Here is a 566,761-nt window from a genome sequence, read left to right as displayed (position 1 = left end):
AGTCAACTTCAAAGCAATCCCAAAAACAAAGCCTCTAACCCTTCAATACTCCAATTCCCATAACCCCTTGCTCTATAACCCCTAATTATCATATACCCCTAATTATCATTTACAGAAGAATGTCAGTCTTTGATTCCCAACACATCTGTAATCAAACCCCAGTGATACACAGAGCTTCCAAAATGCAATTTTTAATGAAATAGTATTTGCCAAGCCTATGTAAAATTGTCATAACATCACATATCTTGTAACAGTCTCAAAACCTTTTTTTTTTACTTGATCCTCGGCCGTGTCACGTGATCACTTCCTGTATCTCCTCGCTCCCCCTCTCTCCTGTCTCTCATGACAAGGGACAAAGACACAGAAACAGCTTTTAGTAGTTAATGCCATCACTGAGTTATTTCAACCATATTCAATATTCCTTCGTTCACCCATTATTCACTCTAAGACTAAAATCAGAACTAAATAGATCGCTCAAAAACATTTTTATTTAATTTTACTCGTCTTTTAATTATTTAATTCAATTCATTATACTTCGCCAACATATATTTAATTTATAAATTCAATAGGTTACAAAACAAGTTTCATCTTTAACCAATCGCAGTTTAAACTAGAATAATCGTGCTAAAATCTATCTTCTCTTTGTCCGTGTGTTTCTCTGTCTGCCCCTGCAGCTCCCAAATGGGACCTATGACCTCAACCAACCATTTTGTTTTGTAGGCTGAGCACAACCGCATGTCGTAGTTTTAGTGCCGTAAACCAAAACGTGTCCTAATCTCGTGTCATAAACTCCCCCTTTCTGTAGTGTAGTGTCGCAAAATCACGCATGCGCACAGCCATTCAAAAATCCCTTTTCACCGTGGAAGGAAGATTTTCTACTCCCTCCCCCTTATAGTCAAACAACATTTAACAGCGCTCACAAAACATATAACCTGACTTAAACACAGAGACAAATTTAAGAGACTTTAATCCATCGCAATGGAGTCTCTAAGGATACATTAGCATGTAGCACACAACACAATTAGCATTAACATTAGCCTTAGCCTCTAGCTAACTGCGGCCTACTACACAACCAAACATATCCTGCACTGCCCTATTTCCTTTTAAACATATTTATCCTACCGTTTTTGCTACCGGGACTAATGAGCATTACACCGAGAAATTAGACCCAATCAAACATCCCGTCGGACGAAAGTCAAATCATAATCACAATCAGATAAACCTCATGAATCCGAGCTCTCTTTAAAAAAAGAAACCCACCGTCCACCCATTCTATCGTGTAAACGGATTTGTCGGCCCAACATCTAAAATGGCCCCCCCTGGAGGTCTTAAGTGGTACAGTGCTCTAAAGAATGCGCATATCTGCCTTAATCGTACACTTCAATACTTAAATCCTACCGTTTAATGCTCTAAAAACTCCCAATTATCTGCCGTTTCCAATGGAATAAATTTTAGCAGACTCTAGTCGACCGCAATAACGCCACCCGAGGCAAGGTCGGAATGGTACATCTCTCCAGTGTACACAAGTCGTATCCATTCTAACAAACTCCGAAGCGGTAAGAAACACTCACCCTTTTTTTGGCCATGCTTCAAAGCGAGTTAGCCTGGCGGTTGACTGAAACAAGGAAGAGACGCAAACCCAGCCCCACGTTGGGCGCCATTATGTCGTATCTGATGAATGGTGGCCATTATTGCTGTCAACAAAGAGTCCGTTATGCTGCATCGTGTTAGAGGCTTTTATTAAAATCACGAGGTTACAGCATAAGTTAACAGACCCGCGGAGTCCGGAGAACAGCATCTTAGATTGCCATGGCCGTTCTGCCTTCTCATCGTTTAACCCCTATTTATAAACAATGCAAAAAGATGGGTGGCTCCCTCTTCTGGCCAATCACCAGTCTCCCCTGGGGCGTCACCCTCCAAACGCTACATTTGAACTAAGATCATAAAACAACATTCTTTGTTCCTCCAAAACATTTAACAAAGGCATAATCTTCAGATACGATACTTGCCTATGGAGCAGTGAGGGAAACGGCACCTCCGTACCTTCAGGCTCTGATCAGTCCCTACACCCAGGCGAGGGCATTGCGTTCATCCACCTCTGGCCTGCTGGCTCCCCTTCCTCTGCGGAAGCATAGTTCCCGCTCAGCCCAGTCAAAGCTGTTCGCTGCTCTGGCACCCCAATGGTGGAACAAGCTCCCTCACGACGCCAGGACAGCGGAGTCACTCACCACCTTCCGGAGACATTTGAAACCCCACCTCTTTAAGGAACACCTGGGATAGGATAAAGTAATCCTTCTACCCCCCCCAAAAAAAAATATATATAATTGTAAAGTGGTTATCCCACTGGCTATAGGGTGAATGCACCAATTTGTAGTCGCTCTGGATAAGAGCGTCTACTAAATGACGTAAATGTGCCCTTGAGCAAGGCACTTAACCCTAATTGCTCCTGTAAGTCGCTCTGGATAAGAGCGTCTGCTAAATGACTAAAATGTAAATGTAAATGAGTACTATTCTCCGCTCATACAGGAGAAATAAAGGCCTAGTGCGCTAATTTGGTAGGGGTGGGGGATTTGCAACTCCATATTAGGAAGGTGTTCTTAATGTTTGGTATACTCAATGTATTTCTATGATATGTAGCTATACCCAGGGGCGTTATTTGAGTCTTGCATTGGAATTATATTGAATTCTGCTTATATCACGCCATACCATAATAAACATACACGTTTTTTTAAATGCTTTTGACCAAGAAGTGGGAGGTTCAATGGCACAAAATCTATCTGCGCGCTATCAGCACCATGGACAGCGCCCTACACACTAAAGCAAGATTTTGATCATTATGAGACAGCTAGATTGTTTCAATTTTACCTTTTCAAAAGAGTTGCAGCTTCCTTGATGCTCCCAAAATCTTCTTGTAAGATCCCCCTCAAATGCCAGTTGGATTAGTTGAGCTATCCTCGGGTGTAGCATGCTTCTTCTGTGTTGACTGAACACATTTGTCAAAGGGGAAAATGAGTTCTCGCATGTAGCTGTGGACGCCCCAAAAGTCTGTTCATGTTTCAGTGCAGTAAGCACGTTATTCGCGAGTATTCCAGCCACTCTCTTCCTATGAACCAGTTGCTATTAAATGAACGTTTTTGGACAGAAAACCTGTGGCTAGAGTAGGATTCTAGGCTAAACAGGGCTGGCTCTTCTGTTCCAAGATAATCAGGAACATCGCTGTCCTTCTCCTTTGTTTGGGTACTTTAGCGAAGCCAATTTCTGATATCCATCGTGGCAGATTAGCTGGTTCGAGCTAGCTAAATAGGCTAAGGCTAATAACACTAACTGATGGAGAGGAGTCTTCAATGGCCTATGCTACCAAAGGAGCGATGGGCCTAAGTAAGTAAATAAGTAAATCATGAATGTGTGTTAATTTATCATAATGGCTTATTCCCTTTCATTAATGTTATTTCTACAGTATTTTACCATTTTGTTATATCTTTTATATGTCATTTATTCCGTAAAAACACTGCACCTACACCATATATACAAAAGTATGTGGACACCCCTTCAAATTAGTGGATTCAGCTATTTCATCCACACCCTTTGCTGAAAAGTGTATCAAATCGAGCACACAGCCATGCAATCTCCATTGGCAATGCAACGGCCTTACTGAAGAGCTCAGTGACTTTCAACGTGGCACCTTCATAGGATGCCACCTTGCCAAAAAGTCAGTTCATCAAATTTCTGCCCTGCTAGAGCTGCCTCGGTCAACTGTAAGTGCTGTTATTGCTCAGTTGGTAGAGCATGGCGTTTGGATAGTTTGGAATCGAACCCACAAAAAAAAAAAAGTATGCACTCACTAACTGTAAGTCACTCTGGATAAGAGTGTCTGCTAAATGATTAAAGTGGAAACGTCTAGGCGCTACAACGGCTCAGCTACGAAGTGGTAGGCCACAGAACGGGCGGCAGGTAGCTTAGTGGTTAAGAGCATAGTGCCAGTAACCGAAAGGTCGCTGGTTCTAATCCCCGAGCCGACTAGGTGAAAAATCTGTCGATGTGCCCTTGAGCAAGGCACTTAACCCTAATTGCTCTGGATAAGAGCGTCTGCTAAATGACTAAAATGTAGAACGGGAACTGCTGAAGTGCGTAGCGCGTAAAAATCGTATGTCCTCGGTTGCAACACTCACTACCTAGTTCCAAACTGCCTCTGGAAGCAACGTCAGCACATTAACTTTTTGTCGGGAGCTTCATGAAATGGGTTTCCATGGCCAAGCAGCCTAAGATCACCATGCACAATGCCAAGCATCGGCTGGAGTGGTGTAAAGCTCGCTGCCATTGGACTCTGGAGCAGTGGAAACTCCTCGTTCTCTGGAGTGATGAATCAAGCTTCACCAGCTGGCAGTCCGATGGACTAATCTGGGTTTGGCAGATGCCCGGAGAACGCTACCTGCCCCAATGCATAGTGCCAACTGTAAAGTTTGGTGGAGGAGGAATAATGGTTGGGGCTGTTTTTCATGGTTCGAGCTAGCCCCCTTAGTTCCAGTGAAGGGAAATCTTAATGCTACAGCATTCAATTACATTCTAGATGATTCTGTGCTTTCAACTTTGTGGCAACAGTTTGGGGAAGGCCCTTTCCTGTTTCAGCATGACAATGCCGCTGTGCACAAAGCGAGGTCCATACAGAAATGATTTGTTGAGATCGGTGTGGAAGAACTTGACTGGCCTGCATAGAGCCCTGACCTCAACCCACATACTTTTGGTCATGTAGTGTATCTGGTGTACCTATCTGTGTTTGTTACAATAAAACATTTGTCTATATAAATGCTTTGTAAATTTGGCCTCAGTTTTAGGGGCAGTCCTCAAAGTTTTCGTTGTAATTATTAGTGTTCCCATTGTCGTTACATCTAGAATAATGTGAGCTTTGGATGGAACTGGTTGACCATACATTTGAAGTAGCTGTTACAGTCCTTGGGATTTTTTGGTTTGAATTTTGAGTCATCCTTTCTATTTGATGCAATTTAACTAATTTATATATTTTTTTTTACATTGTTTGCAAACTGATATGTGACACTTATTAATGCCAAAATAACATGCAAAACAGGCAACAACAAAACTGGTTATACGCTAACCCATCCACCCCGACCAACCACCCTTCTTTTGTAACCCTAACCTTCTGTCTTATGTAACCATACCAAACTTAACATATCATACTATGTTATGTCTAGTCTATGAGACCAGGCTGGTCCGACTGCTGAAGAACTCCGCCTAGAGGAACACTGCACAGATCTGCCATTTCATAATCTGTACACTTTGACACGTACATATTTATAGCCCTAATGTTTAGTTAATGAGTGGTCTAATATCTAGCTAATATTTATCTTATTCGGCTACACAACTCTAGCCTCTCTTCCAGCTATTCCCTTGCGCAATAGGCTAAATGCAAGTCTCTCTGCTATTCCTCTTCTTGTGAAATCCCAGGAAAAGCTACAAAAGCTATAGATTTATTTTTTTGCATTTTTTATACTAGGCCTAACAGGCTTTTCGTAAAGTGAAGCAGGCTTGCGCTTGCTAATTGCTGAATGTAAAATAGGCCTAGGCCAAATTAACTGCAGGTGAAAGTTGCGGAGAGAGATTGCATCACTGGGCAGTGATGATAACATTGTTGCACTGATGTAGCCTATTAAATGGTTGCACGGGACAGACAGTGATGAGCACAGTGAAAAAGAAGATCCAAACGAATTGACATTCATTAGAAAAATGGAAATCACTTGCAAACCACTTGAGCAACAAAGAGGCAAGCAATTACATTATTTAAAAGATGCGTTTGTTTTTCAATTTCTATATTTAATTTAAATACTAGTTTCTATATATTTCTTTTCAGTAGGCTACATCTAGCCTACATTGAAGTATTACTTGCAGTTGTCACTGACAATGAACACCCCTGGAAGCGCTGAATGGTCTGTTACAGCATCTTAGATCATGGCGCTTGCAACGCCAGGGTTGTGGGTTCGATTCCCACGAGGGACCAGTATGAAAATGTATGCACTCACTAACTGTAAGTCGCTCTGGATAAGAGCGTCTGCTAAATGACTAAAATGTTAAATGTTACCACCTTATTAATAGGCCTCCAGCGTGCAGTAGGATGCTTTGATCAGTTGATTGACAGGTGTAGGCTACTGTAAAAAGATAAACATTCCTCTAGTGTGGATACTCACCAACTTTTTATAGTTATGTATAATTTATTGTTATAGTTATTGTTCTCGGTGTGGACGGCCCAGCTTAAATTGGTAAGTGCCGCCCTCTAGTGGATAACATGAATATGGTATGAATACAGCAACCACAGGTTGATTTGATAGAAATCATGACTGCAACATTGACAGCCTACTAAAAAGGATTTTATATTCCCTGCCGTTTTAATTATAATTTTGGAGGGGGAGGGTTACCTGTTTTATTTCAAACGCTCGGGGAAGGCCAGGTAAAAATATATTTCCCCCGGGGGAGGGCCATCCATTTTCAATTCTGAGGTCATATTACCTCCAGGTATCCCTCAATATAAATAGCGTTCACTCCCTTTCGTCCATAAATACATTAATCTCCAAAGGTGAAGTCAAAGCAATGGCATTGACATTTGCCAAGAGTGTCATTGAAAAAACAGGGAGACCCATTACACTGACAGTCCTCTTCATTACACTGATGAGTTGTAGCTATTGTTGAGAATGTTGTAAGGATAAAATTTGAGGTTGAGCTGTGGGCTGATGTTGACTGACTGTCTCCCTGTGGCTGCACAATTGTGGTCATTGTAACGCTTTGAGTTGACAGTCTACTTTCTGTGGTCGACCCTGGAATCATTGTCATACAGTGAGGGAAAAAAGTATTTGATCCCCTGCTGATTTTGTACGTTTGCCCACTGACAAATAAATGATCAGTCTATATTTTTAATGGTAGGTTTATTTGAACAGTGAGAGACAGAATAACAACAAAAAAATCCAGAAAAACGCATGTCAAAAAATGTTATAAATTGATTTGCATTTTAATTAGGGAAATAAGTATTTGATCCCTCTGCAAAACATGACTTAGTACTTGGTGGCAAAACCCTTGTTGGCAATCACAGAGGTCAGACGTTTCTTGTAATTGGCCACCAGGTTTGCACACCTCTCAGGAGGGATTTTGTCCCACTCCTCTTTGCAGATCTTCTCCAAGTCATTAAGGTTTTGAGGCTGACGTTTGGCAACTCGAACCTTCAGCTCCCTCCACAGATTTTCTATGGAATTAAGGTCTGGAGACTGGCTAGGCCACTCCAGGACCTTAATGGGCTTCTTCTTGAGCCACTCCTTTGTTGCCTTGGCCGTGTGTTTTGGGTCATTGTCATGCTGGAATACCCATCCACGACCCATTTTCAATGCCCTGGCTGAGGGAAGGAGGTTCTCACCCAAGATTTGACGGTACATGGCCCCGTCCATCGTCCCTTTGATGCGGTGAAGTTGTCCTGTCCCCTTAACAGAAAAACACCCCCAAAGCATAATGTTTCCACCTCCATGTTTGACGGTGGGGATGGTGTTCTTGGGGTCATAGGCAGCATTCCTCCTCCTCCAAACACGGCGAGTTGAGTTGATGCCAAAGAGCTCCATTTTGGTCTCATCTGACCACAACACTTTCACCCAGTTCTCCTCTGAATCATTCAGATGTTCATTGGCAAACTTCAGACGGGCATGTATATGTGCTTTCTTGAGCAGGGGGACCTTGCGGGCGCTGCAGGATTTCAGTCCTTCACGGCCTAGTGTGTGACCAATTGTTTTCTTGGTGACTATGGTCCCAGCTGCCTTGAGATCATTGACAAGATCCTCCCATGTAGTTCTGGGCTGATTCCTCACCGTTCTCATGATCATTGCAACTCCACGAGGTGAGATCTTGCATGGAGCCCCAGGCCGAGGGAGATTGACAGTTCTTTTGTGTTTCTTCCATTTGCGAATAATCGCAAATTATTGAACTGTTGTCACCTTCTCACCAAGCTGCTTGGCGATGGTCTTGTAGCCCATTCCAGCCTTGTGTAGGTCTACAATCTTGTCCCTGACATCCTTGGAGAGCTCTTTGGTCTTGGCCATGGTGGAGCGTTTGGAATCTGATTGATTGATTACTTCTGTGGACAGGTGTCTTTTATACAGGTAACAAGCTGAGATTAGGAGCACTCCCTTTAAGAGTGTGCTCCTAATCTCAGCTTGTTACCTGTATAAAAGACACCTGGGAGCCAGAAATCTTTCTGATTGAGAGGGGGTCAAATACTTATTTCCCTCATTAAAATGCAAATCAATTTATAACATTTTTTTACATGCGTTTTTCTAGATTTTGTTGTTGTTATTGTCTCTCACTGTTCAAATAAACCTACCATTAAAATTATAGACTGATCATTTCTTTGTCAGTGGGCAAACATACAAAATCAGCAGGGGATCAAATACTTTTTTCCCTCACTGTAGGTGTGGTGAATTCTGTTGTTTGAGACTCCATTGAGGTAGGGATTGATGTGTTTTGGGGTTGAGTTACAGTTACATCTTGTCTTGTAATAACAGGTGAGGACGTTATGTCTGTGGTGGAGGACGTCAGTAGTCTTTGTAGAGTTTATAGTTGTGAATGGTTTGGAAAGACTCTCTTGTGCAGTTGAGACAACAGTTGTACTTTCTGTTGAAGGTTGGCTTGTGGAACCATGCTCTTAAGTAGTCGTCCCAGTTGAAGACATTTCCAAAGTTGATTGTGACATACCTGATGTTGTCAATATATTGGTGGTTGGACTGGTATGTTCAGTTGTTTGAGACTCCATTGAGGTAGGGATTGATGTACTTTGGGGTTGAGTTACAGTTATGTCTTGTCTTGTAATAACAGGTAAGGATGTTTTGTCTGTAGTGGAGGGGGACATCACTGATTCAGTCGTCTCTCAGGAGTTTGTAGTTGTGAATGGTGTGGAAAGATTATATTCTGTTGTTGAGACCACAGCTGTACTTTCCATTGACGGTTGGCTTGTGATACCATGTTCTTCAGTAGTCATCTGAATTGAATACATTTCCAAAGTGGATTGTGACATACCTGATTTTGAGAATATATTGGTGGTTAGACTGATGTGTTTAGTTGTATAAAACTCAGTTGAGTTAAGGATTGAAGTGCTTTGCGTTGGAATTTCAGTTATGATTTCCTGACCTCTGGTGGGGCCAAGTTCGTGGGTTGTTGAAGTTGAAGATGTTTCTTGGGTGTTCAATGAAACCTCTGATTGGTTCACTTTCGCTTGTAGGTGGCATTGTTGTGGACAAGAAGTGTGTGACTCCAGCAGATTTGGACTGTGTGATTTGGACTGTGTGATTTGGACTGTGTGATTTGGACTGTGTGATTTGGACTGTGTGATTTGGACTGTGTGATTTGGACTGTGTGATTTGGACTGTCCTTTCTGTTGTTTCTCCACTTACATCACTTAGGTCTTTTGAAGTGTGTTGAGGAATAGTGGTCTGCAACACTATGTGGAGGTGATAACGTTTGTGTTGGAAGTTGACATTGAGTTTTCTACATCAGAAGAGCAGTCATCAACAACACTTACAGTGTTCTTCATCTGTCCAGCTGTGGTTTATGGATTTGTTTCTGTGGAACTCTGCATTTTATTTGTAACTCCAGGTGAGGATGTTATGTCTGTAGTGGAGGGGGCTGTAACTGATTCAGTTGTCTTTGTAGAGTTTGTAGTTGTGAATGATGTGGAAAGATGATCTCCTGTGGTTGAGAACGCAGTTATACTTTCCTCTATTGGTTGGCTTGTTCTTTTGAACCCATCTTCAGTAGTTGTCTGCATGGAAGAATGGTCCACCGTGGATATTTCAGACTCCATTGTGATAGGAATTGATGTGCTTTGGGTTTGAGTTGGAGTTACATCTTTTCATGTAGTAACAGGTGAGGATGTGATGTCTATATAGAGGGGGACGTTTCCAATTCACTTGTCACTTCCGGTTCACTGGGGTTTTCCACGGATGTTACACTTTAGGTTGATTTGAGGTTTTGGGCAGATGGTCATCCACTACGTAGTGCTGTCAAGGGCTTCTTTCAATTGTTTTGAAAGGTTTATAGAACCTGATAATTCATTATCAGTAATTGTAAAATTGTTTGTAGACTGTTTTATTTTTGCCAGAATGTCCCATGATTCTTCCCAGTGGAATCTGAGTGAGCTTGTCACTTTGAATATTGATCTGGTTAAACATTGAAAGAAAACGTGCTTTCACTATTTCTCTATTGAATTTGTACATTTCCTACATGCCACTCTGCCTTATTTCAACATTCCTGAATATTCAAAAGGAATATTTTAACCTTGTGAATTCTAAATGAAAAATACAAATCTAATGCATAAAATATGAATATGTAATAAAGCAAACAGCTAATATTTCTAAGCACTTTGTGTATGGCTCAGTTGGTAGAGCATGGCGCTTGCACCGCAAGAGTTGTGGGTTCGATTCCTCGTGGCCACCCATTCGGGAAGTGTATGCAAGCATGACTGTAAGTCGCTTTGGATAAACGCGTCTGCTAAATGGCATATATTATAGCAATGTGTACCTACCAATGTAGCTAAATTCTCTGAGCAGCATACAGTATTTAGGGCAAAGTAACTCATGATAATGAATTATGAGCCTTTTGATAAAAATGTTGCATGTCTCTTTTCAGCATTACAGGTGGTAAGGAATTGTATGTGTAGTTGTCACTGCTCAGTAAGCATCATATTAACAATCTGTGTCATATTGATTTTGAGATAAAGTAATAATGTCACGGTCGTTGAGAGACGGGTCAGACCAAGGTGCAGCGTGGTATGCGAACATGTTTATTAAACTCAATAAACATAAACAAAACAAGAAACAACATAACGTGAAGTCCTCAGGCTATACAAATACAAGCCTACACACGGAACAAGATCCCACAACTAAGGTAGGCAACCAGGCTACTTAAGTATGATCCCCAATCAGAGACAACGAGCGACAGCTGTCTCTGATTGGGAATCACACCCGGCCAAACATAGAAACACCACATCTAGATCCTAAACATAGGAATCCTAACATAGATCCTCACGCCCTGACCAAACCAACCAGAGACAACAGGCCTCTCAAGGCCAGGGCGTGACAGTACCCCCCCCCCCAAAGGTGCGTACTCTGGCCGCACCAACCTGACTCAATAGGGGAGGGTCCGGGTGGGCTTTCAGCCTCGGAGGCGGATCCTGCTCCGGGCGTGATGACCTCTTCCTCTCTGCCTCCCCGTTGCGCCCCTGGTCTGGTCTGGACCTTGGTGCGATGCTTCCCCTCTCCTTCCTCCCACGATGCACCAAGCCCTGTCTGGACCCTGGTGTGGGAGGCCCCGACCCTGGAGAGGGGCTGACTTCTGGGTCTGAAGTGGAGTCGCTGACCGGAGCTGAACTGGACCCCGGTGGAGCTGACTGCTCTGGCTCCGGAGTGGAAACGCTGACCGGAGCTGGACCTGGCATCGGTGGAGCGGACTGCTCTGACTCCGGAGTGGAACCACTGACTGGAGCTGGACTGGGCACCAGTGGAGCGGACTGCCCTGGCTCCGGAGTAGAACCGCTGACCGGAGCTGGACTTGGCACCGGTGGAGCGGACTGCTTTGGCACCGGAGTGGAACCGCTGACCGTTGCTGGACCAGGCACCGGTGGAACAGGCTGGGCCGGACTGGGGACACGCACCACTGGTCTGGTGCGAGGAGCAGGAACGGGCCGGGCCGGACTGGAGACACGCACCACAGGTCTGGTGCGAGGAGCTGGAACGGGCCGGACCGGACTGGGGACACGCACCACAGGTCTGGTGCGAGGAGCAGGAACGGGCCGGGCCGGACTGGGAACACACACCACTAACCTGGTGCGGGGAGCAGGTACGGGGCGTACCGGGCTGGCGACACGCACCACTGGTTTGGTGCGAGGAGCAGGTACGGGCCGTACCGGACTGGATACACGCACCACTGGCTTGGTGCGAGGAGCAGGCACGAGGCGTACCGGACTGGGAACCGGCGCTGTAGGTCTACGGCTGTACCAGTCCTTTACTCTCCGCGCCCAATCCTCCTCCAGTGAGGACTCCTCCGGGAGCCCCCACGAGTTAGCGAACAGAAACTCTTCGTCGTCGTCATCCTCCGACTCCTCAGTATAAAACTGTTCCCATTCCTGTTCCGATGGTCGTAGGGACTCAAACTGGAACCCCACCGGGTGCAGTGGTCGGGGCTCTTTTCTCTCGATCCCCGACCACCCCTTTAGCCCCCCCCCAAAAAAATTTGGGGGGCTGCTTCTCGGGCTTTCTCCGTGACCGATTCCTTTTGGGTCGCCGTTTCTCCTCTCCTGCCTGGGCTTCCTCCTTCGCCCAGGGTCCTCTACCGGCCAATATATCCTCCCAATTCCAAAATGACTTCCCCACCTGTGTCAAGGTTGTCTGCTGCTCCTGGGCACGCTGCTTGGTCCGTTTTTGGTGGGATCTTCTGTCACGGTCGTTGAGAGACGGGTCAGACCAAGGTGCAGCGTGGTATGCAAACATGTTTATTAAACTCAATAGACATAAACAAAACAAGAAACAACGTAACGTGAAGTCCTCAGGCTATACAAATACAAGCCTACACACGGAACAAGATCCCACAACTAAGGTAGGCAACCAGGCTACTTAAGTATGATCCCCAATCAGAGACAACGAGCGACAGCTGTCTCTGATTGGGAATCACACCCGGCCAAACATAGAAACACCACATCTAGATCCTAAACATAGGAATCCTAACATAGATCCTCACGCCCTGACCAAACCAACCAGAGACAACAGGCCTCTCAAGGCCAGGGCGTGACAAATAACATAACTATTAAATGAATGCATGATGATGTGAAATAATCTAATAAATTAAGATAGTCGCAAACTCTATATATAAACTCCCAGTAATTTATTGGGTAAACCACCAACGTTTCGGCATCACTGTGCCTTCTTTAGGGTAATGTCATGAATGCTTGAACCAGGTTATGTAGACAAACAGTGTGTCATAATTATTAGCATGATGAAAATTAATTGAGTGAAACTGATAAAAGACAATAGTTTACAGCATTGAATATATTAGGCTATTGTTATCATATGGCAACATAATTAGATATTGTACATAATAGGCTTTTTATAGCTTAAAGTTTAATCGCCATTAGTCAGCACCTCTACACAAAATGTCTCTGGGTGTGCGCCAGCTCATGCTTTTTATTAGTGAAAGAATCTAATAAAACAGTCTTTAATCTGACAAAGGATAAACATGCCACCTCTGGCAGTTACTGGCAGTAGCTACAGAGAATCTGCAGTCATGGGTCAGTAATATTCTTTCCATATTTTCATGCATGTTGATGCTAATATTTAATGTTTTCAATGTTTAAGTTACTATACTTTTCATCTCCAAGTTAGCATTGTCAATGTCAATCTTTTGTTTAATAAGTTATTGCTTCAGTTAAGGAATTTACCTATTGTGACAAATATAGTTATCATAATGGTAAGGATTATGGATGCCAGTCTTTTCCCCTCTGTGTCTCAGGATGCCCCACATATTTCCTATATTGTAATAGTCTCTCAGTCCAGAGATATTTAGAAAATGTCATCCACAGTCCAGTTAATTGTTTGAAGCCTGAGTAGTTCTGAAGTAAAACCTTTAAAAAGTTTGTATTATTTGAGTATAAATAATACACCAAATTATTATGCCAACTGGATTACCATATAATTACCAACAAAAGTCCCAATTGTGTGCCTTTGGAGCAAGGAATAGATAAAGCCTAATTTAGGCCTACATAACCAAAACAATCACTTTGATAGTAGCGCGATAATGTTGATGGGAAATCTGAATTTATTTGTCTTGTTCCACCTGAAACAACTTAAAAGTGTTCAAGCAATCTGAAGTAAATGTCACAAGTAAAGTGCACCTGTATTGCAGTGCCAGGTGGTTAGGGAACTATATTGTCACGTATCAGTATTTAAATAAGTTTGTTAGATCAAAATAAATATAATCTGGCTATATGACTATGTAACCACAAAAGTGAGACTATTGAAGCTGTTGGGTCTATTGAATTACCTTGCATGTAATACAGCATGTGGGTATGCTATTAATTCTATGTAGGCCTAAACATAATTATTATATTCTGAAACTACTGGTGGATAAATTATTCAATTAATTATTATTTCTTCCCCATCCTCTCCATATGTTAAAATGTCACCCTGCTTATGGTACTCAGTTATGCCAACTGCATTTTCACAATGGTGAAGTGGACTGCAGTTCAAATGTTGGTAATGTAATATTTACCCTAAATCCATCAATCAGAGATGTCTCAAGTTTTGAGGGAGCGTGCAATTGGCATGCTGACTGCAGGAATGTCCACCAGAGCTGTTGCCAGATAATTTAATGTTCATTCATAAGCCGCCTCCAATGTCATTTTAGAGAATTTGGCAGCACTTCCAACCTGCCTCACAACCGCAGACCACGTGTAACCACACCAACCCAGGACCTCCACATCCGGCTTCTTCACCTGCGGGATCGTCTGAGACCAGCCACCCAGACAGCTGACGAAACTGTGGATTTGCACAACCAAAGAACTTCTGCACAAACTGTCAGAAACCATCTCAGGGAAGCTAATCTGCGTGCTCTGCGTCCTCACCAGGGTCATAACCGACTTCAGTGGGCAGATGCTCACCTTCGATGACCACTGGCATGCTGGAGAAGGGTGCTCTTCACGGATTCATCCCAGTTTCAACTGTACCGGGCAGATGGCAGACAGTGTGTATGGCTTTGTGTGGGAGAGCGGTTTGCTGCAGTCAACGTTGTGAACAGAGTGCACCATGGTGGCGGTGGGGTTATGGTATGGGCAACGAACACAATTGCATTTTATCTATGTCAATTTGAATGCACAGAGATACGATGACGAGATCCAGAGACCTGAGGCCCATTGTTGTGCCATTCATCTGCCGCCATCACGTTTTAGCATGATAATGCACAGCCCCATGTCACAAGGATCTGTACACAATTCCTGGAAGCTGAAAATGTCCCAGTTCTTCCATGGCCTGCATACTCACCAGACAAGTCACCCATTGAGCATGTTTGGGATGTTCTGGATTGACGTGTACGACAGTGTGTTCCAGTTCCCGCCAATATCCAGCAACTTCGCACAGCCATTGATGGAGTGGGACAACATTCCACAAGCCACAATCAACAGCCCGATCAACTCAATGCAAAGGAGATGTGTCGCACTGCATGAGGCAAATGGTGGTCACACCAGATACTGACTGGATTTCTGATCCACCACCCCTACTTTTTAAAAATGTTTTAAGGTATCTGTGACCAACAGATGAATATCTCTATTCCCAGTCATGTGAAATCCATAGATAAGGGCCTAATGCATTTATTTCAATTGACTGATTTCCTTTTAAATGAACTGTAACTCTGTAAAATCTTTGAAATTGTTGCATGTTGGGTTTATATTTTTGTTCAGTGTAATTTGTTTTTTTTTAAATCTAAAAACATATTTTGACTTTGTCATTATGGGGTATTGTGTGTAGATAGGTGAGAAGAAAATCAATTTTGAATTCAGACTAACACAAAATGTTGAATAAGTCAAGGGGTATGAATACTTTCTGAAGGCACTGTATGTCATTACTCTCCTATGTTTGACGGACTGAAATATTGCGTCCAACATCCAACAGGGTCACACTTTAAATAAAGTACAACTTATATAGCATGCATAAAGGTTTCATATGCACTACAAATGCATCACAAATAATCTACAAGCGTATGTCATGCACTATAAATGGTGTATAAACATACACAATGAGTTGTGACATTTGGCAATTCACCCTACAGTGTGAATGGTTATGACACCCTTTATACATAATTTATAGAGTATGACATACGCTTAGATGATGTGTGAAGCATTTATGTAGTGCTAATGAAGTCTTTATGTATGCCATATGAAGCCTACATAAGTTGTTCTTCGTTTAAAATGGGACCTCACAAAGTTAAATGATTGTCCCACAGGGGCCTCTACGCAAAATGCTTCCACATTAGTTTTATATTGGCAGCATGTCAGTAGTGGAATTTCTGTAACCACAGCTCACAGGGTTAAGCCCAATTGTAAACCAACTTAAACAAATTGTTCATTGCATTTATCAGCATTTGATAAGCGACTGAGCTAATTCAAGATACTTCCTGAAAATCGTATTAAAAGCCTTAATTGAGCTATTTGGCATTTAGCCAATGTTAATCTTAAAAACGTATGATTTGGAAACATTGATAGTATCCCAAACACAATGCTAATTTATAACTTTAATTGACCACAAAAAAACAGTTAATCAAACAAATGTCTTTGCTATTGAGATGTGAATACGCAGCCCTTATCATAATGGTGAAATAAAAAAACACAAATAGCAGGAAAAGCACTGTTTATGAATATTCATAGTTCACATAGAACAAAGGCTTTCACTGGAAACAGTCAACCTTTTGGGAGGGGAATGGCATTTATGGCTGTCCTTCGTGTACAGTTTCCACATCCTGCTATGCTCGACAGTCCCACATGTTCCAGCACTGCAGCGCTCATAGTTCCTGCTGCTTAACTCCATCCTCTGGAGCTGCTTCCTCTGCTAGTTCTGCCAGGGCCCTGCGACGCTCTGTCTCTGTCACCGTCATGGGATGCAGGGGGAAGAACCCAGCCAGTCCTACAGGATCAGAGATGGGAGGGATGACAGTAACTTAGACCACATAGATTCCCAGGTAGCATTGAGACTTTAGTGGAAGTATTGATTACATTTAAAAGTATACTACACTGAACAAAAATATAAAAACACAACATGTAAAGTGTTGGTCCCATGTTTCACGAGCTGAAATAAAAGTTTTGCTTAACAGCATCATCATCATCATCATTACACTGGTGCACCTTGTGCTGGGGACAATAAAAGGCCACTCTATAATGTGCAGTTTTGTCACACAATACAATGCCACAGATGTCTCAAGTTGAGGGAGCGTGCAATTGGCATGCTGACTGCAGGAGTGTCCACCAGAGCTGTTGCCAGAGAATTGAATGTTAATTTCCCTACTATAAGCCGCCTCCAACTTCGTTTTAGAGAATTTGGCAGTACATCCAACCGGCCTCACAACCGCAGACCACTTGTATAGCGTCGTGTGGGTGAGTGGTTTACTGATGTCAACGTTGTGAACAGTGCCCCATGGTGGCGGTGGGGTTATGATATGGGCAGGCACAAGCTACGGACAACAAAGACAATTGCATTTAACGATGGCAATTTGAATGCACAGAGATACCTTGACGAGATCCTGAGGCCCATTGTCATGCCATTCATTCGCCACCATTACCTCATATTTCCCAGTCATGTGAAATCCATAGATTTGGGCCTAATGAATGTATTTAAATTGACTGATTTCCTTACATGAACTGTAACTCAGTAAAATCTTAGAAATTGTTGCACGTGTACGCTGAGCATGTGCTGACCAACTGGCAAGTGTCTTCACTGACATTTTCAACATGTCCCCGACTGAGTCTGTAATACCAACATGTTTCAAGCAGACCACCATAGTCCCTGTGTCCAAGGACACTAAGATAACCTGCCTAAATGACTACCGACCCATGGCACTCATATCTGTAGCCATGAAGTGCTTTGAAAGGCTGGTCATGGCTCACATCAACACCATTATCCCAGAAACCCTAGACCCACTCCAATTTGCATACCGCCCCAACAGATCCACAGATAATGCAATCTCTATTGCACTCCACACTGCCCTTTCCCACCTGGACAAGAGGAACACCTACGCGAGAATGCTATTCATTTGACTACAACTCAGCGTTCAACACCATAGTGCCCTCAAAGCTCATCACTAAGCTAAGGATCCTGGGACTAAACACCTCCCTCTGCAACTGGATCCTGGACTTCCTGACGGGCCACCCCCAGGTGGTAAGGGTAGGTAACAACACATCCACCACGCTCATCCTCAACACGGGGGCCCCTCAGTGGTGCATGCTCAGTCCACTCCTGTACTCCCTGTTCACCCATGACTGCATGGCCAGGCACGACTCCAACACCATCATTATGTTTGCCGACGACACAACAGTGGTAGGCCTGATCACCGACAACGATGAGACAGCCTATAGGGAGGTCAGAGACCTGGCCGTGTGGTGCCAGGATAACAACCTCTCCCAAGACAAAGGAGATGATTGTGGACTACAGGAAAAAAAAGAGGACTGAGCACGCCCCCATTCTCATCGACGGGGTTGTAGTGGAACAGGTTGAGAGCTTCAAGTTCCTTGGTGTCCACATCACCAACAAACTATCATGGTCCAAACACACCAAGACAGTCGTGAAGAGGGCACGACAAAGCCTATTCCCCCTCAGGAGACTGAAAAGATTTGGCATGGGTCCTCAGATCCTCATAAAGTTCTACAGCTGCACCATCAAGGCTTAAGCCCAATTGTAAACCAAATTAAACAAATCGTCCCTTTCTTTTATCAGCATTTGATAAGCGACTGAGCTAATACAAGAGACTTCCTGAAAATCGTATTAAAAGCCTTTATTGAGCTATTTGGCATTTAGCCAATGTTAATCTTAAAAACGTATGATTTGGAAACATTGAAAGTATCCCAAACACAATGCTAATTTATAACTTTAATTGACCACAAAAAAACAGTTAATCAAACAAATGTCTTTGCTATTGAGATATGAATACGCAGCCCTTATCATAATGGTGAAATAAAAAAAAGTAGGAAAAGCACTGCTTATGAATATTCATAGTTCACATAGAACAAAGGCTTTCACTGGAAACAGTCAACCTTTTGGGAGGGCATTTATGGCTGTCCTTCGTGTAGTTTCCACATCGAGAGCATCCTGACTGGTTGCATCACCGCCTGGTATGGCAACTGCTCGGCCTCCAACCGCAAGGCACTACAGAGGGTAGTGCGTACGGCCCAGTACATCACTGGGGCCAAGCTTCCTGCCATCCAGGACCTCTATACCAGGCGGTGTCAGAAGAAGGCCTTAAAAATTGTCAAAGACTCCAGCCACCCTAGTCATAGACTGTTCTCTCTGCTACCGCACGGCAAGCGGTACTGGAGCGCCAAGTCTAGGTCCAAAAGACTTCTCAACAGCTTCTACCCCCAAGCCATAAGACTCCTGAACAGCTAATCATGGCTACCCGGACTATTTGCACTGCCCCCCCACCCCACCCCATCCCCATCCCCCTCTTTTACACTGCTGCTACTCCGTTTATTATTTATGCAGTCACTTTAACTCTACCCACATGTACATATTACCTCAATTACCTCGACTAGCCGGTGCCCCCGCACATTGACTCTGTACCGGTACCCCCCTGTATTTAGCCTCCCTACTGTTATTTTATTTTACTGCTGCTCTTTAGTTATTTGCTTTTATTTTTTTTACTTAACACTTTTTTCTTTAAAAAGCTGCATTGATGGTTAAGGGCTTGTAAGTAAGCATTCCACTGTAATGTCTACACCTGTTGTATTCGGTGCATGTTGCAAATAAAAATTGATTTGATGTTGCGTTTATATTTTTGTTCAGTATAGTTAGTTTATGAACCTGTGAGTCAGTGTCTTTTCCATGATGTAGGTCTTACACTGGTCATTTCAATAAACCTGTAAAGTGTGTGTTGTCATGGTGAGGGAACACACCTAGAAGTTTGGCCACAGGCTTCGTTGGATGTGCACCACAGCCCATCCAGTACTTGATCCTGTCGGAGTTGATGCTGACCAGTTTCTCATTGTAGATGTTTGGCAGGGGGTCATAAGAGCCTAGCTGTTCTATGTATTTACTGTCTCGTGCTCGCTTGTTGTAAGCTGCCACAATGCGGTAGAAAGGTCTGTTAGACTGTTTGTGGCCAGCCATTGCCAATCTGATGACAATGTGTCCTCCATGGTACGTCTTCAGTAGGAAGGATGCTGTAAGGATAATACAACAAAATCAGCATTGTATTGTTTCGTTAAAGGTGAAATGCATATGCAATTAAATTGGCTGATGTTTTCATTCAAAGAGTAAGCAATTAGTTGGGACCAGAGTTCGGGTGGTGTGTTTTGTCAGGTAAATAGCTAGGTCAAAGGTTATCAGGTGATCCGCCAGGTAAATTAGGGATTCACACTGTTTTTACTGCAAAACACACCACAACCGCTCCAATAACACTATGCTATCTATCTGCAAAATACTTGAATCTGGATCGCCACCCGCCACAACGGTAATTTAACATGGTGGAGCTCTATTTTAACATAATCTGCAATAGTCTTTAAAAAAAATTATGCACTCACTAACTGTAAGTCGCTCTGGATAAGAGCGTCTGCTAAATTACTAAAATGTCAAATGGAAATGGAAACACCACGCATCCAACAGTATTTCATGTCTGGACAATAACAAATTAGCAAGTGGCCATTCCATACTACAAATAACACTCAATTTCTAGCTATTGTGTAGCTATCTGTTGTGAATTTCATGAAATAAGCATTACTTATCAGAAACATAATTGATATAACTATTAACTAGCTATAGCTAGCTAGACACCACAATCATGGAGTAACGTTACTGTACTTAGCTAACGTTACAGACATTTCGGCCTTGCTAATAAGCGTACCCCAACGTGCTAGTTGGCCCATGTTGACAGCGTTAGTTAAATATCAACCTTATCATACTTACATAGATGGACCATGTTTAGGCAAAAGAGGTCAAACAAATACGTTAAAGATCGAAAACGTTTTCAACATTACAGAAAAGAGCACTTCTAATGTGACATTCGTAAGGGTGCAGCCATTTTTAAACAGGAAGTGATATTCTCCTTCGTGTAGTTTCTTTGTCACAAGACGCTGTGTATTGCTGCCTTTCGCAGGTCGGAGTGCGGATAGCACATTTTGGTCACCAGAACATTTTGGTCACCAGAAAAAAGGGAAAGGGGGAATAGGAAAAACTTAAATTGCACCACCATCTAACCCTACCCTTATAGATAGGTTGGTTGTTTAGCAACCAAACCTACGCAAGCAAAGCAGACAGGTTGGCTTAGATTGTTGACAACATGTAAGCTATTGTTCGTCTCCAATGTTTATTGAAAACATAAAAAACATTTGCACAATGAGTACTTGTTGTCTCTCAAATACATAATTACAGTTGTTGGTTAGCAAGCTAGCGAATTTGAGCCATATTAGTTAGCACTGACATGAAATCAGTCAAAACAAGACATGGTATCAAGAACTAGATGAAATGAGCCACTTACGATTCCTCACATGGCAGTTTCTTGTAATTGTTGCTAGCAAACTGGCCATCCAGAATCACAACAACAGACTCACTTCTGTCACATGGAAGCGCACACATCGTTTTCGTGATGTTGTCAGCTAACCCATCTAGCAATACATATGCGGCGTTCAAGTGCAAGTTGGAACTAGGAAACCTTAAAGTTTATGAATTGCTCATAATACCAACCAATCCTAGCGGTCAAACAGGGAAATAGTTCCAATCATTTTTCCACCATTAATTTTTTCCATAGGGGATTTTAGAAACACTTAAAATAAGGGCTGTGTTTCGTGTAGGCTTACGCTGGCGTGATGTTTTGATAACTATTAAATATTTAACGGACAAGGTGACTCTTATCAATATTGTAGCAACCCGCACAGACAGCTGTGTGTTATGCTGTTCTTTGGTTGTGTTGTACTTACCAGTACCCAGTGTTCGTGGGGTCCACATGCCAGTCAACCTGGGCATCAAGGCAAAGATACGAATCTCTGGATTAACTATCTAATGTTAGCTAAATGTAGTTATCATGGTTATGAAAACGTCACGCCAGGTTAAGCCTACACAAAACACAGCCCTTATTTTAAGTGTTTCTAAAATCCACTACGGGAAAAACGAATGGAACCATTTTTCTTTTTGACCGCTAGGTTTTATGGGTATTATAACACCTCCACTGTGGGGCTCTATACACGTGCTGTGTTCAACCAGTTAGCAAGTCGTACATTTCCGAGTTTCCTAGTTCCGACTAGCGCATGAACGCGGCAACCATCCCCCAAAACCCACCACCCCATTTGAAGTGTTCCTTAAAGCGTTTCCTTTAATTTTCATAACTGTCCACCAGATGGCGCCAGTGGACTGTATTGCACTGTCAGAGCTCCTAAGTGGAATGATCATCTCCAACAAAAGAGGACACTTTTCCATGTAAGTTGTTGTACACTTTAGCAACACTTGTGATTGTTTGAATAGACAGCCATACAGTCACACACATCTAATAATGAATGAAAAATAATCATCATGGCCCACGATGTGTATCAAAATCAATACATAATATTGATTGAAATGTTTATATTGACTATCTAATTGAGATGACATGTTCAGGTATTTTTAAGACATTAATTTGGTATTTGGTACTCATTAGCTGCTGCAAAAGCATCATCTACTCTTCATGGGGAACACATGAAACATGACACAATAAATAGTACAGAACATTATTAGTCAAGGACTGAAATACATCCATGTAAAACGTCACACATAGCATACATATCAGTATATACACACAATATCAAGGTCTAATACATAGTACAGTGCAAATTACAATACAATATATATAAAATGGCTGTGCACAGTCCCCTTTGTGCAGCAAGGTGTTCTTTTATCTGTTTTTTAAACTGGTTTTATTGCTAGCTTGAGTTACCTGGGGTGGCAGAGTTCCATGTAGTCATGGCTCTATTTAATACTGTGCGTTTCCGAGCCTCTGTTCTGGACCTGGGGACTGTGAAGAGAACTTGTATTTCTTGTGTGATACCGATGAGTGTCTGTGAACTGTGTGCCAACTGCATGAACAGACAGTTCAGTACCTTCAACATATCAATACCTCGCACAAAGACCAATAGTGATGCAGTCATTCTCTCCTCAACTTTAAGCTTGCAGATCAATCTGATCAGTCAGGCTAAGTTTCAATTGTCTGTTTTCTATAGTGGATGATAAGTAGGGCTACTATGACTGAAAATACATACATTCATTGAATTGTAGTAGGCTGTCAGGTCTGACTAAATGAAAGATAGTAGTCTGTATAATGTATATGCTACAGTATTTATGTTTTTATATTTATGTTTACCTGTGTAAAGGAAAGACATGTGGAAATACAGTATTTGTAATGGATTACAGTTATAACATATATATAAAATATATTAAAAAAGGTTCTTAATGCCTCTGATATGGTTTTCAGTTAAAAGTCAGACCAATGTGGTCCTCTCCTTACTCTAGATATCTTTAGATGATGACATAAGTTTTGCTCTCACTCCAGCCACTGCAACTGCAGAGTAGAAACATTGATTTCCTGAGAGTGACCCATGAATAGAGGGGTCAGTGCTTTGCATGATGTACACCGGGTGCACTGATATTTGTTCCCTTTGGGAGCTCCACTCCCTCGCTGTTGGAACATGGTGATTTCACACTCCTGTTGTGGAGAGATGCTGTTCCTGTGTGTGTGACAAACACATGGTTTTCTCTGAGGAGGGGTCAGACTCTGATAGCCCTTTGTCTATGAATGAACACATAGTTATATTTGATAACAGATAGCGCATATGTTCTCACAGCACATAAGTCCATAACACAGAACAGTGACTCCTGTACTGTTACATGTTCCCTTATTACTGTGAGCCCTATCTGCAGGAACTTGACAGCAAACTGTTTTGCATATGTCAACAAGTTTATCATTTTCTCATCCTTAATACACAATTTATACAAAAAAGACAGAGAGATCTACATGCATTATCATTTTTTTTTATCTACATGTATCATCATTACACAGTACAAAATTACAAAACCACCCATTGTCGTCCATTGAATTAGCTTTTGTAATGTATATCTTTGTGGAATAGATTATTCTGTATTTAGTTGTAATGTAATTCATGTCTCCATTTTATTGTACATTTCCATCATATTAATATAATTAATTAATATAATAACCTAGTGACTGGATAGGACATGTTATAGTTTGGTTATTTATTGTATGATACACGACCACACATGCATAATGATTTGAATATTATTCAATAACTGTCTACTCCTAAAGCACATATCCCAAAATGATGCAGGTTAGATCATTTGGTTAACCAGTTAATTTGCAATCCAACAGGCCCAGTCATGTGGAGTTGTAGACTGCCCAGGGCAAAAACGTCATTATTACGCTGACCACTTTTCTGTGCAAAATCGGAAAATGAATAGACACTTTACACAGCTAGACAGCAAGCAAAATGCATCTTACATGGTGATTCTGTAGTGCATGATTAACTGAACACTGACATTGAGTCCAGTGGTAGCTGATACTCTCGTGAGGACCCCATGCTCTTTGGGACACCAAGAGGAGTTGTTCCTGCTGTAATCGTCTGTGACAGTTCAGTTAGAGATGCTCAGATGACCAGATAATGTACCAGGGAAGAGGCAGAAGGGACCACTTTAAGACATGGCCTTAAATAAAATGAATTCATATATTGTGATTGAAGTTGGCCACCTTCAGAAATTATGATTATGTTTAAAAAGCTAATAATGGCTGCAAATAACACATAAATGCACATAACTGATATACTCCATAAGCCTTAAAGGTCCCCTCCGGTGGATTGGACCAGATACTGGGCTTGATGAAAAGACATGAGTCAATGGGCTCTCAGAAAGATTTAACAGCCCATGCCCACTCAGAAAACAGAGAGGTGGGTGAGATGAACTGACTCTGTGTAGGACCAGTAAGCCAGTTTCACACATTCAATGGGAAAACATTTTAACCAGCATTTCTGTGCCAAATGTTCATTTTATCAAGCAGATTATTGAGGAGAGGGGAGGCCAAGGAGGCCAGATGAAGCTTCACAGACTCTCCCATGACACCCATCCCTAACATAATAACCAAAGCATGCCTCTTACCCATTCTCAATTAGATTATCTGTTCTGCTAACATTTGTGTTTCACATCTTGACAGAAACCTCCATATTGTCTTCAATGTGATTTGCAAGACATTTTAGAGTTTGCGATATGATCAGGTTTCCTCCATGTGTGCCCTACTGGAACTTGAACTGAAACAGTAAAGCAAATCCTGTTTTAGGGAAAAGGACATAAATAGATACTTATTCTTTTGGAACATAGTCAAATGTGTGAGGTTCCATATTTTCCTAACTTTACTTGAGAAGTATTCAGATCCCAATCCACATGTTGTCTCTATAGATGGACCAGACCTGCAGTTTAAATTAGTCATTAAAAATAATCCCATGTCATCACCGAAAAGCTTCCCAGCCTTGTAGAACGTGTACAGTTTTGAACACGTTTAATCATTAACTACCCACATAAAGAAATGTCTGACCATCTCCTCAGTCCACTGTGAGGTCTTGAGTCTGACTTAGTCTCTGCCTGCTGTTTTAACAGACAGAGGGACATTTTGTCTCTCACATGTTGGGGATCAAATTCTGTCTTTTCCCACAGAATGATCTCTCAGATGGATTCAGTGAGACTAATTATGGCAGCATGCAAAATGGAGGCTGTTACTTTCATCTTCATTAAACAACGGACTTGCTTTCTTCCTTTGGCTTTTTCAAGAGAGGCTTCCTTAACTGATTAAGAGCAAAACACGACTAGTCTATCACATGCTGCTAGGAGTTGAAGAGTTTTGTTGTTGCTAAATGGATGCATTCGTCTCTAAAACAAACAGCATCAATATCTTTGTTAGACAATTCCTAAATGGCCATGGTCAAATGGCCTTCTGTTGTCTTCTGGTGTACGTGCACACAACCTTGAGACAAATATTTTTGAAACATACTTTATTACAATGGCTTGAAAAGGACTGACAACGTTTTAAAGCATTGGCCGAACAGAAACAGGATTTATCCTGGAGGTGAATGGGAGCTCCATTGGTTTGTGAAGGCTATGAAGAACATGCAAGTGTTTTTGAATGGTCCCTTTAGTTTTACTCCGAGATGTATTGTTCCTTCAGTCTGAGATGTTCCTGTAGTCTGGAGTGATGCAGACAGTAACTGGTTAGTAGCTGGTCAGGATAGTCACAGCTTGTTAAAGGGAAGATGTTTGGGGACACACAGTCCACTCACTGTGACTTCTCCTTAGGGGTCAGGGGTCATGACCTGCTCACCATCCCAGGAGCTACTGATGTCTGCTGCACGGGCTGATGCTTGCGGAGCCAGGCTGGTTGGTTGGGTGAGAGGACAAGAGGATTTGGCATGCACTTCAGACCGTGATGCCACAGCATGGGGTTCTATCACATGTTGTACACACACGTCACACTTCGCACACACACTACACACACACACACACACACACACACACACACACACACACACACAAGCACACGCACTCATGTGAATATGGGGCACAACTCCTCAAGTCTATTTGTTAAACCGTACAATTTACAGTGTGGTACATAGAGTACATCATTTTGGTTTATAGTTTGTTGCTTGTTTATGACTTTTGTTTCTTACTGGAGCTCTGATGCTTCTCAGGTATTGACAGTGTGGACAAGTAGTCTACTTCACCACTACAGGAGGTTACACACTGTTGCGAGGGGAAAGAGGAGTTTGATTTGATTTTCAGATTATACATATGAATTAGCTAGTACAAAAAACATTCAGGATCTCTTGTATTAATATTCAAAGGGATTTTGTAGAATTTATCAGACATCAACCAAGACACATTCATCAAATACGTTTTAGGATTTCCACTTATATTAGTCACAGAAATATTGTTTGAAATATTCATGCTCACATGCTCTCGAAATGAAATATCATGCTCACTCTGATCTTCACTTTGCGTTTTAAAAGTAATATAACTTTTATAAACTAACTCTTACTTAGCAATTATAAATAATTGATGGCCTCTTCATAGAAAATGAGATGGGGAAAATGGAATAAAACGTATATACAATATAGTCACACGGTCTAGGTCAAGAGTCCAGGATGTGTTTGCAATCATAAAAAGACAGCGTTTACTCACATACAAACTTGCGTTACTAGGTAATATCTGCTCAATGTTTGATTCCCCAATAAATTATCTTTAATTAGGCTTTCAGTGATACAACAAACAAAACGTTTTGACCGACATGGTCCTCCTCTGGTCAGGTTTGTGTCATCTGAGGGCCCTGACAGACAAATCAACAGGGTTGTTATCTGAGTGACTCTGCATGCGTTCCTCCTACTCAACAAACAGCAGGAACAGTCATGACTTGTTTTACACCATCTACTATTATCTTGTGTGATGCAAATCATCAAAGACTTGGATGTATGCAATTGAACACAGAGGCTATAGTATAATACCTTGCTATACAGATCATGATTTTATTTATCCTTTATTTAAGTAGGCAAGTCAGTTAAGAACACATTCTTATTTACAATGACGGCCTACCCCGGCCAAACCCGGATAACGCTGGGCCAATTGTGCGCCGCCCTATGGGACTCCCAATCACGGCCTGATTGTGATACAGACTGGAATCGAACCAGGGTCTATAGTGACGCCTCTAGCACTGAGATGCAGTGCCTTAGACCGCTGCGCCACTGATACCCCCCACAACACTTACATACACAAATAAAACACACAGAGACTCAAATTGGAGGGGGTATTTGAAATGGAGTTATATTTTAAGTGCAGTGACATTTGACTGTAGAGGGAAACTAGGGTAGTGTTGGGCTGTTAATTGAAGAGACAGGTGAGCTCTGCCACAAGGCGAAAAGGGCCTTCGGTTATGCCAGAATCCATTTTTTGTCCCTCTGTGGGTTGTTTAGTGAGAATAAAGGACAGCTATTCCTCTCTCTCTCTCAGTGGCAGGGCTTTAACATCCCACACCTTGCACACAAACACATGAGCACCCAACACTTTCATGTACCCAAAGTTTAAATGTCCAAAACCAAACTAGTTGGACAGGCTCTTCCTCTCCCAAGCCTCTATACTGTCAGTGACATGTCTACTGTATACCAATCTAGTGAGATAGTGGTTTTAGGATACAACAGGATTCATGCAATAATGAGCAGTGACAGGATGTCACCCACACTGCCATGGATCACCCTTTACCCCCCTCACCCCCCACCCACCCATCCAGCTGGGGACACCTGCTGCCAGCCTGATGTCACCTCCACTCCCCCGCTCTTCTCTCCTCTCCTCTCATCTCCTCTCCTCTCCTATCCTCTCCGCTCAGGGGTTACTTAGTGATGCTGCTGATCTGGCTGTGCGGGAGTTCACCTGCCCTCCTCTCTTCTCCTCTCCACTCCACTCTGTCATGGTCATCTCTATCTTGTGGGCCCAACATCAGCCTCTCAGAGCCCTAGCTGTGTCTGTCTGTCCAGTGTCTCCCTGAAGCCCATGTCTGTTTGTACTAATGAGATGAGTATCTCTGAGCAGCGCCCTCTAATTAAGTAAAGAAAGCAGCTCTCCTTCCCTCTTACAAGACCGTTTTATATACTATCTCACTCCGCATCCTGATAAAAATAATTCCCATAAGGAAGCAATAACACATTTGGATAATTCCAAGCAGATGTGAACATGCCCCAGCAAGTTAACAAGATTCTGCTGGATGTGCAGAGCAGAGCAGGAAGTGTTACGGTGTCTGAGCTGCAGCACCACAGTACACTCTAAGTGGGAGGACCTGGCAGATAACTAGCATGGTCCTGCCAGTAGTCTGCTCTGCAGCAGTCACACCTGTCTGAACACAGCCCAGGCCACAGAGGAGCGATAGAGACCGTACTGCCACTCTATCATCTCTATATGGACATGAAATACTTTATAAGAAATATTGTTGTGTTTTTCTTCAAGATTATAATTTATCCAAATATGGCTCAAATTGAAATACACAATGCACACCAAGTGGAGCTCACAAGCTGTGTGTGAAAGAAGAGACTACAGAGAGAGAGAGAAATAGTGCTCTGTATTATGAAGGAGTCTTGTCTTATAGTAGACTGTAAAATAACAAGAATCTCTATGATTTGTGTTTTTCAAGTGTTGGACATTGATAAAGGACCCAAGATTTGCTATTTTTCTTAGTGGAAAATATTTGCATTGGTAGTCTGTGTGCAATTTAGTTGTATGTTGTAAATAGCTTTTTCTCCTTTCCAGTGGGTACTACTGTACAGTGTGCAATTTGTTTCAACTCTGTAATGTACACATTTACACATCAACAAAAGGATAAGCATTCCATTTTTTTTGCTGAAGATACTCTTTATTATCAAAGAGAGAACAGCACTGGGGAAGTAGTATTATGTTAGGGAACTTTAAATTATGTTAGGAAAATGTAGTATTATGTTAGGGAACTTTAAATTATGTTAGGAAAATGATGGTAACACCACATACAAGATGCCATTAAAACTATATTCATGCAATACCTGACTTTGTTCAGAACTATAATGGTTAAATAAGCAATGCCTCTCATCAAAGCTTGGCTTTCTTTGTGTACGTCCAACATGAATAGCTAAAATTTGTACAAGGCACTATGAGTTGATGCAGGATGGAGATAGGATGCCTTGCAGAGAAACAGCAGTATTCACCTACAAGCTAAAAAGAAACTTGGGTAATTGCCATGTCACAAATAATGAGAGGCTTTGTAGCAAAGTGTTTGAAGAACAACCCCCAGATCAAGATAAGATTGTAGACAATATGATAAAAGGGGAAGTGTTCTCTGTCTTGTGAAGAGAAACACAAGTGACAGTCCCTTATTGGAATCAGATGCAGAGAGGTGTGTGTGTGTGTGTGTGTGGGGGGGGTGGTGGTACTTCCATCAGCCATTCGTTTACCTCGTGAATATAGAGGACATAGGGAGGAGGTGTAAAGTAAATACATCGTCGCCCACTAGTGGACATTAGCGTACCTCATTGCACCATCATGAGAAACGCGCCTAAAAGTATTAAGGTGATCATGCAGCCAAAATGACAACACAATGATTCTGTGAATGATATAGCCCACCATGCTTAATGCTAACTCACCTAAAAAATAAGTATCGTCTTTTGGTGTCATGGTTTGACAAGAGTTCAGAATCTCAGTTAGTGAACAGGAGCGGAGGATGCGTTTTTTTCTTGCAATGTGTTTGTCCTTGTGACAAAATGTACGAAATAAACCTATAAAATATAGTCTTATAATAACTTAATTTAATGATAAAAGGTAACGGGGGTGCTTAATTTTTCATTTGACCACAAAAGTGAATTGTGGCTGTGGATTGCAAACACATGCATTGAGTGAATAATGCATGGCTATTTCCGTTATTTTTTACATAGCCCTTATTGGAGACCTAAATGCAAGGGGACCAGACTAAACACAATGTTATAAAGATATTGGCTGATAGGTTGATATTGACATTGTTAGGCCTAATACTCTATTATGTGTAACTTTGTTTTTAATAATATTAACCATTATTATCATCATTATCATGGTTATCAGCATTTTTGTTTGCATTTTATTTTGGCCTACATAAAGATAGACATAGAGGGGCTCTCAATATCAACCCAAATAACCCACACTAAAGAAAACCAAAGTGAAGATAGAACAAAATGTGGATGTTTACTGTTTATTGGCATATTATATTGATTTTATAATATTTACATTTAAAAAATCAAAATCCTTTTACATGAATTTCAAAAAAGCAAAGACACAAACTTGAAATGACAGTTGAAGTTTTAAAAAAATCATACTGAACCTGCCTTACATTATTTAGACATTTGAAATACACACTTGAGGGGAAGTTGATTTACATACGTATTTCTATCGAGAGAGAGAGAGAGAGAGAGAGAGAGAGAGAGAGAGAGAGAGAGAGAGACTTATTGGTTACATACCTCCTCCCTAAAGCCAGTAGAAAGACAGCCTATGTTTCCATCTAAAGAATGTTTTTCTGGAAAACGCTTTTGTTTGGTTTTCACGTGATTGATGCTTGACTTAATCCAATGCTCAGTGAGTCTTCCAAGGAGGGTGAGGCGGGCTCTTTGTGCCTGATATCCCATGTGAAGCAAACCAAAGTGGCAGAGTTAGGGTCATAGCTATTCGGCAGGGTACCAGGTCCTCCCCATCCGCGCATCTGCATGTGAAATCGCCATTTCACCCCTCCACACTCCCTAATTGTTGCAAAAATTATTTGTGAAATTGCCTTCCACCAGTAGTGTTTTCCACAGCAATTGTCACACAATTTTCTATGCACGGCAGGCCCACAGAGTTGACATACGCGACTTTCAACTTAGTCTTCTTTCTTAGGCTACTTAAGAATGTAGGCTAATAGTTTTAACCTATTACTTTTATTAGAATGGGCTTTAAGCTATTGCTATTTGAAAGGTCCCTCTTGTAAATGTTCATTACGCCTACCTGTTAGGCTATTGGCCTACTACCATCATGGATCGGTGTAATTTCTGTAATTACTCATAAGCTTGCACGTTTTACTGAAAACGATTTGACGATCTCGACACGCAATTTTAGGCCTAATTGATGTTAAAATATTAATATCCAAAATAGAATGTCTTCACCTATATTGTACTATTGAATTCCACGGATGAAACAGCAATAGCAATAGGAACCTTGTCTGCATGAAATATGCTACCGCAAACTCGTACAGGCCTATCCTACAGGTGTTTTCTGCAGAAGAGAACGCGGGTGATAAGGCTAACTAGTCGATTATATTGTTATCAAATCAATAACGCTGCTGAGACGGTTAAGGAAACCCCCTCTCATTCCCTTGAAATTTGCTGAATTAGCTTACTCTGCTGAATCCAGTCTGTGAACAAACTGTAAAAATGTAAATTCCTGTGAGCTATACTTTCAATAAAAATCACCTCTAATACATCTAAGTTAACTTTTTAAAATATTTTATTTATATTTATTTATATTATATTTACATTTGTATTGTTTGAGTGAGTTGAACATTTTCCCGTCAGATAGGCCTATTAGGCCTAAATGTTTAAATTCTGTTTTGATCAGAATCTGCAATTGAAAAGTCGTAGAAACAGATGTAAACCAGATAGGTCTGTACTAATCCTGATTATTGGTCATTGCATGCTTTGCAACTCACAGTTAGGCCATTTAGGATTCGCTTGTTGGGCCTCTTTCTACAATTTATGAGGGCAAAGTTATGCCGGATTTCTTTAAGCTTGCTGAGGCACCTCAATGGTCAGTCAGTCAGTCCCTCAAGGTAAAGGTCGAATCCATCCCAATGGGAATGCGGGTACCGATTCGCGAGGGAATATAGTGGATCTTGGAGTTGTGCCTAATATTCCGTTAACTTCTTTAACCTTTCTTGCCCTTTTCATTTAGTATTTTTCCTATAGTGTTAAACCTCAAATCACTATCTGATATCATAAAAAGTTAAAGCCAACTTGACCATAACAAATAATTATCACCAAGTTTCAAACAGGAATTTAGGCTTCTAACGTCTGCCTTAAACACACGCACACTCGCATTCACGCACGCACACACACACACACACACACACACACACACACACACACACACACACACATACGTACATACATACATAACACACACACATACGTACATACATACATACATACAATGTGGATTTATGAATATTGTACATATATACAAATATAGATATACATTCATACATCTTGTTTAGAATGATTGATTCACTTGTGTGGACAAAGCAAAGAAGGAGTCGTGTTTTAATCAGGTATAAGGATTACCATCACATCTGTTTGGTTTTGTTTCTTAGTTTTGTAAAGTGATGCAATGAATTCAAAACGGGATGAGTGCGTTGCTTCCCATGCCGTTGTCTGATTGGTCGACAGGTCCGCAGCTATACCCACTCTCCCCATCATGAATAAAAGAAAGGCAATCGAGCCTATCCGCGCGCTCTACTGTCTCCTCCTACAACGCGCGCCAAAGTTGGCCACTTATACTACTTTCAACCAGCAAGCAGACGTTATTAAAACTAGCTGACCAAGTATATCAAGGTAAAGAATTAAATAAACTTTGCCCATTTACACATTTGAGTTCAAGGTGCATCCCCTCCCTTAACACAGCACAAAACCCTTTACCAAAGGGGTCTTCTTTTACCCCGCCAACTCACCAACCAGGTGACGAACATCACCACTTTTTCTGTTGGAAGGGTTTTTAGTATTTAGGAGTTTCTCTGACTGGGACAACGATTTTATTGTCTGCTTTTATATCCTTTTGAGAGGAGACATTTCGTCACATCCTGTCGGTTTAAACCTACATTTTCTTGTCTGGACTTTGCGCGAGTAAGAATTTGGTACCAGTGCCCACTCCGTGTTTCTTCAGTAGCTAGAATGGCTACTTTACCAGGAACAGTGCCTCGAATGATGCGCCCTGCGCCAGGCCAGAACTACCCCCGCACGGGATTCCCTCTGGAAGGTACGGCATCTTTTTAACTTGGAAAATCTTTCTCGAGAGTTGCAACAAAAACTAACTCATCAGTTTAGAGGGAGGTTACAGCTCATCTTTGTGAAAGATTGGGAAATATTATGCAATTGTGTTTTTGATTTGTTGTAGCTCATCTTTGTTAAATATTAGACAATTGTGTTTTCTATTTGTCTATTGATTTAGGTCTAGGCCACTATACAGGGAAAGCCTAACATTGCTTGACAGGCCTAGATGTTGATTGTAGAACTATAGGCCTACTTTAAATTGGTTATTTATAATGTTTGTTATGTTTGCCTATGTCATTGACAATATGGGTGATCAAAATGTACTTAATAGAATGTTGAATGCGTAATAGGCCTATCCTCCTGATTGATTGGTGAGCTTTTTATGCAATTAAAAACGTACTAAACCAATGGCGACATGGTTGCTAAGATAACTTAATCAGTCAAATTATAAACCCTGCGAGGAAATAAACAAATATCTTAGCAAATGCGCGGAAAAATACAAATTTCTATTTGCATGTAGGCCTATTTATGGGAATCGTTCCCAATCACAGCCAGTTCGTGCGCCCGAGCTTTTAACGAAAATGCACAAAACCATGTAGCTTGCAAGTGACTAAAGCTCCAGGATTTGTTGAAGTATCCTGCTGCTGCAAATGGAAACCAAATACACAGCAAAGAGATAGCTCAAAGGATCACATCAATATTTGTACAGCATGACTAGAAATAATCAAGGTGGAAAGTGCCACACTCTTTAGTGCCTCTTGAATACGAAATTGGATCTTCAAGTGCTCTGTGGCACTAATGATACATCCTGCCAGCCAGGCTGACTGGGAATGAGTGTGGCAGGGTTCTCTACTAAGAATGGATGGGCTGTGGGATATGTTTGGAATGTGCCTATATTATAGTTTAGTATAATAAACCTTTGCTGCTATCAGCTCTCACAGTCTAATGTCAGAATTAGACGTTCATCCATTCGACACATCCATATAATTATTATTACTGTATTATTATCACGGTTGTGATGACGATAATGCTAATTAATATTATTATTATAGGCGTATGTGAATATATGATAATGGAATTTGGGCCTACAATTGATAGTGAAGAACTACAGGCCTAGGCCTACTCATTCTGTATTGAATTATTATCTATGTGAAATAACTCTCACGATATCAATTAATTTAAAGTTGGCCTATATAGTACCAAACGAATTTCACATCAACATATTTAATTGTTTATCCTTAACCTAATGTCACATTGCCCTCTTTGTCACTGCATTGTTGTCTAACTTGATCTCTTGCGCATTAAACTTTAACAATTACAATATCATCAGGACAATATACAGGACCTGAATATGTTTATTGTGGAACAGTATCAACCCCCCTGGGCCAAGGTCGGGTGAACCAGCTCGGTGGAGTGTTCATCAACGGGAGGCCGCTGCCAAATCATATCCGACACAAGATAGTAGAGATGGCCCACCACGGCATCCGACCCTGCGTAATCTCGCGACAGCTACGAGTTTCCCATGGTTGTGTCTCCAAAATCCTCTGTCGGTACCAGGAGACCGGTTCGATTCGTCCCGGGGCAATAGGAGGCAGCAAGCCTAGGGTGAGTGGAGGACTATAGTTTCTACATTATTTCACAAACTTCAGCTAGCCTACCCATTGACCTGCCGTGTCAGATTATAAATTCTTCTTCTTCTTCTTCTTCTTCTTCTTCTTCTTCTTCTTCTTCTTAGTTATCATGTCACGTGCATTTTACGCACCTTCATGCATGCATGATGCAACAATTTCCACATACATACATTACGAGTTATAGCCTATAAATGATGACTGTTGCATGGAGTGAAATACATGCAGTTTTGTGTGTGTTTGATTTGTGAGGTAGCATATGAAGACATGAACCATACATCTGAAAAACAAAAAAGTCACTAGGGCTTCAATCAGGAAGTGGAGTAGCCTAGGCTATAGGGTCATGGCTAGAAGGTATCCAGCTTTTGTCGAATTAACGTCAGATTTGACTTTTCGTAGCAGGTTAGGAAAACTTACGCAGCAGGTTAGGATAATTAACTTACCAGGTTAGGATAATTGGGTTAAGGTTAGGAATGGTTAGCTAAAATGCACACAAAAATCTACTTTTGACGTTAATTTGACAAAAGATGGATGGATCCCTTAGCCGTGACTAGGCTATAGGCCTTGACATGTTGAAGGAAGGCATGCGCCTACATTTCAAACTCCCCCTCAGGGAAACGCGTAGGCTATGTTAGGCTATGTGTATTTGTATATACATTACAATATCATGTTCTTCGTGTGAATTAAAAGTTGTTTCGACTTTCCTCTCTCTGTGTCTGGTCGTTGCACATTGTAAAACCCACAGCAGGTATCAACTCCGGACGTGGAGAAGCGGATTGAGGAATACAAGCGAGAAAACCCCGGGATGTTCAGTTGGGAGATCCGGGACAAGCTGCTGAAGGACGGGGTGTGTGACAGAAGCACTGTTCCTTCAGGTGAGGCTTCTGGTAAGCAACTTTTCGTTCTTATGGTGATTACTGTAAGGGGATGAGATATGACCCCCTCCGTAGTCTGGTATGCACACGTTTGGTGTGCAGTTTTCACGTATTTTACTTATAATTTTGTAACTTCATTATTTTTTACCTTGTCTTTACATGAGCTGATGAGCATATAAATATGAGGAAATATACCATTCATTTGCTACACAAAGTACCGTAGGCCTTTTTTTTTGTAATCCAAGGCCTATTTCGTTTTCTCTCAGTGAGCTCCATCAGCCGAGTTCTTAGGGCCCGATTCGGCAAGAAAGATGACGACGACGATTGTGATAAGAAGGATGAAGACGGGGAAAAGAAAACAAAGCATAGCATCGATGGCATTCTCGGTGATAAAGGTAGGCCAACAAAGAAAAACATTGTGACTAAATCGTGTCATTCTTATTTATTTTACTAAACAATAAAACGTTAGGCGTACTTTTATCCTATACACACACTTCCACGATAATGCTCTATTAGGCCCATGCTTATTCCAATAGCAACATAATCAACATCATCATCATCATCAACAACTATTATTATTATTATTATTATTATTATTATCGTTATCGCTATTGTTATTGTTATTACATTTTAGTAGGCCTACACCCTATTCATATTAGGTCTATATAATTAATAATCATTATAATCATTATTATTTGGAGGTGAAGCTACAGTTGTTTTTTAAATAATTGTATCATTTTCAATTAGGTCAACAATTTATTTAAATTAATTTTTCTATAGGCTATATCTCTTGGGAAATTCTTACACTTTTATGGTAAATCGGAAGATCCTCTCACAGATTGGTGCATTCATTCCTGCTTTGAAGTCCCAGCCAGTCATTACTCAATTACTCAATTATTTATGTGAGCCCTGACGGAAGGTAGCCTATTTAGCTCCAGAAAATGTATTTGTGTAACAAATTCCTCTAGCACTCTTTTAACGCTCTTACTAACCGACAGCTGACAGTTGCCCCGTTTGACAATCAATGTCAGTTTAGAGGCACTACATCACTTGTCAGTTGAACTGAGACGATGAGGGCATCTTCTCTGCAGCCATATCCCTGTAATACTCATGGCAATTATGTTAATGCTTGCACACATTAACTAGTTGGTAACAAACGTTTTTGAAACAAATTATTAACATTTCAAAATAACAACGCTTATTGTGAATATTTACATTTTTAATATTATAGGTAATCGGAATACACTACATTATTTATTTAGCTAGTATTTTAAGATAACTCAGATTCATTGTTAATTCATATTTTTGTATAGCCTAAGCCTATATGAAACATGTCATTCAGTTGGTTGGTTCGTGCTATTGTGCCACTTGTCAGTGCGCTCTCTGTCATTGGATATAGAGGGAGAGAGAAAATCACAGTGCTTATACAAACCTGTCCTGAAAGAGACAAAGGTCGCCCTTTAAGAAGATCAAACATAATTGAATAGGGTTTAGATAAGAGTTCACAAAAAGCTTTTCCCAATAAAAAACACTGCCAAACTTCTTCGAACTTGAAAATGAACTTCAGTCGCAAAACCTCTCTCCAATTACGCTTTTCTAAAGTGAAGATTCCAAGGTAGGTCTACAAAGGCAAATCCTAGAAAGCAGGACAGCGAAAAGGGGAATGGTCCGGTCCATTCTCATTCGAAACCCCGCAAATAGAGAAAGAAAATAGTTTGGACAAAGGGCAAGGGTACATATAAAGGGAAATTAATTATTCAGTATACCCCGCTGGTAGATAGTTTTGTAATATTACGGAATAGTCTGTTGGAGGAGAATAGCCAACGCATTTCATGGTGCAAAACGGTGCTTTCTTTTTTTTAATGGTTTGTGTCCATTTATCCATTTAGAGGTCGGATCATTGTGTTTCTTAGCTGCATGGTGTAATTTTGGCGTTTCAGTTTGTAAACAGATAGCCTTTGGCTATAGTCACTTCAGTCAAAATGACCCATTGGTAGAGCCAGTAACATTTCGGTTTCTGATTTCAAAGGGATTTTATCATGTTCCATTCCAAGGTGAACTTGTTGCCGAATGTTTAACTGCAATTTTATCTAATTGCTTTGCTATTTTTTCTGATGATGATGGTCGTTCTTATTCGATGCTCAACACACGAATAGAAAACAGACGTCCGTTTGTTTACATCGAAATATTTGGTCGGCCCATGCCCTGCATTCTGAGATATGAATTTGCTTGCAACAGTGTCACAGCAGAATGTTGGAAACCTCACTAATGAAAGCGACAGATCTTTCCTCGTGAACTCAGAACACACCACATTTGCTTTTTAATTCTTAATAAGATTTGTATTTGTCCGGATGGCATTTAATAACGTTAAGACTTATTAGAGCAAGTAATGGAAACGTGTCTTTTGAATAGGCGGCTGTGTTCGAGTGGGGTGTAATAGCTTGCAGGCATGGTAAGAAATGTATTTATCCCCAATCAGCCCCTCACTCTCTGAGTTGGAAGCACAAACGTTATGTTGAAGGGTTTTAAAGCAGATTAAATTGAGTATTTTATTTATTTTCACTTTCATCTCTGAGCGGGGCTCACAGTGGCTCGCCCTGGTGACACATTTACGAGATTTCTGGTTTACTTCAGAGCTCTCTAGATTTATTTAATGTATTTATTTGTGTATTTATTCATAGGCTATATTTGAGTGTTGCATCACAGATTTATCTTCTGTGTAATCCGAAATGATAAAACAGGTAGGCTATTTTCAATGTATAATTTCAAGCAAGTTGCAATAGGCTAAGGCTAAATAGGGGTAGTTTAATGGAGATAGATCACCATGGTTTGTGGAGATGATATATAAGATTATATACAAGAGTATATAGAAAGCTATACTTACACTGTTTTGGGTGGTATCCCTAAACACGTGTTTATAAATGGAACGCAGCCTTAACCTATCTTATTTTGATAAGAATATCCATCCATATATCCTTTCCACAATTAAAGAGCATCCACCTGCCATCCTCAATAACGTGATAGTGATAGTGATGTGCTGCGATGACCCTGACAAGTTGAATTAGGCGACCAACGGGGTAAAGGGGTTAGACAAAACGCCACACGTGCATGTTCTCAATCCTGGAGAAGGTATATTGTTTGTGCATGACTGGTCAGAACGCCAGGGAAAGAATGAATCCGTCCATTTAAAAGGCACCATCTATAATAACTAAACCAACAAACTGTCCTCTGTAGCCTGCATGAATTGGCGAGGTGGAGGCAAGGGACACTTCAGCAAATCGTCGGATTACCTGCAGTTCTCAATATAATCAAACAGAGGTCAGACGGGCTTTCTGGGCGTTGGGAAGGGATCATGAGAGAGAGCATTGGAGAGCCACTGTGGTTTCAGGCAATCCGAGGCTCCAGGCTCGCTTTCTCTGTGTGCATATTCAATTAAATGACCATGGGTGTCGATTAAGAACAGGGATGTTTTATACAAAGGGTCAGAAAATAATCACGTCATCTATCAGATAACTGAAAAGTTGCAGACTTTGAAACGACGAACAAGCAAAACAAGTTAAAATGTATAAAGACCAAAATAAAGAAACCTTTGAAATGAGTGTGTTCGATGCATGCATGCATATGGACAAACACACGCGCGCACGCACACACACACACACACACATCTCCGGAAATATAATGTAGCTATATTTCGGGGGCTAAAGCCGTGCTGAATGAGAAGGACAGGGGAATGAAGCGAGAGACCACTTCAAACAAATCCATCTGGAAAAGTGTGTGTGAGAGAGATTTAATAAAAGTATGGGGAAGTTATTTAGCTATTAATAAAAAAAATCCTCAGGCGTTGAGAGTAACTCCATCTGCACTTTCTTGCAGATATTTTACTGGGTTGAAATTGAGGGAGACCCAAATGTTGGGCAGAGATAACACACCCATCATAGCCCAGACCCTGCTCTGTGCTTCACTGCATTAAACTCGGATTAACCTCCCCGGAGCCCGCTTTCGCCACATTTCACTGGAATTTACATTGGTAGATTTCTTACACACAGAGGGCAAAAGCTGAAAACCCTGGCAACAGTTAATTATATAATCGATTAAGATATTATTGACAATAATAATATAAAATAATACGAATAGCCTAATAATATCCTATTATTATTATTATTATTATTATTATTATTATTATTATATATTCATAATAATATGTTCTGCTTCAAAACAATATATTAATTGCAATTAAGAAATCACATTGAGCTATTTAAAACCGTTTGTAAACATTTTAAATCAATTATAGCCTACAAAGACAATAGGCTACCAAATTCTGTCAAATAATGTAAATTAGAGACTACTGTAAGCATGCATGGCTATTTTATGGAAACGGACAGTCAAAATCACGATAAAGACCATGTTGTAATCCTGGAACCAATCAAATTACCCAAGCCGGTCATAATTAGAATTCAAATAGGTTTGTTAGAAAAGCTTTGTCTTGATTTTGACAGGACACTGAATTTTTAGGCTCAAAACGCATAAATCAGTCACTGACATAGGCTAAAGACTAAACGCTCTCCAGTTTTGCTAATTTATGCTAAATCGTTTGCACCGAAGCCGAATCCTTCGACGCTGAACAATATTTAGCAGGGGTCATGGTTTACAAGCTTTTATACAATTAACAGTATCGTTACCCGCCACTGTGATAAAGGAACAATATTTTCACACCTCGTGTTGGTATCTGAACACACAGTGATGTAGAGCCTATGTCACGCGGCTGATTTCTAAATAACACGTCAACAGATGGTAATGACAAGTTAAACGGATACAGACAACATTTGAACGATTAGGTCTCGATTCGTTCTGTCCTCGGAAGGAGCGTTAACGCGCAATTATACCCACTGTTTTGGGCGACCTGTGAATTTGAGGGGGACCGCGAATTTGACATGTGCAGGATTTTCGTTCTCCGCATTCTTGTTAAAAATAGAAAAAATTATAGAGAGCAAGCCAAGGAAATATAGAAAGTAGATGAGGACAACTCGATCCTTATGCTAATCAGAAACATTATTGTGGCGGCGCAAACACAATGGTGGTTTATCATACTGCAAACTGACAGACAGTGTTTTCAAGCCTGCGTGTCTTTTGGCTGGTCTGGTCTTTTAATTAAAGCAATGTTTGCCACGTGGGACAAGTCCTATCACGTGCACACTACTTAGAAGAATGGTTTTTCGATCTCTTGTGGGATTCTCCAAAATTGACAATCTTCCCTCTCCAGCTATTTAGGGGACATTGAGAAGTGTAGAAGAAGACATGGGGATTTCTACCTCATTTATAAAGAGAGTTCATAATCCTTTCCTGCTTAATAACTTAAAAGGATTCAATTTCCCCGCTCATTTACTGTACATTGTTATTGGTTGCGATATAGCATTCCAAGGTTAACATTTCATGCTTGAAAAATATAAAAATATTGGCCTATACTGTGAGTCATACGTTTTTCAAAACTAAATTAAGATACATCATCACTTTAGGACCTTTTAATTCGTGCATGTGTTCCTCTTCCTCCTTGTTTATGATGTTGTTGTTGTTGATGTTGATGATGATGATGATCTTTTTAATCTAGACTAGACTACTCATTTCACATTTCCTTAATGTAGTTGATACTTTTGCAAGCGTTTTGTTAGCACCACGGTATTTAGTGTGCATGGGGGTTGCAGAACAGATTTTCGGACAAAAGCCATATGGCACAAATTATGAAGTATTGCCCTCAAGGCCCGGCTTATAGCAGCAGTGTGCAGGATGTTCCTATCATTTCTGCCTGTGTCTTACTTAGCCAATTTTCATTAGAACTTTTGCTGACCCTATCACACGTTTTTAAAAATGAGAATATCATAGTATAGTGTTTCAATAATGATATAGTTATATGGTCTGTCTTGACACTTTGGTTATGTGTGCTTCTTACTTGCGCTCACACACACACACACACACACACACACACACACACACACACACACACACACACACACACACACACACACACACACACACACACACACACACACACACACACACACACACACACACACACACACACACACACACACACACACACACACAAACACACACACACACACACAGGGATATATCATGCTTGAAAAACAGGTATTCAGAGATATATGTTGTTCCATGCATAATGGTGAGGGTGCTCCAGACATCTATTGAGTCAAGTTCTATTTTGGGAGAATGCTTTGTCAGTACCCTTGTTCCAATGTAATTATGTCATAATTAAAATATAAATGGTTGTTTTTATCAAAATGTAATTTTGGTGCATATTGCCTTGCCTGTATTGCTTCAGTTACTTGCAACAGGTGGGCTGCATGCAATTATGTATATAAAGCACCATTGGCTGCATGCAGGTACACAGCCTGGGCTGAAAGTCCTGGACAAAAGGAACACCTTTGTGAGAATGCCGTTCATTCACTACAGCTCAGCGTTCAACACCATAGTGCCCTCAAAGCTCATCACTAAACTAAGGACCCTGGGATTAAACACCTCCCTCTGCAACTGTTTCCTGGACTTCCTGACGGGCCGCCCCCAGGTGATGAGGGTAGGCAACAACACATCCGCCATGCTGACCCTCAACACGGGGGGCCCTCAGGGCTGCGTGCTTAGTCCCCTCCTGTACTCCCTGTTCACCGACTGCGTGGCCGCACACGACTCCAACACCATCATTAAGTTTGCCGACGACGGTGGTAGATCTGAACACCGATGACGATGAGACAGCCTACAGGGAGGAGGTCAGAGACCTGGCAGTGTGGTGCCAGGACAACAACCTCTCCCTCAACGTCAGCAAGACAAAAAGCTGATCATGGACTACAGGAAACAGAGGGCCAAGCAGGCCCACATTCACATTGACAGGGCTGTAGTGAAGCGGGTCGAGAGCTTCAAGTTCCTCGTTGTCCACATCATTAAGGAACTATCATGGTCCAAACACACCAACACAGTCGTGAAGAGAGCACGACAACGACTCTTCCCCCTCAGGAGGCTGAAAAGATTTGGCATGGGCCCTCAGATCCTCAAAAAGTTCTACAGCTGCACCATTGAGAGCATCTTGACTGGCTGCATCAGAGGGTAGTGTGTACGGCCCAGTACATCACTGGGACCGAGCTCCCCTCCATCCAGGACCTCTATACCAGGCAGTGTCAGAGGAAGGCCCTAAACATTGTCAAAGACTCCAGCCACCCAAGTCATTGACTGTTCTCTCTGCTACCACATGGCAAGTGGTATCAGAGTTTGAAGTCTGGGACTAAAAGGCTCCTGAAGAGCTTCTACCCCAAAGCCATAAGACTGCTGAACAGTTAATCAAGTGGCTACCCTGACTATTTGCATTGACCTCCTTTTTTTTGCACTGACTCTCTTGCACTGGCTCTATTCTGATTTGATTTGATTTGATGCACACTCACTGGACTCTACCTACACACTCACACATACTACACTGACACTCCAACACACACACACACACACACACACACACACACACACACACACACACACACACACACACACACACACACACACACACACACACACACACACACACACACACACACACACACACACACACACACACACACACACACACACACACACACACACACACACACACACACACTTCATATGCTCACACACACATAATACACCCCGCACACATGCGTATTGACGCCACACACACACTCACACATAGACACACATTTACATACGCTGCTGCTACTCTGTTTATTATCTATCCTGATTGCCTAGTCACTTTTACTTCCACCTACATGTACATATTACCTCAATCACTTAAATTACCTCGTACCCCTGCACATTGACTTGGTACCGGTACTCCTTGTATATAGCCTCTTTATTGTTATTTTATTGTATTACTATTTCCTTTCCCCCCTATTTGCTAATTTATTTATTTTTCGTACTATTTAACTCTGCATTGTTATGAAAGGGCTTGTAAGTAAGCATTCCACGGTAAAGTCTACACATGTTGTATTTGGCGCATGTGACAAATACAATTTAATTTGATTTAAAAGTTTGTCCATGCGCTGAAGTACTCCCCTGTATGATCTCCTTATAGGAGAATAAGGAAACATTAATAATGTTATAAGACGAGTAACTATGATAATTAATAATAATAATAATAATAATAATAATAATAATAATAATGAGTAATTATACTGAACAAAAATATAATTGAAATATGTAAATTGTTGGTCCCATGTTTCATGAGCTGAAATAAACGATCCCAGACATTTTCCATACGCGCAAAAAGCTTATGTCTCTAACATTTTGTGCACAAATTACATCCCTGTTAGTGAGCATTTCTCTTTTGCCAAGATAATCCATCCACCTGAAAGGTGTGGCATATCAAGAAGCTGATTAAACAGCATGATCATTACACAGGTGCGCCTTGTGCTGGGGAAAATAAAAGGCCACTCTATAATGTGCAGTTTTGTCACACAATACAATGCCACAGATGTCTCAAGTTGAGGGAGCGTGCAATTGGCATGCTGACTGCAAGGATGTCCACCAGAGCTGTTGCCAGAGAATTGAATATTAATTTCTCTACCATAAGCCGCCTCCAACGTTGTTTTAGAGAATTTGGCAGTACGTCCAACCGGCCTCATAAACGCAGACCACGTGTAACCACGCCAGCCCAGGACCTCCACATCCGGCAACTTCACCTGCGGGATGGTCTGTGACCAACCACCCTGAGGAGTATTTATTTATACCTGTAATAAAGCCCTTTTGTGGGGAAAAACTCGTTCTGATTGGCTGGGCCTGGCTCCCCAGTGGGTGGGCCTGGTTTCCAAGTGGGTGGGCCTATGCCATCCCAGGCCCACCCATGGCTGCGCCCCTGCCCAGTCATGTGAATTCCATAGATTAGGGCATAATGAATTCATTTCAATTGACTGATTTCCTTATATGAATTGTAACTCAGTAAAATCGTTGAAATTGTTGCATCTTGCGTTTATATTTTTGTTCAGTATATAATGCCAAACTTTCCCAAACTAGTCGCTAGTTTAGCACTATTGCATGACATATTTCAGTTTGTTCCCGTTTAACTTGAGCATGGCTGGTATAGACACCTCTGTGCAGGTATTTGACTGGTGCAGGGGCCCCTAAAAACAGTGGCGTGTGTTCATGGATGCCAAGGGGAGCCAGGCTTCCCCCAAAATTGACCCCCCCACCTTTCGTTTCTGGGTTTCATAATTTTCCTTCAATTCGCAAGAGGCTGAGATTATCTCACCGGAGAAAGCATCCAAGCGAGCGAAACAGCGCCCCTCTGTCTCTGTATGTGTAGGCCATCTATCTGATGCTGTCTGGTCCAAAAGAGTATGACATTGTTGTCGACCGTAGCATTGAATGCAAGGGAAGCCAGCGAGCATTTGGCCTCCCTTGATAAAAAAGTATAAAATAATAGCCAATCAGCGTTGAGCTAAACTGAGTGAGCTCAACTGTGAATGGTCCTGGCGGACCAAAAAAAAGTGTCAAGGGAAGCCAGTTGGGATTTGGCGTCACTCCTATAAAATCGCATTGAGAGCATAAGTCATTGACAGAAACAACTTGAATTCTTGCATCTCGTTGTGTAGTTGTCCTCTGGTGACTAGCTAGCTAGCTAAAATTGGCCTTTTCCTATATTAGCCATGGATGGAGATAGGGATTTGGATTTGTGGTTTTACTTAATTCTCTGTACTGGCCAATGATTATAACAGCGATTCTGATCCAACCATTAATTCATACATTGTGCGGTGCCCCTGGCCTGAGAGGATGGAAGTTAAATATGTAGCTAGTAGAAGGCTAATGTTAACTAGCTAACGTTGCCCATGAAAGGAAGCTAGGTTAGCGAGCAATCATTTTAGCCAGGTAGCCTAGGACAAAAAAAATAAAAGCATGGACTGCATGACAGAGTGATAGACCGTTTTGTCAACATGAAAGAGAAGAGGAGGACATTGGCGTTTCTCTACAAGTAGGGAGAGTCAACATGGTGTTTCTACTTGCACGAGCGCACACGCACGCACGTACGCCCACACGCACACACACAGAAATCAGAACCATGGACAGCCACATCATATTTAGTTTACGTTGATTGGACTAAATCGTTTTTGGTATCTTGTAGTTGTCACTGTATTAGACTAAGCATAGGTGATTTGATGATGTTGAAATGTTGAAGTTGAAATGGTGCTGGAATAGTGGAGGAAGCTCCTGTTTTCTTTGCGACTTGCGGTAACTCTCTGTGGTTCTAAATCAATAGTTGTTTAGTGGTCGGAAAATGTCTGAAACATTAACTTGCTTCACAATGCTGTAGGTCATGTAACTGTTTGTTACATGCAATATGCTTTGTGGACTTCACCGGACAGAGGTTGCTCTCCGGTTTTGTGATGAAACAAATGTGTGGTTGAATTTATTCTGCCACTCTGTCTTCTTATTGTCTCGGCCTTAGGCCTATATATCACAGTCGCAAGGCATATGAACTAACAGGTTATAACGCAAACAACGCAATTATCACAACACATAGGTTGTAATATGGCTTTCTTTTCTGGCTTCCCCAGTGATTTTACCCACGCATCGCTACTGCCTATCCAACTCATTGCAGGTCCCCCTGTAATTGATCTTGGTATCCCACAGAGAGGGCCCCAGGTAGGCCTACTCAAGGTAGGCTATATTAATTATTTCAGCCAACTTTTCCAAAACTTGTCTCCAACAATGCTGCATGACGCCGCCTCTGCAAGAACGCACCGTTTTCAGTCGAAAATATCAACTAAACAAATAATGATGACAAAATGATGATGGTAATGACACAATGTAGGATACTGTTATTACTATTCTCCTATTATTCAACAAAAACGAAATAACGAGATTCTCATCAACATAGTCCAGCGATTCTTACATTGCAATGCACCTGGGGCGTTTATATTGTAGGCCTATTCATTGAACAGGTCGACACAAATATGAAGGTGTAGGCCTACCATATTTTTTCACCAAAAATAATTAAAAACCAAATATAATATTATTTGGTCTTAGATTTGGTTATTATTTTCTTGCTGCTAATGTTGAGCGCATGGCATTGCATAAGCTCACAGTAGGCCTGTATTGCTTTTGAAATTATATGATTCTTCTTCTTCTTCTTCTTCTTCTTCTTCTTCTTCTTCTTCTTCTTCTTCTTCTTCTTCTTCTTCTTCTTCTTCTTCTTCTTCTTCTTCTTCTTCTTATTATTATTATTATTATTAAAGGTATCCATTATTAATTAGCAATAAGATTATTGGACGTTGACTTCTGTGACATTCTACTAAACACTCCTTTATGTGGACACTGAGACTATGGAGGACAACAGGGGTAAGCTAGGGATCAAGAGTCTGATTCGGAAATGATAACTTGACCAGCTTTTCCTTTTCTGAAACTAACTCGTTTACCTTGTCAGATCTAATTAGGGCGTTTAAACGCTCAAGTGCATCGGTGGGAAACGTGCATCGGTGGGAAACAGTAGGCGGTTGGTCAGGGCCAGCCAATGTGGCTTTCAAGCCTTTTTGGGGAGACCTAGAAGGGGATGAGCATGAGGGCACTTTGAGTTGGACTGCTCCATGGATGATCTTTTTTTTGTCAAAAGTCTTCTGCTACTGCGTCAATTATGGCCATCAAGCGGGCTAAACAGGGCAGTTCGCGCATGGACTGTGGCGGTGCATTCTAATTAGGTATGAAATTAATTAGAATAGACATCTATTAAAGTTTAAGTTTGCAAAAAAAGATATCACACAGTTTAAAAGGTATAACAGTGGATTAATGGCTTATAGCCAATATTACATGTTATTGCTTCCCTGTGATTTGTGCTGCCTATCTAATGGATGTCCTAGACTTCTTAAAACCCCACAAATATTTATTAACTTCTTAATAGGCTTTTTCGATAGTGTGTTTTTCGATAGTGTGTTTACAAAATTGTTATTTCAAAAATCAAGTGTAGGCTATAATTTGCTGACTGATCAGGCATCCCCATGAGACTAATATATTATCTGAGTTTGTCTGTGTTTGTCTTTTGAATATAGTTTTGTGTGTTTTCCATTGCAAAATAGATTTTGGAGCTTGAATCATCCTCTCTCTGGTTTAGAAGAAGTGGAAATTCAATTGTCTCCATTCCCTTTTTGAAAACAGTTTTCTTCTTCTTCTTTCTTGTATTGGGACTAAACCCCTTGTGATATCTGACAGCATAGTTTTTCCATTGTCAGACGAATGGCCACTAGAAGAAAGAGAGAAAGGAGAGGGAGGAGAAAATAACCTTCTGTTATTTTCTGTATTGAGACTCGCTGTATAGGCTATTCAGGCGAGTTGATGAACTCCTCCAAAAAGTTTATTAAGGGGCTGAAAACAATAAGAACTGAAGCCTTTAGGCGCCCAGGCAGACAGTTTATAAACTAGCTGCTATTGTGTCTCAAAGGCAGATGCATGAACACTTTTGAATGGGGCCTTCAAACTGACACGATCCGGCTGGACAGCAGCAGTTTAAAAGGAAAGGGTTCTTCTGCTGCAGCTCAGATCTGGCCTTTCCTGCATGAATGTACATTGCAGAAGAGAGGGAGGAAGAGAAGGATCTGGGCAGGCACTGACTGTCATAGCCAGGGTGATTTTCTCCCTGCACACTTAGATATACTACACATAATAGCCAGACAGTTGAACATTCTTCAAATTCATTCAACTTAATGACACATTGACAAATGTCCTCTTCCATGAGAAAAACAACAGTGCATTTTCCAATTCCTCAGTCAGTTCTGTAAGGAAATTGCAACATAGACTACAGGTAGTGGTAAGACAATCTAATAGTACAGCTAAATGTTCTTTTTTACACCCATTATTTTTTTCTTATTTCCACTGTAGAAAAAGAGATCAGTTAGCAGTTTTATCTCAGATAGATGAAGTGGGAAACGATGTGCTGTGGTTAGCTGTGTTTTACTGTAATGCAATTATTTTAAAACTATTTTTTTCTGTTTTTGCTCTGGTGGAAAGCATTCTATCTATTCTATCTGGAACACTGTTAATGTTCTTAACAAGGAGATAACAGACTACTGAGGGGCTTTTTCTTTTGCTTTGAAAAACACGATGCATTGATTTACTGCAAGATATTGAGTAGCACAAAAATGTTGTTGTACACTACCGGTCAAAAGTTTTAGAACACCTACTCATTCAAGGGTTTTTCTTTATTTTTACTATTTTCTACATTGTAGAATAATATTGAAGACATCCAAACTATGAAATAACACATATGGAATCATGTAGTAACCAAAAAAGTGTTAAACAAATCAAAATATATTTTATGTTTGAGATTCTTCAAATAGCCACACATTGCCTTGATGACAGCTTTACACACTTGTTTGGTTACTACATGATTCCATATGTGTTATTTCATAGTTTTTATGTCTTCACTATTATTCTACAATGTAGAAAATAGTAAAAATAAAGAAAAACCCTTGAATGAGTAGGTGTTCTAAAACTTTTGACCGGTAGTGTATATCAAGACACATTATTCCCCTTCCTTTTATTTGAGAAAGGTGTGTCACTTTCTATCCCTCTCTCTCTCTTATTACCTCAGTTTTTTTTTACATATCTTTATTTATCAAGTTCCAAAAGTTATACAATATATACATTATAGAACATAATGTGAACGATCCTTGACATCATGCTTTCTTATGACCTCTCTTTCACTGTCTTTCTCTGTCCAGCCCTTCTCTTTAGCCCAGTCAGTCTCTGGATCTCTGCCTCCCATAATCAGAGGGAATCCTGTGATTTTTGACCTCAGCGACCCATACTTAATCTGGCTAAAGAGGGGGCGCATCCAGCTCGTAGAGCGCAGGGCCCCAAACAGCCCCAGCCTGATCTGGCAGGTGTCAACATTAGCAACACAATCGCACCTCAGTCCAATGCCCCGTACCCTAGTCCCAGCACCACATTGAACCCAAACTATGTGAGGCCCAGTGAAAATAAACACATAAAGGGAGTGGGCACGGGAGGATAGGAGAGGGGGAGGACAAGGGAGAGATGACACTCTCAGACAGCTATTAGCAGGGATGAGGCTTTTCTAAACAAACAAAAAATGAGACGATCAATACTGTGTTGGTTTACCAAGTGGAGTCATGATGGGCTCTGGAGTATTTCTCTCTTCTTCTGTTGTTTTTCTCAACTTCTCAAACGTCTGTGGTTTAGTTCGTATTGGCAATCCAATTTAGTCTGGAGTCCTTGGAGACCTATTTCTTTTTGTGGCTAGTGCTTTGTTAATGGTTGGTTTGCTCCAGCCCGTGGCTAGTTCATTCATAGATTTAGAGCTGTAATGAATCCTGGTTGGAGGGTATTAACGTTGATAGTGGACAATCACTGGGCTGTCCAGAGCAGCATTCAGTGATGACAGGACCACTGGCCCTCGGGACCACAGACCTTCTCTCTCATTAGACAGAGACAGAGGTGTCGCTTTAAACACACCAGAGGGATTGGAAAGGGAATGAGTTGACATTTGGACTGTTGCTGCTCTAGAGTGGGTATCTGTCTTGACAAGAAAAGCAATGTTTTTTAAAGTCCATTTATTTCTCACTCACTGCTGATTCTAGGCCAAGCCACCAGAAGAGACAAGGGTTCTCTCCAGTGGTGGAGATTAGTTGGAAAGGTTTCAGTAGTAGGAAACCTGTAGTATTTGTTTTTGGAAGAGACAACAATCTCATTTAATTGTTTGGTTTGATATATCCCCTTGACGACCATAAACACAACCTTGGCTAAGCCCTTACCATTTGCAGCAATAAACAAGCACACATTAACCCACCCAATGACCATGGGGTTTGTTGTAATGAAATACCCATCATAGTGTTGGCTAGTAATAAACTGGTCCTAGGCGTTCATGGTATTGAGAGATCACAAACCAGTGGGGAGAAGCCCCTGGTGAGGTATATTACTCCTGGTGGTACTGCCCTATCCAGCAGAGAGGTCAGGGTCGGGGGGAGGAATAAGGGACATTTCCTTAAAGGGACAGACAAGTTTCATTATTTGATCAATATTTAACCAGGTCTTTTTATGAAATTATTTCAAATAATGTTTTGGATTTTTTTTTTAAATCTACTGTACTTGAATTATTCTTGCTCTTAAACCACATAATAGTTGCTCAATGTTGATGGATAGTGACATGAATGTTACATGAATGGCACGTGAATCTGTAAACTGTCATTATAATTTTCGGTCTCTGCTTTTATAGCATGTCTATGCAGGCCTTACAGATCATGAGCCAAGCCAGCATGCAACGGCGTCTTTGATTTCTGCCTTATTAAAGCTTCCATCAGATAAAAGACTGTTCTATTTAGTATTTATGATCCCATTAGACAGAACACCTGTCTCTGTAACATTCCTATTGGTTCCTGCTCTATTAGCAGGGCTGTGTTACAAGTGTTTTATATGAGAGCATGCATTACAGGACTGTGCCCGTAAAACCAGCAGCTCTCAACTTTCCCACTCAAAGCCCCCCGTAGATCTACTTTGCTTCAAATATGAGCTAGATTTGTTGAATACCTAGAAATCTCTTCATATAATACAACCTCTCAGTATTTACGGTGTCCATCAAGTTTTGCTGTTGTTTGCTTGTGATTCACAGTCATGTAATTTGACTCAGGATTCATTGCTAGTCCATACATCTTTTGTCTCACTCAGTTGAACATATTGGAATCGGTTGTTATTCTTCACTTCCAATTTTCCAGTCTTGTTTTGTTTGGATTTGGTTTCTACTGTGTGGTCTATTCCTAGACTATATTTAGATGGTTGGTGCTGCTGAGGAATATCTGCAGTGATGACCAGCACATGAATCCCATGCCTTTGATCATAACAAAATATGATGGCGGACAGTGTAATAACTGGAACCATTGGCACAAATAGATCTTTCCTGGGTGATTAAGCCTTTGTTATTTTGACAAACAGTAGAATTGAGAGTGGCTAGAGTAATGATGAATGCAAATGACATATGAGTGAATACAGTACAGCAGGCTATCTGGCTTCCTTTGTTGTGTCCTCAGTACATTTTATAATGGATGAGTTGTTCAGTTCCTCAGAATTTATTTTAAAACGTTTTCTCTGATTTGCCTTGGCTGTCAGAGTCGTCAGTGTTTGACAGCTGGCACAGATCAGGACAGTGCGTTGCATTACGCCAATGTGTGGCATTAGAAAACACAACAAGCATTTCTGGCTAATTTTATTACAAAACAGGAATAGCCCCCATAATGTGCAACAGTAATTACGTTTAGAGCAGTGTGCCCAGCTCTCTTAGTGATGAATGAGAGACATTGACCATGGTCTGCTAGTTTAAAAATCACCATTAGCCTATGCTACTTAGGGCCAGAACGTTTCCCATGTTATGCTCTTAATCTGCCTTGCAACTGCAATCTTCATTTGTTTTAATTGTGCATGAGGACGTTTTTTAACATGCACAAAGACAATAAACATGTTCCCGTAAGTGTTGCAAATCAGAATTGTGTTTCTTTCCACCCAGTTAAAATGTTATGGAGAGAGTTGAAATGGTGGGGTGGAGCTGCCATTCTAGCCTGCAAAATAACTTCAAATGGAGCCTGGTCCTCCATTTTCAACTAATGGGCTTATTTCTACATCCTCTGTCATTCTCTCCTTGGGGAATATGTATTCTCATTTCAAAACGCTTTGCTTCTCCGTTACATTGTAAAGCCACACTATGGAGCACAGATTTCAAATGTTAATATCAAGCACTGTGACGATTTACTGATGTCCCCCTCCAACCCTCTAAACAGGAAATATTATTTCTGGATCCTCAGGAACTATTTGGAAATACGCAAGTGTTTGTTCAGTTAGAATTTACTGAATCTCATTCAAGTTTAAGAAGCAAAATGAAAGAGTGAATTATAGGTTTCACTTCTTTAATTCTTGCTTCTATTATCTTGAGATAGTCTGTCTTTTACCTGTCGGCACAATCGATTGTTTGTTTGTTTGTTTATTTATTTATTTGTTTACAGTGTTTGTACACGTAGGTTATGACCTCACTAATTCAGGGTCAGACTCATGCCCAGCATCATGATCCATTAGGTTTCCTATTTAGGTCTTAGGGTTGCTGTGTCCCATGTGTGTAGTAATAGAGGCATCATTAGTATAGGGGTTAACCCCCTGGGACCATTAGGTAGTTATTGTCAGATTTATGGGATGTTGTGTAGTGGTATGTCCCTCAAACAAGACTGCCAACATGTTTTAAAATGGTGGACATTGTTGGCAATTCTACACAATTGCTGTGTTTATGGATTATGGATATTATGTTTTGGATTTTGTACTTTTATATTCCCTTGACTGTGATAAAAAAGACTTCACTTCACAAATTCCATCACTACTCTTCCAGCTGTCCCTTGTACCATAAAAACTTGCACAATGAAAAATGTTTACGGTCTGATATTGTCCAGAAAATTAGGAAACATTCCTGGGCATGAGAAATTGTCTGCTGTGCATTCATATTCTGTGTAAAGTAATCTCTCCTTGGCTTTGTTGAGAAAATGAGTTGTTCCTCCTAGAGACCTCCACTCATAGCCCAGAGTTACTGTTTGATTTCCTGGGTAGGTTCAGGAGCCTTTGTTGGAGGACGGGGGCTCTAGTTCCAGTGCCAGTTAGCAGGGACCATTTCATTACTTTTACTGTGACCTCAATTAGCATGGATCCCAGGGAATGACTTCCCTTTGGACACCAGAATACCTGGTGTGAAGCTGGGCTCAGAGAGCGACACCGCTTTAAGGGGAGAGTGCATTTTACTCCTGGCATCATAGTCACATACAGTTTTTAGTTGTTACTTAGTTCTATTATTTCTATCAGACTTGTTTGTGAAAACTTCCCAAAATATCCATCTGAATTGTAATATGAGTTTTTGCTTTACCTGTTTTGACAGTGAAGAAATACTCCAACTACATTAACTTTTGTTTGTTAAGTTTGCCTTTGTGCAAATAACAACAATGTAACAAAAGTGAAATCTTAAGTTTTGATAAAAGTATGAATATACTAGTTTACCCACTTTCGAGAAACAGTATTTTCTCCCACACAATAAGAAGGCATTTCTGAAAAGGGTTACGATCATATTGTTAGTAATATCCCACGTCCAACCGGTAGAATGTATGTATAAAAAAGAGGAATCCCACCCTTCAAGCCCTTCACGGTTTCACACTCAGGCAGAGAGAGCAGAGCAGAGGCCTGGGGAGTCAATATGTCAGCGTTTATGGATGCCCCGCAGAGCTGCACAGGGCTGTCAGGCCTCTATTCATGCTCTAATGGCCCCCTGAGGAGTCTGTCTCTCTGGGCTGAAAGGGCCGGGAGGCCCAGTGGACGCCCTGTTGTTGAAGGTGAGCGTGTGCTCTCATGGACGCGCCACGCCTTCATCCATATGACAAGAGCCATAAAAGAGCATCGCTTTTCGCCGCTTCTCCCTCTCTTCTCTCCTTTCTCCCCCCTTCGTCATTTTTTGCCCAACCTCAAAAAAAGAAAATGGGGCTAATTGTTTGTTGTGAGAGCCAAAGATTATAGAGCCTCCCGTCTTTCTTCCTCCTCTTGCCTTTTCCTCCTGTGTTGCAGGCGCTCTCTCCTTTCTAAAGAATGGGATTCTATCCCAGAGAAGAGAAAAGAAAAGTATCAGTTCTTTGGAATGTAGATTGGAGGGAAAATAGACACATTTTTGACAGTGGCAATGAGACACAAGAAAACTGTCGAAGGTTGGATTTTTGGTTGGATGTGAGGCTCAGGTTTAGTCCTAAATGAATGAGGAGGGGGTCATTGTGAGAAGCTGGTATGAGATGGTATGAGATGTACATTGGTGTGAAGGATATTTTTCCACTTACTGTTGAGTCTCTCGGGAGACACCTGCCCTTGGTCCTAAGCCACCTGTTAAGCAGTGGACAGAACTGATTGTACGGTTTGAGAGAGGAGGGGAAGATCAATGCGATGTCATTTAGGTATATTTATACAGTCAGTGCTTGGTTGAGAGTCCATTGTTGTCGACTCTCAACCACACTCATAATCTAAATTGTGCAATACTGTAACTCTACTTTTTTCATTTAGAGTAGTTACTTTTGTTTATTGCAAGCAGATAACAGTAGCCATACTAGTGGTTGCTGATCATCAACTCCAGATTCAATTTGTGATAAATGCCAAGCCAGGCTCTGAAAAGGCCACTGGTACCTGGGGAGACGATGATAATTCAAGTTGATTTCAGCATATTAACATTAGGTAGGTACATCCTTGCCATATTATCATATTCTCCTTGCCATATTCTCATGTTGGAGATGTTTTCTGGTTGGTGACCGAGGTAACTAACAGAGGAGATTCTTTATGAACTATTCTGCTAAATTAACCATTGAGGTTTTTATTTCAGTCTCTGGCTCATTGTCTAGCTGAGTGGGTAGTTCCTCTTGTCGCTTGTTTTCATTGGAGTATTATAAGGTTTGTTTTCATGGAGTACTATAAGGTTTGTTTTCACAAAGTACTATAAGGTTTGTTTTTATGGAGTACTATAAGGTTTGTTTTCATGGAGTACTATAAGGTTTGTTTTCATGGAGTACTATAAGGTTTGTTTTCATGGAGTACTATAAGGTTTGTTTTCATGGACTGCTATAAGGTTTGTTTTCATTAAGTACTATAAAGTTTGTTTTCATTAAGTACTATAAGGTTTGTTTTCATGGAGTACTATACTGTTTCTATGTTAAATCCATCCTTCAGTAGCACAACTGAATCGTCTCCCATGGCTCTCCTAATTTGGCAAACACTTAGGGACGCACAGGGAAGTGCATTCAGGAGAAATACCGCCCCATTCTCTGAAAAATGCAAATGGAGTAGTTGTCAGCTATTTGATGTTGCTGTATGATCCCCGCCCCCGAAAACATCCCTCCTCTCCAGTATGTGGGGTTGAATCCCATGCAGTCTTGGTGACAGGAAGAGATGTTTATATTCAGGCCTGGAGCAGGAGAGACAGCACAGAGACAGATGGATGTCAGAGATAGCAGATCCCATCTCAGGCGTTTGCTGCTTATCACAGGGCCTGTTTGCATAATTAGGCCTTTTGATATTCCTCCCCTCTGACTGACAAAAAGTATAATTGCGACATCAACTACGACAAAAGGCATGCACAAAATAAACAAGTAAACATAAATAGAGAGAAAAGATGGGATGTTATTTTCTTCCTGTGGGAATGAATGAAAAAAAGACTACCAATAAACAAAATGTGCTGTCAGTCACAGTCAACTGGTGTGACTGGGTTCTCTGAGGCTGGTCCTGTGAATGCCTGCAGAACACTGAGCGTGTGGCCTGATTGTAATTATGCTGGAACTAATATGCTTTTCAAAATGAGCCATTATGAGCTAATGCTTCACTGCCAAAGCCCTGTCTGTTTTTTCCCTCTGTCTTAGGTATTTTGGAAAGGTATAGCTGATATTGAGGCCATTGGTTTTGGTATCAGAAACAGCCTGCATGGGACAAGGATAGGGATACACACCATAGTGTTGAGCTAATACTGACTCAGAGGCAATCTGAGAGACGAAGAATGACGCTTCCCCCCCCATGTGTCATCATGGTGGCTTCTTAATCGCTTGTTATCGTTAAATACCTCACAGGTTTAATATGCAGTCCAAGTATCAATTTCTGACCTATATTTTCGATATTTTACCTAAATATTCACTGACACAATGTTGATGTGATTATATTGGTTAATATTTGACCATATTAGACATCTTGGCATTGAGGATGTTTGTGTTGTCATGTTGAAGCATTTCTAGTAGCCTCCTGTGTTGTAGTGTTGTGGGGATCAGTTGTAGCTGAGGGTGTTGGAGTGTAGCCTAGATTCCGTTTTTTTGTGATCGTTTTCTAGACTGTCATTGTATGTTTTCTCTGTCCCCTTCAGTGCTAATAGACATTGCTATTGTAGGGCTTGTCGTTTATAATAGCATAATATTCTTGTGGAGCACTGGAGCCAGCAGTCTTTATTGACTGTACAGGCTTGGACAGCAGTCCATCCAAGCCATATTACCTCAGCCGCTCTCCCAGGAGGAATAGAGAGAGTAGGAGCTCCTCAGAGGGAGGATGGGAGGAAGAGAAGAAGAGAGTCCATAGGGTTAGCGGGCTGGCCCGGAGTTGGTTTGGAGGGGATGGGGTGATGAGGATTCCATCTGCCTGCAGTCTGAGCTCTGAGCAGACCGTGGGGTCAGCAGTGAGGAGCATCAGAAGAGAGGGAGGACCGTCTTTAAACCTCACACTAAACTCACCGCTAAACTATAAACCAACTGCTCAGGTTGTCAGAGACAAGACCACTGTTGTTGGTTGTGTTCTGACCTGAGTTGTTATTCTGTCTGACTATCGATATTGATAGAAATAGTAGCTTTGGGAAAAAGCTGTGATTTTGAGAGAGGGAACAGAAAGCTTAAACAATATCTTTGGGAAACATATGGCTCCATTCATAAGTAATGAGATTCAATTAAAGTCTGTTAGTAAAACAATTTGCTCTTCCGGTATAACATGTTTACTTGTTTCCCCTTTTTACTTGAAACGTAAACAAAACTTTTCTGATTTAGAAGACCTCGTCAATACCTGGTTAATTTCTATTTAAACAAAGCTGTATTTTTAAATCAATATTGAGAAGGCCCTCTGAGGGCCCTGAAGGAGGATACACGGCTGTCTAATCATACCCACTGGATGGTATACATAATTAGGCTCTAATTGCTATGATAACTGATGAGGCGAGGCACGAGTGCTTTATCAATATCCCCAGAACCTTCCAATGGAATTACAGCCGAGGCATTATACCCAGGTCTAATCAGGATGTACCTTATTGTTTCAAAGCGGCGAGAAGTGTTAGAGAATTGACCTCAACGCCCACAGGGATTGAGTTTATTCCAAGGTAGTAGGCTAATCATCCACCGTTTTGTCCTGTATCAACATTGACAGATTTTTAAACCAAGAAGGAAACATGTGTTATTTGAATTCAAAAGCTTTGTTGTCTGGGAAACAGATAGTAAGTGTTTATTCTTCCATAATTTAGGCCGAGAGGCACTGCATCTATAAATATCAAACAACCATTAAATACAAATATTTGGTGCAGAGCCCGTGATCTAGTGATAACGCTCCTGGCCAGTCACAAGACCGGGGTTCAATCCCTGTGTCTACCCTGCCTACTGTTCTCCCACTTGCTTGTCTCCCCTTTTGTTTCCAGCTGTCTGAATAAAGTATACAATGTTAAACATATTTAAATGAAACGATGTGGATACTGTGTAATCCACCCAGTGTCGTTATATTTCGACTTGTTTGTGTATGTAGATAGTCTTGTGTTGTCTGCTGAAGGGTTTTACCTGAGAGTAGGTTGGCCAGTAAAATACATTAACCAGACAGCCATGCAACTCTGTGTTGCACCAACAATTAGAGGAACCATAAAGTATGTTTAACTGAAATTCTGTTTCTGTCACAACCCATTTTGTTACATGTGGGTCCCCAGTGTTGTTGATTAATCTTGGCATCGCGTTCAGAAAAATGTGGTCTGGATAGAGATGAGGTTTGCTTCTCACATCCCTGTTTCCCAAACCCACTACTAATAGGGCTGTTGACCTTCACCGAGAGCACGCTGCCTGCTGCCTGTAGTTCGTGTGCCATGACACATGTCACTATAACCAGGGCTCAATCACAGGTGGCAGTACATATTCATTAGTCTTGTTTGCCATGCAGTTTGTTTGTAAATGCTTTGCAAAATGCTTACATTGGAATATAGAGGGAGGATTCTGTTTTGAAATGTTAAGTAGTGGCTAGTCTATATCCACTCATGCAACTTTTAATCCGATCACATAGATAAATAAAGGAAGAGAAATTTGAGCAGAAGAAAATAACTCAAATAGAATTCTGTGGTGTTTGTCTGGTTTTAAACCATTGAGCAGCCCTCCACTCTGCCCGCATGGTCCCCCCCCGTAGGACACAGAGGTGACTTTGAAAAGTGATCTATAGACCGCTGTGCCGGTCTCAAGTGTTGTCATGGCGAGTTAGTGGCAAATCCCTGTGTGCATCCTCATGAAAACCAACAAAGAGATATGCCATATATGTACATATTCAACATTGTATGTTCAAGGCTGTTCTCTGCAATATTGGGAGCCAGTGTTGGAGAATCAATCTTTATTTAAAAGGGTTAGACTAAAGAATTGATTTAATGAATGCGGCCTCATGTCCTGCGGCCGCATGTAATCCGCAGAGAATCGTTGAGCGTGAGCTCAGGGGGACAAAAATGACGTTCTCAGAAGACTCATCGAGTGGCCTGTAATGATAGTCACCATATAATCCCATAATTCCTTGTTTAATTAAACTCCAGAGCCGGCCTTGAGACCCAGCCAGATTTAGTTGCTCTTTTATTCTCTCAGTTGTTATTTGAAGGCTATTTGGCTTCAGTTTGTCCATGTGGTATGTTGAAACATTCGAGAGGGCTTTGTTGAACTGAGCTTAGTTGTGCCCATAGCCAATGCAATGGATTCACCTGGGCTAACTTTCAGGAGACCATTATGGTTGTCATTATAGTTGGGGAGAAAGGGTTTCTGTAAGGGACAATGAGCTCTCCACAAACTCTTTCGTTCTATAGGCTATCTAGCATTTTTTGTTCTTTACCCTTCTCTCCTTCTGGACTGTACATGTCTGATGCAATCCAACTAGGCCTAGAGCAACACTGGCTTGTCAATGTCTCAATGAGCACATTTGTGAAAATATGCATTTTATAACAAGAAATGAAAAGGGCCGTGTAGTTTGAATAGACATGCAGAGGAGGTGAAAATGATGCAATTTCCTAAATTCAGTTATAATGGTAATGCAATGTGGTAATACATATTCGCTGTCAGAAACATTCCTCTTGGCCTGGATTGGATGGCTTTGCGCAGTATCTATATTCCTCAAGCGAAAATGCAGCAGCTTAGTTGAATGCCTAAAAGTACTGTAAGATATATTGTAATTCATTTATTGACAGCAGCATCATAGAAACACAGAATATGGGATTGAATGGTTCTGGTGTGATATTGTTATAGTGTTCTGTATATTCTGTCTGTGCTGTTTTTTGAGCAGCAGTGTGCCCTGGGCCATTGTGAGAGAAGAGAATAGTGTGGTGAGGAACAGCAAGGTGGCCTGCGTAGATTAACCCTTCCACCCAGCACCCCCTCCCCTCCTGCCCCCAACCGCCTGCGGCCCTCTGCCTCCAGCTTCTGGCGCCTCTCTCCCCCGCCCGTCCGCTCTCTCTCTCTCTCTCTCTCTCTCTCTCTCTCTCTCTCTCTCTCTCTCTCTCTCTCTCTCTCTCTCTCTCTCTCTCTCTCTCCCTCTCTCTCTCTCTCTCTCTCTCTCAGGCAGGATTGGGTATCAGGCCTCTTAAATACTGTATATATATCCACAGATTAAGATCATATTTGCTCTGTTGTGCTCGGAGAGAGGGAAAGCAGTCATTTGAAGGGCTTTGCAGCCTCTCCCCCTCAAGCGACATAGCCTCTGAAGTGGGTTGTTCCCCTAAACTAGAAAAAGTGGCTCGTATGGACCATTTCAGGGTTTCACCCATCCTTTTTATTAGGGCCGGGATGATACCAGTATTGCGATACTCGTTAGTATCGTGACAAGGAAACAAAACACGAAGCGGATTTTACTTCTTTAGGAAAACAGCCCTAATGTTGGAAACAAACATCATTACGTTGTCATCCAGAGTCACCTTTATTTTGCCATGGAAAAGATATTGCGATACTGGCATCGTCACAGCCCTACTTTTTATTGCCTTTTTCAATGACATAGGTTAATCAACAAAAACTGTGACTGATTGCTGTCAGAACAGAGGCTTGTGGGTAAACACAGACAACTGAAGAGATAAATAACCAACCAATAAAATTGACTTCCTTTCCATTGTTGCTAAATTCCCTTGTATTATTTTAGTGTTTTTCTTAGTATTAACTGAGATGGCCTCTCCCTCCTCCCCTTTGGCCCAGGTAATCGTACAGACGAGGGTTCAGATGTGGAGTCGGAGCCGGACCTTCCCCTGAAGAGGAAGCAGCGTCGCAGCCGCACCACCTTCACAGCCGAGCAGCTGGAGGAGCTGGAGAAGGCCTTTGAGAGGACACACTACCCAGACATCTACACCAGGGAAGAGCTGGCCCAGAGGACCAAGCTCACTGAGGCCCGCGTACAGGTTAGTTAGACACACAAACAATCAATGCAACACACACTCTGTCATGGCGGGTTAGCATTATCCATGTGTTTATGACACTAATCTAAAGCACTGTTTTCCTGTACATGGCAAACATTTGTTTTAATATCCTGCTATAGTCTTCCGAAATAATAAAAATCTACCCATTTACACAACCTACTCCACATTTTCAAAGTGAAAGAAAACTATACAACATTTGGCAAATAGTTTTTTTTATTTTTATTTTTTTAAAGAAGAAGACATCTTAATTGTGTATGTCTTCACACTCTAGAGAAAATCTAACGCTTAGATCGTTTTTGGGGGGAGGGACAATTACACAACTTTTAATGCCAAAGATACACCAGAATGGCTTTCCAAGAGGTGTTGAGTGTTCCTGAATGGTCCAGTCTCAGTCCTCCTGACCTAAATCTGTTTTCAAATCAGAGACAAAGTTTGAATATAGCTTCCACTCAATGATTCCCAACCAAATGTACTGAGCTTCAGCAATTTTGACAAAAACAATGGATATACTGTATGTTGCCCTAAGAGTTGTGCAAAATGTGTATAATCTTATTCAAAATGATAAACAGCTGTAATGGCTGCCAACGGTTCTTCCTTCCAGTAATAACTCTGGGGTGTGAAGACATACGCAATCAAGACATCTTTATTTTATTCACTTGGACCATTTTCTTTATCCTCTCTTTCACTTCGAAACTGTGGAGTAGGTTGTGTAGATCGGAAGCAAAAAAAATCCATATAATCCCTTTTTAGATGTAATTTTAAGGCTGCAAAAGAAGATTGTGCAAGGGGTATGTAGACTTACTAGCGACTATATTAATTCATCACAGTCCAGGTATTTTTTACCCATATTTTACCTCCTCACCTCACCTGGGAGTTCACTGCTCTCTGTGAGTCCTCATCTGTTCTAAGAAGGCCTTGACAGGGGATGCTCCATTTTTTTACACACAAGACTCCACTCCAGGACCTGCCTGACAGCTTGTGTACCATGTGGTTTTATGTAACGCTGAAGGAAATGCAGTAGAGTTATAGCAGCAGCTGTTCAGAAGGGAGAGAGAGAGAGAGAGAGAGAGAGAGAGGAAAAGAGAAAGAGAGAGCGAGAAGAAATGCATTCCTGATGGATTTCTCATTTCGGCCTTTGGCCAGCATCTCTCTCCCATCACTTTCAAGCCTGCCGCCACTTGTAAAACCATGTGCATATCATGGAGGGTCCCTCATCCTCTCCAGGGACCCCATGCCCCGACAACAACATGAATCAATCAGATGCTAGTAAAAAAGGGCAACCCTCTCTTCTTACCACAACCCCTTGCTCACTCCCCCTGAACCTCCCAAACTCTGAACCACCCCGCGTGCTAACTGTTCCTTACACTCCAAACATGCGGTTAGGGGTAACTGATTCCACACATGTCTTTGTCTGTCTAGCAAACCCTCCAAACAGAAATATGTCTAAATGGTTGCTGCAGTACTCAGTGGAGGATGCTGAGAGATTTATCTCATGCATATTTTCTTGTGCTACATTACGTTTTAGAATGTTTCAAATATGCTTATGAGGCAAACTTGAACATGAGATTGGGAAGGTCTTTCAGTTACTATTTGATTAATCTCTTTTTCTGAAGATTCTCCTCCATTACAGTGTAATGGATGTCTCATGAAATACATCTGGAAAATACATGCATGTCTAATAGATTCTGAGTTATGACAGAAGGGTTACAATGGTTTGTATTTACAATGTCATTTGGTCTAATTTATTTAAATGTAGCATCAACATTTTAGAATATAGACCTTGTAGAGTGGAGTTGAATTCTTTGTGAAGCTCATTGTGATTGGTCTCAAAGATGAAACAATCCAGCAAACCTGTGTAAGATTGGTTGAGCAGAGTGCCATGTGGGCTAGAGCAGGGGTTCCCAAACGTTTTTGTGTAGGGGACCACTTTTGTGTAGGGGACCGTACCCCTCCCACTCCACGAGGTACTGAAGGCCCCCCACCCGATGCCTTGAATCCAGGATGGAGTACGCCGGGGCCCCCTCGATGTCCAGAGGAGGCAGAGGAACCTCCCGCACCTCAGACTCCTGGAGCGGACCAGCCACCACCGGCCTGAGGAGAGAGACATAGAACGAGGAGTTAATACGGTAATCTGGAGGGAGTAGTAACCTATAGGTAACCTCGTTTATTCTCCTCAGGACTTTGAACAGCCCCACAAATCGCGTGCTTGGCTTCCGACAGGGCAGATGGAGGGGCAGATGGAGGGTCGAGAGCCAGACCCGATCACCCGATACAAAGACTGGGGCCTCACTGCGGTTGCGGTCAGCGTTGGCCTTCTGGCGATGCACGGTGCACTGGAGGTGGACGTGAGCAGCATTCCATGTCTCCTGCGTGCGCCAAAACCAGTCATCCACCGCAGGAGCTTCGGTCTGGCTATGATGCCACCGTGCCAGAACTGGCTGATAACCTAAAACACATTGAAATGGCGATAGGTTAGTAGAGGAGTGGCGGAGAGAGTTCTGGGCATATTCGGCCCATGGCAAGAACACCGACTACTCCCCCGGCCAGTCCTGGCAGTAGGACCGCAGGAACCTACCCACATCCTGATTCACCCGTTCCACCTACCCATTAGACTCAGGGTAAAACCCAGAGGTCAGGCTGACCGAGACCCCCAGACGTTCCATGAACGCCTTCCAGACCCTGGATGTAAACTGGGGACCCCGGTCAGACACTATGTTCTCTGGCACCCCGTAGTGCCGGAAGACGTGAGTAAACAGGGCCTCCGCAGTCTGCAGGGCCGTGGGGAGACCGGGCAGAGGAAGGAGGCGGCAGGCTTTAGAAAAGCGGTCCACAACAACCAGGATGGTGGTGTTACCCTGAGAGAGGGGAAGATCAGTGAGAAAGTCAATATACAAATGGGACCATGGCCGTTGTGGAACTGGTAAGGGCTGTAACTTACCCGCTGGGAGGTGCCTAGGTGCCTTACTCTGGGCACACACCGAGCAGGAGGAGACATACACCCTCACGTCCTTAGCCAAGGTAGGCCACCAGTACCTTCCGGTCAGTCAGCGCACTGTACGGCCGATACCTGGGTGACCAGAGGAGGGGCACATGTGCCCAGTAGATCAGATGGTCACGGACAAGAGACGGCACGTACCGCATCCCAGTTGGGCACTGAGGTGGAGATGGCTCTGTGCGTAACGCCCGCTCTATGTCCGCGTCCACCGCCCATACTACCGGCGCCACAATGCAGGAGGCCGGGAGTATGGGGGTGTTGTCTATGGGCCTCTCCTCTACCTTCACGTTCTTTGTACCCGGTATGTAGGACAGTGTAAAATCAAACCGGGTGAAGACCAGGGCCAACCTGGCATGGCACAGGTTCAGCCTCCAAGTTGCGCGGATGTACTCCAGGTTACGGTGGTCAGTCCAGACGAGGAAAGGGTGTTTCGCCCCCTCGAGCCAGTGGTCAGGGCTCTGACGACAGCCAACAGCTCCCGATCACCAACGTCGTAGTTCTGCTCTGCCGGGCTGAGTTTCTTGGAGAAGAAGGCACAGGGGCGGAGCTTGGGTGGCGTGCCCAAGCGTTCAGATAGGACAGCGCCTATCCCTACCTCGGATGCATCCACCTCCACTGCGAACGGTAATGATGGATCGGGATGGACCAGTACCGGAGCTGAGGTGAACAGAGCCCTCAGGTTACTGAAAGCCCTGTCAGCCTCAGCAGACCAGCAGAGCCGGAACGGCCCACCCTTCAACAGAGAGGTGATGGAAGCTGCGACCTTGCCAAAGCCCCGGATAAACCTCCGATAGTAGTTGGCAAAGCCAATAAAGCGCTGCACCTCCTTTACCGTGGTTGGAGTCGGCCAATTAGGCATGGCTGAAATGCGATCTCCCTCCATCTCCACACCTGAGGTGGTGATGCGGTATCCGAGGAAGGAGACGGACTGCTGGAAAAACAGACACTTTTCTACCTTGGCATAAAGGTCATGTTCCAACAGTTGGCCCTGCACTTTGCAAACCAGGGACACATGCTCTGCGCGCATAGCGGAATACACCAGAATGTCATCGATGTAGACCACTACACCATGACCAAGCATGTCCCGAAACACCTTGTTTGCAAAGGACTGGAAGACTGATGGAGCATTCATCAAACCGTACAGCATCACCAGGTATTCATAATGCCCCGTGGTTGTGCTGAATGCTGTCTTCCACCCGTCCCCATCTCGGATACGCATTAGGTTGTATGCACTCCGGAGATCTAATTTTGTGAAGAAGCGCGCCCCATGCATTGACTCGATTACAGATGGAATGAGGGGTAGAGGATCACTATAACGAATTGTCCCCTTGTTAAGTGCTCGGTAATCAATGCAAGGGCGCAGACCTCCGTCTTTCTCCTTCACAAAAAATAAACATGAGGAGGCGGGCGAAGTGGAGGGACGTATGAACCCCTGGCGCAGGGACTCGGAAACGTATGTCCCCCTTCGCCTCCGTTTCAGCCTGCGACAGGGGATATACATGACTCCTGGGAGGCACAGCGTCTACCCAGAGGTTTATCGCGCAATCCCCCGCCCAATGAGGTGGTAATTTGGTCGCCTGCATTTTGGAAAACGCATGCGCAAATCGAGGTATTCGGGGGGAATGCGCACGGTGGAGGTAGTGTCTGGACTTTCCACCGTGGTTGCACCAACGGAAACAGCTAGACACCTACCCTGACACTCTCGCGAACACCCCGTGAGAACCCTCTGAGGCCATGAAAAGGTTGGGTTATGTAGTGCTAACCAGGGAAGACCCAACACAACAGGGAAATCAGGAGATTCAATAATTAAAAAAGGTGAATTGCTCTCTATGGGTCTTGTGCGTAACCATCGTGACTGGTGCTGTAACTTCCCTAATGAACCCTGACCCTAATGGTCGACTGTCAAGTGCTTTGATGGGCAGTGGAATGGATAGGGGATCCAACGTAATACCTAGACTATGAGCTAACGACCTTTCCATAAAGTTCCCAGCTGCGCCTGAATCGACCAGCGCCTTACACTGGGAAACTACTGTGTAATCAGGGAAGGTGACGTGTATGGTGCAGTGCGCAGCAGAGGGCTCTGAACGAGTGTGAGTTTGCGCTTCCTGGGGTGACGCGAGAGTGCCCTACCTGCCGCCTCCAGACCCGGAAGAACCCTGACGACAGCGTGTAGCAGAATGTCCTCTCCTGCCACAAGAGTGACGCTGGAGCTGTCGTCCTCCGTACTCCAGGATCGCTGCACCACCCAGCTCCATCGGAACTGAATCCGGGTTGAGGGGGGGGTGAAACGGGCAGGCCCCTTCCAGGACGTCCTCTTGCAGCTAGCAGGTTAACCAACCGGATGGCCATGTCCACCAGCTGGTCGAAAGTCAACATGGTATCCCGGCAGGCTAGCTCCCTTCGGACGTCCTCTCGCAGGCTGCACCGGAAGCTGTCAATGAGGGCCCGCTCATTCCACCCGGACCCAGCCGCTAGAGTACAAAACTCCATGGCAAAGTCCTGCGCGGTCCTCATCCCCTGCCTCAGTTGGACCAGCCGCTCGCCCGCCACTCTTCCTTCGGGCGGGTGATCGAAGACTGCCTGGAAGAGGCGAGCGAACTCCCCGTAGTTGTCCAACGCGGCTCCTCCTTCACTCCAGACCGCATTGGCCCACTCCAGGGCTTTCCCCGAGAGGCAGGAGACAAGGGCGGACACCTTCTCCCACTCCGATGGAGCCGGGCTGATGGTTGAGAAGTAGAGGTCCAGCTGCAGGAGGAATCCCTGGCAGCAGGTAGCTGTCCCGTCATAATCCCTCGGTTGGGATAGATGAATCCCTCTGGGTGCTGGGGTGTGGGTGTCTGGATCCGGTCGCTCAGCTGGTCCCGAAGGGTTGGGTACTCTCCTCTCCAGGCGCAGGAGGGTAAATCGCAGAATAAAAGGTTTATTACGAAAACACAGCGGTACGCAGCAATGCGTCAAACACTCCAGTGCGGAAATCATGTGCACTGGAAAACAACAAGGCACACGGGTGAAATATCCCGGTGATACAAAATACAAAGAGCTCCACCGAGCTAATCTAACCTCCACAATAAATAATCACACACAAAGACAAGGGGGCAGAGGGAACACTTATACAGGTACTGATAAAGGGATATGAACCAGGTGTGTGTAATAAACAAGACAAAACAAATGGAATGATGAGATGAGGAGCGGCAGTGGCTAGAAGGTGGTGACGACGAACGCCGAAGCCTGCCCGAACAAGGAGAGGTGGCAGCTTCGGAGGAAGTCGGACACCCCCTCTTTCCATCAGAGAGAAAATGCTGTAGTTTTAAAGCTAATTTCCTGCAATTCTACACATTTTGCCTTGGAGCAGAGAGAACATTTAGCAGTTTTAAAGCTAATTTAGAGCAATTCTACACATTTTACCATGGGGCAGAGAGAAAATATTGCTTTTAAAGCTTAAATTACAGTGCATTATGTAGACTTATTTTCACTGATCCGAAATTAATTTAATCTGTTGTTTATAGCAATATTCATAAAGAGAAAAATAATACACATAAAAATAATAAGAATTGAGATCTACCCCACTGGGAACCCCAGGGCTACAGAGCACAGTGTCCTCTGTCTTGTCCATGTTCCAGGCACTTCACAACCATATTTGTAGGTCAATTACATTTACATTTTAGAGAGAATCCCTTCAGGCATTTGCCTCTTTCGAGTATTTATGGAAACTGATGGTAATTTGAATCCTAAAAGTGAAAAAAACCGAACAGGGTTGAAAACTAAAAGAACACTTTTTCTCTCCTGCGAGATAATAGAGCTAAATGATGTCATGTGAAAATCTGAGGTATTTAAATCATGGACATAATTTGTTAATGCAGTTTTCCTCATAATCTAATTTCGAAACGCTTTGAAAGTCTCCAAAGATCAACTCAAACTTAATTTTCTGAGAAGGTCACCCCAAGAAACTGACTCTGGTTAACCAAAGTAAATAATGGCCATTGGTCTTCAATGTTGCTCAGCGGTTTGGCAAGTGAGTTGGGAGGAGGATTTAGGATGGACTATGGAGACAATTGTAGAATTGTTTCTTTTTCAGGAGAGTCATGTGTGGTTTTGTCATTGGCTCTGCTAGAGCACTGCCCCATTGCATCTGAACACCAGGGACTTACCCTGCTCCTCATCAGCCTGCTGAAGTACTCAGACACATCCTCAATAACCAACCACACTGACCACTTGAGACATGATGATATAAGAAAAACTTGGTGAAGCCTCTTCTCTAGAACTGCTCCAAATTGAATCAATACATTTAAAAAGACATAAGGCTGGATTTTGGTGTGTGAACTTGACAGTTTTAGTGTCAGTGCGTTTTGAAGATGTCAGCCAGCTGGGTTTTCACATAGGTACCCAAATGGTCCATCTCTGTGCTGGGCAGGACAGAAGAACCTTTGGCCTGAGAGTTGACCTGCTCCAGCACAGCTGCAATGACGCATCTTCCAGATGTCAACGAGTGGGGAGGCTGAGAGGGCAGTGGGGTGAGGGAGAAACCCAGCAGAGGGGCGGTGTTGTAGGGTCATAAAGATCCATCTCTTCTTCAGTAGGATTTGAGGTGGTGGTTACGGTTTACCCTGTTAGTTGTTACTGATCTCTAGGTGATCATCTGTAAAGCAGGGTGTATTGTATACACTGCAGTCAGGGACACATATAGTAAAAGTACTATTATCTGTGAGGGTATATGTGCCCACTCCAAGTGGAGAGCTCTTGTGTGGAAGGGTGCTCAGGAGGACTCCTGGTTTAACGAGAAGTGACAAGTGTTTGGTTTACCAGTGAATCCACAGCCCAAACTCACTGCCCCATAAACTCAGCCAACCCAAACCCCCTCCCCTCCCTGCCCCTGCCTGCCATCTTGTGTCACACTACCTCATCCATCTTCATCAGGCCCACCACCCCCTAAAACACAGGTCCCAGCAGCTCCCAGCAGCCCTCCCCCGGCCCCACCACTGTTTTATCACCCCAACTGACAAATTGCAGGATCTGATCCATATCTCACAGCCTTTAGTTCCAGGCTACCCGTCCCTATAAATCTAGCTACCTGTCTACTGCTCTGAGCACCCCACTCTCTGTGCTGCCATTCTGCTTCTGAAATAAAACACTCATTCCTAACTGGATCAGGCAGTGGAGTCCTTCCACAGACTATTAAGAAGAGAAAAGAGCATCACTTGTGTCTATCCTTCAGAAGTTTGGGCCAGGTGTAGGGGGGTTGCTGTTGAGCGAGGGAGGGCAGAGAACAGAGGAAGGGAGGGAGGCCAGAGGCTGGGCCTTAGCGCTGTAAATCAGTGCTCCTCTCCTCCTCACACATGAAGTCAATTACATTCTCTTCTATTTAGGCTGAAGTTTCTACGAGGCCGATTCTACCTCTGCTGAGGAGGCTCATCTGAGCGGCGGCAGCGCTGGCTGGCTCGCTCAGCGAATCTGTCACATAGATCCCCTTTCATTACCAATAAACATTCTGCATGTAGCTATTATAGTTAGAGGAATCTAATAAGTTATAAGCATAGCCTTTTATGAAGCGTAGAAATCAATTTGGGAAGACGTTTTTCTCTCTATCTGGAGAGTGCGCTAGGCTTCTGATACATGCCGCGACACAAAGAGTAGAGGATCCTGCTCTGTTTGTCTCTGTGCTGCCCTGTCTCTGATCTCTGAGGCCTCTATGGAGAGGCTGAGGAGAGATCCCAGTACTACCTCATAGTGTCACAGGATATATTATAGACTACCTATTGAATGTCTTATTTTCATGTTGAACAACCAAATACTGCAGAGTTCCATCTTGATCCATCTTGTCTATCCCCCAAAACTGAAAGGGACATATTGTCACACATTCCTCAAAGACAGATATATTCCTTTTATGTAGTTTAGGATAAACACAATGACGTCATAGAGATGTATCATGAAATAGAGATTTACCAGGTTGTTTCCATGCGAGGTGACTACCAATGGCAGGAGAGAATGGCATAGTAGTTTTCAGTAGTAACAATAGCAGAGCCCACCCAACACAACAGGCATCATCCATGTTCCCACCAGTCTGGTTTTATGTCGGTTCCATAAAGGAATAGATAGGGTTTATGTAGATTGTGGAAGAGAAATTGTTGCAATGCATCCGTGTGAATGTTCTAACAGTTTCTTATTATTAGAATTTAAATGACTTTCCTTCAGTCCCTCTGTATTCCTGATACTTATCGAGCTAATCCCACTCTCCTCTCAAATTCACACTCCCAGCTACTCTAATTAGCATAGTGTCAGTCTGGCAGGCAGAGGCAGGCAGGCAGGCAGAGAGAGAAACAGCAAGAGCCAGTGAGGGTGGGTAGTACATGGTATAAAACCGATGAGGCGATGTTGTTTCGCCTCTTTGCACTACTGTGTTCATTGTATTTGTGGAGTGCACCATTGAGAATACATGAGAATAAGGGTTCATCCTTGTTTTTGTAGCATATAGTTCACTTTGTGAAATGTGTACGTGTGGCACCATTGGCTTAAGAAACGTAGAATTGTTACAATAACTTTAAATAAAGACAATTAGATCCTATTTGAGACAAAGGGTTTGAATGCAATGTAATGTCATGCATTGCAGTGTTGTGTTTGTGTTATCTTAGATCAGTGATAAGCAAATGGGATCCTCAGCCCTGTAGAGTCCATTGTGTTGTGTTAGTGAGTGAGGTCTAGAGAAATGGTGGAATACAGACCCAGGCCACTCTCTCAGATAAGAGATTACATCCCACTGGGCACAGATTCAATGTCTAATTTTCTTTTATATTTGGATGAGTTGTCAACTAACATGAATTCAACGTGAAATCAACAAAAAATTGTACCATGTCATTGGATTTAGGTTGGGTGAAAAAAATAGTAAATGCCCTTTTTTTAAATCCAATTAGTTTTCCACATTGATTCAACGTCATCACATTGATTATTTTTGTTGAAATGAATTGGAAACAACGTTGGTTCAACCAGTTTTTGCCAAGTGGGATTAAAGGATATACTGTATATGTGCCACTGCCAAATCAAAGCTACATAAAAGCAACTGTTGTTAACACATATCTCTCCAGACCTTCACTTCACTAGACTCGGGGACATGTTTTCAGGACCTTCAACTTGCCTGACGTTCGTTCCAGCCTTCATTTCCCCCAACCCCCCCTACAGTCCCATGCCACCCCCTCCATGTCTGTGCTCAGCTCAGCTCAGCAGCTCAAAGCGGGTCTCTTTTTGTCTCTCAGGCTCCACTAAGCTCTAGTCCTAAGAGATGTGGTGGTGCCCCAGGTTTTCTACCGTCCCCCACCCCCCACCCTCCAACTTCCTCCAGTATCTTGCAGGGATAATCACATAGTCCATGTTAGTCCAAGTGTAGAGGAAGCCAATCAGCAAACCTCTTACACTGACAAAACAAAACAGGACTAAAGATTGATGCTGTAGTAGCAGACTTTGAGGTAGACATGGAGGAGGGATGAAGCTCTCTCTCTCTCTCTCTGTAGTGCAGAGGAATTAAACCGGATTGGGGAGAGCAGGGGAGAATCTGTGGTCCAAGGTGACTTTGTGATCGGGTTCCAGAGTACAGCTTCAAATCCTCCTCCTGTTTGTGTTGTGTGTGTGTGTGTTTGTCTGTGTGTGTGCACGCATGCATATGTGCGTACATACAGTATGTGCGTGCCTGTTTATCTCAGTGTCTGCTGTTGTAGAGCCCATGGCTGCTGGAGAAAACATTACATCTCCTCTGAAGCAGCAGTGACGCATGGCCCCCTCTCGCCCAACAATACGGTATTGACCTGGTCACATTGGGCCCAATGTTTGTCAGCTTTAACTCGATAGCGGTGCAGCCTTTGGCATTTTAGTTGACTTGAGTAGCTCGGCGTTGCAGCGGGCTCGTTCAAAGCCTTGGAGTAAATTCACTTAGACAGATGCGCTTCACAGACTCCCCTCTCATTAAAGTGGATGGGTGGCAATGGTGACCACAGGGCATGGGAGGCAGATGTTGAGACATCACCATGCACCACTCTGAACATCCTATTATGTCATTATAGACTGAAATGAGGAGGGGAGGTACATTCTATCAGAAAATGTTGTAAATTGTCTATCGGAGTATTTCATAACAGTGTTAAGAAAGACCAGAAATGTAGAGTTTCATAATGTGTTTATGTGAGAGAGCAAGAGGGAAAGAGAGTGAGTGTTAGGAAGAGAAAACTGAAGTGAAGTGAAGGAAGAAGAGAAAGTGGCCAAGGCATTTCTGTGTGTTTTGTGTTTGCCATAATGGAACACCTCCTGCCTGTGGCTTGGATGACAAAAATAAGGAAGTGTAATAGAACATAAAAGAGGGGCGGGGTGAGGGGTGAGGTTCAGAGGTCGGAGGTGAGGGTGGCACTGCAGGGCCGGTTGATTGGGCGTGTGTGGAAGGAAGAGGTGTGTCCCCATGGCAGGCAGCTGTTTGTCCCAGCAAGATATCAGCAGCTCTAGCTCAGACCCAGCACCACGCTCCACTACATCCCAATAGGAGCCAAATCAGTGGGGGCACCAGGGAGCCCTGAGCCCTCGCAGTGCTTTATTTGGTCTGGAAAAGTTTGTTTGTTAAATGGAAAGTGTGAGGAAATGATCTGCTTCCAGAAGAGGCTTCCTGTTGGTGGGGTTAGGGTTAGGGTTAGAGGTTGAGTGACTTATTTATCTCGCGAGTGCTTGGACAGTGGGGTATTATTATCTCAGTCCCTTTTTATCACATGAGATGCTCTTGATGAAATTGGAACTAGAGACAGACAATCTAAACAGAGATTTGTCTTTATGTGATTGAGATCTCTGTGTATGTGAGTTTATGTGTAGCATTTGTTTGTGTTCAGGAGAAGGAGAGGCCTCAATAGCAGTGAGTCTGTCCCTGTGTTAGTCCCTTGAAAGTTAGGCTCTTTTAGAGCTGTTAAAAGGGACGCCCCTTCTTTGTGCCCAGTGTTCTGCCTGACGTATGGAAGCCCTTTTGTCCCCTCCTTTCATCTGGCTTCACAATAGGCCAGGCCGTTTGAAACACAACAGTAGATGAACTGCGCTGACAGTGTATTAAACTCTGATGAATTGCCAGTGCGAGGCATAGATCAATGTCCTTAAACCTTTAGCCTACACTGGGCCCAGGCCTTGTCTTGGTTAAATGGAACAGGTTGCTGGCTGTATGGCTGCTCTTTTCAAAAGACCTGATTATATTCATGTTTTGTTGAAGCAGAAGCCTTTTTAAAATGTGTAAATCACTGCAGTTAAAAAGGAGCCTCTTTAGTCACTCCCATTCAGGGAGTTGACATTGTGCATTCGTGGTTGAATGTTGATAATGGTGTTGGACATTTTGTGTGCATTTTGGTACAATTCTACATTTTATTTATCTTAAGAAGACCAAGATGTAAATGTGCCGTTAGACTGTGCAAAATAATATGTATTCATGGTTTTGTCGATTACAGATAAACTGCTAAATCCCATCCACTTTGTATAATATCATTGAAATAGTTCACTATGCATGTATTTGCAATTGCATATATCTGATTATATGTGAGACATATAGAGAGAGACAGAAAGAGTAACAGAGAGAGAGAGAGAGAGAGAGAGAGAGAGAGAGAGAGAGAGAGAGAGAGATAGAGAGAGAGAGAGAGATAGAGAGAGAGAGAGAGAGAGAGAGTAGACATACTATTGACAAGAGAGTATGAACCGCTGTGGTGGCATTCTTTATGGCCTCCAAGAGTCTAATAGGTTCACAAACATACTTGAGATGTCTGATATGCAGCTTGTGGCCCCTACCTCTGACCCCTTAATGACTTCTTAGGGCAGCCTGTTGACACAGATCCCAGCTTCAGCCACTTAAGAAGAACAACAGGGCCAGACCACTGGACCTCCATGCAGGCTCTGCCTCCTACAGGGACTGTCTAGCGTCTCCACCACCACCATCTCTCACAGCAACAGACAGATGAATCACAGGTGGTAGGACCACACACTCAATTCATTTGGAGCATTCTGGAATCATATATCCATTTGATAATATATCCATTGTGTTAATATATTCACATATTCCTTTGGACAGAACATGAAGAGAAAATTATGGCTATTCTAGTATGCACAACCTTGTGATTGCTGAGAGTTAGAGAGTGCTTCGCTCTTGCAGATGGGTTATCATAGAGTAGCTAAACTGAGTGAAAGGTAGAAATTCTCTCTCTCTCTCTCGCTCTCTCTCTCTCTCTCTCTCTCTCTCTCTCTGTCTGTCTGTATGTCTGTCTCTCTGTCTCTCTCTGTCTCTTTCTCTGTTTGTTCTGTAGTTTGTCCTCTCCATCCTTCTCATCAGTTATTTTCCCTCCAGGTGTGGTTCAGCAACAGAAGGGCCAGATGGCGCAAGCAGGCAGGAGCCAATCAGCTGGCCGCCTTCAACCACCTGTTACCTGGAGGCTTCCCGCCCACGGGGATGCCCAGCCTACCTACCTACCAGCTACCTGAGTCCTCATACCCCGGCACTACACTGTCACAGGGTAAGACACACACACATGCCCGCACATACACACACACCGACACACACACATGCGCACGCACTCACACACAAGCCTCCACATCTGCTTATCCCAGAGGCTCTGTTTTGGGCAAAAATGTTTGTGTAAATGGACGTGTTTTAATCTAATCTAGGTAGCACTTGGGTTACAAATATCTATGGTATGTCTGCTACACATTTAGAGCATGTTAACATAATATTATATCATATAACAGTTATGTGCTAAATATAGGATCCATACAGCAACTAGCCTTTGTTACACGATGACAGGGAAACAGCCTTTAACGGAGTTTGCTACCAATTACAAGAGCAGGATATTTCTAAGCTACAAACAGTATGAAAAGGGGTCACATGATGTCTGAGCCGGCATGAGCCACTGCTAAAACATAATTTTATTGTGCTATTTTCAAAATAAACTATCTCCTTACGTTTAGTGTTTAATCTGTCTGGGGGTTTGAGACCATTAAGGTGTAATAAGTTGTTTACAAGGCTGAGGTTTGAGAACAGTATATTTAGTCGTTGCTCTCTTGGCTCACTCCCTTATCCAGGCTCTGTGTTGTTGTTTTTGTTGTTGTTATTGGTTCAGATGTCAGCAGTACGTTGCATCGGCCCCAACCCCTGCCTCCGTCCTCCATGCACCAGGGCGGACTCTCTGACGGCAGCTCCCCCTACGGCCTCTCGTCCAATCGCCACAGCTTCTCCAGCTACTCAGACACCTTCATGAGCCAATCAGCTGCCAGCAACCACATGAATCCGGTCAGCAATGGCCTCTCCCCACAGGTCAGTTCAAGGCCAAGGGCACGTCTCCCCTATTTCCTCCCTGTCTTGCCTCTTTTGATATGGATGTGTACCGTAAGCTACATAAAGTAACATTTTTACAAAAAATGCTTCTGATATAGACATCTGACCATTTTAATGATTCAATGACCCAAGGTTTAAATTATGTATATAATTGCAATTTGCTGAACCACCATTCAATTAGAAAAATCAACTCAGTACTAGGCTACTGTATGTCGATCCATCGTCTTTTATTTGAGCTTCTAAAGCTCTGGGTTTTCATTGGCTCATTTAAATTGATACAATAATAAAACAATTGGATTAACATCAACAAATTAAAATTAATCTTGATAGAGGCACATCTGCTCCAAAACAGCAGTTTCCACTTTCCTGGGACATCAAAATCCTACTCCGAACATGAGAAACACATGTGAATGAAATAATTAGCTAAAGCTTAGAAATGTAGGCACTTAATCTTCTACAAGTAATTGTTCGAAGTTGGTAGACCTTAGTATTATATGGTATTCCATTAATCTTGTACGATAATTGTCTTCATCTCTGAGTCTGGGCTGTGTGCAGTGTCTATCTGTAGGGGAAATGGCTGGCTACAGTAGGCTTGTAGAGTAGGGGCTGTGTAGGGCTACCCTGCTGCCCTCCATGGCCTCCTAACCCCCCAGTCATGCTGCTTCCCCTTCCCTCCTCTCCTCTCAGCCCTCCACACAGTGAAAGTACTTTGGAGCATTAGAGTAATTAGATGCGTCGCTGTCCAAATTGGGGTTTGAATTAATAGGCATTGGATTCCCCTCTAACCGAGCAATTCTCTTCTGTCGTAGAAAATGCAATTGCTTTGCCCCTGTGTGCATGTGTGTGTGTTAGCATGTGTGTGTGTGTGTGTGTGTGTGTGTGTGTGTGTGTGTGTGTGGTGTGTTTCTCAAAAGCTGGAGATTCCACGTTATCTTCTTTGGGCACCTCCATTAATGAGCATTTAAAATGTGACTATGTAAGGGGTTGAGCCTTAAGTAAGTTGCACAGAATGGAAAATGATTTGTATTGATGCAAATCATGTGTAAGGAGTTAATTATACACAATTACCCATCAATACTGGCCAGTCTTGCCCACCCTCACCAACAATATTTGGTTAACAAGCAGAAAATAAGATTGAAATGGTGTGTAAAGAGTTGAAAATGAATTTCATTGCTGCATTTGTCCGCAATTTCCCCCTCTTTCACACGTGTTTTATTGAGTTTTTGTATTTCTTCAAATATTTCTCAAAGCAGATTGGAAACATTCTTGGTATTACCCCTCTTTCTTAATGGAAGAAAGAATTAAGGATTTTGGTGACAAAAAATGAGATTTTCTCTCCCGCTGGAGCGTCAGAGGATAACATGGAGGCTCACAGCATGCTTGATTGTTAGTTGTGGCACAGGGGCTTTAAGTGCTAATGCTCTCACTGCAAACCTGCAGAAAACACCAGGAACATGGACCGCTTTTTTCATTAATGGCTCTACAGTACTGAATAAGGGCTGACGATACAGCAGCTCCCTTTCTCTCCCTCTCTTCCCAAGCATTCCACTACGTGTTTGGATAATACACACTTCCTGTTTAGCACTGGGGATTAGGACCTTGAATAACTGTCAAAAATCAATAATTATATTAAGTCGATCTAAAAAAAGATTCATATAATTTTTACATTGTTAATTTTCTAAGCAGAATGTGGTTTATTGTAATATATGTGTTATTTTATTTGGGTTGTTAATAAGACTGGTATTTGACAGGTATGCTTTAAAACCAACATGGAGGTATAATAGTCTCCCGAGTGGCGCAGTGCTAGCTGTGCCACTAGAGATCCTGGTTCGAATCCAGGCTCTGTCGTAGCCGGCCGCGACCGGGAGACCCATGGGGCGGCGCACAATTGGCCCAGCGTCGTCCGTGGTAGGGGAGGGAATGGTCGGCAGGGATGTAGCTCAGTTGGTAGAGCATGGCATTTGCAACGCCAGGGTTGTGGGTTCAATTCCCACGGGGGGCCAGTATGATTTTTTTTTTAAATAATGTATGCACTCACTAACTGTAAGTCGCTCTGGATAAGAGCGTCTGCTAAATGACTAAAATGTAATGTAAATAATATTTAACCCCTCACAGTATGCCATGTGACATTCCTTTCACTCTCTCACTATGTGGAGATGGATGTTCTCTGACAGAGGAATCAGTGTTCATACTGCCTCAATGTTCTGCTGCTCACACACACACACACACACACACACACACACAACTCAGCCTGTCTAACTCTATCCGTCTGTAGTTAAACAGATGTCGTTTCAGTTCTCTCAAATGCATCTCATCTTGAATGTTGTTGTTGACATAGATTTAGTTTCACGTAGATTGGGACTGTGATTTTTTTTATTAGATAGTTTATATACTGTGTTTTCACTCTCCTGTCTTCCTCCTTCTATGTAATGAAAAAACAAACCAATACAAATAGACTCTCCATCATGATGGAAATGATAATTTTATATTGTGGGTTTTCAGACATCATCTGTCCGGAGGAGATATGCCTGTGTGTTGGTATGGGTGAGCTATTTTCTCTAGTGTCTGGTATTGATGGGCTACCCTTTACTGGTAAAGATTGACAAAAATTCTGTGATTCACAGTAAATGGGCTGCGGTGGCCAACTGCCATGTTTGTAATGGAATCCTGCTGCGTTTAGCATTGCCGACAGGTGCTTGCACCCATCCCAATCCCATAACCTTTCCCGACAGCGCACGTTTTCCCATTACGGCCGCTGGAAAAGCCATCCACACCGGCACAGGGGTTGTTGTCATGTGGGATATAAGTTTGGCTGGTTTGAGAGAGAGGCACTAGCTATGTCAGGGGCAGGGTGATGGGTTAAGCTGTGCTTGGCTGGGCCAGAGGTATGAGAGCAGAGTTGTTGTGTTGCTCCTGTTTCATTTGGTGTCACAGCAGGTGTTGGATAGAGGCCAGGAGTATGAGGTGGAGAAATATCAGCAGCGACTGAAAACATTATTATTGCTTTTTTGATGGAGTGACTTTTGCGTCAGTCACCTGGAACTCTCTGGGTTTGAAGAGCTGAGAGGATTTCGTTCACAACAAATATTTCCCAAACTTTTCATTTGTGAAACATGATATTTTGGAAGTCTTCATGACCCTAAATACTCACAATGACATACTATAAGTTGTTACAAGCTATATAAACAAGTATGCCATGCTGTGGCGAAAGCTTCAGTTGCGATTCCTTTTACAGTACCTTAATAACCAGAAAGTAATTGGTTAAATAATGAAGACGTGACTGAAGAACTCATTGACAACAACTTAGCTCTTCCTGGTCCTTAAAAGCATACTGTGTACTAATAGTACTACAGACTATTTAGAACATACTGTTTAGTAAAAACGTATGCAGTAAGCAACAAATAGCAACATACTACTCATCCATACTGAGAAGGTGTCATCTAATGTGCAATCAAGCTTGTTCCCCGCCAATCATTCATTTTTGTAGATCGCGTCCCCTATTCTGATTATCAGCTGTTGTCAAACTCACGTGGGTGTGAAAAGACGATTCTCTTCCTCATCAGTGTGCAGCAAAATTAGACTAAATGAAAATCCAAAATGAGTATGACATCCTGGCATTTAAAGCATACTCAAGTTTCAAGATTTCACATACTATAAAACGTTCTATTTTCGCATACCTAAAAGCCTACTATTTAAAACGCAAGTATGGGTATTCGGACACGGCCAATAACATATAGCAAAATAAATACAATTTCACATTTGTTCTAATGAAATGTAGCCTTGAAATTGTTCTAATTGTTCCAAGTTCCGACAGTCTATCTGTTATCCATTTTAAGCACAGGTAGTTACATTTTATTTACAAAGCCTACTGTACCTGGTTATGGCATGGTGAACCAGCACTGTAAAAGGAAGTGTAACCAAAGCTTAGGTGGTCTAAATCCTCCCCAGAAACAATATCAGGTCATAGGAAACTCCACGGACACCATTAAGTCTCTCCATATAAGCCTTTGAAGCGCTAGCTGTTCTTGGGAGTTGTGTTCTTTGGCAGCCGTTTGGGCTGAATTCCGCTTTATTGCATGACAGGGACACCTGCTGGGAGAGGGGAGAAAACAACTGCTCCTCATGAGGCTTCGACAGTACCAAGAGTTAAGAATTTGAATTCTAACCTTACAAGGGAAGAAGCCCTCTGTAATGAAGTGCAAACATTGCAAAGTGTTTAGACAAATCCTGGGATATTGAATTTGAGGATAACATACAGCGGGACACGATGCATCGTCTCTCTCAGAGTGAAATAACAGACAGCGGGACACGATGCATCGTCTCTCTCAGAGTGAAATAACATACAGCGGGACACAATGCATCGTCTCTCTCAGAGTGAAATAACATACAGCGGGACACAATGCATCGTCTCTCTCAGAGTGAAATAACATACAGGAAAATACTGTCAGTTGATCAACCACACTCAGGGTGTAGTGGGCTGTTGGTAATACCATAGCTGAAAAACACGTCTATACCTGCCAGTTATTACTGTGAAATAAAATAGTATTTGACATATTTGACCCTTTGGATCAAACCTGGAATAGATCAAACAGGTCCACACACAAGAGGACCGGTTTAGGTCAAATTGAAGCACATAGTAAAGCTAAAAATCCTTATGGATTCAGCATAGATTATTTTCAGTTTCTTTATTTATTTATCCAAAATGGTAAAAAGGATAACTATAAGATATTCCACAAGCTTAAAGGGTTATGTGTGTTAGGATTCTAAGCAATAACTTGAGAAATATCACCTTTGTTGGTTAAATCATGGTAGTTAGTTATCGCTCCGTTTTACCCTGTTCTAGAAGGGACGTGTGTTTTGGAATTAGAGGGACCATGTGTGTGAGGAGGGCCTGTGGTGCTGTGGGAGTGGGCTGGGCCTAATCACACACACACACACACACACACACACACACACACACACACACACACACACACACACGCACAGGGGATCAGAGGCAGGCAGAGCGGCTCTCACCCCTGCCTCCCTTTGATCCGTGTCCCCAGGCCTGCCTGGCCGCCTGCTCTGCACCGCACCACGCACGCTGACACCACGCACGCTGACACCACGCACGCTGAAACCACGCACGCTGACACCACGCTACGCTCGCCTCACTAGCGACTCCCCCAACTGTCTAACAGAGATAAGCCAGGGGAGACTCCAAACTGCCGCTGCCACTCTTCTCTTCCATTAGCGAGCACTGTCGCTTCTTTAAAAATGGGATGAATTCTGTTTAAGACGCCAACACTAGTCGTTGCCAAAAAGAGGGAGAGAGACAGATAGAGGGAAAATGGAGGGAACAATTTTGAAGCTCTGACTCCATTCCGCCCCCCTCTCTGACTTCTAACAAGACATCCTGCACCTGAATACCAATGAGAGAGGGAGATTCATGTAGTCCCCCACATTATTAAAAGTTGGGCATTAAGCCTCTCACCAGGCACCATGTCAGCTGGCAAGCTCCACTGACAACTAATCAAAGAGGATGAGCACATAGCCTGCATTCATAGCTCAGCCTCTCGCAGAGCAAGAGGGGAATACATAGACGTTAATTAGAACTCCCATTAAAACAAATACTGTTTCAATTTGGCAAGTATAAAAAAAGATATAAGAGGCTTAAAAAAAAAAAAACGAGACCTGCTCTTGGCAGCTGCCAAGAAAATCAAGAGAGTGTAAATCATATCCACTGGCTATATGTTTTAGCATAGATTATTAGGGCTTGCTGCTTGTTTAGCACGTCTGAACTCGGAGGAAAGGATTGCTGGTATCACAAACATACACGTACAAACATTGGCGATATGGGGCTTTGTCTGTATGTAGCTATGTATAAGATTGAATGGTGTTTTAGGTGCTTTTAGTGTGGGTATTTTATATGATGCAAAGATCAAATGTTTTTCCCAAACAGGCTTGTACTCTCTAAACCAGTTAATGGGCTCTCTATCTGTGGTTGGTTCCATGCCTGTGTTCTCTATAGCTCCTCTAACCCCCTAGAGCAGCTAAGTGAAACCAATATGCTCTTTGCCTCTCGTTTCAAAGAAATATCTTTGGATATGGTTTCATTTATTTATTATCTATTTTTCACCTACTAACCTTTCCTCTTCTTTTTTTATTGACAACTCTTGCCAATAGTACATCTACTCTCTCTCTCTCTCTCTCTCTCTCTCTCTCTCTCTCTCTCTCTCTCTCTCTCTCTCTCTCTCTCTCTCTCTCTCTCTCTCTCTCTCTCTCTCTTTCTCTTTCCGTCGCTCTCTTCTCCCCACACCCAGATGAAAGGCTATGGCGGACAATAAAAATGCTATTTAAATGCAAGGGTGTTTGTGTGCGGGTGAGAGATATTTCCTGCAGAAAGTGAGCTGTTGCATCCTGATAAATAGTCATTATAAGGGAATGGGATTTACATTTATCTTGCAGAGGCAGCCAATATACGTACATTTCAGTAAATTCTAGAAGTTGAGGATTTAAGTAGGAAATGACTGAGACTGATTCACATGTGTGTCCCACACAGACAAAATGCCTATAAGATGGAGAATGGTATTGCCTTTATTAAAGTATAGGCACATACATCGATCCTATCTTGAATACCAATTACACACCGGCGTACACTGTGGAACATGCTGAATAAGTTTTATTCCATAGATTTGTGGCATTATTTTTCATTGCAAATAATGTATTGGTTTTCTTCTACTCTATTTCATATTATTATAACCAAGTATTATCATTATTATTATTAATATTAATATTTACAGTCTCTTACCTTCCCCTTGTTGGAGTGGGAAGTGTTAATGCTGAGGAGGCAGGTGAAGTGAAGTCTGGTGTATGAGGTATGCACACTGTTGTGACCTCTGTGGGAGGGGTCAGGGGATGGCAGCGTCGCAGCAGGGCCGGGCTGCAGTCAACCTGCCCTGCTAGCCTTCTGGAGGTTGGGGATGTTGTCTGGCTGTATGTGTTTCCTGTTAGTTCCAGATGCCTCTCTGACAGGTGCATGGACGTGATTAATACTCTGTCTCTGGCCATATCTCTCTCTCTCTCTCTTTCTCTCTCTCTCGCTCTCTCTCTCTCTCTCTCTCTCTCTCTCTCTCTCTCTCTCTCTCTCTCTCTCTCTACTCACTCACTCTCTCTCTCTCCCTCTGTCTTTCTCTCTCTCTTTCTGAGTCCCTCATTGGCACCCTGTCACTAAATAAAAATAGAATGTGTTACTTAAGATACTGTATTTTGTAAACTTTACACATAAACATTGTTTATTTCTCTCGCTCTCTCTCTCTCTCTCTCTCTCTTATTCCTTCTCGTGTGCAAATGAGAATATGCGAGGTGGTTTGGTCCCCAGCTGGTTGTCTTGTGTGGCAGCCCGTTCCTCTCAAACTCCAGCTGAGAGCTATTTCACTATTTATTTACATGTAATTATGACTATGAGGTGCAGATATTAACACTGTCAAGAACAATTTGACCTGACATTTTTCAGTAGGCCTGGCTCCTGCTGGTTTTAGCAAACAACCCCCCCCCCTCCCCGATCCGCCTCGCTTTCTTCTCCGAGCTGCTCCCTCATACACACAGCCCTGCCTCACTGAAACCACTCTGGTGGAATCAGAAAATCTGCCGTTTAATTTGGCAGAGGCGGTGGTGCGAGGTGAGTTGCAGTGTGTGTGTGTGTGTGTGTGTGTGTGTGTGTTTGTGTGTGTGTATGTGTTTGTATTGGAGTGGGTTGCTCTTGTTCCTGGTGGCTGAATCCATCCCATAGTAAGTCAAGCATATCACTAGCAGAGAATAGAGGATTGCTCCCCACACGTTCTCCAATTGCAGCCCAATAGACGTAACCTCTGGTTAGTGAGGGGCCCTGCGTGCACAGTGGGCCGTTTAGGAGGAAGGGAGTCCTTTCTCTGGCTAGTAGCAGGCAGCTGTGCTCCATTGAACACAAGGATAGAGAAGACGCGTGGGGGCAGGGAATGGGTCAGAGAAGAAAATGCATTTAATCAAATCTATTACAAAGCTATTATTCTCCAATTACATTTTATGAAACATTGCTTGCTACATCCATTTTTGGACTTATAAATTAATGATATATACCCATTGATTCTTGAAGAATATAATTTATAAATGCCTTATGAGCTTAGAACCCAAAATATAAGCTTGTTTTACCTCAATGTTTGTAAACAACGTAAATGTAAACAACACTGTATAGCCTCAAAACATGGTTAAAATTATACATTTGATATCATGAATGGTCAGTCCTTGCACCCCAGTCTCTCCCTTAGCTTTTTTGCAAAACAGGTGGGGAGCATACTTTGTAATGGTTTCAATTAAGGATTCTAGCTTTAAGATCTTGTGGAATTTCGTTTGATATTCTGCTTGTTTAGGTCTCCAGTTTATCTGTTTGATAAAATGGTGCAGCTCAGTGTTTGTGGAGAGAAGTGCTAGAGAGCTTAGTGGAGAGACATAGGGACACTGTGGTAGTATGGCTAATGTTGTGAGAAGTGACAGCTTGTTCCAATGCCCGCTAATCATCCTCATCTGTGCCCGGCATGTCAATGCCCAGATTCTGTCAGTGCCAATCAGACACTTAATTGAACACAATTAACACCCCCCCCTTCCCTGCCATACACCCCAAGCTCTTCAAATACCTATTTCTCTCTCTCTCTCCCTCCACTCTCTCTACTCCCCATCCTGTCTCTCTCTTCATCCTGTCTCTGTCTCTCCTTGTCCCATAGCATTGGCGGCGGAAGACACTTTTCACTTTTGATTAACGTGCCGCGGCCAATTAACGCACTGACACGCAGGCCAGGGCCCGTCATCTGCTGCCTGCCACCAACGCAGCTGTCTGCGTCCTGGCCCCACACCGCTCCCACCACCTCCACCATGACCAAAACGCACTAATTCAATTTATGCAATCGCTGTTATTTTTAAATAGTCATTTTGTCTGCTCAGATGAGGGGCCTTACTGCCCGCTGGGCTGCACCTCTCATGTGAGAAGGAGGGATGAGGGGGAGAGAGGGAGGGGTGGACTTGGGGTTGCACTGGTCCATTGACTCTAGAAAAAGTCCTTGATCTTTAAATATTTTATTCTCTTTCCTAGTTGTTTTCAAAATGAAGGAATTTATGCTGTTGTTTATTTGATTTGTAAGTTTGATTTCATTTTGTTCATTGCAAAATCATTTTACCCTGCATTCTTGAATTGATCAGTAAAATAAAGTTTAAAATAGATTTGGAGTAATATGGGCATCAAAGTTTATTTTAATCAGTTCTCAGAAATAATTGTAAAATATTCCATATTTGATATGGGATATTCCTCATCATTTTAGTCATTGCCCAAGTTTGAATTATTTTCTATTTACATATATTTGGTTCCTCAATCAACCAACACTAACCAGACAGTATACTCAATTTACTTGACTTATAGGTCAGTGAATTCAACCATACATTTATTCTCTGTAATCACACCCTCAGGACTGGCCTTGAAAAATCGACCCAAATTTGGTGTCATCATCATCCCTGATCTGAAGTGATTCCCAGCTGAGGCGTGTATCAGCCAGGCAGATCTGCCAAGGTGTGAGATGTTATTCTGCGCCCCTCAGATAACTTCCAGATATTTAGTGTTTATTTTCTCCTCTCTGCCCCGGTGACCTCTGCCGAACTTAAAGGTACGTCTTGGGGGCATTCGATTTTGGCAGAACGGGGAGCGATCGGTGACAGGGGAGCTAATCCAGTCTTGCGCAGATTAAGAGCAGTGTTTGTGGAGTGGGGTGTGTTGGCGCGGGCGCCGGGAATGGAACACAGGGCTGTCCTATCAGCTCTCCAGGCAGGCTGGCCCTCAGGCCAACTTTAGTCCTAGAGGAGTCTTTGTACTTCCCAAATCCTCTCTCTTACACTCTCTCTTTCTGTCACTTCTCTCTCCTCTTTCCCCTCGCTTTACATCTCTTTCTCTCTTTTGCTTATACTGTATCACTATTTCTTTCAGATGCAAAAACTTTGTCTGTGAAATATTTTAGTGAAAATTTAAAAATGTACAAGTATAGTGAACATTTTCATCTGTCTGTTGCTATTGCAGGTCACTGGATAAACAGTGAGCACAGGTGCATTCTGACCTGATCAAATACAATTACATTTTCATTGTCACATGCTTCGTAAACAACAGGTGTAGACTGACAGTGAAATGCTTACTTATGGGCCCTTCCCAACAATGCAGTATGCAATAACAAATACATATGATTTATTTTTATTTTTATTTTTAATACACAAGGAATAAATACACAATGAGCAATGATAGCTTGGCTATATACATGGGGTACCAGTACAGAGTCAATGTGCAGTGGTATGAGGTAATTGAGGTAGATATGTACATATACAGTGCATTTGGAAAGTATTCAGACCCGTTGACTTTTTCCACATTTTGTTACGTTACAGCCTTATTCTTAAATGGATTAAATAGATTTTTCCCTCATCAATCTACACACAATACCCCAAAATGACAAATCAAAAACAGGTTTTTAGGAATTTTAGCAAATGTATTAAAAATAAAAAACTGAAATATCACATTTACGTAAGTATTCAGACCCTTTACTCAGTACTTTCTTGAAGCAACTTTGGCAGCGATTACAGCCTCGTGTCTTCTTGGGTATGACGCTACATGCTTGGCACACCTGTATTTGGGGAGTTTCTCCCATTCTTCTCTGCAGATCCTCTCAAGCTCTGTCAGATTGGATGGGAAGCGAAGCTGCACAGCTATTTTCAGGTCTCTCCAGAGATGTTAGATCGGGTTCAAGTCCGGGCTCTGGCTGGGCCACTCAAGGACATTCAGAGGTTTGTCCCGAAAGACACTACTGCGTTTTCTTGGCTGTGTGCTTAGGGTCGTTGTCCTTTTGGAAGGTGAACCTTTGCCCCAGTCTGAGGTCCTGAGTGCTCTGGAGCTGGTTTTCATCAAGGATCTCTCTGTACTTTGCTCCGTTCATCTTTCCCTCGATCCTGACTAGTCTCCCAGTCCCTGCTGCTGAAAAACATCCCCACAGCATGATGCTGCCAGCACCATGCTTCACCGTAGGGATGGTACCAGGTTTCCTCCAGATGTGACGCTTGGCATTCAGGCCAAAGAGTTCAATCTTGGTTTCATCAGACCAGATAATCTTGTTTATCATGTCTGAGAGTCCTTTAGGTGCCCTTTGACAAACTCCAAGCGGGCTGTCATGTGCCTTTTACTGAGGAGTGGCTTCCATCTGGCCACTCTACCATAAAGGCCTGATTGGTGGAGTGCTGCAGAGATGTTTGTCCTTCTGGAAGGTTCTCCCATCTCCACAGAGGAACTCTGGAGCTCTGTCAGAGTGACCATCAGGTTCTTGGTCACCTCCCTGACCAAGGCCCTTTCCCCCCGATTGCTCAGTTTGGCCGGGCGGCCAGCTCTAGGAAGAGTCTTGGTGGTTCCAAACTTCTTCCATTTAAGAATGATGGAGGCCACTGTGTTCTTGGGGACCTTCAATGCTGCAGACATTTTTTGGTACCCTTCCCCAGATCTGTGCCTCGACACAATCCTGTCTCGGAGCTCTAAGGACAATACCTTCGACCTCATGGCTTGGTTTTTGTTCTGACATGCACTGTCAACTGTGGGACCTTATATAGACAGGTGTGTGCCTTACCAAATCATGTCCAATCAATTGAATTTACCACAGTTGGACTCCAATCAAGTTGTAAAAACATCTCAAGGATGATCAATGGAAACAGGATGCACCTGAGCTCAATTTTGTGTCTCATAGCAAAGGGTCTGAATACTTATGTAAATAAGGTATTTCTGTTTGTTTATTTTTATACATTTGCAAAAATAGCTAAAAACCTGTTTTCACTTTGTCATTATGGAGCATTGTGTGTAAATTGATGAGATTTTTGTTTTTTTAATCAATTTTAGAATAAGGCTGTAACGTAACAAATGTGGAACAAGTCAAGTGGTCTGAATACTTTCCGAATGCACTGTAGGTAGGGGTAAAGTGACTAGGCAACAGGATAGATAATAAACAGTGTGGAAGTGTGGAAGTGTGTGTGTGGCGAATGTGTGCTTCTGTGTACATGTTATGTGTGAGTGTGTGGGTAGAGTCCAGTGTGTGTACATAGAGTCAAAAAGAGTTAGGTCAAAAAAGGTCAATGCAGATAGTTTGGGTAGTTTTGGTTAATTATTTAGTAGTCTTATGGCTTGGGGGTAGAAGCTGTTCTGGAGCCTTTTGGTCCCAGACTTAGCGCTCCTGTACCGTTTGCCGTGCGGTAGCAGAGAGAACAGTCTATGACTTGGCTGGCTGGAATCGTATAACATTTTTAGGGCCTTCCTCTGACATCGCCTGGTATAGACGTCCTGGATGGCAGGGAGTTCGACCCCAGTGATGTGCTGGGCCGTACGCGCTACCCTCTGTAGCGCCTTGCGGTCGGATGCTGAGCAGTTGCCATACCAAGCGGTGATGCAGCCAATAAAGATGCTCTCAATGGTGCAGCTGTAGAACTTTTTAAGGATCTGAGGGCCCATGCCAAATATTTTCAGCCTCCTTAGGGGGAAGCGGAATTGTCGTACCCTCTTCACGACTGTGTTGGTGCGTTTGGACCATGAGGTCCTTAGCGAAGTGGACACCAAGGAACTTGAAGCTCTCTGTGGTCAATCAAGGTTTAAGATGGGCATAGCACATTACATGACTGTAAAGATATAATTGAAATATTGTTTAGGGATATTACATTTGGTACTTCATAAATAGTGATAATGAAGGGTAGTAAATAACATTGTGACGGAAGGCATCTCTTTGAAACTGTGGCTTGAATATGTCACTGTGGGGAATTTAGTGAGTATTGAATGTAAGAAAATGATGCAATTTTTTCCTCTTTTGTTGTAGCCTAAGGAAATATTGACTTCCGCTTTCTCAGTCAGTCAACTTCCTCACAGCAAGTCAAATTATTTTATTCTGGAAGCAAATCCAACAAAGAGCAAAGGCTCGTCAAACATTTAAGCAGACACAAAAATATAATTAGACTGTTAAGGAAATTAGCAGGGTATGAAAGAACATCTTTTTGTGTTGCAAATGCTCTATTTATTTATCTGAAAGGATGCACATTGTATCAACTTACAGTTCTCCTTTCACTCCGCCGCGGGGCTAGAGGGCTCAGAAGTTGAGAGAATTAATTCGTTTTTTATTATTATTTATAAAGTAATCTATCTGTAGAGAGCGAGGCAGGGGACGGCCTGGAGCAGTGTCCTTTAAACTGCTCCTGGCTCACATTATCTCCTCCAACAGCCATAGCACAAAGTATAACAACAAACAAACACTGAGGAAGCCGTACAGAGAGAGAGAGGGGGGGGAGGGAGGCAGGGGTGTAGTGGAGGACTGTTCTGAAAGGGAGTGAGGGTGTTAGTTAAGTGTGTATTGAGTGGTGTTGTTCTGGAGCAGAGCAGGGCTAAAGGCCTGTTGAGGGTGTGTTTTTCACCCTGCAGCTGATAACCCACATCATCCATATCTCCACCCACATCAGATAATAAGGGGATGTGGTGACATGGCATTGATTTTTATTTAGCTGTGTGAAAACATTACAGATAGCTAATATGAACCCGGCTCAATCGAGGAGTTTACCTTTCCCCCCTCCAGCAAAAGTTTACCAAAATCATGTGAGTGATTTTAGGAAGGGCATCTCAAGGATACAACCTTCCAGACGATACTCTATTTTATACAACGACAAACTTCTTTGCAATCTTGAGGAAAAAAATACATTATAAAATTGTTCATGAAAAGTGGCCTTCTCTTTTGTGGAACTAGTTAAACCTATGAATAGTAATAAGGCTGATTCGAGCACAGCCCCTGATTGTTGGCTGTTTTATTATTTTTATGTGTTTAAATAAGGAAGCGATATAATCAAGCTTCAATTAACTGATGACTATATCTGGCCCACCCCCTCCAGCTGTCTCACTGGACCCCCGACTAGCACTTCCCCACACCCACGTCACATGACCAGCACAGCACAACACAGCAGGGGACAGGAGGTTTCATACTGAGTCTGTTCTGCAGCTCCGGTCCATATGGGAGCATCCCATGTGTCCTGCATGCAGAGAGCCATGAATGTCCCTCTTATGGATACATGTCACATGTTCTGTATGAATAAGTGGTGGGGCTGGAGGATGCTGGGGGTTTCCATGCTGATAGAATTAACATGAGGAAATCACTAACCAGCCTTTATGTCTCTGATGTGCCTCAAGTGCTTCATATTTCCTCAGAAACTATTTTTTTTTTCAGAATATGATTAATTTGTGGAATAAGATCAATTTTCTCTATGCTGTGTGTGTGTGTGGCTATGCATCGCTGAGCAGTATGACTGCATATGTATGCAGTGAAGACGTTCTACAGTATAAAGCTTTATTAGATGTCCACTCTGGAGATTGACTGGAGCCCTGTCCTTCTGTAGGATATTTTGCACCACAGCATCAGCTCTGTGAACTGTGTTTAAACCTTTTTGTGTGTGTGTGTGTGTGTGTGTGTAACCACCTCCATGATGGGCTAATTGGTTTAGCAGCCAAAGCGCCAAAGGCCAGCCCAGCGTAGCGAGACACAACGTGAACCTGATGTTGGGGAGGATGCTTCCATGCAATAGAAGGGAAGCATGTGTGGGACCAATTCCCCCATTCTCCCCCATTAACAGTCTCCCCCTCTCTGCTTTCCTAAAAGGGAAATATAAGTCTAATTCTACATTTTCAGTTTAGGGCAGAAGCTCAGTAGAAACCTCCAACTGCACTGCGTTGTGGTGATGCCTGTGCCTCTAGTCTAATGGAGATAATCATATCCATAGCACTAGTGGATTATTATTTGTTAACTCATCATTAAATACAGATGTAGGATCTTCATTTGAACCAGTTTGCTACAGTAGGAAAATGATCCTACAACAACAGGAAATGTAAATTATTATGTGGATTATAATTAATGGACATTCTTTTGTAGGATTTGACACATTTCTCATTAGGGCAAATCAAGTCTGAAATTTCAAAGTGGAAATTACAAACTTTCAAAGTTTTTTAAACCTCAAATACACTACAAGTTTGCATTTCCTGCTATGCAAAAAAAACAAAAGAGTAATCAAATTAAGATCCTACATCTGTAGATTAATATGAAATTATATTACAGAGTATAAAATAAATGCACTCATGCTGTATAAATAACACTCCTAATACTTACCCTAGCCGTAACCCTAACTCATACTAGCAGTAGGTCTTCGGTGAGGCTTGTGGAGCCTATTTCTGTGGGGATCTGATCTAAGGGGATTGTGTACTGCTTCCAACGCCATTACTATTCATGAGATAGCTAGGCAAGGGGCTGGGGATTAGGGACTCCCTCAGTGCTTGTTGTGGTGTAGGCCTCAGGCCTCCTCTGGCCCCCAGGCTCTGGGACATACAGGGGCTGTCTGGCACTGCTGGTGGTTCTATTATCACTCTGAGACCCTTCTGTCCCCACGCTGTCCCCACGCTGTCCTCACGCTGTACCCATGCTGTCCCCACTCTGCCCCCACACTGTCCTCATGCTGTCCCCACGCTGTCCCCATGCTGCCCCCACGCTGTCCCCGCGCTGTCCCCACGCTGTCCTCGCGCTGTCCCCACACTGTCCCCACTCTGCCCCCACGCTGTCCCCACGCTGTCCCCACGCTGTCCTCGCGCTGTCCCCACACTGTCCCCACTCTGTCCCCACGCTGTCCCCACGCTGTCCCCATGCTGTCCCCGCACTGTCCCCGCGCTGTCCTCGCGCTGTCCCCACGCTGCCCCCCCTTTCCTTTTTTTGTGTCTTCAATACTTTTTTCTTGGTCCATGTTTCAAAGTTAAATGGGTGTTTTTTAAGCTGCTTCTGTACAACTCAATAATGTGATAACTCCCAGTGTTTGCTGCAACTGGCTGGTGCAGTCACTCAATCCCATCCATGTGTTGTTTAGGACCTGGGCCTCTCTAACTCCCCCTCTGTCTCCCTTCTGCCCTCCCCAGGTGATGAGCATCCTGAGTAACCCCAGCGCCGTGCCCTCCCAGTCCCAGCATGACTTCTCCATCTCCCCCCTCCACGGCAGCCTGGAGTCCTCCAATTCCATCTCAGCCAGCTGCAGCCAGCGCTCTGACTCCATCAAGGGGGTGGACAGCCTGGCCTCCTCCCAGTCCTACTGCCCCCCTACCTACAGCGCCACCAGCTACAGTATGGACCCCGTCACCGCCGGATACCAGTACAGCCAGTATGGACAGAGTAAGTACTGCATCTGCATTTATGTGTAAACGTGAGAAAGTGAGTGTGTGTGAATGTATATGGGGGGGTTGTCCTTTGCCTTTCCCATCTGACCTCCTCACCAATACAAGTCTCCTGCATGTCTTCCACCTCATATGATATGGTAGTTAGAGGAAATGGTGCCCACCACCACCACCTCCCGGGCCGAGCTGCCCCATGACCTTTGACTCCTGGTCTGTCTGATAAAGGCCTCTGATTCCCCTCCGGTGCTGCCTGGCTTAGTCACACCCCACTCTGCTCTGCTTGGCTGGGAACAAGGAGAGGGCCACTTCAAAGGCACTAAGTCACCCTGAGGGGCACACTGTCCTCTTAGCCACCCCTGTCTCTCTCTCTCTCTCTCTCTCTCTCTCCCTCTCTCTCTCTCTCTCTCTCTCTCACACACACACACACACACACACACACACACACACACACACACACACACAACACACACACACACACACACCTCGGGACAGGAAACAGGCTGATCTATTAGATTAACATAATTATTGACTGATGCTGTCACAACCCTTCATAAGGGGTAAACTGAAGCACACTTCCCCAGCCAGCCTCCCTTTGGTCCTGTTTGTATACCAGTGTGTGTTTGTTTAGGTGTGTGTGTGTGTGTGTGTGTGTGTGTCTGTGTGTGTGTGTGTGTGTGTGTGTGTGTGTGTGTGTGTGTGTGTGACTGTAGTGTTATTATCAGCCAGCTTGCAGAGCAGAGCAGAGAGACTGATGGCGGTGTGGATGTGATCTGATCTGTGGTTAATTAAGACAGTGATTGAGCACAGTGGCTGGCTAATGAATGGAGGAGAGAAGAGAGTGCTGCTGTCTACTGATGAAAATGATCCGGGATAGGGAGTGTGGAGGGCATGAAATCAGAGATGCCAAGTGTAATGAAGACTGGCACACACAATACACTCTGGGACCATGCTGACTGACAGCATGGAGACACTATGAGGTGGCACATGCCCCGTGCCAAGTCTGTGCCAACCTCAGACAGGGCAAGGGAGCGAGATTGTTTTGTTTTCGAATTATTTCTCATTTTACTCCACTTGGTTCTGCCACAACTCATTTTGAACAGAGTCAGAAAGAGAGATGAAATGCCAGTGAACAACAAGGACAGAAAGGGGTTTGTTTTAGGAGTTGTCCACCAGTCAGTGTGTATGTGTGTGTGTATGTGTGCGTGCGTGTGCCACATGCTTGGGTGTATATTTATTTGTGCGTGTCGTGCATGCATGCATATTTATGTGTGTTTATCCCTCACATGTTCACGTGTGTCTGTGTGTCTGTTCTCTCCAGCTGCAGTGGACTACCTGGCTAAGAATGTGAGTCTGTCCACCCAGAGGAGGATGAAGCTGGGAGACCACTCTGCTGTCCTGGGACTGCTGCAGGTGGAGACGGGACAGGCCTACTGAAACACCCCAGCCTCCACCTGGCTCCACCCAGTCTAAACTCAACACCCCCCTAACATACACCACCCTGCAGCCTAACCACTGCACCACTCTCTCCCTCTCCCCACCCTGCAGGCAGTCAGGATGTGTCCGTGTATGTCAGTGTCTTTTTGACTCCTGATTATGAGAGGACTTGTCATTAGAACTGCCTTTCCATGGATAGCCAACAGGCAGCCCGATCCTATACCCCCAGGATCCTATACCCCCAGACCCCTAAACCGTGGCTCTGCCACTCCCGTGTGCCCTCCTCACCCCTGATTGGCTTTGCCCAGACAACCCAGTGATGATGGCCCCAGCCAGCATGGAGAACACGCCCCCTGGGTGCAGGCTGCAGTCCAGCACAACACTCAGAGCCACTTCCAAATGTACATTGACCTTGTTGTTTATAGTAGTTCACTAAGCCAATGTCATTCAAATTATTATCACTCTTGTTTTTTAAAAATCAATATTGTTAATATTATTATTGCTGTTACGATTCTGATTAATGTGATTCTGTTGCTTTTTGTTATTCCCTTCATAGTTATTTTCTCTGTGGGTGTGAAATGCTAGCAGATGACTGAGGTGATGTGGTGTGGTGCAGGGTGTGTGTGTGTGTGTGTCGGTCCAGTCAGAGAGAGAAGCTGATTGTTTTCCAGGCTGCTGTTCCTCCACCTGTTCCCTGAGCTCTAATGTTCCTGAGCGATTTGACCTTCCCGCTTTCATATTCAACTTGACATTCCTAAAGAACTTGGCCACTCAGTGGGAAGTCTGGCTGTGCGGATTCTACTGGGAATTAGCAGAGGTTTGGCGGCCAATGGCTTCCCCCCTCCCAACATCCATCCTTAGCTGTACTCCATGGGGAGGAGGGTATTGTTTGTAAAAACAGGATTGGCGAAATTAATGTATTTGGTTTAGAAATATGGAACTTGCCAAGGAGGACTAAACCCCCTACCCAAACCCCATCTGCCACAGAGCTCTATATGACTTTAAGAGAGTAAAGGAGATTAAACAACACCAACATAGTGTCAAAGCTCGTTTTAAATGACCCTACTCATTACCAGCCAGGTTTTGTATTTTCTTTGATTAATTAAGACATAAAAGCACATGTAGCTGTTTACCATGTTGGTTTGGAGCAAATGTGCATTCCTCTGAAACATTCCTCCAGCATGGCTGACTAATGCCAGTCACATTCCTTCTCTGCCCGTGATGAGATTAAGAGTACACAAGCTGTGCCATTCACATGCACTTTGTCAAATCAAATAATCCTTTCAATTGTGAAAGGGCACAGGTAACAGCCCTGGCTGGCCCCCTCTCTGGCTCCGATCGGATCCGCCCCCTTCTAATCCCCTGGACATTCAACTCCTGCTTTGACCGACGCACTCACAGAAATGTACAAAAACAAACCATTTTTTAAGAATAGCTAATATTAAACATTTGTGTAGCACTCATAGTTGACTTTTGACACAATCTATTTTGGGCTGAATTCTAACATGAACTTTCACACCAATCTCACATTGATATCCGTGTATGATTTTAGCAAAATGTTTGTAAAAGTTGGAGTGAGTTACATATGCATATTCCAAATCAGGATTTAGCCCTTTGTCGCCTTTAACTGGAAATTGTACAGTAGCAGATTGTGAATTGTTTGTTTATAAAGAGTATGTTTTATACTAAAACAACAACAATGTTCAGTGGTAGTTAAGCAAGGGATCTGCGGAAGTCAAGGTATTTTTTAGTTTTCTTTACTGGTTTCCTTCTGTTGTTTTTGGTTGTGTTATATTGTATGGATTTCTTTCAACCAAAATGCAGTGTTCTGCGCCAAGCTAAGTAGGGGATTCTGTATAGTAAATTAGGAGACAATTCCATTAATCTTCCTCAATTTAATAATTGTATAAACGAGGTTGATACTCAACTCAGTGGATTGAGGTTAGTCGAGCGAGAGAGAGAGAGAGAGAGAGAGAGAGAGAGAGAGAGAGAGAGAGAGAGAGAGAGAGAGAGAGAGAGAGAGAGAGAGAGAGAGAGAGAGAGAGAGAGAGAGAGAGAGAGAGAGAGAGAGAGAGAGAGAGAGAGAGAGAGAGAGAGAGAGAGACTCGGACAAATACGTTTTGATGGTGACCAGATGGAACCTATTATTCCACACCTACAAGTGCAGCCCGGAGCATTGGAAGGTGTATTCCAGCACTTGATCTTATGGACTCATGATCCGAGTGCAAACCTTACTGTGGACCATTACACATCTATCTGACCTCTGACCTCTCTCAGTGTGAAACATTGTCCAGTGGTTCAGCAGCACAGCTTTGATGCCATGAAGCATGGGGACCTCTCCTTTCAGGGAAAGAGGTCAGAATAGAACGGTGGACCGACCAGTGTGTTCTCTGGCTATGTGTTTACAGCCAGGCTCCAGACCACACATCTCCAGTGGAGAACACCTCATTGAAAGTAATGATGACTGAAGCACTGAACCCAGGCTGGTCTAAAAGCTCTGTTTAATAATGCCCAATTATTGTGTATATAAAAATTTAAAAATACGTTTTTTTTTGTTGAAATGCTTCTAGTGTATCAAATCCATTTCTAACACCTGACTCCTAACCTGTTTACTTGCTTTATGGCATCTGTGTTTTGCTTTATCCCCTTCCTGTTCCGCATGTGTGTATATTACCATGGTATAATTTATTCTGCTGTATGAAGTATTAGAGTAGTGGGAACTTGTATTGGTATTTACTACCTTCAGCCTGTTGGTGTGTTTACTGTAACACGGGCGTAACTGTTATCAATTAAAGAGCTAAAAAATATTAAGCGCTTTGTCCTTTTTTGAGGTTTCATATCAGTTTGAATACAATATGAAGGTGGCAAATAAAGATTTCAAATTGGTCCTTTTTTATGTAAGAAAAAGTATGCCCACTGAAGTTCAGTATTCAGCCTGGTGGGGATTCATCTGAACTTTTCACCTCTCTCCCCTACAATGCACACTTTCTCTGTGTGTAGGACACATGTGTGCATGCATGGACACATGTGTGTATTACATTCTATGGGCCTTTGGACCACCTCTGCTTCCATCCCAGTGAGCGGTGGGTGAGAGAGAGAGCTGAGCAGTCCCAGATCCTAGTAGAGAGAGGTGCTAGCTGGGGGAGCTGGTCAGGGCTGCTGCAGAGCACAGCTGTAGGAAGTCATTCATTCTGTACACTGTCCAGCTATGATCTCCTCTCCATCCCTGTTGCCTGTCTGACTGTCTGGGACTGTCTGGGGCCCATGTGCTATGCTCTGGAATGGTGTCTGTTAATGATTGCACGCAGTCACAGCAAATCATGGCTGTATGCTAGGAGCACTGAGGAATCCAGCCAGTGTGGCATTGGGACTGTCAGCTGTGCTGTATATTACAGTCTAGTGAAGCTCCTCTTACCATTACCACTGTTAAATGGCATGTAGATAGCGCTTTAGGTATGTCTACATTTTAGGAACACTTCCATATTTCAGCAGACCATTATCTTAATGTATCATGCAGTTTTCTTGATAGAGACAGATGGGAAATAAATGAGAGGATAAATGAGAGTTATATATTGTAAGTAGTGAAATGGGGAACTCAAGGATTTAACCCTTATCTCTGAGGGGCAATACGTCGTCTGGATTTGGCAGTGCTACCACTAGACCAAACTGAACTATCCATTATACCTTTTTCAAAATGCAATATTGAGGACAAATCACCAGCAGGGTAGGCCTACTTTAGATCAATTCTCATACATGAATTAACACATATTGTTAGTTTTTTTTAAATACAGCATACAATTTCCTACTTCTTTAAAATACATTATGCTGTATTTTATGAAAACAAGATGAATGGCGTTCTATGCGAATTTATTCTCATCAGGAATATTGTACATTTAATTAATTAATTTGCAATTGAAACACATTAACACACATTAATTTATAAGAAATGTAATTCAAAATGTTTTATTCAGTGTTTATTCAAACCTAAAAGTGAAGAACAAAGAATTCATTGAAAATTAGATGCTCAAAACCTTTAGCTAGAATCGAACAACAAAGAAACAAAGAAGTTGTTTTGACAAATATTCTTAAGAAAGCTAACAGTATATCAGCTTAAAGATTGCTGCACAGTTAAAAGGTACTCTATATGTGAATAACAGTATATAACTTGAGTAAAAAATTTAAATTTGAAAATCTATTTCATAGGAGAAATAAAAAGAGTTGTGTGACTGAAGTGAGAGAATTGAAGGTATTGGTAATTTGGGGAATTTATGTTAAGATTTTAATTTAATGTATTTAATTTGTTGAACTATCAATTCAGTAAATTGTTAGACAAGAGGACAGGAAATTGTACTATAGTAACATTTTTAAGAACTGATACCAGACCTAGTTGTCATATATGCCACTGGACCTCGGTGGATAGGTCCTGACTTTGCTCCAATATGTATTGTTTTCAGGATCTTTCCTCAGTGTGTGTCATGGTCAACCCTATCCTTCAAAAATGTGTGTTGTGGTTGTCCAGATCAAACCTATGCATGTGTTCTGATTGTCCCCTCTGGTCTGACATGTGGTCCTGAAGTCCCAGCCTGGGACTGTTGTTTTCCTCTGGGCTACTGTCACTCAGATAGGGACGAGGGCCGAGGTGGCAGCCCCAGCCAGCTGTGGGTGGGAGAAGCTTTGTGACACTTCACTCTTCTCCTCCTTTGATCCCCTAATTGATTGACTACAGGAGCAGTGGATGAACAGAACCCACAAGAGCCGATTCCCCTCGCCTCTCTGGAATGGTTTAGATAAAGTGCAGAGGGCTTGACTATATAGCTCTCCAATACAGACGTATGGCCATTGAAGGTGGCTGTGCGGTGTGCCACGGTGGCTTAGCTCTGGGCTGTGTCAGTCAGTCAGTCAGTCAGTCCCTTGGCCCATGGTTTGGGGCTTGTGTCCTGCCCGGTGCAGCGCTACGTTGCTGCTGGAGGTAATGGGTTTGTTTAGATCACAGGGATGGAAATGAAACTCCTGAGCCTCAGAGTGGAGAGAGGGGACGAAGGGCCCTATCACTCAGGAGGCAGTCAGGGACGGATGGAGAAGTCACTGCTACAGTACAGCCCAGCCAGCCACACACTTCCAGAGTGAGTCATAGAGGCAGTCATTTAGATCTCATTTAGGACCTTGGCCATGCTGTAATGTAAAACCTGCAATTGAAGAAGGAGCGGTTGAGAGGCGTGGAGAATGAGGAGGAAAGGTAGGAAGGAAACAACCAGTGAGAGGTCTCCTTCATGAGGAAACCTTCTACCTGTAATAGGTCCCAGAAAGTATATGGAACAAAAATACAAATAATCATCAAAACATCATCTAAATATGGTCATAAGACGTTGGGGGTGCGTTTAAAGAAATAAAAATTCCATAATGATAGATGATTAATCTGGAATATGATAACAGTATTCTAATAGTATTCTCAGCGAGGGTTCAAAGCCTTGTGTAGGTACATGCTGAGGAATGATTAAGACAGGCTTTAGGAAGACTGGGTTTTATTCTTTGAGCTTATGTGTCATAGGGACTAAAAAAGCTCCCAGCTGTCACCATGAAAGCACTTACAGTATAATAATCCCCCAAATCCTGTAATTATTCCAGGATAGGCTGTGTACCTGAGCCGCAGCTTTCTGCTCGTCACCTCTAGGATCCCACAGACACACACAAACACCTCACATCTCACACACACACACACACACACACACACACGTGCACACACACACGCACACACACACACAACCTCCCATGAAGGAGTTTGAAAAGGAGATGAGGGAGAAAAAGGCCAAGTGAAGTTGTAAATCTAAGAGATGGGAGTGAGATAAAAATCACTGTGAAGCCCAGCTTCATTTACATTTAAAATCTGTGCAGTGCTCTCAGACTAATTAATATTAATAACTAAAATGGAAATGAGTGCAGACAGTGGCAGCCCCTAAGTAAAGAACAAACTAGGTGGATTCAGTCAGGAGATACATACATAAGTCCTTTCTCGGGAGAAGTGGGCTCCTAACAGGCGTGACGCCCGGGCATAGACCACCATACACAGAGACCATTTTTCTAGATAATAGCCTATCATGCAGGATACAATTTAAATTAAAAAATGCAATTTTCACCTTGAAATGGACAAATGATTACAATTTCTATACAAATTAAAGCATCCAGGCTGTGCCTCAGTACTGTGCCAGGGCCATGAAACTTGACATAATTTCCATGAAATACATTTTCAAATATTTGTATTTTGTCCATCGCTTTAAAACATGCCCCTCTGCCTTCTGTGGGTTTGTGATCTCACCTTCTGGGGAAAATACATAAAAAAGGGAGAAAATCATCAGAGATGAAAAGCTCTTCAATGCCAGAGATAAAACATTTTTTAAACAAAAAAAACACACTCACATGGGTACACACAGTAAATCAGCGGTGGGGCTCTGCACAGCGGCCCCCGGAGCTATGTCTAAAAGCCAAATTACGGCTCCTTATCGGGGAATCATATCTACTAGCTATCTGCTCCTGTCTGAGATAGGCTCCTCTCTCTCTCTCTCTCCCCCAGCTCTGCTCTGTTCTGCGCTCATCGACACAAATGCTATTTATTTGTGATTACGAACACCCTTTGAATAAAATATGTTTGTGTTTGAGATCCAAAGTTCCGGTAGATTCTGAACTCAACAGATTCTTGAAAGAGGAGTGTGAGCACCTTCTTTGGGCAGTGGTGCTGGAGGTGGTCTGGTGAGGGAAAGAAAGAGAAAGAGAAAGAGAGAGAGAGAGAGAGAGAGAGAGAGAGAGAGAGAGAGAGAGAGAGAGAGAGAGAGAGAGAGAGAGAGAGAGAGAGAGAGAGAGAGAGAGAGAGAGAGAGAGAGAGAGAGAGAGAGAGAGAGGGGGAGAGAGAGAGAGAGAGGGATGAAAGTGTAGCCCATGGGAAATATGAGACCTCAGACTGTTATGTTTGTATCATATACAGGTTTCTTGGAGGATTCATACAGAGATTGAGCATTCAATTGAGAATAGATGAAGAACTTTAAACAACTTTTATTTGGAAAAAGTAGCTCATCCAACTACACGTTTTCAGTAGCAGTGTTATTATTAAAATAATATTGAGAGTTAGGGTTTAATTTATGCAGACCGTTGTCAGTCATTTTCCCATTATTTGGTTCTGAATAGAATTTACATAAAGTCTGATTTTTTTTTTATTCACATAGTGGTACATCTTTTAGATGATGAAAACAAGTGATGGCACCATGCTAGTCAATCAAGCCTGGACATTGGTCCCTATTTGTAGGAAACAGTAAAGGAAACCAGCCCTAGTGATGTTCACTTGAAAATAGATTGAATCCTTCCCCTCCCTGGCCCTGTGGCCGGTCTGGTGCAGTCCAGTGGGGGCTTATAAAGCCCTCCATACCCCTTCTCCCCTCCATACCCCTTCTCCCCTCCATACCCCTTCTCCCCTCCATACCCCTTCTCCCCTCTATCCCCCTCCTCCCCTCCATACCCCTTCTCCCCTCCATACCCCTTCTCCCCTCCATACCCCTTCTCCCCTTCTCTCCTCTATCCCCCCTCCCCCCCTCCTCCCCTCCATACCCCTTCTCCCCTCTATCCCCCCTCCATACCCCTTCTGCCCTCCATACCCCTTCTCCCCTCTATCCCCCTCCTCCCCTCCATACCTCTTCTGCCCTCCATACCCCTTCTCCCCTCTATCCCCCTCCTCCCCTCCATACCCCTTCTCCCCTCCATACTTCTCCTCCCTCTATCCCCCTCCTCCCCTCCATACCCCTCCTCCCCTCCATACCCCTTCTCCCCTCCATACCCCTTCTCCCCTCCATACCCCTTCTCCCCTCCATACCCCTTCTCCCCTCCATACCCCTTCTCCCCTCCACACCCCCTTCTCCCCTCCATACCCCTCCTCCCCTCCATACCCCCTTCTCCCCTTCTCCCCTTCTCCCCTCCATACCCCTTCTCCCCTCTATCCCCCCTCCTCCCCTCCATACCCCTTCTCCCCTCCACACCCTCTTCTCCCCTCCATACCCCTCCTCCCCTCCATACCCCTTCTCCCCTTCTCCCCTCTATACCCCTTCTCCCCTTCTCCCCTCCATACCCCTTCTCCCCTCTATCCCCTCCTCCCCTCCATACCCCTTCTCCCCTCCATACCCCTTCTCCCCTCCACACCCCCTCTCCCCCCATACCCCTTCTCCCCTCCATACCCCTTCTCCCCTCCATACCCCTTCTCCCCTCCACACCCCCTCTCCCTCCACACCCCCTTCTCCCCTCCATACCCCTTCTCCCCTCCATACCCCTTCTCCCCTCCATACCCCTTCTCCCCTCCATACCCCTCCTCCCCTCCATACCCCTTCTCCCCTCCATACCCCTTCTCCCCTCCATACCCCTCCTCCCCTCCATACCCCTTCTCCCCTCCATACCCCTTCTCCCCTCCATACCCCTTCTCCCCTCCATACCCCTTCTCCCCTCCACACCCCCTTCTCCCCTCCATACCCCCTTCCCTTCCTCTTGTTTTTCCCTCCATCTGTTAGACTCCCTCAGCCAGAGGTGCACATCAGATTTCAATAGTTGACCTCTTAATGCTGGATCAGCGCCACACCGGCAGCGATTTCACACTCAAGATGAAAGGTAAATTAACAGGGAGGACACTGGGGGTGACATGGGGCCCTGACCACGCCAGTGGACGCCACTCTGACCGCTTCACTGCGGTAGCCACCAGGGCTCAGCTACACCGGGCCGTATAGGGTGTATGGCGAGAGAGAGAGGTACAGCAGTATAGTCCTGGGAAACTGACACCCAACAGCTCACTGACCCCGCAAAAAAACACTACAGAAACAAGAAACTGACCTACAATCACAGCTACTGACAATCTGACCGCAAAGGTGGCAAGCTACAGCAGAGGGAACACACAACCTAATGAAGAGTCAGGCTGACACATTGCTTTTACAGTAAAGACCCACTGTATCAGGGAAATTACACGGGATGTGTTGGCGTAGCCTCTCAATGTCACGGCTCCTGTGTGTCAAAGAAAGAGCATTTCTCTATTCATTAATAGTTGGGGAAATAAACAATAATAGGAAAACAAAAATATGAAATCAAGATGTAAGAATCTGTGTGTTATAATTAGTTGAACCTTTGCATGTTATAATTTATTTTCAGTGTGAATGTGGTTTATGTGTTAGTTGTCTGAAGGAAAATCAGTTGAATTGACAGTTTGGTGACACAGCCTCTGGGTTTGAGCTCTTCTGAGTAATGTATTACTGAAGTGGCTGTCAGGTTCATAAAGGTTGGGCCAAAGTGCGAAAATGTGTGTGTAAATAGAGTGTCAGATCAGCACCCCATGGAACAGAGGTGAGGAGTGTGCGTGTGTGTGTGTGTGCGTGTGTGTGTGTGTGTGTGTGTGTGTGTGTGTGTGTGTGCGTGTGTGTGTGTGTGTGTGTGTGTGTGTGTGTGATAATGACAGTTCAACCCACCTCACCAGTCCCCAGAGCCCTGCGTCTGTTCCCTCCTCTCCTCTGTGTTCCAGGCCCTGGCTCTCTCTCTGCCTTTCCTGTCTGCTCCTCACTGCTCCCGACTGGGCACAGCTGGAGAGCAGCTCCTTATCCATTCATGAGAAGAGCACCGGATAAATAAAAGGTTCATTACCACGCTAAAGTGTTACTAATGACATGTACCTGCCACCGAGCACCTCAGAAAATCTAATGTGACACACTAGAATGGAAAATCTATTCCGCTGCACTAGGGTCTCCAGTGATGCCGCCGCATACTCAATGGAAATTTCCCTCCGCCTGCCCCCCATTTGTGTCTCTCTAAAACCAATATTTACAATCCCATAGCCATTATGTCCTACCAGGCCCTGTGCACCCGCTGTCACGACCTCCATATTAGCTGGAAATTGGGCTTTGCGAACTTAGCAGGGGAGGAGAGCCTCTTCTCTCAGATGAGAGGGGGCAGCACCAGGGAACCCAGCATGGTGCTGGGGCCATATCATATGGCATTCAACCTCACCTCCCTAAGAAGAGAAATGAATACCCCCTCTCCCCCTAACCCACCTCATCACGCAGCATTCCATCATTTGGTAATCCAATGTCACAATGCACAGTGATGTATAGCCTACAAATGGTACTCAACTGCTTTCATCATTTTGTATCCATCAAAATACTTTATTACTAAAGATTCAGTAGGCACTTTTTTTTATTTATTCAAGATGTGTATTGTGAAATTTTAATCACAATATATATTTTCTTTACAGGTTATAAAAATGTGTCAATAAGCTGGTGCACTTGATACCCTTAGAGTTCTATGTCATTAACTTATGTAAATAGGCCTCCTAGCCCAGTGTTTAGCAGCAGCCAGGATGTGTGCTATTGTAATTATCTCATTATGACAGTTAAATGCCTACTCCAATGTTGTTACACAAGCAGTGCTGCATGGAGAAAGCTGTGTGGCTGCCATGGTAACAGGGCTTAAGAGTCTTTTATCATGCACTTGAGAGAAATGGTGCATAAGGCCATGGTAAAATTACCTTCTGACAGACACTTGCCAGCTCCACAGATTTTTAACACAATATTAATACATTTTAAAGAAAATAGAAAATACTTTTGTATGCAGATATTATAGAATCTGATAAGAAATATTAAAATGGATGTGTTGCACCAGATCAAGTTATCTATCCAAAGTTGCATTATATGATGGTTTTCTTATACAAACTGTGAAATATTGATTGTATTGTCAAAATGCTAAGAAAGTGGACATGACCTGTGGAAATAATCAACTAAAAATAAATTTACTAAGGAACAATATATTCAAAAGCAATTGCACATTAGCCTAAACATGAAAATGTTTTCACAACATTCACCAATACATCATTATGTGTTCTATTTATATTTTCATGATATGAACCAACAATTAATTCATAATTAAGCCCACTGTTACGTCATTTCAAATGGTCAACCATTTACAGCTGCTGCTCCTGTCAACAATGAAATAATAAGTGCTGTGCCGTGAGCAGCCTGGAACGTAGAGTACAGTATCGTGCTCCTCGCCTGTCAGTCTGCGTTGGGTTCCCCTGCTAGCACTGTTGTTGTCCTCCCCGGCCCTCCCGGCCTAGAAGACCTGTTGGTGGAATCTTAAGGGCCCTCTAATTGAATCAGTGGTCCCATCAGCATGTCAGCAGAGACTCAAATGACTGTTTCCTCAACATGTCTGCCATTTTGACTGATTAATTCATATCACGCCAAACTAAATGTTCTGTCTTGTTTGTCATATTTCAACCCAGCTCTGCACTCTCCTCTTCCCTATCAATGTAATGTTTTCTGGCTCTGAGACTGTCTACATGAAGCATTTCTGGAACCCTTATTTGTTTTTAGGATGAATCATGACGACTTCTACCTGACAGTTGCTAATTGGAGAATGTTATAAGACCACTAAAGCAAACGTAATTTCTCAGAGTAGATTAGCTGTTAATTGCAACTATTTGAAATACTGCTAGGGAGAGATTATGATGAGGTTGTCAACCTGAACACGTGATTTTCACATAACCCACTTAGAATATTATCAGCATATCTTGTCTTGTCTTGCCCAACATGCACACATGCATCGAATACTGTAGGTCAGTCCTGGCCATCAGATTAATGTAAGCACCTTGTTTAAAAGATACAGGTATGATGATATATAAAGTATAAAAGTACAATAAAGGTACAAAATACACTGGAACCAAAACAGAAAGTCATATTATTTATTGTAGGTGTGTTACCATTACAGGCATGTTGCTACATTGTAGTAATTGTCCGAAGCGAAAGAGATAACTGTGGTATAATAGAAGGATTGCCAATTGGTCATACAATTATCAACACCCTCTGGCTCAAAAGCCATTTTGTTACTGTAACCTGGAGACTTACTGTAAGAGAACTCTCAAGGCTAAATAGTATTTATGCATAGCTCCTGCCAAAATGTAGGAGGACGTTTTCACCGCTCTCAGATTTGGTAGCACTTGGGAGTGATTTCCTCCTGGTTTTGGATTCCCACCCTCCATCGCTACACTAAGAGCCGACAACTTCAAAAGCCTATTTTCAGCAGCCTGGCACCGCAGGTCCCTAATTATGCCCATAATGGAAGGTAAATATGCTCTGTGCTGTGGCCGCCAGCATCTGCCAGGGAGGATATCCACCCCTCCACCCCTCTGCTGTGCTGAGGACTATGTGTATATTTAGCGGTGTGTGTGTGTGCGAGTGTGTGTGAGAGAGAGCGATTGAGAGAGAGCGATTGAGAGAGAGCGATTGAGAGAGAGAGAGCGAGAGAGAGAGAGGGAGAGCAGAGCCCATGGATTGGCCAACTCTTCTCTCCTTGGCTAACAGGCACAATAAGAAGATCAGGAGGAGAATGAGAAATGCTCAGTGTTGGTTAAACACTCTGTGTGTTGTAAGATCACAGAACTTAAATGACAGCCAAGGAAAGCATTTTCCCAAGCGCTTCCTTAGGGTCCTATAAACCGCATTAGACACTCTGGCCACGCAGTTCATTTAGGCTTATATTTGGGGACCTCCACTGAACACGGCAACAAGATCTCACAGTCAAACTGCACAATTAGACATTTATCCAAGTTTCTCCAAAAATAAAATTTCTAAGTTGCCCCAAACGTCAAATTTCGAAGTGTTTTTGACTATGACATTAGCTAATATGTTAGCTAATATGGTGACAACGATGTAGGCTGTGTGCAGCTGTTAGTGGTTATGATAGGAAGGTTTGGCTTGGAAAGGATTTTCGCCTAGTCACAGACAGCTGATGTGTTGTGCACTGAAGTCCACAAGCAAAGGGAAAAGGTGAGAGGAGGAGAGCGCGTAGATGCGAGAAAAGTGAACTATGAAAGTGAACTGTGTTTGCATGTGATCAGGGGTGTATTCATTCCCCCGATTCTGTTGAAAAACATTTCTTAAACAGAAGCAAAAAGAACGATATGGGGATAAACATACCTGAAACTGTTGGACTAATGATTACACCCTAGATCAGCTAGATGCAGGCAAGAGTGTGCAAGGCGGTATTAAATGTGTCACTGTCTGTCACCTTGATTACAAAAAAAATATCTCGACCTGTACAACTACGTTATAAACTTTCATTCATAGGCTAGGTTGTAGCAACCTCAAGATGGGTGTGGGGAAAATTTGAGTATCATGTGTAGTAGCCTAAACCTATTGATGTTACATTGTGCTGGGTGAACAGAATATGAATGACAGTCATCCAATGTGCTGTAATAGAAATAAGGACATGCTCATTAAAAAATTAATCATCCTCCCTCATCTTAAATGGCACCGACCACCACTGGTATGCGTGTGTGTGTTATGTGTGTGTGTGTGCATATGTAGTGTATGTGAATGTGTGTGGGTTTTGTGTGTCAGTGTAGTGTGTGTGAGTGAGTGTGTATATAGTGCTATTTAGAAATCTTATGGCTTGGGGGTGGAAGCTGTCTCAGAGCCTGTTGGTCTGAGAGCTGATGCACCGGTACAGTTTGCCGGACAGTAGCAGAGTGAACAGTCTATGGCTTGGGTGGCTGAAGTCTTTGGTAATTTTTTGGGCCTTCTTCCGACACCACCTGATATAGAGGTCTTGGATGGCAGGTCTTGGATGCCATCCACACTACCTTCTGTATCACTTTGCGGTCAAGGGTGGTGCATTTGCCATACCAAGCGGTGAGGCAGCCAGTCAAGATGCTCTCGATGGTGCAGCTGTAGAACCTTTTGAGGATCCGAGGCCCTTGCCAAATCTTTTCAGATTCCTGAAGGGGAAGAGGCGCTGTTGTGCCCTCTTCACGACTGTGTAGGTGTGTGTGGACCATGTTAAGTCCTTAGTGATGTGGACGCCAAGGGACTTCAAGCTCTCGACCCGCTCCACTACTGCCCCGTCGATATGGATGGGGGCGTACTCTCCCCTCTTTCTCCTGTATTCCATGATTTGCTCCTTCGTCCTACTGACATTGAGGGACAGGTTGTTGTCCTGGCACCACACTGCCAACTCTCTGACCTCATCCCTGTAGGCTTTCTCATTGCTGTCTGTGATCAGGCCTACCACCGTTGTGTCATCAGCAAACTTGATGATGGTGTTGGAGTCGTGCGTGGCCACACAGTCGTGGGTGAACAGGGAGTACAGGAGGGGTCTAAGCACGCGCCCCTGAGGGGCCACCATGTTGAGGGTCAGCATGGCGGAGGTGTTGTTGCATACCCTCATCACCTGGGGCCGGCCCATCAGGAAATCCAGGATCCAGTTGCAGAGGGAGGTGTTCAGTCCCAGGGTCCCGAGCTTGGTGATGAGATTGGAGGAGACAATGGTGTTGAACACTGAGCTGTATTCTATGAACAGCATTCTCACATAGTTATTTCCCCTCTTGTTAAGTTGGGAGAGGGCAGTGTGAAGTGCAATTGAGATTGCGTCATCTGTGGATCTATTGGGGTGGTATGCGAATTGGAGTGGGTCCAGGGTGTCTAGGATGGTGCAGTTGATGTGTGTCATGACCAGCCTTTCAAAGCACTTCATAATTACAGATGTGAGTGCTACAGAGTGATAGTCATTTAGGCAGGTTACCTTGGAATTATTGGGAACAGGCACAATGGTGGTCAGCTTGAAACATGTTGGGATTACTGACTGGGACAAGGAAGATTAAAATGTAATTGAAGACACTTGCCAGCCGGTCTTAACCTGTTTAAGTTTTACACACATCGGCCATGGAAAGAGAGATCACACAGTCACCCGGAACAACAGGTGCTTTCATGTAGGACTCTGTGTTGTTTTCCTCGAAGCGAACATTAAAGGCATTTAGCTCGTTTGGGAGTTCTGCTGTCACTGGGCATCTCATGGCTGGGTTTCCCTTTATAATCCGATATCGCTAGCAAGCCCTCCCACATCCGACAAGCGTCGGAGCCGGTATAATAGGATTCCACCTTCCTCCTATATTGTCCTTTTCATTGTTTGATGTCTCGTCGGAGGTCATAGAAGGCTTTCTTGTAGCTCTAGCCTTTAGCCCTGCACGGAGAATATTGCCTGTAATCCATGGTTTTTGGTTTGGATATGTTCGTATAGTCACTGTGGGGACTATGTCATCTATGTACTTATTGATGAAGCCTGTGACTGATGTGGTAAAATCCTCAATGCTATCGGATGAATCCCGGAACATCTCCCGGTGTGTACTATCAAAACAGTCTTGTAGCCACGCGTCTGTTTCATAGGAGCATGTATTGAGCTCGTAAGCAGGAAGATACGCTGCCTCTGGGTGTGTGGTTTCTAGTTTATGGCCCCATACAGTTTGTTGAGTGCCAAAGTGGTGTTGGCTTGTGGAGATACAGTGGGGGAAAAAAGTATTTAGTCAGCCACCAATTGTGCAAGTTCTCCCACTTAAAAAGATGAGAGAGGCCTGTAATTTTTATCATAGGTACACGTCAACTATGACAGACAAATTGAGGAAAAAAAATCCAGAAAATCACATTGTAGGATTTTTAATGAATTTATTTGCAAATTATGGTGGAAAATAAGTATTTGGTCACCTACAAACAAGCAAGATTTCTGGCTCTCACAAACCTGTAACTTCTTCTTTAAGAGGCTCCTCTGTCCTCCACTCGTTACCTGTATTAATGGCACCTGTTTGAACTTGTTATCAGTATAAAAGACACCTGTCCACAACCTCAAACAGTCACACTCCAAACTCCACTATGGCCAAGACCAAAGAGCTGTCAAAGGACACCAGAAACAAAATTGTAGACCTGCACCAGGCTGGGAAGACTGAATCTGCAATAGGTAAGCAGCTTGGTTTGAAGAAATCAACTGTGGGAGCAATTATTAGGAAATGGAAGACATACAAGACCACTGATAATCTCCCTCGATCTGGGGCTCCACGCAAGATCTCACCCAGTGGGGTCAAAATGATCACAAAAACGGTGAGCAGAAATCCCAGAACCACACGGGGGGACCTAGTGAATGACCTGCAGAGAGCTGGGACCAAAGTAACAAAGCCTACCATCAGTAACACACTACGCCGCCAGGGACTCAAATCCTGCAGTGCCAGACGTGTCCCCCTGCTTAAGCCAGTACATGTCCAGGCCCGTCTGAAGTTTGCTAGAGTGCATTTGGATGATCCAGAAGAGGATTGGGAGAATGTCATATGGTCAGATGAAACCAAAATATAACTTTTTGGTAAAAACTAAACTCGTCGTGTTTGGAGGACAAAGAATGCTGAGTTGCATCCAAAGAACACCATACCTATTGTGAAGCATGGGGGTAGAAACATCATGCTTTGGGGCTGTTTTTCTGCAAAGGGACCAGGACGACTGATCCGTGTAAAGGAAAGAATGAATGGGGCCATGTATCGTGAGATTTTGAGTGAAAACCTCCTTCCATCAGCAAGGGCATTGAAGATGAAACGTGGTTGGTTCTTTCAGCATGACAATGATCCTTAACACACCGCCCGGGCAATGAAGGAGTGGCTTCGTAAGAAGCATTTCAAGGTCCTGGAGTGGCCTAGCCAGTCTCCAGATCTCAACCCCATAGAAAATCTTTGGAGGGAGTTGAAAGTCCGTGTTGCCCAGCGACAGCCCCAAAACATCACTGCTCTAGAGGAGATCTGCATGGAGGAATGGGCCAAAATACCAGCAACAGTGTGTGAAAACCTTGTGAAGACTTACAGAAAATGTTTGACCTGTGTCATTGCCAACAAAGGGTATATAACAAAGTATTGAGAAACTTTTGTTATTGACCAAATACTTATTTTCCACCATAATTAGCAAATAAATTCATTAAAAATCCTACAATGTGATTTTCTGGAGAAAAAAAATCTCATTTTGTCTGTCATAGTTGAGGTGTACCTATGATGAAAATTACAGGCCTCTCTCATCTTTTTAAGTGGGAGAACTTGCACAATTGGTGGCTGACTAAATACCTTTTTTCCCCACTGTATGTAGACAGCCTTTAGACAGCCTGCTCAGTGTCATTCCGTTTCTCCAAAAGTCAAAATTTGAAGTTGCTCCAAACATCAAATTTAGAAGGTTAAGGGTTAAAGTTTTGGATAGTGTTAAAACATTAAGTTTTGGCACTCATTCTGAATGGTTAACCCTTTAGACCCCAATATAATTCTAGAATGCTGCTGTAGATTACTGAGAATTTTCAAGATAAAGCACATATTCTCAAACACTTCAAACAAACAGACGTAGCTCAAAAACGAAGAACAAATGACAATTACAAGTTAACTTAGTTTTAAAGAGCACAACTGCTTCCTTAATATGACACCACATTCATGTCAATAGGAATAACACTCATTTTGTCTTCCATTGTGTAAAAAAACTCACTATCAAAAAACGATTAACACTCAACAACAACAACAAAAATACAATATTTAAATTTGACTAAATTTGACTAAATTACTTACTCAAAATGTACCAAGTATAATACATTACACTTTTAAATATTTGAAAAAATTATCAAAAATGTGACCAGAGAACAATATTCTGAAAGTATTTCAAAAACCACACAAAGTACGCTATTTGATTGAGAACGATTCTTACTTCTGTAACAATGACGTAAACACTGACAGAGTGAATGAGTTCATCAGGAAGTGTATAGGGGATGTTGTTCCCACCGTGATGATTAAAACCTATCCAAAACTGAAAGCACGAACCACAGCAAAGTGACTGGGAATATGGTTGAGTACAAACAGTCCAGTTATGACCTCCGTAAGGCATTCAAACAGGCAAAACGTCAGTACAGAGACAAAGTGGAGTCACAAATGAACGGCACAGACACGAGACGTATGTGGCAGGGACTCCAGACAATCATGGATTATAAAGGGAAAACCAGCCACGTCGTGGACACCGGCGTCTTGCTACCGGACAAGCTAAACTCCTTCTTCGCCCGCTTCAACGAAAACACAGTGTTCTCCGTGGCAGACGTAAGTAAGACATTTAAGCGTAATAACTCTTGCAAGGCTGCCGGCCCAGACGGCATCCCTAGCCGCGTCCTCAGAGCATGCGCAGACCAGCTAGCTGGAGTGTTTACGGACATATTCAATCTCTCCCTATTCCAGTCGGCTGTCCCCACTTGCTTCAAGATGTCCGCCATTGGTCCTGTACCCAAGACCGACACCCTAGAACCATTGCAATTTGCATACCGCCCCAATAGATCCACAGATTACGCAATCACCATTGCACTGCACACGGTCCTATCCCATCTGGACAAGAGGAATACAGTGCATTCAGAAAGTATTCAGACCCCTTTACTTTTTACAGCCTTATTCTAAAATTGATTAACTAAAACATTTTCCTCATCAATCTACACACAATACCCCATAATGACAAAGCAAAAACAGGTTTTTAGAAATGTTTGCAAATGTATTCAAAAGAAGAAGAAGAAGAACCTTATTTACATAAGTATTCAGAACCTTTGCTATTAGACTCAAGATTGAACTCAGGTGCATCCTGTTTCCTTTGAGCATCCTTGAGATGTTTCTACAACTTGATTGGAGTCCACCTGTGGTCCACCTGTGGTAAATTCAATTGATTGGACACCTCTCTATTTAATGGTCCCACAGTTGACAGTGCATGTCAGAGCAAAAACCAAGCCATGAGGTCGAAGGAATTGTCCTTAGAGCTCTGAGACAGGATTGTGTTGAGGCACAGATCTAGGGAAGGGTACCAAAACATTTCTGCAGCATTGAAGGTCCCCAAGAACAGTGGCCTCCATCATTCTTAAATGGAAGAAGTTTGGAACCACCAATACTTTACCTAGAGCTGGGCCTTGGTCAGGGCGGTGACCAAGAACCCGATGGTTACTCTGACAGAGCTCCAGAGTCCCTCTGTGGAGATGGGGGAACCTTCCAGAAGGACAACCATCTCTGCAGCACTCCACCAATCAGGCCTTTATGGTAGAGTGGCCAGACGGAAGCCACTCCTCAGTAAACGGCATATGACAGCCCGCTTGGAGTTTGCCAAAAGGCACCTAAAGGACTCAGACCATGAGAAACAGGCTTCTCTGGTCTGATGAAACCAAGATTGAACTCTTTGGCCTGAATGTCAAGCATCACGTCTGGAGGAAACCTGGCACCATCACTACGGTGAAGCATGGTGGTGGCAGCATCATGCTGTGGGGATGTTTTTCAGCGGCAGGGACTGGGAGACTAGTCAGGATCGAGGGAAAGATGAACGGAGCAGATAGTACAGAGAGATCCTTGATGAAAACTGCTCCAGAGCGCTCAGGACCTCAGACTGGGGTGAAGGTTCACCTTCCAACAGGACAACGACCCTAAGCACACAGCCAAGGAAACGCAGCAGTGGCTTCGAGTCTCTGAATGTCCTTGAGTGGCCCAGCCAGAGCCCGGACTTGAACCCAATCAAACATCTCTGGAGAGACTTGAAAATACATTTTGCAGGTTTTCCTACTTACAAAGCATGTAGAGGTCTGTAATTTTTATCATAGGTACATTTCAACTGTGAGAGATGGAATCTAAAACAAAAATCCAGAAAATCACATTGTATGATTTTTAAGTAATTCATTTGCATTTTATTGCATGACATAAGTATTTGATCACCTACCAACCAGTAAGAATTCCGGCTCTCACAGACCTGTTAGTTTTTCTTTAAGAAGCCCTACTGTTCTCCACTCATTACCTGTATTAGCTGCACCTGTTTGAACTCGTTACCTGTATAAAAGACACCTGTCCACACACTCAATCAAACAGACTCCAACCTCTCCACAATGGCCAAGACCAGAGAGCTGTGTAAGGACATCAGTGATAAAATTGTAGACCTGCACAAGGCTGGGATGGGCTACAGGACAATAGGCAAGCAGCTTGGTGAGAAGGCAACAACTGTTGGCGCAATTATTAGAAAATGGAAGAAGTTCAAGATGACGGTCAATCACCCTCGGTCTGGGGCTCCATGCAAGATCTCACCTCGTGGGGCATCAATGATCATGAGGAAGGTGAGGGATCAGCCCAGAAATACACGGCAGGACCTGGTCAAAGACCTGAAGAGAGCTGGGACCACAGTCTCAAAGAAAAAGAAAACCATTAGTAACACACTACGCCGTCATGGATTAAAATCCTGCAGCGCACGCAAGGTCCCGCTGCTCAAGCCAGCGCATGTCCAGGCCCGTCTGAAGTTTGCCAATGACCATCTGGATGATCCAGAGGAGGAATGGGAGAAGGTCATGTGGTCTGATGAGACAAAAATATAGCTTTTTGGTCTAAACTCCACTCGCCGTGTTTGGAGGAAGAAGAAGGATGAGTACAACCCCAAGAACACCATCCCAACCGTGAAGCATGGAGGTGGAAACATAATTCTTTGGGGATGCTTTTCTGCAAAGTGCACAGGACGACTGCACCATATTGAGGGGAGGATGGATGGGGCCATGTATCGCGAGATCTTGGCCAACAACCTCCTTCCCTCAGTGAGAGCATTGAAGATGGGTCGTGACTGGGTCTTCCAGCATGACAACGACCCGAAACACACAGCCAGGGCAACTAAGGAGTGGCTCCGTAAGAAGCATCTCAAGGTCCTGGAGTGGCCTAGCCAGTCTCCAGACCTGAACCCAATAGAAAATCTTTGGAGGGAGCTGAAAGTCCGTATTGCCCAGCTACAGCCCCGAAACCTGAAGGATCTGGAGAAGGTCTGTATGGAGGAGTGGGCCAAAATCCCTGCTGCAGTGTGTGCAAACCTGGTCAAGACCTACAGGAAACTTATGATCTCTGTAATTGCAAACAAAGGTTTCTGTACCAAATATTAAGTTCTGCTTTTCTGATGTATCAAATACTTATGTCATGCAATAAAATGCAAATTATTATGATTTTCTAGATTCCGTCTCTCACAGTTGAGGTGTACCTATGATAAAAATTACAGACGTCTACATGCTTTGTAAGTAGGAAAACCTGCAAAATCGGCAGTGTATCAAATACTTGTTCTCCCCACTGTAGCTGTGCAGCGACACTGTCACGTTCGTCGGATACAGAGTCCCCAGAGCCAGGGCGTGACAGTACCCCCCCAAAGGCGCGGACTCCGACCGCGCCAACCAAACACCACAGGGGAGGGACCGGGTGGGCACTCCGCCTTGGCGGCGGATCCGGCTCTGGGCATGATCCCCACTCCCTCTCTAACCCCCCAAAGTACCCCTGGTCCGGTCTGGCCCTGCTGACCGGAGCTGGACTGCACACTGGTGGAGCGGATTGCTCTAGCTCCGGCGTGACGCAGCTGACCCATGCCGAACCAGGCACCGGTGGAACAGGCACGGGCTGTGCCGAACTGACGACGCACACCACTGGCTTGGTGTGGGGAGCAGGAACGGGCCGAGCCGGGCTGACGAAACGCACCCCTGACTTGGTCCGGGGAGCAGGAGCGGGCCGGACCGGGCTGACGAAGTGCACCACTGACTTGGTGCGGGGAGCAGGAGCGGGTCGGACCGGGCTGACGAAGCGCACCACTGACTTGGTGCGGGGAGCAGGAGCGGGCCGAACCGGGCTGACGATGCGCACCATAGGCTTGGTGCGTGGAGCAGGAACAGGCCGGGCCGGGCTGACGACGCGCCCCACAGGCTCGATGCGAGGAACAGGAACAGGCCGGACCGTACTGGGGACACACACCACTGGCCCTACGCAGGGATCAGGAACGGGCCGGACCGGACTGGTAACACACCCCAGTACCTCTCGCCGTGCCTCTACACTTTCCCTCTCCTCTGTGACCAGTGGCCCCCTTAACCTGGCGGCCTCCTCTGCAAACCCGCTGGACCGCTCTATCGCGGCCTCCTGCTGCCCCGTCGTCCACGGCGTGAGCCCCCCCCTAAAAATTCTGGGGGTCTCTCCTCCCCGTGGGCCAGGCCTAGTCGAGGTTGATGTCCTTTAGCGATACCTCTGGCGCTGGCTCCTGGACACGCTGCTTGGTCCAGTGTTGGTGGGATCTTCTGTCACGTTCGTCGGATACAGAGGACCAAGGCGCAGCGTGGAAGGTGAACATATTTATTAAATAATGATTACACGAACAAAAACAACAAACGATAACGTGACGTCCAAAGGTGCAAAACACAAACCTATACAGGAACAAGATCCCACAAACACTGTGGGAAAACTGGCTGCTTAAGTATGGTTCCCAATCAGAGACAACAAGCAACAGCTGATTCCCGTTGCCTCTGATTGAGAACCACACTGGCCAACATAGAAATACTAAACTAGAACGAAAACAAACGAAAACTCACACCCTGGCTCAACATACTAGAGTCCCCAGAGCCAGGGCGTGACAGACACTCCCCATCCAATTTGACAGAGCTTGAGAGGATCTGCAGAGAAGAATGGGAGAAACTCCCCAAATACAGGTGTGCCAAGCTTGTAGTGTCATACCCAAGAAGACTCAAGGCTGTAATCGCTGCAAAAGCTGCTTCAACAAAGTACTGAATAAAGGGTCTGAAAACGTATGTAAATGTGATAAATCAGTTGTTTATTTTTAATACATTTACAAAAATGTCTTAAAACCAGTTTTTGCTTTGTCATTATGGGGTATTGTGTGTAGATTGATGTAGGGGAAAAAACAATTTAATCAGTTTTAGAATAAGGCTGCAACGTAACAAAATGTAGAAAAAGTCGAGTCCACACTTCCTGGTGCCACACTCTTGGCTCCCTTCTTCCTGCCACTGTAGCCATATCACAAAGTGAATGCACAAGCTGCATTTTGAATGCTTTCAGGGACCAGCGCCTGCAGTTTCTGGGAAAGGGCCTTTGCACAGTCCCCCACACGGGTCTACTGATGCCACCCTCAGGGTACCATACATAGGTAGCAATATGCCACACAACCGCTTTGAGCAGCTATGTAGGTACAGTGAGGGAAAAAAGTATTTGATCCCGTGCTGATTTTGTACGTTTGCCCACTGACAAAGAAATGATCAGTCTATAATTTTAATGGTAGGTTTATTTGAACAGTGAGAGACAAAATAACAACAAAAAAATCCAGACAAACGCATGTCAAAAATGTTATAAATTGATTTGCATTTTAATGAGGGAAATAAGTATTTGACCCCCTCTCAATCAGAAAGATTTCTGGCTCCCAGGTGTCTTTTATACAGGTACCGAGCTGAGATTAGGAGCACACTCTTAAAGGGAGTGCTCCTAATCTCAGTTTGTTACCTGTATAAAAGACACCTGTCCACAGACGCAATCAATCAATCAGATTCCAAACTCTCCACCATGGCCAAGACCAAAGAGCTCTCCAAGGATGTCAGGGACAAGATTGTAGACCTACACAAGGCTGGAATGGGCTACAAGACCATCGCCAAGCAGCTTGGTGAGAAGGTGACAACAGTTGGTGCGATTATTCGCAAATGGAAGAAACACAAAAGACCTGTCAATCTCCCATCGGCCTGGGGCTCCATGCAATATCTCACCTTGTGGAGTTGCAATGATCATGAGAACGGTGAGGAATCAGCCCAGAACTACACGGGAGGATCTTGTCAATGATCTCAAGGCAGCTGGGACCATAGTCACCAAGAAAACAATTGGTAACACACTACGCCGTGAAGGACTGAAATCCTGCAGCGCCCGCAAGGTCCCCCTGCTCAAGAAAGCACATATGCAGGCCCGTCTGAAGTTTGCCAATGAACATCAGAGGAGAACTGGGTGAAAGTGTTGTGGTCAGATGATACCAAAATGGAGCTCTTTGGCATCAACTCAACTCACCTTGTTTGGAGGAGGAGGAATGCTGCCTATGACCCCAAGAACACAATCCCCACCGTCAAACATGGAGGTGGAAACATTATGCTTTGGGGGTGTTTTTCTGCTACGGGGACAGGACAACTTCACCGCATCAAAGGGACGATGGACAGGGCCATGTACCATCAAATCTTGGGTGAGAACCTCCTTCCCTCAGCCAGGGCATTGAAAATGGGTCGTGGATGGGTATTCCAGCATGACAATAACCCAAAACACATGGCCAAGGCAACAAAGGAGTGGCTCAAGAAGAAGCACATTAAGGTCCTGGAGTGGCCTAGCCAGTCTCCAGACCTTAATCCCATAGAAAATCTGTGGAGGGAGCTGAATGTTCGAGTTGCCAAACGTCAGCCTCGAAACCTTAATGACTTGGAGAAGATCTGCAAAGAGGAGTGGGACAAAATCCCTCCTGAGATGTGTGCAAACCTGGTGGCCAACTACAAGAAACGTCTGATCTCTGTGATTGCCAACAAGGGTTTTGCCACCAAGTACTAAGTCATGTTTTGCAGAGGGGTCAAATACTTATTTCCCTTATTAAAATGCAAATCAATTTATAACATTTTTGACATGCGTTTTTCTGGATTTTTTTGTTGTTATTCTGTCTCACACTGTTCAAATAAACCTACCATTAAAATTATAGACTGATTATGTTTTTGTCAGTGGGCAAACGTACAAAATCAGCAGGGGATCAAATACTTTTTTCCCTCACTGTACATGCACTTTTCGGATCCAAATTCAACAAATGAGACAGACAAATTTCACAAAGTAAGCTATGTGGTACAATGGTGAATAGTGAGACTAGGGGCAGACACACTCCATGGAAACATACGCTCCCCTCTCCAGTGTGCTCTCCCTCTTCCTCCTCCTCTCCCTCCTCTTCCTCCTCCTCTCCCTCTTCCTCCTCACCCTCCTCCTCTTCCTCTCCCTCCTCTCTCCTCTCTCTCTCCTCACTCTCCTCTTCCTCGCTCCCTCCACTCTGCTTCATCCTCACTCCTCTTCCTCCTCGCGAGAGAGAGGAACAGAGGAACAAATAGGATACAACTGTGGTCAGGATCATAATCTCTCTCTCTGTCTCTCTTTCACTCACACACACATTCTCTCTCTCCCTTCCTCTTTCTTTTTCTCAACCATGCACATACTCTCTAATAATCACCTCTTAGGGGTTTCCATAAAAAATTGTGTGTTACAGTTACAACACACCTCCCATTACACACACACACACACACACACAGTATAATCATGTGGTACCCCAGGAAGAGTAGCTACTGCATGTGCAATAACTAATGAGATTCCTAATAAACTAAACTAAATCATGATGCTATGCAGCACTTGCATTCAATCAATCAATCATCAATCAAAATGATTTTATAAAGCCCTTAGTGGCCAGATTGTTGATCAGTTCATTGGGTACATACATGTTTGCCAGACTGATGGATAATCAGACAGGATAGAGCACGCAAAATAAGTAAATATGTTCAGGGACGACCAGCAGGGCCAGATTATTATTTCAGACGACACAACAGTGGTAGGCCTGATTACCAACAACGACGAGACAGCCTACAGGGAGGAGGTGACGATCCTGGCGTAGTGGTGCCAGGAAAATAACCTCTCCCTCAACGTCAACAAAACGAAGGAGCTGATCGTGGACTTCAGGAGACACACTTCAAGACCCATGGTCAGATGACTTAGTTAGCTGGTTGTCTTTATAGGGTGGGAGTGAGACGACCAAGTCACAGCGTCGCGAGAAAAGCACAATGTTGCCGCTTCCACTCAACTCTGATTTTCTTGCCTGACAGACAACTACAGAGTTAGATAATGTTAGCTAATAAGTTACGGAGCAGGGACAGTTTCCAAATGAATAGCACCGGTAGAAACAGGACAAAACAAGCAACTTGTTAGCTGGCTATGTAAACAAATATCACTGCAACTCAATATCATTTGAGTGCCACTGCACAGGCTTCTACCAGAACACGACAGCTAAGCAAGCTGTCAAATAATTGGAAAACGAGGCAATGTATAGCCTATGAATATATGTAACTAGCAAACATAACCTAAGTACAACAGATAAACACAAATTACTCTAATCTCTATTTCGTGGCTAGCTAGCTGGTTGTCTGTATAGCTAACGTTAGGTAGTGAAAGTGACAGCTTGACAGCACACGTTTACAGTCACACAACTTTTCATTTTTAAAAGATATATATATTTATCCCTTTTTCCAAATTGTCCCATCACTGCAACTCCCGTACGGACTCAGGAGACCCGTGCATCCTCCGAAACACAACCAAGCCAAGCTGCTTCTTGACACAATGCCCGCTTAAACTGGAAGCCAGCCGCACCACTGTGTCGGAGGAAATGCCATTACTAGTGCACGATGGGACAAGAACACCCCTGCTGGTCAAACCCTCCCCTAACCTGGACGACGCTGGGCCAATTGTGCTCCACCCCATGGGTCTCCCGGTCGCGACAGAGCCTGGACTCGAACCAGGATCTCCAGTGGAACAATGTCGTCTCCAGTGGCCTTAGACCACTGCACCACTCAGGAGTCACACAACTTTTCTAGCTAGCCTGACAGACATACCTGACAGTTAGCTAGCTAGCTATAGCAAGCAGCTTGGGTCGTTTCCATATGAATTATTTCAGTAGAAACAAGACAAAACAACCAACCAGTTTGCTGACTATACAGGGCCTACAGCTAAACACTGCTCCACTGCTGATGTGCTCGCTTGTATCAACCCGATGATCATGACAGGACTGGCTAATGTGAGAGCTATTCCCCAAGTCTCACACCATCAAACATCGACATTACCAAACATATACAGTGTATCTGCTGTTTACTTATTTCACGCACCTCTACATCATTATCTCTTTCAAGGACGCGTCTGAATCCATATAACCAACCAACATTGATACAGCCTCTTGCACAGTGAAAAGTTGTGAACGCTTCGGTGCTGTCATTTTGAGTAATGAAGTGAAAAAAATGTCATATGACAGCACACCCTGTTTCCTGTTTCTGTTTGATGACAACAGCCACGCGAATAAGACAAGTTGTTAGCAAGTTGATTTAGCAATATTGACAAATATATTATTGTTAGAAAAACAGGGCAGTTCGCGGCCGCTATAGTAATTTAAAGAACGGCCGTTGACGGCCGCTATGGATTCTAAAGGGATATATGTTAAGTGTTAATGTTTGGGATAGGCTTAAAAAAAACTATGAGTGTCCACCACTGGGATTGAACACACAACCTTCTGTTCCAGCATCATGGGATTAGTTTCAGTGTCATAGGATTATGCCCATCATGGGATTACGCCCATCCGCCACCCATGTCCCCAACACCCTAACAAAACCCAAGCCTACTCACTGTTGCCCCTAGTGGCCGGTTTTAAAGGCATTTCCCTTAGTCCTCAGGACACGGATAGACGTCCAATTTCGAAGTTACTCTTCAGCGATCTGCCTGGAACACACTGCAGTGCATCTGTGAATGAGGGATGAGAAAATGTTCTGTATGACTGGTCTGATTGCTACCAGAGAGGAGTATAGACATGGAGACTTAGATTAAACACACTCTTGAACATGTTACTATTACACGTGTAGCTCAGTTGGTAGAGCATGGTGCTTGCAACGCCAGGGTTGTGGGTTCGATTCCATTGGGGGGCCAGTATGAAAATGTATGCACTCACTAACTGTAAGTTGCTCTGGATAAGAGCGTCTGCTAAATGACGTAAATGTAAATATACGGGTCTGGGGATATAGGCCTACAGTGTACATATACATTTTTTTCATTGTCAGGCACAATCCTAATTTACATCATTATTCAATTCTGGATATAAAGAGGCTCCTTCAAAAACGATTTTCTTCTGAGATAAATCAATTGCGCATAAGAAGCTTTGGCTCAGCATGTGGTTGTGTAGCAGTAGTCCTTTACCCTTTTCCCCAAAGGTCAGCCTTATACCTCACACTGACTGGCTTCCTCTGGACATTTAGTTGAGAAAGGAGCCCATGACAAATCCCTTACTCTCAGCAGATAAAGGAGGAGGGCTTAAACCTGTTACAGTCAGCTTCTCACCTGGATCATAAGAGCTCCCACTCAGGCCATGCAAACCAATCCCCTCTCTTTCTCTCCCCAGCCATCTAGGATCATCCTGTATAGTCCCTCACAAAGGCCTCGTATAAAGTCCCCTCCGTGTTCGCTTATTGAGTTACCTGTAGCTAAGCTCTGAGCGAGCACACACAATGGCAGGCGGTAATGACGGTGCAGGTCCTAACCCCTTGTCCCCGGCCTTTCCCCCAGCCTCATTTCCTCACACCGGCTGCCATTTCACAGCTGTTAGCCAGCGACTCTCTTTGTCGTGATTAGGGACAAATAGATGCCTCCTGGTAATCACCTTTCATTAGGCCTGTCAAAGCGCCAACGCCATTCGCTCACTGCCACTGGACATGGGGCAATCACCTCCCAGCCCCGAGACACTACAACAGGCGGACTGCATGAGGAAGTGCTGTCCACTGCTCTCCACTGCTGTGTCTGTGTCCTTGGTGTGACTAAAGAGTGGGTAACCAGGGTATTAGCATGCTCCTCGTTGGCACAAGTGCTAGTAACATGGGCAATAGCAGCAGTACTCCGTGTGGCGCTGCTAGATGGTGGTCATCGTGAGAATGGTATAAAGACTGGTCTTTCTGCTGGGGTGTGATTGGGCCCCGCATGTTCCAAATGGACTGTGAAATGTAAGGGGGGTCAAATCATTGATTTTCCTCTGAATGCAGAATCCAGGGTAGGGCTGTGTCATGTACAAGAGCAGTTCAAACCTGGCTGGGCTGACTGGCAGGCATATCTGAGGATTGTTCCCAGGGGCTCAGACAGAGATAACACACACCTGAGACCCTGGAGCAGACGACCAGGCCAGACACTCCACTACGGACAAGGCCGTAGAGATACACACACACACACACACACACACACACACACACACACACACACACACACACACACACACACACACACACACACACACACAGTCTTGTACAGCTAACCGTGTGCGGACACATAATTCAGTCCCATTCAAAATCCTATTTTCCCTAACCCCTAACCCTAATCCTAACCCGTACTCTTATCCTAACCCTAAACCTAACACTAATCCTAACCCGTACTCTTACCCTTACCCTAACCCTAACCCTAACCCGAAACTTAACCCTAACCCTAACCTTAACCCAAAAGCCTAACCTTAACCCTAACCCTAAACTTAACCTTAGCTCCTAACCCTAATCCTAAAACTAACCCTAGCTCCTAACCCTAACCCTTAACATAATTCTAACCCTAACACTAATTCTAACCTTAACCCTAAACCCCCTAGAAATAGCATTTGACCTCGTGGGAACTAACAAAATGTCCCCAGTTGGTCAAACTTTTGTTCGTTTACTATTCTTGTGGGGATTTCTGGTCCCCACAAGAATAGTTAAACACGTCCACACACACACACACACACACACACACACACACACACACACACACACACACACACACACACACACACACACACACACACACACACACACACACACACACACACACACACACACACACACACACACACACACACACACAGACACACACACATACACACACACACACACACACACACACTATCTCTCTCTCTCTCTCCCCCTACCCTCACATGCAGTAAGAATATGTTCGTTCCACGCAGGCCATGGAAGTGATGAAAAACAGATCAGGATTCTTTTGAATAATTCAGACTTTTGAATAATTCAGACATAAATATTTGACCTGTTCAGTTTGTTTAAACTACATTGCCCAAAATGAACCAACTCATCTCTCTTCCAGTAAATTAGTGTGACAGACAGAGGAAGTCATTTCAGGATTCAGATTAGCAACCAAGGTCCTGTTGCATAGTGCATGACCACCCCCACCTGCTGGAGAGACAGAGAGGGTTGGAATGGGGATGGGGTGGGATGATGGGATGGGGATCAAATGTGGAAGGCTGTAAAACAGGATATAGTCTCGCCCTCTACATATTTAGTGATTCTTCTCCACTGGAGCCCAAGGCAACTCAGACAATAGCTGTATGTTAGCCAGCCTAATCTAATTTAACTGACCAATGTAACAACAAAAAAGCATTTAATTTACTGTGCCAACATCGGGCTCAAAATACAAACAAAAGCTAATTGGAAAAATCCCATTGCTAACCCATCTACATGGAGAAAATCTGTTTCACCTCCGATTTGATGAATTTCATGTCAAGCAAAAAACGAAATGGTGATTGTCCAATTGCATCTCTATAATTGGAATTTATGGGACTGCTTTTTTACTGCTTGTTGTAAAGGCATGCTTTGCCAGCACAAATCGCGGTTGGTGGTCCACCTTAATCCAAGTGAAAATTGTACATTGCAACAGTACATTTATATTGTACACAGTGCCCTGTACTTTTGTTAGGCATGTTAGAAATTGCGTCAACCAATTTTCAAGATCTAGTTTACTATCAAGACAATGGACACATATTCAATTTATTCAAACCCACATTGTGTTACAGAGGGTCCTGTGTTTGCATGAAGGCAATTACAGTGGGATTTGATGTTGTGATGTGCCCAGAATACCTCGGCTTTAGATCAGGAGCTGGGTGCCCCAGTAATACCACATATGGGAAACCCAGCTGTGATCAGAATTGGAAGAGCGAGAGGGGAAATCGATTTCACTTGCAGGATTATTGGCGGAACTGAGATGCTGTTTGTATGAAACATAAAGTCTCATTTCAGAGGTAGATCGAGAGGTCTGGAGTGTTTGTTTTATTCAATGAAACATTAATGAAATTGAGAAGCCTGTATAGAATATTTTGTTGTATGTGCCCCGCTTGAATGCTTCAACATTGAACATTATTTTATCAATATATTGGAATAAACCATCATTGTCACTTAACTGAAAGCTTATGTCACACATTTGGATTGAATCATGGGTAAATATTATTGTGTTGTTGTTTATTTTATTAATATTTTACCATGGCTGTTAAAAGTTACACTACATTACCAAAAGTATGTGGACACCTGCTTGTCGAACATCTCATTCCAAAATCATGGGCATTAATATGGCGTTGGTCCCCCCTTGCTGCTATAACAGCCTCCACTCTTCTGGGAAGGCTTTCCACTAGATGTTGGAACATTGCTGCGGGGGCTTGCTTCCATTCAGCGACAAGAGCATTAGTGAGGTCGGGCAATGATGTTGGGTGATTAGGCCTGGCTCGCAGTCAGCGTTCCAATTCATCCCAAAGGTGTCCAATGGGGTTGAGGTCAGGGCTCTGTGCAGGCCAGTCAAATTCATCCACACCGATCTCGACAAACCATTTCTGTATAGACCACGCTTTGTGCACAGGGGCATTGTCATGCTGAAACAGGAAAGGGCCTTCCCCAAATTGTTGCCACAATGTTGGAAGCACAGAATCGTCTAGAATGTCATTGTATGCTGTAGCGTTAAGATTTCCCTTCACTGGAACTAAGGGGCCTAGCCCAATCCATGAAAAACAGCCCCAGACCTCCCCCACCAAACTTTATAGTTGGCACTATGCATGGATGTGTAGTGTCAGCAATTGTTTCTGGCATGTCATGCCTAAGTTTGCTAATCTTGGCAATGAAAAAATCATTAAAGTAGTTGGCAAAATCAGTTGGTTTTGTGATGAATGAGCCATCTGATTCAATGAATGATGGAGCTGAGTTTGCCTTTTTTCCCAAAATGTCATTTAAGGTGCTCCAAAGCTTTTTACTATCATTCTTTATGTCATTTATCTTTGTTTCATAGTGTAGTTTCTTCTTCTTTTTATTCAGGTTAGTCACAGGATTTCTCAATTTGCAGTACGTTTGCTAATGGGTTGTGCAGCCAGACTTATTTGCCATTCCTTTTCCTCATCCCTCTCAACCATACCATTTTTCAATTCCTCATCAATCCACGGGGATTTAACCATTTTTACAGTCATTTTCTTAATGGGTGCATGCTTATTAGTAACTGGAATAAGCTACTTCATAAATGTGTCAAGTGCAGTGTCTGTTTGCTCCTCATTACACACCACGGACCAATTCTTTACATCAACAACATAGGAATCACTACAAAACTTATTGTATGACCTCTTATACACAATATTAGGCCCAGCCTTTGGAACTTTGGTTTTCCTAGATATGGCTACTACATTGTGATCACTATATCCAATGGATTTGGATACTGCTTTCAAACAAATCTCTGCAGCATTACTAAGGATATGATCAATACATGTTGATGATTTCATTCCTGTACTGTTTGTAACTACCCTGGTAGGTTGACTGATAACCTGAACCAGGTTGCAGGCACTGGTTACAGTTTGAAGCTTTCTTGAGTGTTGCTTTAGCAGTATGCTTAGGGTTATTGTCCTGCTGGAAGGTGAACCTCTGTCCCAGTCTGAAATCTCTGGAAGACTGAAACAGGTTTCCCTCAAGAATTTCCCTGTATTTAGCGCCATCCATCATTCCTTCAATTCTGACCAGTTACCCAGTCCCTGCCGATGAAAAACATCCCCACAGCATGATGCTGCCACCACCATGCTTCACTGTGGGGATGGTGTTCTCGGGTTGATGAGAGGTGTTGGGTTTGCCCCAGACATAACGTTTTCTTTGATGGCCAAAAAGCTCAATTTTAGTCTCATCTGACCAGAGTACCTTCTTCCATATGTTTGGGGAGTCTCCCACATGCCTTTTGGTGAACACCAAACGTGTTTGCTTATTTTTTTCTTTAAGCAATGGCTTTTTTCTGGCCACTCTTCCGTAAAGCCCAGCTCTGTGGAGTGTACGGCTTAAAGTGGTCCTATGGACAGATACTCCAATCTCCGCTGTGGAGCTTTGCAGCTCCTGCAGGGTTATCTTTGGTCTCTTTGTTGCCTCTCTGATTAATGCCCTCCTTGCCTGGTCCATGAGTTTTGGTGGGCGGCCCTCTCTTGGCAGGTTTGTTCTGGTGCCATATTCTTTAAATTTTTTAATAATGGATTTAATGGCGCTCCGTGGGATGTTCAAAGTTTCAGATATTTTTTTATAACCCAACCCTGATCTGTACTTCTCCACAACTTTGTCCCTGACCTGTTTGGAGACCTCCTTGGTCTTCTTGGTGCCGCTTGCTTGGTGGTGTTGCAGACTCTGGGGCCTTTCAGAACAGGTGTATATATACTGAGATCATGTGACACTTAGATTGCACACAGGTGGACTTTATTTAACTAATTATGTGACTTCTGAAGGTAATTGGTTGCACCAGATCATATTTAGGGAATTCATAGCAAAGGGGGTGAATACATATGCACGCACCCCTTTTCCGGTATTTATTTTTTAGAATTTCACAATTTGGTCTATTTTGTGTATGTCTATTACATGAAATCCAAATAAAAATCCATTTAAATTACAGGTTGTAATGCAACAAAATAGGAAAAAAACGCCACGGGGGATGAATAGCTTTGCAAAGCACTGTACATGAAGTACTACAGTATCAGTGCTTGCATGGCAAGATGAGAAAGAGAGAGAAGACTTTCCCAGGGTTCTGACAGCACAACAGCTGGGTCTCTCAACTCCACTCCCTCCTTTCTTCCCTCCATCCATCCGCTCTCTCTCTCTCTCTCTCTCTCTCTCTCTCTCTCTCTATTTGTGCCCAGTGCCAGCTCTTTGTATTTCCCACATGCGTGAGACAGAAGTGGGAGTGATGCCATGCCAGGTGGGTATAGCTTTGCAGTGGTGACAACAGGGGTTTTACACAGCACATGCCCCTACAGACATTGGGGACATTATGAAACAATAAACTTAACAGTCATTCTTCTAGACAGCACTTTCTCAGAGGTGTCCACATACTGTACAGGTACAGCACTGTCAGTCTAAAGGTAGCCTCATGACAGAGAAACCGAATAGCTGGCCAGTACGCATGTAAGATTTGGTTCTGGGTGCTGAGATTAGTGTGAAGGTACTGAAGGTAATACGTTGAGACCTCCAGAGAGTGCTCTCTGTACAAATGCCTGTTAAGTTTCTCCTTTCATAGTGTTCCCATCTGTGAAGTTCTAGTGTTGAGGTGGTGGACACTGGAGAGGATCAGAAAGGTGTGAAGTTAAAATTGGTAGCCAGGGTTTTTGTACCCATTTGGGGGTTGTGGGTCTTTCTTCCTCATTTCATTTCCTTTGTTGAGAGCAGATGTTGTGAGTGTTCCAGTGTCAGTTGTGGGCAGTGTAAAAGCAAGCCTACACATGTTACTGTCAACATACCATTACAGCTGGAGAAAGAAGTTATCTCATCAAGGGACAGCTGGCTCCAATATATATCAATCAATCAATCAATTTTATTTTATATAGCCCTTCTTACATCAGCTAATATCTCGAAGTGCTGTACAGAAACCCAGCCTAAAACCCCAAACAGCTAGTAATGCAGGTGTAGAAGCACGGTGGCTAGGAAAAACTCCCTAGAAAGGCGAAAGCCTAGGAAGAAACCTAGAGAGGAACCAGGCTATGAGGGGTGGCCAGTCCTCTTCTGGCTGTGCCGGGTGGAGATTATAACAGAACCATGCCAAGATGTTCAAAAATGTTCATAAGTGACAAGCATGGTCAAATAATAATCAGGAATAAATCTCAGTTGGCTTTTCATAGCCGATCATTAAGAGTTGAAAACAGCAGGTCTGGGACAGGTAGGGGTTCCATAACCGCAGGCAGAACAGTTGAAACTGGAATAGCAGCAAGGCCAGGCGGACTGGGGACAGCAAGGAGTCACCACGGCCGGTAGTCCCGACGTATGGTCCTAGGGCTCAGGTCTCTCAGTTGGCTTTTCATAGCCGATCATTAAAGAGTTGAAAACAGCAGGTCTGGGACAGGTAGGGGTTTCGTAGCCGCAGGCAGAACAGTTGAAACTGGAATAGCAGCAAGGCCAGGCGGACTGGGGACAGCAAGGTGTCATCATGCCCGGTAGTCCTGACGTATGGTCCTAGGGCTCAGGTTCTCAGAGAGAAAGAGAGAACGAGAGAATTAGAGAGAGCATACTTAAATTCACACAGGACACTGGATAAGACAGGAGAAGTACTCCAGGTATAACCAACTAACCCCAGCCCCCCGACACATAAACTACTGCAGCATAAATACTGGAGGCTGAGACAGGAGCGGTCCGGAGACACTGTGGCCCCATCCGAAGAAACCCCGGACAGGGCCAAACAGGAAGGATATAACCCCACCCACTCCGCCAAAGCACAGCCCCCGCACCACTAGAGGGATATCCCCAACCACCAACTTACAATCCTGAGACAAGGCCGAGTATAGCCCACAGAGGTCTCCACCACAGCACAAACCAAGGGGGGGCGCCAACCCAGACAGGAAGATCACGTCAGTAACTCAACCCACTCAAGTGACGCACCCCTCCCAGGGACGGCATGAAAGAGCACCAGCAAGCCAGTGACTCAGCCCCTGCAACAGGGTTAGAGGCAGAGAACCCCAGTGGAGAGGGGAACCGGCCCGGCAGAGACAGCAAGGGCTGTTCGTTGCTCCAGCCTTTCCGTTCACCTTCACACTCCTGGGCCAGACTACACTCAATCATATGACCTACTGAAGAGATAAGTCTTCAGTAAAGACTTAAAGGTTGAGACCGAGTCTGCGTCTCTCACATGGGTAGGCAGACTGTTCCATAAAAATGGAGATCTATAGGAGAAAGCCCTGCCTCCCGCTGTTTGCTTAGAAATTCTTTGAGAACGTGTGTGAGCTGCCCGGGGTGTAACCATTAGTCCTATTTTGTTGTTGCAGATTGTCCTTATTATCCTAAACCTTGGGGGGGACACACACACGTGAACGCACACACACATTCACGCAAGGACGTACATACGCACATGCATGCACACCACAAAGGCACACATGCACACACAGTTTTTTCAAGGGATTGGTCCCACTGCCTCTCCTCTTTGTGCACCAAGTTTGTTTTCAGGGGTTCAGCCAACTAAAAATAGGCTTGGTGCAGATGATAAAGGAAATTGAAGAATTCCAGCATGCAGGCTCAGTATATTGAGAGGGCGAAAGCTGAGTCAAGTGAAAAAGAGAGTATGCAGGCCTTTGCTGTGAGTGAGCGGCCAGTGTTTTGATATGGGCCCGCTATGGGCCAGGTGGAGAAAGAGAAAGAGAGCGAGAAAGAGAGAGATGTAAAGAGGGCCCCTGTCTGGGAGAAATAGCTGAAGCTTCGTTATGGGGCCTAAGTCTCCATCCATTCTAATAAAAAACACTTAAGCCAAACAGCCCCCCTCACGCTTTCTCTGTGTCTGGTCCTGGGAGCTACCTGGAAGTCCTCCACAAAACCTATTTAATAACGCTCTCCTGTAAGCACTGTGCCGTCACATGGCTGGAGAGAGGGCCTGGGGTTGCACTGGTGCACTCTGGGAAGAAGGAGGACCATACTGGGTTTAAGGCAGTGTTGTAGTGAGTGTGGAGGAAAGCTAAATGCATCCGTCTTAACAGTCACCGTGTTTATTAATGAGTCAGATTTCATGTTCGATACAGTATATTGATCCCCCCCACCTCTATAGATTTTTAAGTGCTGTACAAATGCAGTACAACAAAAAACTATTCAAGAAATACTGTTACTACTGTAAGTAGTCCTTAATTATTTTCCGCTTACACCTTGATATGAACGGGAGTGCCACTTACACAGTAATAAAAGACTTGTGAGGTTGTCGCTGTTTAACTGGAATGAAAAGTAGCATTCCTTATTTGTTTTGCCTGATGTTTGACTGTGGATAATGCAAACAATCAACAGGAAGAGGAGTTAAGTGTATTATACATTACGGAGAGCCACCTCACTCCTAGCTCTAATCCTGCTTCTGCTACTGCTGCTACTGCTGCTACTTCTTCTACTTCTGCTACTGCTACTTTGCTACTTCTGCTACTGCTTCTACTTCTGCTACTGCTGCTGCTTCTACTGCTGCTATGGCTGCTACTGCTGCTGCTTCTCCTGCTGCTACTGCTACTTCTTCTACTGCTGCTACTGCTGCTACTGCTGCTACTGCTACTGCTTCTACTGCTACTGCTTCTACTGCTACTTCTGCTGCTGCTTCTACTGCTACTACTGCTGCTACTGCTACTTCTGCTACTTCTGCTACTTCTGCTACTGCTGCTACTGCTGCTACTGCTACTTCTGCTACTTCTTCTACTGCTGCTACTGCTACTTCTTCTACTGCTGCTACTGCTGCTACTGCTACTTCTGCTACTTCTGCTACTTCTACTGCTTCTACTGCTGCTACTGCTGCTACTGCTACTGCTGCTACTGCTGCTACTGCTACTTCTGCTACTGCTGCTACTGCTTCTACTGCTGCTGCTGCTACTGCTACTTCTGCTACTGCTGCTACTGCTGCTACTGCTGCTACTGCTACTTCTGCTACTTCTTCTACTGCTGCTACTGCTACTTCTTCTACTGCTGCTACTGCTGCTACTGCTACTTCTGCTACTTCTGCTACTTCTACTGCTTCTACTGCTGCTACTGCTACTGCTGCTACTGCTGCTACTGCTACTTCTGCTACTGCTGCTACTGCTTCTACTGCTGCTGCTGCTACTGCTGCTACTGCTGCTACTGCTACTGCTGCTACTGCTGCTACTGCTACTTCTGCTACTGCTGCTACTGCTTCTACTGCTACTGCTTCTACTGCTGCTGCTGCTACTGCTACTGCTACTACTGCTACTGCTGCTACTTCTGCTACTGCTGCTACTGCTACTGCTGCTACTGCTACTTCTGCTACTGCTGCTTCTTCTGCTACTGCTACTTCTTCTACTTCTACTTCTGCTACTTATTCTACTGCTGCTACTGCTACTTCTGCTACTGCTTCTTCTGCTACTGCTGCTACTGCTGCTACTGCTACTTATCCTACTGCTACTGCTGCTACTTCTGCTACTTCTACTTCTTCTACTGCTACTGCTACTACTGCTACTGCTACTACTGCTACTACTTATACTGCTGCTAATTCTGCTACTGCTGCTTCTGCTACTACTACTTCTTCTACTTCTACTGCTACTACTGCTACTGCTACTACTGCTACTGCTGCTACTGCTGCTACTTCTCCTACTGCTACTGCTGCTACTTCTGCTACTTCTGCTACTGCTGCTTCTTCTGCTACTTCTGCTACTTCTGCTACTTCTGCTGCTACTGCTACTTCTGCTACTTCTTCTACTTCTACTGCTTCTACTGCTGCTACTGCTGCTACTGCTACTTATCCTGCTGCTGCTACTTCTGCTACTGCTACTGCTGCTGCTACTGCTACTTCTACTACGTATTCTACTGCTACTGCTACTGCTTCTGCTACTGCTACTTCTACTACTTATTCTACTGCTGCTACTGCTACTTCTTCTACTGCTGCTTCTGCTACTGCTGCTACTGCTACTTCTACTGCTGCTACTTCTGCTACTGCTTCTACTGCTTCTACTGCTACTTTTTCTACTGCTGCTACTTCTGCTACTGCTTCTACTGCTTCTACTGCTACTTCTTCTACTGCTGCTTCTGCTACTGCTGCTACTGCTACTTCTTCTACTGCTTATACTGCTACTTCTTCTACTGCTGCTTCTGCTACTGCTGCTACTGCTACTTCTGCTACTTCTTCTACTGCTACTTCTGCTACTTCTGCTACTGCTGCTACTTCTTCTTCTTCTACTGCTTATACTGCTACTGCTGCTACTGCTGCTACTTCTTCTACTTCTACTGCTTCTACTGCTGCTACTTCTACTACTGCTACTTCTGCTACTGCTGCTACTGCTACCTCTACTACTTATTCTACTGCTGCTACTGCTACTTCTTCTACTGCTGCTACTGCTGCTACTGCTGCTGCTTCTACTGCTGCTACTGCTACTTATTCTACTGCTACTGCTGCTACTTCTACTACTGCTACTGCTTCTACTGCTTCTACTGCTGCTGCTGCTGCTGCTGCTGCTACTGCTACTTCTGCTACTGCTACTGCTACTGCTGCTACTTCTACTACTGCTACTGCTGCTACTTCTGCTACTGCTTCTACTGCTACTTCTTCTACTGCTGCTACTGCTACTTCTGCTACTGCTGCTACTGCTGCTACTGCTGCTACTGCTACTTCTGCTACTTCTTCTACTGCTACTTCTTCTACTGCTGCTTCTGCTACTGCTGCTACTGCTACTTCTGCTACTTCTTCTACTGCTACTTCTTCTACTGCTGCTACTGCTACTTCTGCTACTTCTGCTACTGCTACTTCTGCTACTGCTGCTACTGCTGCTACTTCTTCTACTTCTCCTACTGCTTCTACTGCTTCTACTGCTGCTACTTCTGCTACTTCTCCTACTTCTGCTACTGCTGCTACTGCTGCTACTTCTCCTACTGCTGCTACTGCTGCAACTGCTACTGCTGCTGCCACTTTGGGTTATGTTCAGAGTGAAGTCCTTTAACCAGGGACCATGGAGCACTACAGACTGCAGACCTGTATATGAAGTAAACAGCAGCATAAAATGGGAGCCTCAGCCAAACCAGACGGCTGTACTGTACACACGTTGACACACACACAGGTTTAATGAAGGGTTAATGAAGTTTTTCCACTTTAGGATGTTGAATGTCCTCTCACTGGGATGTCTTCTCACTAAAATATATGATATGGAAAGGTGGAGATAAGGTTTGAAGTCTTAGCGTACATTGTAGTAGTGTCTAAGATCCTGTTTACATGTATAATTTTATGCCAACTATACACATTTTTTTTTTTCAATTATTTGTTCAATGGTATTGTTTTGTAAAATACAGACAGGCTTGAATAATACAAGAACATTCTAAATATTGTAGGAGAATGGAGTATTCTATGCTTGAACGCTTTGTTGAGGTTCTCTTCTCCATGTCCTCAAACCTTAAGGTGAAGATCCATGAATTTTATTTTAATCTCAAAGCGTCTCAGAGCCCAGCAAACAAACTGTTGTATGGATGCACCATTGATTTCACATTCACACTTCCAGATTTAAAGGGACTATGGAATTGGCCATGAATCCCAAATCTGTGTGCAACCAACCCACAGTCTGTCAAGTCGACATCCACTCTCTTCTGTAAACTGGCAAGATTATTCACTCAACAGGATCTCCTTCCTTTCATCCTGCGAACTACAGGCCAATCCGGCCGCTGACAGCCCAGTGATAGCATACTGATGGAAATGAAGTGGAGTGGTGGAGTGGAATGGTTCTGTTTGTCAAACACAGCAGGGCCGGCTGGCTGGCTGAATGGCTGTGGAGTCCTCGCAGCACTGTAGAACACATACTACGACTAATCACTCAAGACAATGTACACCACACAGCTAAACGTGGCACACACAGTAACACAGCTCATTACTTAAACATCCATATAGGCCTACTGTTACCATAAAAGTAACACTCACACTCTTATACTCTACACCTACAGTAACAGTTTTAAGACAAATCATTGTATAGTCATGCATGGAGGACTCTACATTTTGACCTGAAAAGTGAAATGGCATAGCTGGCAAACGCAAAAGGGCCAGTTGACCTTTGATTGACCAATTAGAAGACATTTTGTGGTTTTCTTATCTGTGTAGTTATCACTTTTATCAGGAAATGCTTTATTGAGCAATATGAAGGACATCTTCCTCCATACATTTTATAGTCATTATTATTTCAGTGGAGTCATTGTTCTCTGTCCATCAGATTCCACCATTGGTGGAGTAAATCACTTTTGACCATCTCTGAAAAATTGACCGTCTCTAAATAATGATTTAGGTCTATTTGCAAGTTTTTCTCTCCTCCCTCTTATCCGTAAGCCGAGTGTTTGCCTCCTTTCTTAGGGGTTGAATGAAAGGCCCCAGCTCTTTTCTTGTGAATCAAGGCGGAGGAGAGGCCTTGTCCTGGACTGATTCATGTCCACACACTAGCGGAAAGTTATGCATGGATAATTGATTGTGGGAGCAGCATGGCCACCGTTGGATCTTGATGGTGCTGCCGAAATGTCACCTTACTGATGTTACAGCGGTGCAGATATTAAAGGCACTGCTCTCAAAGGCTTCCGTCCCAGCCTCGTCCTCTCCCACTGTGTCTGGGAAGACAGTGCTCTTCTGTTTGTCAGGGTTTCATTTCAGACAGGCACATCTCACATGGCCTTATCTGCACAGGACAGAGCACCCGCTTCGAGAAGAAACATTAGACATTTCCAATCATAGGAATATCACCTTTCTCTTTTAAGTGGAAATCAAAAGTATGGAAACAGTAAGAAAAAACAGACGTAATTGAGATACCACTGTATCTGTCCATAGGTAGTTTATATCCAAATGCCGGAAAAATTACATTCCAAGCTGAAAGTGTACATTCCAACAATAAGAAAAACAGCATTAATTTCAGGAAAATATTTTCATGCTATTATAAAAAAGTGTGGGATTAAGTGCGAGGAATCCAGTTAACTTTAGCTGGAGTTAGTGGATAGAATACCAAAAGCATGGCAGGGACAGGTACACTATGTTAATCTATAAGGCTTGGTAAAAATAGAATAAACCTGCATGCCTCTTCACTTGCATAAAGCCCCTGACATGCTGGTTGATCTCATCCATTTCCAAAGAAAGTTTAAAAAAAAAGTATTTTACCCCAAAATGTCAGCCCCTATCAATAATAGCTGGGATACCTGACCCAGCTATATTATTTGTAGAACCAGTTTACATACAGACATGCTACTCAATTAGGTAATATGTATCACACTTTAGCGTGATCTACATTTTTATACAGTAAATCTATACTATATGCTCAACTGTGGATAGGAAATAGGAAGAGGAAGTGAATTGAGGCCTTTTTCCCTGCCTCTGAAATAGACTTCAATCAACATTTAGAAGCATAGGCTTTATCATATAATCAAATGTGATTGAACATGTATTAACAGAATTTGGCCTTTCCGCCACACACACTGGGCCTTAATGGAGTGTGAATCCTCACTAGCGTGACTGAGGTAAAAAGCAAACAGCTTGAGGAGGAGAAAGGACCTGAAACAGACAGGCGGGGGAGAGACCATAATATTGGGGGTTTGTAGTGGAGCAGAAGGAAGGAGAGCATTGATAGTCACCATATATGTGTAGTGCATAGACTGAGGGTGTACAGTAAATTACATTACTCAACCTACAACATGAGCCAACTAAGAGATGTGCGTAACGTGGCCTGAGACAGCTACCGTGTGAAAAGTGGGCCGCTGGGTGTGAGAGCCATGCCCTAATCTGTCACACTGTGTTTTGCGGGAGTAACATGGTAGCAATAGCTGCATGGTTCACCTGTCCTGTACCGTACATGGCTCTCCATCAACCCTGGCTCTCCCCTCTTCACCTGTCCTGTACCGTACATGGCTCTCCATCAACCCTGGCTCTCCCCTCTTCACCTGTCCTGTACCGTACATGGCTCTCCATCAACCCTGGCTCTCTCCTCTTCACCTGTCCTGTACCGTACATGGCTCTCCATCAACCCTGGCTCTCCCCTCTTCACCTGTCCTGTACCGTACACGGCTCTCCATCAACCCTGGCTCTCTCCTCTTCACCTGTCCTGTACCGTACACGGCTCTCCATCAACCCTGGCTCTCTCCTCTTCACCTGTCCTGTACCGTACACGGCTCTCCATCAACCCTGGCTCTCCCCTCTTCACCTGTCCTGTACCGTACATGGCTCTCCATCAACCCTGGCTCTCTCCTCTTCACCTGTCCTGTACCGTACACGGCTCTCCATCAACCCTGGCTCTCTCCTCTTCACCTGTCCTGTACCGTACACGGCTCTCCATCAACAATGGCTCTCTCCTCTTCACCTGTCCTGTACCGTACACGGCTCTCCATCAACCCTGGCTCTCTCCTCTTCACCTGTCCTGTACCGTACACGGCTCTCCATCAACCCTGGCTCTCTCCTCTTCACCTGTCCTGTACCGTACACGGCTCTCCATCAACCCTGGCTCTCTCCTCTTCACCTGTCCTGTACCGTACACGGCTCTCCATCAACCCTGGCTCTCTCCTCTTCACCTGTCCTGTACCGTACACGGCTCTCCATCAACCCTGGCTCTCTCCTCTTCACCTGTCCTGTACCGTACACGGCTCTCCATCAACAATGGCTCTCTCCTCTTCACCTGTCCTGTACCGTACACGGCTCTTCATCAACCGTCTTCATAGGCCTGAACCTTTAACTTGTGTATAATTAAATGGATCTCACATGTAACACTTATGTAATGTGACAACATTTACAGTGAGGGAAAAAAGTATTTGATCCCCTGCTGATTTTGTACATTTGCCCACTGACAAAGAAATGATCAGTCTATAATTTTAGTGGTAGGTTTATTTGAGCAGTGAGAGACAGAATAACAACAACAAAAAATCCAGAAAAACGCATGTCAAAAATGTTATAAATTGATTTGCATTTTAATGAGGGAAATAAGTATTTGACCCCCTCTCAATCAGAAAGATTTCTGGCTCACAGGTATCTTTTATACAGGTAACGAGCTGAGATTAGGAGCACACTCTTAAAGGGAGTGCTCCTAATCTCAACTTGTTACCTGTATAAAAGACACCTGTCCACAGAAGCAATCAATCAATCAGATTCCAAACTCTCCACCATGGCCAAGACCAAAGAGCTCTCCAAGGATGTCAGGGACAAGATTGTAGACCTACACAAGGCTGGAATGGGCTACAAGACCATCGCCAAGCAGCTTGGTGAGAAGGTGACAACAGTTGGTGCGATTATTCGCAAATGGAAGAAACACAAAATAACTGTCAATCTCCCTCGGCCTGGGACTCCATGCAACTCTCACCTCGTGGAGTTGCAATGATCATGAGAACGGTGAGGAATCCGCCCAAAACTACATGGGAGGATCTTGTCAATGATCTCAAGGCAGCTGGGACCATAGACACCAAGAAAACAATTGGTAACACACTACGCCGTGAAGGACTGAAATCCTGCAGCGCACACAAGGTCCCCCTGCTCAAGAAAGCATATATACTGTGCCGTTTGAAGTTTGCCAATGAACATCTGAATGATTCAGAGGAGAACTGGGTGAAAGTGTTGTGGTCAGATGAGACCAAAATTGAGCTCTTTGGCATCAACTCAATTCGCCGTGTTTGGAGGAGGAGGAATGCTGCCTATGACCCCAAGAACACCATCCCCACCGTCAAACATGGAGGTGGAAACATTATGCTTTGGGGGTGTTTTTCTGCTAAGGGGACAGGACAACTTCACAGCATCAAAGGGACGATGGACGGGGCCATGTACCGTCAAATCTTGGGTGAGAAGCTCTTTCTCTCCGCCAGGGCATTGAAAATGGGTCGTGGATGGGTATTCTAGCATGACAATGACCCAAAACACATGGCCAAGGCAACAAAGGAGTGGCTCAAGAAGAAGCACATTAAGGTCCTGGAGTGGCCTAGCCAGTCTCCAGACCTTAATCCCAGAGAAAATCTGTGGAGGGAGCTGAAGTTTCGAGTTGCCAAACATCAGCCTCGAAACCTTAATGACTTGGAGAATATCTGCAAAGAGGAGTGGAACAAAATCCCTTCTGAGATGTGTGCAAACCTGGTGGCCAACTACAAGAAACGTCTGACCTCTGTGATTGCCAACAAGGGTTTTGCCACCAAGTACTAAGTCATGTTTTGCAGAGGGGTCAAATACTTATTTCCCTCATTAAAATGCAAATCAATTTATAACATTTTTGACAAGCGTTTTTCTGGATTTTGTTGTTGTTATTCTGTCTCTCATTGTTCAAATAAACCTACCATTAACATTATAGGCTGATCATATCTTTGTCAGTGGGCAAACGTACAAAATCAGCATGGGATCAAATACTTTTTTCCCTCACTGTATAAGATCCCAGTCCCACTGTTTTGCAGACATGTAGAATAATATGGTTTTCCATTTGTTTCAGTCCACAGTGATTTCAGAATGATACGCATGTGACCTCCATCAAACCAGTCCCCAGGTTAACAGCAACAGTTATGTACTTGTAAAGTCTAATAGAAAACAAAACCACATGTTAATTAAACTTGCTTTCTCACTGCACAGGAATAATGTTGTCAGAAATCCTGGACAATCTAGCGAATGGAGAATTCAATTGTTTTCGCATACATTTCCTTGGTTAAGGGTAGATACTCACAGTACTTAAACCACTCAAGACTACTGTCACTGTGCCTCTCTAACGTCAATATTATGAATGCACCCACTCAGAGTCTATCAGCGAGCCACAGAGTACCCCATGAGAGAGGAGAGAGAGCGGACCTGAGAAAAGCACAGGCTGGGGAGACCCCAGAAGAGAAGAGCAGGGTCGGGGAGCGGCCCGTGGGCATGGCCTCTCTCTCTGGCACCACTTTGTTAAGCACGCAACACTAATCCTGCCTGTGTCTTTATTACCCTCTCTTTGGAAGAGCAGGCTGGGGGTGGCTGGGGGTGGGGGGTACTGCTGCAGGGACCAGTCATCAGCATTAGTGTTTGAAGATAGGCCATACTGCATGCCATTGGGGGATCTAATGGAGGCAGAGAGAGAGAGACTCACAGAAAGATAGACTACAGAAAAGGGGATAGAAAGAGAGGGGGTGGTGAGATAGGCAGAGTGTCACTTGTACCCCCCTCAAAAGGTTTTGGGAGGGGGGGCACAGTCTGAGGGCAGGGAGATTATTGCATCCAGAGATGGCTCTAGGGCAATTGTGTGTTTGAGTTGTTACACTTACATTCTAATCAAAACAGCACATTCATGAGCTGCTGACTCAATTTGCAATATTGTCTCTTGGTTGTAAACAACATGTTCCCAACTGGATTTAAATGAATATCTTTTAGAACATAAAAGCTTGGATTTTTTTTTTTTATGTGAGTGGTACAATTGGATTCATTTAAATGTTTCCCTGTTTGACTTGATGATAACTAATATGTTGTTTATAACTTATGTTAGACTAAGGGAGTGAACTTTTGTCCTGGAAAGGAGTTTCTTGAATAGTATCCGTTGGACTGCACACAATACCACTGCCAATATCAAAGTTCTGAAATCCAAGTTCCCTGAAATCAAGGTAGCTTGTTGAAAGTTTAAGTTACTGAGCTGGCCCTATCTTGTGTCTGTTGAATGGCCATCTGCTAACCCAGGTGTTTAACATTCACTCACAGTCACCTTGTTCCCCAGATTCATCCACACACAGGCCACCTGAGCACTTGGCAGCATAAGGTAATATCGTTGAGATGATATCAAGATGATATGTTTGTCACTCATCACCTGCTCTCGTGGCTCACAATGTGTGAAACAGACACAAGATAAAGCCTGTGCACAGATGGGCAGATAAAGTGTTCCTAAATATTCATCCCATCTTCAACTGTAGTGCTACAAAGCCTTCAGAACTGGCTCTTACTGAATGGGAAGAAAAACTCAACCAAGAGAACTTACCATAGAGTTGTATGATCTGAATCACACCACCACGGTATGACTGAAATGTAGCAAACATTTTCAGAAATCTTCTCAAATGTTTTAATCTCTCCCCACAGAACCAATTTCACTGTGACCATTTTGAGTAGTGGCACCTCTTTCCTGAGAATCTGAAGAAGGGTTTGCTGCTGTATATCTTAACCGAACATGGAACTTGTATATAATAGGGAACGCATGTATATTCACATAGCAAAATGTAGTTTATTTCCATGTTTACAGCGTTTCATTTTCAGAGCAATGGTAACAGGATTACTTTGTGACAAACAGTAATTTCTGTCTGTGGATTCCCATTTTTTTCTGGAAAGGATTCTGTAGTGTAGAATCCCAGTGGTTGGGTTCCAGAAACCCGTCAGGTTTGTGAGTAGACCTCTGTGGTGGGCCAGATAAAGCAGAGCAGAAGGAAGGCCTGGCATGCAGGAGGCAGAACTCGCTGGGGAATAATAATAACCTAGAGTTCACTGATCAACACTCAGTCTCCTGCTCCTCTAACAGACATCGACAAGAAAATATCATATGTGGCCCAATGAGCAGAACAAATACCAGAGAGAGAGAGAAATCAAATAAAACACATTTTGTAGTTCTGCCAACCGAGGATGAAAAGGCCTGACACTTGTTCATGTCCCTTGTTAGTATTTTTTTCTTTGCAGATTTGAGGCGTTCAATCTGGTTTAAAGTAGTATCCCTACGCTCTGTGTTGGAGGAACATAATGTTGGAGGGTTCCAAGTGTCAGTGGCCATTTGTGCTCCCATTTGAAATGATGGTATATCATCAGAGCCTTCCTGATCCTGACTCTCTTGAAGTACACAGACCACTAACTAGAAACCCTTGTTCACATGATCTTACAGTATAAGATTATTTCACATTTCCCCTTTTGTTTGTTTAAATATTGTGAATTGTTTAAGAAAATTAAAGCAGTATTTGAAGGACTCCTGTTTTGCACAATTATACTTCGTAAAAAAAACTCTCTAATTAACAAAAAAGGCTTACTTAAGAAAGTTGCAAACAACTGGAAAGACTTGTCTGCTCTGCAATATTTGAGTTGTTGTGGCTTTGCACAGATGGCTCAGAGACTGAATTTGCATTGTCAGTGTTTCTGATACTAATCCACATTCTTACCAGGTTACCTGGTTTGCAAATCACTCTAACAGGCGTGTCCTGAGTGTGATCATTAACATACTATGAGCTCCTTCTGTAAAGAAATAAGTAAATGGATAAATAAAACCATGTTTTAGGCAAATGAGCTTGTATACCACTGTGGGTCTGGCTAAGTTGATCCCAGCTGCATATGTTGGTAATCACCGCTGCCTTTTGGATTGGCTCATGCCTATGAGCAACAAACAAACTGCCGCTAGCACCCCCAACGCTTTGTCTAATCTGCTGTTTCACTGGGCTCTTGTTCCTCGCACAAATATGAAAGTGAATGTCTGCAGCAGAACGCACACTGGCACATTAAACTGGGAAGGGTGCCTGCATACTAAAGCCCGAGACATTAAGTCTGGGATTTACACTGAAATATAATTCCCAGAGGTGCCTTAAGAGATGTCTTCTTCTGCTGGGAGGGATTTGGTGCGTGCAGAAATTCTCAGACAGAGCTTCAAGAAGTTAGTGACCTTATTGGCCCTTAATTTCAGAAACATCAGGGAATTAAGAAAATATTTTTTGGGTTTGAACTAGTTTTCTTTCAGATATTTTCATTACTGTATCATAAACATTAAGGTTTTGAATAATGTCTTGAATAATATAAACCTCAATCGCACTTTTTTTTTAAAATATGTTGGGGCAAACAAAGGCTCAAAAGTGAAGGCTTATTATATAAACACCTCAATCTACAATGGCTTTATTGACAATGTATGGGTCAATGCCTCCCCCTGGTGGATGTATTTGAACCTACCAGTGCAGAGTATGTTGCGATTAAAGTCAATGATGTTGCATATATTTAGATGAAAATGAATAATCGAATATATGCAATAGTGTATTTGATTTTGGCAAATTACTTCTGTGAAATTCTTTGATAAATTCAACCATGTAGGGTTCTGTTTGTCCTATCAATGATCCCGTAGCCGTAGTAGCCATATGTGTTCCTGCAGAGAGCTGTGGTTCCTGACAAAATAAAAGTCCTCTGACAGACATTTGCAGTCTTGTTGCTGACAGTCACACACCCACTCGCTCAAGAATGGCAGGCAAAAAGGCATTAGTAATCCTCTCTAAAGGCGCGGAGGAGATGGAAACTGTTATACCTGTGGACGTCATGCGTAGAGCTGGGGTTTGTAAATGTATCGAGCTAAATTGGTTGTTAGATTAGCTACACTGATTACACTGATCTCAATAGAGAATTGGCTAGCTGGCTCCATTTAGCTAGCTAGCTAAAAGCTGCACATTACAGGTAGTTAGTGTTCTAGCAGCTATTTTATTTACCTAGCTTGGGTTCGATCTCCGGGACCACCCATACGTAAAAATGTATGCACACATGACTGTAAGTTGCTTTGGATAAAAGCGTCTGCTAAATGGCATATTATTATTATTTATTATTTAGCCACAGTCAAGCTGCAGCCCAAGCTAGTTTGACACATGCATGCATGCAGATCTATTTCTTGCCATAGCTAGCTAGGTAGGTAGCTGGTTAGCTAGCTTGATGTTGATATAATTGTCGGCTACCTAGCCATTATAATCTAGCCTATTTACAGACATGATGAACAAGTATGCAGTCTTTATCTATGGTTAATCAGTTAGCTAATGCGTTGTCATATTCAAAACGTGAGTATAAGGCCACTACAAATGTCAAAGGTGACTGTAGTGCAGGATAGGAAGCTGATTTATTTTTTCAAATTAAAAGTCCCATATTTGATTAGTGGGATTTTATGATTAATTTAAGAGGCAATGACTAATGACAGTCAGTTGAAGTAGTTGTGCTTTTGTTTGTGTCCACATCCTGCAGATCGCTGTGACGTTGGCAGGGTTGACAGGCAAAGACCCAGTGCAGTGCAGCAGAGACATCTACCTTGTTCCTGATACCAGCCTGGAGGATGCCCGCAAGCAGGTCAGAGCCCTCCCTTCCCCCCAGCTCCACACCCTTCAGTCACATTAGTCCACAGAGCAGGCTGTTCTCTGACTTTATAGAGTTTATAATGCACTTTAAAACATTCTTCATTAATTCATGGTAATATCAATTTGTTATCCGTGACCTTGTATCTTTTGATGTTTTGGGTTGCAGGGTCCGTATGATGTGGTTCTTCTACCAGGGGGAGCTCTCGGTGCCCAGAACCTGTCAGAGGTAGGAATGCACTTAATGTTTGGCATTCATTGCCAGAACTTTTTGCAGCAGATTAATCTCTCCTGTGTGTCCCTGGCATTGCCAATATAATATTGCAGGTGCATACTGTAACATTTGGCCCTTGAATTGTTTTAGTTGTCTTGGGGGACAATTTACCATAGAAAAACTATAGAAGTCCTATAATTTTCCATCATTTAACATATCATTTACTTAGTATGATCTTATGATCATTATTGTTTATAAAAACAAGCAAATATACATTTATGCAGTATGAAAAATGTATGCACTCACTAACTGTAAGTCGCTCTGGATAAGAGCGTCTGCTAAATGACTAAAATGTAAATGTATGACAACATGATACTAATCCAAATTGTATTATGGTTTTGGCCCTTATAACTACAAGTTCTGTGGCAGTTGTCCCACAATAACTTTCAATTCCGATTTTCTGTCATGCTGGAAACATTGACTCATCTATGACATTTCTTAGAATGTCCACAGCCATTTAATGGGAATTCTTATTCCCTCTAGCAGAGGAGCATTTACTGCAGCGTTATAACACACATTCTGAATGATAATGTAGAGTGCCTCATCTCTCTGTATGTGGCCTCCATGTTGTTTCTCTTGTAGTCCCCTGCTGTGAAAGAGGTGTTGAAGGACCAGGAGGACAGGAAAGGGCTGATCGCTGCTGTCTGTGCAGGTACTGTTCCTTCTGTGAGAACACACACATCCACCTCTAGTACATTGCAGCTAACACAGTCCAGAATGTATCGGTGTCAATTTTTTTTTTTTTTTTTTATTTCACCTTTATTTAACCAGGTAAACCAGTTGAGAACAAGTTCTCATTTACAACTGCGACCTGGCCAAGATAAAGCATAGCAGTGCGATAAAAACAACAACACAGAGTTACATATGGGGTAAAACAAAACAAAAATCAAAAAAATACAACAGAAATACAATTAATATACAGTGTGCAAATTTAGCAAGTTATGGAGGTAAGGCAATAAAATAGGCTATAGTGCAAAATAATTACAATTTAGTATTAACACTGGAATGATGTGCAAGAGATGATGTGCAAATAGAGATACTGGGGTACAGATGAGCAAAATAAATAACAATATAGGGATGAGGTAGTTGGGCGGGCTAATTTCAGATGGGCTGTGTACAGGTGCAGTGATCGGTAAGGTGCTCTGACAACTGATGCCTAAAGTTAGTGAGGGAGATAAGCGTCTCCAGCTTCAGAGATTTTTGCAGTTTGTTCCAGTCATTGGCAGCAGAGAACTGGAAGGAATTGCGGCCAAAGGAGGTGTTGGCTTTGGGGATGACCAGTGAGATATACCTGCTGGAGCGCAGACTACGGGTGGGTGTTGCTATGGTGACCAATGAGCTAAGATAAGGCGGGGATTTGCCTAGCAGTGATTTATAGATGGCCTGGAGCCAGTGGGTTTGGCGACTGCTGGGGCAAGATTGCTTAGATCATAATCTTGAGTTTAATTGGGCAATTTCTGTCAGCCAGTGAATGTAAACTCAGCAAAAAAAGAAACGTCCTCTCACTGTCAACTGCATTTATTTTTAGCAAACTTAACATGTGTAAGTATTTGTATGAACATAACAAGATTCAACAACTGAGACATAAACTGAACAAGTTCCACAGACATGTGACTAACAGAAATTGAATAATGTGTCCCTGAACAAAGGGGGGGTCAAAATCAATAGTAACAGTCAGTATCTGGTGTGGCCACCAGCTGCATTAAGTACTGCAGTGCATCTCCTCATGGACTGCACCAGATTTGCCAGTTCTTGCTGTGAGATGTTACCCCACTCTTCCACCAAGGCACCTGCAAGTTCCCGGACATTTCTGGGGGGAATGGCCCTAGCCCTCACCCTCCATTCCAACAGGTCACAGACGTGCTCAATGGGATTGAGATGCGGGCTCTTCGCTGGCCATGGCAGAACACTGACATTCCTGTCTTACAGGAAATCACGCACAGAACGAGCAGTATGGCTGGAGGGTCATGTCAGGATGAGCCTGCAGGAAGGGTACCACATGAGGGAGGAGGATGTCTTCCCTGTAATGCACAGCGTTGAGATTGCCTGCAATGACAACAAGCTCAGTCCGATGATGCTGTGACACACCACCCCAGACCATGACGGACCCTCCACCTCCAAATCGATCCCGCTCCAGAGTACAGGACTCGGTGTAACGCTCATTCCTTCGACGATAAACGCAAATCCGCTCACCCCTGGTGAGACAAAACCGCGACTCGTCAGTGAACAGCACTTTTTGCCAGTCCTGTCTGGTCCAGCGACGGTAGGTTTGTGCCCATAGGCAATGTTGTTGCCGGTGATGTCTGGTGAGGACCTGCCTTACAACAGGCCTACAGGCCCTCAGTCCAGCCTCTCTCAGCCTATTGCGGACAGTCTGAGCACTGATGGAGGGATTGTGCGTTCCTGGTGTAACTCGGGCTGTTGTTGTTGCCATCCTGTACCTGTCCTGCAGGTGTGATGTTCGGATGTACCGATCCTGTGCAGGTGTTGTTACACGTGGTCTGCTACTGCGAGGACAATCAGCTGTCCGTCCTGTCTCCCTGTAGCGCTGTCTTAGGCGTCTCACAGTATGGACATTGCAATTTATTGCCCTGGCCACATCTGCAGTCCTCATGCCTCCTTGCAGCATGCCGAAGGCACGTTCACACAGATGAGCAGGGACCCTGGGCATCTTTCTTTTGGTGTTTTTCAGAGTCAGTAGAAAGGCCTCTTTCTAACTGTGACCTTAATTGCCTACCGTCTGTAAGCTGTTAGTGTCTTAATGACCGTTCCACAGGTGCATGTTCATTAATTGTTTATGGTTCATTGAACAAGCATGGGAAACAGTGTTTAAACCCTTTACAATGAAGATCTGTGAAGTTATTTGGATTTTTACGAATTATTATTATTTTATGAATTATCTTTGAAAGACAGGGTCTTGAAAAAGGGATGTTTCTTTTTTTGCTGAGTTTAGTATAAGATTGGGACATTGCCTTGCCTTTCCATTATTACTAAGCAGGAATCCAATACAGAATAATATTTTTCTATGATAGACTACTGTATTATACTTTTACACACATTGCCCATTGAAGCTTAGGTTAAGATCCACATATAATTGCCATTGACAAAGCCCACTACCCCTGAGACTTTCTGCCCGCCTGTACTGATGAAGGGCACTGGAAGGACGTTGTGAATGAGGACATGGGACCCATTTGGCAGAGTGGAGTGAAGGGCGTCCTAGAAAACGGCTGATGTCCCCACAGGAATATATAATGAACCTACCAAACAGAGAATCAGCAGCAGTGTCACATTGTGCTCTGCTAATGTGAAAATAATGCTTTCTATTTCTAATGTGAACAGAGGCGTGAAAAGTGCTTGACTCAATTCCTCCATATATAGCAGGTGTATAAATGCCATAGACCCTCCTGTCTCCCATTTCATATTACCTTCTGAAACATATCACTGGTTTGTCCAAGACCATCCATTTATGCATTATTGTTATTATAAGCCAGGAGTCTTCAGAGAGAGGGGTGCGCTACCTTCCTCTTTGTCAGCCCTGGCCTGTCTCTGGAGACAGTCGTTTTCCCAGCTTGGTGTCCTCAGGACAGAGTGTAGACAGGCCTGTAACAGGAGGAGCTGGGCTCTAATTTAACTGGCAGGCCCCCACTATCCCTGCCAGAGAGGAGTGTAATCTTTAGACTGCATGGGAAGGCATCCAAGGAGCATGATCAATAGCTTTCTATTTATTAACGGTCTGAGGATGAGCTCACTGCAGTGCTAGGATGTTACCAATGTTAATGCAGCAGACATAAAGTCCATTATTTTTTGTCTCTGGTTTTCCCTTCCTCTAAAAATGGCGTGCAGTGGTGGATTGAAACTAAATGTGGTTAATATTAGATCCTATTTCATGGTTCTATTTCATGGTCTGACTTTTAGTGGTGATGTCACATCAAAGTAAAACAAAAAAACTTGTCAATCTGCAAGTGAAATTAAGATGTATTGATAGACTCCTCTGGGTTTTTGAGAAGGAATAATTTGACACCTTTGTTGTCCAATGTCCAGAGACTGCCATGTCGGTTTTCAACAGTTTGAATACAGAGAGAATAGTGTTGGTCTAACAATCCCACCCCCTCCTCACCTCAGGTCCCACGGCGCTCCTGGCACACGGTATTGCCTACGGCAGCACGGTCACCACCCACCCTGGTGCTAAGGACAAGATGATGACTGGAGGTAAAGCCAAACAGCCTGGCTAACACAGGGCTAAGTTCCAGGCTAATGAATCTCTGTACTACTGTACATAGCTTGGTCACAGGCTAACACAGCCACTGTGGTTTTGTTATTTGTTAGCGGGTTGTTAAGCACAAAATACATCCACAGGTAGGAAATCTTTCTGTATGATAATTCCACAGGCTCAGTGTGACAGGAAATGCAGCATATTCTTGCAACACAATGAGTACTTCTAAATTATTGGTACTACTGAACAATGACATAGGACTGTGGTCCGTTGTGTCCAGCAGAGGGTACTATAACAGTTACCTTCCGTACTTTATGGTAATCATTAATGCAAGGTCATTATGCAGTCTCGTAGACCAGACCCTAGGCCAGGGTTCCTCAACTGGCAGCCTGCGGGTGATTTAAATAGTACCCGCAAAACACCAGTCTCAACGTCAACAGTGAATAGGCGACTCCGGGGTGCTGACGACCTAGGCAGAGTTGCAAAGAAAAAGCCATATCTCAGACTGGCCAATAAAAAGAAAAGATTAAGATGGGCAGTCTGAGATGGGGCTTTTTCTTTGCAACTCTGCCTAGAAGGTCAGCATCCCGGAGTCGCCTCTTCACTGTTGACTTTGAGACTGTTGTTTTGCGGGTACTATTTAATGAAGCTGCCAGTTGAGGACCTGTGAGGCGCCTGTTTCTCAAACTAGACACTCTAATGTATTTGTCCTCTTGCTAAGTTGTGCACCGGGGCCTCCCACTCCTCTTTTTATTCTGGTTAGAGCCAGTTTGCGCTGTTCTGTGAAGGGAGTAATACACAGCGTTGTATGAGATCTTCAGTTTCTTGGCAATTTCTCGCATAGAATGGCCTTCATTTGTCAGAACAAGAATAGACTGACGAGTTTTGAAAGAAAGTTATTTGTTTCTGGCTATTTTGAGCCTGTAATCGAACCCACAATTGCTGATGCTCCAGATACTCAACTAGTCTCAAGAAGGCCAGTTTTATTGCTTCTTTAATCAGCACAACAGTTTTCAGCTGTGCTAACATAACTGCAAAAGGGTTTTCTAATGATCAATTAGCCTTTTAATATGATAAACGTGGATTAGCAAACACATCGTGCCATTGGAACACAGGACTGATGGTTGCTGATAATGGGCCTCTGTACGCCTATGTACAGTGGGGAAAAAAAGTATTTAGTCAGCCACCAATTGTGCAAGTTCTCCCACTTAAAAAGATGATAGAGGCCTGTAATTTTCATCATAGGTACACGTCAACTATGACAGACAAAATTAGAAAATAAAAATCCAGAAAATCACATTGTAGGATTTTTAATGAATTTATTTGCAAATTATGGTGGAAAATAAGTATTTGGTCAATAACAAAAGTTTCTTAATACTTTGTTATATACCCTTTGTTGGCAATGACACAGGTCAAACGTTTTCTGTAAGTCTTCACAAGGTTTTCACACACTGTTGCTGGATAAAGTAATCCTTCTACCCCCCCCATGCAACTCAGCATTCTTTGTCCTCCAAACACGACGAGTTGAGTTTTTACCAAAAAGTTCTATTTTGGTTTCATCTGACCATATGACCTCTTCTGGATCATCCAAATGCACTCTAGCAAACTTCAGACGGGCCTGGACATGTACTGGCTTAAGCAGGGGGACACGTCTGGCACTGCAGGTCATTCACTAGGTCCCCCTGTGTGGTTCTGGGATTTTTGCTCACCGTTCTTGTGACCATTTTGACCCCACAGGGTGAGATCTTGCGTGGAGCCCCAGATCGAGGGAGATTATCAGTGGTCTTGTATGTCTTCCATTTCCTAATAATTGCTCCCACAGTTGATTTCTTCAAACCAAGCTGCTTACCTATTGCAGATTCAGTCTTCCCAGCCTGGTGCAGGTCTGCAATTTTGTTTCTGGTGTCCTTTGACAGCTCTTTGGTCTTGGCCATAGTGGAGTTTGGAGTGTGACTGTTTGAGGTTGTGGACAGGTGTCTTTTATACTGATAACAAGTTCAAACAGGTGCCATTAATACAGGTAACGAGTGGAGGACAGAGGAGCCTCTAAAAGAAGAAGTTACAGGTCTGTGAGAGACAGAAATCTTGCTTGTTTGTAGGTGACCAAATACTTATTTTCCACCATAATTTGCAAATAAATTCATTAAAAATCCTACAGTGTGATTTTCTGGATTTTTTTCCTCAATTTGTCTGTCATAGTTGACATGTACCTATGATGAAAATTACAGGCCTCTCTCATCTTTTTAAGTGGGAGAACTTGCACAATTGGTGGCTGACTAAATACTTTTTCCCCCACTGTAGATGTTCCATTACAAATCAGCCATTTCCAGCTACAATAGCCATTTACAACATTAACAATGCCTACACTGTATTTCTGATCAATTTTATGTTATTTTAACGGACAAAAAAAATAGCTTTTCTTTCGAAAACAAGGACATTTCTAAGTGACCCCACATTTTTTTAACAGTAATGTATATATTTGTATTATTGTTGGACATAAAAGACTGTAAAAACACCAGCAAAGCAGCTCCAAGTGATTTTTTATTTTGGAAATCTGTTCCAAAGTATTCCCACGCATAATAGAGATTTGATCGTATACAAATGTAAGCAAGGTTTGAAATTATTATGTTTAGTTAAATATTATATCTGTTTGGGCTTCTTGCGGTCAATTTGCAGTCTACAAATTATTTGTATTTATGTTCTGGCCCCCTGACCATCCGCTCAAGAAAATATCGGCCCGCAGCTGAATCTAGTTGATGATCCCTGCCCTACGCATTTGGAAATGCAGATCTCTAGAGAGACTAGTCATTATGCACCAGCATTTGATCGACTCAAACAGTGAACACAGCGACATAAATACTTAAAATAAATACTGCACAAACGCAAGTTAAGGTGGGGATAGGAATTTTTGAAAAGCAGTACTAAATAATCCGCATTTGCAGACTATTATGCATAACGATAGTGTCTCTTTCTCTATTCACCACTGTTCCTCTCCACTCCCTAGGCCACTACAAGTATTCGGAGGCTCGAGTCCAGAAGGATGGCCATCTGATCACCAGCCGTGGGCCAGGAAGCAGCTTTGAGTTTGCCCTGGCCATTGTAGAGGAGCTCATGGGGGCTGAGGTTGCTGCTACAGTCAAAGCACCCCTGGTTCTGAAAGACTGAGTGGTGTTGAGCGTCTCAAGCCGAAGCACTGCAAGCAGCATTATCAACTTCACCCCAACTACTCAGCACTGTTCATCATGGGACACAGGCCAATCATTGTGAACAAAGAATAATGGTTGACAGGATAATGTATGATAGTAATAACATGGATTTTATTCTTGTCTCCTTCTCTTTCCTTCACTGGGACATGTTGCCCATGCACTTTAAGCATCAGTGATTTGGGATTTTGAAATGGCTTATTGATTTGGGATTTTGAGATGGGAAATTCACTAATGTTCAGTTGTTTAGATGTATATGTAAAATATATAGTGGCCGTCACTGTCAAAAGCATTAAAGTAGCTGAGTCATTAAAGTAAACTAACTGAAAGACCCCCTTCTGACACTTGGTACAGTAACGTTGTGTCTTTATACTGAAAAATATATATAAACACAACATGCAACAATTTCAAAGATTTTACTGAGTTACAGTGAGGGAAAAAAGTATTTGATCCCCTGCTGATTTTGTATGTTTGCCCACTGACAAAGAAATGATCAGTCTATAGGTAGTGGGTTCGATCCCCGGGACCACCCATACACAAAAAAATGTTATGCACGCATGACTGTAAGTCGCTTTGGATAAAAGCGTCTGCTAAATGGCATATTATTATATTATTATATAATTTTAATGGTAGGTTTATTTGAACAGTGAGAGACAGAATAACAACAAAGAAATCCAGAAGAATTCTTGTCAAAAATGTTATAAATTGATTTGCATTTTAATGACGGAAATAAGTATTTGACCCCTCTGCAAAACATGACTTAGTACTTGGTGGCAAAACCCTTGTTGGAAATCACAGAGGTCAGACGTTTCTTGTAGTTGGCCACCAGGTTTGCACACATCTCAGGAGGGATTTTGTCCCACTCCTCTTTGCAGATCTTCTCCAAGTCATTAAGGTTTCGAGGCTGACGTTTGGCAACTCGAACCTTGAGCTCCCTCCACAGATTTTCCATGGGATTAAGGTCTGGAGACTGGCTAGGCCACTCCAGGACCTTAATGTGCTTCTTCTTGAGCCACTCCTTTGTTGCCTTGGCCGTGTCTTTTGGGTCATTGTCATGCTGGAATACCCATCCACGACCCATTTTCAATGCCCTGGCTGAGGGAAGGAGGTTCTCACCCAAGATTTGACAGTACATGGCCCCGTCCATCGTCCCTTTGATGCGGTGAAGTTGTCCTGTCCCCTTAGCAGAAAAACACCTCCAAAGCATAATGTTTCCACCTCCATGTTTGACGGTGGGGATGGTGTTCTTGGGGTTATAGGCAGCATTCCTCCTCCTCCAAACACGGCGAGTTGAGTTGATGCCAAAGAGCTCCATTTTGGTCTCATCTGACCACAACACTTTCACCCAGTTCTCCTCTGAATCATTCAGATGTTTATTGGCAAACTTCAGACGGGCATGTATATGTGCTTTCTTGAGCAGGGGAACCTTGCGGGCGCTGCAGGATTTCAGTCCTTCACGGCGTAGTGTGTTACCAATTGTTTTCTTGGTGACTATGGTCCCAGCTGCCTTGAGATCATTGACAAGATCCTCCCGTGTAGTTCTGGGCTGATTCCTCACCGTTCTCATGATCATTGCAACTCCACGAGGTGAGATCTTGCATGGAGCCCCAGGCCGAGGGAGATGGACAGTTATTTTGTGTTTCTTCCATTTGCGAATAATCACAACAACTGTTGTCACCTTCTCACCAAGCTGCTCGGCGATGGTCTTGTAGCCCATTCCAGCCTTGTGTAGGTCTACAATCTTGTCCCTGACATCCTTGGAGAGCTCTTTGGTCTTGGCCATGGTGGAGATTTTTGAATCTGATTGATTGATTGCTTCTGTGGACAGGTGTCTTTTATACTGGTAACAAACTGAGATTAGGAGCACTCCCTTTAAGAGTGTGATCCTAATCTCAACTCGTTACCTGTATAAAATACACCTGGGAGCCAGAAATCTTTCTGATTGAGAGGGGGTCAAATACTTATTTCCCTCATTAAAATGCAAATCAATTTCTAACATTTTTTACATGCATTTTTCTGGATTGTTTTGTTGTTATTCTGTCTCTCACTGTTCAAATAAACCTACCATTAAAATTATAGATTGATCATTTCTTTGTCAGTGGGCAAACGTACAAAATCAGCAGGGAAATCATTCAATTGAAATAAATTCTTTAGGCCCTAATCTATGGATTTCACATGACTGGGAATACAGATATGCATCTGTTGATCACAGATACCTTTTTAAAAAAGGTAGGGGCGTGGATTAGAAAACAAGTCCGTATCTGGTGAGACCACCATTTCCCTAATGCAGCGCGACACATCTCCTTTGCATAGAGTTGATCAGGCTGTTGATTTTGGCCTGTGGAATGTTGTCCAACTCCTCTTCAGTTGCTGGATATTGGCTGGAACTGGAACATGCTGTCGTACACGTCGATCCAGAGCATCCCAAACATGCTCAATGGGTGACTTGTCTGGTGAGTATGCAGGCCATGGAAGAACTGAGACAATTTCAGCTTCCAGGAATTGTGTAAAGATCCTTGCGACATGGGTCCATACATTATCATGCTGAAACATGAGGTGATCGTGGCGGATGAATGGCACGACAATGGGCCTGAGGATCTCATCACGGTATCTCTGTGCATTCAAATTGCCATTGATAAAATGCAATTTTGTTTGTTGTCCGTAGCTTATGCCTGCCCATACCATAGCCCCACCACCACCATGGTGCACTGTTCACAACGTTGACATCGGGTGGAGGGGGGGATGCATGCCAGCAAAGCCACTAAACAATACATTAATTGCACTATAACGGTGACAAACGGTGCCCACAAACTGTTAGGGCCTACATAAAGCTGTCCAAACACCTTACCACTGCTATCAGCGGAGCCTTGTCTTGCAGCGAAACAGTTCATTCAGCCTCATTTACTGCCTTTAAAAAAACATGGCTTATATGGCTAACATGCTTAATGGCTAACATGCAAATGTGGTTTCTACTGACAATTGAGATGTACAAACTATGGCATAAGGGGACAACGAGCTGATAAGAGGCAATCCGTAATTTGGGTTAAGACATTAATGAGTGAGCAGAACGGACATAGTCAATATAATTATTTGTTCAGCACTTTTGAAATGTACAGTCGTGTTCAAAAGTTTTCAGAATGACACAAATACTAATTTTCACAGTCTGCTGCCTCAGTTTTGTATGATGGCAATTTGCATGTACTCCAGAATGTCATGAAGAGTAATCAGATGAATTGCAATTAATTGTCCCTCTTTGCTATGAAAATGAATTTAATCCCCAAAAAACATTTCCACTGCATTTCAGTCTTGCCACAAAAGGACCAGTTGCCATCATGTCAGTGATTCTCTCGTTAACACAGGTGAGAGTGTTGACGAAGACAAGGTTGGAGATCACTCTGTCATGCTGATTGAGTTAGAATAACAGACTGGAAGCTTTAAAAGGAGGGTGGTGCTTGAAATCATTGTTCTTCCTCTGTTAACCATGGTTACCTGCAAGGAAACACGTGCCGTCATCATTGCTTTGCACAAAAAGGGCTTCACAGGTAAGGATATTGCTGCTAGTAAGATTGCACCTAAATCAACAATTTTTCGGATCATCAAGGAGAGAGGTTCAATTGTTGTGAAGAAGGCGTCAGGGCGCCCAAGAAAGTCCAGCAAGCGCCAGGACCGTCTCCTAAAGTTGATTCAGCTGCGGGATCGGGGCACCACCAGTGCAGAGCTTGCTCAGGAATGGCAGCAGGCAGGTGTGGGTGCATCTGCACGCACAGTGAGGCGAAGACTTTTGGAGGATGGCCTGGTGTCAAGAAGGGCAGCAAAGAAGCCTCTTCTCTCCAGGAACAAACATCAGGGACAGACTGATATTCTGCAAAAGGTACAGGGATTGGACTGCTGAGGACTGGGGTAAAGTCATTTTCTCTGATGAATCCCCTTTCCGATTGTTTGGGGCATCTGGAAAACACCTTGTCCGGAGAAGACAAGGTGAGCGCTACCATCAGTCCTGTGTCATGCCAACAGTAAAGCATCCTGAGACCATTTATGTGTGGGGTTGCTTCTCAGCCAAGGGAGTGGGCTCACTCACAATTTTGCCTAAGAACACAGCCAAGAATAAAGAATGGTACCAACACATCCTACGAGAGCAACTTCTCCCAACCATCCAAGAACAGTTTGGTGACGACCAATGCCTTTTCCAGCATGATGGAGCACCTTGCCATAAGGCAAAAGTGATAACTAAGTGGCTCAGGGAACAAAACATTGACATTTTGGGTCCATGGCTAGGAAACTCCCCAGACCTTAATCCCATTGAGAACTTGTGGTCGATCCTTAAGAGGCGGGTGGACAAACAAAAACCCACAAATTTGACAAACTCCAAGCCAGGGCGGATTGCAGAGGTCTTGAAAAAGAAGGGTCAACACTGCACATATTGACTCTTTGCATAAACTTAATGTAATTGTCAATAAAAGCATTTGACACTTATGGAATGCTTGTAATTATACTTCAGTATACCATAGTAACATCTGACAATAATATCTCATAACACTGAAGCAGCAAACTTTATGAAGACCAATACTTCTGTCATTCTCAAAACTTTTGACCACGACTGTACAGCGACAGAGTTCAGAACATGGACTGTTCTTACAGTATTCTCCCTGTACACCAAGTCAGAACCGTAGGATAAATAAAGGGGGCATATAAGCAGACAATGAAAGCTCTTACAATATTCGATGATGACATTTCTCTAAAACAGGCTTAACAGTGGGCAAAATTATGAGGGGAAAAGGGAGCAAATTATTAGGGTGAGGCACATGGGCTACTAACAGCTTACTACACAACATACACTTAGTATTACTTTCTTAGCTACTGTATACATATATCCCTGGTATATTACATCATTTATGCAGCAGCATACAAGACATTTATGGACTCACCTTGTTGTGCTCTGCACACTTGAACAGGAAGGTGGCGCGACGGTCCTTCGTGGCAAATTTTTCATCAAACTTTGTCATCAAAGTCTGGCATTCTCTGGATTTATGGTGCTTTCAAGACAACTGGGAACTCTGAAAAAAACAAGGTTGAATCATGATGTCAGTGATCTTCAGGTCGGCGCTCTAGAAAGAGGCCAGAGTTCCCGACTTGGAATTTCGAGTTGGATGACCGTTCAAAACTTATTTTCCCAGTCGGAGCTCATTTCTTTCCGAGTTCCCAGTTGTCTTGGCCTCACTGAAGTCTATCCCAGTTCCGAGTGTCCAGTTGTTTTGAACGCAACAGAAGTCATGCTGGATTGACAGCATGGCCAACGTTTAATGATTATCCTTTTAAGCTTGAAAAGAGACCCTTAAACCCAGACTTGGACCACACCCCAACTCCACTGAATAGCAGGCTAGTGATTGCTTTGCAATGCATGCAGTTAGCCACTGATTCTTTACAAACCACTCATTATTACATTTGCGATTATCAACTTGTTTATGTCCAATGGCCGATGTGCACCGATACGTTTTATCTATAATTTCTCTTCATAATTTCTCTTGATATGGATTTCAAAAGGATTTGCCAGTAGATTGTCGACTTGATTCATGATGATGACTCCTAGCTTGCTAGCTAAGATTTTGAAAGTATGATGTTGACATGATCAGTCCAATCAAAGCTTAGGTACATATAACGTGATTTGACATCATTTTATCTGTGGCCAATGACCTTGAGCCTTCTTGGATGGGCACTTCTAATGTAACTCTATGGCAGCACCCAAGGGGCTTGAATTTTCGTGCTCTCCCTGTAGGCTGAAACACCTGCATTTTGGAGCTGCCTTACTCAAGAAAGCAAAAAAAGAGACCATGTTTGTATGCAACTTTATTAACTCAAAGATTTTTTAAATAATTTTTTGTTTTTTTATATAATGCCAAAATAACATACAAAACAGGCAACAACAACAACAAAAAGCTAAACAGGTGGAACTCAAAACAGGTGGGTCTCTGCCACACCTGCCCTGAATGACGGGTCGCCACTGTAACAGGGATGTAAACAAATGTATGCACAAAATTTGAGCGAAATAAGCCTTTTGTGTGTATGGAAAATTTCTGGGATCTTTTATTTCAGCTCATGAAACATAGGACCAAGACTTTACATGTTGCGTTCATATTTCTGTTCAGTGTATAACAACATTGGAGGTAATTTTATGAGCGTATTCATTCGACACAGTCTGAAATAATAAGACCAGTAGTTTAGAATGTAGCCACAGCATGAAATCAAAATTGCATTTGTGTTTCATCATCACACAAAGAAAATAATACAAAGCACCAAGCAGGTTATGGATGAATAATCTTACTGAATCGACAATTATCAAATTGAATTGGTAACGTTACAGTGCGGCTGTTGGTAGTCGTAGTCGACAGCAGTATGTAGGTAGGCTAAACAGCAGATGTGAGAGCTTCAAATAAATATAATTTGACTGATTGTAAAAAGAGATTGCGAAATCACTGGTGGGCGCGGGAAACCTAGCTGTTCAGTTGATTGACATTGAGTATGGCCAATGAAAATCTTAGCCTGATTGTGTCTTCACGTAAATAGCCAATGAAAGCATCCCTTCAAATAAACAGGCTTGGGTCTGAAGCAGCGCGTGGTGGAGATGTCAAAGCGGTAAAGACAAGGTGCTGTTGTTTCAGAACCAGAGCAGAGGATTTTTGACTTGAAAAGAAACATAGGTAGGTGCAAGCTAGCTGCTGTATACGGTACCAAATCATGTTATCTCTGCATACGAATGGCGTGGCAATGTAGTCTGGTACTTCCAAGTTATTGTTCAGCCTCAAGTTATATCAAGCAAATGAGTGGGTTAGCTAGCCGGCCAGGTTAGCGTGCTTGCTTGCTGTTACACAAGTGCATGATGCTTAATAAACTAGCTACGCTAGCTAGTAGCCTACAATTATTAAGTAACGTTACCTAACAGATGTGTAAAGTAGCATTAATTGTTAATTACTTGTGATTTGACTGCGTGTGCATAGCTAGTACAATATGTGCCCGACCACGACAGTAAAATACCGGTGAAGGAGAGACAGACATACATCATCATTGACAAAAACGCTGTTCATCATCACTGCCTTTTGAAGTTTTGTGTGCATACGGTAATCATAGTAAACTCGTGATCGATTATTCAAAGCAAATGTAAACGTCTTGACAGCTCATGAACCAGAGACTTGCATGCCACTATTGGCTCTGTCTTGAGTCTGAACCCAAGTCTGCAGATTCACACATTCTGCAGATATTTTCGTGTGATGGGTGATTAAACTAGCACATTATAATTGTGCCCAGAGGATAAGGTCATTCAATAGGACTGCCACCAGAATAACTGTAGCCCAAGGCAAGGGTACCTTATGTTGGTTTAACCTAAATTGAGGTAATTTGTATGTTTAGCTATTAACACCCATCTTGGGGAAAGGGGTGTCCTAGCAGTAGGTACTAACATTATTTGTTGAAAACAACATTCCTTCAGTCAGAGAAGCCAATGCTCTCTGGATTCGATTTGCCATGCATATAAATGCAATTTGTTGTGTAGACCTGGTTGATCAGACACCTTGCCTTCATGGACTGCAGCTGTGCATCCTAACAAGTGGAATCTCAACTTCATTGTAGATACACAATGGCAACCGACTTTACCATTACGTTTTACCCAAGCCAGTTTGCTACCTTCACACATAATAGCTTATACATGTTTGTGTCATAACAGTGTAATGTCAGTTGTCATAAGGAGACAAAAACAGTAATAACCAACTGTCAATATCATGAAAGTGTTATGATGGAGGGTTGAAGTAAAATGTTTCTGGTTATCAGAAAGTTGGGATATCAAAGTTGTCATGTGAGACAGAGCATTACTGTACTGTACCTAGCTAATAGTAATAGGTGACCCTTTTGAACTACTGTAATCACACCACTGGCTTACTATTAAGTTGATGCTTAATACTTTTTCACTTCTACTTTTGTGATCTTTTAACACTCATAGGAGATGTGTGATGATTGCAAAACCACAATTTCTTCCTCAAGTTAACTTTGATACAGTATGCTGTATGATGTTTCTTCCTGTTTTGAGAGTTGAAAGGAAAACGGAAGACATGATTGAAAATAAGTGTTAATCGTTCTCAAACAGCAAATAGTTTTTAGCTGACTTGCATCTACACTCTTTTGTGGTAGCCTCTGCAACAGACTGATGCAATGGGAAACCACAAGGGGAGCTTAAGCGTTTTCCTCATACAGTACATAACATAGGCCTAGTGAAGGCAACCAAACAAAAATACCTCCAGGCTCTGAGAACACATCGGGGGATCTTCTGCTGCTGTTCAAGGCAGCAAGATCATGGTGTGACTACTGTGTGTACAATGTTTGTGTACATGATGTCCGCTATTGCATGAGTGTGTATGTCTATTAGATATTTATTTCGTAGTGGTTATGTAACACAATCTGTAAAGGACTTCAAAGATATTGTGTTATGCCTATACATAAATGTATATGATATGTTATTCAAGCTTATGCTAAAATTCAAAAGCAGTGAAACTCAAGCGTCATTAACATCTGAATTGATGACAGGGTAAGGCTTCAAACATCATCAGACTTTAATGCTGAGGGTACCCTATGGCACAGTCTTATTCATGTCACTATGTTGTCATCTTCCAGTTGGATAGCCTATTTATGACATGTTAAAATTTTTCCGCTGTTGCACATGCATGGTAGCATGTATTATTCTGCTTGAGCAGCTGTACAGTAGAGAGCTGGAGGCCTGTATGCCTTCCTATTTCGGGATGGGTGGTGCTGGGTGGGGGAGGGCCAGGGTGAAGTCACACTGTCTCATTGGTTAAATGATGCAATTATAGAAATCTGTGAAGCTCCTGATTTAGATCTCCCTATAGAGAAATGAAGAGGTTCTGCTGAGGCCTAGTGAACTCAATTGGCAAACCATTTGCATCAGAAATGCTACACAAGAGATGGTCACATGCAGAGGATCAACATCTCAATGCGACATGAAGCATTGAGATGTTGTTTACCCTCCATGTAGGCACTTCACATCAGTAAACAAACTGACACAGTTTTGACTGTGGTGCACATTAGAGTTCACTGCCTGGAATACCCCTGGAATGCCATTGAAAATTGGGTTATTCAAGGAAGCAGAGCACCGGTTGAGTTGACATAGGCCTACCACTTCACGGCTGCACAGTATGACACTCAGGCTTTGGTTTTGGTTGTGTACAATATTTGACACAAAGTTATCCCTGATAGGCTAATTAGCATAGACTTTGAAGCACTGGATTGGGAACATTGTTTGGCGGGATCTTTGAGTTGTGGCGCGCTCCACAGCAGGATGATGAAGTACTTATTTCTGGAGATGTTATGACAAGGTAATTGAAGCGATTCATTAGATTTCGATCTAGAACATTTCCAATTGCAGTGTTAATGAGAATGGCTGAACTCTATCAGTGGGTATGGCACTCATCACTGTATCAATTATTAGGCCGTCTTCTGTGCTCCTTTGATAATGTAATTAGGATTTCCATAAGCAAAATATACCAAGCCGGCCATTTGTAACTGGAATTCTATCATAATGAATTGGAAAATGGCTGTCATTTTTGCCTTTACAGCTAAAATACTCAAGGGCAGCCCACTGTAGCAGGCTAATATGTATGAGGCTATAAATGTGTTAGTGCTGAGCAATTAACCACACATTTTTTTGTGTGTGGGGGGGGGGGTTATTAAACAACTAATTGACTGACGTCGGTTCAATTACTTGAATTCCATTGAATTCCGTTTTTTTGTGTGCCCAAAGCGCCTTTTCTCTAGAGTGAAATAAAATCATTCACAAGAGAAATCAAAGAAATTAAGTCAAGAACTATGTGAGACTCTAGGCTGAAGGGAGTTGTAGTTTTCATTAAGAAAAAAAAATATATATATTTTTAGTCATTTAGCAGACGCTCTTATCCAGAGAGCATACGTATTTTTTTCTTCATACTGGCCCCCCGTGGGAATCGAATCCACAACCCTGGCGTTGCAAGCGCCATGCTCTACTAACTGAGCTACACGGGACTAGTTCAACCTAGTTCAGCGCAGAAACGTGGTAATTAACTACAGTGACCATAAGCCATTGCCCCATTTTTTTCAGTCTCAAGAGACTGATCAGAGAGGAAGAGGTGAAACGAGAGGTTTCACTCTTGCCAAAATCTGTCCAAAATAAGCACAATGCGTTTCAATAGGCTTATTTTGGACTTAAGCTTGTCGCTTGCCTTCCCGCCTACGGGACAACGACTCACATTATTAGGACATAGACATGAGCATCTCGTCATTATATACAGATCTCTGGATGGATACATTTTTAAGCCTGCTACGTTAGGTTAGATACACACAGACCGTATGAGAAAGGAATGTACACAACTGTCACGAGAATTTCTATCTCTAATTAATCAAACTTAATGCTTTGAATAATTCCCAGAGGGTGTAAGGCTCTGGTTTAATCATGAATTAAACGAAGGTCCGCAACCTGCCACGCAGCTAATAGTAATAGTAAACTGCCACGCAGCTCCCCGGGACTCGAGTGCAGAATAAATATCACACGGAGAGAAGCAGGAGATTGAACTTCAGTTTTCCCTGTTAGTTAACACTATCAAGTTTCCCTTTACTGTGGCAATTGTGATCGAATCAACACAATTTTAGCCACTTTCAATGCAACATACCAAAACAAAACGAACTATGCAAGACTTAGTGTGCAAAACTATGCAAGAGATTTTGTTGTAGGCAGAACGCATCGGAGTAGGATTATATTGCATTGACATGCAGGACTCTACACAGACACAGACTGGTGCGGCATAACCAATCAAAGTAGGCCAATATGCAAATAGACCATTGCCATGGATCTGTGCCGTTTACTTTGAACTGGACTGTTTACAGCATGATGGGTTGTGAGTAGATGTGCTTGTTTTGAGATCAAAGCAAGAGCTTTGTAGCCGTGTGTGCACATTTTGTTAATATCCTTTGCTAGTTTGTGAGTTATTAGTGCAGTTATATATAATTTGTAGTCAGCAATAGGGGAGTGATTGCTTCCTACAAGAGCACAAAACGTGCACATTTCTATACATCTTTGAAAAGTGAGTCAGGTAAAGCGCTTTTCTTTTCTTAAAGGGGCAGTGTTGTATTTTGAGACAGTCTTGAATAAACTAAGTAGCCAATAGGCAGAGGGTAGCATAATTTGTCTGATTCTCTGTAATAATGGTATGGAAATAATCATGTATTTTATTTTGTAAAGTGGTTTCTTGCATCAAACAACACAACAACATTTTCAGTCACCTCCTTGTCTGAAGGACAAGTAGATAAACGGGTTAATGTCAAACCCTGCATGTTTTTTTCAAGTCTTATGGAATGTAGGCAGGCATACATTGAACACCACACATTGGCTGCTACTGTAGGCTGAATGATAGAACAACTATTTCCATGTTAAAATGTTATGGGATGCATTTTCTCCATTGTTTTTAATGGTAGGACACTCTGGTAGGCCTACATCATTATGATCACATAGCCACAGTAACCTACTTGGCCACTGTTAAAACTGTAACTTAAAGCGGGTACAGCCTCAGTGGAAGTTGCACAGAATTTTCACAACGTTCAAGCTTGCGCTCAGCAGACCTGACATTTTCTCAGTGCTGAGAAAAATTAGAGGGAACATTGGTTATGGGTATGCTTGTTATTGGCAAGGACTATGGAGTTTTTTATGACAAAAATAAATGGAATAGAGGTAAGCACAGGCCAAATCCTAGAGGAAAAACCTGGTTCAGTCTGCTTTCCAACAGATACTAGGAGACAAATTCACCATTCAGCAGGACAATAACCTAAAACACAAGGCCAAATATACACTGGAGTTGCTTACCAAGATGATTTATTTTATTCAACTAGGCAAGTCAGTTAAGAACAAATTCTTATTAACAATGACGGCCTACAATGGCCAAACCCGGACGACGCTGGGCCAATTGTGCACCGCCCTATGGGACTCCCAATCACGGCCGGTTGTGATACAGCCTGGAATTGAACCAGGGGGTCTGTAATGACGCCTCAAGCACTGAGATGCAGTGCCTTAGACCTCTGCGCCACTCGGGAGCAATCTATGGCAAGACTTGAAAAAGGCTTTCTAGCAATGATCAACAACCAATTTGACAGAGCTTGTACAATCCAGGTGTGTAAAGCTCTTAGAGACTTAACCAGTAAGACTCAAAGCTGTAATCGCTGCCAAAGGTGACTCTAATGTGTATAGGGCTGTGAATACTTATGTAAATTACATTTCTATATTTCATTTTCAATAAATTAGCAAAAATGTCTAAACATGTTTTCACTTTGTCATGATGGGGTATTGTGTGTAGATGGGTGAGAAAATACATATATTTAATCCATTTTGAATTACAGCTGTAACGCAACAAAATGTGGTATATGTCAAGGGGTATCAATACTTTCTGAAGGCACTGTATATACCGTGGAAATAGCCACGGCATGGTTTTTCAATACCGATGAAACAATTTATTTGAATTTCTTAAAATAAATTGGAATATCTGTAGCTACTTTTTACGTAAATACCTGCAGTCAACATGTGCAATACGTTAGGATATAAAGAAGATTGCATTCTTCATTTCAGGTGTCACATAATTTTTCATTATGAAGCTTACCGGTAGTCCTGACTCGTTGATGACAGACCGAAGCCTTGTGAATCACTCACTTTTGTGCAGCACACACCAGGTAATATAGTTACAGTATGGAATTCACAACTAAATGTTTGCCAGCTAGATAACTTAATAGTTATAAGTTAACGGTCTAAAATTAGCTAAATCCTCTATAGTTGTGCATTTGGTTTGCTAATTTAGTAGCTAGATAGCTATAAGCTAAGTGGTTAGCTTCTTATTAAAAAATCTAGCTTCGCATGATAACAGCAGAGAATCCCCTCCTGATTAAGAGCCGTGCTGTCTATTATTTGTTTTGTGCGTGGAGCAAACTGTGAGTAGCATTTTGGAGTTACTTGTATAACTTTATGAGCTGGGATGTCTGTCCTGCAAATAGTTTAGGTCAGAGACTGGTAGAGCACGGTGCTTGTAACGCCAAGGTAGTGAGTTCGATCCCCGGGACCACCCATACACAAAATGTATGCACGCATGACTGTAAGTCGCTTTGGATAAAAGCGTCTGCTAAATGGCATATTATTATTATTATATTATAAATGTTCGCAGTGCGCTCATTAGCAGTTAGTTAGCATTCTCTATGGGATTTTACATGTACTTGTTAGCATTGCTAACCTTAGGATTACAGAGGCTCAGTGTGGTTTGAAAATATCGCCCCTTGTGTTCAGTGCTGGTATTACCGAATATCCCAGTTTGGCACAAGGTTGGGATGAAGGTATAACAATCTGGATACCTCCCAAGCCAACTCAGGAGCTATCCTCTCAGGACAACGGGGCTCACTCACTCGCCATGATGCGTCAGTCAGAGGCACTGATGAACAGCTCAACCTGTTTTCATTGATTTACGAAGATGCAATCAAAATTTCCTCATCTACTGTACATAGCTAGAGTTTGACCGTTCCTTTGTTTTTGGTTTCCTGTGGCATTACCATGTAATAATGTATATGTGAATCCAGAGGAACTAATATGAGAACGTTTTGGTCTGGTTCCAGGTAATAAATCCAAGTCTCAGTTATACGCCTTGCATTTCTGTGCTGGCACTTGGTAGTGAGTGAGGGGTTAATATAAATGGATGGGCTGTTCTGAAGTGCCCAGCTGGTAGTGAGGAGGCAAACACTTAAACACCTGGCAGGAACAGGAGCAGCGCCCAGCCCTCCCTCATGGTGCTGTCTGGCTCCGATTCAGAGGGCAGCATCCTAATTCACTTCAGACACTCACTCTGGTTACACAGCAGCATACAGCACACAATCACCTGGGAGCAATGGAGGTGGAAATGGTGGTTATGTAAGAGCAGCAGGAATGGAGGGTGCTGCAGTGGAGCAGCAGGAATAGAGGTCAGTTTAGACTATTACTGAATCAAGCTAGATCTATTACACATTTATCAATGTGTAATATGCAATTTGGAAGATACCATTTTCCCTTCATGGGTCAAGTTGAAGGAAAAGGGATTATAGAAGAAGCCCAAGTAGCGTTCTCCCTGATCTATCTAGGGTTCCTCAAACTACCCAATGAAAATGCATGGGGATCTGTTCTAATACAGCATGGCACTGTTACTCTGGATGCATAGCTGTCTGAGTGACACCCTTCACTGCTGGGACATGTGTCAAGGTGGAGCTGCTGGAACAGAAGCTGGCGATGTCGTGACCGGGTTTTAGCTCGGAGAGAGAGGCCAAGGACAGTAGTGCGCAACAGTGGAGCCACATTTGTCCCCCTGGGCTCTGGGCTACTCGCACACTGAGGCGTACACTAACACAATCAGGGAAACTGAGCTGAAAACCATAGCCCCACAAACATACACAGAGAAAATAAACAAAAAGAGGAAGAGCAATGAATTAGATATTTTGCCAAGTTCCAAATGGAGGCTTACTGCCCTGCTCTTATTCATTTTGAATGGCTTGTTTTTCTAGAATTGGAACTTGGACTGCTATTGAGCTTCATTGGCCAATGCTTTCCTATGGTCCAGATAACATTTGTAAACAACTAAACCACTCAAGCACACATAAGCTTGATCAGATTTGCCAGTCTTTGAACCTAATCCATGTTTTTCTTTGTGCTTCAGTGATTAGCTACACAGCCTTGCCCTTGTGTCTGAGAAAATGGTTCCCTGCCATCAGAAGGCTGAAAAGGCATCCCCTGCTATCGTCTCTATCCTCTCCAATCATCATTGAATTAATATTGGAGGAAGCTGTTTCCCGCTTCCCTCTCTTCTCCCCACCTTCTCTGTCTGTCTCTCACGCTCTCCCTCTGTTCCTCCGCATGCTTACTCTAGCGCTGACAGTGCAAAGGGAGGTGTGTGTGTGGGAGGGAGGGAGTGCCTTTATTGCATCTGTTCTCAGTGACTCTCACTGACTCTCTAGGTTCACTCATCACACACACATTCATTCTCTCTATCCCTCTCTCTCCTTGTCTCTGTCTTTCTATCTGTCTCATGCTCAGACACACAGCCACTGACACAGGAACACATACTAGAGGGGAGGCCATCCACCAGTCCTCTCATTCCTCCTCACTCTTCGCTCCTCTCGTCTCTCTGTGTTTTTCCTCTTGGAAGCTGGCTGTACCATTCCTGCTCTGCTCTACCTCCATCCCAGTCCTGCGTCAGGAGGCTCAGATCGCTGCGTCAGGAACCAGCAGCAGCCAGCGCACTGAGCAGAGGTGGGTGTTAGACTAGACTAGATCATCTTGGCTGGGGCTGAGGCTCCACTCTCCAGCATCGCTCCCTCTATCTCTCTTCTTCTTCTCCCCCTCCTCTCCTCTGAACGACTGTGTAGATGTGTGTGCTTGTAGCACAGAGCAGATAGCATACAATGCTGCAGTATTTAGCATTGTATGGATTCAGTCTTTGTTTATACCTCTCTCCCGGTCTCTGTGCCTCCTCCTATATCTGTCAATCCGCTGGTTTGTTGCTCTTGCTGCACTGAGAGGCGTCTGTGCATACCATATTACACTGGGTGTATTTCTGCTCTGTCTCCCCACTCTCTCTCTCCCCCTCTCTCTCTGTCTGCGTCTGTCATGTTTTATGCATGTCCTGTCCTCTTAAATTAATCCTGGGGATTGGCCATGGTGTTGGATTGTTTAGAGAACCTCCTTAAAATAGCTTTGCGGTGAGGGTACACACACACACACACACACAGTCTGTGGTGAGTTTTGAGCCGGTACCCTTACCTGCTCCTGTCAATGCTGCAGTGCCCATCTGTTGCAGGCAATGTCGTCTTTATGCAACACACTCCAGCTAATGTTAATGTTGTAATGTTTGTAGCCCAAAGGTTGTGACAGTTGGCTGTGGCAGGTTGGCTGTGTGTTATTCTATCAAAGTGTGTGTGTGTGTGTGTGTGTGTGTGTGTGTGTGTGTGTGTGTGTGTGTGTGTGTGTGTGTGTGTGTGTGTGTGTGTGTGTGTGTGTGTGTGTGTGTGTGTGTGTGTGTGTGTGTGTAGGTACTCATGCTGGGGCTGTAGCAGCGGACAATGATGCTGAGGCTGCCTTTGAGCACTGGGCTCTGGTCCAAGGCTGGGGCGAGCAGCACTGGGGGGAGGAGCGGAGAGGCTGGCTGCAGGGGTTTGGTGCAGTAAGTTGTTGGATGTAGCTAGCAGAGAAAGGAGAACAAGGCAGATCTCTGTGTTGATACTGAATATCCTTAGGTGAGTTTTACACCAGCCTTGCAGAAAGTGTTTGTCATTAGCCGAGACCTATATGACAAGATGTCAAAACAGTTATACTGTTAGTCTAGTCACTCTGGATAAGAGGGTCTGCTAAATGACCCAAAAAAAATGTTATGACAAAGTTGTGAATGCTTTGTTTTCTGTTATCATATGAACCTATTGAGATGACAGATAGACTATGCGAAGCATTTATCCTACATTAACACAACTGTAAAGATGTTTTTGTGCCCAATGTCCATCATAAACGTGATGTTCTGTCCACCTTGAAAAGGCCTATAGGGCTTTGGGGAGGAATTAGAAGTAAATGTGTAAGGCCTAATGTCTGATCTCTAGTCACAAGCCCACAGTTTCAGAGACTGATGTAACTGTACTGCAGCAGCAGACGACAGGGGGATGACCAGACTGATACACAGTACAGCAGTCATACAGAGGAGAGCTTCCTGGATTCTCCTGAGGGAGTCTTCCCTAAACAGACCTCTGTAATCATCCTCAAGTCAAGATGTAGTGGCTGGTCTAGCTTCATAAGAGACACACACGCAGACACACACACAGTGGTGGAAAAAGTACCCAATTGTCATACTACTTCTACATAGTAAAAGTATAGATACCCTAATAGAAAGTTACTCAGGTGGAAGTCACCCAGTAAAATACTACTTGAGTAAAAGTCTAAAAGTATTTGGTTCTAAATATACTTAAGTATCAAAAGTAAAAGTATAAATAATTTCACATTTCTTATATTAAGCAAAGCAGACGGCACGACTTTCTTGTTTTTTAAATGTATGGATAGCCAGGGGCACACTCCAACACTTGTGTTTAGTGAGTCCACCAGATCAGAGGCAGTAGGGATGACCACGTGTTCTCTTGATAAGTCTGTGAATTGGACCATTTTCCTGTCCTGCTAAGCATTCAAAATGTAACAAGTACTTTTGGGTGTCAGGGAAAATGTAAGGAGTAAAAAGTACATTATTTTCTTTAGGAATGTAGTGAATTAAAAGGGACCAACAATTGATACCGATTTACCCTAACCCCTAAGCCTAAAATAGCCTTTTTACAAGTGAGGACAGGCAAAATGTCTTCACTTCTCTAAATGTTTTGTTGATTTACTATTCTTGTGAGGACTTCTGGTACTCACAAGTATAGTAAAATGTGCATATACACGCACCCACACACACACACACACACAGTGTGAGAACCAGTGGAATTATCACACGTCTCTTCCTCAGCCCTCTGTGGCTTTGTGAACTGATGCACAGTTCCTCTTAGTGTAACATGCACTCTAAAGTGAGTCACAGTATTCAGCAGAGCTGTAAACCTTGTTACAGTTAAACAGCAAACTCAATGCAACTCAATGACCCTCTTGCTCTGTCAGTGCTTGCTGCCTACGGTACATCATAACCAGTTCTTCTTAACAAGACAGCTCTGCCTTACCTCATATTGGTCACCCAAATTATAGGTGTTTTGGCAAGTTGTCTTTTTCTCACCATAACCTGCACTTGACCTTTCTCTGTCCTCACTGAGGAATCCCCTAGCTAGCCTCAGATGGCCCCAGCTTGGATCCAGCTCTGTTGGATCAGCATGATTTGATCACAGTGTTCTTCCAGATGGTGACACACTGGTTTGTCTCAGTCTGTGATGATGATGATACTGTTTTTGTGTCCCAGGCTGCTATGAATTTTACTGACTGAAAAGTGCCATGATACTAGGCCTATTGATTCCGTTGCCTCATCCAGTTTCTCCAGAATGTTCCTTCTAGTCGTGCTGGATTCACTGTAGGGTTTGGTCCCTGTCAGCAGCCTAGAGTGCCCTTACTGCAGTTTGTCATCATAATGCTGTGCCAGTGTCTCACTCTTCTGTGTGGCAGGACTCTAACATTTGGCCATACAGTGGCGGTGGATGCAGGAGGATGTGGTGGCTAATAAAAAAACGTAATTGATTTTCTGTGATAAAGTGCTTAGTGTAGACATAGCCGCTGGATGGGCTCAGCTACTCTCAACGTTTTTGGCACCTTGTACTGACTGGACTGGGTCCTGACTGAAACAAGTAATGCACAGTAAGGCCAAATTAACCTTGAGCAATGTCAAATATTTCCCCCTCCCAGTTCAGATGTATTACTAAAGGAGAAAACAAACTGACCAGGATGTTAGTCTTTGTAAGTGGCTGTGGTGTTCCATCCCCTATCACTCAGAAACAGACAGAGCTCACCAGAAACAGAAGTGTTCACACCTCACAGGGGTCTAGCAGTATCGCACTGCAGCATAACAGGCCCTGCACACAGCAGTTATCATCTCTTTGCTTCCACAATGTCATTCTCAGAATTTCTCACCCAGCTTCTACACATATGACGAATGACGATGACTAACTTGTCTGTTCCAATGCAGAAAGTGATGGAATAGGATAGGGCTAATATTTGAAAACATTTACACAAGGTGATTTGTGAATTAGACTGTTGATGTATCAAAGCCATGTGAATTCTGATTGTACATCGTGGTACTACTTCTGTACAGCGTGTTCTGGTCTTGCCTAGTGAATTACAATCCTAGGCAATATTTTATGTGTGACACTGAATGATGATCTAGCACTGTGAGATGTGACCTATGTGACACAGTGCCATTTGAGATGGGTGAGTTATGAGGGTCATTTCTGCTCCTGACGCGGTGGCTTTAGATTGAGTAGAACAGCTCAGTGTGGGGCTGTGTGTGTGCTCTATGGGTCTGTTCTAGGATCAGGTCCCCCCTGTCCATGTAATCATTGTGATCTAAATTACAAAACTGTTCCTAAATCAGCCCTCCTACTCTGAGACGCTTGAAACATATGGCCCCTGCTCTTGCTGTGTCAGTGTGGTCTATGCGGGCCCTGGGTAGTGTAGTGCTCCGGATGTATGGGGGTTGAGGTTCACTCTACTACTCCTGAGAGATAAAGGCCATGGTCTGATATGTACAGAGCAGATGCCTGGTTTGTTCCTGCTGTGTTGTTTTCTTTGTCTATCCATTGTCTGGTGCTCAAACCAAGAGTCTGGAAAACCTCTCACTCTCCCTTTCTCTCTCTCTGCCTCTCTCACTCTCCAGTTAATGTAACCTCTCCCAGCTCTTACTGACACCTACCCATGAGCATCCTCACCCACTGAGCACCAACCAACACTGGAGGTCCATGGATGTTGAAAAGTAGTTGAAATTTGGTCAGTCCACCCTGGCCTTGATGTTACTGTCCACAGACGGACCAGAATGGGTGAAATCGGAACCTATCATAGACATATTTCACAAGTTTGGATAGCACAGTACAGTACAGTAACCTACTGCACTGTACTGAACTGTACTCTAATCTACCCTGCTGTGCTATATTCAGGGTTGGAAATTAACACCCGCCACCTGCCAAATGTGGGTAGATTTTGTCATTGGGGGATAAGAATGTATATTTCACCAGCCACGTTGGTCACACAGAGCATTTTGGAACAATAAAAAAAAAATCCAAGGCCCACATGTGGAAGTTGGTCAAATTGACAAGAATGGTTACTAAAGTGTGAATTTGTCCTTGTGTTTCTTGGCCAGTTACATCGTTTTGTTCACATGCTAGGTTGCTTTTCAATGTTCATTTGAGTTTGCTGCAACTGTCTGCTGCTAGGAAGACATCGCAGTCTGAGATTTTTTAGGAAGACATCGCAGTCTGAGATTTTTTTCATCACAGACAAGCGATTGCCCAAGTTACCACGGTAATGGCCCGTCCCTTAAAGAGCCAACTGAAAATGTGTCTGACCTAATGATTGTGCTTGATTGAGCATGGTTCACTCCGAAAAACTGATATTCATGAACTTTTAGTCAATGTTCTCCTAGATTTATTTGTGTGCTTCTACGTTTCTACTTAGGAGCACATCATGTACTCCTTGTAAAAAGGAGTCAGCATAGAGCCCTGAACTATAATAGTAAATAAGCCGTATCACTCAGCATTTAGTGTTAGGGCAGGCACTTTGTTGATTCTTGATGTTCAGTTGTACAATTGTTTATTTGTTTTTATTATTGGATTTAAATGCTTTATTTGAACATACATTGGTTAAAAGATGCAGGTCACAAAATGAAATGAAATGAAGCAATATAAGCAATATACTGCATCGCATTACTTCTTACTAGGAACACATTTATTGTTTTTTAAACATTAGAAAGCATGCTCATCCGTTTTTGTGTTGTGATTTTTGTTGTAATTATGTAGCAAAATATATTTTGGCTGGTAAAAAATCTGAGTGGCTGGTAGATTTTTAAAATCTACCTGCCACAGTGGCTGATGGACCAAAACGTTTCCCACCCTGGCTGTACTGTACTGCACTGTAATGTCCAAACGTATGAAACATGAGGAGAATGACATTCATATCCATAATTAGGCCTATGCATTTCTGTACTGGACAATGACATTCATATCCATAATTAGGCCTATGCATTTATGTACTGGAAAATGACATTCATATCCATAATTAGGCCTATGCATTTCTGTGTAGTACAGATTAGAGACTAGGGCTGTCCCCGACCAAAAAAAATCTTGGTCGACTGAAAGTCGTCTGTTCTTTCGACCAATCAATTGGTATACATTTTAAAACGTGTATTTTCCCATTATAAACACAACCTACAGTGGGGAAAAAAAGTATTTAGTCAGCCACCAATTGTGCATGTTCTCCCACTTAAAAATATGAGAGAGGCCTGTAATTTTCATCATAGGTACACGTCAACTATGACAGACAAAATGAGAAAAAAAAATCCAGAAAATCACATTGTAGGATTTTTAATGAATTTATTTGCAAATTATGGTGGAGAATAAGTATTTGGTCAATAACAAAAGTTTCTCAATACTTTGTTATATACCCTTTGTTGGCAATGACACAGGTCAAACGTTTTCTGTAAGTCTTCACAAGGTTTTCACACACTGTTGCTGGTATTTTGGCCCATTCCTCCATGCAGATCTCCTCTAGAGCAGTGATGTTTTGGGGCTGTCGCTGGGCAACATGGACTTTCAACTCCCTCCAAAGATTTTCTATGGGGTTGAGATCTGGAGACTGGCTAGGCCACTCCAGGACCTTGAAATGCTTCTTACGAAGCCACTCCTTCAATGCCCGGGCGGTGTGTTTGGGATCATTGTCATGCTGAAAGACCCAGCCACGTTTAATCTTCAATGCCCTTGCTGATGGAAGGAGGTTTTCACTCAAAATCTCACGATACATGTTCCCATTCATTCTTTCCTTTACACGGATCAGTCGTCCTGGTCCCTTTGCAGAAAAACAGCCCCAAAGCATGATGTTTCCACCCCCATGCTTCACAGTAGGTATGGTGTTCTTTGGATGCAACTAAGCATTCTTTGTCCTCCAAACACGACGAGTTGAGTTTTTACCAAAAGGTTCTATTTTGGTTTCATCTGACCATATGACATTCTCCCAATCCTCTTCTGGATCATCCAAATGTACTCTAGCAAACTTCAGACGGGCCTGGACATGTACTGGCTTAAACAGGGGGACACGTCTTGCACTGCAGGATTTGAGTCCCTGGCGGCGTAGTGTGTTACTGATGGTAGGCTTTGTTACTTTGGTCCCAGCTCTCTGCAGGTCATTCACTAGGTCCCCCCGTGTGGTTCTGGGATTTTTGCTCACCGTTCTTGTGATCATTTTGACCCCACGGGGTGAGATCTTGCGTGGAGCCCCAGATTGAGGGAGATTATCAGTGGTCTTGTATGTCTTCCATTTCCTAATAATTGCTCCCACAGTTGATTTCTTCAAACCAAGCTTCTTACCTATTGCAGATTCAGTCTTCCCAGCCTGGTGCAGGTCTACAATGTTGTTTCTGGTGTCCTTTGACAGCTCTTTGGTCTTGGCCATAGTGGAGTTTGGAGTGTGACTGTTTGAGGTTGTGGACAGGTGTCTTTTATACTGATAACAAGTTCAAACAGGTGCCATTAATATAGGTAACGAGTGGAGGACAGAGGAGCCTCTTAAAGAAGAAGTTACAGGTCTGTGAGAGCCAGAAATCTTGCTTGTTTGTAGGTGACCAAATACTTATTTTCCACCATAATTTGCAAATAAATTCATTAAAAATCCTACAATGTGACTTTCTGGATTTCTTTTTCTCAATTTGTCTGTCATAGTTGACGTGTACCTATGATGAAAATTACAGGCCTCTCTCATCTTTTTAAGTGGGAGAACTTGCACAATTGGTGGCTGACTAAATACTTTTTTCCCCCACTGTATGTGTTTTATTAAAATCAACTATATATGCATTGAGCTTGTCTGATGCTTTAATAAGCGCACTGTTTGACGAAATAAGACACAAATGACTCAAGAGGGAGCCATAGATCAAGATAACCAGAAGAAAAAACCTTAACCTGTCCCGACCATCCTCCTCCTGCTCCTACGTGCTTTCGCAGATTCTGCCTGCCGTTATTCTCCTGAAGTTGCCGGTAATAGGCTACACGAGGAGTCGGCAAACTTTCTCATGTGGAATGCCAATTTATCTTACAATTCTACCGATATAAAAACAGACTTTGTTTGCTTGCTGTTTGAGGTGAAGAAAACATTACTTTGTGAAGCTCCACAGCTCATTAGTGGTGGTTCATTAAGCCAATCAGAAATACTATCAAATCCCCAAATGGGCACATTTACAGTGGGGAAAAAAAGTATTTAGTCAGCCCCAAAACATCACTGCTCTAGAGGAGATCTGCATGGAGGAATGGGCCAAAATACCAGCAACAGTGTGTGAAAACCTTGTGAAGACTTACAGAAAACGTTTGACCTGTGTCATTGCCAACAAAGTGTATATAACAAAGTATTGAAAAACTTTTGTTATTGACCAAATACTTATTTTCCACCATAATTTGCAAATAAATTCATTAAAAATCCTACAATGTGATTTTCTGGTTTTTCTTTTCTCATTTTGTCTGTCATAGTTGACGTGTACCTATGATGAAAATTACAGGCCTCTCTCATCTTTTTAAGTGGGAGAACTTGCACAATTGGTGGCTGACTAAATACTTTTCCCCCACTGTATATATATGTGTTATTTCATAGTTTTGATGTCTTCACTATTATTCTACAATGTAGAAAAGAAAAAATCCTGGAATGAGTAGGTTTGTCCAAATTTTTGACTGGTACTGTATATATATATATATATATATATATATATATGTGTATATATATATATATATATATATATATATATATATATATTGTGTATATATATATATATATATATATGTATATATATATATATATATATATATATATATATGTATATATATATATATATATATATTGTATGTATGTATGTGTGTGTATATGCTACTGCTCTACAAAAAACAATCTGGGTCGACCAACAGCCGTTGCCGTAATTCCATTACCGGGTGTAAATCCACTTCACTTACTGTAGTTCGATAAGCAAAATAAAAAAATTCAAACTCAGTGTGCAATGTCATAGCTGACACCCCATTCTTTCTGCAGACATCTTTGAATCTTAATTCGGAGCAGATATTTAAGAGTTTTTGGAAAACGTGGTCGCATAAAAACCTTGGAGATTTTACCGTAATTACCAAAGTTTGCATATGCACAGTTCTTCCACTAAATTAGTTTTTGAAACATTTTCAGTGGAAATTGTTCGAAGTAGTCCTTGTGCATAGAGTTGTATGGTTTGTTAAACTTTGAAATAAATGGTTTTTGTTTGGCATACATTTTAAAGTGAAAAAACTGAGCTTAATTCTGTTACCGTGGAATTGCCCTTAGCTACAGCATGTCACTCCCTGTGGTAATCTGAGATCCATACAGTAACCTCTAAATAGACACTGGCCCGGGATTCAGTAAAGGCTGAAACAGTTGTTTTATGTTGACGTTGACAGACCAAAGTGGGAAGGAACATTCCATGATGGAGGTCTCACATATCTACTGTGTGATGTTTGTTAATACTCTGCTACAGTGTGAGCTTACAGAGAAAACACTTAACTATGGAGTGGGGAGAGGGGAACACAGTGATAGAGGGCTAGCAAGCGTATGAGAGAGAAAGGGAGAGAGGTAAAGAAAGGGAGGCTGGTGGAGGAGTAGGAAGAAGGGGGCAACGTGACTTCCTTGCTGAGTAAAGCTGTAGCTAACTGCTCTGCAGCTGGTCTCTGACCAATCATGGCAGAGCTGCATGACTGAACTCACCAATTGGCTGGGCCTGCTGCCTGTGTGTTCTGTTGCATTGTGTGGAGGACGGTGTGTGTGTGTGATTTGTGACCCACCCCACCTCGGCTCTGTGCTGTCTCATGGTGTTGGGGAATGCCAGCCAGGTCCAGCGAGGAGAGGGAGTGCCTGGGAGAGGGATAGAGGATACATTGAAAGTGCAGCCCTGTAGCGAGTGGTGCAGCGGTCTAAGGCACTGTATCTCAGTGCTAGAGGCGTCACTACAGACCCTGGTTCGATTCCAGGCTGTATCACAATCCGGTCGTGATTGGGAGTCCCATAGGGCGGCGCACAATTGGTCCAGCGTCGTCCGGGTTTGGCCGGGGTAGGCCGTCATTGTAAATAAGAATTGTTCTTAACTGACTTGCCTAGTTAAATGAAGGTTAAATTAAAAATTAAAAGCACTGGCTGGTAGACTCAGGCTGCTGACTGAGACATGTAGAATGCAGCCTGACAGCACAGTGGATGGCTAACTGATGTTCACACAGTGATAGTCATACACTCTGATGGATACACATACTGTCTGTATACAGTACAGCTGCACAGTGGCTTACTTTTTGCACAGATACAATTCACTTTCACGCAATAGCCTACTTTATTGTGTGCTCTGAAACTGACACTCACAAATTAACTTTGACTTACTAGCCTTTCACATAGAAAATATCCAAGAACACTGAACAGTACTGCAAAAGAAGGATTCACCTTGTGTCAGACAGATGTTACATTGACACTGATGCACCTCCACTCTCTTTGTCCAGCGTTGGGGAAAATTGTGACATAGTACATTTAAATAAAGTGACAGTTTCTACTGTAAGTGTGTGAGGTCTGGTCATATTACACTACTGTCACACTATCCTACACTGTTTCATTATAGACTTAGGAACACACTGACACAGAACAGTGGTACATACTCTAACTCAGTAGTCATGCTGTAATGTTAGGCCCCAGAAATAGACTGGTAAACAAGCACTTGCCTGGTCTCACACACATTGATTGTCTGTGACACAGGTTACAGGCAGGCCTCAGGCACGTGGCCACAAATATACACAATGATGATGACGTTAACCCGTAAGGAAGCCTTCCGTTTCTTCTACACTCATCATGGACCATGGCATACACACAAAGACTGTGCTACTGGGGGTACCAGCTTGGTTTTCAGTTGGCAGCATTGACTTTTGTGTGTGTGCATCAATGTGCCTTTCCTTTGACAGTATAGCCCAGTAGTGCATGCTCTTTTCATACATCATGTTTAAGCAGGCTCAAAGATGAACCCATTCACTTGCTGCGTGATTCCAGCGTTATGGATGTTATATTTGCATGCAAAATCACAACTTTAATGTCTCAGAGAATGGACAAACAAAATATAAATGAAACTTTTGATGTTTGCGTCTATAGTACCCCTTGGGGAGTGTATACCCAAGAAAGAGGACTTCTAAACATTGGCATGTTGGAGAAATAAAGAAAATAAGAAATGTTATGGATGTTTTATTACATTAGAGTGGAAAAACAACCGTTATGGATGTTAGTCTGAAATAGACATTCAAATCTTAGAGATTTCATGATCAAAATCTATCATAACACATTTGTTGTCATTTGGAATGTTTTTTAAAGATCAGCAGAAGGCATAGTACTTAAGGATTGCATAATTACAGGTAGTCTGAATAGCATACAAGCAGTGGTGGAAAAGTACCCAATTGTCATACTTGAGTCAAGGTAAAGATACCTTAAAAGAAAATGACTCAAGTAAACGAGTAACGAGTACTTTTGGGTGTCAGGGAAAATGTAAGGAGTACATATTTTCTTTAGGAATATAGTGGAGTAAAAGTAAAAGTTGTCAAAAATATAAATAGTAAATTACAGATACCCCCAAAAACTACTTAAGTAGTACTTTAAAGTATTTTTACTGAAGTACTTTACACCACTGCATACAAGGCCAGTCACCACATCCTTGAACAGTCAATTTACCAGTTGACTGTAAACACAAATATAAGATGTGTTTGTATTACAACTTTTCTGAAATATTGTAACTAAATATGCAAATGAGACAAAATACATGTGCCTATACTCTGGATGAAGTCAGTATATTTTGGGAGGCTTTCATTTGAAAAATACACTCCAGGACTATTCACAGATTGTTTATAAACACTCTTCTCATCTTTCAATCTAAAAACACTACTGCCATGTATGAGAAATGCATTTCAGCAAATATTTTCCAAGATAATCTAGCTATACACATCATTTTTAAGATATCAACAATTGCTTCTGTAAAGATCTGAAGAATACATCCCAGAACAAGCACACACAATGTGATTAATTCACAAGCTTCTGAAACTAAGATATGATGCATCAATATCCATCACATTCACAACCATTATGAGTGTTACGGATATCAGAATGCTGAAAAAGGATACTGACAATGAAAAGAGAAAAAACTATTATAAACAATACAACTTTGATGAAAGTTAGATCTACAGAGAAAGTTTTAAGATGATCTGATGTAAATTGGATGTTTTACAAAAACATTCAATTTGGTCTGTATTGCTTCATTAACATCTCATCTTCATAACTAGCACTGGGGGAAACAAGCTCTGTTGGCACTTTCAAAAAGCCATGAAATATGAGATTGACTGTAAAGCCTTTTGAATCTCTGAAATGGCCAAAATTCATGCAATTTTCTACTTTTCTAATAAAGCCGGAACTCCAACATTGACCTTAAGGATAATTATGAATGTGGTTTCATTTGGAAAGGACTAACTTTATTTGGGCATGCTCAGGTTGACTTTCCCATGATATCGCCCTGCTACAATAAATGTATTGTGTTGAACTTGGAGTCAGTCAGAGTGGTGTCTTTATAAAAAGAGCAGTGGAGCCAAGCGTGTCCTGTGGTGGTGGTGGTGTGTACGTGGAAAGTGACCCTGCGATGGCATCTGTTAGTGTGTGAGTCAGATATGTGGACATGTATTTAATCAGACAGATGGAACCCAACACAGTGTATTTTATTATGCATGCACTTGAGGATTTAATTAATAGTGGCCGTTGTGTGTGTGTTTTTCGCGTGGCTGCCTGTGCTGTACTGTCTCACAGCTGATCCAGGAACAACCTTCACCTCCCTGAGCTGCGTGCCTGCCATGTAGAGACCATGTGAATCAGATGGGCTGTGTTACAGGGGCAGATTGTCAGTGCAGTCAGGAAGAGCCCATGTACATACTACATTTTAGATGTGCATTGGTATGTTTAATATGTTGTGTATGTCAGTCCACTTGGAGCTGTGGATCTCTGGCCACCGGGAGAGTGAGTGAGTGAGTGGGCCTGTGGTGACGCATGGAGCCCAGAGGGAGTAGAGAGAGGGGAGTACGGTTTGGGCGGTATCCAGATTTTCATACTGTCATACCGTTTCTGTACCATACCGGGGTATACAGCATTGCACACAAGGGGCACCATTTTTTTGGGGGGATGCACAAAACAATTTAGGCAACAGGGATCTTGATCCAGGAGGGGATTGAATATCTCTGCTTTAACCAAGAAGCTTGATCTTGACATCTAGCCACTTAGCTCTAGCAAGTTAGCAAACCAAATATATAGCTGGAGTCCTGAGCTGGATATAATTTATTTGACACAGTGGTTATAAAAAAACGGTATTGAAAATCATACTGTCGGTATTCCGAAATACCCCGGTATGCGGTATAAAAGGTATATCGCCCAAGCCTAGAGATGAGTAATGAGGCCTGCCCAGGAGACACCCAGGAGAGAGTGATGCATGGTACTAGCCTGCCTGTGTGTGTTTGTAAAGCCAAGCTGCAGCAGCACAGAGCCTCCCTCCAGACCAGACTGCTCTCAGTACCACTCAGAACAGCCTCTGCCTTCCCAGTCAGCTCTTTCCCATAATCTCCCCTCAACTGCAGTTTTTTCTCTTTTTTTCCTCTCTCCCATTCGTTAGTCTCTCTTTCTCCTCTCCTGTTTTTTCCCCTGGACTGTTCCCCTCACTAGGTGTGTGTTGGCCAGTCGCCGCAGGCTGCTTCTCCTGGGGGAGAGCAGTTCAGAGTCGGTCTGCTCAGAGAGCTGCCTGGGAGCTGGCAGCTTGCTTCATTGGCTGCAGATTTCATTAGGAATTCTGGACCATTCTCTGTTTTTTCCCCCTCAGTTAGCAACGACATCCGTCAGAGTGGTGGTGTTGCACTGTAGTGTAGTAGAAACCCTCCCTTATCGCGCTGGCAGCTACTGTGGCTTATGCAGAATAAAGGACAACAACAGCACAAGGAATAGAGAGCTGCTGCTGTGTGAATAATTTAGGAGCATAGGGCTGTGTTTTAAGAGACGGCGGTGTAATTGTATAAATAGAAGAGCAGCAGAACAGAAGGGATGTTGTATCGACCGTCTCTCTCTATCTGCCGCAGAGGCTCTCTCTGCTCTCACAGGGATCCTTCGCTGACTTCACAAAAGCTAAAAACAACCAGCAGATGTTAAACAATAATGCTGGCTATTATGTCAGAACCACCCTCCTCTCCCTTCCATGGTTATTGTTGCATTAGCACAGAGCAGGGATATTCAACCTGGGGTCCGCAAAAATATATATTTTAAAAAAGCGGCACTTACCAGTCGAGTACCAGTCGCGGCAAGTGCCGCTGGCTGCTAGTAAGCTTTCTTGACTTGGACATTTTAAAAAATATATAAAAATAAATATTGGCCCCATATAGGCTGCCCACATTGGGCTGATGCGCCTTTGCATCGACCGTAATCACCCCCAGACACACCTGGCTAACTTGATTGGTCATATATTCATCTGGCGAAGTGGAGTCTTTTGTTTAGACATGTAGCTAGCTAGCATAATCCCAACTCATACTACTACCAATACAAACTGATTGTCATAGCTGTAATATGAATCTGCAGGTAGCTTAAGCTAACTAGCTAACATTAGGCTATAACTAGCAAAGCAAATGGATGTCTGATTTGAATAATATTACTACACAGATCATACACGTTAACATTAGCTAGCTAACAGTACCCTTTAACTTGCAATGAAAATGGCTTTCTGACAAAATTAGAAACTTATAATATCTGAAAATGTAGCTAGACTCTTAACCGTATACATGGATGAATGATTCACGGCAGACTGAAACCATTTAACTCAGTTTTGTTTCTACGTCTTGTTTGGCCACCATTGTCAAGTCACTCCGGTTCACATTGACCGTGGCGTGAGCGGAAGTAGCCCATCACAACTTTTTCCAACTCGATAATGCCTGCTAAATTCAGGGCATCAATGTTGTTGAGAAAAGTAGCAAAACTTTTGTAGTTCTCGATGGCTAACTTTATATCTTTCAAAAAAGCCGCGGTAGAAAGCTGCGGGGGTACAGGTTAGTCGAGGTAATTGAGGTAATATGTACATGTACAGTGAGGGAAAAAAGTATTTGATCCCCTGCTGATTTTGTATGTTTGCCCACTGAGAAAGAAATGATCTGTCTATAATTTTAATGGTAGGTTTATTTGAACAGTGAGAGACAGAATAACAACAAAAAAATCCAGAAAAACGTATGTCAAAAATGTTATAAATTGATTTGCATTTTAATGAGGGAAATAAGTATTTGACCCCCTCTCAATCAGAAAGATGTCTGGCTCCCAGGTGTCTTTTATACAGGTAACGAGCTGAGATTAGGAGCACACTCTTAAATGGAGTGCTCCTAATCTCAATTTGTTACCTGAATAAAAGACACCTGTCCACAGAAGCAATCAATCAATCAGATTCCAAACTCTCCACCATGGCCAAGACCAAAGATCTCTCCAAGGATGTCAGGGACAAGATTGTAGACCTACACAAGGCTGGAATGGCTACAAGACCATCGCCAAACAGCTTGGTGAGAAGGTGACAACAGTTGGTGCGATTATTCGCAAATGGAAGAAACACAAAATAACTGTAAATCTCCCTCGGCCTGGGGCTCCATGCAAGATCTCACCTCGTGGCGTTGCTATGATCACGAGAACAGTGAGGAATCAGCCCAGAACTACACGGGAGGATCTTGTCAATGATCTCAAGGCAGCTGGGACCATAGTCACCAAGAAAACAATTGGTAACACACTACGCCGTGAAGGACTGACATCCTGCAGCGCCCGCAAGGTCCCCCTTCTCAAGAAAGCACATATACATGCCCGTCTGAAGTTTGCCAATGAACATCTGAATGATTCAGAGGAGAACTGGGTGAAAGTGTTGTGGTCAGATGAGACCAAAATGGAGCTCTTTGGCATCAACTCAACTCGCCGTGTTTGGAGGAGGAGGAATGCTGCCTATGACCCCAAGAACACCATCCCCACCGTCAAACATGGAGGTCGAAACATTATGCTTTGGGGGTGTTTTTCTGCTAAGGGGACAGGACAACTTCACCGCATCAAAGGGACGATGGACGGGGCCATGTACCGTCAAATCTTGGGTGAGAACCTCCTTCCCTCAGCCAGGGCATTGAAAATGGGTCGTGGATGGGGTATTCCAGCATGACAATGACCCAAAACACACGGCCAAGGCAACAAAGGAGTGACTCAAGAAGAAGCACATTAAGGTCCTGGAGTGGCCTAGCCAGTCTCCAGACCTTAATCCCATAGAAAATCTGTGGAGGGAGCTGAAGGTTCGAGTTGCCAAACATCAGCCTCAAAACCTTAATGACTTGGAGAAGATCTGCAAAGAGGAGTGGGACAAAATCCCTCCTGAGACGTGTGCAAACCTGGTGACCAACTACAAGAAACGTCTGACCTCTGTGATTGCCAACAAGGGTTTTGCCACCAAGTACTAAGTCATGTTTTGCAGAGGGGTCAAATACTTATTTCCCTCATTAAAATGCGAATTAATTTATAACATTTTTGACATGCGTTTTTCTGGATTTTTTTGTTGTTATTCTGTCTCTCATTGTTCAAATAAACCTACCATTAAAATTATAGACGGATCATGTTTTTGTCAGTGGGCAAACGTACAAAATCAGCAGGGGATCAAATACTTTTTTCCCTCACTGTAGGTAGGGGAAAAGTGACTATGCATAGATAATAAACAGCGAGTAGCAGCAGCGGAAAAAAAGGGGGTCAATGCAAATAGTCTGGGTAGCCATTTGATTAATTGTTCAGCAGTCTTATGGCTTGGGGGTAGAAGCTGTTAAGGAGCCTTTTGGACCTAGACTTGGCGCTCCGGTACCGCTTGCTGTGCGGTAGCAGAGAGAACAGTCGATGACTTAGGTGGCTGGAGTCTTTGACCATTTTTAGGGCCTTCCTCTGACACCACCTGGTATAGAGGTCCTGAATGGCAGGAAGTTGGCCCCGGTAATGTACTGCGCCGTACATACTACCCTCTGTAGCGCCTTATGATCAGATGCCAAGCAGTTGCCATACCAGGTGGTGATGCTACCAGTCAGGATGCTCTCGATGGTGCAGCTGTATAACTTTTTGAGGGACCCATGCCAAATCTTTTCAGTCTCTTGAGGGAGAATAGGCATTGTTGTGCCATCTTCACAACTGTCTTGGTGTGTTGGACCATGATAGTTTGTTGGTGATGTAGATACCAAGGAACTTGAAGCTCTCGACCTGCTCCACTACAGCCCCGTCAATGTGAATGTGGATGTGCTCGGTCCTCCTTTTCCTGTAGTCCACTATCAGCTCCTTTGTCTTGCTCGCGTTGAGGGAGAGGTTGTTGTCCTGGCACCACACTGCAGGTCTCTGACCTCCTCCCTATAGGCTGTCTCATCGTTGTCGGTGATCAGGCCTACCACCGTTGTGTCGTCGGCAAACTTAATGATGGTGTTGGAGTCGCGCTTGGCTACGCAGTCGTGGGTGAACAGGGAGTAAGGGATGGGACTAACCACGCACCCCTGAGGGGCTCCCGTGTTGAGGATCAGCGTGGCAGATGTGTTGTTGCTTACCCTTACCACCTGGGGGTGGCCCGTCAGGAAGTCCAGGATCCAGTTGCAGAGGGAGGTGTTTAGTCCCAGGGTCCTTAGCTTAGTGATGAGCTTTGAGGGCACTATGGTGTTGAAAGCTGAGCTGTAGTCAATGAACAGCATTCTCACATACGTGTTCCTTTTTTCCAGGTGGGAAAGGGCAGTGTGGAGTGCAATTGAGATTCCATCATCTGTGGACCTGTTGGGGCGGTATTGGAGTGGGTCTAGGGTTTCCGGGATGATGGTGTTGATGTGAGCCATGACCTGCCTTTCAAAGCACTTCATGGCTACATACGTGAGTGCTACGGGGCGGTAGTCATTTAGGAAGGTTACCTTGGCGTGCCTGGGCACAGGGACAATGGTGGTCTCCTTGAAACATGTTGTTGGTATTACAGACTCGGTCAGGGAGAGGTTGAAAATGTCAGTGAAGACACTTGCCAGTTGGTCCGCGCATGATCTGAGTACACGTCCTGGTAATTCGTCTGGTAGATAGTGTGGTCTACAATTTACCATGAGATTACCTCAGGTGAGCAAAACCTTGAGACTTCCTTAATATTAGAAATTGCACACCAGCTGTTATTGACAAATAGACACAGACCACCACCCCTCGTCTTACCGGAGGTAGCTGTTTTGTCATGTCGATGCACGGAAAACCTAGGGGGATTTGGGCCTGGTCTGGGAGCGTCAGACTCATTAAAGACAAATCTTTGTCTAGTTCGAGGTGAGTCATTGCTGTTCTGATATCCAGAAGCTCTTTTTGGGTTTAAGAGATGATAGCAGAAACATTATGTACAAAAAAAGTTACAAACAATGTGAAAAAACACACAAAATAGCACAATTGGCAACCATCCCCTCTGGCACCATTCTCATATATATTCCCATATAATATATATTATTACCAAAGAAATGTGAAGTTTCTCATGTCACATGCACTTATTTACATATTTCTACAGACTTTGTCATTGGCAGTGTACACTTTTTTTTTTTTTTACATTACCCAACAGAGCACTTAAACTGGAACGACACTCTCAGTAACGGTTGCACAAAAATAACTTGTGAATTTAGAACTAGAAGGTTCTATCTGAAAAAGGATTCTGAGATAATTAGCCCTCATTGGTTTGAATGGTGTCAGCAATTTTTATATTGTATTATTTTTTAACTTAACAACACGACGCCAGGACAGCGGAGTGACTCACCACCTTCCGGAGACATTTGAAACCCCACCTCTTTAAGGAATACCTGGGATAGGATAAAGTAATCCTTCTACCCCCCTTTACTCCAACCCCCCCAAAAAAAAAACATAAAAAAAAACATTGTAAAGTGGTTATCCCACTGGCTATAAGGTGTATTTGTAAGTCGCTCTGGATAAGAGCGTCTGCTAAATGACGTAAATGTAAATGTAAATGTAAATGTAAATGTGATGAATTGGGGAATTTGCAAACCACGCCCCCAAATATTCTAATGAGCCCAAGCCTCTACATCAGGGGTGTCAAACGTATGGCCCGCGGGCCGGATCAGGCCCGCAAACGGGTTTAATCCGGCCCGCGAGATGATTTAAAAATAAAAAATAAAAATAAAAATAAATTTTTTTTGGGTAAAGTATAAAAATGCGCTGCAATTTTTCAATAAAATAAACTGCTGTTCCAATTGCGTCCACTGGATGGCGCAATAGCAATTGTGTTAAGCAAGCAAACTGTTTATACCGGGGCAGAGCAAGTAGGTCAAGCACGTGCAGCCAATGAGCTACTTTGTTTTGCCCGCGATATTTATTACGGCTTCTACTTTTAACATTATGTGCTTTGGCACCCTCATTGCCCCAATATGTCTCTGTCAAAAAAGAGAAAAGTGGACGCAGAGTGCAGAGTGTTCCAAGAAAAATGGTCATCCTATTTATTCACGGAATTGAATGGGAAAGCTGTATGTTTGGTGTGTTCAGGGCATGTTGCAGTGCTGAAAGAATATAACCTTCGTCGCCACTATGTGAGTCTTCATGCCGACAAATATGACAACTTTCAAGGACAGCGGAGATGAGGGAAGGTGAATGAACTGTTGGCGGGTCTGAAGAAACAGCAGTCTGTGTTTACTCACAGCCGAGACATCAGTGACGCTGCAGTGAAAGCTAGCTACCTCATTGCTAATGAAATCGCAGTGGCTTCAAAACCATTTAGTGAGGGTGAATTTGTAAAAACATGCATGATGAAGGCAGCGGAGATTGTGTGCCCTGAAAAGCGGCAGGCTTTTGCAAATATCAGCCTGACAAGAAACACAGTTGCAGACAGGATTTCTGATCTTTCAAATCCATCTTTCAGTGGATTTGGACAGCCAGTTGAAGCAAAAAGTAAAGTCATTTATTGCGTTTTCGGTTGCAATTGATGAAAGCACGGACATTACAGATGTTGCACAACTGGCCATTTTCATCCGCGGAGTTGATGACACTGACCGTCACCGAGGAGTTCGTGGAGTTGGTGCCGACGACAGCAGCTGATATTTTTACCGCACTCGTCGGCGCGCTGGACAGGGTCGGAGTGGACTGGTCCCGCGCTGTCAGCCTGGCTACAGATGGTGCGCCCTCAATGATCGGGAAAAAAGCAGGCGTTGTGACAAAGTTCAGAGAGAAAGTGCAATCTGCAAATGGAGGACGTGATTTTTTTGACTTTTCACTGTATTTTGCACCAGGAGGCTTTGTGTTGCAAGTCATTAAAGATGGATAACGCCATGAAGGTGGTCATCCAAACTGTTAATTTCATCCGATCCAGAAGCCTGAATCACCGTCAGTTTGACAGCCTTCTCAGAGAGAAAGACCACATCTATGGCCTGCCATACCACACTGAGGTAAGATGGTTAAGCCGAGGTGCTGTGCTGAGGCGTTTCTTTGATTTACGAGAAGAAATTGAACAGTTCATGGAAGAAAAGGGCAAACCAGTGTTAGAATTTCATTCCGCAGAATGGATGCAGGACCTTGCATTTATGGTGGACGTTACAGAGCACCTGAATAACTTGAACAAACAGCTGCAAGGGCGCAACAAAGTTGTCACGCAGTATTATGACAGCATACGTTCTTTCAAGTTGAAGCTGTCATTGTGGGAGACGCAACTTGCCGGTGGTGATGCAGCTCACTTCCCCTGTCTGAAAAATGTGTGCGCGACCCAACATGTGGCAGACATGAAGCGGTTCAAAGATAAAATAACGGGACTGTTACGGGAGTTTGAGCAACGCTTTCAGATTTATGTTTATGTTTTTATGTTGATGTGCTATTGTTTTTAATTGATTTTATTTGTATATTTAACCTATTCTTGACTCTGTGGTTCTTGCACTTGTTTGGGGAACAGGATTTCATTATTTTTTATCTACATTTCTGCCTGAGAAATGACACCCTGATATAGTTCTGTGATCTGTGATATACTTCTGTGAATCACTGAGGCATTGTGTGTTTGTGTGTTCTTTGTCCTCAGAACTTTCAAATAACTTGAGGTGTTTTATGATTAATAGTGATGTTGTGCTTTTGGACACTGTCCTCAGGCTCCAGCTTTATGTTTATATGTTTTTATGTTGATGTGCTATTGTTTTTAATTGATTTTATTTTATTTGTATATTTAACCTATTCTTGACTCTGTGGTTCTTGCACTTGTTTGGGGAACAGGATTTCATTATTTTTTATCTACATTTCTGCCTGAGAAATGACACCCTGATATAGTTTTGTGATCTGTGAAACAGTTCTGTTAATCACTGAGGCATTGTGTGTTTGTGTGTTCTTTGTCCTCAGAACTTTCAAATAACTTGAGGTGTTTTATGATTAATAGTGATGTTGTGCTTTTGGACACTGTCCTCAGGCTCCAGCTTTATGTTTATATGTTTTTATGTTGATGTGCTATTGTTTTTAATTGATTTTATTTTATTTGTATATTTAACCTATTCTTGACTCTGTGGTTCTTGCACTTGTTTGGGGAACAGGATTTCATTATTTTTATCTACATTTCTGCCTGAGAAATGACACCCTGATATAGTTCTGTGATCTGTGAAACAGTTCTGTTAATCACTGAGGCATTGTGTGTTTGTGTGTTCTTTTTCTTTAGAATTTTCAAATAAACTTGACGTGTTTTATGATTAATAGTGATGTTGTGCTTGTACTATTTTGGACACACTGTCCTCAGGCTCCAGCTTTATGTTGTATGTTGATCGTATTAAAACAAAGAAAACAATCTGAAGTTGTTGTTTTTAAGTTATATATACACCATGATTTTTCCGGTCCGGTCCACTTGGGAATAGATTTTCCTCCATGTGGCCCCTGAGCTAAAATGAGTTTGACACCCCTGCTCTACATTATAAAGTAATGTTGGTCCCATGTAAAGTGTTGGTCCCATGTTTAATGAGCTGAAATAAAAGATCCCAGAAATGTTCCATATGCACAAAAAGCTTATTTCTCTCAAATTCGGTGCAGAAAGTTGTTTGAATTTATTTCAATTGACTGATTTCCTTATATGAATTTTAACTCAGTAAAATCCTTGAAATTGTTGCATGCTTCGTTTATATTTTTGTTCAGTGTATATAATGTGGGGAGGTTAAAATAATGAAAAATTATACCATATCTATTCATTTTAAAATATTGATTACTTCTCCTTGCCATTATCATTCACCTGATGATAAGACGTGACATTTTTGGGGGCTTGCTAACGTATGATGGGGGTCTCTGGGTTAGCGGTTTGCCAGGGCTGGGGTCCCTGGGCAAGAAAAGGTTGATGATCCCTGGCACAGAGGACGCTCAGAGGAACATAAAGAGAAGTGGGGGCCTCTCCTAAGGTGCTCAGGTTCTTATATAAGAGGACAGTGGCAGTGTTCACAGGCTGTGAGTGTGCCCTGCCCAGAAACAACAGTCCTCTCTGGCACTACACAACAAGAGATTTTACTCTCTCTCTCTCGCTGTCGCTCTCTCGTTTTATTGTCCTGATTTAGATCGTGTAAGTGTGCAGGAGATATATTTTTTATATAATCTCTGACTGTGTCTTTTGCGCACCTATGCAGAAACCGTATATCTTCAGTCTGTCTCCTCTGCTCTGCCCTCTCTCCCATGCTGCAGTGTGTGGTAGTTGGTGGTACTGTACGATGTGTGTGAGATTCAAAGCAGTGTGTGTGAGATACTAGATTTAAGTCAAAAGCAGTTTGAAATGTAAGGAACCACATTACTCCCCTCTGTCACCTGCACAGTGCTCCAAGACACACTAAGATCACACCTCTCCCTCTGTCCCTTGTCGCTTGATGAGAGAGAGGTGGGTGGGATGGACCCATAGAGATAAGAGGGGTTTCCCCATTTCTGCTGCAGTCTTCTCTGTGATGCTGCTGCAGTAGCTGTCTCCTGCTACTCCTGCAGTGCAGGCTCGGCCGGGTCTCATTTATAACACAGCCTGAGGTTATCCATACATTTAGTACAGCTCCATAACAAAGGGACAAAGCAGCTCTCACCAGCCACTGGGACTGCTGTAAGACATGATGATATCATCACAGCCTTAATGCGCACAACAGCAGCAGTGCCATGTTTGTCCAATTGTTACAGTAGGTCGAAGGGACAGATTAGCCTCCCATTACTGTAAGAGCTCACAGCCAATGGCTCTGAGCAAACCTGCTGACTGACTGGTCTTTGTGTGGAAAGTGCCAAGCTTCTGAATGTGTTGAAGCTAGTGTGTGTGTGAGTTAGCTAGCAAAAAGTACAAATGGCCTGTGGTGGTTTGCGTGTGGTGTGTTGTAACTAGCACAGGTTACACGTGATTGATTTCCAAAAGCTGAGGAATGGTGTGTTGACTGAGAATTAATCTTTGGCCTGTCAATGATATCGCACAGGCATCACTTACAGGCATCACACAGGCTTTACCACTACAGATAATTTATTGGACATCATGATCATTCTTCAGACCTCTGTGTACTGTACACCCTACAGCACTGGTCTGTAGCATGGTTGTTATGAAGTAAAACTGTTTGTGAGATTATGCTAAGAAGCAAAGCTGAAGTAGGCCTAGATATTAACAACATGAAGTGTTCCCTTTGATCGATTCATGATGCCATATTAAAGGATAATTTGTCCAAACTCGTGGTTTGTATGTTTTAATTGATCTAAACAGCTGCTATCCTGAATGTAGGCCACCAGTAATGGTGCCTTACAATGAGGCTCATATATGTGCTTTTAACTCCAAACATGGAGCAGAGGATTGGTGTCAGAAGTTCGCTGTATAAATAGGCTACTTATGCAGATAGTTTAGAGTATTCCTGAACCATGAATAAACAGAATATTCCTCATTTAAGTTCATACAGTGAGGGAAAAAAGTATTTGATCCCCTGCTGATTTTGTACGTTTGCCCACTGACAAAGACATGATCAGTCTATAATTTTAATGGTAGGTTTATTTGAACAGTGAGAGACAGAATAACAACAAAAAAATCCAGAAAAACGCATGTCAAAAATGTTATACATTTATTTGCATTTTAATGAGGGAAATAAGTATTTGACCCCTCTGCAAAACATGATTTAGTACTTGGTGGCAAAACCCTTGTTGGCAATCACAGAGGTCAGACGTTTCTTGTAGTTGGCCACCAGGTTTGCACACATCTCAGGAGGGATTTTGTCCCACTCCTCTTTGCAGATCTTCTTTAAGGTTTTGAGCCTGACGTTTGGCAACTCGAACCTTCAGCTCCCTCCACAGATTTTCTATGGGATTAAGGTCTGGAGACTGGCTAGGCCACTCCAGGACCTTAATGTGCTTCTTCTTGAGCCACTCCTTTGTTGCCTTGGCTGTGTGTTTTGGGTCATTGTCATGCTGGAATACCCATCCACAACCCATTTTCAATGCCCTGGCTGAGGGAAGGAGGTTCTCACCCAATATTTGACGGTACAGTGAGGGAAAAAAGTATTTGATCCCCTGCTGATTTTGTACGTTTGCGTACTGACAAAGACATGATCAGTCTATAACTTTAATGGTAGGTTTATTTGAACAGTGAGAGATAGAATAACAACAAAAAAATCCAGAAAAATGCATGTCAAAAATGGTATAAATTGATTTGCATTTTAATGAGGGAAATAAGTATTTGACCCCCTCTCAATCAGAAAGATTTCTGGCTCCCAGGTGTCTTTTATACAGGTAACGAGCTGAGATAAGGAGCACACTCTTAAAGGGAGTGCTCCTAATCTCAGTTTGTTACCTGTATAAAAGACACCTGTCCACAGAAGCAATCAATCAATCAGATTCCAAACTCTCCACCATGTCCAAGACCAAAGAGCTCTCCAAGGATGTCAGGGACAAGATTGTAGACCTACACAAGGCTGGAATGGGCTACAAGATCTTCGCCAAGCAGCTTGGTGAGAAGGTGACAACAGTTGGTGCGATTATTCGCAAATGGAAGAAACACAAATGACCTGTCAATCTCCCTCGGCCTGGGGCTCCATGCAAGATCTCACCTCGTGGAGTTGCAATGATCATGAGAACGGTGAGGAATCAGCCCAGAACTACACGGGAGGATAATTTAGCAAATAATTTTGACTGCTTGGAGAACCATGACATTTTAGGATCCTCTTCATTCTGCCTCAGATCTTTATTTAGGCCTAGATCCATATTATTATTCACCAATCAGGACACCCCTGGCAGTCCTCGTCTGTCATTCTGTCCTCCTCTCTTCCTGTGCCATCTATTGGCATCTATGTGTGTTTCCTGCTGCTAACACTGTACTGTACTTTCCAGGCCAGGACTGCTCTGCTGCCTACTTACGTAAGCCCTGTCTCAAGAGGAATCTCTCTCAGGCTGGGTGTAGGTGTCGGTTGCCTTTGGTGACTCCATGTTGCATTGTGTTGGACAGGAATGAAGGTAGCAGTATGTAGGTTGCAGTATGTAGATGTATGTAAGACTGGCTAAACACTAAACAGGCAATACTAAGGCATTATTTCTTTTTGTCTTTATTTCAACCTCTCCAGTGAAATCCATCCCCACCCTGTCTGTGGGGCTGTCCTCCTTCTTCACACTACTCCTTTCCTTTAGTCTTCCTGCTGTCCTGTTGCGTTTGGATCAGCATGTGGTGGTGTAGGGCCAGAGGATGGTTCTGATCCGATAAGGTCCTGAACCTCCCTCCCTCTCTGTCTGCCTCCCTGCAGTTTTAATCTGCAGAATGCACCTTGGCCCATAAGAGCAGTACATCTGAGCTCAGCTCTCCAACTTGTGCTGCCGGGACAAGTCTGTACCGCAGTGCTGCAGTAAGTATCCTCTCCCTCTCTTTCCTCTCTCTCCAACTGCAGCACAGCACAGCCATCTAGTGTGTGCTTCAAGCACCCTGAGGACTTTGATGCACCAATAATAAACTGTCAAAGCAAAGGAAAAACACTCAGCCTAGCCTAACTTTTTTGGGGTGTGCTGAGAGCATAACACTTCACCGACTGAGACTGTATGTCTGAACTTCAGTATAGGCTAAATGCCATTTGCTACACTTTAGCCTTGACTCCAGTCGTTCGTCAGTACAGTGTGTTGCGGTCTGGTACACACAGACACAGCCACCAAATCCAACAAGACAGCTCTTGCGTCCTCTGTTAATAATCAGTCAGTCGGTGGCACTAGATACATGACTTTCCAGCCAGGTGGAGTCCTACAGAATCCCCCAGTCAACGTAGATCTACAACACAGCCCATCTTCATCTGGCCATCATGACGCCATCATCATCATCATCACCTTGTAGGAGAAGGGACCAGCTAGACAGGCAGCGGCAGGCAGGGGCTTTTGTTCCGTCCTGCCTGGCATGATTGAAGTGGTGTGACCAGAGAGCATTAAATGATTCCTTGAAAAGGGGACACCTCATTTTCTGTGTCTGATTGATATGAGGAGAAAGTCACCTTCACGTCCTCGTCATTACCACATCTGTTTCTATTACCAGCAGACCAGCGACGGCTCATGGCTGGCTCGCTCACATGAGCTCAGTGAGCGAGCCACCTACACACGGCGATGGTTACCGTAGCAGTGCAGTCCTATGTAGACTATAATGTAGAGCAGGGGTGTCAAACTCATTTTGATCCCACGGCTACACTCAGTCTTCACTGAGGTCCAGAGGGACTCACAGAATTTTACTGAAAAATGTATTGCTGTCATAATGTGCCTAGTTTTGGGAATTTTTGGTGCTCCTTTACTGTCTAGCTTTTGTTTTGGTAATTGTTAGCAAGCTGGACAAAGTGAAGAGACTAAATGTAGGTTGATTATCATTTCTACACAGTTTAGATTTGGTTATAGACATAAAAAATATACCCCCCACCCCCTTTAAAAAATATATATGTTTTAAATGTTTTAATTAAACCTCCCATCGGCTGCACTGAATCGTCCGGATCGGGCCCGCAAGCAGCATGTTTCACACCACTGATGTAGAGGGAAATGGTACATAGAGTACAGTAGGTAATGCAAATGGGATCTGTTTTCTTCTCCAGGCCCTTCTGTAGTCATCCTCCCCTCGGCCCCCAGCTGCCCAGCTCTCTTCTCCTGTTTTAGGCCCTTACTTCAGCAGTGCTCTCCTTCTTGGGCAAAGACTGTTGCGTTTCATAGAAACTAGTCGCTAAGAGCACACGCACACAACAAGGGTAGGATGGAGAGGTGTGAGGACACCAATGACTTTGTGTGAACGTGTGTGCGATGGGTCTGTGTGTGTGGTATACGTGTGTATAAGAACGTTGTCGTACAAGGCTTTAACATGTTATCAGACCTGTACCTCTGATTGGTCCAATTTTGTTCCCGTAGTTTACAAAAAAATATGTAACATCCCAAGTTACAGCCCACTGAGCCCAGAGATGGCAGTGTTATTGGTCTGATCATCTTACTTATTTATTCAAGCTGCTGCCTGTGAGACCACAGTGAGGGAATGGTGCCATCTAGTGGCTGGTGAAGAGCAGTGACATTTTGAAATGACTATTTGACATACAAAGAAAAAGGAATACTGAAATCGGGAATGGATACAAGTTGTCTTCCTTCTTATCATTATAACCACACAGAAGATATGCCAGTGTACAGACTGTTTGCTCTCTCTGTCCCCTCCAGAAGCCCAGTTTTTTGAGAGACAGGCCCCTGTCGTCCTGGTGAGAGATAGAGCCCTCGGCAGGCTGGCCATACCCCCACCCTCCCGCCTCCATGTATCCTGAATCTACCACAGACTCACCTGCCCGCCTCTCCCGACAGACTGGCTCGCCGGGCATGATCTACAAGTGAGTACTCACACACAAACACACATTCATTGTGGCCTGTGTATGTGATCTCATGGTGCATGCAGTTAATTGTCCAGCCTGATAAAAATGAAATGTCCATACTTCATGAGTCATGCCACTTCCATTCTATTCGGGACTTTTAAAACAAGCAGTCATGTATCTACTCGTGTCATCCCCAATCCTTTGTAATACAAAATAGATCAACAGTAAGCTTGTAGTGGAAACACTTGTTTCTGTTCTATCATTGGTTCAAGCACAGACCCTTTCGTGCTGTTCCACTGTTCCACATGCCACTAGTATGTGGCACCAGAGAACCATTTGTTTAGTGTTACTTTCAGACAGAATTGACAGTATTTTACCTGTAATTTTTTTGGGCAATGTTTATATTACACATTTTTACCGCTTTCTTGCCGGTATACACCTTTTATACATCCCGCAGGGTTTTCGTTAGCTGATAATTGCCGGCTTTTGGCCGATTAAATAAATGAAAAGCCGATAAATGACAGTGTAGCCGGCCAAACTGTCCAGGGCTGCCCTGCTGCTGAGGATAGAGCGACAGAGGAGCCTTGGCCTAGGCTACTGTTCAATGAGAAGATGGGGGCTTTTTTTCATTGGCGTAAAATGAAAGTTAGAGAGTATGCCTATAGTGAAAAGCCTACTAGGCAGGGCTCCAGACTGCGACCATTTAGTCGCATTTTGCGACCCTGTGACTTGGCTGTGCGAGTAAAAAAAATGTATTGGTCACATCGGTGCGAACTGCACATTCATTCACCTCACTCAAAACGCCCTATTTTTTAGGAGGCTAAAACCATGATTTGGTCACAGTAAAGTACATTATCTTCATGATTCCTGTAATGAAAGTTTCTGCCTGCCCATGTGCCTGTTTTGCTGGGGCCTGCCTGCTGTGTTGAGCGAGCCACTCTCTCGCTCCTTTCCCAGCTGAAAAAAATGCTCTGGGAGAAATAAAAGTTTTCTGATTGTGTAACATACGAAAATCAAATTGTGGGGAAAACACAGCTATCCTGTTGTCAAAGATGGAGAGAAGATGTTCTCAGCTTTCTGTAGGTATACTTTTTATTTCTCAACTACAATTTTGAGATCAATAGCAACTATTTTACAAACTAGATATTTGATATGGCTTTGAGATACCAAGCACGCAAAATGACTTTGGCCATTGGGTTGCATTGGCCTCATTGGGCGGTAGGCTACAACAGCAAAGCTGTTTTGGGGGGACATTAAATGTACGTTAGATTTAGTACATGGCTACTAGCAGTGGGTATTATCTTTAAAGTTAGTGATCTAGCTAATGTGTTTTGAGTTTCCACCTACTAAGGTGGTGAATTAGTCCCAAATAACAATGTTCCTATGATTTTAGAGCACATACAGTTGAAGTCGGAAGTTTACGTACACCTTAGTCAAATACATTTAAACATTTTCTGACATTTAATCCTAGTAAATATTCCCTGTCTTAGGTCAGTTAGGATCACCACTTTATTTTAAGAATGTGAAATGTCAGAATAATAGTAGAGAGAATGATTTATTTCAGCTTTTATTTCTTTCATCACATTCCCAGTGGGTCAGAAGTTTACATACACGCAATTCATTTTTGGTAGCATTGCCTTTAAATTGTTTAACTTGGGTCAAACGTTTCGGGTAGCCTTCCACAAGCTTCCCACAATAAGTTGGGTGAATTTTGGCCCATTCCTCCTGACAGAGCTGGTGTAACTGAGTCAGGTTTGTAGGCCTCCTTGCTCGCACACGCTTTTTCAGTTCTAACCACACATTTTCTATAGGATTGAGGTCAGGGCTTTGTGATGGCCACTCCAATACCTTAACTTTGTTGTCCTTAAGCCATTTTGCAACAACTTTGGAAGTATGCTTGGGGTCATTGTCCATTTGGAAGACCCATTTGCGACCAAGCTTTAACTTCCTGACTGATGTCTTGAGATGTTGCTTCAATATATCCACATAATTTTCCTTCCTCATGATGCCATCTATTTTATGACGTGCACCAGTCCCTCCTGCAGCAAAGCACCCCCACAGCATGATGCTGTCATCCCCGTGCTTCACGGTTGGGATGGTGTTCTTCGGCTTGCAAGCAACCCCATTTTTCCTCCAAACATAACGATGGTCATTATGGCCAAACAGTTCTATTTTTGTTTAATCAGACCAGAGGATATTTCTCCAAAAAGTACGATCTTTGTCCCCATGTGCAGTTGCAAACCGTAGTCTGGCTTTTTCATGGCGGTTTTGGAGCAGTGGCTTCTTCCTTGCTGAGCGGCCTTTCAGGTTATGTCGATATAGGACTCGTTTTACTGTGGATAAAGATACTTTTGTACCTGTTTCCTCCAGCATCTTCACAATGTCCTTTGCTGTCGTTCTGGGATTGATTTGCACTTTTCGCACCAAAGTACGATCATCTCTAGGATACAGAACACATCTCCTTCCTGAGCGGTATGACGGCTGCGTGGTCCCATGGTGTTTATACTTGCGTACTATTGTTTGTACAGATGAACGTGGTACCTTCAGGCGTTTGGAAATTGTTCCCAAGGATAATTTTATTTCTGAGGTCTTGGCTGATTTCTTTAGATTTTCCCATGATGTCAACCAAATAGGCACTGAGTATGAAGGTAGGCCTTGAAATACATCCACAGGTACACCTCTAATTGACTCAAATGATGTCAATTAGCCTATCAGAAGCTTCTAAAGCCATGACATCATTTTCTGGAATTTTTCAAGCTGTTTAAAGGCACAGTCAACTTAGTGTATGTAAACTTCTGACCCACTGGAATTGTGATACAGTGAATTATAAGTGAAATAATCTGTCTGTAAACAATTGTTGGAAAAATTACTTGTGTCATGCACAAAGTAGATGTCCTAACCGACTTGCCAAAACTATAGTTTGTTAAAAAGAAATTTGTGGAGTGGTTGAAAAACAAGTTTTAATGACTCCAACCTAAGTGTATGTAAACTGCCGACTTCAACTGTAAATATGCAGACAAATTCATCTAAATTGAACAAAAAAATCAGAAAATTCAGGAGCCCTATTTTAACAGTAAAATATAACAACAATAGGATAATTGTCCACCCAAAATGCATGACAATCACTGGATTAGGTTGCACATTAAAATCCATATTGTGATCAATTGCCTGAATTGATGCGATAATGATAAATAGAACGTCAAGTTTCTAACAATGTGCACCATTTTTAGTTTTTTTGGTATAAGCGTTTATTATGCGTATACTACAGTTGCCAAAGAAAACAGTATGAAAGCACACATTTACCGGTATAAATAAAACATGTTAATTGATATTTTCATTTTCTCATCTTTTGGTTGCTACAGAAGAGACCCAGTCTTTTGTTCGATTAATTGTATATTTATGGACGCGACCCAGTTGTTCGTTCTATATGTTCCGTTGCCATGCTCACTGGCAACATTCTTATCCCTTTCTTGATAGCTATCCAGCTAGCTACAGCTATCACAGTCACAACCTCTGCAGCCATAATAACAGCAAAATAAGCTGCATTTGCGTTTGTTTAAGTTTTTATATTGGCCATATACCACACCCCCTCAGGCCTTATTGCTTAATTATAACACTGATCGCAAGGGAGTTTTGATGCTTCAGAAATCTCTGCAATCTCTTTTTCCCTTCTATTTCAGTCTTTGCCCTTCCCTTAATTTAATATTCAATTGCTTGATATGCATTCTGCACACTATAGTATTTTTCAAAGGAAGCTATGCTCTACTATGGATATCCGCAGAGGTCTCTGTGTGCTGTGCATGTATGACAGATTCACAGATGTACCTCAGATGTCTGAATGTCAGTGAATGGTATTTGGGGTCCAGTTCGTTGCTTGATACACTAAGCCTTCCTATTCCCTGTGAAACTAGGCTTTATTCTCGCATGCAGCATGTCTTTTACTATGTTGTTCCCCTTTCTCTCTTGTGGATTACTGTCCCCTCCCTTCTGCTACATGTTAATCTAAGCTGTACTCTCTCTTCCTCTCTTCCGCTGGCCTCAGCGCACGCTATGGGAGCCCTAAACGACAGCTGCAGTTCTACAGGTATCTCTCTCTGTCTCTCTCTCTGTCTACTGTGGAACCTGGCTCTGACTGCTTTCCTATACTTCTCTATGTCAATCTGTATCATCCTCTGATGCACTGATGGTATTTTTACTAGTCAACCTTCGCCTAGCTAGTAGCCTGATTTTATCTTTGCTGGACACCCCATTGTGCTGTTCGCAATGTTGTTCAGAGGCCATATGTGTAGTCTGCATTGCACTCAGCCCTTAAAATAGGTATCAAAGTGTTGCATCTAAAAGTGACCTCATACTTCGGTTTCTTGCAGTCTGTACTGTACTCAGCCCAGTCCAGTAGTGGGCTATCAGGGTTGTATGTCTTCTTGCTGTTTCAGAAGGGGATCATGTTTTATTGGCTGATCTGGTTATAAAACCCCTGACGCTGTAGATGCAGGCCAGGATAATGAGTTCTCTATCAGATTTTGATCTCCGAAGCTTCCCTTGCACATTTCTGTCCTTTTATAAGAGTCCCGCTACTGCCCTGACCCAGAGAGGGGATCGTTCACGGCTTCACTCGCTCTCTGTCTGTCTCACACAGACTGGCTAGAAGTGTGATGGGAAGGGTAGTTTACCACTTTTTTATCATTTCATCATGATACACTAAATGTGTGACCTTATGTAATTTGAGTGAACTTTTGATGGTATTTTAGTATGTTATAACGTTTTATCAGAAGGCTGTCTACAGCACACATTCAGTTATGTCACGTTTGTAACACAATTAGAATACCACACAGTTTTTGTGGTTTCATAGATGTTTTTTCTGTTTTCTGGGTGGCCTGGGATTCTAGCAGGATTGAAGTCAATTACAGTGGAAAATACCACACGGTTAATAATATACAGTGCCTTCGGAAATAATTCAAACCCCTTGACTATTTCCACATTTTGTTAGGTTACAGCCTTATTCTAAAATGGATTAAAAAAACAGGTTTTTAGACATTTTTGCACATTTATTATCAATAAAAAACTGAAATATCACATTTACATAAGTATTCAGACCCTTTACTCAGTACTTTGTTGAAGCACATTTGGCAGCGATTACAGCCTTGAGTCTTCTTGGGTATGATGCTATAAGCTTGGCACACCTGTATTTGGGGAGTTTCTCCCACTCTCTGCAGATCCTCTCAAGCTCTGTCAGGTTGGATTGGGAGTGTTGCTGCACAGCTATTTTAAGGTCTCTCCAGAGATGTTGGATCGGGTTCAAGTCCGGGCTCTGGCTGGCCACTCAATTCAGAGACTTGTCCCGAAGCCACTCCTGCGTTGTCTTGGCTGTGTTCTTAGGGTCGTTATCCTATTGGAAGGTGAACCTTTGCCCCAGTCTGAGGTCCTGAGCGCTCTCGAGCAGGTTTTCATCAAGGATCTCTCTGCTCCGTTCATCTTTACCTCGAACCTGACTAGTCTCCCAGTCCCTGCTGCTGAAAAACATTCCCACAGCACGATGCTGCCACCACCATGCTTCACCGTAGGGATGGTGCCAGGTTTCCTCCAGGCGTGACGCATGGCATTCAGGCGAAAGAGTTCAATATTGGTTTCATCAGACCAGAGAATCTTGTTTCTCATGGTCTGAGTCCTTTAGGTGCCTTTTGGCAAACTCCAAGCGGGCTGTCATTTGCCTTTTACTGAGGAGTAGCTTGCGTCTGGCCACTCTACCATAAAGGCCTGATTGGTGGAGTGCTGCAGAGATGGTTATCCTTCTGGAAGGTTCTCCCATCTCCACAGAGGAACTCTAGAGCTCTGTCAGAGTGACCATTGGGTTCTTGGTCACCTCCCTGACCAAGGCCCTTCTCCCCCGATTGCTCAGTTTGGCCGGGCGGCCAGCTCTAGGAAGAGTTTTGGTGGTTCTAAACTTCTTCCATTTAAGAATGATGGAGGCCACTGTGTTCTTGGGGACCTTCAAAGCTGCAGACTTTTTTTGGTACAATTCCTTCGACCTCATGGCTTGGTTTTTGCTCTGACATGCACTGTCAACTGTGGGACCTTATATAGACCAATGTGTGCCTTTCCAAATCATGTCCAATCAATTGAATTTACCACAGATCGACTCCAATCAAGTTGTAGAAACATCTCAAGGATGATCAATGGAAACAGGATGCACCTGAGCTCAATTTCGAGTCTCATAGCAAAGGGTCTGAATACTTATGTAAATAAGGTATTTCTGTTTTTTTTAAAATACATTCTTGGGACTGCGCAGGCCACTCAAGTAAACTAAACTCTCTGTCATGTTCCAGGCAACGTTTTTCCACTCCTCAATTGTCCAGTGTTGATGATCGCGTGCCCACTGAAGCTGCTTCTTCTTGTTTTTAGCTGATAGGAGTGGAACCCGGTGTGGTCATCTGCTACAATAGCCCATCCGTGACAGGGACCAACGAGTTGTGCATTCCGAGATGGCATTCTGCACACCACTGTTGTACTACACCCTTATTTGTCTGTTTGTGGCCCATCTGTTAGCTTGCACGATTCTTGTCATTCTCCTTTGACCTCTCTCATCAACAAGCTGTTTTCGCCCACAGGACTGCCGCTGACTGGATATTTTTTGTGTGTCACACCATTCTCGGTAAACCCTAGACACTGTCGTGCGTGAATACCCCAGGAGGGTGGCCGTTTCTGAGATACTGGATCCGGCGTGCCTGGCACCGACGATCATACCACGCTCAGGTCACTCGTTTTTTCCATTCTAACATTCAATCGAACAGTAACTGAATGCCTCGATGCCTGTCTGCCTGCTTTATATAGCAAGCCACGGCCACATGACTCACTGTAGGAGCGATCCATTTTCGTCAACCTAATAAATTGGCCGGTGAGTGTATATGCCATTTAGCAGACGCATTTATCCAAATCAATTTACAGTCACGCGTGCATACATTTTACGTATGGTGCTCCAGCGGGAATCAAACCCATGAGCCTTGGCATTATAAGCGCCATGCTCTACTGACTGAGCCACATAGGACCACATAGTTGCTGCTTTGTTACACTGGTCAAGTAAGACAAGCCATCTCCTCAGCACAATAACACTTTGAGAACAGCATTGGGTGTTTATGTTGCAGTTCATGCTTCGGTATGTCTGGACATTAGATATCTCAGTCTGTGATGATGATGTAGTCTGGTAGTATTACGGTAAAGAGAGATGGTCATTTAATGTTTACAATTTTATACATCAAGAGGCTTTCAGTATTTCCGTCTCTGAACCTCCATAACCCTTTTACTATGTCCAGGGGAATGTTCCTGTCAGTCGACCCCGAACCTCTCATGTACTCTGTGGGTCACTCTGGTATTGATTGAGAAAAATACGTATTTCAAATGCAGGCTCTTTAACTTTGAGTTTGATACTCCATCAGCACGTACTGCTGGGTTTGCTCAACGATCATTGTTTTACTCTCTCATACACCAAACATGTATGGACTAGGTACTGTGTAGTGATCCTGATCTTGCCCAGGTGTTATCTTTTCGATACACCGTGTGGGCATTTGTGAATAACTGATTTTCCTCTGTTTGCCCAAACACTTACTTGGAAACAGTAGATGGCACAATATTCTGTTACAGATCAGTTATAGCCTGACATGTAGCCTAGTCTACCAGAGGGATGATGACTGCTAGACATCCAGACCTCTCCTCATGGCTGACCCTCTGCAGCTGGTGTGTTTAAGGGCTACAGTACTTTGACCTGAATGCACCAGATCCTTCTGAGACAGATGCAGAAGAATAGAGCCAGAATAGATCCAATGTACTGTAGCTGAGATTTTCAGTAATGTAGGCAGTAGAATCCTGTGGCGTAGACTGTACTTGAACATGTGGGTTTTGTGAGCGTGTTTGTGTGAACTGTACACACACTCAGGCCTCATTATGTTCTGATTGCCTCTTAGTATTCCTTCCTGTGGAACAACAATCCGAGGCTTTTAGCACAAAAGCTTCTGCGAATAATGGCTGGTGGGGGGGGTGATGGTATAGGGCAGCGTGGGTGAGGTGGGAGGGCACTTTCTCATCCACTAATTGGTTTAGACACCTCCTAGTAAGACATTCCCAGTTTGGGTGGACCCGCTGCATCGCTGCAGGCAGTGTGTTTAGAAGAGCAGGCTGGCACCTACGACCCCTCATGAGCCGACCGCCTAGAAATCGGGTGAGTTTGAGCAAAGACCATCGACCACGTGTGTTTGAGAACACTGTGTGTAAGGGGTGGTGGCTGGATGAGTGTGTGTTTGTATAGTCTGGAGCGGATGCATGATGCCTGGCCTGGAGCCCCTCTCCCTCTCTGTCTCTACGGGTGGTGGAGTCCACTGGACTGGGAGGACAGGGAAAGCTGGAGAACTGGAAGAGACCTACCCCCTTGATGGCAAACATGGACAGACTTCAAGACTATTTATCCCTGATCATAGAATCAACCACATGGCTGTTTTAGGGTGATAGCGATGTTGTGAAGCAGTGAAGGCTATAAGAACGTTAGGGGTGGTTTTATGATTATTTGACGTAGGCTTTTCGTAGTTGAAGCTAGATTTCGAAGCTGAGCAGGACATTAGATGGAGGCTGTGCTTTGTGTCAGGGTTAATACTGCAGTTTTCCTTCAGCAGACTGGGAGAAGCAGAGTGCTGTTCAAGTGTCTGCATCAGTCAGTAGACTTTTATGGGATCAATAACCGTTTGCCTTTGGACTTCCTTTGTAGACCTACAGGGCAACATTTCCTGAGTCACAGGTGCTGTAATGCTTACTGTGTTAGTTCACTACAAAAGCAGTGATGACAGGCTGACAGAACTCCCAGGCTGAAATGCACTAATTTGTCCAAAATGGACATTAGAAACACAGTTGCACTTATTATAATTTTTTATTTTTTTATTTTTTTTTAGGGGGGTAGATCAGCATTAGATTGTAGCTTCCATCAATGTAATTGTCTGCATCACTTCCAATCCCCCATATATTTTTTTGCAAATATATATATATATATATATATATATGTATATGTATATAAACTCAGCAAAAAAGACACGTCCTCTCACTGTCAACTGCGTTTATTTTCAGCAAACTTAACATGTGTAAATATTTGTATGAACATAACAAGATTCAACAACTGAGACATAAACTGAACAAGTTCCACAGACATGTGACTAACAGAAATGGAATAATGTGTCCCTGAACAAAGGGGGGGTCAAAATCAATAGCAACAGTCAGTATCTGGTGTGGCCACCAGCTGCATTAAGTACTGCAGTGCATCTCCTCTTCATGGACTGCACCAGATTTGCCAGTTCTTGCTGTGAGATGTTACCCCACTCTTCCACCAAGGCACCTGCAAGTTCCTGGACATTTCTGGGGGGAATGGCCCTAGCCCTCACCCTCCGATCCAACAGGTCCCAGACGTGCTCAATGGGATTGAGATCCAGGCTCTTCGCTGGCCATGGCAGAACACTGACATTCCTGTCTTGCAGGAAATCATGCACAGAACGAGCAGTATGGCTGGTGGCATTGTCATGCTGGAGGGTCATGTCAGGATGAGCCTGCATGAAGGGTACCACATGAGGGAGAAGGATGTCTTCCCTGTAACGCACAGCGTTGAGATTGCCTGCAATGACAACAAGCTCAGTCCGATAATGCTGTGACACACCGTCCCAGACCATGACGGACCCTCCACCTCCAAACAGGCCTCGGTGTAACGCTCATTCCTTCGACGATAAACGCGAATCCAACCATCACCCCTGGTGAGACAAAACCGCGACTCGTCACAGAAGAACACTTTTTGCCAGTCCTGTCTGGTCCAGCGACGGTGGGTTTGTGCCCATAGGCGACGTTGTTGCCGGTGATGTCTGGTGAGGACCTGCCTTACAACAGGCCTACAAGCCCTTAGTCCAGCCTCTCTCAGCCTATTGCGGACAGTCTGAGCACAGATGGAGGGATTGTGCGTTCCTGGTGTAACTCGGGCAGTTGTTGTTGCCATCCTGTACCTGTCCCGCAGGTGTGATGTTCGGATGTACCGATCCTGTGCAGGTGTTGTTACACGTGGTCTGCCACTGTGAGGACGATCAGCTGTCCGTCCTGTCTCCCTGTAGCGCTGTCTTAGGCGTCTCACAGTATGGACATTGCAATTTATTGCCCTGGCCACATCTGCAGTCCTCATGCCTCCTTGCAGCATGCCGAAGGCACGTTCACACAGATGAGCAGGGACTCTGGGCATCTTTCTTTTGGTGTTTTTCAGAGTCAGTAGAAAGGCCTCTTTCTAACTGTGACCTTAATTGCCTACCGTCTGTAAGCTGTTAGTGTCTTAACGACCGTTCCACAGGTGCATGTTCATTAATTGTTTATGGTTCATTGAACAAGCATGGGAAACAGTGTTTAAACCCTTTACAATGAAGATCTGTGAAGTTATTTGGATTTTTACTAATTATCTTTGAAAAAGGGTTTCTTTTTTTGCTGAGTTTACATATACACATACATACATATAAATACATATACATACATTTACATATATATACACATATCCTTAAAAATTGTTTTATCCTTTATTACTTTCTAACCCTATGACCCCTCCCCTAATTGGATTAAACTAGTGAATAGCAACGCTTAGGCCTCTACTTCCAGGAAACGCTTTACTTGAGATGCTTTAGTTGCACTTTTTGTTTGGCTGTAGGCTATGGACAGTATTCTTCAATCTGAGATGAATTCAATCACACTAGCGAAGACATGAATGTCAGAATCCATAAGGTTACTGAACATCAGCTTTTGAAAATGGCCATGGTGTTTTAAGTTTTTCTACTGTAATGGTGTTTTAACTAGGCTATTTGTTGGACCAATAGGAATGTGTTCTCATTGTTCTGCATTTATTTAAATGTATGTGAAATATGTTGCTTGACTTATCAGTTCAAGTCTGCCCTGGCCCCTGGTGCATGTCTCATCCTCCTCCTCCTGCTGTCCCTTATGCAGATATGCCTCTCGCATGTGTCCTCTGGTCCTGCTCCTTAGTTAACCACAATGGTCACCTGAATGCACCCTATCAGTGTTACCCTGCCATTGTGTGCCTGTCATGGGAGGCGGTGCCGTGACTCTGATTACACAATGCATGGCTGTGTGCTACAGCTGCCCCGAGCAGAGCAGGAGCGCTCTTTCTTATGGGAGTAGTCAGGTGCTATTTAAGGAGGTGGCCGTGTCCTGGTGGCTCCTAGCTCCGTCCCGGCCCTACTTTTCTTTTTAACTGAGCGGTGGGTTGCTGCGGTGACAGCAGGAGTAGGGGAGATGTTTGCGGGAGGGATAGCAGGGGGTCAGTCCCCCGGGGCGGCAGTGAGGCGTCAATCCATGTACACTCATTCCGAAAACCTACAGATCCCCAAACCGGGTGGGCATGGCAGTGGAATACGGAAGAGCAGCAGTGGCGGCAGTGGCAAGATGCTGTCCATGTCGTACAGCGAGAGCATGCGGAGTGGCATCAGCCATTACCACTCGGACCAGGGCCTGAACCTACCTTGGCCCACCGACCCAGGGGAGCTGAGGCGCCTCAGGGAGCAGAGGCATGCTGCTCAGGTCAAGAATATTGAGGACTTCCTTAAGATGAACGGCCTGGTCTTGGAGGAGTGTGTGTCCTACCAGACTGGCATGAAGTACAGGTAAGGACCAGGGCACACCTGGAGAGAACTGTGAGACTTAGACTGGCTGGGGCTGGGTAGCTGAGACCTAAATGTTGGCTGAGGTTGGGCAGTTCAGACCTTAAGACTGGTTCTGGCTGAACAGGTAACAGGGTGTATTAGTAGGCTGCAGAGTGTAGCAGGGTGTATGAACGGAGATGGGAACAGGCATGGGGTGTGAGAAAGGTTCAGTGGAACACCTGAGGCTCAGGCAGAATAGAAATGTGTAGCCTACCTTGTCTCAGTGTGCTAAGGTACTGCTTACGTTATAGCTGTTCACCTGAAAAAAAAAAAAAAAAAAGTACTTCAACACCTGCTAAGAATTAACATTTTACTGAGGCTATTTGTGGTGTGCATTAGACTAATGTACAGTATGTGACCTAGGCTAATCAAAATGTGTACAGTATATTCTCTGGTATGACAATGTGTTTTGGGTCAAATATGGTTGGATGCAGTTGAGTATTAATTATTATACAACGGGTGGGTTTAATGCTGATTGGTTAAAAGCGCATTACAGCCTGTGTCTATTCCACAAGTTACCACCGGCTAAATCTATGACGTTAAAATGCCTATTTACTCTGTTCCATCTGGCTGCGCAATCCATTGTCTCATCAGCCCAGCCAAGCAATTTATAAACTTGATCTCCACTATAAAAAGCATCTAGACATTATCTCACATTTCTTTTAGACTAACATTTCGTTTTCAACAGCAGAGGTTTGTATAAACCTTGCTGTCTGTCTCGCCGACATTTGCAACATTGTTTCAATATTCAAATTTGATCTCCAGCTGTCCCATAGTAATGAATGTGTCGGGAGTCGGGACGAGACAGACAGGCAGGCAGAGTTTCTCAACCAGTCGAAATCATGAATCAGCTGGTATCATTTTTATGGATATTTACAAAGAAATGTCAATTGAAAAAAGGTCAAACGAAACGAAGTGCAGCTAGTTTGCAGTCTTTCCAGCTTCAGTTTGAAGTGATTGTGTTAGCTGTGTTGTTGGCTAGCTCCTCTGAACAAGATTGTCCTGACGAGAGAGCACATTTTCTATGCCAGGCAAAATCGCGCCTCATTAGCTCATTGTTATGGATGTATCCAAATAAATGTCTCTAGAAAACAGCTTAAATAAATGCAAATGCAGCTACTTTGCTGTTATTCTGGCTGCACTTTTTGATCTGACTGTAAGTTAGCCGTAGTTGGCTAGCTAGCAAGCAAGGGATAAGAACGTTGCCAGCCAGTATGACAATGGAACATTTAGAACGAACAACTGGGTCGCGTCCATAGATACAGAACAAAAAGACTGAACGACTGGGTCGCGTCTCTGGCAACCAAACCAATAGAACGAACGACCAGCCAGCTTGGGTAGCAACCCTAGATTTGTGTCGGGACTATATCTTGTGGAAGGATGAAATAGTATGAATGAATTCATCAAAATAAAGTTTTTAATGAAAATATGTCAATCATTATATATGTTGGTAACCCGTTGTATAAAAGTGATAATGCCCTCGAAGCCGGTGTCTCGGGCCTAACAACACCCGTGCCAATATATCCTCCAAACACCGCCTTCTCAGGCATTATCACTGAAGTATAGGTTAACTAATGCTGCATTTTGCTACCGTCCTCAGTCCATTGTTAGACTGTCCTCTGGCCAGAATGCTCTTACTCCATGGTACTGGCGCTCGTTTTATTTTAATCATCTAGGTCGCTGGCATATTTGCCCAACAAGATGGGAAGGACATACTGTTCCATAAGGATTTACCTGGCCCGCTAAATCTCCCTCAAAGTTTTTCCCCTTGATCAGACTCTGCTGAGATCATCCCTCTCTCTCTGGCTCCTCTTCACAACTCTCTCTGATAGACAAATGGTAGTCACATTACCCTGTTCTGAGAGGTTACCTTTACCATGTGATAACCTGCAACCATACAGTTGAAGTCGGAGGTTTACATACACCTTAGCCAAATACATTTAAACTCAGTTTTTAACAATTCCTGACATTTAATCCTAGTAAAACTTCCCGTTTTAGGTCACTTAGGATCACCACTTTATTTTAAGAATGTGAAATGTCAGAATAATAGTAGAGAGAATGATTTATTTCAGCTTTTATTTATTTCGTCACATTCCCAGTGGGTCAGAAGTTTACATACACTCAATTAGTATTTGGTAGCATTGCCTTTAAATTGTTTAACTTGGGTCAAACGTTTTGGGTAGCCTTCCACACACTTCCCACAATAAGTTGGATGAATTTTGGCCCATTCCTCCTGACAGAGCTGGTGTAACTGAGTCAGGTTTGTAGGCCTCCTTGCTCGCACATGCTTTTTCAGTTCTGCCCACAAATATAAATATAAGGTTGAGGTCAGGGCTTTGTGATGGCCACTCCAATACCTTGACTTTGTTGTCCTTAAGCCATTTTGCAACAACTTTGGAAGTATGCTTGGGGTCATTGTCCATTTGGAAGACCCATTTGTGACCAAGCTTTAACTTCCTGCCTGAGGTCTTGAGATGTTGCTTCAATGTATCCACATAATTTTCCTTCCTCATGATGCCATCTATTTTGTGAAGTGCACCAGTCCCTCCTGCAGCAAAGCTCCCCCACAGCATCATGCTGCCACCCCCGTGCTTCACGGTTGTGATGGTGTTCTTCGGCTTGCAAGAGACCCCCTTTTTCCTCCAAACATAACGATGGTCATTATGGCCGAACAGTTCTATTTTTGTTTCATCAGACCAGAGGACATTTGTCCAAAAAGTACGATCTTTGTCCCCATGTGCAGTTGCAAACCGTAGTCTGGCTTATTTATGGCGGTTTTGGAGCAGTGGCGTCTTCCTTGCTGAGCAGCCTTTCAGGTTATGTCGATATAGGACTTGTTTTACTGTGGATATAGATACTTTTGTACCTGTTTCCTCCAGCATCTTCACAAGGTCCTTTGCTGTTGTTCTGGGATTGATTTGCACTTTTCGCACCAAAGTACGTTAATCTTTATGAGACAGAACACATCTCCTTCCTGAGCAGTATGACGGCTGCGTGGTCCCATGGTGTTTATACTTGCGTACTATTGTTTGTACAGATGAACGTGGTACCTTCAGGCGTTTGGAAATTGCTCCCAAGGATGAACCAGACTTGTGGAGGTCTACAATTATTTTTCTGAGGTCTTGGCTGATTTCTTTTGATTTTCCCATGATGTAAAGCAATGGGGCACTGAGTTTGAAGGTAGGCCTTGAAATACATCCACAGGTACACCTCCAATTGACTCAAATGATGTCAATTAGCCTATCAGAAGCTTCTAAAGCCATGACATCATTTTCTGGAATTTTCCAAGCTGTTTAAAGACACAGTCAGCTTAGTGTATGTAAACTTCTGACCCACTGGAATTGTGATATAGTTAATTATAAGTGAAATAATCTGTCTGTAAACAATTGTTGGAAAAATTACTTGTGTCATGCACAAAGTAGATGGCCCAACCGACTTGCCAAAACTATAGTTTGTTAACAAGTAATTTGTGGAGTGGTTGAAAAACAAGTTTTAATGACTCCAACCTAAGTGTATGTAAACTTCCGACTTCAACTGTACATATGTGTCTTACTCAGTCACACTAGAGCGCCTGTGACGTGACTTCTCCTTTTGGACGTTATCAAGGCGACACTCCATATGAACTCCTCCACCACATTTACTGGATTGGTTGAACAGTGCAGAAGAGAACCTCCCCCGACAGTTGTTTTCCTTCTCGTCAAGATCAGTATGTAGGGGATCTAGTTTCAGGCGTTTATTTTACTGCTGCTACGTTAGGTTACCCTAACCCTAACACTGATCTTGACCGTCACAAGAGCAGGTGATATGGTCCTGAGATGCCTGGATGATGAATATTGAATACATTGCATCTTGAGTCTCAGCACTGTCAGGTATAATAATGTGTGCAGGACAAAGCCATCTGATAGCAGTGTGGTCAACATCCTCAAACGTGAGGAGAGGAGGCCTCTTCATCACTGTATTGTCACTAATGACAAGACAAGGTCTGCAGAGCAGGGGTAGCCTACCTGCTGTTGTTTTGACCCAGTGCATGGATGGCTGTTTTGTCTGAAGACTGGTCTAGCAGCTGTTGTTTTGATGATGGGCAGGGATCCTGTATGATTCAGTTGGTAGAGCATGGCACTTGTAATGCCAGGATTGTGGGTTCAATTCCCGGTGCCACCCATACTTTAAAATGTATGCATGAATGACTGTAAGTCGCTTTGGACAAAAGTGTCTGCTAAATGGCATACAGTGCCTTCGGAAAGCATTCAAACCCCTTGACTTTTTCCACATTTTGTTAAGTTACAGCCTTATTCTAAAATGGATTTTTAAAACAAATCCTCAGCAATCTACACACAATACCCAATAATGACAAAGCGAGAACAGGTTTTTAGAAATGTTGGCACATTTATTAAAAATAAAAAACAAACAAAAACAGAAATATTCAGACCCTTTGCTATGAGACTCGAAATTGAGCTCAGGTGCACCCTGTTTCCATTGATCATCCTTGAGATGTTTCTACAACTTGATTGGAGTCCACCTGTGGTAAATTCAATTGATTGGACATGATTTGGAAAGGCACACACCTGTCTATATAAGGTCCCACAGTTGACAGTGCATGTCAGAGCAAAAACCAAGCCATGAGGTCGAAGGAATTGTCCGTAGAGATCCGAGACAGGATTGTGTCGAGGCACAGATCTGGAGATGGGTACCAAAAATATTATCCAGCATTGAAGGTCACCAAGATCTCAGTGGCCTCCATCATTCTTAATTTAAAAAAAGTTTGGAACCACCAAGACTCTTCCTTTGGCCGCCCGGCCAAACTGAGCAATCGGGGGAGAAGGGCCTTGGTCAGGGAGGTGACCAAGAACCCGATGGTCACTCTGACAGAGCTCTAGAGTTCCTCTGTGGAGATGGGAAAACCTTCCAGAAGGACAACCATCTCTGCAGCACTCCACCAATCAGGCCTTTATGGTAGAGAGGCGAGACGGAAGCCATTCCTCAGTAAAAGGGACATGACCGCCCGCTTGGAGTTTGCCAAAAGGCACCTAAAGACTCTCAGACCATGAGAAACAAGATTCTCTGGTCTGATGAATCCAAGATTGAACTCTTTGACCTGAATACCAAGCGTCACATCTGGAGGAAACCTGGCACCATCCCTACGGTGAAGCATGGTGGTGGCAGCATCATGCTGTGGGAATGTTTTTCAACGTCAGGGATTGGGAGACTAGTCAGGATCGAGGCAAAGATGAACGGAGCAAAGTACAGAGCGCTCAGGACCTCAGACTGGGGTCGAAGGTTCACCTTCCAACAGGACAATGACCCTAAGCACACAGCCAAGACAACGCAGGAGTGGCTTCGGGACAAGTCTCTGAATGTCCTTGAGTGGCCCAGCCAGAGCCCGGACTTAAACCCGATCGAACATCTCTGGAGAGACCTTAAAATAGCTGTGCAGCAACGCTCCCCATCCAACCTGACAGAGCTTGAGAGGATCTGCAGAGAAGAATTGGAAGAACTCCCCAAATACAGGTGTGCCAAGCTTGTAGCGTCATACCCAAGAAGACTCGATGCTGTAATCGCTGCCAAAGGTGCTTCAACAAAGTACTGAGTAAAGGGTCTGAATACTTATGTAAATGTAATATTTCCGTTTTTTATTTTTTATAAATTAGCAAAAATGTCTAAAAAACCGTTTTTGCTTGGTCATTATGGGGTATTGGGTGTAGATTGATAAGGGAAAAAAACAATTTAATCAATTGTAGAATAATGCTGTAACGTAACAAAATGTGGAAAAGTAAAGGGGTCTGAATGCTTTCCAAAGGCACTGTATATATATTATTATATACAAGGAACTGACAAAGTGTCTTAATAGGGCGTTGGGCCACCACAAGCCAGAACGGTTTCACTGCACCTTGGCATAGATTTTGCAAGTGTATGGAACTCTATTGGAGGGATGCGACACCATTCTTCCACATTTGGTGTTTCATTGATGGTGGTGGAAAATGATAAATCAGGCACCGCTCCAGAATCTCCCATAAGTGTTCAATTGGGTTGAGATCTGGAGACTGAAACTGCCATGGCATATGGCTTACATCGTTTTCATGCTCATCAAACTATTCAGTGACCACTCGTGCCCTGTGGATGGGGGCATTGTCATCCTATGGGGGCATAGCCATGGTAGCCAAAATAATAGACTGCCCTGCATTATGACCCTAAGCATGATGGGAGGTTACTTGCTGAAATAACTCAGGAATCACACCTGTGTGGAAGGACCTGCTTTCAATATACTTAGTATCCCTCATTTACTCAAGTGTTTCCAATATTTTGGCAGTTAACTGTATATGGCTTATCTGAAGTCCAGGAAAACTGCTGTTGTTTTGACTAAGGTAAGGGATGGTTGCTGTCTGTTCTCAGGGTTCTGAGGCAGGTGGGTGCAGTTAATAACAGGCAGGGTGGCTACTGTTGTCTCCAGGCAGTGTTGTGTGTCATTGACATTGGCACACTGCTGGGCCCATTGTTGCCTGTGCTGTAAAGCTCACTCACTGTTCCATGGCGGGCTGACTGATACACAGCATTGTGATGGGGCAGGTAAGAGGGAGTGAGGTTAGGTTACAAGGAGCTCTATGGTGTCTTTCCTATATTCAAACAGCCAACAGAGTCCCTCTGAGTGGGGGATCCTTTTGTCCTCTGCAGTCTATTGTCATTTTTCCCTAGTCGTCCATGATACGTTTGACTCATTCTAGTCAGTGTGTATACACAATTAAAGGCTTAGTCAGGGGTTTACAGTACAGTATATATATAAACAATAAAGGGCTTAGTCTGGTTTACGGTGAAGTATGTAGCTACTGGTGTTTTGTTTCTCACAGAAACAATACCTGATCTATTGAAGGGTAACTCAGCTAGCTCTTGTATCCTGATCAGTGTACAATTCTGTAATTCGGGCTGCAATTGGGTCAGCATCTACATGGAACTTCCGACTCCACTCATCATTATTTCAGGTCTGTGGTCAGAGGCAAAGTAACAATACTATTGAGCTGTTCTACCTGATAGGCTGCTACACAACATTACACTTGTGACCTGTGACATGAATCCATGAGACATGGACAGATACAGGTAACTGCCAAAATATAGGAAACACCAACATAAAGTGTCTTAATAGGGCATTGGGCCACCACGAGCCAGAACAGCTTTTACACTTGTAGAATCTGGCATAGATTCTACAAGTGTCTGGAACTCTATTAGAGGGATGCGACACCATTCAGATCTTAGCAATTCCATCATTTGGTGTTTTGTTGATGGTGGTGGAAAACGCTGTCTCAGGCGCCGCTCCAGAATCTCCCATAAGTGTTCAATTGGGTTGAGATCTGGAGACTGAGACGGCCATGGCATATGGTTTACATCATTTTCATGCTCATCAAACCATTCAGTGACCACTCGTGCCCTGTGGATGGGGGCATTGTCATGCTATGGGGGCATAGCCATGGTAGCCAAAATAATGGCCAAAATAAGGCCCTGCCCAGAATTTTTATACATGACCCTAAGCATGATGGGATGTTAATTGCTTAATGTTAATTGCTTAATTAACTCAGGAACCACATCTGTGTGGAAGCATCTGCTTTCAATACACTTTGTACCCCTCATTTACTTTAGTGTCTATTATTTTGTCAGTTACCTGTATCCATAATCGGCATGTTTCCTTCTCTATTGGCTTACATGTCCTAGAATAGCTAGAATTGCATGGTATCCCTCAGTGATGACTCTTAATTTACATTTACATTTCAGTCATTTAGCAGACGCTCTTATCCAGAGCGACTTACAATTAGTGAGTGCATACATTTTTCATATAATTCACAAGTGATATTGTCACCCATCAGACTTTTCTTGATTTAATCTTGTCTTTACATATACTAAATAATATATGTGTGACATTTGTTTTGATTTAGAATGGACCATTATCATGCACCTGTATCGAAACAAGGGCAGCAGGAAAAAATACATGTCATCTATGCACTTAAATAGCAAATGGAGGACGCGTTTCCCCGTGGTTTATTTTCATGCCAGCCAGGTAGGCTATACTCCTGTTGTAAATATAAGCAATGTGCTTAATATTAGGAAAGTAGAGAAATAAATATAGTAGGCCTAGCCTATAGAAAGCTGATGGGATCCTCCTCTTTTTATTAGCGGCCATCACTCTGTTTTCTCCCGCAATTGCATAGTCTATAGAAATGTTGCACAACATGAGCTCATGTGCTCTAATGAAGTGTTTGATTAGATTTTCGAATACATTTGCATTGATGTCAGAGTGATTAGAGGGACAATAGAGTGCTGAGTACCAGGCAGTTAGCAAGTTTGGTAGGCTACTAATGACCAGCAGCAGCAGCATCAGAGCTTGGAGAAGCCTAAATACCGTGACTAAATGGTCATGTGGAATTTGACTGCCTTCATGACTGGTGACTGCCTGTGTGGCAGTAATACGGTCACCGCAACAGCCCTAACCTTGGCATTCTTGGGCACAGGGACTATGGTGGTCTGCTTGAAACATGTAGGTTTTACAGACTGGGTCAGGGAGAGGTTGAATGTTCTGAGTACGCGTCCTGGTAATCCATCTGAATGTTATCCTGTTTAAAGGTCTTACTCACATTGGCTACGGAGAGTGTGATCACACAGATATCCGGAACAGCTGGAGATCTCATGAATGGTTTGGTGTTCCTTGCCTTGAAGCGAGCATAGAAGGCATTTAGCTCATCTGGTAGGCTCGCGTCTCTGGGGAGCTCGTGCCTTCCCTTTGTAATCCGTAATGGTTTGCAAGCCCTGAAACATCTGACGAGCGTCAGAGCCGGTATAGTAGGATTTGATCTTAGTCCTGTGTTGACGCTTTGCTGTGTCCCGCTCCTTGAAAGGGGCAGCTCTAGCCTTTAGTTTAGTGCGGATGTTGCATGTAATCCATGGCTTCTGGTTGGGATATGTACGTACGGTCACTCTGGGGACGACGTCATTGATACACTTATTAATGAAGCCGGTGACTGATGTGGTAAACTCCTCAATGCCATCAGATGAATCCTGGAACATATTCCAGTCTGTGCTAGCAAAACAGTCCTGTAGTTTATATTGAGCGCGTCACTGCTACTTCTTGTTTGAGTTTTTGCTTGTAAGCGGGTATCAGGAGGATAGAGTTATGGTCAAATGGAGGGAGAGCTTTTATGCGTCTCTTTGTGTGGAGTTAAGGTGATCTAGAGTTTTGTATGATATTGAAACTATCACTGTAAAAGTGTGATAGTTAGTTGCTGGTTGAAAATACAATTTGCTCAGCACCTTGTAATCAAAAGTTTTAGCATTGGTGGAGTTTTGGCTTGGTTGTTAACATCATCAGGCGGTAGAAGTTAATTGACCAATAAAAAAAAGAGCTCCTAAACCTCTCTGCCAATAACAGCTAGTTTTCAGGTTACATATCCATCTCATTAGGCCCCTCCAATTTGGCCCCCCACTCCCAGACAGTCCTAACAAAATTATTCCTTGAGAAATAGTTATTTTGTTAAAAAGCCATTTTTGTTTCTTTTTGACCATCTTAATTGGAAACTATTACAGTAAGGTACTTAATTGTTACCCAGAAATGATTTGATATTAAGATAAAGATTTGACCTTTTTAAGTATTTGTAAAAGGTGAATTCTCAAATTAGAGTCTGTCGCCACCTAATGAATGTAGTTGCTATAGACTGTCAGAATGCTCATGTCCCAGAAACATGTGGGAGTAGGAGATCAGGCTGAGCATGGTAGTAATGTAATCTCTTAATGATTCTCTTTCTTGGGGCCTTACATGTTGATTCATACTTTTTGTATTTTTTGTAATGGGAGTTGTTAGCCACTAGATGGTGCAGATGTTCCACCTCAGATTAGGTCTACTACTGTATTCCATCCTGCAGGGGCAGGCAACTAGATTCAGCCATGGGCCTATTTTCGTCAGAGCGGATGGTTGGGGGGACGGAACATAATTAACATAATTTGTACACTGCAAATTGACCACAACTAAGCACAAAAAGAGATTGTATTTGAAAATAAGAATCATTTCATTCCTTGATTACATTGAGACACGATTCGTGGGAATACTTGGGAACAGTTTTCCCAAGCCTGGTGATTTTAGTATTTTCCCCCCAAAAAACTAAATAGGTCATACTTTTTTTGGATTGTCCGGATTTTCCATCTGTAGATATTCTACAGATGGTCATACTATCAACAAACTATCTGTTGATAAGCAACTGCTTGCTAATGTTACGGTTTGGGTTAGGTTTAGAATCAAGTTTAGAGTAAGGGTTAGAATAAGGCTTAAGGTTATGGTTAAGGCTAGGGTTAGTAGATAGTTAGTTGAAATGTTATTGATAGTCCGCCTGTTGCCGATCCCTGCTCTACAGTACCCAGGGCAGACATCTTATTTCAGCGCTAATAGTTGGTAAGTAGCCATCTGTGAGGATGGTTTACTGACTGTTTACAGGGGTTAGAAGACTGTCATTTTTTACTTTTATATTAGAAAACCATTGAAATAGCTTTACTGCATGTCCAGATTGTCCTCAGTGTCAGTATGTTCCTCTAGCTGGCAGTAGTGCTGCACAGATGTTTCAGTTAGCTGGCAGCAATAGTGCTGCACAGTTTATTCAGTTAGCAGGCAGAAGTGCTACACAGATTATTTGGTGCTGTAGCTCTGTTCCACTATGTTTTCTTCACTGGAGCTGAAAATAATGTGTATCTGATGGGAAGTAGTCTCTGCTGTGACCTCTTATTACTTTGCTACACCATCTCAGGTTGGCACAGGCAGACATCGTGTCAGAGCCCATGCCAGTCAGGAGTGGAGCATGGGCAGAGAGCCCTGTCACTTCACCTTCTGTCATCTTGCAATAATCCTATCACTCCTTCCTCCAACACTTTGTATGCTACTAAACACACTCTAAACATGTCCCAATGGTGTGTGTGTGTGTGTGTCTTAACATCTCTGCTTGAGGACTGTATGTATTTTCAGGGATGGTCACGCTATTGTCGTCAGCATTCTCTTATGAAGTGGGAGGAAGAGGAGGATGTGTGTGTTTGTTGCAGGGACATTACATTAGTATGGGTACACTGGAGTGACAGGGGGAATTAGCTCCTCTCTACTCTCACCAGCCTCTAGGATTCCCAGCTCACCCCAAGTTTCACTAATGTCCTTGTACAATGTAAGCTACATATTAATAGGGCTCGGAATTGCCTGGGACCTCGGAATTGCCAGGGACCTCATACGATATTATCACGATACTTCGGTGCCGAAACGATATGCATTGCAATTCTAACGATTCTATATTTATTGCGATTTGATACTGCGATTTTATTGCGATTCGATGTTCCAAACATATTGCTCACCAAACGTCTGCTGCAGAGGGACAAGACTAGTCTCCCAGTCCCTGCCTCTGAAAATCATCCCCACAGCATGACACTGCCACCACCATGCTTCACCGTAGGGATGGTGCCAGGTTTCCTCCAGACGTGATGTTTGGCATTCAGGCCAAAGAGTTCAATCTTGGTTTCATCAGACCAGATAATCTTGTTTCTTATGATCTGAGAGTCCTTTAGGTGCCTTTTGGCAAACTCCAAGCGGGCTGTCATTTGCCTTTTACTGAGGAGTAGCTTGCGTCTGGCCACTCTACCATAAAGGCCTGATTGGTGGAGTGCTGCATAGATGGTTGTCCTTCTGGAAGGTTCTCCCATCACCACAGAGGAACTCTGGAGCTCTGTCAGAGTGACCATCGGGTTTTTAGTCTCCTCCCTGACCAAGGCCCTTCTCTCCCGATTGCTCAGTTTGGCCGGGCGGCCAGCTCTAGGAAGAGTCTTGGTGGTTCCAAACATCTTCCATTTAAGAATGATGGAGGCCTCTTGTGTTCTTGGGGACCTTCAGTGCTGCAGAAATGTTTTGGTACCCTTCCCCAGATCTGTGCCTCGACACAATCCTGTCTCGGAGCTCTACGGACAATTCCTTCGACCTCATTGCTTGGTTTTTGCTCTGACACGCACTGTCAACTGTGGGACCTTATATAGACAGGTGTGTGCCTTTCCAAATCATGTCCAATCAATTGAATTTACCACAGGTGGACTCCAAGTTGTAGAAACATCTCAAGGATGATCAATGGAAACAGGATGCACCTAAGCTCAATTTCGAGTCTCATAGCAAAAGGTCTGAATACTTATGTAAATAAGGTATTTTTGTTTTTATGTTTTTTACATTTGCAAACATTTATAAAAACCTGTTTTCGCTTTGTCATTATGGGGTATTGTGTGTAGATTGATGACGAAAAACATTTATGTAATCATTTTTAGAATAAGGCTTTAACGTAAGAAAATGTGGAAAAAGGGAAGGGGTCTGAATACTTACCGAATGCACTGTAACTATATTGATTTCCCCCCCATCACTACATATTAGCGGAACTCTCATGTTTTAATCTTGAATGTTCTCCTTGACATTAATTGGTTTTCTCTGAAGTGCAATTTGGATGACATCCTCTGCTATTTATATTCCAGTCTTCTCTCTCAAGGCACATGTAGGCTACATGACTAATACAAAATGGGAAATTCATTTCTCATTGGTCCAAATTACCATGATTTTCTTTCTGTTGTATGTGTTTTATACGTATGGTATTAAAATGAGTCTAGTGAAGAATGCCATATTATTAATCCCAAATGAGATTAAACAACTTTCCTATAGCCTAATTTCTCATCATAAATGATGCCCCATTCATTCCCCTTTTCCTTCATCCTCTCAACCCTCGACACACTATCTCTCTGTCATGGCTTCATGGCAGTAAAGCCCACTTTCTTGCTCTACTTGCTCCTCTGAAGATGCCCCCTTTTTGCTCTGTTTTTGCCCATGTATTATTAAAGGTTCCCACCCCTCTGGGGAGAATATACTGGATCCAGTCTAGCAGAAGCCGCTTCTCCAGGCCTTGCATAACTTGACACCCCCCAAAAAATCCACAAAGCAGTGCCCACTTTCCTCCCCTCTGCCGCTCGTATCGTGTGGGCCCAAACTCATCCTCCTCCCTCTTCCTCTCCCTCCCAGCCCACCTCGATTCAGCTAATAAGACTGTTGGGCTATTTTTCCTCCTTCGGCCCTTCAGTTATTTAAAGATGTCATGTCATGTCATGTCAGAGTGGTGGAAAAAGTATTCAATTAATAGAAAATGACTCAGGTAAAAGTGAAAGTCACAGAGTAAAATAATACTTGAGTAAAAGTCTCAAAGTATCTGGTTTAAAATTTACTTAAGTACAGTGGTGGAAAAAGTACTAAATTGCAATACTTGAGTATAAGTAAAAAGTAAAAGTAAATGCTATACATGAAATTCCTTATATTAAGCATACCAGACGCCACCATATTTTAATTTTTCTTGTCTTTTTTTTTACGGATAGACAGGGCCACACTCCCAAACTCAGACATCATTTACAAACGCAGTATTTGTATTTAGTGAGTCCGCCAGATCAGAGGCAGTAGAGATGACAATGCGTTATATTGATACACTACATGACCAAAAGTATCCACTTTTGGTCATGTAGTGTATCAATATAATACCTGCTCATCGAACATCTCATTTCAAAATCATGGGCATTAGTATGGAGTTGGTCCCCCCCTTGCTGCTATAACAGCCTCCACTCTTCTGGGAAGGCTTTCCACTAGATGTTGGAACATTGCTGCTTGGACTTGCTTCCATTCAGCCACAAGAGCATTAGTGAGGTCGGGCACTGATGTAGGGCGATTAGGCCTGGCTGGCAGTCAGCGTTTCAATTCATTCCAAAGGTGTTCGATGGGGTTGAGGTCAGGGCTCTGTGCAGGCCAGTGAAGTTCTTCCACACTGATCTTGACAACCCATTTCTGTATGGACCTCGCTTTGTGCACAGGGGCATTGTCATACTGAAACAGGAATGGGCCTTCCCCAAACTGTTGCCACAAAGTTGGAAGCATAGAATCGTCTAGAATGTCATTGTATGCTGTAGCATTAAGATTTCCTTTCACATGAACTAAGGGGCCTGAACCATGAAATACAGCCCCAGGCCATTATTCCTCCTCTACCAAACTTTACAGTTGGCATTATGCATTGGGGCAGGTAGCGTTCTCCTGGCATCTGCCAAACCCAGATTTGTCTGTCGACTGCCAGATGGTGAAGCGTGATTCATCACTCCAGAGAACGCATTTCTACTTCTCCAGAGTCCAATGGTGGCAAGCGTGACACCACTCCAGCTGACGCTTGGCATTGCTCATGGTGATCTTATGCTTGTGTGCGGCTGCTTGGCCATGGAAACCCATTTCATGAAGCTCCCAACGAACAGTTATTGTGCTGACGTTGTTTCCAGAGGCAGTTTGGAACTCTGTAGTGAGTGTTGCAACTGAGGACAGACAGTTTTTACGCGCTTCAGCACTCGGCGGTCCAGTTTTCTGAGCTTGTGTGGCCTACCACTTTGCGGCTGAGCCATTGTTGCTCCTAGACGTTTCCACTTCACAATAACAGCACTTACAGTTGACCGGGGCAGCTCTAGCATGGCAGAAATTTGACGAACTGACTTGTTGGAAAGGTGGTATCCTATGACGGTGCCACGTTGAAAGTCATTGAGCTCTTCAGTAAGGCCATTCTACTGCCAATGTTTCTCTATGGGGATTGCATGGCTGTGTGCTCGATTTTATACACCTGTCAGCAGCGAGTGTGGCTGTAATAGATCAGAGGCAGTAGGAATGACCAGGGATGTTCTCCTGATAAGTACGTGAATTAGATCGTTTTCCTGTCCTGCTAAGCATTAAAAATGTAACGAGTACTTTTGGGTGTCAGGGAAAATGTATGGCGTAAAAAGTACATTATTTTCATTAGGAATGTAGTGAATTAGATGATTAAAATTTTTAAAAGAAGAAGCCTGCGCACTGCTCTTGATAGTATCACTGCCCTTTAATAAGCTTCACGTATCGTCCTCAAGACCTTCGTCAAAGCTTTTGTGAGTTTTTTAAATTAGCACCCTTATGTAGACATAACCCCACCCACATCAAATGGGGTTGGAGTCGAGGGAAAACAAGTAAGTGCTACCAAATATATAAGTATTTTTACTTAAGTACTTTACACCACTGTTATTACGTACTCCCATTTAGTACTGGGTCGGACCCCCCTTTGGTTTGAATCCCCGAGCCGGCAAGGTGGAAAAATCTGCCGTTCTGCCCTTGAGCAATACAGATAACCCCCAAAAACAACTGCTCTCCGGGCACCAATGACGTAGACGTCGATTAAGGCAGCCCCCCACACCTCTCTGATTCAGAGGGGTTGGGTTTAATGTGGAAGACACATTTCGGTTAAATGCATTGTTGTTCAACTGACTAGGTATCCCCTTTCCCCCTTTCCCTTTCCCTTTCCCTTTCCCTTTCCCTCAATTGGTATCAAGGGACCTAACGTGTACCAGAAAAATATTTCCCACACCATTACACCACCGCCACCAGCTTTACCGTTGACACCAGGCAGGATGGGGCCCATGGACTCATGCTGCTTAAGCTAAATTCTGACTCAGCCATCAGCATGACGCAACAGGAACCGGGAATCATCAGACCAAGCAATGTTATTCCACTCCTCAATTGTCCGGTGTTGGTGATCACGTACCCACTTGAGCCGCTTTATCTTGTTTTTAGCTGATATGAGTGGAACCCGGTGCAGTCGTCTGCTGCAATAGCACACCCGTGACAAGGACCGACGAGTTGTGCATTCCGACATGCCGTTCTGCACACCACTGTTGTACTGCGCCCTAATTTGCCTGTTTGTGGCCCGCCTGTTAGCTTACACGATTCTTTCCATTCTCCTTCAACCTCTCTCATCAACGAGCTTTGTTCGCCCACAGAACTGCCTCTGACTGGATGTGTTTTGTTTGTCGCACTATTCTCGGTAAACCCTAGACACTGTTGTGTGTGAAAAGCCCAGGAGTCCATATTTTTCTGAGATACTGGAACTGGCGCACCTGGCACCGACGATCATACCATGCTCAAAGTCGCTTAGGTCACTTGTTTTTACCCTTTAACGTTCAATCGAAACAGTAACTAAATGCCTCGATGCCTGTGTAGTTCACTTCAGTTCAGTTGAGTTCAGCTCCTCACACCTTGTTACACAAGGCTTCACACTGAACGCTCATCATGTCTGTCAGCTCTCCTCTGCTGGGCTGGAGCTGTAGTGGCCCTACCATAGAATTAGGAATTAGAATACTAGAATGGACATTAATCTTATTATGGTGGTCTAAAGGTCAGCCATTTTGGTCAGGGAGTTGGTCAACCATGGTTTACCAATGCTGTGATAAGATAGTGTAAATATTGCATTTTTTGAATTTATCTGCACTGTAGGCTTGGGGGGTACTCAGATTTTAATATTGTGCTTCTCCTGTCCCGGGATTTACGGTATTACCGGCATAGCACACAAGGGGGTGCTAAAAACGCTAGAACAGCCCTTTGGGCCTCTATTATCGGAATGCTAACTGAATAAGCACAAACTAATAGTGAAATCACATAGATGCTGTTAGCTAAATGCTAACGAGCGAAAACTAAAAATGAATTGCAAAGAAAGGCAAATCCAGCTCATAAAGTTATACAAGCATAGCTAGTAGCTACCGAATGTCATTTTCGGTGAGTGTGGCTCATTCAAAAGTGAAAGTGAACGAGAGAAATTGTACAAATAAACAAAGCTTTTCTGAAGGAAAATCAGCATGTGTACACGGAGCAGAGGGAAGAAGAACGGAGGAGAAAAAAAACGCTAGTAGGAAGCGCAGGGAAAAAATGGCAACTGTATAGATAACTCATCCAGAGCTCTTTGACTTCTGGTAGAAAGCTATTATAAGATATCTGATGGCAAACATTTAGTAGTGAATTGCATACAAGTGTAACTTCATCACCTCGTGCGTCGCACAACAGAGACTAGATAGATATAGAACAGTATGGACTCACCAGGTCCTGCTTTCTCCCGTTGTGCTATTTACAAACAAACACGTGACTGGCTAAACTGTTTTAGGGAAGCTTAATAATGTAAAATAATGTGATAGGTGAAATGAAGAATGCGATCTGCTTTATCTCTTAAGGTATTGCACAAGTTGACTGCGGGTATTAACTTAAAAAGTAGCTACAAATATTCAAATGTATTGAAAAACTTCAAATAAATCGTTTTGATGGTATTTAAAAACCATCCCATGGTTTTTATCCGTTTGCTCTGGTGGTGTTACATTTGGCTAGCACAGCAAATAACCACAGAGCTAGCGTGATGTGAAGGTAGAGCAAAATATTAGTTTACCTTGTTAGCCAGGCGCCAGCTAGATATATTGTTGGCTGTCATGAGATAAATTAATCTAACTAAATGTAGCTAGCATACGAGTCGAATGTTTGATGGCCACATCGTTTACATCAAAAGTTAGCTAGCATCAGTAAATTTAATTACCCCACTATCAACCTCTCACTCCCCCCTCCCCAATCTGTCTCTCCTAGCTTTTCGTCTGCTTTCTCCAAGATTTTACCCAGGTGTATTGCCCACTTAGTTTCAATTAAGAAGCATACTGTAGTTTTAATAAACCGCTAGTTTGTGCTAGGCATGTATTATCGACCTCACGTTATGAGACCTAGCTAGTGGTTTGTTTACATGTAGTAAAACTAGACTATAATACAAATGCTAGCGCTGACACATTGTGGTGATAATGTTGAACTGCATATGAATTACACCAGGATGATACATAACATGAAGACTAATTGCAACTTTATTTCAAGCAACATGTATTTTAAAATTAAGTCAAATAACCTTAACATATTCCTTTCTGCAAACCCTCATGATAGTGATATTCGCTAATAATGTCTCTCCTGAGCATGTCATCCTTAAGGCCTACCTTCATTACAAGGGTAGGGCTTGCACTAATCCATTTCATGATAGCATGCACAGTAGCTGTAGAAGTCAAATCTGGTATTCTTCAACATGGTTACCCTCATTAATTGTCTAATGAAAAACCCACACACTGTCAGCCTTTTATTTTCTTTGAAGTTATTAGCAAATTATTCCCACATACATTTTCAGATGTGTGAGTGCTTTTCCGATTTCTAATAGTATCATTTCAAATGGAGAAAACATCTCAACAAAATGTAAACATTGTGTGAGGATTTGCTAATCCTGTTTCAGTATAGAAATGACAAGCCACATGCATTTACTCAGTACTTTCTTGAAGCACCTTTCGCAGTGATTACAGCCTCGAGTCTTCTTGGGTATGACGCTACAAGCTTGGCACACCTGTATTTGGGGAGTTTCTCCCATTCTTCTCTGCAGATCCTCACAAGCTCTGTCAGGTTGGATGGTGAGTGTCGCTGCACAGCTATTTTAAGGTCTCTCCAGAGATCGGGTTCAAGTCCGGGCTCTGGCTGGGCCACTCAAGGACATTCAGAGATTCGTCCCGAAGTCGCTCCTGCGTTGCCTTGGCTGTGTGCTTAGGGTCGTTGTCCTGTTGGATGGTGACCACTGGAGCATGTTTTCATCAATGATCTCTCGATCCTGACTAGTCTCCCAGTCCCTGCCGCTGAAAAACATCCCCACAACATGATGCTGCCACCACCATGCTTCCCCATAGGGGTGGTGCCAGGTTTCCTCCAGACGTGACGCTTGGCATTCAGGCCAAAGAGTTCAATCTTGGTTTCATCAGGCCAGATAATCTTGTTTCTCATGGTCTGAGAGTCCTTTAGGTGCTTTTTGGCCTGATAGGTGGAGTGCTGCAGAGATGGTTGTCCTTCTGGAAGGTTCTCCCATCTCCACAGAGGAACTCTGGAGCTCTGTCAGAGTGACCATCGGGTTCTTGGTCACCTCCCTGACCAAGGCCCTTCTCCCCCGATTTCACAGTTTGTCCGGGCGGCCAGCTCTAGGAAGAGTCTTGGTGGTTCCAAACTTCTTCTATTTAAGAATGATGGAGGCCACTGTGTTCTTGGGGACCTTAAATGCTACAGAAATGTTTTTGGTACCCTTCCCCAGATCTGTGCCTCAATACAATCCTGTCTCAGAGCTCTGTGGACAATTCCTCCAACCTCATGGCTTGGTTTTTGATCTGACATGCACAGAGAGTGCGCCTTTCCAAATCATGTCCAATCAATAGAATGAACCACAGGTGGACTCCAATCAAGTTGTAGAAACATCTCAAGGATGATCAATGGAAACAGGATGCACCTGAGCTCAATTTCGAGTGGCATAGCAAAGGTTCTGAATACGTATGTAAGTAAGGTATCTCTGTTTTTTATTTGTAATAAATTAGCAAAAAATTATAAAAAGCAGTTTCACTCTGTCATTATGTAGTATTGTGTGTAGATTGATGAGGGAAAAAATAATTTAATAAATTTTAGAATAAGGCTGTAACGTAACAAAATGTTGAAAAAGGGAAGGGGTCTGAATACTTTTAGAATGCACTGTATATACAGTATATATATATATATATATATATATATATATACAGTTGGGGAAAAAAGTATTTAGTCAGCCACCAATTGTGCAAGTTCTCCCACTTAAAAAGATGAGAGAGGCCTGTAATTTTCATCATAGGTACACGTCAACTATGACAGACAAAATGAGAAAAGAAAATCCAGAAAATCACATTGTAGGATTTTTTATGAATTTATTTGCAAAATATGGTGGAAAATAAGTATTTGGTCAATAACAAAAGTTTCTCAATACTTTGTTATATACCCTTTGTTGGCAATGACACAGGTCAAACGTTTTCTGTAAGTCTTCACAAGGTTTTCACACACTGTTGCTGGTATTTTGGCCCATTCCTCCATGCAGATCTCCTCTAGAGCAGTGATGTTTTGGGGTTGTCGCTGGGCAACACGGACTTTCAACTCCCTCCAAATATTTTCTATGGGGTTGAGATCTGGAGACTGGCTAGGCCACTCCAGGACCTTGAAATGCTTCTTACGAAGCCACTCCTTCGTTGCCCGGGCGGTGTGTTAGGGATCATTGTCATGCTGAAAGACCCAGCCACGTTTCATCTTCAATGCCCTTGCTGATGGAAGGAGGTTTTCACTCAAAATCTCACGATACATGGCCCCATTCATTCTTTCCTTTACACGGATCAGTCGTCCTGGTCCCTTTGCAGAAAAACAGCCCCAAAGCATGATGTTTCCACCCCCATGCTTCACAGTAGGTATGGTGTTCTTTGGATGCAACTCAGCATTCTTTGTCCTCCAAACACGACGAGTTGAGTTTTTACCAAAAAGTTCTATTTTGGTTTCATCTGACCATATGACATTCTCCCAATCCTCTTCTGGATCATCCAAATGCACTCTAGCAAACTTCAGACGGGCCTGGACATGTACTGGCTTAAGCAGGGGGGACACGTCTGGCACTGCAGGATTTGAGTCCCTGGTGGCGTAGTGTGTTACTGATGGTAGGCTTTGTTACTTTGGTCCCAGCTCTCTGCAGGTCATTCACTAGGTCCCCCCGTGTGGTTCTGGGATTTTTGCTCACCGTTCTTGTGATCATTTTGACCCCACGGGGTGAGATCTTGCGTGGAGCCCCAGATCGAGGGAGATTATCAGTGGTCTTGTATGTCTTCCATTTCCTAATAATTGCTCCCACAGTTGATTTCTTCAAACCAAGCTGCTTACCTATTGCAGATTCAGTCTTCCCAGCCTGGTGCAGGTCTACAATTTTGTTTCTGGTGTCCTTTGACAGCTCTTTGGTCTTGGCCATAGTGGAGTTTGGAGTGTGACTGTTTGAGGTTGTGGACAGGTGTCTTTTATACTGATAACAAGTTCAAACAGGTGCCATTAATACAGGTAACGAGTTGAGGACAGAGGAGCCTCTTAAAGAAGAAGTTACAGGTCTGTGAGAGCCAGAAATCTTGCTTGTTTGTAGGTGACCAAATACTTATTTTCCACCATAATTTGCAAATAAATTCATAAAAAATCCTACAATGTGATTTTCTGGATTTTTTCCCCTCAATTTGTCTGTCATAGTTGACGTGTACCTATGATGAAAATTACAGGCCTCTCTCATCTTTTTAAGTGGGAGAACTTGCACAATTGGTGGCTGACTAAATACTTTTTTCCCCCACTGTATATATATAAAATTGCTTCTGCTCGACTAAAGAAATCTTGTTCGACCAACAGCCTATCGACCAAACAATCGACCAGTCGACTAAATGGGGTCAGCCTTACTTTCAACCCAACACTGTGCCTTTCCACAAGATGTAGCCTACCTAAGAAAGTTGTAACATTACTGTTATTTTGGTTTTGCAAATAAATTGCTGCAAAGCTTGTCGCTTTGTTCAGTCATTTAAGTTGACCCCTAATTGATCTGGCTGGCTTCACTCTATGCTCCTCTGATTTACAGTGGTGGACATTAACCTTAATATGCCCCTATCCCCCCACCTCAATGTTCCCCTCCTAGTTATATCTGTCTCAGACAGGCGCTCTGCCATCAATCCATCTCGGTCGGTCATTGCAATCCACTCGAATGCTGCTCATTAAACTCTCAGCCAGTGGAATTTAAAGCTCTACTAGACAGCTGGCCAACATTAACATGGCCACAACGTCTCTCTACTATGCTCCACACTGCCATAACAAACACTGGACAGCCACACTTCTCACTGTCGCAATGAGCTAAGAATTTTGGAGGAAGAGAAAGAGAATGAGATTGTGGGAGGGAGTTCTATCTTTAGTTGTATATTTACAAAGCTCAGAGCTCCAGTTATTTTAAGACTATAATACCCCAACTTGATTGCAGGCTTCAAAGGCATCCTTCCTATCTGTGTCTGAGGATCTGTGCAGTAGTCAGTAGTCACCACACAGACACAGTGGGCTCCAGAGACTGCCTGGCAGGCAGGCAGGCAGAGATACACTACTTGACCAAAAGTATGTAGACACCTGCTCGTCGAACATCTCATTCCAAAACCATGGGCATTATAATGGAGTTGGTCCCCTTTTGCTGCTATAATGGCCTCCACTCTTCTGGGAAGGCTTTCAACTAGATGTTGGAACATTGCTGCGTGGACTTGCTTCCATTCAGCCACAAGAGCATTAGAAAGGTTGGGCACTTATGTTGGGCGATTAGGCCTGGCTCGCAGTCGGCGTTCCAATTCATCCCAAATGTGTTTGATGGGGTTGAGGTAAGGGCTCTGTGCGGGCCAGTCAAGTTCTTCCACACCGACCTCGACAATCAATTTCTGTATGGACCTCTCTTGGATTTCCCTTCACTGGAACTAAGGGGCCTAGCCCGATCCATGAAAAACAGCCCCAGACCATTATTCCTCCTCCACCAAACTTTACAGTTGGCACTATGCATTCGGGCAGGTAGTGTTCTCCTGGCATCCGCCAAAACCAGATACGTCCGTCGGACTGCCAGATGGTGAAGCATGATTCATCACTCCAGAGAACGCGTTTCCACTGCTCCAGAGTCCAATTGTGGTAAGCTTTACACCACTCCAGCCAACGCTTGGCATTGCGCATGGGGATCTTAGGCTTGTGTGCGGCTGCTCGGCCATGGAAATCCATTTCATGAAGCTCCCGACGAACAGTTCTTGTGCTGACGTTGTTTCCAGAGGCAGTTTGGAACTCAGTAGTGAGTGTTGCAACCGAAGACAGACTATTTTTACGCGCTACGCGCTTCAGCACTCGGCGGTCTCGTTCTGTGAGCTTGTGTGGCCTACCACTTTGTAGCTTTGCCGTTGTTGCTCCTAGACATTTCCATTTCACAATAACATCACTTACAGTTGACCGGGGCAGCTCTAGCAGGGCAGAAATTTGATGAACTGACTTGTTGGAAAGGTGGCATCTTATGACGGTGCCACGTTGAAAGTGCCGAGCTCTTCAGTGAGGCCATTCTACTGCCAATGTTTGCATGGCTGTGTGCTCAATTTTATACACCTGTCAGCAACGGTTGTGGCTGAAATAGCCGAATCCACTAATTTAAATAGGTGTCCACATACTTTTGTATATATACTTTGTGGATGCAGTTCTGGTTGGCCCACTGTAGTAATGGCTGTCAGTGTTGGCGCTAGCTAGCTACAGAGTAACTGAGGTGCATGAAGACCCCAGAGAAGAAATTAGGCGCCACAAAGACTAAACCTCCATATTAACTTTGAATGATAATGTCAGTTTCAGTACATTGTTGTCACAGTATTTTTTGGGTGCCAATTAGGCTATTTTGTTTCTGCTGTGTTTATAGGAAGTGCATGCCTGAGAGTTACATAGTTAGAGCTGACATGTAGCATATATTTTGCAGTAGAATTGATCATGGAACCTCCGTGGGCCACTAACTAGCTAGGCCTATTTATTTCCCTCCAAGGAATGGTGTAGCCTCCAGTAAATAACCCCAAGTGGTCTCTGTCGTTGTTCTACCCGGCAGCTAAGTAGACTGTCTGGAGGATTGGGATGAAAGGTCAGTGTTATCAGCAGTGATTCCTCAGAGGCGTCATTATGATATTATTGCATCATCGATTGGCTAAGCTCCCTGCTGCCCATGACAAGACAGTGAAGGAGGACATTTGCAAATTGCGAAATTGCAATTTTTTGCCTAGGTTGGCTCTATACCTCTAAGAACATGTGGAGAGTAGCCTAGCCGTGATCAGTGAAATCCACGTGCACCGTTGTCCTATTCACTGCCTCTCAAGCAGTGGTGTAAAGTACTTAAGTAAAAATACTTTAAAGTACTACTTAAGTAGTTTTTTGGGGGTATCTGTACTTTACTTTACTATTTATATTTTTGGCAACTTTTACTTTTAGTTCACTACATTCCTAAAGAAAATAATGTACGTTTTACTTCATACATTTTCCTTGAGTACTCGTTATATTTTGACAGGAAAATAGTCCAATTCACACACTTATCAAGAGAACATTCCTGGTCATCCCTACTGCCTCTGATCTGGCGGACTCCCTAAACACAAATGCTTTGTTTGTAAATTATGTCTATGTGTTGGGAGTGTGCCCACTGCTATCCGTCAATAAAATAAAAATAAAAATAATAATTGTGCCGTCTGGTTTGCTTAATTAAGGAATTTGAAATGATTTATACTTTTACTTTTGATACTTAAGTACATTTGAGCAATTCCATTTACGTTTGATACTTAAGTATATTTAAAACCAAATAGACTTTTACTCAAGTAGTATTTTACCGGGTGACTTTCACTTTTACTTGAGTCATTTTCTATTAAGGTATCTTTACTTTTATTCAAGTATGAAATGTAGTACTTTTTCCACCACTGCTCTCAAGCTCCCCTCTCTCCCCTTCCTCTCCCTCACAGTGAGTGGTGTAGGCCCTATCAGCACACTGCACTCTCTCAGAATGATTCAGTGTCGAGGAGGTATTGTAGCATTTTAGTAGTGGGATAAGCACTGGTTGGGCTCTTAATGAAAAAGATAAGGCAGAGGCCACAACGTAAGGGAGGACGTGGGGAGTCTAAAGGGAAGAGGGAGGGAGATAATGGATTTCTTTCTCTAGGTAGGGGCTTTGTTGATTTGCTGACTGACATAGAATATCAAATGCCATCAAGACCTTCTCTTCAAATCTACCAACAAAAGACATCAATAGTTGGTTCTTTATTCAAGGTAAGGATGGTTCTATGTGATAGGTGTACCTCTTCCACCAGAACAGTGTGCTTTATCTTAAGATTAAAATATCTAGGGAAGAAATGTATCCCTTAGCAAGCCCATCAAAATACTTGAACACAATGCAATGGAGGTTTTCAATATTTTATTGTTAAATCTATTCAGGCCTGCAGTGCCAGTACTCTGTAATAGAGTATGATATAACCATTCTAATCATTATTGTGTAATACCTAAAAGGCTTAATTTAAGGATCAATGTTTTTCAAATAAAGCCCAAAGCATATCAAAGTGTGTGCCTCCTCCTGCGTATCTTTTTGGGTTATGTTTTGTTTCAAGTCCCATATGGTTGATTTATTTCGCAACTTACAGGAATACGAGGCCCAGGAGTAGAGAGAAGAGGCATCGTCATTAGGTCTATGTGTTGGAGCAGAAGACTGAGTGCTTCTGAGTGCTAGAATGAATAGGAAGTGGTGATGGACGGTTGCTGCTGTAGGCCTATGTGGCATTTGCCCAGTTCTGACCACTGCTGTGGGTGTTCCATCCAGAATGTGGAGACCAGGAGAGGAAGCCAGTGTGGACTATTGAGATGCTCACCCTGTGTGTGGGCATGCATATTTATTCCAACAGACTTTAGTTTTTCCATTTAGCCCTCTATAAACTCTCTGAGACAGGCGTGCTTACTGTGTTACACTGACTAAGTGTGACTCTATTAGCGGAGAGTCACCCCAGCTCATCATGATGTGTGTCGCTCTGGTTCCTGTCACCACCATCTCTGTGCATGATATGATATAGTAGGCCTACAGTTTTGTGCAGTGATTTGTGTGGTGCTTTTGTCTGGCAACTTTACATCTGAGTGTAAACTCAGTACTGCTACCTAACAATATTGGTCCTCAACAATCTTTGAAAAAACAGGAAAGCTTGCATCTATTATGATTGCTAAATACTTCCACAAAATGTGTAAATATTGGACTATAAATGGTACCTTCCTGTATTATAGTTATGCTTAAAATGTTTATTATGTTCTACTGAACCATTTATTTTATGTTCGTATTCTTATCTTTTATTATTTATTATTGTTGAGAAGGAACCTGCAAGTAAGCATTTCGTTGGACGGTGTATACCATGTGTATCTTGAAATCTATTCCACCTGGTTGTGTTTCCCAATAAAAGCAAAATAGAAGCAATGTATCAGATACTATTATTATATTGATCCATTAACATGATGGATTGCTGGCCTGTCGGATGGCGCATGCTTTTATCGATCTGCTTCGGTTGCACACATTCATGCCCTGATAAATCAACGACCAATAAAAGCCTCAATTGGTGTAATAATTACAGCAGATCACTCACTTCTCAGCAACAATAGCCACCCCCAGGTCAGAGGCTCAGTGGATATGACCTGGAGGAGCCCCAGGGGTGGGGTGGGGTTTGGGGTGGGACTGGTGTGGTGAGTGGGCTGGTGTTTATTACATGTTGACACTATCTGGGCAGCCTGAGCCCCTGTCCCCTCCCTGTACACTGTCCCCAGCTTCTCCCCTGAGGGGTGAGGGGTGTGGGGGCGGCTGCCCAGGTAGTGTCAACATGTAATCCACACCAGCCCACTCACCACACCAGTCCCACCCCAAACCCCACCCCACCCACAGGTGCTTCCTCTGATGAGCGTGAAATCCAATTTAGAATGAGTTGTATTAAAGCACTCTATACTCCACCAGATTATATTTAAGTCCTGGAGCAAAATGTTAGGGTTCTAAGAATAGGCCTGTCAGTTGGCTGCAGCTTGTCTGCTGGATTCCTTTGATGGAGGTTGCTTTTCCACTCTGCCTTACTGCTTGCCTGTTCCTCACGACATGTCTTTTAATTATCTGCCCCAGCAGAAACAACTGGCTGCATGGGCCTGGTTAGATAAGGTTCAGTATTAGATTACTTGTAACGCATGCCACTACTGTCTCCTCACTCCTTCAACCAATAGTGTGTTGACTCTTATTACCACAGTGTTTACTGTGACTTTCCACCATTATTATATTAAGCCAAGCTCATCCACTCCACTAAGTCCCCCTGAACACGGTCATTGTCTTACAGATCAATTGCATGTCGCCATGCAGGCAGTAATTGGATACAGGCTATGTTCTTTCTCTGTATTGTTCTGTCTTATTGATGTAACAAAATTATTCAAGTGAATAAATATGCCAGGAATAATTTATTTTCAGTTAAAGGGATACTTCGGGATTTTGCCATTGAGGCCCTTTACTTCCCCAGAGTCTGATGAACTCGTGGAGACTACTTTTGATGTCTCTGTGTCCAGTATGGAGGAAGTTAGAGGTAGTTTCGTGAGCCAATGCTAACTAGCGTTACCACAATGACTGGTAGTCTATGGGTATCTGCTAGCATGCTTTTATCGATCTGCTTCGGTTGCACACATTCATGCCCTGATAAATCAACGACCAATAAAAGCCTCATGTGGTGTAATAATTACAGCAGATCACTCACTTCTCAGCAACAATAGCCACCCCCAGGTCAGAGGCTCAGTGGATATGACCAGGAGGAGCCCCAGGGGTGGGGTGGGGTTTGGGGTGGGACTGGTGTGGTGAGTGGGCTGGTGTGGATTACATGTTGACACTACCTGGGCAGCCTGAGCCCCTGTCCCCTCCCTGTACACTGTCCCCAGCTTGTCCCCTGAGGGGTGTGGGATGAGGGGTGTGGGGGCGGCTGCTCTCATGCTCTTTTTACTCCAGGACAGGAGAGGGCTCCCCAGCACCCTGCCCTCCAGTCAGGCACCTTGACCCTCACCCTCACCCTGACCAGAGCCTCTAGAACAACCCTATGACCCCGTCACTTTGAGCGTGTTGCAGTCAGGGACCCAATGGCCTCCACCACAGCTGTTGCCGGGAATCACAATAAATGTTTTGTAGAAGGAGCATTACAGCGGCCCATCTACCCTACACAGTCACTTTCAATGAGAGGAGATGGGACAGCATCTCTCAATGGGCCTGTCCCCCCCAGTTGCTTCTTCTGACAGGCGTGAAATCCAATTTAGAATGAGTTGTATTAGCAGATACCGATAGACTTCCAGTCATTGCACTAACACTAGCTAGCAACTTCCTTCAAACCTCACACAGAGACATAAAAATGGTCATCTGAAGTATCCTTTTAAGGCTGTTGCCATGTTTCAGTTGGAGTGGGAACTGGGGAGACACACAACAATGCAGCAAACTCAGCTGTAATGTGCCTGTGACACTCCCTGCTTAGACATATCAGGTCAGATAAAGTTACATAATAAATATTTCATCCCCCATTGCCCTCCCATTTTAGAGCAGCCCCCTGGTCTGGGGCCAGAGTCCATTCTGCAGCCCTGCGCATTCAGCCTGCTCCTAAGGCTCGCTCACCTGACTGACTCGATGAAGATGAACTACTGAACTACATTAGACCTGACTGGAACTCACTGGACCATGCTGAACTACTGTCAACCACACTGAACCTAACTGAACCACACTGGACCACTCTGAACCTGACTGGACCAAGCTGTACCATACTGGACCTGATTAGACCACACTCTGCCACAGTTACAGAGCCATGCTGAACCTGACTTAGCCATGATGGAACAGAGAGGTAGATGAGAAGTGGATCAAAAATACACCAACCAGCCTCTCCTATGACAGCAGCTGCGGACACTGAGAGCTCTCTCTCTTGCCTCTATCTGTCGCTCTCTCGCTCTTTCTCGCTTGCGTGCCACTGTACCCCTCTCCATAGCATCTCTCCATATCCCTCCCACCCTCTCTCTTCTGCCTCCTCCTCTTCTCCTGCCTGCACTCACTTTGCCTCTTTGTGCCATGCGCTAGGCATACACATGTACGTTTAATCCGGCAGACAGCGGAGGGATGGGAGTCAGTGAACAAGAGGTTGCTCTCTGATTGACAAACAGAGCTGCTGAGTATTCACACGACCAGGACAGCTGCTGCTGCTGTGGACATTGTAAAGGATCAGAATTTTACCTCCTGGAATAGTTCATCATCTCTTTGTGCTCATGTGTCTTCATTCTCGGTGTTATCTGTAGCACTGAGCTCTAGATTAAAAGGAAATTGCAGGACGATTAAATCTGCCCGTCAGTCTGTGATGAGCCTCTGATTACTACAGAAAGCTTGACTGAGACAGACGGATGTATCGAGGACAAGCCAGTCGTGACTGCAAAGGGAGATTTGTTAAACTGCTCCTCTCATCGCAGGACACTGTACCTTTTTTGGAGGGTGCGTCTTCGTCTGTTTTTGTGTCTGTGCCAGGACCGGGACAGTGTTCCTGTGCCTGCGGTCTGTTGGTTTCTGTAGCAGACAAAGCAGACAGACCCACACAGGCTGATGCTGTGTTGAAGCAGGAAACCCTCGGAAGACGATAATTATCCTCGCTCCTCTCCTCTTCTCTTGTCTCTGCAGACATAGCAGACCACCCTAACACTGACCTGACCAAGAGACTATCCAGACTGAAAGGAGCCGTGTCTTACAGACTGACCCACCACAAGTTTTAACCAGAGCACCTAAAGCCGTGTCCCGGGCGGCTCCCAGTCCCAGCCAGGATGCAGGTGTCGTTAGTGTGTACAGACCACAACCGTGGAGGGGTAAGCCGCAGCACAGAGGAACGGCTCAACCACCGCCAGAATGCCAACAGCCCTAACACAGGCACCCGCAGCAAGTTCAGGGCTGTGGCGATGGTGGCCCGTAGTCTGGGACATCTCACTGTCCAGAGCCAGCCCACGTCCAGCGACCAGAGCATACGGACCGGCATGAAGTATAGGTAGGACAGACCATAGTCACAGACCTTAGTCACTGTGGATCTGAGACAGAGAATGAGGTGTAAGGACATTAAGAAAACTTAATTACAGGTATCCAACTAAACTCTTGGGTGAAGGTGCAGTGTGGAAGATCGGAACTTGGATATCAGATGGTGATTTATAGAAAATGGGGCCATGGTATATAAAGAATGTATGTGTCCTGGTATTAGATTGCATACAGGAAGGAGCAGGGTTTCATGCAGAGTTGAATATAGTTACACTGTATGTTAATTTTCCCCCTTGACAGCTCCTTTTTGCATATTAGTGATTACATGTCATCCTCTATATTTTGTATATGATTGATGTGAATCACTCAGACATACAGTATGAGTTGATGGACATGAATAACACAGCATCTAGCCTAAACCATTCAGATTGTTTTGTTCTGTATTTGGCAGTGGGCTGTAGAGGATGAAAATCAGGCTTGTCAATACAATTATTATTTAAACAGCTCCGTACTCTAAATGGGCTGCCTTCTAAAGCTTTATTAGTTTGAGATTGATGGAAGTTGTTCTCTTAAATTATTATAACCAAATTCCCCCCTGGCGATTTATATAATGATCCTTCCATGCTCAGTAAAGATCAAACAATAGCGCAGTAGGGTCCCATCAGCAGAAACTCTCTGTTCTAGTGGTTTGAATAAGAGGGAACAAGATTTTCAACCTTGTCAACTAACACCTACTCACCATTAGTTCTGTTCTATGTTAGGCTGAATTGGAGACTCCAATAGGAAGCTGAGCTGTGTTTCTTTCTACCACTGGAATTGTGATACAGTGAATTATAAGTGAAATAATCTGTCTGTAAACAATTGTTGAAAAAATTACTTGTGCCATGCACAAAGTAGATGTCCTAACCGACTTGCCAAAACTATAGTTTGTTAACAAGAAATGTGTGGAGTGGTTGAAAAACAAGTTTTAATGACTCCAACCTAAGTGTATGTAACCTTCCGACTTCAACTGTACATATGTGTCTTACCCAGTCACACTAGAGCGCCTGTGACGTGACTTCTCCTTTTGGACGTTATCAAGGCGACACTCCATATGAACTCCTCCACCACATTTACTGGATTGGTTGAACAGTGCAGAAGAGAACCTCCCCCGACGAGCTTTTGGTCATGTAGTGTACATTCCGCTCTCAGCATCAACAAAACTCTCTCTATTCTCTATAATATGCCATTTAGCAGACGCTTTTATCCAAAGCGACTTACAGTCATACGTGCATACATTTTTTGTGTATGGGTGGTCCCGGGGATCGAACCCACTACCTTGGCGTTACAAGCGCCGTGCTCTACCAGCTGAGCTACAGAGGACCACTATCTTGTTAATGGTCCAACTAAGCAGTTTTTATCTTCAATATCAAATAATTTTGGGTTAACAATTAAGTACCTTACTGTTTTAAATTAAAATGGTCAGAAATTAACAAAAATTGCTTCTTAGCAAAGAGCAATTTCTCAAGGAAGAATTTTGCTAGGACCCTCTGGGAGGGGTCTGAGTGGGGAGGGGAAAACTGAAAACTAGCTGTTATTGGCAGAGAGGTTTGGAACTCTTTCTTATTGGAAATTATTTAATAATTATTTAAATGTGCTGGCCGCGCCCACTAGTTGGCCACACCTGATCTTAATGAGTACTTGTTTCCTTTGAAATGGGGTCTGTTTGAATAGACTCAAATGAACAGCTTTTGTGTATGCGTAAAGAAACATGGGAAGCTAGCTCCATCCTGGTGGCACAGTGGACTAATTCCATGGATAGAGGACAGAAGATGATATAATTATAGATTGTAGAATCTCACTGATGTCGTGTCACAATAAAAAATAAATGTGTTCGCATCATTAATGCCTAAGGAAATTAATTTCCATGTGTCCTATCTGTGGTTGGAGTTCAAAAAAGTTAAGCAGTGTTAATAAAAGTCTTATTGAAACATTCAGGGAACGTTTTATGAAAGTTATTCAAAAACCTCCAAATAACCTATCATTTCTGTTCTCAGAGCGTTATTAAAACCTACCAGGAAAACGTAATACATTTTCCCAGAACAGGTGAAGTCTTGACGTCTGTTTAAAAAAAATCAGGAAACGAATGGCTTCGTTCCCACTACCAATGTCAAACCAAAAATATGCCTTCCCACAACTTCCAAGGAACTTGCCTAAAACAATATATTTTAATTTTAGATACAAGCATCATGAAACCTATAACGCAATACATTTATTTTACTTGAAAATCTTGCTTACCACTTTTCCATGTGGTTTCTTCCTTCACAGACTCTAGGAAGACCTCTTGCTTTTCCTAAATATTACATATTTAGGAAGAGGTAGGGTGTGAGTGGTCAAAATTACACTTTGGTTCTGGTGTTATACTTTGTTGAGCCAAAGGGTTAGTTTCTAGGAAACCATACACAAGGGGTGGCACAACTTACCCCACTCTCCCCTACCCAACAAATGTATTTATTTGGTACAAAATGTCTACTGTGTTCTTAAAAAAGAAAGAAAGGTAAAAGCAATTAGCATTTTAGAGGTGGTATTTACATGCATAAACACATGGTATCGGGTTCGTGTTTGTGTGGGGTGAATAATTAAAATCATTACAGCTTCTTCATACAGGCTGATAGTTTAGGGGGGACGGTTGTCAAATGGAATGTCTTTTAAACCCAGAGTCTAGGTAAAATGCTGCGGGCGCAGAGAAAGCTGTCCTCTAGCTTTATGTCTATGGCACGCTTTAGTTTAATTGATATGGAATTAATCTGCATTGCCAGTGAAAGAGCATCCCTTTCGTATTGCTGCAGTATTCAGATAAACTGCAGATGTTTGCAGGTACGAGAGGAAACATGAGCCGACTTTATTCAACTCAGTGTTTTAAGAAATTCTATTTGACCAAGCCTCAACCTCTGCTGTTGCTGAGTCTTAATATCCACAATGTCAGCTGTAGTTATTCTAAGATCAACCCACTGTTAGCAGTTGCTTTCCAATGCAAATAAGATTGCATGTAGGATGGCCATTTGAAAGGGCCAGATATTGACAGGACAAGGCTAGATGTTGAAACTCTGAATGCGCAGAAGCGGCCCTCTTATCTGCTGTGCTGGCAGCTGCCTAGTCATGTCGACCAACACAATGATGATAGGGATGAATTACATTTAATTAATAGACGGGCTCAGCTCAGGGCAATGAGGGATTTTTCTGTCTCTGCATTTGAATTTGTGTAAACTTGTGCCTACGTGTTGAGCATTTCCCGGTGAGACTGAACATATGTGTTTTTGATTTGTGTGTGTGTGTGTGTGTGTGTGTGTGTGTGTGTGTGTGTGTGTGTGTGTGTGTGTGTGTGTGTGTGTGTGTGTGTGTGTGTGTGTGTGTGTGTGTGTGTGCAGTGTAGTGTTAGCCCTGTGCCTGGGAGGATGCAGGCTGGGCTCCTCTGTGCTCTTGTCAGTGTGCATCTCTCTGACATTCCCCTTTAAGTAAACTCTTTCCAGCGCTGCAGAGCAGAGAATAGGGCCACTACATTCTCCACTTTCACATTTTAGCATTGGACCCAATGTGAGAGCCCTCATACAGTTTCAGCAAAGAACAGCAGGTGTATGGGTCACAATCCAGCTCGCTTCAATTTTTATTTGAATTTTTCCTCTGCAATCTCACAATGGATAAAACAGTGCCCTACTCCTCAAACTCCTCATAGAAACCCAGGCTTTCCAAGCATAATTAAATGATGTTTCTGCTCATTAAGCACAGAGCCCATGGAGTCAGTCTGTAGTCCTCTCTAGTGAGTATTTTTCATGCCTAATGGTGATTAGGGTCTAGACTCTAATGTGTCCTGTGGGTGGACCAATGACAGACAGGTGTGCTGTGGACACCCAAGCCAGGTGTGGCTAACCCAGAGAAATGGAAGGACAATGGCTATATGGGAAAGGGAAAGGGGGATACCTAGTCAGTTGTACAACTTAATGCATTCAACTGAAATGTGTCTTCCGCATTTAACCCAACCCCTCTGAATCAGAGAGTTGCGGGGGGCTGCCTTAATCGACATCCTCGTCATCGGTGCCCGGGGAACAGTGGGTTAACTGCCTTGCTCAGGGGCAGAACGACAGATTTTTACCTTGTCAGCTCGGGGATTTGATCCAGCAACCTTTCGGTTACTGTCCTCCTTCAGCTAAAGTACATGAAGGATTAAGGGAAAAACATGGACAAAATGCTGCTCAGTATAACTGGAGAGGGATGTTCGACTTGGTCTCACATGCCTATAGACCTGCGAGCCATGGCCATGGTACACTGGCCATAGGGTATTGTTTTTCCACCTGCACATGATAGTACTTTCCATGGTCAGCCGAGGGTGGATGTCCGGAGGATGTCCATCGCTGTCCATCGATTCATATACAATTCAGCTTTGCATGCATGGGTCTGTTCCAATTCCTGCTTCGAAGCCGTGATCTGAATGAAAGATGACATATCAATCCCTGGGGGCAGTAGGCAGCAGGCTGGTCACATGAGGCTGACCTCCCCTCCCCACTGGGCCAAGCAGAGCATCTGAGTGTTCATCTCAAGGTATGGAAAGAGAAAGAAACGTGAACAAGGTTCACTTGAGTCAGAGCTGCTCCATTATGTGCCTGCATGACATGACTGGTTAGTATCTCCACTACCACTCACTACTGGTAGCCCAGCCCGTGCCTCATCCTCCTCCTCCTCCTCCCAGGAATGATTAAATGTCTTTAGTCAGGACTGAATTAATGATGCACACAAAACTGCTTATGATTATGTAAAGCAGCCCTTCTAGGCTTCTCAGGGAAACTGCAGAATATCCAACTGGCTGGCAGGGCAGGTGGGGAGTTAATCCTATAAAATATAGAGCCAAAAAAAAGCCTTTCGTGAACTAACACTCTCACTTTACTCTTTTCCCCAATACTAGCTCTGACTTTGCTGATAGCTACTTTATTGAGGAAAAATGTACTTACAATGACTGATATGTGGTTGTCCCACCTAGCTATCTTAAGATGAATGCACTAACTGTATGTCGCTCTAGATAAGAGTGTCTGCTAAATGACTAAAATGTAAATCCAAATCAAATGTATGTATTTTTTTACATCAGCAGATGTCACAAATTGCTTATACAGAAACCCAGCCTAAAACCCCAAACAGCAAGCAATGCAGATGTAGAAGGATGATGGCTAGGAACAACTCCCCAGAAAGGCAGGAACCTAGGAAGAAACCTAGAGAGGAACCAGGCTCTGGGGGATGGCCAGTCCTCTTCTGGCTGTGCCAGGTAGAGATTATAAGAGTACATGGCCATTAAGGCCAGATTGTTCTTCAAGATGTTCAAACGTTCATAGGTGACCAGCAGGGTCAGATAATAATCACAGTGGTTGTAGAGGGTGCAACAGTTCAGCACCTCAGGAGTAAATGTCAGTTGGCGTTTCATAGCCGAGCATTCAGAGGTCGAGACAGCAGGTGCGGTAGATAGAGAGGAAGAGAGCGAGAGGGAGTGAGAGAGTCGAAAACAGCAGGTCTGGGACAAGGTAGCACGTCTGGTGAACAGGTCAGGGTTCCATAGCCGCAGACAGAACAGTTGAAACTGGAGCAGCAGCACGACCAGGTGGACTGGGGACGGGGACAGGCAGGAGTCATCAGGCCAGATAGTCCTGAGGCTTGGTCCTAGGGCCCATGTCCTCCGAGAGGAGAGGAGAGAGGGGTAGGGGGAGAGGGAGAATTAGAGGGAACATTCTTAAGTTCACACAGCACACCAGATAAGACAGGAGAATTTCACCAGATAGGACAGACTGACCCTAGCCCCCCGGCACATAGACTATTGCAGCATAGATACTGGAGACTGGTATCTATGCTACTGGGGGGGGTCGGGGGACACTGTGGCCCTGTCCGACAGGGCCAACCAAGCAGGATATAACCCTACCCACTTTGCCAAAGCACAGCCCCCACACCACTTGAGGGATATCAATAGACCGTCAACTTACTACCCTGAGACAAGGCTGAGTATAGCCCACAAAGATCTCCTCCACCGCACGAGGCCGAGGGGGCGCAAAACCGGACGGGAAGATAACGTCAGTGACTCAAGTCGAGTATAGCGAAAAAAGGCCTTGCACGATGTGATGCACCCCTCCTAGGAATGGCATGGAAGAGCACTAGTAAGCAAGTGACTCAGCCCCCGTAATAGGGTCAGAGGCAGAGAATCCCAGTGGAGAGAGCGGAGCCGGCCAGGCAGACACAGCAAGGGCAGTTCGTCACTCCAGTGCCTTGCCGTTCACATTCGCACCCCTGGGCCAGACTACACTCAATCATAGGACCTACTGAAGAGATGAGTCTTCAGTAAAGACTTAAAGGTCGAGACAGAGTCTGCGTCTCTCACATGGATTTTGTAAGTCGCTCTGGATAAGTGCGTCTGCTAAATGACGTAAATGTAAATGTAATAGGCAGACCATTCCAGAAAAATGTAGCTCTATAGGAGAAAGCCCAGCCTCCAGCTGTTTGCTTAGAAAATCTAGGGACAATAAGGAGGCCTGCGTTGTGACTGTAGCGTACGTGTAGGTATGTACAGCAGGACCAAATCGGAGAGATAAGTAAGAGCAAGTCCATGTAATGCTTTGTAGGTTAGCAGTAAAACCTTGACATCAGCCCTAGCCTTAACAGGAGGCCAGTGTAGAGAGGCTAGAAGTGGAGTAACATGATCACATTTTTGGGTTGTAGTCAAGATTCTAGCAGCCGTATTTAGCACTAACTGAAGTTTATTTATTGGTTTATCAAAAGCAGCACTAATGTCTAGGAGCACGAGAACAGATGCAGAGCCATGGTCTGACACCATTTAAAAGGTAATTTACCACCTTCACGAGTGCAGTCTCAGCACTATGATGGGGTCTAAAACCAGACTGGAGCGTTTCGTATACAAAATGAGAGGAATGGGAGATTCGATAAAAGCAGATCGTTTTTTTAATTTTCCGGGTCAATGTTTAGCTTTTTCAGGAGAGGCTTTATTACTGCCACTTTTAGAGAGTTTGGTACACATCCAGAGGATAGGCAGCCACTTATTATATTCAATACAGGAGGGTCAAGCACAGGAAGTAATTTAGTTGGAATAGGGTCTAGTAGGCAGCTGGAAGGTTTAGAGGCCATTACTATTTTCGTGAATGTGTCAAGAGATACATTCATAACAAGCTACCAAGAAGCCATTTCAGGCTATCAATCAAGTTAGAGTAGCTAGCTTGTCTAACTATATTAGCTGGCATTGGTGTTCAAACAGCTAAATCATTTTTTAAGTGGCAACTTTATTTTTGAAAACCTCCAGTCTGGTTTTTGTGCCCACCACAGCACAGAGACAGCCTTTGTTAAAGTGGTAAATGATCTTAGAGCTTACACAGACGCCAAACAGCTCTCTGTCCTTGTACTCTTATATTTAAGTGCTGCATTCGACACTGTTGACCATGATGTTATTCTGGACAGACTGGAGAGGTGGGTTGGCCTCTCCGGTCCAGTTCTGAATCGGTTTAGGACCTATTTAACCGGTCTAGAGTTCTTTGTCACCCTTGGTGAACATAACTCAGAGAAAATACATATTACATGTGGCGTTCCACAAGGTTTGATTTTGGGTCCGGTACTGTTCAGTTTATATATGTTACCCCTTGGCAACGTTATCAGAAAGCACAGCATTAATTTTTACTGCTACGCTGAAGATACACAACTTTACATTTCTGTGTCACCAGAGGATTTTAGCTCCACGGATAAATTATTAGACTGAATTAGTGATTTAAATTATTGGATGGCTCAAAACTTCCTCCAGCTAAATCAAGACAAGACCGAGGTACTTGTTGTTGGAGCCAAAGCAATCAATCCACGATTGTGCACCCCAATACATGTCAAGACATGCTTTTAAGTTATGTACCCAGTAAGTCCCTCAGGTCCTCTGGTACTGTCCTTTTAACTATCCCAAAGCCTAGGACCAAGAGGCATGGAGAGGCAGCCTCTGGAATAGCCTGCCAGAGAACCTGAGGGGGGCTGAAACTGGAAATATTTTAAAACACATATTTTTAGCTTTGCTTTTCCTTAGGGTACTTTTTAGTTGTTCAGTTTGTGTCCTTCTTTTGTTTTTTATCTTATGTTTGTTGTGTAGTAAAACAAAAAATGTCATAGTTTTTTTTCCTGTAAAGCACATTGCGTTGCATGTCTGAAATGTGCTGTAAATAAAGCTTGATTTGATTTGATTTGATGCCTGCTGGCAAATTTGGTAGCTGGCAAGGTTGGTAGACTTAAGAAAAGCAAGCAATAACTAAATGTACTGAATAAGACTCACATTCCTTTCAATATTTTACCAAGTTTTTAACATAGAGGCAGAGAAGCATATTTAGTTTCTTTGAAGAAATAACCACCAGTCAGGAGGATACAGACAGCTCAAGAGGTATATTTAGATATGCAGAAAAATATACATATTTTTGACAGTATTAAGCATAATAATTATGGCTCTAGATTGCAGGAAAAAGCTGTTTCAGGTGTTTGAAAAACTTCAGGACGGCCCCTCCGAATCTACCCCCCAGCAATCCTCACGTACTTTGTGCCCCCTCAGATTTTTGGGGTGCATGACGCCCCTGATTACAGCGCCCAGTATAACTAACTGGCAGAGTGATGTGTCTGTGTGTGAGCTGAGCAGATGGTGTTTAAATCACACTGCTGTGTTGTTCAGGTGTGAGTTAGCTAGCAGAGATGGAGACGCAACACCGCCTGGTGCCTAGCAATTTACATATGAAAGCTGCAACATGGATGCATGCTCCTGTTTAGGATTTTGGCTTGATACGTGTCGAGCAATATTTCAAAGTCATGCTACGTCTTTTGTTGTCAAGTGATTGGATTTAGCTAATCTCAGTTCTGTAGCTGTTTTTACCCCTCAGAGTTCCAAGCATGGGTACATTGGCCTATATGTAGTATGGGCGACAAAAGGATTGGGTGTGTTTGATTTGAGTGTTGGCTAATCAGAATCACTTTATTCGCCAAGTACATTTACACATACACAGAATTTGACTTAGTGAATAGATGCTGCCAGCAATAGACAATGTACAGACAGAGTACAGACACAAAGTCAATATAGTCAACATACAGGATATACAATATAAATACAGTGAACATAAAACACTGGAGTAAAACTGAGTTACAGTGACGATATACAATTTACAGCGGGAATATACAGTATCTATATATGCAGAGGAAGGGATGCTGCCGTGACAAATTTAGACCCCAATTAGTCGACTGGTCGATTGTTTCGTCTTTAGGCTACATTGTAGAATAATAGTGAAGACATCAAAACTATGAAATAACACATATGGAATATTGTAGTAACTAAAAAAGTGTTAAAGAAATCAAAATATATTTTATATTTGAGATCCTTAAAATAGCCACCCTTTGCCTTGATGACAGCTTTGCACACTCTTGGCATTCTCTCAACCAGCTTCATGAGGTAGTCACCTGGAATGCATTTCAATTAACAGGTGTGCCTTCTTAAAAGTTAATTTGTGGAATTTCTTTCCTTCTTAATGTGTTTGAGCCAATCAGGTGTGTTGTGACAAGGTAGGGAGGGTATACAGATGATAGCCCTATTTGGTAAAACACCAAGTCCATATTATGGCAAGAACAGCTCAAATAAGCAAAGAGAAACGACAGTCCATCATTACTTTAAGACAGGAAGGTCAGTCAATACGGAACATTTCAATAACTTTTAAAGTTTCTTCAAGTGCAGTTGCAAAAACCATCAAGCGCTATGATGAAACTGGCTCTCATGAGGACCGCCACGGGAATGAAAGATCCAGAGTTACCTCTGCTGCAGAGGACAAGTTCATTAGAGTTACCAGCCTCAGAAATTGCAGCCCAAATAAATGTTTCACAGAGTTCAAGTAACAGACACATCTCAACATCAACTGTTCAGAGGGGACTGTGTGAATCAGGCCTTCATGGTCGAATTGCTGCAAAGAAACCACTACTAAAGGACACCAAGAAGAAGAGACCTGCTTGGGCCAAGAAACACGAGCAATGGACATTAGACCGGTGGAAATTTGTCCTTTGGTCTGGAGTCCAAATTGGAGATGTTTGGTTCCAACCGCCGTGTCTTTGTGAGACGCGGTGCAGGTGAATGGATTATCTCCGCATGTGTATTTCCCACCGTAAAACATGGAGGAAGAGGTGATATGGTGCTTTGCTGGTGACACTGCATGTGATTTATTTAGAATTCAAGGCACACTTAACTAGCATGGCTACCACAGCATTCTGCAGCGATATGCCATCCCATCTGGTTTGCGCTTAGTGGGACTATCATTTGTTTTTCAACAGGACAATGACGCAACACACCTCCAGGCTGTGTAAGGGCTATTTTACCAAGAAGGAGAGTGATGGAGTGCTGCATCAGATGACCTGGCCTCCACAATCCCCTGACCTCAACCCAATTGAGATGGTTTGGGATGAGTTGGACTGCAGAGTGAAGGAAAAGCAGCCAACAAGTACTCAGCATATTTGGGAACTCCTTCAAGACTGTTGGAAAAGCATTCCAGGTGAAGCTGGTTGAGAGAATGCCAAGAGTGTGCAAAGCTGTCATCAAGGCAATGGGTGGCTATTTGAAGAATCTCAAATATATTTTGATTTGTTAAACACTTTTTTGGTTACTACATGATTCCATATGTGTTATTTCATAGTTTTGATGTCTTCACTATTATTCTACAACGTAAGAAATAGTAAAAATAAAGAAAAACCCTTGAATGAGTAGGTGTGTCCAAACTTTGGACTGGTAGTGTATATATATACACATATATGCGCCCATCTCAGTGAACTAATCCATTGCCGAGGCCTAGACTAAAAGCCAATTTATGCTTGATCCAAATATGTGGTTGGAGGCTCCATATGGAGGGTGTGATTAAATTGTGGAGCCTCCAGAGGCATGCAGAGGCCAAATCTAGCTCCGTACTGCGTCGCCATGCACCTCTCAAAATGTTGTTACATTTTGTAACAACAGTAGTACATTTACCGTTAATTCCTATAATTTCGAATCGACAATGTTTGTTACTTTGGTTACGGTCATTTATTTTTATGCATTCATTATTATTATTCCAGTCGTCTTGTTCTCATTGTCAGAGTGGACACATTGTTTGCAGTGCACAACCTATGCTACACTTGTGAGAAACAAGTTTTGGTTTATTTCATTCCATTTACGAGTTTTGTCAATTTAGCCATTGTCTTTTGTTTGGAGCGCTCATGGCAATGTTGAGTAAGGACACGCAAGTCTGTTTTTACATCCATTGAGAATTACAATAGTTCCTCAACGTATTTGAAAAATCTTTCCAGCTCTCTCCCTTTCGATAACCACTCATCATGAAAGGGAAAAATGTCATGCTCTGATCCAATAGAAACATCATAAAATAGGCCTACCTGATTACTTATCAGTGGTTGACCTGGACTGAAATAGGTTCCGGTACTCATTTTGGGTGCTGGTACTGTTTATATTTAGGTGCAGGAGCTCCACAATACATTTGAGCTAATATTGTATAAGAGAAACAGGAGCTCAAGCAGTAGAACTTTTGAGGTGTCGGTACTCAGCTCCGGTGAGCTCCTGCCCGAGTCAAGCACTGTTTCTTATCCCTTGCGCAAATAGCCTACAGCTGTGTCTGTCCCGAACTCACTGGCGAGGGAAACTCTGAGGGCCCAGGACGCTTCGGGCCGGACCCAAGTTAATAGTTGATACAATGTTTCAAGTTTGTTGCAGACAGGCTGTAACGTATACGCCGGGAATCAGGAAGCAGGTGCAGAAGGTGAGTTTAATAATGAACCAATACAGATGACCAAACATGAGCCGCGTACTGAACGTGAGAGAAAACATTACTACCTAATGACTGATGTCAACTGAGGGCTAAATAAAGGGGGAGTAATCAAGGAGAAAATGATGACCATGTGTGCGTAATGATGGGGAACAGGTTTGTGTGATATAGTTGCCAGGGCCGGTGGTTAGTAGAATGGCGACGTCGAGCGCCGGAGGGAGGGAGCAGGAGAAGGCGTGACACAGGCCATGTGTAGCCAATGTGATTTATAGGATATTTATTTTTTATGTAGGCTATTTTATAGATTTATGTAGGCTATTTTGACATAGTTGGCAATGGCAATAGAAGTTACTTTTTAGGTTTGTATCATTTTCATTTAGATTTGGATAGAATTTTGATTAACCACATGACAATGATTTTGATATATGAAGACGTTATTATAAATGAAATGAAACTGTTTCACGAAAATGTGCATATGAAAACCATAACTGCCACGCAGATCGGTAGAAATGGTAAGATAAATTGGCATTCCACATGAGAAAGTTTGCCGACTCCTTGTGTAGCCTATTACCGGCAACTTCAGGAGAGTAATGGCAGAATATGCGAAAGCCAGCAGGAGTGGAAGGAGAATAGTTGGGTCAGGTTAAGTTTTTTTTCTTCTGGTTATCTAGATCTCTCCTGCCATCTTGAGGCATTTGTCTTATTTCATTAAACCGTAAGCTTTAAGCGTCAGACAAGCTCAATGCATATAGTTGATTTTATTAAAACATATAGGGTATGTCCAAATATGGAAAAATACATGTTTACACATTTTTACCAATCGATTGGTCGAAAGAACAGACGACTTTCGGTCAACCAACATTTTTTTTAGTCGGGACAGCCCTAATACAGTGCATATACAGTGTTTGGCAGAGGTGTACATAGTTCAAATTCAGTATAGTGCCCTTATTACTATAAAAGGTCATTGATGGCAAGGTGCAGTGTTCGGCACAAATGTAAAGTATCTTAATCCCTATGAGCACGATAGCCAGGTCATAAGGACTTCATTTTGCACTCAACATAAAGCCCAGCTCTCCATGGGCTTTACGCCTACTTGAAATGTGGCACTTTAGAGAGGAACACCGAGCAGGACACTTAGGCCTACTGTACTGTAACCACTAGCCACTCCACTCCAGTACAAACACAGATAGGACTTAATACTGCAGCCTCCAACTCTTACAGTCTCGGCTACATACATAGCCACTTACTGTAAACACTAGCCTATTTTTAATGCACAAGAAAAGAACACTTGGCATCTGTTCGCTAGGGGCATGTTAGGGTGAATTGTCAAGCAGTGGAATAGTCCATGTGTGTATAGAGATGTTGTCTGAGTGAGTGCAGTATGTGGATGTGTGTGCGAGAGATATGTGCTGATGGGAGCGTGTTTAGCTGAATGGGGAGATGAAGACAGCTGTTTACTCCTTGCCTGACTGAAAGAGTTTAAATAGAGCCTGTGCTGCTCTGAGCTGAGCTGTGTGTTTGCTTTAGCAGCACTCTACTCTCATCTTCTCTCTATCTCTCTGCGTGTTATTGTCTTTCTTAAACACACTGGAAATAGATGTATTAATCCATCCTGCTATGTGACATTTAGCTTTCATTTCCCTCAACTATTCAGTTTTATGTATGTTTGGAGACATTTATGTTGACTATTTGCATCCTGTTTCTTGAGATTTAGCAGCATGTAGCCTATCCATATGTATGTCAATATCTAAGCTGATGAAGGAAAGAAAGATATAATTGCGTCATGTTTTCCACATTGTATGACTGCACTGTGTAGAAACCATATGAGCTGGCAACCACATCTGTTGTCGGTTGCTGTTACGACAGTACAGGAACTTACATTTGTAAATTACAGTGATTCAAAACCCTTGACTTTTTCCACATTTTGTTACGTTACAGCCTTATTCTAAAATGTATTAAATCGTTTCCCCCCCTCATCAATCTACACACAATACCCCATAATGACAAAGCAAAAGCAGGTTTTTAGAAATTGTTGCAAATTTAGAAAAAAAATACAAAAACTGAAATATCACATTTACATTCAGACCCTTTACTCAGTACCTTGTTGAAGCACCTTTGGCAGAGATTACAGCCTCAAGTCTTCTTGGGTTGTCACGCCCTGACCTAGAGAACTCTAGTTGGTTGGGTCAGGGTGTGAGTTCAGTTTGAGATCTATGTTATTGTATTTCTATGTTGGATCTAGTATCTGTACTTCTATGTTTTGCGTATCAGTTCATAAACACTATGCCATGGAATCGGTACGTCAAAAATCTCTTCACAACTATTTTGCGATCTATATGGGATGGCTATCAATCCTTTGGTCCTTAAATGAAACTGGTATACTTTTTTATTTATCACAGTTTTCTTTAACCAATTATGTTCTTTAATGCAAGGCCGACAGACCAGATAATCTTGTTTCTCATGGTCGGAGAGCCCTTTAGGTAACTTTTGGCTAACTCCAAATGGGCTCTCATGTGCCTTTTACTGAGGAAAGGCTTCTGTCTGGCCATTCTACCATAAAGGCCTGATTGGTGGAGTGCTGCAGAGATGGTTGTCCTTCTGGAAGGTTCTCCCATCTCCACAGAGGAACTCTGGAGCTCTGTCAGAGTGACCATCGAGTTCTTGGTCACCTCCCTGACCAAGGCCCTTCTCCCCCGATTGCTCAGTTTGGCTGGGCGGCCAGCTCTAGAAAGAGTCTTGGTGGTTCCATACTCCGACTGTGTTCTTGGGGACCTTGTGGTTCCAAACTTCTTCCATTTAAGAATGATGGAGGCCACTGTGTTCTTGGGGACCTTCAAAGCTGCAGACATTTTTTGGTACCCTTCCACAGATCTGTGCCTAGACACAATCCTGTCTCAGAGCGCTACGGACAATTCCTTCGACCTCATGGCTTGGTTTTTGCTCTGACATGCACTGTCAACTGTGTGACCTTATATAGACAGGTGTTTGCCTTTCCAAATCATGTCCAATCAATTGAATTTACCACAGGTGGACTCCAATCAAGTTGTAGAAACATCTCAATGATGATCAATGGAAATGGATGCACCTGAGCTCAATTTCGAGTCCCTTAGCAAAGGGTCTGAATACTTATGTAAATATGTTTTTTTATTTTTTATAAATTTGCCAAAATGTAAAAAAAACAGTTTTTGCTTTGTCGTTATAGGGTATTGTGTGTAGATTGATGAGGATTTGTATTTATTTTATCCATTTTAGAATGAGGCTATAACTTAACAACATTTGGAAAAAGTCAAGGGGTCTGAATACTTTCCGAATGCAATGTGTTACTGATTTTATTTTCTCAAGATCCTAGTGTACATCGTCATTTTGATCCTTTTTGAGGATCTGTTACTAGTGCACAGTATCAGAATTAGATTGTGTGTCAGTTATGTTGACGGTGGATTCCTATAGTGTTTCGCTGTGTGACATGCCTTTGAACTGTCCATTTGACATCATTAGTGTTAAAGTGGAACTGACATCATTTTAACAACATGAAATCTTATTAAAATCTGTTCATATACACCCCCAGGAAGAATTACATTTAAAAATATATATATTCTGACAAGCCAGCACTTACCAGCATATGGTCATTTTCAAGTTTTCATACATTCATAGAATGTTTGGGAATGACGTAGAGTAAGGCATGTGAAAGTTATATAGTTATATAGAGTGGGAAAGCGGCCATGCGTTTGGACAATTAATAGACACTGCTGTAAATAAAATCTAATAAAAACATCTGTCTTGTCCAGGACCGGAGTCTACGCAGACCAGTGCACCATAGCCAATCAGAGCTACAGTATGCCTATATACAAATAAGCAATTTGCCACATTCTCTTTGAACTGGACTGTGTATTTACAGACATTAGCAACAGCGTGACTTTAGATCATTGTCCTTGCTAGTTTGATTGTATTGACATTCACAGCTTTAGTTACAATTGTCTGTTTTTGTCCCAAATATTGATTAATTGTAACTAAAACAGTGCATCCCGAATGGGTGGAGGCAGCAAACAATGTACCAGGCCAGCTGTGATTTACAACCTGATAGCAACATTTTTGGACTACCAAGAAATGTATTGGTGAATTATATTAATCATGCATTGAACTGCATCCATCTATTCTGCCAACAATGCTTTACTGTACGTCATGGAATTTTTGGTCAAATATAACCTATTTTTAAAACCTCTTTTAAAGTTGGTTTTGTAGCATAAACTGGGCATTTTAAATGTTTGACTGATGTTATGATTGTTTGTTTCATATCTGTAAAGTAGTTGTCAGTTCTACTTTAATTGGTGTAGAATGGTGTAATATCCCAAGCCCTTAGAATACCATGGGGAGGTACTTAAAGGCTATTAGTGTTTCTCCTATATTCATTTAGAAGTGGTGGTCCACTACTGCTAAATTGTTGCCACTGCTGCAAAAAAAGGAAAACGAAATGTAAAGGACAATGGACTGGAAATGGCACAGTAAAGGTTAAAGTATACAGTATCTGTGTTAGTAATATTTTAGTTATATCCTACACTACTGTAAATAGTGTCATATGGCACTGAATGATGCAGTGTGGTCATGATCTGTGATCTAGTGAGTCATCTTTTCTGCACCACTTTTTTTTAGTATGTAGGCTATACAGTGGCCGTGTCCAAATACCCATTCTAGCGTACTACATACTTAAACGGCATACTATGTACTCACCGTCGCATACTATTTAGCACGTACCGTTTAGTAAAAAGTATGCAGTATGCCACGGCCGCAATGCAGTAGCAGCTTCTGAGTGGCTGAGTAGGTGGGGCGAGGCCGAGTGCGGGTGGATTTTTCCAAATTCAACAGACGCATCGCATTAACCAACCAGATAATAGTTAATTTCCAATTTGATTAATTTCTCTAAACTCTGAATAGAATAGGAATGGAGTTATAGGCCTACTCAGGCTGGTTATAGGCAGACTATCACATTCAACCCATCTATCCTATTTAAAAAGAACTGAAGACAGACAGATCATTTGGTTCCATTTCAACATATTTATTAGTAAAACTAGAGTGCTGTAACATTAAATTAAAGTGTTCACACCAAAACGTATCAAATGTTCAAATGAAAAGGCTATTGCACAGAAAAACGTGGACAGTCGAGTGCATCACAAATTCAGAACCGCAGGACAGCAACCTAATAAACTAAAGCATTGATCATTGGGAATGAGATCAGAATGACTGCTAAGGCTTGATCCATAATTTAAATAATTAAATAGGTAGCCTAAGCTAAAAAACTAAAACAATCTATATGTTCAAAGCAAAAGGCCTGTTTAACATGACATCAATAATGCAGCCACATCCCGAGTCCCCGGTGTCGATGCATTCAGTAATTAAAAGAAGGTTTAGTATTTAGTTTAAACGCTCTGACGAAGGCCAAGAGAACAATAAACACTTTTCAATGAGAAAACAGATATCCGACATGATTTCATTTTTCAAAATCCCATCTAATACAGCTGTAGCAGGCTCACTTCCTCTCCCGCCTTGATTTCAAGCTCCACTTTGAAGCAGAGTGTTACCAGGCTCTGTGCGCCAGAAATGCGAGACTGGGGACGACGTTACATAAACACACATACATCTAGGAGAGCAAAGGGACCGTGCTGCAAGCCATGGGCCAGCAACAAGACATGAGCAGTGTGTTTGTTTTTGAGTTTGAGCCGTGGGTGTATTTTTAGTTTGCACAGTTTACAGCTCTCTGTAAAAAATATCCTCCTTAACACATTCCTCATCGCAGTTATGTGACCCTGTTCTCATTCATCATCACAACTTGCTTTTCTACCCCACCGCCCTGAACTGTCTCACCCCCTCTACCCCTTATCCTGACAAGTCTTACCCCTTCACTCTCTTTGACCTCCACCCTGACGTCTCAGCCCCTACCTTCCTCTCACCTTCTCAGGCCATCACCCTGACCTTTCAGCCCCTACCTCCCCCTCTCTGGCCCTGGCCTGAACTCTCAGTAACACCCCTGTAGCTCTTCACCCTAGAGAGTGCCAGAGAGGAACACTGTCATGACATGGTGAACACATATTGCAGCTCTCAGAGCTAGCCTCCTACCTCCCTCAGGGCCAAATATCAGGATAGGGAAAGAGTTGGAAAGGGACGATACAGCTGTCATCCATCTGGCTCCATCTAAATTCTAGACAGTCTGATCAGGTGCAGTGGATTTACGCAAAGAGCCCCTGAAATAGACTTCTAAAGGCTCGCACACATCGCACATTTACATTTGAGTAATTTAACAGATGCACCAAATGTGGATCTAGCGTTCGTCTGCCGATCGTTCAGCATGCTGTGTTTTAGGGACCACACTCTAGACGTCTGACTGCCAACATTTTTCACGCGATTATACATGTAAAATGGGTGTGCACTGTGTTCACTAATTACACTGAGGTGCTAAGTACTCTCGGCCAGCAAACACTAACTCACACCTCAGAAAACCCATAAGAGACTGAGATGACCGCCTCTGTTCATCCACTTTGAAATCAGGGGCTTAGTGAACCATGAGGCCACTGTGGTACAAACAGTCTAGAGGCATCTCATCTACAGCCAAATAAATAACACTCACACAGTCAAAGTGGTCACTGGGTCCACTCATAATGTGTTGAGGCTGACTGTAGTGTAGTGTAGCTCTGTAGTCCATAATTGAAGAGGGTAAGAGACGTAGGTGACCTTACTGTTCTGGGCCGTGTCCAGGGAGGCGTAGTGGCTACCTGACCCCAGATCAGACCAGCCTGCTACAGTACTACTACCAGGTCCCTGCAGGGGAGGGGAGGGGAGGTGAAGGATAGCCCAGGGCCAACATGCAGTATCAACGGCCAGCCTGGTAAAATATTCAGCACTACACATAACTGACAAAGGGAAGTATCGTTCCTGATCGGTCTGTTACTTTATTGTATGTTTTGAAGGGACTTAACTCAAATACACACCTGTCTTGCACTTGAACAATACTGTGATTCTGGAATAACCATTTCTGGTGAAAAGTTGTGACTGACTGTAGTCCAGAGACAGTTTTACTGTATGTCTCATTTCTGAACAGGCTGCACAGAGTGTGTGTGAATGCAATGTGCACTGTTCTGTTAATCTTATTAAGCGTGTGCGTTTCATGTGTAATACCTCAAACCATGACAACAGTCCTCACCTAATCGTTTTCCTCAAAGTTGGCGGTATGTCACGCATCTCCACTAGTATTTGTAACAACCTAAGCATTATGAAACTTCTATTCGTTCGAATAGGCCTCACAAATGAGCAATTCAATTTGATCAAATCATCTCAAATGTTATTTATCACATGCGCCGAATACAACTGGTGTAGACTTTATAGAGAAATGCTTGCTTACGAACCTTTCCCAACAATGCAGAGTTAAAACATTTAAAAAAAAATAATAATAATATACAAATAGTAACTAACACGAGGAATAAAATAAAATACACAAGAATGGAACTATGTACAGGGAGTACCAGTTTCAGATGAATGTGCAGAGGTACGAGGTACTTGAGACAGATATGTACAAGAAGGCAGGGTAAAGTGACTAGGCATCAGGACAGATAATAATACCAATAAAATAAAGAACAGAGTAGCAGCAGCAAATTATAAATGTAAAAGTTTTTTTTTTTTGTGTGTTGTGTTGGTATGCGTGTGTGTGTTATGTGTGTGCATATGTAGTGTTTGAATTATGTTGACCAAATTCAACACTCATTGACCTCCATACAAAAAGTCCCCACTTCCATTGCTTCACACTTTATTTTCATGTGGACAGATTTGGGGGCTGAGTCAGCCCTCTCGCTTTGCCTCTTCTCTGACTACACTGGATTTGCAAATAACACATGGTAAGATATCATGAAAGAGACCCTAAAAGACCTGACATTTGAGGAGTGAATCTTCTTGGTATGGACTACATACAGTGGCTTGTGAAAGTATTCAACCCCCTTGTCATTTTTCCTATTTTGTTGCCTTACAACCTGGAATTAAAATGGATTTTTTTGGGGGGGGGTTGTATCATTTGATTTACACAACATGCCTACCACTTTGAAGATGCAAAATATTTTTTATTGTGAAACAAACAAGAAATAAGACAAAAACAGAAAACTTGAGCGTGCATAACTATCCCCCCCAAAGTCAATACTTTGTAGAGCCACCTTTTGCAGCAATTACAGCTGCAAGTCTCTTGGGGTATGTCTCTATAAGCTTGGCACATCTAGCCACTGGGATTTTTGCCCATTATTCAAGGCAAAACTGCTCCAGCTCCTTCAAGTTGGATGGGATCCGCTGGTGTACAGCAAACCTTAAGTCATACCACAAATTCTCAATTGGATTGAGGTCTGGACTTTGACTAGGCCATTCCAAGACATTTACATGTTTCCCCTTAAACCACTCCAGTGTTGCTTTAGCAGTATGCTTAGGGTCATTGTCCTGCTGGAAGGTGAACCTCCGTCCCAGTCTCAAATCTCTGGAAGACTGAAACAGGTTTCCCTCAATAATTTCCCTGTATTTAGCGCCATCCATCATTCCTTACATTCTGACCAGTTTCCCAGTCCCCGCCGATGAAAAATATCCCCACAGCATGATGCTGCCACCACCATGCTTCACTGTGGGGATGGTGTTCTCGGGGTGATGAGAGGTGTTGGGTTTGCGCCAGACATAGCGTTTTCCTTGATGGCCAAAAAGCTAAATTTTAGTCTCATCTGACCAGAGTACATTTTTCCATATGTCTGGGGAGTCTCCCACATGCCTTTTGGCGAACACCAAACATGTTTGCTTATTTTTTTCTTTAAGCAATGGCTTTTTTCTGGCCACTCTTCCATAAAGCCCAGCTCTGTGGAGTGTACGGCTTAAAGTGGTCCTATGGACAGATACTCCAATCTCCACTGTGGAGCTTTGCAGCTCATTCAGGGTTATCTTTGGTCTCTTTGTTGCCTCTCTGATTAATGCCCTCCTTGCCTGGTCTGTGATTTTTGGTGGGCGTCCCTCTCTTGGCAGGTTTGTTGTGGTGCCATATTCTTTCAATTTTTTAATGGTGCTCCGTGGTATGTTCAAAGTTTCGGATATTTTTTTATAACCCAACCCTGATCTGTACTTCTCGACAACTTTGTCCCTGACCTGTTTGAAGAGCTCCTTGGTCTTCATGGTGCTGCTTGCTTAGTGGTGTTACAGACTCTGGGGCCATTTCAGAACAGGTGTATATATACTGAGATCATGTGACAGATCATGTGACACTTAGATTGCACACAGCTGGACTTTATTTAACTAATTATGTGACTTCTGAAGGTAATTGGTTGCACCAGATCTTATTTAGGGGTTTCATAGCAAAGGGGCTGAATACATATGCACGCACCACTTTTCCGTTATTTATTTTTTATAATTTTTTTAAACAAGTTATTTTTTTCATTCCACTTCACCAATTTGGACTATTTTGTGTATGTCCATTACATGAAATCCAAATAAAAATCCATTTAAATTACAGGTTGTAATGCAACAAAATAGGAAAAATGCCAAGGGGGGCGAATACTTTTGAAAGGCACTGTATGCTTGTTAAGGATCTGATATTATGGAACTCTATTCCACATCAGGTAACTGATGCAAGCAGTGGAATCAGATTTAAAAAACTGATAAAAATACACCTTATGGAACAGCGGGGACTGTGAAGCAACACAAACATAGGCACAGCACATGCATACACACAAATGATAACATACGCACTATGCACACACATACATATGGATTTTGTGTTGTAGATATGTGGTAGTAGGGACCTGAGGGCACACACTTAGTGTGTTGTCAGATCTGTTATGAATGTATTTTAATGTTTTTTAAATTGTATAACTGCCTTAATTTTGCCGGACCCCAGGAAGGGTAGTTGCTGCCTTGGCAGCAGCTAATGGGGATCCATAATAAATACAAATACAAATATTATGGTGCTGGTTTATTTTGAATCTCAGTCCACATGAAAAGTGGGCTTTTTGGATCGCCTTGCTGTTTCAGAGCAAAATGAAGGGAATGTTTTTTTCTTAGTCACCACAGCAATTTAGCAAACCCACCATGGCTTCACAAGACACCCACACACTCATAATCCTACACGTACACATGCGCGCACACACACACACGTAACACACAGCCATGGACACACTCTCATACATAAACACAGTAAGTGCCTTAATGTATATTCCAATAATACCTGCATGCACACAATCATACTCCTACAAAATTACAGACAGACCCCCCCACATACACCTACACACTCCTCCTCCCACACCATCCATTACATAATCTTATATCCCACATATCTTACTTACCTCTAGCAGAAGGCAACTCAAGGTTCTCTACTCACAGTTGTTAGTTGGTATGGTACGTTGTGTTTTAAGCATATGCCATCGGCTTTAAGGATCTCATATTGGGAATGGGTTCTTGGTATTGAGAGCTCAGGAAGGAATATAGAGATACATTCAATTGTTCTATTTATTTCTGTGGTGACAAGTGCAGCACTCAAGATTGTAGCCTAGCGCTGCCTCTAAAGTCTTCCCCTGTGGTTCACTGTTCCGCGTCGCCTTAAGAAAACATGTTGGCCATGACAGAGCGGCCCTGGTGAAATTATATTAGCCTTGAATGCACCAGTCTTAAAGCTATGCAACTTGAGGCTTTCATTCTTTTCAATACTGCCAAAATGAATAATTGCATGTGCTTGCATAATGTTGACGTGCCAAATTTGAATGATAAACGACCTGCCATGCACAGTAACGTACCAAAAAAATATGCCTTTTGAGCCACTGAAGACTGAGGCAGTCATTGTGGATTTATAACACTAGAAAAGGCCTTTACCTCCTGCAGGTTTCTCCAGTGTATTCTCTATCTTTTACCTGTAACTTTTTAGACTGAAAGGTAAAACGAACACCAAAGCTGTGTATGTCTGTCAGTGGTGGAGTCTGTCTGAACTTTGATTGGTTAAGAGGTACTGTGTTTCCTCTGGGGACTGGGATTTACTGTAGGGGGTCGAGCTGGAGTCGAAGCTTGTGATTGGCTCTTGGGGATTGAGGTGAAGGCCTGGGCATCTTGGTGTGAACTGAGATACAGTGCCTTGCAAAAGTATTCACACCCCTTGGCGTTTTTCCTATTTTGTTGCATTACAACCTGTAATTTAAATGGATTTTTATTTGGATTTCATGTAATGGACATACACAAAATAGTCCAAATTGGTGAAGTGGAATGAATTTTTTTTATAAATAATAATAATTCAATAAAATAAATAACGGACAAGTGGTGCGTGCATACAGTTGAAGTCGGAAGTTTACATACACTTAGGTTGGAGTCATTAAAACTCGTTTTTCAACCACTCCACACATTTCTTGTTAACAAACTATAGTTTTGGCAAGTCGGTTAGGACATCTACTTTGTGCATGACACAAGTAATTATTCCAACAATTGTTTACAGACAGATTATTTCACTTATAATTCACTGTATCACAATTCCAGTGGGTCAGAAGTTTACATACACTAAGTTGACTGTGCCTTTAAACAGCTTGGGAAATTCCAGATAGGCTAATTGACATCATTTGAGTCAATTGGAGGTGTACCTGTGGATGTATTTCAAGGTCGACCTTCAAACTCAGTGCCTCTTTGCTTGACATCATGGAAAAATCTAAAGAAATCAGCCAAGACTCAGGAAAAAAAATTGGAGACCTCCACAAGTCTGGTTCATCCTTGGGAGCAATTTCCAAATGCCTGAAGGAACCACGTTCATCTGTACAAACAATAGTACGCAAGTATAAACACCACGCAGCCATCATACCGCTCTGGAAGGAGACGCGTTCTGTCTCCTAGAGATTAACGTACTTTGGTGCGAAAAGTGCAAATCAATCCCAGAACAACAGCAAAGGACCTTGTGAAGATGCTGGAGGAAACAGATACAAAAGTATCTATATCCACAGTAAAACAAGTCCTATATCGACATAACCTGAAAGGCCGCTCAGCAAGGAAGAAGCCACTGCTCCAAAACCGCCATAAAAAAGCCAGACTACGGTTTGCAACTGCACATGGGGACAAAGATCGTACTTTTTGGAGAAATGTCCTCTGGTCTGATGAAACAAAAATAGAACTGTTTGGCCATAATGACCATTGTTATGTTTGGAGGGAAAAGGGGGTCTCTTACAAGCTGAAGAACACCATCACATCCCTGAAGCACGGGGGTGGCAGCATGATGCTGTGGGGGTGCTTTGCTGCAGGAGGGACTGGTGCACTTCACACAATAGATGGCATCATGAGGAAGGAAAATTATGTGGATACATTGAAGCAAAATCTCAAGACATCAGGCAGGAAGTTAAAACTTGGTCACAAATGGGTCTTCCAAATGGACCATGACCCCAAGCATACTTCCAAAGTTGTTGCAAAATGGCTTAAGGACAACAAAGTCAAGGTATTGGAGTGGCCATCACAAAGCCCTGACCTCAACCTTATAGAACATTTGTGGGCAGAACTGAAAAAGCGTGTGCGAGCAAGGAGGCCTACAAACCTGACTCAGTTACACCAGCTCTGTCAGGAGGAATGGGCCAAAATTCATCCAAACTTATTGTGGGAAGCGTGTGGAAGGCTACCCGAAACGTTTGACCCAAGTTAAACAATTTAAAGGCAACGCTACCAAATACTAATTGAGTGTATGTAAACTTCTGACCCACTGGCAATTTGATGAAAGCTTAAATAAATAATTCTCTCTACTATTATTCTGACATTTCACATTCTTAAAATAAAGTGGTGATCCTAACTGACCCAAGACAGGGCATTTTTACTAGGATTAAATGTCAGGAATTGTGAAAAACTGAGTTTAAATGTATTTGGCTAAGGTGTATGTAAACTTCAGATTTCAACTGTATGTATTCACCCCCTTTGCTATGAAGCCCCTAAATAAGATCTGGTGCAACCAATTACCTCCAGAAGTCACATAATTAGTTAAATAAAGTCCACCTGTGTGCAATCTAAGTGTCACATGATCTGTCACATGATCTCAGTATACACTACCGTTCAAAAGTTTGGGGTCACTTACAGTGAGGGAAAAAAAGATTTGATTCCCTGCTGATTTTGTACGTTTGCCCACTGACAAATATATTATCAGTCTATAATTTTAATGGTAGGTTTATTTGAACAGTGAGAGACAGAATAACAACAACAAAAAATCCAGAAAAACGCATGTCAAAAATGTTATAAATTGATTTGCATTTTAATGAGGGAAATAAGTATTTGACCCCTCTGCAAAACATGACTTAGTACTTGGTGGCAAAACCCTTGTTGGCAATCACAGAGGTCAGACGTTTCTTGTAGTTGGCCACCAGGTTTGCACACCTCTCAGGAGGGATTTTGTCCCACTCCTCTTTGCAGATCTTCTCCAAGTCATTAAGGTTTCGAGGCTGACGTTTGGCAACTCGAACCTTCAGCTCCCTCCACAGATTTTCTATGGGATTAAGGTCTGGAGACTGGCTAGGTCACTCCAGGACCTTAATGTGCTTCTTCTTGAGCCACTCAACTCCTGGTTGCCTTGGCCGTGTGTTTTGGGTCATTGTCATGCTGGAATACCCATCCACGACCCATTTTCAATGCCCTGGCTGAGGGAAGGAGGTTCTCACCCAAGATTTGACGGTACATGGCCCCATTCATCGTCACTTTGATGCGGTGAAGTTGTCCTGTCCCCTTAGCAGAAAAACACCTCCAAAGCATAATGTTTCCACCTCCATGTTTGACGGTGGGAATGGTGTTCTTGGGGTCATAGGCAGCATTCCTCCTCCTCCAAACACGTTGAGTTGAGTTGATGCCAAAGAGCTCCATTTTAGTCTCATCTGACCACAACACTTTCACCCAGTTCTCCTCTGAATCATTCAGATGTTCATTGGCAAACTTCAGACGGGCATGTATATGTGCTTTCTTGAGCAGGGGGAACCTTGCGGGCGCTGCAGGATTTCAGTCCTTCACGGCGTAGTGTGTTACCAATTGTTTTCTTGGTGACTATGGTCCCAGCTGCCTTGAGATCATTGACAAGATCCTCCCGTGTAGTTCTGGGCTGCTTCCTCACCGTTCTCATGATCATTGCAACTCCACGAGGTGAGATCTTGCATGGAGCCCCAGGCCGAGGGGGATTGACAGTTATTTTGTGTTTCTTCCATTTGCGAATAATCGCACCAACTGTTGTCACCTTCTCACCAAGCTGCTTGGCGATGGTCTTGTAGCCCATTCCAGCCTTGTGTAAGTCTACAATCTTGTCCCTGACATCCTTGGAGAGCTCTTTGGTCTTGGCCATGGTGGAGAGTTTGGAATCTGATTGATTGATTGCTTCTGTGGACAGGTGTCTTTTATACAGGTAACACGCTGAAATTAGGAGCACTCCCTTTAAGAGTGTGCTCCTAATCTCAGCTCGTTACCCGTATAAAAGACACCTGGGAGCCAGAAATCTTTCTGATTGAGAGGGGGTCAAATACTTATTTCCCTCATTAAAATGCTAATCAATTTCTAACATTTTTGACATGCGTTTTTATGGATTATTTTGTTGTTATTCTGTCTCTCACTGTTCAAATAAACCTACCATTAAAATTATAGACTGATAATTTCTTTGTCAGTGGGCAAATGTACAAAATCAGCAGGGGATCAAATACTTTTTTCCCTCACTGTAGAAATGTCCTTGTTTCCGAAAGAAAAGCAATTTTTTTATTCATTAATATAACATCAAATTGATCAGAAATACATCAGTGTAGACATTGTTAATGTTGTAAATGGCTACTGTAGCTGGAAACATCTGATTTTTAATGGAATATCTACATAGGCGTACAGAGGCCCATTATCAGCAACCATCAGTCCTGTGTTCCAATGGCACGTTGTGTTTGCTAATCCATTTTAAAAGGCTAATTGATCATTAGAAAACCCTTTTGCAATCATGTTAGCACAGCTGAAAACTGTTGTGCTGATTAAAGAAGCAATAAAACTGGCCTTCATGAGACTAGTTGAGTATCTGGAGCATCAGCAATTGTGGGTTCGATTACAGGCTCAAAATGGCCAGAAACAAAGAACTTCTTTCTGAAACTCGTCAGTTTATTCTTGTTCTGAGAAATGAAGGCTATTCTATGCGAGAAATTGCCAAGAAACGGAAGATCTCGTACAACGCTGTGTACTACTCCCTTCACAGAACAGCGCAAACTGGCTCTAACCAGAATAGAAAGAGCAGTGGGAGGCCCCGGTGCACAACTGAGCAAGAGGACAAATACATTAGAGTGTCTAGTTTGAGAAACAGGCGCCTCACAGGTCCTCAACTGGCAGCTTCATTAAATAGTACCCGCAAAAAAACAGTCTCAACGTCAACAGTGAATAGGCGACTACGGGATGCTGACCGTCTAGGCAGAGTTGCAAAGAAAAAGCCATATCTCAGACTGCCCATCTTCATCTTTTATTTTTATTGGCCAGTCTGAGATATGGCTTTTTCTTTGCAACTCTGCCTAGAAGTTCAGCATCCCGGAGTCGCCTCTTCACTGTTGACGGTGAGACTGGTGTTTTGAAACTATTTAATGAAGCTGCCAGTTTTTCTGAGCCAGGCGGCACAATCAAATAAATTACAGTCGGACTCTAGTCATTTGTGTGTCTTAATTATTTAATCAAACAGTTCCTTAAAGCATCAGACAAGCTCCGTGCATATAGTTGATTTGATAAAAACACATAGGATGTGTGTGTATATATGGAAAAATACACGATTAAACAGTTCAACCAATTGATTGGTCGAAAGAACAGACGACCTTTGGTCGACCAAGATTAAAAAAGAAATAAATACCTGCAGTCAACTTGTGCAGTACGCTAGGAGATGAAGCAGATCGCGTTCTTCATTTCGCCTGTCACATAATTTTTCATGATGAAGCTTACCGTAGTTCCCCAGAACAGCAGCCAGTCACATGTTCGTGGTAAACAGCACAACGGGAGAAGGTGGGAGCTGGTGAGTCCATAGCGTTCTATATCTATCGGCAAGTCTCTTTTTGTTGTGCGGCCCACATGAGGTGATGAAGTTACACTTGTATGCTATTCACTACTAAATGTTTGCCATCAGATATCTTGTAACTGTGCTATACTCTCCAGCTGTGTATTTGGTTACTTGTTAGTTAGCTAAGTAAGTGGCTGAATTAATAAGGAGACGGGGTGTTAGCTTTCTGACATGTTTGAGAAGTCAAAGAGTTCTGGATGAGTTATCTGTACAGCTGCCATTTTTTCCCTGTGCTTCCCACTAATGTTTTTTTCCTCCTCTCCATTCTTTTCCCCTCTGCTTTGTTTAAACCATAGACTTTAAAACCAGTAGATAGTGATAGCGCTGACGTCATCCTAGTATTTCTATGGAAAACTCCAGATGGCGCTTGAAGCCGGAGGTATTTGAATTTGAAGCGTGCCATATTGCTGAATGGCACCAAAAAAATCGCTAAGGATTACGGTGAAAGTGGCCGTAACTAGCAAAGGATCATGGTCGATGTAGTCGTTTTCATCCTGGCTGAGAGAGTCAACCGGGAGCCTCCTCGTAGCCTGCCGGCCATGATTGGTCTGTGTCAGCACATGTAGTAGTCAGAATGGATCACTATGTAATTCAAATATCTCGATTTTTAGCTAACTTTAAAATAATTCACTGTGGGGATCGAACATGATCATAATAAACATATTTTAGAGCCCAAAATGGCTGTCTACAATTTTTTTGTTGTTGCCATTCTGCCGATTGTAATTTACATGGGCAGACCAGGCTTTTGACACTTTTGGTTGCGACGCCGTAGCAGACATCACGACTTCACGCTCCAGACTGGACACTGGGGGCTTGGTGGACACATGCTGCTCTTCCATCAGACAAACATGCATCACAACTTTGTTCATTTGCTCAATTTCTCTCATTTACTTTCACTAGTAAATGTCCACAGTCACCAAAAATGGCAACTAGCTATACTTTTATAACTTTATGAGCTGGATTTGCCTGTCTTTGCAATTAGTTAGCTAAAAGCATCCATGAGAATTCACTATTACTTGATAATAAAAAAATGAACGCACAATGGGCTTTTTTAAAAACATTTGCTGGTAATTCCGTAAATCCCAGGATGGCAGAAAAATGGGATGAAAGTATGAAAATCTGTATACCGCCCAAGCCTAGTTACAACCTCCCAGTAGACTCTCACAGTGAGTCAGTGTCCGTATACCCAACACAGAGACATTCATTCTCATGAAGCATGGAACTACTTTAAACAAAGCTTGACTATCTCAAACATACAGCACTAAAAAGCACAGCGCCATTATCAACACCATATTAATGCTAATGTATTCTGTGTTTTGACAGAAACCTTGGGAAGTCTGGCCTGAGGGTGTCCTGCCTTGGACTAGGTGAGTGGGAGACGGGATGGGGGGTAGCTGAGGGTCTGGGAGACAAAACTGTGTTAGAGGTGACTTCACCAGTAAGACAAAGTGAGCCACATAGGGAATTTATTTCACACCAAAGGCTTTTTCTAGCAGAGACGTGGGAGAGTGAGGATATGCCAGAAATACCAGCTGAGACCTTCTCTAACTGTTAACTAACACTGTTGCTTTGGTTAACTGTACCAAAGCCACAAATCTCTCAAAACTATCATTAAGAAGCTACGGTAATCAGTATCACTGCTTCTTCAACACCACTCTCCCTATGTATCGTTAATCTGAAAGACTACTAACACAGTCTCCCTTTCGTCTCTCTGCAGGAACATGGGTGACGTTCGGTGGGCAGATAACAGACGAGGTGAGAGCAGATGGATTGTGTTATTCTGTTATTCCACTTATCAATCAGTCAGTCAACACTCCCCAGTTTCACAACTCTCTACATGCTCCTACAGCCCACTGCTGCTCAGGAAGACTATTTCTGCTTACACTGCATTGCCATGTAGAATGGCTAGAAAACCAACAAATGTGCGATATGAATGAACCATTATATGAACCATGAACGCACTAACGCGTGCACTTACAATCACATACATTTAGCCAGGTTTTAATAATTGAAAACCCTTAAGCACCTTGTATCAGTGATCTCTCAACCCCCTCCCCTCCCTCCGCTCTCTTTCCTTTCCCTCTGTCCACCTCTTCGGCCAATAGATGGCTGAGCAGCTTGTGTGTCTGGCCTACGAGAATGGCATCAATCTGTTTGACACAGCAGAGGTCTACGCTGCAGGGAAGTGAGTATGATCCAGCCTGTCCACATCACATCGTCATCCAGACATCACTTAGTTATCGATGACCACCCAGTCACAGTATCACATCATACAGTACACAGCCACATAGCCAAACAAAGCATAGGCTAACATTTACTGTAGTGTGTTTGAACCAGCGCTGACTTAACACTAACAGATTATTATGAATGTATGAGTGTGTTTATTAACGAGATAGGGGACTCCTCTAAGGGATGTGGTGTACACTCACATCTAGTACCAATGAGGCTGTTGCTGGTTTCCAGTCTCTCCAGTGTGGATGTGATGATTTAGCCTACAGCACGTGGAGGGAGTCTCCCTGGCCATCACACATCTTTAGAGATCTCATTAAATTTGATTAAACGTCTGGTTCATTAGATCTGAGGCCCCCGAGGCTCAGGTGAAAAACACACTGATACACTTACCTTGAGTCTGCGCCTCTGCTGCCTCGCACATAGGTACTTGGCAGGCATGTTAGCAAGTACAAGGCCATGCAATTTAATCCATGACGTGCCATGGACAGAGGGACCTGATAAAGCCTGCAAAACTGTTTGCATTAACATGAGTGATTACTGGCTCTCTAGCCTTGAGCTACAGACCTGAGGGGAGATACACCTCATTTCTAACACTCATTATACTAAGCTCTAATGGTATTTTTAATGTGAGGTTAGGGGTCAATTATCCATGATAGCCAGTTGAACCTGAACGTTGATATTTTGCCAATACTACATTTAGCAGACGTTTTATCCAAAGCGACTTACAGTCATGCATGCATAAATTCTTTATGTATGGGTGGTCCCGGGAATCAAACCCACTATCCTGGCATTACAAGAACCATGCTCTACCAACTGAGCTACAATACTAACCTTTATAGGGCTTTATAAATCCTGATATCTCTTCTGATAGCTGTGTACACCGTCCTGGGTTTATGAAGTTTTGTTGTGATTTAGGATTAATTGAAATAATCTGAGGGATTATCCTTTTCCAACAGAACCTCAGATTAACAGCCTACAACTCCTCTCTAAATGCTCCCAAAGGAAATACTGGGCTCTCATTGTGGCAATATGTTTGGGCATATTTCCCAAGGTGTTAATATTGTGTAAAAGACTCATATTATGTAAAAGAAGAAAGAAAAGAAAACACAAATAAATGTTATTTCAGTGCTTCCCTATCCCACAACAGCCACTGCATGAATTGTTGATAGCTTTATCATTTGGAATATTCAATTACAGTATATGTGGCTTCTGTAGCTGAGCTGTGGGACAGAGACATATCAAACAGCAACATAAGGTAATGGTCCCAGACTTCTAGGACAGGGGAAATAAAGTTGACCTTTACCATCATCATTCCACACAATGGTGACATTAGAACCGGCAGATCAACAGAGTAACAGTCTGTCAGAAGCCTGCATGTCTTACTCGGATGCTAATCCTGACAGCCTATACCCTACAGCATTACTGAGGCTTACACAGGACACAGAGAGGGAGAAGGATGCAGAGAGAGGAGGACATATCTAAGAGCACATATCTAGCACATTTCACACAGTCTCTGTGAAGCACCAGGTCTGGGTATATGATCGCCTCTTCAGTCAAACTCAGTAAAGTGGATTGGATCTGGATAGGGTGATTATTATGTGTTGTTGGTCTCACGGTTGATATTGCCACAAAGTCAACATGGGGATGGTAGAGCAGTTACAGAGAGAGATAGAGAAAAGCTCCCAATTGCAGCCCCTCTGCAGCTAATGACCTGGTTCTGTGTGTTAGTGCATGAGTGTGTTTGCGCTGTGTATTTGTGGCCTGGCACTATGAACGAGTCACTGAAGCATATTGCCAGGGGCACACGGTACAGTACATCGATTGACAGCTAGCTTATGCCACTGTCTAGCAGCGTAGACCAACACATGCTTACAAACATACTGTAGTGGAAGTTTAACACAAACTCCATGGCTTTAACAACCCACTCCTTCACACTCACCATCAACAAACATTGATATTGCTGGCTAATTGCATCAATGTCCACTCTCCATGGCTCTGATGCACATAATTGTCTAAAGTCAATGTAAAGTGCAGGTGATGGAAATTCCGCAGTGGAAAACAATAATCTGAGAAGGAAAGAAGAATGTGAAATCTATAAAGACACTCTTATCCAAAGCGATTTACATGAGTAGTTATGGTTAAGTGCCTTGCTTCAGGGCACATCAACAGATGTTTGACCTAGTCTGCTCAGGGATTCGAACTAGCGACATTTGGTTACTGGCACACACACACACACACACACACACACACACACACACACACACACACACACACACAGTCAGAACCTCTCTTGGGAGCGGAGAGCTCTATTCATGAAGAAGACATTGGTCTCCAGGGGGGAAGAGATGCAAACATCTGGCATTAGCCTACCAGAAATGTCCCTCCTCTCCTCTCCCTCTGCTCAAGCCAGCAGTCTGCACGCACAGGCAGAGAGAGATCTGATGGGGAGGGGGAGATGGGAGGGATAAGGGAAAGCGAAGCAGAGAGGGGGGCAGAGGGAAGAGGAGGTAGAGACAGAGGGGGGGAGCTCAGCCCCTTTGTGCGTGCTATACAGTACACAGAGGTCACATTACAGGAAAACATGTCATTTGTTAACCATGCAGAGAGGTGCCCTCTTCCTCCCAGTAACAGGAGTCATTCCAGCCCTAATGGGCGCCACGTTGGGCCTAATTAGCACCCCCTACTGCTGCTACTGACTGACTGACATGGAGCCTGTTACACACCAGCCATAGGCCTATCAGCCTGCACCCTGCCAGGCAGCCCATTCACACTGCCATCTCTCTGAGTTTAACCACGCATTTGTGATGTCTTCCTTTTCAAAGGCTGTTCTGTTTGTTTAGCTTTTGCATCATAGTGTGTCTAGTTGTTGGTTGACTATGCTCATTATCTAATATCCATTCTCTCTCTCTCTCCCTCCCAGGGCTGAGGTGGTGCTGGGGAATGTCATAAAGAAGAAAGGATGGAGGTACGAACATAGGCTACTCTCATAACGAGCCATGGTTTCATAACTCCTCTACCTTATTGGAGGAGAAGGGAGCGGTATGCTGTGTTGTGCACAGGCAGGCAGAGAGAGAGAGAGAGAGAGAGAGAGAGAGAGAAGAGAGAGAGAGAGAGAGAGAGAGAGAGAGAGAGAGAGAGAGAGAGAGAGAGAAAAAGTGAGAAATAATATTAATGGATTCAGGCAGGCAGGCAGGCAGGCAGGCAGAGAGAGAGAGAGAGAGAGCGAGAGAGAGATACAATATTAATGGAGTCAGGCAGGCAGGCATAGAGAGAGAGAGAGAGAGAGAGAGAGAGACAACAAAAACAACACAATTAGACCCAACCAAATCATGAGAAAACAAAAAGAGAATTACTTGACACATTGGAAAGAATTAACAAAAAAACAGAACAAACTAGAATGCTATTTGGCTCTAAACAGAGAGTACACATTGGCAGAATACCTGACCACTGTGACTGACCCAAACTTAAGGCCGCCGTAGGCAGACCTGGCTCTCAAGAGAAGACAGGCTATGTGCACACTGCCCACAAAATGAGGTGGAAACTGAGCTGCACTTCCAGACCTCCTGCCAAATGTATGACCATATTAGATACACATATTTCCCTCAGATTACAGAGATCCACAAAGAATTCGAAAACAAACCCAATTTGAAATTGAAATTGAATGGAATTGAATTGAGCGAGAGAGATAGAGAGATACTATATTAATGGATTCAGGCAGACAGGTGGGCAGAGAGAGAGAGATACAATATTAATGAGTACAGGCAGAGAGAGAGAGAGAGAGAGATACAATATTAATGTGGTCAGGCAGGTGGGCAGAGAGAGAGATACAATATTAATGGAGTCAGGCATGCGAGCAGAGAGAGACAGAGATACAATATTAATGGATTCAGGCAGGCGGGCAGAGAGAGAGAGAGAGAGATACAATATTAATGGAGTCAGGCAGGCGGGCAGAGAGAGAGAGAGAGAGAGAGATACAATATTAATGGAGTCAGGCAGGCGGGCAGAGAGAGAGAGAGAGAGATACAATATTAATGGGGTCAGGCAGGTGGGCAGAGAGAGAGAGATACTATATTAATGGAGTCAGGCAGGAGGGCAGAGAGAGAGAGAGAGAGAGAGATACAATATTAATGGATTCAGGCAGGCAGGCGGGCAGAGAGAGAGAGAGAGAGAGAGAGAGATACAATATTAATAGAGTCAGGCAGAGAGAGAGAAAGATACAATATTAATGGAGTCGGGCAGGCGGGCAGAGAGAGAGAGAGAGAGACAGAGAGAGAGAGAGAGAGCGAGAGAGAGAGATACAATATTAATGGAGTCAGGCAGGCGAGCAGAGAGAGAGAGAGAGAGAGAGAGAGAGATACAATATTAATGGAGTCAGGCAGGCGAGCAGAGAGAGAGAGATACAATATTAATGGAGTCAGGCAGGCGGGCAGAGAGAGAGAGAGAGAGAGAGAGATACAATATGAATGTGGTCAGGCAGGCGGGCAGAGAGAGAGAGAAAGATATACAATATTAATGTGGTCAGGCAGGTGGGCAGAGAGAGAGAGAGATACAATATTAATGGAGTCAGGCAGGCGGGCAGAGAGAGAGAGAGATACAATATTAATGGAGTCAGGCAGGAGGGCAGAGAGAGAGAGATACAATATTAATGGGGTCAGGCAGGCAGGCAGAGAGAGAGATGCAATATTAATGGAGTCAGGCAGGCGGGCAGAGAGAGAGAGAGAGAGAGATACAATATTAAGGAGTCAGGCAGGAGGGCAGAGAGAGATAGAGAGAGATACAATATTAATGTGGTCAGGCAGGTGGGCAGAGAGAGAGATACAATATTAATGGAGTCAGGCATGCGAGCAGAGAGAGACAGAGATACAATATTAATGGATTCAGGCAGGCGGGCAGAGAGAGAGAGAGAGATACAATATTAATGGATTCAGGCAGGCGGGCAGAGAGAGAGAGAGAGAGAGATACAATATTAATGGAGTCAGGCAGGCGGGCAGAGAGAGAGAGAGAGAGAGAGAGAGATACAATATTAATGGGGTCAGGCAGGTGGGCAGAGAGAGAGAGATACTATATTAATGGAGTCAGGCAGAGAGAGAGAAAGATACAATATTAATGGGGTCAGGCAGGCGAGCAGAGAGAGAGATACAGTATTAATGGAGTCAGTTAGGCAGGCAGAGAGAGAGAGAGAGAGATATAATATTAATGGAGTCAGGCAGGCAGGCAGAGAGAGAGATCCATTATTAATGGGGTCAGTTAGGCGGGCAGAGCCATGGCCGTGCTCCTGCTCTTGCATCCCTCCTCAAAGCTACTGAATAATGGAAGGAATGTGTCTCCTGCACCAACTATTTTACCTCGTCACCTGTGTGTGTGTACTGTACTTGTACAGTGGTGTGAGGGTCACTGGTCTGACCCTGGTCCAGGCCAGGTCATGCTTACTGGCCCAAGGCAGTGTTGTATCTCCTTTGTGTGTTTGTGGTGTGTGGATACCTAAAGGGTGTGTTACTAGGCGCCTTAATCATCTTGCCAGTCACGACATATAAGACGCAAACCCTCACCTCCAGATACCACCACAGGTTGTTCCTGCCCGGCCCTCTGCCCTCTCTGTAATGTCAACCAGAGCACCTTGGAACACACTCTCTTGCACTTCATTGTCTGTGTATGTCCTGTGTACAGAGGGTCTAACATGTAAGTTGTAATGGGTATTCTCCCCCATCTCTTTGTAGACGTTCCAGTCTGGTGATCACAACCAAGATCTTCTGGGGTGGAAAGTATGTTGACTCTTCTCTGGGTGTCTTTGTGTCCCAAAGAGAAATGTGCTTCTGTGTGTAATTTGTCTGGGGTTGTGAGTGACTGGCGCTGTAATGGAGTATCTATCTAATGCCCTCTGGTTAATGTGATCATGTGTAATCCACACTGAATCTATATAATGGCCTTTTAGTCAAGCTGAAATGTATATCATGTGATGTTGTTACTGAGATGGACTAAATTATGAAGAGATAGATAGATTATATGATGGAAAGAAAGCAACTGCTGTAATTCAACTGTGGAATGTGTTTTTCACCAATAGAGCAGAGACTGAGAGAGGCTTATCCCGAAAACACATTATAGAAGGTAAGTAAGCTGCAGACAGACAGACAGACAGACAGACAGACACAGACAGACAGACAGACAGACAGACAGACAAATCACACAGATCAAAGACAGGACGAGAACTTTAAATGCTGATGGTAAATCAAACAAAATACATCCTAATTAGTAGCTTTGGCTCCAGGGAGAAGAGACTCCATTTTGATAATTGAGAGTTTGGGACTATCTTGGGGCTTAGGAGTTTTGCTGAGAATGTCCATTCATTATCTGTAGAGAAAGAAACACCTTATAGCAATCACATTTATTTGAAAATCCTAGCTGCAATATTGAGCACTACCTCACAATAGCATAATCAATACCAAATGGCTGCATTCATTTCCCTGAACAACAATAGTGTGTGTAACTGTGGCTGTGATGCATGTCATTGTAGGTTTAAAGGCCTCACTGGAGAGACTACAGTTAGAGTATGTGGACGTGGTGTTTGCAAACAGACCGGACCCCAACACTCCCATGGAAGGTAAGGAGGAACATCTTGGTCCGCTTCTGTCACTGGCTTCTGGTGTCTGCCTCTTCTCTGTTCCCCTGCTTTCTCTTCTCCTGCTGTGTTATCTCCATCCCATAAGGTTGCTGTAGGTGGTCTGAGCGTTCTCTGACATGCCTATGTCCACCCTAACTCACTGGGCTATATGGTTCTATATAGTGCATGAATCTTTGTACTCATCTCACCCCATTCTTCCTCACTGGCAGCAGTCTAACACCATTGGTAGCGTTAAATAAGAGTGAATAGCGTTTTCTCTCTTGGTTGCTCACAGGCTCAAACATGGCCATCAGACAAACTGTAAATGACTAGCTTGTCTGACTTGCTCGACTTTGGGTCATATCAGAACAGTTAGCTACATAGCATTGGTCTCTCCGCTCATTGTAGTGTGTGTATGTTATTTTTTTTGATTGGCAGAGACGGTGCGGGCGATGACCCACGTGATCAACCAGGGCATGGCCATGTACTGGGGCACGTCCCGCTGGAGCCCCATGGAGATCATGGTGAGACAAGGGGTGAAAGTAAGCCAGTACAGAGTACCGGCAAAATAAAGAAACAGCCTAACACAATAATTAAAACAAAGATGGCAAGAAAACTATAATTTATCATTACCGCCTGTCAGCCGCATGAGAAATTAGCAAATGGACTTGAAAACAGGTGTATACACTCTAGAATGTGGTGTGGTTCAGGCTGCTACAGTGTGCCTAATGACAATCGCCGAATGTCATTACACTTTTCAGTGTTTTAATAGATGTCTCTTTCAATTCGTCAAATGGCGGGTGCACTGTGCACTGTTGTAGATGCTGGAAGTATTTTAGTGGACGAACCTGCGCAGGTAGCCTACTTTTTAAAGTGATTTGTTTGACAATCAGATGAAAACATCATGCCTGGTTGTGTTCATGCTACATTAAAAGGTAATAAATACATTTGTACAGTTAAATGACACGTCTTTACTATTAGGCCCATACATGTTTTTAGTGTATGCGTACATAGGAGGTCCCGTACTGGGAAGAAATTCAATCTACTTTCACCCCTGGGTGACACACACACACAGCCTCCTCTCCTTCCAGTCATCATTCTGCCCAGACCCAGTCTCACCACTGGCAATGACATGACACCACTATAACATCCTCTCACTGACTGGGCTAGACTGTGACATATTTTTACCATGACTTTCACAATATTGATTGATGGGCATCACAACCTTTTTCTGTTCATGCTTTGATTAGCCATTGGCCACTGTACAGTACTCTTCAGGCTAACGGCTGCTGTTCCCTGTGTGTCCTGTAGGAGGCATACTCTGTGGCGCGACAGTTCAACCAGATCCCTCCTATCTGTGAGCAGGCTGAGTACCACATGTTCCAGAGAGAGAAGGTAGAGGTGCAGCTGCCAGAGCTCTTCCATAAGATAGGTGAGTGGAGGTGGTCTGGACAGACTGATAGGACACAACAGTATTTCATACACAAGGATAGCTATTCAATTATTATTATTATGGTTCTAATATGTAATTCTATGATTGCATAGATATAAGTATGCTGCAGCTTACAAAGGTTTCTGTGGCAATGTTATGCTTTTAAATACAGTAAATACTTAGCCTTACAAAAAAGAGGGGAGAGGGTAGCAACACCCAGGGATGGATGCTCTCCTCGTCCCTCTTTTTGGAAAGCTCAGTCTAGACAGAACAACATGTCTATACTGAGTGGTGGTGGTGATGGTGACAGTGCTGACCCCATGTTCCCATGTTCTCAGGTGTGGGGGCGATGACATGGTCACCGCTGGCCTGTGGGATCATTTCAGGGAAATACGACAGCGGGGTCCCACCTTACTCCCGCGCCTCTCTTAAGGTAGCATTACCCCCCCTCTCCTGTGACCCTGTTCACCTCTCTGGTTTCTCCTTTGGTCTCAGCTCATGTGTCATGTCAGCCCCTCTTCTCCTCAGCCCTCTTCTTATCCTGGCTTGTTCCTGTCTTAACAGATATGATCTGTGTCTTTCAGGTTCTAGAACTTGGTGTCTCCTAGATGTTTGTTTTTGAGTGCCCTGTAACAGCATGCACTGTGTACCAACTTTGTGTACCAACTCTGTGTACCAATTCGACCACCAGCAGTTATTTGACACGACGTGTCAGGTTGTGTCAACTCAAGCAGCTTATCTCACATTTTCACACACACAGAGGCACACACATGCACACACTCACACGCACATACACATATATTCATCAGATGACAGCAACATACACGTACTGCATCACAAATTCAGAAACTAGGGCATACTCTCTCCCTGTGTTGTCACAGTGGCATACAGGATTGCTGTAGGTGGTCTGAGCGTTCTCTGTGGTCTTAACCAATGTTCCCTCTAATTTGTTTCGGCACTGCGAAAAATGTCAGGTCTGCTGAGCGCAAACTTGAACGTTGTGAAAATTCTGTGCAACTTCCAGGGCGTTTACTGTAGGCTACTGTGGCTATTTGATCATAATGTAGGCCTACCAGAGTGGCCTACCATCAAAAACAATGGAAAAAATACATCCGATAACATTTTAACAGGGAAATAGTTGTTCTATCATTCAGCCTACAGTAGCAGCCAATGTGTGGTGATCAATGTAGGCCTACATTCCATAAGACTTGAAAAAAACATGCAGGGTTTGACATTAACCTGTTTATCCACTTGTCCTTCAGACAAGGAGGTGACTGAAAATGTTGTTGTGTTGTTTGATGCAAGAAACCACTCTACAAAATGAAACGCATTATTATTCCCATACCATTATTACAGAGAATCAGACAAATTATGCTACCCTCTGCCTATTGGTTACTTAGCTTATTCAAGCCTGTCTAAAAATACAACACTGCCCCTTTAAGACAAAAAATAGCTCTTTACCTGACTTGTTTTTCAAAGCACGTTTTGTCCTCTTGTAGGAAGCAATCACTCCCATATTGCTGACTACAACTGGGCTAATAACTCACTAACTAGCAAAGGATATGAACAAAATGTGCACATGTGGCTACATGCAGCTCTCAAAACAAGCACATCTAATGACAAAGCGAAAACAGGTTTTTAGAAATGTTAGCAAATTTATATAAACAATAAAACTAAACAAAAAACGTATTTACATAAGTATTCAGACCCTTTGCTATGCGACTCGAAATTGCGCTCAGGTGCATCCTGTTTTCATTGATCATCCTTGAGATGTTTCTACAACTTGATTGGAATCGACCTGTGGTAAATTCAATTGATTGGACATAATTTGGAAAGGCACACACCTGTCTATATAAGGTCCCACAGTTGACAGTGCATGTCAGAGCAAAAACCAAGCCATGAGGTCGAAGGAATTGTCCGTAGAGCTCCGAAACAGGATTGTGTCGAGGCAAAGATCTGGGGAAGGGTACCAAAACATTTCTGCAGCATTGAAGGTCTCCAAAAACACAGTGGCCTCCATCATTCTTAAATGGAAGAAGTTTGGAACCACCAAGACTCTTCCTAGAGCATCTCTGGAGAGACCTAAAAATACCTTTGCAGCGACGCTCCCCATCCAACCTGACAGAGCTTGAGAGGATCTGCAGAGAAGAATGGGAGAAACTCCCCAAATACAGGTGTGCCAAGCTTGTAGCGTCATACCCAAGAAGACTTGAGGCTGTAATTGCTGCCAAAGGTGCATCAACAAAGTACTGAGTAAAGGGTCTGAATACTTATGTAAATGTGATATTTTCATTTTTTATTTTTAATAAACTTGCAAACATTTATAAAAACCAGTTTTTGCTTTGTCATTATGGGGTATTGTGTGTAGATTGAACAATTTAATCAATTTTAGAATAAGGCTGTAACGTAACAACGTGGAAAAAGTAAAGGGGTCTGAATACTTTCCGAATGCACTGTAGGCCTACTGCAGCTCTGATTGGTTATGCCGCACCGGTCTGTGTAGAGTCGTGTGCAATAGAATCCTACTCCGATGCGTTCTGCCTACAACAGAATCTCTTGCATAGTTCGTTTTGTTTCGGTATGTTGCATTGAAAGTGGCTAATATTGCGTTGATTCGAGCACAATTGCCACAGTAAAGGGAAACGTTGGTAGTGTTAACTAACAGGGAAAATTCTAGAAAGTTGAGTGAAGTTCAATCTCGTACTTCTGGGCTGATATTTCTTCTGAGCTCTGCACGGAAGTCCAGGGAGCTGCACGGCAGTCTTAGAGGGAACAATGGTCTTAACCCTGTGCAGTTAAGGAAACCAGTACTCCTTCTCACTATGTGGCTGATGTTCTCCTGAGTAGAGTGTTCATTCATATGTTGTGCCGTTGTTTCCTGGTTAGGGGTTTAAAAATTCCAGGAACTTTCAATAGATTCTCTGGTTTTCCCGAAATTCCAGTTGGAGGGTCCCTGGAATTGGGAGGGAATAAGCATGGAATCCGGAATTCAACCAGGATTTCTGGAAAACCAAGGAATTTATTGAAAGTTCCAGGAATTTTGCAACCCTAGTCCTGATTAACAACAGTGTGGATGGCTGATCCAATCACTGAAGGCTTGCTTGTTCCTGATCTGTCACTGTTTCAATCATTGGATCACATAGGAAATGAAATCCCTTTATCAAGGTTGCTTTTTTAGCCTGTTGAAAAAGATGTACATTCATAGATTTGCATAATACAAATTTTCTTGGTGTTTAGAATTAATTATACACAATCTTAACAAGAATGAGACATTTATTTACATCCTAAAACATATGTGTGTGTGTTTGTACTGTATGTGTGTGAAACGTGAGAGATGAGCCAGAGTTGACCAGGTAGAGATGGGAGAGAGGGGCCTCCTCATCTCTGCCTGCTGGGGCTGTACAGTAGAAGAAGACTACAGTAGAGTCACAATGTTTACAACCAGATCCTGGTCTACCAAACAGAGTCACGTGTTTAAAAGCAGGCCCTGGCCGACACAGGTGGTGCAGTGCCTCAATGTTGGGCAGGGCTGTGTTTTTGAGCAGGTGTGCTGTGTTTCAACAGGGCTACCAGTGGTTGAAGGACAAGATCTTGAGCGAGGAGGGCCGGCGTCAGCAGGCGAAGTTGAAAGAGCTGCAGGCAATCGCGGAGCGGCTGGGCTGCACTCTGCCCCAGCTCGCCATCGGTACGCCGACACCCACTGCCGCTCTCTCTCTTTCTGTCCGTCTGTCCGTTCCTCGTCCCGCTGCCTCTCGCTTGCCTCACGACCGGAGGGTCACTGCCAGTCAGGCAATTAACCAGATGGTTATCAGCTGTTTTATTGTGTGTGTGATAGAGAATGTTTGTCTAAATTATGTTGTATGTCTGTTTATGGTAAACTAGTTCTTAGACTAGACACTAGAGTAACCAGGATGCTTTTCCTAAATCCAAGCCAGCTTTATCAAGCCAGTGGTAATAACTTCAGCTATTGATTCTGTTTGTTAGTTTACTGTCGCGTGCACTGGTGTGTCTATATACGACAAGGAAGTTTCTCTTTTCCCCACATCAGCAGTTACATGGAATCCCAGACATAAATCCAGTGAGTGGCCCATATTGATTCCCAGCCGAACGGGGAGAGGGGGTATGAGCCTGTTGACAGAGTCCCATTAAAGCGTTGCAGACGATAGAGAGACTGTAAATCTAGGCCTACACAACACCTCGCTCTGCATATCAAGGCACATTTTACACCCAACCAGTAATGCAGTGTCATAGGTTAGGTTTCACGGCCCATTAGCAGACAGCTAGTACACTGTAGCTCCCAAACACTATAAATCCCTGTGGCACTGCCACAAACAGCCTGTACAGAGTTATGTCCTGGGACCACCATTTTACGTCACCCGGGAGCAGTGGTGTAAAGTAATTAAGTGAAAATACATTTAAGTACAACTTAAGTTGTTTTTTAGGGGTATCTGTACTTTACTATTCATATTTTTGACAGCTTTTACTTTTACTTCACCACATTCCTAAAGAAAATCAAGTACATTTCACTCCAATGCGTTTTCCCTGAAACCCAAAAGTACATTTCAAATGCTTAGCAGGACAGGACAATGGTCCAATATTATCAAGAGAACGCACGGTCATTTCTACTGCCTCTGATCTGGTGGACTCACTAAACACAAATGCTTCATTTGTAAATGATCCCAGCTATCTGTACATATAAAAAATAAATTTAAAAATGGTGCTGTCTGGTTTACTAAATATAAAGAATGTATAATGATTTATAGCATTTACTTTTGCTTTTGATACTTAAGTATATTTAAAACCTTTTACTTTTACTCAAGTAGCCTAGTATTTTACTGGGTGATTTTCACTTTAAGTTGAGTCATTTATTATTAAGGTATCTTTGCTTTTACTCAAGTATGACAATTGGATACTTTTTCCACCACTGCCCGGGAGTCTCTACATTGGAAAAAAGTAAAGATTAAATACACATTAGGCCTCTTAGCTTGACCCGTTAGATACCCAAAGCCTGCTATTTTACACAGTTGATAGCCTAGTTACAGCTGTTATACGTTAAAGTAGCAGTGTGACTTCATAGTGGATGTTGGCCAATGAGTGAATACCTCTGTCATCTGTTAGACAGTTCCATGTAGACTACTACAGCCATCCCATGTGGTCATCTGTTAGACAGTTCCATGTAGACTACTACAGCCATCCCATGTGGTCATCTGTTAGACAGTTCCATGTAGACTACTACAGCCATCCCATGTGGTCATCTGTTAGACAGTTCCATGTAGACTACTACAGCCATCCCATGTGGTCATCTGTTAGACAGTTCCATGTAGACTACTACAGCCATCCCATGTGGTCATCTGTTAGACAGTTCCATGTAGACTACTACAGCCATCCCATGTGCTCATCTGTTAGACAGTTCCATGTAGACTACTACAGCCATCCCATCCTGACCTGAGGAAACCTTGGTTGCCATATTACATCCTGGGAAAGCCTGAGTGTTGTTGGGTCAGACCTGTTTCTGGAAGTGGACTCTGTCTCATCATCACCACTGTGGCTTGAGGTTCTAATCCCACTCTGACAGTGTTTGAACCTTACCACAGAGGTTTGAACACACTGGCACAGTCTCAATGCAGTAGTACACTAATCCTCTTATACAGTATCAAATATCCCACAACTAGATTAGCAAACACAGTGGGGTTGTGTTTTGGGTGTGTAGGGTTAGGATAGGGTATGTTTGTGTGTCTGTTTGTGTGAGTGTACTGTATGTGGGGTGCATGTGTCTAGTAGTTCCATTATTTGAAGAGACATTAGGTGGTTGTGATGTGTATGAGGCAGTGTTATACAGTACATGTTTTTGGTATGTTTGAGGCAGTGTTGTATGTTTTGTAGGGTGGGGAGGGTCAGGGTTATGTGGGAGAGGAAGAGTTGTGTGTTGTATATGGGGGTAGCAGGGTTGTGTGTTTGCCATGGTGGGGGTGTCATTGATGTTTACCCGTCCCCTACAGCGTGGTGCCTACGGAATGAGGGGGTGAGCTCCGTCCTCTTGGGAGCGTCCAACACCGACCAGCTGATGGAGAATATAGCAGCAATACAGGTGAGACCACACAGTGAGGGTCCAGGTGGGTGGGGTGGTTGTCGGTGTGTGTCTGCGCAAGAGAAAGTGTGTAGATTTGCATAATTTGTCAATGAGTATTGATATTGAATCAACATTTTGAATTGGTTCAAAATGCCATCTCTCCCTGTCCATAACCATCTATAATAGAACTGTTGTTGTTTTTGTCTCTCCTGGAAAGAGCGCTGCCTCTCGGCCAGTCAGTTTGTTGTAATATGCTTGGATGCTTTACTGTACAAGTTAATAAGGTCAGCAGAGTATCAGTCAACAGGGACATTTGAGGCTAGCTTGCGGCGCTGCTACTCTGCTAGATAAGATGCTCTCATTTAATGGGATTTTCAAACCATCAGGGTTTTATGTTCTTTCATCACATTATGTCTGGCTTGAGATAAATTGTTTTCCCATTTCCCAGTATCTGCACTGTGTGTGTGTGTGTGTGTGTGTGTGTGTGTGTGTGTGCGTTTGGTTTTGCTATCCTTGTGGGGACCAGAGGTCCTCACAAGGATAGTAAAACAAGGACATTTCAAGTAGGGACATTTTTGCCAGTTCCCTCAAGGAAAAGGGCTATTTTAGGCTTAGGGGTTAGGTTTATGGTTTACAATTAGGGTTTGGGTTAGGTTTTAGGTTAGGGGTTTGGAGTTAAGGTTAGGGTTAAGTTAAAGGTTTAGGGTTAGCGGTTAGGGAAAATAGGATTTTGAATGGGAATCAATTGTTTGGTCCCCACATGGATAGTAAAACAAATGTGGGCGTGGGCACTCAGTGCATTTGATATTTTGTTTCCAAATGTTATGCCCACATTACCAGGGCAGCATACTATAGTCCTGGTCAAAAGTTTTAAGAATGAAACAAATATTAATTTTCACTAAGTCTGCTGCCTCAGTTTTTATGATGGCAATTTGCATATACTCCAGAATGATATGAAGAGTGATCAGATGAATTGCAATTAATTGCAAAGTCCCTCTTTGCCATGAAAATGAACTTAATCCCCAAAAAACATTTCCACTGCATTTCAGCCCTGCCACAAAAGGACCAGCTGACATCATGTCAGTGATTCTCTCGTTAACACAGGTGAGAGTGTTGACAACATTTTGGGTCCATGGCCAGACCTTAATCCCATTGAGAACGTGGTCAATCCTCAAGAGGCGGGTGGACAAACAAAAACCCACAAATTATGACAAACTCCAAGAATTGATTATGCAAGAATGGGCTGCCATCAGTCAGGATGTGGCCCAGAAGTTAATTGACAGCATGGCAGGGCGGATTACAGAGGTCTTGAAAAAGAAGGGTCAATACTGCAAATATTGACTCTTTGCATAAACTTAATGTAATTGTCAATAAAAGCCTTTGACACTTATGGAATGCTTGTAATTATACTTCAGTATACCATAGTAACATCTGACAAAAATATCTCATAACACTGAAGCAGCAAACTTTGTGAAGACCAATACTTGTGTCATTCTCAAAACTTTTGACCACGACTGTATACTGTATACATATGGTACAAAGTACGTGCAATCTATACAAGTGAAGCAATACATCTTGCCTTCTGTTTCCTTCAATGCATCTGTAATTTCTCCTGCAGGTTCTTCCCAAACTATCCTCCTCCATCACACACGAGGTAGATAGCATCCTGGGGAACAAGCCGTACAGTAAAAAGGACTACCGCTCATAACGCACCACCACGCCAGCCAGGGCTGCTCCAGGGCTGCAGCGCAGCGCCAAGCCCCACCTTTGCCTGATCCTCTGTTTGCTTGAGCTTTTACTGAATGAGACCCCGGCGCATGAGTCTGACCCCACCTCAGCCACCCTGGGGAGCATCATTTAGACTTACAGGGAGAAGAAAAGGAGGAAAACATAGAGAGAGATGGTCACATCTGCAGGGAAGGAAGGATAGATAGAAGGACAGAACAAGAGATTAAATGGATATGTGCTCATAGATAAATCAGTTGTGCATACAATTCAGCTGAAAATGTATTTAAAAAACGGAAGAAAAAATACTTACAAAAAAAAAAACGCTTGCTTGGAAGCCAGATATCTATTTATTTTTTGCATTTTTTTCTCTAAATACTGAATGAATACCAATGGAATTTTAAGTTTATACAGATATACAACAAAAACTCTGTTGCACATGTATAGCCGCACATTTATTATTTTTTTTGTTCTGTTTACATGTCCATCACAGTTTCTCTGAAACAGCTGTTTGTTTGTGTTGTCTACACATTATCAGTGTACTAGCCTCCTCGCAGGCAGAACAATCAGCACTTTAGTATTGTACAGTTCAGTCATTGAGAGGTTGTAGAAGACGTGAGAGGATGAAATAACTCAACCATATCACACACGGTGAGTCATTGCACTGTAGAATCTCCTCCCCTGTTTCAGTTTCCTACCTGTTCCCCTCAGTCAGTCTGGTCTCCACAGTGCTGGTTTTGCCAGGCTTGGTCCTGGTGCTCTGACTGACCCATGGTCCCACTAACTGCTAAAGTCAGGTAGAAGGTACTGAGAGGAGCAGGGTGTAGGACTGCCCCCTAGTGGAAGGGTTTTGCTCTGCTCTGAGCCTCCTCTCATGCTTCAGGCCTGTCCATCGAGCATCTGTTGATAAGATCCTTTGGCAGGCTAGTGTTTGATTGCCATACAAAGGGTTTATTACAGGCCATGTAAAATGATGGTTGTATCTGTATACCTTTATGTGGCAGTGTTACTTTCTGAAACAATACAGTAACTGCATCAGACATAATGGTCTTAATTGTGCTCCTTGGTCAGTTTTGCACACCTATTTATTGAAGTGTCATTTTAATTAAAATTCTCATGAAAATGGCACATTACCTAAATTGTGCTCATTGTGTGCGTGAGTGTTGCCTTATTTAGGAACTGTGCTGGGCTGAGACAGCAGCCCCATAGCTGCCATTGGATACAGCCTATCAGGGCACAGACTGTTATTTGACAATAGTCCCTGGCCTATGGAAACACTAGTTGGTTTTGGTGGCAGCCCTTCCTGCCCAATAGGAGTGAAAGCTCAGGGATCGGAACAGAGACACTGTATTTAATGTAAATGTCTTTCTTTCATGTGTGGACACTCGATGGAGACCTGTCCACTGTCCAACCAGGGACATTTTCACGTGGCTTGAGCCAAAGATATTCAAACATCTTTCAACGACACATCTAAGTGTGTGTGGCTTGTTGGAAGAGTATAGCGACTGTCTTAAAGCGTATACTATCCAGCTTATTACCTATTGACTCTCTTCACATGTACAGTATAATCACTTGACCATGCTGTTCTATGCTTATACCCACATATACAGTATAAATGCAATGTACACTCCTCTACTTAGGGAATGATACGTTGATTTTCAGACGGCAGATGATAATCTATACATTTTCAATAATCGTATACATTGCACACTGAAGACATCTAACGCTGCCCTCGTTAAGTATTCACTCTCTAGCTGTTGGGTCCTCTCTTACTGTGAGACAAAGCACAAAGTAGATAGCATGTGATACATCCTCCATGCATGAGCCTTCGTCCAACAGCCTATGGGGATTATTCTGACAGGCAAAGTCATGCTTACAAGTGTAAACTAACAAGTGTAAATTAAAAGAATACTCACTCCTCTTTCATTACTCATTCTTAGATTCAATGAGTTCAGTTTTCTAGTACTGTAGGTCAAGGTTACGCGTTCAATAAAAACTGCCATATCTCTTTTACAATCAGGGCCAAGTCTTAATGCTATGTATGTTTTTGTAGGTATTTGTTAGTTATTTAATGCAATACTAACAAGTAATTGGGGAGGTATATGCACGTTTTTGGGGAGGTATATGCAAACCTGCATAATATGCGGTTCTTTAGTGATAATCCATTAATGTAACATATCTGATAAAGTACTTATTGCATTAAAGCACTAACAAATACCTACAAATACATATATAGCATTAAAATTTGGCCCAGATTATAAAAAAGATATGCCTATTTTTATAGTGGGAGTGCGACTCCATTACCCTCCGCAAGGCCTTGCCCTTGTGTCATGGGATTGAAGTGATGTCAATCACGGAGGGGCAGTTCTTCGCCTGTCAAATTGAAAGGTGACAAGAGAGTGAGGAGACATCACAAGGAGGTCCAGAGAGGTACACCGCTGCTGGGCTTAGCTATGTTCCCTGCAAGCTTGATCCTTCTGTTGAAGACAAAATACTGGAGAAATCAGTTAATCAAAAATAAGATTTTATTACCCGGCTTAAAGCACGACATGAGCAGATTCAAGCAAAAAAGTTGATGTATTATATTTAAGCAATAAGGCCCGAGGGGGTGTGGTATATGGCCAACATACCACGGCTAAGGGCTGTTCTTAAGCACGACACAACGCGGAGTGCCTGGATACAGACCTTAGCCGTGGCATATTGGCCATATACCACAAACCCCTGAGGTGCCTTATTGCTATTATAAACTGGTTACCAATGTAATTAGAGCAGTAAAATAAATGTTTTGTCATACCCGTAGTATACGGTCTGATATGCCATGGCTGTCAGCCAATCAGCATTCAGGGCTCGAGCCAGTTTATAAACTCTATAACAGTAGTAAAAAATCTATATTACAGTAACCCCGCTACCCCCAATACTGAACATAAAATAATGTACTCTATAGATACAGTATCATTTGCGTGTGTATCTGCCCACCAGTCTTCGCTGGGCTTCCGTGAAGATAGAGATATCTAATTTGAGTGCCAGCCATAGGGGTGCCGTACTATTATGGCTGTCCCTGTAAAACAACACATTTCACGGCACCTATCCGGGGTTTGTGACAATAAAACATATATTTTTATGTCTGGTCCAGGACACAAACAGGATGTTTTCAATGGGCTCCTGGCTGACATCATCCTGTTCTGCAGAAACTTAAAACTGCACACATTCTTATGTTGAGAACATTTGTAACTCAGTTACCAGTAACAGAGGTACAAGAAAAGAAAAGGTCACCAAGATGCTCCGTGTCCAATAAATTACAAAATCTTTTTGCATATTAAACTAAGTCCAATTATCCTTTATTTTAGTTATTTAAATGTTTTTATTAAATCCATGAAATCATTTTTACACATTTAACCTTTTAAAGTAATGTCCAATCGTTAACTAAAAAGGATAATAATGTTTCTAATGTACATACTGGAGATGTCATTTGCTGTAGAAAAAAGGGGAACACTTGCAACAGTCATGCTTGATTTTGTACAAAGTAACACTATGTTTAAACCATCACAACTTTTTATAGGATCCAGTTACAAGCATAATGAAGTGTACTCTAGAAACTACACAAAGCCCTTTCTCATTGTATATACAGCATCAAGTAACTTTTATTTTTGTATGTAGATGCTAACCATGGTGTGACCTGGCCCTGTAGTGTCAGTGAGTAGGACAAAATGGAATGACGAGGGAAGTGTAGATGCTTCTCAGGCAAAGTGAAGAGGAGATTTGGAGGTGTGTATGCATGGCTAGCCCCTCTGGTCAGACAACAAATACTTGGCATAGATACAGATTCAAAGTGTGTGTGTGTGTTTGTGGAGGGGAAACAAATATTTTTAGCGTCTGTGTTAAACGTAAACTGTGTACATTTGATTTGCTGTGTCTGGTACTGTATGTCTTGAGTGAATTAGTGGCAAAAGCCAATGTGGTTTTCTCAGAAAACAAAACAAAAAAATCATAATTGATCATGATTTTCTGTCTTACTGTCTTTCAGCAGGGTAATGAGCGAAATAACCGAATATCGTGCAGCAGAAATGTTTCATAAAATAAAAAGGCTCAAAGGCACTGTCACAATGAGTTATCCCTAGACATATTTGGTGGTCAATTCAATGTGACGCGTACATGCACAGAGCTGTGCACTGATTTGTCAGGTGATAATTGTGATGGTGTTGAGCGTAGCTCTAGCTCGCCCCCAGGGCTGTGCTGAGAGAGAGAGGCTGCTCTGTAGAGCTTGATGAGCACCACAGAGCTCCTCTATTTACTGGACCACTCTCTGGCAACACAACATGGCAACACAACAGCATTGCTGTGAAATGAACTCGTGGAAGAGCGTGCGCCTTACTGACATTGTGGATAATGCTAGGCAAGCAGTGTGGATGGTTTTTAAGAATTTGAGGTGTTTGAGTCAGGCTGTTTAGTGAGTAGACTCATCGTTGCAGGGTTTCTTGTCTCCCTGTCCAGTGTTGCACTCTGACAGCCTCCCTTCACACAGCCACTGTACCATACATGTCATAGTATTGATGTTACTATCAGCTCAGAAACCTATGAAATCAGCCCTGTAGATGAATGATGCTCATCTCACAGAAGGCCGTATGTTAAAGTTTATTTTTTGCATGTTCTGGCCTTTAACATAGAAGAAGTACAAGAGGGAGAATAAAAGCTGGGTGTTTATTTAAATTTTCACCATGCTGCATTTTCCTCTTAATATTGTATCTGTGTAAAGATTGACAAAAATAAGCAATTTATTTGTATTGCGTATGCATTGTGCAGAATGCTCTCAAATAAACGCAATGGCAGACTACATTCGCTCAGTGATGATGCCCTAGCTAGAGTGGTATCTCCTGTATGTACATAGTTTGACCGTTGTATATATTTATGGTTGTGGTCACCTCTGCCGTTTCTTCTTTATTTTCATCTGCTTACTGCACTGTGCTTCAATCTGAAGTTAGACAATATGTACAGCTTCAGTCTTTAATGAAATGACAATGAAAAAATAAGAATGTAAAAAACAGTTCCATGTGTTTGACTTTTTCATTCATTGATTGTTTTTGTTATCTTATGGGTTATTAACTAGGTGTCCAGATTAGAAAATCCTCTTCACTCCAGTCATAGACAGTATACACTTACAAACTGCGTTATCTTGAACTGTACACAATATACTGTATAAAATATAAATATATGTAAGAGCACTTTATACACAAAAACAAAAAAGGTACTGTTTACCATGACTGGGCTGAGCCCACTGTCTGCTCAAGTTCTATTGTGTCTCCTGTATCATTGTGCAATCCAATGGGCTGAACTGGATATGAATCAGAATCGCCCACTCAAACATACTGTAGTAAACAAAAATGTACTGACCAATATGTAGATAATATACTGTCTTCTGGTCAACATATAGTGGATTAAAGCGTCATAGCACCAACATTTGTATAACAAGTAACTTCATATAAAGTACAGAATATCAAACATAACTTTGTCATTCACTGCAAATAGACATCACAATATTATACTGGATTGGAAATATTGAAAGTGCTTTTTCAGGTGCTCGAATCACTTTACATTGTATGATAGGAATCACCTCACACTACTATTCAAAAACCATAGATACCTGGGTCATGTTGGCTCTGGGTCACCTATTGGTTCTGATGGCTTATTCATAAGGACAGATGAAAATAATGAATCATCATACGGTATATGATGTAGAAGTGATGGGATTTGTATAATAATGCCACATGTATACTGTATAAAAATGATTGTTAGTGTTGGACGTTCAGCAACGGTCGCCACACATCTCCTATATCCGTGGGTTGTTTGTCCAGGATGGGAGTGTGCAGAGGAGGCTGTGGTGGGGGAGATCTAGGGCGCTATACAATCCGTATCGCGGAAATTCATCGTTACAACATGATTTAAATTTGAAGGCAATGTTCCTGCATTAGCAGAGACTGCATTCACGGTAAACGCTGCAGATGTCGGCTCAATAGGTAATTACCTTTAAATGTAACGCTTCAGCCATACAGATTGAATAGAGCCCCTAGTCCTGGTACCCCCTGACCGCACTCTAACTACCAGAAAGGGGGTCACAACATACCGTACCTCATCACTGATGAGTCAGGCCATGCCTGAGTGGGAGCTGCACATTTATACAGTACACACATGAACACAAACAATGAAAGCCCTGCACAGTTCAAAGTATACACACACAACAAAGCATTATCCACCCTAGAGCAAACACTGAGAACATTTCTCCTTAGAGTCTATTTCTCAATGTCTGTCATCCAGCTCCTGTGGGTGCAGCAGTATCCTGTCCCGTTGGGGTGTGTATTTCTGAAATAATAATATCCACCCTTTTAATCCACTTCAGTTCGGCTTCAGTGAATCTTGTGCTGCTGCCTCAGCCTCTTACAGTCGGAGGCTCATTGGTGATTAGAGCCTCCAACCAAAAGGGGACGCTATAACGCGTTGTCTAGATGTGAGTTATCTTCCCTCCTGCTTCTGTAGGGGAGACGTGGAGGCCCACCTGAGGACACACCCAGACACAGAGTGAGAGGAGCTGTCAGTTGACTCTGTATCTCAGCACACAGGACACACGTATCAAATCACATTGTATTTGTCACATACACGTGTTTAGCAGATGTTATAGCGGGTGTAGCGAAATGCTTGTGCTTCTAGATCCGACAGTGCAGTAATATCTAACAAGTAATATCTAACAATTTCACAACATATACCCAATACACACAAAACTTGTAAGGAATGGGATTTAAGAATATATACATATATGGACAAGCAATGACAGAGCGGCATGGACTAAGATACAGTAGAATATTATTGAATAGAATGCAGTATATACATATGAGATGAGTAGTGCAAGATATGTAAACATTATTAAAGTGACTAGTGTTCCATTTCTTAAAGTGCAGCAGCCTCTAATGTGCTAGTGATGGCTATTTAACAGTCTGATGGCCTTGAGATAGAAGCTGTTTTTCATTCTCTCGGTCCCAGCTTTGATGCACCTGTACTGACCTCGCCTTCTGGATGATAGCGGGGTGAACAGGCAGTGGCTCGGGTGGTTGATGTCCTTGATGATCTTTTTGGCCTTCCTGTGACATTGGGTGCTGTATGTGTCTTGAAAGGTGGGTAGTTTGCCCCCGGTAATGCGTTCGGCAGACCGCACCACCCTCTGGTGAGCCCTGCGGTTGTGGGCGGTGCAGTTGCCGTACCAGGCGGTGATACAGCCCGACAGGATGCTCTCAATTGTGCATCTGCAAAAGTTTGTGAGGGTTTTAGGTGCTAGGCCGAATTTCTTCAGCCTCCTGAGGTTGAAGAGGCTCTGTTACGCCTTCTTCACCACACTGTCTGCGTGGGTGGACCATTTCAGTTTGTCGGTGATGTGTACGCCAAGGAACTTGAAGCTTTCCACCTTCTCCACTGCGGTCCCGTAGATGTGGATAGGGGGGTGCACCCTCTGCTGTTTCCTGAAGTCCATGATCATCTCTTTTGTTTTGTTGATGTTGAGTGAGAGGTTATTTTTCTGGCACCACACTCCCAGAGCCCTCACCTCCTCCATGTAGGCGGTCTCGTCATTGTTGGTAATCAAGCCTACTACTGTTGTGTCATCTGCAAACTTGATGATTGAGTTGGAGGCGTGCTTGGCCACGCAGTCATGGGTGAACAGGGAGTACAGGAGGGGGCTGAGCGCACACACCCTTGTGGGGCCTCAGTGTTGAGGATCAGCGAAGTGGAGATGTTGTTTCCTACCTTCACCACCTGGGGGCAGCCTGTCAGGAAGTTTAGGACCCAGTTGCACAGGGCGGGGTTCAGACCCAGGGCCTTGAGCTTAATGATGAGCTTGGAGGGTACTATGGTGTTGAATGCTGAGCTATAGTCAATGAACAGCATTCTTACATAGGTATTCCTCTTGTCCAGATGGGATAGGGCAGTGTGCAGTGTGATGGCGATTGAATCGTCTGTGGATCTATTGGTGCGGTAAGCAAATTTAAGTGGGTCTAGAGTGAGAGGTAAGGTAGAGGTGATATGATCCTTGACTAGTCTCTCAAAGCACTTAATGATGACAGAGGTGAGTGCTACAGGGCGATAGTCATTTAGTTCAGTTACCTTTTCTTTCTTGGGTACAGGAACAATGGTGGCCATCTTGAAGCATGTGGGAACAGCAGACTGGGAAAGAGAGAGATTGGATATGTCCATAAACACACCAGCCAGCTGGTCTGCGCATGCTCTGAGGACGCGGCTAGGGATGCCATCTGGGCCGGCAGCCTTGCGGGGGTTAACATGCTTAAATGTCTTAATCACGTCGGCCATGGAGAAGGAGCGGCCACAGTCCTTGTCTGAGCCGTTGAATTGTGACTCCACTTTGCCTCTATACTGATGTTTTGCCAGTTTAATTGCCTTGCGGAGTGAGTAGCTACACTGTTTGTATTCTGCCATATTCCCAGTCACCTTGCCATGGTTGAATGCGGTGGTTCGCGCTTTCAGATTTGCGCGAATGCTGCCATCTATCCACGGTTTCTGGTTAGGGTAGGTTTTAATAGTCACAGTGGGCACAACATCACCTATACACTTCCTGATAAACTCAGTCACCGTTTCAGTGTAAACGTCTAAATTATTTTCGGAAGCTACCCGGAACATATCCCAGTCCGCGTGATCAAAACAATCTTGAAGCGTGGATTCCGATTGGTCAGACCAGCGTTGAATAGTCCTTAGCACAGGTACTTCCTGTTTGAGATTCTGCCTATAGGAAGGGAGAAGCAAAATGGAGTCGTGGTCAGATTTGCTGAAAGGAGGGTGGGGGAGGGCCTTATAACCACCCCGAAGTTCGAATAGCAATGGTCGAGGATTTTAGCAGCGCGAGTACAACAGTCGATATGTTGATAAAACTTCGGCAGCCTAGTCCTCAAATGAGCTTTGTTAAAATCCACGGCTACAACAAATGCAGCCTCAGGATATGTGGTTTCCAGTTTGCATAAGGTCCAGTGAAGTTCTTTGAGGGCCGTCGTGGTATCGGCTTGAGGGGTGATATACACGGCCGTGACTATAACCGAAGAAAATTATCTTGGGAGATAATACAGTCGGCATTTGATTGTGAGATATTCTAGGTCGGGTGAACAGAAGGACTCGAGTTCCTGTATGTTACTACAATTACACCATGAGTCGATAATCATGAAACACACACCTCCGCCCTTCTGCTTCCCAGAGAGATATTTATTCCTGTCTGCGCGATGAACTGAGAACCCATCTGGCTGGACCGATTTCAACAGAATATCCCAAGAGAGCCATGTTTCCGTGAAACAGAGTATGTTACAGGCCTTCATGTCTCTCTGGAAAGAAATCCTTGCCCGTAGTTCGTCGATCTTGTTAACCAAAGACTGAACATTAGCGAGTAGAATACTTGGAAGCGGTGGGTGGTGTGCGCGCCTCCTAAGTAGAACCAGCAGGCCGCTCTGAGTGCCTCTCCTCCGCCGGCGATCAGTTCAGTTGCCCTGGGTGGAGCAAACAAAGGATCTGCTTCGGGAAAGTCGTATTCCTGGTCGTAATGCTGGTGAGTTACCGCCGCTCTGATATCCAATAGTTTTTCCCGGCTGTATGTAATGATGCAAAACACTTTCTGAGCTAATAATGTAAAAAATAATACATAAAAAAACAAAATACTGCAAAGTTTCCTAAGAGCTAGTCGCGAGGCCGCCATCTTCGTCGGCGCCAGGATTATAGACAAACAACAACACAACCAGAACCACCAACGGAGGAAATGTGTAACCTCCATCTGTTCAACCTCCCTACAGACAAAACCAAGTTTCAGCACTAAAACAAGTTATTTATTTTCTAACTCGGCAGAAACATGTCAGTTCCAGTCAACTTTCCTCTCCAGTCCAGCTTCATTATACCCAGCCCTGTCACCAGCTACACTATGCATGCTGTGGTGAGTGTTAGTAAGTCATCACTACCTTCCTGACAGGTGAATCCGATCCAGCTGTTGAGACATGTGCAGCGGCCGTTCCGATGGTCACAGTGAGCCGCGTTGTCACACACACAGCGCTCTGTGCAGTCTGGCCCATAGCGGTTTGCTTTACAGTCTGACAACACACACACACACACACACAGGTAAGACGATACCTCATTAGACACCAGAAAATAATTAGAAAAAGGCTCTTAAACAGATCGGCACCTAAGGTACTATCACATAGAAAGTTCTGAAGGCCCCTCAGTCTTACCGATGTCACACCTGGGTCCAGTCTTGCCTGAGGTGCACAGACACCTGCCACTCACAGGGTCACAGGGCGTGCCCTCCTCACAGTCACATGACTTGGCACAGTTCACACCAAACGTGCCCTGTTGACACTCTGAAAAAAGACGTGTGTAAATGCAACACCATATTTAGAATGAATTAATCCGGTCTGAAGGCCAACATTTCTAACTGCATACAAGTGATCATCAACTACAAGACACCATCAACTCAGTTACTGTACATAAGGCAGAGATTTCACCTCTGTGACAGCGGGAGCCATGGTACCCTGGAGGACAGACACAGAAGCCAGTGGAGGGGTTGCAGGACGCCCTGTTCAGACAGTCACACTGAAGCTGGCACAGAGGGCCATGGAGACCAGGGGGGCACGCTGAGGATGGGGGTAGGACACTTTAGATACAGTATGCAATGCCAGTGTCTTTCAATGCTGTGCTGACGTGTGTGTGTGCATGTGTGTGTCACTCACCATGTTCACACTGATGTCCGTAGTATCCTGGACCACACTGGCAGGTTCCAGTCACCCTGTCACAGGTGCCATTGTTCTGGCAGTCACACTTCAGCTGGCAGTTACCTCCAAATGTCCCCGGAGGGCATTCTATCACACAAGCAGACAGACAGACACAGAGAGGCAGCATAACTATCTACAGTATATCATCTCCTGGATGAAAACCAGCACTGGGAGTTGAGTAATTACATTCATAGCTATTTCCTATGATTTTGTAAAGGCGTACTGCACAGTATCTCTCACCTGTGTCACAGTGAGCCCCAGTCCAGCCCAGACCACAGGTACAGCTTCCAGAGACAGAGTCACACAGTCCTCCGTTACTGCAGTTACAGCGCATAGCACAGTCCCCTCCAAACCATCCAGGAGCACAGCCTGCCAATACACAGATATTACACATTACAAACACACCAGTGGAGGCTGCTGAGGGGAGAACGGCTCATAATAATGTCTGGAACAGAGCAAATGGAATGGCATCAAACCATGTGTTTGATGTATTTGATACCATTCCAACTATTCCACTCCAGCCATTACCACAAGCCCATCCTCCTGTGAAACACACACATATTACAAACATAGTTCAAACACACACATACACTACCGGTCAAAGGTTTTAGAACACCTACTCATTCAAGGGTTTTTCTGTATTGTACCGTTTTCTATATTGTAGAAAAATAGTGAAGACATCAAAACTATGAAATAACACATATGGAATCATGTAGTAACCCAAAAAGTGTTAAACAAATAAACATATATTTTATATTTGAGATACTTCAAATAGCCACCCTTTGCCTTGATGACAGCAATGCACACTCTTGGCATTCTCTCAACCAGCTTCACCTGGAATGCTTTTCCAACAGTATTGAAGGAGTTCCCACATATGCTGAGCACCTGTTGGCTGCTTTTCCTTCACTCTGCGGTCCGACTCATCCCAAACCATCTCAATCTGGTTGAGGTTGGGGGATTGTGGAGGCCAGGTCATCTGATGCAGCACTCCATCACTCACCTTCTTGGTAAAATAGCCCTTACACAGCCTGGAGTTGTGTTGGGTCATTGTCCTGTTGAAAAACAAATGATAGTCCCACTAAGCCCAAACCAGATGGGATGGCGTATCGCTGCAGAAGGTAGCCATGCTTGTTAAGTGTGCCTTGAATTCTAAATAAATCACAGACAGTGTCACCAGCAAAGCACCCCCACACCATAACACCTCCTCCTCCATGCTTTACGGTGGCAAATACACAAGCGGTAATCATCCGTTCAGACACACCGCGTCTCACAAAGACACGGTGGATGGAACCAAAAATCTCAAATTTGGACTCCAGACCAAAGGACAAATTTCCATCGGTCTAATGTCCATTGCTTGTGTTTCTTGGCTCAAGCAAGTCTCTTCTTGTTATTGGTGTCCTTTAGTAGTGGTTTCTTTGTAGCAATTCGACCACGAAGGCCTGATTCACACAGTCTCCTCTGAACAGTTGATGTTGAGATGTGTCTGTTACTTGAACTCTGTGAAGCATTTATTTGGGCTGCAATTTCTGAGGCTGGTAACTAATTAACATCCTCTGCAGCAGAGGTAACTCTGGGTCTTCCATTCCTGTGGCGGTCCTCATGAGAGCCAGTTTCATCATAGCGCTTGATGGTTTTTGTGACTGCACTTGAAGAAACTTTCAAAGTTCTTGAAATGTTCCATATTGACTGACCTTCATGTCTTAAAGTAATGATGGACTGTCGTTTCTCTTTGCTTATTTGAGCTGTTCTTGCAATAATATGGACTTAGTCTTTTACCAAAGAGGGCTATCTTCTGTATACCACCCCTACCTTGGCACCCCTACCACCCCTACCTCACAACACAACTGATTGGCTCAAACGCATTAAGAAGGAAAGAAATTCCACAAATTAACTTTTAAGAAGGCATACCTGTTAATTGAAATGCATTCCAGGTGACTACCTCATGAAGCTGGTTGAGAGAATGCCAAGAGTGTGCAAAGCTGTCATCAAGGCAAAGGGTGGCTATTTGAATAATCTTAAATATAAAATATATTTTGATTTGTTTAACACTTTTTTGGTTACTACATGATTCCATATGTGTTATTTCATAGTTTTGATGTCTTCACTTTTATTGTACAATGTAGATAATAGTAAAAATAAATTAAAACCCTTGAATGAGTAGGTGTTCCAAAACTTTTGACCAGTAGTGTATATTACAAACATACCTTTAACTTATAGACAGATAGAGATGCAAACAATCCTATTTGTGTTGTAAAAATACTTCCACACATAGTGATCTGTTTCTGTATTCATTAGAGAAAACCTACCTTGTCCACAGTCCTCCCCTCTTCGCCCAGGGCTGCAGTGACATCTACCAGTGACAGGATCATTCTGTGCCCCCTCTCCACACAGTGTCACGCGGGCACAGTCCTGCCCATAACGACCAGCTGGGCACGCTGTCAACAGGGTACAGGACATTAAGGACCATAGTTTTTGCATCTAATATTACTTCAGAAGTTATGATTGTTGTGGAGGTGTTACATGTTATTCAGTGCAATAAAAAGCTGAATATAAACTCACTGATGTTGCAGTGTGCTCCGATGAACCCTGCTGTGCATTCACAGGTGCCAGAGGTGGAGCTGCATTTCCCACTGTTCTGACACTGGCACTCTCGCTCACAGTTGGGACCATACCAACCTTTCTGACACTCTGGGAACCCAAAACACATACCAAACAGTTTTAAGACTAAACTAATCAATAGAGTAATGACATCCCCTATGGAAGGTTATGAAGGTGTCAGTACCAGCAGAGGGGACTAGTGTACAATACATACCCAATTTACATTGAGGACCTTGGAAGCCTGGGGCGCAGTAACACAACCCAGTCACTGGGTGGCAGAGCTGGTTGGTCTCAGAACACTGGCACACCTGGTTACAGTTGAGTCCATATGTCCCTGACAGACAGGCTGGTGGTGCAGACAGACAGACAGACAGAGAGAGAGAGAGAGAGAGAGAGGTAAGCTTTATGAAAAGTGAGACATTACAGCTGAAAGTCCAGACTGACTGAGTTTTAAATTATAATTTTTTTATCCTTATTTTGCCAGGTAAGTTGACTGAAAACACATTCTCATTTTACAGCAATAGTTACAGGGTGATAAATGAGCCAATTGGAAGCAGAAGAGATGGGCTGAGAGGGTAGTACAGTACTCACTCTGTTCACAGCCATTGCCAGTGAGTCCAGGGGGACAGCCACACTCCCCAGAGACATGGTGACAGGAAGTACCCTGGGAACAGGTACAGCGTTGCACACAGCCCTTGCCATAGGTTCCAGGTAAACAGGCTGGTGATAAAAATGAGGGGGAGTCAAAATTCTAAACAGGTATGGCTAAAAATCTTTCAGAGATAATATAAAAAGTTGTTATCATTAAAAGTAGGCTACCTTTATCACACTGGGGTCCCCTCCAACCTGGTGGACAGAGGCAGTGCCCAGTAACGTGGTGACAGGGGGCTTTATGCTCACACTGACAGCTCTCCTCACAGCCAGCCCCAAACAGGCCTGACACACAGGCTGCAGTGGAGGAAAAGGACGGAGGAAGAACTCAGAGACTGGATGTGACAACAACATTCACTCACAAGAGGGCGCTGTGTTGACTGTACAGTGAAAACCTGTGAATTAATTCACCTCACAACATTGATGATGACAAAGACAGTATATGTCCACTTCTCTGTCACTCTTTCTCACCTTTTTCACAGCGCTCTCCGACCCATCCAGGACCACAGTTGCACTGGCCCGTCTGTCTGTCACAGTGGCCCCCGTTCTCACACTGACACTGCTGCTGGCAGTCGGCCCCGAACCACCCTGCTACACACTCTGTAGCGCCAACACACCAACCCACAGAGACATGGCAGGAAAGAACACAGGACATCACATGTCAGAGCAGGCAAACCAACCACAGGCTAACATAGAAACCTATGTGTTTCTGCTGAGGACAGCAATACCTTCTCCAAACCCTGTGGTTTGACCTAGCAGAAAGTTGGCACTAGGTGGTAATTAACCACTGAGTGGTTAGGTAACACAGCACCGGCAGCAGCATTAGAGGTTTCCTGTGCCTAGAGTAGGGGGTGAGTTTGGCATGGAGGACCCGTTGAGAAGTTTATATGGGCGCTGTGGGAGGATAGTGTGTGATGTAGAGTACAGTGGGGTGGTGAACTGCAGCGTCTGTGTGGGGTCTAGAGTGAGACGGTTACACGGCAGACAGGAGACTGTGGGGTCTAGCAGACTATTTGCGGTCTGAGGGGCATGCAGCTCTGTCTCACACAGACTGCCAGGGAACAGCACCAGTCAAAAATAAATGAGTTAAACCAGGGCAAATTAGCACTGAGACTAATTTGTTTCCTGAATACAGTAAAATAAACCACAGGCCACTGTTCTAAATGGTTTCTAGCATTTCAGGTAATGTTATCCTTAAGCAGGCTGTCCAGAATCCTCCAGTCAGAGCCTTAATGGTTTTCCAGTGTCTGCATTTCTAGTAGAGCTGGTACTGAATGAGGATCATCCTGATTGGATCCTGATTACAGGATCAAAATGGCCAGAAACAAAGAACTTTCTTCTGAAACTCGTCAGTCTATTTTTGTTCTGAGAAATGAAGGCTATTCCATGCGAGAAGTTTCCAAGAAACTGAAAATCTCGTACAACGCTGTGTACTACTCCCTTCACAGAACAGCGCAAACTGGCTCTAACCAGAATATAAATAGGAGTGGGAGGCCCCGGTGCACAACTGAGGAAGAGGACAAATAGTTTGAGAAACAGGCGCCTCACAGGCGCCTCACAGGTCCTCAACTGGCAGCTTCATTAAATATTACCCGTAAAACACCAGTCTCAACGTCAACCGTGAAGAGGCGACGCCGGGATGCTGACCTTCTAGGCAGAGTTGCAAAGAAAAAGGCATATCTCAGACTGGCCAATAAAAATAAAAGATTAAGATGGGCAGTCTGAGATATGGCTACAGTAGCCATTTACAACATTAACAATGTCTACACTATATTTCTGATCAATTTGATGTTATTTTAATGGACAAACATTTTTATTTTTTTTGAAAACAAGGACATTTCTATGTGACCCCAAACTTTTGAAACGGTAGTGTAGGTCTGAATAAGGCATGAGTAAGTAGGGTTAGCTAGGTTCATGGTAACTCTAAGCGTCTCTATGGCTCTTTCAGTAACACTCACCTATGCCGCAGGCTGCGCCCATCCACCCGTTGGCACAGATACATTGCCCACTGATTCGGTCACATTTGGCTCCATTCTGGCACAGGCAGTGCTGACGGCAGTCCGCCCCATAGAAGCCCACTGGGCATTCTGGAGGGAAAACATGGTAGACCCATTATCAGTACATTATGGTTTCTCTGTACAGAACTCATTCACTAACCTCTGCGTAAATTGGTTGGACTCAAGCAATATTATTGTGCATAGTTAGTTAGGAGTACTACTCTAGTTCCACACTCACCCTGTGAGCAGCTGGGCCCTGTCCAGCCAGGTGTACAGACACACTGCCCGCTCGCCGGGTGGCAGTTGCCATTGTTATGGCAACCGCAGGTTTGGTTACAGCACTCCCCATAGAAACCAGCTGGGCATGCTGCAAGGGAAAGATAATAATCTGTTTACTTCCAAAGAATCAATCATCAATCACACCAATGCAAAACACAAATGTGTAATATGTCTCTGATTTGAAATGGTTTATATTGTACAGGGTGCGTACTGGATAGGCTCTTTGAAGGGTGGATGTCCAATACTCACTCAGTTTGCAGGTAGGACCGATCCAACCAGCAGGACACACACACATCCCAGTGACATGGTTGCAGTGACCTCCATTCAGACAGACACACTTCTCCTGGCAGTCCAACCCATAGAAGCCCTGGGGACAGGCTAAACAAACACACAGAGCATTTACTTCTCAGCAAACAATACAGCAATGATTCCTATAGGCTAATTGTACTGGATTATAGATACAGTTCAGGCTATGATACAGTTACATAGTTTGGGTTCTGGATACATTTTAGGGAGAGTTTGGGAGGTTCTCTTACGTTTTTCACAGAAGGTTCCAGTCCAGCCCACCAGGCAGGTGCATGCTCCACTGACATGGTCACATGACCCCTTGTTGTCACACTGGCAGTGATGCCGACAGCCCAGACCGAAAGACCCCACTGGACACTCTGAGACACAGAGAAGACGCAACTTAACACAACTACAGCAGGGCTTGACAGCTACATGCTCTGAGACAGTACTGCAACAGCACAATAGCAATTTAAGAATGCAGACCGAAAAGAAACAACCTACGAACTGATATTTTGCTTGAGGACTCACACACACATACCTTCATGGCATTGTGTCCCAGTGTAGCCGGCCTCACAGTTACACTGGCCCGTCACTGCGTCACAGCTCCCATCCCCATTCTTACAGTCACATTTCTCAGCACAGTCCACCCCCCAGTGCCCGGAGTCACAGGCTGCCATGGAAACAAACAAACAGGAGACATTTTAATTAAATAGTTTAGATTCAGTGAGAGTAAGCTATTTTTTATTTATTTATATTAATTTGAGACTCAATGCCACACCCACTCTACCTTTCCTGCAGTTATGTCCGGCCCAGCCAGGGGCACAGGTACAACGGCCCGTGACAGGGTGGCAGCGCCCGCTGTTTTCACACACACAGCGCAGCTGGCATCCAACACCAAACCGTCCTGTCGGACATGCTACAGCACACACAGACACATGGTAAAGCACTGTGAGTCAGAGAGTCACACACACTCTAAATACTGGAAACACAACTATTGCAATACTGTACAGCAAGTTCCCATGACACTGGTTGAAATGACATACAAGCATTTAACAAGAAAACCATCGGTTATACAGGAATAATATTTATCCTTCTGTGTGAAAACACAGCTGATGAGAACAGGGTTTATGACATGTCTGTGCCTCACACAAAGGGGAATGTGGTGTGGTTGGTGTTTTAATGACCCACTACAAAGGCCTGCTCATCGTGCATTTAACATCTCTTTCTAAAATTAGACCAAAACTACCACAGGAATCTTTGATCACAGTTCTACCATTGATTCGCTCATACTCACAGTTCTGACAGAGCCTGCCCATGTACCCAGGAGGGCAGGAACAGGTCCCGTTGTGTTTGTCACACACTCCTCCATTCTCACAGGCTGGACAGGCCTCACGGCAGCCCGCGCCCCAGGAGCCCTCCGCACACACTGCAGCACACAGCAAGAGCAAGAGTATGTGTTAGCATCATCATCATTATCACAATGTTATGGATACTATAGTATCACCAGATTGTTTCCTTACAATTCTCACAGCGTTTTCCTGATGTTCCTGCAGGACACTGACACTGGCCACTCACTCTGTCACATAGGGCCCCTGAGCAGTCACAGGCCTGAGTGCAGCCTGTCCCAAACCTCCCCTCTGGACAGTCTAGAGGAGAGGACAGAGACAGTGGTAGTCTTCCTAAAAGAAGCCACATACAGTACTGTAATCTGACCACCATGACATGAAATTCCTATCCCATGGGACCGACAGGACAACCTACCTTGATCACAGTTGTCTCCACGGCGACCAGCCGGGCACAGGCGTTGGCACTGCCCAGTCACATGATCACAAGACAGTCCAAGCGGGCACTCACACTTGTTCTCACAGCCTGGGCCAAACGTGCCTGGGTCACACTCTGAGGTGGGAGGGGGGAGGAGACGTGATCAGGCATCACTCAGAGTTAAACACATAGAACACTAGAGCACTGCTGGATATGCTGGAGATAACTTTTGGTCCCAGCAGCCAGCACTGACCTTCCCTGCACGCATTGCCTTGCCAACCGGGCTTGCAGACGCAGGTGCCGTGGCGACGGTGACACTCCAGAGTGTTCTGTTGGACACACTGACACTCCTCTGAACAGCCCGGTCCAAAGGCCCACTTGGGACATGCTGGAAAGGGAAGGAGGGAGATAACATGTAGAATATTGAATAAGAACTGAAAGAATAAGGTGAGTAATGTATATTAGAGGTGAAAGGTGAGATGTGAGGGGTCAACAGTGAGTGACTCACGTAGATGGCAGAACCTCCCGTAGAGTCCAGGGTCACACAGACAGGCTCCGTAGGTGCGGTGGCAGCGCCCGTTACTGGCACAGATACACTTCTTATTGCACTGTTTCCCATAGAAGCCCTTAGGACAGCCTACAGACAACAAGGCATTGTTATCAGGCAACTGAACGTTTCAATAGAGTGTGAATAACTGAGAGAGTGTTTTTGTACAGTATATGTTAACCAGTAGTTACTCACCTTCCTGGCACATGTCTCCACTGACGCCAGGTGGGCAGCGACAATTCCCATTAACAGGATCACAGGTGGCTCCGTTCATACACTTACAGGGAAACGAGCAGTTCTTACCAAAGGATCCTTCAGGACAAGCTGTTAGGATAGGATAGAATACAACTTTATATATTTATCCATAATACAGAGATGTGTTGTTCCACAGAAAAACACACAGACATAAGATTGATAATTTACTGTGTTGTGAGTGCAGTCTGTGTGTGTTTGCTGTGAGCAGATACTGACTCTGGTTGCAGATGAGGCCTGTCCATCCATCGCGACAGTGACATCCATCTCTCCCTGGGCCACAGAGCCCTCCGTTAGAACAGTCTTCACAGGTCAGACTGCAGTCATGGCCAAACGTGTTGTTCAGACACACTGCATACAAGACAAAGACATTATTGATTATCACATTTTAGAACAATATCTGTTTGTGGTTAGGGATTTGCCAATCTTCAACTACATTCTTCCTAGCACAGCAACCCCAGTGAGATGGCCTTACATACTACAATACTGATTACTGTTTTCAAATCAAAACATCAAGGAACAACACAAAACAGATCCCATTGCTCTCTGCCATAGCCCCCTGCCACAGTCTAGAAGCTTCCCCATTACTACCCAGGTATGTAAAAAAAAAACTGCTAACCAATTTGCCACCTGCTGTGGGGTATTTCATTGCCCAGTAACTAGTAATTAAATATGGAGGTCTGACAGTTTACCTCCTGTTGCTCAGACACAGAGCTAATCAGATACAGGACCATAGTGTGTATGTTTTTGTTCAGTGGTTCACCAAATTTCTCTGCTAGCGTGCTCTCAGCCAGCAGCTCTCCAGCGTCGTCATCCTCATAGTCGTCATAGCGCTCCAGGGGCTGGTTGTAGTCCTGCAGCAGGGTGAGCTGAGGCAGGGGCCCAACAGCATCCTGGCCCCCACTAGACAGGGCCTCAACTGTATTCTCCAGCGCTGCAGAAAGAGAGAGAGAGAGAGAGAGAGAGAGAGAGAGAGAGAGAGAGAGAGAGAGAGAGAGAGAGAGAGAGAGAGAGAGAGAGAGAGAGAGAGAAATAGCCAAAGAGGGAGGAGATTGTATAAGGGTAAAAGGTCCAAGTGGGACATGATGATGGTGGTGTGGCCCTAAGCAACAACATCTAATTTGATTGGTGGAACTCACGTTCACAGGAGTGTCGGTCCTCGTCCATACGAAAGCCTCGGCGGCAGAAACACTGGAAGGAGCCGGCGGTGTTCTGGCATGTGTGATCACAGCCACCGTTAGCCGCCAGACACTCATCCACATCTACACAACACACACAGTCCAGTCACTTTACAAAAACACTGCTCCTCAGTCAGGTAAATTGATATAAATAGCCAAAATCACTGACATTTAGCACTGAATCAATGTTCTTATGTAATAAACAATGTACAGCAAACCAGAAAATACAAACATGATTCAAATATTACAGCATCATATATGCACATATTAGTTAAACTGGAAGCAATCCAGGTTCAACAGTTATTGTATAATGAGTGCCCCACTAAATCACTATTCTGAGGTTTTAGAGGGGAGAACATACCATCACAGCTACATCCGTCTGAGTTGAGGCGGTAGCCCGCTGCGCAGTAGCACTCATAGCCCCCAGGGTAGTTGGTACAGTCCTGCTCGCAGCAGGAGCTTCCCTCTCCACACTCGTCCAGGTCTGTCAAACAAAGCACACAATTAAAAACATTACTGGGAGGATCATGATATTGGGATATGTTATTGACTGAAACTGATATAGAGGGTAAAGTGTAGTCTCTAGACTCAATATTAAAGGTAAGTCTCGAGACTGACTGGTAAAGGTTAGTCTCAAGACTTAATGGTAAAGGTTAGTCTCAAGACTGAATGGTAAAGGTTAGTCTTTAGACTGATCTGAGCTGAATGTTAAAGGTAAGTCTCTAGACTGAATAGTAAAGGTTAGTCTCTAGACTGAATGGTAAAAGTTAGTCTCTGGACTGAATGGTAAAGGTTAGTCTCTAGACTGATCTGAGCTGAATGTTAAAGGTAAGTCTCTAGACTGAATGGTAAAAGTTAGTCTCTAGACTGAATGGTAAAGGTTAGTCTCTAGACTGAATGGTAAAGGTTAGTTTCTAGACTGAATGGTAAAGGTAAGTCTCTGGACTGAATGGTAAAGGTTAGTCTCTAGACTGAATGGTAAAGGTTAGTCTCTAGACTGAATGTTAAAGGTAAGTCTCTGGACTGAATGGTAAAGGTTAGTCTCTAGACTGAATGGTAAAGGTTAGTTTCTAGACTGAATGGTGAAGGTTAGTCTCTAGACTGACCAACACAGGTCTTGAGGTCCTCCTCCAGTCGGTAACCCTGGTTACAGCTGCAGACAGGGCCGCCGGTGGAGGGCTGGCAGTGATGGGAGCAGCCTCCGTTGTTGCTATCACAGCTGTTGACGATCTCCATCTCAATCCCTGTCACACAGAAATACATGCGATGACACTCAGATTACCTCTGATTGAGACATTTCATACATTTCAGATCATGTCAAATAATCAAAGAGATGGAGATTATTATAGGAGCCAAACTCACGGTAGCACTGGCGTCCGTCTGCTCCCAGCTCGTAGGCAGTCTCACAGACACAGGCGAAGGAGCCCAGGGTGTTGTGGCAGCCATGAGCACAGCCCGTCTGCTCCGACTCACACTCATCAACATCTGGAACAGAAAAACAAAGCGTCTATATATATCTATACTAGAACTTAAATACAGAGACATGATTGGCCTTCTATGAACAGTAGTGCAGTAATCAACAGACAGACATCTTTTTTACCCTCACAGGTCTTCCTGTCCTCTGCTAGCTTGTACCCATTTCTACATTCACAGCGGGCCTTGCCACCATCAACAAGACAGTCGTGCTTGCAGCCACCATTCTTATCTAGACATGGATTCTCCACTGTAATACAGAAGACAACGATTAATGTTGACAGCGCTTTATCTTGACAAACATCAATTTCTTACAAACACAATCAGTGTGGGATTTTTTCTAGGTCATTTATCTCAAATGCAGAAGTACATCACATACAGTATACTGAGTGAATACACACTGACATAACCACTCAAGACAAAGGCCCCAACTCTACACTGGGCTGAGTATCTTTCTGCATAGTTGTGACTGTTTAACCTGTATCTGTCTGTCCTATCCACTCCAGCAGCTGGGATGAGAAGCTTTAACACTGCAGAAATGAGAGGAAGCTGGTCCTGGCCAACCAACCTATTTGGCTATTGCGTTTAGTAAGGCGAGGGCGACGCAGTTGCCGCCCCATAGGCAGGGAGATTGTGCGATAGACCTCCAGGCAGGAGCTGCGCTCCCACGGAGCCATGTGTATCCTCTGTCTCAAGAGGAGAAGAAAGCTATGGAGACTTACATAGAAGAATCTCTGAGACAAGGATACATACAGCCTTCCACTTCCCCTGCGTCCTCAAGTTTCTTTTTTTGTGAAGAAAAAGGATGGTGGTTTGCGCCCGTGCATCGATTACCGTGGTCTCAATCAGATTACGGTGAAGTACAGTTATCCACTCCCGCTGATTGCGACCATGACTGAGTCGTTGCATGGGGCGCGTTTCTTCACTAAATTAGATCTCAGGAGCGCGTACAACTTGGTGCGCATCAGGGAGGGCGATGAATGGAAGACAGCCTTTAGTACCACCTCGGGCCATTACGAGTATCTGGTCATGCCATACGGGTTGATGAACGCTCCGTCAGTTTTCCAATCATTCGTGGATGAGATCTTCAGGGACATGCAGGGGCAGGGGGTGGTTGTGTACATTGATGACATTCTCGTGTACTCGCCTACCCGTGTCGAGCATTTTGCCCTGGTGCGTAGAGTGTTGCGGAGGCTGGTGGAGCACGACCTGTATGTGAAGGCAGAGAAGTGTCTGTTTTTCCAGGAGTCGGTCTCCTTTTTGGGGTATCAGTTGTCTGCGTCAGGGGTGAAGATGGAGGTAGACCGGGTGTCGGCCGTGCGTAATTGGCAAACACCAACCACTGTGAAGGAGGTGCAGCAGTTTTTGGGGTTTGCGAATTACTACCGGAGGTTTATCCGGGGTTTTTGGACAGGTGGCAGCTCCCATCACGTCTCTTTTGAAGGGGGTCCGGTGCGTCTGCAGTGGTCGGCCGAGGCGGACAGGGCGTTTGGGAGGCTGAAGGACCTGTTTACCTCGGCCCCGGTGCTGGCGCATCCGGATCCCTCTTTGCCGTTCCAGGTAGAGGTGGACGCGTCAGAGGCCGGTCTAGGAGCCGTGCTTTCACAACGGTCTGGCGCGCCACCTAAACTCCGCCCCTGTGCCTTTTATTCTAAGAAGCTCAGTCCGGCGGAGCGGAACTATGACGTAGGGGACAGGGAGCTGTTAGCCGTGGTACAGGCCCTAAAGGTGTGGAGGCACTGGCTTGAGGGGGCTCAACACCCTTTCCTCATTTTGACGGACCACCGTAACCTGGAGTACATCCGGGCAGCGAGGAGGTTGAACCCTCGCCAGGCAAGATGGAATATGTTCTTGACCAGGTTTACTTTTAAGATCACGTACATCCCTGGGTCACAGAATGGTAAGGCAGATGCGCTGTCTCGGCGGTATGACACGGAGGAGAGGTCCGTGGAGCCCACTCCCATACTGCCGGAGTCGTGTCTGGTGGCACCGGTAGTGTGGGAGGTCGATGCTGAACTCGAGCGGGCGTTACGCACCGACCCTAGTCCACCACAGTGCCCGGAGGGTCGGAAGTACGTTCCGCTCGAGGTTCGGGATCGATTGATCTATTGGGCTCACACGTCACCCTCCTCTGGACATCCGGGTATCGGCCGGACAGTGCACTGTCTTAGTGCCAAGTACTGGTGGCCCACGTTGGCAAGGGATGTGAGGGTTTATGTTTCCTCCTGCTCGGTGTGCGCCCAGTGTAAGGCGCCTAGACATCTGCCTAGGGGTAAGTTACTACCCCTGCCCGTGCCACAACGACCATGGTCCCACCTCTCGGTGGATTTCCTTACTGACCTTCCTCCTTCACAGGGGAATACCACTATACTGGTCGTTGTGGACCGGTTTTCTAAGGCCTGTTGTTTGCTCCCCATGCCGGGCCTTCCTACCGCCCTGCAAACTGCCGAAGCCCTATTCACCCATGTGTTCCGGCACTACCGGCCGGAGGAGTGGGCAAGGTACGTTCCCTGGGCCGAAATGGCCCAGAATTCCCTACGCCATTCCTCCACTAACCTAACCCCTTTCCAATGTGTGTTAGGTTACCAGCCGGTTCTGGCACCCTGGCAGCAGAGCCAGATCGAGGCTCCTGCGGTGGATGAGTGGGCGAGGCGCTCGGAGGAGACATGGAACGCTGCACACGTCCACCTGCAGCGGGCCCTCCGACGTCATAAGGCGAGCGCTGATCTCCACCGCAGTGAGGGACCGGTGTACGCACCTGGTGATCGAGTCTGGCTCTCTACCAGGAACCTGCCCCTCCGCCTGCCCTGTCGGAAACTGGGTCGGCGGTTTGTAGGGCCATTTAAAGTCCTGGGAAGGTTGAACGAGGTGTGTTATAAATTACAGCTACCTGTTGAATATAAAAGTATTAACCCCTCGTTCCATGTGTCCCTTCTCAGGCCGGTGGTAGCTGGCCCACTCCAAGACAGTGAGATCAGGGAGACTCCTCCGCCCCCATTGGACATCGAGGGGGCACCGGCGTACTCCGTGAGGTCCATCTTGGATTCGAGACGTCGGATGGGGGGTCTCCAGTATCTAGTGGAGTGGGAGGGGTACGGTCCGGAGGAGCGGTGCTGGGTGCCGAGGAGAGACATTTTGGACCTGTCTCTCCTGACGGAATTCCATCGTGGGCACCCGACGCGCCCGGCTCCGCGTCCTCCGGGTCGTCCCCGAGGCGGCCGGAGTCAGCGCACGTCTGGAGCCGCGCGTCAAGGGGGGGGTACTGTCACGGTTTCGGCCGAGGCTGCCTCTCTCCCTTGTTCGGGCAGGCTTCGGCGTTCGTTGTCTCCGGAATACTAGCTGCCACCGTTGTATGTTTCATGTTCGTTTGCTTTTGTCTGAGTGTTGTCACACCTGTTTTCATTTAGTGTCATTAGTGTCCTATTTAGTTCCCGTTGTGTTTGTCAGGTGTTGTGTATTATTGATTGTGTCAGACGTGTTTTCGCTCGGTTGAGCTTCTCTCCACTGCGCTGGAGTTTACGCACCTGTTTGTGCGCTGTTTTGTTTCTTTTTCGCCTTCGTGCGTATTTCGCCTTCGGGCAAGTGTTGTCCGTTTGCCGTGTTTCGGCTTAATACAAGTCTGTTGGATTATCCGTCTGCGTCCTGCGTTTGATTCCGCCACTGCACCTACAGCACGCCTTGACAACCATTCAAATGTAAAAATGTCTAAAAGACAGTTCTTATTGTAAAATCATAATCTTCCCTCGCTCAGAGAGAGAGAGAGAGAAAGAGAGAGAGAGGGAGAGAGAGAGAGAGAGAGAGAGAAAGGAGGGCTCTGCTGCCCAGACATTCCATGGCTGTGCTTTGCGTTGCCAGAGTATAATGTGAACTAATGTTGTGGAAAAACATGAAAGATGAGTGAACACTTCAAATCAGGGTCTGATTCACACCAATTTAAGGTCTCATCTCCTGAATGGAAGGAAGTCCAACGTAGACATCCTGTTGGACATGAACTATTGGCAGCTATGAATCTACAGTGTTATGACAAACCCTTGGACCTAAAGGACACCTTGGATTCCCAAATACCCTTCCCCTAACACTATAAATGACAGCTTGTATCTTGCCTACACTCTCCCCTCTCCATCCATCCATCACATCGCTATTTTGGAATGGCATAGTTACAGCGTAAAGCTCCTCCAAGTATGGCTATCCATCTTTATTATCTAGCTGCCTCTCTGGGTTACACGTTTCCATTAGTTTCATGTCTGTATCGGGCTACCGTCTCTCTTAGCTGCCTTTCACTCAACATGCACTGAAAGCTGCTCTCTGTGTCTGCACTTATGATTACCCCAGCCAAAGATCATGATCAGTAATGTAGCCCATATTTGTGGTGAAAAAGAGAAAACCACATGTTTTGTGTTACATCACAGCCTGTCAACTTGCCCGCTCTGCAGTCTTTCTACTAAACATACTTCATCTGCAGTTTCTCATCTCAAACCTGAGGCCCAACGGTACACTGGGAGAAGGTAAGCAAACTACATTTAATGTGACCTGGGAGCTTATTTCTTATTTGTTTGTAATTGGTTGAAATGTTGTTTTCTCACAAATTACTTCACCTAGAGGGTATTTCAGTATTTGGCAGGTGCTTGGATATATTTAATCATCTGTGAGTGTGTGTGCGTGTGCTGTCAGGTGCACAGTAGTGTGCAAAGGCCAGAGGATGATGATACTCACATTTGCAGTGCTTGCCATCCTCAGCCAGCACATAGTTAGCTCTACAGCGGCAGCGGAAAGCAGCAACGGACTGCTGAACACAGAAATGCTCACATCCTCCATTACTGATTCCACATGATTGGACAGCTGGACACAGACAGACAGACAATACATTTTTAGAATACATTTTGAGAGGGCGCAGTAAACGTTGTTCCTAAGTTCCTTTTGAGTTTTGAAATGCATTCTTTCAGATATAAACCTGAATGTAGCGAAGCTTCTACCCTTCACTCTGCGTCCTTTGCTGTTTCTGAAAGGTTGCAAGCTCAGAAGTGTTACCAACACAAACACTGTGCTAAATACCTCAGTGAATTGTTCTGCTCTGACCCATTAAAGATCCATCCTCATGCCTGTAGGGTTAATAGCCACACAGACAGCAGATGGAAGGTCTTCAGTGGTGGAGGACACTCCTCCTGAGCTGATGAGGTGAAGCCAGAGAGCCAGCACACTGACTGATCTCTGCTTTTTATATCTCTCTGTCTCTCCCAGTCAGCCACAGTATCTCAGGATAAAAACACCAGGCCCAGCCTCTGATTGACCTCCTCCTCTGGGAGAACAATACGTAGAGGCTTTAACAGCAGGTGTTGTCTAATTGTGTTTTGACAAACTGACTGACTGGACACATTATGCATCCACATGCTCTGCTTGATAAGACTGACCTCTCCAGCTAAACCATATGCTGGATATGAAAAAATGACTGATATGTTGAAATGATATCGGAAGACATCTGGTGTTCCTTTCCTCTCCTGCCTCTGTGGCTAATGGTATGCATCTCTCTCTCTCTCTCTCTCTCTCTCTCTCTCTCTCTCTCTCTCTCTCTCTCTCTCTCCCTCCCTCCCAGTGGTACAGCATAGTTCCCAGACGCCGTCAAGAGAAAGATATGCAGCCTCACAGACACGCATCACCCCTGAGACAGTCCACTTATGCACTGTGATTATTAGTGCAATCAGTCATTATCACCACACCACAGCCATCACACAACAGGCAGTGACACTAGGGTCCTCCTCTCTATTCTCTCTCATTCCTACACTCATATCATATACATTGTCTTGAAGCCAAGAAAAGCAGCTTACATTTCCATTCTAAATGTCAGAGAAGACGCTCTCTATACATTCCTTTGCTGTGCGAGTTGAGATTGAGAAAGATTATCTTTTCAACTGAATTGAGACCTTTCTATACTGTAGTTCCTGAGGACTATACTTACCCATACCTAGACCCTGGGTTTTCCAAAAGCTTCCACAGACTAGAATGACACAATATGTTTGTGGTTTGTATATCATGATGATGTTGTATAACATAGGGTTATCAGGTTCATGGGCCACTGGTTGCTATTGTTACTCACCAATGCAGGTGCGTCCATCCACATGGAGTCGAGAGCCTGGGTTGCATTCACAGTGATAGGAGCCCCTGGAGTTCACGCAACTGTGCTGGCAGCCCCCGTTGTGGACTTGGCACTCATCAATATCTGCAGTGCATGACCACACACGCACGCACAAACACACGCACACAGAGGAAGGGAAATTAGAGCAATTGTCCTAAATGTTGTCTCATTATCAGCAAAGTATTCCTGGAGAGTAAACTCCAGAAAGCTTCCATGCTCTGAAACTGGAATTTAAACACAGCTTTAGGAGAAAGATATGCTCCTCTAAGACAATTGTAGGCCAGACCCACAGTGAGATCAGAGGTGACCCGTTCTGCTTTGACTGGTAACATTCTGTCTGTCACCAACATGACAATTAAGATATTAACCCCAATGAGACACTTGACAAAAAAAAAAAAATACAGTACATCAAACTGTTGAAAACATTCACAGTTCACACGTTACTTATTTCTCTCTCTCTCTCTCTCTCTCAATTTCAATTCAATTCAATTTAAGGGCTTTATTGGCATGGGAAACGTATGTTAACATTGCCAAAGCAAGTGAAGTAGATAGTAAACAAAAGTGAAATAAACAATAAATATTAACAGTAAACAAACACTCAGAAGTTCCAAAAGAATAAAGACATTCTAAATGTCATATTATGTATATATATACAGTGAGGGAAAAAAGTATTTGATCCCCTGCTGATTTTGTACGTTTGCCCACTGAGAAAGAAATGATCAGTCTATAATTTTAATGGTAGGTTTATTTGAACAGTGAGAGACAGAATAACAACAAAAAAATCCAGAAAAAACGCATGTCAAAAATGTTATAAATTGATTTGCATTTTAATGAGGGAAATAAGTATTTGACCCCCTCTCAATCAAAAAGATTTCTGGACCCAGGTGTCTTTTATACAGGTAACGAGCTGAGATTAGGAGCACACTCTTAAAGGGAGTGCTCCTAATCTCAGTTTGTTACCTGTATAAAAGACACTTGTCCACAGAAGCAATCAATCAATCAGAATCCAAACTCTCCACCATGGCCAAGACCAAAGAGCTCTCCAAGGATGTTAGGGACAAGATTGTAGACCTACACAAGGCTGGAATGGGCTACAAGACCATCGCCAAGCAGCTTGGTGAGAAGGTGACAACAGTTGGTGTGATTATTCGCAAAAGGAAGAAACACAAAAGACCTGTCAATCTCCCTCGGCCTGTGGCTCCATGCAAGATCTCACCTCATGGAGTTGCAATGATCATGAGAACGGTGAGGAATCAGCCCAGAACTACACGGGAGGATCTTGTCAATGATCTCAAGGCAGCTGGAACCATTTTCACCAAGAAAACAATTGGTAACACTACGCTGTGAAGGACTGAAATCCTGCAGCGCCCGCAAGGTCCCCCTGCTCAAGAAAGCATATATACAGGCCCGTCTGAAGTTTGCCAATGAACATCTGAATGATTCAGAGGAGAACTGGGTGAAAGTGTTGTGGTCAGATGAGACCAAAATCGAGCTCTTTGGCATCAACTCAACTCGCCGTGTTTGGAGGAGGAGGAATGCTGCCTATGACCCCAAGAATACCATCCCCACCGTCAAACATGGAGGTGGAAACATTATGCTTTGGGGGTGTTTTTCTGCTAAGGGGACAAGACAACTTCACCGCATCAACGGGGCCATGTACTGTCAAATCTTGGGTGAGAACCTCCTTCCCTTAGCCAGGGCATTGAAAATGGGTCATGGATGGGTATTCCAGCATGACAATGACCCAAAACACACGGCCAAGGCAACAAAGGAGTGGCTCAAGAAGAAGCACATTAAGGTCCTGGAGTGGCCTAGCCAGTCTCCAGACCTTAATCCCATAGAAAATCTGTGGAGGGAGCTGAAGATTCGAGTTGCCAAACGTCAGCCTCGAAACCTTAATGACTTGGAGAAGATCTGCAAAGAGGAGTGGGACAAAATCCCTCCTGAGATGTGTGCAAACCTGGTGGCCAACTACAAGAAACGTCTGACCTCTGTGATTGCCAACAAGGGTTTTGCCACCAAGTACTAAGTCATGTTTTGCAGAGGGGTCAAATACTTTTTTCCCTAATTAAAATGCAAATCAATTTATAACATTTTTGACATGCGTTTTTCTGGATTTTTTTGTTGTTATTCTGTCTCTCACTGTTCAAATAAACCTACCATTAAAGTTATAGACTGATCATGTCTTTGTCAGTGGGCAAACGTAGAAAATCAGCAGGGGATCAAATACTTTTTTCCCTCACTTTATACAGTGTTGTAACAATGTGAAAATAGTAAAGTACAAATGGGAAAATAAATAAACATAAATATGGGTTGTATTTACAATGGTGTTTGTTCTTCACTGGTTGAGGTAGTTGGGTGGGCTAATTACAGATGGGCTGTGTACAGTTGCAGTGATCGGTAAGCTGCTCTGACAACTGATGCTTAAAGATAGTGAGGGAGATAAGTGTCTCCAGCTTCAGAGATTTTTGCAGTTCGTTCCAGTCATTTGCAGCAGAGAACTGGAAGGAATGGCGACCAAAGGAGGTGTTGGCTTTGGGGATGACCAGTGAGATATACCTGCTGGAACGCATACTACGGGTGGGTGTTGCTATGGTGACCAATGAGCTAAGATAAGGCGGGGATTTACCTAGAAGGGATTTATAGATGACCTAGAGCCAGTGGGTTTGCCGACGAATATGTAGTGAGGGCCAGCCAACGAGAGCATACAGGTCACAATGGTGGGTAGTATATTGGGCTTTGGTGACAAAACGGATGGCACTGTGATAGACAACATCCAATTATTTATTTTTTTCACCTTTATTTAACCAGGTAAGCCAGTTGAGAACATGTTCTCATTTACAACTGCGACCTGGCCAAGATAAAGCAAAGCCGTGCGATAAAAACAACAACACAGAGTTACATATGGGGTAAAAAAACATAAAGTAAAAAAATACAACAGAAAATATATATACAGTGTGTGCAAATGTAGCAAGTTATGGAGGTAAGGCAATAAATAGGCTATAGTGCAAAATAATTACAATTAGTATTAACACTGGAATGCTAGATGTGCAAGAGATTATGTGCAAATTGAGATACTGGGGTGCAAAAGAGCAAAATAGATAACAATATAGGGATGAGGTAGTTGGGTGGGCTAATTTCAGATGGGCTGTGTACAGGTGCAGTGATCGGTAAGGTGCTCTGACAACTGATGCTTAAAGTTAGTGAGGGAGATAAGAGTCTCCAGCTTCAGAGATTTTTGCAATTCGTTCCAGTCATTGGCAGCAGAGAACTGGAAGGAATGGCGGCCAAAGGAGGTGTTGGCTTTGGGAATGACCAGTGAGATATACCTGCTGGAGCGCAGACTACGGGTGGGTGCTGCTATGGTGACCAATGAGCTAAGATAAGGCGGGGATTTGCCTAGCAGTGATTTATACATGGCCTGGAGCCAGTGGGTTTGACGACGAACATGTAGTGAGGACCAGCCAACAAGAGCGTACAGGTCACAGTGGTGGGTAGTGTATGGGGCTTTGGAGACAAAACGGATGGCACTGTGATAGACTACATCCAATTTGCTGAGTAGAGTGTTGGAGGCTATTTTGTAAATGACATCGCCGAAGTCAAGGATCGGTAGGATAGTCCGTTTTACGAGGGCATGTTTGGCAGCATGAGTGAAGGAGGCTTTGTTGCGAAATAGGAAGCCGATTCTAGATTTAACTTTGGATTGGAGATTCTTAATGTCTGGAAGAAGAGTTTACAGTCTAACCAGACACCTAGGTATTTGTAGTTGTCCACATACTCTAGGTCAGACCCGTCGAGAGTGGTGATTCTAGTCGGCTGGGCGGGTGCCAGCAGCGTTCGATTGAAGAGCATGCATTTAGTTTGACTAGTGTTTAAGAGCAGTTGGAGGCTACTGAAGGAGTGTTGTATGGCATTGAAGCTCGTTTGGAGGTTTGTTAACACAGTGTCCAATGAAGGGCCAGATGTATACAAAATGGTGTTGTCTGCGTAGAGGTGGATCTGAGAGTCACCAGCAGCAAGAGCGAAATCATTGATATACACAGAGAATAGAGTCGGCCAGAGAATTGAACCCTGTGGCACCCCCATAGAGACTGCCAGAGGTCCAGACAACAGGCCCTCCAATTTGACACATTGAACTCTATCTGAGAAGTACTTGGTGAACCAGCCGAGGCTGTCATTTGAGAAACCAAGGCTATTTAGTCTGCCAATAAGAATGCGGTGATTGACAGAGTCAAAAGCCTTGGCCAGGTCAATGAAGACGGCTGCACAGTACTGTCTTTTATTGATTGCGGTTATTATATCGTTTAGGACCTTGAGCGTGGCTGAGGTACACCCATGACCAGCTCGGAAACCAGATTGCATAGCGGAGAAGGTACGGTGGTATTCTAAATGGTCGGTGATCTGTTTGTTAACTTGGCTTTCAAATACTTTCGAAAGGCAGGGCAGGATGGATATAGGTCTGTAACAGTTTGGATCTAGAGTGTCAGCCCCTTTGAAGAGGGGGATGACCGTGGCAGCTTTCCAATCTCTGGGGATCTCAGACGATACGAAAGAGAGGTTAAACAGGCTGGTGATAGGGGTTGCGACAATTTCGGCGGCTAATTTTAGAAAGAAAGGGTCCAGATTGTCTAGCCCAGCTGATTTGTAGGGGTCCAGATTTTGCAGCTCTTTCAGAACATCAGCTATCTGAATTTGGGTGAAGGAGAAGCGGGGTGGGGGGCATGGGCAAGTTGCAGCGGAGGGTGTAGAGCTGGTGGCCGGGGTAGGGGTAGCCAGGTGGAAAGCATGGCCAGCCGTAGCAAAATGCTTGTTGAAATGTTCGATTATCGTAGATTTATCGGTAGTGACAATGTTTCTAGCCTCAGTGCAGTGGACAGCTGGGAGGAGGTGCTCTTATTCTCCATGGACTTTACAGTGTCCCAAAACCTTTTGGAGTTAGTGCTACAGGATGCACATTTCTGTTTGAAAAAGTTATCCTTTGCTTTCCTAACTGATTATGTATATTGGTTCCTGACTTCCCTGAAAAGTTGGATATCGCGGGGGCTGTTCGATGCTAATGCCGTACGCCACAGGATGTTTTTGTGCTGGTCAAGGGCAGTCAAGTCTGGGGTGAACCAGGGGCTATATCTGTTCTTAGTTCTGCATTTTTTGAATGAGCATGATTATTTAAGATGGAGAGGAAAACACTTTTAAAGAACAACCAGGCATCCCCTACTGATGGAATGAGGTCAATATCCATCCAGGATACCCGGGCCAGGTCAATTAGAAAGGCCTGCTTGCTGAAGTGTTTTAGGGAACGTTTGACAGTGATGAGGGGTGGTCGTTTGACCACGGACCCATTACGGACGCAGGCAATGAGGCAGTGATCGCTGAGATCCTGGCTGAAGACAGCGGAGGTGTATTTAGAGGGTCAATTAGTCAGGATGATATCTATGAGGGTGCCCATGTTAACGGATTTAAGGTTGTACCTGGTAGGTTCCTTGATCATTTCTGTGAGATTGAGGGCATCTAGTTTAGATTATAGGACGGCCGGAGTGTTAAGCATATCCCAGTTTAGGTCACCAAGCAATACAAACTCTGAGAATAGATGGGGGGCAATCAATTCACATATGGTGTTCAGGGCACAGCTGGGGGCTGAGGGGGGTCTGTAGCAAGCGGCAACAATGAGATACTTATTTCTGGAAAGGTGGATTTTTAGAAGTAGAAGCTCAAACTGTTTGGGCACAGACCTGGATAGTATGATAGAGCTCTGCAGGCTATCTCTACAGTAGATTGCAACTCCGCCCCCTTTGGCAGTTCTATCTAGACGGAAAATGTTGTAGTTGGGAATGGACATTTCAGAATCTTTGGTGGCCTTCCTAAGCCAGGATTCAGACACCGCTAGAACATCAGGGTTGGTGGAGTGTGCTAACGCAGTGAATAACTAAAACTTAGGGAGGAGGTTTCTGATGTTAACATGCAAGAAACCAAGGCTTTTGCGATTACAGAAGTCAACAAATGATAGCGCCTGGGGAGCAGGAGTGATACTGGGGGCTACAGTATCCCCCCCCTCCCCCCCAAAAAATAAAATTAAAATAAAAATAAAATAAAAAAATATATATATATATTTAAAAAAAAAAGGGCCTGGGTTAACCTCTACATCACCAGAGGAACAGAGGAGGAGTAGAATAAGGATACGGCTAAAGGCTTTAAGAACTGGTCTTCTAGTGCGTTGGGTACAGAGAAAAAAAGGGGCCGATTTCCGGGCCTTGTAGAATAGATTCAGGGCATTATGTACAGACAAGGATATGGAAGGATATGAGTACAGTGGAGGTAAACCTAAGCATTGGGTAAAGATGAAAGTGATAGCATCACTGGAGGCACCGATTGAGCCGGTCTCAGCGTGTGTGGGGGGTAGGACAAAGGATCTATCTGAGACAGGTTGAGCAGGACTGGGGGCTCTACATTGAAAAAGTACAGTTAGAACTAACTGAAACAGCAATAGGCAAGGCATATTGACATGGGAGATAGGCATAAAGCAGTCACAGGTGTTATTCGAGAGAGCTAAGACAACAGCTAGTAATGGTGACGAAAGTTTGAGCTGAGGCTAAACAGATCAACAGGATGGGTACCGTATAAAGGAACAGTCCAGCAGGCATCAGCTGTGTAGCTGAGTGATCATAAGGTCCACTGAACAGCAATAAGTAAGTCCGGGAGCAGTTCAGTGGCTGCTACGCTACAGGCACGGCTGTTGATTGCGTGTGCTAGCGGGCCAGGGCTAGCAGATTAATCTTCGTGGTCATTGCAACAGGAAGATTACGTCGGCAGACCAGTCGTGATGGATTGGCGGGGCTCCGTGTCAACACTAGGAGGTCCCATCCGGTTGACAGAGAGGTAGATAGCCGGGAGATGAGCCTGGCTCGAGGCTAGCTCAGGGCTAACTGGGGTTAGCTTCAGGACAGTGGTGATTAGTGGTGATTAGCCAACAACGACAACAGCCATTCGGTTGCAGCTAGCTAGTTGCGATGATCCGGTGTTAAGGTCCAGTGATTCAGTGATTCCGGCAGAAAATCCGATATGCTCTGGCTCGATATTGCGATGTGCAGACTGGCCGATAATTGTCCAGGCTAGAGCTGGCTGGTAGGTAGTGCAGGCCACGGCCACGGACAATGGTGAAAACCGCTAATGGTGGCTAATAGCAAGTAGCTAGTTAGCTGGCTAGCTGGCTAGTTTCAGCCAGAGGTTCTGGATAAAAATGTATGAAGAAATAATAGAATCCGTTCCACATTGGGTGAGGCGGGTAGCAGGAAAGTATATTTAGTTAAAGGATGGAAAGTGAGATTGAGAAATATATACGAAAAAGACAAAAAAAATAAAAATAAAAAAAGGCTATTTACATGAGGACACTACAGAAAACACGACCGCACTGCTATGCCATTTTGGATATATTCATAGCAAGGCTATGCTCACGGAGTCTGTACATAGTCAAAGCTTTCCTTAAATTTGGGTCAGTCACAGTGGTCAGGTGTTCTGCCACTGTGTACTCTCTGTTTAGAGCCAAATAGCATTCTAGTTTGCACTGTTTTTTTGTTAATTCTTTCCAATGTGTCAAGTAATTCTCTTTTTGTTTTCTCATGATTTGGTTGGGTCTAATTGTGTTGTTGTTGTTGTCCTGGGGCTCTGTGGGTTCTGTTTGTGTTTGTGAACAGAGCCCCAGGACCAGCTTACTTAGGGGACTATTCTACAAGTTCATCTCTTTGTAGGTGATGGCTTTGTTATGGAAGGTTTGGGAATCGTTTCCTTTTAAGTGGTTATAGAATGTAACGGCTCTTTTCTGGATTTTGAGGTGAGGCTGGGTGCTGCAGACTGTTCTAGTGCCCACGCCAATTCGTTGATATATATGTTGAAGAGGGTGGGGCTTAAACTTTATCCCTGTCTCACCCCACGGCCCTGTGGAAAGAAATGTGTGTGTTTTTTGCCAATTTTAACCACACACTTGTTGTTTGTGTACATGGATTTTATAATGTCGTATGTTTTTCCCCGAACCCCACTTTCCATCAATTTGTATAGCAGACCCTCATGCCAAATTGAGTCAAAAGCTTTTTTGAAATCAACAAAGCATGAGAAGACTTTGCCTTTGTTTTGGTTTGTTTGTCAATTAGGGTGTGCAGGGTGAATACATGGTCTGTCGTACGGTAATCTCTCTCTCTCTCTCTCTCTCTCTCTCTCTCTCTCTCTCTCTCTCTCTCTCAAACACGCACACATGCGCATACACACACATAATATCTGCAGTGTTCAAGTTTAATACAGTCATTATATTAAGCCTGTGAATCATTATGATGTATTTTGGGTTGTCAGCATATTGAAACATTAAAAGGTGAGTGTGAACAGTTTTTGGCCACACTGACTAAATACACCATAAAATGACTGATGGTTGGTGCCAGCTTAAATAACTGAGGCAGAGTGAGTTACGTGCTGCTCAGATAAGTTCAGTAAGTCCACTCACAAAGCATTTAAACTATTTCAAGAATTCAGCTGTACCTCTGTGAAAAAACAAAAGGAAAGAAAGGGAGGACTTAGTGGACAGTTTCTGTAATTGTATCCCCTCCCCATTGTTTGGTTCTTATCATGTCATTGTGTTGTGCTTTGCATTATGAACAATATGCAATTGTGAAATCATGTGTTATGTACAACTCAAGCTACTGAAGGCAAATCCCTAATTCTTAATTATCTATTTATTCTTTGTAATATTCAGCAATAATGAACATTCATCACACAAAAAATCCCCCATCACAATAACACTCCTCAATAGGAACAATAATGTACCTATTGTGGCTAATGTCATTACGCTGTCATGCTTGCACATCCTCTTTTACAATGGTGACTTAACTGTGCCTAACATGATCAAGCGTTCTCTTTTCATGCACTTGGAGCCATGGAGGAAGAGATGAGATCAAGAGAGACAGTCCCAGAAGGAGAGAGCCCAGAGAACCCCCTTCCCTTCCAGAGCCCTGACTGGTGGCACGCTATGAGGGATCTGGACTGGTACAGCTGAGCTCCATCGCCATCATTACACGCTACCCCAGAGCTGTATGTCTGTCTTACATGAAAGCAGCCAGAAGGACACACAAACAACCTGTGACCACCTCCAGAACAGTATTGATCACAGTGGGCCTGGGATTCCGGGAAGGAACAGCAGCCCTCCCCTGGTGGATACAGTACCCACACAATGGAGGGGGAGATATTATGTATATTTCTTCTTGGCCTGGTTGCTTATAACAGAACAGATGTAAATACTGTATAATCAGAACCACATCTTAGCCAAGCCATAGTGTGCACTGTGCAGTGGGTTAGAGAAGCATGCAACTAGATCAGTCCTTACTGTACTGTACATCCTACACTACCAGTATTCCTCATCTCTAGCTCTGTCTATAGATTAACCCATCCAATCCCATTGGAGGCACTTCAGGACATGGAGATCCCACATATTTTACGATGGGGTTTTGGGACAGAGTACATGCTCTACACATTAGACCAATTCAGCTCCAAACTGCTGCCAAACTTCAGCTCCGTTCCATCCAGGAAAGCAGGCAGGCATAGGAGTGCTCTCTTTTCTGTCCAAGCAGCATGCTTTTGTTTGGTTTTGGTTTCTAATGAAATCACTCCAAAGATGTGGAGCTCTTTCCCGGTGGACTATAGCATACTATAAAAGCCCTCCAGGCTGGTTTCCATGTCTAGAACATGACACCACAGAAAATGGAGCCAAAGCCTCAGCAGCCACTGGCTTAAAGCAGCCATTAGGCCAGTACCCACCACAGCCTTGATCACACGGTTCCTCTTCATGGAAAAAACGTTTGGCTTTGGGATTTCTCCATCATTTCTGCAATCAAGCATTAAATCTACATGGATTTCTAGCTGATTCTCAGTTTTGTGATATTAATCAAAAGCAATAAACTAGATGGTAATTTCCCATGAATACAAATTTGTGGGACTTGCTTTAACTCTTTACAAGTATTTTCGTGGTAGATGGAATACGTTTTAAATGTATTACTACTTAAGCCAAGAAGTTAAATATAGCCAAAGTTAAATTGGTCTGATTACTTTGATAGACTACACTTTCAACCTTATTACTTTGGATTGTGGGGCAGATAGATCACATATTTAATCACAAATAACTCCACTCAGACTAGCCTACTACACTGTTATACACTCTCCTACTAGAATACCTGTCACGCCCTGGCTCTGGGACTCTGTTATGTTGAGCCAGGTTGGGTTGTTTCTATGTGTTTTGTGTGCTAGGTTGTTTATCTAGTTCATTTGTTTCTATGTTGGCCGGTGTGGTTCTCAATCAGAGGCAACGTGAATCAGCTGTTGCTTGTTGTCTCTGATTGGGAACCATACTTAGGTAGCCTGTTTTGCCACAGTGTTTGTGGGATATTGTTCCGTGTTTGGTTAGTGTCTATTGCCAAGGACGTCACGTATCGTTTTGTTGTTTTGTTCGTGTGATCATTAAAAATAAAAGTATGTTCGCATTCCACGCTGCGCCTTGGTCCTCTGTGTTCGACGATCGTGACAGAAGATCCCACCATAGCTGGACCAAGCAGCGTGTCCAGAAGCCAACGCCAGAGAGGGCTCTAAAGGATATCAACCTCGACTGGGTCAAGCCGCGGGAGGAGGAGAGAGGTTGGACTTGGGAGCAGAGGAGCGAGAGTCTGGCGAGAGCCATGGAGGCCTGGCCCACGGGGAGGAGAGACGCCCAGAACATGTTTGGGGGGGGGGGGCTCACGCCGTGGACGACGGGGCAGCAGGAGGCCGGGATAGAGTGGTTCAGCGGGTTGGCAAAGGAGGCCGCCAGGTTACGGGAGTCACTGGTCACCAGGGGGAAGGAGAATGTAGAGGCACGGCGAGAGGTACTGGGGTGTGTTGCCAGTCCGGTCCGGCCCGTTCCTGATCCCCGCGTAGGGCCAGTAGTGTGTGTCCCCAGTACGGACCGGCTTGTTCCTGTCCCTCGCACCGAGCCTGTGGTGCGCGTCGCCAGCCCGGTCCGGCATGTTCCTGCCCCTCGCACCAAGCCTGTGGTGCGCGTCGCCAGCCCGGTCCGGCCCGTTCCTGCTTCCCGCACCAAGCCAGTGGTGCGCTTCGTCAGCCCGGTTCGGCCCGTCCCTGCTCCCCGCACCAAGCCAATGGTGCGCGTCGTCAGCCCGGTCCGGCCTGTTCCTGCTCCCCGCACCAAGCCTGTGGTGCGCGTCGTCAGTCCGGCACAGCCTGTGCCTGGGTCACCGGTGCCTGGTCAGGTACCGGTTAGCTGCTCCACATCGGAGCCTGAGCGATCCGCTCCACCGATGTCCAGTCCAGATCCAGCCAGCAGGGCCAGACCGGACCAGGGGCGCTATGGGGGGTTTGTTGGAGGGTGGGGGTCAAGCCCGGAGCCGGAACCGCCTCCGAGGAGGAATGCCCTCCCCTGTTCGGTTTATGTTTGGCGCGGTCGCAGTCCGCGCCTTTGGGGGGGGGTACTGTCACGCCCTGGCTCTGGGACTCTGTTATGTTGAGCCAGGGTGGGTTGTTTCTATGTGTTTTGTGTGCTAGGTTGTTTATCTAGTTCATTTGTTTCTATGTTGGCCGGTGTGGTTCTCAATCAGAGGCAACGTGAATCAGCTGTTGCTTGTTGTCTCTGATTGGGAACCATACTTAGGTAGCCTGTTTTGCCACAGTGTTTGTGGGATATTGTTCCGTGTTTGGTTAGTGTCTATTGCCAAGGACGTCACGTATCGTTTTGTTGTTTTGTTCGTGTGATCATTAAAAATAAAAGTATGTTCGCATCCCACGCTGCGCCTTGGTCCTCTGTGTTCGACGATCGTGACAATACCACAGTATATGACAACTGTAATAAAAGAGTACAGAAGACACAGAGGCATTGAGGGGGTGGGGGAAGGGGGGGGGATTGTTAGTAGTTATCAGTGTAGACCAAGGTGCCATACCCTTTACGTTTTTGTCTACGACGTGTTGTTGAGAAAAGTGATCAAAGTAGCTGATTAGTGTCAAGTCACAATGTTTACTCTTTGTCTCATGCTTCGAATGTGCTCCCCCATTATTATAATTTGAAAGTTCTAATAAATTCCAGGGCAGTTAATTCAACAGTGGGAAGTTAGCTAAATTGTGACCCGTTTCAGGAAACTAGGCGAATGTCGCAAGTCACGACTTCACAGGAGAGCCATTTGAACATTCATTTGATTTTTTATCAAAATGCATTTTTTGGCAGAAATGCCTTCTGGAACATGTGAACTTTCATGTGCCTTAATAACAAACTTGTATGCCATCTGTAAATACGAATACAATTGTTAAATTACGAGCCTTGTTGGTTAAGCCACAGAAAAAGACAGCAACCTTCCCACTAGCCATGATTGGCTGAGATAATGAGTGGGCTGGACATGCCGAGAGAAGCCTTCTGTCTATTTGAGCCGGTCAGTCTGTGTTGGTAATCTTGTCGAACGCGGCTTTTTTTTTATGTATCATGTAGTGGAGCTGCATAAGTGTTGCTCTCCACTTTCTGGAGGATCGAGTTTTGAAATCAGTGGAATTAGAGTATGATAGCTAAAGAGATGGCGAAAATACCGGTCTCCGGATTACATCTTCAGCCATGGCATGGCATCCGTGAGAGGGAGACGCATCCATCATGGATGATGATGTATAAGGGTAAGATAGTCTAGCTAGCTACATTTTCAGATATTACACATTTCAACATTTGACAGGAAGTGGTTTCATTTCAAGCTAAAGTGTACTGTTAGCTAGCTAGCTAACGTTAGCTGACTGGCTCCCTAGCTAACGTTACGTGTATGACATTATTATTCATTGTTGTTTAGCTGGCTGGCTCGTTAGCTAACGTTACGCGATGTGTGTGATTTTACACGTTGTTTACCTAGCTAGGTTAATTGTTTACCTAGCTAGGTTAATTGTTTACTAGCTAGCCAGCTACATGTCTTAAGCTAAAGTGTACTGTTAGCTAGCTAACATTAGCTGGCTGGCTCCCTAGCTAATGTTACGTGTATGACATTATTATTCGTATCCCAGAACCGCTTGCATTGCTAGTTAGAGCCTAATGTTAGCTAGCTAACATTGAACCTGGTTGATTAGCTCCCAGCAGATTCATGCAGGGTAGTAACAACATGATTTGGCACTATGTTCATTGTTGTTTAACTAGCTAACGTTAGCTGGCTGGCTCGTTAGATAACATTATGTGTGTGATCTTACACGTTGATTACATTGTCCAGAGCGACTTACAGGAGCAATTAGGATTAAGTGCCTTGCTCAAGGGCACATCGACAGATTTTTCACCTAGTCGGCTCGGGGATTAGAACCAGCAGTTCTAATTTCGGTTACTGGCACAACGCTCTTAACCACTAAGCTACCTGCCGCCCCACATAAGACCAAATCCAAGTGGTGAGTCACAATTAGTTGATGTGGTTACTAAAACAGCTGTACCACTTGATTGGTAGTAGATATTCTGTTCTTATTTCCAGATTTGACCAAGATGTCATACCCTATAAGTTTTTGTCTAAAGTGCTGGGAAAGTGGCCAAAACGGCAGTTGTTTGAAAAAATTAAGACGAAAAGTTGTTGATGTGGTTACTTAAAGAGCTGTATCATTAGATATGTACAGGAATAGCAGAGAAGTAGACCAATATGTCATACACTCTAAGTTTTTGTCTAACTTGTTGGGAAAGTGGTGAAAATGTCAGTTGTTTATAAAAAGTTACAGAAATTGTTGTTGATTGTCACACCAGCCTTCGCTTTGGCTGCTGGCAAACACCCTTCACTCATCAACCCCGGACTTGTCTCGTCATCAATACACACACCTGGTTCCAATCCCCACTCTATCACTGTATATATACTCCCTCTGTCATTTGTCTTTGTCGGTCATTGTATATGTTGCTTGTTTTCCTGAGCGGAATCTCTCCTACTATTTCCTGAGTACTTTATATTTTGCACTGTGGGTATCATCCCGCTTTAAGCTATGGTGCGTTGATAAATTCAGTAGTTCTAAACCTGCGACTGCCTCCTGCCTACTCCTCTCTACACTTGTGACATTGATGCGGTCACTTAAACAGCTGTAACGTTTGATTGGTACCAGATAATATTGTTATTATTTCAGATTTGAATAGCAGAGAAGTAGAGGAAGATGTCATACTCTCTAACTTTTTGTGTAAGTGTTTTGTGTAAGTAGCTGATTTGTGTCAAAAGTTGCATTGTTGCATTTACAGTGAATGGAAGTTGGCAGTGATGATGTCACAATGGGGAGCTTTAGGATGTTGAAAAAAGTCACATTAAAGTGAAAAGAAAGACAAAAACATTTATAGTTTAAAAAGTATAAATAATATCAAAAGGTTGCATGCAAGCACTATTCCAGATCAGTCTGCACATTTTAAAGTTTTAATGGCGTTTCTAATTTAAACGGTGTAAGAGGAGTAGCATGCAGAAGAATAATAAGAACTATGACAAGGATTTAAAGTCTGGACTTTTGCTTCGCAAGTCCCACCTAAATAGAGGTATGCTGCATCTAATTTATGCAGCCAGATATTGTGTGCATGTACATGTAGATCATTGGACCTAGCCACCTAAACCTGGATATGTCTGTCCATCTTCCAGAGCTGCAGTCATTACTTTTACTGACAAGATCTGTCACATTTGTGTAATTATTACTAAACATTGGTAATCTCTCCACTGATAAGTGGAAGCCTCCCATGTTCCAATCTTCTACTGAAGTCATGTGGGTAGTGCCAGGCTTCACACAAGGGCACCCGCCCTGATATCTCTACATTAGGAGTGGACTGATAACACTGAGAATCTGTCTGCTTTGCCGTGCAAGATTTGACATTAGACGTTATGCACAATAATACACCTGTCATCTAACTGAAAGTAATGTTCAGGCCTAGGTCTAATGATCTGGATCAAATTATTATTTAGAGGAAAGCTTTACCCAGATCAGCTCATAATCATAAGGTATTTTTTCATTCAGATACAATGACTCCAAGCCAACAATATTGTAACAGCCTGTACCTCTACATGACAAAAACCCACTGAGATATCATTTACAGGCAGTATTGTCCATGCAAGCATAGACATAACCACATAAGTGTGGAATGTACTGTAGCACTCACCTGGCATATGATACACCATGTTGTACCCATTGTAGCCATTGTATCCATGGAAGCAGTTAGGCATATAGCAAATCCTTCTATGATAGCGGTGGTACAGATTGTTGGAGCCCAAGACTGGTTCAATATGAGCCCCAAAACACACCACGAGGAGCATCAACCATCCTGACAACGCCATAACTAAGAACTAGTATATACTTAGTCTCAGATTCTAAAAAGGTGTTAATGCCCCCAAAATGCTAAAATAAGCCCACATGCAATATACAAAATTACAACAAAAATACTGAGCTTGAGATACTGTAATATGAGACATTAATTTATAAAATAATAACAAAACCCTGTTTAGATTTTTAATTCCAGTCACATCTTGTGTGAGGCAGAACAACTTATTGCTCTCTCTGCCTCTCTTGATTTCTCCTCCCTCCCCCTGTATCCCTCTCTCTTTTTAGTGTATACCTTCTTGCCTGCCTCCTCCATCATGTCTGTCTCCCATGTCCAGCACATTAAAGGCCCTCCTCTTCCCCCTCCTCCTTCTTCCCCTCCTCTCCCCCTAATCAAGGTAGACCACATGCCCAGGCCCATGATCACACATGCTAATATACTGTACTATTGGAAGATTGTAATTGCATTTTGACAGAAATTACATTATTGTGAGTGCTAAAAAGCCAATATAAAAAATGACAGTGATTTATGAGTAGTTGCCGATACTTTTCCTTCCTCTTCAAAGCCTCAAGTATGTGAAAGAATGTGATAGATTTATAGGACATGGCACGCAGGTACTATAAAGAATGTGAAAAGAAGATTTATCATAAAATATCTCATATTTTCTTTTGATATTGAAATGTATGTAAGGAATAATCGCCAAAGTACAAGGGAACAATTTGATATTTAGAAACCAAACATCAGAAAGAATAATTAATCTTGCAGTAACCCCATCTACTCAGGAGCTCAGGGCAGAGATTTATCCCTTGCCAACATATACATCTAAGCAGTGGAGGTTGGACCAAGACAGGTCTTTATATAAAGAACAGTGAAAAACTCTGAAGCTGCTTTGACACTATATATGAGAGGTATTTCATGCACTGCTTTAACACTAACTGTACTGCAGTAGCCGCATTACATACAAGCATCTCAGGAGACTCATCAAGCCCAGACAGAAAACCAGAAACTGATAGTGGGAAGAACACACACACATACAGTCACAAACACACACTGACACACAGACTCCCTTTATCTCCCACACGCAGGCGCACAGCGCACACACACAGGGGGTGGCAGGTAGCCTAGCGGTTGGAGCATTGGGCCAGTAACCGAAAGGTCCCCAAGCCGACAATGGGAAAAATCTGTTGATGTGCCCTTGAGCAAGGCACCTAACCCTAATTGTATCCGTTGATAATGGCTGACCCTGGCCGTGACCCCAAGAAAACCCATTTCCAATTCACACATGCGTATAAAACATACTTGTACATGTGTGAAGTCGGACAAATATAAGCATAAGCGTGAAAATCATTGTCATATCTGGAAAGGGCTAGCAGAGATTTCAAACATAAGTGGGCAATGCCAGGTAGAGAGTGGGAGCAGGCAGCAATAAGATAAGCATGAAAGAGGATAGGTCCTTTGAGCCCTATCAGTAAAATAAAGACGTAATGTAATAAATCCTGCCTGAATAACACATTATATCAACACCACTCCCTGCGAGAGGGAGAAGTTTTCCTAAAAATACCTTTACTGTAAATGCCATGCACACGCTGTTAAAATGAGACATTTATTATGTGTTGGTTTTGGAGAGAGAGGTGTGCCTCAATCTGCCTATAAAATGTTTCTAGTCTACACATGCACTCACCGCACACATGCGCGCACACACACACACATACACACTCAGTGTCCAGCCTGTGCCAAGAGTGGGCTTACAATCCCCCCATACTCCCAACCCTGCAGTGCCCCTCTGCCCTCCGACATGTAATGGCCATGACTAGGAGAGTGTTGACGTGGCTATTCCCAGCTCAGCATGTAACTGGTTAGTGTTGGCATACCCATCTCTGATCTGCACCATTCACATCAGCGCTGCTCATTCAAAACAAAGCACCGGCCAAAAATAAGATCAGGAGCTTTAAAAGGGCAACAACTCTGCATTCTACATTTCTATTTTCATTTCAGCTTTTTGTTTTTCTTCAAGACAATGAACTTTAAATAAGATATTCATCATTACAGAGGGGAAATCCAATAAAATCGAATAGCTGAATGGCTTCGAAGAATTCATTGTAAAAAAATGTTTTCCAATGCAGCGATGTGTGTGTGGTCTTACAAATCTGTTTACTTTCTTATTTCACTGATTGAATCAATTAGCTGTGCTTCTGGGACAGGCCTGTAGACATGCCACATCTCAGACAGCTCAGCACTGTCTATAGAGACAGTCATACGGTTGGAATGCACTCACCATCCCTATGGGGATAGCTATTCATATACATATACTGTACCATCCTTCATCCATCACAATACGATCCACAATGGCTAACAACGTGCGTATTAAACCCAGCTGTGATAGCATGCCTATTATCAGTCTTAATAACCACAACATAACCTGCATCAGAACTCTTATTGACTCCTTCAGTTAGCATTCACACAGCACAACATTTCAAACAGGCTTCTCCTCAGGGCTGGGCATAGCTACATATTGAACTCATCACTCCTATGTATTTAATGACTTCTCTGATGGAAAACACCAAGCTAGGCTGTGCAAAAACAAAAATCCTGTGGTGGTGGTGGTGGTTGTGGCGGTAGTGGTAGTGAAGGTACTCACCTTGGCACGTCCTGCCGTCGTCCTTCAGCTGCTCACCAGAGGGACACTTGCAGTAGAAGCTGCCGATGGTGTTGCAGCACAGAGCCTCACAGCCGCCGTTAGTCTCCTCACACTCATTTACATCTGACAGGAACACAAACAGAGACAGGTCAGTCACACAGCAACATACTTTACATTGGAGTGGCTGACTTCCGGGTTAAGCGAGCAGGGTGATAAGAAGTAGAGCGGACAGGTGGGAGGACGCATGTTTCAGAGGACGCATGACTCGGCCTTCGCCTCTCCCGAGCCCATTTCGGAAGTTGCAGCGATGAGCCAAGGTCGTAATTCGTGGAGAAAATGGGGTAAAAATAAATACGCTTGTGGCCATACCACCCTGAACACGCCTGATCTCGGTAGCTAAGCAGGGTTGGGCCTGGTTAGTATTTGGATGGGAGACCTCCTGGAAATACCAAGTGCTATAAACTCAAATTATTTATTATTAAAAGGTAGAGCCAGTGGCTGAATAACTTCCCTATAAATCACATTAAGTAGAAAAAAGCTTTCTCTTTGATTTCACGTCAGATAGAGTTTAACTCCAATGTCTTCCAGGGATGAGTTTAGGTCTGGTTTGTGAGGTTTGGAAGAGCTGCTTCAATGCTTACGGAAAGTCATGACAACAATTCTCAGACCATAATATACAGTTTCCATCTTTAAGCCTTTTCTCTCTCCAAATGTCCAACAGCATGAGATGCAGCTGTGTTGTACAACATCTTCACAACATCTTCACTTTCCAATGTAATCCAATTTGGGGCATCAGATTTGTATTAAAACCTTATAATGGAAAATATTTATGATCATAGCCTAATGTGAGCAGTTTTGACTTACCAACCTTATTGTGAGTATTTATGCAACTAACAGTCTCAAATATGCATCATAATTTGTATTTAACCACAAGCTTCCAAGACACCAGATTAGACATCTTGGTAACCATGAATAGAACCCCTGCCAGCGCCTGCATCAGCACATTAACACAGCACACACAGGTCTTGTGTGAGTCTGACGAGAGAAACTCAGAAATTCAGCCAATAGAAATCAGAGAACCAGAGAGTCTGCCAATCACATCATGGCCCTGAAAAGCCACAATCTTTCTTTCTCATCTATATCCCATACACAGCCTGTCAGCGCTATCATTCAACTGACTACATATTCTCTCTCTACTTCACAGTCTACACACACTGACTCAGATCCTGATCAGGTGCTGACAGAAACACGATGTATCTTTAGTTGGAAAAGGGAACATCCAAAGGTCATTCAAATACAGTACAAGCAGGGTTTTGATAACTGTAAAATAATATAACTGTGAAGGAATGCTACAGTGCTGTGAGAGAATGGATGAGTTGGTGGAGAGAGAGAGAAAGGGAGGAGGAGGGTGGTATTTGTTTGGCACTCCTAATCATTTCACAGCTCCCTCTACGTCCATAAACTGAGGAGAGTTAAGGAGCAATCCTGGGACTGCCAGGGAAAATGGAGGCTAGTTGTTCTCCTGTTTCAGTGTATTTTTTGTGCATTCAGCCACTGCCAGCACAAACCAGCCAATTACAGACCTCGTATTTCTCTCCTAGTTTATAACATCTGGAATGTGTAACGACCAAAACACTGGGCTTTATTTTCCCGATTCACCAAACATGAAAACAAATGCCTCATCTGTAGTTTAATTAATTAATTAAAAGTTCTACAAAGCACACATCTATAAGGTAAGGCCAATTGTCACTCAAGGTAAAATTCAAGCCCAAGGTGTTTCTCTCATCTCAATAATAAAATAATATATGCCATTTAGCAGATACTTTTATCCAAAGCAACTTACAGTCATGTGTGCATACATTTTACGTATGGGTGACCCCGGGAATCGAACCCACATATTAGGAAACCATTTGTCTTGCCCTGGTGCTGAAGATGTGTTTTGCTGAGGAAGTGTTGTATACAGTTGCAACACATTTGGGGGAATTATTTCATTTTACATTTTAGTCATTTAGCAGACGTGAGTGCATACATTTTTTTTTTTTCATACTGGCCACCCGTGGGAATTGAACACACAACCCTGGCGTTGCAAATGCCATGCTCTACCAACTGAGCTACAGCAAATTACAGGTCTGTACAGAACAGGATTACAGGCCATGGAGGGATCCCATGATCATCATTGAGCAGGAAGGCAGGCAGGGCAGATCCTAGTGGTAGCTGTGGGGAATAACACATTCCTGTCCCCTGGCAGTGAACAGAAAGTGACCTGCAGGTCAAGGACATGACTCTGGGGCCCCGGGGGAGCCCTTGTTGTTTTCATGTCAGTTTGTACGGGGTCAGGAAGAGTGGGGCTGGGGGCCTGTATTCCCCCCCTGAGGCCACAGGTGTGTGGCTCCCAGGGTTTATGCTGGGTCAGGGTCACGGTCATGTGTATTTCTGCTCACTGGAAACCAGGAATGCTGAACTACTATGGGTCAAGGTCCACAAGGTCACAGACTTTCCTTTCCTCATAATAAACACAGAATGGAGAGGGGAAATGCTACTTGTACTGGATGGAAATAAACAGCCAGGCTGAGGAGTATTTCTGTCTGTAATAAATCCCTTTTGTGGGGAAAAACTAATTCTGATTGGCTGGTCCTGGCTCCCCAGTGGGTGGGCATTGTGCCAAGTGGGTGGGCCTATGCATCCCTGCTCAGTCATGTGAAATCCATAGATTAGGGCCTAACACATTTATTTCAATTGACTGATTACCTTATATGTACTGAATCTCAGTAAAATCTTTTAAATTGTTGCATGTTGCGCTTATATTTTTGTTCAGAATAGATACTCACTAGAGTATGTTAAAACAAAAATGAGAGATACACTGAGTGTATAAAGCATTAGGAATAACCTTCCTAATATTGAGTTGCACCCCCTTTTGCCCTCAGAACAGCCTCAATTCGTCGGGGCATGGACTCTACAAGGTGTCGAAAGCGTTCCACAGGGATGCTTGCCCATGTTGACTCCAATGCTTCCCACAGTTGTGTCAAGTTGGCTGGATGTCCTTTGGGTGATGGACCATTCTTGATATACACAGGAAACTGTTGAGCGTAAAAAACCATGGGGGGCCAGAATGAAAAATGCCCCACGGGGGGCCAGTATGAAAAATGTATGCACTCACTAACTTTAAGTCGCTCTGGATAAGAGCGTCTGCTAAATGACTAAAATGTAAACATGTGTTGCAGTTCTTGACACACTAAAACCGGTGCGCCTGGCACCTACTACCATACCCCGTTCAAAGGCACTTAAATATTTTGTCTTACCCATTCACTCTCTGAATGGCACACCTACACAATCTATATCTCAATTGTCTCAAGGCGTAAAAATCATTATTGAACCTGTCTCCTCCCCTTCATCTACACTGATTGGAGAGGATTTAATAAGGGATGATAGCTTTCACCTGGATTCACCTGGTCAGTCTATGTCATGGAAAGAGCAGGTGTCTGCTCTTTAATTATTTGTTACTTTTATTTCTTATTTTTTTAGGGTATTCTTTCTTAAAACTGCATTGTTGGTTAAGGACTTGTAAGTAAGCATTTCACTGTAAGGTCTACACCTGTGACAAATACAATTTGATTTGATTTGTTCTTAATGTTTTGTTTTTGTACCCTCAGTATACTGTATATCCTGATTGTGAAAGTATAACAAAATATAAGTAGGGAGAAGCCAAGGTGTGTCTATGGGAGTTTGTAACCCTATTCCAGACATGTATTTACTATTCATCACCAAGAACAATGAGAAAGACTCCCTCACTGTCAAAACAGGTTCCCACGACGATGAACCCAGTGACCTCTGAAATCATGAGTGGGTCGCCTGGTGATTAGTGCACAGGCTACACCCACACCTGACTCCAGGGGTCAGCAGTGGGATGCTCTTGTCTCCAGTCCTGGTACAGGTAACCTCCATCCACAGTGGACCCACATAACATTTACATTATCGCAGTGCTTTGTCCCAACATATGAGAAACACGATAGCAATAGGCTACTGTCCTACATGTGGAGTTACGTTGAAGATTCAATCTTGCATGAAGGATGGATGTGTATGCTTTAGCTACTTTTTCTATAACCCTGACATCTGTTATGGGGACAGACAGGGATATATGATCATTTCTCCAGATTAGTTACTATGATGTTGGCGTGAGTTGCAGTATTCCTGTTTCTCTGGTAAAATGTCTGGTAAAAATGTCATCCAGTCCCTGGCACTGTGTGGACCTCCATAGCCTCACTGTATTATAGTACTGTAGGACAAGCTGCCAATGTAAAGGAAAGGGCCGCTTTTCCTTTATTAGTCTTTTCCCTCAGGAGGTCATTGGAACAGTTCATTATACATATCATGCACACTGATCCAACATAACTGTACCCTGAATCTGCTCCTAGAACCATTATTCATACACTTATTATCACTACTGAACGACAGCTACTTCTACTACAACCAAGTTGTAAAAACGGGGGAAAGAATAGGCATCAAATGAACGAAGGCTGACTTAAGCACACTTCCCTTGGAAGAGAAGACCATTTTGAATGATCATGATTAACGCCATCCCCACATACTTTTTTCATTAGACAGTGCCTCTTCCCTGGCCTAAAGCCCTGAGATCATGATCCCTAGAGGGCAGGTGCATTTCCTATGAGATCATGATCCCTAGACAAAGCGGGCTGTCTGATGGCCCAGAGGCCTGGCCCAGAGGCCTGGCCCAGCTTGCCCATGCTCCATGCTCCATGTCAGGTTGAGGATGGAGCTCAGGGCCAAACGGACTCAGGCAGGGACAAATACACAGTTATAATGATGGATGTCTGTGTATAGGTGACCCAGAATGACATAGGAGGCAACACAGTCTCCTTGGGCTAATGGTATAGCGTGACATGGAATTTGGACACCAATACCCCATAGTTAAGTTAACCCTCTGTCCCAAAACAATCAGCCTGTCTAGTCAGAGGGTTCTGAATACTCAGAAGACCAGCCCACTGTCCATAAGGGTATGAATAAACCTATGGTTCTGATGCACAGGAGCATATAAACATGTGTACGTCCACACACGCACGTGCATGCACCTACACACACACATACACACACACATACACACACACACACACACACACACACACACACACACACACACACACACACACACACACACACACACACACACACACACAGGCCTGTGTTCTCTGCTCTAGCTGTGTGTTCAGCTTGTTCTCATCAGGGCTGTCCCTACACAGTGGGAAGGCCTCAGTGAACTGTCTGTCCTATGGTCCATACCATATAGCATTTTAACAGGCCACCAGCTGGACCCCCAGTGAACCTGTCCTCCATATACTCACAACACATGTATTTTTACTGCCAGCCAGTGGCCGCTGGCAATCACCCGGACACACACAGCTGCCCCCAGTAATATATCATATCACTGAACGTCTGTCTGCCACTTCACTGTGTTCAACTCAGCAGGATATCTATACATTATACAGTACATGTCCATATACTGTACAGCCACAAGTCAGGGCTCAACGTAATCTATGCTGCCTTGTCTATTACTACTAAGGTGAAAAACTAAACAAAAACAACACAAATCTGACTAATAAGACTAAAACAAACAACACAAATCTGACTAAAAAGATAACAGATAACACTCTTGAACTAATCGCTGCATTCAAAAGTGTTTTGTGATTAACTCTGCCGCATGTGAGAGCTGGGTTACATTCTTGGGCTGTATGTCGCGACATTCTGTGATAAGGACTACTGCCAATGTTTACGATGTGGCCTGTGTTCATGTCTGAGTGGGATCGTAGGGGTCTAACACTAACACAGCACCATACTGCAGCTGGGACCAGGGCCAAAGACAACCACCAGGCCCTGATCCTATCTCCAGGGTCACAGGCCGGAACATTGGAGCATTCATCAAGGGGAATCCATAGATAGCCCTGAGCTGTTTCCTCTTAGTTCCAGATCTAAAAACCCGCTGCTTTCATCTGCTTGACTGGGGTCCACTACTACTCTGAGCTGCATTCACTAGGCGATAAGCTAAGATGAAGCCTGGGACACCAGCTCATAGGCTTCAAAAAGGAAATATTCAAACTGATGATGACTGAGGAGATTGGAGGGTTATCCCTGGACTAGGTCAAGTATTTGAACAGGGTGGTTTATGAGATTATGTTGTTAGACCATACCTTAACCCATATGACCATACCTTAACCCATATGACCATACCTTAACCCATATGACCATACCTTAACCCATATGACCATACCTTAACCCATATGACCATACCTTAACCCTCCATGGACTTGCGTGCCATTACACGAAGTCGACAGGAACTGACAACTACTCCAAATGGTTTAGCAGTAGACCCATTGTGACCTTTGACCTCCAGTATAAGTGTAAGTGACTATTGAACTGTTTATTGCAGAAGACACTTTTCCTGAGTGTCAAAAGGTTGCATGAGAGAAATTCTTTAAAAAAAAAATTACTCCACACTCATCAAACAATCTCGACCTAATCATAACCTTTACAAACTCAGCAGATCTCAATAGATTGAAGTTGCCTACAATAGGATTTCACCCTGAACCAATTCAAAATGTATATTATCCTAGTCCCTTAGTGTCCCAGTACAGACTACATCAGTACTATTCCATGTTTCGATAGTGTCTTTGTTGGATGAGCTATGACAATACATTTTGTTCTGTTTCCTTGTAATGCCTCCCTGCCAGACTGCTCTCACTGCTATCTAAATATTTAGAGAGAGAGAGAGATCTCAGCCAAAGCAGAAGACCTTAAGGGCGCAGGAAGACCCTCTCACCTTCCGTTTCCATGGACACGTATATACAGGTGAGGCCAGAACTGACATTTTGACCAAGGATGGATGACAGTGTTTTGATACTGATCATCACATCCACACCAGCTAAACCAACCTGACACACTGTTACTAGCCGGTGTAGACAAGAGATGACTCATAAATGTCTGAAATAAATATCAGGCATTAAAGTAAGCATGGCAAAATACTTTTTTTTTAAAGAGTCTGCTCTGCATTTCTGACCAGCATGTTTTGCTGAGGGAAGGATAAAGAGAGTTGGATGGAGACAATGATAGACAGGCAGAAACATGGAGAAACCAATCAAAATGGATGGATAACAATTCCATTTAAGAGGTTGATAGAATAAGCTATGCATAGTACAATTTGTTTCACCTCTTCTATGCTCATGTTCAGAAGAGGCAAAACACTGTCCCCTGCTGTTGGCCACTGCTTCCTGCAGTGGTTTTGAAACAGAAAATCAACAGTCAGCATAGTAATTTGGTGGTGGCATATCCTGGTCCTAATCTTAATAGTCATCTTTGTTATTCTATTTGCATATGCTTGGATAAGGAACACAGTCCATAGAGACTACTGTTTGTGTGGGTGACAAAATCCATAACTCATTCAGGATAGAAAAAGGATAATTGAACTAGATAAGCCTGACAAGTCCACTATAGCTTCTTGTTTTTGTTAACTCCTCATTCCTCTACACAGTACAGCTATTGACTGTCTAGCTGCATATCTTTCTCTTGACCCTAAACACAGAATGCTGTCATAGGTCCCATACAGTGCCATGCAAAATTATTCATACCCTTGGCGTTTTTCCTATTTTGTTGCATTAAAACCTGTAATGTAAATGGATTTTCATTTGAATTTCATGTAATGGACATACACAAAATAGTCTAAATTGGTGAAGTGAAATGAAAAAAATTACTTGTTTCAAAAAATTCAAAAAAATAAATAACGCAAAAGTGGTGTGTGCATATGTACAGTGAGGGAAAAAAGTATTTGATCCCCTGCTGATTTTGTATGTTTGCCCACTGACAAAGACATGATCAGTCTATAATTTTAATGGTAGGTTTATTTGAACAGTGAGAGACAGAATAACAACAACAAAATCCAGAAAAACGCATGTCAAAAATGTTATAAATTGATTTGCATTTTAATGAGGGAAATAAGTATTTGACCCCCTCTCAATCAGAAAGATTTCTGGCTCCCAGGTGTCTTTTATACAGGTAACGAGCTGAGATTAGAAGCACACTCTTAAAGGGAGTGCTCCTAATCTCAGTTTGTTACCTGTATAAAATACAACTGTCCACAGAAGCAATCAATCAATCAGATTCCAAACTCTCCACCATGGCCAAGACCAAAGAGCTCTCCAAGGATGTCAGGGACAAGATTGTAGACCTACACAAGGATGGAATGGGCTACAAGACCATCGCCAAGCAGCTTGGTGAGAAGGTGACAACAGTTGGTGCGATTATTCGCAAATGGTGAAACACAAAAGAACTGTCAATCTCCCTCGGCCTGGAGCTCTGTGCAAGATCTCATCTCGTGGAGTTGCAATGATCATGAGAACGTTGAGGAATCAGCCCAGAACTACACGGGAGGATCTTGTCAATGATCTCAAGGCAGCTTGGACCATAGTCACCAGGAAAACAATTGGTAACACACTACGCCGTGAAGGACTGAAATCCTGCAGTGACCGCAAGGTCCCCCTGCTCAAGAAAGCACATATACAGGGCCGTCTGAAGTTTGCCAATGAACATCTGAATGATTCAGAGGAGAACAGGGTGAAAGTGTTGTCGAGCTCTTTGGCATCAACTCAACTCGCCATGTTTGGAGGAGGAGGAATGCTGCCTATGACCCCAAGAACACCATCCCTACCGTCAAACATGGAGGTGGAAACATTATGCTTTGGGGGTGTTTTTCTGCTAAGGGGACAGGACAACTTCACTGCATCAAAGGGATGATGGACGGGGCCATGTACCGTCAAATCTTGGGTGATAACCTCCTTCCCTCAGCCAGGGCATTGAAAATGGGTCATGGATGGGTATTCCAGCATGACAATGACCCAAAACACACGGTCAAGGCAACAAAGGAGTGGCTCAAGAAGAAGCACATTAAGGTCCTGGAGTGCCTTAGCCAGTCTCCAGACCTTAATCCCATAGAACATCTGTGGAGGGAGCTGATGGTTCGAGTTTCCAAACGTCAGCCTCGAAACCTTAATGACTTGGAGAAGATCTGCAAAGAGGAGTGGGACAAAATCCCTCCTGAGATGTGTGCAAACCTGGTGGCCAACTACAAGAAACGTCTGACCTCTGTGATTGCCAACAAGGGTTTTGCCACCAAGTACTAAGTAATGTTTTGCAGAGGGGTCAAATACTTATTTCCCTAATTAAAATGCAAATCAATTCATAACATTTTTGACATGCATTTTTCTGGATTTTTTTGTTGTTATTCTGTCTCTCACTGTTCAAATAAACCTACCATTAAAATTATAGACTGGACATGTCTTTGTCAGTGGGCAAACGTACAAAATCAGCAGGGGATCAAATACTTTTTTCCCTCACTGTATTCACCCCTTTTGCTATGAAGCCCCTAAATAAGATCTGGTGTAACCAATTACCTTCAGAAGTCACATAATTAGTTAATTAAAGTCCACCTGTGTGCAATCTAAGTGTCACATGATCTGTCACATGATCTCAGTATATATACACCTGTTCTGAAAGGCCCCAGAGTCTGCAACACCACTGAGCAAGGGGCACCACCAAGTAAACAGCACCATGAAGACAAAGGAGCTCTCCAAACAGGTCAGGGACATATTTGGTGAGAAGTACAGATCAGAAACTTTGAACATCCCACGGAGCACAATTAAATCCATTATTAAAAAATGGAAAGAATATGGCACCACAACAAACCTGCCAAGAGAGGGCCGCCCACCAAAACTCACAGACCAGGCAAGGAGGGCATTAATCAGAGGCAACAAAGAGACCAGAGATAACCCTGAAGGAGCTGCAAAGCTCCACAGCGGAGATTGGAGTATCTGTACATAGGACCACTTTAAGCCATACACTCCACAGAGCTGGGCTTTACAGAAGAGTGGCCAGAAAAAAGCAATTGCTTGAAGAAAAAAATAAGCAAACACGTTTGGTGTTCGCCAAAAGGCATGTGCGAGACTCCCCAAACATATGGAAGAAGGTACTCTGGTCAGATGAGACAAAAATTGAGCTTCTTGGCCATCAAGGAAAACGCTATGTCTTGCGCAAACCCAACACCTCTCATCACCCCGAGAACACCATCCCCACAGCTTGGTGGTGGCAGCATCATGCTGTGGGGATGTTTTTCATCGGCAGGGACTGGGAAACTGGTCAGAATTGAATGAATGATGGATGGCGCTAAATACAGGGAAATTCTTGAGGGAAACCGGTTTCAGTCTTCCAGAGATTTGAGACTGGGACGGAGGTTCACCTTCCAGCAGGACAATGACCCTAAGCATACTGCTAAAGCAACACTCGAGTGGTTTAAGGGGAAACATTTAAATGTCTTGGAATGGCCTGTGGTATGACTTAAAAATTGCTGTACACCAGCAGAACCCATCCAACTTGAAGGAGCTGGAGCAGTTTTGCCTTGAAGAATGGGCAAAAATCCCAGTGGCTAGATGTGCCAAGCTTATAGAGACATACCCCAAGAGACTTGCAGCTGTAATTGCTGCAAAAGGTGGCTCTACAAAGTATTGACTTTGGGGGTGGTGAATAGTTATGCATGCTCAAGATTTCTGTTTTTTTTTTCTCGTATTTCTTGTTTGTTTCACAAGAGAAAATATTTTGCATCTTCAAAGTGGTAGGCATGTTGTGTAAATCAAATGATACAAACCCCCCAAAAATCTATTTTAATTCTAGGTTGTAAGGCAACAAAATAGGAAAAATGCCAAGTGGGTGAATACTTTCGCAAGCCACTGTACCTGTCAGAGAACCAAACACAGTTGAACCTATCACTTAATGTTTCTATAATTGATTATATACAGTACAGTTGTGTTTTCAGCACTTTCAGAGGACAGAATTACAATTCACTCATGCATTTCATTTAATTGAACATAATTACAACACTGCTGCCACAACACAATTTACCTTCAAAGTGGACCACACTCCTTATTCAAAGCAGTAAGTGAAGCAAATATACTGAACAAAAATATTAATGCAACATGCAGTAATTTCTATGATTTTAATGAGTTATAGTTCATATACGGAAATCAGTCAATTTAAATAAATTCATTAGGCCCTAATCTATGGATTTCACATGACTTGGCAGGGGCGCAGCCATTGGGGAGCTAGGCCCAGCCAATCAAAATGAGTTTGCTCACATAATAACTTTATTACAGACAGAAATACTCCTCAGTTTCATCAGTTGTCAGGGTGGCTGGTCTCAGACGATCCCGCAGGTAAAGAAGCCGGATGAGGAGGTCCTGGGCTGGCGTGTTTACACATGGTCTGCGGTTGTGAGGCCAGTTGGACGCACTGCCAAAATTCTCTAAAACAACGTTGGAGGTGGTTTCTGGTAGAGAAGTGAACATAAAATTCTCTGGCAACAGCTCTGGTGGACATTCCTGCAGTCAGCATGCCAATTGCACGCTCCCTCAAAACTGGAGACATCTGTGGCATTGTGTTGTGTGACAAAACTGCACATTTTAGAGTGGCCTTTTATTGTCCCCAGCGCAAAGTGCACCTGTGTAATGATCATGCTGTTTAATCAGCTTCTTGATATGCCACACCTGTCAGGTCCTCTGTAGCTCAGCTGGTAGAGCACGGCGCTTGTAACGCCAAGGTAGTGGGTTCGATCCCCGGGACCACCCATACACAAAAATGTATGCACGCGTGACTGTAAGTCGCTTTGGATAAAAGCGTCTGCTAAATGGCATATTATTATATATTATTATTATCTTGGCAAAAGAGAAATGCTCACTAACAGGGATGTAAACCAATTTGTGCACAACATTTGAGAGAAATAAGCTTTATGTGAGCATGGAACATTTCTGTGACCTTTTATTTCAGCTGATGAAACATGGGACCAACAGTTTACATGTTGCGTTTATATTTTTGTTCAGTATATATTTCACTAAGGTCAACCACATGGCCTCTACTAACATGACTAGCATATGATCATACAGGGCAGCCAGAAAGACTCTCTAATGGTATGTGAGGACTTCTGAGTGGAACTTCTGGCAGTGTGTTCCCACTGAGGACCATCTAATTGTGGCTGGTTCAGCAGCTGAGCTGTTGCTGGGTAGCACTGCCATTCGCATGTGGTGCACCAAGCCTCTGCTCCATTGCCTTCTCCCCCAACCAGAGCAATTAAAAAATTGTCCATTTACAGTAGAGCCCACCACACATAGCAAACAGTCCTATGTGATAGCCTACACATCTGAATCTACACTTAAGGACCACATAATCTTACACAAATTCATCAAAGCTCTTGGCGACATAGGGGTTTGGGTTTGGATGTGATTAAATGCTGGTTGACATACTGTATGTTTTTTGTGATCGTGTGATCAATAAATTGTAGGTATAAGCAGAGTACTATATCTCTGCTATAGCTCACATTGATTTCCTTGACAAAAATGTAACATGCATAGTTGATCAACTTCTGATTGATAAAATAATACTGTGTATATAGTCATATTAGCTCTGATGGATTGCATAAAGCTGAGCCCTTGTTGTTGGGTCATATATTTATCATGTGGAAGTTCAGATGGACAGACTACACCCAAATACTCCACATACCTGCCTTTGCAAAACAGCTGTCTTTTGTTTTTATACAATTCTTCTTCCCAAGGCATGTGTTGACAAGACACTACAGACAAATAAGTGAGCCTCATCGCGGGGTTCTGACTGCTGCTGCAAAGAGGGAATCTGAGAAACAGACTGTTCTTCTTTCAGAGCATATCAATCAACAGCCTTGGAAGCCAGCAGTTGTCTCTATCCTCTCTATCCTATTACATGAGCCATTGAGCTACTTGTGTATACGTAACCAGTAACTAACTATAGTACTTTGGGTTTATGGATTACATGATGTAAGACATGACATGCAAATATTGTAGTTAGATTTCTGAACAATCTGGTATCTGAATCGTATATGTTTTGATGATCCATTTTAATGCACCATATTCTCTGTGCATGTGTGTTTGTGTTAGAGCCCCTGTTTTACCCCCAGCAGCTCCACAACCCAGTACCTCCGTCCCAGTCACATAGGGGTGCTCCCCTCACCCCTTCCTCCCCTGAGACAAGGCTGGACTAAGCAGCACTAGGCTGCCTGTCACTGGGCTGAGCCACTGGGAACCAGAGAAGGAGACCTCAAGGAGATCCACCATCCTGGTCTCAGAGCATTTCGTATTATTCTGTAGGTAAATCCGAGACACTCCATTTAGTATGATATGTAACGTTACATATGGTATGTATTAATTTGTGGATGTCCATCACCCATTTTGTATGATATGTTACGAATTACAATTCATATTATATGTCACGAATTTGAAAAACGTATGATTTGTTACGAATCCTAGCTAGGTGGCTAAGGTTGGCTAGCTCACTAACGTTAGATAGGCTAGGGGTTAAGGTTAAGTTAAGGAGTTAGTTAAAGGGTTAAGGTTAGGGTTAGGGGAAGAGTTAGCTAAAACGGTTAAGGTTAGGGTTAGGTGAAGGGTTAGCTAAAAGGGTTAGGGTTAGGGGAAGGGTTAGCTAACATGCTAAGTAGTTACAAAGTAGTTAAAAAGTAGTAAGAAGTTGAAAAGTTGCTAATTACCTCAAATGCTAAAGTTGTCCGTGATGAGATTCGAACCCGCAAACCTTTGGGTTGCTAGACGTTCACGTTATACACACACCCATCCACCCCGACCAACCACCCTAAGTAACCATCTGTCTTATGTAACCATACCAAACGTAACATATCATACTAAATGGAGTGTCTCAGATTTACATACAGAATAATACGAAATGCTCCGAGACCAGGTTGGATCCACAGCACCAAGCCCTGTGTTGTAGCTGAGACAATGCTGAGATTCTTCCAGGGCACTGAAGCCTGGTGAATGGTGGTCTGACTCCACAGTGGTAACATAATGGAGGATGTCTGACGGTGCTACGTTAAGACCTGGGAGTCACCAGCCTTAACCCCCTGGCTGCCGAAGGCCTCTGTATGCATCTCACTCTCTAGCCCCTCTCTCAGTCACAGGGCCGAGGCTTGGACTGCAGATGCTTGACTCACTCACTAGCATGTGTTTTATGGTCTACATGGAGTAAATAGAGAACAAATATGCCTTGCAGACCTTGGGGGGAATGCCCTGTGCCCTTTAGCGTGTGCTTTGTCTGTACACTACCTGTTTGGGCCTGACTGTTTGACCTCTGACCTGGGGAGGGTTCTGCCGGGAGCTCTGGGACAACATGGAGAGGCCACAAGGATTCCTGAAATTACTGTTATGGTTTTCAACTTGACTCCCTGTTAGTATGTGCACAATGTGCAGTAACGTGTCCATGTCCACGGAGGATGGAAAAAGCCCTGAAGCTATTGCCCTACAGAGGGAAAGACACAGCTCCATGACTGATTGTCATGTCCTTTAGCTGTAGGTAGAGGGAAGCAGGAGGGATGCCTGAACATTTTGTTCAATCTGCTGCAGTCACAACATACCAGTTATGCACTGTAGGTATAGAATGGCATGTCAGCAAAAAAAAGTTACCCTACTGTGAATTTCCCATAGTAATTATGACAATAATGAATATCTACAGTACTTAAGTGTGGGGACACACTAAAGGAGATAAGCTGTGGTTAACGTGAGGTAAACTGAGGTAGACAGGGAGAGGAGGGAGATTGAACGTGTTGATTATTCTCTAATTGTATTTTGTAAATGCTTGTCGACTCAGATTCCCATGCACTTGAAGTTTTCACCCTCAGCATGACCAGGATCGACCTTTCATCAGGGCTGCTGTAAAGAGTCTAATGAGCAAGGCTCTGAGCCCATACCCAGCCAAGACTTTTCCACAATTAGGAGAGATTAGGGGGCAGTGAAGGAGGAACATGGGGGTAGTACCCCTCTCATTAGAGATGGCAGTCCTGATTGGACAAAACCTAAGTGATGCTCTCCATTGGTTGGGATGCCCTAAACTCGACACCTCCTCCAGGATGAGCAGACATATAGAGGAAGGAAGAGGAAAGCCAGTTTCTGAGCGGAAACAGGGATTCCCAATTTGTGTCGAAAGGTGGGATGAAACAACATACCAGTCAGAGGCACAACACAAACATGAGAGTCGGCCTCCCTTCCCTTCCTGAATGACTGCTGGTTTCATCCTGGGCAGATTTCAAAGGGATTAGATCCCTTATCACAATGAGACAGACCCTGCTGGTTAGCTACAGCCAGGAATGTACATAACGAGAGAGAGAGAGAGAGATAGAGAGAGAGAGAGAGAGAGAGAGAGAGAGAGAGAGAGAGAGAGAGAGAGAGAGAGAGAGATTGGAGCAAGCCACATTCAGAGGAGGTGTCTTAGCAGTGAGTGCAGGGAGCGTGAGAGTGTGAGAAACCTCTGGATAGGAACTCCTGAGACTGTTTCATTGTCTCAGCTTATCTCCTGTCCTCCTCCATTGCAGCCAATGTGCTTTAAGCTCACGGTACACTGACTACTGCTAGCAAGACTCTCATTAAATCCTCACATTATACAATGGGAAACATGTGAGAATAATGTAATGTAAATGGACCATCTATTCAAATTCCTCGAAAGCAAATGTACTGTAACAAAAGCCAACAAGATAAGGGATAATATTATAAAATGTTCCTAATACTAATTTACCCTTTTTCTGCTCTTACCATGGCAAACCACCTTTGTAGTCTCAACATCAGAACATAACCTACAGTCCCTCTAACCACATATATCATTGGGGTAGTGATGTTCCTGCTGTGTAACTGCTGTGTCAACACCCAATCCCCCCACGCACTTTGACCTTGCACAAGTGAATTGACACACCAATCCGGAGTGACTTAGTGCTGCAGCTGTAGATCCCGAGGCATCATTCTTACACGGACCCTGATTATCTCTGGGTGGCTACCAGATATAAAACAGAGACACCATGAGTTATGAATGCATGTTAAGGCACTGGAGAAGACTACCCAGCAAACGCTTATTTTCTCACAGATAGACAGACATGTGGACGAGACCATAAACATTTACATTTACATTTTACATTTGAGTCATTTAGCAGACGCTCTTATCCAGAGCGACTTACAGTTAGTGAGTGCATACATTTTACATACTTCATATACTAAGGCCATGCACATGAGGCCTATTATGCTTTTTAAAGCAGGAGTGAAAATAAATGTATAGCCTTTGGCACCCATTCCATGCGGCCATGGTGTGAGATTCAGTTATTTCTGATTTGAAAAGTGGATTAGATTAATGGTCAAGCTTAATGCTTTAATCAAATTGTCCTAATACAGTGTGGGATAGTCAAAACCCCAGTGCTATATCAGTCTTTGTTTGTAGCATGCCGTTTCTCATTCTCATGTGGTTCTCATGAGCCCAGCCGGGCGGCTAGGGACTGAGAGGCCTCACAGCTGCAGCCCCTGCTGGCTCTCATTACTCCACAGTACATCCATGGGAGAGAAGAGAAACACTACCACCACATTTCCTGACTGGAGCAGCACTGCTGCTTCACATATTAATACTGGAGCCTACTGTACTAATATTAAAGCAATACAGAGGCAATCTAGTCATTAACAAACAGAATGCCAAGCATTGACATGTTTGACAGCCATCCACATTGGCAAACAAATCATTAAACAGGGGCACAAATCTTTCATGAAGTAGGAGGGCTTTAAGTGCTGAATTCTTGGAAAGGTCGTCCTCGCTAATGTTTTTCTTCTCTCGAAGTTAAAGCTCGTCAATAGGATTCAGTATTGAAGCATTTATTTTTACAGTGCCAAAGTTACCGAGGTCAGAACACCTCTTTCCTTGTTTTACATTCCTCAGTGCAGCGAGACACGGAGAGGGCAGACATATTTAGCAGCGGGAGGAAAAAGCATCATAGGATTTTCCTGTCAGTCAACTGTCAGTCAAAGTCCTACCTGCCAGGGCTAGATCGTGGAATGGTTTATTCTTGCAGTCAGTTAGTCCATTTTTTAAAAAGAATATCTCTCTCTGCCTCTACAACAGGAGCCCAGACATTGGCCCAGACTAAGAGCCCAGACCTTGACTGGACAGCAACATGTGTGTCACTGCTGCTTACTCACATCACGTCTAAATGGCCTGATGAATGCGGCGATGAGAGTTAACCTGTGTCCACAAACAGCATGTAACATTCCTGCCTTTATTACCTGTGAGGTCAGCCATAGTAAACTGCAGCTCACCCTCAGACCTATAGGCTGGGTCCACATGCCAGGTTCCCCTCTGACCTCTCTGTTCCCCTGCCATCCTCAGAGACAGCAGGGGGCCACACAAGTCAGCGCTGCTGCATAAATCCGGTCAGCTTTTACACACACAGCACACAATCAACAATACTACGGATATGACTGCTGTCTGTTCTCATCAGTCTTAACACAGCACAAGACTGAATGGACTGAACAGCCACCATGGTCTTTCTTTGTGATCTTTCTTTCAAATAACAGGAATAAGCCACAGTGCCTTCAGAAAGTATTCACACCCCTTGACTTTTTCCACATTTTGTTGTGTGATTAAAATGTATTTAATTGTCATTTCTTGTCAACTATCTACATAAAATACTGTAATGTCAAAGTGGAAGAAATGGAAAATAAAACACTAATATATTTTGAATAGATAAGTATTCAACCCCCTGAGTCAATACATGTTAGAATCAGCTTTGGCAGCGATTATACCTAAGTCTTTCTGGGTAAGTATATAAGAGCTTTGCAAACCTGGATTGTACCATTATTCTTCTTAAAATTCTTCAAGCTCTGTCAAGTTGGTTGTTTATCATTGCTAGACAGCCGTTTTCAAGTCTTGCCATATATTTTCATGCCAATTTAAGTCAGAACTGTAACTAGGCCACTCAGGAACATTCAATGTCGTCTTTGTAAGTAACTCCAGTATATAATTGGCCTTGCGTTTTAGATTATTGCCCTGCTGAAAGTTGGTTTTGTGTCCCAGTGTCTGTTGGAAAGCAGACTGAACCAGGACTTTGCCAGTGCTTAGCTCTTTTCATTTTCTTTTTATCCTAAGAAAACCTCACTAGTCCTTGCCGATGACAAGCATACCCATAACATGATGCAACCACCACCATGCTTAAAAATATGAAGCGTGGTACTCAGTGATGTGTTGTGTTGGATTTGACCCAAAGATAATGCTTTGTACTCAGGACAAAAATATGAGTTCTTTGCCATATTTTTTTAGCAGTATTACTTTAGTGCTTTATTGCAAACAGGATGCATGTTTTGAATAATTGTATTCTGTACAAGCTTCCTTCTTTTCACTCTGTCATTTAGGTTAGTATTGTGGAGTAACTACAATGTTGTTGATCCATCCTCAGTTTTCTCCTATCACAGCCATTTAACTCTGCAACTGGTTTAAAATCACCATTGGCCTCATGGTGAAATCCCTGAGCGGTTTCCTTCCTCTCCGTCAACAGAGTTAGGAAGGACGCCTGTGTCTTTGTAGTGACTGGGTGTATTGCTACACCATCCAAAGTGTAATTAATAACTTCACCATGCTCAAAAGGATATTAATTGTCTGCTTTTTGTTTTTCGTCTACCAATAGGTGCCCTTCTTTGCAAAGCATTGGAAAACCTCCCTGGTCTTTGTGGTTGAATCTGTGCTTGAAATTCACTGCTCGACTGAGGGACCTTACAGATAATTGTATGTGTGGGGTATCGAGATGAGGTAGTCATTAAAAAATCAAGTTAAACACCCTTATTGCACACAGAGTGAGGCCTTATTATCTGACTTAAGCACATTTTTACTGCTGAACTTATTTAGGCTAGCCATAACAAAGGGGTTGAATACTTAATGACTGAATATATCTTTTTATTAATTTGTTAACATTTCTAAAAACATAATTCCACTTCGACATTATGGGGTTTTGTGTGTAGATCAGTGACACAAAAACCTAATTTAATCCATTTTAAATTCAGGCTGTAACACAACAATGTGGAAAAAGTCAAGGGGTGTGAGTACTTTCTGAAGGCACTGTACATACTGTATGTGTACTACCAGTATCCTCTAGGCATGGTCTTATCATTCCTCTGAGAGGTAGGACAGAGGTCAATCAGTTTTTACAACAAGTCAGGACTGGTACAGATGCCAGAACTATAAACCATATTTCTGATGAACACATTTATGGGGCATGAACCAGAGCCTGTGCTCTTGCATCAGACAAGGGGGCCTTTCCTGTGACACACACGTGTGATCTGGATGTGGTACATAGTCAGCCTGACTAAGGGTTAAACACTGCTCACATCTGGCCTGTTCATGTTAACATTAACATTATGGTCAGAAGTTATGTCCCAGAGAAAGCAGGCCCCTGTAATAATTCTCATTAAACACTGTAATCGCACTGCAGTGAGATTCCCTACACAATTTCCCAGACCCACCTCAAAGACCCAAAACTATTTATTCAGTATGTTAAACAAAACAGAACTCTGACTGCTTGCTTTCAATCTGTGCAGATTGTATCAAATAAAAACAAACAAATTAATGAAATGATGCTTGTTTAGAAATTCGATTTATTGAATAATGGGATTAAGAGGGAACTGTATTAAGGAAAAAATATTTTTTTCGTTTACATACCACATACAGAGGGATCCGAAGTTATTGACATCCTTGATAAAGATGAGCAATACTGATTGTATAAAATAAATAATTCAAATACTGAGCTATAGTGTATGCCAAAAAAAGGGGAAATTATATTATTTTATACTAATACAATTGTTCAGAGAAAGAGATTTTATTTAAAAAGTCATACTTTTTTTCTCAAAAAGGTAGGGGTAAAAAGTATTCACACCCCTAATAATATAATCTCCCAATTTTTTTGCATACACTATAGCTCAGTATTTGAATTATTTATTTTATACAATCATAATTGCTCATCTTTATCAAGGGTGTCAATAATTTAGGACCCCACTGTATGTAGTATTTTCACAGAGAATATTCAAATTAAATAGTAGGGACATCAATGGTTATAACGTTTTAGTAACAATGACCAGCCTAAAGACAACATCAAAGTTCTCAAAGAAGTCATGTTCAGTAAGTCAGTGTGTCTGCAGTGACAGAAGGCACTACCGCTACATGGACAGTTGAGAGGCAGGTTTTGACAAGTTATTGAACAGCTACTTTGAAGAGAGACCTCTATTCACCAGCTAATGGTGCGCAAAAGATGGTGCAGACATTAACATCTGAAACAACTCCGCTTGACTGACTACGGTTCTGCTATTCCGGCAACCACTCCTCCAACACCAGAATAATATCAATCCAATGTAAGGCTTCTTCTTCTTGAAGAGAGCTTCTCTGAACAGACAAACATTTTAATTGAAAAGGCCTTTATCCCAGCTGCAGAGAGACATATACCTGAATGATTCCAGAATCCAAAAAGATTTGATAAAATTACAGATAATTGTAAAACTCATCTGTTGTGCTGTGTTCAGCACTCTCTGATGGTGAAAGACCAAGTGCTCTTCATTAATGCCCAGGCTGTTAAGATGAACAAAATATCAACAAAGAGAACAATGGCCAAGGCCAGAGCCAGGTTGTTCAAGCATTGTGAAACCAGAGCTCTATTCTCTGTTCTCCATTGTGAATAAGAGCTGGCTTTTATTCAGAGTGTCCTTCTACTCATCCCTCTCCTACAAGTAACCAAGAGCCCGTCTCTCTCTCCTGGTCTGATCTTCTTCTTCTTCTCTCCCTTTTATCACATTTTTCATCTATTTGAGATCATCACATCAAAGACACCAGAGTCAACTTCCCCTAAAGTTCATGATGACAGTATTATGTGGATGGGAAAAGGAACATTCCTGTTTTACAAGGAGATGCACAGAGATCATAAAAATGAATACTGTAGCACTATTGATCTCTGTTGAATACTAAGCAGATCCACTTGATCCAATCGTCTGTAAGGCTGGCACCTGTGAAGCTGTTTTCTCTGTGTGAGGTCCACATCTGAAAGACGTTGGTCAGTGTGTGTGTGTATGTGTGTCAACTCAAATCAAAGTTTGTCTCGTACACAGATCAGCAGATGTTAAAGCAGGTGCAGTGAAAATGCTTTTGTTTTTAGCTCCAGCAGTGCAGTAAATATTTAACAGTACAAAACTAATACAAAAGATGGCTGAGGTCTTCTTGGCCTTCTTGTGACACTGGGTGCTGTCCTGGAAGGCAGGCACTGTGCCCCCTGTGATGCGTTGGGTTGACCCTGTGGTTGCGGGCGGTGCAGTTGCCGTACCAGGCGGTGATACAGCCTGACAGAATGCTCTCGAAAGTGCATCTGTAGAAGTTCATGAGGGTCTTAGGGGCCAAGATGAATATCTTCAGCCTCCTGAGGTTGAAGAGGTGCTGTTGTGCCTTCTTCACCACGGTGTCAGTGTGGCAGGACTATTTCAGGTCCTCAACGATGTGCATGCCGAGGAACTTGAAGCTTTTGACCCTCTACACCCACTGTGGCCCTGTCGATATGGATGAGGGCGTGCTCTCTCTGCCACTTCCTGTAGTCCACGATCAGCTCCTTCATTTTGTTGATGTTGAGGGAGAGGTAATTTACCTGGCACAACTCCGCCAGGGCCCTCACCTCCTCACTGTAGGCTTTCTCATTGTTGTTGGTCATCAAGCCTACCACTGTTGTTTCGTCAGCAAACTTGATGATTGAGTTGGAGACGTGCGTAGCCACGCAGTCATGGGTGAACAAGGAGTACAGGAGGGGGCTGAGCACGCACCCCTGTGGGGCCCCTGTGTTGAGGATCAGCGTGGCAGAGGTGTTGATGCCTACCTTCACCACCTGGGGTCGGCCCACCAGGAAGTCTAGGACCCAGTTGCACAGTGAGGAGTTCAGAGTGAGTGTGTGAGTGTGTGTGTGTGTGGTCTCTGACTGATATCTGAGGTACACCACCAGTCAAAAGTTTGGACACACCTACTCATTCAAGGATTTTTCTTTATTTTTACAATTCTTTACATTGTAAAATAATAGTGAAGACAATATCACATATGGAATCATGTAGTAACCAAAAAAGTATTAAACATTGGTCCCGTGTAGCTCAGTTGGTAGAGCATGGCACTTGCAACGCCAGGGTTGTGGGTTCGATTCCCACGGAGGGCCAGTATGAAAAAATGTATGCACTCACTAACTGTAAGTCGCTCTGGATAAGAGCGTCTGCTAAATGACTAAAATGTAAACAAATAAAAATATGTTTTATATTTGAGATTCTTCAAATAGCCACCCTTTGCCTTGATGACAGCTTTGCACACTCTTGGCATTCTCTCAACCACCGTCATATGGTAGTCACCTGGAATGTATTTCAATTAACAGGTGTGCCTTCTTAAAAGTTAATTTGTGGAATTTATTTCTTTCTTAATGTGTTTGAGCCAATCAGTTGTGTTGTGACAAGGTAGGTAGGTGGGGTATACAGAAGATGGTCTTTTACCAAATAGGGCTAAGTCCATCTTATGGCAAGAACAGCTCAAATAAGCAAAGAGAAACGACAGTCCATCATCACTTTAAGACATGGCGGTCAGTCAATACGGAACATTGCAAGAACTTTGAAAATGTCTTCAAGTGCAGTCGCAAAAACCATCAAGCGCTATGATGAAACTGGCTCTCATGAGGACCGCCACAGGAATGGAAGACCCAGAGTTACCTCTGCTGCATAGGATAAGTTCATTAGAGTTACCAGCCTCAGAAATTGCAGCCCAAATAAATGCTTCACAGAGCTCAAGTAACAGACACATCTCAACATCAACTGTTCAGAGGGGACTGTGTGAATCAGGCCTTCATGGTTGAATTGCTGCAAAGAAACCACTTCTAAAGGACACCAATAAGAAGAAGAGACCTGCTTGGGCCAAGAAACACGAGCAATGGGCATTAGACTGGTGGAAATGTGTCCTTTGGTCTGGAGTGAGACGCAGTGTGGATGAACGGATGATCTCTGCATGTGTAGTTCCCACCATAAAGCATGGAGGAGGTAGTGTTATGGTGTGGGGGTGCTTTGCTGGTGACACTGTCACACTTAACCAGCATGGCTACCACAGCATTCTGCAGCGATACGCCATCCCATCTGGTTTGGGCTTAGTGGGACTATCATTTGTTTTTCAACAGGACAACGACCCAACACACCTCCAGACTGTGTAAGGGCTATTTTACCAAGAAGGAGTATGATGGAGCGCTGCATCAGATGACCTGGCCTCCACAATCCCCCGACCTCAACCCAATTGAGATGGTTTGGGATGAGTTGGACGGCAGAGTGAAAGAAAAGCAGCCAACAATTGCTCAGCATATGTGGGAACTCCTTCAAGACTGTTGGAAAAGCATTCCAGGTGAAGCTGGTTGAGAGAATGCCAAGCGTGTGCAAAGCTGTCATCAAGGCAAAGGGTTTTTAACACTTTTTTGGTTACTACATGATTACATATGTGTCCTCACTATTATTCTACAATGTAAAAAAAAAAAATAATAAAGAAAAATCCTTGAATGAGGTGTGTCCAAACTTTTGACTGGTACTGTACGTGTAACAGTATTCCAAGATTCCAAGACTGACCAACCACAGGGCAGAGGACAGAGTGGTCTGCCGGTCCCTACTATCTCTACAGCTCACCTACTACCACAATAACATGCTATAGGCCTATTCCCCTACATAGAAACCCAGTGTCCTCTCTCCTCTGAAAGTGTGACCCAGACAGAAACTGAGTCAGGATCTTGCCACTCTGTGCTGGTGATGGAGCGTCTGATGGAGCGTGGTGTCCTATCTGTGTGCCACATCTCAGTGAGCTGCCACTGGACTGTGGGGGACAGGCCTCAGTCTCACACTCAGTTTACTCATGCTCTGAGCAGAACCATTTGTTGTGTAATTATACACATTGTAGTGTTTTGTGCATCACAGACCTGCACAATGTTGCATAACAGTGAACAACATGAACACTCTTTATTCCTTGATTCATATGATCTTGAGTTGAAATACCCTACAGTGCCTACTCTCTCAAACTGAACATCCTCTGTCATTCTCGTTACGGGCCACTCTAATCAGTCCCTTTCATTCTGCTATAAGTGTAGTAGTCTATCCTGTACCCTTAAATCTATGACCAGTCAATAACACGGGTGCACTGCATGCCTGGCATGCTTTGAAGTGAAGCTACTGTACTTTACAGAATGATGATAATGATGATCACCACCACCACAAAGATTGTCTTGAGTGATATCTGGAGCTGGTTGGCGCGCTTGGCCTTGTAATGACCCCGAGACCAGCCAAAACATGAGCTCCTGGTCCTGAAATCATTTACACACAAAGGCAGAAAACACAGTTATCGCTCAATGAAACAAGGGTTTCACTGGGACATTTCACAGTTAGGGGCCATGACATGATCTATAGACTAGAGACATAACAAACATTTAACTGGCTTTTAACAGTCGTGTGATATGGAGCTCTAGATAGTATGTTGGCTCCTATTGGTTGATTCTTTGAGCCAATTCTCCTCTTCACCACTATGTGTCTATCCCCTTTGAATCCCCTCCACGTCAGCATCACAGTATACACTTTTCCTATTAAAAACACTGACATACACTGAGTGTACAAACATTAGGATCACCTGCTCTTTCCATGACATAGACTGTCCAGGTGAATCCAGGTGAAAGCTATAATCACTGATTGATGTCACCTGTTAAATCCACTTCAATCAGTGTAGATGAAGGGGAGGAGACAGGTTAAAGAAGGAATTTGTGGATTGTGTTTGGATTTTGTTTGTGTGACATTCAGAGGGTGAATGGGCAAGACAAAATATTAAAGTACCTTTGAACGGGTATGGTAGTAGGTGCCAGGCGCACCGGTTTGAGTGTTTCAAGAACTGAAACGTTGCTGTTTTTTTTTACGCTCAACAGTTTCCCGTGTGTATCAAGAATGGTCCACCACCCAAAGGACATCCAGCTAACTTGACACAACTGTGGGAAGCAACATGGGCCAGCATCCCTGTGGAGCGCTTTCGACACCTTGTAGAGTCCATGCCCCGACGAATTGAGGCTGTTCCGAATATATATTAGGGAAGTGTTCCTAATGTTTTGTACACTCAGTGTATTTTGAGTTTTCTAGATGACTCTAATGTTACCATTCACATCAGTGAATGGCAGCTTAAGTAGCACTTAAAAGGCAGTTGAAGTCTGATAGTGTTTTTATAGGACACAGAGCATTACTGTGTGTTCAGAGGCCAGATGTTGGCTCTGATTAAGATGTCTGCCAGGAGTCTGAAAGCCCTAGAAGCTCTATATGTATCGCAGAGGGCACCACTTGCCTGGCGTTGACAGGCTTGGCAGAATATATATATATATATATATATATATATATATTATACACACACACAGACACACATAGCACCAACTGACACAGTCCCACAGGGGATATAGGGCTTAGGGGACTGCCTAAAGATTTAGTTAATAATTTCAGCTGACATTTTATGGCCAACGGTTTATGTATGACAAAACTAGGTAAATACTTGATTATTGAGGCAAATGGTGGTTTCACATGCAAGAATTTAGTTAATCTAGCTGGCCGGTCAAAAAGTGATGTAAACCAGGGGTTGGAATCAAAATTATTTTCCAATCGTTCTGTTCCGAGCAGAACCTCTATTTATTTAGTTCCATTCCAACGAGTATAATAAAGTTCTGAACTGGTTCGAACCCCAAAAAAGTAAAGAATCATATAGTTCATTTTCGTGATTTTTTTTACCCACAAAATCAACCTGTTTTTTAAATTATGAAGTTTACCATAGTTCCCCAGAACAGTTGAGCCAGTCACGTGTTTGTTTGTAAATAGCACAATGGGTGAAAGCGCGAGCAGGTGAGTCCAGCTGTGTATTGACAGGGGTCGCGTTTTATATTGAAAGTCAACAGTGTATTTTTGCTTCAATAGAGTGATCAGGGACGTGCAACTATAGTTTTCCTTCATGGAAAATACATTAGTCCAACACATTCGGCAGAAAATAGCTTAATTTTCATAGCAACGCTATTTTGCTGGCAGCCACACAAGTAAATGAGCTTACAATGAAAAAGCAAGGTATCTTGCAAAAACGATACATGGCCATCATATTTCTAATGTTTATCATAAAAAGAATGTAGCCAGCTACATTTCCTAATGTTTTTCTTAAAGTTAATCTTGAATTTTACCAGAGAAAGGTAGGCTGGCTACACCGAGGAAAGTACCAGAGAAAAGTAGCTACACATCAGTCAGAGTGCTGTCTGCTGATAGAATGCCTGTTAGTGAATTCTCATCCAAGTCGAGAAGTGCAACAGAAGCATTTTAGATCTGCGTTTACAAAACGTAGCAAGATATTGATGCGTTTTATCTTTTTTTCCTGCGTAAAAAATGAATTCTGCGTTAACGCGACCCCTAAGTTTAACTTGCTAGTTATCTAAGTAAGCTACTGAATTAATAAGGTGACTGGGCATCATATTGTTTAAGCTTTCTGCCGTGTTTGAGAAGTCGATACCCTTTGGATGAGTTATCTGTACAGCTGCCACTGCTATCTTTTGATATCCTTGCGTTTATTTATCCTCTCCGTTCTCGGCCCGTCTGCTCCTCCCCCATCTTCTCCGAGCAGAACAGGCAGACCCCTTTCCCTAGCTACTCCAGACTACACAGAGACAGCATGTATACATGCTGCTTCAGAGCCAGTACTGAAATGTCAAGGGTGGAGAGAAAGCAAGAGAGAGGGGTGGACATGGAGGAGGCTTGGCTTGAAGTGCTAAGCTTCATTACATGATGTGAATTGGAATGTGTTTAGTGTATTACTAGCATCATAACTTCATTAGGATATCTTTGGAACAAAAAATTACATTACCGGTTCTCAAGAGTTAAGACGGTTCCGTTACGGAACACTAGAGATCACTTTCGTTCCCGGTTCTGTTTCCGTTCCTAAAAAAATTATGTTATTTTTCAGTTTTCGGTTCTGTTCCCTGAACCGTTTTCCACCCCTGATGTAAACCATCAGAAATGGTTACGACAGGTAATGTTTATGATAGCATTATGTGGTACCAATGGATGTATAAATAAAGATATGTGCTTAATGTACATGTTTAGTGTAAAAATGACTATGATGAATGTCATCACCCACTGCCACAGGACATATAAAAAAATAAATGTGTATTTCACACACACACAAAAAAAGAGAAACTTATAATGGATTGCCCTGTGGCAGTGGGTGATGACATTCATCATAGTAATTGTACACTAAACATGTACATTAAGCAATGCTAAATGAATACTGAAGGACAATGGAACTGGAACTGCAAAACAAACATCTGTCACAGCAGACTTGTACTGAGAGTTGAACATTACTAATTAGTCCCCTCAATACAGAAACACACACAACACTGACAAACACAGAGGAACCACATCAACGCAACGGGCAACAGAGAATCACATCCCACCGCACACCATCGCACGCCAAAGGAAAGAATGCACAGACAAAAAGCTGAGAGGAAGAGACCACAGTAAATAAACGATGAGTGAATCTCAGTACAATGTGTTGGTATGCATCAGGCAACACAGCACTTGTATCCCGCAACAACGTTTCTTGGCTTATGTGTGAACATGTGACGACACGACAAAGTGCACCAGTCTGACAGTTCTGAGAAAGCATGATCACCACAACAGAAACTGGAATCATAATAACAGCCTGCAAACAGGACACAGGATAGTATCCACCAGGGGCGCAACTTTGGTTTTAGAAGTGGGGGGGACATAATTACTATATATATTTTTTAATCCAGTCGGATAAACACTCTAAACAGCTTACCCGACCGCTCGGAGGCGTCCGCATGGTCCTAAAGCACACCGTTAACTGTTTTGTATCACATTCCATGGGGCGGCGCACAATTGGCCCAGCGTTGTCCAGGGTAGGGGAGGGAATGGCCGGCAGGGATGTAGCTCAGTTGGTAGAGCATGGCGTTTGCAACGCCAGGGTTGTGGGTTCGATTCCCATGGGGGGTCAGTATGAATAAAATATATATAATAATGTATGCACTCACTAACTGTAAGTCGCTCTGGATAAGAGCGTCTGCTAAATGACTAAAATGTAAAATGTAAATAAAACTTTCAGAATGTGGGGGGAACATTTGTTATGAAATGCTATATATCAATTGTTTAGCTGGAATGGAATGTTCGCATCCTGTATATTTGACTGTGATATGTGCTTGTCTCACCTAGCTATCTTAAGATGAATGCACTAACAGTAAGTTGCTCTGGATAAGAGCATCTGCTAAATGACAAATGTCAAATGTAAATATTCTACATATAGATCTAATATTACTGTATTGATTCATTTTATAAAAGTTTTTTTTTTAAATATTGATGTCACAAATGTATAATTAGTCAAGTTATTTATGAAAAATGTAGTTATTTGTCACATTTGACGGTTTAAAACCTATCAGTACTACTTATTTCTCTGAGAGAGGTGGATATATAGTGTTTTGCAACAAAACATGTTTATTTGTCTCTCTGAAATGAAACCAAGTGATAGATTTCCAACAAATACATGTACAGTGGGGAGAACAAGTATTTGATACACTGCCGATTATGCAGGTTTTCCTACTTACAAAGACACCTGTCCACACACTCAATCAAACAGACTCCAACCTCTCCACAATAGCCAAGACCAGAGAGCTGTGTAAGGACATCAGAGATAAAATTGTAGACCTGCACAAGGCTGGGATGGGCTACAGGACAATAGGCAAGCAGCTTGGTGAGAAGGCAACAACTGTTGGCGCAATTATTAGAAAATGGAAGAAGTTCAAGATGACGGTCAATCACCCTCGGTCTGGGGCTCCATGCAACATCTCACCTCGTGGGGCATCAATGATCATGAGGAAGGTGAGGGATCAGCCCAGAACTACATGGCAGGACCTGGTCAATGACCTGAAGAGAGCTGGGACCACAGTCTCAAAGAAAACCATTAGTAACGCACTACGCCGTCATGGATTAAAATCCTGCAGCGCACGCAAGGTCCCCCTGCTCAAGCCAGCGCATGTCCAGGCCCGTCTGAAGTTTGCCAATGACCATCTGGATGATCCAGAGGAGGAATGGGAGAATGTCATGTGGTCTGATGAGACAAAAATAGAGCTTTTTGGTCTAAACTCCACTCGCTGTGTTTGGAGGAAGAAGAAGGATGAGCACAACCTCAAGAACACCATCCCAACCGTGAAGCATGGAGGTGGAAACATCATTCTTTGGGGATGCTTTTCTGCAAAGGGGACATGACGACTGCACCGTATTGAGGGGAGGATGGATGGGGCCATGTATCGCGAGATCTTGGCCAACAACCTCCTTCCCTCAGTAAGAGCATTGAAGATGGGTCGTGGCTGGGTCTTCCAGCATGACAACGACCCGAAACACACAGCCAGGGCAACTAAGGAGTGGCTCCGTAAGAAGCATCTCAAGGTCCTGGAGTGGCCTAGCCAGTCTACAGACCTGAACCCAATAGAAAATCTTTGGAGGGAGCTGAAAGTCCGTATTGCCCAGCGACAGCCCCGAAACCTGAAGGATCTGGGGAAGGTCTGTATGGAGGAGTGGGCCAAAATCCCTGCTGCAGTGTGTGCAAACCTGGTCAAGACCTACAGGAAACGTATGATCTCTGTAATTGCAAACAAAGGTTTCTGTACCAAATATTAAGTTCTGCTTTTCTGATGTATCAAATACTTATGTCATGCAATAAAATGCAAATTAATTACTTAAAAATCATACAATGTGATTTTCTGGATTTTTGTTTTAGATTCCGTCTCTCACCGTTGAAGTGTACCTATGATAAAAATGACAGACCTCTACATGCTTTGTAAGTAGGAAAACCTGCAAAATCGGCAGTGTATCAAATACTTGTTCTCCCCACTGTATGTCATTAAACAACCCCATGCCATGATTAGATAGAGAAAACAATACACCAATCTCTTTCATAAGTTCTTTAAACAATAAAAGCTAATTTACCAACATTTCTGAAAATGGATATATAGCATTTTGGAAATAAACTCTTCATATAGAACTCCTGCCACTGTAGGGGTTGCTTTAGGTCAGCCAGAACCAATCGTGGCGCACGCACCTAGGCCAGCTGTACATTCAGTGCCAATCACATGTCAATATGTACTCCTGAGTGGCGCAGTGGTCTAAGGCACTGCATCGCAGTGCTAACTGTGCCACTAGAGATCCTGGTTCGAATCCAGGCTCTGTCGCAGCCGGCCGCGACCGGGAGACTCATGGGCGGCGCACATTTGGCCCAGCGTCGTCCAGGGTAGGGGAGGGAATGGCCGGCAGGGATGTAGCTCAGTTGATAGAGCATGTGGGTTCGATTCCCACGGGGGGCCAGTATAAAAAAACAACTGTATGTTGCTCTGGATAAGAGCGTCTGCTAAATTTCGTAAATGTAATATAACCACCACTATATAATAGCCTAATAGAAGGACAGGGGTCTTCTGCATAACTGTCCACCAGCTACAGTAGGCCCCTGGGTGCCCATTGACGATAGCTATCACTCACCACCCTGAACAATGGCGGCAAGTCTTTACGTGTGTGAGGAAGGGGAGCTGGAGGGGGGATAGCTAGCTGATGGCGTCTCCTCTGATGTTAAACAGAGAGAGAGCAGCAGTGAGTCTCTGTGAATGGCCTGAGTTTATCTTTTCCTGATGTGTAACCCCTCTCTGTCCTTCAAAAGACAGATCAGCATGGGCAAGGCGAGCGACACGCTGCTTCACACCAGGCTAGCCATTTATTCATATATCCAACACACAAAGTACACACTCTCCAGTCTTCTGAGGGCCCCTCACAGTCTGCAACCTTGTTCTCAGAGCTGAAGAGTAAAAAAAAAAACGTCTGGCCATCACAGAGAAAGGAGAGACACTAAGCAGTGAGTGTATTCCAGTGAAATCACAGAACACGGCTGAGCGCAGAATAGCTTGATCAAACAAAGAGACAGAGCAGGTTGAAAGATGGGATTTGGATTGTCTGCCTTTTCCAGGATCCTTTTCACAAAGGAGTCAGGTCTTCAGCAGCAGGCTCTCCTTTCTCTGTCAGGTGACTGTGGAGTGAGAGCCCTGGGATGAAGGGAGCAGGACCGGAGGAGGGCTGGGTCCTCGCCGCCACGCTTCATCCCATAATGCATAATGTCTGTCAGAAAGGTATGCGTTCTCACCACAGCCCTCTGGGATGTCAGAGTCCAGGTCTGGCTAACTGATGAGAAGCTACAGTGAGGATCACAGAAGGCCTGTATCTCCTCTCACATTGAACAACCACATCAAAGCACATAGATGTCCATGCTATACTGGGACTTTTCACTGTTCTTTAGATACAATCTATCTGTGACCAGTTATCACTATGTAGGATGTTAACCCTGGACCCTTAACAAAGACCTTTGATAGGTCATCTTACTCCTACCAGGCAGCATATCTCAATGGACTTTGAATACTGTGCGTGCATGTGTGTGCACTGTATATTCCACAGACCACCTCAGTTCCTCTCAGCCTTGAGGAGGAATCTGAGACAGCACCCACCTAATGGTCTCCAGCTGTGCTCAGCACCTCATTGAGAATGTGTGTTCCCTTAATGATTAAGCCAGCTCAAGCAGACAGACCGATGAAAACTATCAGATCAGCCATCACAGACAGCTTGCAGTAAGTATATCAGCACTGGACCTGCCCCTACAGAGGAAAGCCCTGTGTGCTTGTCATCTGTTGTTGGCGTGTTTAACATCATGTAAGAGAGCGCTGAGATCCCAGACAGACTGGGCTGGATCTTGTTAGGGCACTTCATAAAGGGGACTCCTATTGTTCTGCACTTCCTGTACCTTTTAACTTGGGGGACGCCGATGTCGGCCACCAATCTAGGGTGTCTGAGAAGCCCTGGACTGTATGAGAGACAAGCAACTCTGGTGAACGGCAAGCACTTGAAGGAATTTCCTGTCGTGTGTAGTTACCAGAACAACAACAACATCCTCCACTCTAACGCACTGCTTCGACAGCTTGACTTCCACAACTGCTGCTGATAACATTATTGGGCTCATGGCAACTGTTGATGTGAGGAGATTCCCATTCATTCGTAGGGAAATGTGATCACTCAAGTTGAGTTCAGTGAGAATGCAAAGAGATTGGGATGATATAATAAAATGTATCTGTGGTAAAATAACCAGAAATATGTTTTTCATCAACTGACAAACTGCTCTCTGTTTCAATCGATTTATCAACCTTGAATAATTTTTAGTTTACCCTACTCATAAGCTGTCTGCTCTACTGACTAATGCCTATTCATTCACAGTGTGAGGTACTGTTATTATAGTTCTCTGCTAGTGAGAAGGTAGAATAAGTTCAACAGGGCTTGTACAATGGAAGTAGATGGAGGGGGGCCAGAGATACATACGGACACAGACAGGCAGGAACAGCAGGACATACTGTAGGAACTACTTTAAACAGATAGTGCTGTACTCACCATACTGGCAACTGGGCCCATTGAAGCCAGCAGGACAGTCACAGAGCTGGGAGCTGGAGCCCTGTCGACACTGGCCCCCATTGAAGCACACGCTGTAGCTGCACACCGCTGGGGAACGGCACCGGGACGGGATGGACGGGGTGAGAGACAGAGAGAAAGAAAGAGGAGAAGAGATGAGAGGAGCAGAAACACCTGGCTGCTGTCACAGGATGTCAACATTTGAAGTCCGGGACAGTTTGACCTCATTCTATCAGGGCGTCGTCAGCGCTCTGTTAACACCTGATTGCAAAGGGACCTTGATGCTCCTGATGTTACACAAACCACACTAAAAGGGCTCCCTCCACCAGTTGGCAACCTTTAAGAAGGAGGGTGGCTGTCAGGCACATTGCCAGGTGAAAAACCTTTCATCTTAATGTTTTTTTGGGGGGAAATGAATCAGCTGGGATGGTTTATCCCTGAGTGAGAGAAACAAGCTACATCTCTGCTAAAGGACATACAGTAGTCAACCCCCCACCCCCATCTCTCTCTCACTGGCATGTGTAAGGATCTTACCCAAGAGTGTTCTTATGTAATACCATATGACCATCTATCAAAACTGGAACCAATAGTGAGGTCACATAGCGATCTGCCCTAGAACTGAACATATGGCCCATGTCTCCACACAGGCAAAGATCATGCATCCAGTACTATTAGTGTGAGATGAGGCAGAGAGCCACAGGGTGAATCAATCTAGGAGAGAGAATGCCCCATCTGGTTAAATCCTTCTCTCATTAAGACGTGTGAAATTTGTGGAATCTAAGGGGGAATAAGCAAACACCCCAAACCACTGGGTAGCCGAGCCATGTTAATCCAGCACAGAGGTGTAGGCATCGCATTCTATACACTCACATAACTCACATCCTATCTCTCCTTCACCTCCAAGCTAGTGTGTGTGTGTGTGTGTGTGTGTGTGTGTGTGTGTGTGTGTGTGTGTGTGTGTGTGTGTGTGGATGTGTTAAGCAGGGTGTAGTCTTAGAAGACCAGAGGATTGACGCTTGTGTTTGCTTACACCCATATTGGCACGGGCAGGAATTAGGCTCAGACAGAGGAGATGTACAGACCACCTAATCATGGCAGGAATGCCCACTCTCCTCCAATCCCTCTTCAGGTGTAGAGATGTAGCGTCTGCCAAAATGCATTACATTGCTCATCTAATCCAACTGGCAGCTGGATGACCAATTCACACTCCCTCTCCGTTTTGAGGCCATATATGAGCCCGTTATTAGAAGTAACGACATGCCAATCAAAGATCAGAGGTGGTGCACAGTTCAACATGAGCAATACAAATTATTGACAAGATACACAAGTAAAAAAAAAAAACTACAACAAAAAGGAGAAAAGGGTTTGGCAGTCTATAAATACCTTCCTCGAAAAATGATTAAAAACAAATGATTTTCCCTTTCAACATTCTGCCTAAGGATATGTCCAATATGTCTGAGGATGTTGTGATCTCGACAGATGGTTTCTCTAGCTATACAGTGAGGGAAAAAAGTATTTGATCCCCTGCTGATTTTTTACGTTTGCCCACTGACAAAGAAATGATCAGTCTATAATTTTAATGGTAGGTTTATTTGAACAGTGAGAGACAGAATAACAACAAAAAAATCCAGAAATACGCATGTCAAAAATGTTATAAATTGATTTGCATTTTAATGAGGGAAATAAGTATTTGACCCCTCTGCAAAACATGTCTTAGTACTTGTTGGAAAAACCCTTGTTGGCAATCACAGAGGTCAGACGTTTCTTGTAGTTGGCCACCAGGTTTGCACACCTCTCAGGAGGGATTTTGTTCCACTCCTCTTTGCAGATCTTCTCCAAGTCATTAAGGTTTCGAGGCTGACGTTTGGCAACTCGAACCTTCAGCTCCCTCCACAGATTTTCTATGGGATTAAGGTCTGGAGACTGGCTAGGCCACTCCAGGACCTTAATGTGCTTCTTCTTGAGCCACTCCTTTGTTGCCTTGGCCGTGTGTTTTGGGTCATTGTCATGCTGGAATACCCATCCACGACCCATTTTCAATGCCCTGGCTGAGGGAAGGAGGTTCTCACCCAAGATTTGACGATACATGGCCCGTCCATCGTCCCTTTGATGCGGTGAAGTTGTCCTGTCCCCTTAGCAGAAAAACACCCCCAAAGCATAATGTTTCCACCTCCATGTTTGACGGTGGGGATGGTGTTCTTGGGGTCATAGGCAGCATTCCTCCTCCTCCAAACACGGCGAGTTGAGTTGATGCCAAAGAGCTCGATTTTGGTCTCATCTGACCACAACACTTTCACCCAGTTCTCCTCTGAATCATTCAGATGTTCAAAGGCAAACTTCAGACGGGCCTGTATATGTGCTTTCTTGAGCAGGGGGAACCTTGCGGGCGCTGCAGGATTTCAGTCCTTCACGGCGTAGTGTGTTAGCAATTGTTTTCTTGGTATCTATGGTCCCAGCTGCCTTGAGATCATTGACAAGATCCTCCCGTGTAGTTCTGGGCTGATTCCTCACCGTTCTCATTATCTCCACATTATCTCAACTCCACGAGGTGAGATCTTGCATGGAGCCCCAGGCCGAGGGAGATTGACAGTTCTTTTGTGTTTCTTCCATTTGCGAATAATCGCACCAACTGTTGTCACCTTCTCACCAAGCTGCTTGGCGATGGTCTTGTAGCCCATTCCAGCCTTGTGTAGGTCTACAATCTTGTCCCTGACATCCTTGGAGAGCTCTTTGGTCTTGGCCATGGTGGAGAGTTTGGAATCTGATTGATTGATTGCTTCTGTGTACAGGTGTCTTTTATACAGGTAACAAGCTGAGATTAGGAGCACTCCCTTTAAGAGTGTGCTCCTAATCTCAGCTCGTTACCTGTATAAAAGACACCCGGGAGCCAGAAATCTTTCTGATTGAGAGGGGGTCAAATACTTATTTCCCACATTAAAATGCAAATCAATTTATAATATTTTTGACATGGGTTTTTCTGGATTTTTTTGTTGTTATTCTGTCTCTCACTGTTCAAATAAACTTACCATTAAAATTATAGACTGATAATTTCTATGTCAGTGGGCAAACGTACAAAATCAGCAGGGGATCAAATACTTTTTTCCCTCACTGTAGCTGCCGTCTGGCATGGCAACAGCAGCTCCTCTCAATGCTGGACAGCTTCATAATGAACAGCCATTCATCTCACTCACATCCCACAGGTGGGTGACATCAGCAGGAGAGGAGACAGAGATGGGAAAATGGGAAAATAGAGCAATTCATCTAAAGAAAACAGATGGTTCTGTCACCTATCTCCATTGGAAGTACAGTAATCCCTAGCAATGCAAGTTAGTGAGAGGCTGGCTCAGCAGACCGGGTGAGAACCTGCTGTGAGGTCTCACTTCAGTTCAAACGTGCCTGAGCCATGTCACTGAGGAGAAATGATATATGTCTTTGCCAGAAAGAGAAGATGAAAAAGAAGCGAGGGCTAGAAGGACACAGGGAGGCCAGAATCATTTCAATCCTCTCTATCAACAGTTCCAGAAGAATCCCCAGGGTGTGAGGCAAAGTCTAAACATCTTGACGTCCTCCTGGCCCTGTGCTCAGACACCTCGTCAGCTCTGGGTCTGGGACCAGCAGTCAACAACATGACCTCCTCAGCACTCACTCAACCAATACCCAACACTGCGCCAATAACCAACAGATACAGCTTTGTATTCACAGATACAGTACAACTATTTTGAGCAACATCTGACAATGCTATCCTGACCAAAATCAATGACTATTTATCCATGTAATCTAATCGTAAAGTGACTTCCATGTCCCCACACAATGTTCTGCTGTATCTACAGTAGAGTGTACAGTAGCATTACTGCAGTTCTGACCAGGCTGTGAGGTGCTGAGAGCAAAATTACATGACTATAGGAAACAACAACATTTTATGTTTAACAAGTAGCCACTTCCTTAATGACCTGAGAAAACCACTAGCAAGGAAACAAGGGGTCAAACAACCCTGAAGTTTTCAATATGCCACAAGTGGCAAACAAGGGGATTGTCTTTTTCCCCCTCCATAAATGGTAGACATGGACTTTTTGGCAGCTAACCAGGGAGGGCATTTCTGGTCCGCCCCTGCTGCCCACTCCCTGACCCTTACATTGCTTAATCTCCCTTGAAATAATTCCTTAACTTGCCGTGCAACGTGGCGAACGGCATAAGACTCACTCTCATCTGTCTCTGTGATTGCCTTCACTCTGTTACAAAGACACCTTGTCTGAGGGGATTAGCTGCTTCCACAGAGACACAGGGCTCTATTTTCAGCTGGCGCTAAGGAGGCTCAAGTGTGAAACGCACGTCAGTTTGCAATTTCGTCATGTAAAAACTGGCGCACTGTCATTTTCGGCAATTTACCTGTCTAACATCAGCTCGCTTGCGCTGAGGTGGGAGGGGTGGCAATCAGGGGTTGGAACTGGTTAAGGGAACAGAACCAAAAACCAGAAAATAACAAAACATTTTGAGGAACAGAACCAGCCCAGGGAAATAAAGTGATCGCTAGTGTTCCGGAACAGAACCGTTATTTTCAAATCTTGAGAACCGGTTAATAACGTTCTCGTATATAATTTAGTAATTCATTGAAGTTATGATGCTAGTAATAGCCTAAACACATTAAAATTCACAACATATAATGATGGTCAGCGCTTCAAGCCATGCCCCCTACATGTCCAACCCTTTCTCTCGCTCTCTCCCCTCCCATGAAATTGCAGTCGTATCTCACGACTGCACATATCTGACCAATTAAACACGTAAACAACTAGCTTACCTGTTCCATAGCAAGCTGCTCTTTCTCTGCTAATTATTGGGGTAAAATCATTAGCTAAATGTAAAAACAATGTTGATTTCACAGGTAAGAAAAAATCTACGAAAAAGAACAACATGAACGTTTACTTTTTTGGGGTTCGATCTGTTCAGAACTTTATTATGGTTGTCGGAACAGTGGAAAGGAACGGAAAAAAAGTAGGGGTTCTGTTTGGAAAGGAACGATTGGAAAATCATTTAGGATCCAACCCATGGTGGCAATATTTGAGGTGTGTCCTTAAAAACAAGCGCAAAACTGACAATTTCATGCAGTGCTAATTGAAAGCTTTAAGACCCACAAAAAGCACGCCTTAACAGTAACACAGTTAATAATTGCATGGATTTTGAGAGCGGAAGCACAGCCTATACAGCCATGACGCACAGCAGCAATGGAACAGAGATGTGCATTTGTGCCAGTGAATCTCGTATTTAGAAACATTAAAAAAACTATTGGTTTCCCCCATTTAGTTTAATTTGATTAAAAACCAAGCATAGCCTACCCTCTCTGCCCACGGGGAGCAATTATGGTGCATGTAACTGTATTAAGACATAGCCTGTTTAAAACAAGTTGTTTAGTTTTTATAGAATTTGATTAGAATTATACACTGTCTTTCTAGGCCTTATCAATAGCCTAGTGAATTTAATATTGTTTATTGACTACATTTGGCGTGTCCATGTCCAGACTATAATTAAGCACTAAGGCCCGAAGGGGTGTGGTACAGTGCATTCGGAAAGTATTCAGACCCCTTGACTTTTTCCACATTTTGTTACATTACAGCCTTATTTTAAAATTGATTAAATGGTTTTTTTCCCTCATCAATCTACACACAATACCCCAATACCCCAGGTTTTTAGAAATGTTTGCAAATGTATGAAAATAAAAGAATGAAATATCACATTTACTTCAGTATTCAGACCCTTTACTCAGCACTTTGGTGAAGCACCTTTGGCAGCGATTACAGCCTCAAGTCTTCTTGGGTATGACACTACAAGCTTGGCACACCTGTATTTGGGAAGTTTCTCCCATTCCCCTCCGCAGATCCTCTCAAGCTCTGTCAGGTTGGATGGGGAGCGTTGATGCACAGCTATTTTCAGGTCTCTCCAGAGATGTTCGATCGGGTTCAAGTCCGGGCTCTGGCTGGGCCACTCAAGGACATTCAGAGACTTGTCCCGAAGCCACTCCTGCGTTGTCTTGGCTGTGTGCTTAGGGTCGTTGTCCTGTTGGAAGGTAAACCTGCTCTGGAGTAGGTTTTCATCAAGGATCTCTCTGTACTTTGCTCCGTTCATCTTTGCCTCAATCCTGACTAGTCTCCCAGTCCCTGTTGCTGAAAAACATCCCCATAGCATGATGCTGCCACCACCATGCTTCACTGTAGGGATGGTGCCAGGTTTCCTCCAGACGTGACGCTTGGCATTCAGGCCAAAGAGTTCAATCTTGGTTTCATCAGACCAGAGAATCTTGTTTCTCATGGTCTGAGAGTCTTTAGGTACCTTTTGGCAAACTCCAAGCAGGCTGTCATGTGCCTTTTACTGAAGAGTGGCTTCCGTCTGGCCACTCTACCATAAAGGCCTGATTGGTGGAGTGCTGCAGAGATGGTTGTCCTTCTGGAAGGTTCTCCCATCTCCACAGATTAACTCTGGAGCTCTGTCAGAGTGACCATCGGGTTCTTGGTCACCTCCCTGACCAAGGCCCTTCTCCCTGATTGCTCTGTTTGGCCAGGTGGCAAGCTCTAGGAAGAGTCTTGGTGGTTCCAAACTTCTTCCATTTAAGAATGATGGAGGCCACTGTGTTCTTGGGGACCTTCAATGCTGCAGACATTTTTTGGTACCCTTCCCCAGATATGTGCCTTGACACAATCCTGTCTTGGAGCTCTACGGACAATTCCTTCGACTTCATGGCTTGGTTTTTGCTCTAACATGCACTGTCAACTGTGGGACCTTATATAGACAGGTGTGTGCCTTTCCAAATCATGTCCAATCAATTGAATTTACCACAAGTGGAGACCAATGAAGTTGTAGAAACATCTCAAGGATGATCAATGGAAACAGGATGCACCTGAACTCAATTTCGAGTCTCATAGCAAAGGGTCTGAACACTTATGTAAATAAGGTATCCGTTTTTTTATTTTATTCATTTGCCAAAGAATCTAAAAACCTGTTTTCGCTTTGTCATTATGGGGTATTGTGTGTAGATTGCTGAAAAAATTAATATTTAATCAATTTTAGAATAAGGCTGTAACGTAACAAAATGTGAAAAAAAGTCAAGGTGTCTGAATACTTTCCGAAGGCACTGTATATGGCCAATATACCTAAGGGCTGTTCCTCTGCATGACACAATGCGGAGTGCCTGGATAGAGCCCTTAGCTGTGGTATATTGACCATATACCACCAACCCCGAGGTGCCTTATTGCTATTATAAACTGGTTACCAACCTAATTAGAGCAGTAAAAATAAATGTTTTGTCATACCCGTGGTATACGGTCTAATATACCACGGCTGTCAGCCAATCAGCATTCAGGGCTCAAACCCCACAGTTTATAATTTACATTACGCCTAGGCCGTATATCAGTGTGAATGCTATAGCCTATGTGTTTAACAAAGTATTTCCATATTGAAGCAATGCAATTAGAACAATGTAGACCGCAAACATGTTCAACATATTTAGCAAATATGGGGCAGGCTATTTAACGAACTAGGCTATAACGGACTAACATTAGAACGCAATACATGAAAGACCGTAAATACATAACTTGAAGCAACCACATATTTAGCCATTGAGCACGTTCTGATTGGCCTGTGAGAGGCCAAACCTCAACACACCCACAACTTGTTTATTCATCAAAACCCAGCCCTTTCGCGCCACCGCCAGCTACTGCGTCCATAATTCCGGTTGTGAAAATAGCACAAATATTTCTGACACACCCCTGAAACTGTTTGGTAACCAGTTTATAATAGCAATAAGGCACCTCGGGGGTTGGTGGTATATGGCCAATGTACCTCAAGCGCTAAGATTTACCATTGCGTTAGGTTTGTTCAAATAGAGTGAACAGAGGGAGGTCAGTGAGTCGCACAGCCACCGGATGGAGTCCAAGGAGCAGGTGTCACCAGCTCAGCCTCTGAGAGCCAGAGGAGAGACTTACGGTAATTCTTAGGCACAAAAGCCCCAGCCGCCGACTATGTTTGGGTTAGTAATTGGTACGCACAGAGCGCAGCACTGTAGTTTGAGGCAGCAAATCATGTTTTTCTTTGCAGATAAATGCGCCAAAGCAAAAGGTTCTCACAGGAGCCAGGCCAGGGACAGCACTGTCAGATGGCCCTCGTTATCTGTACGACTTGAAATGTCACTCAGAAATGGTTCCAGGGCATTCCAAAAATGTCAAGTGTAATTATTGTCGCTTTGTTTAAAATCTCTCGGCATTTACCATTAAAATATTTCAAGCCTGTATCCTAAATCACTTGTCTTAGTATGTATTTGATGGATTTATCTGAATGGGGAAATCCCTGAAGGTAGGATACACAGACTGCATGTGCAGTGGGAGAACCTGGTGGCTAAACTGAATGAATCAGAATGTCTCACTGTCTGGGAGTGTTGGGTCACATCACAGAGCTGTGTTAAGATAACCAGTATTAGACTCACAGGGTGGAGGAGGATATTTGAGGTACATTTGACACTTTCCTGCTTTTCATACACTGTGTTTACCATGGACATGTAACACCCAAATGAAAACATCCCAAGACAATGAGCTTGGCCCCTGTGACACAGACACCATGCCATGCCATGCCTTGGTTGGACAGCCGGTCTGTTTATGTATGTTTGTTTATGTCTTTGACCTGTGACATAGTTGTTCCCAGGATGCAGTGTTCCTCCACAAACACACAAAGACCACCCATGGACAGCCACAGTCTCCTCGTCCTGCTACTGGGCCTGCTTCAAGTGCACATCCGCCAGCCTGATCCCTCCCGCCGCAAAAGGGGGCCAGTTCCCATTCAGCAGTTAACGAGGGCTCAAACTAGTGGAGCCATTGTCCCCGCTCCTCATCCCCTGTCACAAAGCTCATTGTTACCATCAATCAACATAACTGCCCGCTTCCACTCTTGACCGTCCTGGTCCATTCTCCAGCCAGCGGCCACTCGCTGGGGATAAACACTTAGCTTGTTGAATGGACCTTAGAATGGAGAAGTGGACGGAAGTCTCTAGAAGCACCATCAGCAAGTACTGCCACCAGTACAGGCATTGTGAAAAACAAGGCTCATCGTCAATTCATTGATTGATATACGTTGGCTGTTTATGATGTGCACGAGTGATGCAGTGATGTCCCATTCCCTAGGCCTTATTTAGCTCTCCCTACCACTAGTTGCTCAATTTGAGTGCCACTCCACCACCGAGGGACACTCGAAAACGAGGGGGAGGGCTAAGGCGCGGTATTGGGATTGAACCAAAAGAAGGACTCTCACCCTCAGGAGAGTCAGATATTCATCAAGCCAATTGGTGCTTTTCAAAACACACAAAAATAAACTTATTTCAATGGATGAACCAAATGAGGCATTTGCATGCACTTCCATGTGCACTTGACTTGGAAGAACAGTGGCAAATGGAATTCAAGCCAGTTAGAACACATGTCAGTGTGCACAGATCCCACTCCTTGGGGGAAAGGTTCCTATTGCTTGCACTGTTACAGGATTCTCAGTCAAAACAGGCCTATGCAACCGAAATGTTGGGTTTTATCGCATGTACTGGAAAAAGAGGGTGTCTTCTAAATCCATTAGGTCTGCACTTTAACTTTGATTACATACAATGGCTACCACCTGCCAGTGGGACAGCCTGATACTTCAGTCTAAGAATCCCAACTATGTCATGTCAATCGAATGCTTTACGAGTAAAGCTTGTCCCACACTATCTTAAATCAGGATTAGAAGGCAGGGAATAGACTAGGAAAAGGGAGGAAGGGGAGGGACAGAGCAGAAGAAGGGAGCCGTGACAATAACCCAAAATATTTTAATTGTTTTACCATTCTCAATCCTTAAATATGACCAAATAAAAGTATCTCTTAGCAGAGGATGAGGGAGAACTCAACAAGTGAAGCCAGCAAGTCGGAAAATGCCCACAGCGAAAGTGAATAGCTGGACTGTATTTGGCAGAGAGATTGGAAGAGAAGAAGGACAATAGAAGCCAAAAGGAGAAGAGAGAGAGGGATAGAGAGAGGGTTGGGAAAGGGGGCTGTTAGCATGGTTGCTCATCAGTGTGACGGGCTGTTTCTCTACAGCATGATGTGACTCTTCATTCTGCTCAATTGTCTCACAATAACCACTGGTCGTTAGTCTAATTAGTTTACACTCACTTTTTATTAGAGTAGAGGAACACGCACCACACGCGCACACGCATCTCACAGGTGCCAGACACTTATTCACTATCTTAATGCACAACATTCTCATTACAATCTCTGGGGTTTTCAGAGGCTTTACTAAAGCTGTACGTTTTGCGGTCTCTGCTAAAGAGCTGATCTGTCTCGTTGGATGTCGTATGCACTGTCCTATAGATTGAATTGTGTTAAATGAAGAACACTGGAGATAGCACAGGCCTAAGTGTGTGAGAGCGAGAGGGTGGATTGTGGTGTGAGCTTCCTTTTATCCTGGTTCAATGGCTCAGAGAAAAGCGTGATTAGTTTTTCCCGTCTCAAAGTACTGCCACGTCTTAAGTTACGGAGATAAAAGCCCAGCCGTGCGTCGAAAAACAAAACCCTGCGACTTAGTGAGGGAGACACTGGGCAGCGCTGGGGAATGCCTGTTAGGACGCTTCACAGGCGTGAGAGGAGGCTAGATACAGCACACAGGGTGGTCCCGGGGGCCTGGACACAGGGGATGAAGACGGGTAGGGATAGTGATACCCAGGCTGTTTACGGGGGGCTTTGCCAGGGGTGCTCTCTGAGGTATGCAGGCTACGCGATGCCGATCAGAGGCTGTAAAATCCCATCAAAGGGCCCTGCCAGGTCTCACTGGCTTGGGGATAAGCCTGTCCACACGGAGATGTGCAGCACAAAGCCCAGCAGCAGACTCACCCCCAGCCCCAGTCTTATGCCCCGGGCCCGCCTCATGCAACCTCAGCAACAGAGCTAACCCAGCCTCAGCCACTGCCCTAGAGAAACTGTGCTCTCCTGTTACCGTGGCACCTAGCCCAGCAGATCCCCAGAACCCTCCCATCCATCACCAAAGCAGAGGATTAGATTTGGGGAGATTCTCTTTAGAATCATTGTAATGTTTTCTTGGTGGGGCAAAAAAATAATAATAATTGGGAAGCACGCCAGCAAAGCAACTACACAACACAACATTAAACAATACATGAATTGGACTATAACCGTGACATACGGTGCCCACAAACTGTTAAGGCCTACATTTTATTTTATTTTATTTCACCTTTATTTAACCAGGTAAGCCAGTTGAGAACAAGTTCTCATTTACAACTGCGACCTGGCCAAGATATGCAAAGCAGTGCGATAAAAACAACAACAACACAGAGTTACATATGGGATAAACAAAACGTACAGTCAAAAACACAATAGAAAATCTATATACAGTGTGTGCAAATGTAGTAAGTTATGGAGGTAGGGCAATAAATAGGCCATAGTGCAAAATAATTACAATTAGTATTAACACTGGAGTGATAGATGTGCAGAAGATGATGTGCAAATAGAGATACTGGGGTGCAAATGAGCAAAATAAATAACAATATGGGGATGAGGTAGTTGGGTGGGCTAATTACAGATGGGCTGTGTACAGTTGCAGTGATCGGTAAGCTGCTCTGACAACTGATGCTTAAAGATAGTGAGGGAGATAAGTGTCTCCAGCTTCAGAGATTTTTGCAGTTCGTTCCAGTCATTGGCAGCAGAGAACTGGAAGGAATGGCGGCCAAAGGATGTGTTGGCTTTGGGGATGACCAGTGAGATATACCTGCTGGAACGCATACTACGGGTGGGTGTTGCTATGGTGACCAATGAGCTAAGATAAGGCGGGGATTTGCCTAGCAGTGATTTATAGATGACCTGGAGCCAGTGGGTTTGGCGACGAATATGGGGGGCAATCAATTCAGATATGGTATCCAGGGCACAGCTGGGGTCTGAGGGGGGTCTGTAGCAAGCAGACTTATTTCTGGAAAGTAGAAGCTCAAACTGTTTGGGCACAGACCTGGATAGTATGATAGAGCTCTGCAGGCTATCTATACAGTAGATTGCAACTCCGCCCCCTTTGGCAGTTCTATCTAGATGGAAAATGTTGTAGTTGGGGATGGACATTTCTGAATTTTTGGTGGACTTCCTAAGCCAGGATTCAGACACTGCTAGAACATCAGGGTTGGCGGAGTGTGCTAACGCAGTGAATAACTCAAACTTAGGGAGGAGGTTTCTGATGTTAACATGCAAGAAACCAAGGCTTTTACGGTTACAGAAGTCAACAAATGATAGCGCCTGGGGAGTAGGAGTGATACTGGGGGCTACAGGGCCTTTGTTAACCTCTACATCACCAGAGGAACAGAGGAGGAGTATAATAAGGATACGGCTAAAGGCTTTAAGAACTGGTCTTCTAGTGCGTTGGGTACAGAGAATAATTGGGGCAGATTTCCGGGCATTGTAGAATAGATTCAGGGCATTATGTACAGACAAGGATATGGAAGGGTATGAGTACAGTGGAGGTAAACCTAAGCGTTGGGTAACGATGAAAGAGATAGCATCACTGGAGGCACCGATTGAGCTGGTCTCCGCGTGTATGAGGGGTGGGACAAAGGAGCTCTCTGAAGTTGGTTGAGCGGGACTAGGGGCTCTACAGTGAAATAGTACAATAAGAACTAACCGAAACAGCAATAGGCAAGGCATGTTGACATGGGAGAGAGGCATAAAGCAATCACAGGTGTTATTCGAGAGAGCTAAGACAACAGCTGGTAATGGCGACGAAAGTTTGGGCTGAGGCTAAACAGATAAACAGGATGGGGTACCGTATAAAGGAACAGTCCAGCAGGCATCAGCTGTATAGCTGATTGATCATAAGGTCCAGTGAACAGCAATAGGTGAGTCTGGGAGCAGTTCGGTGGCTGCTACGGCACAGGCGAGCAGAAGGCACGGCTGTTGATTGCGTGTGCTAGCGAGCCGGGGCTAGCAGGTGGATCTTCGTGGTCGTCACAACTGGAAGCCTGTTGAAACCACATCAGACGTTTACGTTGGAAGACCAGTCGTGATGGATCGGCGGGGCTCCGTGTCAACACTAGGAGGTCCCGTCTGGTTGACAGAGAGGTAGATAGCCGGGAGATGGGCCTGGCTCGAGGCTAGCTCAAGGCTAACGGGTGCTTGCTTCGGGACAGTGGTGATTAGCCAACAACAACAACAGCCATTCGGTTGCAGCTAGCTAGTTGCAATGATCCGGTGTTAAGGTCCAGTGATTCAGTGATTCCCGCAGAAAATCCGATATGCTCTGGGTCGATAGCGCGCTGTGCAGACTGTGCAGACTGGCCGATAATTGTCCAGGCTAGAGCTGGCTGGTAGGTAGTGCAGGCAACGGACAATGGTGAAGACTGTACATAAAGCTGTCCCAACAGCAGAGTCCCAACAGCAGTCCCAACACCTTACCACCGATACACATGGCTATCAACAGAGCCTTGTCTGGCTGCGAAATAGTTCATTCAGCCTCATTTACTGCCTTTAAAAAAAACATAGCTGATAAACAAATGTGGTTTCTACTGACAATTGAGATGTACAAACTATGGCATAAGGTGACCACGAGCGGATAAGGGGCAATCCGTAATTTCGATGAAGACATTAATGAGCGAGCCAGGACGGTCTTAGTCAATATAACTATTTGTTTAGCACTTTTGAATTGTACAGCGACAGAATTCAGAACATGGGCCGTTCTTACAGTATTCTCCCTGTACACCAAGTCAGAACCATTGGATAAATAAAGGGGGCATATAAGCAGACAATGTAAGCTCTTACAATATTCGATGATGACACATCTCTAAAACAGGCTATAGGCTACATGTGGACCACCAAGTCAGAACAGGAGGCTAAATTATGAGGCGAAAAGGGACCAAATTATTAGGGTGAGGCACATGGGCTACTAACAGCTTACTACACAACATACACTTAGTATTACTTCCTTAGCTACAGTATACATATCTCCCTGGCATATTACATAATTTATGCAGCAGCATACAATACATTTCTGGACTCACCTTGTTGTGCTGTGCTCACTTGAACAGGAAGGTGGCGCGGCGGTCCTTCGTGGGCAAATTTTGTCATCAAACTTTGTCATGAAAGTCTGGCATTCTCTGGATTTATGTCGATTTCAAGACAATTGGGAACTCTGAAAAAAACAAGGTCGAATCATGACGTTAGTGATCTTTAGGTCGGAGCTCTAGAAAGAGGCCCGAGTTCCCGACTTGGTATTCCGAGTTGGATGACCGTTCAAAACGTATTTTCCCAGTTGGAGTTCGTTTTTTCCCGAGTTCCCAGTTGTCTTGAACTCACTGAAGTCTGAGATTTCCCAGTTCCGAGTTTCCAGTTGTTTTGAACGCGGCAGAAGTCAAGTTGAATTGACAGCATGGCCAATGTATTCAACCTTTTCTGGCCCATGGTGTTGATTGTTTATCATTTTAAGCTTGGAAAAGAGACCCTTAAACCCAGACTTGGACCACACACCCACTCCACTGAATAGCAGGCTAGTGATTGCTTTGCAATGCTTGAAGTTAGCCACTGATTCCTTCCAAACCAATTATTGTTGAATTTGCGATTTCCAACTTGTTGTGTAATGTTTATGTCCAATGGCCGATGAACACTGATACGTTTTATCTATAATTTCTCTTCATAATTTATCTTCATATGACAACGATTGAAAAGGATTTGCCAGTAGAGAGCCGACTTGATTCATGATGATGACTTCTAGCTTCCATCTAAGATTTTGAAAGTATGATGTTGACATGATCAGTCTAATCAAAGCTACTGTAGATATAATGTGATTTGACATCATTTATCTGTGGCCAATGACCTTGAGCCTTGTTGGATGGGCACTTCTAATGTAACTTTCCGGCAGCACCTAAGGGGCTTGGATTTTCAAGCTCTCTCCGTGTCCCCATGGGTGACAGAACACTGAGCCAATCACGGCGCAACTAGAGAACATCACCAACCCTTACGCCCCGTATTTTCCGCTGGCTGAAATACCACCACAGAAAGCACTGAGCTAGAAAGAAACACCTGCATTCTGGAGCTGCCTTACTCAAGAAAGCAAAAAAGAGACCATGTTTGTACGTGGCTCTATTAACACAAATACTTATTATTATTTTTATTTTTTTACATTGTTTGCAAACTGATATGTATACAGAAAATAGCCTTATTGGGTAAAAGACCAAGTCCATATCATGGCAAGAACAGCTCAAATAAGCAAAGAGAACACATCTCAACATCAACTGTTCAGAGGGGACTGTGTGAATCAGGCCTTCATGGTTGAATTTTTGCAAAGAAACCACTTCTAAAGGACACCATTAAGAAGAAGAGACCTGCTTGGGCCAAGAAACACGAGCAATGGACATTAGACCAGTGGACATTTGTCCTTTGGTCTGGAGTCCAAATTTGAGATTTTTGGTTCCAACCACCATTTCTTTGTGAGACGCGGTGTGGGTGAACGGATTTGTAGTTCCCACCGTAAAGAATGGAGGTGAGGTGTTATGGTGTGGGGGTGCTTTGCTGGTGACACTGTCTGTGACTTATTTAGAATTCAAGGCACACTTAACCAGCATGGCTACCACAGCATTCTGCAGCGATACGCCATCCCATCTGGTTTGGGCTTAGTGGGACTATCATTTGTTTTTCAACAGGACAATAAGCAAACACACCTCCAGGCTGTGTAAGGGTTATTTGACCTAGAAGGAGAGTGATGGAGTGCTGCATCAGATGACCTGGCCTCCACAATCCCCCGACCTCAACCCAATTGAGATGGTTTGGGATGAGTCGGACGGCAGAGTGAAGGAAAAGCCTTCAAGACTGTTGGAAAAGCATTCCAGGTGCAGCTGGTTAAGAGAATGCCAAGAGTGTGCAAAGCTGTCATCAAGGCAAAGGGTGGCTATTTGAAGAATCTCAAATATAAAACATATTTTGATTTGTTTAACACTTTTTGGGTTACTACATGATTCCATATGTGTTATTTCACAGTTTTGATGTCTTCACTATTATTCTACAATGTAAAAAATAGAAAAAATTAAGAAAAACCCTTGAATGACTAGATGTGTCCAAACTTTTGACTGGTAGTGTATATATATATCTATTTTTTCTATTTTTTTTGCTAAACAGGTGGGGCTCAAAACAGGTGGGGCTCACCTGCCCTGAATGACGAGTCGCCACTGGTTGGTTGTAACACTGAAGCCAGATAATATAAGGCAAGTACTGGAAACTATAGAACACTATGAAAAATATGGGAAACCAGGCATGCTATTCATAGCAGACTTCGAAAAGGCATCTAATAAAGTACGACTGGGGTTTATATATAAATGCCTGGAGCATTTCAATTTTGGGGAATCTCTTATAAAATGGGTTAAAATCATGTATAGTAACCCTAGGTGTAAAATAGTCAATAATGGCTATTTCTCAGAAAGTTTAATATCAAGGATTAGAAATCCAGGTCTTAAAAACAAAGGTGTCATTGTACGCTGATGATTCATGTTTTCTTTTAAATCCACAACTTGAATCCCCCCATCTAGATACATTTTCTAACCTCTCTGGATTACAACCAAATTATGATAAATGTACTATATGACGTATTGGATCACTAAAAAATAAAAAATTTACATTACCATGTAGTTTACCAATAAAATGGTCTGATGGTGATGTGGATATACTCGGAATATATATCCCAAATGAAATAAATGATCTCACTCCAATAAATGTTAATAGAAAGTTAGCAAAAATAGATAAGATCTTCCTACCATGGAGAGGTAAATACCTGTCAATTTGTGGAAAAATCACCCTGATGAACTCTTTAGTATTATCCCAGTTTACCTATTTGCTTATGGTCTTGCCTACGCCTAGCGAGCAGTTTTTTTTTATTATATGAGAAATAAATATTCAATTGTATTTTGAACGGCAAGCCAGACAAAATTAAACGGGCCTATTTATATAATGAATATGAATAAATATTAAAGCATTAGACCTATCACTAAAAGCTTCAGTCATACAAAAGTTATACTTAAATCCGAATTGGTTAGTACGATTGTCTCACCCAATGTTCAAGAATGACCTTTTTCCCTTTATTCAGATTACAACCTCTCACTTTCAGTTATTTGAAAAGGAAATCATCTCCCAAATATCACTATTTCTAAAACAAGCCAAAGAAAGTTGGTTGCAATTTCAATGTAATCCTCCAGAAACGACAGAACAAATAATGCAACAAATATTGTGGTTAAACTCAAATATACAAATTGATAAAAAACCATTTTCTTTTGAAAAATAATAATAAAAAAATGTATAATCTTTGTAAATGATATCATAGGTAGGACTGGTGGAGTTATTTTGCACATGCAGCTAACAAAAACATATGGAAATGTCTGCTCTACCCAAAATTACAACCAAATAATTGCAGCATTACCGCAAAAATGGAAGAGGAAAAGTGGAAGGGGGAAAAAGTAAGGAACTTGTCCGTCGGCCCTGCATTAAAGAACATAATTGGTTAAAGAAAATTGTGAAAAATAAAAAAGTATACCAGTTTCATTTAAGGACCAAAGGATTGACAGCCGTCCCATATAGATTGCAAAATAGTTGGGAAGAGATTTTTGACGTACCGATTCCATGGCATAGTGTTTATGAACTGATTCGCAAAACGATTCCGGATTCAAAACTTATATGGGGGATACAATCTTCCCAGCTCTGCAGATTTTGCTGCAAAGAGGCTGAATCATTAGATCATTTGTTTTGGTACTGTCCATTTGTAGCTTGTTTTTGGACACAGGTCCAGGAATGGCTAAAGGATTGCAATATTTACCTGGAGCTAACCCTGCAGATAGCACTACTGGGTGATCTGAAAAGTCATAGTCAATCAATCAATAATATAATAATACTTTTAGCAAAAATTTTTATTTTCAATTTACAATCTGTAGAAACAATGAGAATAGAAGGGTTCAGAACTTTTGTAAAACATCACCAGTTGAAAAATATATTGCAAATAGAAATCCAATATGGATGGTGTTAAGAGATAGATGGGTGGTGTTGAATGGAGTTGAAGGATGGGACTAATAACAACAACTAATAACAACAAGATAACTAATGTAAAGCATACTGTGTCCATAATAAGTATATACAGTATCTCACAAAAGTGAGTACACCCCTCACATTTTTGTAAATATTTGAGTATATCTTTTAATGTGACAACACTGAAGAAATGACACTTTGCTACAATGTAAAGTAGTGAGTGTACAGCTTGTATAACAGTGTACGTTTGCTGTCCCCTCAAAATAACCGCTGGCAACAAAAGTGAGTACACCCCTAAGTGAAAATGTCCAAATTGGGCCCAAAGTGTCAATATTTTGTGTGGCCACCATCATTTTCCAGCACTGCCTTAACCCTCTTGGGCATGGAGTTCACCAGAGCTTTACAGGTTGCCACTGGAGTCCTATTCCACTCCTCCATGACGACATCACAGAGCTGGTGGATGTTAGAGACCTTGCACTCCTCCACCTTCCGTTTCAGGATGCCCAACAGATGCTCAATAGGGTTTAGGTCTGGAGACATGCTTGGCCAGTCCATCACCTTTACCCTCAGCTTCTTTAGCAAGGCAGTAGTCGTCTTGGAGGTGTGTTTGGGGTCGTTATCATGTTGGAATACTGCCCCTCCGAAGGGAGGGGATCATGCTCTGCTTCAGTATGTCACAGTACATGTTGGCATTCATGGTTCCCTCAATGAACTGTAGCTCCCCAGTGCCGGCAGCACTCATGCAGCCCCAGACCATGACACTCCCACCACCATGCTTGACTGTAGGCAAGACACACTTGTCTTTGTACTCCTCACCTGGTTGCCGCCATACACGCTTGACACCATCTGAACCAAATAAGTTTATCTTGGTGTCATCAGACCACAGGACATGGTTCCAGTAATCCATGTCCTTAGTCTGCTTGTCTTCAGTAAACTGTATGCGGGCTTTCTTGTGTATCATCTTTAGAAGAGGCTTCCTTCTGGGACGACAGCCATGTAGACCAATTTGATGCAGTGTGCGGCGTATGGTCTGAGCACTGACAGGCTGACCCCCCACCCCTTCAACCTCTGCAGCAATGCTGACAGCCCTCATACGTCTATTTCCCAAAGACAACCTCTGGATATGACGCTGAGCACGTGCACTCAACTTCTTTGGTCGACCATGGCGAGGCCTGTTCTGAGTGGAACCTGTCCTGTTAAACCACTGTATGGTCTTGGCCACCGTGCTGCAGCTCAGTTTCAGGGTCTTGGCAATCTTCTTATAGCCCAGGCCATCTTTATGTAGAGCAACAATTCTTTTTTTCAGATCCTCAGAGAGTTCTTTGTTGAACTTCCAGTGACCAGTATGAGGGAGTGTGAGAGCGATGACACCACATTTATCACACCTGCTCCCCATTCACACCTGAGACCTTGTAACACAAATGAGTTGCATGACACCGGGGAGGGAAAATGGCTAATTGGGCCCAATTTGGACATTTTCACTTAGGGGTGTACTCACTTTTGTTGCCCGCGGTTTAGACATGAATGGCTGTGTGTTGAGTTATTTTGAGAGGACAGCAAATTTACACTGTTATACAAGCTGTACACTCACTACTTTACATTGTAGCAAAGTGTCATTTCTTCAGTGTTGTCACATGAAAAGATATACTCAAATATTTACAAAAATGTGAGGGGTGTACTCACTTTTGTGAGATACTGTAGGTTATAGATTGAGAGCTTTTGTGAAAGAGCACAGTTAGAAAGATATGGCATATAGAAGCAAACCGGATGGACATCATGAAAATGATAGGAGAGGTTGAGGGTAGAGGAAGTTCATGAGTAAAAACAAACTAAATAGAATTATTGTAAAATTGACTGTGTCCATAAAATGTATATAGTATGTATAAGCTGGAAGTAGAGGCCTAAGCATTGTTGTTCACTAGTGGGGTTGGAAAGTAATAAAGGGAAATATATTTTTAAAAAGGATATGTATATATATAGGTATGCATATGTATGTGTATATGTATGTGTGTGTATATATATATATATATATATATATTTCCGAGAAGAAAAAAAACATATGGGGTATTGGAAGTGATGCAGACAATTACATTGATGGAAGTTACAATCTATCTGCAAAATTAAAGCTGATCTACCCCCTAAAAATATATATAAACAAATTAAAAAATACAAATACACTCAAGCTAGTCCTTACTCGGATCCATGGTGCAATCCTCCAACCTGTACCACCAGTTACTACCACACCTCTGAATCCGCTGACTGGGAATATGGTGCATGACCATGTGAGCGTGAGCCAAGATTCAACTGTGGGGCCACACCTACACCAGGAACCAGTCAGCACATTGAATTGGCATACCCAACTGAACAATGAGGAGCACCTGTCCAGCCATGCCCTCGCTCTCTGGCAGCAGAAACCCCACCATCTCAGGACACAAGGAGCCCTGTAGAGCCAAGTGTAGTTGAGCCTGAAGCACAGGGGATTAGGTCTGCTGGTCACTGAACACTTTAACACGTCTAAGTCCATTGTCATCTTTGGTAGAATGTAAAACAAGACATTGCAATGCAAAGCTGGTTCAACAAAAATGTCAACAGTTGGTTATAAGCTTTCAACATGATTCAACACATTGGAGCTTTCGCCCAGTGTCCGGTTGGTTGTGAAGGTCACACTGTTGCACTTAGGAAGGCCTTAAGGCCTGGCATTGACTCGTAACAGCTGCACAGTGCAGTCAGTGGATGGCCTAAGTACCTCTTGACCTTACGACCTCTCCGTGAATGCTGTCCCAACTAACGCGGCTCCTGACCCAGGGTGAGAGATGAGTTTGAGGCACCCTTCCCTCCTCTCACGTGCCTATCGAGTATAACCTCAACTCCTGTGTAAGCGGGCATTCTCCCAAGAAAGATTACATTTGTACTAATAAACATATTCTGTATCCTGATAACAATAACAGAAACCTGATCTTCAATCTCTCCCTCCTACATTAACATAAGATCCCTGTCTGTAACATTAGGTGGTTGTGATACTTTAACACTGGAAACCTCAGTAATATGAAGCAATAGAAGAAAAGGGAAAGACTTACGATACAAGCAGCCAGCCTCTCTATTGAGTTGAGACCATCCAGGACAGCACTTGTAAACGGTCTGGTAGTCTTGTCTGTAGACTTGTCTGTATGCTGTGTAATACGCTGTCCTGTTATCAAGGGAGACATGACATTATTGATGAATACAAACCAGATAATACAAAGCTAGTACACTATATCAAGCTCTGTTGATTCTATAAAATAATTTGAGCTCCTGATTTATGGCACAATGTCAAGGTGTGTGTTTGTGGTAAGTCAAGAGTATAATAATCAGCAAACATTTTCCCAGTCTTTTAAGTGTGAGACTGGCAGACAGCACTTCAGAGTAGGGTGTCTAACCCTGTAGTTTAGAAGCCCTCTCACGGCTCCACGGTCATTAATCGTTGTGGAAAAACGTTTTGTTTACGGCGTGTAATTGAGGCTTTGGCTGCCTTCAAAGCTGCATGCGTCTTTGTAAGGCGGTAAATATATGGAGAAAGCCTAAACGGCACTTTGAGAAACTCCCCAGAGAGTGAGCCGTGAGTCACAGAGACAGAGTTAGGGGTTAGCCGCAGGACTCTCCCTCACAGGTATGTACCTGGCCTCTGGAGACGCCTCAGCTAAATACAGTAGGTACAGTGGGTTCCAAAAATATTGGGACAGTGACACATTTTTTGTTTTGGCTCTGTACTCCAGCACTTTGGATTTGAAATGATACAATGACTACGAGGTTGAAGTGGAGACTGTCAGCTATAATTTGAGGGTATTTTCATCCATAGCGGGTGAACCGTTTAGAAATTACTTTTTGTACATAGTCCCCCCCTCCCCTTCAGGCCTTGAAAAAGAAAAACTGATTGAAAGTAAGGGGATATCGGTGAACAAATGCCATGGTCAAGGCTACAATGGTGCATGTGCAATGAGTGGAGATTACTCAGGAATTCAAAAGCGCATATCAGACTGAGAGCCTAATGCTTCATAGGTAGTTCTTTATGACTTTTAGTTTAGAAAACAATCTCTTTGCAGGAGCGACAGTTACAGGGATGGTAAAACCAGCTTGATTGCCGTGGCAATATCAGGGAAACTGGGCAGAAGGCAGTTGTGCTTCAAATACAGCAGTTCTGCAACATCTTTAATTGAGCCTCTCATTCTCCTTAACTGCCGGCCTCAACATGTTACAGAAAGAGATTAACTGTATAGGAAGCTATGGGGACAAGTCGTCTGGATCCTGGACAGCCAATAAATTGGCAGATGTAAATAGATGATCATATTTAGTTGACAACAGTTCTTGAGGGTTTTAACAAAAAAAGCGGTTTGCGATTTCGTTCATACTGGTGAACCGCCATTTGTGTTGTGTGGTTGCAATATGAACAGTCCCTTATCTCTGGTACAATTTGGCATGCATCATTCAAGACTAAGTTTAAATGTTTGCAGCGCAATGGACATATAACGCACAATGTCTCAAGAAAGACTGTCTGAGGGCCTCCCGAGTGATGCAGCGGTCTAAGGCACTGCGTTGCAGTGCTTGAGGATTCACTACAGCCCCTGGTTCGATCCCAGGCTGTGTCACAGCCGGCCGTGACCGGGAGACCCATGAGGCGGCACACAATTGGCCCAGCGTCGTCCAGGTTAGGGAGGGGTTTGGCCGGCCGGGATTTCCTTGTCCCATCGCGCTCTAGCGACTCCTTGTGGCGGGACGGGCACCTGCAAGCTGACTTCGATTGCCAGCCGGACGGTGTTTCCTCCCACACATTGGCGCGGCTGACTTCCAGGTTAAGCGAGCAGTGTGTCAAGAAACAGTGCGGCCTGGCAGGGTCATGTTTTGGAGGACGCATGGCTCTCGACCTTCACCTCTCCCGAGTCCGTATGGGAGTTGCAGTGATGGGACAAGACTGTAACTACCAATTGGATATTATGAAAAAGGGAAAAAAGTACAAAAATAAAAAATGTTAAAAAGATATCAACTAAAAATATTGTCTGGGTTGGCAATACTCAGTATAGAAAACAGTCGGGCCTGCAACCTGGACCTACAGGCCGTGGTGAAATCATTTGCACACAAAAATGCAAGGCAACGCAGTCAAATAGTGTAGGCCTCTACGTGGAAAAAAGAGAGAGAAGCACAGACACAGAGAGACTTTCTTCTAAGCGAAAGAAAGGGAACAAGGCAACAGTAAACATGTCGTCCCCACCGAATGATGCAGCGCCCACCCTTGGGCCAATTGAGATATTGCGTGTGACTAACACATTTCTGTTAATTACTATAGCTCCCGCCTTGGGCCAATCATTTTGTACAGTGCCTTGCAAAAGTATTCATACCCTTGGCGTTTTTCCTATGTTGTTGCATTACAACCTGTAATTTAAATGTATTTTTATTTGGATTTCATGTAATGGACAGACACAAAATAGTCCAAATTGGTGAAGTGAAAATAAACAAATAACTTGTTTCAAAAAATTCGAAACAATAAATAACAGAAAAGTGGTGCGTGCATATGTATTCACCCCCTTTGCTATGAAGCCCCTAAATAAGATCTGGTGCAACCAATTACCTTCAGAAGTCACATAATTAGTTAAATAAAGTCCACCTCTGTGCATTCTAGGTGTCACATGATCTCAGTATATACAGTTGAAGTCAGAAGTTTACATACATCTTAGCCAAATACATTTAAACTCCGTTTTTCACAATTCCTGACATTTAATCCTAGTAAAAATTCCCTGTCTTAGGTCAGTTAGGATCACCACTTTATTTTAAGAATATGAAATGTCAGAATAATAGTAGAGAGAATGATTTATTTCAGCTTTTATTTCTTTCATCACATTCACAGTGAGTCAGAAGTTGACATACACTCAAGTAATATTTGGTAGTATTGCCTTTAAATTGTTTAACTTGGGTCAAACGTGTCGGGTAGCCTTCCACAAGCATCCCACAATAAGTTGGGTGAATTTTGGCCCATTCCTCCTGACAGAGCTGGTGTAACTGAGTCAGGTTTGTAAGCCTCATTGCTCGCACACGCTTTTTCAGTTCTCCCAACATATTTTCTATAGGATTGAGGTCAGGGCTTTGTGATGGCCACTCCAATACCTTGACTTTGTTGTCCTTAAGCCATTTTGACACAACTTTGGAAGTATGCTTGGAGTCATTGTCCATTTGGAAGACCCAAGCTTTAACTTCCTGACTGATGTCTTGAGATGTTGCTTCAATATATCCACATGATTTTCCTTCCTCATGGTGCCATCTATTTTGTGAAGTGTACCAGTCCCTCCTGCAGCAAAGCACCCCCACAGCATGATGCTGCCACCCCCGTGCTTCACGGTTGGGATGGTGTTCTTCGGCTTACAAGCCTACCCCTTTTTCCTACGAACATAACGATGGACATTATGGCCAAACAGTTCTATTTTTGTTTCATCAGACCAGAGGACATTTGTCCAAAAAGTACGATCTTTGTCCCCATGTGCAGTTGCAAACCGTAGACTGGCTTTTTTATGGCGGATTTGGAGCAGTGGCTTCTTCCTTGCTGAGCGGCCTTTCAGCTTATGTCGATAGAGGACTCGTTTTACTGTGGATATACAGTGAGGGAAAAAAGTATTTGATCCCCTGCTGATTTTGTAAGTTTGCCCACTGACAAAGAAATGATCAGTCTATAATTTTAATGGTAGGTTTATTTGAACAGTGGGAGACAGAATAACAACAACAAAATCCAGAAAAATGCATGTAAAAAATGTTATAAATTGATTTGCATTTTAATGAGGGAAATAAGTATTTGACCCCTCTGCAAAACATGACTTAGTACTTGGTGGCAAAACCCTTGTTGGCAATCACAGAGGTCAGACGTTTCTTGTAGTTGGCCACCAGGTTTGCACACATCTCAGGAGGGATTTTGTCCCACTCCTCTTTGCAGATCTTCTCCAAGTCATTAAGGTTTCAAGGCTGAAGTTTGGCAACTCGAACCTTCAGCTCCCTCCACAGATTTTCTATGGGATTAAGGTCTGGAGACTGGCTAGGCCACTCCAGGACCTTAATGTTCTTCTTCTTGAGCCACTCCTTTGTTGCCTTGGTCGTGTGTTTTGGGTCATTGTCATGCTGGAATACCCATCCACAACCCATTTTCAATGCCCTGGCTGAGGGAAGGAGGTTCTCACCCAAGATTTGACGGTACATGGCTCCATCCATCGTCCCTTTGATGCGGTGAAGTTGTCCTGTCCCCTTCGCAGAAAAACACCCCCAAAGCATAATGTTTCCACCTCCATGTTTGACGGTGGGGATGGTGTTCTCCTCCTCCAAACACGGCGAGTTGAGTTGATGCCAAAGAGCTCGATTTTGGTCTCACCTGACCACAACACTTTCACCCAGTTCTCCTCTGAATCATTCAGATGTTCATTGGCAAACTTCAGACGGGCCTGTATATGTGCTTTCTTGAACAGTGGGACCTTGCGGGCGCTGCAGGATTTCAGTCCTTCACGGAGTACTGTGTTATCAATTGTTTTCTTGGTGACTATGGTCCCAGCTGCCTTGAGATCATTGATAAGATCCTCCCGTGTAGTTCTGGGCTGATTCCTCACTGTTCTCATGATCATTGCAACTCCACGAGGTGAGATCTTGCATGGAGCCCCAGTCCGAGGGAGATCGACAGTTCTTTTGAGTTTCTTCCATTTGCGAATAATCACACCAACTGTTGTCACCTTTTCACCAAGCTGCTTGGCGATGGTCTTGTAGCCCATTCCAGCCTTGTGTAGGTCTACAATCTTGTCCCTGACATCCTTGGAGAGCTCTTTGGTATTGGCCATGGTGGAGAGTTTGGAATCTGATTGATTGATTGCTTCTGTGGACAGGTGTTTTTTATACAGGTAACGAGCTGAGATTAGGAGCACTCCCTTTAAGAGTGTGCTCCTAATCTCAGCTCGTTTCCTGTATAAAAGACACCTTGGAGCCATAAATCTTTCTGATTGAGAGGGGGTCAAATACTTATTTCCCTCATTAAAATGCAAATCAATTTATAACATTTTTGACATAAATATAATAGAATAATATGCCATTTAGCAGACGCTTTTATCCAAAGCGACTTACAGTCATGCGTGCATACATTTTTGTGTATGGGTGGTCCCGGGGATCGAACCCACTACCTTGGCGTTACAAGCGCCGTGCTCTACCAGCTGAGCTACAGAGGACCACATGCATTCTTCTGGATTATTTTTTTTGTTATTCTGTCTCTCACTGTTCAAATAAACCTACCACTAAAATTATAGACTGATCATTTCTTTGTCAGTGGGCAAACGTACAAAATCAGCAGGGGATCAAATACTTTTTTCCCTCACTGTACATACTTTTGTACCTGTTTCCTCCAGCATCTTCACAAGGTCCTTTGCTGTTGTTCTGGGATTGATTTGCACTTTTCGCACCAAAGTACGTTCATTTCAGAACGTGTCTCCTTCCTGAGCGGTATGACGGCTGAGTTGTCTCATGGTGTTTATACTTGCGTACTATTGTTTGTACAGATGAACGTGGTACCTTCAGGCATTTGGAAATTGCTCCCAATGATGAACCAGACTTGTGGAGGTCTACAAAAAAAATGTTCTGAGGTCTTTCTTTTGATTTTCCCATGATGTCAAGCAAAGAGGCACTGCGTTTGAAGGTAGGCCTTGAAATACATCCACAGGTACACCTCCAATTGACTCAAAGTATGTCAATTAGCCTATCAGAAGCTTCTAAAGCCATGACATTATTTTCTGGAATTTTCCAAGCTGTTTAAAGGCACAGTCAACTTAGTGTAAACTTTTGACCCACTGGAATTGTGATACAGTGAATTATAAGTGAAATAATCTGTCTGTAAACAATTGTTGGAAAAATTACTTGTGTCATGCACAAAGTAGATGTCCTAACCGACTTGCCAAAACTATAGTTTATTAACTAGAAATGTGTGGAGTGGTTGAAAAACCAGTTTTAATGACTCCAACCTAAGTGTATGTAAACTTCAGACTTCAACTGTATACACCTGTTTTGAAAGGCCCTAGAGTCTACAACACCACTAAGCAAGGGGCAACACCAAGCAAGCTGCACCATGAAGAACAAGGAGCTCTCCAAACAGGTCAGGGACAAAGTTGTGGAGAAGTACAGATCAGGGTTGGGTTATAAAAAAATATCTTAAACTTTGAACATCCCACGGAGCACCATTAAATCCATTATAAAAAAATGGAAAGAATATGGCACCACAACAAACCTGCCAAGAGAGGGCCGCCCACCAAAACTCACAGACCAGGCAATGAGGGCATTAATCAGAGAGGCAACAAAGAGACTAAAGATAACCCTGAAGGAGCTGCAAAGCTCCACAGTGGAGATTGTAGTATCTTTCCATAGGACCACTTTAAGCCGTACCCTCCACAGAGCTGGGCTTTATGGAAGAGTGGCCAGAAAAAAGCAATTTTTTAAAGAAGAAAATAAGCAAACACATTTGGTGTTCGCCAAAAGCCATGTGGGAGACTCCCCAAACATATGGAAGAAGGTACTCTGGTCAGATGAGACTAAATTTTAGCTTTTTGGCCATCAAGGAAAACGCTATGTCTTGCGCAAACCCAACACCTCTCATCACCCCGAGAACACCATCCCCATAGTGAAGCATGGTGGTGGATGTTTTCATCGGCAGGGACTGGGAAACTGGTCAGAATTGAAGGAATGATAGATGGCCCTAAATACGGGGAAATTATTGAGGGAAACCTGTTTCAGTCTTCCAGAGATTTGAGACTTCCAGCAGGACAATGACCCTAAGCATACTGCTAAAGTAACACTTGAGTGGTTTAATGGGAAACATTGAAATGTCTTGGAATGGCCTAGTCAAAGCCCAGACCTCAATCCAATTGAGAATATGTGGTATGACTTAAAGATTGCTGTACACCAGCGGAACCCATCCAACTTGAAGGAGCTGGAGCAGTTTTGCCTTGAAGAATGGGCAAAAATCCCAGTGGCTAGATGTGCCAAGCTTATAGAGACATACCCCAAGAGACATGCAGCTGTAATTGCTGTTTTTTTTGTCTTATTTCTTGTTTGTTTCACAATAAAAAATATGTTGCATCTTCAAAGTGGTAGGCATGTTGTGTAAATCAAATGATACAAACCCCCCCAAAATCAATTTTAATTCCAGATTGTAAGGCAACAAAATAGGAAACATGCCAAGGGGGGTGAATACTTTCGCAAGCCACTGTAAATGCCGGATCTCTATGGCGAAACCCAGGTTTCGTCAAAATCGGGCCAGTGCTGTCTGAGATGTCGTGTGTGACTCCCCTCCCCGATTTCATTTTGTGGGACAAAAAAAAGACACACAGAGAGAGAGAAGCAGCAAGGAGCTCTCAAGTTGGATTGAATTGACCTTGAATATTGCAGCCCATTTGTGTAGGCTATTAGCCAGAAAGAACCCGCTGAGTTCAACAATAAATAGTGGCTGAATTTATCCTCAAGCCGACTACTTTTTCTCATTGTTAAGCTATTTGATGTGTCATTTTTTATTAAAAGTGTATAACTAAGAGCTAAATAGCAGCTATATATGGTAGGCTATACTAAAACAATCCAAGCTAGTGTTTTGAGGGTGGACTGGCTGTATTATTTGGCATCCAAGCTGTGAGAGAGCTCGAAGACGGCTCATGACATGTAGGTTCAGGTAGGCTATACAGGACAGTTGGTAGCTGATTAGTATGCTATTGCATAGAGAAAAAAATGTAGACAACGCAATGATGTACAGTTCAAGTCGGAGGTTTACATACACCTTAGCCAAATACATTTAAACTCAGTTTTTCACAATTCCTGACATTTAATCCTAGTAAAAATTCCCTGTCTTAGGTCAGTTAGGATCACCACTTTATTTTAAGAATGTGAAATGTCAGAATAATAGTAGAGAGAATGATTTATTTCAACTTTTATTTCTTTCATCACATTCACAGTGGGTCAGAAGTTTACATACACTCAAGTAGTATTTGGTAGCATTGCCTTTCAATTGTTTAACTTGGGTCAAACGTTTCGGGTAGCCTTCCACAAGCTTCCCACAATAAATTGGGTGAATTTTGGCCCATTCCTCCTGACAGAGCTGGTGTAACTGAGTCAGGTTTGTAGGCCTCCTTGCTCGCACACGCTTTTCAGTTCTGCCCAAAGATTTTCTATAGGATTGAGGTCAGGGCTTTGTGATGGCCACTCCAATACCTTGACTTTGTTGTCCTTAACCCATTTTGCCACCACTTTGGAGGTATGCTTGGGGTCTTTGTCCATTTGGAAGACCCATTTGCGACCAAGCTTTCAATTCCTGACTGATATCTTGAGATGTTGCTTCAATATATCCACATAATTTCCTTCCTCATGATGCCATCTATATTGTGAAGTGCACCAGCCCCTCCTGCAGCAAAGCACCCCCACAGCATGATGCTGCCACCCCCGTGCTTCACGGTTGGGATGGTGTTCTTCGGCTTGCAAGCGTTCCCCTTTTTCCTCCAAACATAACGATGGTCATTATGGCCAAACAGTTCTATTTTTGTTTCATCAGACCAGAGGACATTTCTCCAAAAAGTACGATCTTTGTCCCCATGTGCAGTTGCAAACCATAGTCAGGCTTTTTTATGGCGGTTTTGGAGCAGTGGCTTCTTCCTTGCTGAGCGGCCTTTCAGGTTATGTCGACATAGGACTTGTTTTACTGTGGATATAGATACTTTTGTACCGGTTTCCTCCAGCATCTTCACAAGGTCCTTTGCTGTTGTTCTGGGATTGATTTGCACTTTTCGCACCAAAGTACATTCATCTCTAGGAGACAGAATGCGTCTCCTTCCTGAGCGGTATGACGGCTGCGTGGTCCCATGGTGTTTATACTATTGTTTGTACAAATGAACGTGGTACCTTCAGGTGTTTGGAAATTGCTCCCAAGGATGAACCAGACTTGTGGAGGTCTTGGCTGATTTATTTTGATTTTCCCATGATGTCAAGCAAAGAAGCACTGACTTTGAAGGTAGGTCTTGAAATACATCCACAGGTACACCTCCAATTGACTCAAATCATGTCAATTAGCCTATCAGAAGCTTCTAAAGCCATGACATCATTTTCTGGAATTTTCCAAGCAGTTTAGAGGCACAGTCAACTTAGTGTATGTAAACTTCTGACCCACTGGAATTGTGATACAGTGAATTATAAGTGAAATAATCTGTCTGTAAACAATTGTTGGAAACATTACTTGTGTCATGCACAAAGTAGATGTCCTAACCGACTTGCCAAAACTATAGTTTGTTAACAAGAAATTTGTGGAGTGGTTGAAAAACAAGTTTTAATGACTCCAACCTAAGTGTATGTAAACTTCCGACTTCAACTGTATGTCATATACGATTTCGTCAGTGTTCATGCGTCTGAGTGTGGCCATAGAATGGATGGATGCATGGCTATATGGATGGATGGATGGAGAAATTAATGGATGGTAGAATGGATAGAGGAATAGATGGAGGAATGGATGGAAGAATAAATTACTATCACCCCGTAGTGCCCACATCTGTAGCCATGAAATGCTTTGAAAGGCTGGTCATGGCTCACATCAGCATCATCATCCCAGACACCCTGGACCCACTCCAATTCGCATACCGCCCCTACAGATCCACAGATGACAATCACTATTGCACGCCACACTGCACTTTCCTACTTGGACAAAAGGAACACCTACGTGAGAATGCTGTTCATTGACTACAACTCAGCGTTCAACACCATAGTGCCCTCAAAGCTCATCACTAAGCTAAAGACCCTGGGACTGAACACCTCCCTCTGCAACTGGATCCTGGACTTCCTGACGGGACGCCCCCAGGTGGTGAGGGTAGGTAACAACACATCCGGCACACTGACCTTCAACACGGGGTCCCTCAGGTGTGCATGCTTAGTCCCCTCCTGTACTCCCTGTTCACCCACGACTGCATGGCCGCGCACGGCTCCAACACCATCATTAAGTTTGCCGACGACACGACGGTGGCAGGCCTGATCACAGACGACGATGAGCATGGTCAAGAGCTTCAAATTCCTCGGTGTCAACATCACTAAGGATCTATGACAGTCCAAACACACCAACACAGTCGTGAGGAGGGCACGACAACGCTTAATCCCCTTAAGGAGGGTGAATTATTTTCCTCAAAAGATCCTCAAAAAATTATACAGCTGCACCATTGAGAGCATCTTGACTGGCTACATCACTGCTTGGTATGGCAACTGCTTGGCATCTGACCACAAGGCGCTACAGAGGGTAGTGCGGACAGCCGAGTACACCAGGACCTCTATACCAGGCAGTGTCAGAGGAAGGCCCTAAACATTTTCAAAGACTCCAGCCACCCAAGTCATAGACCATTTTCTATGCTACCGCACGGCAAGCGGTACTGATGCACCAAGTCTGGAACCAACAGGACCCTGATGCCATAAGACTGCTAATAGTTAGCTAAATAGTTAACCAAATATCTACCCGGACTATCTGCATTGACACTTTTTTTAACTCATCAAATCCGCTGCTGCTACTGTTTAATATCTGTCATGTACATATCTACCTCTATTACCTCGTACCCCTGCACATCGACTCGGTACTACCATTTGTATATAGCCAAGGTATCGTTACTCATTGTGACGTAAATGTAATGTAAATGTGTATCTATTATTACTTTTATTATTATGTGTTTTACTTTTCTATTACTTTCTGCATTGTTGGGAAGGGCCCGTAAGCATTTCACTGTTAGTCGAATAAAGTGCTATTTGATTTAATGGAGGAATGGATGGATTGAGGGATGGATGGCTGGCTGAATGAAGAGCAGGACTCACCTTCTCTCGTATCCCATGCACCAGTTCTGTCCTAGGCAGCCTTGATTCCAGACCTTGACCATGCGTGTGAAGGCCTGCACACACGGCTGCCTTTGGGCAACCAACATCACTTCCTGCTCTGCACACACATTGGGCCTGAAAGAGGGCAGTGGCAAAAAAACATTTAACAAATCAAAATATTTTGTAATATTATGTCATTTTTAAAATGAGGGGAAAATGTAAGAGGTTGTTATGAAGCATGAACCAGTGAAGATAAATGGACAAGGATTACTAAGGGCATATTCTGTACTGTAGGGCCGGGACCATACCAGTATCGCAATATTTTTTCCATGCCAAAAATTAAAACATGAAGCAGACCGAACTCTTTGGTCCTTTAAAAACCTGCTGTATGTAAAACATTGTGTCCTATAGCATGGGAAAATAAATAAAATGTGACTCTGGATGACAACATAATGATGTTTGTTTTCAACATTAGGGCTGTTTTCCTAAAGAAGTTACATCTGCTTCGTGTTTGTTTCCTTGTCATGATACTAACGAGTATCGCAATACTGGTATCGTCTCGGCCCTACTGTACGGTGTAATGCAACACCCTTGTGGGGATTACTTAGAGTAAAAAATGACAGACTGCCCACGCTATCTGCTAATACTTAAGGGAAATTCCTCATGCATTACTGTTTAGATCGCTAAACAGGGCTGCACAAGACACTGCCTGCAGCAAGAATTCAATCAAACATTCACTAAGTCTTTACCTGATACTACAGTATGTCAAAACATTGACCAAAGAAAAGCAGAATACAAGGTCATACAAACTGATTTGGCTGTCTTGTTCTTGAGTTTTATAAGCCAGGTGCCATCAGTGTCATAGATCCCATCGCACCATATTCCCTGCATTGTAGAGTATCTAAGACCGTCTCAAGGTGCCATAGTATCCCTCTAACATTAAGCAGTGTTTCGGTAACCTCTCTAGCAACAGAAAGTGCAGTATGTCGAATAATTTACGAGCTGCTCTGTAATTCCATGTCCAAACGTTTCTCATCCCTGGGATAGAGTGTACAGTGGGGGAAAAAAGTATTTAGTCAGCCACCAATTGTGCAAGTTCTCCCACTTAAAAAGATGAGAGAGGCCTGTAATTTTCATCATAGGTACATGTCAACTATGACAGACAAAAAGAGGAAAAAATATCCAGAAAATCACATTGTAGGATTTTTAATGAATTTATTTGCAAATTATGGTGGAAAATAAGTATTTGGTCAATAACAAAAGTTTCTCAATACTTTGTTATATACCCTTTGTTGGCAATGACACAGGTCAAACGTTTTCTGTACGTCTTCACAAGGTTTTCACACACTGTTGCTGGTATTTTGGCCCATTCCTCCATGCAGATCTCCTCTAGAGCAGTGATGTTTTGGGGCTGTCGCTGGGCAACACAGACTTTCAACTCCCTCCAAAGATTTTCTATGGGGTTGAGATCTGGAGACTGGCTAGGCCACTCCAGGACCTTGAAATGCTTCTTACGAAGCCACTCCTTCGTTACCCGGGCGGTGTGTTTGGGATCATTGTCATGCTGAAAGACCCAGCCACGTTTCATCTTCAATGCCCTTGCTGATGGAAGGAGGTTTTCACTCAAAATCTCACGATACATGGCCCCATTCATTCTTTCCTTTACACGGATCAGTCGTCCTGGTCCCTTTGCAGAAAAACAGCCCCAAAACATGATGTTTCCACCCCCATGCTTCACAGTAGGTATGGTGTTCTTTGGATCCAACTCAGCATTCTTTGTCCTCCAAACACGACGAGTTGAGTTTTTACCCAAAAGTTATATTTTGGTTTCATCTGACCATATGACATTCTCCCAATCCTCTTCTGGATCATCCAAATGCACTCTAGCAAACTTCAGACGGGCCTGGACATGTACTGGCTTAAGCAGGGGGACACGTCTGGCACTGCAGAATTTGAGTCCCTGGCGGCGTAGTGTGGTACTGATGGTAGGCTTTGTTACTTTGGTCCCAGCTCTCTCCAGGTCATTCACTAGGTCCCCCCATGTGGTTCTGGGATTTTTGCTCACCGTTCTTGTGATCATTTTGACCCCACGGGGTGAGATCTTGCGTGGAGCCCCAGATCGAGGGAGATTATCAGTGGTCTTGTATGTCTTCCATTTCCTAATAATTGCTCCCACAATTGATTTATTCAAACCAAGCTGCTTACCTATTGCAGATTCAGTCTTCCCAGCCTGGTGCAGGTCTACAAATGTTTTTCTGGTGTCCTTTGACAGCTCTTTGGTCTTGGCCATAGTGGAGTTTGGAGTGTGACTGTTTGAGGTTGTGGACAGGTGTCTTTTATACTGATAACAAGTTCAAACAGGTGCCATTAATATATGTAACGAGTGGAGGACAGAGGAGCCTCTTAAAGAAGAAGTTACAGGTCTGTGAGAGCCAGAAATCTTGCTTGTTTGTAGGTGACCAAATACTTATTTTCCACCATAATTTGCAAATAAATTCATAAAAAATCCTACAATGTGATTTTCTGGAGAAAAAAATTCGCAATTTGTCTGTCATAGTTGACGTGTACCTATGATGAACATTACAGGCCTCTCTCGTCGTTTTAAGTGGGAGAACTTGCACAATTGGTGGCTGACTAAATACTTTTTTTCCCCACTGTATGTCTGATATGTCTGTGAAAACCTTCAGTTGGTGATGCTAATACTGGATCTATTTGCCCGAGACTGGTAATGGTCTTATGGTAACGTTCTTACAGTAATGGTCTTAGGGTCCCTCTGAGAAAACTAATTATTTCTCACTATCTGACATTGACAGGGTCATTACAACTGAACAAATAAACATCTCAGAGATTTATATCATCCTTATCATGAAGTCAGACTAATCAGAAGCACCTCATCTCTGACTTATTTCACCTGTTACTATGGCATGCTCTCCATTATAGGGAAATGTAGGAGCATCTCAGGAATGCTGCATCATTAATACGCCATGAGATCATGTTTAATTATGTAAAGGTATAACATTACAGTGCATGTTGAGAGACACACTAGAGTATTCTAATGACAACACTGTCATAGTTCAAGGTGCACACCTTTCTGAGAAAATAACAAAATACAGCATGTCTGTGTTGTTTTAACTATGCACACCCAGATATAGGACACATTGTTTCTCCTTTCAATGTAAACACCTCTAGAGCAAAACATTAAATATAGAAATATATTAATTGATAAATTAATATACAAATATCATATTTCAACTAATGAGAGTTGTAAAATAATCATAAATAGTTGAATACGTCAATAGATATTGGATTCTGGTTATCTGTCAAGCTCAAATAAATAGCAGTAGTAGTAACAAGTAAAATTTTACCAGAAGTGTTATAACTCTGTATTTTCATGCAAAAACAATGTAAGTCAAAACAACGACAGATAATAAAAAAACGTACATGTATGGTTGGAGATTTCCATAGCGGGACACTGCGTAAATCGCGTCGATAAATATAAAAAGTATTGAAACGAAGATAAAATCCATTTTCATGTTGTGTTGAATGTATCAATATTTTGCGTATGCATTAATCCGTAGAAACGTAGCGACATAGACACATGCTTTAGCCAAAACAAAATCAGTACCAAATTTACTGGATAAATGTTTTTGAACGCACGCTTCACGGTTACACTTCAACCAGAGTGAGGAGCAGAGTCAGTCCCACACCTTCCAAAAGTGATGCAGCCATTCATCCCGTGCAAAGTGGCGCTTGGAGGTCGATCCTCACTGGTTTAGCCTACCACATGCAGATGTTGAACGCATATGCGTGCGCAATAGCTTATCACCACGGAGTGAGTGGGGGTAGTGCTCCTTTGAAGAGCCAATGGATCGTTTCAATGAAATGGATGTCTAAAATTAGTCTAAAATTAGATAGAAATGGTAGCCTTTTCCCCAAATGTCTAGGTGTTGTAACATGTTGCAAGATACAACTGTGTTCTTTCCTTCAGATATAGCCTGCTCATGTGAATGGATATGAGCAGGCTATAAATAAAACTACAATAAAACAATTAGTTATAGGCCATTACTTTCTAGACAATGGCAGCAGGTAGAGGTTACTGCCAAAATAAAGGAAACATCAACATAAAGTGTCTTAATAGGGCGTTGGGCCACCACGAGCCATAACAACTTCAATGCACCTTGGCATAGATTCCACAAGTACCTGGAACTCTATCGGAGGTATGTGACACCATTCTTCCACAAGAAATTCCATAATTTGGTGTTTTGATGATGGTGGTGGAAAACACTGTCTCAGGCGCTGCTCCAGAATCTCCCATAAATGTTCAATTGGGTTGAGATCTGTTGACCGACACACACACGCCACACACACACACACACGCCACACACACACGACACACACACGCCACACACACACACAAACACCATAGTGCCCTCAAAGCTCATCACTAAGCTAAGGATCCTGGGACTAAACACCTCCCTCTGCAACTGGATCCTGGACTTCCTGACGGGCCGCCCCCAGGTGGTAAGGGTAGGTAACAACACATCTGCCACACTGATCCTCAACACGGGGGCCCCTCAGGGGTGCGTGCTCAGTCCCCTCCTGTACTCTCTGTTCACCCATGACTGCATGGCCAGGCACGACTCCAACACCATCATTAAGTTTGCCGACGACACAACAGTGGTAGGCCTGATCACCGACAACGATGAGACAGCCTATAGGGAGGAGGTCAGAGATCTGGCCGTGTGGTGCCAGGACAACAACCTCTCCCTCAACGTGACCAAGACAAAGGAGATGATTGTGGACTACAGGAAAAAAAAGAGGACTGAGCACGCCCCCATTCTCATCGACGGGGCTGTAGTGGAACAGGTTGAGAGCTTCAAGTTCCTTGGTGTCCACATCACCAACGAACTATCATGGTCCAAACACACCAAGACAGTCGTGAAGAGGGCACGACAAAGCCTATTCCCCCTCAGGAGACTAAAAAGATTTGGCATGGGTCCTCAGATCCTCAAAAAAATTCTACAGCTGCACCATCGAGAGCATCCTGACTGGTTGCATCACCGCCTGGTATGGCAACTGCTTGGCCTCTGACCGCAAGGCACTACAGAGGGTAGTGCGTACGGCCCAGTACATCACAGGGGCAAAGCTCCCTGCCATCCAGGACCTCTATACCAGGCGGTGTCAGAGGAAGGCCCTCAAAATTGTCAAAGACTCCAGTCACCCTAGTCATAGACTGTTCTCTCTGCTACCGCACGGCAAGCGGTACCGGAGTGCCAAGTCTAGGTCCAAAAGACTTCTCAACAGCTTCTACCCCCAAGCCATAAGACTCCTGAACAGCTAATCATGGCTACCCGGACTATTTGCACTGCCCCCACCCCATACTTTTTACGCTGCTGCTACTCTGTTAAGTATTTATGCATAGTCACTTTAACTCTACCCACATGTACATATTACCTCAACTACCTCAACTAGCCGGTGCCCCCGCACATTGACTATGCAACGGTACCCCCCCTGTATATATAGCCTCCCTACTGTCACTTTATTCTATTGTATATATAGCCTCCCTACTGTCACTTTATTTTTACTTCTGCTCTTTTTTTCTCAACACTTTTTTGTTGTTGTTTTATTCTTACTTTTTTGTTTAAAATAAATGCACTGTTGGTTAAGGGCTGTAAGTAAGCATTTCACTGTAATGTCTGCACCTGTTGTATTCGGCGCATGTGACCAATAACATTTGATTTGATTTGATTTGATTTGACACACACACACACACACACACACACACACACACACACACACACACACACACACACACACACACACTTTAAACCCCCTATGCTCATTTGAGACCCCTCTTTCAAAGTCACTGAGATCTCTTCTTCTGTAGGCAAAATAATGGGCAACTGGGCATTTTATACATGACCCTAAGCATGATGGGATGTTTTAATTGCTTAATTAACTCAGGAACACACCTGTGTGGAACACCTACTTTCAATATACCTTGTATCCCTCATTTACTCAAGTGTTTCCTTTATGTTGGCATTTATCTGTAGGTCAACCAGTAATCACACATCTTAATTACATATGGGAACATTTTCAATTCAATTCAATTCAATTCAGCAGACCAGTTTTCAATTCAGGGGCAATGTGTTAGAAATAGTGGTATCCACTGCTGCCTAACCCTACCCAAAGAGGAACCTACAGTTGCAATAGAACAGAGAGAGAAAGGGGAGATATGCCACAGTGCGTTATGAAGGAGGACTGAGGGTGGTCAAGCTGCACAGGTCAGTATGCAGGCACAGCTGATGCTGCCTGTGGTCATGGGGTCAGAGGCAGAGCAAAGGTACAGCTGCTCTCCAAACAAAGCCCGCTATGCATGCATCTATTCCAATGACCCAAACCCCGAAGGCCAATGCCATGCATGGTCTAAATTACATAATATAATAATGTTTAACAATTAATTTAAACAAAATCTTTAAAGGATAGGTGTCAAAATTATCACCGCGTTTTCAATACTGTATCGATACCAACCATACCGACCACTTTGCTGATATAGTTCAATACGATAAGTAGCCTATACTAGAGAAATGTGAAGTTTAAATGAAATAAGTTTGCTAATATGGGTGATTGTTAATGGGACAATTGATGGCTGCAACAATCAAACTAGTAGTCGTAGTTTAAAGGGTAATAAAAAAAACTGTGGTGCACATTAATGTTAAAAACGTATAATTATATTTATCGTTATCGCATCAATTCAGGCAATTTATCGCAATATGGATTTTTGTCCATATACCAAGCTCTACTTTTCTATGATTGGTTTATGAGATTGGAGAACACATTGGGAGGGATCTTAGACCATTCCTCCATACAGAATCTAATCAGATCCTTGATATCCTTCAGTCTGCCCTCTTCAACTCAAACCACAGGTTTTCAATGGGGTTCATGTTAGGAGACAGATGGCCATTGCAAAATGTTGATTTTATGGTAAATTAACCATATCTTTGCTGATGTTTATGTGTGCTTGGGATTATTGTATTGATGGAAGATCCACTTCTTGCCAAGTTTCATGGTTTTTGGCTCAAATGTCCAGGGGCCTCCTTTATAAACGTTGTGTAGCCCACCCACAAAATATGCCCCAAAAGTTTACATTTATAAAAATTGCTTTCCCTCCCGCAAACTTTAGACCATGCGTACCCACAGTTTCTAGTGGTTGAAATATTGCATTGCAAAGAAGGCAAAAGTAGCCTAGTAGCCTTGTGCAAATGGGGAATATATGATGACATTCTTATTCATTAAAAAAACTAAAGATAGCTCAATATAATAAGATGCAATCATTTGCCATTAGTGAGAAGAGCGGAAATCGATTTATTTTATGTTTGCATTCTAAAATAACTAGAAATAGGCATATATTTCTTATTATTTATTTCACTTCCATGATCATTGCAGAATAAATTCCTCACCTTTTCTGACTGTGATGGTTTCATACTCGAAAAAGCCTACAACAAATTAGGATACTATTCGTCCCATCGCTCATTTATTTTGACCCATTTCACAGTAGTAAATAGATAAGCCATTTCTAGTATTTTGCTCTATGCGATCCGATCCGGATTCTACCGCATTTTAACCGTAGAACAGTCGGTTCACCTTTTCAATTGCCATTTGTTAGACTACATCGGATGTGAAATTTCTCGAGTAGACAATATTTAATTCATGAACATAATACATAGCCTACCTGTCATGTCCATTGCAGAATAAACTGCTCACCTTTTCTGGCCATGATGAGTTAATATTCCCGAAGCAGCCCCGTATAGCTCAGTTGTTAGAGCATGGCGCTTGCAACGCCAGGGTTGTGGGTTCGATCCCCACGGGGGACCAGTATGAAAAAATTTATGCACTCACTAACTGTAAGTCGCTCTGGATAACAGCGTCTGCTAAATGCCTCAAATGTAAAATGTAGCCATACAACAAATTACCATGTCCATCTCTCATTTCCTTTGGCCTACTGGAAAGGCTATTATAATTTCACGTTTTTGGTCTATGCATCCGAAACGGAGCCCGGTGTATAACATACAGTAGAATTTAACAGGTGAACAAACAGTTGATATTTTGCATTGAAGTGTGTAGGCTATCACTAAGTAGGACTAATTAAGTTTAAAAAAAAAATATTTAGAGTATACAATGTTTCAGAATGCAGCACATTTAGGTTTGGGAAAAAGTAAATTATTTCTTTGTTGTTGAATTTAAACAATCTGTTTTTGTCTTTCAGAAACGGTAAGACACAGCAAATGTCACTGCAAAAGAAAACGAGTGGCGCAGTGGTCTAAGGCACTGCATCGCAGCGCTAGCTGTGCCACTAGAGATCCTGGTTCGAATCCAGGCTCTGCTGTAGCCGGCCGCAACCGGGAGACCAATGGGGCGGCGCACAGTTGGCCCAGCGTCGTCCAGGGTAGGGGAGGGAATGGCCGGCAGGGAGGTAGCTCAATTGGTAGAGCATGGTGTTTGCAACGCCAGGGTTGTGGGTTCGATTCCCATGGGGGGCCAGTATGAAAATAAAAAAGAATAATGTATGCACTAACTGTAAGTCGCTCTGGATAAGAGCTTCTGCTAAATGACGTAAATGTAAAACTTTCTGCAAACACCTCCAAAAAGGCAGATCAAGTTTCCCATTGATATTTAGATACTGTCTTGGCCTAATTCCAATACTTCCAAACTATATAGCAAATAAGGGCTCATTGTCGCCATAAAAGGTGAATGATGGGCATTTTTCAGGAGGAGATATAATGCTCATTCACCTGCGCAGTTCTACATCAGGTCTGATTTATAACGGGAAACGTGTATGTATGGCATACGCCAAGTTTGTTTTTGTGAGTGTGCAGTCTTTTCAGAAATGGCGCATGCAGATATTTAGTGTACAATTAACGTAAATGTTATAAATGAGGCCCCTTGTACTTGGTAGAGTTAATGTTGCCATTGACCTTAACAAGGGCCCCAGGACTAGTGGAAGGAAAACACCCCCATAACATCCATTATCACCACTAATATTTTACAGTAGGTATGAGGTTCTTTTCTGCATATGCATCCTTTTTTTCCAGGCCAAAGCCACCACTGGTGTGCATGGCCAACAAGCTCTATTTTCATCTAATCTGACCATAGCACCCGGTTCCAATCCAAGTGCCAATGCGGTTTAGCAAACTACAGGCGTTTACATTTGTTGGTTGCTCTCATTAACGTTTTTTTTTATAGCAGCCCTTACAAAAAGTTTATTGGCAATTGTAGATTTTGAGATTTGGTGACCCCAAGATGCGACCAAATTCTGTAATTCTCCAACTGTGGCCGTTGAATTTTCTTTGCCTCCCAAACCAGCTGTAATGTCGAACAAGCCCATAGGCTACATCATCTCGGTTCAGAAGAGGGTGAGTAAAGAGAGAAACATGAAGGGAGGTGGAGTGTGACCAGCAGCTACAAAGAAAGAATGTGTGCGTAAAATAACACATGCGCAGAAAGTGATCCTGATCCATAGCTTTGAGAAAGATCTTTCCAGAGGGGCGGGCGGGAGAGGGCGAAAACTCAGTATTTGCAGCCACAGCCTTTTTTTTTTTTTTTTTCCCCATTGCCTGATTTATGAAAGTCAACCACCATTTGGCTCTTTTGATTTGTGAGTTACTTGCCTTTCCCAATCGTGATGGAAGAAAAAGGGATTTTACCTGTGTGTTACCTCATTTTTATATCCCAGTAAAACAGGAAGCCATGGAAGACCACAATACAGTTCCTTAAACTGAGAATAATTTTTAAAAGTATAATGTTAATGCAGATTTTATTTTGTTTGATTTTATTTATAAGAATCTTTAGGGGTGCCAATATTTTTGACACCAATCTTTTTGAGATTTTGTATTTACTTGTTAAACAAAATCTCTTTACCTGAACAATTGTATTAGTATAAAATATTATAAGTGTATTTTTTTTTGCATACAATATAGGTCGGCATTTGTATATAATCTATTTTATACAGTAATTTTGCAAATCTTTATCAAGGGTGCCAATCATTTTGGAGGTGACTGTAATTACCACTGCAATGGATAGAATGGATAGAATGGGTAGCGTAGCCTACATTTGGGCCATGGATTGTTCTTCTGCAATAGTTATACATAATTTGAAGACATTGTCCTGATATAATTAGCATTTTTTAAATAGCCTACCAAATTACATTAGGAACACCTTAGCTGGATGTCCTTTGGGTGGTGGACCATTCTTGATACACACGGGAAACTGTTGAGCATTAAAAACCCAGCAGTGCTGCAGTTCTTGACACACTCTTACTAGTGCGCCTGGCACCTACTACCATACCACGTTCAAAGGCACTTAAATCTTTTGTCTTGTCCATTCACCCTCTAAATGGCACACAAACACAATCAATGTCTCAATTGTCTTAAGGCTTAAAAATCCTTCTTTAACCTGTCTCCTCCCCTTCATCCATTCTATACTGATTGAAGTGGATTTAACAAATGACATCAATAAGTGATCATAGCTTTCACCTGGATTCACCTGGTCAGTCTATTTAATTGAAAGAGCAGGTGTTCCTTATGTTTTGTACACTCAGCGTATAATTGTTTATTATTATTATTATTATTATTATTATTATTATTACTATTGTTATAGTCATTGTGTCTCCATCTGTATCAGGGTTATGGATGTTACAGAGTCTGAAACAGAGTCTAATTTCATTTGGAATGTTTTTTTAAAATGTCAACAGAAGCTATCTCCCGAGTGGCGCAGTGGTCTAAGGCACTGCATTGCAGTGCTAGCTGTGCCACTAGAGATCCTGGTTTGAATCCAGGCTCTGTCGTAGCCAGCCGTGACCGGGAGACCCATGGGGCGGCGCACAATTGGCCCAGCGTCGTCCAGGGTAGGGGAGGGAATGGCCAGCAGGGATGTAACTCAGTTGGTAGAGCATGGCGTTTGCAACGCCAGGGTTGTGGGTTCGATTCCCACGGGGGGCCAGTCTGAAAAAAACAAATGTATGCACTCACTAACTGTAAGTCGCTCTGGATAAGAGCATCTGCTAAATGACTAAAATGTAAATATATAACTACATCAGGGGTATTCAACTGGGGGTCAATGGAAATATACAAAGTAAAAGTGGATTACATACCTACAATAGGAAAATATCTTCTTTCTAATGATGCCAACTTTATTTCTCAACTCCTAATATTGAGCAAATTACACTCACTGGAGTACCTGGCATATGCTTTGAAAAAGCACCCGGTAATAGGCTACCAGTGTGGCTGCTGCTGCTGGCTGCTGGTAAGCTTTCTTGACTTGGACATTCATTTTTGCCAACACATGGCTAACCTTTGTTTAACCAGCTAAACAGCTGCTCTTAGCAAAAATGTGTTTTGAGTTACCTTTCTAGCTAATAGGCTAAGATAGAGTTTACACTTCCTCTTCCAATTATAATGTGGTGGAGGTCAAAATAATGAAAAACGATATCTACCAAATCCCATTTTAAAATGTTGATTACTTCTAATTACCATTATCATTCACCTGATGATAAGACAAGACGTGATTATTATAATTTTTGCTAACATATGATGGGGGTCCCTGGTTCGCTGGTTTGCCTGGGAGGGGGTCCCTGGGCAAGAAAAGGTTAAAGATCCCTGAACTACATAATTACAGGTGGCCTGAATAGTATACTGCATAGGCTAAGGCCAGGCACCACACCGGATAGAGTATTTTTTTTGTCTTCATATATACCAAAATGTAGACACAAATATGACAATATTTGTATTACACATTTTCTGAAATATTGTTAAGAAAAATATGCAAATTAAGCAACGTACACATGCCTATACCACCAACCCACTGTTCTGCACTTTTCTACCATGTCAACTTCATAACAAACACTGGGGGCAGCTGTTAATGGCAAAACAACCCTTTCCCAAAAAAAGTGTTATTTGACACTTGGCGTCATACTCCATAATGGAAAAAAATCATGCAATTTCCTACATACAGTGGGGGAAAAAAGTATTTAGTCAGCCACCAATTGTGCAAGTTCTCCCACTTAAAAAGATGAGAGAGGCCTGTAATTTTAATCATAGGTACACGTCAACTATGACAGACAAAATTAGAAAAGAAAATACTGAAAATCACATTGTAGGATTTTTTATGAATTTATTTGCAAATTATGGTGGAAAATAAGTATTTGGTCAATAACAAAAGTTTCTCAATACTTTGTTATATACCCTTTGTTGGCAATGACACAGGTCAAACGTTTTCTGTAAGTCTTCACAAGGTTTTCACACACTGTTGCTGGTATTTTGGCCCATTCCTCCATGCAGATCTCTTCTAGAGCAGTGATGTTTTGGGGCTGTCGCTGGGCAACACGGACTTTCAACTCCCTCAAAAGATTTTCTATGGGGTTGAGATCTGGAGACTGGCTAGGCCACTCCAGGACCTTGAAATGCTTCTTACGAAGCCACTCCTTCGTTGCCCGGGCGGTGTGTTTGGGATCATTGTCATGCTGAAAGACCCAGCCACGTTTCATCTTCAATGCCCTTGCTGATGGAAGGAGGTTTTCACTCAAAATCTCACGATACATGGCCCCATTCATTCTTTCCTTTACACGGATCAGTCGTCCTGGTCCCTTTGCAGAAAAACAGCCCCAAAGCATGATGTTTCCACCCCCATGCTTCAGGTATGGTGTTCTTTGGATGCAACTCAGCATTCTTTGTCCTCCAAACACGACGAGTTGAGTTTTTACCAAAAAGTTATATTTTGGTTTCATCTGACCATATGACATTCTCCCAATCCTCTTCTGGATCATCCAAATGCACTCTAGCAAACTTCAGACGGGCCTGGACATGTACTGGCTTAAGCAGGGGGACACGTCTGGCACTGCAGGATTTGAGTCCCTGGCGGTGTAGTGTGTTACTGATGGTAGGCTTTGTTACTTTGGTCCCAGCTCTCTGCAGGTCATTCACTAGGTCCCCCGTGTGGTTCTGGGATTTTTGCTCACCGTTCTTGTGATCATTTTGACCCCACGGGGTGAGATCTTGCGTGGAGCCCCAGATCGAGGGAGATTATCAGTGGTCTTGTATGTCTTCCATTTCCTAATAATTGCTCCCACAGTTGATTTCTTCAAACCAAGCTGCTTACCTATTGCAGATTCAGTCTTCCCAGCCTGGTGCAGGTCTACAATTTTATTTCTGGTGTCCTTTGACAGCTCTTTGGTCTTGGCCATAGTGGAGTTTGGAGTGTGACTGTTTGAGGTTGTGGACAGGTGTCTTTTATACTGATAACAAGTTCAAACAGGTGCCATTAATACAGGTAACGAGTGAAGGACAGAGGAGCCTCTTAAAGAAGAAGTTACAGGTCTGTGAGAGCCAGAAATCTTGCTTGTTTGTAGGTGACCAAATACTTATTTTCCACCATCATTTGCAAATAAAATCATTAAAAATCCTACAATGTGATTTTCTGGATTTTTTTTCTCAATTTGTCTGTCATAGTTGACGTGTACCTATGATGAAAATTACAGGCCTCTCATCTTTTTAAATGGGAGAACTTGCACAATTGGTGGCTGACTAAATACTTTTTTTCCCCACTGTACACAGGTAAAATAATGTCTGCCCTCCAAAATATTAGTGGTAATTAGGAACGTGGTTTTATTTTTTAATGACAACATTGGAGAACAGAAATGTGTGGGATTATCCCTCATCTTGATACAGTGCATCTGTCATTAATCTGATTCATTTTACTATGACTGGAGTTATAGCCAACTACTTCAAATGTGTCAATGTCTAACTTGGATAGGCTGGGAAAATACTTTCCTAATAGTTACGGTCTTGTTAGTGCCGGCTTCTGTTTACAAGAAAGTGACGCAAGGGCACAGAGTATTCCACATAGACCATGACTCCGCAAACATGCTGAAGTCCCCACATTGACATCCATATTAGAAGACTGATTTATTTATTTAACCATGTAGCCCATTCAGATGACAGGTTGATGAGCTAGGAGAAAAGGCAATCAGATGAATGTGGGGAAAAGTTTGTGAGGGGTACCAAAGGGGTTTCCCTAATAAAGGGGAAGCTGTAACTTATGATAGTTACAGACCTCCTTTATACAGGATTTATGAAGGTTGTATAAGTCAAATTTGTAAGTCGCTCTGGATAAGAGCGTAAATTATTTACACATTAATTATTTGTTTATAGATATAGTTTATAAATGTTACATTTTACATTTACATTTTAGTCATTTAGCAGACGCTCTTATCCAGAGCGACTTACAGTAGTGAGAGCATACATTTTCATCCTTTATTTTCATACTGGTAACCCGTGGGAAACGAATCCACAACCCTGACGTTGCAAGCGCCATGCTCTACCAAATGAGCGACACAGGACCACATGGAAGAAGACAGTAACATATTGGTTGAAATTAGTGCTTATCTTTAGCATGTAGCCTGTGTTACTGTTATTTAGGCTATTGGTATTATGATCAATGCAAGGCAATGATGAAGTCTTTGCCTTGTACTTTGCTGACATCATCTGGTTGAAATGAGAACTACGCAAGAGAAGGCATTCAAATTGTTGACAGGACTCTTAACCTGGAAATCATTCTCAGAAAGAGGCAACTGAACTCTGCACTCAACAACCTCCTCCAAATATGAACCAATTATGTTTGTGAAAGTCGGGTTCCCATTTTACGTCCACGAAAGCGTTTGGCAACTTTGACATACTACTTTGTACCTCTCTGTTTGCGCCTAGATGTGCTCAGCTGACACCACAAGGTTCATTATTCTTTGGGGAGCAGCTAGAGTAGGCCTGTGTGGACTTCACCACAGAGTGACATGCTTCAGGATCCAAGTATTTACCGCGGATTGTTTGTCATCATCGCAACATGTCTTCGACCGGATCAGCACAATCAAAACGCCTGATTTCTCTACTGGGATCGATAGCGTTTTCGGGCGGCGTGCTGATGCGGAGATGAGCACAAACATGGTGAAAGCCTACTTGGAGCACGGCCACAATGACCTGGACACTGCCTTCATGTACACAGATGGACAGGCAGAAACATTCATTGGGGGAATTAATCTCCCCCCAAAATAGTAACTAATCCAGTTGTAATACTGTAGGCATAACTAAAAATTGTAAACAAAAGTGACATGCCAAAACACAATGCAGTTTTCCAATACTGTAAGTCTCAGTATACAATCGAAGCAAAGTATGCTGCAGCAGCTTTTATGTCACCAGATTGCATTGGCAAATAGGCATGTAGGCCTAACAACAGAGAACAGGAGAAGAGAAGAGTTCAACAAATGTGTGTGAGTGTAAGAAAAGTTAACCCACATGCAGTGCCTAAAATGTGTCCAGAAATAGAATCCTAGCTTCAAAGTGCAAGTTAGCTACAATGTTTCAAACCTCTGCTACATTAGGGCCTACCACTGTAACTTCTTACACATGCTCTCTGAAGTTATTGGACCTTATCAGCCATTTGTTTTATTGCCTGTATCTCCAGTGAGCATTGCCACCAAGGCCAACCCCTGTGAGTGAAAGACCCTGAAACCAGACAGTGTGTGTTCACAGCTGGACCTCCCTGAAGAGGCTGCATACTCGGTCTGTGGACATCTTCTACCTCCACGCTCCAGACCATCAGAACCCCATCCAGAACACACTGCAGGCCTGCAATGAGCTCCACAAAGAGGTACTGGCCTCACTAGGGGTTACCCTCCTCACACCTACCACAGGCACATCTCAAACCAACAGGCCTGGTCAGCACTATTAACTAAAATGCCAGTGCAACACAAAAAAAACTAAGTCGCAACACAGGCTACATCTCAATTGCTGTTCCAACCTCTTCAGAAAAGCATGCTGTAATGATCCAGTGATTACTGTGCTTCTGATCGGGTTGGAACAGCAAATTATTTTCCAATAGTTTTGTTCTGAACAGAACCACTATTTTTTCGTTCCACTGTTCTGACCAGCAAAATAAAGTTCTGAACCAGTTCGAATGCCAAAAAATTAACAGTTTCGATCCTTTTAAAACCTCTGAAATCTTTTTTTTTTTTTTTTACGTTTAGCTCAACATTCAATTACTTCACCAATCAGTGCGCATAGAGCAGCTTGCTATCGATTGGGCAAGCTATAGTTGGTTACCTGCATTGGACAGACAAGTGTAGGGCGTTAGATGCAACTGAAATTTTGCAGGTGGAGAGAGAGAGAGAGAGAGAGAGAGAGCGAGAGTGTGGAGGAGGAGGCTTGGCTTGAAGCACTGGGCATCTTCTTATGACATGAATTAGGCCGACATAATTATACCTACGGAGGAGCGGCTTCTATGAAGGAACTTTGAATGTCTTTTAACTTAATGTTGGACCAGAGCTAGCTAGCATGCTTATGTGTGCAGAACTGCACAAAAACAAAACAAGTATTACCTTTTTGTAGTTAATAAATCCAATGTGAAACGTGATAACTATAGTATCCTTAACTAGCATAGAAAAAGTTAATCCATTCTTCTCTAATTAAAAATATCTCTCCCTAATTTCTGAATAACGCTTGTAACGTCAGTAGGATACAGTAGCCTATGCTTCAGAGGGGGAGGGGCAGGTAGCCTACACATCCGCACAAACACTGGCAAAGCTTTTCAGCTGGCAGGCTGACACTGGAATACGTTTCTGAGTGACAGAGTGAGGGCTTTGCATAGGTGCTTTGTTGTGTTTTTTTTGTGAGACTGGAAAATAATTCCCATAATTTAAAATAACTTTATTAACCGGTTCCCATGCTTTTAAAATAACAGTTCTGTTCCGGAACAGTATAGATCACTTTTGTTCCCGGCTCTGAATCTGTTCCTTGAAAAATGTCGTTTTCCGGTTTTCGGTTCTGTTCCCTGAACCGGTTCCAACCCTTGCTTCTGATATTTGAGTAAGAAAAAAATAATAGTGGTGGCAATATAATCGTCCATGAAATTATTTCACTATTGCAATATTATGCTAATGCAGGGATATATTCATGCACTTTGGGCATGGTCTTTATTTCTATGTTGGTTTTCAGGGGAAATACAAGGAGCTTGGCTTATCAAACTATGCTGCGTGGGAATTCGCTGAAATCATTACCATCTGCAAACAATAACTCAACAACTGGATACTACAAACCGTTTATCAGGTAACACACACAGGAAGCCTGCATCTGTCACTCACCACACTGCCTTCATTCAAATGACATAACAATGTTATAACAACGTTTTTAAATTATTACTATAAATTAAACAGTAATAAATTGAATAAACATTGTTTTCCCATCCTACAATGCCACCACACGACAGGTGGAAACAGAGCTGCTACCATGTCTGAGATACTACAGCATCAGATTATATGCATACAACCATCTAGCAGGTGCTGTGCATAATGTAACAACTCTAACACATGACAAGATATTTAGAGTGTTATAAATAATGTTAACGTCTGGTGAGAAATTGGTATACCACTCACACTGCTGTTCTGTGCACCCAGGGGGCCTTCTCACAAGTAAGTACCATTATCAGGACAAAGATGGTTCGCAGCCTTCAGGATGCTTCTTTGGTAACATCTGGGTAGAGATAGGTGAGATGACAACAGAATAACATTTTATTAATAACATAGTATAGTAACAGTAGTTACTCACAATGAAAACATTATTTGTCCAGATTACCTTTACACTAGATAATATAAAACATTACCTTTGGATGATTCATGTGTTGTATGTAAGGAAAGCCACTTCCACGCTACAGACCTTGTTCGGAAGGCACTGGAGACGGTGTATGGCTCAGACAAACCCACTATGACATCTGCTGCTCTACACTGGATGTACCACCACTCCCACCTCAAGGTAACAAGCCACATGCAACAAGAACAGGGACAACCCACTATCAGCTAGGTCACTTTGATTTTAAAGCTACAATATGTAACTTTTTGGGCGACCAAACCAAAAGTTATAGATCTGTCATTCCCATTGAAAGCAAGTCTAAGAAGCAGATCTGTTCTATGTGCGCCATTTCTATGCTTCCCGTTCTTACGTTTATTTTTTGTAGTCTATTACTTGTAGTTTTGCACACCAGCATCAAACAGCTAAAAATACAATATGTTTGGTTATGGAAAATATATTTCACAGCAGTTTAGATGGTACAATGATTCTCTACACAATGACTGCTTTTTTTTGTCACAAACTGAAATTAGGCTATTACAATTTTATCAACCAGGAAATGTCAGAACGATTTCTACATATTCCACCTTTAAATGAAATAAATCACTTTTTCACAATAAGTTGAACATGACAATTGCCACTCAATGTTAGCAGTACTATTTACAATTATCAACATAATGTTTAGTTAGTGTGGTGTACGTAGTGCTAATGGTTGGGTCCTCTTGTACCTCTAGATGAGCGGGTGGTGGAGGCCTTCAAACAGGTCTGGGACCTGGAGGCTGACAATGGCCCCAATTACTTCCGCTAGATGTCTCAACAACCCTCGTTCATCTGATTGACTATATCGACATTTTCCACTAACCGTTGCAAATTTTCCTCATTTTCTTTATAACAATTGGCTAATTAACTAACATGTACAGTGAGATCTATTACAAATAAATCAGTTTGGTTATCAGATTGATGCAAGTATTCATTAAAACAAACTAGGAAAGGCACAGATTACTTTGATTCTGTATATTCTAAATGGTGAGCACTTCATGTAAATTCAATGAATCAAATTGAGAGGGTAGGTGCGTTTTCGGGGGAAAACTTTCTTTAATAAACTGGAGAACAATGGGAGTATTTTTTCCTCATTGATTATACACTGATCTGCCATGGCCGGTGCGTTTGTAAGGATCATGATGTGGGTAACGATTTTACATAGCTTAACAAAGCTATACCATGCATAAACAATTCCCACTAAAAAAAAATGTGTTGGATGTTTTATACGACACAACCAAGCATACTGTTTTAGTTTGTACTGTTGTATTTGAGTGGACAAAAAAAAAGATGTATAAAGCACAAGATGTATGTACACAAGATTCCATGGGTAACATTGCCAGTGAATTTGTGCCTCAGAAATCAAGCATTTCATAGGCAAAAAAGAAACACTTGTTGAGACATCAAAACATACAGGTCACACAGTTTTAAAAACCTAAGGTCTGAGAAGTCCATTGGTCTATCCAGATTCATTTCCCATCCCCTTCTTCCTCCTCTTTGTCATCATTATCCTGCATGGCTTCTTCCTCTTCTTCCTCAGCTAGCTTCTCAAAGTCGCTCGTTTCAGAGTTCCACATGCACTTGATCTGCACTCTGAATTCAGCCATCTCAATCCCAAAGAGTTTCTATATGGGGAAAATAATATAATTTGATTAGCCATTTATGGAAGCATCTAGCAACTGTGGACTTGCAGAATGTCTCATAGGCCTATCCGGTGTAGACTGGGGGAAAGGTTTAGAACTCACCAGAATACGGGCCTGTTCAGGGGTTAGTGTGTCTCCCTCTTTGCACACGTCATGGTCTTTCAGTAGTGTCACCACTCCTACAACAAAACAATTGCAACATTTAATCCTTCCCCTTTGGAAGTAATCAAAAGTCAACTTGACTAGTTATTGAAGAGCTTGGGTTGTTAGATCAGATGTTGAAGTTTGAAGCATTAAAAAAAGTTACTTTAAATTAAACAAAACGGGTCACTAGAGGGAGGTCACAGCCATCCTTTCATTACATACTTATAAAAGGTTTCACTGAACATCAGAGACAGGTTATCACCTTTCTTGAGTGCTGTGGGGAGTCCCAACTGTCTCAGCTGTGGCTCCATGGAGTGAGGGAACTGTTCCAGGGGTCCTTCATCAAGTGTTACGGCCATCCCTGCCTTGTTTCCCGCTCGTGCAAAATCCATCTCTTTGAACTGGCTGAAATATCTGAAAAACATTTATCAAGAGAAAAACAACTTATATGAAACTACCATGGAGGACAAGGAATCAGCCGCAGCACCAGATGAACACAAAAATGGACTGAATCTAAATGATGGTACATCTTTAACAGAAATGCAAGACATAGGTCTACTTACTCTTGTACCTCTTCCTTGGTTTTATTTGTGAATAACACACCCACTTCTCCTCTCAGAAACCGGCTGACCTACAAAATAAACAGAGAATGACATTAATTAAACTCCTTGCAAAGTGTCTTTGTGCAACCAAAATTACAAGACCTTCACTCATGAGTCTACATGACTCCATCACAACAAATATAGCATACCTTGTGCAAATGGTCTTTGTACTCGCTTGTTGGTCCTTTCCCTATAGCAATCATCATTACTTTGTTTTTGCCAAAAAAGAATCTGAAGGAGAAGAAAAACATCACCTCATTGTCAAACCAGCAAGTCAACTGCACATACATATATGCATACCACGTCATGGGGGTCTGACAATTAGATTTGTCTGAGTAATGAGAACCAGGCTGCATAGACCTGTGTTGTGTGTGTCCTTACCGACTGTGTTTCCAGGCTGTCCTGATGTCTTTCAATTTGTTGTTCCTCATGTTTGCCACAGAGAAGATGAACAGATGCTTGTAAATGTCCACACATTTCCGCAACTATAAAGACATGGACATACAGACTATTAGTCAAACGTTTATTAGCTAGATACCTATGTCAGACAGGAAACAACTAGCTAGCTAGAATTGAATGGGCATCAGTAGACGTAGTTACCTCTTCTATTAAGTTCTGTTTGGTTTCCAGCCCCTTCTTGGCTGTTTTTGTTAGTGAAACTGAAGAGGAAGTGAAAAAGGCAAACAATCAGATTTGATACATACAGGACAACAAAGTATTTTCAGCATTAGCTATCTTGGTAAACATAATTAGCTAGCTAATTATTAGCGTATCTCCACAGCTGGTGCTAGCTTTGTAGCTAACGTTAGCTTCCTAGCTAGCTAGCTGGCTCCTCTTTCACCTCTTGATGCAAGACATACCCTATACATGCTTTACTCGTGAACTGTTACATCAAGCAATACACTAGACTACATATACCCTTCATCTACTGGATGAATGACATAAAAAAACTACTTTTCTTGTCTCTCTTTGACTTCGGCATGCTTCTCACGTTGTGTAGACCTATGGAAGAAAATGATCCCACGTGTTTCTGTCTGTCGAATATAGCGGTCCAAAGATATGCCTACAATTAAGGAATTGTTCACTTGCATTTCCCGAGAGCATTTTCTGCTACATAATTGAATTTAAATCAAATATTGAGTTTGCAAATATAAATAGATGATTTAATAATCTGGATAATTTTTTTTGAAAAATGTGCTTTATGGACATGGTCTCTTTTTCCCCAGTAGATGGAACCCTGCAAACATGAGAGTGCACACCTTATAATAAGTGCTGTAACAAGCACACGGCAATCATGATGAAGCCATTAAAGGTTATTATGGTGTGACAGAAATAATGATTTATTTCTTTATTCTGTGGCGTTTTCTATTGAGTCTAAATACTGTAAAGCACATATTGCGCTGCAAATGTGACCACTTGGAGAGGGGAGCAGTTTCACTTGAGTGAGGTGTCTGTGGTATGCACTTGCAAGTAAAGGTTGCTTCTCTCTCTAAAATATGATTCAATGTAGGCTAATTAATCAATGCTTTAACAGACATGGATACAGTGGCTGTTGCCTGCTGTGTTTGTGAAATAATTATCTATCACAGATGAGTTTATGGACAACAGCACATGTATCTTATGCTCTGCACAGAGCCATGCATTCTGTCAAGGGAGCCACCTTGCAGCTAGATCTATTGATCTGGTTTGAGGCGTTGCATGGATCAGCAGACACAACAGCTGCAGTAGTGCATTTATTGAGCATTATTCAGCAGCGGGTGTGGTGGGGGCTTGACTTGTCAAATCTGGGTCATATTGGTATGTGACATCATGTCACCCATCTCCCATCCTCACTCCATCTCTCTTTTCTTCCCATCCACTCTGCTGCATAAGTATAGCCCATGATTATGTAGTGATGAAATTATGAATTACTGTGGTGATTTATACAAGGCTTAAAACGATAAATCTCCATCACCCATGGTTGTATCTGTGAACCTGAAGTGAGAAATGCAGTGGCAAGAGGTGAAATCCCAGATAGACAAACTATTAGGCCTACCTGGCTCCTGCAGACACAAGCACCTAGTGATGGTGTACCAAACATACAAATGAAATGGAGCTGTGAGTGTGTGTGTGTGTTCTTTCTCTTCTTTGTAGACTTCACTTATTTTCTTTAGCTTGTATGACTCAATATTTCCACCTTATTTTCTCAATGATGCGACTGGGTTTAAATGGAGGGCTTTATTCTAATGAAATCTAAAATCTCTGATGAAGTGTTGTCCAGCCTCCATCAGCTCAGCTGACGCCAATGTATGGAGTGATTTCAGTGGCAATATGTATTTGAATTCCACAATTTTGAATTTGGATTAAGATATTGAATTTGAACATGTAATGCTCAAATTGAATCATTGATTTAATAAATTGAACTTGTATTTCATGATTTCAAACTGAATTGAATGAATTCAAATACAATTTATCTTGGCAATGATTTTTGTTTTGGGGGGGGGGGCACTGAAATTACTCCATACCGATAACGGACACTATGTCAAAGTTAAAACAGAGATTGGATTGGTTAAAATAGGATAGGTCATATTCGCGGGACTATTTGAAGCAGAAGGAAAATAACATTTTGAATAGAGTACAGCTTATGTCAATATTTAAACAAAGCACATTAGAAATGTTCAGCTGAAGATGAAACAACTTAACCTTAACCTCCCGAGTGGCGCAGTGGTCTAAGGCACTGCATCGCAGTGCTAGCTGTGCCACTAGAGATCCTAGTTCAAATCCAGGCTCTGTCATAGCTGGCCGCGACCGGGAGACCCATGGGGCGGCGCACAATTGGCCCAGGGTAGGGGAGGGAATAGCCGGCAGGGATGTAGCTCAGTTGGTAGAGCATGGCGTTTGCAACGCCAGGGTTGTGGGTTTGATTCCCACGGGGGGCCAGTATGAAAAATACAAAAAATTATGTATGCACTCACTAACTGTAAGTCGCTCTGGATAAGAGTGTCTGCTAAATGACTAAAATTTTAATGAAGAACATGAAGGAGCATTGGAAGTTGCTTTTCAACAGGTTCAAAACAGTTAGCGTCAGCTAGCTAATGTTTTCATTTCTACTGTGTGTTGTTGTCTCTTGTCTGTTTACAGATAAAGGGAAACCGCATGACCAAATCATCATAGTTAACAACTCAACCTTCAGCAGCCTTTGCTAGCCTAGGCCCATTTGCGACTATCCCAGCATTATTTGGTTCCTGCGTCATACGGTTTGTTTAATTGGCTAGCTAACATGCACCTTTTCATACAAACAATTCTAACTAAAAGGGCTTGTCATATACGTATGGAGGATGTATCTGCCTTTTGTGGTCTCCCAACCGATATAGCTAGACCGCAGGCCAGAGTGACTCAGCCTGAAGTTGGCTGACCCTGGAGAGGCTGGGGCCTGGGCAGAGCCCGCTGGCAGTTGGAGGTACAGAGGTCTCCACAGCTACTTCTTCAAGTAGGTGGATGCTCTTTCAACTCTTTACCAGTCTCCCCTTTATTTCTTGCTTCTTTGTAGTCTCGTTTTCGTTTCTGCTCAGCTGCTCCTTCAAGTAGATGGATGCTCTAGCTACAGTTTGTAACAGCGTGGTTGTCTGTCCTTTCTCCATCTCATGCTCATCTTTGCTGAGACAAGTATGGCAGTAAAATGTAGAAGTGTGCATGTGACAGCTGCTGATGTAAAAGGGCTTTATGAATGGAGTCTTTATACTGCATGTAGGCTAAGGGTTGTCTAATCTTTCTCACTGGTGGTTTCTGTTTTTTCCAGATGTGATGGTGCGAGGCACTCTACCGCAAATGATGATACTAGGCAAGTTATTGATATGTATAGTATTCTGCTCTCCCCCTCTGTGTTGGCATTTCTGGGTCTCTCTTAACACTGGTATGCTGATGGCACTCAACTCTTTTTCTGCCACTCACCTGACACATATTATCTCTGTGTTTCTGGAAGATGTCTCCGCTTGGATGTTGATCCACACCCTCAAGCTCAAACTCTAAAAGACAATGCTGCTATTCCTTCCTTGGGAGACCTGCCAGCTCCAAGACATCTCCATCACTGTTGACAACTGCATTGTGTCCACCTCCCAAACTGTGAATAACCTTTGACTGAGGTAGGCTGTCTAGGTGGATGTGCAATGAGGAGCCAGACAAGTATGCTATGGTGCAATCTGCTATTAACACAGGACAGGAGAAAATGTAGAGGACGTGACAAGATGGGAATATCCCTCCTGTGTGTGCTGTTGCCTTGAGGAGGCATGGACAGAAGGTGGTAAAGGGAAGTAGTTTGTGGTTGTTTTAGTGTGGTAGTTGGTGGTTGTGCTTTAGTTTGTGGTTGCTTGCGGTTGGATTTAATAGTGGTAGTATGTTGTTGGTATGATTGTACAGGATGTGTAGAGGATTATACGGGAGGGAAAATGCTATCTAATACATTCTATCATTTTCCTGTATCCTGCCACAGTCCAACAACAATATTAGATCCTGATTCTTGTCAATCTTAGATCCTGAAAATCTCCCACATTTTGTTAGATCTTGCAAAGAACACAGATGTTTTCCAATAATCCACCGGGTGCGCTATTGTGTTTGTTTATTTTCATTGTTGAAGTGTAACTGTTGAAAACTGTTGGAAGTGTTAACACTTAGCCTCAGTCAGTGAATATGAGTTTTGATTTGATTTATTATGATCCCCATTAGCCGACGCCAATGGGCGACAGCTAACCTTACTGGGGTCCGACATAATGAAAAAGAGATTACAGACAAAAAATACCTTACAAATGACATACATTTAAAAACATTAACATGTAGTGTGCGTGTGCATCTATCAGTTACACATACATGTCAGTACATACACACAACAAGTAGGTCACATGGGGGAGAGGTGTTGTGCCGTGATGTGTTGCTTTATTTGTTTTTTGAAACCAGGTTTGCTGTTCACTTGCGCTATATAAGATGGAAGGGAATTCAATGCACTCATGGCTCTGTATAATACTGTACGTTTCCTTGAATTTGTTCTGGACCTGGGGACTGTGAAAAGACCCCTGGTTGCATGTCTGGTGAGGTAAGTGTGTGTGTGTCAGTGCTGTGTGTAAGTTGACTATGCAAATAATTTGGAATTTCCAACACATGAATGTTTCTTATAAAAACAAGAAGTGACGCAGTCAGTCTTTCCTCAACTCTCAGCCAAGAGAGACTGGCATGCATAGTATTAATATTAGCCCTCTGATTACAATGAAGAGCAAGATGTGCTGCTCTGTTCTGGGCCAGCTGCAGCTTAACTAGGTCTTTCTTTGCAGCACTTGACCATATGCCTGGACAATAATCAAGATAAGATCAAACTAGAGCCTGTACGACTTGCTTTGTGGAGTGTGGTGTCAAAAATGCAGAGCATCTCTTTATTTATTATTTGACCATGACAGTTTACAATCTAAGGTAACACCAAGTAATTTAGTCTCCTCAACTTGTTCAACAGCCACACCATTCATTACCAGATTCAGCTGAGGTCTAGAACTTAGGGAATGATTTGTACCAAATACAATGCTCTTAGTTTTAGAGATGTTTAGGACCAGTTTATTACTGGCCACCCATTCCAAAACTGACTGCAACTCTTTGTTAAGGGTTTCAGTGACTTCATTAGCTGTGGTTGCTGATGTGTATGTGGTTGAATCATCAGCATACATGGACACACATGCTTTGTTTAATGCCAGTGGCAGGTTATGGGTAAAAATAAAAAAAAGAGTAGAGGGCCTAGAGAGCTGCCCTGTGGTACACCACACTTTACATGTTTGACATTAGAGAAGCTTCCATTAAAGAAAACTCTCTGAGTTCTATTAGATAGATAGCTCTGAATCCTCGATATGCAAAGGTTGAAAAGCCATAACACATGTGTTTTCTCAACAACAGGTTATTGTCAATTATATCTGCGTACTGCACTGACACAAATGACTGATGATTGGTTGAAATAAATAGCTAATAAGAAGATTGTGGGAACTGTACTGTTAGATTTCAGGCTGCACTGAAATCTAACAGTACAGTTCCCACAATCTTCTTATTAGCTATTTATTTCAACCAATCATCAGTCATTTGTGTCAGTGCAGTACATGTTGAGTGCCCTTCTCTATAAGCATGCTGAAAGTCTGTTGTTAATTTGTTTACAGAGAAATAGCATTGTATTTGGTCAAACAGGTGAGACAACATTATACCAATAACATCATGATATTGTATTGCTACATTTTAAAGTTTAACAATTTGTTTTCTGCACAGGGTGACTGGGAGCTCTGAAGCCCAAAGTGCAGAATTATGAGGGAAAATACAGTTTCTAAAATTGAGAAATTGACATATTAACCCTAGAATTTCAAGCCTACCTTGAAATAACTAAATGTGTCCACTTAAGGACATTCTTCAAAAGGCCTATGGATTTGCGAGTACTGTGCGTGTGTTTTTGCGCGTGAGGGGAAGTGACAGAGAATGGGAGGGTTGATGCATACAGTGCCCAGTTTAGCAGCTTGCATGAATGACCCAGCGGCGCCACAAATAGGCACGGGTAGGGCTGTAGACTACTCTGTCATCACACCGCGGTACCAGAGTCCGGAGAGAGAGACGCGAATGGGAGCAAAGACATGGAGTGTGTGTAGAGAGAATGGGAAAGATGAAACTGTGAGCATAGGCCTACAGCATCAGCAGCATCTGAAAAAGCAGAGGCAAACGCACGGTGTCTCATATTACTGCGTATAACAGAGGAGGATGGAAACTTTCCCGTTGCGCCAGAGATCTGGATTGATAATATTATATGTTTGTGGATAGCCTACCATTGTTTTTTTGCGCACCAATAGGAAAAGGTGTTTTCTGGAGGTTTGAGGACAGCGATGGTTGCATCACCTTCAACAGCCGGTCAATCTCATTTCAAGGAGCCACATCATAAGCACTACCTGGGGAACTGGTCTTTTGGAGGATATGCAGATATAGGATCGGTTTGGTTGTTAAATTCATTTAGCAAACCAAACACTAAAACCAGCTATTATCATTTGTATGTTTACCAGTATGATGAACTCTTTTTTTGATACTTCGCCTGCTGCTATGATTGCTACAATTCCTGTCAGCGGTATGTCCACTGCTGGGACGGGCGCGGTAACCAGTGCGCTGCGAAATGATTTGGGGTCCAATATCCATGTCCTGAAGACTCTGAACCTGCGGTTTCGCTGTTTTCTTGCCAAAGTTCATGAACTAGAGCGGAGAAACAAGTTGTTAGAGAACCAACTGCAGCAAGCCTTGCAGCAACAACGATACCAAGTATACACTCGTGAAGTGGCTGTCCAAACCGACTCTCCTGAATCCCGACTGCCTGGTACCATTTGGAGTTTCACGCACGTGAGAAGACACGGAGAGCGCTATGAGACTCTCCAGGGGCCCGGCGTATCCTGGAATCACCCGGACGGTGTTGGGGTCCAAATCGATACGATCACCCCAGAAATAAGAGCTCTGTATAATGTGTTGGCTAAAGTCAAACGAGAGAGAGACGAATACAAGAGAAAGTAAGTAGCCTACCAACAAACTACTGCACTCTGACAGTGACATCAGTGCGCATTTTGAATTGCAGCAGTTATAGGCCTGACTGAAAGTAGCAGCACCAGTCTAAACTTTATTTCTGCATAAAAATTCAACTGGATGATAATACAACTTCATGATTATTTTTCATCCGATAGGAAATACGCCATGGGTAGAGAAACTGCAACTCTCAATACCTCCCACTTGCCTATATTTTTAAAGAGGCAAGGCAATCAGCAGTTGAAACAATACCAAAGCCTTCTCACAGCCCCTGTTTCTGTAAAATGCTGAAGGATGGGGCTGGAGAAATATAACCAGTCTCAAATTCATAGACAGAGCTATGGATGCAAGGACTGACCATACATTATATACAAATGATTGTGTTAACAATGTTGTGAGGCTATATAGTGTTTGTTAACATTTACTTTGTTTACAGACATTGGAGTAAAATAAGCTTATATTTTGGGTTCTGATGGGGTACGACATTTGAACTAAGTTCATGATGCATTTATAAGTTATATTCTTTAAGAATCAATGGGTACATATCATTCATTTATAAATAAATACAATTTATGTAGCAACTTTAGTTTGCCCCTTAAAGGGTGGATTGATTAATTGCTTACTAGGCATATTTTGGCAGCCAAACAGCAAGCAACAAGGGTATTGTGGCTCTTGCCAAAACCATGCGATTGTTCAAAGCAATCTACCTCCATTAAGTTTTAACTCAGGACAGATTTGTTGAAACCAGTTTCAAATATTTAATTGTCATCATCCTTAGTATGAACCATGATTGGTTGACCCATGAGCAGTTATGTGGCCTCTAGGTCAGAAGGTGCTGTTATCATGGTGAGATTATAGAAATGATAAAGAACGAAGCTAAAAGCAGCCAGAGTTCATACAATATAGGTTAGCAGTGTTTCACATTGGTACAGTAATACATACAGCGAGGAAGCTGAAGCTAGAGGGTACCTCCGAGGGAAAATAGTGGGTGCACTGCATTTAAATTTAACACTGTCATTGCAATTTCAAACCTGATTACACTGTCTTCATGGAGTTCACCATGGTAGAATGGTTCATGGTGAGGGTCTCCCATCCATCTCCAGCTTCCTCTATGCTCATACTGATGTCATTTCCCAAAGGATTCACTGCAGCATCCCTGGCCCACATAACAACAGGCCGGCATGACTGGCTACTGCAGGGACCCCTGCCAATCGCCTCTGTTGCCCAATGATTCAACCAGGGAAGCATTCAATAGAGCCCTAACTGAGCTAAGAGTCTGGCTATGGAATAGACTCACTTCCATGTCTCCATACTGACTAACTGACACAGGATGATGAAGTCATGAACTGTGTTTAGTGCCCCGTGTAGCTCAGTTGGTAGAGCATTGCGCTTGCAACGCCAGGGTTGTGGGTTCGATTCCCATGGGGGGCCAGTATGAAAAAGTATGAAAATGTATGCACTCACTAACTGTAAGTCGCTCTGGATAAGAGCGTCTGTAAAATGTAAATGTAATCCTCCATTGGAGGGTGATCTAATTGGTAAAGTAGCCAATTTGTAACTCTGCTTTAAATGACTGACAAGGCATGGAACAATCTTGCAAAGCTATGCTCACATTATGATTGGGAGATACCAGCTCCATGTACTTTAGACATTTCTGCAGTTAAGATAAAAAAAGTCCTAGGCCCAATGTTTCCATTGCTAAATCAGGGAGTAAGTAGCTGTCAGTTGATGGCACAGATATGTTAGGCTTCAGACACTATTAATATTCTTTAGATGCATTTCAGATAATAGCCCTCAATATAATAGCGATTCATTCTGAGAGGCAAGACTGCATTTCCTGCTGTGCAGTATTAAGTGAATGGAACATTCAAGAATGCATGATAACAAGTCAACTGAGTAGGATATGCTGTCAAAAGACTGGCCTAATAGCCCACTAACAGTAGCCACCCTTTTCTCCACTCCTCCCTGTCTCATGCAGACTGCTTTGTAAGGCTTATTCAATCCTGCTGGAGAGGCCCTGCACCTTCAGCCTAGTGTGCTGATTTATTAAAGCTTTACGAGTGTGGATACACCATGAGATGGATTGCCAGCTGTCCCAAAGTATTCATATGTTTATGATCTGCTTCTTTACAATGCAACCTTCCCAGATCCGGCGTCCATTTTGTAAGCTTCAGGAAAAACAGAATGATTTGTCACCAGCCATCACATGATTGCAATATTGATATACTGTATCTATGGAATTAGTTTGGATAGGATTTATTAGATTTTTCATACCAGATTTGGGAAACTTTTGATCTAAGTATCTGATATCTGTAGAGAGATGGCAAGAAGTAATCAATTTACTTACAGTACCAGTCAAAAAGTTTGGACACACCTACTCATTCAAGGGTTTTTCTTTATTTTTACTATTTTCTACATTGTAGAATAATAGTGAAGACATCAAAACTATGAAATAACACATATGGAATCATGTAGTAACCAAAAAAAGTGTATTTTATATTTGAGATTCTTCAAAGTAGCCATCCTTTGCCTTGATGACAGCTATGCACACTCTTGGCATTATCTCAACCAGCTTCATGAGGTAGTCACCTGGAATGCATTTCAATTAAAAGGTGTGCCTTGTAAAAAGTTAATTTGTGTAATTTCTTTCCTTCTTAATGCGTTTGAGCCAATCAGTTGCATTGTGACAAGATAGAGGTGATATACAGAAGATAGCCCTATTTGGTAAAAGACCAAGTCCATATTATGGCAAGAATAGCTCAAATAAGCAAAGAGAAACAACAGTCCATCATTACTTTAAGACATGAAGGTCAGTCAATCTGGAACATTTCAAGAAGTTTGAACGTTTCTTCAGGTGCAGTCACAAAAACCATCAAGCGCTATGATGAAACTGGCTCTCATGAGGCCGCCACAGGAATGGAAGACCAAGAGTTACCTCTGCTGCAGAGGATAAGTTCATTAGAGTTACCAGCCTCAGAAATTGCAGCCCAACTAAATGCTTCACAGAGTTCAAGTGACAGACACATCTCAACATCAACTGTTCAGAGGAGACTGCGTGTATCAGGCCTTCATGGTTGAATTGCTGCAAAGAAACCAACACTAAAGGACACCAATAATAAGAAGAGATTTGCTTGGGCCAAGAAACACGAGCAATGGACATTAGACCGGTGGAAATCTGTCCTTTGGTCTGATGAGTCCAAATTTGAGATTTTTGGTTCCAACTTTTATTTTCTTTCTTTATTTGCTTTCACCTTTATTTAACCAGGTAAGCCAGTTGAGAACAAGTTGTCATTTACAACTGCGACCTGGCCAAGATAAAGCAAAGCAGTGCGATAAAAACAACAACAACACAGAGTTACATATGGAATAAACAAAAACGTACAGTCAATAACACAATAGAAAATAGAAAATCTATATACAGTGTGTGCAAATGTAGTAAGTTATGGAGGTAAGGCAAACAAATGATAGTCCCATTAAGTGCAAACCAGATGGGATGGCGTATCGCTGCAGAATGCTGTGGTAGCCATACTGGTTAAATGTGCCTTTGTGTGTCTTTGTGAGATGCAGAGTAGATGAACGGATGATCTCCGCATGTGTGGTTGTAACAGTTGATGTTGAGATGTGTCTGTTACTTGAACTCTGTGAAGCATTTAGTTCCCACCGTGGACCATGGAGGAGGAGGTGTCATGGTGTGGGGGTACTTTGCTGGTGACACTGTCGGTGATTTATTTAGAATTCAAGGCACATTTAACCAGTATGGCTACCACAGCATTCTGCAGCGATACGCCATCCCATCTGGTTTGCGCTTAATGGGACTATCATTTGTTTTTCAACAGGAAAATGACCCAAAACACACCTCCAGGCTGTGTAAGGGCTATTTGACGAAGAAGGAGAGTGATGGAGTGCTGCATCAGATGACCTGGCCTCCACAATTTCCCGACCTCAACCCAATTGAGATGGTTTGGGATGAGTTGGACCGCAGAGTGAAGGAAAAGCAGCCAACAAGTGCTCAGCATATGTGGGAACTCCTTCAAGACTGTTGGAAAAGCATTCCAGGTGAACCTGGTTCAGAGAATGCGAGGAGTGTGCAAAGCTGTCATCAAGGCAAAGGGTGGCTACTTTGAAGAATCTCTTGATTTGGTTAGAACTTTATTGGTTAATACATGATTCCATATGTGTTATTTCATAGTTTTGATGTCTTCACTATCATTCTAAAAGGTAGAAAATAGTAAAAATAAAGAAAAATCCTTGAATGAATAGGTGTGTCTTTTGACTGGTACTGTATGTTAAACATGTCATAACAGAATTTGTTATCACATGATTTCAATCTCACCTGTTCCCCCCAGGGAACAATAATGATAAACTTCTTTCTAAATTGCTTAGTGCTCAGTTGCACAATGTTCATTGTTTTGCAGTTGTGCAACAGTCTCTATTATTTCTTGGTCGCAAAGTTTAATGCCAGATTTGGGAAAGAGCCTTACCTCTTATCTGATTTTATATCCGACTTTTGCAACACTGTCTGAGCAGGACATACAGTACATAGATGTACAAGCAATAATTATTTGGACATTTATTTTGGGGGATGCAAACACACACACGCACACACACACAGTACATCATCCCATGGATGGATGATAGGCTCAGTTAATCAGTGAGACATCTTTTATTTATTTAACCTTTATTTGATCAGGGAAGACATATTGAGACCAAGGTCTCTTTTACAAATGCGCCCTGTATATACAACATAAATATACACATTATAACCTAAATATATACAGTACCAGTCAAAAGTTTGGACACACCTACTCATTCAAGGGTTTTTCTTAATTTGTACTATTTTCTACATTGTAGAATAGTAGTGAAGACATTAAAATGATGAAATAACAGATATGGAATCATGTAGTACCCAAAAAAGTGTTAAACAATTCAAAATATATTTTATATTTGAGTTTCTTCAAAGTAGCCACCCTTTGCCTTGATGACAGCTTTGCACACGCTTGGCATTCTCTCAACCAGCTTCATGAGGTAGTCACCTGGAATGCATTTCAATTAACAGGTGTGCCTTGTTGAAAGTTAATTTGTGGAATTTCTTTCCTTCTTAATGTGTTTGAGCCAATCAGTCGTGTTGTGACAAGGAAGGGGTGGTGTACAGAAGAAGCCCTATTTGGTAAAAGACCAAGTCCATATTATGGCAAGAACAGCTCAAATAAGCGAAGAGAAACGACAGTCCATCATTACTTTAAGACATGAAGGTCAGTCAATCCGGAACAGAGAATGCCAAGAGTGTGCAAAGCTGTCATCAAGGGTGGCTACTTTGAAGAATATAATATATAATATTAATTTTTTTAAAACACTTTTTTGGTTACTACACGATTCCATATGTGTTATTTCATAGTTTTGATGTCTTCACTATTATTATACAAGGTAGAAACTAGTAAAAATAAAGAAAAACCCTTGAATGAATAGGTGTGTCCACATTTTTGACTTGTACTGTATATACAGTTGAAGTCGGAAGTTTACATACACCTTAGCCAAATACATTTAAACTCAGTTTTTCACAATTCCTGACATTTAATCCAAGTAAAAATTCCCTGTCTTAGGTCAGTTAGGATCACCACTTTATTTTAAGAATGTGAAATGTCAGAATAATAGTAGAGAGAATGATTTATTTCAGCTTTTATTTCTTTCATCACATTCCCAGTGGGTCAGAAGTTTACATACACTCAATTAGTATTTGGTAGCATTGCCTTTAAATTGTTTAACTTGGGTCAAACGTTTCGGTTAGCCTTCCACAAGCTTCCCACAATAAGTTGGGTGAATTTTGGCCCATTCCTCCTGACAGAGCTGGTGTAACTGAGTCAGATTTGTAGGCCTCCTTGCTCGCACACGCTTTTCAGTTCTGCCCACAAATGTTCTATAGAATTGAGGTCAGGGCTTTGTGATGGCCACTCCAATACCTTGACTTTGTTGTCCTTTTGCCATTTTGCCACAACTTTGGAAGTATGCTTGAGGTCATTGTCCATTTGGAAGACCCATTTGCGACCAAGTTTTAACTTCCTGACTGATGTCTTGAGATGTTGCTTCAATATATCCACATAATTTTCTTTCCTCATGATGCCATCTATTTTGTGAAGTGCACCAGTCCCTCCTGCAACAAAGCACCTCCACAGCATGATGCTGCCACCCCCGTGCTTCACGGTTGGGATGGTGTTCTTCGGCTTGCAAGGCACCCCCTTTTTCCTCCAAACATAACGATGGTCATTATGGCCAAACAGTTCTATTTTTGTTTCATCAGACCAGAGGACATTTCTCCAAAAAGTATGATCTTTGCTCCCATATGCAGTTGCAAACCGTAGTCAGGCTTTTTTATTGCGGTTTTGGAGCAGTGGCTTCTTCGTTGCTGAGCGGCCTTTCAGGTTATGTCGATATAGGATTCATTTTACTGTGGATATAGATACTTTGGTACCTGTTTCCTCCAGCATCTTCACAGGGTCCTTTGCTGTTGTTCTGGGATTGATTTGCACTTTTCGCACCAAAGTATGTTCATCTCTAGGAGACAGAACGCGTCTCCTCCCTGAGTGGTATGACGGCTGTGTAGTCCCATGGTGTTTATACTTGCATACTATTGTTTGTACAGATGAATGTGGTACCTTCAGGCGTTTGGAAATTGCTCCCAAGGATGAACCAGACTTGTGGAGGTCTATAATTTCTTTCTGAGGTCTTTGCAGATTTCTTTTGATTTTCCCATGATGTCAAGCAAAGAAGCACTGAGTTTGAAGGTAGGCCTTGAAATACATTCACAGGTACACCTCCAATTGACTCAAATGATGTCAGTTAGCCTATCAGAAGCTTCTAAAGCCATGACATCACTTTCTGGAATTTTCCAAGCTGTTTAAAGACACAGTCAACTTAGTGTATGTAAACTTCTGACCGACTGGAATTGTGATACAGTGAATTATAAGTGAAATATTCTGTCTGTAAACAATTGTTGGAAAAATTACTTGTGTCATGCACAAAGTAGATGTCCTAGCCGACTTGCCAAAACTATAGTTTGTTAACAAGAAATTTGTGGAGTGGTTGAAAAACCTGCTTTAATGACTCCAACCTAAGCGTATGTAAACTTCTGACTTCAAATGTATATGCACATTAAAATAAAATAAAACTGTAATGGGAAGCACAAATAAAACATCACAAATCACCCAGAAAAACAGTTACATTCTTCCACAAATAAGTCCCCAATCAGTATTTTTAATTGAACGGCACCAGAACATCAAGACGGTGCATTAAAACTAAAAGCAGATTTTCCTAGTTTGGTGGAGACCCTAGGAACCTGAAGAGTTAACCAATCCTGTGAACGGGTTAGGCAACTCATGTGTCTATACTTCAACAATAAAGTTAGATAAGACAGAAGTTTATGAAGTAGGGCCTTGTAAACACAAAGGGAGTAATTTAGAGATCTGCGGGTCTTTAGCGAAGTCCAGACAACTTTTTGATACAGGATGCAGTGATGAGTATCAAAACTGTCACCTGTAACAAAGGCACTATGGTAGATGGCATCCAAAGGTTTAAGAGTAGTATCAGCTGCACTTTGATGAATAATATCACAATAATCAAGAAAGATAGAAAGGTTGACTGAATAATCTGCTATCTACTGCTTAGAGAAAGGCATGATCTGTTTCTGTAAAAAAAGCCATCTTTAAATCTTAGGTTCTTAACCAGCTTATCTATATGTTTTTTAAACGTCAAATCCATATCAATCCAAATGCCTAAGTATTTATATGCGAGAACACGTTCGATTGGAGAACCGTCTAATGAGTGAACATGTAGTTCATCTGAAACATACTTACGAGACATCATGTATTTCTTTTTGCCCGTATTAAGCACAAGTTTTAAATCAGCAAGGGATTCCTGCATAGCTATAAAATCTGACTGTAGTTTTGACACAGCGAGATCAACAGTCAGGGCAATAGCATACATAATAGTATCATCCGAATAATAATGAAACTTACATTTTTTAACAGATTGAGCAATGGTGTTTATATAAATAGTGAAGAGAACCCCTGTGGTACACCTTTATATTCTTCATCAAATTCAGACTTAACCCCATCATTCACGATGGCCTGAGTTCTGTCACTAATATAATCATGAAAACATGAACAGGCGTCAGTGCTCAGTCCTATCAAGGACAACTTATTCAATAAAATAGCATGATCAACAGTATCAAAAGCTTTTGACAGGTCCACAAACAAAGCAGCACATTTCATTTTAGTTTCTGATGCGTTCAAAATTCAAAAGTCACTCGCACGTATGAGCTATCTTTGTTGCAGTTGAATAAGATGAGAAAAAAGAAGAAACCCGCACACTGCTCTTGCTAGTATCACTGCTCTTTATTAAGCTTTTCGTATCGGCCTCAAGGCCTTTGTCAAAGCTTTTGTGTCTAAAGTATTAACAATTAAAGTGGTTGCTGTAATAGTGCTATACCCAGGCCTAAACCCTGATTGGTTTACATTCAAAATACATTTCTCAGATAAAAAAGCTAAGTTGTACATTTACCAGGGATTCAAGAATCCTAGCTAGACAAGGAAGCCTTGAAATGGGCCGATAATTATTAAGATCACTACTATCCCCGCCCTTATGGAGTGGCAGCACAAGAGCTGATTTCCATACTTTTGGAATATTTCCTGATAACAATGTTAAATAAAAAATGTGGTTTATTGAGCCGACAATGATGGGCGCTGCACACTTAAGCAGACTGGGATCCAATTGGTCGGCCCCTGTTGATTTATTGTTGTCTAAAACATCCAGGACTTAGCTGTACATTTGTTACTATTATTTCTCGGATCATTCAGCAAGTTTCTCCTATCAGCATCCAGGCCAATATCATTGTGAATAGGCTTAGAAGTTATTTCAAAGAGATAGCACGCTGAAATAAAATGGTGATTTAATGCATCAATGATGGCATTTTTTTCCCCGTAATGAGGCCACTGTCTGAATTAATTTGTTGTGGCAGAGAGGAGGAAGTAGAACCCTTCAGGGATTTGACAGTTTCCAGAATTTAGACGGGCTGCCATTAGAATCCGAAAGCGAAAGCCTTTCTGATTTGTCTTACACAGTGATTCCTCAGTTGCTTAAAAGCTTTCCAGTCCGGGCCTAAGCCTGTGTTCCTGGCCTTGACCCAAGCAGAATTAGTTCTGATAATTTCGGAGTGTACCAGGCATTCAATCTACCTTTAACCCTTAATTTTGTGAAGGGAGCGTGATTATCCACAATAGTATTGAAGACATCTGCAAAAAGGCTCAAAGCTAAATCAGGTTCAGGGATAGTTGAAATACAATCAAGGTCACTAAAATAAAGATCATGTAAAAAGGCCTGTTCACTGAAGTTTTTAAAGTTCCTCTTTGCGATGACACAAGGCTTATGGTCACTAATGTTTTGGGCGAAGACACCAGTAGAAACATATTTATATGGTGTATTCATTAAAATAAGATAAATCAGAGTTGACTTTGGGCCGTGTAGGCTTAGTCACAAGCTGGGTTAAGTTTAGATCATTACACATGTCTTTTAGATTGTCTGAAACCTGCAATTTCCAATCATAATTTAGGGCACCCAGGATAATAACTTCTGATTTAATAAAAGAAGACAACAAACTAGTTAACTCCGCAAGTGCACAAAGGTTAGCCGAGGGAGGACGGTAGACCCCTATAACAGTTATGGATACATTGTTCCCCAGACAAAGGCTTAAAGATAGTAGCTACATTTTTTGACAAGGGAAATGGATTTCAGTAAGGAGACAGAGAAATAATTTTTTATAAGAATGGCCACTCCACCACCTCTATCCTGTCTGTCATCTCTGAACACATGATAACCCTCAATATTAATACCAGAGTCCAGAATGTCCCCAGAGAGCCACATTTCAGTCAATACCAGAATGTCTGGATTCGTCTGCATAGCCCAGATCTTGATGTAATCCAGTTTAGGAAGTAAGCTGTTCAGATGCATCAACCCAAGTCCTTGAAGATTTTTTAAGTCACAAGCTACGTTCAGTAGGTGATTTCAGGCCATGTCTGATGGTTGAAATTGATATAGTTGGTATGGCTATAAGATTGCATAAAACTGCACCCTTTGGTCTATCCCTATTAGTAACAGAGGAAGGAGTAGAAATGTAAATAATTTTTCAAGGTTAGGCCCATAGGGCCTGAGGACGTAGCCAATTTCAATATGAGGAACTCTCAGAGTAACCGATGATGCAATGTTATAAACTGACGTACATGGGCTTTGGTTGCTATGGTGCAACAGCCCAAGCCCTCTACGTGATTTGAAAACCAAGGGGGTATTCACGTTTATGGAATTCACATTTGAACTAAAAGCACTGGGTGAGCAGACCACAGTGGGCTTCTATTTTGAGCTACAGGAAGGTTACATGTCTTTCATGTTGACAAATGAGAATAGAAAGATAGGTGACCAAGGTCATTGCCAGTGCCCCAGTTCAGATGGTGAAAGTCATCCATAAATACCAAAGCAATGGTTGAGTATGAGAACATTCTTACATTTAAGTCATTTAGCAGACACTCTTATCCAGAGCAACTTACAATTAGTGAGTGCATTTTTTTTTTTTTCATACTGGTCCCCCGTGGGAAAAGAACCCACAACCCTGGCGTTGCAAACGCCATGCTCTACCAACTGAGCTACACGGAACCACAAACATAGAAATAACTACATCTCTAAACCTATAATGAAAATGGCATTTGAACTCCATCCCAATCACTGACACGGGAGAGACAGAGAGAGAGAGAGAGAGAGAGAGAGAGAGAGAGAGAGAGAGAGAGAGAGAGAGAGAGAGAGAGAGAGAGAGAGAGAGAGAAGGAGAAAAGCAATGTCCTTGTCCCATGTCCCTTTTTATTGGCAATAAAGTGTGTGTGTGTGTGAGTGTGTGTGTGTGTGTGTGTGTGTGTGAGTGTGTGTGTGTGTGAGTGTGTGTGTGTGTGAGTGTGTGTGTGTGTGAGTGTGTGTGTGTGTGTGTGTGAGTGTGTGTGTGTGTGAGTGTGTGTGTGTGTGAGTGTGTGTGTGTGTGAGTGTGTGTGTGTGTGAGTGTGTGTGCCTGTTGCATAAGTATGGCATTTTTATTGTAATGTATTATCCCTCTAGTGTGGCAGTGACAGAATACGACATTGTGTTTGTGTGTTTTTATTTTTATTGAATGGCATGCAGGGTTTACACAGGCTGTGTGTGTGTGTGATAACCTCAAACCAAATGTGAAAAAGAGAATTAAATAAAGAGATGGAGTTGTAAATGGGCAATAAACTGCCTACTAGAGTCTGATTTAGTTGGATGGATGCTTCCTGTTTCAAAGCGTCTTGTAGTGGGATGTTACACAATTTTTATGTGCAGTTGTGACCACCCAGGTTTCAAACCTGTAACATCTGCATAACTCAATACCTTGTTATGCCTGTGAGCTAATCCTTATAGTAGGCATAAGCGTTGCGAGCTAACATAAGTCTTCAGGTCTCAGGCAAGGTTGCTCATAATGTGACCATAGTTCACCGAACCACCTCCGCTACACAATGTTTACTGCAGCAGTTTAGACACAGCGTAGCCCTCAACGACACATCAGCAATAAACTATGCCCCAGTTGGGATTTGAACCAGTGGTGCTCCAAGATCACTACACTCTAAGAAAAAAGGGTTCCAAAATGGTTCTTCGGCTGTCCCCATAGGAGAACCCTTTTTGGTTCCAGGTAGAACCCTTTTTGGTTCCAGGTAGAACCCTTTTTGGTTTCAGGTAGAACCCTTTTGGGTTCCATGTAGAACCCTGTGTGGAAATGGTTCTACATGGAACCCAAAAGTGTTCTAACTGGAAACAAAAAGGGTTCTCCTATGGGGACAGCCAAAATAACCATTTAAGGTTCTAGATAGCACCTTTCTTTCTGAGAGTATATTCCATTCTTCCTTAACTGTTTGGCCATGCCATTGGAGTAGAGACAAGCCACTGCCTTCCTGGATGCCCCTTGAAAAGGGACCTGTTCCAAACCCCAACCCCATACAGGGCAGGCAGGCAGGCAGCACAGCTCTTCGGGAAAGTCTGTTTCTTCCTGCATTAATAATTGAAGGCAGCTGAATTTAGCTGCATTGCCGTGTGTGGTCAATGAGATGAGAATCCTGAGGAGACACTTTCTCTCTACTTTGATCTCTCTGTTGTTGCTCAGGAGATGAAAGGACTAATTGGGCTTTTTGGGTTCATCAAAAGGAGGATAAAGACCTGCCCTCGTGGAAAACCTAATATGGCTAATTACAGAGCACAATAACCTCAGGTTGTAGGTTGTAACTTTATCCAGTTTATCATAATAACATAATTCTGTATTATGTACGCATACCTTTTCGCACTGTTGTGGTCTGCTATGTGTAATTTACATCTGCTGTTCAGGTGGCCTGCTGTACCCAGTAGTCAGTCAGTCCTACACAATTAAAGGTTGAACAAGGGTTCTTCTAAGATCCTCTAAGTTCTTCGAAGAACCTTAGGGTTTTGGCACCGAAAATTGCCCCCAAAAGCTTCTTCCAAGAACCCCATAGGAGGTGGGGTTCATCGAGGAACCTCCTTAGTTGGTGGGGGTTCTTGCAGGAAACTAACTGCCCAACTGAAACATTTGGATTTGAATTTGAAAGGACAGCAGGTGCAGGCTCTGAACAATTTTAAGATCTCCTCAATTTAAGGTAAGGTTTGTCCCTTGTATATTCCAAATTGATATTGTTTTATGATGATATATCTATCTTTTCATATTTGTGCATATCTTTCTGTCACGCCCTGACTCAGGGGACTCTTATTTGTTGAGTCAGGGTGTGATTTTCTATGTGGTGTATATCTATGTTTATGTTCTAGTATGTGTAGTTCTATGTTGGCCGGTGTGGTTCCCAATCAGAGGCAGCTGTCACTCGTTGTCTCTGATTGGGGATCATACTTAGGCAGCCTATTGGCACTCGTTAAGTTGTGGGATCTTGGTCTGTGTGAGTTTGTTGTGTGTTACCGTTGGACGTCACGGTGGTGTATTGTTTTGTCGTTGTTTATTAAGTTTAAAATAAACATGTATGCATATCACGCTGCGCCTTGGTCTGACCCGTCTATGAACGAACGTGACACTTTCTAAAACAGAAAATGGACACAATTCAATGGATATCAATCAATAAAGAGGTAAGAATATGTAGGCTATAAGAATATGTTGAAGGCTAGCTGTATTGGGTGCAGATGACTGAACTGCTCACTTTTGTGTCTGTGTCTGCAGGTATACAGACGAGGAGGCATAGCAAGGTATGTCAATTGGTACTGGTATGTTATGCAGATCACATTTACCATCCTCCTCCCTTACCTCTTCAATTAATATCCCATAGGCCTCTACATTATGTAATGATCTACAGTATGTGTATGAAAACCATTATCAAACCAAGGTATGAGTACTGTCGTGTGCATGTTTTGTTAATCATCTGTATAATTACTGTTTTTTGGATTCCCAGACTTCACCCTCCCTACACCTCTGATGAATATAACAGGAAACCTGTTCGATCACCATGCACTGCAAAATCATTCTGGCTGTGGATATGGAGAACATCAACACATTAACATCAACATGCCAGAGGATATACCCATTGGACTTGGGGCTCTGTTGGGAGTTTACCTCATATTTAGATTATTTTTTATTCTGCTTTGCCACTAAAATCATAATAAACACTGACAACTAAAATATTGTGTTAATTGTTATTGTTATTCATATTATTATTATTAATAATAGGGGGAACCTATTAGGTTCTTTGAGGATCCGTTAAAAGGTGTTCTTTGAAGAACCCCTAAAGGATACTCCAGGAATCTTTTCTTTTTAGAGTGTACACTCTTAGAAGTAAAGGTGCCTGGAAGAACCTTTTGGGTTGCCACACCGGCGGAACCTTTCCAGTTGAAAAAGATTCCTCGAGGAACCCCTCTTTAAAGGGTCTTTGAGGAACCACTTTATAGAGGTTAGAACCGGAACCTTTTTGTGACGGGAGCCTATCAATATATAAATAATAATATATTGTAGAGGTGGCAGCCTATCAGATTGGAGGTGTGGCTTATTGGAGGCGTGGCTTTCAGATAGTTATTTTTGGTCATTCCTGTTCATCATGTTTAGTTTGTACTCTGCAAATTAAAATGTCCTTGAATATTTATGCATATTATGTATTCTAATATAATATTAATGATTACATGCAATAATAAAGTGGTAACTATACCAACTTTTGGATTTGCATCAGCTCATTGAACCTACAAAACTGTCAGTGTTCAACCTTAATATGTGATGACAATACAACAGAAGAGATTAACAGGAATGACAGTTACTCTAACGGGTTGCTAAAAAAATATATGAAAGATACGCCCCTACTAAGCCACGCTTCCACTCCAGGGTTCCTCCAGGAACCCGTTGCTACAGTCGTGGTCAAACGTTTTGAGAATGACACAAATATTAATTTTCACAAAGTCTGCTGCCTCAGTTTTTATGATGGCAATTTGCATATACTCCAGAATGGTATGAAGAGTGATCAGATGAATTGCAATTAATTACAAAGTCTCTCTTTGCCATGAAAATGAACTTAATCCCCCCAAAAAAATTCCACTGCATTTCAGCCCTGCCACAAAAGGACCAGCTGCCATCATGTCAGTGATTCTCTCGTTAACACAGGTGAGAGTGTTGACGAGGACAAGGCTGGAGATCACTCTGTCATAGTGATTGAGTTAGAATAACAGACTGGAAGCTTTAAAAGGAGGGTGGTGCTTGAAATCATTGTTCTTCCTCTGTTAACCATGGTTACCTGCAAGGAAGCACGTGCCATCATCATTGCTTTGCACAAAAAGGGCTTCACAGGCAAGGATATTGCTGCTAGTAAGATAGCACCTAAATCAACCATTTATCAGATCATCGACTCTGTAGCTCAGCTGGTAGAGCACGGCGCTTGTAACGCCAAGGTTGTGGGTTCGATCCCCGGGACCACCCATACACAAAAATGTATGCACGCATGACTGTAAGTCGCTTTGGATAAAAGCGTCTGCTAAATGGCATATTATTATTATTATTATTAACTTCAAGGAGAGAGGTTCAATTGTTGTGAAGAAGGCATCAGGGCGCACAAGAAAATCCAGCAAGCGCCAGGACCGTCTCCTAAAGTTGATTCAGCTGCGGGATTGGGGCACCACCAGTGCAGAGCTTGCTCAGGAATGGCAGCAGGCAGGTGTGAGTGCATCTGCACGCACAGTGAGGCGAAGACTTTTGGAGGGTGGCCTGGTGTCAAGAAGGGCAGCAAAGAAGCCACTTCTCTCCAGGAAAAACATCAGGGACAGACTGATATTCTGCAAAAGGTACAGGGATTGGACTGCTGAGGTCTGGGGTAAAGTCATTTTCTCTGATGAATCCCCTTTCCGATTGTTTGGGGCATCCAGAAAACACCTTGTCCGGAGAAGACAAGGTGAGCGCTACCATCAGTCCTGTGTCATGCCAACAGTAAAGCATCCTGAGACCATTCATGTGTGGGGGTGCTTCTCAGCCAAGGGAGTGGGCTCACTCACAATTTTGCCTAAGAACACAGCCATGAATAAAGAATGGTACCAACACATCCTCTGAGAACAACTTCTCCCAACCATCCAAGAACAGTTTGGTGATGACCAATGCCTTTTCCAGCATGATGGAGCACCTTGCCATAAGGCAAAAATGATAACTAAGTGGCTTGGGGAACAAAACATCGACATTTTGGGTCCATGGCCAGGAAACTCCCCAGACCTTAATCCCATTGAGAACTTGTGGTCGATCCTCAAGAGGCGGGTGGACAAACAAAAATCCACAAATTCGGACAAACTCCAAGCATTTATTATGCAAGAATGGGCTGCCATCAGTCAGGATGTGGCCCAGAAGTTAATTGACAGCATGCCAGGGCGGATTGCAGAGGTCTTGAAAAAGAAGGGTCAACACTGCAAATATTGACTCTTTGCATAAACTTAATGTAATTGTCAATAAAACCCTTTGACACTTATGGAATGCTTGTAATTATACTTCAGTATACCATAGTAACATCTGACAAAAATATCTCATAACACTGAAGCAGCGAACTTTGTGAAGACCAATACTTGTGTCATTCTCAAAACTTTTGACCACGACTGTACATTGAAACATTAAAGGTTCCTCCAAGAACCCCTCAGCTAATTGAAGGTGAAAATATGAACCAATGTCTAGCAATGGTTCCTTGAGGAACTCCAGGGGTTCCTTGAGGATCTCCAGGATTCCTCGAGTCACCACTATTTCTAAGAGTGTAGCCTACACTGCATCCTGGCACTTAGTCCCCTGCCTGTGCTGAGCCCATGGGCTGAGGCCTCCCCTCTCCTCTTTCTGCCCCCTGCTGATACACAGGCAGAGTGAACTCATTTCTCAGAGAACACAGTTAATCGCTCTCTCTCTCCCTCGCTCTCTCGCTCTCTCTCTGTCTCTTTATCTCGCTCTCTCCCTCTCTCGCTCACGCTCTCTCTTTCCTTCTTGTATTTTCCTCTCTCTCACTTGTCTGTATTTTCATCTCTATTTTTCTAATACCAGATTGCAGGTTCAACCAGTCATTACCTCCCTAGCCTTAGGAGGTCAACATAGTGATATCAGACTGTCATTAAGGTCAGGACGTGTCCACAGATATCTGTATCATTAGAAGTGCTTTCAATTATCCTCCGTAGAGGTGATGATAAGCTGCTTCATTTCATGAGAGGCTGCATGCTATCGTTAAGGTCAATGATAAGGCTAGGTGTCTTGGTGTAAAGGAGACGACAGGGAGCTATGGGTTCTCTCCCTATTGATTCTGGGTGAAACTCTGGGTGGGTACTCGCTTGATGGAATCGTTTTTCCGCCTCTGTGTGTCTGCTTTCTTAGTGAGTGCACAATGTTTCTGAAGCAGCACTGGTGCTAGTGGAGGCGATTACTCATGGAAATTGATGTAGCTGAGCGCAGTGGCACACTGCCATGTATGAAAGTGCAGGAATGCACCTGTCTCTTCTAACCACTGCATACACTCTTAGAAAAAAAGGTGCTAAGTAGAACCATACAGCGTTCTTCAGTTTGTCTCCATAGGGAAACCCTTTTTGGTGCTGGTTAGAACCCTTTGCAGAAGGTTCTATCTAGGAACCTCTATGTAGGGTTCTTCAAAGAACCCCCTGTATATGGTTCTACCTAGAACCCTCTATGTAGGGTTCTGCTTAGAACCGTCTATGAAGGGTTCTACCGAGAACTCTTTTATCTTTGGAAGGTTCTTCCTAGAACCGTCTATGAACAGTTCCACCAGCCTTATCAGCCTTTACATTTTTATTATTTATGACAATACATATGTCATAAGGCCTTTCTTTGAGGGCCTAGTTATACTCTAACATGGTTGTGTTAGGAATCTCCTGGTTTACAGGCCACATCAGGCCTGCAAATCACGTTATGCTGGCTTGCAAAGTGATGTGTAATTCCTAATGGAATCCAGCTGGAGTTAGGATATTCAACAAGTGGAATTGTTAATTACCCACAACCTGCATTCAGAATGACTGTCAGGGTAGGTAAGACTGAATACTGAGAGTACCTCAATCATCTAAACTGGAACAACCATCTCAGTAACTGGTGCAATAAATCAAATTACTAACATATTGGACTAGTTTAGAAAACTGTATGATATTTATCTTTGTGTAGCATAAAATTAATCAACCAATCAATGTACATGCAAAAACACAGATATTACAGTAAAACAAACAATTCTTAAAATCTCCCTGCAATAGAGCATGCTGGGAAATATTATATACGATTCTATGTAGAACCCTTATTGCCTTCCAAATAATCCTTCTTGCCTTCCAAAGAATCATCAAAGAACCTTTGTCTTCCAAAAAAGGTTATTCTGATCAAAACAGTTCTTGGTAGAACCCTATCCCTCCCCAAATAACCCTTTTGGAACCCTTTTTTCTAAGAGTGTACCGCTATAGCAGGAGGCTATGGTCAAGTGCAGTGTTTCCCAAGTGGTGCACATGTTGGTTCTTTGCCCTAGCACTACACAGCTGATTCAAATAATCTAAGCTTAATGATGAGTTGATTATTTCAATCAACTGTGTAGTGCTAGGGCAAAAACCAAAACATGCACCCCTTGGGGTCCCCAGGACAGAGTTTGGGAAACACTGGTCTAGTGGATAAGGACATTCAGTGTTAAACACATATATTTGTAAAATATATATATATATATTTGTAATTTAGCAGACGCTCTTATCCAGAGCGACTTACAGTAGAGTGCATACATATTTTTTCGTACTGGTCCCCCGTGGCAATTGAACCCACAACGCTGACAGCGCCATGCTCTACCAACTGAGCCACACGGGACCATATACATTAGGAGGGGCATTCTACTGCTGTACATAGGATATGGAGGATGTGGATCTCTATCTATGCACGTTAGTGAAACAGATTTATATACTGACACTGCATTGTGCCTTTATTTCTGCTGTATTTCAAGATCTTATTAACACAGAAGAAACATTCTCTTGGTTGACAGCTAAGGAGCTACAAGACAAAGTATACAAAGAGACAGCCTCAGTCACTGGGCTTGGGGTAGAATGTATTTTTTATGATGGTGTGCTAGCGATTAGGGAACGATATGAGTCAGCGTATTTGATCTCATTATGGGTGAGTGATCTCAGACAGGGACATGTATATCTTAGAGACACAGTAACACTTAAGAAACACTTAATGCAGTGGGATAAAAAGCACATTAACCTTCTGTGGCAGCGTTTTCATTATGTCTGTTTACGTGGCTCACTGTGCAAGGGCTAGTCATCATGATGATGTTGACTTGCTTGCTGTAGCGCCCTCCCATCAAGCAGAGAGAGAGATAGTGATAGACAGACAGCTGGATGAAAACAGAGAGCCCACACATGTACTGTATGCAATGGGTATCTATTATATGTTTATTATTGGTGCCTCGCTCTTTAATAATCATTCAAATATAGTTTGCTGTAAGTTATCATTTTGTGGGCACTGCTGTGCTGCCAGCCTCTCCTGTGACCCCATTCCAAATGACACTTTCATTTATTTTAACCTTTGTTTAACCTGGCAGATCTTTGTTTAACCTATATTGAATTAGGGCCATGTTGGCTTTGACATACCTTTAAACCAGGGGATAAACAATGATGATTGACCATGATGAAATTAAAGGGGGATGATAATGTCAAGGCGTCAGTGTAATGCGGTAGACGAAGTCAGGCGCAGGACACAGAGCTAATCGAAAAAGCGTACTTTACTCGTAGGTAAATGAATGAACAAAACCTCCACGCAGGGAGGAACAAACCTGCACACTAACGACAACCAAAACATGAACAAACACGCACAACACACAGTGTGAGACAGAGAGTTATATAGGGAAGAAATAACTACATGATGGGAAACAGGTGTGACCAATGAAGACAAAACAAGTCGAACATTGACACATGGATCGGTAGTAGCTAGTACTCCGGTGACGACGAACGCCGAAGCCTGCCCGAGCAAGGAGGAGGGGCAGCCTCGGCTGAATTCGTGACAGATAATGGGGGAAAGCTGACTTTCTGTGAATACAGCTGTCATGCTTTCCTGGGAGTTCTGATTTATTCGACACAATCTACAAGTGTGTGTACTTAGATGATAATAGGAATGCACAATGGGGTATACAGTGATAATGGAAAGCAGATACATGGCTTTCCCATAGTTTAAAATGTACACACCCCGATTAGGGAGGATTTGTGCCAAAAGGGTAGAACTCTAATGGGACTATCCACCCACAGCTCCACCCAAGCCAAGCCTGAATTTGCCATGGGTGTGTGTCTCGGTGGGGACAAAACGTATTTCATAATACTCTCCAAATCCCCCATAATTTGTTAACCGGAAATCCTATTGAAATGCACTATTATTAGCGTAAGAAGACGTGCTAATTTTCCACCATGAACTGTGTTTTACCTTTTCAGCTCTTTTCTTTCTTTCATGCATTTTAATGTCCCTCTACATCTCTTGAGTCAATAGCCTGGAGCGGACAGCCAATGTACTGGGTTCTAATGTGGCCTGCAGGAAGTGAGATCTCTATAGTGGAAACATGAGAGCAGGATTGTTCTCAATTGTACTGAATTGAGGATGGGTGGGAGAGCTGTAGGGTGGGTTGGCTTTGCAGACCTCAGTGAAAAACGGATTTTCTGTCACATTATCCTCAAGCCCCTCTTAATTAACAAATTGCATCAATGTGCTAGAACTGTTGATGCCTTCCCTGGGATGAAAGTACCATTTTGTAGTAATTAGAGCTATTTCCATTTGATAAATGAAATGACACAGAATGTATTTGGTGTACAGTGCAATGGCCAGCCTGTGACTGTCAGGGAGAGACTGAGACATTACACAAAACTGCACAACCAGTTGTAGACATTTAACAATACATTTTAGAAGAGAGAAACAATAATCTATTCTGTGTGCCTTGTAGAAGTCCCTATTGTCAGGCATTATTCAGTACTGTCAGGTCATCCCTCTGTGAGTGGGCTTTACAGCAGTGGGCCTAAGCCTTGTGGCCCAGCCTTATAATCCATAGACTCAGGAGAAACACAAAGCAATAGGTGTGGATGCTTTATCACATCGTCTCCTGCATCTTGCATCAGTTTATGGTGTTTTCAAAATGGCAGCCAGTGCCAATGTCCCTACACACCCACATTTATTATCTTTGCCTTTCTAGATAAAATGTTGGCAGCCTAAAATTGTTACTGTTAAAAGCAATTACCTGTGGCATATTGAGCAATTATGTGTTTTTCCTCCCAGGCTGTTCTTTGATCACAGTGCCCTGTGTTAACATGTGAGATTACCTGTCTGGCTGACACATGAGGTGGTGAACCAGAGCTCTGCCAGTCTTCTCACTGGCTGTGCCCCTGTAGAAGAGCTAATGGATGGACAGTATACCCCATTGGGGGATAAGGAGGACCATCATGGCTGGCTGTGTGGCTTAGTGATTAGATAATGTGTTTGCACAGTGCAGAAACTGGAGACAAGCCTAGCACACATTCCTATTGTTGGGATAGTCGAGTGGTGTGTGGCAATGCATGCTGTGGGACCAGGAAAGGCCTTGGGATTATGACTGTTACAACATTGGCTCCAACCCATCCGGCACTCCACCCCTCACCATGGTGTGTCCTCTGGTACCTATACAACTCCTTCTATTGAGCTAGACTTTGATTAATTGTGGGTTCAACAGCAAATAGCTGATGGAATCGTGAATTGTGTAAAATGGCTATTTACTACAGACAACAGAGGCCCTTCTCTGTATCATGAGTGCACCCATAGCCTGTTGTGTGTTGTCAGAACCTGCCCCTCCATGGTTTCTTAGTGCTGGGATGCTTGGAAAAGGAAGTTCCATTGTTCTAGGATTTAGAATACATACTGTATATACGTCTCCCTGGTCTTTCTTAAGCGTGAGACCACCGGTTGCAAAAATGCAACAGGTCCTAAACTCATTTCAAACACTACATAGTTCATCTCTTTAGACTCAGATGTACTGTATCTCTTAGTAGCAATTGTTGTGTCCTGTTTTCCCTACGATGAAGTGATTATGTAGGAAACGAAATAGAGAAACAAACATTCTGAGCCAGAACTAGAGGTATGTTTGTAAATGTTGCAAAAACGCATTTCCAAAAATACTTGGGTCTCACAGGGTTAATGAGGATCCCCTGACATTGTTGTGGTTATTCTGCAGTGGTGTAAAGTACTTAAGTAAAAATACTTACTCCATACATTTTCCCTGACACCCAAAAGTACTTGTTACATTTTGAATGCTTAGCAGCAAAAGGAAATGGTCCAATTCACGCACTTATCAAGAGAACATCCCTGGTCATCCCCACTGCCTCTGATGTGGCGGACTCACTAAACACAAATGTTTTATTTGTAAATTATGTCTGAGTGTTGGAGTGTGCCCCTGGCTATCCATACATTTTTTTTTTTTTAAGAGAAAATTGTGCTGTCTGGTTGGCTTGATATAAGGAATAAAAAATTATTTATACTTTTACTTTTACTTTTGATATTTAAGTATATTTAAAACCAAATACTTTTAGACTTTTACTCAAGTCGTATTTTACTGGGTGACTTTCACTTTTACTTGAGTCATTTTCTATGAAGGTATCTTTACTTTTACTCAAGTATGACAATTGAGTACTTTTTCTAACACTGTTGATCTGTTTTGAAGATGGTAACTAAAAGCAGCAGACTCCTCACACACACACACAAACAAACACACACACACACAAACACACACACAAACACACACACACACAAACACACACACAAACACACACACAAACAAACACACACACAAACACACTCACACAGTGCTGAAAAAAGTACCCAATTGTCATACTTGAGTAAAAGTAAAGATACCTTGATAGAAAGTAAAAGTGAAAGTCACCAACTAAAATACTACTTGAGTAAAAGTCTAAAAGTATTTGGTTTTAAATATACTTAAGTATCAAAAGTAAATGTATAAATAATTTCAAATTCCTTACATTAAGCAAAGCAGACGGCACGACTTTCTTGTTTTTTATTTTATTTACGGATAGCCAGGGGCACACTCCAACACTCAGACATAATGTACATATTAAGCATTTGTGTTTAGTGAGTCTGCCAGGGATGTTCTCTTGATAAATGCGTGAATTGGACCATTTTCCTGTCCTGCTAAGCATTAAAAATGTAACGAGTACTTTTGGGTGTCAGGGAAAATGTATGGAGTAAAAAGTACATTATTTTCTTTAGGAATGTAGTGGAGTAAAAGTAAAAGTATTCAAAAAATATAAAGAGTAAAGTACAGATAACCCTAAAAAATACTTAAGTAGTACTTTAAAGTATTTTTACTGAAGTACTTTACACCACTGCACACACACACACAACGTTAGCCTGGGGGCTTAACGTACAATGCTTAAGACAGGCACGTTGGACACACACAGAACATGGCATGCTGCTCTACAGTTTGTAGCGCCTTAGAAATACAGAAAATCTGCCAGGCTTCACCCTCCCAGCTGCTTGTCCTTTTCAATGTCATTGATACGTGTAGTGAACATTGTAGGTTTAAGCTGGTTCAGTGTGGTCTATTTGAAGTGTAGTATTTATGGCTGTGGTCTTCCTCCCCAGCAAGGGTAGGCAGCAGAAGAATCTGCTGAGTCATGTAATGCTTACTGTTCCATTCAAAACTCAACCACTTCTCACTCTATCAGTATTGAACTAGGTACATATCTAACCCAATTTTCCAATATGGTTCAATATTAATTCATAATATCCATTACTGCAGCACATCCCCATCAGAATTAATGTGATTGTTTATTTTTGTTATTTTATAGCAATATTTTGTATCATTGTGTTGTTTTGCATGTCTGAGCTGATACTTTCTATTATTAGGGAGTAGTTTATTAATTGGAAATGTCAGGTTGTATAAAACAGTTTGGGCTGTGACTGTGGCCTGTCTGGGAGAGGACAGAAGAGTGCTATTTAAGACTGAATTGTGGAACAGGTCAACTGCATTTATTGAGTGATGACTCCATCAGCTGTCTATATGTTGGCTACAGTGTACACTACATGCTGGAGTAAGGCGTGAATGTACAGTAGCTCTGTGTGTATCAGATGTATGCAGGCAGTGGGATGTTATCCATGGATACGAGAAGGCTACGCCGGATCGGGTGATGGGAGAGGAAGGGGGTGGGAGGGGAGGAGGGGGATGGAGTCAGTCAGGGAGCAGGGAATGAGATCAGGGCAAATCAAATTAGGTCTGACCTTGAGGTGTTGTCTATTCAGCACAAGCAGACCCCCACCCTCCACCCCGCCTACAGCCTCTAGGGGAGACTCCACCGACCGTATGCCTGCTGCTCTACCCATACCACAACCACTGCTCATTAGCAGGGCTGTGCACAGGCCTTTGGAGGGGCAGGTGCTCAAATTGACCTTACAATCATCATTCTCTACTGCTCATGTAGCCAAATGTCAACATCTATATTTTTTAACATAGGCCTTTCTTTTCTGCAAAAACACTCATCCCACTCTAAACAAGTTACCTGGCCTAATGCTCACAGAGATGGCAAATAGGGGAGGGCTGATCATAGCGAATGCTGTAAATCAGCTAACTAGTTAGCTAGCTAACCGTTAGCTATGCGGTTGTAACAATTGAGCTACTCTTCACCTATGATTGGAGTTTGTTCTGCTGCTAACATCTGCGATGTGGTCCTCTGTAGCTCAATTGGTAGAGCATGGCGCTTGTAACGCCAGGGTAGTGGGTTCGATCCCCGCGACCACCCATACGTAAAAATGTATGCACACATGACTGTAAGTCGCTTTGGATAAAAGCGTCTGCTAAATGGCATATTACTATTATTATGTAGGCCTGCTTAAAAACAGTTGATCTGAACCCTTCCCTGTCCCTGATAGTGAGAGGCTCAACTAAAAAAGTAGTCAGTGTGCCACTACTCCTACTGACTCCGGTAGCTTCTGCTTGTGCCTCTCCAGATGAAATCCTGCGACTAGTGAGGTCTGGCCGCCCGACAACCTGCCCACTCGACCTCTGGAGACCTTCTCCCATTCCTCACTCCCCTTGTCAACTCGTCGTTGACCTCCGACTTCAAAATGGCCCGAGTCACTCCCCTCTTCAAGAAACCAACACTCAACTCATCTGACGTCAAAAACTATAGACCTGTATCCCTTATTTATTTTCTTTCTAAAACACTTGAGCGTGCTGTCTCTGATCAACTCTCTCGTTATCTCTCTCAGAACTACAGTGAGGGAAAAAAGCATTTGATCCCCTGCTGATTTTGTACGTTTGCCCACTGACAAAGACATGATCAGTCTATAATTTTAATGGTAGGTTTATTTGAACAGTGAGAGACAGAATAACAACAAAGAAATCCAGAAAAACGCATGTCAAAAATGTTATAAATTGATTAGCATTTTAATGAGGGAAATAAGTATTTGACCCCTCTGCAAAACATGACTTAGTACTTAGTGGCAAAACCCTTGTTGGCAATCACAGAGGTCAGACGTTTCTTGTAGTTGGCCACCAGGTTTGCACACATCTCAGGAGGGATTTTGTTCCACTCCTCTTTGCAGATCTTCTCCAAGTCATTAAGGTTTCGAGGTTGACGTTTGGCAACTCGAACCTTCAGCTCCCTCCACAGATGTTCAATGGGATTAAGGTCTGGAGACTGTCACGGACCAGGAGATATATAGTGACGTTGATGGAGCTCCATGGGATGAATCACCTACAGTACGTGTGTGTTCTAGCCTCAGTGCCTGGTGTGATTTATCTGTGTTGTCACCAGGCTCATCCTGGTCCTGTCTGTGAGGGAGGGTGATGAAAGGGCCTGTTCCTCCTGCATGAAGCAGACATATTGATCCTTCAATCCCGTTTCACTAACGCTTCAGATTTTTCAATCACCACCTCTCATATACAGTAGGCGTTATTGATGACAATTATGGTGATCTATTTCTTACAGAGGTCAATAATTAAAATAATTAAATAATGCTCAATCCTTTGTTATCAAATGTTTAAAATATTATCATCTACAGTGGGGGAAAAAAGTATTTAGTCAGCCACCAATTGTGCAAGTTCTCCCACTTAAAAAGATGAGAGAGGCCTGTAATATTCATCATAGGTACACGTCAACTATGACAGACAAATTGAGAGAAAAAAAATCCAGAAAATCACATTGTAGGATTTTTAATGAATTTATTTGCAAATTATGGTGGAAAATAAGTATTTGGTCACCTACAAACAAGCAAGATGTCTGGTTCTCACAGACCTGTAACTTCTTCTTTAAGAGGCTCCTCTGTCCTCCACTCGTTACCTGTATTAATGGCACCTGTTTGAACTTGTTATCAGTATAAAAGACACCTGTCCACAACCTCAAACAGTCACACTCCAAACTCCACTATGGCCAAGACCAAAGAGCTGTCAAAGGACACCAGAAACAAAATTGTAGACCTGCACCAGGCTGGGAAGACTGAATCTGCAATAGGTAAGCAGCTTGGTTTGAAGAAATCAACTGTGGGAGCAATTATTAGGAAATGGAAGACATACAAGACCACTGATAATCTCCCCTCGATATGGGGCTCCACGCAAGATCTCACCCCGTGGGGTCAAAATGATCACAAGAACGGTGAGCAAAAATCCCAGAACCACAGGGGGGACCTAGTGAATGACCTGCAGAGAGCTGGGACCAAAGTAACAAAGCCTACCATCAGTAACACACTACGCCGCCAGGGACTCAAATCCTGCAGTGCCAGACGTGTCCCCCTGCTTAAGCCAGTACATGTCCAGGCACGTCTGAAGTTTGCTAGAGTGCATTTGGATGATCCAGAAGAGGATTGGGAGAATGTCATATGGTCAGATGAAACCAAAATAGAACTTTTTGGTAAAAACTCAACTCGTCGTGTTTGGAGGACAAAGAATGCTGAGTTGCATCCAAAGAACACCATACCTACTGTGAAGCATGGGGGTGGAAACATCATGCTTTGGGGCTGTTTTTCTGCAAAGGGACCAGGACGACTGATCCGTGTAAAGGAAAGAATGAATGGGGCCATGTATCGTGAGATTTTGAGTGAAAACCTCCTTCCATCAGCAAGGGCTTTGAAGATGAAACGTGGCTGGGTCTTTCAGCATGACAATGATCCCAAACACACCGCCCGGGCAACGAAGGAGTGGCTTCGTAAGAAGCATTTCAAGGTCCTGGAGTGGCCTAGCCAGTCTCCAGATCTCAACCCCATAGAAAATCTTTGGAGGGAGTTGAAAGTCCGTGTTGCCCAGCGACAGCCCCAAAACATCACTGCTCTAGAGGAGATCTGCATGGAGGAATGGGCCAAAATACCAGCAACAGTGTGTGAAAACCTTGTGAAGACTTACAGAAAACGTTTGACCTGTGTCATTGCCAACAAAGGGTATATAACAAAGTATTGAGAAACTTTTGTTATTGACCAAATACTTATTTTCCACCATAATTTGCAAATAAATTCATTAAAAATCCTACAATGTGATTTTCTGGATTTTTTTTCTCATTTTGTCTGTCATAGTTGACGTGTACCTATGATGAAAATTACAGGTCTCTCTCATCTTTTTTTAAGTGGGAGAACTTGCACAATTGGTGGCTGACTAAATACTTTTTTTCCCCACTGTATATAGCTGTTTTCTGGGATTGATTTGCACTTTTCGCACCATAGTACGTTAATCTCTAGGAGACAGAACGCGTCTCCTTCCTGAGCGGTATGAGGGCTGCGTGGTCCCATGGTGTTTTTACTTGCGTACTATTGTTTGTACAGATGAACGTGGTACCTTCAGGCATTTGGAAATTGCTCCCAAGGATGAACCAGACTTGTGGAGGTCTACAATTGTTTTTCTGAGGTCTTGGCTGATTTCTTTTGATTTTCCCATGATGACAAGCAAAGAGGCACTGAGTTTGAAGGTAGGCCTTGAAAAACATCCACAGGTACACCTCCAATTGACTCAAATTATGTCAATTAGCCTATCAGAAGCTTCTAAAGCCATGACATCATTTTCTGGAATTTTCCAAGCTGTTTAAAGGCACAGTCAACTTAGTGTATGTAAACTTCTGACCCACTGGAATTGTGATACAGTGAATTATAAGTGAACTGTCACGCCCTGACTCAGGGGACCCTTATATGTTGAGTCAGGGTGTGTATATTCTTTGTTATATATATTCTATGTTGTAGGTCTATTATGTGTAGATCTATGTTGGCCGGTGTGGTTCCCAATCAGAGGCAGCTGTAGCTCGTTGTCTCTGATTGGGGACCATACTTAGGCAGCCTTTGGGCACTAGTGGGTTGTGGGATCTTGTTCCGTTTAAGGTTTGGTGTGTGTTACCGTAGGACTTCACGTGTCGTTGGTTTATTGTTTTGTCGTTGTGTTTATTCGTTATAATAAACATGTATGCATATCACGCTGCGCCTTGGTCCGTCCCGTCCTTCAACGAGCGTGACATGAACAATTGTAGGAAAAATTACTTGTGTCATGCACAAAGTAGATGTCCTAACCGACTTGCCAAAACTATAGTTTGTTAACAAGAAATTTGTGGAGTGGTTGAAGAACAAGTTTTAATGACTCCAACCTAAGTGTATGTAAACTTCTGACTTCAACTGTATACACCTGTTTTGAAAGGCCCCAGAGTCTGCAACACCACTAAGCAAGGGGCACCACCATGCAAGCGGCACCATGAAGACAATGGAGCTATCCAAACAGGTCAGGGACAAAGTTGTGGAGAAGTACAGATCAGGGTTGGGTTATAAAAAAATATCCTAAACTTTGAACATCCCACGGAGCACCATTAAATCCATTATTAAAAAAGTGGCCTCCTGTAGCTCAGTTGGTAGAGCATGGCGCTTGCAACGCCAGGGTTGCGGGTTCAATTCCCACGGGGGGCCAGTATGAAAAGTCAATGCACTCACTAACTGTAAGTCGCTCTGGATAAGAGCGTCTGCTAAATGACAAAAATTCCAACTTCAACTGTATATATGAGCCTTGACTAGAATACAGTATATACATATGAAGTGGGTAAAACAGCATGTAAACATTATTAAAGTGACCAGTGTTCAATGACTATGTACATAGGGCAGCAGTCTCTATGGTGCAGGGTTGAGTACTGGGTGGTAGCCGGCTAGTAACAGTGACTAAATTTCAGGGCAGGGTGCTGGGCGGAGGCTGGCTATTGGTGACTATTTAACAGTCGGAAAGCCTGGAGATAGAAGCTGCTTTTCATTCTCTCTGTCCCAGATTTGATGCACATGTACTGCCTCCATCTGCTAGACGGTAGCAGGGTGAACAGGTCGTGGCTGAGGTCGATGATCTTCTTGGCCTTCCTGTGACACCAGGTGCTGTAGATGTCCTGGAGGGCAGGCAGTGTGCTCCAGGTGATGCGTTGGGCTGACCGCACCACACTCTGGAGAGCCCTGCGGTTGCGGACAGTGCAGTTGTCGTAGCATGCAGTGATACAGCCTGACAGGATGCTCTCAATGGTGCATCTGTAGAAGTTTGTGAGGATCTTACGGGCCAAGCCCAATTTATTCAGCCTCCCGAGGTTGAAGAGGCGCTATTGTGCCTTCTTCACCACACTGTCTGTGTGGATGGACCATTTCAGGATGTCAGTGATGTGCATGCAGAGGAACTTGAAGCTTTTCACCCTCTCCGCTGTGGCCCTGTCAACGTGGATGGGGGCTGTCTTCTGAAGTCCACGATCAGCTCCTTCGTTTTGTTGACGTTGAGGGAGAGGTTATTTCCCTGGTACCACTCCACCAGGGCCCTCACCTCCTCCCTGTAGGCTGTCTCGTCGTTGTTGGTAATCAGGCCTACCACTGTTGTGTCGTCTGCAAACTTGATGATTCAGTTGGAGACGTGCGTGGCCACGCAGTCATGGGTGAACAGGGAGTACAGGAGGGCGCTGAGCACGCACGCTTGTGGGGCCCTCGTGTTGAGGGTCAGGGTAGCAAAGGTGTTGTTGCCTACCTTCACCACTTGGGGTCAGCCTGTCAGGAAGTCCAGGATCCAGTTGCACAGGGCCAGGTTCAGACCCAGGGCCCTGAACTTAGTGATGAGCATGGAGGGCACTATGGTGTTGAAGGCTGAGCTGTAGTCCATGAACATTATTCTTACATAGGTATTCCTCTTGTCCAGATGGGAAAGGGCATTGTGCAGTGCAATGGCGATTGCGTCATCCATGGATCTGTTGGGGCGGTATGCAAATTGTAGTGGGTCTAGGGTATCAGGTAAGGTAGAGGTGATATGATACTTAACTAGCCTCTGAAAGTCCTTCATGATGACAGAAGTGAGTGCTACGGGGCGATAGTCATTTAGTTCAGTTACCTTTGCTTTCTTGGGTACAGGAACAATGGTGGACATCTTGAAGGGATAGGGAGAGATTGAATATTCCAGCTGATCTGCACATACTCTGATGACGCGGCTAGGGATGCCATCTGGGCTGTTAGCCTTGGGAGGGTTAACGCGCTTAAATGTCTTACTCACGTCGGCCACGGAGAACGAAAGCTCACAGTCCTAGTGAGCGGCGGTGGCCCGCTCTATGTTTCCTCGAAGCAAGTGAGTGTCTAAGTACAGATGTCAGATCTTAATTTGACCCCTTTTGTAACAGGAGGAAAATAATCCTGCAGCAGGAGGATTTGAATATTAGAATCGCCGCCACGGGGCAGGTGGAAGCAGTGTTTGTATACAATGCACACCATACCTACATTGTACCTTACAGTATGTAGGCTATGTGCAGGCTACAGCGCTTCTCGTGTGAATTCTTATGTGGATTATAATACATTGATATATTTGTAGGGGGTAGATGTATTAGAACATATTCTTAGTGCTTGCTAGGGCATTGTGAATTGCTGTAGCGCAGTGGCCTAAGCAACGCAATCCGGCTCCGAGGCTCATGAGTTTGCTACAAGTGCTGGGCAACATAGTGACCAGCCTGTGCCTACAAGTTAATTGCATTTATTTCAATGTTTTCAAGAAGTAAAAATGAATAGTCTGATAATTATTCAGCTCAATGAAATCTTCTTTGGAAAGGCTCAAATGCATAAACACCTTGACAGCTTTACAAAATTAAATATTAAAGCCACACAATACAGGCTTTCAATCCCCACCGAAGACCAGAACTATATTGACAAATGATACATAGCCTAACTATAAAACGTGGACGAGCATCCACACTGTAGGAAAGTTTATCGTTCCACAGTAGGCCTACATCTGTCAATCAACTAATGGCCCAAATCAGTTCATCAACTCAGCCAGGGAAACATAGTAGCCTGTTATCGGTTTTCATACCTTTCATAATGTGACAATGGATAGGCTAACAGGTAGCCTACAGAATGTAGCCTATTGGAATATAATAAAATAACAAGGGATCTATTGCAACCATCAATGGCACTAGATTATCACCAGCTGATGTGTCGTTAAACCATCAATACATGCTAAATTCACCTGCACAGCTGATCTCAATTGCGACCATTGTTGGTCACCTCATTACCACTCCCTAAAAGATTGTTGGTGTTACCTTTAGTCCTGCTTTCAACCAAGGTCTTTCAAGGTATGTTTGCCCTCTGGTTGGTATTGTAATCGGAACAACTTAGTCCTTTTTAACAGACTAAGGGTGATTTATTTATTTGACAAGCATTGCATACAATAGAAGTAAAGTATTTAATTGTTTACCACGACAAATCTACGGTGGCAATTTACCCGACACTTTGTAAGAATGGAAACTAATGTTGGTGTAGCCTACTGTTTTTATTTTATTAGTTTACTATTTATGTTATCCAAAAGTGTCTGGTACAGTCATTTCTTATTAAGATCGAGGCTAATATATCCCTGGACTGTCCATATCTGAAATGTGTAACTAAATCAAGTCAATAGGGGGATTTAGTTATTTGTGCCAGAAGGGCGCGGGCCGGAATCTAACCCACACCGACACGGTAGGCCTATATGTGCGCTCTGAAAGCAGCGGCCCTAACCACTAGACCACTCCTAACCACTAGACCACCCCTAACCACTAGACCACCCCAAACCACTAGACCACCCCTAACCACTAGACCACAACCAAACCACTAGACCACCCCAAACCACTAGACCATCCCTAACCACTAGACCACCCCAAACCACCCCAAACCACTAGACCACCCCAAACCACTAGACCATCCCAAACCACTAGACCATCCCAGGCCATGATTGAACTACATTTTGACCTGAGGATACACTTGACACTTGAGTGTCGTAGCCTAATGGAGACCATTATGCTATATGAAACTACGGTTGTTGATGTGTATGGCTGCATTTCAGATACATTTTTGTGTATTTGAATGTTTCAGTAATAGGACCTAGGCCTAGCGTTTGAGCGAGCGAGAGAGAAAATTATTTTGATAGCAAGCCCTGATCTCAATGACTCAAATGCACCCGCATGGAGGGAAAGAGAACTGCTGTTTTTCAGGTACTCACAAGGCTCATTTGAATTTCCTGATGCACCAGGAAAATTCTCTGCGACAAAAGAGTGATCAAGTTAAGATCCGACATCTGTAAATACACTGAGTATACCAAACATCATCAGGAATACCTTCCTAATATTGAGTTGCACCTCCCTCCTTTTGCCCTCAGAATAGCCTCAATTAGGCGGGTCATGGACTCTACAAGGTGTTGAAAGCGTTCCACAGGGATACTGGCCCATGTTGACTCCAATGCTTCCCACAGTTGTGACAAGTTGACTGGATGTCCTTTGGGTGGTGGACCATTCTTGATACACATGGAAAACTGTTGAGTGTGAAAAACCCAGCAGTGTTGCAGTTCTTGACTCAAACCGGTGCGCCTGGCACCAACTACCATACCCAGTTCAAAGGCACTTAATTTATTTGTTTTTCCCATTCACCCTCTGAATGGCACACATTCACAATCCATGTCTCAATTTTCTCAAGGCTTAAAAATCCCTCTTTAACCTGTCTCCTAGCCTTCATCTACACTAATTGAAGTGGACTTAACAAGTGACATCAATAAGGGATCAAGCCTTCACCTGGATTAACCTGGTCAGTCTATGCCATTGAAAGAGCAGGTGATCCTAATGTTTTGTTTCCTCAGTGTGTATTTTGTTTCAAAAATACTTTTTTGACCAATCACAAGTGGGGCACCGCCCCTAATGCCCTAATGGACGAGCCGCCACTGGACCCCACTATGGAAAGCTGAGACTCTCACAAACACGTACATGCTTCACGGGACTCGTCTGAAGTTCGTACCGCCAATGTGCCTACTTATGTCTGTAGCATCCGAAAGCTGAGACTCCCATGAACATGTACATGTTGGTTGTTTTGCTCTACAACGCCCACAAGCCTCACAAAACTAATCTGAAGGTAACCCAGTACCGGGCTGAAACATTTATGGAAGTGAATAGGGTATTTCTACGTCAAAGGTATACAGGTCATTCCGCTGTAATTTTTTGTATACATTCCTGAGCTTTCTAATGTCTCTAAGATATAGGACAGATACTCCAAACCATACTTCCTTTTGATGTATTTTTTGATGTTTCTGTTTTGCCATGTATGAATGTGTTATTCAATGTGTTTCTATGGGCTAATAGCAGTAAGGTCAAATTCAATGTTTTATCCCCCCCAAAAAACATATTTTTTTATTCCTACAGGGGTCCTAAAATTCTAAATCAAATAGCTAAATGATCCATGGTATGACCATCTTAAAACAATTTAATATGTTAGCTTCGTAGAACCCCCCCTGTAGGTATAAATGTGATCAATGTTTTGTTGCTGAGAATTATCCTGCACAGCAGGAAATGTAAACTTGTAGTGTATTTGAGTTTTAAAAAGGCATCTAAAGTTTGTCATTTCCTTTTTAAAATTCTCAGAATTGATTTGGCCTAACGAAACATTTATCAAACCCTACAAAAATGTATATTAATTATAATCCACATAATAATTCACATTTCCTGTTGCTGCAAGATTATTTTCCTGCTGTAGCAAACTGGCTAATGGTAATGAATCTCTGTTTCCTGGGGCAGAGTGATGAATAAAGGTTTAAACGGCTTGGGTGCAAATGAAACTCCCTAGGCATACCGCACTGGGAGGGAGTGTACGTTGGCAGGCCTTGCCTTGTAATTAAATTGTTCCAGAGTGTACTCTGGTTGTGTTACAGCAGCCTGACTAGATAACAGGCATCTGGTCTCTTACAGACAGATGTCTATGGGATGACACAGGCTAATAGTCTCCTGCTGTCTTTGTCCTTGTAAGGAGACTCCAGGTCGGTTCACAGACTCCAGCTAAAGGTCAAACTCATCCAACAATCCTTTTAGAGCGGGGTTATGGCAGAAGACAGAATACATCTCCCATGTTGTAGTGTCTGTCCTCTCTGTGGAATGGTGGAATGTTTATTTGGATGCCTTAGTTTCCAGGGACAGGTCTCATGACTACTATCACTACCCAGACCCTTTCTATAACCTAGAAGTGATGGAGCAACTTTATCACATTACCATTTCCTCTGTTGCTTGGCAGAAATGGGATGCATCTGAGTACACTAATTTGTTTGGGACTAAGCGTGAAATGCTTACATACGGGTTCTTTTCCAACAATGCTCACAGTGTGAAGGAAATGACATAGTGCCCAATCAGGAAGTGACATACTACTGTACTTACCATGCCTTCAGAAAGTATTCACACCCCTTTTCTTTTTCCACATTTTGTTGTGTTACAGCCTAAATTTAAAATTGATTACATTTAGAACTGTGTCACTGGCCTACACACAATACCCCATAATGTCAAATTGGAATAATGTTTTTAAGAAATTTGTAGACATTAATTAAAAATGAAAAGCTGAAATGTCGAGTCAATAAGAATTCAACCCCTTTGTTATGGCAAGCCTAATTATTTTATTTAAGCTTTATTTAACTAGGCAAGTCAGTTAAGAACAAATTCTTATTTACAATGACGGTCTACCAAAAGGCAGAAGGCCTCCTGCAGGGACAGGGGCTGGGATTAAAAATAAAAATATAGGACAAAACACACATCACGACAAGAGACAACACTACATAAAGAGAGACCTAAGACAACGACATACCATGGCAGCAACACATGACAACACAGCATGGTAGCAACACAACATGACAACAACATGGTAGCAACACAACATGGCAGCAGCACAACATGGTAGCAGCACAAAACATGGTACAAACATTATTGGGCACAGACAACAGCATAAAGGGCAAGAAGGTAGAGACAATAATACATCACGCGAAGCAGCCACAACTCTCAGTAAGAGTGTCCATGATTAAGTCTTTGAATGAAGAGATGGAGATAAAACTGTCCAGTTTGCGAACTGAAAAGAGCAGCGACCAAGGGATGTGTGTGCTTTGGGGACCTTTAACAGAATGTGACTGGCAAAACGGTGTTGTATGTGGAGGATGAGGGCTGCAGTAGGTATATCAGATATGGAGGATTATGGCCTAAGAGGGTTTTATAAATAAGCATCAATGTCAAGGGTGTGTATATTCTTTGTTGTGTGTTTTCTATGTTTCGATCTATTATGTGTAGATCTATGTTGGCCGGTGTGGTTACCAATCAGAGGCAGCTGTAGCTCGTTGTCTCTGATTGGGGATCATACTTAGGCAGCTTATTGGCACTAGTGAGTTGTGGGATCTTGTTCCGTGTAAGGTATGTTGTATGTTCTACCTTGGACTTCACGTTTCGCTTCCTTTGTTGTTTTGCCGTGGTGTTTAATAGTTTAATAAACATGTACGTATATCACGCTGCGCCTTGGTCTGACCCGTCATTCAACGAACGTGACAGAAGATCCCACCAAACGAGGACCAAGCAGCGTGCCCAGGCGGAGCGAATAGCCATGTCACAGGTGGGCAAATTGTGGTGATGGGTAGAGATATTTGCGGGGAGAGGACCATGGGCTAAGGTAGATGCCCAGGCAGGAGAGGAGCAACGGCAACACGGAGGAGGCCGGTCGAGGAGGAAGCCCGAGAAGCAGCCCCAATCAATTTTTTTGGGGGCACACGGGGTGGTTGGCGGAGCCTAGGGTTAGAGCAGAGCCAACTCCCCGGACTCACGCAAGGAAGCGTATGACTGGGCAGGCTCCGTGTTATGCGGAGCTACGTACTGTGTCGCCAGTGCGCCGGCACAGTCCTGTACGTCCTGTGCTTGCACCACGCACGTGCCGTGCGAAGATGGGCATCCAGCCAGGACGGGGTGTGCCGGCTCAACGCTCCTGATCTCCAGTACACCTCCTCGGTCCCGCATATCCTGCGCCAGTTCTACGAACTGTATCGCCAGTGCGCGTGCACAGCCCAGTGCGTCCTGTGCCAGCGCCCCGCACGTGTAGTGCGAAAGTGGGCAGCCAGCCAGGACGGGTTGTGCCAGCTCTCCACTCCAGACCTCCAGTCCGCCTTCACAGTCCGGTCCAGCCCGTTCCTGCTCCTCGCACCAAGCCAGTGGTGCGCGTCGCCAGTCCGGCCCGGCCTGTTACTGCTCCTCGCACCAATCCAGTGGTGCGCATCGCCAGCCCTGCGCGGCCTGTTCCTGCTCCTCACACCAAGCCAGTGGTGCGCGTCGTCAGTCCGGCCCGGCCTGTTCCTGCTCCTCGCAACAAGCCAGTGGTGCGCGTCGCCAGCCCGGCCAGGCCTGTTCCTGCTCCTCGCACCAAGCCAGTGGTGCGCGTCGCCAGCCCGGCCCGGCCTGTACTGTTATTTTATTTTGCTCTATATTGCTCTTTTTTTCTCAACACTTTTTAGTTGTTGTTGTTTTATTTTACTTTTTTATTTAAAAATTATTGAGAAGAGCGTGGGGCCTAGGATCGAGCCTTGGGGTACTCCCTTGGTGACAGGCAGTGGCTGAGACAGCAGATGTTCTGACTTTATACACTGCACTCTTTGAGAGAGGTAGTAAACAAACCAGGCCAAAGACCCTTCAGAGACACCAGTACTCCTTAGCCGGCCCACAAGAATGGAATGGTTTACCGTATCAAAAGCTTTGGCCAAGTCAATAAAAATAGCAGCACAACATTGCTTAGAATCAAGGGCAATAGTGATATCATTTAGGACCTTTAAGGTTGCAGTGACACATCCATAACCAGAGCAGAAACCAGATTGCTTACCAGAGAGAATTCTATAGATATCAAGAAAGCCAGTCAGCTGGTTATTGAATTCAGGAATATAGCATATCCATACATAAAAAAGTTCAGGAATAAAAATGTGCTTAACAAGTTGCATAATAAGTTGCATGGACTCACTCTGTGTGCAATAATAGTGTTTAACATGATTTTTGAATGACTACCTCATCTCTGCACCCCACACAAAATATATGTAAGGTCCCTCAGTCAAGTAGTGAATTTCAAACACAGATTAAATCACAAAGACCAGGGAGGTTTTCCAGTGCCTCACAAAGAAGGGCACCTAGTGGTAGATGTGTTTAAAAAAAAACAAAACAGACATTGAATATCCCTTTGAGCATGGTGAAGTAATCAGTACACTTTGGATGGTGTATCAATCAATACACCTAGTCACTACAAAGATACAGGCGTCCTTCCTAACTCAGTTGCCGGAGAAGATGGAATCCACTCAGGGATTTCACCACTCAGGGATGGTGACTTTAAAACAGTTACAGAGTTTAATATCTGTGATAGGAGAAAACTTAGGATGGATCAACAACATTGTAGTTATTCCACAATACTAACTTAAATTACAGAGTGAAAATATTGAATATTGTACAGAATACAAATATTCCAAAACATGCATCCTGTGCAATAAGGCACTAAAGTAAAACTGCAAATAAGTGTACTTTTTGTCCTAAAAATGTTTGGGGCAAATTCAACACAACACATCACTTAGTACCACTCTTTATATTTTCAAGCATGTTGGTTGCTGCATCATGTTATGGGTATGCTTGTCATCGGCAAGGACTAGGGAGTTTCTTAGGATAAAAATAAATGGAATAGAGCTAAGCACAGCCAAAATCCTAGAGGAAAACCTGGTTCAGTCTGCTTTCCAACAGACACTGGGAGACAAATTCACCTTTCAGCAAGACAAAAACCTCAAACACTAGGCCAAATATGCTTACCAAGACGACATGGAATGTTCCTGATTGGCCTAGTTACAGTTTTGATTTAAATCGACTTGAAAATCTATGGCAAGACTTAGAAATGGCTGTCTAGCAATGAGCTAAACCAACTTGACAGAGCTTTATTTTTTTATTTTTTGAATAATGTGCAAATATTGTTCAACGCTCTTAGAGACTTACCCAGAAAGACTCACATCGGTAATTGCTGCCAAAGGTGATTCTAAAATGTTTTGACTCAGGGGTGTGAATACTTATATAAATGAGATATTTCTGTATTTCATTTTAAATAAATGTGCAAAAATGTCTATAAACATGTTTTCACTTTGTTATTATCGGGTATTGTGTGTAGATGGGTGAAATTGTTTTTATTGATTTAATCCATTTTGAATTCAGGCTGTAACACAGCAAAATTTGGAAAAAGTCTAGCGGTATGAATACTTTCTGAAGGCACTGTAGATTGTAAGTGATGAGGAGCACATACAGACGCTGTGACAGACTGTTTTCCTCTGTCTGCAGAGGGTGGATGTGATGCAGTTGTGAACTCCAATGACCTTTGTGTTACTTGGGAAACATCCTGCTCTTGGACACAGTAAAGCAGCAGTTCCAGCATTTTTAGAACAACACTTCAATCACATGTGAGTTGGAGTCCGCCCAGCCAGGGATACTTCTCTCTTGCTAATAAGACAGTGTCGCCTACATTTAGTGGATTCCGAAAAGCAACAAAGCGAGGTTTGTCAGATAAAGACACTCTAGTGATGTATTGTATGTTGTTTACTCTACATTCAATAGCGAATTCTAGAAAAATAGCTTTTAGAGCAAGCGAGGAGATCTGAAAAAAGTATTTCACTATGTGGTGGAATTATTTTTACTTGAGTATTTCTGTCTCTGGTCCTGTTGCTATGGTGAGGGCATGGCCAGACAAAATGTGCCAGCATTCTTTGGTGTTTTGGTCACATCCCCCACCCCGTCTCACATTGGTGGAGCGAGGCGTGAGAGTTAGCCGACGGAAGGGATAGGGGGGAAATTACCATATTATTTTTTCATAGCCCATTAAGTGGTTTAGTCACATTTGCTGTCTGATACTGTGGCTTACCTCATACTGATGAATGACTTTACTGTCCATTCTTTAACTTTCCACTCTGTTTAGGGAATCATGCAGTGCCTCAGTATGTCCTCTTTTTCTATCCTTAGACAATTTAGCAGTCAGAGTCTAGTTTGGAGATACTGACCATGCCTGTGCTATAACTGCCTGTTATGTCATGTGAATGTAATAGAGGCTAAAAGTGGCTTATAACCCAGTGCGGCACTATTTATATTTCTACACCAGTCTACTGGCATGCTGTGGTAACCAAGAAGAGTGATATGACCTGTCAACTGAGAGACAAATTCCCTACTAACCATAGGCTATGAGTAACGGTTGGGACTGTGAGAGAGTCAGCTAGTTCATATACTCTCATATTTATCATGGTCTCGTCTGACTATTCCTGTAAGGAGTTGGTTTAAACAAACAATAACTCTGAAGATTTTCTTGAGTAACCACATTCATATTTCTGACTAGTTAAATATTTTAAAATCTTTAATACAATGGTATTAATCTCTTTAGAGTTCAGATATACTGACATTCATTTTAAAGTTCTTGCCCAAGCTGTAGCAACAATAGATACAACACATGCTCAGTTATTCCCCTTCTGTGAATAGGATGGAAGGAATGTTTATTCAGTTGATGTTAGCCACTGAATCCCATGTAATGATGAGACTCTGGTAGATAGATGCCGTTTTAAGCTGCCAAGACATTATATCAATTGAGACATGCTGTCAACGTCATGGAATCTCTTTTGTAAACCTACAACAGAGGTGCAATCTGGAGGAACCTCAAGCAATTTGTAGCAAAGACTTACTGATCATTTGTTTTTCTAGGGGATATACATACAGTATATTGTATGGAACCTCCTGTCCTTGGTTGTAATCAAAGACACAGTGGGAAGTGTATAGGGCAGTAGTGGGAGACAGAGTTCAGGTTACAGTGAAGGTTAAGGTCAAGGCTGGGACGGGGAGACACCGACCATATAATGTCTTTACTAACTGTGACATTCTGTTCACACTGATATACCTCAAAGGCCTATATGGCTTATTAAACAATACTAAGGCTAGTTGAGAGCTCCATGAACACGGTTATGCCTAACATTTTTAGAAGCATTAGGCCAGAACATTGACACTGTTTGACGTCTATGTTTGAACATTAGTCATGAAGATTAGGCTACTTTGTATTTCAAATGTAAGTAAATGTAAGTGCAGTTAACTGACCCTCCATGTGTTATGTGTTGTAGATGGGAAGAGGAGCTAAACAGACGAGAGCAGCTGGAGTCCTTGGTGGAATCCATGCAGGAGGTGAGTAGACATAAACCATAAATTCACCTTCATCATAAAATAAATGTACCTTCACCATTACATCATTTCACCTTCATCTCAACATCCAATTGTACTTTATTCACTACCGTATAATGCCTTTCAGATGGTTGTCATAAAGACATAGAAAATCTAAGCCCCAAAGCTGCTGAAAACAGATACATCCTTTGAATCAGGGCAATTCCACCGTAACGGAATTGCGCTGAGACTCACTTGGGCTGAGATATTTCACTTAAAATGTATGCCAAACAAAAAACATTGATTTCAAAGTTTAACAAACCATACAACTCTATGCAAAATGACTATTTTAAACAATTTACACAGAACATTTTACAAAAACACATTTACTGGAAGAATTGTGCAGATGCAAAGTTTGGTAACAGAATTTTTGTAAAATGTCCCTCCGTTTTTTTACGTGTCTACGTTTGGCAAAAACTCTGTTAAATGTCTGCTCTGAATTAAGATTCAACGATGTCTGCAGAAAGAATGGTGTGTCAGCTATGACATGACACATTGACTTTGAAAAAATCTATTTTGGTTATTGAACTACAGTAAGTGAAGTGGATTTACACCCGATAACGGAATTGCGGTAACGGAATTTCTCATGGGTCCCTGATCTGGAAAACACAGAAATTGATAATTATGGATATGAATGTCATCCTCTTCATGGTGATGTATACTAAATAGGTACACTAAGGTACAAACATGCAATATCCTCCTTTGCATATTTGGGTATTATTCTACACACTGGCAATTATTTTAATGAGCTCTGCCCCCAGCCAAGACCAAATTTGGTTAGTCTGGACCGGACCAAATCTGAACCAATCATAGTCTATGTTTCACAAATTTGGACATCAAAGTACAACAAGAACAGTAGAGCTCAGGGGCCTCATTTATCAATGGTGTATGGACACAAACAAATACTCTGAACCTTGCATGCTCCAGTTTTCCCGCAAAGGTTGGTAGTTATCCATTTTGAACATGAAGGGAAAGTGCACATATCTCCACTCAAATCTCAAACCATGCGTGTGCACAACTTCTACAAGGTTGATCAACTCTATTGCAAGCACATAGGCTTATTGTTCGTTTGGGGGAAATGGGAGGTGTTTGATGCACAGTAATTATGATAGTGAGAAGCTAATAAAAACATTAAAATGTAGGCCTAATGATAAAACAGATGCATTTGCTGATGGTAAGGAGATCGAATAGCAACATGTCGTCTAATACAGTATGTTTATTTTACTTTTATTATATAGGCCTGAATCATAATCACATTGCAGGATGTGTCTCCTTTGCTGACATAATTGGTTTAAATAATTCCGTCTACACAACAAATGTTCATTCGCTTATTCAGTAGTGAAGCATGCTCTAAAGTAAATAGACCAGTAGCCTTGACAGTAGCCTATGTGACAGTATAGGTAGGCTCCAGTATTGCTGTACGATAGGATTAGGAGCGCGAAAATCATAGCCTAGCCTATTTAATTTCAGAGCCTATACCAAGGCAGGAGATAGAAACACAATCATGTATTGATAAACATAATATTGAACAACAATTAGTATTTTACATAGAAGTGTGGGCTGCAGCATTTACTTTTAAATTGTTAGAGAGGACAATCAGTCTTGCAGAATGCGCGGACAGTGTTTGGCACTCACTAGGCTGCATGCATTTTTAGTTTGGAAAAGTCACATTGTGCCCACACATCTAAAGAAATGTGATCAAATTTGCCATTGCACTTTCTTTTAGGAACTATCATGGCTCAGTTCCAACATCTCCAAATTATACAGCAAATAAGGTAGTTTTTGTTACCATAAAAGGTGAATGGAGGGCGTTTTCTAGGTGGGTTTGTAGCGCTCGTTCACGACCGCATAAATATATTGTAATGAAACGGGCTGGTTCATAAAGGAAAAAGAGATAGACACCAGATGTGCAGGGCAGAACACAGGTTCATTCCTAAAGTGGGCAATTGTTCAGGCCACAGCCCACGCCACTAAATTCCGAACGTACACAAATACACAATGTAAAGTTAAGTGGCAGACTCATAGGAGCAGATCAAGACCCCAAATCGAAAAAAAGAGAGATGAGACAGTAGCCCCTATTTATGCATTTCAAAATCCAGCGGGATTACCCATCATACCCCCCAGTGAAGCCAGTGTGTTTTGGGCTACTGGGCTGCCTGTGCTTGCACCGTTATGGGGAGTGAAGGCCGTCGCCGCCGGAGACAGCTGCTGGGATGGCACAACGACCAAGGGAGCAGCCGGGACGACCGGTGGAGTTTCGGCAAGCTTGGAGGAAGACGGAGGGACAGCCCTGGCCCCCCGCTGGCCCTCCCAAAGGTGACATCCCCACTGTGGGCCCCCCGACAGCCTCAAAACGCCCGAAGCTATGTCCAACTGAGCCCCACAGTTTTTCAAAAAGTCCATTCCCAGTATACAGGAGTCCTGCACCGCTGCTACCCACAACAGACACCCCACAGTTCATCCCCACCCCCCCCACAGTGACAGACAGCTGACCCTTCCCTAACATGGGGGCTAGCTCCCCCGTGACAGTCCACAGCGGGACAAGGGTCGGCTCCACCCGCACCCCAACAGGTAGTATGCCAGGGTTACTGTAGAGCCCGTGTCGACCAGGGCAGAACATTCCACACCCTCTACCTTGACGATGACATTGCAGAAGTCCCCCCATGGTGGTACGTCCCACCACAACAACCGGACTAGGAAACGCGGCGGCAGCTACACCCTGGGGGAGCAGGTCCTCACCCTCTTCTGCTTACTGTGGGTTCGGGGACGGGGGGGCCCGCGCTGACCCCTGCGCAAGAACCCGCTGTAATTTCCCTGGTGAAGGGAGAATCTGCCACACTCCTTCTGAATGTGGCCAGGCTGGCCACAACCCCAGCAGACAATGGGAGTTGAGCTGACACTGCGACGTTGCCTGGAGCCATTCTCAATGACAAGCGAAGCAGTCTTGACTAAATAGCCCAACTCGTTCAATCCACAGCATGTTGGGCTGCGCGTCGCTGCCGAAACGGCCCCCCAATGTCTCCACTAGCGCACCGTAGTCGCCCCTCTCATCCGGGGCTAGCGTTAGCAGGCATTCCGACGCCTCCTCTGCCAGGCTCAGGGCAAGCTGTAACGCTTTCGTCTTGTCAGACCACCTCCCGGCTCTAGCCAACAACTCGAATTGACTTCCCATTTACCTTGTCCATTGAACTTCGGTAGTTTAGCCGCTACCGTGGCTAATGGCAATAGGGCGCTGCCATCTTTGTTTACATAAGCAGGCCCAGCCATTTCCGCACCTGGTGACGTTGACATCCCCATCACCGTGACATCTGCTCTGGTCGAGCGGTGCGAAGGAAACCCCGCCAGTTCTGCCATCTTGCTGACTGACAATTTAACTTCCGCCATGTGGCTCTCCAGCTCCTCTACAGCAGTCACCACCTGACCCTGTAAAGTTAAGTGGCAGACTCATAGGAGCAGATCAAGAGCCTGAATCGAAAAAAAAATAGTGATGAGACAGTAGCCCCTATTTATGCATTTCAAAACCCCGCGGGATTACCCATCATACCCCCCCAACCTATCCGTCTGTCCTGGCATATTTAACCCCTGCTAGCACCCATGAGAAAGATAACACACCCACGAACACAGAATACAATACCGGGTCATTACAATAATATGGCTCTGCTATATCAATGAAAACATGCGTATATGTTGCGTGCGCCAGTTTGATAAATCCCAATAATTTGTGACACATGCAAATCCTAGAATCTCCAGGACGCCAGAATTCAGTAAGACATTTACACATGGTTGATAAATGAGGCCCCAGTTGAGTACAGCACAGAACAGTAGAGTAGTGTCAGGGTTTCCCCTATAAACCGTTGCTGCCACTCCCATAAATATGATATATACAGTACCAGTCAAAAGTTTGGAAACACCTACTCATTCCAGTGTTTTTCTTTATTTGTACTATTTTCTACATTGTAGAATAATAGTGAAGACATCACAACTATGAAATAACACATACAGTTGAAGTCGGAAGTTTACATACACTTAGGTTGGAGTCATTAAAACTCGTTTTTCAACCACTCCACACATTTCTTGTTAACAAACTACAGTTTTGGCAAGTTGGTTAGGACATCTACTTTGTGCATGACACAAGTAACTTTTCCAACAATTGTTTACAGACAGATTATTTCACTTATAATTCACTGTATCACAATTCCAGTGGGTCAGAAGTTTACATACACTAAGTTGACTGTGCCTTTAAAGCTTGGAAAATTCCAGAAAATGATGTCATGGCTTTAGAAGCTTCTGATAGGCTAACTGACATCATTTGAGTCAATTGGAGGTGTACCTGTGTATGTATTTCAAGGCCTACCTTCAAACTCAGTGCCTCTTTGCTTGACATCATGGGAAAATCAAATGAAATCAGCCAAGACCTCCACAAGTCGGGTTCATCCTTGGGTGCAATTTCTAAACGCCTGAAGGTACCACGTTCATGTGTACAAACAATAGTACGCAAGTATAAACAACATGGGACCACGCAGCCGTCATACCGCTCAGGAAGGAGACGCGTTCTGTCTCCTAGAGATGAATGTACTTTGGTGCGAAAAGTGCAAATCAATCCCAGAACAATAGCAAAGGACATTGTGAAGATGCTGGAGGAAATGGGTACAAAAGTATCTATATCCACAGTAAAACGAGTCCTATATCGACATAACCTAAAAGGCTGCTCAGCAAGGAAGAAGCCACTGCTCCAAAACCGCCATAAAAAAGCCAGACTACGGGTTTGCAACTGCACATGGGGACAAAGATCATACTTTTTGGAGAAATGTCCTCTGGTCTGATGAAACAAAAATAGAACTGTTTGGTCATAATGACCATCGTTATGTTTGGAGGAAAAAGGGGGGAGGGCTTGCAAAATGAAGAACACCATCCCAACCGTGAAGGACAGGGGTGGCAGCATCAGGCTGTGAGGGTGCTTTACTGCAGGAGGGACTGGTGCACTTCACAGAATAGATTGCATCATGAGGAAGGAAAATGATGTGGATATATTGAAGCAACATCTCAATACATCAGTCAGGAAGTTAAAGCTTGGTCGTAAATGGGTCTTCCAAATGGACAATGACCCCAAGCATACTTCCAAAGTTGTGGCAAAATGGCTTAAGGACAACAAAGTCAAGGTATTGGAGTGGCCATCACAAAGCCCTGACCTCAATTCTATAGAAAATGTGTGGGCAGAACTGAAAACTCATATGCGAGCAAGGAGGCCTACAAATCTGACTCAGTTACACCAGCTCTGTCAGGAGGAATGGGACAAAATTCACCCAACTTATTGTGGGAAGCTTGTGGAAGGCTACCCGAAACGTTTGACCCAAGTTAAACAATTTAATGGCAATGCTACCAAATACTAATTTAGTGTATGTCAACTTCTGACCCACTGGGAATGTGATGAAAGAAATAAAAGCTGAAATAAATCATTCTCTCTACTATTATTCTGACATTTCATATTCTTAAAATAAAGTGGTGATCCTAACTGACCTAAGACAGGGAATTTTTTCATAGGATTAAATGTCAGGAATTGTGAAAAACTGAGTTTAAATGTATTTGGCTAAGGTGTATGTAAACTTCCGACTTCAACTGTATGGAATCATGTAGTAACCAAAAAAGTGTTAAACAAATCAAAATATATTTCATATTTGAGATTCATCAAATTATCCACCCTTTGCCTTGATGGCAGCTTTGCACACTCTTGGCATTCTCTCAACCAGCTTCATGAGGTAGTCACCTGGAATGCATTTCAATTAACAGGTGTGCCTTGTTAAAAGTTAATTTGTGGAATTTCTTTCCTTCTTAATGTGTTTGAGCCAATCAGTTGTGTTGTGACAAGGTAGGGGTGGTATACAGAAGATAGCCCTATTTGGTAAAAGACCAAGTCCATATTATGGCAAGAACAGCTCAAATAAGCAAAGAGAAATGACAGTCCATCATTACTTTAAGACATGATGGTCAGTCAATCTGGAACATTTCAATAACTTTGAAAGTTTCTTCAAGTGCAGTCGCAAAAACCATCAAGCGCTATGATGAAACTGGCTCTCTTGAGGACCGCCACAGGAAAGGAAGATCCAGAGTTACCTCTGCTGCAGAGGATAAGTTCTTTAGAGTTAACTGCACCTCAGGTTGCAACCCAAATAAATGCTTCACAGAGTTCAAGTAACAGACACATCTCAACATTAACTGTTCAAATCAAATCAAATCAAATCAAATTTTATTGGTCACATGCGCCGAATACAACAGGTGCAGACATTACAGTGAAATGCTTACTTACAGCCCTTAACCAACAGTGCATTTATTTTAAACAAAAAAGTAAGAATAAAACAACAACAAAAAAGTGTTGAGAAAAAAAGAGCAGAAGTAAAATAAAGTGACAGTAGGGAGGCTATATATACAGTAAAATAAAGTGACAGTAGGGAGGCTATATATACAGGGGGGTACCGTTGCATAGTCAATGTGCGGGGGCACCGGCTAGTTGAGGTAGTTGAGGTAATATGTACAGTGGGGAAAAAAAGTATTTAGTCAGCCACCAATTGTGCAAGTTCTCCCACTAAAAAAGATGAGAGAGGCCTGTAATTTTCATCATAGGTACACGTCAACTATGACAGACAAAATGAGAAAAAAATATGCAGAAAATCACATTGTATGATTTTTAATGAATTTATTTGCAAATTATGGTGGAAAATAAGTATTTGGTCAATAACAAAAGTTTCTCAATACTTTGTTATATACCCTTTGTTGGCAATGACACAGGTCAAACGTTTTCTGTAAGTCTTCACAAGATTTTCACACCTGTTGCTGGTATTTTGGCCCATTCCTCCATGCAGATCTCCTCTAGAGCAGTGATGTTTTGGGGCTGTCGCTGGGCAACACGGACTTTCAACTCCCTCCAAAGATTTTCTATGGGGTTGAGATCTGGAGACTGGCTAGGCCACTCCAGGACCTTGAAATGCTTCTTACGAAGCCACTCCTTCGTTGCCCGGGTGGTGTGTTTGGGATCATTGTCATGATGAAAGACCCAGCCACGTTTCATCTTCAATGCCCTTGCTGATGGAAGGAGGTTTTCACTCAAAATCTCACGATACATGGCCCCATTCATTCTTTCCTTTACACGGATCAGTCGTCCTGGTCCCTTTGCAGAAAAAACAGCCCCAAAGCATGATGTTTCCACCCCTTGCTTCACAGTAGGTATGGTGTTCTTTGGATGCAACTCAGCATTCTTTGTCCTCCAAACACGACGAGGTTGAGTTTTTACCAAAAAGTTATATTTTGGTTTCATCTGACCATATGACATTCTCCCAATCCTCTTCTGGATCATCCAAATGCACTCTAGCAAACTTCAGACGGGCCTGGACATGTACTGGCTTAAGCAGGGGGACACGTCTTCACTGCAGGATTTGAGTCCCTGGCGGCGTAGTGTGTTACTGATGGTAGGCTTTGTTACTTTGGTCCCAGCTCTCTGCAGGTCATTCACTAGGTCCCCCGTGTGGTTCTGGGATTTTTGCTCACCATTCTTGTGATCATTTTGACCCCACGGGGTGAGATCTTGCGTGGAGCCCCAGATCGAGGGAGATTATCAGTGGTTTTGTATGTCTTCCATTTCCTAATAATTGCTCCCACAGTTGATTTCTTCAAACCAAGCTGCTTACCTATTGCAGATTCAGTCTTCCCAGCCTGGTGCAGGTCTACAATTTTGTTTCTGGTGTCCTTTGACAGCTCTTTGGTCTTGGCCATAGTGGAGTTTGGAGTGTGACTGTTTGAGGTTGTGGACAGGTGTCTTTTATACTGATAACAAGTTCAAACAGGTGCCATTAATACAGGTAACGAGTGGAGGACAGAGGAGCCTCTTAAAGAAGAAGTTACAGGTCTGTGAGAGCCAGAAATCTTGCTTGTTTGTAGGTGATCAAATACTTATTTTCCTCCATAATTTGTAAATAAATTCATTAAACATCCTACAATGTGATTTTCTGGATTTTTTTTCCTCAATTTGTCTGTCATAGTTGACGTGTACCAATGATGAAAATTACAGGCCTCTCTCATCTTTTTAAGTGGGAGAACTTGCACAATTGGTGGCTGACTAAATACTTTTTTTCCCCACTGTACATGTGGGTAGAGTTAAAGTGACTATGCATAAATACTTAACAGAGTAGCAGCAGCGTAAAAAGGATGGGGTGGGGGGCAGTGCAAATAGTCCGGGTAGCCATGATTAGCTGTTCAGGAGTCTTATGGCTTGGGGGTAGAAGCTGTTGAGAAGTCTTTTGGACCTAGACTTGGCACTCCGGTACCGCTTGCCGTGCGGTAGCAGAGAGAACAGTCTATGACTAGGGTGGCTGGAGTCTTTGACAATTTTGAGGGCCTTCCTCTGACACCGCCTGGTATAGAGGTCCTGGATGGCAGGGAGCTTTGCCCCAGTGATGTACTGGGCCGTACGCACTACCCTCTGTAGTGCCTTGCGGTCAGAGGCCAAGCAGTTGCCATACCAGGCGGTGATGCAACCAGTCAGGATGCTCTCGATGGTGCAGCTGTAGAATTTTTTGAGGATCTGAGGACCCATGCCAAATCTTTTTAGTCTCCTGAGGGGGAATAGGCTTTGTCGTGCCCTCTTCACGACTGTCTTGGTGTGTTTGGACCATGATAGTTCGTTGGTGATGTGGACACCAAGGAACTTGAAGCTCTCAACCTGTTCCACTACAGCCCCGTCGATGAGAATGGGGGCAACTGCGTGAATCAGGCCTTCATGGTCGAATTGCTGCAAAGAAACCACTACTAAAGGACACCAATAATAAGAAGAGATTGCTTGGGCCAAGAAACACGTGCAATGGACATTAGACCGATGGAAATCTGTCCTTTGGTCTGATGTGTCCAAATTTGAGATTTTTGGTTTCAACCGCCGTGTCTTTGTGAGGCGCGGTGTGGGTGAACGGATGACCTTCGCATGTGTAGTTCCCACCGCGAAGCATGGAGGAGGAGGTGTAATGGTTTGGGGGTGCTTTGCTGGTGACACTGTCAGTGATTTATTTAGAATTCAAGGCACACTTAACCAGCATGGCTACCACAGCATTCTGCAGCGGTATGCCATCCCATCTGGTTTGTGCTTAGTGGGACTATCATTTGTTTTTCAACAGGACAAGGACCCAAAACACACCTCCAGTCTGTGTAAGGGCTATTTGACGAAGAAGGAGAGTGATGGAGTGCTGCATCAGATGACCTGGCCTCCACAATCACCCGACCTCTAACCAATTGAGATGGTTTGAGATGAGTTGGACCTCAGAGTGAAGGAAAAGCAGCCAACAAGTGCTCAGCATATGTGGGAACTCCTTCAAGACTGTTGGAAAAGCATTCCTCATAAAGATGGTTGAGAGAATGCAAAGAGTGTGCAAAGCTGTCATCAAGGCAAAGGGTACTACTTTGAAGAATCTCAAATATAAAATATATTTTGATTTGTTTTAACACTTTTTTGGTTACTACATGATTCCATATGTGTTATTGTTGAAAATAGTAAAAATAAAGAAAAACCCTTGAATGAGGAGGCGTGTCCAAACTTTAGACTTGTACTGTATATATACAGTGCCTTCGGAAAGTATTCAGACCACTTGACCTTTTCCAGATTTTGTTACGTTACAGCCTTATTCTAAAATGGATTAAATAAAAATAAATCCTCAGCAATCTACACACAATACCTCATAATGACACAGCAAAATAGTTTTTTAGACATTTTTACAAATGTATAAAAAAATAAAAACAGAAATACCTTATTTACGTAAGTATTCAAACACTTTGCAATGAGACTCGAAAATCCTGTGGGAAATTCTATTGATTAGACATGATTTGGAAATGGACACTCCTGTCTATATAAGGTTAAACAGTTGACAGTGCATGTCAGAGCAAAAACCAAGCCATGAGGTAGAAGGAATTGTCCGTAGAGCTCCGAGACAGGATTGTGTCGAGGCACAGATCTGGGGAAGGGTACCAAAACATGTCTACAGTTTTGAAGGTCCCCAAGAACACAGTGGCCTCCATGATTCTTAAATGCAAGAGGTTTGGAACCACCAAGGCTCTTCCTAGAGCTGGCTGCCCGGCCAAACTGAGCAATCAGGGGAGAAGGGCCTTTGTCAGGGAGGTGACCAAGAACCCGATGGTCACTCTGACAAAGCTCCAGAGTACCTCTGTGGAGATGGGAGAACCTTCCAGAAGGACAACCATCTCTGCAGCACTCCACCAATCAGGCCTTTATGGTAGAGTGGCCAGACGGAAGCCACTCCTCAGTAAAAGGCATATGACAGCCCGCTTGGAGTTTGACAAAAGGCACCTAAAGACTCTCAGACCATGAGAAACAAGATTCTCTGGTCTGATGAAACCTAGATTGAACTCTTTGGCCTGAATGCCAAGCGTCACGTCTGGAGGAAACCTGGCACCATCCCTACGGTGAAGCATGGTGGTGGCAGCATCATGCTGTGGAGATGTTTTTCAGCGACTGGGAGACTAGTCAGGATCGAGGCAAAGATGAAAGGAGCAAAGTACAGAGAGATACTTGATGAAAACCTGCTCCAGAGTGCTCAGGACCTCAGACTGGGGCTAAGGTTCACCTTCCAACAGGACAATGACCCTAAGCACACAGCCAAGACAATGCAGGAGTGGCTTCGGGACAAGTCTCTGAATGTCCTTGAGTGGCCCAGCCAGAGCCCGGACTTGAACCCGATCGAACATATCTGGAGAGACCAGAAAATAGCTGTGCAGCAATGCTCCCCATCCAGAAGAATGGGAGAAACTCCCCTAATACAGGTGTGCCAAGCTTGTAGCGTCATACCCAAGAAGACTGGATGCTGTAATCACTACCAAAGGTGCTTCAACAAAGTACTGAGTAAAGGGCCTGAATACTTATGTAAATGTGATATTTCAGTTTTTATTTGTAATACATTTGCAAAAATTTCTAAAAGCCTGTTTTTGCTTTGCCATTAAGGAGGATTGTGTGTAGATTAATGATGGAAAAAAACAATATAATCAATTTTTGAATAAGGCTGTAACGTAACAAAATGAGGAAAAAGTCAAGGTGTCTGAATACTTTTAGAAAAAATATAGACTCTTAGCTTTAATTTGACATCCAATTTGACATGCTCCTATGAACTTCACATGTTGGTGCTCATGGATCATTTTACGTGGAAATGACCATCACTTACTGTACCTGCCACCATCCTTCATTTCTTATGGTTTGTTCATATCTATAATGTCTTGAGCAGGTGTGTGTCAACAGAATTTGGCCCGAGATAGTCAGGTAGTAGGGCTGGGAATTGCCAGGGACCTCACGATACGATATTATCACGATTCTTAGGTGCCAATACGATACGTATTGTGATTCTTATGATTCTCACGATTCTATATGCATTGCGATTTGATACTGTGATACTGTCAAAAATTATATCTCGATATGTAACTGTATACATTTTTTCCCCAATCACTATCAGGTAGATGTATGTCAGATGTATTTCAGAAAACCTACATAGACCCTGGTGACCTGGATGGCCCCCATAGCAAACCTAGATATCAGTGTCTCACCACTATTCCACGTGTCTCATCGTTACATCAGTTTACAGTATCATGGCCCAAGCAGGCACCATGCTCCCTATACCACATCAAAAGCCTCAGCAGGTTACAGTACAGTAGCAATCCCCCCTTTCTCTGCACCACCAGCAACAGACAAATCGATCAATGGCAGCATATGTGTTTGTGTTGGATTATGGGTCAGCAGAACGCTGGAGGAGAGGAGACTTCCCTGGGGGGCTCTAACCTCTCTGAGGTAAAACAGGTAGATATTGTTTAGCATGGAAGTGAAACAGGAATACTGCATTTTAATAGTAATTTAACAAATAATATCAGTTGATTATGTAGTGTGATTTACTCTGTATGTAGTCCCCTTGGGCATCTACTGTAATGTCCATAATCCATCTTTACTACTTATCCCACTGCATACTGTACAAATATAGATTGGGGCCATATTCAATAACATGCTTTCTCTAATATTGTAAATAAGAAAGTGTGTTGGTATTTTGCTGCATGTCTTTGAGTGTATGTGGTTGGGGCATGTGTTTGAATTATGCAAATCTGTGCATGTGTGTGTGGTGTGTATTCAGAGTGCCCAGGAGTCAGAGGAGATCCAGGATGAACTGAATGAGAAGGTGGAGAGGCTGAAGGCTGAGCTGGTGGTCTTTAAGAGCCTTATGAGTGATGTGAGTATAGTATATACACCCTCACACTCCACTGCAGCACACTGTCACAGACTGACAGATACCGCAGTCATATCCCTGCTAAAATGATGACAATTACGTTGAGTATACAAAACATGCTCTTTCCATGACATAGACTGACCAGGTAAATCCAGGTGAAAGCTTGATCCCTTATTGTTTTCACTTAAAATCCACTCAGTCAATGTGGGGGAGGAGACAGCTTAAAGAAGGATATTTTTGCCTTGAGACAATTGAGACATGGATTGTGTATGTATGTGTGCCATTCAGAGGGTGAAGACAAAAAATGTAAGTGCCTTTGAGCGGGGTATGGTAGTAGGTGCCAGGCCGCGCACCGGTTTGTGTCAAGAACTGCAACGCTGCTGGGTTTTTCACGCTCAACAGTTTCCCGTGTGTATCAAGAATGGTCCACCACCCAAAGGCCATCCAGCCAACTTGACACAACTGTTGGAAGCATTGGAGTCAACATGGGCCAGCATCCCTGTGGAACGCTTTCGACACTTTGTAGAGTCCATGACCCAACGAATTGAGGCTGTTCTGAGGGCAAAAAGGGGGGTGGGGGGGTTCAACTCAGTATTAGGAAGGTGTTCTTAATATTTGGTATACTCAGTGTATATTCTCAACAATACAACAGCAGTGGTTGTATTGACAGTCATATTGTTTTTTATAGGGGATGATAGATGTTGTCAGTCATACCGTAGAGGTCGTCAGGGCTTCATTCATCATCCTGAACACACTCAGAGACTGGGCTCCTGGACAGGCTAGTAGATTCACACCCCTCCTTGTTTGGATTTTTACCCAGCAGTGGAAACATATTCTGCCACAAACGGCATTTCAGACAGGCATTAATTAATTAAATGGCACAGTGATCAGATAGGACGGTTTTCATAAACACACAGTAGATCAACAGGACTTTGCGCTGTGTCTGCAGCAACTTATTAGTCCCATGGAGCTTGGCTCTAGTGTGACGGCTGTAATATAATGCAGCTGGCCCAGGCTTAGCTTGTGTTTGGTCAGGAATGAAAACACAAAATTAGCAGGGAGTCATTTGGATTTCCGTTGAAACCATTCTAGCTTGGCTCCCTCTCTTATTGACTTCTCTGTTTGACTGCCCATGTCGGTTAGTGGCTTTATGGGTAATAGCAGCTTCCTCGTCATGGCACAACTACCTGTAGTCAGAGAAGAGAGGATACATGCAGTACAGTAGTAGATCTATCCGGCAACACAGTGTGTCTAACCTGATAGATCTCCAGGGTAGTGAACAGTGTGATTTGGGACGTGTCCTTAGAATAAGTGTACTTTGTCGTTGCTCATTATTAAGGGCGGTCGACGTCTGAGTTCCAAATATGTCAGGAGATCTCAATATGTCAGGAGGGATCTGGATATGAAAGTAAGAGATACCTCTATTCCAGCATTCCCACTCCCCTTTACCCTATAATCAAAATACTAGCCTTCCCCTTGTAGACAGTTTAGTATAGAATTGTTTGGTCATAATAGCATATTAGACTAATTGTAAGTTATTGAGTGACAAAAAGAAGCATGGGATGCAGCAGCGATCAAATTCATTTTGGAGTTTCATTTGGACCTTCACAGAGATGTTGCATGATGTGTTATTGACCCAGACTGACTGGATGTGGGTTTCTGCTGGGTCTGCAATTGAACAAGTGTATACTTTAATACTGCTGCATCCATGCAGGGCTGGCTCTAGCCTTTTGGGGACCCCAAGAGAGATTTGGTTGGTGGGCATGCAATTTCACGCAATTCTCCAGATTTTGCCATAGGATACATTTTTGCAGTTTTATAACACATTTTATACAATTCTACTCATTTTGTGGTGGGGCAGAGATACATTTTTGCAGTTTTAAAGCTAATTTCCCGCAATTCTACACATTTTGCCATGACTTATGCCATGTTAATGATATCAGAATGAGAGTGACTAACAAAATCAATGGGGGCCCCCTGAAGGTCAGGGCCCCTGGGCACGTGCCCTATGTGCCCGGTTGGTATTCGGCCATGGTTACTACAAGTTTAGATAACTGGTTAGACTGATTTACCAATCTAAGAATTGTTAGGTGACATGGCTAATTGAGTGACTGTCAGTGACTGACAAAAGAAGAGAAAAACTGCTGATGCACAACCACATTTCGAACTTGCACCTTGTGTATTCTGCTATTCTAACTCGACTAAGGGGGCCCTAAGCAACCGCTTATGTTGCTAATGGCTGGAGCCGGCCCTGTGCATATTGCCAATCACAGATAGCCAGTCATGGATGAACTCAGCATGTGACTTATGTTATTCATATCTGTCCGATAGCTTTAAAAAGCGTTCAGACATTTGTTGAGTATAGTAAGTAGAGGTTTTGGTTGGGTGATTCTCTGCTTCACAGCCAACAACACAGACCCCTCTCCTTCCTCTCCAGCAAATGTCCGACTTGGACACTAAGATCCAGGAGAAAGCCATGCGGGTGGACATGGACATCTGCCGGCGCATTGACATCACCGCCAAACTGTGTGACGTGGCTCAGCAGTGCAACTCAGAGGACATGTCAAAGATGTTCAACGTCAGCCCGGCCAGGTCGCTACCAGAGAGGGTGTGTATCTATCTATACGTTAGGCCTCACTCTGGAACAGCTAATGGTGTACTGCTGCTACACTCTCTTCTACATAGGCAGACACACTGCCACTAACACAATACTCATTGACCCCTCCTCCATACACACACAAACACAGTCGCTGCTCAGCGGTGAACTGCTGATGCTGTGACTTTCTGCACTGCACACAAGGTTATCACATTGTGCAGACAGTGCTGGCTAAAGTCCAACTATGAATCCAACCAGAAACAGACCAGAGGCTTTTTAGGTGGTGCATGGTACTGCCTAAATTACTAATTAGACAAACTGCCTCAAGTTCTGCATTGATGCAGTCAGTAAGTAATCTGGTCGTGTGTGTGTGTGTGTGTGTTCCAGGGTGCCATGGCGTGCTGCAGGACGAAGGAGCGCAGGCCTGTGTCTGACGAGGACAGCTCTGAGATGGATGCAGACCCCAGCACCAGTACCTCAGAGGAGGAGGTCCCTCTCAACATTACTGATGAAATGAAACGCATGCTCAACCAGCTGTGAGTCAGCATTCACACACACACACACACACACACACACACACACACACACACACACACACACACACACACACACACACACACACACACACACACACACACACACACACATATACACATATACACATATACACACACACACACACTCTCTAGAGCTATTCAGGAAGAAAAGAGCTCCCCCCCACACACACACACCAGTGGTGCATTGTAATCCTATCATGTTGTCCTTTGCTCCCATCTAGTGTTAATTCAGAGTCCTGCATTCATTATTTTTTCGGTAGTTAATTTCCTGTGCTATATTTAGGGCCACCAAATGATAAATGAGAACATTAAATCAAAGAATATGTCTTCATTGTGTATATGAATTCCTCAGTGGTTATAAGTCTAATTTGTATTAAACTAAATCTTCTGTCACTGTCTCAAGTCTTTCTCAAACACTGTATGTAGTCTATGTTTTCCTGCATGTCTTCTCTACGTTTTCCTGCATGCACTCTATGTATCTTTCTTCCTTCTCTGTGTTTGAACCTCTTGTGAATGTGGTGCCTGTTGTTTCTCCTATTTTCCTCCCTCTCTCTCGCTCTCTCTCTCCTTTCCTCCCTCCCTCTCTCCTTTCCTCCCTCCCTCTCTCCTTTCCTCCCTCTCTCTCTCCTTTCCTCCCTCTCTCTCTTTTCCTCCCTCTCGCTCTCTCCTTTCCTCCCTCTCTCTCTCCTTTCCTCCCTCTCTCTCTTTTCCTCCCTCTCTCTGTCTCTGTCCCCCATAGAAATTGTTCAGATGATAATTTTGTTGCCAGGAGGGAGACGTTTGACATTGATGACGACTGTGACAGCCTGACATGGGAAGAGAACGACGAGACCCTCTTGCTATGGGAGGACTTCAGCAACTACAACATACAACCCGGTGCCATCCCTGCGACAAACTGCACAGCCAACAGCAACACAGAGGAGCCTGTAAGTCGGAATAGATACCATACAGTAAATGTCAAGGACACATATGTACAGGACAATGCATAAACATTTCAATTACCACTACCTACTGATAAACTAATGGGCAAGGGTACAGGAGGGCATTGAGGAGTCTTTCACCTCCCAAACTTCCCATCCATTCATATTCAGCAAAGTGAAATGTTTGCAGTAAAATAACTTATTTTCATTTTGAAATCCTGCCTATTGTTCTGCTCTCAGTTGAGAAATGCAATATCCCAACAGAGTGTTAGCTAATCCTCTTTGCCTTCTTTGCTTCCTCCCAGGTCTCTCAAGATGGAAGCCTGGGCAGCCTCATAGATGAGACAGAATCACTATTTAAGACCAGAGAGCAGGAGTACCAGGAGACCATTGGCGCGATTGAGGTGAACAGGCGGTGTCTGTGGGGATGTGTGTGTGTATGCACCTGCTTACGTGCCTGTGTGTGTATACACTACCGTTCAAAAGTTTGGGGTCACTTAGAAATGTCCTTGTTTTCCATGAAAACATACATGAAATGAGTTTGAATTGGAAATATAGCTAAATGAATAGGAAATGTAGTCATTGACAAAGTTAGAAATAATGATTTTTAATTGAAATAATAATTGTGTCCTTCAAACTTTGCTTTTGTCAAAGAATCCTCCATTTGCAGCAATTATAGCCTTGCAGACCTTTGGCATTCTAGTTGTCAATTTGTTGAGGTAATCTGAAGAGATTTCACCCCATGCTTCCAGAAGCACCTTCCACAAGTTGGATTGGCTTGATGGGCACTTCTTACGGACCATACGGTCAAGCTGCTCCCACAACAGCTCAATAGGGTTGAGATCCGGTGACTGTGCTGGCCATTCCATAATAGACAGAATACCAGCTGACTGCTTCTTCCCTAAATAGTTATTGCATAGTTTGGAGCTGTGCTTTGGGTCATTGTCCTCTTGTAGGAGGAAATTGGCTCCAATCAAGTGCCGTCCACAGGGTATGGTATGGCGTTGCAAAATGGAGTGATAGCCTTCCTTCTTCAAGATCCCTTTTACCACCACCAAAGCACCCCCAGACCATCACATTGCCTCCACCATGCTTGACAGATGGCATCAAGCACTCCTCCAGCATCTTTTTATTTGGTCTGCGTCTCACAAATGTTCTTCTTTGTGATCTAAACACCTCAAACTTCAATTTGTCTGTCCATAACACTTTTTTCCAATCTTCCTCTGTCCAGTGTCTGTGTTCTTTTGCCCATCTTAATCTTTTCTTTTTATTGGCCAGTCTGAAATATGGCTTTTTCTTTGTAACTCTGCCTAGAAGGTCAGCATCCCGGAGTCGCCTCTTCACTGTTGACGTTGAGACTGGTGTTTTGCGGGTACTATTTAATGAAGCTGCCAGTTGAGGACCTGTGAGGCATCTGTTTCTCAAAATAGACACTAATGTATTTGTCCTCTTGCTCAGTTGTGCACTGGGGCCTCCCACTCCTCTTTCTATTCTGGTTAGAGCCAGTTTGTGCTGTTCTGTGAAGGGAGTAGTACACAGCGTTGTACAAGATCTTCAGTTTCTTGGCAATAGCCTTCATTTCTCAGAACAAGAATAGACTGACGAGTTTCAGAAGAAAGTTATTTGTTTGTGGCCATTTTGAGCCTGTAATCAAACCCAAAATTGCTGATGCTCCAGATACTCAACTAGTCTCAAGAAGGCCAGTTTTATTGCTTCTTTAATTAGCAAAACAGTTTTCAGCTGTGCTAACATAATTTCAAAAGGGTTTTCTAATGATCAATTAGCCTTTTAAAATGATAAACTTGGATTAGCAAACACAACGTGCCATTGGAACACAGGACTGATGGTTGCTGATAATGGGCCTCTGTACGCCTATGTAGATATTCCATTAAAAATCAGCCGTTTCCAGGTACAATAGCCATTTACAACATTAACAATGTCTACACTGTATTTCTGATCAATTTGATGTTATTTTAATGGACAAAAATATTGCTTTTCTTTCGAAAACAAGGACATTTCTAAGTGACCCCAAACTTTTGAACGGTAGTGTATGTGTGTATGAGAGAGAGAAGGTGACAGAAAGAGAGGTAGGGGCCTACAGTTACAAAAATAGAGTGAGAATGAAATCCCCTGAGATTTATCTGCCTGTTAGAGATTGTCCTTGGGAAGATTTTCCTCTTATTGTATCTAATAGAAACACCTGTCAAGTAAAAGTACAGGGGAGGACGACTGCCTATGATTTGTTGGTTGTTTCGTCCCTCTCGCTGTTTGGTTTTGATTTGTGACTCGGGTGACGATTTGTCTGGCCAGAGTGATTCAGTCCCTGGCAGGGCTGACACCTGTCCCTGCTCAACATCACTGATGTCTCTTTCTCTCTCCTCCCTACCCTCTCTCTTCTGTCTTCCTTTCTCTCTCCTCCCTACTCTATCTCTTCTGTCTTCATTTCTCTCTCCTCCCTACCCTCTCTCTTCTGTCTTCATTTCTCTCTCCTCCCTACCCTCTCTCTTCTGTCTTCCTTTCTCTCTCCTCCCTACTCTCTCTCTCTTCTGTCTTCCTTTCTCTCTCCTCCCTACTCTCTCTCTTCTGTCTTCCTTTCTCTCTCCTCCCTACCCTCTCTCTTCTGTCTTCCTTTCTCTCTCCTCCCTACCCTCTCTCTTCTGTCTTCCTTTCTCTCTCCTCCCTACCCTCTCTCTTCTGTCTTCCTTTCTCTCTCCTCCCTACTCTCTCTCTCTTCTGTCTTCCTTTCTCTCTCCTCCCTACTCTCTCTCTTCTGTCTTCCTTTCTCTCTCCTCCCTACCCTCTCTCTTCTGTCTTCCTTTCTCTCTCCTCCCTACCCTCTCTCTTCTGTCTTCATTTCTCTCTCCTCCCTACCCTCTCTCTTCTGTCTTCCTTTCTCTCTCCTCCCTACTCTCTCTCTCTTCTGTCTTCCTTTCTCTCTCCTCCCTACTCTCTCTCTCTTCTGTCTTCCTTTCTCTCTCCTCCCTACCCTCTCTCTTCTGTCTTCCTTTCTCTCTCCTCCCTACCCTCTCTCTTCTGTCTTCCTTTCTCTCTCCTCCATACCCCTCTCTCTTCTGTCTTCCTTTCTCTCTCCTCCCTACCCTCTCTCTTCTGTTTTCCTTTCTCTCTCCTCCCTACCCTCTCTTTTCAGTCTTCCTTACTCTTTCCCCTTCTCTCTCTTTCTCTGGCTCCCTTTCACCTCTCCCCTCCTCTTCTCTCATCTCCTCTCTCTATCCATCTATCTCTCTCACTCTCTCCCTCCCTCTCCTCTTGCCCCTCTCTCTCCCTCTCAGATGGAGCTAGCCACAGCGAAGAGTGACATGAACAGACACCTGCATGAGTACATGGAGATGTGCAGCATGAAGCGTGGTCTGGACGTGCAGATGGAGACGTGCAGGAGGATGATCAAAGGGGGCAGGAACTCTCCCTCCGTCAGCTCGGTGGCCAGCAGCGACTCAGGGAACACTGACGAGATCCAGGACGAACTACTGGACAAGGACGGAGAGGCTGAGGTGCCAATCAGTTGATGGCCTGGCTCCACCCCCTTCCTTCCCTGCTCACTGACAGCTGCTCACAGAGCTCCACCCTGCTTGGGGGCTGACCCCAGTGTTCTGGCCTGTTTGGCATCTTTAGCCAAGGGGTATTGGTGGTCCTGATGGTCCTATGGGTCTGGCCCACTGTCCCAGGCCCAGAACTGGTGCTTATTGTCTCTGTTCTCACAGGAATGGAGGGGACGAGGTTCCTTTGCTTCACAAGTGTTTTAAGGCAGAGGTGGCACATACAATATAGTGTCTGAGCTGTGCTCTCTTTCTCAGTGCTGCACAGGAACATCCAGCAAAACAATCAACATGATCAAACCAGTCGTACTGGCTCACTATTAGCATAGTCTAAACAGTTACACTGTCACCATTATCATTCTGTTGGCCTGAGGCGAACAGTCCATTTGGTGAACAGGGAACAACATACACAACATTATTCACCAGTGAGAATATCTATCATTTTGAGTTTTTTTTATAATCACACAGAAAATCACAGATCAAGAGCAGTCACACTATTTTGTACTTGCATGTTCCCCATAGATGCAGATTGATCATTCACATATACTGTACATGCAAATGTCCAATTGAGGATTGAAATGTTCTCACCAAAGTGTCAAAGCTAAAAAATGTGACTGGACTCTACATGGTTACCAGTGTTGACTGGGGAACGGAGCACAGCCCTTTGCTGCAATAATGCATTGTTCACATTCTATGCAATTTAGCTAGCCTAATTTCAGGATGAACTTTAACCTTCATTACCCCTCTTTTCCCTCATGATTTGCCTTTTTAAGTTGGGCAGGTGTTTTATATCTGTCATTCAGAGTGCTCCTGTGTGTTCTCCAAAGTAGAAGAGCAATGGGAGGTGCAGATTTATCTCAAAGAAGGAAAATGTTGGAACAGTGACCCCCTAGTTTCCTTTGTCAAAGGCATACCTTCTCCCCCTATCCATGTTAATTTAGAGGCCGTAAACATTTAAAAGATTATCCAAAACAATATGGAACAAGGTGCCAGCAAATATGCTGTTTTCGATTTGTATTGCCTTATGCTGATTACTATCATACTAAGCTTTTCCCTTAAATGTATCTGTTATGATTGGTAGAACTAAGTTATTTATGGTCCCTTAGGCTACTCTTTGGTAAGTCCAAAGCAGTGGAGGCTGCTGAGGGGAGGACGGCTCATAATAATGGCTGGAACAGAGTGAATGGAATGGCATCAAACACATGGAAACCATGTGTTTGATGTATTTGATACTATTCCACCTATTCAGCTCCAGCCATTACCACGAGCCCGTTCTCCCCAATTAAGGTGCCACCAACTTCCTGTGGTCCAAAGAGCTTTTGAAAGTTATTGGTCATCTGTTTGTCCTCTGAGAGAGAGGGCACTGAAATGATATATTACATAAAACAATCACGTAAACAGGCAATACCATGAACATTGGTTGATGATACATTCCCTAACTTATTCACTGAAAAATGACTCAGATAAACTCAGATGGCCTCTCACAACAACTCCCACCCTTCTGTCCAGCAGGGTGCACTGTTCCTATCATATTCCATTGTCCCATTGTCATGTGCCCTGGATTGGGTTTAGAATTGTTTGTACATAGATAAGAGGGCTGTTGGCATGTGATCGTATACCCCAGATGCCTTTCTGTTCATATTGCTCTATGTGTAATGAATTTTGTTGTATTACATGCTGTCTAATGATTTTCATTTAATTAATCAATTAACAAAATTGATGAATGCATGGGGATTGGGAGAGGTTTTCTGCAACTTATTTTTCAATTGGTTTATGAAATGTTGTTAGTTTGCAGAATCAAGGACAAAAGTTTTTGTATGATGAGGGTTTTAAGATGTAAAAATTAACAAATAATTACATTTGTCATTGCATTGTCTTTATGAGGGAAGAGGGGCTATTGTATTTGGTTGTTTCTCTGAATTATTTTACATTGAACTAGAGGCACATAGTGTTGCAATTCTCTATCATTTCTTAAATCAAAAGATACAGTATGTTCTTGTAGCTTTAAATGTGCCCATGATTTAATTGTGAGTGTTGAGGCATAAAATAAATATGATCTTCTTGTTTAACAATCATGGATGGTCAAAGTGTTACATTAGCCATTACTGATATGTACACTACATGACCAAAAGTATGTGGACACCTGCTTGTCGAACATCTCATTCCAAAATCATGGCCATTAATATGGAGTTGGTCCCCCCTTTGCTGCTATAACAGCCTCCACTCTTCTGGGAAGGCTTTCCACTAGATGGTGGAACATTGCTGGGGGGACTTGCTTCCATTCAGCCACAAGAGTATTAGTGAGGTTGGGTACTGATGTTGGGCGATTAGGCCTGGCTCGCAGTCTGCGTTCCAAAGGTGTTCGATAGGATTGAGGTCAGGGCTCTGTGCAGGCCAGTCAAGTTTTTCCACACCGAGCTCGACAAACCATTTCTGTATGGACCTCGGTTTGTGCACGGGGGCATTGTCATGCTGAAACAGGAAAGGGCCTTCTCCAAACTGTGGCCACAAAGTTGGAAGCACAGAATCGTCTAGAATGTCTAGGAGGAATGTTGTCTAGAATTCCCCTTCACTGGAACTAAGGGGCCTAGCCCAAACCATGAAAAACAGCCCCAGACTATTATTCCTCCTACACCAAACTTTACAGTTGGCTCTATAAATTCGGGAAAGTAGCGTTCTCCTGGCATCCGCCAAATCCAGATTCGTCCGTCGGACTGCCAGATGGTGAAGCGTGATTCATACTCCAGAGAACGCATTTCCACTGCTCAAGAGTCCAATGGCGGCGAGCTTTACACCACTCCAGTCGACGCTTGGCATTGTGCATGGTGATCTTAGGCTTGTGTCATAGAAACCCATTTCATGAAGCTCCCGACGAACAGTTCTTGTGACGTTGCTTCCAGAGGCAGTTTTGGAACTCGGTAGTGAGTGTTGCAACCAAGGACAGGTGATTTTTACGCGCTACAAGCGTCAGCACTCGGCGGTCCCATTCTGTGAGCTTGTGTGGCCTACCACTTCGTGACTGAGCCGTTGTTGCTCCTAGACGTTTCCACTTCACAATAACAGCACTTACAGTTGACCGGGGCAGCTCTTAGCAAGGCAGAAATTTGACAAACTGACTTGTTTGAAAGGTGGCATCCTATGATTGTGCCAGGTTGAAAGTCACTGAGCTCTTCAGTAAGGCCATTCTACTGCCAGTGTTTGTCTATGGAGATTGCATGGCAGTGTGCTCGATTTTATACACCTGTCAGCAACGGGTGTGGCTGAATTAGTCAAATCACAAATTTGAAGGGGTGTCCACATACTTTTGTATATATAGTGTATCTTCCATTGCTTTGTACCCTAACATACAGAGCTTGTTCCCTGTGTTCTAGAGAGGCAGAGGTAAGTCATCATCCCCAGTCAAGGTGGTCATGGAGGAAAGTACTGTCTTTGATGACCATTGACCTCATTGTATTTTCATACACATCACATAATGATGATGCTATTTCAAGCCTGCTGTTGTTAACTCAAATTATTTATTTCCCTGCATCTTTTTTTTTCAATGCATACCTTGGTGCATTGTAAAATAAGATGTTATTTTTATGTAAACTATTAGTAAAACATTGCATTCATGGTGATTCAGGGTATGCTGTTGTTTGAAAAGAATGAATGTACACAGTAATTGGTGTTGGGGGAAAGTGAAATAAAATTGTGTATTGCCTTTAGCTTGTGTCTTTGTTGTCCTCTAGATATGTATCATGTTTAATTATACATATTACAAAATGTTTGATCTGTATGTGAACTGCACCCACCTCATACCCTCTCCTCTACATTCTCCTGTGCTAAAGTAACAAGTTGAAGATTGATTCATATTGCCTAATAACAATGATGTCGAAGAAATCTGATAGATTGATAGATAGAAAGACATACAGTGCCTTCAGAAAGTATTCACACACCCTGACTTTTTCCACATTTTGTTGTGTTACAGCCTGAATTTAAAATGTATTATATTTAGATTTTTTTGTCACTGGTTTACACACAATACCCCATAATCTCAAAGTGGAATTATGTTTTTCGAAATGTTTACAAATGAATTAAAAATGAAAAGCTGAAATGTCTTGAGTCAATAAGTATTCAACCCCTTTGTTATGGCAAGCCTAAATCATTTCTAAAAAAATAAATAAACCAGACATTGATATCCCTTTGAGCATGGTAAAGTTATTAATTACACTTTGGATGGTGTATCAATATACCCAGTCACTACGAAGATACAGGTGTCCTTCCTAACTCAGTTGCCAGGGAGGAAGGAAAACGCTCAGGGATTTCACCATGAGGCCAATGGTGACTTTAAAACAGTTTAATGCCTGTGATAGGAGAAAACTGAGGATGGATAAACAACATTGTAGTTACTCCACAATAGTAACCTAATTGACAGAGTGAAAATAAAGTCTGTACAGAATAAAAATATTCCAAAACATGCATCCTGTTTGCAACAAGGCACTAAAGTAATACTGCAAACAATGTGGCAAAGCAATTAACTTTTTGGCCTAAATACAAAGTGTTATGTTTGGGGCAAATCCAATACAATAGATTACTGAGTATCACTCACCATATTATCAAGCATAGTGGTGGCTGCCTCATGTTATGGGTATGCTTTTAATTGTTAAGGACTAGGGAGTTTTTCAGAAGACACGGAATGGAGCTAAGCACAGGCAAAATCCTAGAGGAAAACATGGTTCAGTCTGCTTTCCACCAGACACTGAGAGATGAATTCACCTTTCAGCAGGACAATAACCTAAAACACAAGGCCAAATCTACATTTGAGTTGCTTACCAAGAAGACAGTGAATGTTCCTGAGTGGCCGAGTTACAATTTTGACTTAAATTTACTTGAAGATATATGGCAAGACTTGAAAATGCTTGTCTAGCAATGATCAACAACCAATTTGACAGAGCTTGAAGAATTTTGAAAAGAATAATGGGCAAATGTTACACAATCCAGGTGTGGAAATCTGTAATCACTGCTAAAGGTGCTTCTACAAAGTATTTATTCAGGGTGTGAATACTTATGTAAATTAGATATTTATATATTTCATTTAAAATACATTCATTATGGGGTATTGTGTGTAGATGGGTGAGAAAAAATCTATTTAATCAATTTTGAATTCAGGCTGTAACACAACAAAATGTGGAATATTCAAGGGGTATGAATACTTTTTTAAGGCACTGTAGATATACTGAACAAAAATATAAATGCAACATGCAACAGTTTCAAAGACTTTACTGAGTTACAGTTCATATAAGGAAATCAGTCAATTTTATCAAATTAATTAGGCCTTAATCTATGGATTTCACGACTGGGAATACAGATATGCATCTGTTGGTCACAGATACCTTTTTTAAAAGGTAGGGGTGTGGATCAGAAAACCAGCCTGTAGCTGGTGTGACCACCATTTTCCTCATGCAGCGCAACACAGCTCCTTTGCATAGAGTTGATCTGGTTGTTGATTGTGGCCTGTGGAATGTTGTCCCACTCTTCTTCAATGGCTGTGCGAAGTTGCTGGATATTGGCGGGAACTGGAACAGGCTGTTGTACACGTCGATCCAGAGCATCCCAAACATGCTCAATGCGTGACATGTCTGGTGAGTGTGCAGGCCATGGAAGAACTGGGACATTTTCAGCTTCCAGGAATTGTGTACAGATCCTTGCTACATGGGGCTGCGCATTATCTCTCTGAAACATGAGGTGATGGCGGCAGATGAATGGCACGACAATGGGCCTCTGTGCATTCAAATTGGCATCAATAAAATGCAGTTGTGTTCGTTGTCAGTAGCTTATGCCTTCCCTTACCATAACCCCACCGCCACCATGGGGCACTCTGTTCAGCAAACCACTCGCCCACACGACGCCACACACCTGGTCTGCGGTTGTGAGGCCGGTTGGAACATTTCTTCAATCTTTTATTTCAGCTCATGAAACATGGGAGCAACACTATATGTTGCGTTTATATTTTTGTTCAGTGTAGATAGAAAGGAGAGGCAGCAACAGTAGGCTATACATTATCTGACAGTTACATTCGTCACAATGAAAGTCAACTAGGTTACGTGGGAAAATCAGTAATTGTGCAAAAGATAAGCGGGGCATTACTTCAAAGAGAAACGATGATCGCTACACATTTGCTCTGTCAAAAATAGAATTTCTCTATTCAGAAATGACAGCCCTATACTGTGATTGGCTGGAGATGCCTTCTTAGCGCTGAATGGCCACTCTCAGACTCGCCCTCTTTGCCTCCAGTAAGGCAATGAGAGGTGTGTTTAGCAATTCTTCTTTCTTTGAAATATTAACAAGTAGGATTTTAAAATAGTTTCACAGTGTAAATATTAAGATGAAATGATGTAATTTCTGTTTAGATACAATACTGTGAATTACTGTGATAATTTAGACGCAATTATGGTAATGTAATGAATGTGGCCTCCCTATCGAATATTGGTACGGGCCGAATCCTCTGAACTCGCCATACATGTAACCAGTAGGCTACGTTCTCAAGATATCAAATAGCTTCCAAGTTTCTTATCAGTTCTGATACATTGTGTCGGCTACCTGTAGTGGTCTTATAAGGGTGTGTTTTTATTAGATTGTCCTTTTTTCTCTACATATTTTCCATTGAAAAATGCTGCGTGTGAGATCTGCATTCTGTCAGTCTTGGAGGGGGTACGTAATTTTACATGAACATACACGAGACCAACTCACCTTAGCTTTGACTTTTCGTAACCAAGCTAATGCAATTTGCATTATTTTGGAAGCTGATAGTGTATTTATGATTGTTGCTCTACCTAACTTTTTTTTTGCCACACTGTAGTTAGAACTGTGCAAGTAGAACAACAACAATAATAAGCTGCTGCAATGCTAAATGTGTTAAGTCATGATTTTCCCTGCCAGCCACCTTTCCCTGCCAGCCACCAGACCCTTTCAATGTGAAGGGCAAGCTAAATAAGTTTAAATAAGTAATTTATGATTTAGTCTTATGATTACCATGATTCCAAGCCGCATGCGTAAAGTTAACAGTTCATAGAAATACTATTCACTTAACAATCAGCAAGTGAATGATTCACCCTGGGCACATAGAGATAGAAAGAGCACTCATCTTTTTATCTGTTCTATTATAGCGTATGTGACATTTACATAATTTAGCAGACGCTCTTATCCAGAGCGACTTACAAATTGGTGCATTCAATTTATGATAGCCAGTGGGACAACCACTTAAAAAAAATAAAAATAATTATGTACAGCATGGGCAGCGCTATTGAGGCTATATTACATTTACATTTTAGTCATTTAGCAGACGTTCTTATCCAGATTCTTATACAGTTAGTGAGTGCATACATTTTTCATACTATATCCTTTTTTAAAGTAGTCAATTTTCATCTTCTTCATTGGCTGATTGCTCCACACCCATAGGAATCCCCACCCAGTTGACTACTTAAAAATGGTGGAAGCCCTCCATGCCAATGTTCATGCTAAAACGGTTATATCCATAATGAGTTCTCTATCTATCTTTATGACTGGGCATGACTTGGACTAAAAACCTGAAGTGGCACTGGCAACTGGTGTTATGCAAGAAATCAAATGGACTGAAGACACCCATATGGGCAAGCCAGCTGCATGAATGTTTATTTATGCAGTTACCATTGGTAAAACATTTATAGCGAAACCTTGAATCTCTTTAGAGGTCTATTGTCTTTTCTGTGGGGTGAGGAAGATCAATAAACACTATGAAGGCTGTGTTGTACACCAGGTCACCCATTGACAGAGAAGCATCTGTGTAAATGTGGGAAGGCAGTTGGCTAATCATATTTAATCGATTCCATGTGTCCGGGGAGTTGAGGGTCTTTTTTGAATATTAGAATACGAGCCCCTGTCTGCCCAGTTAGACAATCTGGCCTTCACTGACTATTTAAACTAGAGTAGATAATCATTTTTGAGGCAGAGCATGCACAATCACCAGAAGTTTAGCAGTGTTATAACTTTTCCACAAAGAAATTAGACACAGACAGCTGACACACAGAAAATAGTGAAATATCAAATAAGCATGAATTGCTTATTGCAATTGCTTGCTGATGTTAGGTGTGTCTTGCTTTTTAGAGTTTTTACTTATGCAAAATGGTCTCATCTTTTATGCATGACTCGCTTTATCTAAGTCTTTATGCTATAAAAACTAGTCATAAAAGAATAACTAATGTGAGATAAGTTACTTATTCCAGCTGACAGAAGACTGCAGCTTGCCCAAATCTAGCAGTGAAGAGGCAGGACAGAACCAATCTGAGATGCACCTGTATACGCATCAAAAGACAGAGTTGAATATCGCACCATGACCACAATCTACATGGCCAGTAAAGTCTTATTCAGATCAACAGCATTTGGACTGAATGGCATTCATTCTCTTCCATAACCACGTTGTTAAGTTTCATATTATTCAAAACAAAGCTGTAAAAGAGCAGGCTTAAATACCTGCAGAAAATGTTATGGAGGGTGAAGTGAATGAATGGCTGGTAGGCAACCTCAGGTGTAAGGCTGTAACGCATTGATGAACAAATGCTTCACTTTGCACCATGAGGATGAGACCGTCTCAGATTTTGGGATATAATGTATGTGGGGGATATCTGCTGCTGCATGTCTGTCTGTCTTCACTTAGTGTGCATTGGTCTATCCTAACATGTGTGTCTCTGTGTGCAGGTTCAGGACCTTCCCCTGTGCAGCTGTTGAGGTGAAGAATGAGCCCATCCTGGGATTCAATGAGGGCAGTGCAGAGAGGGCCAATCTGCAGAAGGTACATACACACACACACACAATCATACACAGCACACACTCTCAAGCAAACATAACCACCACATGCACCATTCCATATGCCCTTCTTGACCTACAACAAGGTAATCTCTATAAAAGATGAGACTCAATAATGTTGTGTGTGTGATAGGCCCTGGATGACCTGAATGGGAAGACTGAGGAGATTCCCTGTGTGGTTGGAGACGAACGTGTGTGGACCAAAGACATCAGATACCAGCTATCGGTGAGTGGAGTCAACAGCATGTCCCTAATCTGAGCAAACTATTGCTCCATGCTGCCTGCAAATATGGGAGCCTGGAGACTGAAGCTCTCACTTTTACCCTCACACTGCTGCTCAGATACACAGCATATGGCCTAATCCAAATGGAAACTTTCAAGGCCTGTCAAGTTCAACTGTAAATGACTGTAATAACATTGTGTTATCAGCCGGTTTCTAATAACATCCATCATAAACCAACATGCTACAGTTGAAGTCAGAAGTTTACATACACTTAGGTTGGAGTCATTAATACCAGTTTTTCAACCACTCCACACATTTCTTGTTAACAAACTATAGTTTTGGCAAGTCGGTTAGGACATCTACTTTGTGCATGACACAAGTAATTTTTCCAATAATTGTTTACAGACAGAATATTTCACTTATAATTCACTGTATCACAATTCCAGTGGGTCAGAAGTTTACATACACTAAGTTGACTGTGCCTTTAAACAGCTTGGAAAATTCCAGAAAATGATGTCATGGCTTTAGAAGCTTCTGATAGGCTAATTGACATCATTTGAGTCAATTAGAGGTGTACCTGTGGATGTATTTCAAGGCCTACCTTCAAACTCAGTGCCTCTTTGCTTGACATCATGGGGAAATCAAAATAAATCAGCCAAGACCTCAGAAAAAAATGTGTAGACCTCCACAAGTCTGGTTCATCTTTGGGAGCAATTTCCAAACGCCTGAAGGTACCACGATCATCTGTACAAATAATAGTACGCAAGTATAAACACCATGAGACCACGCAGCAGTCATACCGCTCAGGAAGGAGACGCGTTCTGTCTCCTAGAGATGAACATACTTTGGTGCGAAAAGTGCAAATCAATCCCAGAACAACAGCAAAGGACCTTGTGAAGATGCTGGAGGTAACAGGTACAAAAGTATCTATATCCACAGTAAAATGAGTCCTATATCGACATAACCTGAGAGGCCGCTCAGCAAGGAAGAAGCCACTGCTCCAAAACCGCCATAAGAAAGCCAGACTACGGTTTCCGACTGCACATGGGGACAAAGATCGTACTTTTTGGAGAAATGTCCTCTGGTCTGATGAAACAGAAATATAACTGTTTGGCCATAATGACCATCATTATGTTTGGAGGAAAAAGGGGGGAGGGCTTGCAAAACGAAGAACACCATCCCAACTGTGAAGCACAGGGGTGGCAGCATCATGCTGTGGGGGTGCTTTGCTGCAGGAGGGACTGGTGCACTTCACAAAATAGATGGCATCATGAGGCAGGAAAATTATGTGGATATATTGAAGCAACATCTCAAGACATCAGTCAGGAAGTTAAAGCTTGGTTGCAAATGGGTCTTCGAAATGGACAATGACCCCAAGCATACTTCCAAAGTTGTGGCAAAATGGCTTAAGGGGACAACAAAGTCAAGGTATTAGAGTGGCCATCACAAAGCCCTGACCGCGTTTGCAACGCCAGGGTTGTGGGTTCGATTCCCACGGGGGGCCAGTATGAAAAAAATATATTAAAAAAATAATGAATGCACTCACTAACTGTAAGTTGCTCTGGATAAGAGCGTCTGCTAAATGACTAAAATGTAAATGTAATGCTAAATGAGTCAAATGTAAATTTTGACCGACCAATACCACACTGTCTTTAAATGTTATTTCTTGAAAGTAATATTTCCTATTAATTAATATAATTCTTTATTTTCTTTTTGAAAGCCCTTCAACCACTCACACAAACTGGCCAAGTTTTGCTATGCTGACAAGGTAAACTAAGAGTACAATTCTTTTGTTTTTAATGTATCAGACATTCACCAAGATTTACATAACCTGACTGGATGGTGTTGCCTCTGTATGATTGATACAGGACCTGCTCAACAAGGCTATCTTGGCCTCTGTGGCGGCGCGGAGGGAATGGGACCTGAAACCCATCCAGGACCGAGCCCAGGTCCTCTTTAAGGCTGCTGACATCATCAGTGGACCTAAGAGAGCTGAGATTCTGGCCAAGACCATGATAGGCCAGGTACAGTGAAGTACTATATTTAGTCTAGATGTTGTTTTAATAATCCTATGATTGTATGGCTGAATATCAAGTGGATCTCCTCTCAGTTCTCTATTTCATGTGATATTCATCCCATAAGCTCTCTATTTCATTTTTTTTAGTTATTATTTGACTGGGGGAACAATCTCATTTACAACAACGACCTGGGGAATAGTTACAGGGGAGAGGAGGGTGGATGAATGAGCCAATTGATCGAGCCAATTTTTCCTGCTTTGTTTTCTAGGGCAAAACAGTGGTGCAGGCAGAGATTGATGCAGCTGCAGAGCTAATAGACTTCTTCCGGTTCAATGCGAAGCACGCTGTTGAACTGGAGAGCCACCAGCCCCTGGACAGTGATGGTAGCACCAACACCATGCTCTACCGTGGGCTGGAGGTGAGCACTCCCTGGTCCTAGCATCATCTAAACTTGGTAATAGTCACAGATAAAAGCCTGTATACTTGGGTATATGTTAGGAATTGTTTTTGTCAACACTTTTATTTCCCCTTTAACTATAGGGTTTTGTAGCTGCTGTTGCCCCGTTTAACTTCACTGCAATTGGTGGAAACCTGGCAGGTACTCCTGCTCTCATGGTAAGTGTTCCCCTACTAACAACAATATCCAAATGTCCTTATAGTTCTAATTTATTTCACATTTAGATCCTGATGTGTGTTGTTGGTTATAGTCTGAACTGGACTTTCTTTGTTTGCCCCGTCTGTGATTGTCAGGGTAATGTAGTTCTGTGGAAGCCTAGTGACACAGCCATGTCAGCTAGCTACGCCGTCTACAATGTCCTCCGGGAGTCAGGGTTGCCCCCCAACATCATCCAGTTTGTGCCAGCCGATGGACCAGTGTTTGGAGACACCGTCACCTCATCTGAACACCTTGCTGGCATCAATTTCACTGGCAGTGTCCCGTATGTGTTTATCTCTATATGTTTAAGCATACCTAAAACTGATTGCCACTTTTGGTACATAATACCAAATCTGTACCACATTGTTTTTAATAACTTCAATGGAAGTTAACAACCCTGGAGTCTCTTAACAACCCATTTCTGTTTCAGGACCTTCAAGCGCCTGTGGAAACAGGTGGCCCAGAACCTGGATATCTACAAGAACTTTCCTCGGGTGGCAGGAGGTGGGTTGGACCAACAGCCTGTACACCATAGAGATAAAAATATATATTGTACACCACCACACTGTCAAGTTATTAAACGTATTGAATATTAAACAAGAGAATATTGACCATACTCATCGTATATCTATACTCCACTCCATATTTATTTAGACAGTGAAGCTCAAATTTGTACATTTGGCTCTATACTCCAGCATTTTGGATTTGAGATCAAATGTTTCATTAGGCGACAGCACAGAATGTCACCTTTTTTATTTGAGGGTATTTTTATACATATCTGTTTTACCGTTTCTAAATGATATCTGTTTTACCGTTTCTACACTTTATGTATCTTGTCCCCCCATTTGAATAAGTTATTTTATTCCATAAGTATTTGGACAAATTCACTTATAGTGTATTAAAGTAGTCAAAAGTTTGGTCCCATATTCCTAGCACGCAATGACTACATCAAGCTTGTGACTCTAGAAACTTGTTGGATGCATTTGCAGTTTGTTTTGGTTGTGTTTCAGATTATGTTTTGCCAATAGGAACTAAATGGTGAAAAATGTATTGTGTCATTTTGGAGTCACTTTTATTGTAAATAAGAATATAATATGTTTCTGAACACTTCTACATTAATGTGGATTCTACCATGGATAATCATGAATGAATCGTGATTGAGAAAGTTACAGAGGAACTAAGATCATACCCCCCCAAAAATGCTAACCTCCCCTGTTATTGGTAATGATGAGAGGGGGGGTGATCTTTGTTCCTCTGTAATTTTCTCACTCATCATTATTCACTATTCATTCATGATTATCCATAATTTTTTATTATAAAAGTTACTCCAAAATGACACACTACATTATTCACCATTCAGTTGTATTGGGCAAAACATAATTCGAAAAACAACCAAAACAAACTGCAAATGCATCCAACAAGTTTATGGAGTCACAAGCTTGATGTAGTCATTGTGTGCTAAAAAATATGGACCAAATACTAAACTTTTGAGTACTTTAATACATTATAAGTATTTATGAAACAAATTACGTATTCAAATGGGGGGACTAGAAACATAAAGCGCTTTCATTTTTAAATGGTAGGACAGATACTGTATGTTTGAAAATACCTTCAAATAAAAGGTGACATTCAGTACTGTTGCCTCATTCAAAACATTTGATCTGAAATCCAAAATGCTGGAGAATAGAGCCACATTTACTCATTTTAGCTTCACTGTCCAAATAAAGAGTGTATATCACTCTTTGAAAACTGCCTCACCGACGTCCTCCTCTGCCATACCTTTCAGAATGCGGTGGGAAGAACTTCCACTTTGTGCACAAGTCAGCAGATGTGCAGAGTGTCGTGACAGGTACCATCCGCTCAGCGTTTGAGTATGGAGGGCAGAAGTGCTCGGCCTGCTCCAGGATGTATGTACCTGACTCTCTGTGGCCCCAGATCAAACAGGGGCTCCTGGACATCCACAAGCAGCTCAAAGTGGGAGACGTGAGTGGACAACTGACCTTAGCTTCTAGGACTGATGGATTCATCAGTCACTTTGGCACTAGGGTTATTTTGGTAGGAATACTTACAGCCAGTTGACTTGTGCTCCAATAGGAGATATTTGAAAGCGTTGAAGTTTATACTGTAAGTGTTAATTTGATGTCAGGTTGTTGTAACTCTCTCCATGATTCCCCTGTCCAGCCCGTGGAGGACTGGAGTACATTCTTCTCTGCTGTGATTGATGACAAGGTACAGTACTGTGAGATTTGCCACACTGGATGCTTGATCAGAACCAGCTATATTACTTCTGATCAATAGTTATTTTATTTTCAAGATTATTTTACATTTGATGACTATTTTTATATATTATTTATTTTTGTCTCAGTCCTTTGCTCGCATTAAGAAGTGGTTGGACCATGCCAAGTCTTCCCCTAAGTTAAACATAATTGCTGGGGGCCACTGTGATGACAAGAAGGGTTACTTTGTGGAGCCCACCATCATTGAGAGCACAGACCCACAGGAAGCCATCATGGCGGAGGTAAGACTCAATATTCTTGATAAGTAGTTATGTAGTTATTGTAGATCACCTCTTTACTCACCACTGTTAGCCTATGGAACTTCATACTGTGATTCCAGTTTAAAGATCTTAGAATATAGATCTGCGAACCATGTGTGTTCTCACTTTAAACCAACCTGCAAGAGTTATACCAGACATGCATACATGTCATAATCACATGGGACATAGTCAGTTGGGTCTGAATTGCTGAAACTGACTGACTTTATTCTAGCCTGTTAGATATGGTTGTTTTATGGAGAAAATAAGCAGGATTATTTTATCCGTTTTAACTGAGATGCCTGCGATCAGGCTCAGGGCCAAGTGCTTAGATTACCCATATAAACATGTATAAAGTGATGTATGGAATGGACACCATGTTTGTTTAACTAAAGCCATGCTTCACAGACTGTGAACCCCAAGGCATTTTTAACTCAAAAAGTTCTAGTAAGTTGAACTCAGTCAATGAAAAGTCATTATTAGTTCAAATGTTTGTGGTACTGACTCAAAACTAAATGAGTTATTACATCAACTCAATTTTTTAAGTGAATGATAACAAATTAACTTTTTTCCCAGCATGCTCTACTGCAGGTTGATAAAACAAATACAAATAATAATCTGTTTTTTTGCATGTACATTGAGTGATTGATTGATTTAATCTTATGCTACACAAAGATAAATAACTAAACTGATCCAATCATTTAGTTCGATTTTTTGCACCCGTTACTGAAATGGTTGTTCCGGTTTAAATGGTTTAGGTAGTCTCCTAAACTGTTCCTAACCCTGGCAGTCACTATGAATGCAGGATGCAGGTGAATAAACATTTCAACTGTTGGATATCCTAACTCTGGCTGGATTCCAATAGGAATGACACATAACTTTGGATGGCAACATAATGTGACTTGCAGTTAGGGTTTCAAAATTCTGGTAAATTTCCCAGGTTTTCCAGAAATCCGGGTTGGAAGATTCCTGGATATCCTTCAACCAGGATCTTTTTTAAATCTGGGAATTTGGGGAAAGTTACTGGAATTTTGCACCACACTTTCAGGCCTGATGTGGCCTGTAAACCATGAGTTTCAGGCCACTGAGTAAGGGTAAAGCTAGGCCTCAAAATAAAGCCTTATGAGATATGTAATGTATTGTCATAAGGAGTGAATTATGATGATAATATTCACCTAGGAACTCACTTGGTGTAGGCCACAGGACAGAAAATGAACGAATTCAATAACCATGTCTCTGTCATGGGTGGTAACTTTACAATTCACTCGAAAAAGCAAAGCACACTGGGAAATTATATAGGAGGCGTGTTCAAGCTGATACAGCTAAATTCTGGACCCCCTACAGGTTCACAGTGACTATCGGTTTGAGAAATGACTACAAAATCACTATAAGTAACTGTACTCATATATTAAGTGCAACAGGTTTCCTCAAAGGTTTTTAGTAATGACAGCACATTGGGGTTTACAGTGCACTCTGCTTCACAAATGGGGGGTCAGTCCTCCTTAATTGAGATCAGCTCAGTTAATATGGAACTTTATAACAACTCTGTTATAACTCTGTTCTGGATGAACTCCTGTAGGAAATCTTTGGGCCAGTTCTGTCTGTCTATGTTTACCCTGAGAACGACTACCTGGAAGTTCTGCACCTGATAGACAACACATCACCATATGCCCTGACAGGAGCTGTCTTTGCTCTCGATAAGTAAGTTAGATTCCTTCAGCTGGTTTGCTATGGAGTGTCAGTATTGATGTGAAAAGAAAGAAAGAACGTAATACAGTTTTACATACGTACAAATATTATGAATCCAAAGCCTACTTTGATCAGCTCATTGATAATAGATGTTGCTTTGCACTGAAAGAGTGACATTAGTCCAACAAAAAAAACTCCTAACCCGTTAGTAATGTTTTTGTTCTAGGAATGTTGTGGATGAGGCAGCCAAGGCCTTGCGGAATGCTGCAGGAAATTACTACGTGAACGATAAATCCACTGGCTCTATTGTCGCCCAGCAACCATTTGGTGGCGCCAGAGCTTCAGGTAAGATGGCCCACACACCAATCCACAGCTCATTGTTATGCATATGACTGCCAACAGTTCTATAAATCAGGACTTCTCATTACTCCTGGTTTGCTCTTTATGTCTGACATGGACACTTCTGTCAAATGGGTACATAATCTTTATTGATATGAATCAAACAATAATACCTAAAACATGAACTTTTGTCTACAAAGGTACTAATGACAAACCTGGTGGTCCTCACTACGTACTGCGATGGACGTCCCCACAGGTGGTCAAGGCCACCCATGTCCCGCTCCGAGAATGGAAGTACCCCTATATGGGTTAAAAAGACAGTACTGTACCCCTCCTCACCTACCTAGGCCTCCTTCATCCAATCCTAGTTATGTAGAGGAATCTGTAGGCTTTTTCTCCGCTCCCGCTCGCCAGACGGACAATGAAATGAAGAGAAAAATCCTCTCCTTACTCGTCAAACTTTTGTCCCTTTTTGCCCTTATAAGTATGCACTGAATCTATACACGAGTACGAATGTAATTATTAGCTGTTCTAAATTGAAAGGGGGCGCAACATGAGATCAGCAGGAGCTGCAGCTGACCCAGTCAAGCTGTACAGAAGAATGGCACTATGAAAACGTCCCATGGATCCACAGACATAGTAAAACTGTGTGGTCTACCATTGATTCCACAGACATGTAATAATCAATCATCTGTTTGTAATCAAATGGCTGCTATGTGCTTCTGAGCCTCTGTTTGACGATCTCAGTACTGACTGGTCCTGAGGTGTAGGCTACTCACTGTTAAGTTGTCTCCACCTGTCCTATCCTGAGGAAAGTATTCAAAGAGTTGTTAAGCATCATAGACTTTTTGAGAGGAATATTAGTTTTTTTAAATACAAAACTGACTATGTATTATAAGAATTAACTGACCGTCTATCATCTTAACATCCTTTGACAAAAACAGTAAGCCTGAGTTTCGACCATGAATATTTCATGACAGCTAAAGTTCAAGTATCAAAATGCAATGTTTATAATTGTAAGCATTCGTGATGGCAAAAAGAGGGAAGAATGGTTATCTACCGTTTTTGGTGCTAAAAATGTCCTTACTAACAGTCCTTAACCTATACTCAGTTCCTAGCTGTGTTATGTTTTATTTGCTGTATTGTCACACTGGTACTCAGCCTCCTGACTGTCTCTGATAGGAAAGGTGATGTACTTGACTTGTTACACTTGAGCTATGGCTGGTCTTAAAAGATGTGGCTATGATCAAATTTATTTATAAAGCTGTTTTTACATCAGCAGTGCTTATACAGAAATCCAGCCTAAAACCCCAAAGAGCAAGCAATGCAGATGTAAAGCACAGTAGCTAGGAACAACTCCCTAGAAAGGCAGGAGCCTAGGAAGAAACAGGCTCTGAGGGGTGGTCAGTCCTCTTCTTGCTGAGAGAGAGAGAGAGAGAGAGAGAGGAGAGAGGAGAGAGAGAAGAGAGAAGAAAGAGAGAGAGAGAGAGAGAGAAGAGAGAGAGAGAGAGAGAGAGAGAGAGAGAGAGAGGGAGAGAGAGAGAGAGAGAGAGAGAGAGAGAGAGAGAGAGAGAGAGAGAGAGAGAGAGAGAGAGAGAGAGAGAGAGAGAGAGAGAGAGAGAGAGAGAGAGAGAGAGAGAGAGAGAGAGAGAGAGAGAGAGAGAGAGAGAGAGAGAGAGAGAGAGAGAGAGAGAGAGAGAGAGAGAGAGAGAGAGAGAGAGAGAGAGAGAGAGAGAGAGAGAGAGAGAGAGAGAGAGAGAGAGAGAGAGAGAGAGAGAGAGAGAGAGAGAGAGAGAGAGAGAGAGAGAGAGAGAGAGAGAGAGAGAGAGAGAGAGAGAGAGAGAGAGAGAGAGAGAGAGAGAGAGAGAGAGAGAACACCTACCTACCTACCAGGTGTACTGGGACAGCTAGGAGTCGTCAGGTCCTCTGGGAGGTGGAAGAAAAATACATTTAGACTGAGCATGACAGCCTGGTCTCATAGACTACACGTAACAATGTAAATCTGCCATTCAAATTATTATGTTTGGTATGGTTACTTCAGTCAGAAATGAAAGTTGGTTGGCCGGGCATATAACGCAAATGTCTAGCAACCCAAAGGTTGCGAGTTTGAATCTCATGGACAACTTTAGCATTTGAGCTAATCTGCAACTTTTCAACTACTTTTTAGCTACTTTGCAACTACTTAGCATGTTAGCTAACCTTAACCCTTTTAGCTAAACCTTTAACCTAACTTCTAAAGTTAACACTAGCTAATGTTAGCCACCTAGCTAGAATTTGTAACATATCATCATATTATTATATGTTTTGAAAATTCATAACATATTGTACGTTTTGCAAATTCGTAACATATAAGATGAATTGTAAATCTTAACATATCATACAAAATGGGTGATGGACATCCACAAATTAATACATACCATACAAAACATAACATATACTAAATGGAGTGTTCGGATTTATGTAAAGAATATTACAAAATGCTCTGAGACCAGGTTGAGCATGAGGGTGCTGTTACCTTTTTACTTAAACCCCACTTTGCCATCTAATCATGTTTACCTCAGCAACTGCACACTTACTGTTATTTTCCAATTGTGGAATATTCTACTGAGCATTTGCAAAAAATTATGAAGAGCTAATTGCTTCAACTGCATGTAATTGCTCAGTTAAATCTCAATTTCATGCCGTCTTTATTGTTTTGAAAACAATTTGAGGGGAATATACTGTATTTTCATAAAATGTATTTTGTATTTTAATATTTTTCTGTTAAATGCTAATAGAAATGATTAGTCTTCGAATTTGCCTGTATTGGTAATAATAGAGTGACCTTTATTCAATTTATAAAATGCTAATTAAATTATTTCAGAAATTATATTAGCCTTTTGTGTTTGTCATATTTTTGTTTCTGAATGTGGCTTGCTTGTATCCATACCCTGTCGCTATTGAGACTGACTCATTTTTAAGTTGATGGTGTTTCTCCAGTTTCTAACCCATTCTAAACATTGTATGTTTGAGCTACAGACTTCATGTACCATTGGAATCCTCTATTTCTTCTGCAGCCATCGATACCAACCATTCATCTGTGTGATTAACGGGGGCTGAGCTAGGGCGGTGTTTGTGACACTAGGGCGCATCCCGAAGGTGGCCGGGTCTTTTTACAAAAATGTCTGTAGAGTCCAAATGGTTTGAGCTACAAACTCCTATAAGCTATACAAGTTATCTATGAAAGGTTGGGACTCTAACAAACATACACTTGTAACATGTTTTGCTCTAAAACGAGTCATTAGAAGGTAAGGGGATCTTCTACATAGAAGATCATAGGAAATCCCAGGACATGGTGTCTATAATACTGTAATAAGGTCACATAGTTGCTGTCACAAACTCCATACAGTTGTCACTGACTAGTTGAATATTCATTTCCCAGTGAGCAAACAATTTCTGTACTTACAGCATTCATATTAATTCATTTTTACCAGGTTTTGCTTTGGCGGACATAATTTTTTTGACATTTGTCAAAACTCATGAATGCAACTAATTTATGTCAAATTGTTTTGTGTTCTACTTGTAGCACTGGTTGTCCTGAAAAGAAAATGGACAACCACTTCATTGTGAGGCTAAATACAGTGGGGAGAACAAGTATTTGATACACTGCCGATTTTGCAGGTTTTCCTACTTACAAAGCATGTAGAGGTCTGTCATTTTTATCATAGGTACACTTCAACTGTGAGAGACGGAATCTAAAACAAAAATCCAGATAATCACATGGTAGGATTTTTAAGTAATTAATTTGCATTTTATTGCATGACATAAGTATTTGATCACCTACCAACCAGTAAGAATTCCGGCTCTCACAGACCTGTTCGTTTTTCCAAACACACCAAGACAGTCGTGAAGAGGGCACAACAAAGCCTATTCCCCCTCAGGAGACTGAAAAGATTTGGCATGGGTCCTCAGATCCTCAAAAAATTCTACAGCTGCACCATCGAGAGCATCCTGACTGGTTGCATCACCGCCTGGTATGGCAACTGCTTGGCCTCCGACCGCAAGGCACTACAGAGGGTAGTGCGTATGGCCCAGTACATCACTGGGGCCAAGCTTCCTGCCATCCAGGACCTCTATACCAGGCGGTGTCAGAGGAAGGCCCTCAAAATTGTCAAAGACTCCAGCCACCCTAGTCATAGACTGTTCTCTCTGCTACCGCATGGCAAGCGGTACCGGAGTGCCAAGTCTAGGTCCAAAAGACTTCTCAACAGCTTCTACCCCTAAGCCATAAGACTCCTGAACAGCTAATCATGGCTACCCGGACTATTTGCACTGCCCCCCCACCCCATCCTTTTACGCTGCTGCTACTCTGTTAATTATTTATGCATAGTCACTTTAACTCTACCCACATGTACATATTACTTCAGCTACCTCAACTAGCCGGTGCCCCCGCACATTGACTCTGCACCGGTACCCCCCTGTATATATAGCCTCCCTACTGTTATTTTATTTTACTTCTGCTCTTTTTTTCTCAACACTTTTTTTTGTTGTTGTTTTATTTTAACTTTTTTGTTTAAAATAAATGCACTGTTGGTTAGGGGCTGTAAGTAAGCATTTCACTGTAATGTCTGCACCTGTTGTATTCGGCGCATGTGGCCAATAAAATTTGATTTGATTCTTTAAGAATCCCTCCTGTTCTCCACTCATTACCTGTATTAACTGCACCTGTTTGAACTCGTTACCTGTATAAAAGACACCTGTCCACACACTCAATCAAACAGACTCCAACCTCTCCACAATGGCCAAGACCAGAGAGCTGTGTAAGGACATCAGGGATAAAATTGTAGACCTGCACAAGGCTGGGATGGACTACATGACATTAGACAAGCAGTTAAGCAGTTTGGTGAGAAGGCAACAACTGTTGGTGCAATTATTAGATAATGGAAGAAGTTCAAGATGACGGTCAATCACCCTCGGTCTGGGGCTTCATACAAGATCTCACCTCGTGGGGCATCAATGATCATGAGGAAGGTGAGGGATCAGCCCAGAACTACACGGCAGGACCTGGTCAATGACCTGAAGAGTGCTGGGACCACAGTCTCAAAGAAAACCATTAGTAACACACTACGCCATCATGGATTAAAATCCTGCAGCGCACGCAAGGTCCCCCTGCTCAAGCCAGCGCATGTCCAGGGCCATCTGAAGTTTGCCAATGACCATCTGGATGATCCAGAGGAGGAATGGGAGATGATCATGTGGTCTGATGAGACAAAAATAGAGCTTTTTGGTCTAAACTCCACTCGCCGTGTTTGGAGGAAGAAAAAGGATGAGTACAACCCCAAGAACACCATCCCAACCGTGAAGCATGGAGGTGGAAACATCATTCTTTGGGGATGCTTTTCTGCAAAGGGGACAGGATGACTGCACCGTATTGAGGGGAGGATGGATGGGGCCATGTATCGCGAGATCTTGGCCAACAACCTCCTTCCCTCAGTAAGAGCATTGAAGATGGGTCGTGGCTGGGTCTTCCAGCATGACAACGACCCGAAACACACAGCCAGAGCAACTAAGGAGTGGCTCCGTAAGAAGCATCTCAAGGTCCTGGAGTGGTCTAGCCAGTCTCCAGACCTGAACCCAATAGAAAATCTTTGGAGGGAGCTGAAAGTCCGTATTGCCCAGCGGCAGCCCTGAAACCTGAAGGATCTGGAGAAGGTCTGTATGGAGGAGTGGGCCAAAATCCCTGCTGCAGTGTGTGCAAACCTGGTCAAGACCTACAGGAAACGTATGATCTCTGTAATTGCAAACAAAGGTTTCTGTACCAAATATTAAGTTCTGCTTTTCTGATGTATCAAATACTTATGGCATGCAATAAAATGCAAATCAATTACTTAAAAATCATACAATGTGATTTTCTGGATTTTTGTAAAAAATTAAAATTAAAAAAATTACAGACCTCTACATGCTTTGTAAGTAGGAAAACCTGCAAAATCGGCAGTGTATCAAATACTTGTTCTCCCCACTGTATTAGGGCTGAACATGCAGATAAATGAAAGTCAAATAAATTAAGTCGATTTTTGCTGGGGTCTCGGGACTGATAGGGTTAACCAATTTGACAAGCGTTAAAATGGGTACCTTCCCAGTGGGAACTGGGAGCACTGTCCTACACTGAGGTGTCAAAGTACAAAGCCAAGGTTTTTACTGCCTGTCAGGACATTTGAGTGTGTGCCAGCATCTCTACCTCATCACTCACACTGTGGCGTGTTCATAGTGTCACAATCCTGTCACATCAAAGTCAGATGGGAGGAGACATCATTACTGGGCCTTTGGCACACTCCCATCCTTCAAACTGTTAGAAGTTAGTGCTGTAAGTGTAGACATGGGAAAGAGCACTGCCTGACAGCACAGGAGGTTGGTGGGACCTTAATTGGGGAGGATGGGCTCATGGTAATGGCTGGACTGGAATTAGTGGAATGGTCTCAAACACATGGTTTCCATGTGTTTAAAGCCATTCTATTAGCTCCATTCCAGCCATTATTATGAGGCTAACCTCAGCAGCCTCCACTGCCTGACACACAACACATGTCTGGATATATAGGCCCAAAGAGCCTGCTGTCTCTTTTTTTATACTCAACTTTCTCATCACAACTTATTCCATGGTTATGAATCTTAATGAGATCAGACAACCAGAGCCAATGAGCAGGCAGGCATAGGCAGTGGTGCTCATTCACTGAAGGGAAATAGAAAGAAACATCTTATTCTAGACAAACTAAATATTCAAGCTGGTCACTGGCAAATTTGCAACTCATTAGTTGAACATTTCTAAACCATCTGTAGGGGACTACAAATGAAGTGTTACTATTCCTATTGAAAGAAGTCTGAAGAATAATTGTTATTTTGTCATGTCAAAATATTCAGGACAGGTCCTGGGTACTTTATAGTGCCATTACAAAGCTATGCCAAGTATTCCAGGGACTGATCTCATTGTGATACATACTGCAGTGGAATGCTTTTTTATGCAGATTCATGGAATAATGTTATGTCTGTTGTGCAGCACAATTGGGAGAGCTCCATGTGGGATGCTTCAAATAAATCCCCATCACCCTTTGAATTATATGTCCATTGTTCCTTTTAATATGTAGATGTAGGCTACTAATATTCACTGGTCATATTCAACTGTTTATGGCATTGTTGTAGCCTAAATTTGAGGCTAATGCCTCAATCACATGGAGAGTTTAATCAGATTTTTTTTTAGGTATACATAATAGTGTAGGCCTATTGGTATCATTCTGAATGATGTGAAATTATGTATTTTCATGCATGAAGTTAGGTCATTCCTGGTCTTTAGGTGCCACCTTATTTTATGTGAGGTGTACTGTGTCTATAAGTGTTGTGTAAAAAAACAAACATAGATATAGTAGCCTAATTAATAGAGATTCATCCATAAATTGTCATTTCCTTTTTTTATTGGGGAATATTGCCATATCATTGTGATAGCCAATGTTCTAATCACAGTTTGTTTCAGGACATATTACAATTCAGCAACATATGGCTGAGGTATATTACCAGAAATACACCAAGATATAACTTTAATATATTTTACAATGTGTAAAAACATTTTACTTCACAATTGTGAAGTTAATAATACATGCGCAATTGCACAATACAGGATATTGAATTCACATTCTAAACAGAATAATAACAATCATTTCAACTTTTACGAACAAAAGATAAAATTGTAAAGGGAAGAATAATTTCCTACATGAAGAGATCATACTGGGTCGTGCTAGACCAACATATTATCTGGTTTTAACATCGAAAGTCTCATTATTGAACGTCTCCAAATAGGCTATGCTCATCACCAAGGTCTCCACAGAGGCCCTCTTCCACCTGCGGTGACACATTTCGGAGTCCTGCTGTTTTGAGGGACCGTCGCGCGGTTTGGACTCAGCACGACTCTGTCACCAAGTTTCTGTGCGGGATGGAAGTGATTTACAAGCTTATATTGTGAGTCAGTCGGCTGGTTGTGCGCTGAGAGGAAGCGCAGCGTCTCCTCCAGGCACCGGGTGAATCCCTCCGCGTAGCGCTCGACAGTTGACGCTGCGTTGAATGAAGAAGCAGGGCGCGTGCTATTGTCTTTCAGGTAAAACACAGCTGTCTCGAGAATGTCAGCCTTCTCCAGTTTAGAGTTGGGTTGGTGTGCTTGAAGTTCGGTTTTGAGGAGTGTCTTGAGCTGTTCGATGCTGCTGTTGATGCGGTCTCGGCGCATCTTCTCCACCACTGGTTTTCTCAGCTGGAGAAAATAATAATGATTAGTTAATCACAGTTTAAAAAGTAATGTTCAAATTAAAAGATAACGAATTTAATTCATGAATAAAGAGGACAGTAGCCAATTGTACTTCGCCTACTTTGATTTTATCTTTCGTGGTCATCACCATGTTGCAAATATTGACAGGAGCCATTGCTGTCCGTCAGTTGGTGTTTGTTCTTAGTAAAGATAGTCGCGGATGTCAGAAGTGTGGTTTGAGCACCTCTGCAGGGCTTCTGTATTTATACATTCCTCACGCTGTAAACCCGTGTGGGTCTCAGTTTGACAGGGGTTTCCCACAGTTACTGGCCAATCAGGAACGCGGACAGTACAAAGGAAGAGGGTTCAATTACTTCATGCAAAATTGACTGTCTATTGCTTTGGGACAATGAGCGTGTCCCAAGGGAACAGGTGGACTGTGCAATTAAATAAATACTGTGAAATAGTTGACTCTGTTCCTTGCGACTGCGTACCAAGATGTTGCTCCATTCAAATAAAAGACGGTCAGACCAAAAGGCGGGAAAACAAGTCCTGAGTAAGGAATGGGCTTCCAGACGATTATTCAGGATCAAGAGGCGTTTCTGCTGTATGCTTTTTCCCGCCAATTTGTTGATGAATTAGTTAGTTTGATGAATTCATTCAACCTTACAAAATATTTGATTAGGCTATCTTATGCGCAAGTTATAATTATGATTGTTATAGCCACTCTCATTACTATTGTATTATAAAATAATCATAACAAAAGTATTATAATTTATAATATATAATTAGACATTAGCCTATATAATTATACGTTATTCAAAAAATATTATTATTATTATACTATGTCTGTTGTATAATATAGGCTATACAGCAACAGTGTATTTATATAAAGGTAGCCTAAGCGAACCTTCGTAAACTACTCTTTCCTGTTTCCTTTTTCAGCAATCGGTCAACAATGTATCAACGTGATATTTTTCCATATGGCCCCTTGGGAATTAGATGCCTCATTGAGGACGGTGACTAATGCGGTATTGAGCACAGCACACTTACATTGTTGTTCTGTTGAAAGTGTGGTGTGGGAAAGTTGGGACACCACAGCCTACAGGATTAGTCTTTGAATAGAGGAGCATCTGGCTTCTGTGCGCGGGAAACCTCTGTCAGCTGGGTGAGTTCTACAAGACATGTTTCCTCTCTAGTTCTAGTTAGAGGGCATCAGTCCAATTGTGCAACAGTTGTGACATATTTGAATTTTAATGCAATTATCATTGTTCACATCTTTAAAATTCCCAAGATAATAAAAAGTTGCCCATTTCAATGGGAAAAGTTGCAGCAACATTATGGGTCTATAGGATAATGAAAACAACCTGCTGAATCAGAAGTGTGTCTACTCCAAAAAATAGTTGGTTTCTGCTGGATCTTCTTAGATAATCCATAAAAATGAAATGGACAGCACTCCAAAGGTTCAATTTCAATGTCTTTCAATTTTTTAAAATTTTTCTATTTTGTGATGTTTATACCACATGAGATGCCATATAAATGGTGGTCTATTTTAAATTACCTATTAGCTATAATTAGTGCACTCATGGCCATGGGCACTGTCTTATGTTACTTGGACTTATAATTACAGATGGTGAACTGTCTAATTTCTTGGTCTATGTTATCTGTAATGATGTCACTTAACCAGTGGCGATTTTAGCATGTCAATCTTGGTGGGGCAACAAAATTATAATTGTGGGACCATGCCAGCAAAGCCACTACACAACACAACACTAAACAATACATTAATTGCACTATAACGGTGACAAACGGTGCCCACAAACTGTTAGGGCCTACATAAAGCTGTCCCAACAGCAGAGTCCCAACAGCAGTACCAACACCTTACCACTGCTACACCTGGCTATCAGCGAAACAGTTCATTCAGCCTCATTTACTGCCTTTTAAAAAAACATAGCTGATATGGCTGACTTGCTTAAACAAATGTGGTTGCTACTGACAATTGAGATGTACAAACTATGGCATAAGGGGACGACAAGCGGATAAGGGGCAATCCGTAATTTCAATTAAGACATGAATGAACGAGCTAGGACAGACGTAGTCAATATAACTATTCGTTCTGCACTTTTGAAATGTAAAGCGACAGAATTCAGAACATGGGAAGTTCTTACAGTGTTCTACCTGTACACCAAGTCAGAACCGTAGGATAAATAAAGGGGGCACATAAACAGACAATGAAATGTCTTACAATATTCAATGGTTACATTTCTCAAAAACAGGTTATAGGCTACATGTGCACCCGAGTCAGAACAGTAGGCGAAATTAAGAGGTGAAATAGACCAAATTATTAGGGTCAGGCACATGGGCTACTAACAGCTTACTACACAACATACACTTAATATCACTTTCTTAGCCACAGTATACATATCTCCCTGGCATATTACATAATTTATGCAGCAGCATATAAGACATTTTTGGACTCACCTTGTTGTGATGTGCTCACTTGAACAGGAAGGTGGCGCAGCGGTCCTTCATGGGCAAATTTTGTCATCAAAGACAGAGAAAGAGGCCGGATTTACAATTCCGAGTTGGATGAAAGTTCAAAACGTATTTTCCCAGTCTGAGCTCGTTTATTCCCGACTTCCCAGTTGCAATGCTTGCAGTTAGCCACTGTCACCGATTCCTTCCAAACCACTCATGGTTGAATTTGCGATTTCCAACTTGTTGTGTAATGTTATTTAGCACCGATACATTTTATCTATAATTTATCTTCATTATTTATCTTCATATGACAAGGATTAAAAAGGATTTGCCAGTAGATTGTCGACTTGATTCATGATGATGACTGCTAGCTAAGATTTTGAAAGTAAGACGTTGACATGATCAGTCCAATCAAAGCTACTGTACATATAATGTGATTTGACGTCATTTTATCTGTGGCCAATGACCTTGAGCCTTCTTGGAAGGGCACTTCTAATGTAACTCTATGGCAGGACCCAAAGGGCTGGAATCTTCGATGTCTACCCTTACTAAGGACTTTGACTTGGAGGTGACGTAGTGTCCCCATGAGTGACAGAACACTGAGCCAATCACGGCGCAACACTCCTATTTTCTGCTGGCTTGCCCCACCATCACAGAAAGCACTGAGCTAGGCTGAAACACCTGCATTTTGGAGCTGCCTTACTCAAGAAAACAAAAAAGAGACCATGTTTGTATGCAGCTTTATTAACTCAATTATATATATTTTTTACATTGTTGACAACAACTGATATGTGACACGTATTAATGCCAAAATAACATGCAAAACAGGAATGGGGCTCTTCCCCACCTGCCCTGAATGACGGGTCGTCACTGCACTTAACATGTTACAGTAAAAACAGCTATTTTTGTTGATTCATGCTGTTTCTGTAAATTTTTTAACTTAAAGATTATTGGAGATATTTGTGAAATTGTCTTAACCAACCTTGCATCTCCCCCATGTACCCCTCTCTCTATCCCGCCAAACTGTGCCATGTAAAAGGGCACAATGCATTCCTGACTGTTGTGCTGAACCAGGCTTTGCCTCTGGGTGCCCCTGCAAGGGCACCACTCTCTCACAAAGAGAGGGGCAGGTGCTTGGTATCACGTGCCTCATCAAGTAGGGTATCCTTGAGACATGAGCCACACAGGGACCTGGGAAATGCCTGACCTCTCTTTAGACCTGATAAATACCCCTTAATGTGGGCCCCGTTCTATGGCATCCCATGGACATGTGACCTGAAGCGGGAAATTGTGGCATTGTCAAATGTATGCCTTCTGTTTTACTCAGGGCCCTTTCAGTACAGTCACGGGGTCAGTGTGTTGGTGGTCAGTTTTAAGAGGTATTCACACATACAAAAACAATAAATATATTATTCTTGCTCTGCAGTATACTGCATCAAGTTTTTTCCATTAACTTGATCCGGAGGAGGTTCAATATTTTTTAGTTATCATTGGATTGTGTATTTACTGTATGTCCATGTCTTTATTCCATTATTAGACAATAACACAAATATAACATGTATTTAGCTTTATATCATAATAGCAGCCTCAAGTCTTATTAGTTGCATTCCAGTATGATATACCTGTGACTTCCTCTAGGTGTGTGGAGTGTGTGAGAGGCCTGGGCTCACCCAGCAGAGTTCCAGATGGCCTATTGAGTTCCAGGCATAATGAGGGGTGATGGATCAGTGGCGGTTGTGGCAGGGTGGGGCACAGCCGTGAATGGGGGCTTAAGTGTGGGAAAGAGGAGCAGGTCGGAGCTCTCACACATTCCTCATTGGAGAGAGGGAGAGGGCATTTGGCTGCACACAGACACTGGGACATCTGGGCTCAAATCTATGGAGCCTGTTTGGTTTGTGTGTGTGTGTGTCCATGCACGTGGGCGAGAGTGTGTGTGTGGAGGGGCTCATAATGAGGCCATCACTTTTCTTCCTGAATAGATGGAATGTCCACATTGGAATGTGTTCATACTCAAATAATGTGTTTTCATCTGCATAGTCATGACTCACTTCTTAGAAATATCTTTAAAGAGAGAAGAAAAGACAGACCAGAGATGATTTCCCTCCAAAAATACCCTTGCCATCTACCTCGTTCCACACATATTTGCATGTCTATTTATAAGGCACATAATGCATTGACAAATAACTCACTATTTTTGTCCATTTATTTTAGAGCAACCATTTGAATCAATGTTAAACATTTTAATGCAAGTGTCTATTAAGTTATTGAAGTATGTAGACATTTACCAATTCTATTGACTTATTCACGAGTGATAGGATAAACATTATTTAGTAATAGCCTCTGATGATAAGAGAGTGAAGTTCACTGTATTGTACTGTCAGTGGGAGCAGATGTTTGAGTGCAGGTTCCATTAATGAGAGGCCAGAGGAGATTAGAGGAGGAGAGATGTAATCAGTGGTAGGTAAGTGTGCACGCACACAGGCCCGGCCATGTGAACGAGGGCGGGGTGGGGGGAACACACGTGCCCCCTGGCTCAGCAGTGCCTCTGTTCTGGGCAGCAGGTTGAAAGGGTGTCTCTAGAGGGGGGCGAGGGGGTGGTGGATGGAGGGGAGGTGGGGTGTGCTCTATTGACTGAAGGAGGTGTGAGTAGGATCCTGTCCTGCTTTCCCACACTCTCTTTCACATTTATTACATATTCTGTGGGGGGATGAGTGAAGGGGGGAGAGGTGTCGAACAATGGAAGTGTGCCTTCCAAGAGGGCACTGGATAATTGTGTTTAATTGGCATCTACAATGTGAATGTTTATCTCTCTCTCTCTCTCTCTCTCTCTGTCTCTCTCCCTCTATCCCTGTGTACCTTTCTCATGCTTTCTGTACATGTGAAAGACAGAGAAGATGTAAATGGTATATAAGTTAGGGATGTAAGGGGAGAGAAATTATTTAATTGATAAAACAACAAAAAAATAAAATGTATGCACTCACTAACTGTAAGTCGCTCTGGATAAGAGTGTCTGCTAAATGACTAAAATGTAAATGTAAATATAGCACAATTACAGTGCTATCACAGTATTGCAGGACATTCAATTTGATTTATTTGAATTCATGTTGATTTTTAATTAACACTGTGTCTTCTGATTATATTCATTGTCTCCTTAATAGGTTAACATTAATTTCTGCAATGTGAAGTGTGCAATATCTATATGCCTTTAAGGTCCCTTATCAAGTCTGACTCAGTCCCCATCTGCAGAGGCCTGATAGGGAATGTTCCCAGGTAATAAAAGTGTAACGATCTGCTTGTGTTCAGTCTGTGCCTCTGATATCTGCAGCACTGTTCCCTCTGTTGAGGTCAGTAAACCATGAGATAATGGATGCCTCTCCCATTGTTGTGGCCTCCTCGCCCACTGGCCTCGGAGTGTGGGAAAACTAATCCAGCCTGGTACACATGGCTTTGTAATGCTAATGCACTCCTATAAATAGGGGAGTGGGCTCCTCTCTCAGCTCACAACTCACTCGCCTTCCTCAGAGAAGCACACTCTCTCTCTTTCTCTCTCTCTCTAGAAGAATGGCTCCTACCTATACCAGAGACTCTGCCAACACAATGCTCTCTACTAAAGACAAACATAAAGTAAGTTTTGTTTATAACATATGTTTGTGTCATAGTTTACTATTGAATCCTTTTCTTCATGATTTGAACTTAAAGGACATAGAACTAACTGAATGCCCTCTTTTCTTCATCAGCTAAGGAAACCAGTTGTGGAGAAGATGCGTAGAGACCGCATCAACACCTGCATAGAGCAGCTCAAGACCCTGCTGGAGAGGGAGTTCCACAAACAGGACCCCAATGCCAAGCTGGAGAAGGCTGACATCCTGGAGATGACGGTGGGGTTCCTGAAGCAGCAACTGCAGCCTCAGAGCCCAGTCCGTCAGAGGGCTCACAGTGAGGGCCACTCCCAGTGTTGGAGGGAGACACTACACTTCCTGTCTTCCAGCTCCATGAAGGACATGACGCTCCTGAACCTCCGGAGAGCTGGCCAGGACATCTGTCCCTCCTCTCCACTCTCCTCCCAACACCAAAACCACAGCCAAGGTTCAGTGAAGCAGGCCACCAGTGGCCACGAACCAGTCTGGAGGCCTTGGTAGAACCATAGCATAGAGACTCTCTATGTCACAAACTGGATGGGTGTTTACCTTATTTTTTGCTGTAGGAAATATATTTCCAAATGGTATATTGAAATGATATTATTTTCTTGTTATATATGAAAGGAACTCTACTGATGTGATTATTTGCTCTCAGAGAAGAAGCTGAAAAACATATTTGTATTAATTCATAATGAAGAATATGTTTGATATTTCACGTGTATGTTTACGTGTGTATGTATTTTGTGCTCACTTGATGCACCAATGTGTTCTTTAGTCCTTTCATTTTCTATGAAGATGATTTGTAAAGGTTATATCTTTACGTGTATGGTTGCTTAGCCAACTGAAATCTTGCTTTAACTCTATTGTATGTACTGTCCTATTAAAGGATATTTACAAATGCTTTGATATGCCTTTTGTAAAGGCTTTTTGGGACATTGTTGTTCCACCATAGGCACTGTTGTGCTGTGAAATGTATTGTTGACACTGTGTGGCTTTCATTCTCACTTGATAAAGTGAACAAACACCTAAAATGGATTCCAATAAATGTTTTGGAAAGTAGCCATACTGTGTGTGTGTGTGTGTGTGTGTTTCTAAAGGAGCTGTAGTTAACCAGGGGATAATGGGACGTGTAGAAAAAATAATAAATCAAATCAAATCAAATTTTATTGGTCACATGCGCCGAATACAACAGGTGCAGACATTACAGTGAAATGCTTACTTACAGCCCTTAACCAACAGTGCATATATTTTTAACAAAAAAAGTAAAAATAAAACAACAACAAAAAAAAAGTGTTGAGAGAAAAAAGAGCAGAAGTAAAATAAAGTGACAGTAGGGAGGCTGTATATACAGGGGGGTACCGTTGCAGTCAATGTGCGGGGGCACCGGCTAGTTGAGGTAGTTGAGGTAATATGTACATGTGGGTAGAGTTAAAGTGACTATGCATAAATAATTAACAGAGTAGCAGCAGCGTAAAAAGGATGGGGTGGGGGGGCAGTGCAAATAGTCCGGGTAGCCATGATTAGCTGTTCAGGAGTCTTATGGCTTAGGGGTAGAAGCTGTTGAGAAGTCTTTTGGACCTAGACTTGGCACTCCGGTACCGCTTGCCGTGCGGTAGCAGAGAGAACATTCTATGACTAGGGTGGCTGGAGTCTTTTACAATTTTGAGGGCCTTCCTCTGACACCGCCTGGTATAGAGGTCCTGGATGGCAGGAAGCTTGGCCCCAGTGATGTACTGGGCCGTACGCACTACCCTCTGTAGTGCCCTGCGGTCGGAGGCCAAGCAGTTGCCATACCAGGCGGTGATGCAACCAGTCAGGATGCTCTCGATGGTGCAGCTGTATAATTTTTTGAGGATCTGAGGACCCATGCCAAATCTTTTCAGTCTCCTGAGGGGGAATAGGCTTTGTCGTGCCCTCTTCACGACTGTCTTGGTGTGTTTGGACCATGATATTTCGTTGGTGATGTGGACACCAAGGAACTTGAAGCTCTCAACCTGTTCCACTACAGCCCCATCGATGAGAATGGGGGCGTGCTCAGTCCTCTTTTTTTTTTTTTCCTGTAGTCCACAATCATCTCCTTTGTCTTGGTCACGTTGAGGGAGAGGTTGTTGTCCTGGCACCACACGGCCAGGTCTCTGACCTCCTCCCTATTGGCTGTCTCATCGTTGTCGGTGATCAGGCCTACCACTGTTGTGTCGTCGGCAAACTTAATGATGGTGTTGGAGTCGTGCCTGGCCATGCAGTCATGGGTGAACAGAGAGTACAGGAGGGGACTGAGCACGCACCCCTGAGGGGCCCCCCGTGTTGAGGATCAGTGTGGCAGATGTGTTGTTACCTACCCTTACCACCTGGGGGCGGCCCGTCAGGAAGTCCAGGATCCAGTTGCAGAGGGAGGTGTTTAGTCCCAGGATCCTTAGCTTAGTGATGAGCTTAGAGGGCACTATGGTGTTGAATGCTGAGCTGTAGTCAATGAATAGCATTCTCACGTAGGTGTTCCTCTTGTCCAGGTGGGAAAGGGCAGTGTGGAGTGCAATAGAGATTGCATCATCTGTGGATCTGTTTGGCCGGTATGCAAATTGGAGTGGGTCTAGGGTTTCTGGGATAATGCTGTTGATGTGAGCCATGACCAGCCTTTCAAAGAACTTCATGGCTACAGACGTCAGTGCTACGGGTCAGTAGTCATTTAGGCAGGTTATCTTAGAGTCCTTGGGCACGGGGACTATGGTGGTCTGCTTGAAACATGTTGGTATTACAGACTCAGTCAGGGACATGTTGAAAATGTCAGTGAAGACACTTGCCAGTTGGTCAGCACATGCTCGGAGTACACGTCCTGGTAATCCGTCTGGCCCTGCGGCCTTGTGAATGTTGACCTGCTTAAAAGTCTTACTCACATCGGCTACGGAGAGCGGGATCACATAGTCATCCGGAACAGCTGGTGCTCTCATGCATGCTTCAGTGTTGCTTGCCTCGAAGCGAGCATAGAAGTGGTTTAGCTCGTCTGGTAGGCTTGTGTCACTGGGCAGCTCGCGGCTGTGCTTCCCTTTGTAGTATGTAATAGTTTTCAAGCCCTGCCACATCCGACGAGCGTCAGAGCCAGTGTAGTACGATTCAATCTTAGTCCTGTATTGACTCTTTGCCTGTTTGATGGTTCGTCGGAGGTCATAGTGGGATTTCTTATAAGCGTCCGGGTTAGAGTCCCGTTCCTTGAAAGCGGCAGCTCTACCCTTTAGCTCAGTGCGGATGTTTCCTGTAATCCATGGCTTCTGGTTGGGGTATGTACGTACGGTCACTGTGGGGACGACATCATCGATGCACTTATTGATGAAGCCAGTGACTGATGTGGTGTACTCCTCAATGCTGTCTGAAGAATCCCGGAACATGTTCCAGTCTGTGCTAGCAAAACAGTCCTGTAGCTTAGCATCTGAGTCATCTGACCACTTTTTTATTAACCGAGTCACTGGTGCTTCCTGCTTTAGTTTTTGCTTATAAGCAGGAATCAGGAGGATAGAGTTATGGTCAGATTTGCCAAATGGAGGGCGAGGGAGAGCTTTATATGCAGTGGCGGTTTTACACGGAGGCCGGGGGAGGCCCGTGCCTCCCTGGAAATGTCCCTGGCCACCCCTGTGCCCCCCCCGTGCTGACCAAATAAAAAATTATGAATTTATAACTATTTTACACGCGAGCGCCAAAAGCGGAACTAATGCAACGCTCTACACGGCAACGTTCTACACGGGTAAATTAGAGTGGCGCACCCAAAAACGGTATCCTGCCATCTGCCTGCCTGCCACGTGTGGTGCTGCTTCGGTGAATGAGAGCTCAGCAACTACTATTTGCGAGAGGAGCTACGATTTGCAGGAGTCGAAGGTAAGAAAACGATTTAATATCATAAGTGACTTGTTGTTCTTGCACATAGCCTACATGTTCCTTTTGTTCCTCACACATAAATCAAATCAAGTTTTTAAATGTCTGGTCTCGATTTGTTTAGAAATGTAATCATATCTAAGCAAACTCATCGAAGCAGAAGCAAATATCCAAATGTTAGTAGGCTATCCTTGCTAGGTCTACACAATGTTGTGATGTTAACCACGTAACTTCATCCGTCTTGGCTGTTGCATCGCGATAACAAATACATTTTTAGTAAAGTAATCAACAGGTTATCTGCCAGTGTTAAGTAGGGAGGGATGGTTAGGTAACAAAATGTAATGCATGCCCCTACGTTTTTTCTTCTTCTAATAGTTATCATGAAACGAGGAAGGGACATAAAGTCATTTTTTGCCCCAGCAAACAAAAAGTGAGAGAAACAAATCGAGGTTTTGAGAAAGTTGAGGAAGAGGGAGAGCCAGCATGTGATGAAAGTGAGGGGTCTGACAAAGAGAGGGAAATTCCAGAGGGTGAGGAGGATGAAGAAGAGGGTGAGGAGGATGAAGAAGAGGGTGAGGAGAATGAAGAAGAGGGCGAGGAGAATGAAGAAGAGGGTGAGAAGCATGAAGAAGAAAGCATACAGGGACAGAGAGATGAACAGCCAGAGGGACAGCAAGTGGATCCATGTGGATCAAGTACTGCACCATCAGGTTTGTGATGAGGAAGGTTCTTACTATTTGCAAAGCAATGCAATTACAATGTAATGGTAGGCCTGCTGGGTGTCCTTAAAATGCTGCTTTCTGCTGTTAATTCTTTTTGTGTCAATATGGCTCTGTTTTTTTTTTAAAGTAAATACTTTGCCTACATTTTGAAATACATGCATATATATATACAGTAAATAAATGTTGTAGTTGTGCCCTATGCTTACTGTCCATCTTCTTCAGATATCAGCAAGTCTAAGTATGACGTACCAGTACAGCCGAACTTGAAGATATTCCCAACCACACTGATGGGGGACAGAAGACGAAGCTTCAGACCAAACTGGTACACTACTCATCCATGGCTTGAGTATTCTGTAATGACGGACTCTACATGTTGCTATGCATGTAGACATTTTAGCACACCAAATGCCCCAGACACCGTTTTTGTTTCAACACCTGGTTTTACAAACTGGAAAAAGGCAACTATGAGAAATGCAGGGTTTTCACTACATGCAAAGTCTGAACGACACAAGTGTGCAATGATCGCATGGAGGGATTATCAAAGAGCTGTTAGAACTGACGCAACACTAACAGATCTCCTTGACAAAGAACACACTAAACAAGTACAAGAAAATCAGGCATACATTAAAACAGTTGGGGAAGTGCTGTTGCTTACAGCTACACAAAACATAGCACAAAGAGGACATGATGAATCTGAAGGGTCCACTAACAAAGGAAACTTTAGGGAAATTCTTAACACAGTTGCTAACCACGACCAACTTGTTAAGAGAAGATTAACTTCCATTCACAATGCAAAGTACACAAGCAAGATCATCCAGAATGAGGTTTTGGGTTGTTTGGCAGAAATGGTTCGGTCTGAAATCATAGAAGAAGTGAAGAAAAGTGAGGTTTTTAGCGTCATGGCAGATGAAACAAAGGATATTTCAAAAAAAGAACAGATGTCCTTCACACTCAGGTACTATTACAATGGGGCCATTAAGGAGAGTTTTCTCCATTTTGAATCTGCAGAGAGGTTAGATGCAGCAGGGCTTACTGGAAAAATAGTACACTTACTGGAACGTTATGGCCTGGACTACAAAAATAACCTCGTAGGCCAAGCGTACGATGGCGCTGCCGTTATGAGCGGTAAGCATTCAGGGGTTCAGGCAAGGATCAAAGAACAGGCTAAATTTGCCTTCTACGTCCATTGTAGTGCTCATTGTCTGAATTTAGTGTTAGTTGATGTAGTCAAAAGTGTCCCAGAAACGGAGGAGTTTTTTTCTTTGTTACAGAGTCTTTATATGTTTACTTCTTCCTCATATGTGCACCCAAAATGGCTGTCTCTCCAAAGAGAAATGTATGGCAGAACCAGAGAGCTGCAACGTTTAAGCGACACACGTTGGTCATGCCGATTTCTAGCCCTACGTAATATCATGGACACTCTACCTGCCCTTAAACGACTACTGCAAGAGATTGCTCAAGAACGTCATGGTGAAAGAACTGTTGAGGCCCGAGGTCTTCTTGCTCAAATTGACCTAGAATTTGTTGTGCATCTTGTTACTCTGCGTAAGTTGTTTGGGGAGACAAAGCTATTGTCTGACATGTTACAGTCACAAACTGTTGATCTGTCAAGTGCTGTTGACTTAGTAAATGCTTTAGTCCTGACATTGAAAGACCACAGGCAGGAGTCTTTCTTTGATGAGTTGTGGGATGAAGCATTGAATATTTGTGAGCAGTGTGATTCTGCAACAAGGTCAGTGGCGAAACGTCAGAAAATGCTGAGCTCTAGACTCAGTGGCTACTGCACGCTAAGCACTGTTGGTCAGAGGGAGGTAGAACGTGACAAAGATATGTTTCTCACATCATTTTTCTATCCTGTAATTGACAGCATGCTCAATGAGTTGAACAGACGTTTCTCCAATACAAACTGTGAGCTCATGAGAAGCATACAGTCTCTCAGTCCCCAGAGTGATACCTTTTTAAAGGAGAGCAATGTTTTTTTCATTTGGCCGTTTGTATAATGCAGACATTGATGATTTAGGGCATGAGCTCCATCAATTTAAGAGAGTTTTGGACAGAAAAATACAGAGTGGTGAAGTCAAAAAGCCATGCAGTACAGTTGAGCTGGTTTGTTTTATTGAGCCATACAGGGAAGTTTTCTTTGAGCTCTTTAGACTGTGCAAGATTGCTGTAACCCTTCCTGTAAGCTCAGCCTCTTGCGAACGCAGTTTCTCCACACTGAAACTGATAAAAACCTTCCTGCGGTCCACCACTAGTGATGAGAGACTCAGTGATCTTGGTGTCCTGAGCATAGAGTCCAGAAGGGCCAAGGCTCTGGATCTTGATGTATTTGTGGACCGTTTTGCCAGACAGCACAACCGCCGTATCCTGTTGCTGTAGTGTATCTATATGATATATACGCTAGTAGCGTATGAGTGCCGCTGTGAGGAAAAAGAGATATAATGAACAATAAAACAACAAGCTTGAGCTTCTTAAGACACGGTGGGTTTATCTGTTCTCAATACCACCGGTAAAATGAATGGAGTTAGTCTGGTGTCCACATGAAGTTACGTGTGTAGACAAAGAGTCTGGTGTCCATATGAAGTTACATGTGTAGACAGAGACAGTCTGGTGTCCATATGAAGTTACATGTGTAGACAGAGACAGTCTGGTTCCCATATGAAGTTACATGTGTAGACAAAGAGTCTGGTGTCCATATGAAGTTACATGTGTAGACAGAGACAGTCTGGTGTCCATATGAAGTTAGATGTGTAGACAAAGAGTCTGGTGTCCATATGAAGTTACATGTGTAGACAGAGACAGTCTGGTGCCCATATGAAGTTAAATGTGTAAACAAAGACAGTCTGGTGTCCATATGAAGTTACATGTGTAGACAGAGACAGTCTGGTGCCCATATGAAGTTAAATGTGTAAACAAAGACAGTCTGGTGTCCATATGAAGTTACATGTGTAGACAGAGACAGTCTGGTGCCCATATGAAGTTACATGTGTAGACAAAGAGTCTGGTGTCCATATGAAGTTACATGTGTAAACAGAGACGGTCTGGGGTCCATATGAAGTTTGATGTGTAGACAAAGACAGTCTGGTGTCCACATGAAGTTACATGTGTCTACTTAGATGAACCCACCGTGTCTTAAGAAGCTGAAGCTTGTTTTATTTTTCATTTTACATCATCTATCTTTTTTTCCTCACAGTACCAGTAGTTCCACACACTACTAGAGTGTATGTATGTTTGTATGTATGTATATATATCCCACCAATCCTCTCTCAAGAGGTTTTCAAAAAGGGGCAAACTCATGTCTCAAGACCTGCTTCTGTTGGTTCCCCTCTCCTGCCTGTAACTTTCCATCCACATCCCCAAAGTTTTGTGGCCCATTATGACATCACTCCATTAAGTGATTGCTGCATGTACTGCTCTAAGGAAACACTTCTCTCTCTCTCTCTCTCTCTCTCTCTCTCTCTCTCTCTCTCTCTCGATAGATAGATAGAGTTTATGATTTTATTCTTTTGAATTATCTCTGCCAAACATCTATGTACTACAAATCTTCAAGCTCCACAGATGTTTTATGGCATCCACTAAACCTCTTTAGATATTTGTAAATTATACAGTGTGATACCTTTCAACGAAAGTTTATTTTATTTTTTACCAACTATGATTTTTCCTTTTGAAAACAAGCAAAGCAAGAAAAAAAAGAAACAAAATCACTCCAATCATTGCACACTTGTGTCGTTCAGACTTTGCAGGTCCAGCTTTGACATGATGATCTAACTAACACTAATATTGTAACTAATATTGTAACTGAAATATGTATGATCCTATGATGAGCGATTGCTTACTTCCCTTTCACTCTTAAAAAATTACTGAAAAAAAATGTGTATAAAAAGGTATATGTAGTATATGTTTGTTTAGTGAGCATTCATGCTGTCATTTTTTCCTAATGTGAACTATGGTGGAAATGTGCTGTCCTAAATGGACTTGCCCATATATGTTGTAAAGCCTTTTTTTGTACACCTGCTCATCAACTGACAGTGAAGTACACAAAGACACAGACACACACACACACAGACACCTGTAATATTCTTGTTTTCATGTTGTTGCTGATATCCATGTCACGAGTTACAAAGCCAGAACCCAGAAGCAGACCAGGACAAGGTAAGTTGAAACGAAGGTGAGTGTTTATTTACAAGTTCAAGAGTGATGCTGAATAATCCAGGGAACAGAGCGGGCGGCGTTGATTAGTTGTTGGGGGTGCAGTGGTTGATCCGATCATGGCTCGGCAGCCGCCGACCACCAGGCAGAGGTTGGATGAAGGTTCCGGACGAGTGACTGCAGATGGAACAAAACGGAGGTAAGTAAACAACAAATCAACAAAGTGCAAAACAACAAAACTAACGCTAGAAGCTCTACGACTGATACTCTGGTAAACCTACTGTTCATGGCTAACGATCCGGCAGGGAATGGATGTTAGGCCAGAGCCTAAGAAGGGTGATGATCAGGACCAGGTGTGCAGATTGCTGATGGGATGCAGGTGCGGAAATCAAGAGAGCTCCCCGGAGCGTTCCAGAACCCTCGGGAAACTGGAGATCACGAGCAGAAAAACTAGTCCACAGACAGGACCCGACTCAGACTGCCGGGATCGTTACAGTACCCCCCCTCCGACGAACGCCACCGGGCGGACTCCCGGAGCGCCAGGATGGAGACGGTAGAAGTCACGGATGAGGTCAGCATCTAGGATCTGTCGCCGCGGAATCCAACTCCTCTCTTCAGGACCATACCCCTCCCAGTCCACGAGATACTGGAAACCCCGGCCCCGCCGTCTGGAATCCATGATGCGTCGCACCGTGTAGGCAGGACCACCTCCGATCATCCGAGGAGGAGGAGGAGGAGGCGGAGGAGGCAACAGAGGACTGAGGAAAACAGGCTTGAGGCAGGAGACATGAAAGGTGGGATGGACTCTGAGCGTCCTCGGGAGTTTGGAGTCGAACTGCCACCGGATTGATCACCTTCTCCACCACAAACGGACCAATGAACTTCGGTAACAACTTCCTAGACTCAGTCCGTAAAGGAAGATCCCGTGTGGCCAACCAGACCCCTATCTCCGATGGTATAGGTGGGAGCGGGGATCCGGCGACGATTCGCCTGGAGCTGATACCGGTCCGAAACTCTAAGGAGTGCCTTTCTGGCCCGATGCCAGGTCCGGTGGCAACGACGAATATGGGCCTGAACAGAAGGCACTGAGAGCTCCTTCTCCTGAGAAGGGAACAAGGGAGGTTGGTAGCCATACAGGCACTGGAAGGGAGACATCCCAGTGGCAGATGTAGGGAGAGTATTGTGGGCATACTCAACCCAAGGCAACTGAGAGACCCAGGAGGTGGGGTTGGAAGAGGCCAGGCAGCGTAGCGTGGATTCCATCTTCTGGTTGGCTCTCTCCGCCTGCCCATTAGATTGGGGGTGAAAACCAGATGTGAGACTGACTGTAGCTCCAATGGCCAAACAGAAGGACTTCCAGACAGCAGAGGTAAACTGAGGGCCACGGTCGGAAACGATATCACTGGGCAAACCGTGGACCCTGAAAACCTCCCTAACCAGGATCTCGGACGTCTCCGAGGCAGAGGGAAGCTTGGCAATTGGCACAAAGTGGGCGAACTTGCTGAATCTGTCCACGATAGTCAGAACGACCGTGTTCCCCTCAGAAGCGGGCAACCCAGTGACAAAGTCCAGGGCCAGATGCGACCATGGTCGCCGGGGAATAGGAAGGGGGTGAAGTAGTCCAGAGCTGGGCCGATTGGTACTCTTATTCTGCGCACACACTGGACAGGCAGCAACATAACCCCGAGTATCCTCGGCCATGGCAGGCCACCAAAAACGTCTGCGAAGAAGCGCCATCGTCCGAGCCACGCCAGGGTGACAAGCCATCTTGCTGGTGTGGGACCATTTGAGGACCGCAGGACGAACCGACTCAGGCACAAACAACCGACCGGGTGGACCGTTACCGGGACCGGGCTGCGTCCGAAGGGCCGCCATCACCTCCTCCTCAATCTTCCACCTAACAGCTCCCACGACGCAGTTCCGGGGGAGAATTGTCTCGGTCTTGGACCCACTCTCCTCCGTCTTGGAGAACATCCGAGACAAGGCGTCCCGCCTTGCCGTTCTTAGATCCAGGTCGGAACGTCAGGGAAAAATTGAATCGTCCGAAAAACAACGACCACCTGGCCTGACGGGAGTTGAGACGCTCTAGCCGATTGCACGTAAGCAAGATTCTTGTGGTCAGTCCAGACAATAAACGGTTGCTCCGCCCCCTCCAACCAGTGGCGCCACTCCTCCAAGGCAAGTTTCACCGCGAGAAGCTCCCGGTTACCCACATCGTAATTCCTCTCCGCAGGCGAAAGGCGACGAGAGTAGTAGGCGCAGGGATGGAGTTTACTGTCCGTGGAGCATCGCTGCGACAGGATGGCGCCAACTCCCACATCAGACGCGTCCACTTCAACGACGAACTGACGGGCCGTGTCCGGTTGAGAGAGAATCGGTGCGTTGGTGAATCGCCTCTTCAAATCCAGAAACGCTCGATCCGCCTCCGGATTCCACTTGAAGCTCCTGATACTGGAAGTCAAGGCAGTTAACGGAGCGGCCACACGGCTGTAATCCCGGATGAATCTGCGGTAGAAATTCGCAAACCCCAAAAATCTCTGGAGCTGCAATCTCGTACCGGGCTGGGCCCATTCCAGAACCGCTCTAACCTTCTCCTGGTCCATCCTAATCTCTCCCCTGGAGATGATGTACCCGAGAAAGGATGTCGTGTGGGCGTGAAACTCGCACTTCTCGGCCTTCACGAACAGGCGATTCTCCAACAATCGCTGCAGAACCTGCCGGACATGCTGGACGTGGTCGGAAGGTTCCTTCGAGAAGATCAGAATGTCATCCAGATAAACAAACACAAAGAGACCGATCATATCTCTCAGGACGCCGTTTCACCATACTCTGGAATACCGCTGAGCATTGGTCAGTCCAAACGGCATCACCTGATACTCGAGTGACCCATCGGTGTATTGAAACCCGTCAACCACTCGTCTCCCTCTCTGATCCGGACCATGTGATACGCATTGCGTAGGTCTAGCTTGGTGAACACCGTAGCACCCTGTAAGGAGTCGAAGGCAGAACTCATCAAGGGCAGGGGATACTTGTTCTTGACCGTGATGTCATTCAACCCCCGATAATCAATACACGGTCGAAGAGAGCCATCCTTCTTACCCACAAAGAAGAATCCTGCCCCCAGGGGGTGATGACGAGGGACGAACGAGACCAGCAGCTAGGGACTCCTTGATGTAGGTCTCCAAAGCCTCACGTTCAGGGCGGGAGATACTGTATAACCTTCCCTTGGGGTAGACAGCTCCAGGGAACAGGTTGATGGCACAATCATATGGTCGGTGGGGAGGGAGTGACAGAGCCTTCTGCTTACTGAACACTTCCCCCAAATCGTGATATGTCTCGGGAACCAGGGACAAATCTGGGGGTTTAGCCTCAATCACCTGACTGGGAACCGAATGGGGACAGGCAGTCTTGAGACAGTTAGCATGACAATCAAGGCTCCAACTCGTTACCTTGCCCGTCACCCAATCGAACGTGGGATTGTGTTCCCTTCAGCCAGGGGTATCCAAGGACCAGAGGAACATGGGAAGACGGCAGAATGAAGAATGAAATCATCTCCGAATGATTCCCCGACAACAGCATCTTAACCGGTTCAGTCCTCATCGTGATACGTGCCAGCCTACTGCCGTTCAGAGTGGTCGCTTCAATGGCTTCCGGCAATTGCTCCTTGGAAAGCCCCAGCTGTTCCACCAACTCGGCATCAAGAAAGCTTCCATCGGCACCTGAATCGATAAAAGCGTTAATCGCTAAGCTCTGATTCCTGTTCACAAGGGTAGCCGGGAAACGGGGTCTGACAGAGGTATTGAGAGGTCGAAACTGGCTCGCTAAAAGTCCTCCCAACTTTAGCGAGCCGCGCAGTTTGACGACCGCCGGGAACAGGTGGCGAGGTAATGTCCCGAACCACCACAGTAGAGGCAACAGTTAGTCCTACGTCTGAGTTGGCGTTCCTCCTTGGTTAACCCGTGCCGCCCTACTTGCATTGGTTCCGAATCGGAGACAGGACCTCTCCACTAATCCTGTGTGTGGACGATGATCGACGTATTCTGGTCCAATCCCCGACCCGACTGGAACCTGAGAATCTGATCGATTGGACGGACCCCATTGCTTCTCCCTCCTTCGCTCTCGGACTCGATTATCCACCCGAATAGACAAGGCTACCAAGCTGTCCAGGTCACTAGGCTCCGGATAGGAGATCAACTCATCCTTGAGCTGCTCCGACAGACCCTGGTAGAAGGCCGCTTGCAGAGACTCCTCATTCCACCCACTCTCCACAGCCAACGTCTTGAACTCGATCACGAAGTCGGCCACGCTGCGAGTTCCTTGGTGAAGCGAAAACAGGCGCCTAGCTGCGTCCCTCCCTCGGACGGAATGGTCGAAAAGCTTCCTCAGCTCGGCCGTGAACCCCGGGTATGAAGCCATGCAGGGGTCTTGTCGTTCCCAAACGGCTGAAGCCCACTCCAGCGCTCGACCACGCAGCAACTCAATCACAAAGGCTATCCTAGCCTTGTCTGTGGCATAAGAGTAGGGCTGTAGATCGAACACTAACCCACACTGCATAAGGAAAGAACGGCATCTTCCCAGCTCCCCCTCATATTTATCCGGCGTCGGAACCTTGGGCTCACGGAAGGACACCGCTCCAGACGCGGCAGGCGAGATGGGTGAAACCGGTAGTGGATCCTCCACCGGAAACTCGCGCTGGTTCTGGACCTCCGTCAGACCGGTAGAAAGGTTCCGAACTGCCAACGCGATCTCCTGTAGCTCCGTGCTATGATGGCCCAACATCTTCTCCTGATGGGTAATGGCATGGCGAACAGAGTCCAGGTCCGCTGGGTTCATTACTGGCCGGATCGTTCCGTCACGAGTTACAAAGCCAGAACCCAGAAGCAGACCAGGACAAGGTAAGTTGAAACGAAGGTGAGTGTTTATTTACAAGTTCAAGAGTGATGCTGAATAATCCAGGGAACAGAGCGGGCGGCGTTGATTAGTTGTTGGGGGTGCAGTGGTTGATCCGATCATGGCTCGGCAGCCGCCGACCACCAGGCAGAGGTTGGATGAAGGTTCCGGACGAGTGACTGCAGATGGAACAAAACGGAGGTAAGTAAACAACAAATCAACAAAGTGCAAAACAACAAAACTAACGCTAGAAGCTCTACGACTGATACTCTGGTAAACCTACTGTTCATGGCTAACGATCCGGCAGGGAATGGATGTTAGGCCAGAGCCTAAGAAGGGTGATGATCAGGACCAGGTGTGCAGATTGCTGATGGGATGCAGGTGCGGAAATCAAGAGAGCTCCCCGGAGCGTTCCAGAACCCTCGGGAAACTGGAGATCACGAGCAGAAAAACTAGTCCACAGACAGGACCCGACTCAGACTGCCGGGATCGTTACAATCCATCAGTGTTGTTCATATTGCTACATTGTGTTGACATGATTGTTGCTTTTAAACGAATGTTAACTTAATGTTTATTGTCTGCATCCTATTGGACTACTGGATGTTAATGTGTAACACGTTTCCCTGTTTATGTGCTTTAGCAATACTGTATGTCAATATGGTCATGCTAGTAAAGCCTCTTTGAATTGAATTTATTTTCTGATTTGGTTTATTTTACCTAAATGGATACAGGGTAGTGTGTTTTGTTTATAAATCACTCAGAAAGTTTTCTTTCTTAAAACAAAATGTGGAATCAACTGTCCACAGTAGTGGGGCTTCCATAAATAGGAAATGGCACATTGTTGTACCCTTTGTTGTATCCTGGAGTTTTGTTCACATTGAATATGAACCCTGTATTTGTACCCCTGTACTTTTTTTTTTTTTTTTTTTTTAAATTCATTTTTATGGCACTATCTCTCTTGCATCTGCACTCTTGTACAAAATACGTGTTATAATAAATGTCATATGATTTTAAAGTAAAATAAAGTTTATAATCTTTGAATATCATGTGTTGCCAGTTTTTTTATGTGTGCCCCCCTGATTAAACACTGGCCCCTCCTTGGCCCCCCTAGTAAAATGTGTCTAGAACCGCCACTGTTTGTATGCGTCTCTGTGTGTGGAGTAAAGGTGGTCTAGAGTTTTTTTTCCTCTGGTTGCACATTTAACATGCTGGTAGAAATTAGGTAGAACGGATTTAAGTTTCCCTGCATTAAAGTCCCCGGCCACTAGGAGCGCTGCATCTGGATGAGCGTTTTCCTGTTGATTTATGGCCTTGTACAACTCATTCAGTGCAATCTTAATGCCAGCATTGGTTTGTGGTGGTAAATAGACAGCTATGAAAAATATAGATGAAAACTCTCTTGGTAAATAGTGTGGTCTACAGCTTATCATAAGATACTCTACCTCAGGCGAGCAAAACCTCGAGACTTCCTTAGTATTTGATTTTGTGCACCAGCTGTTGTTTACAAATATACACAGACCGCGACCCCTTGTCTTACCGAGTCAGCCCGTTCTATCCTGCCGATGTAGCGTATAGCCCGCTAGCTGTATGAAATCCATGTCGTCGTTCAGCCACGACTCGGTGAAACATAAGATATTACAGTTTTTAATGTCCCGTTGGTAGGATAACCGTAATCTTAAGTCATCCAATTTATTTTCAAATGATTGAACGTTGGCTAATAGGATTGATGGAAGAGGCAGTTTACTCGCTCGTGTACAGGGTAGATGGAAAGTAACAATTTTATAAACCGAAGTGGATATGAACAAGGAACAACATATAACGCAAACAGGCAGATGTACTGATAGATACTGTAGTTAGAAGTGCAGGCATCTGGCAACATCACCACTTGAGGATGAATTATCATGTTTATTAGTGCAATGTGTCTACTCCTGGGCAGAGAAAAGCCTTCTGATTGATGAATAAATAAAGGAAGGGTGATATGTAAAAAAACACAACATATTAAGTAAATCACAGTCTAATAAAGTTGTAAGGTCACAATTACTGTAATGGAATTCCCTATCTAGCTGTTACATTGAAGTTCTTGGAGACTGCTGCATTGTATAGTTTATGTTGTGAGATGCACTTCTTTCTAATATAAATGTTGAAAATAGCTGCCTGCCCGAATATAATCTGGTGAGCTCACATCTCAACACCAACCTGGAAATCTTGCATAGTTTATCTTGACATTTACATGAAATAAATGTATTAAGTAGAGATCACATTGAAAGTGATGTACAGTCAATGGAATAATAAAGATAACTGAACAAGAACATAAAAACTAGCATCATAACATGTTTATTAGTACATGCTGAGACGTGTTGGTGTTGGTGGTGGAACCACATGTCTTCAACAGGGTATATTGATAGTTTGCAGAGGTCAATAATCAATTATCAGGGAGTGGCTTAGTGTGTATACCACATGGTCTGCATCTGGTAGCATGGGTCTGGAGCTCACCCTTCTTTCCCACACTCCTCAACCAATAACAGCCCTGATTGGGACAATAGATAACATCAATGACTTTGTGTGTGAGTGTCAATGTGACTACGTGTGTGTGCGTACGTGGGTGTGTGCGTGCGTGCATGACAGAGAGTGAGAGAGAGACCATGCATGGGCTGTGGGTGGAGCAGCAGTCAGTGAGTTTAGAGGAGGAAGTGTGCCATGGTGTGTGTGTGTGTGTGTGTGTGTGTGTGTGTGTGTGTGTGTGTGTGTGTGTGTGTGTGTGTGTGTGTGTGTGTGAGGCAGTGTGTGAGACGGTGTGTGTTTGCTTAAGGTGTGTAGACTATCACCTGGGAGCAGACTTGCCCTCCAGACTGACACCTGCTTGTGTCAGGCAGATAAGATGGGTTTCCCACGGCACTACACAGCAAGTCATTGCTACAGGCACAGGCCCATCCTGTCATATAGATACTAACACTCATGTCTTCAAAGCAAAGGTTAACCCTCACAGCACTGTTGTGTCACTAAGTCAATAAATTCTCTAATCATAATATAAGTAAATTCAGACTTTATTTTGTACACACCATTAGATTAAAGAACAGATATAGAAATGCAATGGCACACAGGGTGGAGTATACTTTAACGAGAAATGTAATTTAAATGTAAATCCAAACTAGTTTGAATACTATCCAAATTTAAATACATGCCAGTTTAATACATTATTTATGAAATGTGTACAACCAATATTAGATTTTTCTTGCTAAGAAATACAGGGGGACTGTTAACGATATCACTTGTATTTAATAATAAGAAGGACATGACAATTAAATTAATTTGCTGTTTGTTTCTCCAGGGGGAGGGGAAGTGAGTGGAGGGGGGATCAGGATTCTCAGCATCATGCCTAGAGGATAATTTAGCGTGGCACACTTCCTTTGTCCCTGCGATGAAAGGGGAGAATGAAACAGGAGTGTGGGAAAGCCGAGGAGAGGTAGGCCCCACACAGGAGAGACACGCCACATAGTCACACAGCCCAACAGGCAGTCAGGCAGAGGCCCGGCTCACCAGCTGTTTGATGAAACCAGAGCTGACAGAGCCGACTGCCCAATGTTAGCCTGGGGCTTAACATACAAAGCCCAAGACAGGCACGTTGGACACGCACACACAGGCACTTACACGTGTGTGTGCACCAACGCTCATGTTCTCATTTTAATCGTACCTGTACTTGTATATACATACATTTTTATATGAGTATGCATTTAATTTTCTCTTATTGGCGGTGTCAGTACATACAATGTCTAATAAAAAGCATGAGCTGGCGCACACCCAGAGAAAGTTATTTAGTGTAGAGGTGCTGACTAACGGTGAATAAACTGTAAGCTATAAAAACAAAAAGAGTAGCACACTATGTGTAAACTCCCAGTAATTTATTGGGTAAACCACCAACGTTTCGGCATCACTGTGCCTTCTTCAGTACATACAACGTCAACATATTATCAACACATGCAAATTAATAAATAATCAAACATATCTTAACTATAATATAGAGCTACAAACTTAAGACTGCACCTTTAATAAAACTATTATTGACATTAGACCTATGAAGGGAGTAGATTCTAAGATTTAGAATACATGAATTGTGTGTGTGACAAAGTGTGACAGACAGACAGAGAGAGAGAAAGAGAGAGAGAGAGAGAGAGAGAGAGAGAGAGAGAGAGAGAGAGAGAGAGAGAGAGAGAGAGAGAGGCAGGCAGACAGACAGACAGACAGACAGACAGACAGACAGACAGACAGACAGACAGACAGACAGACAGACAGACAGACAGACAGACAGCAACACAATTAGACCCAACCAAATCATGAGAAAACTAAAACATAATTACTTGACACATTGGAAAGGATTAACCAAATAACAGAGAAAACTGGAATGCTATTTGGCCCTAAACAGAGAGTAAATATACAGTGGGAGAATACCTGAACATTGTGACTGACCCAAAATTAAGGAAGACTTTGACTATTTACAGACTCAGTGAGCATGGCCTTGCTACTGAGAGAGGCCGCTGTAGGCAGACCTGGCTCTGAAGATAAGACAAACTATGTGCACACTGCCCACAAACTGAGCTGCACTTCCTGAACTCATGCCAAATGGATGACCATATTAGAGACACATATTTCCGTCAGATTACACAGACCCACAAAGAATTTGAAAACAAATCAAATTTCGATAAACTCACATATCTATTAGGTGAAATACCACAGTGTGCCACCACAGCAGCAATATTTGTGACCTGTTGCCACAAGAAAAGGCAACCAGTGAAGAACAAACACCATTGTAAATACAACCCATATTTATGTTTATCTATTTTCCCTTTTGTACTTCAACTATTTGCACATTGTTACAACACTGTATATAGCCATAATATGACATTTAAAATGTCTCTATTATTTTGAAACTTTTGTGAGGGTAATGTTTACTGTTCATTTCTGAATGTTTATTTAACTTTTTTAAATTATCTATTTAACTTGCTTTGGCAATGTAAACATATGTTTCCCATGCAAATAAAGCCCTTTGAATTGAATTGAGAAAGAGAGAGAGCAAGAGAGAGAGAGAGAGAGAGAGAGAGAGAGAGAGAGAGAGAGAGAGAGAGAGAGAGAGAGAGAGAGAGAGAGAGAGAGAGAGAGAGAGAGAGAGAGAGAGAGAGACTTCAGACTTCAGTGGTGATAAAATAATCAATAGTACCAATATGCATTGTCAATATCATTGTTTATTTTGGTATGATATCCACTTGTGCACCCAGTTTAGGTTACATGTCAACAATGTCAAAATACAAAGTCTTCACACATTCACTGTAGAAATTCTAAACAAAAATGTTTCGGTATGCATGATGACTCATCATGTGCAATCTGTTCCTTTACAAAAGGATTTCACTTTTAATAACACTTAAACGTGATAATTAATCTCCAATAAATATTTTGCATTTTGAATACAATTGATTATATATTCATCATCAATATTTGAGTCGACTCCATAGGAGTCATATGCCAGATGGCAGAAAGTTTAGATGACAGAAAAAGTATTGCCTACGTCTATTCACAAAGCAGATTCATAGTAGTCTATTTTACAGACAGCTCCATACAGGAGACAACAAACAATAACGCTTGTCATATGACGTTTGCTATCCTTCATAAAGGACCTAAGCAGATAGTACAATCGGAAATAGAGATTTCCTACAGCATAAAAGATGGTAAACACCCATCCAGTTTGTGACATAGAGAGTCTCTATGCTATGGTTCTACCAAGGCCTCCAGACTGGTTCGTGGCCACTGGTGGCCTGCTTCACTGAACCTTGGCTGTGGTTTTGGTGTTGGGAGGAGAGTGGAGAGGAGGGACAGATGTCCTGGCCAGCTCTCTGGAGGTTCAGGAGCGTCATGTCCTTCATGGAGCTGGAAGACAGGAAGTGTAGTGTCTCCCTCCAACACTGGGAGTGGCCCTCACTGTGAGCCCTCTGACGGACTGGGCTCTGAGGCTGCAGTTGCTGCTTCAGGAACCCCACCGTCATCTCCAGGATGTCAGCCTTCTCCAGCTTGGCATTGGGGTCCTGTTTGTGGAACTCCCTCTCCAGCAGGGTCTTGAGCTGCTCTATGCAGGTGTTGATGCGGTCTCTACGCATCTTCTCCACAACTGGTTTCCTTAGCTGATGAAGAAAAGAGGGCATTCAGTTAGTTCTATGTCCTTTAAGTTAAAATCATGAAGAAAAGGATTCAATAGTAAACTATGACACAAACATATGTTATAAACAAAACTTACTTTATGTTTGTCTTTAGTAGAGAGCATGGTGTTGGCAGAGTCTCTGGTGTAGGTAGGAGCCATTCTTCTAGAGAGAGAGAGAAAGAGAGAGTGTGCTTCTCTGAGGAAGGCGAGTGAGTTGTGAGCTGAAAGAGGAGCCCACTCCCCTATTTATAGGAGGGCATTAGCATTACAAAGCCATGTGTACCAGGCTGGATTAGTTTTCCCACACTCCAAGGCCAGTGGGTGAGGCGGACACAACAATGGGAGAGGCATCCATTATCTCATGGTTTACTGGCCTCAACAGAGGGAACGGTGCTGCAGATATTAGAGGCACAGACTGAACACAAGCAGGTCGTTACACTTTTATTACCTGGGAATATTCCTTATCAGGCAGATGGGGACTCGGTCAGACAGTAGACTTGATAAGGGACCTTAAAAGCATACAAAATAAGTCACTGCACACTTCACATGGCAGATAGGCAGGGAATAATCACACTAAAGATATTATTAAGATTAAAAAATTTTTTTTTGCAAATAACGTTAGACAAAGAAAGCCAGATAGATGTCATCATTTTTTTGCTACTTCATTTTTACATTTTTAGTCATTTAGCAGATGCTCTTATCCAGAGCGACTTACAGTTAGTGAGTGCATACATTTTCATACTTCATCCCAGTTATCCTGACCTCCACACTTACAGCAACAGTTAGTATGTCACGGTTTCGGCCGAGGCTGCTCCTCCTCCTTGTTCGGGCAGGCTTCGGCGGTCGTCGTCCCCGGAGTACTAGCTATCACCGTTTGATGTTTTCGCTGTCTGTTGGTTTTGTCTGATTGTGTACACCTGTGTCCTGTTTAGTTGATTATGTCCTCTATAAGTTTCCCGTTTGGTTAGTCTTGTGTAGTGTGTTATTGTTCGCCTGTCATCAGGTCGGCTCGTTGTTTGTTTGTTGTTTTCCTGTCGTCGCACTGTACTGTTTTCGTGCGCCTTTGGAATACTAGCCTTTTGTGCATTGTTTGCGCATCGTTCGCCTCTTGTTTGTTTTGAGGCCAGTGTTTTATATATTTTTGGTCGTGTTGAGTAAAGTATTGGACTGAGCTTCTGTGTCTGCGTTTGACTCCTTCACTACATCATCATCAGCCGTTGTGACAGAATAACACACCACTATGGAGTCAGCAGCGGCGGCACCCAAGTCGCTGGAGGAACGGATCAGCCATCAAGACACCATGATCTGGCGACTTGAGGCCACCATGAACGAGGTGGCGAACACTCTGCACCGTTTGGTCACCAGAGAGGTGCCCACACCGCCGCACACCTTACCATCAACATCGACCAGTCCTCCTCTTCCAGCACCGGAACTCAGCGGTATTCGGCTCTCGCTCCCGAGGGCATATGATGGTACCGCAGCCGGATGTCAGGGGTTCCTCCTGCAGGTGGGACTCTACCTGGCCACCATACACCCGGCGCCCTCGGGATACGAGAGCGTCTCCGCCCTCATCTCCTGTCTCACCGGCAAGGCATTAGAGTGGGCTAACGCCGAATGGAGGGGAATAGACGCCGCCACCATCACCTACGCGGAGTTCTCCCGCCGCTTCAGGGCCGTGTTCGACCATCCACCAGAGAGGAAGGCGGCGGGGGAGCGTCTGTTCCACCATCGACAGGAGAGGAGGAGCGCACAGGAGTTCGCCCTGGAGTTCCGGACTCTAGCAGCGGATGCAGGGTGGAATGAGCGGGCCCTCATCGACCACTACCGATGTAGTCTACGGGAGGACGTCCGTCGAGAGTTGGCCTGCAGGGATTCCCATCTTACCTTCGACCAGCTGGTGGACATGTCCATCCGGCTTGACACCCTGCTGGCTATCCGCGGACGCACCGAGTGGGGGTCGTCCATTCCACCCTCCAGCACCTCCGAGCCGAGCCCTATGGAGCTCGGAGGTGCTGGCGCTAGAGAGAGGAGGAGGAGGAACCCGAGGGGGGCTGTTCCCTGCACCAACTGTGGCCGTGGAGGGCACACTGCGGCTCGGTGCTGGGTAGGGTCTCCTAGGGGAGAGGACGACAGGCCACGCACTGGGGAGTCATTCCAGGTAAGTAGGCGTCCCACTTACCCAGAGCTCTCTGTTGTGCACGTCTGTTTACCTGTACATTTTCCACAGGTTGCACCTCATTCCCAGCATAAGGCGCTAGTCGATTCAGGCGCAGCTGGGAATTTTGTTGATCGACATTTTTGTTTAAGACTAGGGATTCCCCTTCTTCCGGTCGACGCCCCATTTCCTGTCCATGCTTTAGACAGCCGTCCCTTGGGATCGGGGTTGATTAGGGAGGTCACTGCGCCACTTAGGATGAGGACGCAGGGGGGTCATGAGGAAACTATTCAGCTATATCTGATTGACTCTCCTGCGTATCCGGTGGTGCTGGGGCTTCCCTGGTTGATTACCCATAATCCGTCTATTTCGTGGCAAGAGAGGGCTCTTAAGGAGTGGTCTGCCCAGTGTGTGGGGCGATGTCTAGGTGTTTCCGTGGGGGCGACCTCGGTGGAGAGTCCAAACCAGGTGCCCGACTGCATATTCCCCCCGAGTATGAGGATTTGGCAATCGTGTTCAGTAAATCGAGGGCGACGCGGTTGCCTCCCCATAGGCAGGGAGATTGTGCGATAGACCTCCAGGCAGGAGCAGCGCTTCCACGGAGCCATGTGTATCCTCTGTCTCAGGAGGAGAAGAGAGCTATGGAGACGTACATAGCTGAATCTCTGAGACAAGGATACATACGGCCATCCACTTCCCCTGCGTCCTCGAGCTTCTTTTTTGTGAAGAAGAAGGATGGGGGTTTGCGCCCGTGCATTGATTACCGTAGTCTCAATCAGATCACGGTGAAATACAGTTATCCACTCCCGCTGATTGCGACTATGACTGAGTCATTGCACGGGGCGCGTTTCTTCACAAAACTAGATCTCAGGAGCGCATACAACTTGGTGCGCATCAGAGGGGGTGATGAATGGAAGACAGCATTTAGTACCACCTCAGGTCATTATGAGTATCTCGTCATGCCATACGGGTTGATGAACGCTCCTTCAGTCTTCCAATCCTTCGTAGATGAGATTTTCAGGGACATGCAGGGGCAGGGTGTGGTCGTGTACATTGATGACATACTTGTGTACTCTTCCACCCGAGCCGAGCATGTAGCCCTGGTGCGTCGAGTGTTGAGGAGGCTGTTGGAGCACGACCTGTATGTCAAGGCAGAGAAATGTCTGTTTTTCCAGGAGTCTATCTCCTTTTTGGGTTATCAGTTGTCTGCGTCAGGGGTGAAGATGGAGGTAGACCGTGTGTCAGCCGTGCGTAATTGGCAAACTCCAACCACTGTTAAAGAGGTGCAGCAGTTTTTGGGGTTTGCAAATTACTACCGGAGGTTTATCCGGGGTTTTGGACAGGTGGCAGCTCCCATAACGTCTCTGTTGAAGGGGGGTCCCGTGCGTCTGCAGTGGTCAGCCGAGGCAGACAGGGCTTTTGGGAGACTGAAGGACCTGTTTACTTCGGCTCCGGTGCTGGCGCATCCGGATCCCTCTTTACCATTTCAGGTAGAGGTTGACGCGTCAGAGGCCGGTATTGGGGCCGTACTTTCGCAACGGTCCGGCACGCCACCTAAACTCCGCCCCTGTGCTTTTTACTCCAAAAAGCTCAGCCCGGCGGAGCGAAATTATGACGTAGGGGACAGGGAGCTGTTAGCCGTGGTACAGGCCCTAAAGGTGTGGAGGCATTGGCTTGAGGGGGCTCAACACCCTTTTCTCATTTTGACTGACCACCGTAACCTGGAGTACATCCGGGCAGCTAGGAGATTGAACCCTCGCCAGGCGCGGTGGAACATGTTTTTAGCCCGTTTCGTATTTAAGATCACGTACATCCCTGGGTCCCAGAACGGTAAGGGAGACGCACTGTCTCGGCGGTATGACACGGAGGAGAGGTCCGTGGAGCCCACTCCCATACTGCCGGAGTCGTGTCTGGTGGCACCGGTAGTGTGGGAGGTCGATGCGGAAATCGAGCGGGCGTTGCGTACCGACCCTAGTCCTCCACAGTGCCCGGTGGGTCGGACATACATTCCGCTCGAGGTTCGGGATCGATTGATATATTGGGCTCACACGTCACCCTCCTCTGGACATCCTGGTATTGGCCGGACTGTGCACTGCCTTAGCGCTAAGTACTGGTGGCCAACGTTAGCCAGGGATGTGAGGGTTTATGTCTCCTCCTGCTCGGTGTGCGCCCAGTGTAAGGCGCCTAGACACCTGCCCAGGGGTAAGTTACAACCCCTGCCCGTTCCACAATGACCATGGTCTCACCTCTCGGTGGATTTCGTCACAGACCTTCCCCCCTCACAGGGGAATACTACATTACTGGTCGTTGTGGATCGGTTCTCCAAGGCCTGTCGTCTGCTCCCAATGCCGGGTCTTCCTACTGCCCTACAGACCGCCGAAGCTCTATTCACCCACGTGTTCCGGCACTACGGGGTACCCGAGGATATAGTGTCTGATCGAGGTCCCCAGTTTACTTCCAGAGTCTGGAGGGCGTTTATGGAGCGTTTGGGGCGCTCGGTGAGCCTGACCTCGAGTTACCACCCGGAGAGTAATGGGCAGGTGGAACGTGTGAACCAGAGTGTGGGTAGGTTTCTTAGATCGTATTGCCAGGACCGGCCGGAGGAGTGGGCGAGGTATGTCCCCTGGGCAGAGATGGCCCAGAACTCCCTCCGCCACTCCTCAACCAATCTAACCCCTTTCCAATGTGTGTTAGGTTACCAGCCGGTTCTGGCACTGTGGCAGCAGAGCCAGATCGAGGCTCCTGCGGTGGATGAGTGGATGCGGCGCTCGGAGGAGACGTGGAACGCTGCACACGTCCACTTGCAGCGGGCTATCCGTCGTCAGAAAGCGAGCGCCGATCTCCACCGCAGTGAGGGGCCGGTGTACGCACCTGGTGATCGAGTCTGACTCTCTACCAGAAACCTGCCTCTCAGCCTGCCCTGCCGGAAACTGGGTCGGCGGTTTGTGGGGCCTTTTAAAGTCCTGAGAAGATTGAACGAGGTGTGTTACCGATTACAACTACCTATTAACTATAAGAACATTAACCCCTCGTTCCATGTGTCTCTTCTCAGGACGGTGGTAGCTGGTCCACTCCAGGACGATGAGATAAGGGAGACTCCTCCGCCCCCACTTGACATCGAGGGGGCTCCGGCATACACAGTTCGGGCCATCTTGGACTCAAGACGTCGGATGGGGGGTCTCCAGTATCTCGTGGAGTGGGAGGGGTACGGTCCGGAGGAACGGTGCTGGGTGCCGAGGAGAGACATCCTAGACCCGTCTCTCCTGACTGAGTTCCACCGTAGTCATCCTACGCGCCCTGCTCCGCGTCCTCCTGGTCGTCCCCGAGGCCGGGGTCGGCGCACGGCTGGGACCGCGCGTCAAGGGGGGGGTACTGTCACGGTTTCGGCCGAGGCTGCTCCTCCTCCTTGTTCGGGCAGGCTTCGGCGGTCGTCGTCCCCGGAGTACTAGCTATCACCGTTTGATGTTTTCGCTGTCTGTTGGTTTTGTCTGATTGTGTACACCTGTGTCCTGTTTAGTTGATTATGTCCTCTATAAGTTTCCCGTTTGGTTAGTCTTGTGTTGTGTGTTATTGTTCGCCTGTCATCAGGTCGGCTCGTTGTTTGTTTGTTGTTTTCCTGTCGTCGCACTCGCACTGTGCTGTTTTCGTGCGCCTTTGGAATACTAGCCTTTTGCGCATTGTTGCGCATTGTTCGCCTCTTGTTTGTTTTGAGGCCAGTTTTTTGTATATTTTTGGTCGTGTTGAGTAAAGTATTGGACTGAGCTTCTGTGTCTGCATTTGACTCCTTCACCACATCATCATCAGCCGTTGTGACATAGTATCATTAATATGTAGGACAAATTGATTATTAATCTAAACCATATTGGTCAGGCACACTTCTAATCTGTCCCTCCAGATTATTCAACTGTGTGTGTGTGCGTGTGTGCGTGCGCGCGTGTGTGTGTGACAGAGCGATAGAGGGAGGCGAGAGAGATAGAGAGCGATTATTCGTTCATTTTAACTTGACATTAAATTAGTTAAAGGGCTAAAGTATGCAACTGCATTTACCGACAGATGGTGCAGTAAACACAGAATGTAGGCTACCTACCGGAAAGTGGAAAGTGATAGGCAACCACACATTCGATTTCCTGTGGAGCATCGCGTGGATCTAGCTTGATGAGTTATTTGACAAGCACCATGGTCGCAAAATGCATCTTTGATGTTTGTGGTAACGTGTGCCCGGCTACTCCTGTTTCCCCCCCTATCTCACCATGTGGTGGACATCAAAGATCCGTCAAAGGAGACAGACTATTTTGCTCATGGTAAATGGTGGGCTCGTGGGCAGTGTAGTAAGGCGCCAAGGTAGGTGTGATTAAGCGGCACACTTTTGGGTGACAGCATGTCCGAGTCACACACTTATGTTCCTTCCAACAGTGTTAGTGGAACATGGCAGATGGGGGATGTCATCAAATATATGTCGCTGAAATTTTATTGCAGTCGTCGGCTATATGGTTGGCTGTGGAGTGTGGGAAAGTTTCAGGTGTTAAAAGTCCACGCAATTAGGTAGGGATGCGCGTAGTATAAATACAGACACAGGTTGCTGGGCTACAGATAGCTTTGTGTGAGAGCTCGTTGAAGAACATCCACTCTATATGTCCCAAGTTGGAACGCCTCAGTTTCTAACGGCCATGGCTCCTTTTGCTGAAAGCAATAGGCCTACTTCTGTTGAGAACTCGCCCTGTTCATCCAACAATAAGGTAAGTAGCCTAATGTTCGACCTTTGACAAGCACAACAACATTTTATTTTAATATTTTTTAGTTTCAGTTTAATTATCACGAACAATAGCCTAATATTTTTTTCTTTATCCTTCCTTTAGTTACGGAAGCTCATTGTGGAGAAAATTCGGAGAGACCGCATCAACAGCAGCATTGAGCAACTGAGGAAACTTCTCCACGGAGGACAGATATGTGGCCAGCAGCAGCAGCAGCGCTCATCCAACCTGGAGAAAGCCGATATTTTGGAGTTGGCAGTGAGTTTCCTACAGAAGGAGACCACAGCGGGCGTTTCGCCCACCTACTCCCAGGGCTGCTCCCAGTGTCTGCAGGAGACCCTCCGCCACCTGTCCCTTCACGCGCCCCTGCAGGCTGCAGAACTAGAGGAGATCAAACGCTTTTACGTGCTCCAGAAAACAGCCCTGTCCAGGCGCATGTCAGGTGAACAGCACGCGCGATCTGCAGCCAAGCAGTCAACATCAAGGTCATTATCACCGCGGTCCCAAGGCTCTCTGTGGAGGCCATGGTAATAGCCTACTGACAATGATCACTGTATCACAAGACTAGGGAAACTTACCTGAACATTTTGAATCAGATTTGCTCCTCTCAGCCCAAAAACCAATGCTGTCGTTGATGTGTCTTATTTTCATAATAGGCTTTTTATTGTCAGTTGTGCAACATTTGCACATGTCTTGTTTTGATGTACCTATGAAATTGTCTACAGTGTATGACAAATACTACTTCAAAGCAATTTTTCTCTTATAGAGAGTAAGCTTCTCGAATTATTTTGCCTTTTGTAAAGGCGTTATACTCTGTTTTGTTGTATGATGTTAATTCTCTTTTCAAGTTCAGCAATGATTATTTTCACATCATGTTGTAATTGATATCACTTATTAAACATTCCTGATTATTTTATAGTAATTCTATCGGTTCTGTCTTGGATCTATTTCACTGTTACAATCACGCTGACTCAAGGTGCACTGAGCCAATTGTGGAATGACTTTCAACATAATTATGTTAGTAGGGTAACATTGATCAGCCTTAGCTGGCAATGGCATTAGTAACTTAGTTTAGAAAGACTTTACTTCGTATGCTGCAGTGGCGGGAAATTCTACACTACCAGTCAAAAGTTTTAGAACACTTACTCATTCAAGGGTTTGTCTTTATTTGTAACTATTTTCTACATTGTAGAATAATAGTGAAGATATCAAAACTATGAAATAACACATATGGTTGTAGTAACCAAAAAAGTCTTAAACAAGTAAAAATATATTTGATATTTGATATTCTTCAAATAGCCACCCTTTGCCTTAATGACAGCTTTGCACAATATTGGCATTCTCTCAACCAGATTCACCTGGAATGCTTTTCCAACAGTCTTGAAGGAGTTCCCACATATGCTGAGCACTTGGCTGCTTTTCCTTACATTTACATTTTAGTCATTTAGCAGACGCTCTTATCCAGAGCGACTTACAGTTAGTGAGTGCATACATGTTTTCATACATTTTTCACTCTGCGGTCCGACTCATCCCAAACCATCTCATTTGGTTGAGGTTGGGGGATTGTGGAGGCCAGGTCATCTGATGCAGCACTCCATCACTCTCCTTCCTGGTAAAATAGCCCTTGCACAGTCTGGAGGTGTGTTGGGTCATTGTCCTGTTGAAAAACAAATGATAGTCCCACTAAGCCCAAACCAGATGGGATGGCGTATCGCTGCAGAATGCTGTGGTAGCCATGCTGGTTAAGTGTGCCTTGAATTCTAAATAAATCACAGACAGTGTCACCAGAAAAGCACCCCCACACCATAACACCTCCTCCTCCATGCTTTACTGTGGGAAATACACATGCGGAGATCATCCGTTCACCCACACCGTGTCACACAAAGACACCAATTTGGACTTCAGACCAAAGGACAGATTTCCACCAGTCTAATGTCTATTGCTCATGTTTCTTGTCCCAAGCAAGTCTCTTCTTCTTATTGGTGTCCTTTAGCAGTGGTTTCTTTGCAGCAATTCGACCATGAAGGCCTGATTCACACAGTCTCCTCTGAACAGTTGATGTTGAGATGTGTCTGTTACTTGAACTCTGTGAAGCATTTATTTGGGTTGCAATCTCTGAGGCTGGTAACTCTAATGAACCTATCTTCTGCAGCAGAGGGAACTCTGTGTCTTCCATTCCTGTGGCGGTCCTCATGAGAGCCAGTTTCATCACAGCGCTTGATGGTTTTTGCGACTGCACTTGAAGAAACTTTCAAAGTTCTTGAAATGTTCCATATTGACTGACCATGTCCTAAAGTAATGATGGACTGTCATTTCTCTTTGCTTATTTGAGCTGTTCTTGCCATAATATGGACTTGGTATTTTACCAAATAGGGCTATCTTCTGAGGAAGTTGAACAGACTGATATATACGCAATAACTTTTCAATATTACCTTATCACTACAAAATGTAGTGATAACAAAACAGCATGTCCTACCTATATGGTTTCATCTTAAAAAGGATCCATCATATAGACAATCACAAACAGATATAAAAGCTATGTTGGGTTAAAAATCCTCATGGAGGACCATTCAAATTATTGTTGATCATGAATTAAAACATGATCAACATAATCAACACATGTTTCATAAAACACGAAGGTTATTATTTCAATTAACACTACAAAAATGGAGTGTTCATCGATTGGATCATTTTCATAGAAACATAAATAAAAATAGGTTCTCAGTCACATCAATACTTTTAAAACCTCCTGCATAAACAGAAGATGAGGAATATTTATTCCTATTCTCATTACTGTCCACGACATTAATCTTAGACCAACATGGTCCATTGTGTTTGTCTCAGAGTGGAGCTCCAGTCTCCTTAGAGTAGATCATTGCTGAAGTGATTATAGGCGCCATGGCTGGATCTCTGTGCTGTAGAGGTCTCTGTGTAGAAAGTGAATCTGATATCTACTGGCTTCATCTCTCCTATATATAGTCCCAGATCTGCATAAGAAATGTGTGTGTCTTGGGCTTGTTGGAGTTTCTCACAGTCTGTAGCCAATGGGTGAGCTTGGGAGGGCAATAAGGAATGTGGAGCTGCTACATGCTCAGTGTTCTTATTGCTGGGGGACAATGGTCACGTCTCAGGGGAACAGGTGGATGGGTGGTGGGTGATGGAGAGTGACTCACAGAGTGCTGTGTGACTCTGGGAAAGTGGTGACCCCCAGATCTGCTGCCTGATGTTGGGATCAATGACACTGACAGAGCACACGCTCATCATCACAATTTACACATGTGAAATTGACACAGATCCTCTACATTAAAACTCTTGGTGCTACACAAGTATTTTTGATGGTTGGGTTTGTTGTTGAATGCCATTAAACTGATTGATTATTGATGTTCTTCTTGAAGAGAAAGAGTTTTGTATCTACACACCTTCACTACTTCTGTATTCTGAGAATGGAGGGAATTCTCCTTCAGTGTTGAGAGTTCAGAGGTAGCAGATGTGTCCTCTGTCTTGGGGCTATTGGTTAGTGTGAGTAGAGCACTAATCTGAGTTTCCCACACTGAGTCCTGTGTGCTGTGATGAATGTACTACAAAAGCTGCTCAGTGGACTATTAGTGCCGGCCATTGACTCTGTGTTGTCTATAGACAGAGCCTGACATCACCAACCATCTGGATTCTGGAGGGAAAAACCAGGACTGGCTGATTCATGATCTGAACTTACAAGATGCTCATGCATCATTATAGAAAAATCATTAAAATAATTATACAGAAAATACGAATATAATGCACAATCAAAATGGCATTGAAAGTTATCATAATATATTTGTGTCTTATCTCTCATATTGAAACATAAACCAGACACATATCCATATAATAATTGAGAAATAAGCATTTTCTACTCATGTATATTTGCAGAGAATATGCTTACATAATATTTTTTATTTATTAATTGCATAAGCAAGAGTAAGAAATAACCCCAAATACCCCCTCCCACCCATTCTATCCACTGAACAATACAAGTGTGCCTATTCCCCGTTAAGACTCACAGGTGCTGGTGGTACTGATGAGGCTAATGACTCTAAACTGAGACTCTGCTCTCCAGAGCTTTCCCACACTCTGCCCATTGAGAGAGCTTCCACTAAACAATAGAAGTGTGCCTTGTTAAATGCTAATTAATCTCTACACAGGCAGTTCCCATAAAGCCACTGGAGGTAAAGCCCATTACTGAAATATTTCACACCAAAAAACGGTAAAGATACACTGTTACAGATAATCAAGGCAAACCTGTGTGTTTGTGTACACAAACAAATAGCATGTTTTAACTGTACCCCACATACAAACAGTATAAATACTGGACTAATTGCATTGATCTTGATGAAGAAGAAGTACTGTCCAAATGTGCTGCAAAAAAGCAAATGATCAAAATATGATGTCTTCAACCTTTATTTAGAAAATGTATATATTTGATCAGTTTTCTTCCTACAAAACACAAAATACAGAACATTTAAGGGCTCATAAGCAGTAGATCCCTTGATTTCCCCATTGAGACCTAGACCCCCCTCTAATCTTTGACAGTCCAGGGTAGAGGTCTGAATCTATTGTCCCAAAGGGGCTCTGTGAGTGATTTTTCCTGGGTTTCCCACACTCTCTCCATTCACTGCTTTCAATGGAGGAACAATAGAAGTGTGTCTTATTGCACATCACATTATGCAGCCCTGCAGCCGTACATTGTTAAACCACTAAGATGACAGCAGAAGTTTTCTTCCAACACCTGGAATCACTGATACATCATGAACAAACTAATATTCATGGCATGCCAATTCTATTGCAATACATTCTGAAATACTAAAAATACATTTACGTAAAACAGGTGTTTCAGTAAAAACAACACAGCCATGCCTCTGGGAACTCATATTATAAATTATCTATTTCAAACTTCATTACACTTGAGTGATATTATATGTCAAATAAACAGCCTGAATCATTCATTAGTATTTTATGACTATATCAAACCAATTAATGTGAAGTTATAATATGTGACTAGAAAAATATTTATCTTACTCTGTAGATTTTGAACAAAGCACAAAGAGGTGAATGATATATAGATTTAGTGTGTCATTCTTTCAAGATAATTCTGTAGAGTCTTAGCTCATAGTAGGCTTTGTTCGATTCAGCCCCATATGGTCTAGCTAGTAGCTCTATGTGGAATTTGATAAATCAGTAATGTAACTGTGATGGAAGGTTGTCAACAGAAGAATAGAGTAACAAACAACAACATTTCATTTTATGATTTGTGTATTTATTGAGTAGCTCAATGAGTCTCATCATTGAAAACCTTAATTTAAGGTAAATATTTCAACAAAAATGAAGTGATTAAACATCACAACAAGAATTTGGATAAATCTCCAAGACATAAGATACTCTAAGAGTATAGGATACACAATTACTGTTTTTATAAAAGACAACCTATTGTTTAAAATTAACAAGAGGTTTTACAATGAGAGAGAACAGTTTTCTCCCATCTGCAATGTGCACATTATTCAAATAATGTGAGCAACATTTTCACACATTATGCCTTCGCACATAGTCTGATCTTAAAACAGATGAAATATTGCTTATCACACAGTGAAGATAACAGGTATTATACCCATCTTTGGTAAATAATCCTCATGGAGGAACAGTGATGCTATAGCTTAGGTTGTTCAATATCAAACAGATAACTGATACATGCTTCACAGAAGATGCTCAATATAAAGTCAACATGACCATATCACTACACAAATGTAGTGTTAACAACAACAACAAAAAATTGTTTTCTCTTATACGTTTTGACCTTAAAACAGATCAGTCACAGACAACCACAAAGAAAATGATGATAAAATACACGTAGTGGGTTAAAAGTCCTCATGAAGGACCATTCAGGTTATTGTTGATTATGAATGAACACATGATAAACATAACTAACACGTTTCACAAAACATAAAGGTTATGATTTCAGAAATGCAGTGTTCATCGATTGGATCATTATCTTAGAAAAACAATTTAACTTCAGTACAACTGAAATAAAAATCTCAATCACAGAAAGACTTGTAAAAACTCCTACATAAAAAGAAGATAAAGAAGATCTATTCTCATCCATGACATTAACGTTAGACCATCATGGTCCATCAAGTTTGTCTGAGTGGAGCTTCTTTAGGACTCTACCAGGGCCTCCAGAGGGCGCTGTTGACTGGACTCTTCTCTTTGGTGATGCTGTGCTGGGGTGGGGGACTCAGCTGAGGCAGGTCACTCTCCCTCCTGTTCTTATCAGAGGATGGCTGCAGGCTCTGGAAGTGGCTCAGCAGTCTTCTCTGGGATGTGTCTTCACCTCATCCTTGGACAGGAAGTTCCCAATCTCTTGGACACACCTGGAGTAACCCTGATTGACAGGTGCTTAGCAGGATGAGGAGCTCACTGGCTGGGACTGTTGCTGTCGTCTCAGGAAGCAAACTGTCATCTCCAGGATGTCTGCTTTCTCCGTCATCTGCAGGATGTCTGCTTTCTCCATCTCAGAGTCAGGTTGATGGTTGAGGATCTCTGGACCCAGGAGAGACTTGAGCTGCTCAAGGCTGCTGTTGATACGACCTCTGAATATCTTCTCCACCACTGGCTTTCTTAGCTGCAAGAAGAGATGATGAGCGTCATTAATAACCTTATTCTGATATATGGCATTATTGAAACAAATAAACCATCCATCAAAGTCAATAAATGTCCTTGAATTTGAATCTTCAATTTACCTTGTTGGTCAGAGTCAGGTGCTCCTTAGAGTAGATCATTGCTGAAGTGATTGTAGGTGCCATGGCTTGATCTCTGTGCTGTAGAGGTCTCTATGTAGAAAGTGAATCTGATTTCTACTGGTTTCATCTCTCCTCAATATAGTCCCAGATCTGCATATGAATGTGTGTGTATTGGGCTTGTTGGAGTTTCTCACAGTCTGTAGCCAATGGGTGAGCTTGGGAGGACAATGAGAAATGTGGAGCTGCCACATGCTCAGTGTTCTTATTGCTGGGGGACAATGGTCACTCTCAGGGGAACAGGTGGAGGGGTGGTGAGTGATGGAGAGTGTGAATCTGCTGCCTGATGTTGGGATCGATGACACTGACAGAGCACACGCTCATCATCACAATTTACACGTGTGAGATTGACACAGATCCTCTACATTAAAACTCTTGGCGTTTACCCAAATCCTTTAGATTGTTGCATTTTGAGGAACAGCCTGCTATGTCCTTGATACACTGCAGTTTGGTCACATTTAAGCACTTAAAATGATTTTAAACTCTGTTAATCTGATATGATGAATGACTTGCATTGTTTTACTATATTTATAAACAACATATCCATTTGGTAATTCCTTGTGATTTCAGTATTTAACTTTTTCTAATCTAGAAAAAATAACAATTAGACAACATTAGGGAAAAGTAGGATATCAAGTTTTTTGGAAGGAATTCACTCCCTGTTTTGGGAGTCCAGATGCAGCAGATTGTGTCCTCTGTCTTGGGGCTACTGGTCAGTTTCTGAAGTAAAAGTTTCTCAAGTAAAAGTGAAAGTCACCCAGTAAAATACTACTTGAGTAAAAGTCTAGAAGTATTTGGTTTTAAATATACTTAAGTATCAAAAGTAAATGGAATAGCTAAAATGTACTTAAGTATCAAAAGTAAAAGTATAAATCATTTAATCTTCCTTATATTAAGTAAACCAGACGGCACAATTTTTATTTCTTATTTTTGTATTTATGGGTAGCCAGGGGCACACTCCAACACTCAGATATAATTTACAAACAAAGCATTTGTGTTTAGTGAGTCCGCCAGATTAGAGGCAGTAGGGATGAGCAGGGATGTTCTCTTGATAAGTGTGTGAATTGGACCATTTTCCTGTCAAAATGTAACGAGTACTTTTGGGTGTCAGGGAAAATGTATGGAGTAAAAAGTACATTATTTTCTTTAGGAATGTAGTGAAGTAAAAGTAAAAGTTGCCACACATATAAATAGTAAAGTAAAGTACAGATACCCCAAAAAACTACTTAAGCAGTACTTTAAAGTATTTTTACTTAAGTACTTTACACCACTGGTTTCTGAGAGAGCTAGTCGAGTTTCCCACACTGAGTCCTGTGTGCTGTGATCAATGCACTACAAAAGCTGCTCAGTGGACCATTAGTGACGGCTATTGGGTCTGTTTTGTACTATAGACAGAACTTGACAGACAATCTGGATTCTGGAGGGAAACACCAGCACTGGCTGATTCAATGCCTAAACTAACAAGACACATTTTTAGAAAGAGATTGTTAGCCAATCAAAATATCATATGATTGTGTCTACTTTTGAACTAAAACTTTTAATTAATTTAACTTTTTGTTTAATTACAAAATATTTTCAATTCCCTTGAGATTTGTGAGTGCTTCACTTCTTTCTACACAAATAAGTGGGCTACACAAATTGACTAATAAAGATTGTTCAGTCATAGAGATAGAAAAACTGAAAACGGCTTTCATCATTTTGGTAAATCTGAGTTTCCTTTATTTCATCTTTCTTTTATTTCCCTCCTAAAGTATGCCTTTTCCCCATTGAGACTCACAGGTGCTTCTGGAACTGGTGAAACTAAACTGTGACTCTGCTCTCCAGAGCTTTCCCACGCTCTGCCCATTGAGAGAGCTTCCACTAAACAATAGAAGTGTGCCTTGTTATATGTTAATGAATCTCTACACAAGCAGTTCATTAAGCCCCTGGGGGCAAAGCTCATTACTGAAATATTGTTCTTAAGAAACAGATGAAAGACTCACTGTTACAGAGAATCAATTCAAGTTGGAAGCATGTTTGTGTACACAATCAAATTACATATTTTTAACCATGCCCCACATACAAACAGTTTAGAAAATGTGTTTAAATGCTTTATGTCACTGGTTATGTAGATAGGCCTTATTGTTCTTGGAGAAGGGCACATTTCTGCCTCAAAAATACATAATGGATGCCTTTCACATTTTTAAAATATGATGTTTTTATTTTTATTTTCTAAACATTTGTGGGATTATAAGAAATAGATCCATTGATTTGTCCATAGAGAGCCAGACCCCCCTCTGACAGTCCAGGGTAGAGGTCCCTGTCTATTGTCCCAAAGGGGCTCTGTGAGTGAGTTTTCCTCAGTTTCCCACACTCTCTCCATTCACTACATTCAATGGAGGAACAATAGAAGTGTGTCTTATTGCACATCACATTAGCTATTGAGTTTTGGGGGCACAGCTGCCCTAAACTTTTAGAGCACTAAGATGACAGTAGCAGTTTTGGCCCAGCACCTGAAATTACTTATGACCAAACTAAAGTCACAGAAATGCAATTGTAATACGTTCTGATACACTGAAAATAAATGTATGTAAGATAGGTGCATCAGTCATTTTTTAAACCACATTCATGCCTCCTCGGGAACTCATATTTATGATTAATTATCTACAGTCACTTACACATGTCAACTAAAACAATTCATGCAATGTCTTGTCATGTCTTTTCCTGGTTAAATAAAGGAAAAAATTTTAATTATGTGTGGATAGAAATGTCCAATCTTTATCTTACGTGGTAGACTTTGAATGAAGCACCCAGAGAGGTACAAATTAATATTGATTCAGTGTTGCATTCTAGTGAATTCAATATCCTTATTTACAGTAATAGTAGGCTTTTTTGTTTCTACATGTGGAATTTCATAAATCAGTAACGTAACTGTGCTGGAAACAACATTTAATTTAATGATTTGTGTATTTATTCAGATTGACTCAATGATTCACATAATTGAAAACCTTAATTTAAGGTAAATATTTCAATATAAATAAAATGACTAAACATCACAACAAGAACTTGGACGTATCTCCAAGACATGATATTCAAACAGAGTTAATGTCTTTATTAGGATACACAGTTAATGTCTTTATAAAAGACAACATATTGTTTAAAATAAACAAGAGGTTTTACAATGAGAGAGAACAGTTTTCACAATCTGCAATGTGTACATTATTCAAATCATGTGAGCAACATTTTCACACATAAAGTCTTCACACATAAAGTCTGATCTTAAAACAGATCAAATATTGCTAATCACAGAGTGATGATAACAGGTACTGTATAATACCCAGTTTGGGAAAATAATCGTCATGGAGGAACAGTGATGCTGTAGCTCAAGTTGATCAATATCAAATAGATAACTGATACACATAGCTGTTTGGGGGTGGGGGTGCTGATTTATTTATTTTATCTACAGACGGCTATATCGGTCCGGAAATATAGGACTAGTATACATGTTTCACAGAAGATCAATATAATGTCAATATGACCATATCACTACACAAATTTAGTGGTAAGAAAGCAAACACGTTTTTTATCTTATACGCTGACCTTAAAAAATATAAGGCATAAACAATCACAAACAGATTGGTGATATAACACCCATTTTGGGTTAAAAGTCCTCATGGAGGGCCATTCAAGTTATTGTTGATCATGAATAAACACATGATCAACGTAATCAACACGTGTTTTAAAAAATACTACAGAAATGTAGTGCTCATCGATTGCATCATTTCCGTCGAAAAACCTTTCAACTTGTTCAGTACAACTGAATTTAAATGTCTCAATCGCAGCAATACTTTTAAAAACCTACATAAGCAGAAGATGAAGAAGAAGATATCTTCCTATTCACATTACTGTCCATGACATTGATCTAAGACCAACATGGTCCATTGTGTTTGTCTAGGCTGGGTAGCTCATCTGAGGCAGGTCACTCTCCCTCCTGTTCTTATCAGAGGATGGCTGCAGGCTCTGGAAGTGGCTCAGCAGTCTTCTCTGGGATGTGTCTTCACCTCATCCTTGGACAGGAAGTGCAAAATCTCTTGGACACACCTGGAGTAGCCCTGATTGACATGTGCTGAGCAGGATGAGGAGCTCACTGGCTGGGTCTGTTGCTGTTGTTTCTGTCGTCTCAGGAAGCAAACCGTCATCTCCAGGATGTCTGCTTCCTCCATCTTGGAGTTAGACTGCTGGTTGAGGAATCTCTGGACCCAGGAGAGACTTGAGCTGCTCAATGCTGCTGTTGATACGATCTCTGAACAACTTCTCCACCACAGGCTTTCTTAGCTGCGAGAAGAGGAGAGGAGAGTCATTCATAACCTTATTCTGGAATATGGCATTATTGAAACAAATAGAAAATCATTCAAATTGAATTAATTTCCATGAATTTGAATCTTCAATTTACCTTATTGGTCAGATTCAGCTGCTCCTTATAGTAGATTATAGCTGAAGTGATTGTAGGTACCATGGCATGATCTCTGTGCTGTAGAGGTCTCTATGTAGAAAGTGAATCATGATTTCTACTGGCTTCATCTCTCCTATATATAGTCCCAAATCTGCATATGAATGTGTGGGTCTTGCGCTCGTTGGAGTTTCTCACAGTCTGTAGCCAATGGATGATCTTCGGAGGACAATAAGGAATGTTTCCCAGAAGTCCCAGGCAGCACACTTCCCTCCTCTGAGCTCCACAGCACAGCTTGCTCCCTGCACAAAGCTGTGTGCCCCAGTCACAAGCCCTCCTCTCGGGAGCTTGGAGCCACAGAGACACACGGCTTCCCACACTTCTGCATGTAGTCTGCTGAGGCCTGACACACAATAGAAGTGTGTCTGCTATCACAAAGACCCACTGGCTGTTCCCATGCAGGCTTACAGGGCAAACCATCTGGATCAGTTAAAATTGCGATGGCCAGTTTATAGTCCAATATTTTGCTGATGGTTGGCTATTAGCCCAAAGACAGGTAATCCAAGCAACTATGTGCTCATCACTGTCTTTATCATATTCCTACTATAAAATGGTCATATTATAAATAAAGACGCATGTTGTTGTGTCTTCTGTGATGTGTATATGTGTTGCAATGAGTAGAAAGACTTGTAATCCTAGCATATGTGCCATATTATAATTCTGATGATTTGTATCACAACTTGACATGAGAACATCGTTTTTCTGAGTACACATGGGCATAGCCACGTTCCCACGGACTAATGTGGCCGACCTCTTTGGCGCATGGCATAAAGAACAACATCCCACCTGTCCTGTGTGGAATTAGCTTTTATTCCCACTGACTATTGTCCCAACATCCGAGCCCTCTGATTTGCTGCAGAGCATGTGACAGCTTAGGAGGAGGCACATACACACAAAGTGGAGATGCAGAGCTCACTAAGGAAGACTCTCTAAGCATCAGCTGACCCAAGACCAGCAGCAACGCAGCACAGCAGAGGAGCTACCACAACACAAACTCTAGAGCAAAACCTACCAAGACCAACATCTCTACTTTATTGACAAGCTTCAAACTCAAGACCAATATCTAAAAATGCCAGCCTACATGGACATTGCTCTTCATGACAGCATGAACGTGAAAGATCAGCACATTAGGAAAGATCAGGTTAAATTACACTGAAATACTTCAGGTCATAAGATATTAAAATGAATAGAAACTGTGTGTGAGAGAGAATAGGTGTCCATAATTGTATTTTCTTGTTTTTAGTTGTAAACTCTCTGTTTGAGAGGAAATGCAGCAGTGGTGTGGAGAGACTGAAGATAGTTATTGGAGGACACTTCCAGAACGGGATTCCTACATCTCCCATATCTCCTATTTTGGAGAAGACTGTCCTTTTTCACACCGAAGAAGGCCTTGTTGTCACCCACGATCTATTCCAAATGTTCCAGGGACATGCTGCGTCTCTTTCCCGCTCCAGAGGAGGACATTGTACCACTGCTTCGAACAATGAACTGAGAGAGACGCATGGATGTGGAGGTTGTAGGTCAGCAGTCACAGACTGGGCTGAGACTAGGGTCTGAAACAAAATGATCACTGCAATGTGAGAAACGATCCTGTGGAGCGGGCATGAGCTAAGCAAAGGGCATTTATATTCTTGTTAATATTGTTGTTTCTTTTTGTCAGCTAATAAAACTGCAAACAAAATCCAACATACCTTTCTTTGTCTATTCATCCTATCTGTGATTTTTGTCTGAAATGTATACTGAATATTAATGGCTTCATTTACCAGCATATTGAAATTCACAAGACTCAGGAGAAGGACATCTTCTGATTGTTTGAACGTACTTCCTCAAAAATGTGTACACTGCAAAAAAGTCCAAAGCATCATTATGGTACTTCACAAAAAGGATTTACAATTTCCCACCAAGGGTGCACTTGCTCTCATAGATGTAAATGCATGGCACTGATGGTCCATCATATTTCTTACACTAGTTAATTCCTTTTAAATCCATGAGGGGGAGTGAAAGAGGAGAAAAGGTTAGATAGGAAATGGGACTGTTGAGTCTTTGACATGTCCTGTATTGTGTGCATCAGTTAGGGCAGTGCAGTAACCCACCTGTAGGATAAGCCTATTTGGGCATGATCAGTCTGCTGTATCTGTTGAGCACTAACTGTGACATCATTTCCATGAGTAGTTAACAGTAATTAGGAGTAATAACTAGCATTAATGACTAATTCATTACTAATGAATTATATTAATTACTACTACATTACATGATTCATTACATTAGCAACAATGACTGACAAGCAAATTGACAAGTCAATTGACACAGTTAAAACTTCTTAGATTTAAAGTCCCCTGTTTAGGGGACCTGCGTGGTTCTGGTACCGGTTTCCGACCTACATCAACATTTTCGCTTAGAAATTGATCATCTGTTGACACCGTAGATTAAAATGGCTTGCATTGAGCGATAGCCCGGCTTCCCACAATGACACAGTAGTATATTTCTGAGCTTGTATGACATAGGATGTGAAATCTTATAGTTAGTCATTTTATAATTTGATTAAACTATATTTAGAACGCATATAAGTAATTTCAAGCCCCATTCATACAGTTTTGTTGAATAGGAAATACATAATATAAAATATTTCATACTGTGTACTTGAGCTTGTGTCCTCCAAATTGACTACACCTCAGCAAGGTAAGATTTGGTAAGATTTGGAGTACAGTGCATTCAGAAAGTTTTCATACCATTTGACGTTTTCTACATTTTGTTACGTTACAGCCATATTCTAAAATGGATTCAATTGTTTTTTTCCTCCTTAATGCACACACAATACCCGATAATGTTTTTTTGACATTTTTGCTAATTTATTACGGTAGTATCACATTTACATAAGTATTCAGACCCTTTACTCAGTACTTTATTTAAGCACCTTTGGCAGCGATCACAGCCTTGAGTCTTCTTGGGTATGACGCCACAAGCTTGGCACACCTGTATTTGGGAAGCTTCACCGATTCTTCTCTGCAGATCCTTTCAAGTTCTGTCAGGTTGGATGGGGAGCGTCGCTGCACAGCCATTTTCAGGTCTCTCCAGAGATGTTCGATCAGGTTCAAGTCCGGGCTCTGGCTGGGCCACTCAAGGACATTCAGAGACTTGTCCCGAAGTCACTCCTGTGTTGTCTTGGCTGTGTGCTTAGGGTCGTTGTCCTGATGGAAGGTGAACCGTCGCCCCAGTCTGAGGTCCTGAGCGCTCTGGAGCAGGTTTTCATCAAGTATCTCTCTGTACTTTGCTCCGTTCTTCTTGCCCTCGATCCTGACTAGTCACCCAGTCCCTGCCGCTGAAAAACATCCCCACAGCATGATGCTGCCACCACCATGCTTCACCGTAGGGATGGTGGCAGGTTTCCTCCTGACGTGATGCTTGGCATTCAGGCCAAAGAGTTCAATCTTGGTTTCATTAGACCAGATAATCTTGTTTCTCATAGTCTAAGAGTCCTTTAGGTGCCTTTTAGCAAACTCCAAGCAGGCTGTCATGTGCCTTCTTCTGAGGAGTGGCTTCCGTCTGGCCACTCTACAATAAAGGCCTGATTGGTGGAGTGCTGCTGAGATGGTTGTCCTTCTGTAAGGTTCTCCCATCTCCACTGAGGAACTCTGGAGCTCTGTCAGAGTGACCATTGGGTTCTTGGTCACCTCCCTGACCAAGGCCCTTCTCCCCCTATTGCCCAGTTTGGCCGGGCGGCCAGCTCTAGGAAGAGTCTTGGTGGTTCCAAACTTCTTCCATTTAAGAATGATGGAGGCCACTGTGTTCTTGGCGACCTTCAATACTGCAGACCTTTTTTGGTACCCTTCCCCAGATCTGTGCCTCGACACAATCCTGTCTCGGAGCTCTACGGACAATTCCTTAGACCTCATGGCTTGATTTTTGCTCTGATATGCACTGTCAACTGTGGGACCTTATATAGGCCGGTGTGTGCCTTTCCAAGTCATGTCCAATCAATTGAATTTACCACAGGTGGACACCAATGAAGTTAAAGAAACATCTCAAGGATGACCAATGGAAACAGGATGCAACTGAGCTCAACTTCGAGTCTCACAGCAAAGGGTCTGAATACTTATGTAAATAAGGTATTTCTAAAAACCTGTTTTCGCTTTGTCATTATGGTGTATTGTGTGTAGATTGATGAGATTATTATATTTGTAATCCATTTTAGAATAAGGCTGTAATGTAACATAATGTGGAAAAAGTGAAGGGGTCTGAATACTTCTCGAATGCAATGTATGCAGCATTACTAGTTATTGTTTATGGCCCTCTCATGATCAATAATTCGTTTTGGGGATTACTTACAGTATATTATATTTTCGATTACATTTAGTCATGAGAAATAGGCAGCATACGAATTTGTGTATTTCCTGCATGACTAATTTTCAGGTAAGTACGTACTGTACATATATGGAAAAAAACAATTTAATTTGAAAGATTTAGACATTTGAAATTTCAATGGCGTGTAATGAATCAAAAAAACATAATAATTGTTTTCGATGATTGTTTTTATTCGCATCGACATGATTTGAAGATTTACATTCATTTTGAAAACATATTTTCAAGCTTAACAATACCTTCTCGGAAGGCGAGTGATACTGATACACTCACATAGTGACACAAACCAGTACACATGTTTTAACTCATCTCGCAATCGAGAGGAAGAAACTTATTCTGGCTTAAATGCAGATATCATTTTTTATAATTATGACATATGATACTGTTTGTATGTTTTAATATCAATATCAAAACAGTACAAATAGGAATGACATTTTTTGACTAATCTTTCCACTAGGAAGACAGTGAACACCAATTCATAAATTATTTTTAAAAACACTCCCCACAGGGAAAAATACACAGTATATTCACTTTATAAAAATGAAATATAAACTTATTCGTGAAACGAAAATAAAAACAGAAGATTCAATTGATCCTCTTGTAATCAAGAGGGGAACATTCAAATATTGATATTGTTCAATGCCCTTTTCATTAAAACCAAAACTTATAGAATAAACTCCTGCAAATGCAGAAGATAAGGATGAAATTCTCTGTAATGAGGACTTGGAAATGTCCTGCATGAGCCGACAAGGAAGAAGATCTCTTCCTATTCTCATTACTGTCTAACATCCATTACATTATTCTTAGACCAACATGGTCCATTGTGTTTGTCTGAGAGTGGAGCTCCAGTCTGTAGGACTCTACCATGGCCTCCAGAGGGCGCTGATGACTTGACTCTTCTCTTTGCTGACGCTGTGCTGAGCTGGGGAGCTCAGCTGAGGCAGGTCACTCTCCCTTCTGTTCTTATCAGAGAATGGTTGCAGGCTCTGGAGGTCCAGCAGCAAGTGGCTCAGAAGTTTTCTCTTCACCTCATCCGTGGACACTAAGTGTACAATCTCTTGGACACACCTGGAGTAGCCCTGATTGACAGGTGCTGAGCAGGAGGAAGAGTTCACTGGCAGGTACTGTTGCTGTCATCTCAGGAAGCAAACTGTCATCTCCAGGATGTCAGCGTTCTCCAGCTTGGAGTCAGGCTGCTGGTTGAGGCTCTCTGGACCCAGGAGAGACTTGAGCTGCTCAATGCTAATGTTGATACGATCTCTGCGTAACTTCTCCACCACTGGCTTTCTAATCTGCAAAAAGATAAGGAGAGTCATTAATAACATTGTTCTAAAATATATCAGAGGTGCGATAAAAATATTATTTTTATTTATATTATCAAGAAACAAATCATAAAGCAAATTGTCATTTCAATTTACCTTGTTTGTCAGAGTCAGGTGGTCCTTAGAGTAGATCATGGCTGAAGTGATTGTAGGTGCCATGGCTTGATCTCTGTGCTGTAGAGGACTCTGTGTAGAAAGTGAATCTGATTTCTACTTGCTTCATCTCTCCTATATATAGTCCCAAATCTGCATATGAATGTGTGGGTCTTGTGCTTGTTGGAGTTTCTCACAGTCTGTAGCCAATGGGGTAGCTTGGGTTCTTAATGCTGGGGACAATGGTCACGTCTCAGGGGAACAGGTGGAGAGGTGGGGGGTGATGGAGAGTGACTCACAGAGCGCTGTGTGAATCTGGGAAAGTGGTGACCCCCAGATTTCCTGCCTAATGGCTCAGTGACACAGACAGTGCATACACTCATCATCAAAATGTACACGTGCGGGACTGACACATATCTTCTATATTAAAACTTACACTACTTTCTTATACATTTTATTGGAAGATTCATAGCCTACCGTATCGTATTTGGTGACTGCATTATGAATATGACCTCTTTATTTGTTTTCCTGAATAGAGAAATGGCTTGTTTGCCGTTTGCAAATTCAGTATTTTAGCTTGTTTGCATGTTTGCTTTATCCGTAAAAAGTTTTAACACGTTTGAGATTCATTCAGAATTATTCATGCTAAATGTTTTTTGTTATTATTATGAAGTCAGCATAATCAGTATAATGGGTTGAATTCTTATAGAAGACAGAGAAAATAGCAATATGAGCAAAATGTAGATCGATATTGGCGTGACTTCATCATCATTTCTCATAACTATTTGAGAGAAATGTTGCAATACTGTTCCTATTATTCGGAGTGGAGGGAATACACTTACAGTTTTGGAAGTCCGGAGGTAGCAGATGTGTCCTCTGTAGTAGAGAGCTGATCTGATTTTCCCACACTGAGTCCTGTGTGCTGTGATCAATGCACTACAAAAGCTGTTTAGTGGACCATTAGTGATGGTTATTGGCTCTGTGGTGTACGATAGCCAGAGCCTGACATCACAGACCATCTGGATTCTGGAGGGAAACTCCTGCACTGGCTGGTTCAACACATACTCTTATAGGTACAGACCGTGTATCCAAGTTAGTCCAAGTCAATGTCTGCAATTCAATCTGTTTTCTAAATGGTATTTGAGTTGATATTGATTCTCTTTGTCCTAGGCAATAGCTATATTTGAAAGGAAACATATGATGTTATTACAATAATAAGATTATATTATATAAGATTTTCTTCCATAAAGATAGGAATAGTGTTAAAAATGTACTTAACCAAATAGGCAAATCACTGTTTATTTTTTAATTCCCCTCTATAAGTGTGCCTATTCCCCAGTGGCTCTGGGTGTTCCCCAGACAGTCAGGTGCTGGTGGGACTGATTATGATAATTCTCATGAAACTGAACTGAGACTCTGCTCTCCAGAGCTTTCCCACACTCTGCACATTGAGAGAGCTTCCACTTAACAATAGAAGTGAATAGAATAGAAGTGTGCCTTGTTAAATGCTATCGTCTCTACACAAGCAGTTCCCATCAAGCCCCTGGGGGTAAAGTTGGTTTCTTAGATATTTGTCAATTTAGATGGTGATAAACACACATTTTTGACTAATTGATTATTTATTTATTTTACCTTTATTTAACTAGGCAAGTCAGTTAAGAACAAATTCTTATTTACAATGACGGCCTGTGTAGGCTACCGAGTCATAATCTCGGTAGCCTATACAAGAGGCAACAAGTTTAATTCAAAATCCTGAAGGGTTAACCATACGGCAAATTATTATTGACCTTTTTTCATTAGCATTAGTATAAGGTCTGTAACAATACATTTCAAAATAAGACTATGAAATCTATGATTTTCACCAGACTTTATTAACTTTTTTGTTTTGCGAAATTATGTGAACATTTACTAAACATAGGCCTATGATAATGAAATATAACAATCAAAATTCCTCTCCCTATCCCTTGACCCCCCTAAGTAGGGGTCTGAGTGTATTGTCCTTAAGAGGCTCTGTGAGTGAGTTTTCCTGGGTTTCCCACACTCTCTCCATTCACTGCTTTGCTTTCAATGGAGGAACAATAGAAGTGTGTCTTATTACTCATCACATTAGTTATGCAGTTGAGTCCAGTCCCAGACAAAGAAGGTTACTTACTCTCTGTCTTCCCATTTGACTATGATAAGATGAGGGTATCAATAAGCTTTATTTTTGTAAAACACTTAGAAACTCTACCACGCATCAACATATTAGCCAACTCAAGATACAGAACTGCCTATAATATATGGAACAATGCAGAACAGATACATTTGACAAATGTAAAAATAGTATATTTGCCTTTTGTAATGACATTGCACAAGTAAGCACTTCTGCACAGACTAACATGCAAACAGTGGTGGAAAAAGTACCCAATTGTCATACTTGAGTAAAAGTAAAGATAACTTAATAGAAAATGACTCAAGTAATAGTGAAAGTCAGCCAGTAAAATACTACTTGCGTAAAAGTCTAAAAGTATTTGGTTTTAAATATACTTAAGTATCAAAAGTGAATGTAATTGCTAAAATATACTTAAGTATCAAAAGTACAAGTATGAATAATTTCAAATTCCTCACATTAATTAATCCAGACAGCACCATTTTCTCGTTTTATTTATTTACGGATAGCCAGGGGCACACTCCAACAATCAGAGATCATTTAAAAACAAAGTGTGTGTGTTTAGTGAGTCCATCTCTTGATAAGTGTGTGAATTGGACCATTTTCCTGTCCTGCTAAACATTCAAAATGTAACGAGTACTTTTGGCTGTCAGGGAAAACGTACAGTACATATCTCATACCTCTAAACATTCAACTAAATTAATCAACACAGAATATTACATACAGTTCCTTCAGAAAGTATTCTCAACCCTTGACTTGTTCAACATTCTGTTGTGTTACAGCCTGAGATGTTGTGTCACTGGCCAACTCACAATACCCCATAAAGTGGAATAATGTTTTTAGACATTTTTACTAATTAATAAAAATGAAAAGCTGAAATGTCTTGAGTCAATAAGTATTCAACCCATTTGTTATGGCAAGCCTAAATAAGTTCAGGAGTAAAAATGTGTTTAACAAGTCACATCATAAGTTGCATGGACTCACTTTGTGCAAGAGCTCGATTTTGGTCTCATCTGACCACAACACTTTCACCCAGTTCTCCTCTGAATCATTCAGATGTTCATTGGCAAACTTCAGACGGGCTTGTATATGTGCTTTCTTGAGCAGGGGGACCTTGCGGGCGTTGCAGGAGTTCAGTCCTTCACCGCGTATTGTGTTACCAATTGTTTTCTTGGTGACTATGGTCCCAGCTGCCTTGAGATCATTGACAAGATCCTCCCGTGTAGTTCTGAGCTGATTCCTCACCGTTCTCATGATCATTGCAACTCCACGAGGTGAGATCTTGCATGGAGCCCCAGGCCGAGGGAGATTGACAGTTATTTTGTGTTTCTTCCATTTGCGAATAATCACACCACCTGTTGTCACCTTCTCACCAAGCTGCTTGGCGATGGTCTTGTAACCCATTCCAGCCTTGTGTAGGTCTACAATCTTGTCCCTGACATCCTTGTAGAGCTCTTTGGTCTTGGCCATGGTGGAGAGTTTGGAATCTGATTGATTGATTGCTTCTTTGGACAGGTGTCTTTTATACAGGTAACAAACTGAGATTAGGAGCACTCCCTTTAAGAGTGTGCTCCTAATCTCAGCTCGTTACCTGTATAAAAGACACCTGGGAGCCAGAAATCTTTCTGATTGAGAGGGGGTCAAATACTTATTTCCCTCATTAAAATGCAAATCAATGTATAACATTTTTGACATGTGTCATGAGCCCTCTCACTCCACCGGGTTACCACCTTAATTTGTTTCCACTATCTTCCACTCTGCTCACCTCCCTCTCTCTACTCAGCCTAACTAGCTCCACCTGTCCCTGCTCTGCTCGGCTCTAATTACTCTGCCAGCTGCGCTGCATTACCCACTAACCTCTCCCAGTATTTAAGGCCCTGTCTTTCAGCTCTCCGGTGTCAGATCGTCTGCAAAGCTCACTCCCGGAACCTGTTTGCTCGCGCTTCTGGCTCACCCTGGTTTTGTGACCCCGGACCTGCCTGTTTTTTGGATACTCTTCTGCCTCAGGAGATCCAGACCTGCTTCTGCCTTTACGACTCCTGACTACTCTTCAATCCCGGTAACTCTGACCAGCCTTCTGCCTTGCTACTACGTATTTTGGATTTCCCTTGAACTGTACTGCTGCCTGGTTTCATTCCGCCCTGTTGTGTCTGTGTCTCCCCCAGGACTTCTGGACCACCCACCACCGGCTTCATAGGACGCATCGCTGCCACTGGGGGGCACAGACCCAGCGCATTGGACGGGATCCCTGTTACCCCTGGAGCCTTCATTCACTCCCTACTTCCCTTTTTCCTTAAGTTTAATAAACTTTCTGGTGTGACGCAATTGTGGTCCTCTGGTCGTCTGTCTGAATCGTGACAGTACGATCTGACCATTATGGACTCAGCGCACACTTTCCCCGACATGGAAACCGATGAGCATGAGCAGCAGTTCCAGCAGCAGCAACAACAACTCGCCATGATCATTCAACTCCTCACCAACCTTACCCCAGCCAGTCTGCCCACCAGCCCAGCCCCCCGAGTTACCTGCCCCGGTCATTGCAGCCGCTGCTCGGAACCCAAGATTGGAAACCCCGAGCGGTTCAACGGCGATTCAACCCAGGTCCGGCCATTCCTGACTAGCTGCCGACTTCAGTTCTCCTTGCAGCCAAGGACCTTCGCCACGGAGGGGGCTAAAGTTGGGTATGCCATCACTCACCTGACGGGCCGAGCTCGACTCTGGGGAACAGCAGAGTTCGAACGTCAAACCCCCGCATGTGCAACCTTCGACCTGTTTGCTGAGGAGATGCTGAAGGTGTTTGACCTGGATTCACCCACCGCAGAGCGTCTCGTGAACTGTTCAGTATTCGACAAGGCAGACGTACAGTCGCAGACCATTCCATCGACTTCCGAACCCTGGCTAGACGAAGTTCTTGGAACACACCATCGTTGGTGGACGCGTTCTTCCATAGTTTGGCTGACTATATCAAGGACGAGTTGGTCTCCCATGAACTGCCTTCCACTCTTGATGAAGCCATCGCACTGACTGTCAGGATCGACAGAAGGATACAGACCCGTCGTCGTGAGAGGGGGCGCCAAGGTCCACCTACTACCGGCATTCGGAGAGATCCGACTGGGCTCCTGTCATCTACTGCCACTCACCCAGGTCAGCTTGATCAGTCTGAGCCTATGGAGATTGGGCGAGCCTCCTCACTCCTGCAGAGCGCCAGCGCCGCTTCACCTCAAACCTCTGCCTCTATTGTGGAGGTGATGGACATCGTGTGGTAACCTGCCCTTTAAAGGGCCGAAGCTCACCGGGCGTAGGGGGAGTCCGGTTGAGTTCAATGACCATCCAGTCCTCCGACCGCAAACCCCTGCTGCAAGTTCACCTCCGCCTCTCTGACTCAACTCACACCCTGGCTGCTCTGGTGGATTCTGGCGCCGAAGCCAACATAATGGACATCAAGCTGGCACGCCAACTGGGACTGGAGAACCTCCGTTTGACACCTCCTATTCCTGCCCGGGCACTGGACGGACACTTACTCGGATCGGTCACTCATGTCACGGCCCCGGTCTCGATGGGTCTGTCCGGGAAACCATCAAGAAACTATCCAGTTTCACCTGCTCCCCTCTCCAGGCCAACCCTCATCCTGGGTTACCCATGGCTCCGCCCGGCACAACCCTCAGCTCGACTGGGTGACCGGGGTGATCAGGGAGTGGGGAGAGGACTGCCACCGAACCTGCCTGCTTGCTGCCGCACTACCCCTCGGCCAGTACCACTAACTCCGCTCCTGACCTCTCCAATGTCCCAGAATGCTACCATGGTCTCAGAGAGGTGTTTAACAAAGCAAGAGCCACATCTCTGCCCCCTCACCGACCGATACGACTGTGCCATCGACCTCCTCCCTGGAACAGCTCCTCCAAGGGGGTCGTCTTTATTCGTTGTCTGCTCCTGAAAGAAAGTCCATGGAGGACTACATCAATGGCTCTCTGTCCGCAGGATTAATCCGTTCATCTTCATCTCCTGCTGGTGCTGGCTTCTTCTTTGTGGGGAAGAAGGACGGATCTCTTCGCCCCTGCATCGACTACAGGGGACTCAACGACATCACAGTGAAAAACCGTTACCCTCTGCCTCTGCTCACCTCTGCTTTTGAGTTGCTCCAGGGAGCCACTGTTTTTACCAAGTTGGATCTCAGAAACGCTTACCACCTAGTGCGGATCCGGGAGGGAGATGAATGGAAAACCGCATTCAATACACCAACAGGCCACTACGAGTATCTGGTTATGCCTTTTGGCCTCACCAATGCTCCTGCTGTGTTCCAGGCTCTAGTGAATGATGTACTGCGGGACATGTTAAACAAGTTTGTCTTCGTTTACCTGGATGACATCTTAATTTACTCCAGAAACCTGTCTGAACACACCCGCCATGTCCAGCAAGTTCTTCATCGTCTTCTGGAGAATTCCCTCTACGCCAAGGCAGAGAAATGTGAGTTTCACGTCAAGACAGTGGCCTTCCTGGGGTACATAGTGGCAGAAGGAAGTATCCAAATGGATCCTGCCAAAGTATCAGCAGTCACTTCATGGCCAGTTCCGGAGAACAGAAAGAAGCTGCAACAGTTTCTGGGGTTTGCTAACTTCTATAGGAAGTTTATCCGGAACTACAGTACCGTTGCTGCCCCTCTCACTGCTCTAACCAGCACCAAGCAACCCTTCACCTGGACCCCAGCAGCCGACAAAGCCTTCAGTACCCTCAAGGTGAGGTTCACCTCCGCTCCCATCCTCCAGATGCCTGATGTGGACCGGCAATTCATTGTGGAGGTGGACGCCTCGGATGTGGGAGTTGGTGCTGTGATTTCTCAGTGGGCTGCGGAGGATAGGAAGCTCCATCCCTGTGCCTTTTTCTCACGTCGGTTGTCCCCTCTGAGTGCAATTACGACATAGGGAACCGTGAGCTGCTGGCTGTGAAGCTTGCCTTGGAGGAGTGGCGTCACTGGCTGGAGGGGTCCACCATTCCATTTCTCGTTTGGACCGATCATAAGAACTTGGAGTACATCCGCACGGCCAAACGGTTGAACTCCAGGCAGTCCCGCTGGGCCCTGTTCTTCACCAGGTTTAATTTCACTCTGTCATACCGGCCTGGATCACGCAACACCAAGCCAGACGCCCTCTCCCGTCAATTCCAGAAGGATGACACCCCTCCAAGGACCCTGTGTCGATTCTGCCAAGTCCCTGCATCGTTGCAGCTCTGACCTGGGCTGTTGAGGAACAGGTGCTGGAGGCTCTCCGTAACCAGCCAGGTCCCAGCACTTGCCCAGCTGACCGCCTTTTTGTCCCCGAAGACCTGAGGTCCCAGGTCATTCAGTGGGGACATGACTCCCGCCTAGCTTGTCACCCTGGCTCCACCCGCACTTACAACCTGCTCGCCCAGAGGTTCTGGTGGCCCTCTCTGAGGAAGGATGTACGGGAATTCGTCCAAGCCTGCCCCATCTGCAACCAACACAAGTCGTCCTGCCAGCCCCCAGCCGGGATTGCTGCAGCCCCTGCCTGTGCCCAGACGTCCCTGGTCTCACATCGCCCTTGACTTTGTCACGGGGCTGCCCCCTTCAAGTGGCATGACCGTCATTCTCACCATCGTTGATCGTTTCAGCAAGATGGCACACTTCATTCCCTCCCCAAGCTCCCAACCGCCAAGGAGACCGCCCAGGTGGTCCTGGAACACGTCTTCCGGATCCACGGACTGCCAAGGGATGTTGTTTCTGACCGTGGTCCACAATTCTCCTCCGCTTTTTGGAAGGAGTTCTGTCACCTGCTGGGAGCCACAGTCAGTCTGACTTCCGGATTCCATCCCCAATCCAATGGGCAGTCAGAGCGGGCTAATCAGGAGCTCGAGAAGGCACTGCGATGCATGACTTCACGCAACCCCCACTCCTGGTCGCAGCAATTGACATGGGTGGAGTACGCACACAATTCTCTGACCTGCTCTGCCATCGGTATGTCCCCTTTCCAATGTGTTTATGGATACCAGCCTCCTCTATTTGCCAGCCAGGAGGAGGAGGTTACTTGCCCATCTGCACTTGCTTTTGCCCGTCGATGTCGCGCGCACCTGGTCACAAGCCCGAGCCACACTCCTCAGGTCCGTTGCCAGCTACACTACCGGGGCCAACCGTCGGAGAATTCCTGCTCCCACCTACCATGTTGGTCAAAGGGTGTGGTTGTCATCGAAGAACCTGCCACTCAGGGTGGAGTCGCAGAAGCTGGCACCTCGGTTCATTGGCCCATTCCCTATCATAAGAGTGATTAGCCCAACTGCTGTCCGGCTCCAACTGCCTAATTCCCTGAGGGTGCACCCCACTTTCCATGTGTCTAAGATTAAGCCCATCCATGAGAGTCCGCTGGTCCCTGCTGCGCCTGGTCCTCCTCCTCCACGGCTCGTCGATGGTGGTCTGGTTTACACCGTCCGCCGCCTGCTTCGGTCCAGACGGAGGGGTAGGGGGTCTCCAGTACCTCATTGACTGGGAGGGCTATGGACCTGAGGAAAGGACCTGGGTGCCAGCTAGTCGGATTGTGGATAGGACTCTCATCACCGCTTTCCACCAACGGCATCCTGATCAACCTGCAATCCGTAGGGGGCCGCCCCAGAGGGGTCCCTAACCGTCCGGCCCGCTCGGCTTCCTGTCCTGTGCCTGATCCTGTCTCGGGACCTGTCCCATCTCCCCGACCACGGCCCTCCGGCTTCCTCCGAGGATGAGGACGTTCACTCGGACCGTTCGGAGGAGTTCTAGCCCTCCTCCGGCTCCCCTCCTCCCGCCCGGCGTGGTGTTGCTCTTGGGACTTCTGGGGCCGTCCCTTGGGGGGTTCTGTCATGAGCCCTCTCACTCCACCGGGTTACCACCTTAATTTGTTTCCACTATCTTCCACTCTGCTCACCTCCCTCTCTCTACTCAGCCTAACTAGCTCCACCTGTCCCTGCTCTGCTCGGCTCTAATTACTCTGCCAGCTGCGCTGCATTACCCACTAACCTCTCCCAGTATTTAAGGCCCTGTCTTTCAGCTCTCCGGTGTCAGATCGTCTGCAAAGCTCACTCCCCGGAACCTGTTTGCTCGCGCTTCTGGCTCACCCCTGGTTTTGTGACCCCGGACCTGCCTGTTTTTTGGATACTCTTCTGCCTCAGGAGATCCAGACCTGCTTCTGCCTTTACGACTCCTGACTACTCTTCAATCCCGGTAACTCTGACCAGCCTTCTGCCTTGCTACTACGTATTTTGGATTTCCCTTGAACTGTACTGCTGCCTGGTTTCATTCCGCCCTGTTGTGTCTGTGTCTCCCCCCCCCCAGGACTTCTGGACCACCCACCACCGGCTTCATAGGACGCATCGCTGCCACTGGGGGGGGCACAGACCCAGCGCATTGGACGGGATCCCTGCTACCCCTGGAGCCTTCATTCACTCCCTACTTCCCTTTTTCCTTAAGTTTAATAAACTTTCTGGTGTGACGCAATTGTGGTCCTCTGGTCGTCTGTCTGAATCGTGACAACATGCGTTTTTCTGGATTTTTTTGTTGTTATTCTGTCTCTCACTGTTCAAATAAACCTACCATTAAAATTATAGACTGATCATTTCTTTGTCAGTGGGCAAACGTACAAAATCAGCAGGGAATCAAATACTTTTTTCCCTCACTGTAACACATCACTGAGTACCGCTCTTCATATTTTCAAGCATGTTGGTGGCTGCATCATGTTATGGGTATGCTTGTCATCGGCAAGGGAGTTTTTTGGGGGATAAAAAGAAACGGAATAGAGCCATAGAGCTCTGGCTCTGGACTAGAGCAGCTGACCAGAGCTGGACTGGGCACCGGTGGAGCAGACTGCTCTGGCACTGGAGTGGAGCAGCTGACCGGAGCTGGACTGGGCACCGGTGGAGCGTACTGCTCTGGCACTGGAGTGGAGCAGCTGACCGGAGCTGGACTGGACACCGGTGGAGCGGACTGCTCTGGCACCAGCCGTACCGGGCTGGGGACACGCACCACTGGTCTGGTGCGAGGAACAGGCATGGGCCGCACCAGGCTGGGAACACGCACCACTGGTCTGGTGCGAGGAGCAGGCACGGGCCGTGCCGGACTGGATACATGCACCACTGGCGACACGCACCACTGGTTTGGCACGGGGGGCAGGTACGTGGCGTGCCGGACTGGATACACGCACCACTGGTTTGGTGCGAGGAGCTGGAACGGGCCGTGTCGGACTGGGAACACGCACCACTGGTCTGGTGCGAGGAGCAGGCACAGGGCGTACCAGGCTGATGACACGCACCACTGGTTTGGTGCGGGGAGCAGGTACGGGCCGTACCGGGCTGGGGAGGCGCACTGGTGACACAGTGCGTAGAACCGGCGCAGGATATACTGGACCGTGGAGGCGCACTGGAGGTCTGGAGTGTAAAGCTGGCACAACCCGTCCTGGCTGGATGCCCACTTTCGCACGGCACGTGCGGGGCGCTGGTACAGGACGCACTGGGCTGTGAAGGCGCACTGGCGACACAGTGCGTATCTCAGCATAACTTGGTTCCTCAATGAACACACGCTCCTTACAGCGAGTGCGGGTAGTTGGCTCTGGTCTGCCCCCTGGCTCCACCAACCACCCTGTGTGCCCCCCCAAAAAATGTTATTGGGGCTGTCTCTCGGGCTTCCTTCGTCGTCGGCACCGTTGGCGTCGCCGTTGATCCTCTCCTACCTGGGCTTCTACCTTCGCCCAGGGTCCTTTACCAGCAAATATCTCCACCCAAGACCAAAGTGTCTTCCCCACCTGTGTCCAAGGTGTTTGCTCCTCCTGGGCACGCTGCTTGGTCCGTTGGTGGTGGGATCTTCTGTCACGTTCGTAGAGTACAGGATTGGACCAAGGTGCAGCGTGGTATGCGTACATGTTCGTTTATTATATAAACACCGACAAAACAACAAAAGCAACGTAACGTGAAGTTCTAAAGGCTAAACCTCAAACAAGCCAAACACACAGAAACAAGATCCCACAACATAGGTAGGCAAAATGGCTACTTAAGTATGATCCCCAATCAGAGACAACGATCGACAGCTGCCTCTGATTGGGAACCACACACGGCCAACATAGATATACAAACATAGAATGTACACTCTGACCAAACCAACAAGAAACAACAGGCATTAAAGGTCAGGGCGTGACACTGGGAGACAAATTCACCTTTCAGCAGGACAATAACCTTAAACACAAGGCCAAATATACACTGGAGTTGCTTACCAAGACAACATTGAATGTTCCTGAGTGGCCTAGTTACAGTTTTGACTTAAATTGGCTTGAAAATCTATGGTAAGACTTGAAAATGGCTGTCTAGCAATGATCAACAACCAACTTGACAGGGCTTGAATAATTATTTTAATAATTATGTGAAATATTGTACAATCCAGGTGTGCAAAGCTCTTAGAGACTTACCCAGAAAGACTCACAGCTGTAATCGCTGCCAAAGATGATTCTAACATGTATTGACTCAGGGGTGTGAATACTTATGTAAAATAAATGAGATATTTCTGTATTTAATTTCCAATAAATTTGCAAACATTTCTAAAACATGTTTTCACTTTGTCATTATAGGGTATTGTGTGAAGATGGGTGAGAATAAATATGTATATAATCAATTTTCAATTCAGGCTTTAACACAACAAAATGTGGAATAAGTCAAGGGGTATGAATACTTTCTGAAGGCACTGTAACTACAGGACAATCGTATATTTATTGATGACGTTCATAAACCATTGCATCTTTCTTCCTTGGATCTAAGATTTTAGGATGTCAAATGACCAGTACTTGGACTCTAATGCAAAGTATAGGATTTTGATAAACCACACAAACAATCAGATACACTGAATAATAAAAAAAATTATCATATAGAAAATATGTTTCTTAAACTATGTGATGAAACATCCCTGCAATTGCTTGAAAACATCTTCAAGACACATCATAGAGTGTGGGTTATATGAAATCTTCATAGAAGAAACATACTGTATAGACAAATGCATTTGTTAGATACATATCTCAATATAATATGAGCATTTAAAAGCTGTAACATTGGTAGTGAATCACAAAAAAAACTGGCTTTAATATCAATCAAATCAATTGAAGATTTGTAAGTCATAAACAAGAAAATATTTTCTGAAATTCCTTCACAGAAGGATATTGTTGCATAATTCAAGAATGTAAACATTCTTTGTGCGCTTTCTTACCCAATGTGGGTAATAAATAGACTATAATGGGTCAATTATGAATGATAATTCAAGACAAATCTTCAAAGAAGATAAATTCACTCAGAAACATTTTAAAATAATGAAATAAATTGTTCCTTTGTGGTTGTTTTGCATTTTCTGAACAGTGCAGAATAAAAACCACCCTTAGCAGATTGAGGAATTTCGTCTTACACAGTAAGAATAAATTTACATGATACTCATGTTACATGAAAAGTGATGATATTTCCTCACAGAGGAAAATATAAAAGGTAATATCAATATGAACTTCCATTTGGAAGGCTTTTTCACACATTAATGAAAAAACAACAAGCACAGTCAAAACAGAACTTTGAAATGTCCTGCATAAGTAGAAGATTATGTCTCTTTCTATTCTCATTACTGTCCACAACATTAATGTAAGACCAACATGATCCATTTTGTTTGTCCGAGAGTGGAGATCCAGTCTGTAGGACTCTACCAGGGCCTCCAGAGGGGGCTGTTGACTGGACTGGACTGTGCTGGGGTGGGGGACTCAGCTGAGGCAGGTCACTCTCCCTCCTGTTCTTATCAGAGGATGGCTGCAGGCTCTGGAAGTGGCTCAGCAGTCTTCTCTGGGATGTGTCTTTACCTCATCCTTGGACGGGAAGTGCAAAATCTCTTGGACACACCTGGAGTAGCCCTGATTGACAGGTGCTTAGCAGGAGGAGGAGCTCACTGGCTGGTACTGTTGCTGTCGTCTCAGGAAGCAAAATCTCATTTCCAGGATGTCTGCTTTATCCAGCTTGAAGTCGTGCTGCTGGTTGAGGATCTCTGGACCCAGGAGAGATTTGAGCTGCACAATGCTGCTGTTGATACGATCTCTACATAACTTCTACACCACTGGTTTTCTTAGCTGCAAGAAGAGACGAGGAGAGTCATTAATAACATTGTTCTGGAATATGGTATTATTGAAACAAATAATGCATCTAATCAAACTGAATAATGGTCCTTAAATTTGAATCTTCAATGTACCTTTTTGGTCAGAGTCAGGTGCTCCTTACAGTAGATCATTGCTGAAGTGATTGTAGGCGCCAAGGCTGGATCTCTGTGCTGTGGAGGTCTCTGTGCAGAGTGAATCTGATTTATACTAGCATCATCTCTCCTATATATAGTCCCAAATCTGCATATGAATGTCTGTGTCTTGGGCTTGTTGGAGTTTCTCACAGTCTGTAGCCAATGGGTGTGCTTGGGAGGACAATGAGAAATGTGGAGCTGCCACATGCTCAGTGTTCTTATTGCTGGGGGACAATGGTCACTCTCAGGGGAACAGGTGGAGGGGTGGTGGGTGATGGAGAGTGACTCACAGAGCGCTGTGTGAATCTGGGAAAGTGGTGACCCCCAGATCTGCTGCTTAATGTTGGGATCAAAAGACACAGACATTGATCCCATAACTTACATATGTGTGAGAAGACACATATCTTTAAAGTACTGGTAGGCTACTCATAATGTTGTAACTTTTACTGAAAGCTGTTTGAGACAGTGACATAGTACTGATCTGATTGGAGTCCTTTCAGACTTGTCCGTCTGTAGTAGATGACCTTCCAGGTAATGTGACTCCATCAGAGTGCAGCAGTTCTGAGGTGATGACCTACCTACCCACCTACCTGCCTGCCTGCCTGCCTGCCTGCCTGCCTGCCTGCCTGCCTGCCTGCCTGCTCTCTCTCTCTCTCTCTCTCTCTCTCTCTCTCTCTCTCTCTCTCTCTCTCTCTCTCTCTCTCTCTCTCTCTCTATCTATCTATCTATCTATCTATCTATCTATCTATCTATCTATCTATCTATCTATCTATCTATCTATCTATCTATCAGTGGTGAATGTGACGAAAGTTCCAATAACTCATGTGACAACATTTACCTCTAGTGAACATGTTTGTGTTTGTCTATTTCTTCATTGAGAAATATTGTACTCATGAGCTTTATTCCAAAGGGCTTGTTGGGAACTGCTTGTGTAGAGATGAATTAGCATTTAACAAGGCACACTTCAATTGTTTATTTGAAGCTATCGCAATGGGCAGAGTGTGGGAAAGCTCTGGAGAGCAGAGACAGTTCATTGTCATTAGCATCATCAGTCCCACCAGCACCTGTGAGTCTTAGTGGGGGAATAGGCACACTTCAGGAAGGGAATGAAGCAACAATTTACAAGCCTGAAAACTGAGGTTGTTTTGGACTTAATAGTATTACATTATATATAAAGCAGTACATTTATTGAAAAATAAAATGTATATTCTCTGAATCATCTGAACAGCTAAACATCTAAAATGTGTTAAAAGTTTTGGCAGTTATAATTGTGGAAATAAGTGTATGGGAGTAAAAAGTACATATTTTCTTTAGGAATGTATGTAAAAGTAAAAGTTGTCAAAAATATAAATAGTAAAGCAAACTACAGGTACCCCAAAAGTAGTACTTAAAAGTATTTGAACTTAGTTACTTTACACCACTGTGTGCTGGAGGTTTACTGTGATATGATATTGATTTTAGTTGCTCATCAAATGTGTACCAAATAGTTTATTGTTTTCACAAGCCTTCACTTATGTGTAGGCCTACAGAAAATATCACAGAAGACCTGAGATTTCC

The 566,761-nt window shown here is 43.3% G+C and overlaps 12 protein-coding genes, 2 long non-coding RNA genes and 5 pseudogenes across 34 annotated transcripts; 9 read left to right on the top strand and 10 right to left on the bottom strand.

Moving 5' to 3' along the window:
- Positions 1–16,410: 16,410 nt before the first annotated feature.
- On the bottom strand, positions 16,411–21,393 carry LOC121578549 (28S ribosomal protein S16, mitochondrial). Of its 2 annotated transcripts, none has more exons than XM_041892915.2 (3): positions 21,259–21,393; positions 19,679–19,945; positions 16,411–16,700 (listed from the first exon to the last, which is right to left on the bottom strand). In XM_041892915.2, the coding sequence occupies exons 1-3, from the start codon at positions 21,305–21,307 to the stop codon at positions 16,579–16,581; spliced, it is 438 nt and encodes a 145-aa protein (XP_041748849.2). In that variant the 5' UTR covers positions 21,308–21,393; the 3' UTR covers positions 16,411–16,578. The 2 variants fall into 2 exon arrangements, with proteins under 2 accessions (XP_041748849.2, XP_041748850.1); XM_041892916.2 differs by lacking the exon at positions 21,259–21,393 and adding an exon at positions 20,688–20,834.
- An 11,444-nt stretch (positions 21,394–32,837) lies between these two features.
- On the top strand, positions 32,838–95,107 carry LOC121577703 (paired box protein Pax-7). 8 transcript variants are annotated; one of them, XM_041891514.2, is made up of 9 exons: positions 32,838–33,338; positions 34,722–34,957; positions 35,726–35,855; positions 36,122–36,250; positions 60,878–61,065; positions 74,415–74,580; positions 75,184–75,377; positions 91,399–91,648; positions 92,969–95,107. In XM_041891514.2, exons 1-9 carry the CDS (start codon positions 33,254–33,256, stop codon positions 93,082–93,084), a joined length of 1,494 nt encoding a protein of 497 aa, XP_041747448.1. In that variant the 5' UTR covers positions 32,838–33,253; the 3' UTR covers positions 93,085–95,107. The 8 variants fall into 8 exon arrangements, with proteins under 8 accessions (XP_041747448.1, XP_041747447.1, XP_041747446.1 ...); XM_041891513.2 differs by having other exon boundaries at positions 60,866–61,065; XM_041891512.2 differs by having other exon boundaries at positions 35,726–35,867.
- Positions 95,108–141,340: 46,233 nt separating this feature from the next.
- Positions 141,341–150,288, top strand: LOC121578550 (Parkinson disease protein 7 homolog). The gene is made up of 6 exons (XM_041892917.2): positions 141,341–141,487; positions 142,160–142,261; positions 142,436–142,495; positions 143,123–143,192; positions 146,663–146,749; positions 149,758–150,288. Exons 1-6 carry the CDS (start codon positions 141,398–141,400, stop codon positions 149,916–149,918), a joined length of 570 nt encoding a protein of 189 aa, XP_041748851.1. The 5' UTR covers positions 141,341–141,397; the 3' UTR covers positions 149,919–150,288.
- A 6,275-nt stretch (positions 150,289–156,563) lies between these two features.
- On the top strand, positions 156,564–282,159 carry LOC121577704 (voltage-gated potassium channel subunit beta-2). Of its 5 annotated transcripts, XM_041891518.1 has the most exons (17): positions 156,564–156,651; positions 165,184–165,287; positions 192,417–192,580; positions 196,605–196,646; positions 262,773–262,816; positions 263,167–263,204; positions 263,555–263,634; positions 266,602–266,646; positions 269,399–269,443; positions 269,743–269,786; positions 270,193–270,279; positions 270,718–270,803; positions 271,591–271,711; positions 272,050–272,144; positions 275,276–275,396; positions 277,711–277,799; positions 279,400–282,159. In XM_041891518.1, the coding sequence occupies exons 3-17, from the start codon at positions 192,507–192,509 to the stop codon at positions 279,487–279,489; spliced, it is 1,101 nt and encodes a 366-aa protein (XP_041747452.1). In that variant the 5' UTR covers positions 156,564–156,651; positions 165,184–165,287; positions 192,417–192,506; the 3' UTR covers positions 279,490–282,159. The 5 variants fall into 5 exon arrangements, with proteins under 5 accessions (XP_041747452.1, XP_041747451.1, XP_041747454.1 ...); XM_041891517.1 differs by lacking the exon at positions 165,184–165,287 and having other exon boundaries at positions 156,569–156,651; XM_041891519.2 differs by lacking the exons at positions 156,564–156,651; positions 165,184–165,287 and adding an exon at positions 166,092–166,270.
- Positions 282,160–282,283: 124 nt separating this feature from the next.
- On the bottom strand, positions 282,284–378,318 carry LOC121577705 (multiple epidermal growth factor-like domains protein 6). Its single transcript, XM_045224101.1, has 36 exons — positions 378,252–378,318; positions 357,837–357,944; positions 325,384–325,506; positions 307,415–307,537; positions 306,037–306,162; positions 301,451–301,573; positions 301,213–301,335; positions 300,957–301,094; positions 300,212–300,334; positions 299,812–299,934; positions 299,436–299,606; positions 298,892–299,023; positions 298,616–298,744; positions 298,382–298,510; positions 298,127–298,261; positions 297,874–298,008; positions 297,633–297,758; positions 297,407–297,538; positions 296,900–297,028; positions 296,651–296,782; positions 296,361–296,489; positions 296,074–296,202; positions 295,784–295,912; positions 295,507–295,635; positions 294,020–294,148; positions 293,717–293,845; positions 293,489–293,617; positions 293,112–293,243; positions 292,859–292,987; positions 292,606–292,734; positions 290,540–290,668; positions 290,258–290,386; positions 290,033–290,161; positions 289,760–289,888; positions 289,493–289,621; positions 282,284–286,053 (listed from the first exon to the last, which is right to left on the bottom strand). Exons 1-36 carry the CDS (start codon positions 378,316–378,318, stop codon positions 285,986–285,988), a joined length of 4,533 nt encoding a protein of 1,510 aa, XP_045080036.1. The 3' UTR covers positions 282,284–285,985.
- On the top strand, positions 325,739–325,847 carry LOC121578824 (annotated as a pseudogene).
- A 660-nt stretch (positions 378,319–378,978) lies between the features above and the next one.
- Positions 378,979–393,477, bottom strand: LOC121577707. Its single transcript, XR_006002669.1, has 3 exons — positions 393,191–393,477; positions 389,750–389,884; positions 378,979–379,082 (listed from the first exon to the last, which is right to left on the bottom strand). It is a non-coding gene; the product is annotated as an uncharacterized LOC121577707 (long non-coding RNA).
- A 10,927-nt stretch (positions 393,478–404,404) lies between these two features.
- Positions 404,405–408,367, top strand: LOC121577709. Of its 5 annotated transcripts, none has more exons than XR_006002674.2 (6): positions 404,405–405,062; positions 405,257–405,442; positions 406,786–406,896; positions 407,057–407,126; positions 407,244–407,333; positions 407,479–408,367. It is a non-coding gene; the product is annotated as an uncharacterized LOC121577709 (long non-coding RNA). The 5 variants fall into 5 exon arrangements; XR_006002673.2 differs by having other exon boundaries at positions 407,244–407,598; positions 408,147–408,367; XR_006002672.2 differs by having other exon boundaries at positions 404,405–404,739; positions 407,244–408,367.
- A 116-nt stretch (positions 408,368–408,483) lies between these two features.
- Positions 408,484–410,874, bottom strand: LOC121577708 (mRNA turnover protein 4 homolog). Its single transcript, XM_041891522.1, has 8 exons — positions 410,795–410,874; positions 410,441–410,499; positions 410,222–410,325; positions 409,990–410,071; positions 409,802–409,869; positions 409,501–409,652; positions 409,197–409,273; positions 408,484–409,076 (listed from the first exon to the last, which is right to left on the bottom strand). Exons 1-8 carry the CDS (start codon positions 410,820–410,822, stop codon positions 408,921–408,923), a joined length of 726 nt encoding a protein of 241 aa, XP_041747456.1. The 5' UTR covers positions 410,823–410,874; the 3' UTR covers positions 408,484–408,920.
- A 5,333-nt stretch (positions 410,875–416,207) lies between these two features.
- LOC121577710 (intermediate filament family orphan 2-like) lies at positions 416,208–478,516 on the top strand. 5 transcript variants are annotated; one of them, XM_041891526.2, is made up of 9 exons: positions 416,208–417,375; positions 457,354–457,414; positions 469,227–469,283; positions 469,609–469,704; positions 472,139–472,309; positions 472,685–472,833; positions 473,624–473,780; positions 474,080–474,178; positions 477,065–478,516. In XM_041891526.2, exons 1-9 carry the CDS (start codon positions 416,873–416,875, stop codon positions 477,296–477,298), a joined length of 1,527 nt encoding a protein of 508 aa, XP_041747460.1. In that variant the 5' UTR covers positions 416,208–416,872; the 3' UTR covers positions 477,299–478,516. The 5 variants fall into 5 exon arrangements, with proteins under 5 accessions (XP_041747460.1, XP_041747458.1, XP_041747459.1 ...); XM_041891524.1 differs by having other exon boundaries at positions 473,594–473,780; XM_041891525.2 differs by having other exon boundaries at positions 416,209–417,375; positions 469,227–469,274; positions 473,594–473,780.
- A 5,288-nt stretch (positions 478,517–483,804) lies between these two features.
- Positions 483,805–494,883, top strand: LOC121577711 (delta-1-pyrroline-5-carboxylate dehydrogenase, mitochondrial). Its single transcript, XM_041891529.2, has 15 exons — positions 483,805–484,018; positions 486,041–486,134; positions 486,282–486,374; positions 488,092–488,139; positions 488,240–488,395; positions 488,658–488,807; positions 488,930–489,004; positions 489,140–489,327; positions 489,475–489,548; positions 490,831–491,027; positions 491,226–491,273; positions 491,410–491,562; positions 493,157–493,278; positions 493,493–493,611; positions 493,806–494,883. Exons 1-15 carry the CDS (start codon positions 483,978–483,980, stop codon positions 493,916–493,918), a joined length of 1,671 nt encoding a protein of 556 aa, XP_041747463.1. The 5' UTR covers positions 483,805–483,977; the 3' UTR covers positions 493,919–494,883.
- A 6,156-nt stretch (positions 494,884–501,039) lies between these two features.
- On the bottom strand, positions 501,040–502,096 carry LOC121578552 (transcription factor HES-5-like). The gene is made up of 2 exons (XM_041892918.1): positions 501,990–502,096; positions 501,040–501,874 (listed from the first exon to the last, which is right to left on the bottom strand). The coding sequence occupies exons 1-2, from the start codon at positions 502,041–502,043 to the stop codon at positions 501,440–501,442; spliced, it is 489 nt and encodes a 162-aa protein (XP_041748852.1). The 5' UTR covers positions 502,044–502,096; the 3' UTR covers positions 501,040–501,439.
- A 5,737-nt stretch (positions 502,097–507,833) lies between these two features.
- On the top strand, positions 507,834–509,043 carry LOC121578553 (transcription factor HES-5). Its single transcript, XM_041892919.2, has 2 exons — positions 507,834–507,970; positions 508,084–509,043. Exons 1-2 carry the CDS (start codon positions 507,908–507,910, stop codon positions 508,483–508,485), a joined length of 465 nt encoding a protein of 154 aa, XP_041748853.2. The 5' UTR covers positions 507,834–507,907; the 3' UTR covers positions 508,486–509,043.
- Positions 509,044–526,825: 17,782 nt separating this feature from the next.
- Positions 526,826–527,996, bottom strand: LOC121578554 (transcription factor HES-5-like). Its single transcript, XM_041892920.1, has 2 exons — positions 527,887–527,996; positions 526,826–527,773 (listed from the first exon to the last, which is right to left on the bottom strand). The coding sequence occupies exons 1-2, from the start codon at positions 527,947–527,949 to the stop codon at positions 527,372–527,374; spliced, it is 465 nt and encodes a 154-aa protein (XP_041748854.1). The 5' UTR covers positions 527,950–527,996; the 3' UTR covers positions 526,826–527,371.
- Positions 527,997–534,567: 6,571 nt separating this feature from the next.
- LOC121578787 (transcription factor HES-5-like) lies at positions 534,568–535,555 on the top strand. The gene is made up of 3 exons (XM_045224100.1): positions 534,568–534,681; positions 534,802–535,138; positions 535,545–535,555. The coding sequence occupies exons 1-3, from the start codon at positions 534,577–534,579 to the stop codon at positions 535,553–535,555; spliced, it is 453 nt and encodes a 150-aa protein (XP_045080035.1). The 5' UTR covers positions 534,568–534,576.
- Positions 535,556–540,887: 5,332 nt separating this feature from the next.
- LOC121577712 lies at positions 540,888–541,977 on the bottom strand (annotated as a pseudogene).
- Positions 541,978–544,490: 2,513 nt separating this feature from the next.
- On the bottom strand, positions 544,491–546,040 carry LOC121577714 (annotated as a pseudogene).
- A 4,508-nt stretch (positions 546,041–550,548) lies between these two features.
- On the bottom strand, positions 550,549–552,164 carry LOC121577713 (annotated as a pseudogene).
- Positions 552,165–563,614: 11,450 nt separating this feature from the next.
- Positions 563,615–565,570, bottom strand: LOC121578789 (annotated as a pseudogene).
- Between the last annotated feature and the right edge of the window lie 1,191 nt (positions 565,571–566,761).

The sequence above is a fragment of the Coregonus clupeaformis genome, chromosome 12 (genome assembly GCF_020615455.1).
Source record: "Coregonus clupeaformis isolate EN_2021a chromosome 12, ASM2061545v1, whole genome shotgun sequence".
In the NCBI taxonomy this organism is placed as follows: Eukaryota; Metazoa; Chordata; class Actinopteri; order Salmoniformes; family Salmonidae; genus Coregonus; species Coregonus clupeaformis.
The sequence above is the reverse complement of the archived record's forward strand: the minus strand, read 5'-3'. Positions and strand labels throughout refer to the sequence as shown.

What these genes read in the sequence shown, in the direction of transcription:
- LOC121577705 (XM_045224101.1), bottom strand. Translation starts at nt 378,318, where the DNA reads ATGGTGGGGTTTCTGCTGCCAGAGAGCGAGGGCATGGCTGGACAGGTG. An exon ending in CGGTCCTACCTGCAAACTGA is followed by an intron (nt 295,913 to 296,073) that starts GTGAGTATTGGA and finishes TTTCCCTTGCAG; the next exon opens with CATGCCCAGCTGGTTTCTAT. An exon ending in TGGCAATGGCTGTGAACAGA is followed by an intron (nt 293,244 to 293,488) that starts GTGAGTACTGTA and finishes CTGCACCACCAG; the next exon opens with CCTGTCTGTCAGGGACATAT.
- LOC121578550 (XM_041892917.2), top strand. Translation starts at nt 141,398, where the DNA reads ATGGCAGGCAAAAAGGCATTAGTAATCCTCTCTAAAGGCGCGGAGGAG. An exon ending in GTGCCCAGAACCTGTCAGAG is followed by an intron (nt 142,496 to 143,122) that starts GTAGGAATGCAC and finishes TTTCTCTTGTAG; the next exon opens with TCCCCTGCTGTGAAAGAGGT. An exon ending in GATCGCTGCTGTCTGTGCAG is followed by an intron (nt 143,193 to 146,662) that starts GTACTGTTCCTT and finishes TCCTCACCTCAG; the next exon opens with GTCCCACGGCGCTCCTGGCA.
- LOC121577704 (XM_041891515.1), top strand. Translation starts at nt 233,387, where the DNA reads ATGCAGGTGTCGTTAGTGTGTACAGACCACAACCGTGGAGGGGTAAGC. An exon ending in GGTGTCCTGCCTTGGACTAG is followed by an intron (nt 262,817 to 263,166) that starts GTGAGTGGGAGA and finishes GTCTCTCTGCAG; the next exon opens with GAACATGGGTGACGTTCGGT. An exon ending in GTGGGCAGATAACAGACGAG is followed by an intron (nt 263,205 to 263,554) that starts GTGAGAGCAGAT and finishes TTCGGCCAATAG; the next exon opens with ATGGCTGAGCAGCTTGTGTG.
- LOC121577708 (XM_041891522.1), bottom strand. Translation starts at nt 410,822, where the DNA reads ATGCCGAAGTCAAAGAGAGACAAGAAAA. An exon ending in AACAGAACTTAATAGAAGAG is followed by an intron (nt 410,326 to 410,440) that starts GTAACTACGTCT and finishes ATGTCTTTATAG; the next exon opens with TTGCGGAAATGTGTGGACAT. An exon ending in CTGAACAGGCCCGTATTCTG is followed by an intron (nt 409,077 to 409,196) that starts GTGAGTTCTAAA and finishes TTCCCCATATAG; the next exon opens with AAACTCTTTGGGATTGAGAT.
- LOC121577703 (XM_041891506.2), top strand. Translation starts at nt 33,254, where the DNA reads ATGGCTACTTTACCAGGAACAGTGCCTCGAATGATGCGCCCTGCGCCA. An exon ending in CACGGGATTCCCTCTGGAAG is followed by an intron (nt 33,339 to 34,682) that starts GTACGGCATCTT and finishes CAATATCATCAG; the next exon opens with GACAATATACAGGACCTGAA. An exon ending in CGGCACTACACTGTCACAGG is followed by an intron (nt 74,581 to 75,183) that starts GTAAGACACACA and finishes TTATTGGTTCAG; the next exon opens with ATGTCAGCAGTACGTTGCAT.
- LOC121578553 (XM_041892919.2), top strand. Translation starts at nt 507,908, where the DNA reads ATGGCTCCTACCTATACCAGAGACTCTGCCAACACAATGCTCTCTACT. An exon ending in CTACTAAAGACAAACATAAA is followed by an intron (nt 507,971 to 508,083) that starts GTAAGTTTTGTT and finishes TTTCTTCATCAG; the next exon opens with CTAAGGAAACCAGTTGTGGA.
- LOC121577711 (XM_041891529.2), top strand. Translation starts at nt 483,978, where the DNA reads ATGCTGCGTGTGAGATCTGCATTCTGTCAGTCTTGGAGGGG. An exon ending in GCTGTCTTTGCTCTCGATAA is followed by an intron (nt 493,279 to 493,492) that starts GTAAGTTAGATT and finishes TTTTTGTTCTAG; the next exon opens with GAATGTTGTGGATGAGGCAG. An exon ending in TGGTGGCGCCAGAGCTTCAG is followed by an intron (nt 493,612 to 493,805) that starts GTAAGATGGCCC and finishes TTGTCTACAAAG; the next exon opens with GTACTAATGACAAACCTGGT.
- LOC121578549 (XM_041892915.2), bottom strand. Translation starts at nt 21,307, where the DNA reads ATGGCCAGTTTGCTAGCAACAATTACAAGAAACTGCCATGTGAGGAAT. An exon ending in AAACTGCCATGTGAGGAATC is followed by an intron (nt 19,946 to 21,258) that starts GTAAGTGGCTCA and finishes TTATCCTTACAG; the next exon opens with CATCCTTCCTACTGAAGACG. An exon ending in GCCTGTGGCCAAACTTCTAG is followed by an intron (nt 16,701 to 19,678) that starts GTGTGTTCCCTC and finishes CTGATCCTGTAG; the next exon opens with GACTGGCTGGGTTCTTCCCC.
- LOC121578554 (XM_041892920.1), bottom strand. Translation starts at nt 527,949, where the DNA reads ATGGCTCCTACCTACACCAGAGACTCTGCCAACACCATGCTCTCTACT. An exon ending in CTACTAAAGACAAACATAAA is followed by an intron (nt 527,774 to 527,886) that starts GTAAGTTTTGTT and finishes TTTCTTCATCAG; the next exon opens with CTAAGGAAACCAGTTGTGGA.
- LOC121577710 (XM_041891524.1), top strand. Translation starts at nt 416,873, where the DNA reads ATGTTTACCAGTATGATGAACTCTTTTTTTGATACTTCGCCTGCTGCT. An exon ending in TTAAGAGCCTTATGAGTGAT is followed by an intron (nt 469,705 to 472,138) that starts GTGAGTATAGTA and finishes CTTCCTCTCCAG; the next exon opens with CAAATGTCCGACTTGGACAC. An exon ending in CCAGGTCGCTACCAGAGAGG is followed by an intron (nt 472,310 to 472,684) that starts GTGTGTATCTAT and finishes TGTGTGTTCCAG; the next exon opens with GGTGCCATGGCGTGCTGCAG.
- LOC121578552 (XM_041892918.1), bottom strand. Translation starts at nt 502,043, where the DNA reads ATGGCTCCTGTCAATATTTGCAACATGGTGATGACCACGAAAGATAAA. An exon ending in CCACGAAAGATAAAATCAAA is followed by an intron (nt 501,875 to 501,989) that starts GTAGGCGAAGTA and finishes TATTTTCTCCAG; the next exon opens with CTGAGAAAACCAGTGGTGGA.
- LOC121578787 (XM_045224100.1), top strand. Translation starts at nt 534,577, where the DNA reads ATGTCCCAAGTTGGAACGCCTCAGTTTCTAACGGCCATGGCTCCTTTT. An exon ending in CCTGTTCATCCAACAATAAG is followed by an intron (nt 534,682 to 534,801) that starts GTAAGTAGCCTA and finishes TCCTTCCTTTAG; the next exon opens with TTACGGAAGCTCATTGTGGA.